This window comes from Folsomia candida, unplaced genomic scaffold (genome assembly GCF_002217175.1).
Source record: "Folsomia candida strain VU population unplaced genomic scaffold, ASM221717v1 Fcan01_Sc003, whole genome shotgun sequence".
Classification (NCBI taxonomy): domain Eukaryota; kingdom Metazoa; phylum Arthropoda; class Collembola; order Entomobryomorpha; family Isotomidae; genus Folsomia; species Folsomia candida.
This window is the reverse complement of record NW_019091195.1, coordinates 14007897-14561147: the sequence shown is the minus strand read 5'-3', so window position 1 is coordinate 14561147 and position 553251 is coordinate 14007897. Positions and strand designations below refer to the sequence as shown.

The 553251-nt window shown below is 37.8% G+C and overlaps 75 protein-coding genes, 6 long non-coding RNA genes and 1 other non-coding gene across 149 annotated transcripts in view; 41 read left to right on the top strand and 41 right to left on the bottom strand.

Annotated features, from left to right (window-relative positions):
- The window catches only part of LOC110847039 (rab-3-interacting molecule unc-10-like), an 18989-nt gene extending 16082 nt beyond the window's left edge, over positions 1–2907 (top strand). For all 5 annotated transcript variants that reach the window (XM_035848901.1, XM_035848902.1, XM_035848903.1 and 2 more), the window contains exon 23: positions 35–2907. In XM_035848901.1, the coding sequence (XP_035704794.1) occupies positions 35–40 (6 nt within the window). In that variant the 3' untranslated portion in view covers positions 41–2907. The remainder of the gene's footprint in view (positions 1–34) is intronic.
- A 39-nt stretch (positions 2908–2946) lies between these two features.
- LOC110847938 (UPF0587 protein CG4646) lies at positions 2947–4264 on the bottom strand. Its single transcript, XM_022094987.2, has 3 exons — positions 4115–4264; positions 3619–4028; positions 2947–3527 (listed from the first exon to the last, which is right to left on the bottom strand). Exons 2-3 carry the CDS (start codon positions 3970–3972, stop codon positions 3381–3383), a joined length of 501 nt encoding a protein of 166 aa, XP_021950679.1. The 5' UTR covers positions 3973–4028; positions 4115–4264; the 3' UTR covers positions 2947–3380.
- A 54-nt stretch (positions 4265–4318) lies between these two features.
- LOC110847937 (gastrula zinc finger protein xFG20-1) lies at positions 4319–8516 on the top strand. The gene is made up of 9 exons (XM_022094985.2): positions 4319–5154; positions 5231–5947; positions 6066–6111; positions 6215–6507; positions 6617–6801; positions 6900–7076; positions 7208–7363; positions 7447–7765; positions 7971–8516. Exons 1-9 carry the CDS (start codon positions 4461–4463, stop codon positions 8204–8206), a joined length of 2823 nt encoding a protein of 940 aa, XP_021950677.1. The 5' UTR covers positions 4319–4460; the 3' UTR covers positions 8207–8516.
- Positions 8517–9815: 1299 nt separating this feature from the next.
- Positions 9816–10747, top strand: LOC110847936. The gene is made up of 4 exons (XM_022094984.2): positions 9816–9971; positions 10130–10210; positions 10285–10434; positions 10514–10747. The coding sequence occupies exons 1-4, from the start codon at positions 9963–9965 to the stop codon at positions 10616–10618; spliced, it is 345 nt and encodes a 114-aa protein (XP_021950676.1). The 5' UTR covers positions 9816–9962; the 3' UTR covers positions 10619–10747.
- Positions 10738–13086, bottom strand: LOC110847934. Of its 2 annotated transcripts, none has more exons than XM_022094982.2 (3): positions 12604–13086; positions 11862–12536; positions 10738–11733 (listed from the first exon to the last, which is right to left on the bottom strand). In XM_022094982.2, the coding sequence occupies exons 1-3, from the start codon at positions 12679–12681 to the stop codon at positions 11131–11133; spliced, it is 1356 nt and encodes a 451-aa protein (XP_021950674.1). In that variant the 5' UTR covers positions 12682–13086; the 3' UTR covers positions 10738–11130. The 2 variants fall into 2 exon arrangements, with proteins under 2 accessions (XP_021950674.1, XP_021950675.1); XM_022094983.2 differs by having other exon boundaries at positions 11862–12524; positions 12604–13084.
- Positions 13087–13142: 56 nt separating this feature from the next.
- LOC110847933 (pre-mRNA polyadenylation factor FIP1) lies at positions 13143–15292 on the top strand. The gene is made up of 8 exons (XM_022094981.2): positions 13143–13636; positions 13715–13888; positions 13972–14205; positions 14291–14323; positions 14390–14497; positions 14590–14693; positions 14762–14888; positions 14963–15292. The coding sequence occupies exons 1-8, from the start codon at positions 13427–13429 to the stop codon at positions 15089–15091; spliced, it is 1119 nt and encodes a 372-aa protein (XP_021950673.1). The 5' UTR covers positions 13143–13426; the 3' UTR covers positions 15092–15292.
- Positions 15293–21625: 6333 nt separating this feature from the next.
- LOC110847931 (carboxylesterase 5A) lies at positions 21626–27886 on the top strand. Its single transcript, XM_022094979.2, has 19 exons — positions 21626–22887; positions 23234–23314; positions 23593–23721; positions 24112–24259; positions 24519–24551; positions 24658–24695; positions 24789–24872; positions 24961–24991; positions 25201–25449; positions 25529–25596; positions 25659–25701; positions 25783–25932; positions 26002–26042; positions 26123–26264; positions 26346–26394; positions 26560–26603; positions 26674–26928; positions 27007–27114; positions 27182–27886. Exons 1-19 carry the CDS (start codon positions 22726–22728, stop codon positions 27316–27318), a joined length of 1992 nt encoding a protein of 663 aa, XP_021950671.1. The 5' UTR covers positions 21626–22725; the 3' UTR covers positions 27319–27886.
- Positions 27887–27942: 56 nt separating this feature from the next.
- Positions 27943–33804, bottom strand: LOC110847932 (polyadenylate-binding protein 4-like). The gene is made up of 9 exons (XM_022094980.2): positions 33597–33804; positions 32263–32496; positions 32120–32160; positions 31702–32031; positions 31371–31623; positions 30860–31261; positions 30557–30760; positions 30147–30427; positions 27943–30077 (listed from the first exon to the last, which is right to left on the bottom strand). Exons 2-9 carry the CDS (start codon positions 32456–32458, stop codon positions 29889–29891), a joined length of 1896 nt encoding a protein of 631 aa, XP_021950672.1. The 5' UTR covers positions 32459–32496; positions 33597–33804; the 3' UTR covers positions 27943–29888.
- On the top strand, positions 33733–34665 carry LOC118434901. The gene is made up of 2 exons (XR_004834350.1): positions 33733–33874; positions 33973–34665. It is a non-coding gene; the product is annotated as an uncharacterized LOC118434901 (long non-coding RNA).
- Positions 34378–40545, bottom strand: LOC110845842 (probable serine incorporator). 3 transcript variants are annotated; one of them, XM_022092361.2, is made up of 9 exons: positions 40419–40545; positions 40258–40309; positions 36769–36810; positions 36288–36675; positions 36009–36171; positions 35805–35898; positions 35551–35731; positions 35107–35458; positions 34378–35031 (listed from the first exon to the last, which is right to left on the bottom strand). In XM_022092361.2, the coding sequence occupies exons 1-9, from the start codon at positions 40463–40465 to the stop codon at positions 34890–34892; spliced, it is 1461 nt and encodes a 486-aa protein (XP_021948053.1). In that variant the 5' UTR covers positions 40466–40545; the 3' UTR covers positions 34378–34889. The 3 variants fall into 3 exon arrangements, with proteins under 3 accessions (XP_021948053.1, XP_035705371.1, XP_021948054.1); XM_035849478.1 differs by adding an exon at positions 39701–39798 and having other exon boundaries at positions 40258–40491; XM_022092362.2 differs by having other exon boundaries at positions 36769–36822; positions 40258–40491.
- Positions 38129–39594, top strand: LOC110845840 (piggyBac transposable element-derived protein 3). Its single transcript, XM_035849479.1, has 3 exons — positions 38129–38508; positions 38570–39158; positions 39219–39594. The coding sequence occupies exons 1-3, from the start codon at positions 38189–38191 to the stop codon at positions 39396–39398; spliced, it is 1089 nt and encodes a 362-aa protein (XP_035705372.1). The 5' UTR covers positions 38129–38188; the 3' UTR covers positions 39399–39594.
- A 3161-nt stretch (positions 40546–43706) lies between the features above and the next one.
- LOC110847038 lies at positions 43707–49588 on the top strand. The gene is made up of 5 exons (XM_035850416.1): positions 43707–44672; positions 46880–47264; positions 47444–47577; positions 48325–48480; positions 48990–49588. Exons 1-5 carry the CDS (start codon positions 44417–44419, stop codon positions 49259–49261), a joined length of 1203 nt encoding a protein of 400 aa, XP_035706309.1. The 5' UTR covers positions 43707–44416; the 3' UTR covers positions 49262–49588.
- Positions 49589–52769: 3181 nt separating this feature from the next.
- Positions 52770–68715, bottom strand: LOC110847697. The gene is made up of 4 exons (XR_002547676.2): positions 67257–68715; positions 56243–56342; positions 55866–56099; positions 52770–53827 (listed from the first exon to the last, which is right to left on the bottom strand). It is a non-coding gene; the product is annotated as an uncharacterized LOC110847697 (long non-coding RNA).
- A 7767-nt stretch (positions 68716–76482) lies between these two features.
- On the bottom strand, positions 76483–81858 carry LOC110846712 (CD2-associated protein). Of its 3 annotated transcripts, none has more exons than XM_022093543.2 (12): positions 81723–81858; positions 81235–81573; positions 81083–81138; positions 80800–81014; positions 80457–80713; positions 80068–80166; positions 79791–79901; positions 79506–79688; positions 79256–79432; positions 78952–79157; positions 78795–78845; positions 76483–78729 (listed from the first exon to the last, which is right to left on the bottom strand). In XM_022093543.2, the coding sequence occupies exons 2-12, from the start codon at positions 81236–81238 to the stop codon at positions 77968–77970; spliced, it is 2121 nt and encodes a 706-aa protein (XP_021949235.1). In that variant the 5' UTR covers positions 81239–81573; positions 81723–81858; the 3' UTR covers positions 76483–77967. The 3 variants fall into 3 exon arrangements, with proteins under 3 accessions (XP_021949235.1, XP_035705352.1, XP_021949236.1); XM_035849459.1 differs by having other exon boundaries at positions 81235–81360; positions 81723–81856; XM_022093544.2 differs by lacking the exon at positions 80068–80166.
- A 1540-nt stretch (positions 81859–83398) lies between these two features.
- LOC110847037 (insulin-like growth factor 2 mRNA-binding protein 2) lies at positions 83399–87846 on the top strand. Of its 2 annotated transcripts, XM_035849365.1 has the most exons (11): positions 83399–83685; positions 83820–84236; positions 84328–84465; positions 84562–84826; positions 84913–84941; positions 85048–85080; positions 85169–85524; positions 85621–85918; positions 86016–86156; positions 86254–86487; positions 86599–87846. In XM_035849365.1, exons 2-11 carry the CDS (start codon positions 83840–83842, stop codon positions 86817–86819), a joined length of 2112 nt encoding a protein of 703 aa, XP_035705258.1. In that variant the 5' UTR covers positions 83399–83685; positions 83820–83839; the 3' UTR covers positions 86820–87846. The 2 variants fall into 2 exon arrangements, with proteins under 2 accessions (XP_035705258.1, XP_035705259.1); XM_035849366.1 differs by lacking the exon at positions 83399–83685 and having other exon boundaries at positions 83739–84236.
- Positions 87444–94560, bottom strand: LOC110846159 (ras-related protein Rab-32). Of its 4 annotated transcripts, none has more exons than XM_035849368.1 (11): positions 94247–94560; positions 93807–94137; positions 89245–89362; positions 89121–89179; positions 89016–89041; positions 88856–88937; positions 88697–88786; positions 88514–88579; positions 88421–88441; positions 88159–88215; positions 87444–88087 (listed from the first exon to the last, which is right to left on the bottom strand). In XM_035849368.1, exons 2-11 carry the CDS (start codon positions 93825–93827, stop codon positions 87974–87976), a joined length of 654 nt encoding a protein of 217 aa, XP_035705261.1. In that variant the 5' UTR covers positions 93828–94137; positions 94247–94560; the 3' UTR covers positions 87444–87973. The 4 variants fall into 4 exon arrangements, with proteins under 4 accessions (XP_035705261.1, XP_021948500.1, XP_021948499.1 ...); XM_022092808.2 differs by having other exon boundaries at positions 93807–93871; XM_022092807.2 differs by lacking the exons at positions 93807–94137; positions 94247–94560 and adding an exon at positions 89730–91213 and having other exon boundaries at positions 88421–88447; positions 88520–88579.
- Positions 94561–95105: 545 nt separating this feature from the next.
- Positions 95106–98031, bottom strand: LOC118434871 (serine incorporator 3-like). Its single transcript, XM_035849367.1, has 8 exons — positions 97564–98031; positions 97291–97491; positions 97146–97218; positions 96923–97046; positions 96652–96858; positions 96461–96585; positions 96184–96372; positions 95106–96125 (listed from the first exon to the last, which is right to left on the bottom strand). Exons 1-8 carry the CDS (start codon positions 97771–97773, stop codon positions 95311–95313), a joined length of 1944 nt encoding a protein of 647 aa, XP_035705260.1. The 5' UTR covers positions 97774–98031; the 3' UTR covers positions 95106–95310.
- Positions 98032–98140: 109 nt separating this feature from the next.
- LOC110845845 (60S ribosomal export protein NMD3) lies at positions 98141–101236 on the top strand. Its single transcript, XM_022092367.2, has 10 exons — positions 98141–98213; positions 98280–98365; positions 98519–98653; positions 98773–99035; positions 99104–99126; positions 99212–99320; positions 99409–99848; positions 100008–100117; positions 100207–100374; positions 100812–101236. Exons 2-10 carry the CDS (start codon positions 98316–98318, stop codon positions 101029–101031), a joined length of 1518 nt encoding a protein of 505 aa, XP_021948059.1. The 5' UTR covers positions 98141–98213; positions 98280–98315; the 3' UTR covers positions 101032–101236.
- Positions 101237–116771: 15535 nt separating this feature from the next.
- On the top strand, positions 116772–193478 carry LOC110846270. Of its 9 annotated transcripts, none has more exons than XM_035849052.1 (53): positions 116772–117956; positions 118971–120101; positions 124739–124848; positions 124948–124998; positions 141580–141678; positions 146197–146284; positions 146444–146598; positions 147101–147291; positions 149130–149310; positions 149936–150058; positions 150924–151092; positions 151281–151409; positions 151482–151552; positions 152452–152588; positions 163990–164078; positions 165785–165838; positions 165947–165973; positions 166204–166248; positions 166361–166421; positions 167250–167369; positions 167975–168111; positions 168710–168851; positions 168941–168969; positions 169040–169101; positions 174238–174322; positions 174929–175024; positions 175257–175380; positions 175474–175555; positions 175703–175744; positions 176054–176090; positions 177071–177125; positions 177182–177316; positions 177970–178022; positions 182557–182729; positions 183964–183986; positions 184068–184108; positions 184191–184203; positions 184322–184353; positions 184430–184548; positions 184866–184918; positions 184995–185094; positions 185779–186005; positions 186477–186520; positions 187626–187808; positions 188598–188702; positions 189269–189303; positions 189394–189430; positions 189531–189591; positions 189866–189906; positions 189988–190053; positions 191124–191210; positions 191294–191336; positions 191435–193478. In XM_035849052.1, exons 2-53 carry the CDS (start codon positions 119997–119999, stop codon positions 191470–191472), a joined length of 4605 nt encoding a protein of 1534 aa, XP_035704945.1. In that variant the 5' UTR covers positions 116772–117956; positions 118971–119996; the 3' UTR covers positions 191473–193478. The 9 variants fall into 9 exon arrangements, with proteins under 9 accessions (XP_035704945.1, XP_035704947.1, XP_035704944.1 ...); XM_035849054.1 differs by having other exon boundaries at positions 116772–118138; positions 151281–151403; XM_035849051.1 differs by having other exon boundaries at positions 116772–118138.
- A 149-nt stretch (positions 193479–193627) lies between these two features.
- On the top strand, positions 193628–194992 carry LOC110847203 (60S ribosomal protein L7). The gene is made up of 5 exons (XM_022094091.2): positions 193628–193786; positions 193887–194016; positions 194109–194284; positions 194378–194723; positions 194818–194992. Exons 1-5 carry the CDS (start codon positions 193776–193778, stop codon positions 194926–194928), a joined length of 774 nt encoding a protein of 257 aa, XP_021949783.1. The 5' UTR covers positions 193628–193775; the 3' UTR covers positions 194929–194992.
- Positions 194991–196521, bottom strand: LOC110847202 (tRNA-splicing endonuclease subunit Sen34). Its single transcript, XM_022094090.2, has 5 exons — positions 196206–196521; positions 195896–196134; positions 195616–195790; positions 195373–195531; positions 194991–195289 (listed from the first exon to the last, which is right to left on the bottom strand). The coding sequence occupies exons 1-5, from the start codon at positions 196255–196257 to the stop codon at positions 195105–195107; spliced, it is 810 nt and encodes a 269-aa protein (XP_021949782.1). The 5' UTR covers positions 196258–196521; the 3' UTR covers positions 194991–195104.
- Positions 196522–196762: 241 nt separating this feature from the next.
- On the top strand, positions 196763–201059 carry LOC110845600 (ADAM 17-like protease). The gene is made up of 19 exons (XM_022092051.2): positions 196763–197009; positions 197104–197403; positions 197470–197570; positions 197671–197795; positions 197868–198002; positions 198093–198270; positions 198352–198444; positions 198519–198562; positions 198633–198690; positions 198774–198820; positions 198897–199023; positions 199086–199203; positions 199260–199377; positions 199462–199664; positions 199756–199886; positions 200004–200111; positions 200204–200319; positions 200418–200606; positions 200717–201059. The coding sequence occupies exons 2-19, from the start codon at positions 197168–197170 to the stop codon at positions 200837–200839; spliced, it is 2250 nt and encodes a 749-aa protein (XP_021947743.1). The 5' UTR covers positions 196763–197009; positions 197104–197167; the 3' UTR covers positions 200840–201059.
- Positions 201060–201933: 874 nt separating this feature from the next.
- LOC110845597 (UPF0565 protein C2orf69 homolog) lies at positions 201934–209927 on the bottom strand. 3 transcript variants are annotated; one of them, XM_022092047.2, is made up of 8 exons: positions 209714–209927; positions 204370–204724; positions 204246–204285; positions 203739–203829; positions 203294–203637; positions 203165–203211; positions 202863–203015; positions 201934–202735 (listed from the first exon to the last, which is right to left on the bottom strand). In XM_022092047.2, exons 2-8 carry the CDS (start codon positions 204691–204693, stop codon positions 202466–202468), a joined length of 1269 nt encoding a protein of 422 aa, XP_021947739.1. In that variant the 5' UTR covers positions 204694–204724; positions 209714–209927; the 3' UTR covers positions 201934–202465. The 3 variants fall into 3 exon arrangements, with proteins under 3 accessions (XP_021947739.1, XP_021947741.1, XP_021947740.1); XM_022092049.2 differs by lacking the exon at positions 209714–209927 and adding an exon at positions 204874–205025 and having other exon boundaries at positions 201945–202735; XM_022092048.2 differs by lacking the exon at positions 209714–209927 and adding an exon at positions 204856–204997 and having other exon boundaries at positions 201945–202735.
- Positions 204902–208956, bottom strand: LOC110845598 (potassium channel subfamily K member 15). The gene is made up of 6 exons (XM_022092050.2): positions 206158–208956; positions 205826–206052; positions 205703–205746; positions 205431–205634; positions 205331–205351; positions 204902–205257 (listed from the first exon to the last, which is right to left on the bottom strand). The coding sequence occupies exons 1-6, from the start codon at positions 206539–206541 to the stop codon at positions 205055–205057; spliced, it is 1083 nt and encodes a 360-aa protein (XP_021947742.1). The 5' UTR covers positions 206542–208956; the 3' UTR covers positions 204902–205054.
- Positions 209928–210037: 110 nt separating the features above from the next.
- On the bottom strand, positions 210038–211216 carry LOC110845526 (splicing factor 3B subunit 6). The gene is made up of 4 exons (XM_022091963.2): positions 211083–211216; positions 210785–211004; positions 210555–210673; positions 210038–210453 (listed from the first exon to the last, which is right to left on the bottom strand). The coding sequence occupies exons 2-4, from the start codon at positions 210812–210814 to the stop codon at positions 210225–210227; spliced, it is 378 nt and encodes a 125-aa protein (XP_021947655.1). The 5' UTR covers positions 210815–211004; positions 211083–211216; the 3' UTR covers positions 210038–210224.
- Positions 211217–211250: 34 nt separating this feature from the next.
- On the top strand, positions 211251–216188 carry LOC110845525 (eukaryotic translation initiation factor 3 subunit C). The gene is made up of 14 exons (XM_022091962.2): positions 211251–211494; positions 211745–211883; positions 211985–212355; positions 212475–212810; positions 212950–213177; positions 213281–213595; positions 213854–214063; positions 214149–214340; positions 214469–214797; positions 214880–215006; positions 215218–215236; positions 215357–215391; positions 215518–215607; positions 215698–216188. Exons 1-14 carry the CDS (start codon positions 211375–211377, stop codon positions 215971–215973), a joined length of 2787 nt encoding a protein of 928 aa, XP_021947654.1. The 5' UTR covers positions 211251–211374; the 3' UTR covers positions 215974–216188.
- A 2873-nt stretch (positions 216189–219061) lies between these two features.
- LOC110845521 (probable G-protein coupled receptor Mth-like 1) lies at positions 219062–225353 on the top strand. Its single transcript, XM_022091956.2, has 11 exons — positions 219062–220544; positions 222200–222429; positions 222533–222621; positions 222731–222818; positions 222910–223232; positions 223309–223598; positions 223682–223804; positions 223895–224029; positions 224182–224250; positions 224341–224410; positions 224524–225353. The coding sequence occupies exons 1-11, from the start codon at positions 219946–219948 to the stop codon at positions 224716–224718; spliced, it is 2211 nt and encodes a 736-aa protein (XP_021947648.1). The 5' UTR covers positions 219062–219945; the 3' UTR covers positions 224719–225353.
- LOC110845523 lies at positions 225015–234120 on the bottom strand. 3 transcript variants are annotated; one of them, XM_022091959.2, is made up of 6 exons: positions 233674–234120; positions 231875–233508; positions 231702–231788; positions 228651–228752; positions 227265–227376; positions 226223–226919 (listed from the first exon to the last, which is right to left on the bottom strand). In XM_022091959.2, exons 2-6 carry the CDS (start codon positions 231942–231944, stop codon positions 226502–226504), a joined length of 789 nt encoding a protein of 262 aa, XP_021947651.1. In that variant the 5' UTR covers positions 231945–233508; positions 233674–234120; the 3' UTR covers positions 226223–226501. The 3 variants fall into 3 exon arrangements, with proteins under 3 accessions (XP_021947649.1, XP_021947650.1, XP_021947651.1); XM_022091957.2 differs by lacking the exons at positions 226223–226919; positions 233674–234120 and adding an exon at positions 225015–226213 and having other exon boundaries at positions 231875–232351; XM_022091958.2 differs by lacking the exons at positions 226223–226919; positions 233674–234120 and adding an exon at positions 225015–226000 and having other exon boundaries at positions 231875–232243.
- LOC110845524 (keratin, type I cytoskeletal 9) lies at positions 230410–231583 on the top strand. The gene is made up of 2 exons (XM_022091960.2): positions 230410–230736; positions 230826–231583. Exons 1-2 carry the CDS (start codon positions 230580–230582, stop codon positions 231377–231379), a joined length of 711 nt encoding a protein of 236 aa, XP_021947652.1. The 5' UTR covers positions 230410–230579; the 3' UTR covers positions 231380–231583.
- Positions 234121–235899: 1779 nt separating the features above from the next.
- On the top strand, positions 235900–237841 carry LOC110847036 (putative nuclease HARBI1). Its single transcript, XM_035849678.1, has 3 exons — positions 235900–236341; positions 236411–236726; positions 237709–237841. Exons 1-3 carry the CDS (start codon positions 235900–235902, stop codon positions 237839–237841), a joined length of 891 nt encoding a protein of 296 aa, XP_035705571.1.
- Positions 237842–237887: 46 nt separating this feature from the next.
- On the bottom strand, positions 237888–238923 carry LOC110847035 (myb/SANT-like DNA-binding domain-containing protein 3). The gene is made up of 4 exons (XM_022093879.1): positions 238630–238923; positions 238409–238550; positions 238239–238343; positions 237888–238141 (listed from the first exon to the last, which is right to left on the bottom strand). The coding sequence occupies exons 1-4, from the start codon at positions 238921–238923 to the stop codon at positions 237888–237890; spliced, it is 795 nt and encodes a 264-aa protein (XP_021949571.1).
- Positions 238924–239649: 726 nt separating this feature from the next.
- Positions 239650–240810, top strand: LOC110847221 (urease accessory protein UreE). Its single transcript, XM_022094117.2, has 3 exons — positions 239650–240249; positions 240333–240437; positions 240518–240810. The coding sequence occupies exons 1-3, from the start codon at positions 240087–240089 to the stop codon at positions 240688–240690; spliced, it is 441 nt and encodes a 146-aa protein (XP_021949809.1). The 5' UTR covers positions 239650–240086; the 3' UTR covers positions 240691–240810.
- Positions 240811–242127: 1317 nt separating this feature from the next.
- LOC110847034 lies at positions 242128–243405 on the bottom strand. The gene is made up of 3 exons (XR_004834250.1): positions 242520–243405; positions 242280–242447; positions 242128–242215 (listed from the first exon to the last, which is right to left on the bottom strand). It is a non-coding gene; the product is annotated as an uncharacterized LOC110847034 (transcript).
- Positions 243406–245163: 1758 nt separating this feature from the next.
- On the top strand, positions 245164–246264 carry LOC110847241. The gene is made up of 2 exons (XR_002547624.2): positions 245164–245512; positions 245596–246264. It is a non-coding gene; the product is annotated as an uncharacterized LOC110847241 (long non-coding RNA).
- A 1949-nt stretch (positions 246265–248213) lies between these two features.
- On the top strand, positions 248214–255335 carry LOC110845646. 2 transcript variants are annotated; one of them, XM_022092102.2, is made up of 8 exons: positions 248214–248399; positions 248529–248698; positions 248798–249625; positions 249782–250400; positions 253254–253406; positions 253488–253607; positions 253713–254524; positions 254599–255335. In XM_022092102.2, exons 3-8 carry the CDS (start codon positions 249026–249028, stop codon positions 254734–254736), a joined length of 2442 nt encoding a protein of 813 aa, XP_021947794.1. In that variant the 5' UTR covers positions 248214–248399; positions 248529–248698; positions 248798–249025; the 3' UTR covers positions 254737–255335. The 2 variants fall into 2 exon arrangements, with proteins under 2 accessions (XP_021947794.1, XP_021947793.1); XM_022092101.2 differs by having other exon boundaries at positions 248529–248719.
- LOC110845647 (adenylyl-sulfate kinase) lies at positions 250482–253151 on the bottom strand. 2 transcript variants are annotated; one of them, XM_022092104.2, is made up of 7 exons: positions 252971–253151; positions 252625–252863; positions 252446–252557; positions 252268–252386; positions 251338–252163; positions 250961–251280; positions 250486–250894 (listed from the first exon to the last, which is right to left on the bottom strand). In XM_022092104.2, the coding sequence occupies exons 1-5, from the start codon at positions 253023–253025 to the stop codon at positions 251897–251899; spliced, it is 792 nt and encodes a 263-aa protein (XP_021947796.1). In that variant the 5' UTR covers positions 253026–253151; the 3' UTR covers positions 250486–250894; positions 250961–251280; positions 251338–251896. The 2 variants fall into 2 exon arrangements, with proteins under 2 accessions (XP_021947795.1, XP_021947796.1); XM_022092103.2 differs by lacking the exons at positions 252268–252386; positions 252446–252557; positions 252625–252863; positions 252971–253151 and having other exon boundaries at positions 250482–250894; positions 251338–251892.
- Positions 255159–256580, bottom strand: LOC110845648 (ubiquinol-cytochrome-c reductase complex assembly factor 1). 2 transcript variants are annotated; one of them, XM_022092105.2, is made up of 4 exons: positions 256220–256580; positions 256034–256106; positions 255661–255939; positions 255159–255585 (listed from the first exon to the last, which is right to left on the bottom strand). In XM_022092105.2, the coding sequence occupies exons 1-4, from the start codon at positions 256436–256438 to the stop codon at positions 255338–255340; spliced, it is 819 nt and encodes a 272-aa protein (XP_021947797.1). In that variant the 5' UTR covers positions 256439–256580; the 3' UTR covers positions 255159–255337. The 2 variants fall into 2 exon arrangements, with proteins under 2 accessions (XP_021947797.1, XP_035704971.1); XM_035849078.1 differs by having other exon boundaries at positions 255383–255598.
- Positions 256581–256705: 125 nt separating this feature from the next.
- LOC118434799 lies at positions 256706–259746 on the bottom strand. The gene is made up of 13 exons (XM_035849076.1): positions 259687–259746; positions 259517–259609; positions 259170–259238; positions 258781–259077; positions 258470–258687; positions 258322–258384; positions 258112–258201; positions 257945–258044; positions 257754–257864; positions 257554–257681; positions 257309–257467; positions 257031–257246; positions 256706–256955 (listed from the first exon to the last, which is right to left on the bottom strand). The coding sequence occupies exons 4-13, from the start codon at positions 258806–258808 to the stop codon at positions 256803–256805; spliced, it is 1266 nt and encodes a 421-aa protein (XP_035704969.1). The 5' UTR covers positions 258809–259077; positions 259170–259238; positions 259517–259609; positions 259687–259746; the 3' UTR covers positions 256706–256802.
- On the bottom strand, positions 258875–260958 carry LOC110847033 (armadillo repeat-containing protein 3-like). Its single transcript, XM_035849677.1, has 9 exons — positions 260695–260958; positions 260391–260594; positions 260228–260317; positions 259846–260145; positions 259687–259746; positions 259517–259609; positions 259170–259238; positions 259010–259077; positions 258875–258899 (listed from the first exon to the last, which is right to left on the bottom strand). The coding sequence occupies exons 1-9, from the start codon at positions 260956–260958 to the stop codon at positions 258875–258877; spliced, it is 1173 nt and encodes a 390-aa protein (XP_035705570.1).
- Positions 260959–261213: 255 nt separating this feature from the next.
- On the top strand, positions 261214–262256 carry LOC118434936. The gene is made up of 4 exons (XM_035849676.1): positions 261214–261538; positions 261594–261744; positions 261806–261986; positions 262056–262256. Exons 1-4 carry the CDS (start codon positions 261349–261351, stop codon positions 262254–262256), a joined length of 723 nt encoding a protein of 240 aa, XP_035705569.1. The 5' UTR covers positions 261214–261348.
- A 3443-nt stretch (positions 262257–265699) lies between these two features.
- Positions 265700–266682, top strand: LOC110846593 (ATPase inhibitor, mitochondrial). Its single transcript, XM_022093400.2, has 3 exons — positions 265700–265889; positions 266108–266222; positions 266301–266682. The coding sequence occupies exons 1-3, from the start codon at positions 265828–265830 to the stop codon at positions 266427–266429; spliced, it is 306 nt and encodes a 101-aa protein (XP_021949092.1). The 5' UTR covers positions 265700–265827; the 3' UTR covers positions 266430–266682.
- A 352-nt stretch (positions 266683–267034) lies between these two features.
- On the top strand, positions 267035–294360 carry LOC110847961 (patronin). Of its 18 annotated transcripts, none has more exons than XM_035850297.1 (34): positions 267036–267660; positions 281124–281163; positions 281271–281326; positions 281838–282056; positions 282138–282249; positions 282664–282770; positions 282843–282912; positions 283008–283107; positions 283216–283424; positions 284303–284425; positions 284796–285045; positions 285219–285979; positions 286091–286528; positions 286657–286790; positions 286970–287065; positions 287370–287470; positions 287536–287922; positions 288260–288481; positions 288558–288643; positions 288727–289073; positions 289276–289509; positions 289638–289773; positions 289847–289936; positions 290105–290182; positions 290471–290548; positions 290836–290919; positions 291277–291537; positions 291786–291849; positions 291946–291986; positions 292064–292299; positions 292372–292418; positions 292508–292562; positions 292878–292945; positions 293021–294360. In XM_035850297.1, exons 1-34 carry the CDS (start codon positions 267457–267459, stop codon positions 293040–293042), a joined length of 5556 nt encoding a protein of 1851 aa, XP_035706190.1. In that variant the 5' UTR covers positions 267036–267456; the 3' UTR covers positions 293043–294360. The 18 variants fall into 18 exon arrangements, with proteins under 18 accessions (XP_035706197.1, XP_035706190.1, XP_035706188.1 ...); XM_035850295.1 differs by having other exon boundaries at positions 282646–282770; XM_035850296.1 differs by having other exon boundaries at positions 282643–282770; positions 291277–291519.
- Positions 294361–294372: 12 nt separating this feature from the next.
- Positions 294373–302624, bottom strand: LOC110846586. Of its 6 annotated transcripts, XM_035850320.1 has the most exons (10): positions 299286–299369; positions 298744–299206; positions 298580–298667; positions 298468–298503; positions 298277–298392; positions 298036–298191; positions 295013–295619; positions 294857–294918; positions 294617–294774; positions 294373–294548 (listed from the first exon to the last, which is right to left on the bottom strand). In XM_035850320.1, exons 2-7 carry the CDS (start codon positions 298768–298770, stop codon positions 295614–295616), a joined length of 429 nt encoding a protein of 142 aa, XP_035706213.1. In that variant the 5' UTR covers positions 298771–299206; positions 299286–299369; the 3' UTR covers positions 294373–294548; positions 294617–294774; positions 294857–294918; positions 295013–295613. The 6 variants fall into 6 exon arrangements, with proteins under 6 accessions (XP_035706213.1, XP_021949084.1, XP_021949083.1 ...); XM_022093392.2 differs by lacking the exons at positions 294373–294548; positions 294617–294774; positions 294857–294918; ... (3 more) ...; positions 298468–298503; positions 298580–298667 and adding exons at positions 299533–299578; positions 299677–299767; positions 299847–300001; ... (1 more) ...; positions 300356–300524; positions 302487–302624 and having other exon boundaries at positions 299038–299206; positions 299286–299365; XM_022093391.2 differs by lacking the exons at positions 294373–294548; positions 294617–294774; positions 294857–294918; ... (3 more) ...; positions 298468–298503; positions 298580–298667 and adding exons at positions 299533–299578; positions 299677–299767; positions 299847–300001; ... (1 more) ...; positions 300356–300524; positions 302408–302541 and having other exon boundaries at positions 299038–299206; positions 299286–299365.
- LOC110847032 (cilia- and flagella-associated protein 20) lies at positions 300771–310426 on the top strand. Its single transcript, XM_035850317.1, has 7 exons — positions 300771–300869; positions 301052–301162; positions 301239–301430; positions 301639–301755; positions 301843–301941; positions 302028–302131; positions 310416–310426. Exons 1-6 carry the CDS (start codon positions 300804–300806, stop codon positions 302127–302129), a joined length of 687 nt encoding a protein of 228 aa, XP_035706210.1. The 5' UTR covers positions 300771–300803; the 3' UTR covers positions 302130–302131; positions 310416–310426.
- LOC110846585 (PR domain zinc finger protein 15) lies at positions 302430–306935 on the bottom strand. 2 transcript variants are annotated; one of them, XM_035850313.1, is made up of 13 exons: positions 306561–306935; positions 306237–306499; positions 305481–306149; positions 305176–305394; positions 304839–305096; positions 304438–304755; positions 304220–304351; positions 304022–304147; positions 303837–303944; positions 303411–303759; positions 302929–303336; positions 302811–302857; positions 302430–302657 (listed from the first exon to the last, which is right to left on the bottom strand). In XM_035850313.1, exons 2-12 carry the CDS (start codon positions 306489–306491, stop codon positions 302820–302822), a joined length of 2880 nt encoding a protein of 959 aa, XP_035706206.1. In that variant the 5' UTR covers positions 306492–306499; positions 306561–306935; the 3' UTR covers positions 302430–302657; positions 302811–302819. The 2 variants fall into 2 exon arrangements, 1 of the variants encoding a protein (XP_035706206.1); XR_004834492.1 differs by having other exon boundaries at positions 302432–302657; positions 302763–302857; positions 306561–306934.
- Positions 308096–316118, bottom strand: LOC110847720 (probable serine/threonine-protein kinase dyrk2). 3 transcript variants are annotated; one of them, XM_035850311.1, is made up of 13 exons: positions 313016–316118; positions 312394–312472; positions 312268–312303; positions 312153–312183; positions 311018–311128; positions 310873–310918; positions 310763–310807; positions 310669–310689; positions 310246–310537; positions 310019–310151; positions 309666–309771; positions 309379–309550; positions 308096–309136 (listed from the first exon to the last, which is right to left on the bottom strand). In XM_035850311.1, exons 1-13 carry the CDS (start codon positions 315449–315451, stop codon positions 309099–309101), a joined length of 3546 nt encoding a protein of 1181 aa, XP_035706204.1. In that variant the 5' UTR covers positions 315452–316118; the 3' UTR covers positions 308096–309098. The 3 variants fall into 3 exon arrangements, with proteins under 3 accessions (XP_035706204.1, XP_035706205.1, XP_021950407.2); XM_035850312.1 differs by having other exon boundaries at positions 309400–309550; positions 313016–316116; XM_022094715.2 differs by having other exon boundaries at positions 308096–309550.
- An 8957-nt stretch (positions 316119–325075) lies between these two features.
- LOC118435090 lies at positions 325076–327872 on the bottom strand. The gene is made up of 2 exons (XM_035850316.1): positions 327233–327872; positions 325076–327162 (listed from the first exon to the last, which is right to left on the bottom strand). Exons 1-2 carry the CDS (start codon positions 327597–327599, stop codon positions 326621–326623), a joined length of 909 nt encoding a protein of 302 aa, XP_035706209.1. The 5' UTR covers positions 327600–327872; the 3' UTR covers positions 325076–326620.
- On the top strand, positions 325238–326508 carry LOC118434935 (protein ANTAGONIST OF LIKE HETEROCHROMATIN PROTEIN 1-like). The gene is made up of 2 exons (XM_035849675.1): positions 325238–325708; positions 325783–326508. Exons 1-2 carry the CDS (start codon positions 325238–325240, stop codon positions 326506–326508), a joined length of 1197 nt encoding a protein of 398 aa, XP_035705568.1.
- A 122-nt stretch (positions 327873–327994) lies between the features above and the next one.
- On the top strand, positions 327995–328853 carry LOC110847721. Its single transcript, XR_002547679.2, has 4 exons — positions 327995–328144; positions 328222–328593; positions 328684–328774; positions 328839–328853. It is a non-coding gene; the product is annotated as an uncharacterized LOC110847721 (long non-coding RNA).
- Positions 328854–346328: 17475 nt separating this feature from the next.
- On the bottom strand, positions 346329–348424 carry LOC118432862 (serine/arginine-rich splicing factor 4-like). The gene is made up of 4 exons (XM_035850321.1): positions 348011–348424; positions 347560–347867; positions 346819–346919; positions 346329–346707 (listed from the first exon to the last, which is right to left on the bottom strand). The coding sequence occupies exons 2-4, from the start codon at positions 347865–347867 to the stop codon at positions 346562–346564; spliced, it is 555 nt and encodes a 184-aa protein (XP_035706214.1). The 5' UTR covers positions 348011–348424; the 3' UTR covers positions 346329–346561.
- On the top strand, positions 348415–353318 carry LOC110847031 (33 kDa inner dynein arm light chain, axonemal). 3 transcript variants are annotated; one of them, XM_035850315.1, is made up of 8 exons: positions 348415–348528; positions 348778–348889; positions 351867–351974; positions 352162–352341; positions 352427–352559; positions 352633–352762; positions 352840–353053; positions 353143–353315. In XM_035850315.1, the coding sequence occupies exons 3-8, from the start codon at positions 351870–351872 to the stop codon at positions 353182–353184; spliced, it is 804 nt and encodes a 267-aa protein (XP_035706208.1). In that variant the 5' UTR covers positions 348415–348528; positions 348778–348889; positions 351867–351869; the 3' UTR covers positions 353185–353315. The 3 variants fall into 3 exon arrangements, with proteins under 3 accessions (XP_035706208.1, XP_035706207.1, XP_021949566.1); XM_035850314.1 differs by lacking the exon at positions 348415–348528 and having other exon boundaries at positions 348557–348889; positions 353143–353318; XM_022093874.2 differs by lacking the exons at positions 348415–348528; positions 348778–348889 and having other exon boundaries at positions 351292–351974.
- On the bottom strand, positions 349645–351173 carry LOC110846683. Its single transcript, XM_022093506.2, has 4 exons — positions 351024–351173; positions 350300–350945; positions 349968–350182; positions 349645–349897 (listed from the first exon to the last, which is right to left on the bottom strand). Exons 2-4 carry the CDS (start codon positions 350881–350883, stop codon positions 349722–349724), a joined length of 975 nt encoding a protein of 324 aa, XP_021949198.1. The 5' UTR covers positions 350884–350945; positions 351024–351173; the 3' UTR covers positions 349645–349721.
- A 12-nt stretch (positions 353319–353330) lies between the features above and the next one.
- LOC110847029 lies at positions 353331–356419 on the bottom strand. Its single transcript, XM_022093873.2, has 5 exons — positions 355290–356419; positions 355037–355218; positions 354527–354675; positions 353952–354434; positions 353331–353861 (listed from the first exon to the last, which is right to left on the bottom strand). The coding sequence occupies exons 1-5, from the start codon at positions 355563–355565 to the stop codon at positions 353395–353397; spliced, it is 1557 nt and encodes a 518-aa protein (XP_021949565.2). The 5' UTR covers positions 355566–356419; the 3' UTR covers positions 353331–353394.
- An 836-nt stretch (positions 356420–357255) lies between these two features.
- On the top strand, positions 357256–359934 carry LOC110847560 (polycystic kidney disease 2-like 1 protein). The gene is made up of 10 exons (XM_022094522.2): positions 357256–357293; positions 357421–357489; positions 357552–357779; positions 357863–358094; positions 358223–358453; positions 358535–358624; positions 358698–358863; positions 358931–359144; positions 359223–359459; positions 359536–359934. Exons 1-10 carry the CDS (start codon positions 357256–357258, stop codon positions 359717–359719), a joined length of 1689 nt encoding a protein of 562 aa, XP_021950214.2. The 3' UTR covers positions 359720–359934.
- A 55-nt stretch (positions 359935–359989) lies between these two features.
- LOC110847028 (polycystic kidney disease 2-like 1 protein) lies at positions 359990–363338 on the top strand. Its single transcript, XM_035849674.1, has 12 exons — positions 359990–360107; positions 360212–360442; positions 360502–360635; positions 360698–360903; positions 361108–361332; positions 361423–361654; positions 361743–361973; positions 362046–362135; positions 362247–362412; positions 362523–362733; positions 362830–363063; positions 363132–363338. The coding sequence occupies exons 1-12, from the start codon at positions 359990–359992 to the stop codon at positions 363232–363234; spliced, it is 2181 nt and encodes a 726-aa protein (XP_035705567.1). The 3' UTR covers positions 363235–363338.
- Positions 363068–372569, bottom strand: LOC110845488 (activating signal cointegrator 1 complex subunit 3). The gene is made up of 33 exons (XM_022091920.2): positions 372329–372569; positions 371612–372254; positions 371069–371541; positions 370837–370963; positions 370602–370766; positions 370432–370522; positions 370337–370351; positions 370196–370230; positions 369864–370112; positions 369774–369792; positions 369437–369653; positions 369229–369334; positions 368934–369158; positions 368708–368827; positions 368507–368621; positions 368114–368427; positions 367708–368024; positions 367572–367634; positions 367373–367472; positions 366975–367292; positions 366797–366874; positions 366512–366724; positions 366369–366441; positions 366209–366292; positions 365982–366133; positions 365607–365888; positions 365022–365513; positions 364583–364942; positions 364398–364493; positions 364140–364307; positions 363837–364046; positions 363613–363742; positions 363068–363526 (listed from the first exon to the last, which is right to left on the bottom strand). Exons 2-33 carry the CDS (start codon positions 372218–372220, stop codon positions 363393–363395), a joined length of 6150 nt encoding a protein of 2049 aa, XP_021947612.1. The 5' UTR covers positions 372221–372254; positions 372329–372569; the 3' UTR covers positions 363068–363392.
- A 136-nt stretch (positions 372570–372705) lies between these two features.
- LOC110845839 (coiled-coil domain-containing protein 58) lies at positions 372706–373960 on the bottom strand. 2 transcript variants are annotated; one of them, XM_022092358.2, is made up of 5 exons: positions 373732–373960; positions 373554–373601; positions 373343–373468; positions 373095–373241; positions 372706–373011 (listed from the first exon to the last, which is right to left on the bottom strand). In XM_022092358.2, the coding sequence occupies exons 2-5, from the start codon at positions 373584–373586 to the stop codon at positions 372904–372906; spliced, it is 414 nt and encodes a 137-aa protein (XP_021948050.1). In that variant the 5' UTR covers positions 373587–373601; positions 373732–373960; the 3' UTR covers positions 372706–372903. The 2 variants fall into 2 exon arrangements, with proteins under 2 accessions (XP_021948050.1, XP_021948049.1); XM_022092357.2 differs by having other exon boundaries at positions 373684–373942.
- A 123-nt stretch (positions 373961–374083) lies between these two features.
- LOC110845838 (elongator complex protein 4) lies at positions 374084–377130 on the top strand. The gene is made up of 5 exons (XM_022092356.2): positions 374084–374476; positions 374566–374848; positions 374923–375771; positions 375859–376724; positions 376813–377130. The coding sequence occupies exons 3-5, from the start codon at positions 375582–375584 to the stop codon at positions 376936–376938; spliced, it is 1182 nt and encodes a 393-aa protein (XP_021948048.1). The 5' UTR covers positions 374084–374476; positions 374566–374848; positions 374923–375581; the 3' UTR covers positions 376939–377130.
- Positions 374208–375105, top strand: LOC110847027 (uncharacterized AIM2 family protein C30D10.14). Its single transcript, XM_022093871.1, has 3 exons — positions 374208–374476; positions 374566–374848; positions 374923–375105. The coding sequence occupies exons 1-3, from the start codon at positions 374208–374210 to the stop codon at positions 375103–375105; spliced, it is 735 nt and encodes a 244-aa protein (XP_021949563.1).
- Positions 376939–379051, bottom strand: LOC118434776. 2 transcript variants are annotated; one of them, XM_035848980.1, is made up of 2 exons: positions 378944–379051; positions 376939–378790 (listed from the first exon to the last, which is right to left on the bottom strand). In XM_035848980.1, the coding sequence occupies exon 2, from the start codon at positions 378753–378755 to the stop codon at positions 377040–377042; it is 1716 nt and encodes a 571-aa protein (XP_035704873.1). In that variant the 5' UTR covers positions 378756–378790; positions 378944–379051; the 3' UTR covers positions 376939–377039. The 2 variants fall into 2 exon arrangements, with proteins under 2 accessions (XP_035704873.1, XP_035704874.1); XM_035848981.1 differs by having other exon boundaries at positions 378888–379011.
- Positions 379052–379107: 56 nt separating this feature from the next.
- On the top strand, positions 379108–382856 carry LOC110846387 (bifunctional lysine-specific demethylase and histidyl-hydroxylase NO66). Its single transcript, XM_022093117.2, has 11 exons — positions 379108–379416; positions 379503–380378; positions 380508–380667; positions 380751–380863; positions 380941–381015; positions 381155–381339; positions 381418–381517; positions 381579–381633; positions 381696–381965; positions 382047–382288; positions 382351–382856. Exons 1-11 carry the CDS (start codon positions 379246–379248, stop codon positions 382744–382746), a joined length of 2643 nt encoding a protein of 880 aa, XP_021948809.1. The 5' UTR covers positions 379108–379245; the 3' UTR covers positions 382747–382856.
- On the bottom strand, positions 382817–383982 carry LOC110846388 (protein archease-like). The gene is made up of 4 exons (XM_022093118.2): positions 383552–383982; positions 383399–383423; positions 383126–383330; positions 382817–383060 (listed from the first exon to the last, which is right to left on the bottom strand). Exons 1-4 carry the CDS (start codon positions 383751–383753, stop codon positions 382881–382883), a joined length of 612 nt encoding a protein of 203 aa, XP_021948810.1. The 5' UTR covers positions 383754–383982; the 3' UTR covers positions 382817–382880.
- Positions 383983–388757: 4775 nt separating this feature from the next.
- Positions 388758–390650, bottom strand: LOC110847550. Its single transcript, XM_022094506.2, has 4 exons — positions 390394–390650; positions 390039–390323; positions 389226–389666; positions 388758–389132 (listed from the first exon to the last, which is right to left on the bottom strand). The coding sequence occupies exons 1-4, from the start codon at positions 390466–390468 to the stop codon at positions 388887–388889; spliced, it is 1047 nt and encodes a 348-aa protein (XP_021950198.1). The 5' UTR covers positions 390469–390650; the 3' UTR covers positions 388758–388886.
- Positions 390651–390994: 344 nt separating this feature from the next.
- On the bottom strand, positions 390995–396035 carry LOC110846412 (mediator of RNA polymerase II transcription subunit 24). 2 transcript variants are annotated; one of them, XM_022093158.2, is made up of 22 exons: positions 395829–396035; positions 395711–395765; positions 395502–395566; positions 395342–395421; positions 395051–395072; positions 394767–394987; positions 394583–394617; positions 394438–394525; positions 394174–394375; positions 393948–394101; positions 393697–393862; positions 393499–393625; positions 393200–393430; positions 392953–393122; positions 392690–392867; positions 392467–392564; positions 392288–392377; positions 392059–392209; positions 391844–391983; positions 391582–391756; positions 391337–391507; positions 390995–391255 (listed from the first exon to the last, which is right to left on the bottom strand). In XM_022093158.2, exons 1-22 carry the CDS (start codon positions 395943–395945, stop codon positions 391088–391090), a joined length of 2904 nt encoding a protein of 967 aa, XP_021948850.1. In that variant the 5' UTR covers positions 395946–396035; the 3' UTR covers positions 390995–391087. The 2 variants fall into 2 exon arrangements, with proteins under 2 accessions (XP_021948850.1, XP_035705952.1); XM_035850059.1 differs by having other exon boundaries at positions 390996–391255; positions 395502–395560.
- A 256-nt stretch (positions 396036–396291) lies between these two features.
- On the top strand, positions 396292–414891 carry LOC110847870 (E3 ubiquitin-protein ligase UBR5). Its single transcript, XM_022094905.2, has 50 exons — positions 396292–396447; positions 396844–397028; positions 397116–397140; positions 397228–397434; positions 397524–397586; positions 397644–397734; positions 397826–398106; positions 398212–398301; positions 398400–398453; positions 398527–398659; positions 398733–398882; positions 398958–399244; positions 399325–399571; positions 399654–400324; positions 400408–400543; positions 400627–401014; positions 401085–401240; positions 401372–401459; positions 401548–401677; positions 401739–401821; positions 401884–401964; positions 402697–402728; positions 402795–402954; positions 403055–403176; positions 403269–403462; positions 403568–403653; positions 403796–403867; positions 403958–404039; positions 404118–404190; positions 404258–404292; positions 404357–404600; positions 406900–407189; positions 407287–407759; positions 409074–409446; positions 409526–409544; positions 409929–410233; positions 410329–411099; positions 411166–411408; positions 411483–411752; positions 411838–411906; positions 411981–412030; positions 412106–412208; positions 412366–412527; positions 412617–412996; positions 413099–413305; positions 413386–413582; positions 413678–413734; positions 413880–414038; positions 414164–414201; positions 414280–414891. Exons 2-50 carry the CDS (start codon positions 396992–396994, stop codon positions 414418–414420), a joined length of 8805 nt encoding a protein of 2934 aa, XP_021950597.1. The 5' UTR covers positions 396292–396447; positions 396844–396991; the 3' UTR covers positions 414421–414891.
- On the top strand, positions 404595–406507 carry LOC110847872 (AT-rich interactive domain-containing protein 4B). The gene is made up of 5 exons (XM_022094906.2): positions 404595–404747; positions 404810–404914; positions 404987–405261; positions 405368–406280; positions 406364–406507. Exons 1-4 carry the CDS (start codon positions 404745–404747, stop codon positions 405573–405575), a joined length of 591 nt encoding a protein of 196 aa, XP_021950598.1. The 5' UTR covers positions 404595–404744; the 3' UTR covers positions 405576–406280; positions 406364–406507.
- A 2018-nt stretch (positions 414892–416909) lies between the features above and the next one.
- LOC110845810 (gamma-aminobutyric acid receptor subunit rho-2) lies at positions 416910–425735 on the top strand. 3 transcript variants are annotated; one of them, XM_022092322.2, is made up of 18 exons: positions 416910–417131; positions 417643–417709; positions 417789–418047; positions 418938–419137; positions 420286–420353; positions 421586–421724; positions 421920–422010; positions 422349–422388; positions 422456–422475; positions 422536–422558; positions 422903–423037; positions 423468–423599; positions 423689–423755; positions 423845–423870; positions 423992–424017; positions 424099–424151; positions 424296–424416; positions 424541–425735. In XM_022092322.2, exons 3-18 carry the CDS (start codon positions 418019–418021, stop codon positions 424919–424921), a joined length of 1551 nt encoding a protein of 516 aa, XP_021948014.1. In that variant the 5' UTR covers positions 416910–417131; positions 417643–417709; positions 417789–418018; the 3' UTR covers positions 424922–425735. The 3 variants fall into 3 exon arrangements, with proteins under 3 accessions (XP_021948014.1, XP_035706312.1, XP_035706313.1); XM_035850419.1 differs by having other exon boundaries at positions 416913–417131; positions 417789–418042; XM_035850420.1 differs by lacking the exons at positions 416910–417131; positions 417643–417709; positions 417789–418047; positions 418938–419137 and adding an exon at positions 419652–419730.
- On the bottom strand, positions 425294–430305 carry LOC110845811 (sorting nexin-17). Its single transcript, XM_022092323.2, has 12 exons — positions 428838–430305; positions 428554–428746; positions 428273–428451; positions 428120–428210; positions 427988–428045; positions 427891–427926; positions 427697–427776; positions 427531–427613; positions 427266–427457; positions 427110–427178; positions 426920–427036; positions 425294–426852 (listed from the first exon to the last, which is right to left on the bottom strand). The coding sequence occupies exons 1-12, from the start codon at positions 428892–428894 to the stop codon at positions 426493–426495; spliced, it is 1515 nt and encodes a 504-aa protein (XP_021948015.1). The 5' UTR covers positions 428895–430305; the 3' UTR covers positions 425294–426492.
- Positions 430306–430477: 172 nt separating this feature from the next.
- LOC110846647 (cytochrome b-c1 complex subunit 7) lies at positions 430478–431568 on the bottom strand. The gene is made up of 4 exons (XM_022093464.2): positions 431407–431568; positions 431158–431205; positions 430919–431085; positions 430478–430816 (listed from the first exon to the last, which is right to left on the bottom strand). The coding sequence occupies exons 1-4, from the start codon at positions 431429–431431 to the stop codon at positions 430739–430741; spliced, it is 318 nt and encodes a 105-aa protein (XP_021949156.1). The 5' UTR covers positions 431432–431568; the 3' UTR covers positions 430478–430738.
- A 130-nt stretch (positions 431569–431698) lies between these two features.
- Positions 431699–447289, bottom strand: LOC110847200 (mucin-5AC). Of its 2 annotated transcripts, XM_022094086.2 has the most exons (4): positions 446750–447288; positions 436256–436650; positions 434196–434738; positions 431699–434006 (listed from the first exon to the last, which is right to left on the bottom strand). In XM_022094086.2, the coding sequence occupies exons 2-4, from the start codon at positions 436614–436616 to the stop codon at positions 432697–432699; spliced, it is 2214 nt and encodes a 737-aa protein (XP_021949778.1). In that variant the 5' UTR covers positions 436617–436650; positions 446750–447288; the 3' UTR covers positions 431699–432696. The 2 variants fall into 2 exon arrangements, with proteins under 2 accessions (XP_021949778.1, XP_021949777.1); XM_022094085.2 differs by having other exon boundaries at positions 431699–434738; positions 446750–447289.
- A 4380-nt stretch (positions 447290–451669) lies between these two features.
- On the bottom strand, positions 451670–454823 carry LOC110847026 (solute carrier family 13 member 5). The gene is made up of 14 exons (XM_022093870.2): positions 454595–454823; positions 454402–454481; positions 454281–454318; positions 454167–454204; positions 454032–454108; positions 453940–453968; positions 453830–453865; positions 453453–453586; positions 452747–453387; positions 452647–452686; positions 452528–452571; positions 452262–452464; positions 452129–452183; positions 451670–452059 (listed from the first exon to the last, which is right to left on the bottom strand). The coding sequence occupies exons 1-14, from the start codon at positions 454798–454800 to the stop codon at positions 451857–451859; spliced, it is 1824 nt and encodes a 607-aa protein (XP_021949562.2). The 5' UTR covers positions 454801–454823; the 3' UTR covers positions 451670–451856.
- Positions 454824–454899: 76 nt separating this feature from the next.
- Positions 454900–460738, bottom strand: LOC110847480 (solute carrier family 13 member 2). The gene is made up of 25 exons (XM_022094431.2): positions 460497–460738; positions 460401–460433; positions 460297–460324; positions 460147–460209; positions 460034–460071; positions 459920–459958; positions 459781–459845; positions 459654–459697; positions 459545–459576; positions 459422–459460; positions 459152–459357; positions 459063–459076; positions 458914–458965; positions 458756–458811; positions 458385–458675; positions 458154–458223; positions 457995–458065; positions 457855–457938; positions 457725–457777; positions 457557–457668; positions 457443–457480; positions 457321–457372; positions 456731–456757; positions 456573–456636; positions 454900–455212 (listed from the first exon to the last, which is right to left on the bottom strand). The coding sequence occupies exons 1-25, from the start codon at positions 460674–460676 to the stop codon at positions 455065–455067; spliced, it is 1899 nt and encodes a 632-aa protein (XP_021950123.2). The 5' UTR covers positions 460677–460738; the 3' UTR covers positions 454900–455064.
- A 549-nt stretch (positions 460739–461287) lies between these two features.
- On the bottom strand, positions 461288–463028 carry LOC110846055 (corepressor interacting with RBPJ 1). Its single transcript, XM_022092667.2, has 5 exons — positions 462709–463028; positions 462442–462597; positions 462259–462359; positions 461895–462198; positions 461288–461809 (listed from the first exon to the last, which is right to left on the bottom strand). The coding sequence occupies exons 1-5, from the start codon at positions 462873–462875 to the stop codon at positions 461626–461628; spliced, it is 912 nt and encodes a 303-aa protein (XP_021948359.1). The 5' UTR covers positions 462876–463028; the 3' UTR covers positions 461288–461625.
- Positions 463029–466559: 3531 nt separating this feature from the next.
- Positions 466560–469277, top strand: LOC110847908 (lipoyltransferase 1, mitochondrial). The gene is made up of 5 exons (XM_022094948.2): positions 466560–467213; positions 467280–467425; positions 468259–468363; positions 468448–468653; positions 468736–469277. The coding sequence occupies exons 1-5, from the start codon at positions 466760–466762 to the stop codon at positions 469133–469135; spliced, it is 1311 nt and encodes a 436-aa protein (XP_021950640.1). The 5' UTR covers positions 466560–466759; the 3' UTR covers positions 469136–469277.
- A 547-nt stretch (positions 469278–469824) lies between these two features.
- On the bottom strand, positions 469825–519610 carry LOC118435065 (mucin-5AC-like). Of its 4 annotated transcripts, none has more exons than XM_035850186.1 (10): positions 517920–519610; positions 517265–517795; positions 517145–517188; positions 515898–516035; positions 480739–480996; positions 480292–480491; positions 479910–480172; positions 471673–477132; positions 471384–471518; positions 469825–471230 (listed from the first exon to the last, which is right to left on the bottom strand). In XM_035850186.1, the coding sequence occupies exons 5-10, from the start codon at positions 480774–480776 to the stop codon at positions 471009–471011; spliced, it is 6318 nt and encodes a 2105-aa protein (XP_035706079.1). In that variant the 5' UTR covers positions 480777–480996; positions 515898–516035; positions 517145–517188; positions 517265–517795; positions 517920–519610; the 3' UTR covers positions 469825–471008. The 4 variants fall into 4 exon arrangements, with proteins under 4 accessions (XP_035706079.1, XP_035706080.1, XP_035706077.1 ...); XM_035850187.1 differs by having other exon boundaries at positions 515898–516032; XM_035850184.1 differs by having other exon boundaries at positions 517145–517795.
- On the top strand, positions 477126–478391 carry LOC110847910. The gene is made up of 5 exons (XM_022094949.2): positions 477126–477384; positions 477444–477735; positions 477809–477894; positions 477968–478308; positions 478376–478391. The coding sequence occupies exons 1-4, from the start codon at positions 477293–477295 to the stop codon at positions 478302–478304; spliced, it is 807 nt and encodes a 268-aa protein (XP_021950641.2). The 5' UTR covers positions 477126–477292; the 3' UTR covers positions 478305–478308; positions 478376–478391.
- LOC110847025 lies at positions 478376–479906 on the top strand. 2 transcript variants are annotated; one of them, XM_035850188.1, is made up of 4 exons: positions 478376–478693; positions 478766–478884; positions 478954–479112; positions 479189–479906. In XM_035850188.1, the coding sequence occupies exons 1-4, from the start codon at positions 478408–478410 to the stop codon at positions 479837–479839; spliced, it is 1215 nt and encodes a 404-aa protein (XP_035706081.1). In that variant the 5' UTR covers positions 478376–478407; the 3' UTR covers positions 479840–479906. The 2 variants fall into 2 exon arrangements, with proteins under 2 accessions (XP_035706081.1, XP_021949561.1); XM_022093869.2 differs by having other exon boundaries at positions 478766–479112.
- Positions 480993–500942, top strand: LOC118435066. The gene is made up of 2 exons (XR_004834467.1): positions 480993–482119; positions 500507–500942. It is a non-coding gene; the product is annotated as an uncharacterized LOC118435066 (long non-coding RNA).
- A 7690-nt stretch (positions 519611–527300) lies between the features above and the next one.
- LOC118435059 lies at positions 527301–528042 on the bottom strand. The gene is made up of 3 exons (XR_004834459.1): positions 527993–528042; positions 527830–527912; positions 527301–527745 (listed from the first exon to the last, which is right to left on the bottom strand). It is a non-coding gene; the product is annotated as an uncharacterized LOC118435059 (long non-coding RNA).
- A 55-nt stretch (positions 528043–528097) lies between these two features.
- Positions 528098–529392, top strand: LOC118435058. Its single transcript, XM_035850168.1, has 6 exons — positions 528098–528168; positions 528249–528331; positions 528413–528490; positions 528574–528730; positions 528796–528853; positions 528934–529392. The coding sequence occupies exons 4-6, from the start codon at positions 528574–528576 to the stop codon at positions 529214–529216; spliced, it is 498 nt and encodes a 165-aa protein (XP_035706061.1). The 5' UTR covers positions 528098–528168; positions 528249–528331; positions 528413–528490; the 3' UTR covers positions 529217–529392.
- A 3473-nt stretch (positions 529393–532865) lies between these two features.
- On the bottom strand, positions 532866–547017 carry LOC110847307 (CD151 antigen). 3 transcript variants are annotated; one of them, XM_022094234.2, is made up of 11 exons: positions 546626–547017; positions 546412–546542; positions 536494–536666; positions 535762–535812; positions 535616–535663; positions 535450–535540; positions 535219–535259; positions 534675–534749; positions 534472–534579; positions 534183–534368; positions 532866–534100 (listed from the first exon to the last, which is right to left on the bottom strand). In XM_022094234.2, the coding sequence occupies exons 3-11, from the start codon at positions 536551–536553 to the stop codon at positions 533957–533959; spliced, it is 804 nt and encodes a 267-aa protein (XP_021949926.1). In that variant the 5' UTR covers positions 536554–536666; positions 546412–546542; positions 546626–547017; the 3' UTR covers positions 532866–533956. The 3 variants fall into 3 exon arrangements, with proteins under 3 accessions (XP_021949926.1, XP_021949925.1, XP_035705207.1); XM_022094233.2 differs by having other exon boundaries at positions 546412–547017; XM_035849314.1 differs by lacking the exons at positions 546412–546542; positions 546626–547017 and adding an exon at positions 537640–537662.
- Positions 540822–543303, top strand: LOC118434861. Its single transcript, XM_035849312.1, has 4 exons — positions 540822–541296; positions 541385–541538; positions 542145–542582; positions 542672–543303. Exons 1-4 carry the CDS (start codon positions 541130–541132, stop codon positions 543266–543268), a joined length of 1356 nt encoding a protein of 451 aa, XP_035705205.1. The 5' UTR covers positions 540822–541129; the 3' UTR covers positions 543269–543303.
- Positions 547018–553251: the final 6234 nt, after the last annotated feature.

Below are 553251 nucleotides of genomic sequence, written 5' to 3'. Positions count from 1 at the left end.
CATTTTAATTATTACATTTAATTTTTTGTTACAGATTTGAGATTAATTTCACCTTAAATCTTGAATTGGAGGAAGTAATTTGCACAATGTGCCACCAGGGTTGTTATCAAAAGTGGGCCTCGCATAATATGCAAAACTATATTAATAAGAGGGTTTCTTGTCGAATCCGTATCAAAACGGTTGCTGTCGTAAGAAAAGCGTGTTCCGTCAAAGTATACAATAGTGCCCAAAACTACAAATAATGAAACAAGTTTCATCAAATCTTTCCCGAGGAAGAAGAAGGATTGATTAATGAAAATGTCGAGTTAATACAAAATCATAAGCCAAACTTACCTTATCAAGAATCTTCGACAGAAACAACGTTACTCGCATGTCTGACGAACTTTAGTATATAAAATAAAACCAAATCCGTCGTCAACTTCTTCACCAAACTGTTCGTTTCAGCTCTTTGGACTGTCTTTTTTACGGGAGGAATTTTAATTATTTATATTAATGTTAGTTAAGGACTTATAATTACTCCTCCTCCTCCTCTGATCTATCCATCTATCTATCTATCTACATATATATGTAACATATTGCCTCCAACAAATTCAGACAGTCTTATCTCAATTGAGTCGGATAATTACCTCCAATAACGTCAAGTCATGATGCTAAAAATAAGGTCTCCTTTGGCTTTGAGTCAATCCATGCATACATAAGTACGTACATCAAAATGTACATAAAATAGAAATCAAAACGAGAGAAACAACGACAGACTTCCATTTTCCAAGTCCAATCCATAATATCCAATCCAACCAAAACCGTAACAAAATGTGTCATATCTCAGAGGGACGATTTACATACAATACATACGTACACACATATTTCATTACTTAATTATCCAAAATTTTAAAACTCTAATAAAAGTATTGTTCACTACCAGACAAGTAAATGTTGGTAGAAATATTTTTTACTAAAGTCTATAAATATGTGTACAGTTTTAGTTTTGTTAATTTTTGAACTAAATATTTTGCATTGAACACAACAATTAATGTTATAATTGACTGAGTTGATTGTATTTAATTATTTTTTACCATTTGATAAAATAATTTGGATGGATGACTTGAAGGCGAAGCGATCAAAAATTTTAGTCTCTCTCGTCCCGATTTTAGAAATATTCAATTGACCAAACTAACTTCCAAACGCAAAAGAATCTTGATCCAGCCCCAAAGACATTTTCTACTAAAACTATGTATTATTATCAATAATATGCCATTAATTGGTAAAATAGGTGTTCATATATATATTATCTAACTGTCTATAGTACTTAAATTTATCAATCAAATTAATTACTTACTTACTGGAGGGTATGCATGCATAAGAATCTATGGTTCGGACAGACCATGGGCATTTCTACTAAAAAATGTCATCCAAACATTCATTACAAAAATGAAAAGATTTTAAAATTCCTCGTATTGATGCTGTACTCTGCACTTTTAAAGCTAAAATTTATACATCATATGTATCAGAATGTCTTACATTGATAGAGAAGGATAAACATTAATCTAGGAAGCTTATCTACTGGCTAGTTAAGTTTTTACTATAATAACGTAAAAAAATAAGTAAAATGAAAATGACCAGTGCGGATTTTTATCCAAATCCAAGCAACGCTTAACTATGATTGAAACTTAGGATTGCTTCGCTATACTCGTTTTAATTAATTAATTGCATCTCTACCTGATTTAAAAAATATACAGCTACTGCATACATACATACATATTTAAAGAAATGCAACAGACCTTTTGGTACCTTCGACTTTCGACGACGACGACGATATATTCAATCAAAATATATCTATGTGTAGGCTTAGGAAATAACCACCGAGACGTGGATACGATGAAATCTTTGAAAACCAATGCACGTTTAATTATCACTCGATTAATTAAAACTAAGAAAAGTACAGAGCATGAAAAATAAAATAAATGAACTGCCTGAGGAATGACGAGTCAGCAAATGTCTCACCTGTGTATCGAATATCGATATCGTTATTATTACAAAGTACCCCCAACAAACCAAACAATTTTGTCAATTGTGTACGAATTATGCAAAAAAATTTGTTACGCTATGCGCATGAAATTTGAAAATGATACCTTTTTCATATTATAATGAACGCCTGCAACAATCCATCTTTAAGCAAACACTAACCTACAAAGCGTCGCAGTGATTGTTAATTATTATTGTTATTACTGACAAAATTCACACCTTATGACTGTCGCGACGAGGATATTATAGTTATCGTTCGTACGACGGGAGTAAAAAAATGCATACATACACGGTCATTGTGTGATTTGTATTTGTTATCTAATTATTGCATTGGCTATATTATATTAATCGTGTTACATCAACACGCATGTAATACTGGTATTTAATGGAAAGGAAAAATTCTTCGAGTTAACTATTACGATTAATTAATGGCGAATATGAATTACCTATACTTATATATTTGTTATCATGATGAGTCAACTATGTATTTTTATTCCCTGATTCCTAGTGAACCCGCATTTTTATAAGAACTAGACTAGTACGTCCGATCGACAGATTCATGATAAGATGAAGGATACTATTACATACAATAATATAATAGCTATTATACATATATCTCTGTCTACATAATTTAACTAATCTACATAGGTCGTAACGATAAGAAGAAGAGGTTTACCTACAGGATAGGATATTGACGCTTCTTGTATTTGTATCGTAATTTAATATTAGTATAACGACGCTAACCGGTTGATAAGTATTACTACAATATTTACGAAAAGTTGACCTAAATAATTATTATTATGGAACATTTATTGTGTCAGAGTGGGTAGTATTAACTCTATCGCAATTAAAACGGATACCCTTTGTTGTAATATGCCGAAATAATTGGATGATGAAGTTCTGGGGGTGCACAATTTCTTCATATGCATCATTAATAATGATTCAATTTATTATTATTTCTCCTCATCATGTACATACACAGGTTGCATAATACGCAAAAATATTCATGCAAAATTAAATTCATTGCAAAACTCATGCATCCAGAACTCAACGCACTTAGGATTAGTGAGTTGACTTCAATTGCATTCACAATTCAGATATGCAACGCGAGTCTTTACCCACATTAATAATTGACGATCAAAAGATACTTTTTAAGATGCTTCAGAGTATATGCACATGGTTCTCAAAAATTGCCATTTTTGGAAATCATTTTTAATTTTGCATTACACTTACTCTTTCACAAGAAAGAGTAAGTGTAATGCAAAATTAAAAATGATAATCCAATCCAATCCAATCCAATCCAATCCAATCGTGATATTTTTCTTTGACATACATATTTGTATTTACAAGCCATGTTCTCACTTCAATTTCACAATTTTTGACTTCAAATCGTAAATGGCCACAGAGTCGCCAGACTTTTCATCATAATCCGCCCATTCTTTGTCTGTGAGGTCCACATTTTCAAAGATGGTGGTAGAATTGAGTGCCTTGACACTCCAACCTCCCTAAAATTCATACCAATAATGCATAGCGATAAAAGGTCTAGAGCAATTACTCGTTACTTGGACTCGATATTCTAATTTATGACAACCTTACCCTAAAGTCAAAATCCGTGACCTCCATGCCTCTTCCCTCGATAATTAGGATGGTTTGGAAAGCCTCTGGTTTGTCTTCGTCGTGGATGTAGGGTTTCGTCGAGTCCTCGAGGATGAAAAGGGACACTTCTCGCTGACACCCCTTGCATTTGACCTTCATGTGACACTCGGCATTCCGACTGCCTGATCGTCCCTCCATCACTTCGTTGACGGCGACGTACTGCCAGCGGTCTCCACTTCCCTCCCCACAATTAGAGCACAGCGTCTTGACAAAGTACCGAAAGTCTTCACCACATACTTCCAACTTCTCCACATTCTCCAACCGAGCCGAGATCTGCAACCCCAGCTTCACCATGATCTCCTTTGATCAGATTAAACGCCTCTTATTTCAAAATTGAAACCTGCACCCATCTGTAAATTTCAAATTTCATACTTTCATAGTTCAAACAATAGGTTTGGATGCTGTTCAATAATAAATAATACTGTGCTAAAATTACACGACTATGAATAAAATATCCCTTTAACCACTAATGACTGGTACTCTGGTTTACAACGTCAAAACCTGAAATTTTAAACACATTTTGAGCCAGATTGCTTGGTTAGAGTTCCAGCTTTCTCTGAATGACAACAAAAACACATGTCCAAATGCCCAAGTCCCGCTGAACAACAGCGGGCATCCCATTACTCAAGCCAACACTTTACTTATATTATTAGAGGGTGAGTTCCTTGAAAGAATTCAAGGAATTATATTTATTATTTAAATTGTCAATGTTTGACTACACAATTAAAAGTATCCAATAAAATGTAAAGTGTGTGTGAATTCTATTTTGTACCTACCATACAATGGATGGCCCTGAGGAACCAGCATTAAAATCAAGATCATTTAAATTAGAAGCAAATAATAATAATAATCGCAGCGACCGTACAAATAATTGTGGTCTGTCGAAAACGACGACAGACCTAGCGACTAATAGAGGGAGCAAGGAGGTGGAGGTGTCGTCAATTGTTCAAACTGGTGGCGATGTTGCAGAAGAATCCTCCCCTTCTTGCGCCATCCCGACTATTAACTTTACAGACTTTGTGTCCTTGTTATCTCCCAAGAACGTGGAGAATTGCCTCTGCTGCTCCACCCCCCTCCTGACCAGCCCACCACCCACATTCTTGGCCCGAAAGAGACGACACCTGCTCAAATCATTTTGCGATATCCTCAACCTTCCCTTTCACGATGGAGGAGAGGAGGATGACGACCAGCCCCACAACGCGGAGGGCCAACCAGTCGAGACGGATGACGACGAGGAGGAGGATCAGGAGAAGGATGACGTAGACTTCCCCTTCTGTTTTCACTGTACAAATAAAAAGGTGCTTCTACTCAAAGACGTGCACGACAAGTTGGAAGTTCTCCAGACGCAGTTTAACCAGCTCAAGGAGACCATTCTGCAGGACGTCGTACGAGGTTTTGTCACCAATATTGTGACAGATAGGAAGATTCCGGTGCATGCCATTAGAGATGCTAGGATCTGCGAGAGAATGTATTATAGTAAGTTTGTAATAATACTACAATAATATATAAATGTAGAATTTGTTGACATTTAAGTACATTTGATGTTTTTTAGTGTTCAAACGTCACACCGAAAGAAGGACAAGAAAGGATATAGCCATTGATAGCGAAGTACAAACCGACATCTCTTCAGTATCTACACCGTTGCTGAATCCGTCGGCTGTGGCGAGTTTACTGGAAAATAGTAGTGCAACATTCACCAACAACAAACGAAAACGACCATCTCCAAAAAAGCCAGAATATATTTCCAAAAGTTGGAATAATAGCGGCAGCAGCATCCGGAACTTCTCAACTCTGAATCCTCGTCAAGCTAGTACTAATAAGAGTGGGGGTTACTACAATAATGGAAGAATACAAAATACTCAAACCGTCATTGAAGAATCGATTGTGCCATTTGATGAGAACGGTGGTGGAGGAATGTTTCCATTTGATGAAAATGGCATTTTGAGCACTGGAGAACATGATGCGCCTTATACAGACTACTACAACAGCTCAGTAAAACCCAACTATGTTCAACACTCAACCATTAACGGATTTAGTACGATTGACGAAGAATTTCAAAATGCACTTGGCATCACCGATGGATATGATCATGAATTCCCACAATCTGTAGCTGCATCGAAAACTAGTCCTTTAACTTATACCGACTTGGATAGTGTAGTAGTAGATAGATCTCCAAGTACAGAATTATCAAAATTTGCTCTGGGCGAAGTGTGCGACAAAAGTATTATAAAAGCAAAAATGAAAATGAACGTGGAACAAGTTCAAGGAGGTTTGTATTCTCTTATTCTATATAATTTCTCTAATTGCGTCATCCAGATAATTGAATTAGAAATTCAATGGGCTGTATTGTTTATTATACTTAAAGTATGGCATGTTTTTAATATCAGGTGAAAAGCGAACACAATGCAGAGGATGTGATCGAAAATTTTCTAGGTAATTCACAATTTCTTATATACATATTTGTTGATAAATAATATAGTTCAACGAATGATTAATGCTTGACATAATTACATCAATTTATTATTTACCTGCACAGGAGGGATCAATTAGCATCTCATGAAGAACGCCACATTGTCAACTCAACAAGAATTTATTTTTGTCATCGTTGCGTCGACAAAACTGAACTTATTACATGCAAATCATTATACGTTACTCATTGCATTAATGTTCACGCTATCGAAGACGATGTAGTAGAGTTCTTTTACTTCTGTGATAAAGAAGATTGCAATAAGTCATACAAGGTTCGAGAGGATTTCATAAACCACATAAAATCACATTGGAAGATTGCCGAGTCCAACAACTGCAATGTATGCGACAAAGTTTTTGCAGGTGTGTACGCAATAATGATTTAGTAATCATTATTTGTAGAAGTGTATGTTTGTTGATCCAGTCATTATGTTGAATACGTGATTAATGATTTTTTGGGTTGTCATTTCAGAAAAACAACACCTTGTCACCCATGAAAACGAGGCACATAAGAAAAATGCTGTGTTTTATGACTGCTCATTTTGTTATAAAGGATTTGGAAATGAGAGCGACTTCTCTCATCATCTGTTGTTCCATAAAGTCAAGATACCTGAAGAGCTTAAGCATCATTGTGATAAATGTGGGAAGTTTTTTGAGGTATGTCCTCGGCCTGTTTCAGGCTTCGTCATGTGAATTTAACCCCAAAAAATAGTTAGTTACTGTTGGTCTAATTTATGATATGCATAATATTATAGACAGAAACTAGATTCCGACGACATAATTACTCCGTCCATATTCGTGTCCGGTCAAAAAAGAAATCAAAATCGAAACCCATCATGGATATTGAAAGCCATGAAGATGATTCCATTATCCAAAATGATGACGATGATGAATCGAGTACAGTGCCAGATCAACCAGATTTTCCATGCGAGGTAACACTCGAGTGATACAATATTATTACTGTACTCGAATATTTTATCAATTTATCCTTCCACTTCCTTATTGGGGACCTTTGCTTATTATTACAATCTCACAAACCTATGTATCTAATATTTATTGGCAGGAATGCGGAAAGTCATATTCGACAGATGAGAAATTGAAGAAACATGTAAAAAAGCATCATGACAATGGCAAAAGTAAAAGATCTCGTAAAGACCTTGAAGACGATCCCAGCTCGGATGATGATCTCCTAGATGCGGGACAGGTTGATGCTGATAAGGTTATTTTTAAATGAGACGACTCGGATAGACTTTAAAATATTTACACTATTGCTGAAATATTGTTTTCTCTGAATATTTTTAGGAAGATGATGATTACCCTGATCCTACTGCGAGTAGTAAGCAGAAACGCCATCGCAAGAGTCCTGGCAAAACAACAACAAAGAATACCTTCGTGGGCTTGGGTAAAACGTGTCCGTTATGTCCACTGAAATTTAGACTCGCATTAGAGTTGCGACGACATATGATGAAGAGTCATCGTCAAGAGTACCTCAAACGGGGTCAAGTTCACTGTATCGTGTGTTTCAATATTTTTGACAGTCAGGAAAAATTGGATGACCACTATGATGAGAAACATAGCAGATTTAAATGTCATATTTGTAACAAGCAACATCAAAGTACAGGTTTGATTATTTGAGTTTTGTATCAAATTTAATTGATGGTAGTTTTTTGCTAGACAAATTCTTTCACTGTGTCATTCTTACTCATTTCTTACTTACAATTAGTTCTTTTTTTAAGTTTCTCATTCTGCTATAGAAGAAACTCCTGAACTCCATGGGAGTGAAGGAGCAATATACATATTGTTGACAGCTCTCTTTCTCTTTTCAGCTCTGTTGAAGCAACACATGGAACGACATAAAGCACATCCCTTTGTGTGCAAGCTGTGTGACCAAGGATTTTCTTCCAAAAATAGCTTGGGTCAACATATAACAAAAATCCACAAACCAAAAAAACCAAACGGCTATGAGGATGAAGAACCTGTTAGTCCAGCTAACAGCTTATTGTCTTTTCAGCATGACCAAGATTCTGTTGACCTTGACTCTGTTGATTTGTTTCAAATTTGAGCATCAAAAACTTATTGGTGAATTACATGAACTCTCCAAAAATCATGAAAGAAATACAGTATTTAATTATTTAATAATGCGAACGCCTCTGAAGGACCTCGACCATGCCATTCTTACAATGTTATTATTAGTATCATAATATTTTAATTTAAATGTAGTTTCACAATATTTGTTACCAGTTTAATTATTATTTGTTGTTCATTTGACTTCACATAATTGGAGACAGACAAATCGTCTTCAGTATTTTTGATATTTTAACTACTAAAATTCCAAAGGAATAAATGATCGATTGAACCGGTTTTCAGCCCCACGCTTGTCTAAAATCGTTTGTATCATCAGTCGTAGTACCTTGTACATATGTAATTGCATAGATATTCTTGTCAAACGTAGGATTCAAGCGAACCTTTTTTAATGCCAGGTCTTGGGTGTTTTTATATTCTTGCCACATTTACAATACAAGGACCTTGTTAGGGAGTGTCGAGGTCAATCATTTTTAAAACTTAATAGCATATTACATAACATCTGATGGTATATGTATGCATAAAACTAAAACAATATATCGATATCAGGTACTTTCACTAACGTGAAATAGGGACAGCCTTGCCTACAGTATATTCATAGACACATATCTGATCGTCTGGAATCTACAGAAATAAAATCTTAGATGATACGTCCAGACTTAAAATTTCTGCAGCTTCAGTTATTAGCGATACAAACTGACTACGCTATGTATATTGTTAATTATAAATACCGGTTTTAGCCCGAGCCAGGGCTTATGTACCCGTTATGTCTGTCTGTCCGTCCGTCCGTCCGTCTGTCTTCGCGATAACTCTTTTTAAACTCAACCGATCGACTTGAAATTTTTACCACATCTATATCTACTCAAAAGACAAATCAAGTTCGAAGATGAGCCGAATCGGTCCAGTGGTTGACCGGTGGGGGTCATGTAGGTGGTGGGGTTATTATGAATCAAATTTTCAAAATTGTCGTAGAAAGCTGAAATTTGGTACATAGGTAACTAATGGCTTATAATGAAAAGATATGAAGTGAATTTGCGAAAATTTTTATCTGGAGGGACCCTATGGGGTCACCCAAACTGATTTTTCAAAATCGTTCAATTAAGCCGAAATTTGGTATGGAAGTCGATAACAGCTTATACTGAGAGTTTATGATATACAATTTTGAAAATTTTGACCCAGAGGTACCCGGTGGGGTGACCCATACTGATTTTGCAAAATCACTCAATTAAGCTGAATTTTGGCGTAAAGATTGGTAAACAAATTCTAGTTGTACCCACCCTGGCTCGGGCTAAGCAAAGCTGCACTGTAGGTTTTTAGAAAAGTACTCAATTTGGTTTTTGGTTGGGCCATTGTCCACCATCAGCAGCAGTTTTTTCATCGCCTTCATCATGACTATATTCAAGATCATGAAAGTAGTATCGCATTGCGTTAGAGCAAACTTCAACAAACCACATTTCTGCATATCAAGTGAAAATGCTCCAATTTATTGACACCTATTTATCTCTACTACTAAGACTTTGGCATAATTTCCATTCCGGTTTCAACAAAGTTAACATCAGGCTACCGGAGGATGGGAAACATAGGCTGTTTCTTTATGATCAGTATATGTATGTACATACATGATGATTTTGCCCGACCTGGAGACTGCATATAAAGGCTTGACCAGGGCAGGATGAAGTTTGTCTAACGTCCGTTCTCAACTAATCTTCATTCCAACATCTCTATCAAGCTTCACCATGAACTCTGTAAGTCTCCGAAGTTATTATTTTTAGTTCCGAACGAGGGCCTATGTACTAGGTCCTAGTTTTAGTATGTACGCGTTCCCTGTACAGGCTGTCCTGAGAGTTTTTTTTATTGCGATAAACTTGCGACAATAGGTAAATAATTCTGCCTTCTATCGTAGGTCATTGCTATCCTGTTGGCGTGTGCTGCCGTGGCATCCTGCAATTACGTTGCCCCCGTCCAATACTACATGCCATCTTCCGTAAGTCAGAAACCCTTAAAACCTCTAATTGTAAATTGTCCTGAGAGATTTTTGCTATGTGAATTTGCTTCCAGTCCCACTATGTTCAGCAGCCAAGCAGCTACCAATACGTCCAACCTGCTGTTTCCAGCGTCTCTTCATCCGGTATCCAATATGCTGCTGGAAGTCATCAGTACGCCGTTCCATCCACTCAGCAATATGTCTACAACAAGGTTCCTTCAATCGTAAGGAAATAACTCAATTTAGTGTCCGCTTCTCCACTTTACTACAATTTAACTGACTAATGTTGTTATTTTGTTTCAGTATTACACGTCCCCCGTCATCTCATCCGCCTCTGTCTACAACCAACATGGTGCCTACTACAGCCCATCCCATGTCTATCCATCATCTTACGTTTATGGAAAGTAAGCCACTTTAGATCACGACCATGACCACAGAAAATCATCCATGTTCCATTCATATGCAAATCATATAATTAATTCTGTTTTTACTTCCAAACCAAATTATTAAACAATCAATATCAAATGTGCAAATATACACAAGAAGTGTTTTATTACTGAGGCATATCAAGAGCTTTACATATAACACGTAATAATAATAATTGGCATGCATTCTTGGTTTGGATTAATATTTCATACTTAACAAGGAAGCTGAAAAGAAAGTTCCTGTTGTCCCGCTTCAAATGGAAGTGTAACCAAGAGTAAACACTGAACAGTCTGGAAATTTGTAAAATTATATAAAGAAACATAATATACGTGTACATTAAAAAAATTATTTCCCGAAAAATTTCGGGATGAAAGATGGAATGAACACATCTTGAAGTAGGAACAATACAACATAGATATATGGCCATTGCAGAATATGACAACATCAACGTCGTTAGAAATCAAACGGCAAAAATTTATATAAATTGTCAAGTTTTAGAAAAAGGATTTTGACTTTGTCTTTAAAACAAATAGATCGTCAATTTCTTCAAGGTCCTCTTCAGACTCGGAAGAATCAGACACCCCATTTGCCAGTCCGTGTACATCACGCTTGATAGGCATAATAGGTAGAGGTAGTCCATCCTCGTCGAGTGTTCTATCCTCATCAATTTCCTGCTTAATTCCATAATTCATATTATCCATTGATTCGTAATCAACTTCCATTGCTTGTGGTTCATCCATGGGTTCAATCTTTACAATGTTTGGTATCTTCTTCTTCTTCCTCTTCCTTTTAGCCTTCTTTCTAATTTGTCTCTCACTCGTTTCTAACGCCTTCCGAGCTTTCTTGGCCAGTTTCTCCTTGGCTTCATTCCGTTGGACCCAGAGTATACTGCTTTCATAAAACGAAATAATAATGTGGGGAAACAACGTTCGAAATCCGCTGGCTCGAACAACGATGCAGTTCTCTGGAGTAAGTTTTTCAGTATACTTGGGTGCCTTGTGTCGTACTACGTAACACATGTGTCTGTCTACTTCAATAACTCCATATACTTCTAGGGGAATGAGATGCGTTGGCCACTTTGAGTCAACTAAGCATCCCTGCAATAAATAGTGCAAACTTTTGAATCGAATCAATAGAACATATGTAATAGAAATCAATACAGACAAATCTCATGGATTTTTTAAGTTATGAACTATACTAAATGAATTACATACTACAGACTTACAACCAATTCATTCCTAAAGTGATCCTTTTTCTCATGGTCAATAATTCTACCACCATCGCTGTCATCAGAGTCTACGTCATTGTCTCGCTTATTCAGGCGACTGGATTCATACCTCTCCACCATTTCTTGGCATCCCTGTAAATTGTCAAGTGGTTCCCAAGTATTGTGAGCTGGTCCCCATCCTTTCCACTTGATGTGGTAATGCAACAGTTCTCCATCCTCCGTGTCGATGAATTTTTTTCCAACAATTTTCTCCACGATGTATTCACCCTCTTGGATTTTACCGATAGTCCAGCTATCTGTACCAACAGGCAACAAGGTCTTAATATTGGCCTTGTAACGTTGTTTTTTCCCTCTCTTAGCCGAAGCCGAATAACTGCTGCCTTCCCTGCTGAAACTGGCGTCAACAGAAACAACTGAAGCACACTCCGAGGACGAATAACCGTTCATAAGTTCGGGATGATCATTACGTCGTTTCCGTCCCCTTCGACTTGAACCTTTGCTAGAAACTGGCGAGATAGGAGATTGCTCCAGTGTAGATTCCGTCATACCGGGCAATTGAGGTATTTCTTGGACTCCAGATGACTCCTCATTGTTAATGCAGGATGTTGGATTTTGCTGAAGAGGAAATGATTCCCCTGGTGTTGGCGACCGTGGCGATTTCTGCATAGAACACTAATATTTAACATAATGAGCAACCTCCCTGAGCGTCATGCTTATTATTATGATGATACTAACTTACACTCTCTTGTTCAACCGAATCATCTTCACAAAAGTCCAACTCCTCCTCTATATTTCCCGTATCGAAAATATCCCCCATTGTACTTCCTCTTTAATTATCCAACGCCTTCAATTTGATCGTTTTCCAGACCTCGCCAGTATGCAGTATTCGCCACCTTCACACTTGCAGCAGGAAGAAGAATGTCGTCAAAACGAAACAAACACTCATCTAAATCCGACCTTATTACAAGACTCTTATCAAGATGAATAAGAAAAAATATAGATGAAATATGAAACCATCTCCCTTATCCCAGTACCCTCCTCCCACTGCCGCAGCATAATTTTCCTAAACTGTGTTATCTACCTAAAAACATGTCGGATGAGCAAATTTAAAAAGAAGTCCACTTGACTTGAAAAGGCAAAGAAAATAAATTAAAAATTGACTAGTTGACAACTGAAGGAATCGAGAGTGGCTCTGTTTGGCTCGCGTTAGGAGGGAGAGAAAGCCGGGTGAGAAAAGTGCCAAAAATAGTGATACTGTCGCGTCTTTCCCATCCCATCCTCAGCCCATAATAAAAGTTCAACCTTCATCAATAAACGTGTCTGTCTTCACTAATTCTTCTTCCGCTAAGCTATTTTTTAATCGTTTAATTTCGCAATTATTAATAGTCAAGAATTCCTCAGGAGTTTGTGGGATTTGTCAAATCAGTATTAGTGAAACTAGATAGCGTTCGACACTATTATGCTACGTGATTTTGAGATATAATTTTTGGAATATTTTGTGATCTTGTAAACAGTGAATTGTTACCCAACTATTAATCATAATTCAAAACAAAGAGTAAAAGATGAGTAGTGAAGAAGTACGAGAGGATGACGAGTGGCTGTATGAGGGCGGTCGCGGCGGTGGAGGAGAAGCTGACAACGATACCGCAACCCTCGCCAAGGGCGAAAATGGGGAGGAAGATGGCGACGACGACGACGACGAACATGTTGGAACCCCAGTGGCAATCGATGGACAGGAAAACGGTGAAGAAGGCACTAACACTGGGGCAATGGTAAGTTTTTGTAGTAGTACATCTATGTTAAGGCAATGTTTTTCTGAAGCATTTTAATAATAAATTATTGTTCATTAGAATGACGGTGACTCTGATGAAGATGATGACGACGACGACGATGATGATGACGGTGTCCAGGTGGTAATAGGGGACACTAAGCCATCTGCTGCAGCAGCAGGACAAACTCCGTTCGGGGGGACGGGTGTTGGTGTTGCAGGTGTCAAGCGGCCAGCCCCTGCTCCTGATAAGAAGGTACATACATTTATTTCATGATTTTTTTGTGCTTTCCATGAAAAGTCAGGCTAATATATGATTCATGATTTAAAATATTCCAGGGAAAATTTGCTGTAGAGGACTTTGAAACTCCAGGAACAATTAATGGGAATTTAGCGTTGGAGTTTAGCATTGACGGCTTAGAAGAGAAGCCCTGGAGAAAACCTGGTGCTGACATAACGGATTATTTTAACTACGGCTTTACTGAAGATACATGGAGAGCATATACGGATAGACAAAAACGAATGCGATTCGAGTCTGGGGGGCCTCAGATTATTAATCCAGTCGGGCCGAAGGTAAAATATTATAATGATAATAAAATTCGATTTAATTTACTTATGCTTAATTTTGTAATACTGAATAATATTATGCTTATTATAGCCAGTGGACTCTCGCGGAGTGATTTCTGTAGCCGTAAGTTTTAAAAGAAAATTGCTTATCCTTGTTACAAATTAATATTAACTTTTGAGTTTGTGATAGTTTGGAGGACCTTCCAACAATAATCAAGTGCAAAGTCAGAGAATGGAAAACATGAATAATATGATGAACATGAGAAGGAGAGAAGAACCTAGAGAAAATACTATTCAGGTAAATTGGCATGTTGGCAACAATGAAATTCTAGTACAATTAACTTGGTTTTCATCTAGCAATAAAACAAAACTATTCATTCAAACAATTAGGTTATGACTGCAGACAGACGAGAGTACAGTAGAAAGAATTTCGAAATGGGAATTGGTGGTCCATCCATGCCACCCACATTTAATCCGACAATTCCTCCTCCAAAGTAAGTCCAATTTGAACAACTAGTTTGATAGAAATTTGAGTAACAGATGTGCCCCACAAATTATATAGTTTTCCACCCCCTGGCCATGGCCCACCTGGCCCTGAATTTATAAATCCTGAGTTTTTCAATCATCCTCCACCTCAATATTATCCTGATGAGCATCAAGGTTATGAAGAGCAGTGGATGGATCATCACGTAAGTATACATATTTTTCATATGGTCTACCTTTTGTGTACTAGCTTTTATTAATACCGGTTTTAAACCTTCAGACTGATTCGTGGGATATGGGCAGTGGTCATCCACAAGGCGGATCCTCAGCGATTGTTTCATTAACCAAAGTTCCCAACGTTCCTCCTCCTCCCGGGGATGACGATATTAAACACGAGAGAAAAGACTAATTAATTTTTAAAATTTTAATCTAGAATCCTTTCAACCTTGTTGAATCAAGTTGTATATATCAATCTTCAAAAACTGATTGTCTTATAAAAATAATGCTAAACCTAGTAATCAAAATATTGTGTTGTTTAATTATAGGGTAAAGAATATTTAATATGAATTTATGAAAAATAAAGCGAATATCAGCTTTTCACTCTTCTAAATATTACTTCACAAACAAAGCATTACATTAATAAGTATGTAGACACACAGTGCAGCTAGTACCCTTTATTTGTCAGCTAGTAAGCATCAATCTTATAGTTTTCCAATCAAAAATGTACAGAATTGTGATTTTGAAGTGAAGTTCCTGTCCCCAATACGCACGAGCCGGTATTTACGATTCTTCCAATAGTAACTCGTGGTGAAATCGCATAATGAAATCATGATGAAATTTCCCTTGTTTCGTGACAAGAAATGCTTGCAAACCTGTTGAACAAATGAATTCTGGTTAGTTCAAGGGGTGCGAAAACAATGGAAGGTCTTTGTCTCGTGTGTTCCATACGACGTTGTTCCTTCTCATTTACCCTGATTTGATGGTGGATTACTCATTTTGTGACACCGGAAGTCTGCCTTCGGTTCAGCTCCTTCATTAAACTTGTGTATGAACTCAATCTCAGACTTGGGTTTCAATATGTTGCCTTTGTTATGACAATTCATTCAAATCCCCGTCACGGTTAATTTTGCTTTCCAAGTTGTCTTCAATTTATGAACTTTTGACAACTGATTAAATGATTTTCAAATGCATTCAACGATCCAAGATTTATGAGTGACAAAAACTCTCAACTGTTTACAAGTACTATATACATACATCTAATGTTGATCATGATGACACCAGAGTTGCACAAGAAATTATACAATGTCGAATCTATTTTTTACAGCGGTCGTTAGCTTTATTCGAACCCGTATTCTATTGCATCTACTTTTATCGTATTTAAATAGTTCGTTAACCCCCAAATTACTCAGTGCAGCGTAGAATATACATACATAAGTATTTACCCTTACCTAAGTCACTTCTACTAGACAGACACGCATGAAAAGTAGCAATGCGTGAAGTCAAGCTGTTGTTGCAAACGAGATCAGATAGATGAGAATCCTTGTTTTCATGCGAAACTACGATACTTGGTGTATTTAATATCTATATGAGAAAAGAATCTTATGTTTCATGCGATGCACATGACATTCTCATGAAAATAATGTAAGAATATTTTAAGCCGTACTAAGTGATGAAGTGATTCGATGCAGCAAATTAGAATTATGTAACACTTTCTGTGTGTGTGGGATGCCGCCAATTAACGATACGTTTGGGCAAGAAAGAATTATTTACGGAAGTCGTAGCTGAGTGGTTCAGGATTGTGTCCCAATACGAGGAAATTTGTAATATATGTATGTACCACCATGTGTACATACATATTTATGTACATTATGCTTGCATCCCCACGAATTAGACCGTTTCATCCAACTATCCATTCAAATTCTATTTTTTTAACATGATGAAAATGTGCCATCGTGATCTGACTCTGACATTCAACTTATAACTTGTTTGGTTTACTCCTCACGTTATGGCTTAATTTGCCGTGAATCGAATTTATTTTGTAATTGTGCACCATAGATTAATTTAACATATGTCCATCCATTCAACGAATATTTTAAACTCAAGGCTGCAGTAGTAAATATGTAGATGTATCCTTTTTACACTTTTGTGCAAACAAATTGATTACCCTTCGTCAGCATAATATTTACGTAGAGAACGGAAATTTATTTAACGACCTTTCCAAACAGAGCTAAATTCACTTTAAAACCCTAAATCCAATGTCAATTTTAATTGACGCATTTTCAATTAACCTCCCACTGATTGAGTGAGCAGAACAAGTTTCAATTAATTTCTGCAAATCACTAAATGTCATGAAAATGTGATTTGCAATGTTTCGGCACAAATGGTGCTTATTTAGACATGGTTGATGATTGTAAATGCATTTGGACAGATTAAATGGAAAGAAGGTGTGGAAGTAGACATTGACACTTTGAAAGTGGATTAATTTGCAGGACGTCATTTCCTTCTGTTGTATTTATCAAATTAGTAAGAATGTAATCCAAACACGGTGTTTGTACATATGTGTTGCATGTATGTATACACATATTGCAAATGCATACTTTATTTCGGTTGCATTAAGTTTTGTACATCCAATCCCAAACAGCTTAGATTCGGTTGTGTGATTAAAGATTTTGTGTAAGGCAATCAAGTTACTTGAAAAACATGTGCATAATAAATTGGAAGGTCGTTAATTTTGTAAAGGTGAAACGTATGCCTAATTCGAGGAGTTGAAAATGATCCACTCTTAAATAAATGAATTGTACATAACGAATTTTCTTCAGAATTTCTTCTTGGGGATATTAGTATTTTCAAAACAATATTCTGAAATGCATGTACATACATACACTAAGGAGACACCATAATATAAATAAGCTCTTCTTATTAAGTAATGGAAAACGATTTAGTTATTATTAATAACAAAATAAACGTATTCCTTTTAGAGGGTTGCATGAATTAATGTATGCATTATATTAATTACAGTGTCGGACAGATGTCTACGTCCACATAGTCGCGTCAATTTCATTTTCAAATTGTCACTGAACTACTGAACCAATTTTCATCATTGATATATCAAATTCTCACAAATTTAACGTAATTTCATAGCACATTATTAGTTTTCCGCTAAAAAATTTATTTTAGGCCAGAGATGTATTTTAATTCAAAATGAAAACAATTGGATGGACAAAAGTCAACGTCCAGTCAGAGAAAACATACAAAAAAAACTGTAATTTATAAGGAATGTTATAACAATTAATTTTTAATATTTGGTTGGGCCTCCGTTCGCTTTAAGGACGGCTTCAAGGCGTCGAGTCATTGAGTTTACCAAATTCTTGGTCACATCTTCAGAAATGGTTTCCCAAACTTCACGAATTCTGGATTTAAGGCCCGGAATTCCTGAAAAAGATTGTTTTCTTATTTCTCTTTCAATGTGGTCGCACAGATGCTCAATGGGATTCAAGTCTGGAGATTGGGGAGGCCATTCTAGCTTCGGAATTTTTGTTTCTTGAAGTATTCCATGGTGGACTTGGCAGAGTGTTTCGGATCGTTGTCTTGTTGGAAGGCAAATCGTCGTCCAAGTCCAAGTTTTCGAACAGATTCCTGGATATTACGGTCAAGTATTCCCTGGTACTTGTATTGGTCCATAATTCCGTCAATAAATTCCATTTTTCCTGCCCCACTTGAAGCCATGCATCCCCACACCATTACCGACCCGCCGCCGTGCTTAACTGTGGGGTTGAGATTTTTTGGATTCAAAGCTTCTTTTGGATATCTCCACACTCTACGACGCCCATCTGACCCAAAGACATTGAACTTTGACTCGTCAGTCCATAAAATATGTCCCAGAATGTTTGTAGCTTGGAAATGTGGTCTCTGGCAAACTTCACTCGTTTGGTTGCATTCCTCGGTACAATAAGAGGCTTCCGGACTGCTCTGTGGGATTTCAAATTTCCCTTATTCAGTGTTCTTTGGATGGTCATAGGACTAACCTGTTTGCCGAACATCTCCTTGATCTCGGTAGATAGCTTTGGAGCACTAAGTGAGGGTGTAACGTTGACTTTGTTGAGCACGTGGCGTACTTCTCGGTGAGCCAAAATGGGTTTTCGACCACTTCTGACCTTGTTTTGGACTGAACCATTAGCTTTAAAGTTCTTAATGATTTTCTGGATGGTTGTCCTTGCTAATTTATACTTGGTCCATATTTGTCTCTGCGACAGCCCCCTTTTTGTCCACCCTTCCAGTCCTGAATGACAAGATCTCGAATAGCGATAGGAATTTCCTTGCGTGTCGACGCCATCATATTTTTCTGGAAGAAAATTATTTAAAAATTAATGCGGCATATGTTATTGATAGATTTATTAAGTTACCTGATTTTATAAATTGGAGAGATTTTTGTTGTTGACAATTAAAGTGAAGTGGACGTAGACTTTTGTCCGCTCAAATTTCATCCTCTCTCGCTCTGCACTATGATTCTCAGTTTTCCCAGAATTTTCAGAAATAACTCATATGTTTTATGAAATTACGTTAAATTTGTGAGAATTTGATATATCAATGATGAAAATTGGTTCAGTAGTTCAGTGACAATTTGAAAATGAAATTGACGCGATTATGTGGACGTAGACATCTGTCCGACACTGTATACTCATCTCAAAATGCTGATGATCATCAACATTCAAATAAATCTTTTTGCCTGTAATAATTTAGTCCAACTCATCCAAATTTTGTAATTTACTTGTAAATGCATATATAATCCACATATCCCAAATTTTACTAAAAAATCGCATGCACATATTTACACATTCAAAGCAAAGTATTATTTCTAGGAAGCATTCCACAATCTTTCACCGCATAAAATGTTGGTCGTGCATGGATGCATTTATTTCCGTTCTCCAATAAATAATATACTTATGTACATTCTAGTTTGAGACCGGTGTGAATGAGAAGTAGGTAATAAATAATTTAAATTTGGGTTGTCACTATTGTTGCTGTTGTATAGAAAATTTGAGTTTGCTCCATAATTATCGGCATCTTAAGGCGGAATAGCATGCTGGCTGATGCGGGTTTTTTTGTTTGAATTGTTGTGTCTCAACTTTCCCTTCCTCCATGTATTCAAATGGCGATTTTGAAAAATGTTCACCGCCTTTCGTTTTTAACAATATGAAGATATTAATGCACCTAAAAATCAGTAATTTTTAGGCTTACATAGTTAGGAGATAAAAATTTTGATTTTTTTCTTCAATGAGGAAATATTTAAATTTTATTGATTGTTTTTCATCTATTTTATATTTAGGGGCCATCCATAAATTACGTAACGCAAAAATCATCATTTTTAGACCCCCCCTCCCCCCTCGTAACGGCATCGTAACGCTTCTCGACTACCCCCCTCCCCCTTCGTAACGTAACGTAAATTTGATTTCACCGCAGGTAATTTCTTTAACAGTAACTTGCAAAATTTTCATTTGTTCCAGGTTGTGTAGACAAATGTCGCTTTTATTGCTTCTATTTCTTTTAAACTGCTAGATAAATTAGAATTTTGTGAATTTCTTGTTCAAGAACAACGAAATCATATTCGACATCATCATATAAGAAATGGAAATTGTAAATCTTACAGGTCTCTCAACGTTTACCAAGACTCACAATGGAACCTTTTGTCAAGTTGCACCCGGAAAACTATCGTACGACCATTAATAGATGAGTACAATTCTTGACAACCATCATGCCTCCTAAGTGACCTCGTTGGGGCTCAGGTGATCGGCAAATTCGATCAAATTCTCATCTTAAAGGTAAGGCTCAATTAATCGTGAAACTTACGTCACACCATCGCCCTCCGAGGTCACTGTGGAGGAATGATGGTTCACAAGTAGGCAAGAATTTTGCTCTTCTTTTAATGTGAGCACCATAATGAAAAACGTATTTACATGCGTACACTGAAACCTTCTGGATGACATGAGTTCAATTCGATTTTTAATCGCGTTTATGAAATGCGTTACGTAACAAATTTGTTATACCCCCTCCCCCTACATAACAATTCGTAACGCTCTTCCCATGACCCCCCCTCCCCCCCTCTTGCGTTACGTAATTTATGGACGGCCCCTTATCTTCTTGTTGAAGAAAAAAATCAAAATTTTTATCTCCTAACTATGTAAGCCTAAAAATTACCGATTTTTAGGTGCATTAATATCTTCATATTGTTAAAAACGAAAGGCGGTGAACATTTTTCAAAATCGCCATTTGAATACATGGAGGAAGGGAAAGTTGAGACACAACAATTCAAACAAAAAACACGTGATACAATGCCACGTTAAAGTTAAGTCGGAGCACTTTCAAATCTTGAAAATCAAAATATTGCTTGATAGGTTGGTCAGATTTGTGCTGGAGAGCATGATGGATTGAATTTTGGACAACTATGTACTCAGAACGCAATAGTCCGTCGAGTGGGTTGCGCAAAGGTTTCAGCAATAAAGCTTCGCCCCAAATTATATTATAAAGCACTGCTTTAACAAACAGTGCTTTATACAGGTTGAGTTATGGCGATGCCTTTGTTTAGCTTTATTGTTGCTGCAGTACAGAGAGACCACCGGAAGCTGGCGGGTGGACCATGATCATATCATTATGCTCATGTTGCTTCATTTTATGCTCGTACAACCTCTGCATTCGTGCTCACTTTAGCTGAGAATAATTGTGAAAACGCTTTCATGATCATCATTCGTATTTCGTATGTACGTAATCCCAATCCTTGTAAAAGTAAAAGAACAAACGATACAGCAACTGAGGGCGATCTGCTGCTGAAATGCACCTGCATTCACTTACTTATTTATTGCTCTACCTACCTACGTACGTGGATGTACTTTTTATACACACGTTGTTAGAGTAATGATGAGTCACATTGGCAAAGGTACCACTTATCTGCAATATTATTACGAGCAACTAGAGTTGGAGCAGAGGGGACGTATGCAAACTGGGATTATGTTTCACTGCGACGACTCAAATATATAGCATTTTAGTATTTCAGTTAACTTTGTATGTGGTGAATAAAAATGTTTGTTGTGCACGCATTTAGGTGAACAAGGTGGACAGTGTGTATTTGAGAGTTTTATAAGGCTAGCAGATCTAAATATGTAAAAAAAATTGTTTATGCACTGGCGAACATTTGGCGACAATTTTCCCCACCTTTCATCATCTCATAACCCTTCTTTAGTAGTTGGCAGACGTTGCCAGAGATAGTTACGGTGTGATAACTGGGTAGGATGAGCCTACCAGAAATTATTACAATGTGAAGTGAGCGAGCGTGTGCATCTGATTACCGATTTTCGACAAAATTGTGGATTAAAGAGTGATATTTAAATATTGACCTTGCATACGTGGTTTAAGTTCGTTAGTATCTCCCTTCTGTTAAAAAAGACAGAAACATTGAGTCCTCGTGTACATATTTTTTTTATTTGATACCATCTTGCAAGTTACAACAAACACCACTTTCTTGAACTAGTTATCGTGATAATTAAGAAGTTTGCTACTAAAAGTGTAAATCTGACAACCCTATTTTTAATTTAAACAGCAAGAGAGGAGACATTTAGAAGAATTAGAAAGAGTTTTACCGAAACCAGACTATATGCTCATTGTCTCTTTATGCGCTATTTCCTGTCAAGGAGGAAAGGAAAGGACTCTTGCTTGGCACTAAGCGTCTTAACTCTAATGCTTGACGAATATTCTAATTTTGAAAGCCCACCCAACACAACTTGAGGAAGTAAACCAATTTTACCAGTTTTAAAAAACTCTCCAACACACAACAAATTTGACAGATATTTGTCGGAGATATAACACGGAAGATACAGTGCCCAATGTGCCATAATTAAAGTATACAGAGCAATAGGGGCCAATAAGTGACACGTGACGAATAGAACATCGTGCGGAGCATGGAACATGAGGCAATGAACGCTCCGAATCTGATTAAGTTAATTGGTGCGAGGTAAAAGTTTCGATAGTTGAAAGAATTCCTGGAAAGATAAGATGACAATGGACGCGATAAGTTGGCTGAGCAGTGGATTTGTGCAATCTCCAATTCATTTGAATCTCAAGTGGCTCACATTGCTTCTTTTGTACTGGGTCAGCGTGGGGGGTCAAGTTAATGGGATCGTAATTAACATAAGGAAGTTAGGAAATGTTCAAGGGGTAAGTATTTATTTACAAATAGTTGCACACCTTACATACGCTTAATACATATACATACTTAGGATTGGCAGTATTTCGACAATATAGGGTGATATTGATTGATTAAAATTACAGGAAACTTTGCATGTATACAAATTGGTTCATATTTTATCCCCTAATTTGAAATTAGTAAGAGTGAGAATGTCAAGTAACTCTTGTCATTGGAGAATCTTACATTTTTTTTCTCTTTCTCTCTCTGTACACAACATTTGCCAAACATAAAAGACTTTGCTCGTTAATCATAAAAATTTGCAAATACGATACATGACTAATTTACATAATTAATTAGCTAAATACATAATAATAGGTAAGAGATTCAGCGACGAGTACATATGCTTTCCTTGGGCTTCCTTTCGCCAAAGCACCTATCGGAAACCTACGATTTTTGGTAAGTGTAACAAAATTAATCCTCTCTTGCCGTGTCCAAATTTTTTTTAACCTGTTCAACATGCCGTGCACATACAATCTCAGTTTTTAAATTCTCATGAAAACCGTGTCGGTCACGGATAACTAGATGAAGTTCTACGCATTTTGTCATTGTCGTATTTCACATGACTAGAGATTTGACCTTGCTTTGCTCAACTAACAAAGCGTGGGGATTGTTTGTCCAGCGATGTGTGCCAAACGGAGCAAAATATAAATTAAATAATGCAAATTAAATTCTAGCCTCCAGAGCATCACAATGGGTGGAATTCTACGCTAGACGCGTCTAGAATGGGGGCTAACTGTTTGCAGCCCACGGCGAGGGGCAGAACATCAGAAGATTGCTTGTATCTTAACGTTTGGACTCCTCAGGTACATATTTTTATTATCATGCCAACTACTCATCACGACTTCCAGTGACATGTTTAGCCATATATTTTTTAAACCATTTGGGATTAAAAGTTTCCTTGCACAATCGTGTACTGGAATCGTCCTTGATTTTTCACAGACTGTGGAGATGGCCATGGGTATAGCTTGTTTGTTGGAGGATTAAACATGCGATTTAGGAATAAAATGAAAAATTTTGACAAAAATACCCACATGTGAAGTACAATTAGTTTAAATAGACATATAAATATGAGACCCCTCTAAATATGTGTATGTACATAAAATTAGTTGGTAGATAATCTAAAACTCGACTTTTCCTTATTTGCATTTTCATCTGTCTCATCCTGACATGACCTTGCTTCCTGACGATCACAGTATGCGAGTGGACGCAACGCCTTGCCCGTCGTAATTTTTATCGGAGGGGACCTCTACACATCGTTCGACTCCTCCCTCTACTCGGGGGCGGAGCTGGCCTCCATGAACCTCATCGTTGTCACCTTTAATTACCGACTAAACGTCTACGGTACGTCCACAGCGGAAATTTCTCATTACGTTATTATTATGTCCTTCCTCCCACTCATTCCTCATCTTCACCAACATTGTTGTTCAAGAAGAAGAATCACGCAAAAAATTGTGCACAGAAATGTTGGCTGACATGATTCAGCTAAAGAAAGGATGCAAATATTTCACCTGCTGCAGTGAATCATTCTCTGCATGGTGACTGGACAAGCTTTGTAATTGGACCAATTATGCTCTTTTTAATCCCTTTGTATCCTCCTCAGGTTTCTTCTCGACAGAAGATGTCAAAGCTGGTGGTGAGCTAATACGTATTTATGTATATTTGTGACACATTTTATCAAGGTTGCATTCGATTGTTAAAAATTTTCCTAAGTTTTGTATTGTTATGTATGATTCAAACAGGAAACATGGGACTTTTAGACCAATATTTGGCTATTGAGGTACTCATAACGTTATGTATATGCATGCAAAATACACCGTGCTTGTAATTTACAAATATAAATTCAAAACTAAAAATTGTGCATAATACGCAGTGGGTGCACGAGAATATTGACGTGTTTGGAGGTGATCCAACGAAAGTGACTTTGATGGGTCACGGATCGGGAGCTGCGGCAGTGGTCAGTCTTTATTCATTTTCTAAAATTTTCTTATTGCTTTGCATTTGCATACAAAACTAGGATTGGTGATGATTTTTTTTCTTACTAGATGATGCACATGACCTCCCCCCGAGCAGTTGGTAAGACGTTTTCCATGTTTTATATTTGTAGTTTATGGAGGAGAACAGAAATGAATTACACTATCTTATTATCATGAAATGGCAAGGTTTGAAAGAGTTTCTGTCTGTCTGTAAATGTATCTTTGAAAATGGAAAGGACAACTTGTAGTTTCATAATGGGTTAGATATCGGAACATTCACGAATTCTACTTTTTGGCGAATCACAACAGCAGGTCGTTTTCACCGAGTGATCCTCATGTCTGGCTCGTCGTTAGCTCCCTGGGCGATGGGCTACCGGGTGAAGGAAGCCTCCCAGCTTCTCGCCAAGGAGGCTGGCTGCTCGACATCAGGCACAGACGCCATCCTAAATTGCCTCCGCTACCTGGACGTCAATCGGATCACTCAAGCCTACTACCGCGTCATAGACCATTACAATGGGACGGATGTGTTTGGTCCCGTGGTGGACAACTTTCTCCCAGGTATCCACCGAATCGATTCGTATTATTATCAGATTGCCTAGATAATTAGAAACTAAATTAAACTAAACTTGACTCGTAGTTGATCTCCAATATGTGGGAAGAAGTCCATGGGAAGCTTTAGAACGAGGAGAATTTCCAAAGATTCCTGTAAGTGTCCTACATAATATTTGTCTCTTCGTGATTTTCTTGATGTTATTCTTCTTGCTCAGGTAATTACTGGAATCTCTGCGAAAGATGGGCTTCTAATGATACGTAAGTTGTTATTATTGAGGGTTATTTCATATCTCTGTTCATTCCTCTGTTTAACCATGCTTTTATTCCCGTCATAATCAGGAAGGAAGTCTCAACTCTATAGGTTGAGACCCTTTGAATTAAAGCAAACTTTTGAGACCGAATTAATTCCACAATTGTTGGAGAGATCCAGACTTGGGCGAAATTGGGAGGTAGTGAAGGAAGTGATCAAGTTCGCTTTCATCACGGGAGGTACATACATAATGACAAATGATATAAATGCAACTCATTTAGTAACTTACTTGGTATATAATTCATTAGCTGCCAATGAAACGGGAGCCATCATGGACCAAATGCTAGACGTAAGTTTTATTTACAAATATTTATTTACAAGTTTCAATCATTTTCGATCCACTGTGTGGTTAATTTTTTCGTCTTAAAGTTCTTCACAGAGTCCATGTTTTTGGCTCCTCATGTACAAACAGCTCAATTCCTATCCCAATATTCGAACCCTGTGTATGCGTACATATTTGACCAGGAGACGCCGGACCCAAATCTGTACACCAGCTCCTTAAACTCGACAGGTGTGTATAAATAAAATGTCTGTGCTTTAGCTATCTATACACTGAATATGCAACTGACGAGGACAATGTTATGTAATTTAGGGGCTTGGCATGGTTCAATTCTTCTCTATCTGTTTGGCCGGACAGCTTTGTAAGTAACCAAACTCATTATTTAATTAATTGGCTGTAAACGCAAAACACATTGAAGTAAGAAATAATAATCTGAGACCAAGTCTGAGACCCTGCTATCGTATAGGACCAAGCTAAATATATAGATTCCTAACCGTAGAGCTTTTATACAAACTGTTTTTTTCAGCTCGGATCTGATTGGCCGAGATCTGAACGGAATTGAATCCGGTGGTGAGTCCTTAAAGAGTTCCCTCCTAAATAAAAAATAATTGCCAGCTTTTTATCCACATCCTGTTTCTAGTTGCAAGTCGCCTCCAACAATTTTGGTCTGGTTTCGCCATCACTGGAACGACTCAAAGTCGCAACTTGTGGTCTCAGTGGACCAAGTTCACGCCCACGGCGCCCTTTCACTACTGGGTGCGGGATGGGCGTCTGTCTGCCGGGTACCAGCCGCATCGCACCGCTTTCTGGACCGACTTCCTCCCCAGACTCAACTACCTCAGCGGCAACTCGGTCTACGGAAACTCACTCACTGCCGCCCAGGAATATCGAGAAGGTATTCACTACAGTCCATAAACTTAATTCTATCGACCTGGTATGCACTTAAATATTCCTTTGCATGTTTCTAACTAAGGTGCAAACCCAGCCTACAAGAGTGCAACGTGGGTCCTCGGAGGTTTGCTCGTCATCCTTATGACCATCCTCTTGCTCGTTCTTTCAGTGCTAAAACGGCGCAGAAAAGGCATGTCCAAAATAAAACAGTTAAATGCGAAACACGACAGTTAACACCCAGACTAATATTTTCACAGAGCAAGAGTTCACCAGTAGAGAAACATCACCGGAAGTGACGGGTTCTCGCTCACCCCTTCCGTCCCCAAGTCCACATCCGAGTCGTTCAGGGAGGCGGCCTAGGACTCAAGACCAAGGCGTCACCATTCTCTACTAATTCTTGGTTCATCGAAACTGCAATTTAACAAACAATTTTCACCTGCAACCACATTAACCTTAGTGCTTAATACATCCCTTTACACTTTCACTTCCCGGTGGCGTGTTGGGAGAACTTTTTGTTGATGAAGCCTTATTTTTCTGTATGCTGCGTCCATCCCTCTTTACATAACGACTCCATGTGTACAAACAACTTTATAGTATTAGAATGTACTACTAACTACTTGATCTACATGTACTGCACACATTTAGATAATGCATTATTAGAACTATATATATTCATGTCTCTATTTTGTATGATGCTACTATTCACGATTAAATAAATCCATATTCGGAGATCAACAACGTTTTAAATAAAGAAATTTTATTTCAGGATCAGCCAATTATAAGAGTTGAAATACACATACAAAAGACGAGTTTACAATAATAATCAATAATACCAATAATAATATTAACCTATAATGAATTCATGTTGAACTATTGACAGGAGGGGAAGTTAATTGTGGCTTTTTTTAATCAAATACACAAGAAACAAATTTACATTGAAACTCGAGAGAGTATAGTTAGAAGTAAATGGACGAATTATAAAAATGTTCGTTACACAGATGATGACAAAACAATCTTGTTTTTTTTTTCTTTACAGTTAAACAATACTTTTCTTGCGTGTGTACAAACGAGAATGGAAGGGGAAGAGATTATAAGGTGTACATGTTGTTCAATGGGTAGAATTTGAGATGAATTACGAAAAAACTAAAATATTATGTATATTATTATAATAATGTTTTTGTGTGTGCGAATGTTGTTGTTTACTCGTTATTACATTCTCCGAGAAAAAGTAACGAGTTTTTATTATTAGGGTCCAACAAAAATTTGACATACAAGAAAAATCCATTTGTATTTAAATGTGATTTTCATATGATAAACTGGATGCCCTATATTTAGGTGTAATAATATGGAAATCGGAGGATGGTGGTCGAAATCCTAAAAAAAGTGATGTTGATGTTATGCATTTTTTTGTATCGTCGTGAATGATAGGAAAGAGAGTAGAAGTTTCTTTTTTTTCAACACAGGATGCATTTCGCAAGATTCGGATTGCTCCCCCCTGACATGATCACCCGTCGTGTCATTTGATTTCGTACAGGTTTTGAACACGTCAGGAAAGAGCAATGCCGCCTCTGCCATTATTCTCATTCTTACTTATCAGTGGTTACACTTTTACTCGATTCAGATAATATACCCAACTCTCGATAAGAATGCTAGATGAAGTGAAATACTGAAATGCAAACTCCTGTGGTATTTTAGTGGAAAAACTGTTATGAAATTTTATACCGGCTTAGCTCAGTCGTTACTAGCAATGATGAGGGAAATGATGTGACCATCTCTACACTCATTTTGCCTTGCAATCAATCTACCAAGGTCTGCCTGTTTAGAGGGTGAAAGCGGACTTAAGAAGGTTAGTAATTGAAGCTTCAATAATCAATCATTATTAGAACCAGAACCACAAAAACACGAGTCGAAACCTGACGTGTAATATCCGAACGTACTCTGCCTTTATTTTTTTTCAGAGAGGGATAGAGAGTACAGGTTGACAGACCTATTCGAAATTTTACTTATTTAGCTTCCAATTCCTTCAAAATTGACACACCTCTAAACCAATCGCTATCGCCGAAACGTTGCAGGTATAACTTTTTTTATATATATAAATAGTCTGCTCGTCGACTCTTTTACAGCAACTATTTCATCAGGCAGCTAGCTTTTTCAACCACTGGCATAGTCGGATTTATGTTCAATTTTTAACACATTGTAATTATGATCATGAGACAAGGCCATTTATTACATAGCATATATAGGGTACCAAACATACCACATATTAGTAACCTCCACTGCCTTGCAACTATTGCTGCTTTTGCTATAAATGTTTGTATGAATTTGTCGTTGGTAAGTTTTGGATGCAGTAGTGAAATGCATTATCTTTCATAACCGTTTGTGTTAGAATACCTGCAACAAGGCTTACACTACCATTTTGACAATGGATATATATTGATATTTTCGCGAGCCCTGTGTGATGTATAACGTGGGCGAAAAAAGAAACAATTCGAGTACTGAGCAATGATGGTACCTTTTACAACAAAGTGGAAACAACCACATTTTACTTACTTATTTTACCAAATCACCACTTGCAAATTACTACCTAATGCTGTTAATATAATACAGTACATCGAACGTTCTAATTTTGAATCTTCCTTCCTTACTTCACGTCCCCTTTCATTTTTCTGAATTTTCAATAGTTACATGATTAAGTTTTTCAATTTTTTTTAGAGTTTTTTATGTTGTCGAGATCCAATTAAGTGAGTTTAAAAGAAACATTGAAAATGGGAGATACTTAGCGATTCAAGAGAAATTTTGGGGGAAAACAAAAGTGCTAACAATATCAGAGAAGTTCCAAGAGAGGATGACTGCTCATTTTTCGCTGATAATCAATCGAGTTTTGAAAAAAATACCGTTAAAAAATTCCGAGTTGTAGCCGTAGAATGAGTGATGGGTGAGTGTTTAGAAAAATTGATGAAAAATTTAGTTGGCAGCCGCAGTTGGCTGTTGAGGCATCGAAGGTTGCTTGGTTTGGTGCATCTGCAAGACCGCAACAGCTTCTTCGACCCGAGAGCTCAGCAAGTCGCGATCGTCCAACAAATGCAAGATTTCAGAGTTGTCCATCTCCAACAACATTCCAGTGATTTTTCCAGCGACAGTTGGATACTTTTCCTGGAAGTCGTTAAGTGAAATGCAAAATGAATTTGCCGAATATTTTACATATTTTGCATAAAGACTTACATGAATGAGTGGGAACAATCGTTCTCCTAGCATTTGTTTTTGGTCGTTGGGATGAGCAGCAGCCAATGCCGAAGCCGACAACGGTTCTTGTCCTGTGATGACCACTCCGGAGGGTTGTCCTGGAGTACGCATAGCAGACGACTGGTACTTGTATGCAGGTGGTGCTTGGGTCGTTGGGCCGCGGGGTTGTTGACCTGCAGCAGCAGCAGCAGCGGCGGCCATTTGTTGTGGACCATTGCCAATTGCTCTTGGTTGTGGGCCACCTGGAACGTTTTGTGGTCCTACGAAGAGATACAAACACAATACAAATAAATATTAACAAAATACAAGTAATCATGCGGATACATTTTTGATCGGCTTTATGGGAAAACCAATCGTATATTTAAAGGTATTTGAAATCAATCAAGTACCTGGCATTCGTCCAAGAGCTCGCAGAGGCTGTCCAGCACCAGCAACTGCTCCACGAGGAGCGCGGAATGGTGGCTGCATTGCGAAGGCTGGAACTTGCCCCGCAGGGCGGGCCTGAGCTGTTGGCCACCTTGGCGAAGGACGCAGTCCCATTTGTGCGGGAGCATAGAACCTCTGGGGTTGTGGGATTGTTGGCATAAAGTAGCCTGAAATAAAATAAATACAAGGAAAAGGTTTCGGTGAGCACAAAATATAATAATACACTGTTGTTTCATCCAAGTTTGATCGGAATATTGAATACTTACTGCCAGGATTGTAAACTTGTCCCATTTGTGGCATTCGGATGGAACTCATGTTCACCATCCGCTGCATATACTGCGACGTAAGGTGAGCCTTTCGGTCTTCTTTACGCTGAGCGAGTGCCACATACAAGGGCTTAGAGCCAACAATTCGCCCATTCATCTCAGTGACGGCCTTGGTAGCCTCCTCCGGAGATGAGAAGCACACGAATCCGAAACCCTTGGACCGTCCTTCCTCAATCATAACCTTCGCGGACGTAATAGTACCATATGGAGCAAATTCCTTGCGGATCTTCTCGTCATCAATCGTGTCATCCAAGTTCTTCACATATAGGTTAACACCCTGGTAGCGATTGAGCCGCTCCATCTTCAACTGCTCAAACTTGCGTCTCAGCTCCTGTTGCCGTTCTTTAAAATGGTAAAATTTAGCGATTATTCAATGATGTGATACCTCAGTAAGCAATAATTCATTATCAATATATGCTGATGATAATACAAAATGTGTAGAATTAATTACCATTCTTCTTTTGAGCACGCCCCACATACACGGTCTTGCCATCCATTTCCTTGCCATTAAGCTGATTCACGGCTTCTTCAGCAGCTTCAGCATCTTCAAATGCAACAAATCCAAAGCATCGGGACTTGCCCGTTTCATCTGACATCACCTTGTACGATGTAATCTTTCCAAAAGATTCGAAAAGATCTCTCAATTTTTCTTCTCCCAGCCCATCAGGGAAATTCTTAATGTAGACATTCGTGAACCGCTTTGCCTAATGAAAATAATTTAAATAATTTTTATGACGAATTAACCAAAAATAACTCAATAATTTGTTATACACAGTATTTACCTTCTCTCCAAGTTCCTTTTCGCGTTCTTTCCGTGGAATGAATCTCCCAACGTATAGTTTCTTGTCACTGAGAAGCATTCCATTAACTTTATCAATGGCTTTGTTTGCAGCCTCTTCGGTCTCGAAGTGTACGAATCCGTAGCCTTTTGAATTTCCGTGCTCGTCTGTTGCAACCTTACAACTCAGAATAGTGCCAAATGTACTGAACGTATCGTACATATCTTTATTGTCGATTGACTTGTCCAAGTTCTTGATGAAAATATTCCCAACTCCAGATTTCCGAAGGGATGGATCTCGTTGCGACCACATAATCCTGATGGGTCTCCCCTTCTATAAAAAGAAACAATGATAGCGTATTTTCAGTATCATAATTTCATTGATTCTTTATTATTAACGACTTTGTCTATTGTGAACAAACCTTCATCAAGTCAAAATTCATCGTGTCCATTGCTCGTTCCGCTAAAATTGGGATAGATTAAAAAAATTAATTTACAAGTCTTTTACACATTTAATTGCATCTTTCCAAAGTCCTCGGACTAATTTAATTTTTTAACCAATTACCATCCGCAGGTTGTTGAAAGTTGACATAGGCATAGCCCAGCGAACGACGGGTGATCATGTCACGGCAAACACGAATGGAAAGGACCGGTCCGGTTTGGGAAAATTTTTCAAACAGCATAGCTTCCGTTACATCTGGGTGAAGATCACCCACGTAGAGCGAAGTCATCGGATAATTTGGTTGAGCCGCGGCCTGCATCTTGTTCACTGTCGACTTTTTATTAACTCTTTATCAAACTGCAAAGAATACCATAAAAAAAACATTATATAATTATTAATAACAAGCTAGTTATCAAGTCAGAAGTACGTTAAGCCACGTATTAGACCAATAGTAATTTTTTCTCAGACGCACTGTCCCCACCAAAAGTCAGGTCAAATCTCAAAAAAGAGAGAAACTCGACCTACCTGAAGAACTATTTTCACTATATATTTTCGGCTTTAGTTTACTCTCGTGAACAAAATATAGACAAAATAAAAAGTCCAATACACTATAGTTTTTGAATTTGGAATTATCTACATTTACTGATTATTCAAAGTTTTGGAAATCTAATTATTCATTGGGACCAATTTTTTTCTCCAACGGATGGAGAAAGACTGAATAAAAATTGACTGTCAGCCTGCAAGGTAGACAGAGGATGAAAAGGACGCGTGGAGGGAATGACCTCTAGAAAAATTGCCAGCAGACGCGGAGAGGTCAGATGAGCCTTTCATCACTTTCCTCATGTCTGGAAATCAATGGGCCGTTCGCCAAGCAAAACTATTATAGTCGACTAACGAGTAATGGACAAGTGTAATTATATCAAATCCTACAAAGGAAACATTTGATGATGATGGTTTATTTTGGGTACAATTAAATTTATAAGAAGAAGCCTGCGCCCCTTTCGTCTTCCATCTTCAATTAATTGGACCATTTATTCATTCATTGAAGGATGAGTTTAAAGTACAATGCAATTCCGGGAAAATTATTGGCATTACAATTACTGATAACTACGTATTCAAAACATGACAATCAGAACCTGCGACGCATATGAATATCATCATCATCAGTACGCCACACTAACGACGTGGAGGCATGGAACCTCTCATTTTATTGAACAGAATTAAAGTTTAAACAGAGGAGCAGGCAAAAATGAAAGTTTCTTTTCCATCCATATGCTGAGCGAGTCAGTCGACATTATTACCAACTAATTGTACACGTATTTAAATAAGTTTGCCGTTTGGTCACCACATTTGTGAACAGCTCCCTTCTCTCGCTCTCTCAATATGGCGGATGCTGCACTCTCCGCATGCAGAGAGACTGAGGTCAAATAGAACCAAATATAAGACGGACGACTTACCGAAAAAAGGTGAATCGCTAAGAAGGACAACTCCCCAGAGGAACAAGAAGAACGAAGAGGACAAAGAATATTTTTTTTTTGGGTTTTGTATTTTAAACTTTTTTTTGTTTTTTTGGATTTTATGTGAGGGGGAGAAACGGAGAACAAATGTTGAGTGTGTGAGACACCCTTCTCACGCAATCCACACTCTAACAGGACAGAAATGGATCTGAAACCCAAGGCGAGGACGACTAGAGAGAGAGAGGACGATGGTGGTGGTGGTGGTGTGGTGGTGGTTGGTAAGTTCGCAATATGGTTGCCCATGCTCCATGTGCCGACACAAAAGTTAGTATAGAACTCTCATGCAGCGGTCGTGTTACAAAATATGGCATGTTAGGTTGGAGGTGAGGGTGCATCCGACACTGATGTTTAAATTCCTTGGATCGAATTACAGTTGGACAATGAAATTAAGAAAGTCAAAATATTATCAATATAACATTATAACCTTGGCTTGGTGTGGTTGGCAATAAAAATGAAATTTCTGAACTAACCTAGAAAGTAGCATAGAGTATGTGAAGGACGCATGGTTAATGCGTTGCAGAATAGGACACGACAAGTAGTTCAATTGGACAAAGAAACGAATTCTTCTGAATAAGCAGACAATTTTTCCATGAAGAATGATGACTAATGATATGCATGCGTGTTCGATATGCCACGATTCGGATGAATAAGTCTACACCTCATGAGAGTCATTTATATATTGCTCATAAATGGTTCATATGTTAGCATCATCCGCATCATCTTAAATATTTATACGTTTATTATTGTAGAATATTTATAGTAATATGAAAACAAATTATGGATGCATAATATTATTAATGAACATATTTAAGTAAAATGAATTATAATTGATATAAGTAATTACGGTACAGGAAACAGGAACATTTTCATTTCTATTTCGACTACAAAACTGAATTCATAGAAAACGCTATCATCTGGTCGCCAAATTAACACAAGCTACAATGTGATACAATGTTAATACGATTTTAAATAATCTGTAATAAACTAAATTCTACAAAACAAATTAAATCCTGATGATGCCTCTTATTACTGTTACTTTAATTTGTCTGGATTCAGAAAACAAGTATCAGTGTATGGTTCATATAGTTAATAAGTTCATGAAAAAAATGGATTTCGCAAAGAAACGTTGACTTTTGTGTTTTAGCGAAAAGCGAGTCATCTGTACTAAGATTTTTTTAAATATCGATTGTAATAGATTAATTTGATCACGTTTAAATTGACTGGGCGACGAAATTAACGCGAGAAATCTCGATCGGGTAGGACAATAGGAGCAATGAGGGTCCAGACGTAGAGACCAGCACAAATCCACGAAGAAACAATTTTCACCCACACGGATGATGCATTTGCAGATAACGTCTGTAACGATGAGTTTGGCCTATATAATTAAAAAAAATAATGAATTATCATACATACATAATTTAATTAACAGTGCAAGGACATCATGTCTTACGTGAACCAGTTTGTAAGAGTCATCATGACATAAAGAGTAGCCAATCCAAACATAACATGGAAGAAACTCCATGAATATGCAACACTTTCCTCTTCATTGTCCCATACTTTTTTGTCCTCCTCACTTGTTGCTCCACCAGCACGCCCACTTTCAGGATCTGATGGTGAGACGGACGCATTATCCGTCAGCAAAGCATTTCCCAGTGACAACCTTGCCGACTGTGACGCAGTCGAAGTTCGAATGGAGGAGTACAAGACGCACGCGATGAAAAGTATGAGCCCCACAATGCTTTGGGTGTCCATTCCAGGTGTACCCTTCTCGTCTGGTAATAATCGGGGCTTGCAGGTGACATCTACAGATGCATGCATTCAAAAAGTCATTATTGCATCATGATTATAATAATGTAATAATATGCACACATTGTATTCATCTTGACAAACTTACTTTCCGAGTTGTTCATTGCTGACCAAGTAAGATACATGATATATACACAAACTGCTGATCCTTGTAGTAATCCGGATGTTGGGCTATATTCTTGAACTTTGGGTAGAATGGAAATAATGCTCAGCGCCATGCAAATCAACAGATTGAATATGATGAAAAACTTGTTTAATCCACATGGATTCTGAAAGTTTGTACAACAAATTAGCATGATTATAATTAAATTAATGCACGAGCAATCTTTTATATAGGCATACCGTCCCGTCTCCAGTGTAGAAGTTCCAGAAAAGTACTACAGCAGCAATGACTACACCATATCCAAATCCAGTTGCAGAAAGCAGGGCACAGTACCTGATATATGTACAACATAATCTATACTAACATATTTTTAGAAACCTGCCATTTGCATTGATTGGATCATGACAGCAATAATAAAATAATAAGATAGAATCTTGATTTACCAGCCTCTAGATTCACTTTCTTCGTATTGACTGATCCAATTTTCTGCCCAGGAATGAGCAAAGTCAACAATCAGTATAAGTTGGATGAGGATGAACGCGAAACCTCCAATCATTCCAAAATACATCCAAGTAGTTCCGAACGATCCGCGTGGGATGAAGAACGCTTTAAATCAGAGAGAAAGTTAGATACATAGTTATTAATTGGATAACATATTTGTAAAACGATGTAGTTTACACGAAGTAAATTTTTATGTAAACATAATTGATGAATTGGGTTACCTCCTACACATATTCCAATTATGATGAGGTATTTGATACCCCAAAATCCATTTTGAATTCCAGCTCTCGGATCCTTCGAGGTCTTCACCCCTATCGTTAGCACTGCCATGAGCGAGAAGAAACAGGTGAGGGCAAAGCAGACTCTGTACACAGCAAGATATCCAACGACTTCCGAGCATTTGAACCCCAAAGAGGTAGAATCTTCATTTTTGCAAAACGGAACTCCTGCCAAAGTGTCCTGAAGACCTGGACTCAACATGATGCAGCAAACCACCACGCCCACCAATAGCATCACAGCATACATGATTCTTGTTGAGGTTGAATTTTTGCATGAAGGACAAGCAGCACAACAGAGGCTGCAAGCTGCACTTCCGCAACAGCAGGCCAGCTAAAGTTTTAATTAAAGAAAAGACAGAGAATTTCATTTAGCATGCACGTACATAGATGTATGTGAATTGGTCGAGAAACAATTTTAATATACCTGTGTAAGACCAAGTGCTCCTAAGACTGCGCCCATGTTGTCCTATTTATTAACCTTTTAAAAACGGATTCCACCAATAAGGTGGAGGGCGATTTCGATCTCTTGGCGACGGACTACACCAATAAGGTGTAGGCCAAATTTTTCGCCTTGGCGACGGACTACACCAATAAGGTGTAGGCCAACTTTTTCTCGTTGACGACGGATTCCACCAATAAGGTGTATGGTTACAGAATTCCGTTGAGACTGGGCTACATCAATAAGGTGTAGGAAAAAAATAAAAATAAAGTGACGAAGAAAATTTTCTCAGCTGCTCCATTCTTTCCTCCTTATTTATCGTTGGACTTTCTTCACGCTTGAACTGCAATTTTTGAGGGGAGAGCTGTAATTGGGGGAGTAATTGCATCGTGCTGAACATACAGCCAGCCAAAATTCCAGAAAAGATAGGAAAATATCCAGTAAGTGTTGTATATTTTGTTGTAATATGTATGTGCATAAATGTTAAATATTCCTCGAATATCGACTCAAATTTATTTCACGTTTCAACAGGTACTCTCAACTTTCGGAAATCATGGCTATGCAAATATCGGAAGGTGATGACGACGACCTCTACTACGACGCTGCTTCAGAAGATGATTTTGAAGCTGAGGACGAGTCTGACAGCGATATTGACGAGGTTTAATATTCTTTTCGTTTGTGACCATTCCTCGGATTATGACCTTGCTCTACTTGTTAGGATGAAACCATAAACTGGGATGAAGAATTTCGTCCACCCGTGCATAATTTCCAAGGTCCAGATGATCAAATAAAGGATGATTTTCGCCACCACTTTGGAACATCTCTAGACATTCTCAGAAAATTCATTGATGACTCCATGGTCGAAAAGATAGCTGTGGAGTCGAACAGATACGCTGAGCAAGTGAAGCGAACCTCTCCCCGTGCATTTATTGGTTGGACCCCAGTCACTGCTGCTGATATCTGGCGCTTTCTATCTCTTATTTTGGCCATGACGCTTGTTAAAAAATCATCTTATAAAGAATACTGGTCCACAGACCCCTTAGTTTCGACCACATTTTTTCCTTCTGTCATGAGTCGAGATAGGTAATCTTATATAAATATGTACATATCAATATATGCATTTATCACACATTTTTCATTCTGTACTAGATTTATATCCATTTTGAGAGCTCTCCACTTCGTAAATAATGAAACCGTGCCACAAACCAACCAAGATCGCTTCATTAAACTCGGAAGTTTTATGACCGACCTGCTGATGAATTTTCAACGCGCAATTCATGCCGGAAAAGTTCTATGTATAGACGAAAGTTTAATTCCATTTAAAGGCAGGTTATCCTTTAAACAATATAACCCGAAAAAAAGGTCAAGATTTGGAGTGAAGTTGTTCCTCGTCGTGGATAGCGCAATGCAATTTGTTCTCGATGTTCTTCCATATCAAGGCAAGAGCACGCAGATAACTGACCGCTCGTGGATTTCTCTTGTTGGATTCGGGGGAGCCGCCGTTCTGACTCTTTTGCAGCCATACTTAGATGCTGGTCGTCGCATCATAATCGATAACTGGTTCCACAGCCTCAAATTAGCAAGGATGTTGAAAGATCGTCTCACGTATGTCTTGGGGACTGTACAAAAAAGACGGAAAGGAATTCCAAGAGGTGCAAGGATGACTCGAAAACTCAGAAAAGGAGAGGTTGAAACCTTTAGTGATGGAGACGTTTTGATAGAAAGGTTGGTGAAATATTTCTATTTATTTTTTTTCAAAAATTTAGAACCTCTTTGTACATACAAGATGGCAGGACAGGCGGGAAGTGCTTATCCTCAACACTTTCATGCCCCATGGAATGACGGAATGGCCCTCCACCAACCCCAACAACCAACGAATGAAGCCAGATACAGTTTTACTCTACAACAAGACCATGGGTGGGGTGGACAATGTCGACAAAACGATAAAACCCAACCAAAGTCTCCGCAAGTCATACAAGTGGTATAAAAAGGTCGCATTTTATTTGGTCGAGCTCTCGGTATATAATTCAATGATTATGTACAATACGACCCAAAACGATCAAGTTGGATTCCGCCGTCTTAATTACGAAGTGTTCGTCAAATCAATAATCCACAACATTCTCACGAAGTTCCCCGTAGCACGGAAGCCAAGAGGAAGACCTTCCCAAAGCCGTGTCTCAGTACCCTTAGCGAATATGCATATTCCAGAACGAGTTATGAAAGAAAACGGTTACCCAAGCAAATCCGATTGTTTCCACTGCAAAACAAAATTGGGGAAGAGGACGATTACGCAGTTCAAGTGCCTTGCTTGCGAGAAACGTTTGTGCATTGGTAGCAGCGTCTTCAACTGTTTCAAATTTTATCATGACGAAATGGTAAGTCGAGAATATGCTGTTTATCTTTGCTGAGAATTTATGTAGTGTATTCACAAATAGTTGCAGTTATCGCAGCAGCAGGTATCGCAGCAAGTAGTGCCACTAGCGGATCGCAACGAGTCACAGAACACTGGACAAAATTCACCACGTTACGATTACAATAACTTGTTTGAAATATATAATGCATCCCAAAATCATGATAGTAATGTCATCAATGATGATGATTTACTGTTCGTTTAGTTAATTGTTGTACTACTATGAAAATCAAATCCCACTGTCATGTCAAAAATTTATAGTGTGTGCCATTTGGCTCAGTTATATTGTTGATTTATAATTGAAATTTCATGTTCAAAAAGTGTATAATGTTCTAATTATTGTTCGCGAATCAGTTCTTGGTTCGTAATAAATCAAAACTGCATAAGCAGAATATTCAAAATCGGTTTGCATTAATTCAGTCCCCAACTGATTTTATCACCGCCCCACAACTCGGTCTCAATGGTATTTTGCACCCCAGAAAGTCCGCCCTCAAGAGCAATAGAAACCATTTTAAATTCCGTTTTTAAATGGTATCCAGGTCAAAATTAATTAGTTTTTATAAGGTTAAATGGCACTCGTCAATGTCCCCTTGCAGTGATGGGTACTGTTCAATAAACATATACAATAATCAGTGTAACTACGATATCCGCAAAGTCTAATTAAAAAGCATCTTAAATCAATGGACATTTAAAAACTAACATTGCTTTTTCAATGGAATAATTTTAAAACTACTTAAAGACTTCAGCTAGTAGTTGAATCAAATTAGATGTCCGTCGCATCACATTAAACGTCATACCAACATTCAATTCACCCTTACTTTTGAATAAAATTATAAACAGAAGGACTTATTACTTTAGTTTATTTTGACCCAAGGTCCTGAAATTTCAGGACCTTGGTTTGACCAAAGTCAGTCAACCCTTTTGAACTCTACATAATTTGTAATTATTATACAGTTAACAAATGAATTGTTAACTGTATAATAATTAAATTAATCAATTAACAGCAAACAACTTCAAAATTGGATTCTAATAATGGCAAATAATAATTTGTAATATAAACTTACAGGAGTGAGAAGATTTACTAAATAGCAGTTTGGTTTTTGATTTCTTCTCTCCCTTCGATTTGTCAACAAATCCAAAAGTTATTTTATAGTCTTGTTTAATATTGCTGATAATAATTATGATAACGGTGATTGTTTTATTATAATTTTATAATTCAACTCACAATTGCACAAAGGACAAACAGCAGAGTTTGTTTGGTTTTGTTGTCATCTGTTTGTGAGTCAGCGTTATTACGTAGAGCGTTTTGCGTCTCACTTTCTTTCTCCACTCCTCGCATCCATCGCTCTCCCGTCCGTGCTCCTGCTCGTCCTGCTTTCCCCACTTTCACCAAAGAGATCGCCTCCGTCCAGCCATGCTCACCCACACGTCGCAAATTTCAAAACGACGCCCAAAAGTCACTTCCCCAACAAACTTAACTTATCAACGTCTTATTTTATTTGTGCCATCCAGCTTTCCGCTATTATTAGCTTGATGAGTATCACGTACATTTTACTTGGCTAGTTTTATGCAACACGGGAATATAATTGATAATTTTTATACAGATAAATCTGTAGCATGCAATAAAGTATTGGACACGCTGAAAAATGCAAGTTTTAGACTGGCAACTTTTTTTACTTTTTATTTTATTTTATAAATTCCACCAGACTTTTTGCTGAGCTGTACCTATAGAATAAAAGGATTGGCCTGCACTCTGAGGATGAGTCTTCTTACACATGTATTCCATGCAGCACGAGGACAAAGTTGGCACGAACGTCTTCTAAATCCAAGAAAAAGCATAAAAAATTCATTCAATGTTTTCTGCTTTCACAGTGGAGTAAAATGTCACCCTGATGCCGAGCCGCACACACTTATCCCATCTTCCTAAAAGGTGCAAAGTAATTCTTTCTTCGCAGGATAAAGGATGAGGCACGAATAAGAAGAGTGGAACAACTTTGGGACGACGTCAAAACAGGTCAAGAATCAACACGTGAAGGTGTTGTGAGGATCTCAACGACAATTCCATGTCATCACATACATTCCATCAATGCAGTGTTGAATAAGTAACCCAATATATCACGACGAGATCACGGCCAACAAAAATCAAGACTCATCATTTTCCGTACAATCATCATCCATCACGAGCAGAAGAGGAGGAAGGACTGAGCCCCATTATCAGAAAGTAGTTTTAGAAGAGACACAAAAATTCATATTTTATTCATACCACTTTCTCCAGAGTCGAATAAGAGAAATTTTTGCCTAAATTAAGTCCGTATGTGTACGACGATGGCATTGGCAGTTGGGTGGAAAGTGAGTATGGGATGGTACATGGAAGAAGACAGCAAAGTTGCAGCATTTCTCTTTGCTTTCCTCTACTTTCTCCAGTTGTGGTTGATTCTTAGGTAACGAGAATAATCTTCGGCTGGAGGCAATCTCTCACTTCACATTTCCATACTTTTCAGCCAAATAAAAGAGAGAGCAAAGTTGGAAACGAAAAAGTGCAAGACTTTTTCATATATGATGATGTTCACTCTTCTAATAAAATAATAAAGCTTTTTCTACCCAAACTTTATGCAAGGAAATATATTGGAAGCGTAAATTGTTATTTATCAGTCATACATAAGATACGAAATTCAATTTTTGACGTAACAGTGTGACATTAATCCAAAGTGATTGGTGAAAGAGAAATTCAGATAAATACTGAAATATTTACAACTCACGTTCGGGTGATTTTTTGTACTAACGAACTTTTTATTGGAATTAGGGTATAATGAACTTGCATTAACATTCTCGAGTCAAGGAATTGAACTAAACTCGATTAATATTTTTATTTAAAAAAAGTTTCTAGTTTCACTTATTTGTTTCAAAATAATTTGTTTTAAATAGTTAAACTCATCTGTATCCTTACGTCTCATAGAGATCTAATACATAAATATGCACATACATTGAATGACGATGATAGCATCTCTAAGCATGTTTTTACATAACCTCATTTCAAGGCAGACAAATCGCCAATATGCCCATATTACACAAAAAGTAAGTGGGTTCTGCATAAAACAGTCCACTGCAACATAACACACACAAACACACACGCAGTTATTCTTGGTAATTCAATTTCGCTAAAATGTTTTACATGTTGTAATCAAACTAATAAATCGATGGGATTGTAATGAGAGCCTGGCTCGTCTGGGCTGAAGAGACGATGAAAAGACTATTGAGCGATATTTCATCTTCATCCTCAATTACTTCTTCGTCTCTTGCTCCGCCGCCCAACGACGTGGCGTTCCAGCCGACGCATGACATGGCGTTGTCGGGTAGGTTAGGTTATAAATGCCCTCTGGCTATTGGTTCTAATGTAACACTCGAGTTGGATGATGAAAGGATTCTGAAACACGACAAAGGTGCTACAGAGTTACAGACATGTTACAGATGTACACAGATCCACGGTGAATAATTTTGCATGAAATCCTCAAAGGAAATTTTTGTTTTGCATGAACGTGTTTGTTTTGTGATTTACATACATATACGAGTACTGTATGTACATTCTCATCGTCTTTTTCAGCTAATTTACGTATGGAGAGAAGAAAATTTCGACATGATTAGAATTTTTGAAAAACATTCCTCACCCAAGTTTACAAAGCGAGCAAACAAAATCAATTGAGAAACGTATCACATTTATTTCAATAACTTTAAACGGCTCCTACATACTTTATTAAATAAATATTACGCAAGCATCGTTCCCCTAATTTAAACAAATCCTGTTATGAAAACCTACCAGTTTTACTTTCACATTGGTAAACCCCATGTGAAAAGTAAATAACTGGTGAATGGAGCAGTCTAAGAAAAAGGATGTGAAGTCATTTACTTTACCAGACACAACCAATTGACTTGCTTGGTTATGCTATATAATAAATACATATGTATGTATGTTGATGACTATTCTGCAGATCTGCTGTTGCGTTGGTGTTGTAATGATCATTTCATCAAGAAAATGGAAACCCCTGCATACAATACGCAATTTACAATTTCAACGTTTCAGCAAGACGAGAGAATGCAAATAAGTTGGTTGTAAAGAGTACCTTGTCCTACAATGATTGTTACTTCGTTGAGCTGATACGGATTCGTGTGCTATTCGAAATAGCAGCCCTTCACTCTCGCTTTGTTCCACGATTCTGCCCCACTGCTACGATTGTCATGTTCTGCGATGGCTTCGATCACCAATGCAATGCCCACTTATTGCGGTTGCCTACTTAACTTGCATCGTACTTACGAGCAACAAAGAGGAAATGTCAAAGCGTGCATGGGGATTGCATCCTTCCAAATGACATGCATCCGCAAATTCTGAAGAGTATTATGATGCAGCCTATTGTTATCCATCAGTTGGTCAGTGCACAAGTGCTGCAATGACGTAAAAACTTAGAGGTGATTGATTATTATAATTATTATTTAGAAGCGGGGCTACTTTGTCCCTTCATATCTTCGTATTTCAAAAGGAACGCACTAACAGATTTTCTCACTCGGTTGTATAAAAACACGATACAGTTTTGTGAACAATATTGACAAAAGTTACCTAATTCTCAAAGTTCTCCTCCTCTGACTCTTAAAGCTCTTCTACATATGTAATAAACAAATTATTAAATTCGACAGACATTTATTCGGCTTTGTAAGTTTTGTTGTTATTGCAAACATTAGTCTTAGCTTAAAAAGCAAGGAATATGTAATTGAAGATCAACTCTATCAACTCATTGTGAGGTACGTAAAAGAGAGAAAAAGTTCAAATCAAATTGATCGCATGAAAATTGACTATCACGCCAGAACAAATTAATAACTAACGCAATTTCATTTCAAATGAAAGTCTATTCCAGCGGATAAAAGAGTTCTGCTGAATACAAATTACTAAAGAAAAGTTGTTCTAAAGAGTTTTGCAAAAAGTTACTTTCTATCATATTTTTACAATGCAGAATTTTGACACTCCAAAGTTTTTACAAGTTAAATCATCACACTTTCATTACAATCCATAATACGACCTTTATAAATCCAGTCAAACAAAAATCACCTTTTTCTGCACCTTCTGGATAAAAAGACCTTGAAAACTGCCAGGATCAACTAATCAAGAAGTGGATATTGGAAACCTGTGAAAGAAAGAAGATAATAATTGGAAGTGGGTGTGAGTGAGCATATGCAATGCATGGAATAATATTGAAAATGTTAAGAGCCGAGATGCGGAGGTGGAGCCCAGAAACGCTTCTTCTGATGACCATCGTCATAGTTCAATCAATTTATTTCTCCAGCTGCGAAGAAATTAGCCAAGCTCCAGAAGGACGTAAGCTTCTTTCAACAGCACCACCATCGACGACTGGGGTGCTAACAATAGATTCGATGAAAGTGGGAGGAAGACAAGATGATGATGCTCTATTGAAGTTATCAAACTCAGATTCAGGTAATAACTAATAACGGAAAACAATTGGCACGTTGGAGGACCCAGCTAATCATAGCCACCCTGGTCGAATCACGTACGTACGTACGTAAGCGTGGAAAGAATAGGGAGACGCACGAAAGACATGCATTAAATTGCTGAGAGGGAATAACAAAGCGTTTCAAGTGTAAATTATTCACAGTGGTGCTGCTGCTTGTACGGAAATTAATTTTCTACTGGCTTAACATAAGAGTGAGACAATAAAGTCCTTACAGAACAAAGTTCAAACAAGTTTGGTATACGTAGATTGGTTGAAAGGTCATAGTGCTACAATTATGTCGAGCATAATGTCCATGGTTTAAATCCAGAGTTGATTGATACCGTTATTCCTATTCTATGTTGATTAATGCCTCCCTGAAGCATAAAGCGTAGGAATAATTTCGTTGTCTTTTGTATATGTACCTCCAGCAGATTTCTTTAATGACAAGAAAATTGCCTTTAGGTAATTGTCGCTCATAAATATACGAGATGAAAACTCGAAGTGTGAGAAATTGAAATCCAGTGTCATTTGATTAAACTTCATTCATACAACAGTTGTGATTATTTCATATCTTTTTTGTTTGTTTTTAAGCTTGAAATAATTGCAGCACAAGATTCACTAGATCACCAGCAAGTTCCATCATAAACAGGATTGAATGCTAGATACAGTCACAAGTATTACATTACAGAGGGCAATTCATTCCAAAGACTTGTCATCATCCAGAAATTAGTTTAACTCTGATGATGTTGGATCTACGTATATATGTAGAGTTGACAAGTTTGGCGATATTGGCTGAAGCCAAGTTAGCGTTGTTTTATTTTATACAATGCAATTTAATTATTCGTTAATCAGCAACAAAATATACTCGTTGCATATCTAGCAAATATTGCAACAATCTAAATACGTACATGATCCATTCAGAGAAAAATACACTTTTCCATCAGGTTACGAGCAGCGTAACGCATCACCCACACGTTATTTTGACAGGGATCCTGGAAAGTGTTGCCATTAAAAAGTAATGAAATCGACATTCCCTGCTGAGACCCCAACGAATTCATCTGAATTAGCTCTCTCGTCAGATAAATGGTGTAAATCTCAATTTGTCATTTTATGCCAAGAGAGCTAAGCTCTTTCACTCTGCCCACTGTTTGATGAGGAAGGAAGTGAGCATGCTGTTTGGTATCAAGCCACAAATATATAACCTCCCCAACCCAACCAGTAGTCCATTCCGCACACAAAGGCGAAATGAGTTCACCATATTATTATTGCCTTCCCGTCCCGATCTGCTGCCAGTGAAAGGGCCGAAAATAAATGTTATTCTTAAGCAAGAGGAGTGGCTCTGCTGTTGATGTAATACGTTTTAAGGGCACGGATACAGTTAGTTGGCTGCTGCTTTCACTTACTTTCTCTCTGGCTCACGATAAGTCTGTGAATAAACATGTTCAAGGTTCCCAAAGTCCATCTCGCCACTCTCTTCACAAGAGAGAGAGAGAGAGAGCTTCATTTCGCCAATAAAATCGGTTTATGTACGCATCTGTATCAGAACTCTCTCTCTGTTTATACAGTCGGTTAACATTTCTCCTCCATCAGAACCCTTCAACTTTCATTGGCTTTTATCTCACCCTCCCCAACAGGGTTAAAAGCAGGACTTGTTTGGGGTTAATTCCACTTTCTATTTGTTTTGTATTTCCTTTAAGAATTCCTACACCACCAATAAACACAATATTTGTTGCATTCCGTACATAGTCACCGTGTTTCTTCAAAATTATGAAACGTGAGACTGTGAGCTTTATGGGATGCTTGATGAGACGTTAGAGTAGAGACACACTCAAGTGTTAAAGATTACTTTGTTTGGAGGAGAGAAGTGGTGATTCGACCCATGAATAAGTTATAATTAGTCCGTGTTGAGCTCTTATTCAGCGTGTGGCAGAATGAGACAAGATTAAAATTTTACCAACGAATTGTAAATTCATCTTTTACTGACTTGTACTTCTCACTAAGATTATCCACTCTGATGTTAAACTAAATGACGTGAGATACACAGATGACACACGAACTTGTACCTATTTGTGCCCGACTAAAACATTTAGTTTTAATTAAAGCACATCTCAATGTTCCACTTTACGAACAATGCTGATAACAGAGAGATAGAGAATTATTTTGCATTTAAAAGTGGATCTCGATTTTACAGATCTAACAGCCACGAATGTTCCAGTTCTAAATCATCATCTCAATTTTCCATCAGCATCTTTACCTGCTGCTGCTTATCCGGAGGAGGAGGAGGAGGGCGTGGTGGCACCTGAGATGAGAAATGCGACGTCCTTGGACTCGGTGGCAGCCATCAGATTGTGTGGTCAGCGGGGGGTGGAGGAACTGAACGCGTGCTTGCGAGAGGCGTTGAAAGAGATGAGACCCCGAATGGCTGGGGGGATCCCAGAACTGGGTGTTCCAGGAGTAGACCCCTTGAGACTGGACCACTTAGCCTTCCACCACCAAACTGGGCCCGTCACCATCTCCGCCCAATTCACGAATGTGGAAGTGACTGGGCTCTCGCAGTTCAACAAGTCTGACTTCTGGTACAGGATGAATGTTTTATGGAGAAAATGTACTTTTTCAATAAATAATTATCTTGACTCCCCAAAGTAGAAGGCTGAGAAGAGGAACAAGCTTTCACTCTTACAATAACAATCTCAAAATTTAAAGAGAGAGAGAATGCTTGAACTTTGGAGATTTTGTATCATTTTCCTTCTTGCAGGGTGGACATTTCAAGACGTCGTTTAGATTTTGATGTAACTTTCCCCTCCTTGTTACTGGCTGGTTCTTATGAACTCTCAGGCAACATGTTTTTCGTCCCCATTTCTGGAGTTGGAAACTTTTGGCTAAGTCTGGGTAACAAATTAAATTTCAATTTTTTTCAAGTATTAACAAGACCAATTTTGCTTGAATTGAAATGCATTCAATTTCAATCCCATTTAAGTAGTCTTGCATGTATGTAAGCATACGAATGTGAAGGATAATTAGGCGAATATTCCTTGTTGATTTTCTAGACAAATATGGTAGCTTTTTTAACTGAATTCAATTTTGCAGATACAATTAGTTTATAATCTTACATTTTTTTACTAGCCCTAAATAAAATGAGAACATGTCAGATCGTGAGAAGGCTCCCTTTAAAATGATAAGAAATAAGATTAGACTCAGGGTCCAGCACGTTGTCAATTTAATCGTGTTACATTATGCATTTTATTTATTTTCTCTACAAGTATATTCAAATTTGCTGTCTCATCCTCCTTGACATCAGAATACTTCTCAGTTTATGATGCAAAACATGCATTCTCTTCTCGTCTGAAAATTTTCACCATTTTAATAGATTAATTTTTGAAGTTTTGTATGTAAGTAAATAGGTTATTCAGGAACATGTACTTATATCTGAATGACAGACACATTGACATGCATATACGATCTACCTCTGTATATACATAAATGCTACACCTGTGAACATACTAAGGAACATCCTAAGGCACATCCTAAGTACATATGCGTAACTACTATAATTTACACATTTGCAATGTATGTACGTATGTACAACAGTATTTATTTGCGTGGGCTTGTTAAACATTTAATTTATAAAATTCTTAGGAGGAGTTGGCTCAAAAGGTGCTGGAACATTGATTGCGACATCAAAAAGCGGAGAAAGTGGGAGACGAGTGGGGCTGAAAAGTACCGAATTGGATCTCAACATAGACTCCATAAAAGTTCAGTTGACGAATTTATTCAACGGGGACAACCTCTTAGGTAAAGTCCCACAAATCTAATTTGACAAAATAGCTGCTAAGCTGACCCACCAGACTCCTCAGTAGCGAATAAATCTATACAAAACAAACCACTTGATGGAGACTTGACTCTCCCAAACCATGGACACAGCGTGAGAGTCGTCTTGAGTAGAATTCGAGGACGAAATAATGAAAATACTTTCTTTATTCGTTCTGAAATGGCGGCATGATGGCCGTCAAGAGGAATCCAATTGTTTTTATTTGACACATGGAATGCCATCAACCAAACCGAAACACGGCATCAACTGATTTGAAGAATCGAGTCGAATCGAAATTAATTTAAAAAATTGACGGTTCCAAACATTAAGCAATACGGAATTGAAATTTTGTAATGAGATGATCTGAGCAGACGAATTGAACTAATGACAGAGTATTTCGATATTTACATTATGCAATTATTCATTATTGATTTACACGTCTGTTGTAGTGGAGGACGAGATTTACTAATATTATTGATCATCCATGTAACAGGTTCTGTAGTGAACACCTTTTTGAACGAAAACTCTCAAGATATATTTGAAGAATTACGACCACAAATCGCTGTCCAAGTGAAAGATATGCTCACCATGTTGGCAAATCAGACGCTTGTGGCACTTCCTGTAGACTTTCTCGATGACGTCCCATTGGACCCCAGCAGCGATGATGGTTCGGTGTTGACAGAAAATTCAGATTCGAAGAACAATGACAGGAATAGCTATCGATCACTGCCAATATCGAGTGCAAATCTCACTTCTTACTCCTAACAACACTGTGTCGCTGTTTTTTTACCTTGTACACCTTTATCTGGGTACTACCTTTACATATCTAAAAAACCTACAAAAGTAGTTTATCATGTTCAAAAACTAAATGAGCTTTTCGTCATTTAATTGGGCAACCGTATTATGAATGTTTATACACGTACATAATAAAATTCTACCTCGTATTTAATTAGCTCTGTAGCTGTAGTTTACATTGCCCCACTTAAACAATGACAAAAGAACTACAAAACTATTCTCTCGATCTGTGACACCAATCGTAATCTTTAGCCTCGAAATAAATATTTGTTCACGGGTCGAAAAAGTAAACTTTTATTCTTCTTTTTGTTGCGCCTCCCAATTTGGGATTGGAAATGATTGAGACGCATCTCTGATTGAAAATGTAATCGAGTTGATTGAAATGGTTGGTTAGCTAGTTTTGGTATTAATTCCGCATTGAGAGTTTCATCCCTTCTCTCGCTTTCTCTCTCTCTCTCTCTGGCTCTGCTTTCTCTCTTCGTGTGTCAAGCAGCAGGCGGCCAGAAAGCAGCAGAAGGCTTAAGCCACGTTGTGTTTGGTTAGGATGATGGTGGGCCATGTGAAAAGAATGGAAACGGAATGAAGGCATGGAGAAGCGGGGAAGAGAGGCGAGTTCGTTGTGAAGGAGAGAAAGCAAGGAAATGGAAAGATTCGATTGAAACGCAGCAAGCAACACACTTGACGACGGGCTGACAGCTACAATGTGGACGTAAGTAACGTCCCATCAAAGGGCTCACAGGAGAAAAGAATGGAATTCAATTGTGCACACCAAAAGCGCTTGACAGCCCCTCAATTTCAATGCACACGAATGGGTGTATAAATAGGTTTTTCTCTGGTGAGCCACCAACATAACAGCATTTTCTGACCAACTCATCTTACTTTCCCTTTATCCATATTTGAGCCTGGTATTATTCCCTAGTTTGGGAATCAGATAAGAATCTTTGTGGCAAAGGTACAAAGGTGCTGGATAATAGATACTTATCACAATTTCACATGTATCTACATATGTAAATGTAATCCACAAAGGTTATTATTTGTGGATGATAATAATACCCACTTTTCCTTATGTACTTATGTACCTTCCATCCGTAGAGTGGGAACGTATCATTCTTCTCATCTCTTCTCAGAGAGACGCAATAAGGAAAAAATAGCTCAAAGAGGAGGTACATATACCGCGAATTGAATATTTGTTGTGCTGTCGTCAATCAAAGTTGGACATCAATCAGGTCACGTCCTCTCAAACGACAGTTAACGGTTCGGTCTCGGTGTACATTGGAAGTTGTAGGAGTTAGTTATGAACAATTTTATGCCAGCACTCCATTTTCTCGGAAATGTAAATATCCGGGAGCTTAGTAATAAGATGGGAGGGAATAATGAATTTTCTGCCATTCGGAGGGAAAGAGGTTTACCAGATAAAAGAACTTTCGTCCTTTTTCTTATACATTGTCATATGTAAGCATGTCGCATGCCATGAACAACATCGGCTGTGGGTTGAATGGAAAAGGGCGACTAATAAGCCTCTGGTTTATACATGTCGATTTGCCTTTCGTCTTCGCAAGAATAATGCCCAGATGAACATGACACGGCAAAATTATTTACTTGGACATTGCGGTGTCTACGTGCTATCAGCCCGACATGCCAGATTGCACGCATGAAATCACACTTTCTTTCATGCAGTTTGACAATAATCTCAGTTGAAATACATATAAATGCATGACTAATAATTGGAAACGTAACAAAAATAGATCTTGGAAATATCACGTTTGACATTCTCACAATGAATTTTGTGACATGAAATTCATAATCCAGAAACATTGAGCAACAAATTGAATGCGAAGGATGAAACTTGATATTAGAAATAATGATCGTGGTTTCCCTTAATGGTCGTTCCTTGACTCAACTATAAGGATCATTTCTCATTTCATGATAAACATACCTACATACGTACGTACAGACAACCATATATTTATATGAAATTGCATTGTAAAACTACACAGGAGGGGCCAGCGCAATAGTAGTTGCTTTGTGAGAAGAATTTCCAAGCACGAAATATTCTTGCCCAACCCCACATTCTGTTCTACATACGAATCTGCACAGCACATCTTGGAATCAGAAAATTCAGAACTAATCAGAAGACATGTAATCGATTTACTCCAAGGATCCTACAGTTCAATTTGCTGGATATTGTACTATTTCATATTTGTAATAAACTCCGCCAGGACTGAGGTTGACGTCATCATTTTAAACTATAAAAATGGGACAAACGTAAATTGATTGGAAGATCATAAGTGAAAAAAGATGGATTGTCAAACATCAGATCGTGCGCATCTTGGACTCCGTATTATTTCATATTGATCTCTGCTTTCTTCCAAATAGAAATAGATTTATGAACATCAAAACGCACTCATTTACAAAGCACTGCAGCGATTCCAGTGATACTAATGCATCACACAAATAATTTTATTTCTGGAGCGACCGTGCGAGAGAAAGTCGAAGTTCAGGATCCTCACTAGAAATATCCATGCAGTTGATTGCTCTATCTTGTAATTCTCATAAGATGCTGGAGGGAAAGGTCAAAGGTGCGGGACGGCATGGATCTCCCATTTTATTTTTCGATGCAATATATGTAAGTATATAGTGTCACATTGGGAAGAAAGTGGGATCTTGATCTTATAGTGGTGCAGCTTAAAGAAGACACACGTTAAATCTGAAAAGGTGCTATGCACATGCATGCACACTTGGAAGTTAGAGAATGTAGCTGGATCTAGATCATAATTCATCTCGTAATAACGTGGAGAACAAGTAATCATTGTATGCGAATCGGAATCAAATACTTATCATCACAACGTGCATGGCCTTTGACCTGCATAAGTATATATTATAAAAATGCTTTGAAATTTAGTGAAACCAGGAAAATGATGTTTGTTGATCCCGGAACAGCTCTAGCGTCTGTACACCCACACATATAATTCGTTTCAGGAATCACTGATAACCAAGTCGAAATTTATTTAGTGAAGTTTTGGAGTTTCTAATCTCTGCTAACATTATGCAAGTTAGTTTCATGATCTTTCTACCCGGATACTCGGACTTGTGGTACTTGGTACTGGCAATCCACTTTGCAAGCATTATGGTGAAAGCTAATAACAGTTAGAATAATGTAGTGGTTGGAATGTGACGGAGTTCGTTGGACATCGACAACTGAGGTTGCCCTGCTTGTGTTCACCTTCAGTTGCTTATCTTCCTCAAGTATATGCCAAATTTTGTACCTGCTGAAATCATCTTCATAAATATTAAGTAGTGTAATCCTTTTGAATTTGTGATATAAGAGAAAGTCTAACAATTCCTGTTCTGCAGGTTCTTAAGAATTTATAAGATCCAAAGTGTTGCAACAAGATCCGAAAGTAGTCTCGTCTTATGTCTTCTCTTATCTCATACGATAATCTGAAAATGAAGGAAAATAATAGCTGCTGGACTCAAGTTATGCGTAAATACTTATTTCCTTTATTACAATCACATTGTTATAATAAATGCAAAACGCGATTTGGGTTCTTAATTTACACAAATGATAAAACATTATCGTCTCCTAAATGTATACATTTACGTAGGTACATCTACCACCTGGAGTCTATTACTAAATAGGTGACGATAGTTAATAACAAAATATATAGAACACTGTTCCACCCACTAATAATCATAGAAATAACCACTTATTGTTACACATGTATTTCTGTATGTGTGGTAGCCCGGAGGGAGACGAGGTACTTTGAAATAAGAGAGAGAGAAATGCGACACATTATAAATATCATTTTCTCGAGGGTGTGAGACTGTCCTCTCATTGGCGATTCAAGTCTGAGATCAAGTCGACGAACGACCACTGTCTACATTGTTGTCCCGACCTTGGTGGATGCTGTTTTAGTCTCCAGCATATTTGGTCGGCGAGAACGAGGTGAGTATAAATTTCGCCATCAAGTCGTGGTTTTGTCTGCATCCGACGGAATTTCGGCGAAGTTTCATGTTATCATGTTCATACTCGATGGAGTAAATTAGCTTCATTTGTTTGTTGCGTCTTGGAATCCGGTTCCAAATATTTTGCGCCCGGTTCCCAATGGCATTCACGCACGGAGGAGAAGAATAAGCAGGCGCACCACCACCACTCATAAAACACTACGCGCTAATACGCTGCAAACCTGGATAAATATTTGTAACCCAGCACAAAACATCTCTATCACAAGGATATCTCATACAAAACCGACTAGATGCCCAACTACACGTCTTACAGTGTATCATGTATGTACATATACGAATGTTGTTGTGTGTGGGTACTAGTTTGGGTTGCCTATAATTAGTATTTCTATGACTTAGTAATATCAAGAAATGGGCAAGTTACTTCTCAATAACTTGACTTAATACAGACAGGTATTTGGATAGATTTGAGTTTTGCGAGGTGGGAGTGAAAGTCTGATTAAGATCAGGAGCCCCCAGAAGACGCCCCAGATGTACTCGCTTCTTCTTTCTTGTCCTCCGGATTGGATGGCCCTGAAATTATCCAATTTTCAGGGAAAATTAGAATGATTTACGATTTATTATGTCTCGAAGAAATTAATTTAAAAAAGCTATACACTTCACATACGTGTTCTCTGCCTGCTTGCGATAATTAAACCTGTCTCGAATTATTATGCAAGTGCATATTTTGTATAAGCTAAAATAAAAATATGGCCCAATAAAATTCTCGTTATTATCAGAATGATTTTTTTAGTTTCGAAGCTTGAAAAGTTTACTGAGTATTTGCGAGCGGAATTAGGGGTTCCAGTCCCGAGATTTTTCGGGATTTAATTCCCGGGAATTCCCGGGAAACGGGATCCCGAAATCCCGGGATTTGAATGACTGAAATCCCGGAATTTCGGGATTTTTCAATTTGTCATTCAGAAGTGAAATTACTTGTAATTTACTATTTTAATAGCAGTTTTATATAATTTTCGGTTATATGATTGGTAAGAAAAAGCTTTGAAGAGCATAACCAGTCAAAATTGATCCTAAAGTCGAAAATTTACATTCTAAACAATATTGGTAGCCGTATTTTTCGAATATTCATCCAAATTTTGTATTTAATTCACAAATAAAATTTTTAATACAACATGGAACTTAAAATTTTCTAATTTAGATGTCAGATATTAAATTGAAGCAAAAAGAACGCCGTATTTTCGGCATAATTATGGAATCCGAAATCACGTATGCCCAAAAACACTAAAACGTTACAAGTGATTCCAAATTTTAGTCGATGAATTTAAGGCTGAATGAAAAGCTTTTTGACTGAACGAGGTAGTTCGTATATTTGAGCTTGAAATTTTTGAATTGCCAAATTCCATGTCCAATTGTAGTTTTTGAATAATTGTTCGCGATTTAGGCCAAATAATACTGCTAAACTTAAGTTTGTGCATTTCTGGTTAACATGGTGGCGAACCCTTGATTAATTATTTATGTTTTCTGGAATGAAATTATCAAACTTTTTCTCATCACCTCTCCAAGATAGATGACGAAAATTGAGCTACCACAATACATCGAAATTTTGCATTTATCATAGCAGGCAAAACAATATGCTCGCTAATTTGTGTTACTATCATGTGTATGCCAGAAAATAGCATACTTTATAATAATACTTATGAATGCACATATTTGGAAAACACACATCAGTAGATATGTAAATATTATGTAATATGTAATGTAAGTATTATAAATATGCTCAGGCTCGGTACTTTTAGAGCCATGTGCACCATAATTTGACTAAGTTATACGGTAATATTTGAATTTCGGGAAAAAATCCCGGGATTTGTCACGGCGAAAACCGGGATTCCCGATTCCCGGGATTTAAAAAAATCGTCCGGGATTGGAATCCCTAAGCGGAATATGTGCAAGTATTGCAATAGACCAAAACGATTATGTATCTACAAGTCTAAAAGTAGTACTTGATCAGATCGCTGTTTAGTATGATACACTTGTGCCTCATTAGTTTTAACGACTTGAACTCTTCTGAAATCTCATACGAAAGCCAGGCCGTATATGTGAACTGCACGTGTGTGCAAAAGACAAGCAAAAGTACAAGGCAATGATGTGAATGACTATTGATGCACGAAAAGTAATATAAAAAGAACAACGCAGGTCGCCAAGCTCGCTATGTGTGTGCTCTCCAAAAGAGAAAGTTGCTCAAGGACTTTCCCCACTTCGAGATCTGATCTCACTTCGCTCCATGACGGCATTGACATTATAATCGCTTTCTTCCTGAATAACATTTTAATTTCGTAAGTCTGTTGGATTAAGTTGTACTGCCTTTGATCTCAATTTGTTATTGTCCTAAAAATTATGGCTTTCTTTAGGAAATATTTAGGCTTCATCAGCCTGATGAAGCCTATTTGTGCCTATTTATAAAATAAACAGTTCTAGTTATAGCAGTTCATAACCACAGCCCACTCATCCTCAGTAACTACACTAGTCAAACGCAGAATAGATAACGATAATACAATGCACTTGCTAATACTTAAGATTAGATCCAATGAATCCAAGCCATGTAAATACTTACCGACAGAAAGTGACTCTAGCGCTTCCGCCATACCGGCGGTCGAGGTTGTCACATTATCTGGCTGATTTACATCCGGCAACGCATTTCTTCTCCCGGTTCGACCCGTATCAATAAATTTCTTAATTTCGTCTTCCGTCATTCTTGCCACTAATTCGGGGTCAATTGATTCCAGACGAGGGTCCCCTCCTCCCACAGCTCCACCAGCGGAAGCTTCTCCAGGTTCACCCATTATTCCTGAAATAATATGTATTTAGTACATACGAAACCAATCAAAATCAATTGTGGCACTGTATGACTTCACATTGAAACAAGTTTGAACTACGTTTCTTGTACATGCATCTGTTTCATGTAAAGTTATTTGACAATGCATTATATACCTGTAGAGACTTTTAACAGCTATTAGTGAGTGAGGACCAGCAGCAGAAGTGAGGTTTTGGTTGCAGTGTGTTGTCGCTTTCACTCTGGGCAGCTATTCTCCTGTCAAACAGAAGGAAACTCATAAAAATTGTATTCTCAACTTTCTTGGAAGCATGGAACAAGTCGGAGGTGCGGATTATGATGTGAAATGAAGGTTGACACAGACATGCCGGCCTTTCTCTCTTCCTATCTCACGCCTCCTTTATAAAACCATCCCTCAATGCCAAGCCCTAATGGCGGACCCATACGTTATACATGCACAAATATATATATAAAAGTATATACCACTATGACGTACATAGTCGACTGTTCTCCGCATTTTTGGACATCACGTCGCATACCCAGCATGATCATTATTAAATATACTCGCATGATCATGATGGAATATGATACTTTTTACTTGATGTATGTAGTCCAGTCCCAGCTCTGGCTAAGGAGGACAACCCTTCACCGACAGAATGACCGATCTTGATGCCCTTTGGATATGTTGTAGTCCTAGGTGAGTCTAGCAAAAGTGAAGAAGGATTTCATTCCATGGCCCCATTTGCGCCCGCCACACCCACTCAAAGGTGCAAAAATACCCTGTTTTGGTTCATTAAAAAAACCACCAAAAATTCAATTTTGGTCGGATTTTCACAATTTAAGCATTTTTGTGACCTTAGATAGTTGCTTTATCATATCCAATAGCAAACTCAACTTTTTCGAAATTTTGATTTTTTCGAAATCCACGAAATTTTCGAAAATACTCAAAAAATTCAAAAAATTGAAATTCATGTCGGATACGATAAAACAACTATCTGGGATCAGAAAGGTGCAAAAATTATCAAATTATCATTAAAAATGGATTTTTGGTGAATTTTTTAATGTGACCAGTTTGGCATGGGATTCCTCTTTGAGTGGGTGTGGCGGGCGCAAATGGGGCCATTGAATGAAATCCTTCTTCACTTTTGCTAGACTCACCTAGGACTACAACATATCCAAAGGGCATCAAGATCGGTCATTCTGTCGGTGAAGGGTTGTCCTCCTAAGACTCAGGATTTTCATTCGGGAAGCACATCGGACGTCATAACAGAGCATAGTATTTTTTATTCTACTGCTACCCTGAAACTGCGGATGTCCATATTATCAGTTTGTAATAGGGTTAAACATGCCAGAGTAGTTAGACCAGCATGGTTTTACTCTTAAGCTCTAAGTTTGTTTACTCTTAAAATCTGCGACCTAATACATACATACGTGGCGAGTGTACACAAGCTCAACCATTTATTCTCCTGTAGTTTGGTTGTTTTTTAAAGTTGGCTTTAGTCGGTAAAAAAAGTTTCCTCTGGAGAGATCCGTCATGGCCGTAGTAGCCGTGCATACAAAAGAGAAAGTCGAGAGGTGCTGACAACTTTGAATGGAGCGAAAGTTTTTGCATAAAGACCAAAGTTGGTAAGTCAGCACAGAAAAAGCCACTCTCCCAGCATATTGAGGAATATTACTACTTTTATGAAGGAGTTCATTTAATAACGGTATAACCAGGTAATTATTCTGCAGGTACACATTTATGCATATACCATAGGAATCTGTTTGTAGATGAATAGATACACGAAAAGTATGTCAGTCTACAGACCCCTGCCAGGTTTAACTAAATAAACCTGCATAGAGAAGGTTGTCTAGGGGCATACTCTTTTATTTTGTATCTCAGTCATGAGCACAGCCTGTTTTTCCAGAGCCTCTCTGATCCCGAGAAGACTAGAGATCAATCTGGAAAAATATTTTGGCTAAACCAAAACAACAGATACTTCTGAGCACCGTTGATTATGGGGAGTTTCCGTTAATTTAATTAAAAAGAGAGCAGTGCGAGCAAAAGGGAGAGGAGCAAACGAAACAATAAATATTTGAGTTTCTCAATTGTTTTACAACTACCGTGGCACAGATAAAGGAAAGTCGTTATATTAATTCTGCAGCTATGTATGTAGTCGGTTGCTGCTGCTGGATGGAATTGCGACTCATTTACTTTGAAACATTCAAAACATTGGAAGAATTGAATAGCTTTGGGAAATGCGTTGTCCCAAAGGCCATATCGTTTCCACCTCAAATGCCTCCCTCCCATAAAAGACTGTCATTGTCCCAATCGCCCACATCTTTTTTCACACACCACTCGTCGTTTTATGCGTCATTTACTTGCAAGTTCACCTTAGGTTGGAATCACTTTAAAGTTTTCTTGGTATCTCCAAATTTACTGTCCACTTAGTCATTGGGCAATGTTGTGTATTTGATTTTTAGTAAATTTATCTACCTATTTAAGGCATTTATGTACGTACAAAACGATAATTTATGGAATGGATCATCGCATATTGATACACAAATGGCTCGTTGAACAGCACAACGTCAGACGATAGACGTCAAAGCATTTCTACAACTTCAGGCGTGGGTAGGAGACCAGGTTGACAGATTGTTGAAAGCGGAAGCCGTATTCAACTTTTGTGCGAACTTTAATAGCACAAATTATAATAACAACAACAAGAGAATACACTAATGCGCACACCTTTACTTCGTCCCCGACGTTATCGACGTCAGCAACGCAAACAAGATTTTCACCAAACTACACATGCAGTAAGTATATGTGTACTCTGCTTCAACGTCATTACATATTTAATCAAATTTAAAATATGTTGTGTAATATGGTTTGCCAAGTGGATAGCACTCCAGAACGTTGTATAAATACGAGTTGTGAATTTTGAGTTTTTGAGGAATTTAGAAAGAATTTTCTGTGCTAAACTCAAGTTAAAATTGAATTGATAAATCAATGGATTCATTAAAGAAACTCTGATGCTCTTTAATGTCCTTATAAAATACATAATTGATACATCACTGTGTGCGGTTGGTGTGTTCGCTTGTGCGTTCAAAGATTATTGACCACTACAAACTTCAAACGATTTTTCTCGCGAGTCATTGACAGTGACAATGTCATGCAAAAAAGCAGTATGCAATAATTAATGCACTGTTGGCTTCATCTATCGCATTCAAATGTTCCACATACACAGAGTCGTCATGTTAGACAAATCATTAATTAAAAACAATGTGTGCCTGCCATCAACAAAATGTGACTTTAATAGTTGTGAGTGTGCATAATCCACTCCCGTCAAATATTTGTCTGGCGAATGACAAATGGGAGAAATCAGGGCAACCCAATATGTTTTGCAACCAAATATGCACCAGGTAGCCTATAGTCCTACTCTCATTTCTCACTTTGGTTGCTTGCTGTTTGGTTTTCAGTTGCTCTCTCCTTGAAGCAAGATACACATAATTCAACTACCACCATAAGAGCATCATTCTGTTTGTTGGTGGGTAAATAAATGGGGAAAGTGAACTCGGTCGGAGAGTCATGTTGTGACAAATGTCGCTTCACTTTCACCTTCACTGGGCGAAAGTCAGAGTCAACCGCCATTGGGGGGCTGCCAGCCAGCCAAAACCTAACCAACCGATGCACAACGAAATGACAGGGAATCTTAGAAAGATAGAGATAGAGTTGGCCAATAAAGCGTCGTTTGCATGCAGCAGTCTAGGATTAGTGGGCCGAATGATGGATCGCCATTCAAATGCAATCAATACTAAATAATTTTCAGACAACAGCAGAGCAATTCTTATTAGTCATGAAATGGCTCCCTGTGGGTAAATTAAGTGCAATTCCACCGTGTTGGTTGATTTTTTCACATCGGCAGCGGAAGAAAATCCTACCTTGGGAGGACACGTATGTATCGTATGTGTATTTATACTATGTAGTTGCCATCTCTGGATGCTGGCCAATGTGTTGTCCACATCCGCCGTCGTCGTCGTCGTTTAATTCAACCCTCAAGAGTTTGCACGAGGCACAGAGAAGGACATGCAGGCGCTCGTGCTTTCTCTGTTTGTTCGTTTAATCTCATCGTCACCATCTTCATCTCCACCTCCCATTCCAAGGAAATTCACTCCTTGGCCTGACTTTCTCCCTCTCTGTCTGCCGAGTTCTGACTTTAATGTAAAGAAGAACGGAACTTTGGTATCATATCGGTGTGAAACAGGCCAGCAGAGCTCCTGCACCTGGATCCATGTATCCGCACCAGACGATGCAAACCAACCAAACCACTCATCCTCTCTTCTTTGCAACAGAAGCAGAGTCGGAAATAGCGTGCGACTTCCCCAGCTTTCTCCTTCTGGTTGGAGGTGGGAATGAAATGAAATCGATCCACTTTAGTGGCTGTTTTAAAAATACATGCCCACTTTTTCTAAGCCTCTTCCCAAGTTGTTGGTTTTAATGTGTCGGAAATAATAGCCGGACCTACGTGTTACGTTCACATTATGGGACTCAAAACGGAACTAAAATGTAGTAAGTAAATAATTATGTAATCCACAATCAACCACTTGGACTGTTGATCCACACATGACAATAGCGCTATGTACATAAACACACACATGGATGCGACGCGACTAAATGTTTCAAGCAAACAAACATGTGAGTTCGTTCAAAATGAAATGTGATAATATTCTATGAGGCCAATGTGCATTGTAGTCGGTGAAGACTTGTCCTTTGCAAACTACTCGTTGAGGGTGATGTGGGTGAGTTTGTGTGTATTTATCAACAGTCAACATTTGGCTTCACTTTCAATCGAAACTTGCCTTTTTGTGGTTTGCGAAATTGTAGCCATTTCTCCCAGAATTGGATCTCGATAGTGCTGGCGTCTTTCATTTCGGACTAAAGCTCTCGGATTTCAGTCTTGTCGTCTGGACAAAAAAAACAAACCTCAGAGGCATTCCTATACTTCAGGACACAACTGCATTACTCCCAAGTCCCTAATGCGATTTTGGTTACATCACAAACTAGTCATCACATCATCTGCGGCTATGCTGTATTTTCTTGTTACATGAGTCCTTATTTTTCCTGTTTTAATAATAGAATTTGAAATTCAGCTAAACAAAGCTAATATTGAAAGGGAAAGCCTGTACGCTAACGAAATTTACCCACCATCCCTCGAGTAAATAAGTATTTACTTCCCACAAATATATTTCTAAATATATTCCTGCAAAAGTAAACCTTGCGATAACTCTGAGGCATCAAAGGATGAGGGACAAGATGTGTTTTTGTGCGTCAAAATCAGAAATAAATGGAGGGAGGAGGGAGTGAGAAAAGTGGAGAAAGCACATCAAGCGTCAATTCGACTGTCTCATCTGTTTCACTTTTTCCTTCACCTGGCATCATCAGACCCTTGGCTGAGAGAGACGGTTTCATCTAAAAAAAGGTGCAGAAATGGCGATAAGACTCTGGCTCCACACGTTCAATGAGAAAACAAGATCAAAACCGCTCCACCATCAAGCTTAACTTTAATAAGTTGGGTTAATACTTCCTTTTAGATGAAGATCCATTTTATGGTGGCTACAGAATTTTCGATAAACGTGTAGAGATGAACAAAGGCATCGATTACCAGTTTGGTGCAGGCCCTGAAGGCAGTATCAAATTTTAGTTTCCAACCATCTATATTTCCCGGAAATTTAAAACCGATTATTGCGGAAGAAAGCCATAGCCATGAAAGACAAGTATACGGAGAAGAAAATCACAACCGTTTTCAACTAAATATTCGAGAGAGAAGATTCCATTTATTTAAAGTTTATTTGATTTGCACATTGTCTTGATACATACATCGCTGTAATGTAACACTTGGATGTGACTGTGCACATAATAACATGCATAAAGGTAAAGAGTGGAGAAATTATTAGTTGAAAACCCTTTTCGTTGTTACATAAAGAGTGAAACTTTTCTTTTTCGCATGAGCTTTTAGTAACGACAAAGTGATGGATAGTAATTATGTATGTGACGTTTTTCCTGTCAGACCCAACTTGGCAGACTGTTGGTAGCACTGGAGAAGAAGTGGCCGATGTATTTATGGTTCTATTCATATTCCAGATTAGGAGAAAGTGTTATGATTATCTGACTCTGCTTGTATACCTGCACTCCGTTCCTCGCAAGCAGCAACAAACAAAGGGTGGTGGTGTCCGTGAACATGAGTCTGAGTCTGATAAGGTGCAGTTGGCTGAGGGCGGATTAGAACACGGACGTGGAAGAACCACGACGCCACCATCATCATCATCCTCCTCCGAGAGTAGTCCTCGTCGCAACAGTTTCATGCAGGACGAAGGCAGGGAATAATGTGTGTGCTTTCACGGGGAGAAAGCAGAGTTGGTTATAAGTGCCGCTTGCAAAACGTTGCTTGTCGGTTGGATCTATATCTCAGTTATTGATTCGTGTGTGGTGCTTATAGCAGTGCAGTAGAAGTCAGGGAGAAGGAAACCCATGGGCAACTATTACATCCAAACCAGTCAACAAACCCACAATGCATGCACGGGAAAACTCACCAATGTTTTCCCCATGTGTGAGTGAAATGTGCTTTGTGAAACATGATCAAAATTACATTGTAAGTATGTACATATGTACAGGGCTAACCATACACACACATTATTCAAATGATGACTCAGCAGCCTTCCCGTTGGGTTTTGAAAGTTTACCTTTCTCCACCAGCGACTTTATATTTCCATTTCAAATATGCGACACAAATTCGTTCTTATTATTCAATGCAGATTTTTAAGGAAAAACCAACAGTGTAGGTTGATTCAGCCCGAGTCAGGAATATTATTTTAAGTTAAAAAACTAGAGTGGGTCACTATACATGAATACGTCCACAGACAGACAGGGCTTGTCCACAGGAAAATTTTTCCAATTTAGCGTCACATTACTTGGTGTACAAACTCAATATTGGCCACCATGCATTCTAAACGATTTTGAAATCGGTATGGGTCACCCATCTGCATACAAATTTATCTATTTTTGCCTGGTAAATATGTATGCCATGACTAACATCTAACTAAATATCAGACTAACGATAAGTCTCAGCCTGCTATGATACTTGCCAATATGGATCAATCCCTATGAAGGATTTCTTTAATCGGGGTTAAGATTGTTATAACTTGGCTTCATATTTATTATAAAATCCCAATAGAAACCTCCATCCTGTTTTTTATAACAAATAGATGAGAATACCCTGCAGACTGTCATCATCCCCATTGGTCGACCACCTTTTCCCAAAGAAATTGTCTACATAAGCATGTGGCAAAAATTGCAAGCCGACCGTGCACTGATGAGACCGCAAGCATATCTCGGACAGACGGGCATGGTTTCATACTGACTCATTGTTTCTGCTTCATTGCTGTCTATAAATATTTTATCCGCAGCTATTGCGCTGTTACACATCTTGCTTTAAAAACAATGTGTATGGGGCTGGAACATGGAATTATTATGTAATTTTGAGATTGCACTTGTTCCTGTTTATGCAATAATGCTTTCCCCTCCACAGGTTTCCTTATTACCATTCCCACTACGAATGTTGATGAGAATTCTTGGGATACTTGGAGCGGATAATAATACTTAATAACCGGGGAAATGAAAGTGAAATGCAGCAACTAGATACGTACGTACGTATAACTGCGACTGTTTCCTACGTATGTAATGCTGTTTAATGGTATGCAAATGTGGTGTGGTAATTTCATACAAATTGGCTCTTTGTATGATAAAACTTTTTATTCCCACCCATCCTGCTTTTCACAAGCACAGGATGGGAATAAGAGCTCGATGTTCTTGTGGTCGTTCGGGAACTAAATACAAAAGAAAAGACAATGCGTTCTGTGTTCTGTAGGTAAAGGCGGCGTATTTACAGTAAAATAAGGCATAATAAATAATGAATTCCCAAGCTGTACGAAATTACTATTTTCGTTTGTATCATTGTATTTTCATACGAGGCACGACTTGTCAATCCTGCACTGGATAATGCCATTATTGTCACGATATGCCCACAAGTACCAGTCTGCTACAGCTACATATACGTATATCGATTATTTGCAAGACCTTCCTGTTACCCTGTCTGCTGTATAAGGACATTAAAGAGCGTAGAGTTAATATGCCTCACCTCTGTTCATCAGCTTTCTAGTCTTTCAATAATTCAGGTACTTATTATCCTACGAAACATTATATTAACTCCAGAACATAACTCCCCAATCTGCCACCTGGTCGTACGACGTCCTAAAGTCATCCTTAGGATCTCCCAATGTCCGCCGAAAAGTCGTCTTTAGGATGTTCCCAATGCTATTAAGATAGGGGAACATCCTAAAGACGACTTTTCGGCGGACATTGGGAGATCCTAAGGACGACTTTAGGACGTCGTACGACCAGGTGGCAGATTGGGTCCTTATCAACAATAGCAAGATTTCGGCCAACTTTAATTATATCGATACACACACTTTCTTTCAAGTGCGAGAACTCAAAATACTCAAAATGCAAACATAATAACAGTCCACTACTTACTATACTGTTGATTGGATCTGACAATTACGCAGACCTCATGAAAATTCAATTATTTTCCGACATAATCAAATTTCAAAAGTCGACAACGGTCACTTGACGTGGTGGTTGTGGAAATGACAGGTGGTGAAAAATTTGAGGGTTCTCTCACCCGTGTGATACCAATTCTCTCGAATGTCTTTATCTTTCCAGGACTGGATTAGCTGGATACCTAACATAGCAATTTCCTCGGAGGGATAATGTTGATGTGCTTGTTAATTTTTTGGATGGCTGACCACAGTCTATGTAGAAGCACATTATTCATACTATTGCCAAAATCAGAGTTCCCACCGTGCAAAGCAATAATCAATTTACTTGTATTATGCTTGTCACATCCATTTTCAACTTATTTTGGGGACGAGGGTGAAGTGAAAACTGGGAAATAGAAAGAGTCGAGATTACGGGGAACAGTATGGATTGGAAATTCAATTTATCTGTCTGTGCCTGCTGTGCTTCGTCGTTCCCTTCTGGTCGTGGTGGATGGTAGAAAACGCGATAATTCACACACAATTAAGATAGTTTGGCCTTCGTTATTTAATGCGGTTCCATCCGGAACTTTTATCTGTTATTGAATTACACTCATCACCAATTCCACTCTTTGGAATAAATGACGACTCAACGACGCAGTGAAATTAGTTGCTTTATTTTACGACAGGTACGTGGGTCCACAGACAAGTAATTAACATGTAAATAAAGGAGGGCAAACATCTACATTAATCACTTCCTCTCCTCTCGCCGTCTCTCTCTCTCTCTTGATGATGAGTGAGGAGGATGAAATGGTCAACCCACTCGACGCGGCCAGACAATGCCATATCGTTCATACGGATAATGAGGAGCGGACAAATAATCCGACCGAATTATGAATGCCCCGTGCACACAAGTGAGTCGGTGAGAACTAAAAGCAATTTGTAGTGTGTGGCATTACTACTGCATACATCCATTTTCCGTGTGTACATTCATACATATGTACATGTCTGAAATCTGGGGTCACTGGAGCACAACAATCAAAAGTAAAACAAAGAAAAAGCCCATAATAAGCTGAGGAGTGCTTTTGTGACCCTGCTCTTTGTTGTTTGCTAGCTTTGCTCTCCGTCTGCGTTTGCTTTCCACGGGAAGAGAGTGGCATGGAAATGGAAGGCAAATGTACTTGTGTAACTGGCAAATCACAATAATATTATATGAACAGTGCACTATCTGCTTACTAAGCCTGCTTTATACGTCAACGTAGATTTCATGCTTGCTTAGCATTGCATTCACACATGACCAAACAAATGTCAAAATGTGCTTGCCCATCCATGCCACGCCGTAATAGTCAGTTTGTTAGTTTGCATAAGGCCAATTATTGTTTGGTACCCCCTTTAATCTTATAAGCATCATTGCCGTATCACAAAGTCTATTAGCACTATTATGCTAATTAATACAACATTTATGTAATGTGACTCGCCCATAAATTATTAAGGCATGGTTTCGTAGCAGCAAAACTGAATGGAACGATTTGATGTACTCCTGCATGGAGTTCACGCCTCGAATAATAATCCGTTTCATTAATGGGATAAGAAGGTGAGGTGTTAGCTCACAGTATCGAGCATTGCGCCAATTTGTATAGAGCTGGATAATTTTACATGTGGGATTACATAACCTTTGAGGAGTGTTTAAACTTCAACTTTTTTGTCTAATAAATAGAAAATTTTGTAGTTTGTATGCAAACTACCAATAATTTAAACTAATACTGAACTAATACTAAATTATTAGTTTAAATTATAAAGTAGAGGAAATCCATTTATTCAGTTTCCATGAAAGGAGTCGATGCACTTATCTTCTACTTGGTGTCAGTCGGAACGTCAACTGGCACAAAGTTGGAGCGCAGTGAGGAGAGCGATTTCAGTGTACATTTGTACATTTGTACAAAGTGTATTTATACATAAATATACATATGAAGATAAAGATGACTAGGAGATGTTCAACACACTGCTATGTGCATAGGATTGCTGCTTAATTCATTATGTCCGCTCACTGAGGATGAGCATATTCTCGTGCATATTAGCCATGTACATATGTAGCATTATTTGCATGGATCTTCCTGTCAGCCAAGCCTTGTTGTAACAAAGATGAGAATTTGAGAACAGCTGAATTTCAGAATTCATAATAGAATTCCAAATTTGCGTGCGCACTTATCCTGCCCATTTCCGCTGTTATTCCATTGTCATCTTGTCATACATATGTACGATTTAACCTTACAATGTTCATGTCCTCTTTCTTTTGCAAATTTGTTCCAATTTGCTTTGAATAGCGAGCTAAATTTCTGCTATTGTGCTACTGGATAATGAATGACAAGACGTTTTTTTACAAGAAGAGACAATTCATTGCAATTTTGTGCAAATGTAATTTTCCGCCCCACGAGCAAATGAATTTCCAATTATGACCATTTGCATTTCATATAACGTGGTGCATCTACATGTATGAATGTGCATCCATATGAATATGCAAAGCAAACGGAGAGTCCGCACACACGGGGTTTAAAAATAGAGCAAAAATAATCTACTATGTAAGTTTAGTGTGTGGATACTCACTCATAAATCTGCACTGAGAGACAATTCGCAGCTGAACTCATGCATAAAGGTGAAGGATATTCCTTTAGGCTGCCGGTGTGGTTGGTTGGTGTATGAAATTGATGACGACGCCGATGACGAAGGGGGAGGCTGCTCTTGGTGCTTAGACAGAACAAAATCTTCTCGCTGTATTTATGTACGTATCGCACTCACAAACTCACTACGAATCTCTGTGCGGTGCATTTTTATTATAGCAATAGCACGTTCCACACACCGATTCATTGCTGGTGGTGTATAAAATATGTCCTCGCAAAAAAATTGGCGTGGGGTTGGAATATAGTTTGTTAATGCTTTACTCCGTCTGCCCTTCCACCACAGATGGTTCGGGTTCATATACACAATTTGGCAATTATTATTAGTACGATGCGTTCAATTTATTTTGGTGTATGACGCTCTGTTCCCTATGATTTGACAGGTCAGTCTTGGTTCTGCTGAATATGTAGTCGTTCTAGGTGCTCGTACACTGTGTTCCAAGGATTATCTCAAGAGTTTCACTATAGTGGGTAGAATGTAGATGACAAATTCAAAATTAAAATGAGATTGTCAATCAATCAGCAAGCATGCATGAGTTTGGCTTGGGATATGTTGTTCGGATGCAACGAAAATTCACTAATGTTTTGTCTTGTTGGATGATTTTTTTTTGCGATTATTATTTGATGTTCAGTGAGTAGAAAAGCAATCAATGTGACAAGGGAGGAGTCGTCAGAGATGAAAACGTATGACACTTTTGCTCGCTCCTCTCCAGTTTGATGGTTCTTCTCCGTATTCTTATTTCGTCGGATGGAAGAAGACGAGTAAAAGTAGTCAATTTTCCACAGTCGTAGGTTAACTTGACTCAAGTATTTATTTTGCCCTGCTGCCCATCCATTCCGCACAAAGAAGGAGAGGAAGAAGGAGAAAGTATGGTGGATATTTAATGGAAATCGTGGGAGTTGACTTGATGCTGGTTTGGAATTTCTAAGATGAAAACAAGTTGACTTTCTCCTCTCTTTTCCGCTAATGTAGGGTTTTAGCTGTATTCTACTCTACTACAACTGTCCAAATCTCGGTCGGTTGGTCGGGTGGGTCGAAAAACATACTTTGCAAAGTTACCTCCACACTTTACTGCGATAGGAGTCGCTTTGTTTGGCTAGTCTCCTTATTCCGCCTTCTTCACTCCAATATGCTGACGGATATATGTCTAATTTTACTATGGCTGCACTGCTTTCTTTTTGACGGCGTATGATGATCTCAGCGTGGTCCGAGTTGACGGCTCCGTTATAAACTTTCTCTCTGCGGATTGTTACAGATAGGTACGCGATACGTCTGAATTCGTGGTCTGCGAGGAGAGCTGCAGAGTCTTCCTTCCAGGCCAGAATGCAAAACTGAACTGAGTTTGGTTGGGGAGAGTTGGGCATGTGTTATGCTGCCGTTTCATGTAACTGCTTTCCTTAACTTTTCGCAACTTTGCTACTCCTTCCTTCGCTCTCTCAGTTCTATATCCAACCAGCCAGCCAGCCAACGCGATGGCTAATTCCAAACTGCAGAGATTGTAAAACCAACGAGTGAGAGTTGAGACGAGCGAGGCAGACGAGTCGATAGACCTGAAATGAAAATGATCTTCAGCGAAATCTTCGTTTGTGATGCTACATTTCTTCCCCTTGAACCATGCCAGGCATCAAACTACACCTAATTTCATTAGGGATACATGCATATTGCTACTAAGTATGTATAGAACAACCAATGAGGATGGTAGTTGAAATTTATTATGACAAGTTTTTAACCGTTTCGCAGACGTTATGATGAAATTCTTGTTAAAAACTTGTTACAAACACTTCAAACCAAATCTTTCCAGTCGAAGCTGAGCATTTTCTTTGTAACTTTGTCATCTCCTTCTCCTCCAACTCCTACTCCTACATTTTACAGAAGTTGGTAATGCGTATAGCACGAGCATAAATTATATTACATGGGATATCGATACATGTTTTAATTATGTAAGCTTGCATCGAACTAACCAAGAAACCATGCTAAAAGCAATCTATTTGGTATATTTAGATTGGTTGTTCTGCCCAAGAAATTTTGCACGTCCGTTGTTTCCGAAATCAATTGGAGGGATGGGTATGGTCAAATCGACAGCATTCCTATATATCGATTCCTCATTCATCAACCAGTGATCAACCCTCTGACTTTGTCTTTCAAGTTAACACACTTGAGTACAAAAACAAAAGATCCCAACTTGCCCACCTCACCTGCATGCACGGAGATTAATTTTATAACTCAATACTTGATGCAGTATACCATTCCATTGTTAAGTCAATTATTCACCAGTACTTTTTTAATCAATTTTGAATTATAATCCGAACATTTCACTTTTTAGAATTTTCTGTGATAAATGTGCATATTTAATTTATTTACATTAACTCATTTTCTCCTTCATTCCTGTGAAGGTAATATAATTTCAAGTGCCTGCAAACATATTTGCACCATTCATTTTCTGGATGAGAAAATTACCCAACAGCACCTTCTTCATCCATATTGATATTAAGATAAATATACTCCCCAGTATTTTTGGCCCCCTGCTAAATTGCAAAAGTACATATGTAAGAAAGTACTATATTTATTTAACTTCACAAAGGCTGATTTCGTGAGGCGAATGATTTGTAGCATGCAGGCTGGGGCTGACTGACTCGAGTCTTTCATTTCCATTTAAAGATTGACGTGTTGAAAGTAGCAGTGCCATGTGAAATGTACCTGTTTTCGGAAGTTGTTTCTCACATGGTTAGTTACTCATAGGTACTCTGTTGGCCTTTCCTTACTTGTCCGTATGCCTATCGACGTGTTTGAGGAAAGCAAGAAGTTTAAAGTTAGACTATTCTTGGTTGCTTCGTCCGATCTCATGTATTAGCTGGCAAGCGGTGGTTGGGTGTAAGCATATACGTATGTGCATACATAGGTCGGTGGGTTTGACAGGGCTGATATTCCGTCCGAGTAGATCTTCTCACCCGCATTCCCAGTCCAACTGAAGAAATGGATATGCATGCTTTCTTCTCGTCTCGTTCCCTTTCCTCGCATGAAACTTTGTACGAAAAAGACTTTACTGGCCTTCAATCCACTCTTTACTTTCACCAAGTCGAAACTGAGCGGCTAAAAGTTTTTGACAACTGGTTAAGCTTTCCCTTCCAAAATGGGGAAAGCCAGCATGGGAAGCAGTGGAGACGGTTTCGATGTCGGGAAGACGAACTTCCGTCGCACTAGATACGTGACTGTGAGTGAAGTGAACAAAGAATAATGTGAATTCTATGATGTACAAAGAAGATGCCCGCACCCTCATCCACAGGAATCAACCTAAATCATTTATGCAACTACTTCGAATGAGCATGCAAAGCATTCTTTGGTGTCAACAATGTATAATTTACCTACAAATTGTCGGGTAAATTATATAATCTCACTGTTGCATATGCTAAGTTCCCTTGTTTTCATTTTCTTCAGTACGGGCTTCAACATTGGAATAATGCAATAATCAGTAATGCAGATAGTTCAGCTTATAATTTAGCAAAGGTGTCTACAAATAATACGTGTAGTACATAAGTGTAGGTACATAGTCTTAGGAGGGGAGGTTGTGTACTATCAACTCCCGGATCTCGATGCCCTTTGGATATGTTGTAGTGTCCCATGAATGTACAACAACCCTGAAGTGGTTTGATGCCATGGCCACATTTGCTCCCGCCACACCCACTCAAAGATGCCCAAAAATCGCTTTCACTCCAGCTTTCACTCATTCAAATCCTCGCCAAAAATCCAATTTTACTCCGATTTTGAAATTTCTTTCACCATTATACTCCCAGATAGTTGCTCTCTTATATCCAACATCAAGCTCAACTTTTTTGATGATTATTTCGCAGCCATAATTTGCTTTGTTGACTACCACAACAATGCTAATTCAGAATTTTTAATTTTTAAAATACTAAAAATTTCAAACAGTTGAATTTGATGTTGGATATAAGAAAGCAAGTATTTGGGAGTATAATGGTGAAAGAAATTTCAAAATCGGAGTAAAATTGGATTTTTGGCGAGGATTTGAATGAGTGAAAGCTGGAGTGAAAGCGATTTTTGGGCATCTTTGAGTGGGTGTGGCGGGAGCAAATGTGGCCATGGCATCAAACCACTTCAGGGTTGTTGTACATTCATGGGACACTACAACATATCCAAAGGGCATCGAGATCCGGGAGTTGATAGTACACAACCTCCCCTCCTTAGTACGTGCCAAATCTCTCATTATAATAGTTGAAGGAGTTTTATTTAGCACATCAAATAATTGTGTAGTGGCCACGTGTAGGCCAAAACATATACGGTAATAATCCTAAGCTAGCTCGTTTCAAAATCAAGGCAACATTACGGTATTATTAGTTATTATATTGTAATCACCCTCGATGCATGTTTTTAGGATTGGTGAAAAATGCTTTGAAAATCTGGACGCTAACCGTGAAACCACACCCACCCACATCTGCATATTTATGTTCATATTCTGATGTTTTTACTTTTATACAAGTTTAGAGTTTTTTCCCACTGCATAGTCTGAGTCACCTTCTTCATCTTGAATATATTCAACAGATCATGTTCAAAATCATTTCAGCTGTCCGACTTAATACACCATCACATATGCTTACGAACGAACATGAATATTATTTAATATGAGCTGCAGAAATCGTATTACCAACATTTTTGTAGGATGGAAATCCCTGTGGTTTTACTTTTCCCAAGAACTTTCTCTTAGCAAAATTGGATAACACAAAATCGATAATTTACTTGCCATCATTTCACAAAACCAGAAAAAGACTTGGCCACCTTTTCTAAATATGCAACCTTTTAAGCAAAGCAAGTCATTTGCTTTTCCAACTGCGGTCGATGATGGTGTGGTACATGGCAATTTTTGAGGCAGTCGAGTGTGAAAGGAGGAAAATTCGTCCAACGAGCACGACAAGACAAGGAATATGAAACTATGAAGCATTATTATTACATATTTTTCGCCAGAGAATCTTAATTTCTGGCATGACTTGACTTTTTTGTGTAAGAAGGGTGATCGCGCAAACTGTTGCGAACTCCAATAATTCTATTATGTGCATCCATCCACATCTAGAATTCTTAGCTAAACGTATACAATTCAATGGTATATCTATATTGTTTTATGTTTATACATATATTATATTTATAATAACTACAGAGCGTCGCTTCTTTATCTGATAAAGAATTTGACCTTGAATAACCCCGGAACGGTTTGTCGTAGCGGGTCAAAATTTTGAACAGAGGATCATGTTATCCTTAGGTAGTTGTGTGCAAAATTTCAACTCTCTACTTTCAAAAATGCCTCCCCCACAGCCCCCAGAACTTTAAACACTCATTTTTACTCTTTCCAAACTCCGTCTAAAAAATTCGGTCTCCGCAGAAAAATTTTTATTTTCAAGTATCCGACCCCAAATAAGTCCATTTGACTTACATCAGGGGATTATACAGGTATTTCACTATTCGAAATGATTTTTATCCCCAATCCAGCTTCAAGGTCCTTTGCATTATCTTGGGTCAACTTTGTCGTCTGGGAAGACGCTCCGTCATGATGAAAAATTACCTTAATTATTTTTTTACCGTGCAATTTAGTAAAATTTTATTCTAAAAGTGGTTTCAATACACGGTCCACATAATGCTTGGAAGATTCCTTCACTTTTTGGGGGACTTTGATAAGTGGGAGGACACCACGACCCGACATTGCACCCACGACCATAAACTTCTTACAAAAGTTCTCCTCACGGGAAAGCACCAACTTGCGTGAATTGTTTTCGGCATTTGTCGTGTCGTAAGCTCTTCGAACCCAATTAGTATTTTGTAGAGAAATTAGTGCTTCGTCAAATGTCACCAAAACCTTACTCTTATTCTTTGACAGAAAATTTGAATAATTTTTTTTTGCAAAGGCGGGCGCGATTTTTTTCTTGTTTTTCGGTCAGCTGATGCACACGAGGTTTCCGACGAAGTCGTGTTTTAAAAATCTTAATTTCTCTTTTCACTCAATGCTATGACACCCCGACCTTACGGGAAATTTCCTTTTGGGTCGGTGGATTGCCTTTTGAGGTCAATAGGTAAATTTTCCTAAGCACGGTCGGAATTAACACTTTTTTTGCCTTCTTGGAGGGGGTGGTGGTTGCCCTTAGCTCAAAATTTCTCGCTTTTCACTTATATTTTTAAATACCTTATTGATTCTAGATTTCGAAAATGTTTTTCCTTCACTTTTAAGATGTTTTGTTTTTAGGCTAGACGGGTACTTAAGTTTGCAACGAGTTTTTATGACTGGGATCACCTTCTGGGGGCTGTGGGGGAGGCATTTTTGAAAGTAGAGAGTTGAAATTTTGCACACAACTACCTGACGATAACATAATCCTCTGTTCAAAATTTTGACCCGCTACGACAAACCGTTCCGGGGTTATTCAAGGTCAAATTCTTTATCAGATAAAAAAGCGACGCTCTGTATTTGCATGCATAACCTGCGTGTGTGTGTTGTAAAATTTCACGGACTAAATGATCATAAATCGTTCATTTATTAAACCCAGCAAATAACAATACATAGTTGACACTTTGACAGTGACACAATTTTTTCTGTCACTATGATTGTATGATGATCAGTGCTCATCTGTAAAGTGAACTTACACCCACTAGATCACATTCGAAATCACGTTGGGCAATCATCACAAATATTCTAAGCTCTTTACGAAGCACAAAAATTCGAAACCTTTACCTTTCAACCTATGTACATATTTACACGCCCAAAACCTAGAAGGAATAACAGCAGAAACGTTTCCAACTGCATATCCTATTAAGGTCTTTACTCGCACAATTTCTACCCATGTCAATGAAACAACACAAGAAATCACATTGTATGAAAACTTTAAAGTTTACGTATGTGTTCAGGACTGGTTCCTAGAACGCATGAAAAATCTCTTCCAGTTTTCTTGACATGCATAATTCATCCACAAAGTTACTCGCCAAGTACCAACAACTCAAATCAAATCTCTTTTTGACCACTTTGGAAAAAATACACAATCTTTTCGTGTGGATATTCTGTAAAGTATGCGAATCTATTAATAGCAGTGCCCAATTCATTCCACATAGTTTGTGATAGTCGTTTTTGAGTAGCGGATGTTGTGGGTGTAAACGAAGACGTTCAAAGTGTTTTAGGCCCACTTTACCGACGTGATGATGTGCAAAAAGAAGTTTATTGAGTTCTTCAAACCCAGTGGAAAAAGTCTTGTGCACACATGTTCCGTGTATCAGACATAAGTTGGCATTGACATATTTTGTTTATACATACGTGTGAAACAGAAGAGCGTCTCTCGACTGCATTTTTAGGGGTGTGATTACATAATTTTATTATATGTAATCACGCTACTAAACTGTCCATCACAAAAAGCATAAAATTAACAGAATAGCCGATTCATGCTAGTCTACGGTATCAATATAATAACAAGATTTACAACATTATTTATAATTTTGAATTGTACCAACTCTTCAACTCACTTATTGCCATCGTATTGCTCCATACAAGCTGTTGCATTTTAGACTTGAGGTGAAGTGGATATGTCTTTCTGCCACCAGTATATTGAACCAATGTAATATTGAAATATCGAAGGCAGGGAAAACCTTTTATGTCACAACATATCTATCTGGAAAGCTAGACCTCTATTCTATTCACTCGCTGTACTGTGCACTAAATAAATTGCGAAGCCCAACAAACAGGAAACTTTGAGAAGACACATCGAAAGTTGGATAAATGAAGAAAAACGCGATTCTTAGACTTGCATGACGCACATTTGTGTCATTATAAGTAATTTATTAGAAATATTTCCATTCACTAGAGACCGGGTTTTTCCTATATATCTTCAATCTATCATAAATTCCAACCTGAGATTTCCTAGAATTACTGCAGCACCTTCGAAATGAAGAATGTAAGAATTTGGAAGAGATGTAGTACTTTACGAGTTACCCACTTCACAATAATGATACATATGTAATATCTACCACATTGTATAAGACTCTGTAAGAAAACCAACAGACGACATTTGCTTCAACATATAGGTCGAAGGAGTAGAGAAAGCATTTCTGGTAAAAGGCCAGGAACAAATAAAATAAGATTGGGGATTTTGAGATGTCATTCAGGCATGAAAAGGCAGAAAGTCAGAAATTCGTAGTTGTCAAAATTTAAGGCTATTATCATTTGTGTCAATGCCAACCACCAGCACCTCCATCACACCTCGAAGGAAAACTTTTCTCAAATTTGAGCTGATTTCACGTATCCATTTTTTACCCATTTTTCTCTCAACTGGAAAAGAGTCTCATCTTCCCTGTCCAGCGAAAGAAGAAGGAACAGCAGAAGAGGAACTTGGGATTAGATACTGGGGCGCACTGGAGGTCGTCGTCGTTCTTCCTTCCTGAAAAGTAATCGGAAACCGCTCGCTCTTGCAGATAAAAATGGAAAGCAAAAAAGAAAGATCCCGAAAAAGGGGAGCCAGCGTATTTCCTTTCATTTTAATTTGAAGGAATTTTGTCCTTTTTCAAATGTTGCGTCGTCCTTTAAATCCTTTCCTCTGCTGCTGCCCTGGACGAAGGAAACGCCATTCTCACATCCGACTCACTTGGGGTGTAGGAGTACACATGTAACAGTAGCAGGCTTTAAGAAATAGGTAGAAATTTGATGGGGAAGGAGGACTCACCAGACAGAAAAAACTTATTACATTCAATCCAGACCATAAACGTCTTGAAATCCCCAAAAAATCTCCTTTGCCTAAAAACCTTGGTCTATGCATACTATTAGTATTTTGTGGTCTTGGTTTGAGTCATGTTAAACTCGTATGGGTAACTCGTACGGGTTTATTAGATATTCTTTGCATATGTTCCGTCCCACAATCCAATGAGGACATGGGCAGGGAGGGGAAGAGAAAAGAGGGAGGGAGGGAGAAAGCAACGCAGTTTTACCAAAATCTTGGTGAATCATCAGAGCGGAATGACGAAGTAAAAAAAAGAGGGGAAAGACGATGATGGACCAAGTTGCACACATACAAATCTAGAGCACTTTCACTCACACTTCTTTTAACACTTTCGGCTCTTAAAGTTGCCAAAAGTAAATATTGCTAAACCTCTGAAAATAAAACCTTTCAATGTAAATACGCACGGAAAAATGAATTAACTTTTTATTGCGAAAATCGGTTTTATTGAAGAATACACATTTTGGTTTCTGTAAAGTACTGTGTGCCTATGGCATAATAAAAGTGTAGGTCATAGTATAAATAAATATTTGGTTCATGTCACTTTTTCTTGAAAATAAGCTTGTTGCTTAATATATATGTATATGCGGGTATTGCATTATTAGGTTTTTACACAAAGTACAATTTCTTGTGCATTACTGGGCAATGCTACTTACATAATTTCGTTAAGTATTTAAAATACCATTTTGATTAGGTACACTAGTGCTTCAAAAGTATTTTGCCGGCTCATCCAAACTTGTTCTTTAAACAATCACCAATTATCTATTGTACATACGTAATTATTATTGTATAGAATAAAATGACATGTTTCCGGGCTAATTACTTTAATCGCTGGCAAACAAATGTGTGCGTGTACTATGGTATATAAAATTAGTTGGAAAATTACATGCAAAAATGGAAGGTAAATACTCACAGTGGTAATGGATATTTGAACATTGGATGTTACATACGTGCGTGATACGATAAACAAATCACGGCTGTTAACATTTATAGTTGGGTTATTTTATGTGAATAAATATAAATACAGCATAAACTATGTTAAACATTTGCTAAAAATGTCCTTTTTTCGACAATACAACCAATTTTTCACAAGCAACCATAATTTTGTTAATTGACAGTCAGTACCAAAGATATAAAAGTAGAACAGAATATGTATTACAATTTACAACGCATGTAAAAGATATGTGCACTTTGGATAAAATACATACACGAGGTTTGGAAATGTATGTATGTTAAGCATAGAGCTCGTTTAGTGAAAACATGGTTTATTTAAGCCTACTCAAGCACAACTAGCTGAAAAAAATGGGGTTTTGAAGTTATTATGGCATATCTCGACATTTCATTACTGTAAAAACTTTTGTCATATCGTAAAATTAATTTTGTATTGAAAATATACTTACATATTATTCAAAGTGAATAGCTTAAGTTATAGATATTTGTAAATTATATGGTTTTATGTGTATTTTCCTACCACGAGTCAAATCGTTGTATTCATCAATGTTTGTCTTATTAAAATTCCGGATAATTAACATCAATACAATCCATACAATTAATACGGCACCAAAAAGCTAAATAATTAAAATTAGATAAGTGTGTTTACTGTAGGATGATGATAGCAATGTTATTGCCATATTTAAATTAACCATTAATTGTTGAATAACAAATAAATGACTCATGTATGTATACTGGAACCTATCAGGGTTACAAATGGGAATGAATAATTTAATTGGAATGTACTGTCTGTTACTTGTTCACGTAAATACGTCTAGTCGTTACACAAATATATACATATATATATAATCGTATAATTATATGGGAAAAAGTTACAGGAATGTTTACGATTGAAGCTTAATATTAACAGCAACTGATTTATTGCTTCAACTTTTAAGTCAAACAATGTGACCTTGGCTTAATTCTCTATCTAGAAGTAATTTCACCTGCCGTCGAACAGTTTCCAGTTCGGCTTCAAGAATGATAACTCGATCTCGTAATTTGGCGTAATCTTCATAAGACACATGGTTTTTTGAATCGCTCCCATTCATGTCATTGCTAACGTGTGAATGATTAGTGTTTGGAATAAAACCGGGGGCAGGTGGCTTCTTTCCCAACAATCTGTTGGCAACAATTGGGGCACCGGAGAGGTGTGTGGAGGGGCTCACTACCGTGGGGCTGCTCTTGTCGATCGAGTTGCTGCTGGTGACAAGAGTATTTGGCTTGGCAGGAAGTGGTGGGGCTTTTACTGCAGGAGTTGAAACAATGGTCTCTTTCTCGATACTTCCTGCATGAGCAATTGGTGGTGTCGGAGTAACATGAGGCAACGGAGTAGACGATGATGTCAAAAGTGACGGGGATCCAGCTAATGATGTTGTCGTGTTTGGAGAAGTTGTAGAATTCAAAGCTTTCTTGTCCTGTTTTTGTTTCAATTCTGCCATCCATGGAGGAACCTTCTTTGCTTTCGACGCACTCCCACCAGCAGAACCATCAAAGCTCCCATTTTCTGAAACGTTTGAATTGTCCAACATTGAATTTGATGGGGTATTACTTTGGCTGATACTGTTGTTTAAAGACAAGTTCAACGGTGTACTATGGTTGTTGGGTGTGGATTCAAACGAGTCGTGCGAGTTGTATACTCCATTTATACCATTTTCCTCCTAATTAATCGATATCAATCAAGGTGTATTAATCTTCAATGCGTAGTGGTTAAAAATATACTTACCCCTTCTTTTCCGATAATTGTGGAAGGAGGTCGTCTTCTTGGAGCTTTTGCCTGAAAATTAACAAAATAAAATAAATGAGTTTAGCAATATAATATTATTTCAGACTAGTTGGAATAAAAATTATATATGCAAGTTTTCAAATAGATTGATGTATACCCGTCCGGCAGTTAAATGGCTCAATTTATTTTCTGATCGTTCAACTGAATTAAAGTCACCAATTTCTTCATCATCTCCAAAATCTCTAGACGAGTTCATGGTCGTGGAGAGTGAAAAAGGGGACACTCCTCCACTGGAAGATACAGGGGAAGTTGGGGTTGCCGGTTTCATTCCCGGATTTAAGTTCATATGTGAAAATCGTTGCACTACAAACAAATACGTAATGAATATATAAGGTCATAGAACTACAGTAATAATTGATCTGCTCCTGTAATTTACAGAAAATAATCGTCATTATAAATACCTTTGGAGGAAACACTTTCTTGTCCCCCGTCCTCTTTTAGCTTTGGTTTGCTACTTCCTATCCCGTCAACAGCATCATTGACTCCATTCGTCTTCTTTGTCGACCCTTTATTGATATTGTCAATCCCCACGTTTTTGTCACTTCCACTGGATGGGGTCCGTTCAATACTAACTCCAGCTGTTAAAATTCACACTTGATGTAACACTTGAGTTGTAAAAATACATCTACAAAATTGTAACGAAGGACATACAATTTATTGGCTTCACACCAATTAAATTTGTCCTCTCTTGAGGTGAAATTTTTGGGCCTGGTGTAACGGTGGAATTCAAGGAGGGTTGTTTGCTCAATGTAGAACTTTCATTAGCAGAAATTATCTTGACAAAATTATCCGGAAAAAGCCCTGTTTTTCCACGTAACTCGCCTCTCCACCAACCTAAACACAAATTCAGTGAAGTTAGTTAATGGAACTAAATAGGAGGAGAGTAGATATACATCATTATGAAGGACAAAACAAATTAAATTAAAAATACCAAACCTTCGTCGTCGCAATTTTTGGAAATGATTTGGACTATATCATTAATTGCCAATGATAATTCATCATCATTTTGAGCTTCGTATGCATAAAAACATCTCCCCTGTTCCCGTACTGTAATTAAATGTATATAAATTTGCATTGTCCATATCATCACTATCTTACAATTCCAAGTACTTTTAAATACAAAGCCAAGCTCATCCGATCATGCATCCGACATTCAGTGATAATTATTTTACAACAAACTCAATAAACTCGTGCTATTATAAATATAAATTACCAGGTTTGGGAGGCAGGACTGGTGGTGGTAAATCGTCATCTTCCATGGGTGGAGGTTCTGATGTCGGAGGAGCTGGAGGGGTTACATCGGACAGTGACACTGGTGATAGGAAACGACATAAACGCGCATGCATTATAAAGTGCAACACTTGCTTGCACTAATAAAGCCATAGCTAAATTAAGGGTAAGTTTTGTATAAAATAAACTAACAAGACAATAAAACTACTAACTCATAACAAATTCTAAGAAATTGTAAACATGATTTGCAAATATGAGCACATAAAAAACTTGAAAACATACCAACTACGATGCTCTACCAACACTCAAAAACTCATGCAGGTACATGTTAACCACTAATTAGGGAGCAAGTTTTAAAACAAAACAACCAACCTCTGCTTGTCGTGACTTTGGATTGTTTGCTTTGCTCATTGTGCTTAGGATCTGTTTGTTCACTCTTTCCATTCGAATTCGCATCAGCAGGGTCCACGTCCGCTACAAAATTTGAAGGGAATATTCCAATTTTGCCACGCAGACGACCTCGAAACCAACCCTCTTCAACTTCTGCTATGTAGTCTATTACGTCCCCAACGTCCAATCTAAGTTCGTCATCTTGCTCAGGAGAGTACGAAAATAAGGCTTTTAACCGGCTGAAATACGTTAATCAGGTCTCTTAATATTTGACGACCAAGATATCCCAAACGTCTTATTGGTATATGACTTAGATTTTTTGTACCGGCTGGTTTTGTTTGAATTGCTCCGCAAGATCACATTGCTCTGAGACGAAGGTTTCTGCAGTGCAGGAAGAACAGGTTCTGGAGGTGTGACAGGATTGGCTGGCTTTTCAATTATCTTTACAAAATTGTCTGGAAACATTCCTATTTTCCCGTTGAGATGTCCTTCCCACCAGCCATCGAGCTTGGGAACGACATTTGTAATAACGTCGTTTTTCTTCAAAATAATTAATTACCAAGTTAATTAATTAGGTTAAATTAAATTAAGGTTAAATCAAGTCTTACTCTTAAGGTCAACTCGTCATCTTCTTGAGCAGTGTAGTCAAATTCCACGCGACACTCTATGAGAAATTATTTATACAAAGTTTAAATTATGTATTACTATCATTATTAACACTCGGCACAATGGAAATGTGAATGATGGTTGTTTTCCTCACCCATTGTTATGAATCCTGGTCAAAATGTAAATGGCTAGTTGACGATAATTCAATTCGTAGACAAATATTCTTGATTCACGTTTAATAGAGTATTTAATTTGGCAAGTTTACTTGTTTTATCAAGGCCTACCGAAACAACCAAATAGAAAATAGTTAACTACGACTTTTGCCTCTCCAAGTCAATGCATGATGCACAGCTAATAATAATAATGCCGAACATTGAATATATATTGTTCAATGTCCTCAATATTTTCAAGTTCAACTTGGTCAAAAGTTAAAAAATTATAGTGATATTGTATTCCTCCTGGATCCAATGTTTATTGTCATTTAAATCCCAGTCTGCAATTAACAATACAAATGTTCTAAACATTATAAATTCTAGGTACTAGAGCACCGATAAGCAAACACTAAAAATTACTTAAACAAAGAACAACACTGATCTTCACTAAATAAATACACATCAAAATGGTAAATATGCTATGACTCACCAGTGTCCTTAAAATAGTTCTTGTTCTAAAAGCTCTTTTGAAATGTGTGTCCAAAACTGTCCAAATTAACTGTGAAAAATGACAATAGTTGAAAAAAGAGCACACAAGAAAGAGGAGCAGCAGCATATAATAACAAGTGATGATGATGATGACACTTCAGGGCTGTGCAAATCTACTTGCTGGGGGAACCAGAAAACTCACACCCTTCACTCCGTATCACTCTGCCCCCGGAACATCCACACTCCTCGACCCCTCACTTATCATCATCTTTGATAAGCCATCACCCCTTCCCCACCTTCAACGATGTTCACTCAGTCACCACAACCCTTGACACGACAATATAGTAAAGTTCACACGGGAACTGAATGACCCACCACATTCATGTCTCGGTTGATTCGATATATTGTATTGTACTTTGGTGGTCGTCGTGTAGTTGTAATTTGAGTCGCAAAATTGCATGTAAAAGTTAAATGTTCGAGTAAGGTTAGCCTTTCAAAGATTAAAAGTTTATGAATAAATGAGCCGAGTTGTGGTGGATGCAGTGTGTGTGTAGTAATAATAGTGAAGTAATCAAATACCAATAATTACACACTAAGCTTTGCATTGCATAAGGTTCGGAGAGAGGTGAAACATTAGATTGGAATTTTGGTTGGGTTGGGTTTGTGAGCTTACTAATTGTTCGTGTTGCGTATTTGCAAATAAGATGGGATGAGATCATAATATAAAAGTCTCACTGCCGTATTTGTCCTCGTCCACAGCACCATACATACATACCATTATACATTTGCACAGTCAGGAATCCAGTAGTTGTAATTGAAGGATCGCTGTTGATAAGCTGTTATCGATGGGATGGGTGCTGGCCCCGAGACATACAGATGTATGTACAGTATAGGTGAACTATTTAAAATGCGTGTGAGCATAAATTCGTAGTAAACGAACATGATTAATTTCTACTAAAACTTGTGGAATTGTATGGTTTGCAATTATTATATGGTAATTGTTGAACAACGAGATGTATAGCAATATAAAGTTGTAGAACTTGAAACCGAACATAGATCTTATTGAAGCATATCTGTCATGTCATGATTTGCATAGAATGATGATGACTTACAACTTTCCCCATTATTGATATGTACCAACTTTCCCTGCTGCTATTTCATCTGTATTGTGTTAACAAAGCTTGACTATAAATTTTCGGCATCTTTGAGAAACATAATTTTTAATTTATCTATATACTGTTTGTTTAAATTGTCTCATATTTCTCTGCAGAACGGAACGGTTCAACTTGAACCATCATTCATTCAATGCCATTCATTTACGTAAGAAAAATGATGAGAGAAGAATCATTGAATTCCACAATTCGTATCATTCTTGAAATCCCATATGAATTTGCGCACAGATCTGACGCTTATAAAATGATAGCTGTGATGGCAATTTCTACATTTGATAGTATTGAAAGAGCAATTTGATAAAATGAAAGTTTTTATTTAATTTGGGGTAAAATTACAATATAAATTTCCCAGATCCGCTTCGGCATTGTCATTATCGAATACCAATATGCATATTGGATATTATATTGCATTGCGACCATATATATGGTCGCATTAATCAAAAAAATCGGTTGAGTGAATTGTGTTGCGATTGCAAAAATCAGGTTGGAGTCTGGACCGGCAGCAACGAGGTCCAGGAGTTCATTCGTCTTGGACGAAGAGGAAGAAAAAGTTGGAGAGAAAAGAAAACATTTTCTCGGCTGACCGGCCGCTTGCTTCGCTGCCAGACGAAGCCTTTTCCTGCCAGTCTCCCAGAGAACCTCGACCAGTGATGATCTGAGAATTCCTCTCCTCTCTTCCTCAACCACACCCACCCACCCACCAACAGTCACACCAGCATCATCAACCCCACCACACCCTCAACCAGCCCTACCATCTCAGCTCAGCCCGTTTGTTTTGCTTTGTCGACAAAGGTGAGCATTTCCTTTTTCTTCTCCTGGCTCCTCGACTTCTCTGTCGGCCCGAGTTCACCCTCTCATCACTCACTCGCATCAACAAAAAAGTCTGAAATTTCCTTCTTTATTTCTATCAATTTCCGAAACATCAGAAACCGTATCTTTTATCCAAATGGTTCTCCTCGCTCAAGACGCAATCTCTCAACAATCAAATACGATGAGATCTTGGACGCAAAATCCAAACTCCACGTCTGGCCAAGGTCAAAGACCTCAACAGGGTTGCTCTAAACTCTATGTTGGGAACCTAGCTTGTGACGTGGCTGTGGAAGATCTCAGCGGCTTTTTCTCCGATCATGGAATCCATGGAGGGTCAATTGTCAAAATGACTTTGAAAAGAGGATTTGCCTTTGTTGAGTTTGTCAATCAGACAGCAGCCGACATGGCGTTAGAACTTTGCAATGGGAAACCGTTGATGAACACGCTGGTCAGAATGGAGCCAGCGATTCGAAATGAACAACTTCCATATCCTTACAAGGCAAAGAAACAGGTGCAACTGCTATTTGAAAATTGTAAGTGTATATATTTTAAAAACACTTTTATGCAATTTTAAGTTTGCGTTTCTCACTATTAATCTTTACTTTTCTTTTCTAAATATTGCAGGTAGCATTGACATGGACGTGAATGGTCTGAAGAATTTGGTTATGGAGTCAAAGATTAACATTGCAAACGTTGAAGGAATTCGTTCAAACATCGCGAATAGTACCGCATTTGTTGTTCGAGTGTCCACAATGAAGCAAGGTAATTTTTAAAACATTATAGCGACGTATATTTATAAATAACATCATTAACTCGTGTTAACTTACCGAAAACACTGATCAAATATCAATTCAACAGCTCAACAAATCGTGGCAGAGTGGAACAACAAGATTGTCCAGGGGTGCCGGATGCAAATTAAAATCATGGAAGAATCGTTCACCGATGGGGCGGGAGACACTGGGACTCATTATCAGCAAGAGTCTATTCAGTACACCAATGGTCAGTATCTCCCACGAAATGTCGTGTACCCCGGCGGAGCAGGAGGAAACAACAATGAAGACCGATATGCTTTAGAAAATGAAGGGGCATTTGATCTTCCTCTTCGAATTTTGATCCCCAACGAGTAAGTTTGTATCATCTTTTTCTTTCCAGAAATATTGTTCTCCACTTGCACTCTCCACTATCGTGATAAATTGTTGTATTTTGTAGGTTCATTGGAGCAATAATTGGCAGGGGAGGTAAGACTTACTTTTCATGCTTTTAGACAGAAAAGTTGATACAAAAAACAACCTTATCTAAGTTTATATTTATGAGGAACCTTCTCATATATTTATTTATTATTAGGTTCCACGATCAGGGCTATTTCAAAGGGAACCGGTAAGAATTTTACAGCAATTTGAAATTATATGTTATATAATTTAAAAAAACCAAGAGTTTATTTATTGGTGACCTATAATAATTACAGGCGCTAGAGTGGATATCTTTCGTCATTCAAACCGACACTTAGAAATGCCAGAGAAACCTATTTCAATTTCTGGAGCTCCCGACAAGGCAACGCAAGCCTGCAAGAAAATCATGGAGATAATGGCTCAAGAAGCGGTTCATCAACGAGGACGTGAACAGTATGGTGATTTGGCGCTGAAAATCTTTGTTCCAAACAGCGTCGTCGGAGGCATTATCGGGAAAGCTGGTTTGGTGATCAAGGAAATCATGCAGGAAACTCAAACAAAAATCCACATTTCAAATCAACCAGATTATCTTGAACAAAGTATGGGGATTATAAGAAGTAATAGGATTGTTACTGTACGAGGGTCTGTCGAGGTAAATCTTAAAAACAAATTTAGAACTGTGAGATAATTACAGTAGTTAAACTACTAGATTACTAATAATAAATGCAATTAAATTTAATCATGTTAGGGCATGGTCCAAGCAGAATCAATTATTTCTTCGAAACTCAGAGAAGCCTACATGGATGGCAAAGTTCGAGACCGGGATTTGGAATTTGGAAACATGTATAATAATCCACATGAAGACATTCCTGTAATTTATTCTCCGTATTTCAATCAAACTCCCCGAAATCCTTACCACGGACCTGCGCAAACGTCAACAAGATACCCAATGCCTTTGTCCCGAGAAATATTTCCATTGTCATTGAATTCAAGCAATGATGGCATTTCTCTTTCCCGACCAGAGACTGCGTACATGTATGTTCCAAGTAGGTTCCCTTGATAAACTCAACTAAATAATATTAGAATAATTAATTGACATACTTAATTACGAATTTGTGTTCTCTTACGTGTGTTCCACTATAGATGAAAGCGTCGGTGCCCTCATCGGTCGAAATGGAACCTCAATCCGTGAAATTATTCATTCAAGTGGAGCGTCAATCAAAGTGATGGAAGGAGTTGTCATTCTTCACGATTATTCTTTTCGAAGGGTAGTGATTCATGGGGGTACGGAAATGAGTTTAATTGTGATAAGAATATTTTGTATACGATTGTATATTTTTTAATTATGATAATTGATAATTATAACAATTTATTCCTGCAGGAGTTGATTCTCTCTTTTTGGCTGAATACTTTATCTACCGTCGTGTTGTTGATGAACGAAACTTGCTTACCGGTCACATGGAAGATCCTCAACTAACGATTGAAATGACCGTTCCCAGTGACATGGTTGGACGACTTATTGGGAAGGGTGGTGCCAATATCCGGGAAATCCAGCGACAAAACTTTTGTCACATAAAATTCCTCACTGAACCTGACTTGAGCATCCCTCCCCCAGGTATAATTTTCTTTTAGTAGCTAAAGTATGTAGTTATGCTATGTTTATCAATCAAATTTAAAAATGCTATCTACGTAAATTCATATGCTAACATATTTTCATAAATTTTAGGAGAGGGTGAAACATACGTCCGAATCACTGGAACTGCTACAGCCTTCCTCAATGGACAGAAAAAGATTCGCACATTGTTGGTGAAAGCCATGAACCGAGCCTTCTCAGTGTCTAACAACAACGAAGGGAATGCCAGTTATAATGAATCGCCAGAAGAACAACGCCACCCATCACCCCCACAAACAGCTCACGAGGGAGATGAAGGTGGCGTCGAAGGTTAGAAATGTCGTACATGCATACAACGATGTCATATTTATTTAAATTCCATCTTTATATCCGTCATATTAGAAGTGTTATTACTATACGCAAATGTCTTCCTATACTGTTTACAATGTTTATACTGTTTATACGTGCAGTGTAAGTTACCTTACTTTAATTCAGGTATGCAATATTTAGCATTAGGCTCTCAGCAACAAAATAATGTAAACTTTCCGTCCCTCATAATTAATCATAGTTAACTTTAACTTTCTCAGGTAATTAGCAAAATTGGCTTTGTATAGTTAGTACAGTTATGTGGCAGTATTATTTCTACTGAATGCACGAATTAATTCAAATTACTCCACGAAATTGTAAAGTTATTGTGTCGAAATTGTGTGTATATGTATGTATATTGCTTGAAGTCTTTAATATGGAGAGTCAAATATAATGGGTTATCAAATTTTGTAATTTTTGTTTATTTTTTGCCACTACTTCTACAGTTCTGCAGATATTTAAAACAAAATTTTTCTGTACGATACTTTGCAGATGGTCGCATTAAATATTTTTATACTTTTATATATATATGTATGGGTATCAAATAGATGTTTTTTACCAGTTGAAAAGAGTATTTAGACAATCTCATAATGTAAGTGAAAATAGTTTATTTTTTCATAGTTTTATCTGTAGTTAATCCAAGAGTTACGCTATATGTTTAAAACTACGTAATAGAATGAATTACTTTAACATTCCAACATGTACTAAAATTAAAATTTTCATCCAGTAAATGCTCCATTAAAATTGGTTTGATAGTACAAGTCGGAATGATATGAAGGCACAATATGAAATGTGCCTTTAACATAAAATTGCAATAAAAACTCGCTAAGAATATCATACAGTCTTTTCGCAATAATCTCTGAAATATTGTGCTCTACAATGTTTGACGAGTTGCACATGAAATTATTATTGTTTGTTTTATAATATTAAGTATGACAATTAGTAAGAGTACTGTGTAGACGTACAACACGATAACCATGGAATGATCATTAGTAACACAAACCCTGTAAAATCATGTACAAAAGCAGTTGAGCGAGACACTTATCATTACGTATCATAATCAAAGAGATTGTCATGACTGACTGCAAAGCATCTGATTTGATTTAACGAACACGTTGAAAGATCAACAGGCACAATTACTAGACGAGTTTAGCTTGTGTTTTCCATTGGCACTTATATCCACTTTATCCGGATCGGGGACCGTTGCTTCCTGACTCCATCGATCCATCTCCAAAATCTGATCAGAAATGATTAAATAGTTCATACAAAGTTAATTTTACATTATTCACAAGTAAGTTGGTCTGCTACCTTTGACACGAGAAAATTGGCAGATTCGTCAATATTTATGTTTTCTTTTGCTGAGGTCTGAAAATTAGACACCAATTCAAACTTGTTTATTTAGTTTCATCGGATATACATAATTTCATAAGACACGTCGATCTTTTACTCAATTTCTTCTCATAACGCCCTCAATATCTTTTTCCAAAGCATCCAGATTTTGAGAAATATGTATTATTGAAAGGCTTAACATGGGAACATTTTCTGTTATATGATCATTAATTTAATTTACCTCGAACCATGCCGAAAATCCCTGTTGCAAAATGGGAGAAAATTAGTTATTTGCATGAAGAAGCTATTAATGACACTGCCCAGATTTTGTTACCTGTTGTTGGCAAAATTCATTCATTTTTTCTCGACTGGCAGCTATCCCTTCTTTGGGTTGATCGCTCTGTATAATTTCATTCATAGGACTTTATTATAATCTTCAGATCATATGGCATGCCGTCATATAAACAACTTAATCCTCTTATGGATAAGTCTTACTATAATTGAAAAAAAATTTAACCTTATTGGCCAACAGGACTGTGGGAATGGGGCGACCATCTGGCAGAGCAACTTTCGAATCCAAGTCAGCTTTCCACTTAGGTACGGCCTCCTGTTTTCATTTATGTTAATTTGTTCTGGATAATTTGGCATATTTATTTATCGGCACTAAAATGCTTACCAGCGTCGCAGAACGCGTGACATCGAACACCACAAAGGCTCCCACGGCTTCTTTGTAATATACTCGAGTCATGGAACCAAACCTGTTGACACGAATGCACCAGTTAAAATTCAGTCACTTGTGCACACGTATATTTCTATACGGGCCAACGAAAACGAACCTTTCTTGACCAGCTACGTCCCAAAGCTATATTTTCATCAAAATAATTCAAAATATATCAAAATATGTTAATATCAAAATCAACATTTTTGAGCACCAAACTCACTTGTAGTCGCACCACTGTATCTCCATCCCACCGCAACACTTTCAAGGCAAAGTCAACCCCTTCAAAATTAAAATTTCAACATTAATCTCATGTGCTACCGTCGATAACTTCGGGTTTCACTGACCTATAGTTGCTCTATAATGCTGACTAAAAAATTGATGGACATATCTCTTGATTATGGACGTCTTGCCTGATCCAAGCTCTCCAACCACCAATACTTTGTAAAGCCTCTCCCTCTTACCCTGTGAAAATTGAAAATAAGGTCCTTTATTTGTATTTATTAATGAACAAGCAACAATTATGTATAGCCATCCAAACAGCTCGTATGTTCAGATTTTAAAATATATTTTAAGTAGAAAATAGATATAAATCAAAATGACTTATTTTTAATTCTTTGCCTAATTAGACACGGTACCACAGATTAACTAACTACTGCTAATACTTTTACTTCTATGCATATGCGTGTACCTATGTAAACATATTATGCAGATTCTATGTACATAGGTAAACCTTAAGGAAATTTCTATAGTCATCGATAAACTGCTTAAGCCATACAACCTTCTATAAATTTTCGTCAAGTAGTATGAAAACTTAAATTGTGAGTTCAACCTTTCCAACATGAGTCGTAAAGTCGAAGGGGTTAAGCTGCTTAAAACTCTCTGTGCAAGATGGTTGCTCATCTTCTCCATCTGCATCCTCTTTGTTTCTCTTGTTCACTTTATCGTCGCTTGTCATCCCCTGCACAGCTTCCAAACCTTGTTCAATTTCTTTTTGCTGATGAGATTCCACTACTGCTGATGCTGGTGAGGAATTAGCCTCTCTTCTTGTGATGGGATATTTCAAGATTGCGACTTTCGAATCGTCATCATAGCCAATGCCCAAATTGTCATCAAGATTGGAAGGAGCACTGGTTGAAATGTGATTGTGATCATGATTTTGTAATTGATATTGAACTGCAACTAGCATTTCAGTGGGGTAGATATTGGTATTACCATGATGCATAGCATCGTTTTCTAAAGTACTCCCTGTATGGGGTGTAATATTGGGCTTCACGAGGGAATCTTCACGTTGATCCAATCCTTTCTTCTGGAGAAATGTTCCATTATCATTATTGTTTTCAGGAAAAGAAGAAGCGCTACTACTGCCAACTATTTCAGACCATGACTTTTTCTTGACTTTCTCTCTCCTACCACCACCACTAGACTTGCCTTCTTCTAACCCATTTTCTTCAGACGTAGATGAGAAAATTCGGGCTGCTTTATTTCCTAGCTCCTTATTTTCCCCTTCATCGTTACAATCTTTGGTAATTGTGCACTGTTCTTCCGCCTGTGAGTTTTTTTGTTCTCCATTTTCCTCTTCTACAACGGAGGACGTTGAGCCGGAATTGGATCGAGCATCGTGAGAAATTGCAGACGAGAAAGTTTCGGATTTTCTAACTTTCTTGGGCGATTTAGTGCCCACATTTTGGAAAGAATGCTTCTGTTCTTCTTGGCCAGTACTTCCCATTATTTCTTCCGCAGTGTCCATTTCTCTGATTTGTTTATCTTTTCTTATTAGTGGACTTGGGTCAATAGCGTGCCTTATTGAGCAGAGTTGTAGGCGTAGGGCATGCCCAATTTATGGGTAGGTATACGTATTGCTGTATTTGTGACGTAGAAATGGTTAGATTTCTTATAATGTGATAATCACTGGATTATCATGTGGGTACAGAAGCAAGTTGAAAAATTATGTACTTTCAAGTGTACTGACATCACTGAGGATATAGCAGAGTTGCACTTGGAGAGTTGGATACACCGGAACAATCAAGTCAAATAAATTGTATGTTTAACCAACCAACAACAACTGAAGTGATCATAGGACTGGACCATCATAACAATGAGACAACTTCTCTCACATGATTCATTCCCTCAATTATCTTTAATCGTGCCTATTTGTTCAAGCGTTATCTCGTTTAATAAATAGAACCCAATGCAAACAATGTGGGAGTCAATGAAACTGATTGAAGTTTTCACTGGCTCGACGAGAACCAATGACACACAGATAGTTAATAATTATATAATGGGTTAATGCATTCAGTTAAAGAATTACTTGAACGCAGTGAGTAATTGAACTGGTGTTGATGAACTGACCAATCTGTGCTTTGAACAAATCCATAATTAAGCGATGAAGCTTACCAAAAATCATACATACAATAGTCTAGCTAAAGGAATATCATCGATAGATAAACAGCCATATGCTAAGCACTTTAAACACGTGGAGAGTCTATAATTATGTATTTGATCTCGTTTGCTTATCCCGTCCAGATCAATGGTATTACGAGCGCAAGAAAGTGAACCTGCCAGTTTTTCCACATTTTAGAGACGCAAAGATGTCAATTCCCAAGTGTTTCCTACCATTTAATTGTCAGGTAGTAATAAATAATGATCCGCGTGGAGTAACATGAAGTCACAGGATTCTGTTTAAATTGTCACGAGGTTTCAATTCATTTCTTCGACAAAAACTGATGCAGTGTTCATATTCCACAAGGGACAATATTCAACTCGTATTTTGCGTACCATTACTACGCATATAGACATGATTGTTTTAACTGAATGCATTTTTATTGACACAAACAGCGAGTTGTTTATGAGATGATTAAGAGATTTCGTTTCAGCAGTTGACTTTCCTATTTATTTTGATGTTATCTTATCAAGAGGAACAAAGAACGATTACAGTACAGATATCTCATATTTTCCCACGCGAGGATCCCTAATCGAAAACAAGTGCAGAATTATTTACGGTTGTCGCAAGGAGTAATTCTGTACTTGACAATTCTTTACGTACAAATTGATATTTGACTTGGACCATTTTATTTCCTTCGTGCTTAAAAGGAAAACTCCAATTATTTACCTGTGTACGTATGCACGGATGTATGTAGGTAAATAAGTACGTATGTATGTGTGTAGAATTGATAAAATCCTATATGACGATTTCCATCAGCTATCGCCGGTAAAAAAGGTCATATTTTATTTTCTGCTGTTTTAGCTCAAAAACCTGCTCAGCGGGTCCGAACTATTCGATTTAGACAGTTTTTAAAATTTCCACGTCCCCCTCCGTCTAATGGTATGGGGGAAAGCACTACCTTTTTTGACAAAACTTGCCAACTTTCTCCCTCGATTGTGAAGCAACCAGTAGGCCCAAAGCGGTCAAACTTCGCATGGACAATCCCCGGGGTATGCTTTTGGGTCATCCTGAAGCGCTAGGCCCTACCCGTACTCCTTGACCTCAAAATGACATGAGGTCAAGTTACAAAGTTGGCTCATCCATCACCATTTTTTAAATAGCTCGCATTTCAACAATCCCCGATAGATTTTCTTCATATTTGATAAAAACTGATCAGACTGACTTGTACTATCAGATTCGTTAAGGATTTTTAAATTTTTCCAAGGTCAACAAGTTTTTCGCGCAAACGAAAAAGGTCACCAGGCAAAGTCTCATATAACCCCATAAGTGGGGTATCGTTGGAAAGGTCTTGGGAGGATTCAGAATATATATACTTTATGAGGTCTGGGATCACCCCCAGATTTTATAGCGAGCGAGGAATTTTATTGAGTTTTCCTCAATCCACTGCTGTGTTAGCTCTCAATCTGCTCCTGTGTAAACGTCTGCATGCACGGAAAACCAAAACTCAATGATACTCATCGGTCTCTATAAAATCTGGGGGTGGTCCCAGACCCCATAAAGTATATATATTCTGAATCCTCCCACCAAGACCTTTCCAACGATACCCCACTTATGGGGTTATGTGAGACTTTGCCTGGTGACCTTTTTCGTTTGCGCGAAAAACTTGTTGACCTTGGAAAAATTTAAAAATCCTTAACGAATCTGATAGTACAAGTCAGTCTGATCAGTTTTTATCAAATATGAAGAAAATCTATCGGGGATTGTTGAAATGCGAGCTATTTAAAAAATGGTGATGGATGAGCCAACTTTGTAACTTGACCTCATGTCATTTTGAGGTCAAGGAGTACGGGTAGGGCCTAGCGCTTCAGGATGACCCAAAAGCGTACCCCGGGGATTGTCCATGCGAAGTTTGACCGCCGTGGGCCTACTGGTTGCTTTACAATCGAGGGAGAAAGTTGGCAAGTTTTGTCAAAAAAGGTAGTGCTTTCCCCCATACCATTAGACGGAGGAGGACGTGGAAATTTTAAAAACTGTCTAAATCGAATAGTTCGGACCCGCTGAGCAGGTTTTTGAGCTAAAACAGCAGAAAATAAAATATGACCTTTTTTACCGGCGATAGCTGATGGAAATCGTCATATGATGCGTTGCAATTTTCGCGTGCATAGAGTTGTATCTCTCGATTAAATACAATACTAAATTACGTAAATAAGACAGACAGGATTAAGGATTAAAGATTACGTGGTATCATTTTCATGTTCATAAAAAATTATTTTTCATTCCCAGATTTTAGTGGAAATATTAGTAACCGTTTTATGAGAATAAGTACATAAGTGAGCAGTGCAGTGAAAATACGCATGAAACCCTTGTACATAACTACAAAATTGCTAAATATGTAGCAATTACACATTTCACAATTCCCAGCTCACATAAAGTACTTACAATTAGTATGAATTATTATGTTATAATAGAATTAAATTATAATCTTGAAAAGCGATAAACGTTAAAATGAGAACTATTTATTACCGATAATATAGTGGCTGCCATTCTCAAGTTGTTGGTCACTCTTAAAGATCTTTTTTTCTTGAGTCCTAATGTACGTACATATGTATATTAAAAATGACGCAATTATTAGGAATTGCAAGTATTGTATTCAATAGTTTCACTTTTCGACACAAAACGTATTACTAAAATTGCACTCAAATCAAAATAGTGTATCTTTGAATGAATTTAACTACAGTCAAATTTTAGGACGTATTAATAATAATTAAAGGTTGAGAATTAATTTGAACTAAATATTTGTAAAACACAATTTATTTGTGATAAACATCACTTTTTCTCGGAATCTATATTATGCCTGGAATATAATAGAGAACACGAGTGTGAGATGTTACACGATTTTTATCAATCATGAACCAAGTGTGGAGAACGTTAAGAATAAACAATTTCTTTGACCAAAATCTTACTTGAATTTAAACTTTTAAATTTGTTGCAATCTGATTCGAGGGTCTGGGTAATAAGTAGAATGGAAATACAAGGATTACGGCTTGGTTTGGCTTTGTCTCTCTCTGTCCATAGGCGAAGAGTGACCAAATGTCGGCCGAATCATAAACTCTGTACGAATTATTAAGCCACACTTTTCACGGCACAAGCTCTGTTGGATAACTGCATGTGTGTAAGTAAACTGGATAAAAAGCCTGAGAGAATGCCAGACCTCGATACACGGAGAATGCTGAGCAAGACCGGTCTGGAGCAGCTGTACTTCAATTCTATTGTACTCGGTCCGTAAGTCCGTATTACAGAATGCTGATAATAAGCACTGGTGCAATCTCCTCCAGACTCCAGTCGTGCCCTTATAGATATTTTACCCATTTCATTTCGTATTCAATCTCTGGGACAGAAGAACACAAACCCGAACGGACGAGGAGTCGAGTTCATGTTATTATTCCATGTTCCGATCTCGTTATTAATGCATATATAATATGCATACATATCTCCAGTTGTCGCCAGCATGTGCAGATAATAAAATGTAATGCCATGCTACCATAGATCATGTATCTACCTCAGTTCTACTACTATTAATCGCCTTCTGAAAGGAAACTCATCATAATAGATACTTAATAGAAACTCATAATTACGTTGGTGGTGGTAAGATATGAGCGAGCGTTAATATGCTCGTGATAAGTTTTCAGCATTTGTCGAGTGTGAGAAAAAAACCATGACTCATTACATCTCGTGAGCGTATTGTTTGTCAACAAAGGGTTGTTTGTCTCCCTACGACTCTGAAAATGAAACACATTACTGCTACAACTTGTAGCCTACAAGTAATCAGTTAGTTCAAATTGTGTTTTTAATGTATAAATAAATTTGGAGAATGTTGCATGATAAAATGATATGATTGGTCTAAAAGAAGAAGACAGCATGCGTACAAGTAAAGCATCGATGTTCACTTAAACTGTACTTTCTTTGACTGAATTCTGACCGGATTCTTGTTCGATGAGTCAGTAAGTAATCGAAATCAAGCAAATGGTTAAACGGTCTCCTGCTGAGGTTGAGTGACTTCGTTCTCAGGATCGTTTTGGTCTGGAACGGGATTTTGAATCACTTCAGCAAATATTTTTCGGCATGGGAATGTAGTGGTGACAATGTAAATTGTGGTGACCATGCAAGCGGCTCCCAGCTGAATTCCCATTGCTGGATAGCTTGAGGAATACCACTGTGTTGCCCAAGGATCTGACAAACTCGTGATTTGCATCATAATGTTCATAGAGCCAATAATCATAAAGAAGTAAAACATTGACCAAGAGTATCGTACACCTTCTTTCTCATCATCCCATACTTTGAATTCTTTAATGGCGTTGGCGTAGTCTTCTGCTGGGTCGTCATTCTTTTGAGTTTCCTTTTCTGCTGTTGTTGCACCAATATCTGCTGGTGTCGTCGTCGGAGATTCGGGGCTTATCGAAGAGGAACTATGAGTTGTCCCTTCAATCCCTGCTGGCGTGGCTGTTGGTGGATCAACATCATTTGCATTTCCTGAACTGGTTACGTCCTCATTTGGCTTTGCATTATCTATTGACTCTTCTGCTATCTTTTTATCAAATACTGGAATCACTGGCAACTCAGATTTTTTTGACATTGAAAAAAATATCTTGTCGAAAAGGATAGACATCGGAGCAGTTGTGGTTCTTGGGCCGTGCCAAAACACGTAGTAGAGGAGGGCGAAGAAAGAGAGCAGACCGTGAATGCATGATTCCGGTTTGAAATTAGTATCCAGATTTCCCTTATTTTCCGACCTATTATATGATTCGATGCCAGGCACGTCGAAATGCGGTCTTGCGGTCACTTCTAACAAATTTCGGTTTGTGTTAGGGTTTCGAAAAAAATATTAATTGTCAACTCATACCTAGAGAGCTTCCTAATGCACTCCAAATAGTGATAAGCATGTATAAAATCACAAAGCATGTCTGTAGCATTCCTGTGTACTTGAACAATTTTCGTTTCATGTTTATAATTCCAGAAATTAAGAGGCAGAGCGTCAGAAAAACAGCAAATGACAATATTCCAACGTGCGATGGCACCACTCTACCGTGTTCTATTTAGATATGTAAGTATGTATGTGCGTACATACGTGAGTATTTAAATAGTTTTATGATTTTTATAATAATCAGTCAATTGCGTACCTGGCGATTGATTTTTGTGCTCATCAAGATACTCATTAGTAGAATAGAATGAGCACAGCAAGACAATGATTGCACAATCCAGAAATGAGATGATAAAACAAAATCCCCAATATACACAATCCGCCCTAAAATGAATTTAAAATAAAAAACACTGTCAAGGACTGTATATATTTTGTAAATTCTTCACCGACCAATCGTTGCTGCTGGTTCGATTTTGTTCACAAAACAATTCGACAATGTCCAATAAGAAGGTGACTTCAACAAAAGAAAAAACAAGAACAGCCAAAAGGCCAACCCAATGCCAAACGTACTCGAAGATGCCCCCCATTTCCACTCTTATCGCCAAGTATGATATCAGCAGCAATATAAAAAGAATGATGTACTTGTACAACCAAAATCTATAAATGCAAGAACAAATTAGTACGCAAAATTGTTTGAAAAGGTTATTGAGATTAAATTTACCCATGGTGCATTTTTGCCCTTTTCCGATTTTTTATAGTTGATTTCACATTTATCATGTTGAAGCAACTGATGAGCAGCAGAAGATCAAACGCAAAAAAGTTTCGATATACCATAAAATAGCCACCTAAAAAATGTGCATAAATATGCATAAATATAATATAATATATATAAAATAAATATATATATATAATATATATATAATATAATAGCATAAAATAGCCACCATGAACATCGCAATTCTTGGTCAAATTGTCGTTTACTGCTCTACTCTGATTCCATTCATGACAGGGATAGAACTAAAACAACAAACTGTGTTTTAAGAAAATACTTCATACTGAATTTTTTTTCATATGGGCTTTTGTCTTTACGTCTGAGATTGTCGTCTGTTCGAACACTTTCCCAAACGGAATGATAAAGAAACAGCTCAAACAGCTCACGAAAATGAGCATCAAGATCCACATCAGCTTGGTAGCAACTGACGCTAAGGCGAAGGGGGCCACGCAGGTCCGTTTGCAGCAACAATTGCAACAACAGAACATGAATGAGACGGGATGTGGACCAACCAAGCTCTGGAAATTAAGAAATTGTATTTTTATTTGCATGAAATTTTGCAGCTTAAAATAATAATTGATTATTCTCACCCCGTGGATCGAGTCATGGGCAAAGAATTTGAAGATTGAATTCCAAAATCGGTAGCAGCAGCTTCTCTCTTTCGGAGCAATGGTGGAAGTTGTGGAGCGGACATTGGACATCTGATCCGCCTTCGTGGTAAACGCCGGGGGAGGTGCGGGGCTAGAGTCGGCCTTCTCAGCGTCGTCATTGCTGGCAGCCCCTTCAGCACTAGACTCCATCTTCTTACAAATATACAAGCTGGACTATTTTCCCAACAGATTTTGGGTGGATATTCCACCGGAATAAATGACTTTAATAAACATGTAATAAATGGCATTCATAATTTATACAGCCTCGAACCACGACCACGACTTTGATTTTAAGTATCTAAGTAACTTTCTTGCTGGGTGACGATTTTGACGAATTTTGTCGCGCAATTTGTTTTTAAGTAATTTTCACTACATTTAATTTTCAGTACATTTCTTATTGAGGTCACATTTACATGAAAGCCATGAGATGTAATGCGATGAGATGCATGAGACAATGGAAAAATGGTGAGTTGACAATGAGAGGCTAAACTCGGCGCCTGCTGGAGAAATCACCACTGAACTCAAACTGTTCATCATTGAAGGCATGTGCTTTCTCGTCTCGCTCTGCTGGCCTGCGTTTTCATTTCTCAGTAAAAGTTCCACTTTTTACACTTTGCTTTAAATTTAATTTTTGTAACCAGTTGTTAATTGTTTAGTTTGAAATTCGAGAGTTTTGGAAGGGTTGACGCAAAATGGAGTACCTACCTTCACCTGACGAAGGGACGACGGGCCCAGGAAAAATGTAAGACTTACACTTGAAAAAAAAATAAATCTGAAGTCCAATGTAGTAAATTTAAAATAAAAAGAATTGTTTAAAAAAATAGTTATTTACATTGTAAGTTTATCAGTAAACTTCAAATGATATGTAATGTATTATACTTTTTGCCATTTCCAGATTGTGTTGCCAATGTGGAACACTTATCGACCCAAATCCTGCCAATATGTGTGTGCCTTGTGTCCGGACACAGGTTGACATTACGGAAGGAATTCCTAAACAGGGGACGCTATCATTCTGTAAAGGTTGCGAAAGGTACACTCCAAAATAACTAAAAAGCGCTAACTAACGCTAACTAGCGCTAACTAAAACTAAAAAGTTATTTGTAATACAAGAAAAGAAAAACAAATACATGGTTTTTTGGATGATTACAGATATCTTCAACCGCCCACCCAATGGTTGAAATGCGCCCCTGAATCTCGAGAATTGTTGGGTCTTTGTTTGAAAAAACTAAAGGGCTTGAGTAAGGTGCGATTAGTAGATGCTGGATTTATTTGGACAGAACCCCATTCCAAGAGGATAAAAGTAAAGTTGACGGTGCAGTCCGAAGTGATGGGTGGTGCTGTGTTGCAGCAAGTTTTTACCGTCGAATTCACTCAGATAGCACAACTTTGTGATGATTGTCGTCGTGCAGATGGTACAATAGCCATAGCGAAATACACATGTCATTCAGAGCTTGAGTAATATGATAACTTCATCTTTCAGCTAAGGACTACTGGAAAGCACTGGTACTATATGCACAATTAACATGGCGATCTTCTAGACATGGCAAGATAATAATATGTATATTATAGAATGTTTTTTCATTTGTAGGTACAAGTGAGGCAAAAGGCAGAACACAAAAAGACTTTGTATTACTTGGAACAACTGATTTTAAAATATAAAGCTCACAAGAACACAAATGGTGTTAAACCACATCATGGTTAGTTCCACACATGGTTCATTTGAAATTAAGTATGGATGTCTAAAAATTGTGTGTCAAACTTATTTTTTATTTGTTTCTCTTACAGATGGCCTTGATTTTTACTACCAAACCGAATCAGGCGCAAGGAAGATGGTTGATTTTCTTGGACAGATGCTCCCCTGTAGATATCAGCATTCTAAAAAATTAATTTCTCATGACACTCACAACAACACATACAACTACAAATTTACGTTCAGCGTGGAAATGGTGCCAATCTGTAAAGATTCAATAGTGTGCCTCCCAACAAAGCTTGCTCATCAACTTGGTGGGATTGGTCAAATTTGCATCGTTAATCGTGTGACGAATGCCGTTCATCTGATTGATCCAACGACTGCACAAGTCGCCGAGCTTTCGGCATCAAACTTTTGGCGTCAACAGTTTGGCACTATCTGCTCATGTAGGAATCTTATAGAATTTGTAGTAATGGAAGTCGAACCCATAATAAAGAGAACAAAGTTCAGCGGACAAGGAACAATATCGGATAAGGTAGTAATACTGCATAACAAATCTAATACTAAATAGAAATTTTAGTGTCATTATTAATTTTACGAAGACGTACATAGAGACATATAAATATATACAAGATTGAGGGAAAAAGATGATTACGTGTATCGTCTATAACTTGTATAATTCTATAATTTGCAGCACATCCCGGCAGACGTCTACGTGGTGAAAGCAAACGCAATGGGTGACACACCAGTTCATTGCAGGAGCCATCTAGGTCACCTGTTGAGCCCAGGAGACACGGTTCTAGGGTAGAGTAGAAATCTAATTTGTGTTGTAGGATTATGATCTTAACGGGATTGATTCAGAGAGAGAATGACGTCTTTCGTTGCTACATTAGGTTTGATATGGGAAACACAAATGTGAATGATCCAAACTTTGAGAAATTAAAGCCAGATGCAATCCCGGATGTAATTCTCGTCAAGAAACACTATCCAGAACAGAAGCAGAAGCGCAGATGGAAGCTGAGGCACTTTTTGGATAAAATGGATACAGATAGCGTCAACAAGTAAGTTCAGCATTCCTCTCTGTGCTTAAGAAAAAAACTATAGGTAGATTATAATACATGTTCATGTAAAGTTTCCGCCATGCACTGTGTAATTTGTTCACTTGGAATTTGTATTCCAAGTTCCAACCGTTTTCTTCGAACTCGGATGGCGGATAGACGTAATAGGTTTTAAACTTATGTATATCCTTATGCACATACGATTCCCATCAACTTTTTTTGTAAGTTGCTGGCTTATATTGTGCGAATATTAATAATTCTTCATGGAGGGCCTGATATTTATTTGCCATGAATATTGGGTATCAGAATTTTCGGGAAACGAAAGAAACATATATGTAGTATAGATATACACACTACTGTGTATACAATAAATTGCATTACTTTACAACTTTACATATGCCATTCAAATGTCTCTACAATGTTCTTCGATTCGATTTCAGGGACTACGAAGATTTCCTTCAAGACCTTGAGGAAGACCCAGCTTACCGTGAAGGTGTGAATATTTACAAAGATCGTACAAGATTGAAATCTGGCACTTTTACGGATGATCCCGATGAAGGTCAGCCAAAGATCAGCCTTGAAGAAATGTTGGATGATTTGACGCTCAGTGAAGCAGAGGGCGAGCCTAATGAATGGGTTGACATTGATGAGGATGAGTAGTATGATAAGCTTGGTGTTAATTCAAAATCATAATGTAAAGTATTACTTGGTCGAGTCTTTCATTCCTTTCATACATACATACATCAACATGTATTCAATGTGGCTTTATGTATATGGTATAGCACACTGTTCTTGTATAACTAGTTATACGAATGAAACCAAAATTACCAAATAAAAAGTCTACGTTAGACCAATATATTACTTATTACTTGGGTGTCGTCTCGTCTGATTTCTGAATTGAATCTATTTTTGAATGTCATTGGTGAAAGTTAATTAGTTTTGCTGGCTCCTTCCCAACGTATCCGAATTTGAGTTAAAAAATTGTTCCTTCTTCTTTCTCTTTAATAAGTCAAGGGCGTGCTATGAATTCGACCCAGACTGCTGTGAATCATCAGATTTGGGTTCGTGCTTCTCTGGCATCTGGAAATGTTGGATAAGAAAGTTACCAGAACAAGTTTTAGTTTTTGGCAAATGTGCCGGTTATATATCAGTAAAAGAGTTGCAGAAGGACTTATTTTTTAATTACTGTTCACATTACACGACTTCTCACAATATGGGAAACCCTTAACTTTTAATCAGGAAGGAGCAATGAAAGCAGCAAACTTCCTTATGCTTACATATTATAAATATGTCCTACTAGTCAAATATGTATGTAGCTGCATACGTGCTGCCCTGCACATTGAGAACGGAGAGACAGACACGAGGAGGAGGAATACTTATCCTCCTCTTTTTCCACAAAACATCACATTTTGTCGACGTTCCATAATATTATCCATCTTCCTCTGTCATGAGACTAAGACGAGAAGCAGCTCATTAATTTCAAGAGCAGGCAGAGTGAAAGAAGTAGAGATATGAATGAGCCTTTCCCCACTGGCAGTATGGTAACCTTTCACAGGAGGAGGAACTGGGTGGTTGTATATGTGTCATGAATTATTGGTCCATGGCGGCGGTGGAGAAGCCCGCAATTCGCTAAAGTTGGGCAGTAGGGCCAAATGAACTTGACATGGTCTATATGCGTTTTGGGCCTTCGCCATCCCAGCAAAAGGGTGGTGAATGAGACGTCATACTTGTCATTGAACGGGGATCAAGAGCTATTACTCCCCGCTACAGCGACAGAAGAACAAGTTTCTTTTTTCCTCTTCAGTGCCCCTCGTCCCATCATCACCATCAATATCACGCCATGGATTGTCGTTATATTGAATTGATTGCTGTTCTGTCCAACTAGTTTGTATTTCTTCAATATTTCCGTTTCCTTTACTTCACTTGCTTTTCTACTTCGCGAAAGATATTAAGGGTAAAGCGGTGGTTTTATCGCAAGCAGTGAACATATTTAGTTTGAAATACTTGCAAGATTTCGTTTAAAACGGATAAATCCATATCATATCGTCTATACTACTGACGAGAACTACATGTATGTCATGAAACTGTACCTCTCTATGTACTCATACCTACTTAGCCCATGCAGCAAAAAGAGCAATGATGTCCAAGGTGAAAGCGGAGAGGTTGTTCTGAGGGAGGAAGCCGTTCAAATACTAATAATGTTATCCACGTATAATGTACCGACATTAGGAACCTGATACATTTAACTCAACGACACATACACGACATGTTTTCTGACTTGACTTAATTATGAGCGACAAGGGAATTTTCAAAGTCCAAGCCCCTGTCCCATGAGTCCTCTAGGTGGGCCATCCTCCGTGGTGTGTGTGCGTGTGGCGTGGCGTGGTGTTGAGTGGTTTGGCGAGGCAGATGGTTTGGTTGGTGGGAAGAGTGGTGAAAGCAAGACAACCAACCGGGGGTCATAAAATTTATGATGTGAGAGTTGTGTAAACCACGGACCGTGTCAATAAACACTTACCAACAACCATCCCTCCCCCATGCTACCCACCAACCAAGATACGGCGTGTGGATACACGGTGCGTATGTACTTTATGTTATCACAGCCCATTTCTCTGCTTCACTCCATTCATCTAACCATCCAACCAGTGAAAGTCAATCTCATATCTCAACAACATTTGCTCAGAGCTCTGTGATTTGATTCTAATCCAATTCCAAACCAATTTACACTAAAGTTCTTTAATGTACGGGGTGGGATGGAATTTTGTGTTTAAATGTCAGGAAGAGCAGTGATAACAGTTTTAAATGTCGGTAAATTCGGACAGTGTAACGTGCAACAAGACACAGTTAGCAGGACGAGCGACTTGTTACTAGTACCATTTCGTTCCACTTTTAACAACGAATTTGATGTTGGTGGACGGACGAAGGGCTAAAAATATGAGGCATAGGCTTATAATATTATTGAGGTAGTTGGTTCCAGACGGATGTCGGAATACAAGTCAAGGCCACGGAAGAATGAGAACGCAATCCACGGCGGTATGTCCCCCTTTTCACTTCCTTCTCCTTGGTCATTCATTCACTAACTCTGAGGTGGGGGAAAGTGGCATAGATTGAAAATCTATCTCCATGAGGCGTCGGGAAAGTTTCAACCAGATTTCATTAGTATAGCATGTTGAAGATGTTGTAGTCCTGGGGTTGAATACATAGATACAAATCTCTAACAGCACTGCGTACTTATTTATGACTTCGTAATATCTCTGAATATACGTATAAAATCATAAAAGGAGACGTTTATTAATCTCAAGTTAATTTTTGTGTGGGCTGCTTTATAGAGATACAGATGAAGTGAACCCAACATCACCCACACACACCACACGGGTTTTCTAGGAACTGTTAAAAATAGCTGGAAAGTGACTAGAAAGTTGTCAATTGCGTAGTTGACACTGCATGCATATGTATATAGAAACTTTTATAGTTGAGTCGAATTGACATGCACACTTTTTATGAGGATGAAATTGTGTGACCTGTTATGATTGTGACACGGGATGTAGTCGATCAGATCAAGTAAATTGGGCCAGTGCGCAAGTATCAACCTTTTGATATTCTTTTCTCCGAGAAAAATGGGTATGACACACTTTCCGCCTCGTTTAAGCCATACCAAATAGATATTTGTAGTAATTTATATCGCTATGAATCATAGGAATATATTTATTTACCGAACTCAACCTAATTTGAGATCTTTTTTATTTTATTTTGATCTCAAAGTGATGCCATCTTTTACATTGTCCTCCTTCTGCAAAGGACACGGTTGATGGCATGAACACATACATAGGTTATGCAAAATGTTGACAATATTTGGCAGAAAAAGGTTATTTAGAAGAGCTTGAATTCTGAGAAAGATGAAGATTTGTTGATGGGACGAGGACGACAAATCCAGTAAGGAAATTCTGAAAGGGTGTAATAATAATATGTGGAAAAGTCACAAAACCCGTGTGCGGATCTATTATGCTCATACAGACGATGAATATATGCGATACGACTACAAATATACAGATAACTGCTCCACAGCCAGGCAGATAGAGAGAGAACATTATTTATTCCTTCTCCGCTCTCCCTTTTTTGTCTGTGGCTTCCTTCATCTTCATCTCACTCTTCTTCTTCTGAACGGGAAAACCTTCTTCGGGTTTGAAAGAAAGTTGAGCTCCTCACTTCTTGGAATCCTTATTTTAGTAATAGCACACTGCCCAACTTATAATAATAATTCCTTCCTCCATTCAAATTTCCTTTTCAAAAGCGGTCGTCGGTATCCTCAACCCATCCGTCCGTCCGTCCTTCATTTCTTCCTTCCTCATTTCTCCCCTCCGCCTCTCGTACTCACTGCCGATGAGCATGTGGCAATAGTCATCTAAATACTAAAAGGAAACGCAAGCAGGCCATTATTCTGACACACCGGGACAAATTTCGTCCTACGCTGTGTTTCTCATTCTCTTTAGAAGTAAGCCGAACGAGTGTGGTTGGAGGAGAGAAAAAGTAAGCAGGAATTATTGCGCTCAATACATGTTGCTGTCTTTGTATTGATTTGGAGAACCATGTCGCTTTTCTGCAGTACGAGAAAAGTGGAGAAAATTCATGAGGAAAATTGTGCAGGGCCAACATAGCAAGAAGGAGGATGAGGTAGGAAGACCTAAATATGTATGTATGTACGATGCTGGAGAAATGAAACCCGGATTTCCAGTTCTCCAGGATGTGCAACAAGTGAACAAGAGTCCAAATCTACAAGAGCGACTCCTTTTCTTGCAGATGTTCTCATGTCGGCCCTTTCTTTCTTCCTACTTTCCTCAGATTTACTTCCAGCTTTTACTTCTTTTATTTTCCCCACTCCCGCAGGTTTTATCTCCCCTCCTCACAAAGGAAAGACGGCTACGATGATCACGACGACGGCGACGACGACGAAAGTGAGTTTAGCCATAGAACATTACCACGGCTCACACCATTTGCTCTCATGATGTAAAAGACCTAATTCACGATATGGATTTCGGAAATTTCATTTTACGTATAAAAACCTACACCAGTCGGGTGTGGAGGGAGAACAAGTGGGCCGAGAAATTGACACATATCTGTATGTCAAACACTTGGTTATACAATGTATTGAGTATAACTTGACCAAGGCTGAAGTGAAAGCCGTGTTTCTGCTGCATGAGATCTAACCTTTACTTTCACCAGCACCAACTTGATACTTTTATAGCCAGTTATGATGACTATGGCCACTAACAAAATATTACATAGACATCGCCATTCCGGGCAAAAATCCGGTATAATTCTGTTCATTGGTGACACATACTTTTTTTCTCACATACTAAGATTGCATGGAGTCGACTTTCGGTTGACATATGAATAACTGGTTACATTGCGGTTTGTGGTGGATAAGTGTCATTATGTTCTCACGAGGTACTTGATTCAATATACTAAATTATATATGTACTCAATTTCAACTTGCACTCGGACCGAACGAAAACTATTATTGAAATTTTGTGAGCGAGTGACGAATAATAGGAACGATGTGATACACTGGCATGCCTTAAAAAATATCACACCTTTTAAAAGTTGAATCGGAAGTCTCCGAACCGAATCAATACATAGATTCACTTACACCCCACATGCTAAACAGACTTCTTTATGATCAGCCCATGCACGAGTAACATCAAGCGTGGTTTACATTTGTTATTGTGGGAGAAATGATAAGATTGCAAGACCAGTTAGTAAAAGGAACTAGAAATATATAGACGTATGTAGGGCGTCTTAATCAAGAGGTTCCAATTTCGAGCCCGGGAATTAACGTTTTTGCAAATATTCCTCAAATTAACTAGTCGACAATATCGCCAAGTCACACAACGTTCATACTGAACCTGGTTAGTTAGACTCATATTCCTTTGAGTTTGATTTGCCTGTCCTCTGGACTTACATCAACTTGGGGAAAGGAAGTCATTTGAGAGAATAACAAATTAGGCAGTCGAAGATTTAGAAGGTGAAACAAACAAGGTCAATTTTGGAAAGAGAGTTACATTAGCGTGGAAAATGGCTGCACCGCAGAGGCTAATCCATAGCAAATCCGTCGTAAATATGAGCGCTGCGTTGGTGGTCGTGCGGCGATGGCAGTAATGGGTTCGTAATTCAATAGATACACTTATCTCCAACTTTCACATCGTCAATAAACAACATCTTCCACTACACCTTCGCCAAAACTCTTCAAACTTCGCAACCACCATCAACCACCTCATCCAGCGCTCCTTCCTTTTTAGAGAGCGTAATGGTTTACTCTCCAATTTGTCATTCGTGAGTAACGTCTTCTTATGAGCTGGTCATGAAGCTTATTTCACCCGAGTCTGCAGAGTGCTCATCATCGTCGCATATAGATCTGCACAAATGTATGACATATGTGTCGTACAAGACAAATGGCGAGAAAGCAAGCTCTTTCTTTCTTTATTTCCACCGCTTATTTGCTTTCTCGTTGGTGCTTGAGGCAAGATGGATGTAATATTCAGAGTGGCTTCTTCCTCTTGTAAGTCGTCATAATGTATCTGAACAGTATCCACATATTACATATATCTGAGATAGCACGCACCATGTAATAAGAAGTATGCGCACAAACTGCTAACTGCGGAGGTGCTTGATAATTTTGTACCTAAAAGCAAGAAAGGTTTCAGTCTTTAAAAACTGTTACAAATTGCTAAAAATCATATCACAGTTTGACGTAAAAATGTTCCATTAGTGTCAAATGGATTATATTGCTTGTCAGAATTGAGTAGAGCACTATGTATGTTCAACAGGTAGATAGACAAACTCTAATATTTATATTGTTATGAGCACAACAAATACAATAATGGTATCAAAATTTGGCTTGTGTATGATAACATATGTGCATATGTACATATGCTATTTAGATAGCCGTCATATTTTACGACCTTGTAACCCTTGAGTTCTTACGTATAAGACGACACATTAAAATATTCTTAAATCCGGATTAACGCAGCTTACAGATACGCATATGATTTTATTAATAGTGGAAGCAGTGAAATAGGGAATTGTTCTGCGATATAAGTAAAAGGAGTCGAAGCAACATCCATCAACCTGCTATAAATATACTCATATTCCACCCTTTCTTCTGTCCCTCATCTTCCTTACTCCATATTTTTGCATTATTTTATTCATAAAACTGGGCTCATCATGTCATCCATCATCTCTTATCAAATATTCAACTATTCTTCTTGTTCCTTAGCTGTATCTCAAAGAAGCTGAAAAGCGTACACAACGGGGAAAGCACACTTTCCTCGACTCGAAGAGAGCGAGACGGGGAGAGTTCGATAGTTAACAGAGTTTCGTGTGTGTGTTTGAAAAGCCCAAGATTGAAGTCGTGAGTGATGATGATTCAAAAAGTTGGATTCTTTTAATGTGGTCGTAAGTGTGACAGTAAAGAGGACAGATACAATTTTTTCTTAAAAGTGTTACATACTCAGAAAATTTCCCAAATACACATATTTCAAATGTTCACTCGGACTGAATACTATATATTTTTGTATACTGCTAATTGAGGTTTTCACGTTTAATCCACATTTTTATCACAACACGAACCAGGCGAATCTAAAAATATAAAATACGTATGCACATATATGTATTTATTTTGTGATTTTGTCTTCTAATATTTGGGGACATCACATCTAGTCTAAAATTACAATTTGATTTGAAAACTGCGTTGTAGGGTTTGCAACATATCAAGGGATTGAATAAACAAGAATGAAATCAGTCCAGTTCTTCCTGATACAGCTATCGCCTTATTGGTAATGATGTACCAGTTCAACAAGTATGCACACATACATGCTTATGTGTACATTGGTTAAAAAAGTTGTGTGCTATTTCTGGAACTATGATTCTTTTTCAATTCGTAGAAAAGCTTTCCCTTTGAGAGCCGTTGAAAAGCAAGACAAACAAGACTAAAAAATGGAAATAATTTTCATCCATCAAAAAGCCTTCTCGATTTTTCGATTGAAATTGAATTGACAGAAAATAAATCACATGAATTGACACAAGAGCAGAGCAATACGTACATATATACAGCGTACGTATGTACGGACTTACGTACGTATGCAGACAATCCTTTTGTTCTTTCCTTCCTCTGATTGAATTATGAACGGAGGAATGAATGAGAGAGAAAGGGAGAAAGTTATTGGTAGAATTGATTTAGCGAATCCTTTGCATTTCAGCAAGATTCTCAGAAACTAAACATGTTTGGATATTAAACAGGATAAAATCAGTTCAAGTACAATGTGCTCTTCTTTTTGATGACATAAAAAATTGAATTTATGTGCCCATCTTGTCCGGGGACGTAAAACGCAACTAAGGTTTTATGAATATTTTGTACAGTATGACCCTTTTTCAGCTGCTAATAACGTTGCTCTGATTTGATTTGAAAATTTCCAATCCAAATACGAATCACTCTTTGATTCATCACCCAAAGCGTAAAAGCTTAACAAGTAGAGCGTCATCCAATTTGAAACGAATTTATGTACACGAGTTACTTGTTAAATATTTAGTTAAACAGATGGGAAGTAAACATCTCTTGCAAATAAACACTAAGCAAATGAGGATCAACCTCAAAACATTCATAATCTAATAAGTCATTACATCTGTCAAATTCATTAGAAATTTGCAAGTGGTGATAATTATTTAGTCTCAGAAGAGTGTCCAACATTTGAACATTTTGAACAGACTTTTGCAAATATTCTCGTCCTGGTAGGAAAATACTGTAAACATGAAATCCTGTGATTCGACGGGATTGGGAGACGTGCGAATTTGCGACGGTGAAAGCTTAAGAAGAGTGTAAGCCAACAGGTGTTGGAGATTTCGAAGCATTAATTAATTTTATTCATTCATGCATGTGTGCTATTTTGTGCAATATTATATTTGCACAGCACAATGATGCCGTGATTAAACAGGTCTTAGTTCTTGTGCTATTTATTTAGAATACTATGGCTATTTATATGCATTTCAATGAATAACTTAAAATTTGGACTTGTGTATTACTGCTGAGCATCGCATCTGCCCTTATTCCATCTCCACTTGGCTGAAGACGAATATCGTGAATATCAGTGGCCTCATCCACCAAATGACAGGCTAGTCATGCACACATTTTGACATTTCCAGGAATTGTCATGAACGAAAGGGAGCTTGTCATGCCCGAGTGAGTGTGTCAATGATAAAAATGGAGCTAGAGAGTGAAAGTGAGATGGAAACGACGAATTTTCATACCGAGTGAAAGAAATTGTCATCATGTCAGTTGGCAAATTCAGCGTTTGAACGTCTCTAGCGAAATACGTCGCACATGACGTTTCAAAATTTGAATCAAGTTGACGGGAGTAAAATATTCATCCAGACATATGGAATTGAATAGGTCTTACATATATTTAAGTATTATTGGACACTTGGTTCTTTTTAGACAATGCTTACAAGGAAGAGATATTTATCATTATTTTTAATAACGCAAATCTTTTCTTTCTTTTTGAACCTGATTACGAAGTACATATTTTTAACCTTATTAGCATTGTTCATTATGATCAGCCTTGCATCAACATTATACAAAAGTATTTACATATAAATACTTATATAAACCACAGAATCACAAAAATTGCCATTATACTCGTTTCTGTAATATGTAATACTTGCAAATAGTTTAAAGTAATGTCGCATGCGTAGTTCAAGCTACCGTTGCAGTTTAATTTCATTTATTCTAGCGTCGAAAACCACCAGTCTGATTGTTTTAACATTGAGGCACAATAGATAAAGTTGTAGTGATATTGCTAATACTCAATTAATTAAAATAATGTTAAAAAATAATGAGGTAAGCCAATCGAGTTGTAAAGTCACATAATCGTTTACTGACTAATTTATTATGAGATTGAGAAAGATCTTTTAAATTAAAGATCGCACACATCATCCTCGTATTCTTGTCTATCTCTGAGTAGTACATGCACAAATGATCCGAATCATTATTCAATTTTTCACTTTAACCTCTTACTGCCGATTTTTCATGGCAAATATTAATTTGTAATTGTGAACTTGTTAGACATCCGAATAAAGCATCAATCAATCAATCAATCAATCAAATATAATTCAAAAGTTAGAAATAAGTGCATATATCCCACCAAACTTGAACTATGAAATTCGATAACGCTATGTTATACTACGTGAACTATGAAATCATATTTTGTCTTTAGCATAACAATGTTCAACACAATCTCGTATTGAACTAGCATGTTTAACATATCTAAAGCTCCCTTACCAATGCTGATTAAAGATCATGGATGATGATGAACAACAAACAAGATAGTTACAATATTTAAAATTTTGAAATGTAAATTTATCTGCTGCCACATTATGCAATTATTTCATAGTTTCATGTTATCATTTGGTCAGCTACAGTGATATATCTACCATACTGTGCAACCGCCTTATTAGACTTTGGATTCAAAGTTCATCGAAAATTTGAAACAAAAGTATCAATTATGGTCCAGTTTACATTTTTGATTTATCTTGTAAATAATCACAACAAATATACCAAAAAACTTATACCGTTTTTTTTAGTTTTTATGATTCATGTACATAATTGACCATTTTTTAACTACATACTTATTCGATTAGTACAGACAATAAGTTAGTACAGACTGTCTAGAAAACAACTCTTATTAGAGTTTTGGGGAGCAAGTCAAACATTTGATCTCTTCAGTCACAATTTACTTAAGTTGGTTTCATGGTCACTACGCTGCATTCGAGATCGTATTTCTTTTGGGTTTCAAGTTTGGTCCAATCTATTCCTTGGCTAGTGCTTTACTTTATTTTTGTGCTGTTCGAGTTGTAGCAAGAAAAATCCAGGCCTTCAGAGAACAAACTTCAGTGCCCAACATCTGCAGAGTAGATGTGAGCAGTATGTACTTATCGGTATACGCAAGTTTTCTACAATCCCTATTATAGCGTAGGCCTAATCTACTCCTTCGCTTAATTTCACTCTTGAACCGAAAACAAATAAACTTCAGTTTGCCCAACTTCTTTGCCTTACGGCCATTTTGGTTCGGAAAGTTGCAAATACTTCCAATACGCTTCAGTTTCATCAACATCGTGGAAGAATATCTAATTTATAGGACGCCTTGAGGCACTTGTAAATCCGTTTACATATTTTAGGTTCTCAACGCCATATCCGAACGCTCAATTTTATTTAATGACAGCGTACACATCATACGTATGCATGTAGGATAGGAATTAGTATGTGTAGGCCAGGGTATGAGACTTGGAAGTTTGAAACACCTTTCATGACGAGACAAAATACATTTACGGTTATTGCATGCATAACAGCTTTATCGCTACACTGCAGCCGAAATTTACTACGTCACGGTAGAAAAATGTCTTCTTCTCGGATGACGGTATAAAGTGTATACGAATAGCTCGAAACAAAGTGGAATATCTCATCGTGTTCTCCTTTGTTCCTTGCTGCTTCAAAACTTTCAACTTTCTTCTTGTCACTCATCCGGTTAAATTAGTGCCGAACAATGACGTAGACGATCATCGGCTTTGATGATTTGTTACATTGGGATGCATGGCCAGAGAAAGTTTCGAAAACTATTTGATGCTATGCAAAAAATGATGGGAGATTCCATCGATATAAATTTTGGTATAAATTTCTAAATTTTGCAAGAGGTACAGATCTATGTACGTGTGCATAAAATGTACACAATAATACCGCTGGTGGAAGGTATACATAGATATGGACGAGAACAATGTGCACAATTATTTTGGTTAGCTCTCATTCTATGTTTCTACCAGTACATACATGGTTTCTAGTTTCTGCACGGTTTCTACAAACACACTGTCGCTGTCCCTATTTTATGGAATGTTGCAGGTTTTCTTTAATATTCTCAACAAAAGCGAGACAGGAGACAGTTGACTGATCAAAGAAAGTTGGGCCTTCATCTTCATCATCCACTCCAATCACTCCCTCCCTCGGTTAAGCCCATGTACGTATATATGTGTATGTATATACGAGCTGATAATGTGCTCTCAGCCATCAACTTTAGCGTCAACCCACATTCTCATCCACATCATGGACGGGTGGATGGATGGACACGATTTCAATAGCAGTGCCAAGCCAATTTCCCATATAAACTTGCCAATTTACCACCTCGAGGAAAGTGCCTACGTATACACTTGAAAGCTCTAATAAAGGCCTTCTTGTGATGTGGCGTACTCATGCCATTTCTCTGATGGATGATTAGTCCTGTATGCAATCGGACCCAAGTACTTCGTTTTCATGTGGATGATGATATTTCCTGCATGGAGTTTCTCCTACTCATACATCGGTACAAATGTACAAACCGCTGACAAGATATACATACTCCGCATTTTGTGAATTTTGTCCAATCAATCAGCCATGTTTATTGGTTGTTGTTGTTACTCGCTGTTTTCTGGTGGAAATTAATTGCTCGCGGCGTCTCCCGTACATGGGAAGCAACATTCCATCTCATGCACTTCCCATCAAAAACATCAGGTTACATACATGATGGCAGGATGTCATATCCGCTCACCATTGGGTTCCACTCGTATATAGCGACTCGAATTTCTGTCCAAATGTTTGTCCACGGTTTACTAAATTTAAAAACATTCCGCCATCTTTTTCTTTCAACTTTGACTTTGTAGTTCTTGATTGGAGTTGTTTTGATATTTGCTCGGATTGATACAGCCAACAGAAGGACGGAATTCAGGGTTATGGCGTTGTTATTGTTGCCATTTGGCAATTATTTTTCAGTGTAGTACCAGTTCTGCGAAGTTTATATTCATGGCTACATGCATGAGAGATTCATCTTTCCTGAATAACACGAGGAATTGATTTTTAGAGAGTTTAGTTTAGTTTAAAAAAAGAAGATATTCCTGACGTATCTAATACGCATGTAAATAAAGCTCAAGTAAGTTAACTGAAATTTAGACGATTTTATGAAAAATTCAATTGAGATTCAAGAAAAGAATGTATACTTTTAATATGAGAAAATAATAAGCGTAATTCTCGTCTGTTGCTTGCTGCATGTAATTCCACTTCCAGTTTTGAATGGCTATTGTTCGAGTGAAAGTAGATCAAACTATTTCAGGTAGTACATATTGCACAAAGTTATACGTGCCATACGACTGCAAGGGAACAATAGTTTTGAACAAGAGATTCAAACTTGAATTCAATTTATCGCATTCTCACAGAAGTCAGCCAGACAAGCAAGAGTTTGTGAATGAATATCCTCAACAATGATAACAGCAGTCATGCTGCTGTGCAATAACCCAAGCGCAAACGCTTAAATGACACAGGGCGAGTCGCTGAGGAATGATGTAGACGAACGGAGAATGGCTTATCTTCTGTCATCTTTCACCGTTATCAGTTGACAGTCAACAGAACTTTTGATTTAGGGAGAAGTAAGGACCCGAGGAATTTGTTCCTGGCCAACGAATGAACGAGAGAGGAGAATGTTGGCCAACAGAATCGGGAGATAATCCGAGCAGAAGGTTTCGTAGAAAATTTAGTGTAATTTAAAATAGTGGATTTTATCCACTATTTTCTTGATTGGAATAACCAGTTTGGAAGTATCTAATAAATCACATCTATTTCCTGTCAAAGACTAATGAACTAACCCGTCGTTTAGTAAATATCCGTATGAACGGGTGTAATATGTGTGCAGCTAGGTATATTCAACCTCTGCTCTGTAAATATTTTAGCTAATTAGCACTATTTGCTAACGATGAAGCAGCACAAAATCAAAGCTCAATCACAGAACTGCAATTTACTTAAATTTGATATAAGGTTTGTATGTTTAATCCGCAGAGAAATTGAGTTTACTTTTCATCACGATATATAATTTTTCGCTAAAGTGTGATTCTATAATTACTTGACATGGATCTCAACACTTCTTTACAGTTCTGCAGCATAAAGCGTCATAATTGAACCATGGACCTCGTCGGAAAAACTTTCGACTGGATTTCTTGGAAATGCTTTCATTGTTTGCAATGTGCTTGTTTTCTCCTCTGGCTGGTAGGCTTGCTGGATCAGTCTCATTACAATCATCGCCTTATTCACCCTGATTTCTTTTATTTCTTTTGTACAGCTTTACTTTTTTCATCAAGGAAAGATATCCAACACAACTCTCATTAATATTGCCCAAAGCCAGCAAGACACCGACTTCCAACTATCCTCCCAATCGTTTTTTTCCCTTTGTCAATCAACTTTATGCAAATTCTTCATCATATTTGCAAGCTACTAAGCTAGGAAGCAAAACTTGATAAAACAGCTCAATGTGATGGATTTGGGTTCAGTTGTGAAGCGGACTTGGACGTTACTAACATCGAAAGGCTACGAAATTGTGTAACTCAAGCTCACTCAATTAAAAAAACGTCGTATTAGAATTCTTGCTGGCAATCTCTCCCGTCCTAAATTAGAGGTTGATGGATATATTCGTGTACTTGTGTACATCTCACAGCCACTTATTCCACCTTCGTCATTGGAAAATTATCTCTGAGGTACGCTGGATGTAGGTATCACCATTTCACATGCCATGGTGGGTATATGTATGTACGTGTACTCGTTAGTGTGACGTCCAAGAAAAAGAGTGCATCCACGAGATAAATTGCCGTAGTGGTGGATTGGTGGTTGAGGAGAAGGGAAATTCCACCTTGGTTAACACTTCATCAACCCATCACGCCATATATCAACATCAAAAACGCAAGGCCATGCGGAGAAAGTGATAGCGGCTGAGGGACGGAAGACGTATGTGTTTCCAATCCACTTTTCCTTGTAACTCATCGCGAGTAATATCATCGGGAGTAATAATAAGCTTCACAGATAGGTCAGAGCTGATGTGTATGCCTTCCGTGAGTGACATCATATTGCATGTTGTGTGCTGAAGGATTGAGTGTAGCAGAGTGTGACGGTTCGTTAACTTGGTTAATTTAATCAGGAGAAAGTATGTACCTCCACAATTTCACATGTTCTGCTCATCTCATGCAACATTCTTGACGGCTACTACGTTTCCCCCCAAGCCAAGGCAGCCAGCGGCTTTTCTTGAGAAGAATGTGAGTGAGTGGGGATTCATTTGAAGGGTGGCAGGCAGGGAGGGAGAAGGTCGATACACGGTGCCAAGACAAGCGCACAGGTGGTTTTGTTGCCTGCTTTTCCTCAGAAGTTTACTTACCGAGACTCCCATTCTTCCCAGCACTCACGCCGCTCCTCCCGCTTCCACCATCCGTGAAAGCACCAGCTCTCTCTCTCTCGCCCGACGTGTGTGTCTCGACGGCCAAAGTTTGCACAAACCAAATTGTGAGATGGATGTATATGCACACAATTGAAACATCCATTAGTTCAAGCGACCGTATAGCATTATCCATCCATCCACATTTGTACCAAAAAATAGGAGCCAAAGGTTATCTGCATATAGACGAATGCATGTACGTAGGCTTGGGGGAAGGTGATGCTGTTGAGTCCCTTCTCCTTTGGGCATAGTTCCTCGTTACCTTCCAACAATAAGTAAACTGGGAACGATGCTGGTGAGTGAACGGGTTAGTTAAGTGAACTCCGGAATAAGGTCGTCTTATTGCCTCTCTTTCTCTCTCTCTCCAGTTACGTACACATTTGTGCGCTAAGCCTTGGATTTGTATTCAGTTGTAGATGCAGATCCCAGAAACGATCACAGTTTGGCTTTGGTTGGCTGTTGTTTCAAGTAGTACAAGAGTTTGTCATTGGATTGGATTTGTTTTGAGCTTGGCCCTTTAATGCGAACGGGAAGAGAGAGAGAAAGCAGGTGGTTGAGAGAGAGCAAGCACGGAGGGGATTTATATTCCATTCCCTGCTCTTTCTATCTTTTCCAAAACGAGGCAGCCCACCAGGTACACAAAGTTTGGTTTGCTTGCGTATGAACAAAAGTTGGTCGGAGGGAGAATGGCATAGGTGGAGTGGGATGGGATGGTGAAAGCAGGAGCAGGCAAGGCGGAATACGAGCCCCGTCCGTGTGTGTGCTGAAACACATCATCATCGTCATCATCATCATCATCATGCTCATCATAAGAGAGGGAGGAAGGAACTGAACTCAGTCTCAACCGCGAACGAACCACTTGGTCGTCGTCGTCGTCGTCGTCGACTCCTCTGCAACAGCAACACCAGGGCCACCACTGCTACCTCCACCGCTTCTTCTTCTCCCACCTTCCTCCTCTGACGCTCTGGTTCGTTTAGTTTGGACGGAGAGGTGAGGCAGGACGACGACGAATCAGGCAAACTTACCCTTACTTTCACCGTCTCCAGGCAGTGCGGCGTGTCTTTTCTCCCCACCACCTCCTGCCTACCACACCGCGTTGGATGGGGTCTCCGTTCATAAAATAATTCCCATTCTGTGAACGGAGAAAAGTTCTATAGACCACTTGGTCACATTCAGCCATCCATCCATTCACTAACCACCAGAGAGCTGATTGTCTACGTATCTGCATCCACCTACCTACCTGCCTGCTTCTCGTGGTGTGGTGTGGCTACTGTATGCGCTGGTGCTCATTGTCTCATTCGGCTCAGGTTGGTTTGCTGGCTGGCTAGTCGGTGGGTGATGTGGGCAAAAGGCACTTTATGTCTGTCTGGAGAAAAGGTCTGAAACCAACCACCAGTTGATCTGCTCCTTTGGAGAATTGGGCTATCTCTCAACTCTACTGGGACAAGAAGACAAGAGCGGAGAAAGTCAAGCCGACGAAGAAGAAGAAGAGGAGCTGGAAGGAAGGTAGGACTGGTGGTGGTGGTCGGGAAAGTGGCAATGTCTACATCCTCTCCTCCTCCTCCTTCGTCTTCATCTCTGCTACTGCCTGGCGGTGAGGAGTGGGATATCGGGAGAGAGAAAGTGGTGGAAAGCGTCCGACATGGAAATAGAGCGTCGTAATATAATATCAGAAAGGATCTGACATGGAGCGATAGGAAACGATACAAGGACGCATTTTCTTCTTCTCTCCACACTAACACCACCACCATCACCATCATACCGCACACACACACGTATACCCTCATGCAGCCAACCACCAGCTTCTTCTTCATCTCTGCTCGTTGGGTGCTGTGAAAGTGACACAGTTTTGAGTCTGGTTTGGCTTCGTATATTTAACTCGCGAGGAGTGATCTCTTGCCCTCATTCCCTCATTGTAAATAGAATCGTGACTAGAGAGCGAGGCGCATAGGAAACCAAACAACTTTACACGCGAGAACTGCTCCCACCGCCACAATGTAGACAACTACGGCTGCCTTAATAAAAAGTTTGCCACGACTTCAATCGACCATAAAAATTGAACTTGAACTTTCACCTGTTTTCACTTTTTGGCACTTTTCCTGCTCCTCTGCTCTTGCTTCACTCTTGGCTGCACACACAACAAGACGACAAGCCTCCTCATCATCAAATACTTTGTAGTGCTGCCCGAACTGGAGGATTCAGCCAAGCAGCCAGCCTTCTCACTCCCGTTCTCACCGGAGAGCCAGTCCAGCAAGGAATATACAAGTAGGACCTTTCTCAAATGTCTATAATTTCCCCATCTCACTTCTTCTTACAGAGATCAAAGTGTCCGATCCAATCAGTTCAGTATTAATAGACACACTTACTTCTCACTAACTCTCTTCGCTCACCCTGTTGCCAACTTTGCCCAAGTTTCCTGAGCCCTTAACACCACTGCTGTTCTGGAGGTACGCCAGCTAAAATCACCCTTTCTTTCATCTTTCACCAGGGCACCCTTCCACCCAACGACGACCACCACCTCTTTCTTATCCTTTCGCTTCTCCCATTCTTACATCTCCTAATAAGCCACTCCACTCGAAAAAAAATCTCTATTCTTTCCACATACGAGCATTCTGGCCACCTTTTATTTCCGAGTGCTAATGCATTCCAAAAGTGAAGCCAACCTCTCAAAAGGAAATAATAACTCTTTCCACATTTCAATTTTACGTAAAGTCGAGTCAGGTTTCTCAGAAATTGCATTGTGCGCTTAACATAGATTTTTTCATTAATGCTGGAACTTTTATTAAACTTTGTCTTATTATTAAGGTGACTGACTTTGGAAATAATTTGATCCTGCTAGCGTAGAGTTATTGTAAGTCAGATTCTTTTCACGTGTGAACAAACGAGACGAGGTATGAAATCATCATCCTTGTGGAGCTTCTTTTGTGAGAGAAAGTCGAGCGTGTGTTAAAACAACACTTCTTTTGTTCTCCACTTTTAACAAGGTGATTCTTTCAAGTCTGGTCTCATTCAGATTGATAGTCCGTAAATGCACCCACTTCTCATGCACAATGATATTATTATGCGTACAACTCCGCCCCTCTCCTTTTATGATTCATTACCATCGCTCATGAATAATAAAGCAACTCTGATAATGGCATTAGTCTGCATTTTGCATCAGAAAGTGAACATATTTTCACTTGGTGTTGGTAATCTGCTTCCGTAGTCAATTTCCCAGGTGCTCGAGATTTATACCACTGTGGCTAAATGTTCTTTGTGTTTTGTTATTTGATTAACCAGTCTGCTGCACTCCATTTTCCACGGCTTCCGCTCCATGCAACCATCTCCCACCATCTTAAATGCTGGCGTCTTAATTAAACTTGGACACAAATAAATTGATCTCATTTGTTTCTCTATCGGTGGTATGCAAAAGGAGGAAGATATGCCGAGGAAGATATGCCAGCCAAGTGGTCCACAGTTTCAAGTCGCAGGTGAAGTTGAGTAAAATGAGAATTGCTTGAGGATAAAACCCCAACTGGGACCAACACACGGAGCGAACAGACCAAGTAATTGTTGACCCAGAGACCAAGAAGTGAAAGAGCAGCAACCACAATCATATCACAACTTTCCCCATTGCTGCCAAACCCACGGTTGAAATTTCTCAAGTTCTTTCACATCACGACGAATTCGAAGACAAAAAGTAAAGAGGAATTCATTCCGCCCCATTACTTTCACTATTACGACCCTAAACCATTCCACCAGCCACCTTTGTTCCATTTGTACGACCGACACACTCCCACCTTGTCAGCAGTGCGGAGAAGGAAGGAAATCTCGACTCGACTAGTGCTAGCGACGACCCATCAAAGTTTTGTTAAACGAACAAACGAACGGAAGGAGAAGACAGACGTGACCAACAACTTCATTCCCAGCAGGGCACTAAATATATAGTATGCACTGTTGCTCCTTCCTGCCTCACTTGGACTCGTGTTCCATGTGCCAAATATGCAGTAGGAGGGTGGGCTTTTTGCGAATTAAGTGTTCTGATTTAATGGTGGGTGAGTGTACATAATGGACAAATACGAGATATGGACGTATAATCAAATGTTCACCTCACGATTGCAATAATTGTTGCTTTCATGCTGCAGAGTCAATTGTTACAATTACTTTGGCAGAAAGAATGACTTAGAACATACACTTGAGACTATTTTATACATTTAATTAATGAGTGCTGCTTACTTACCCTGTGCACTTGAATAGTTACAAAACTCTGGCCCACACATGGTGGGACTTTGTGAAGAAGCAAAGGATTAGCAACAAAAAATAATCATGGGAACGAATTTCAACAGCAGAAGAATGTCCTTGGCTGCAGCCCGAGCTTGCAGTGTGCTGCAAGACAAGGGGACCGACTACGACCAAGAAGATAATATGAGAGTAAGTGATTATTATTGAGCATGCTGCTATGTACATGGCGACTAATTCAAAACAGATGTACATGCGTGTGTATGGCATGAAAAAATTTATTGAGTATTACAGGCTACATGATTTACAGTTGTTGTAACTTAACACGAAACAGAAACATGCTTCAGACATATGTAAATAGTTTGCAGGTCTGGTCGGGCTGCTGTTTATTAGATTCCCTGTAAAGCACTTTTATCAATCACTACCAAATTCTTAAATTTGGGCGACCCATAAAATTTATTGCTTCATTTTCACCCCCTTCTTCCTTGAGAGTTGGGTAGTACACGAATTTTCCTCCATTCTTCAGCAATGGTGTGTTTTTCACCCAGCCGATAAAATTGTTTACATACCCACACTTCCCAAGGAAAGTTAAATGCAAATTGTTGAGTTTATGCCAACCAATAATTTTCTCAAGAAACGACACAAAGATTACGACTCTGTCCTCTCAACCACGAGTAAAATTTGTAGCGTTACATACATATACATACGACATTGAATGTTCGGGGACGAAGCAAACACATAAATGACAATATATGTAAGGCGACAGCGATGCAGCCGTGTGGCGTCGTAGTGGTGGCGTTTATTGTGCTCACACTAAACCACTAATTTCCATTTCCATTAAGAAAATTGAAAGCAACCACCGTTCGTATCACCGTCCGCATCTTTCCTCATCCTCACCTATGTATGTATACACATAAGTAAATACATGCCGCATGCACACGTCCGTCCTCTCAGACCACGCAATTAAACGTGTATTACGCCACACAGAGTTGTCGGACATGAATGCAGTACGTACAACTTGAGGTCTCCGTGCCTTAATGCTTTCCGAGGTGATATAATCAACAGCTCCTGTCCCCCTGCATGAACCTTCTGAGCCGTCTTGTGGGTCGATTTGCATGTGCGGTTGTCTAGAGTGGTGAAAGTGAAAATGGGCAGACAGACAGTTTAGCACTTGTGCAACCCATCATATGCTCAATCAGGCCTCCGTCCACCCATTGTGGTGGGCATGCATGCGAACATACGTAGGAAGCACCAGTGAAAGCAGAAGGATGACAATGTGTGCAGCCAATGTCTCATAAAACGCTTAATCGCCCTTGGTTAATTATAGAATTACAATACATGTTTGGTGACTATTTCATTTTATTTCCACACATTTATTTCATTAGAACCAATTTATGGAATGAAAATAGACCATTTACTTACTTAGGAGGGGAGGTTGTGTACTATCAACTCCCGGATTTCGATGCCCTTTGGATATGTTGTAGTGTCCCATGAATGTACAACAACCCTGAAGTGGTTTGATGCCATGGCCACATTTGCTCCCGCCACACCCACTCAAAGATGCCCAAAAATCGCTTTCACTCCAGCTTTCACTCATTCAAATCCTCGCCAAAAATCCAATTTTACTCCGATTTTGAAATTTCTTTCACCATTATACTCCCAGATAGTTGCTCTCTTATATCCAACATCAAGCTCAACTTTTTTGATGATTATTTCGCAGCCATAATTTGCTTTGTTGACTACCACAACAATGCTAATTCAGAATTTTTAATTTTTAAAATACTAAAAATTTCAAACAGTTGAATTTGATGTTGGATATAAGAGAGCAACTATCTGGGAGTATAATGGTGAAAGAAATTTCAAAATCGGAGTAAAATTGGATTTTTGGCGAGGATTTGAATGAGTGAAAGCTGGAGTGAAAGCGATTTTTGGGCATCTTTGAGTGGGTGTGGCGGGAGCAAATGTGGCCATGGCATCAAACCACTTCAGGGTTGTTGTACATTCATGGGACACTACAACATATCCAAAGGGCATCGAAATCCGGGAGTTGATAGTACACAACCTCCCCTCCTTAGTGCGATATATAAATAGGTTTCAATGAGTGCAAAACTTTGTGACGCAAATTCTGCTATTTTATTTTAATAACGTATACACCACAAATACAAAGAGCTTTTGCGATCTAACGCTTGTTGGAATTAGCGTAGAAAATTTTATTACATATAACATAGCCAAATTTTTTGCGAAAATTAACTACACACAAATAAACCTGCATTACCAATGACTTTGATAATACAATAAAATTCAACTTAAGATTTAATTTAAGGTTTTTAGTAGCTGCGTGTTCATCCTAAATATTAGTGTGATTCTGCTGGAGGTAAAATGAGTTTGGAGAAAGCAAGGGGATCTTATTTTAAGCAACCCTGATACTTTCTTGCAGTAGTGCATGCAAGTGTACACACAGACGTATACATATATGTATGGAAGGCAGTAGTACATATGTACACATGTATAGGCACATAATCTCGGTCGTTCGATAGCGTTCTGTGTTGGATTCACTGCACAACTTTCATCTCATCAGAGTCTAGATTATAGTTTGTATTGAATCGAATCCATCCCTGAGGACAAATCGCACAAACATTAGTTCAGGGAGGACGCATGAAGGAATTTGGTGGTGACGAATGATTGAAAGCTGTTCAGAGTAAACTTCTCAGTAAATATCCATGAACGAACTCGTAAATAATTTTGCAGACGAGACTGTCAAACATCAGTCTTGAAATTCATATCGCAAGGTTCACAAATACATAATTGCAGTGAAAATATTGCGAATGAACGTTGGTAAACAGCTGCCGGACATCTAAATCTTGATCCGATAATCCAATATCAGGATGATTTATTTATTTGGCATATTTGAGTTTGATTTACTCTGGCAAACATTTTCCATTAATTTCAAAACTTTTACCCCTCCAAAATTATGATTCTAAAATCTAATGATTTTTCTGGAAATATTGGATTTCCCTCAAGTGAACCTGTGTGAGCACCAAATATTCTTTAGTTGTATGTATACATATGTTCATAACAAGGTAATTGTGGCTACACAAATTGTTGATTTTGTCGATTTAGCAATAGATTGAGTGGACTAAATGAAATATGAAATGGGAAAACAGGAAGATATTTTCAACTCTTAGCATCTCATATGCATGAGGAAGAAGCAAGACTATTGGTACTTCGTCAGTATCAATGGTGCAAAATTTGCGAATCTTATAACCTTGATACCGACCAACAAACTCGGCACAAAACTCCAACGAGGAGAGTTTTAGCATCAACAAGTCGGTTAGTACTGCTGGTAGGATATAAGCCCCTGGGGAATTACATACACCGTTCCTTCCGTCCGACGCATTCTTCCCCCAAATTTTACTACGAACCTAGTTTTGTTTGTGAAATTCCTCGGGATATCCATCTGGAAGGGAAGAAAGTACACGGATTGTTGCTGCAAATAGGGAAGTACAAATGCAATTGGGAAAGCAAAGTTAGTTGTTTCCACCCACACATCCACTCCTCGCTGCAAGCCACCAATTCGGCTTGCTTTCCTTCCTCCCTTACGAGCAATGTATAATTTCCCTGGGGTACTCGTTTTGCACGTTAAGCTAGTGCAAAATAGGGAGGAGACGTCAACGCTGACTATTTCTGGTTTAGCAGTAGAGCCACTTGCCTTGCAGCATATATGTAGGAAGTCAACGGAAGTAAACACAAGGGAGTGGAGATTTGCACTTCCGAAAATCGGGGGCTTTTTGCTATTAAAGCAATGAGTGGGAACCTTCTTCCTCGTCTATAACCTATATAAGTTATCAGCTAAAGACCTTGGGGAGGTTGTCTTCTCTCTCTTTCTGATGCTGCTTTTGCTTTGCTGGTTCATAGTTCATACATTCCCATTACTCATCACTGGTAGACAGAAGTCAAGAAGATCCGAGAAAGACCAGCAAGACTGACACACGATGATTCGAGTACAAAGCAACCCGAACCAGCGTTATGCTTTACTTTGAAAGCCTTATGAGAACACTTGGAGAATGGAAACTTGGTTTAGTTTTAGTCCGTCTTTCTTCTGCTCCAAAGTTGACTTTATCATCACATCCTCCACGTCCTGTTCATTTTCCACTTGGTTCTCTCACCCACCCACCCGTCCAGTCTCAGCCTCCTTTCTCAAGTGTGCCCTGCATTTTCCACACTATTCTGCAAGCAGATTTTTGTGAGGTTCGTCCAATCCATGGAAAACACATAATTGATTGTTTTCAGTTTTTTGTCACACTAACTTCAACAGCTGGGGCGAATTCGCATCAGAACAAGCAACCAGCATATCGTCTGAACCATCTAATCGAGGACTTTCACTGTGGAGAAAGCTTAATAGCATTCTGTAACATTTTCCTGTCCAGTGATGGTGGTGCAAGACGAGTGCTGATAAGCCAAAAGCAACGAAGGTAAAGATCATACCTGAGAGAAAGTTGCAATTATCTCGTCCATCTGGGGCTGTGAAGTGAAAAAGCAAACATTTTGTGGTGAAAGGTCGAAACATTAATGTGAAACCAACATCTGCCCTTATCCACAATCCATTGTTCACATAAGCGAGTAAGTATGGTTTGGTCATAGATTATTTTAGCAGGAAATTGGGTCAAGGTCTACTTACTTACCCGACCAAGCACACACACCCATCATCCTCATACACAATACCCTTCAACTATTATTTTGAAGTAGAAATTCAATAACGTACACATACACCTGGTTTAAAATTGTTCAAGAATGATGCATTTCGGATAACTTATTGTTCGTTTTTACAGACGGCTGGGACAGGTATTGGGACTGGTCCTGGGCCGGGTATTAGAACAGATTTTCGACGATTGTCGCAGTTTTCCAAAGGCGGAAGTTACGGCTGTGGATACAACCCGAGGTAAGTAGCAGTATGTAGACGAGCCGACAGAACATTGCGATGCAGTGATATGTATCAAAGGGTGTAAAATAGTACTCATACGATTGATTAATTTTGCAGGTATCTCTCAAGGGGAGGGACGCGACATCCCCATTCCTACTCTTTACAACAGTGAGACTCACAAGTGCCTTCATTACTTCTCTCTTCTCTGTCCCTTTCTCTTTCTAATTAATCAAACGACGCCTCTCTCTTTGTCTCTGGTTGACCCAAATCACCAGAGATGCGTAGAGAGCTTGGCACAGCATATTCATTTTCAGCACACATCTTGAAGCTGTCACATATAGATAAGCATCCATCCATATGCCACACGCATAAATACGTACGTAGGTACAGTTTATAGCTCGTAGGTACAATCAATCTGAGAAATGAGGTAATTTATACTTCGGATATTTACAAATATATATATCTTATGCACGCATATTCTTGGTGGCATCAAAACCTCAAATATTCCAAAACCAGAAACTTAGTAAATCTATTGCTAATAAAGGAGTGATTCCCTAAATCTATGTGAATGAATATACGTCTTATGGTCTACCCATCTGCGGGCTCGCTAGCTGGGAAGCTCCTTAGAATCCTACTTTTTGGGAGGGAAAAGTAAAGAAAGTAAAAAAAAGTCGCATGATACATGAAGGGTTAATTTAATTGAGTGTGACCAGGCAAGGTTCATGGTTGGATAAGTTTGGGATAAAGTTTGCCTCCAACTCTAATTCCTCTGCGATAGGGGAAGGTGGGTTGCTTCCGTTGCTCAAAGGTGTCCAAGATCTTTTCGCTATTTGGAATCTCAGTTGCGTACGATGTACACATTCTGCGTTCATGGCAATCAGTAATAAAAATGTGCTGAATTGTCCTCTCGAGTAATATGATATGATTTGATAGGCAGAACACCGCGACCTCGCATTCTTGACTGTATAACCTGAGCGTGAAAGAAAAGTTCTAAAAATAGTCCAAAAAGAAGTGGTTTCTAAATTGTAAGGTTCTTTTTTGTAGAAATTATTACCTTTTTTGTAGTTAGTATCAAGGCAAATGAAATCAATATTGGTTAGGCTAAAAATTGTCGTACTCAAATTAAAGGTGAACAGGCTACACCAGTTTCATATTTGTTAAAATTTGCGTCATTACTTTATGTTAAGTTATTTTAAATAAATTGGGATTAAAATTAAGAAAATAGTATCGTATTTCATGGAAGTGACCCGAGATCAATAATTTAAAAAAATAACCGTCAATACATCGTTATTTTTATGAAATCGTATTGAGAAGAGCCCATGTCTCTCAATTTTGGTAATTTTTGCATACATATGTAGTAAGTGAATGCACTAAAACATTAAAGTTGACTTCTACGTCCACCATACCCATCCAAATGACAGAAATCGTAGAAAATCATTTCTAACTCAAGTGTTACAAATTCATTACAAATCAAAGGCTGATAGTGATATATTTTTATACGTTCAAATTTTTTATCATATATTGATAGTTAATCTGTTCATTTACCTCAGATAGTTTTACAAGTGTAAGAACCTACAGTGCATTGTTGATCTAGCCCGAGTTAGGGTTAGAGGTTGATTCTAATGGTCATATTAACAATATTAATTTTTAGCCCGAGTCAGGGCTTATGGAACCGTCATGTCCGTCCGTCTGTCTGTCTGTCCGGCACGATAGAGCCAAAACGGCTGAACCGATTGACTTGAAATTTTTACTATGTCCATATTTGACAAAGTTAGGAAACGAGTTCGAAGATGGGCGAAATCGGTCAAGTGGTTGACCGGTGGGGGTCATCGGAGTGGGTGGGGTATTATGCACCAAAATTTCAAAATTGTCGTAGAAAGCTGAAATTTGGTACAGAGGTTGCTAATGGCTCCTAATAGAAAAAAATAACTTCAGGTTGGAAAAATTTTCATCTTGAGATACCCTAGGGGGTGACCCATACGGATTTTTCAAAATCGTCATATCAAGCTGAAATTTGGTACACGGGTTGTGTGTAGGTCTTAATGGAAGAATATGAAATGAAATTGGTAAAATTTTTATCTGGAGCGACCCTATGGGGTGACCCATACCGATATAGAAAGTGGTTTAAAAAGATGAAATCCAACACGGTGATACCGTGTTGGCTTCGCATGAAATAATATGAAGTTCAAAGTTTGCAAAATGCAACCAGAGTGATCCTGGGGGATCCATACCGTTTTAAAAAGTTGTTATTTTCGTCTGAAATTTGGTATGAAGACCAAAAACCACTTCTGGACTATATGCAGCTTTAGTATGTAGGTCAATTGAGATAAGAATTTAGAAGAGGACTCGGACGTATCGAGTCACGGACTCTGTCCCTGACTCGGGCTATATGGAATCTGCACTGTAGGTTTTTATAAAATGACTCAATTATATACTATTAATAGTAATAACTACTAAAAATGTTCCCATCATGTATAACTCTAGGGTTTTCGAGCAATATGGGTTCCTCTCACAAAAATATTCAAAAATTTGACTTCATATTCTTTAGTCTGATGTGTCCTGAGCCTTGATACCGAATTTCATCATTCTTCTACCAATTTCAAAAGGCAATGCAGGTCACTCGTTTAAGTCCCCCTGGCAAAAGTCTTAAAAGCCATATCATTTGTAAATCCCTTCAGCTTCATGCAAAATTGCAGGTTTCTGTGATTGTTTTGAGACAATCTTACTAGGTCATTCTAAATAATAATTCGGTCGTTGTGATATTGTATTTTCACTTTAGTACGCAACTATGACCAATGCCCCGAAAAATATCAGCCTTCTATCGACCATTCCAAATGACCCCACCCGACCTATATGATCCCCACCAGGCAACCACGTACCTGATCTTGCCCTTCGCCGATTTCGTATGTGTATCAATCAGTGTGCTCCAATTTTCAAGTTAATTGGGTTAAATTTTACAGGCATAAACAGACTTATTTAATTGTCGATTATTTCCAGAATTTTCTGTTTTGTCATCATGCCATAAATAAATGGTCAGAATGCTTAAAAGGAATACAAACGAAGCATACAAAATCTTTATACTTATTTTTTAAAGAAATATGTTTATAGAGATGCCTGGATTTTTTAGAAAATTTATTTTATTTTCTACGTTACATATTTTCTGAGAAAAAATGGTTTCATCCGTTGACAGAAACCCAGTCAGTTCTGTACACAATGGACCATCAAAGTTGCAAAAAGTTATTCCTAGCTTAATTGCGCGTCACATTATGTTGAAATCATCCACGTTAGCTGGAGGATCTTGTGAAAACTATCTCGAATAAATATTTTGCAAAGTTTTATTACAAGAAAAGCAGAAAAGCAAACAGTGTATTCTGCGTCTCTTTAACAAGTGACACAACAACTTTATTTTCTATGCAAGTGACCTGGTTTAGAAAAACTTTTGCAACCAAATGGGCGTGCCTAATGTGCTCAAAGGTAAAGTGAGTGTCTGCACGAGGGAAGTAGTTTTGTGCTTTGCTGCTGCTGCTGTACTTTCTCCGATCTCTCTGTGGGCATAGGCAAAGGAGTGTTATTCACATTGTTTTGGCTCTGTGCTAACATATCAGATACACACACGCCATGTAGACACACACATTAGGAATAGATCAAATTTTAGACGAAATTGACTTCATTTACATGTTTTCCTTTGTTTTCCTTTCCTATCTTTACAACATGCTGCCCGTTGCACGCTCAACCGAGTTCTGGATGAAATGAAAGTTAACGGATCACTGCTTTGCCAGTGGTTCTCCTTGACTGTCCCATCGCTATCAGGCAGCGCTTAATTTGCTGACTAGACTTGCTATAGAACGCTCGCTGTATGATTGGTCTGGAGAAAGGAGAGTCGTCGTTTCCATATTTCTTGCTGGGAAATCACAATTCGGTTTCACAGTTTTCTCTAAAATTCAATAAATATAAATGGGATGAGGTGCTCAATGCGAAGTAATAACAGAGGTATCCGTGTGTGCACACATTATTGGAAACATTTTTCCGTTTTCCTATCCCAGGTAAACAGTGAAATCCGGGGGATTGGATTGCGATACAACACAATAGAGTCACACAATGGATAAAGTGGATATTTACTTGTGTGAAGTAGGAATTATGTCGTATTTGCTCTGTCCTCCTCCTCTGCTTCTGTTCGCGGTGGGAACACGAATTGGATTTGGAATTGAAGGAGAGAGTTTCGCCTACATTGAAAAGAGAAAGCGACGACCAAATGCGTCACAGAGAGACGTGAAGATCAAAGCCAGAACGATCTCCACTTGTTAATTCATATTTCACAAAGAGTTTCGCCCTTTCCGTTTGTTTTAGGCTTACAGCCAAGAGTGACAAAATAAAACAAAAGAACAAGCATATTGTCACTTTCAAATTAAATATTACTCTCTGCACTATATTTTCATATTGAGCAGTATTGAGAATTTACTAAGAACTTTAAAGTCAAGAAAAGATCATTTCCGATTAATTATCCAGAGTTTTTACATATTCTCGTATCACATGCTCTAAAATTGAGAAACTTCCAATTTTCCTGGTGTCTAATGACTAAGAGAAAAATATGGAATCTATTTTCATTGAAACTAGAGACAGAAATAATCAATCGCGCAATCACGATATTAATAAGTAATTACGGTAAAAAGGGATGAGAGTTCAATTTGGTAGTAAAAAATGAGAAGGTTCGACGTAGGCATTCGATGTGAGTTAGCAGGCGAGATGGATAACCTACATAAATAGGAAAATAAATAGTCCGTCATTCGTTCAGTCTTTGACTTTCGGTTGGATGAAATGGTGGTCGTCTGGAGAAAGGAAACGACCGAATAAGGTCCTAGAAATCTGAGCAGCTCAACCTTAGTCGCTTTTTGATCACAACATTGTGGGTTAACTGGTTTGTATTTATTGTACGGCTGGTGAAGTGAGGCGCCCTGTTGTACGATGACGATGTCTCCGCGTGATTGTATGTTGTGCAAAACGGGAAAGCTCTTTTGTTTTGAGTGTTCTCTCCAAAATTGACTTTCCCTTTTTGCATTCAACTGCTTGAGTGCTGAGATTGCCATTGGTTAAGGTGGCGGCAGGGAAGGAAACTGAATTGAGAAGGGCTTGAAAGGCTTCGCAGGAAGTTTGCACATCTACTTTCTCCGACCACTCGAGCTCAATCTGATCCTCCTTTTAACATTTACTGTTGGAGAACAATCTACCACTGCTACCTTTCCTTAGATGTTATTGGGTTCAAAAAACATTAAATCGCAAAAACATGGCGTAATGAAATAGTCATCCCCCACGACTGTATTACTTATTTGCTTTGCAGCATAACAATAAACAGTACATGCTTGATATCCTTTTTTCGTCTTTCTGAAATCAGTGGGGGCACCCTCTTTGGTTCTCTTTTTGGACCAATATTTTACAAAGTCGTATCTTTTTTTGGTCATCAGTTTTTCCATGAGGAAACTAGGTGTTGACAAATTCTCATAAGCTCTGTCTCTGACTAAAGAATTGCAGGCCATGCATATGTACTTTTTTACCATATTTATATTTGCATTCATTTACAAGTAATGACTAAATGTATAACACGCGTGTTAATATTGAGGAGGGTTTACAAAGATACATGATCAATTTATTGTTAGTGGGACACAAAAGTATATTTACACAGGTCGTACTCCATAATTTTCAGTCTACTTTCACCCTTAACTCACTTTTCTATATTTGTATTTGAGAAGTTCTGACCATCTGATGGAGTTTGTATCTATCCATTTCAATCTTTGGTTTGTTCTCCACTGGATATCAGCAATTTAATCAAATATTTTGTAGTTATGTATTAACAAATTTCGATTATTTTAATAGTTCAATATAACTACCGAAATCCTATCATTAAGGTTATGAGTGCAGATAAGCACTATTTTATGAGAATTTAAGCTTTTATTATGACTTGAGCCTTCCACCTAATTGACAAGCCATTCTCGGTCAAATGAATCGTGTTTGTTGTATTAGGGTCGTGATTTACACGGGGCAGGCGTTCAGATAAACTCATCGTATCGGATATTCAATTATCCATCTCCGAATTTGGCAGTGTGCAGTGGGTGGAAAGGGTATTATGGGCTAACGTACGTTCGTAAGTGGAAAAGTGCACAGCCAAGTGAACAGAGACGTCCTTCTTTCTGATGCGTGTATGCGGAAAGCTGGATTTTCCCTTGGTCACTTCCTGCTGAGGAGAAAGTGACGTGAAAGAGGAGAACGGCCAGGCAGCCATGTTTACAAAACTGTCCAACATGCTTCCACACAACATCCTCCTTCCACTCGTCGCTTTTCATTCTGAGGTTGCCCATTATTTTATTTATGGCACATACGGGATGAAGAAGGATGCTTCTCTACAGACAATCAAGTAATTTGTCTATCTCGTCCTCGTTTCTCCGTGCTCCACGTCCGCTCTTCAGCCAGTGGAACATTTTATTTAGTGATTTCGGTCAGAAGTCATCATCTAAGAGCTTTCTTGCCGTGGGTGGGTGGACGTAATTCCATATCCAACAAATGATACCTAAAAGCAGCTCTTTATTTAATTAACTGATGGTTGGTGGCTGAGAAAATTGCCGTCATCCTACGAAACCTCACACATGATGTTCTGGCTGATTTTTATCAAAAGGCAAGTGTTCTATTGCTGGTGAAAGCCATCATTTTTCAAAATTACGATCCCTCTCTCGGAGTTGCATAATTACATTCCAAGCCACGTGCTGATGTGGATAACGGTGAAATAAATAAATAAATCAGTTTGGAACTTGGGTCTAAGAAAGAAAGATGAAATGTAAAGTAAAATATGATGAAAATTCCAGAATAAACAAAGAGCAAACAAACTTTAGGCGATACATAACCAGCCGACGAAGACCCGGATGTTATTTATTTTCCATGAGATATGGATGGAATTGGTTCAATTGAATCCACTTCTACAAAGGCCAAGTAGTCGTGCAACATGCGGACATATTTTGTATATAGCTGGTTGGAAACTCGATCTATCTCTAAAGATATTCCAAACATCTCTGCTGTACTCGCCAAATGTTAAATGCCATTCCTGCGACGAATATAGAGAGTGAAAGCTCATGCAATCCGTTCTCTCAGTCACGGAGTAGCAAAACATTGAATGAGATGAAACTGAGGGACAGACCAAAGTTGTTTTGATTCCGTGGTTTGTTCTCACGTACCACTACCGCCGGACTCATCGTGTCATCAGATGCTGCTCTATAAGTACAGTTATCGAGAAGGACAACTAACTATGTACCGTGCTGTGTAAAAGAATGAGACCAGCTCGTCGTGTAGACCGATCTGGGCAAGACGACGATCTGCCGAGAATTGAATGAAACGTAATTTGCTAACCAAACCAAACAAACCGAATGTTTTACCTTTCTCTCGATTCCACCGTGTAAACAGCTCAACCAGTGACTGATTGATATTATGCACTTTTATGTATCAACCATTCTTCCTCCTAAACGGCGATACTAAGGCTTCATATTTTAATTAAATAACTTTTTATAATAAAAATGGTAACTTAATATCAAAATTGATCTGTCTGGTTTCTGGCGTACAATTCTTGGTTCCGATATTGGCTAGAATGTACACTGCTGAGCAACAGGGTGAATATGTATGGTTTTCGAGGTCGTGGATCTATTTTTGAGAGAAAAATAAAACAGACAACCGGATCTGTACGCCGCAGGCCGAATTTTTCTTGTAGATTTTACTAGAGTCAATTTTTTAGAAAATTTATTTCTGCGGCCTACAAAAACGAATGAAAAATGATGGTGACAGACCATTTTCTATTGCAAGCCATGTAACTATATACATACATGAAAAACAAATTAAAATTAACCTTGACGCACTAACAAAGTATCAAAAATTAATAATAGATTCAAAAATAGTAAAAACATGCTTTATTAGATAACGATGCATATGTAGTCACAAGTACTTTTCTTGATAAACAATAATTATTACTGAAAATAGAAGGAATGTTTGTTGATGGGTTGAATCAAGTGTAATATTTTGAGATGTGAATTGTTTGTTGTGCAACTGATGAAGTTTTGGCTGAAATGGAATTCTTGTAGTCCAGGATTGTGCATAATGTGGGCTACCAGTGTCTAGCCTTTCTGACCTATTTAATTATTCTCCGTTGGGCTGTGCTAATTACATAATATTGATTGGTCCATCCAATCTATTTGAGATACAATTTTACAATGCATGATTTTATAATCCGAAACCAGTTAGCTAACCGAAATGATAATCCGAAACTGTTTAGTTAATAATAAATTCGCGTGAGTTATTCGTCTAAAGTAAGCATTATTTTTTAGACGAATTAATTCATATTTCGGCGCAAGACTTAATCAATGAAGCCGCTCCATGCAACAATTTAGATTGGATTTGGCAAGGATGTTAAGCTGTAATTAGTGCTTCCAGAGCTATTTTTATAAATGGATGTCTTGATTCGTGTCTATTGATCAAAGGCAACTTCAATAACTGTCAAAAGCTTTCACAATCAGGATTAAAAAAGTATGCACTAACAGTTATTCCAGAGCTGTGCACATAAATAAATATGCAGGTAATCTATTATTCAGTTCTTGTCAATTATCAGGCAGAATAATGGGCACTGCATAAAATAAAATATGCATTTTCTTGGAAAGGAACAGCAGGGTCTGTGAACAATCAATCTTTGAATGGGATGATATGGTGACAAGAAAATGAAATCGAGTGGAAAACGAGATGTTTTTCTATTTTCTTTACATTTATACCCTCTGGGCAGACATTTGCTTACATTATAGAAACGACGACCCCTCACGATAACGATATCCTACCGTCTAACATTGTTTCCCCAATGCCTCCCCACAAAATTGAATTGGTTTCACTTTCGTCGGAAAATCAAATTCCTACTGGAGATTGACATTTGTGTGAACCAACCATCCAGCTCACTGGCAGGGAGCCTTTTTGTGTGCTTTTGGTAAAAATAGAGAATTGCAACATTGCAGTCTAGTTGGGTCGTATAAAGATATCAAGGTGTTATATTTCAGTGTCACGTTATACATTCGTCCCACCCTGTGCACATGTACACCTTCCGTCCTACTACCTCAAAATGCAATTTATCTAATACATATTTATTCAAGACACACAATACGTGCGGCTGGGATGTTTTTCCCAACCTTTTTCACGTCACGTCGGTGCGTGGGAGAAAGAATTCTTCCTACACAAGCTCCTTGTTCTCCTCATTTGGAAGAATATGTGCACATAACCATTCCATTTTGTGCGATATGTTCGGAAACGTGACATTCCGAAAACACACAACTTTGCAAATTATTTAGAAAATGAACAGCACAATAATAGTTTTTGCTCATACGTGGTGCATTTCCCTTTTGGAATTTCCACATTCCTTTATCGTTCCAAAATATGACATGAAGCAACGGTGAGAGAGATTCCATTTCTAAACACATACGCAAGTACATATGTTTGGAATGCAGATAATGGGCTTTCACTCGTTGGCGACTGTAGACCGGTGAGCATTGTGAAGGAGGGCAGAAGTGGAGAGTCACAGGCTGCGGGAGAATGTGGAAGGAATATGTGAAAACAGAGAGGGGCTGCTGCTGGCGAATTCGTGGTTTAGGACAAAGCAAAGTCAAAACTCAAAGAAGTAGCATTACTCAGAATTTGGAGAAAGTTGGTGGGTTTGTATGAAGGCTGGAAGGAGAGCATATTCAGGAGGGAAGTATGTGCACGGACTCTGCTGATGATTACCTTTTATGAGACGGATTTCGGATTCAGTGAGTCAGTTGGATGGAGATTGGGCTCGATGCGATTGCTAGTCTGGCTGGAGAAAGGAGCTTTCCTGCTTCATTATTGGGAACGATGGGCCGTCATTCCGTAATCTTCAGAGAGGCGGACCGCCCATCAACCAGCTTATATTTCCCGTCCTTTTGCACAACAATGTGGCCGGGTTGTCAGAAGGACTCGAGCTTATTCTTCCAGGGACACATATATATTTCTAATGCTCTGCTTTATGCAAGAGACTTGAGACGGAAGCAGCCAAATACCTATTACTCTCACCCACACAGAATATTGGATATATCAGAGAAAGTTAATCCTATTTGTTTTACTGCTATTGATCATAATACCCAAAGTAGCAGCTATCATGCTCTACATGCGGCCTGGAAAGTAATAAATTCTAGATGACACTATAATGAACTACAATCATTTTGACATTAAAAGTCATCTCATATAATTCCTAACAAGTTTCGATATGTTTTAATTATCAGTGCTATTTGTTATTTTTCATTGTTGTTATTTCCATATACTTATCTATATTTTTCTACATTATAGAGAAAGGCATGCATACACATATAATACGATAGCTAATCATGTTTTGTCGTGTCGAACGTCATTAACGAAGTCTAATAATTACGTGCAGCAACATCAATTACGGAGGGTTGCAATTCGCATCAAAATTAACACAACAATCTTCTTATTATGGGCACTAGCATTAATCAGATTTGATTATTTTTATCTAAATCACATCTTATAATCAGTTAACAATAATTTTTATTTCGCGATCTGACAAACACAAAAGTTTGCTTATGAGCAGAACCAAATAAATATGTAGGCCGAGATTCGAGATATGTTTGTAGGTCGTTAAATTTGCTAAGATTGAAATTTCAATGAGAAAACTTTACATGGCATGTTTGTTTTTTTCAATTCAACCACCCATGCAATTATGCATAGTTGTTTTTATTCATGAGTATATTTTTTATGTACTCCAAACCAGCACCTCAATTTAATTCTACATACATTTACTGTAGTAAATTTAATCTCTCTATTCACACCCGACCATATTTTTGTTGATTGTGTCAACTTAAAAACGCAATCTTTGACATAATGAAACTTTCAAGAAAATGAGTTTCATTATTCATTCCGCCCGAGAAAAGTTCTGGGCCGCGTTTCATTTCGTCTGGGAAGGTGGTATTGTCACTGTTAGCAAGCCCGGAGCGTTGAGTCGTCGTCGTTGCTTTCAACTTCCTTGGGCTCAACTTTATTCTTCTGAGCCACAATGATATTAAGAAACTTTCCTGGATATTCCAGTGAAACACAAACGCAGCGAAAGTTGCATTTTGAAGATGGAATCTCTGCAAACTGAAATGCGCCCTTCTGATGATGATAAGTGGAGAAAAGAGATTTGCATCACATTACCTCCACCACCGTCACTTAGAGCGAAATTCCAAATACATGCTCAAATTGATAGAGATAATTTCACCAAAAAGGAAAGCACATACTGAGATTGTCATTACAATGAGGGTGAAATGGACATGAGCAAGAAATGTGATTTACTGATGTTGGCCAATCAATTCAGCACGGATGCAATGTGTTAAATTAGAAATGTAGACATTAGCGCAGTTTAGTATATTGAGGATGCAATTTTTGAATATTTTTTGTATCGCAACATTTCTAAACTCTGCTAGTACCACGTTGGCTGAATGGAAGGGGAAAGTAAATTGAGTGAAAGATTCTAAAAACAGGACTGTTGGCCTGGTGGTTTCACGGGCAGAAAGTTATACAGAGTCGTGTCATCGTTCGCCATGCTCTTTTACCCGAGCTCCTTTTGTGTCAAATGCAAATGGACTTTTTTATTTGATTTCCGCTTCAATTCCTTCTCTTCCTATTTCTACCTCCTAAATAATTTCCTGTCATGTCTGGCCCTTTCTTTTCGCTATCTCGCCTCCGAATAGGTCAACAGCATGCGAGACATTCACGTTGTGGTTAACAGTTTGCGCTTTCCTTGGGCGTGCGTAAAATTTATTACCACTCTTGTTCTCAAATCAGATAGATCTGGGAAGCACTGACTTAGGTCTAGATGAATATATAAATATATTCAGCGCCTTTAATTCTATGTATATTTATATACATAGAAGGAGGAAGTGAAAGCTGTAAAAATATTCACAACTATTTTTAAACTCAAATGGGACCAACTCATGTCATATGCTGGTTTTGTTAACAATGAACGACTGCGCAATAAGCAATGGAACGACACGCAAATATATTTGCTGAAGAACAAGTTTCAATATTTGCACTTCGTGATTTATACGCAAAGGGCTGAATTACTTCTTGTCTTATTACTCTTTAATTATATTTTCTCTTACACTTAAGGTACCACAAGAGGTTGAATATTTCAATTTTTTCTGGACTTAGCAACATGATTTTTTAGAGAAAATGAGTCAAGACATGAAGTACGGCTCCGCATAACAACAAGGGCATTGGGACATTTTTAAGAGCTCCCCGAGATGGAGGGGATGGACTTTAAGGTCATAATGGTTGTTATTTGGAATCATTATATATTTCTGCAGGGTGTATAATCGGTTTGTGGGCTCATTTGTGTCTGGTAAAGAGATGTGAACCATTTTTGTCCTCAGAAACATAAAATAATATGGAGGGGCAAGTATAGAAATGCTATTTCGAAAAGTATGGAAGACAATATGGAAATGAGACCCATTATGCTCCCCAAGTAAAACTATTTCGCACGATGTGGGAGTCGTCCCACGTTTGTGCTCCGTATGGTTTTGACGCTAGGACGTTTTAAAAAAATTCATCATGGTCGACTATTTTGGATATAAATACGTAAGTATAAGTAACAGCAGAAGGGGACATTTACCAAAATTTAGAGTAGTAATTTTTTTACAAAATTTGTATTTGAACCAAATTTCTACCTACTATAATTTCTGAGAAAATTACAATCAAACTGAGGAGGGGAGGTTGTGTACTATCAACTCCCGGATTTCGATGCCCTTTGGATATGTTGTAGTGTCCCATGAATGTACAACAACCCTGAAGTGGTTTGATGCCATGGCCACATTTGCTCCCGCCACACCCACTCAAAGATGCCCAAAAATCGCTTTCACTCCAGCTTTCACTCATTCAAATCCTCGCCAAAAATCCAATTTTACTCCGATTTTGAAATTTCTTTCACCATTATACTCCCAGATAGTTGCTCTCTTATATCCAACATCAAATTCAACTGTTTGAAATTTTTAGTATTTTAAAAATTAAAAATTCTGAATTAGCATTGTTGTGGTAGTCAACAAAGCAAATTATGGCTGCGAAATAATCATCAAAAAAGTTGAGCTTGATGTTGGATATAAGAGAGCAACTATCTGGGAGTATAATGGTGAAAGAAATTTCAAAATCGGAGTAAAATTGGATTTTTGGCGAGGATTTGAATGAGTGAAAGCTGGAGTGAAAGCGATTTTTGGGCATCTTTGAGTGGGTGTGGCGGGAGCAAATGTGGCCATGGCATCAAACCACTTCAGGGTTGTTGTACATTCATGGGACACTACAACATATCCAAAGGGCATCGAAATCCGGGAGTTGATAGTACACAACCTCCCCTCCTGAGTGGTATAATTCCTTGCCAACTCTCTTGTGGTACCTTAAATCTTTCCTTTTCATAAGTAGTAAAATCACAAAACAGTCGCATTGGTCGACATTCCGAGGCAGGAGGCATGTTGATTATGGTAAAAAATATCTGAATTAACAGTATTCTACTTGTTTAAGAAGTATGTACATTGTAGATACACGACAGCGCTACTATTTCCTCAAACGTAATTCAGCTTCAGTAAATTTTATGTTGCTACATGGAACGTGATGAAATTGTAATATAATAATCTACAATGGAGACTTCAATTAGCCCGAGTCAAGGACCGACACCGCTTCTAAATTTTTTTGTCCGGATTGACCTGCCAACTACTATTATCACCCCGTGTGGCTAGGTTGGTACAATGTTTGTTAAATATTTTCTATTATTTGACATCAAATTTTTAGGTATTTACAAATCCTCCCTGTTGATTACCAGGAGCAGTGGGGCTGGCTTCTTTTAAATCTTGAACTTTAAAAGTTACTTGCAGAAGCCATTTTTATAAAAATTGCTTCTCAGTAAATAACAATTTTTGAAAAACGTATGGGTCACCCTCTAGGGTCCATCTGGCTGCAAATCTTTCCAATTTCACCTCAGAAATTTGATACATACTTTGTTCATTGCAAGCAATTAACAATCTGTGTGCCAAATTTCCAATACCATTTTGAAATTTTGGCCCATCATATCCTACCCACCTACATGACCCGCACCGGTCAACCGCTTGACCGATTTTTCTCATCTTCGAACTTAACTCATAACTTTGTCTAACATACAAAAATCTCAACTCAATCGTATCAGCCGTTTTGGCCATATCGTGTCTCGGACAGACAGACACCACGGTTACATGAGACTTGACTCGGGTTAAAACTGATGAACAAATCCCCTTTTCACTCCATAGCATTGTGCAATTAGACACTAATTTTACTTTCAAGAGGATTATTACACTTTACATGTGTTTCACCAATGCCAAAGCCTACCGTGCGGAGGTATTCCACCGGACTAGCTGTGTTTCATGTCAGTATGTGTGAATAAGACATTTCCTTTATCTAACACTCATAACACGTTTCTCTATAATTTTTGGTTGTGTTGCATTCGTCATTACAATTGCGATTTGTTCCGATTTGTTAATACTTTGACGTCGAAATTATACTCACAAAATTGAGCTAGTCGGTACATAATCTGCTTGTGGTTAATCAATTAATGCTCATGATAAGATTTTCTCAAATATCATAAGCAAACATGGGCCAACTAATCCTAAGTATGTACTATTGACACGGGACCAATAAATGAGAGTTAGTGGAGACTCTCGCCGTGCAGTATTAGTACAAGTTTACTGAGATTAAAGTATTTCAGTCGGTTGATTTTCAGCAACTTTTATGTGCACATGAATCTGATTGAAATTGTTTAGCTCTTCATGATTACGAATTTCTGCAGCAAAACCGTCGGGTTGTATTGAAATCCGAATTTTATTTTTCTCACATCCTCGCCAATATACAACTTCAAAGAAATTTAGTTTCTTTGGGCTGCAACTCTATGTAGGAGACGTGTGTAGCATCGACGCGCCGGTGCATTTACGTTAAGTAGTTGAGCTTGTTGAATTTTAAGCATTTCGAGGGTTGTGCAATTGCGGAGGTGCCAGTTGGTCTTCTTGGGTGAAAGTCTACTCATGATGAACTTTGCTAATCGTTAACCACAGCTTTACTTAGATGTGGAGATGGCTTTTTGGAGAGAAAGTTGCACTATTTAACACCCGACGCGACCATGTAATAAGACATGTAAATACTCGTCTAGTGTGCATTTGAAATATCCATAAAGACTCCTGGAACTAGCTGCACGAGCTGACGATTATGCAATCTAAGTATATATTATGCCATGCGTATGTGCCAATGTTTGTTGATATTACAGCGAACGTATGTATACTAATTTTCACATGTGCTGTATACAAATGATGCAATAAACTAGGTAACTATGTATCTGGTGGCGTCTTTCTTACTGAGGAGAAGCCTTCAGTTATTACTGTTGAGCCTGCTTGGAGGGTTGCTTCGGGGAAAGCGGGACTCACACCATATCGCAATTTCTGTTCGGGTCTGTCCAAGTCATTCATCCATCGGTGTTGAATCCTGTTGAATTGAATTCATAGCCCATGACAAGCTGAAGTTCCACAACCCGGGAATCCTCCACAGAGTCAAAATCTACTTTCTCTCTTGAGAAAGCACAAGTGGTAGAGCTCGTGGTGGGTGGCAGGCAGGCAGGCAGGCAGGCAGGCAGGCAGGCAAGCAGGGAGGACTAGGCAGAACCAAACCTTTTGGCGTGTAGGCTGTTTAGGCAGAAAGTCTCATCCTGGCACAAGATCGCACAAGATCGCAGTGGGGAGAGAGTGAGTTGGAGTCTGTTCAGTCAGATTCGCAGCAGAGTCGGCACTTCTCTCCACGACCATCTCTCTCTCTCCTCTGCTGTTCCTGCCTCCCAAATTGGCCAGTCAAATCCATCACACATTCCTCGAGCAGACTCTGCCTCCATTAGATCTGCCACCATCCAGACGAATCTCCAGTGAGCTGAGCTGGAGAGGGCAGAAAGAAAGTGTGCGGACCATAATGTTGTGTCGAGGAAGGAAGCAAGTCAGGTGCATGGATGGTGTTGGAGGTAGCTTTGTTCCGGTGAGATTGTGAAGTGAAAGTGGGTTGGTTGGTTGGTGGTAAGTGGAGTGTGTTACTGCCGTGGTGGCTCGGTGTTTGTATTTCATTTCACCCAAGCTTTTTCATCAGGATTGAATCTTCTAAACGGATTCTTCACGTCTCGGTACCTTATTAAGTGTGTAATACGTCTCTTTTCTCTGACAGCTACAACGCTTTGCCAACCATGTGAGAGCTTCGATTCACTCCACAGGCTCGAAATAAGAGAACACCCACACACAACTCTGACGGAGATAGTGCCACAATTTCTCTGAACTCTATTTTTGCCCTGGTCCATCTTTGCTAATGTCATATTCCGCCAAACATACCATCTCATACTGCATTTCTGCAAATATGAGAGTGATTCAGCATTGATTGAACTCAAGCAAGGTGCATAGCAAACGTACCACCTCGGTTGGCAGTAGTGCATCCACTTGTAGGATCAAATCTTGTGACTTGAAGTCGTAAGACAGAGCAATCAAAGAATCACAACAATTATACGAATTGCATGGTAAATAGTAAGATGCTAACTTTCCTCTTATTTTTCTCTCTTTCTTGCATGACACACTTGATGATCAGATGGATAAGTTATAAAATAAATTGTGTTCTATTTTGTATGTGACCGTCTAGGAATATGACAGCCATTTGCTTCGTGTGTAACTTGCCGATCCTGTCACATCAAGTTGGACTGGTCTGGAAGGGAGGAAATGGATTCGATGAACTTGTTCGGTAAGTACAGCATGAAAGAAAGTCGTGTAAATACGTTCTGTTGGTAATTCTCTCTCATAATTCCATTATGATTCCTCCCCTCACTCCTCGTACTACCGGGTGTTGCGATTCGGTCAATGCAATTTGCCACCCAGTCCTTGTGCTGAATGACGTCAACCCTGCAGGTCATTTCGTGAATAGGCGTAAAATTAGTATTAATTTGTTTAGTCCCGTGGACAGGAATTAAATTACGTGTCAAATTCCATCGCTGAGGATCTAATAAGCAAGCTCTTTTCTTGTGTGGCAAACTCGCTAATCATTTTCTGCCCTTTAAAGGCCATGTTGGAACTGAATCAAGGGGTTATTTACTGGAACCTATGAGATCTAAATTTGATAACCTCTTTAACAATTTGTCAAAACAGAAACAATCAAGGAACCGCCTTGATACAAACTTTCCTTTCTGCATGATGAGCAACAACACTGGCTTTCGTTCAAAATAGTTCCAACCTGATTGCAGCTGGCTAGCGACAATGAATCATCTTCAGTTTGAGGAATATCCCGCAAACAAAGTTTGAGCATTGCCGACATGGTGATCACTTTGAGAATATCACGAATTAGGTTTGCTCTCCATTAACAAATCTAATTAGCACGCCATCCTAATAACCAGCTCAGAAATTTCTATTTGAGTTGGTGTCTGTCGGCAGTGTGGATTGTCAACAATTTAACCTGTTGATGGTGAGAGAGTAAGGCAGACGAGGAGACGGAGAGTTATTAGCATATTGAGACCAGTGTAACATTGTGACGAAGGAGGAGAAAGCTTTTTCCAAGTATTTAATAATCCATAATATCTTCCAGCTCAGGCCACTCCCGATTAACAGCTTTCTTCTCCCAGTTAACAAACTACCAAACTAGGCAGAGTTTCTCTGTTGGTAAAAAGTTACAAGGGGAATTTAACAAGTTTAAGTAACGTGAAGTTTAGTGAGTTAGTGGGTCCGTGATGTAATTGGTTGGTTGGTTGGTAAGATGCTCATCCAGAAGTGTATGGTTCTATCCAGTAATGTGATTCGCCAAAGCACTCTTTCAATATATGTATCACATCCCATCGCATTCTGCACACAGCATCAGGTCCTGATTAAATCTACTCCAGACCGCAACCTGTTCCTCCTCCATCGATGACAGCCTCGTCAAACCACCTTCTTCTATGTAGATACTTACATATCGAGCACACGCACATAAATGTGTTTTAATCAACTTTGGACGTTGTCATCAAGGGAGGGAGAAAGTTGATGAAACTCAAACCAACACTCTATTTACTTGTAATTATAGTTTCGAGAATTTCCAGTAATTTAAGGAATTGCTTGCAACACTATACCTTGGACATAAACCGCATGTGTTTGTAGGCAGTAGGAAATTGGGCTTCATTAAAAACACTTTCTCTCTCAACATTGCTTGTCAAAATTTTAACAGAAAACTATTTCATTAGCTAATTATTCTTGTAATGCCTAGCGCATTACACAAAGCTTGCCATTACATTCCAAGTAGAAACTATTTTTAAAATGATCTCAAGTTAAATTTTTAAGAGAAAAAATGTTTTAGATGAAAGCACGATAGATAGTTTTACGTCTGTTCAACCATCGAAGCTATGTTTTAGGGTGCTAGTGTAACACGCGAAATGTGATACTAAGCGCAATAAAGCCATATGATGACAACCAAATTGAAAACGAATCAAACCAATTTTTTTTGTTTGAGATTGTAGCCTATCTATTTATAATGTATTAAGGAATAAAAGCATACGACAAACTCACTCAAAAATACTGCGCAGTATTGGAGTCCTGATTTATATAAACACTGTATTTCACTTACATAAAATCGTGCCAGGTCATAATTATATATCAGTAAAAATGTCTACATTCGATCATTACTGAAAAGAATTTGCGACAAAGGACGATCGACGCGGAAGCTTACGTCTATTTGCTATATATCTGCCAATGAGCGTGAAGAAGGACAAAAACTTTTCCAATCAGGCAATCATCTTCCGTTCCAATAACCCTTTGATTTTCTGGGGAGAGATACATATTTGTTATTGTGTGTGCGAATCACTGCGACGTGGATCCCTACAGCCACGTAGGGATCGTGTGGTGGATAATGATTGAATGAAAGTTATGGGACAAACAACAGCGTTCAGAATTTTAATGAGTTGAGTTGAGACTTGTTGCAAATTCCATTTGTGGTAAGTATTTTGAAAATAATGGAATCATTTCTTTGATCATTCCATCTTCATCGTTAGCAGACAGGCATCAATATCAGGCTTGGGAAGAGATGATGTGGCCCAAGGTCGTGTGGCAGTATTATTAAAAGAACCCATTAGCCTCCACTGATCCGCACCGACTGGAAAGAGTTGAACTTATATGGTGGACAATGCCTGAAGAACTTAACTCTTTTCACATTTCAGACACTACGCGTTGGATGGCTTGCTTCTGTGCGAGCCAACGTGATTTTGAAACTTGAGTAATTTTAATGTGAAATTAATATCCGCTATTACAACAGAAACAGAGTGAAAGTCAGCTAGCAGTAGGATCCGCTTAGGTTTGAGGGAGAAAGTCGTCCAACTATCCTTTGATGTGCTTACTTTGATTTGAGCAGTATCAACTTAAGCCAAAAGTTCAACAAATCTAGCACCACACAGTTGTTCTCGGAACATGGTTGTCTTTAAACATCAACCAAATATGTCATGGCCATCTGAACGCAAGCCACGGGATCCACAAAATTCCGAAGGAAGGAACGAGCTTTGCCGTGGTTGTGTATATTTACGGACATTTTAGTACAAGGAGTCGAGTCGAGAATGATGCATTGTATTGACGCTAGTACAACATTGAGTGTAAATTACAATTTGATCCCTCATGTATGAGAAACGTGCCGCTAAATCATCGAGTATATAAGTATTAGAAATCATGATTCGCAATCATTTTATGTTGTCAGCTCCATGGACGTCACCATCAGACCAATATTAAAGCAAAGGGCACAGTCATACGATACAATTCAAGTCGACAATAGCCGAGATATTTATGCTGATCAAGTACTTCGCAACGTTGGTGTCAAATGGAAACGTAATCAAATCCACCATAATTGTAAGCTATATAGGCTGATGGATTACGGAACTACTTATTAGGAGAATGGGAACATGAATAAAAGAAATACTGACATTTTCTCATTTCGTGTGACAGGAGAGCGTGACACCAAGACGTATAAAATTCAAGTAATTCATATCCATGTTCAAGGTTGGAAATATTACACAGGAAAAATCAAGGAGGGAAATGTAGCATCTTTCGCGACCTTGAGTTGAAATATACTTAATTTTTTTTACCAGAGCAGCATGAATCTCTTTCTTGATTTGCATATTGAAAGACATTTTTTGAAATCGCATTAAATGAAATGAGCCAATGACGCACAGGAAAGATTCTCATTTTTCGTGAATAATATTTCTTGGCTAACAATGAAGAACGTCAAAAAAGAAGGGTGATGGTTCACTTTTGACAGAAAATGATGAAAATTACGATTGGAAATTGAATCCCTTTCCTCCTCTGCTGGATGGACGTATGCACGTATGATAACGTCAACTGTTGAGCCCTGTTCATTATACCATGTGGAAAGGAGGACGAGAGAGAGAGAGCACCTCAATCTGATCCAGCTTTTATGTTGCATTGATATCACCACATTCCAATGAAATGCCCAGTTGGCAATTTGTACAGACCAGTGGACGAATTTGCAATTTTGACAAAAGTTAATATATAAAATCGATAGCTTGGTATAAGTTCCCCCCGTCGCCATAACCCTCCCACGCGACGACTTCATCGTCTCGGTTCGTATGTAGGTTGTACATGACGCAGTCGTGTGGTATAGGATCTCACTTGAATGTATTTATTACAGTCAGATCTCATATTTTAGTGAAGTTGCATGACATAATTTGGATTTTGTCAGTGGCTGTGTATGATTTATATCTTATGGAAAGACTTTTGAGTTTTCTCCCTTCCCTGTGATCATTACCGGAAAAGTGGAAAACTAACTTAATGAGATTGAGAATTAGGGAGAATTGTGTGTGCCAGATTCCTCGTGCTGTTTATGAGCGGGTTCCGCTAGGTAAAAGTTGTAGAATGGCGAGGGAAAGTTTTGTAGACGTGCGTCATATAGGAATATGCAAACTTTAGAGTCGAATGAATTATTAGGAAAAATATGTGCGCTATTTCCTAATAGGGTTGCTTCCAAGAAATACCTTTTACAGCCAAGAATGAAATGAAGAACGACATTTGGGAAGTATGCTCACGATAAAAATTAAACACTCGTCTTCTTGGGCTCCTCACTTGTTAGAAGATCTTATAAATATTGATTTTAAAGATGCGCAGTTTTCATTTTAAATGAGAGCTACGAGCTAAGTTAAATGTTTACTTATATATAAAGCTGAGAGAAAGCACAACACGCATTTTGTTTTAATTTTTATATATTTTAATTGTTTATCATAATATTTTGTTGGTATTTTTTCAGGGAACAAGAGCAGGAGGAAATTCTCAGGGCAAGGCTTGGGAGACGTGATTCTGCTGCTCAAATTACCACCGATATTACCCCGTTGACGGTAAAAAATTAATTGATAATAATTTTTTGTGTGATCATATGCATCATGTATTGCATTCCTAATTGCATGGATTAGTAATAAAAAATAGTAATAAAAATGAAAGCGAAAATTATATATAAATTTAATGACGATTCAATCAATCGTTGTTTTAATGCACAGGTTCGCGAGACATCGCCACCAACATCTCGACGCCGTCGAAGTTCTTTAGCACAGTTAACGGATATTTTAAGAGAATGGGGCAGTGGCGGCGGCCTTAGAAAACAGGACAAGTCGTTATCCAGACGAGAAACTTTGGCGGACATTATCTTGGCAAGGTACTTGCATACTCTGCTTCTCATACCCTAGCGACGACGCTTATATAATTCGTAGCATATAGCTCAAAGCATTAGGATAATAGTGAGTGTTCCATACACGTTCAAAAATTCACACCTTGGAACAAAAACTAGTGACATACAAATGTTCAAGTGTTTGATACACACACTCAACAAAATACGCTTTCATCAATCTTTGAAGTGCCCTCGGCATGATAACGTCGCTCTGTGTGTTGCATAAATTGTTTTCGCGATGAGAAATTGATAAAAACATGTTTCCCATTTCACTGTTGCTCTTTTGTGCACGTGAAGGATGTCTCATCCAGATTTCATACATGACAACAGCCATTTTTGAGAATTGTTCTTTCCCACTGAGCAAATATATGAATGTACCAGGACCACCTTTTGTATGCTGGGAAGATGTGCAAAAGTGGAAGATGTGCAAAATTTGGGCGATATTATTTACTCACTGCGGGTTGTTTGTTCTTGTCCTTGTCCTGTTAAGGTCACTACCATGGTCGAGGCGTGATTCGACAATAAGTAGCTCAGCCACTGCAACACGGACCAAGAGGAGAGAATCGTCCGCAGATTTCAATTTTGGAATCAACAGAGGGAAACTGCCCACGAGGCCCTCCGTCGACAAACCCCTGCGTCGTGGCTCTGTGACAGCCATTAAACGAATCGTTACTTCACCAGGTAATAATCACATTCTCTTTTTTCTCTCTCCCCCTGTGCCCATTAATCTCCTCCTTCCTACGTCCGATGACCATCCGGAGGGCTGGACGCTAAACTCCTCCAGCCACCTGCCACCGTAAGTTAGAGATGTTGGATTTAGTTGTCAGTTTGTTCTAAGAAAGAAAAACGAAAAAAGGACGTAAGAATAAATCGATAATTCATGAGGATTTGCGAAACGCTGACTCATTTTTCTCCTCACGGATATCTCCAAGCCGGCTCAGAGTGCTCACCATTTTTCTTTCATTGTTTCACCGCTTATGGTTTTAATTTCGAGCATAAAATCTGCGAGCTTTTAAATAGCAATGCCAACATTAATGAACTTGATTAACCAAGTTGCGATATAAAGTTTCTCTTGCTCATTCCCTAACTCTACAATCTTCGAATTTATGTATGTACATGCACATATAGTTTAGTAGGGGCTAGCTGAGGAGCTATAGGCAATAAGAGAATGAGGTCCTCGATCGTGTATACGTAGCTGCTCCCTCGGCTCGCTTTACCAATAATGCCATTCTATCCTTATCCTTATCCTTTAGATTTAGCCAACAGTTTACTTGGGGAAGGAGGAAAATTGAAAGTTGTTTGCACGATGGGCTGAAAGGGCAAAAAACTTGCATGAGAGGTGGGATGAAGTGGAGTGAAACTTGGACGTTTACGTATTTTCGCCTTGGTTGGTTAGACTCTAGTGCGAGAAAAAGAGAAAGGTGAAAGTAAAGCATTTGGGAAATGTGGTGCATAATTGATGAATGAAAAGAAAAAGTGAAAGTCAACTCTGCTCGCCAAACTCTGCTCGGAAAGGGGGTGGAGGAGAAATATTTCGTTTTTGTCCCTTTGTACGCTTCTTCCACGCTCATTCCGACCTTTGTGAATAAGTGTCTGCATTTAGCTTTAAGACGGATAGTGTGGCATTTGAATGAGTACAACCGTTGGGGTCTTATCCGTAGTAGAGAAATGAGAGTGAATAACATTGCAAATCTGCAGTAGTAAATATCTAATAGTGGAATTGGGTTTACAATTGGTCCATGTGCTGTGTCTAAAAAAATTAAAACACATGGGACCTTGGCGGAATTGAAATTCATTTTATGGCATTTCAACAACATGCCATTTCATCCCCCTTCATTTGCAGACATAAATCGGAGACATTTGCGTCATCCATTATGTATTCTCTATGAGCTGTAAAATATTATCAACCTCGGAGTTGACAACTTGATCAGAGAATGATTCCATCAAAGTTCCAAATAATATGTTTTTTGCAACGTGTCACGTATGCAGTCGTTTTATCGTTCCGAGAACCTACATAGTTCGCTTATTACAATTTGTTGTTGTTGCATATTGTGCAAAAGACAAGTCTGTTGAGGAGGTGGGGTGGTAATGAGAAGAAAAAACAGACGCTGTTGAGGCTGAGCGAGAACCTTATCATTATTATTTTATAGGAGAGACTCCCAGTGTGCGGTCTCCAACTGAGGCTTGAAGGACGGCGTCGTACCCCATTCTCATAAATTGTCTCCGCTTTTGTATTGTTTTCTTTCTCCATCATTACTTCCTGTTCCTTTGTGCAGCCTGAAGGATTGAGAGCATATTATACGTATGAATACTTTGACGAATATGCTAATGGATGTCGTTAGGCTGCCATCTGATATAGCAGACAAAATTAACTATAACATTTGCATGGAAAAGTTAGACATGCCGCGTTGGACTAGAAATAGCCAAAAGTGGATCGAGACTTTAATGCTCGCCATTTGTTTACCCCACATGATTTGAAACATGAAAAAATAAGTGTTTTTGATGTATATTTTGTGTAGAACCGTCGGAGCCAATCGTGTCCCCCGCTGGGGATCAGCCCAGTTCGAGTGAGAAGGTTAAAAAAGAGCTTCAACGACGTAACAGTCGACCAACTGTTGAGCGGACTTCACCAAAACCACATCGCTTAAGACGACAATCTACGGTGCTTGATGAATTCGGAACGAAGAGACGGGGATCAAAGTATGAAGTGTTCTTTGATTTGTTGTCCTTATTCCAGTTAATGTACACTCATGGTTCAGTCAGGGAACAACCAACCAGTAAATACACAGCCGCTCAATCCCCACAGGCAAATACCCGTTGTTTATCCCCAAGTGATTGGGGATAGATTGGTTGATTGAGTCCTATTTACAACAAACTCCGACGAGTGGATTAAATGTGATTTGTACAATGAAAAACTGGGACTTCAACTAGAACTTTTGTGAATAGTTCAAATAAGATTAGCAAATGGAAGGTAGCTTGAGGAAAGTTCGTGTTTGTCGCGAAATTTGCACTCACACTCTTTTTTAGACTGAAACTCTGTCCACTTTCACCTGACTCAATACTTTTTATTCTGATGTAGGGTCGTGTACTAATAAATTTGCTGTATGTACCCTTGAACTGAGAAAAATATAATTGGATGAAAAGTACATGTATGTATGAACGCACATTACACAAAGAATGCGAATTTGCCCAGAATGCGAATATTACTTATTGAAATGCAGTTTGTGATACGAAATATTTAATAAGCTAGCTACGTGTTCCGTTAATGATGTAAATCCATGATGAATATCTGATGTATTCTTGTTTCTCTGTTGTGTGTCCAAAGAGCACAAGGCACGATGCCGAAGATTAGTGAGTTATTAGACGGGGGACGGACGGAGGGACAGGAAAAAAAGTTTCGTGACGGAAAAAGAGTTTCTTTAACTGGAAGACCTGTCCAAGTCAAAGTGTTAAGTTCATTTTCTTTATAATTTCCGTGTCGTCATTCCCCTCCACTTACTTATTTTCTGTTCGTGTATTCCAACAAACAACCAACAGCACCCCACAAACAGTAACCAACTTTCTCTTCTTCCTCCCTCTCTCTCTCTCTCTGGCACATATGTCGTTCGTTTCGTTTCTCGTTTCTCGTGGAATGTTAGATTTGTTGTTTTTGTTATCTGTGCAATCTTTCCCTTTGTGGGTGTCAGCAAGCTAGTCTCAGTAGAGTAGTCCAACAAGTACGCATACATGCTTTCGAACACATAAATCGAAAAAAATGTCACCAACCAACCACCCGTCTCGTCATACATAACACACACATCACACATGTGCAACTTTCTCCAAAGTGGATTTGGTTTTTTTTGTTTGTGTCCTGTCTGCAAAAAATATTCCTAGTTTTCGTTTTGTCATTCCTGTCAAGAAGTGAACATTTTTATTGAATTGAGACAGGTTTTTCTTTAAGTTCAAGTTGCTGTTGACTGACTTGACTGTGATGCGAAATGTGTGAAACTCTTCCAGATGAAAAAAAATGCCTTCCATTTTTCTATTTCAAAAATAACTTAACTAAACTCTTCTTCTCAATAGTATGCTTCTTCCGACTGTATCTATCTTTCTATACACAAATATTTAGTACATGTGAATGTGTGCTGGCCGGCCATCATTCAGTGTCAATAATTTCCCATGCCTCATCAGAGTTGTCATCGTCATGTCAGATTTTGTGATGTGACCTTATTATATTATTGAATGTATGATGTGGCACGTCCCCTACACTATTATTATTTCCCTTGCCATGAGAGCATCAAGAACAACAAGGTTATATTCTCTCTCCCTTCCAGACCTTTTCTTTCACCTGACGATGGGACCAGTGATGAGACTGCATGGTCGAGGAAAGCCAGGAGGGACTCGTTATCACCTGACTCTGCAGCAGAAGACGACCCACGCTTCAACCGACGCAGCAAAAGAAGACAATCCCGAAGACAATCAACTGTAATAACTCAGGGCTCAGTAAAACATCAATTCATAAACTGTGATTTCTGAAATGGACCATTTCAACTTGCACTTTTGTTTTGAGATCTTGAGTCTTAGTCGAGATGTTCCTCTGAAATGTCCACATAAAGAAATTGCACATACACGTGTCTTCTAATAAAATGAGAAGCACTATCTGAATGAGTTTCTTTTGCCTTTGAACGCAGGTAGTGAACGAGGAGAGGAGGGGGTCAAAAAAGTCTCCAGACTCATCGTCAACATGTTCATCTCGGGAGCCGAGCCCCGTTACACCCAGACCACCAAATTTGAGGAGACAATCAACGACAGAAGTACAGGTTTTAGCTCATAAGTATTAATGAAATTGAAAAGAATTAATTATATATTGCCGTATTTTTATTACATTTCAGGAAATTTTAATTGCTCGCGGCTTCCGGAGACAATCTACAACGGAAGAAATGATTCGTTGCAGAAATTTCAGGTCGGCCTACCACTCTGTCCGAATATCGATCCTTATCGTTTCCTCTCTTTCGTCACAACCATATCATCGATGATTGCTCATCAAGAATTCGTTTAGAATACGACCAACTAATGATTTACTCCCTTATTGACTCAATTCTACACATTTCGTGATTCGACATAATTTTTTATTTTACTTCATTGGTTTTCAATTTCCTTGTAATTTGCATGATCAAAACTTCCAAGTACGCATAGAGAACTAAAATGTGTAAACACATAGTAAATCTATAGTAAGACTTATTTCTAAATTGTATGCATTCATTAGTAAGATCTTCACCCTGAACTTGTTATTAATAGTTTGGAAATTTTATTGCTCAAGTATTTTGAGTCGTTTCCTTTTACGATAGTGTGGATACGTAATGATCGCGAAATGTCAGTTCTTTTTGTTTCACTCAATAATTTGTCTAATTTATTGTCCTCCCCTCCCTCGCTACTAATTCACTTTTGATGCAGTAATCGGTACACATTCATTTTCATGCATTAACCAACATATGTACATATGTACCTTAACCCTATATTTAGCAAGCCAAATTTTCCTACCATAAGAAAGTACGAGGAAGTTATAGTCATTTGTGCATTGAGTCATTTGTTTGTTTTATGGGAGTTGTATCTTTCCATTATCCTACCATCCAAGTAATTTGCATGTTCACCAGTCGTACTCCTGATTCTTGCTTCAAGAACTTGTTTTACAACGTGCTATGGCCAGATCAAAAATATTACTATTTATTTATTCTTGTAGGGTTACATTTTAACATTTAATAGATTTGTTTCAGAATCAATCCTATTTCTCCGCTTTTTAACATTCGCCGAGTTAATCAAAGGACATAATTGATTCAAAGGCATTTTTGCATTATCCGATAGAAGGCAGTCAACTCAGAGCGAAGAACTTACAAAAACGCGAGGTCGACGAGACTCCTGCGCCCAAATTACGGACGGTACGATTGCCACCATGACCGTGGAAACCACGTGTGCGTTCTTTGACACCAGCACCCAAACAGGTAAGTCAATAGCAGATTAGCCTACACGGACGTAAGGTATGCACATACACGTACTCCGACACATTGCATGTCAACCGATTGTTGCGCTGCAAGATCATTTTGAACTTTTTTTCGGAAGCGTGGTCGTTCAAGTGTGAAAAGTGGCCGAGCAGGATTTATGAATGAAAGTGAGAGGATCGGAGGACGGAGGATTGGCGTAAGTGGGAGAGAAAGGAGGCTGCTCACTCTAGTCATTCCTACCCGAGTCACGAGGAGCAACTAGTGTGCACTCCACCCTGTAGACTGTGGGAAAAGTGCGTGATTCTCTCTCAAAAAAGCAGTCGCCCCATGTGCCTCCTATCGTAATACTGCTATGGGCTCATTCAAAGTATATAATCCCAGGGTTCATAATTTGCCTCTATTGTTCTCCATTGTACTCTTCTTTCGGCGACTTGTTTCTTGCAAAGGCTACGATAATGAGTGATGAATATGAAGGCTGATGCATGTATGTATGTACATATTTATTATGGGTCTTATGTGTCTGTTGGTCATTATTGCTTTTGTGTGTGCTATACCACATATGCAGCAGTACTTATGGCAGGAAGTTGTGCTGAATTGCCATAAAATATAACCCGTCGTCCAGTCTATGCACATGGATTGCTATTCTGCTACTGCTCCATGGCTTGAGAAATACTTTGTGGGTCCAATTATTTCTCTCTCGTACAACTTCCTCCTCGTCTATCGTTGGGCAACTCCTGGTCGAAATTTATATTCTTCAGCTCGCTCTCTGTCTCTGTCCAAATTAGCTTTTTCACTCCCTCCAAACTACCTTTTGTAGGTATTTAGAGCGGTAGTCGGCTTATCCAGCGGTATGCGAGGCGGTTAGCTCTCTGGCTGAGGACATACTTTGCTGTGAGCAAGCAACTCGTAGCCATTCCCGTGTGCAACAGTCTTACGTGCATCCATACGGCCATCACAAAACTTGCACTGTTGGGGAAACTTGAAGCACTTAGGACAAGACCGGAGGTGATATGAATGAAAGATAGTTCGTTCCTCCATCCCCAGCACCACCACCACGTCCAGCACTACGTTCATACGTACTACCATGAAGAAGAAGAAGACGAAGGAGAAGGTCGACTGCCTGTTGTACTTTCGCTGCTTTCTCTCCAATCTCTCTCCTCACTGCAAAATGGGACCTCATTCACTTCCACTCAGTCTGCAACTTGGTCTCTGGGTGAAAACACGCTTTCCTCTCATATCCAATCAAGGCAGTGTACCACTGGGTTAAAATAACCGTACACACACAGTGGCTCGGTGCAGCAGGGGAAGGACAAGTGATACCAGCCTACTTTATTTTTGTATAAATCATGGACAACCAGGCAGCCTCACAGTTACAATTAAGTAATTAACTTTATTCATACGGTGTGAACCATTTCATGTTCCCACGAAGGAAAAGCAACAGTTTGCCACTCTCATTGTATGCGTATTCCCACATCGTATGCATTCCTCTCCAATTTTTATGTGCGTGAATTTTATGGCAAGAAAACATTTCAAATTCGAAGTAGTTTATCTGTCTGAAAATAAGAAAAGTGTGCTAATTATTAATTACGAATAAGCTAAAAAGATGACCAAAGTGTGAGGTCCACACAGTTCGATTTGATTGACGGTAAGTTAAAAGTCTCGGTATTTTTAATGTAAAATTATTTTTATCGGACCAAATAATATCACCCTTTTTATTTTTGCATTTATAAATACCTTGCCTCACGGCAGTGTGCAACTCATGCATATTTATAATAATATTTGCAGAATTTGTAGCATTGTTGATAAACATGTAGGACGTATGCAAATTAGTCATTGGTGTGCTCCGAATGAACTTATTGCATAAGTGTACGTATTTGTGTATGTACATTCAATAACCTCCGTTAGTTTTCCTCCAGCTCCTCCATGCAACTTTGGGTTTTAATGAATGCTGAATATTTAATTGGAAGGCTACTGAGCAGTAAAATGCTGATTCACATGTCAGCCCAAATAAACCGTGTCCCAAGAGTGGGCGTCTTGACTTTTATGACGTGCTTCCTTCCGTATTCATCATAACAGTTTTCCACTTCATCATACATTCCAGTTTGCATTTTTAAGTGCACGTCCACCGAGACTGGGACGTATGTATGTAGGAAGAAAGCGGGCACCGTGTTCGTGCACTGTACATAAAAATACATCGCTCATCCTTAGTTAGTTGAGTTGGGTCTAAATATTACTGAATATTTCTCGGTTTAAAAAGTGGAATACATCTTCACGTCCATTTACTGGAAGGGAAAGGCTCCGTTTATTTGTCAGAGTAACAATGTTATTCATGCAAAGGCGAAAATGCATTGGGGTATGAAACACAACTTTCTCCTCAGTTGCAAATTGGAGTATCACTATCACATATCCTCCTCCCATCCTGTTAAGGGATTCCGAGAAGAAGAAGAAGCAGCAAGCAAATGTGGAAATGGGAGGAAAGAGTGCGTTGGAAATGTTTGAACCATTACTCTTATTACATATTTTTTCTTATCTGGTGGTTACGGTCGACGAGTTTCCCTCCACTCCTCCGAACTGTCGTCCTATGTATGGCATAGTCTCACTTGACAAAGTTTAAAATCATATTTGTAAAGTTACAAAGTGGTGGGTGACAATCGTAATGGGATATTTATTTTATAGGGATTAAATTTTACGCTTTCCGGGAAAAAGCCAGAAATGGGTTTATGTAGGTGTGCATAGGCAGTGGGTGTCTAGAGATTATGCATATCCAGGTTATATGCATGTACGGTTATTAGCATGGCATTAGCATTATGAGGGCTAAAAGATGTAGGCAGAATAATTATATGCAATGAGAGGAAAACAACCACCCACTGGATCCATTACTTTCTGACCTTTCATTGCATTATCCCGTCCGGTCGGATTCTCTTTCAATCCAAGATTTACACGAAAGATTTAAAACTTGACATTTATTTATTTGCATCCAGGCCAAAGCTTATTATTTCCATGCCGGATAGACCAGATGTGTTCGTTCCCCAAAGTCCCAAACACTTTTGAGGAACGTGTACTTGTGGTGGATGGTGTCAAGGAGAAAGCAGTTTGTGGAATCCCTTTATTCAAAGATTCTTCATTATTTGAATACAAATTTGTGGTCCACTTCAACCACTGTGTTGAACCAGTGGTGGAGAAGACCAAATCGGCGACACGATAAGAAGAAAAATTGATATCTGTTCTAAAGGTCTCGCACCAGGCTCTTTCAACAACGTCGTAAAAACTTTTTTTTTCTGGAGGAAAACAAGAAACAAAAACAAATATCTTGGCTTTTTTCACACTTTATCGCATACATACGTATGTACAACTGAGGAATATATATTTAGAAGGGTATACTTTTTGTATTGCCATGTTTTTGGTGTGATTTTGGGTCGAGTCCTTCTGGTTTTCCTCCTCGTCTCCACTTGAGAATATACATAATTTGCATTAGATATCCGTTGGTTGTTGGTGCGAGTTGGTTGGTTTGAAGATTAGGAGACAAGTTTGATAGGAGTAAATGGAGCATGTTAAGTTAACATGCTAAGTTCGAACACCTCTGTTGCCGCATGATTTTCACGATTGTGGGTACAAAATTTGCATAAAGTTGAGAGATAACTCCAAGAATGCAGAAGGAGAGAGGATGTAGTGAAAGCAGGGAACACGCAAGTTGTGACTTTGCAACTCTTATTTAGATTTTGGAAATAAATGTTGGTGGTTTTGCTGGGGATGTGGCAACTTTGATTTTCTTTCCTTGGCTGGATGGCGTGCGGTTAGTTGTGAGGAAAGCGAGGATTTGTCATCTCTGAATATTTATCATATATTATTTACGTTGCTTCCTCCTCTGCGTGCTCAACTGGCTGTTGAGGCTGTCAGACCCTATTATATGTCCTCGCTCCTAAGCTCTGCTCTCTCATGATGCTGTCCTCCTTCTCCAAGCTCGGATTTGGACACCTCCTCGGGGCACGTTTCATTCACTTTCACCCACACTGCCAATGACTACTCCACCACGCTGGGTGCCATGATACCCAGTGTGTGTGCTGCACTATTCTTGTCAAATGCTTACTTTGGCAACAGTGGTGCCAGAATAAAGCCTTCACACTCTGGTCCAACTACTTCATCATTCGCTGCGTCATTCGTCCGAAAGAGTCTGCGAATACACTCCTATGAATTGTATGCAAGTTGTATAAACTACTTTGGACAATGAACCATATCACATCATCCCCTCATTTTTAGGCGAACTAGCCACACATTTAAGTGCAACCCCAATTATAGTAATACAACCTACTGCAAACAACTTTGCGGGGCCTTTTAAGACGGTATTAAGTATTCACTGAAAGCCAGACTCTTAATAAACGATGTGCATATAATTTCGTGATTTGTTGTTGGAATAAACCAGTGCAAAACATGATTTAGCAAATTAGCGAAAGCCTTTGTTGCAGGTAACAGCTTCCCCGATGACAATTATCTAATAAATTTTCGTTCAGTCAACCCGAACCATCTAAATGACCCCCACCGACCAACTACAGTACCGATCGTGACCATTTCCGAATTAAACCTTACGTTTGGCTAGAATATGCTGGATGAAAAATTTAAAGTCGGTAGCTTGTGTCGTAAGAGACTTATCCTGCACACGGATGGACGGGCGGACAGACAGACATCCTGACAAATCATCTTAACGTTTAATCGTAATAATGTTACGCTAAACTTGAGTAGGACATCAGAGAAGTATATTTTATGCCTGTACATATGTATGTACGTGTAGATCTATGGGCTACTAGTTCGTACGAGGAGGCGTAAAATAATTGATGTTTGGATAACTTATTACATATTGCACTGTCATTCCAGAGAATGATCTGTCGCATTATTGTCTTGGAAGGAAAAAGTACGTACTTTATGACTCGCTTGATAACCATATCGAGATTCCAATTCCATTCCTTTTATTTTTATTACACTTTGATTTCTGTGCTGGGATATTCACGCTGTTGCGTTGATGGAATCCGTAGACACGTAATTTTATTATTGCGCTGTTGTTGGGAATCTGCATACGTAACGCAACGCGGTGAATCATGCTGAGCCGAATTTTAATCGTTAACTTAGCCCGATGTAAATTTAACGGCGAGGAAGCAAGTTAAGGAGGAAGAAAGCTTTGATTGATTACAAGCACATTTATACATTTGCGATGAGTGATGATTCTCTGTCAGCATTTTGGTACGTCTTTATCCTGCCCCATACTCTCCCTTCATTTTGCACTCAGTGCATCACATAGTGGTAATTTGAACTGACATGACATGATTGCCATGATTGAAAATGATGGCCAACTTTAGTTCTCCGCGTTTTCTTGATCCGTTTAGGCTGCTGCTGCGGCTCTAGGATTGTCAGGGATCCGTATTATGCACGCCAACCACATTTTGCCCCAAAAGCAATTCCTATTAAATTCCTTGTGCCAAACCAGCTAGCGAACACACAGGAATTGAGTGGAATTTTGAACTGCAAGATGATGAACGAATAATCCTTCTGTCACTACTCTCGCTTGCTGCTCTCCTTCCTCTCCGCAATTTCACGACATTCCTGCCAACCAACCGAGATAGATGCACTTTGTTCCATAAGAAAATAACGACTGGTTGATGGCTGAGAAAATTAACCATTAGCATACTTCCTCGAAAGTATGTGCAATTAGCTCCCCGGATAATCAAATTCTGATACCGTTTTCGTTCAGTTTTGCCTATTTTCTGGGTACTGGAATGGTGCAACGGTAAGTTATGTCACCGGGCCAATACATAACGTCCTCATCAAATACGTTACACGAAACAACGATTCGATTTGCATCGGGGCATGCATACTGCATTTCCCGGTGTCTGACTTATGTCTGACGTATAGTATCGATATCGTGCCGATATTGAATTGGGCAAATATGTACAAATCCTAGAAAAGGGGCAAAACTGAACGACATGGTTCATGCTGCTCCGATCTGGTGAAAATTGTACACGAGTTAATCGGATGATAACTAAAACTTCCTCTGGGGATGATTACAAAGCGCGCATAAATATTTAGATCCTTCTTTCACTTGAAACACAAAGCAGGAAACCTCCATTTGAACCGCTGGATAAATATGTACACTGAATTACCATTATTGGGAACGTTATTGAATTATCCAATTGGATGAGCAGAAAATACTTTCACGTAATTACATTTTACTCCTGCAAGTACAATAGCGTAGCGTGTTATACGACCTCCACGAAATCATCCAATGATACGGAATATCTAAGAAGGTGCACTTTGTAACTCGCTTTTGCTCTCTCTTCGATTGCCGTAAATTAGAACGTGATGAGTTCACGACTGGATACCGTTATGCTTAAGCCGGGTTTTCCTGACGGTTATGTAGAGCATTATTGGGACGGGACTAGTGAAAGGCTAAAAATCTATCCATCCATCTCTCTCTCATCCTTTCGGTGGACCATGATGCTGAATTTCTCTTCCTCCTTTCTCTCCTCCTTAGTAGCTCACAGTGGGCTCTGATGCACCCACCACATGCTGAAATATAAGGCATACCATTCGGCTTTCCTATGAATTCCAGCATGGCATGGCTCGAGCTTGTGTGATAGTTTCCCAAAATTTTCACCACCCAACCAACTAACTGAATTGTTGACTGACTGCTGTTTCTCAGCTCGTTTTCACTTTCTCTCTCGTACTATCCAGCCAAGCAGGGTGATCGATATTTGCCTCATTCACATCTCTCAACAGCCATCCAGGCAAACTTCTTCATTACTTCCTTGCACTTACTTGCCCAACCAGAGTGAAATAATCTAGCACCACTAAAGCTGCTGCAGATGTGATGTCTCTTGCTATGGGAAAATCCTGCTCACTGCTTTATTACCACAGAGATGAACAACTGGTAGCACGTGAACTTGCATTTGACGCAAATGATTCTATTAGGAAAAAGTGAGTAAGTAAGGCGAAGGCCGTGTGAGAAGGGCATGAATGGTCTACATTAATAAGAAGAGAATAGAATTTGCCTTGGTCGTCTGCACCATTTATTTAAGATTTAATCTACTACTTACCTGGCCTCTGTGTGCACATTATTACAGGGACCATCGAATACCATCACCACCTGTTTCATCCTCTGCGCGAAATGCTTTCACTTTGGTTGTGTATTTAATTTAATCCATTCTCTCATCCACCAAGGACTCTGCAATTTGGGCAATGTCACTAATGACATCTTCAAGATTTAAGAGTTTACTTTGGATTGTTGAGTTAAGCGAACTACGGCTTTTGAAGTTTTGAGCAGATGAAATATGAACGTGGAGTCAAAAAACAAGGATCCAGCCTCTGGAAATTTATGGACGTTGTTGTAGGCTCCTCTGTTTTGTGTGACATGTACTCTTTTTCATGCAATAAACTATCGTAGTGATGGTGGTGACGATGGTGGTACTCTCAGTTGACATCAGCAATTTAACCAAATTTCATGCAACCCCGTGGTGATTTACGAACTATGTATCCATCCACCAAAGCTGCATGCAGACAAGTGTTGCCAGTTTGCCTGCGTGTTTGGACAAAGGAGAAAGAGTTTCTAAATTGTTAGGCGGCTCCTACCCAGTTCTGCAAGTTGTTCTAAAAAACATCGCCAGCGAGTGAAGAAAGACGAAACGAAACTGTAATAACCAACGAGGGAGTATAACGGCCAAAACTTTCTTCATTCTGATCCACGCTGTAACCAATTAGATTTCCTGATGATAATGGCACAATTACTTATCGTCTCAAAACAAAACTTGCAGATACTCACCATGACACGTACGCGGATGTTTCGTTATCAAGAGGGTGCATGGTGTTTGATATATTTGTCTAGAAACTTGCAGTGCGAAAGTGTCAGTGGCTAACCTCAGATTTCGATTGAACCAACTTTGTTCGGTGCCAAAAATAAGCTGACCTGTATTTTTTTATTTGTATGCTCAATTTGACTGCTCTTAATTTTGGTATGATTTCAAAAAATCCGAAATATGTACATTCAGAATTATGCTACTGACTTTTTGAAAACGCAAATCTTTTTTTCAAAATTTTTTGAATTTATTAATTGTTTACCTGTTTCTGAATTTTGAAAAATTCCAAAATTGAGCAAAATTTTTAACTTTACCAGCCGCCGAGGGGTTGAAGTATTGCGCATTAAAAAAATTAAAATTACGGGTCTTCTTATTTTTGGGACTGAACAAATTAAAATTGGTCTGGTCAAAATCTGAGGTCAGCCTCTGGCACCTTCGCATTGTAAGTTGCATTCCACTTGGGGACGACAACGGCAGATTTTCGAAGGACCGCACAGTCCCTCAATTCTCTCCCATGTAGTTATTTACACACGAAACGCTATAGACCCAGACCATGCAGTTTCATATGAACGTATCCACGCAGTGTGAGGAGGCAATTTGGCTATGGGAAAAGTGAAAATGAACATTTGTTTGACAAAGGTGATGTTTATGGGCTGGTTTGTCCGCACTTTCCAAGGACACGTGAAGTGCTTATACTTCCTCTCCTCCATTATCTCTCGATTTCTCATGGCGAGATCAACGACAAAACTTAGCTCGAAATGCACGAGGATGCTTTTTTGATATTCTGCCTCTAACACATATATGGCAAACATTACATTGTGTGCTACATAGGCCAGCACATACATATAGGTCTTTTGATGACATTTTTACTTTTATGGATCTATTTTCTTTGTTCTCTCGGTGCGAATAAACGCCTAGTTCCCACGCCTAGTTGTTGACCAAGTCATGTATAGACTCTGGTGTGATTTTGATTCTCTTTGGCATGTTACATGAGCTCTGGTCTTTCAAGAAGGTCCAATTTTGCATAAGAAATCCACCCAGAATTGAGTCTTTTTTTTAATGCACAGACCACATTTATTCATATGCAAAGAGCCATATGCGAGCGTTTACTCATATACAAGTGTATATATGTAAGTACATACGTAGTATATTTAGTAACGTTCTCTCATCATCTACATTTCCATGTAATATTACTCACATCGAATCATCGTTAGTTTATTTTATGCTCCTTTCTCTCTTTCTCTCTGCGTGTGGTTGTGTTGCGATATGATACGTGGCCTGCCGACAAAGTTCAGTCAATTAAGCTGTATTATTTTCTCACATAATGCAACCAAACTGGAGAAAGCGTAACTCTCAGGTATAGAGGCGCCTCCATAGGCTCAGCTCATACAACGGTGGTCACTCTGTTTTCCCTACGGCGCTGGTTAGGGTCTGGGCAAGACAAGAGGATGTGAGTCGATGAGTAACCATTATCATGAATGATCGTCGTCATCAAGCCTTGACCATTTCACGATGTTTTCGTAATTGTTGGTATCCATGTCTCTCTCTTCGTCTGCTGCGGGTTCTCTCGCTTACATAAATAAAATAATGGTCAGAGAAAGTACGAGTAGGAGCAGACCTTCTAAATAAAGAGCTATATTATTCACTTGAGCTGCTGCATTATAATGGTAGGCTAGTTCCATGGTTCATATTATTTTGAGCGAAAGTTGGAGTAAATTTAACTGAATTTGTTCTCTGCATGAACAATTCAATAATTATAGAGAAGGCAAAGAATTTCAAAGTTCTAAATTCTAATATAAATATAATTATACGTGAAATTTTCGGTTATTTTTATTAATTTTTGCATGTACATGGGTGACAGTTGTACAGTTGCACAATGCCATATTATGAGAAATATCTCGTCACGAGATTTCAATATTCAGATTTATGAACAGTAGAGAAAAGATGGGTCGATAATTTGTTTCAAACGAAAGCATATAGTCTTTAGTTGCGTAACACTATTAATTAATATACACGTACAGATGAGGAATTTTGGTTATCATGAAGCCTGTCTTTGAGTATACCTACCTAATTATGGAGTCTGCAATTGAAATTCAAACAAAACTCTTACCTGACTTTGTGCAAATTTAATTATATATCTCATTGATAGACATATACATATAAAATATATATTATATTTATCTGACAAGCTCAGTCAGGCGTTTCACATACAATATTTGACAGGTCAATTGGTCAATTATATTTGCGGACATTATATTATTATATTCAAACGCTTCGTTTACGTCACCTGTATGTATTCTTCATTGGAAGGGTGGAACAATTATAAGAGATTTGCTTATAACATTGGGTGTCTGTTTCTTAGCATATTTAGTGTCGTTGTACCTGTGGGTTTCCTTGTTTTCTTGTGGAAATGTATTAGGGCTTTATGGATTTGAGTATGATGGAGTGATTTAAAATTTCTCAAAGAAAAACTCAAGTTTCCCATTAGCTTTATTACCTCACACAGCTTCTCCTGAAACCAAATCTGCCTTAAACTTTCCACTTCAAATAAATTAAATTGATTAAAGCTTCCGTTGCTTGGGTAAAACTTATTTAGGTCGCATCAGCATAACACTGCCGGTTGTTCAACATATCCAACTAATTAATTTGCAAACAAATGATGATGAAGAAACCCTTGAAAATGTCGACGCTTAATCCAATGCATGTATGGACTTGTATGAATTCGTATAATCAAATGCTGGATTTCTCACTCAAGGACCCGACTCCTCTGACATGCATTCAAATTACATAATAAATTAGATTTATTGTATAGGACTCATCCAGTCTATATATGTTATGCTTGCGGTTACTCTGCGTACACACCGAAGTATGTTCATAAGTACGTATGTATACACATATGCATGATTGCGAGGTGAATGACGTCTTGGATTTCTCGAGTGTCTCGAATCTAAGCAAGTTGAGGCGACAGGTTGAAAGACAGAACAACTCGGGGAACATAATAACATAAAGTCTCTTGTGGACAGAAATGTATAGTTCATCCATTACACGTGATGGGCAGGCTTACTGCATACACGGTCGTGTTACCGCCCAAGTCCGTAATGTCGACTGTCGACCGTAATAAAATATTCATCTCACTTATCAAAGCAAAGTGCTCTTAATCCTCAATTGAAGTCCAGTGGGAAAATTATGGTTTCGATGAAATGCCCATTTGCTCCATTAAATGGCCCGACGTGCTTTCACTTCACACTCAAACACCTCATTCCTAATGCAACGTCTCACCCTCCCTCAGCTCGGGAGCCAGTGCGGTTAGCCAGACTTTTTACGGGGCAGCTCTCCCAGTTCTCTATGCGTACGTGCATACATGCACAAGTCTGGCTAGTCTACGGTGAGAATGATTGCATGAATATGGATGATTTTAGACAAGCAAGAGACTTCAAGTATGTAAAAAAGCGAATAAACTGCCCATTACTTGGTTGATTACACCCTGATCGTACATTGACACAGATAACGTACATAAATCTTAGATACCAATAATGACTAATTACAATTTTATGCAATTACAGAACAATCATCGTTATACGACAACAATCACTACCACGAAGAATGTTTGCGGTGCAATTCTTGTGGAATCAACCTTTCTGGAATTACTCAAGTAAGTGGCATTTTCTATTGCAGGATAACAGGCTACAAGAGAAAGGAACTTTCTTTTTCGGTCCATGAATTCCATTGACAATGTCAATCATTGCTAAAAGGAGGGCAACCTTCCCAGCACTCGTTTATTTATATTGCACCTTTTTGTACTGTCGAATATGGAACGCCTTAAACACGCATTTAATTAGGACTAGCAATGCATAGGTTATGTTCATAATTGTACATATAAATACATAAAAGATTGAACATGTTTGCTTATCAAGGCATATACGGTATATAAATTTACACGAATTACACCCAATTGCTTTGTGATAATAGTATTGCTGGCAATTATTACAAAGGGAAATAAATATATATAACTGATTTTATTCCAACAATGTAAATTACAATTAATTTACAGTCTTAATGAGCAAGAAATTCACATTTACAAATTGTGCAGGTGCTGGATAATTGAAAGAGTAAATAAATAAGGCAAAAAGTCTAGTCTATTTAAATAGTTATAAGTTCAATAAGAACTGACTCCAACCCTTATGACCCTATCTAACCAATAACACATTGTAATATAAAGGCGCACGTGTCATATGTACTCTTTAACCTCCCAGATTCTGATGAAAATAAATTCAGTCTGTTCATTATTTGAAGTACCTATTCAGAAACACTCATACTTTTAAATACGTTACCCTGAATGTGCGTGTTTCTGAATTCTGAAATCGAGAAATACATAGTTTAAAAAGTTTGCTTTTGGAAACCCATACTAGTTTTGACTAAAGGCAAACGAAAGTCTCGCCACACGCATTCATAGAAATGCAAAAAATAACAACAAATTAAAATACAATAACAAAAATATCGTTTAAAATTGAGGATTCCTTTTCAATGACTTTGTGCGTAAGTATGTACTCACAACTTTTTTATTTCCATTTGACATATGTACATACCAGTAGTAGTCAAGCACCGTAAATCTATATAATGAGAATTCAGATGCTCAGATTTGCTGATTTCTTCACGTTTAGTACTACTAGTATCCTATAGAATGGCAAAACGTCAAACAGTATTGCTTTGTATCCATATTGTCGTACAGATGTATGACGATTTACACGACAAGCTACGAATTGTTTTGTATATAGTTCTCCTGTATAAGAGAGAAAGTTGTCTTTATGAGACAAATATGTAGTCAAAAGTTTAAGAAGCAGAGTGGCAAGAAAAGTGTTCCATTGATTGAAATTGTTCGCACTTGGAGAGCTCATAAAAATAGTTCCTGTTTTTCTTTGATGCAAAATAAACTTCTTGCGACGTTTTGAAGTGTTATTGCGCCTTATCATCGAGGCAATAAGGTTTGTCCACCGTAGCAATAGTTCAACTTGTGAATGGGAATGCATGAGAGGCGATAATGAAAGCAAACAAGTTGCTCTCTCATCAGCTCCCCATTGTTTAAGCACTGTTTGCTTATGCATGAACACAGACTCGGAGGCTGTGAAAGTCACTGCGCAACAAAGTGTGCTTGAATTAATTACAACGGCTCTAGGAATTAAATAGTTTGTTCTTTATAACGTTGAGATTGATATAATAAGGCGCAGATAAATTAATGCAAACAAAATAAATTGGCACATTTCGTTATTGAATATGAATCTGATTCGCTGATAAGTAAAGAAATATTAAATCAAATTAATTCTTGCCAATTTGTAATGCATTAATAAAATTTGATTGCAGAAGAGGGCTCGGCGCTTCAAGAACCAGATTTTGTGTGATCTGCACTTTGCAGACGTAAGTGAAAGTTATTTTATTTTGAGGAGAAATAAATATTCACGTATGCTTCGATATCGATTTTTCGGTCATCTTTAAATGTTTTTTTCGTGTATATTAAATTATTAGGTGGCTCTGATGGAGTGTTCAGATTTTGTAAGTCGTTTGTTTGTCTACTTGTTTTTCTTACTCGGAACTGGAAAATTGTTTCTCAATCCGTCAATTCTTCTAGTTTATCCATTTTTTATTAAACTACGAAAGTACGACCAACAAATTTATTTTATTTAATATATACAGCTAATTGAATACTAAAACAATATCAGTGTTTACATGTCCCTCGTTCTTCTATTTAATGTGCGTCGTGCAACACTTGATTGTTTTTGCAGATGAACCAACTGCGATCCTTCAAGCCACAAAGCTTAGGGTGTGCTGTAAGTATTTAAAGTATTAAAATCAATATAAATATTCTGACTAAACTGTTTCATTCCAATGTTGAAAATTAAAGACCACTTTGACATGTTATGTCCTTTGTCATTTCAACAGGTGGCCAGACGGAAATCTTCAACCACGCTCATATTTCCTCTTCCACCACAAAGTTGTTCAGGTTTGTTCTACATTTATTCTGTAATAAAAGTTAGACATTTTCCAGATAATAATTTTTTATGGCTTTCTTTTATTATTTAATAACTAGAAATGAGACTAATTTCGTAACAAAATTATCAAGTCAGACATTTACAAGAACATAATATTGGAACTTGTACATTAAACCAAATTAATTCATAATATGAATTTCATATCGATAAAAAAATAATTAATAAGCATAGGCCACCTTGTAATTTGATTATCTACCTCGTTTGGGGTGCATGCGAATCTCATCATCTTTTATCTGTTGAGGAGAAGATTTGCTTTTAATATTGAAGAAAATTCAATCGATAATTCATAATTTCATAATTTGAACTTGGTTCAGGTGAGATATTTGTGCAAAAGCTTCTTGCGGCAAAGTATGCAGTATTGATTGAAAGTTTATAGTTATTTCCCAAGTAAAACCAATCATACTGTGTGATGCATACATATTTATACATGTCGACGAGTTTGATTGGTGTCACGGAAGCTAGAAAATTTGGCAGTGGAGATAATTCTTGGGCTGCCAAGTGCTGAGAACTGGAGTTGGACAGCCTTGTCGTTTGTCTCTGTCTCCATTAAAACTTTATAATTGACAAAGTTTACCATTCGTCCTGCAATCATGTATCAAAGCCCCTTTGGGGTAGTAGCAGCTGCCCCTCCAAAGTCATTTTGTGCATATTTTTGTCACTCTCTCGCATGTTGGGTGGAATTCCCAAGCCTCCCATTATTCAATAGTGATGAATGAGTAATTGTGCATCCTTTAATTATGCAGGATATGTATGTGTATAAACTGACTAACTATTTTCAGATGAATTTTGTGAAGAATACCCACATCAATTAATTCCAACACCAGGCTATTGGATTGAATGTTCCAGACAAAACCAAAACAGGGGAAATCCAAATGTTTGGGATGAGCAATCGGAATCTGGTAAGAGAAAGATAGCAATTCCATGCATGCCGAATGTTGTTGGCCAGGAGGCAGGGAGGATGATGATGAAAGTTCACTTGATAGAATTACAGCACGCTTTCTCGACAAGCAAATAGTCGTCGGAATGCGAAAGAATTCTGAGAGTCGGGCATATCAATAGAACGGAAAGTACTTATATAAGAGCACAGCCTATCGACCTACCGATACAGACAATCTGCCATGGGCTATACTACTGTATCCAAAGTTAGATAATATTGAAAATATTGTTGAAATTCATCTAGTTTCACTAAATATATAACGGGGAACCCTGAAGGGAAGAACATTTGATCTTAAAATTGTCAAAATGGTGCCTAGTCTTTTGTCAAGCTCTTCAACTGAACCGTGAAAAAGGTGCATGCATAAAATTTATTAATACGCTCACAATGTCGTGGGTGGGAGGATGAGATAATTTTATATAAAATAACACACTTATGTCAGAAATATGTAACACAAAGGTATTTTGGTGTGTATAAATGCATAGTATATTATACAATCCAATCCGATAGGCTGTTGCATAATCGTTGGGTAGGCAATTACGCAAATTTACATTCGGTTCCATTGTCTAGATTTCCAAGAGAAAGAGGAGGAAGATTCGAAGGATGATGAGGACGAGGTCGATGACGATGATGAAGAAAATGAAGACTTTGATGGCAATGAAGGTGCTCGAAAGAAGAAAAGAAAAAACCACGCAAACATCCAAGTGGTAAGTGTGCACGGAGAAAACTTGATATGTCCAATAAATTTCGTTGAATATAAACTTGGTTGAATATATGCGCGTGGAATATATTTATATTCATACATACATGTATTCACTCTTCAGGATTAAATTTTGTGCTCAATTTGATTATTGAAAGCTAGAATGCTTCTTCAAGTAATGCACGTATGTATGTGAGTATGTATCTCTGATAGGTTAGTAAAGCTCGTCGGGGTCATGAACATTTTCTTATTTTCCGTTGTGAGTCGTCATCCTATCATGTTGGCTTGCGGATCATCTAGGAAACGTGAGACTGTAGTGTTTCACTAGGGTTAAAGTCTTTAAATATGTACCATGTGTGCATATTTCACTCAGACAGTTCAAAAATTGGATTTGCAATTGAATACCTACGTAAATATGCGGGTTTCCAACGTCGTTCAAAATAGGGATGCCAAAAAAATACTGCTTTATACGGCGAACAAATTTGTTTAGTTCTATTACTATTGTTCAGGTTTATTATTTCGACCAAGTAGCAGCAGTGGTTTCTTGCTCTTTGGATTGTCGCTTTTTTATTTTATGGATTTCATCTCTTTTGCGTGCATTTCAGTGTACAGAAGAAGACGAAGATCGCCTCCCAAGAATATGTGAACCAACAAAAACATCGATTGAGGAGCAATGGGAGAAAAATGGCTGCTTCGAGCTGACTTCTGTGGAGCAAGAGACGTACGAGAAATATTTGTTTGGAACAGGTAAGCACACAGTTTATGAATGTAATAACTAGTTTCCACGATGACTATGTAGAGCAACAGATTAATTAAAAACTGATAATTTCTTCTAGAACACTGGAATTACTTCACAAACGACGAGGTATAATATTACGGCAGTATAATCTTTGTGCTTGTTTTATTCTTGGTAACTAATAAATGCCTTATCTCAGGATCTGGGACCTGTCATCCTCTCTCTCAAACAGGAAACATTAAACGGCAGAGACCAATTCAGGTAAAGTTAATAAAACCATCTGTTTTCTGATTTTCTTTCTCTACTCTTTTTGAACATCAAGTTGCTGTGAAAATTCATGATAATCACGATAACTGTACATATTATATTCCGATATGCCCAGTTGTGCGTTTTCAATTCTATATACAAAGCTTAAATACGACTTATATCCATGAAATCCATTTTAACAAAGATAACTTCTAAAATTAGTTATACAATGATTGCTAAATTCCACGCTCAGCGTTGTGTATGCATACCTTACATAAATAAGTGAGTCACTTATTTATGTTTCGGAAAAACCCAGGGTTTTAATCAAAAATTATAAAACCCATGGGTTTTAATGGGTTTTACCATGTTAATTGGGTTTTATTTGGGTTTTAATGGGTTTTAATGGGTCTTATTGGGTTTAAATGGGTTTTATAGGGTTTTATTAGTTTTAAGTAATAACTTAACAAAAATAATTAGGAATTTGTATCTATTCGGAAATTATTTTGTTTTATAACACTTGAAATCTGTGATGCTAAAGGATGGAGTCAATTATTGAATTGTTCCGAATTTTCATATATTAGAATAGTAATGAAATAAACTGCTTTAGAATGAATTGAGATAACGTCTTCTAACGTATAGGAGATGTATTTAACTTTTAGAATGTAGTTTTTAAGTAAAACTCAATTAAAACCCAATAAAACCCATTAAAACCCAAATAAAACCCACTTAACATGGTAAAACCCACTGGGTTTTATTCATTTACAACCCATTAAAACCCATTAAAACCCAATAAAACCCAACCCATTAAAACCCAGGTCGGAATACCCTGTAAGTGACCAGGTTGAGGAATTCCTTCTTGAAATTGAACTTTTTCAGTATTTAACGATAGCAGAATCAAATGATTTTTTGTACGCGTCACATTATTAACGCTATATATGTATTTATGTAAGGCAATACCTTAGGGTATGAATAATAAAAGCTAGCACTTCTACTGCATAACTGTCGGTATCCTGGCATCCATAACCAGTAAATCGATAAGGTATGTGCGCCTTTATACCCATGAAAAATACAATGTCTAACTGGTAGGCTCTAACCTCAGCAAACTTGAGTTGACTGAGGAAAGGTGAGACAAGGCGATTCCTCACTATTCACTAAAATATAAATATTCATTACGTTTTTTCATCGCCATTTAATTAACCTCAGATAACTTTGGCAAGCATTTAACTGATAGTAGGCTATAGACGTGCTATGACTTGGCTTGGGCACGCGTATGGCATAGCTATGCCATACTAAATATGTTCCTCATCTGCTCAATGAATCCACCCACCCGTGACCCACCCACGGATCACAGTACTTGTCAATCAAGAAAACTTCACCAGTTTCATTATCATATTTTCCATCGTAATTTAATTTTAGTCTGTTGTGCTATCGTTATGAAGTGATTTTTTTTGTTAATTTTATCCGTTTACATATTTTCCCCAGTTCATACATAAATTGCAAATAAACACGTGGGGGACGGGGAAAAATTAATTCTTACCAAAATTCAGTTTTGACGACGCAAGAGGGTTGTGTTTGTATCTCTTTTTTCCATTTTTCCTATATTTTTGATATATAATCGAATCAACCATCAACAAAACTTCAATTTTGTGGATTTCTACAAAACCTCTTGGAATCCTTTCTCAAAAGAAGTGTCGTCGCTATTTTTTGTGGGAAAGAATCACATAGTTGAGCCTGTTGAGGGATTTTCCTTTTATTAAAAGTAAACCGATAATAGGATTACTTCGTCAACCAACGCTTATATATATTGAATCTGAACAGGAACGACTTGACTGTCAGAGTGATATCGAACAATGAAGAGAATAATGGTGAAAGTTGATAATTTCAAATAAAGTTGATTCAATCCACTGCTCTTTTTCCTTATAAATCCAAATTATTCGCTCAAAAATAGTTGTTATTTCTGCCATATTGGTAAATGCGGACTGGGGACAGTGCTTTCTTCGACTGATCTGTAAATCAGAGCAAACTTGGTTTATACTTTTCACAAAGCTACATTCTTTTTCAGTCGTCTCCACACACTTTCGTTTGTCTGTACTAAAACAACGAACAACTCCAAAGCAAAGCTAATATTTTGTTTGATAATGCACTAAACTTTTATGTTATTACGAATGAGCATATATTTACTTATGGACATTTATTTCGGAATCCCGAGTTTTATGCACAAAATTGCTCATACGGGGTGTGTACTGTGTGTCTTGTGTGACACAGAATCTGGTATTAGTGGGTGGCGTGGGTGCGTTATAAATACGCTGTAATGCTATTTATATTTACTTTGGGCTTGACATTAGGAGAAACCATCAACTTTCTAAACAAACTCGTGATCAACTGAAACATGAAAAACTGTTTTGAATTGCTGAAAATTTAATTACCATTCCTATTTACGCATCTAAATATACATACTCCTGCATAAGTTGGTTTAGATTGAAAATTTATTTGGCGAGGCTTCACTTCTGCTTAGCTTACTACATTTTAACCTGTTCTTGAAGTTACTTCTTTTCTGTTGCGAGACAGAGATACACGAAACTTGGATTGATTATATAGTGGGCTACAAGAAATTTCTACCATCCATGTTACGTAACGCCTACTTTCTCAGTATTCCACAGATTTGTTCGTATTGTTTTGTGACGATGAACCACAAGAATGATCTCATTGCAATTTAGTGTAATTATTATTCTATTCTAACACCATGCCATCTCTAATTGTTTCTAAACTTTGGAAAATAATAATTCAATTTGCATAGGATTAAAATCTGCAAGCAGAATTTGCGTCTTGATATTTCTACGTATCAAAAATACTGGATCAAATTGTGTATCCAGCTGCAGTTAGATATATTGACAGCCAGTGTTACATAACGTACACATATGTACATGGATGCATATCCATAGTTGGTTGCAATATTTATTCTCAGAGAACTTGTTGATATAGGACGAGAGGACGAGCTTGTACAAATCCTTACGTCACGAAAATGTAGTTCGTACATGTGTATAGATAGATACTTAACTAGGGCTGGAGAAGATCGGTAAAATCCAAAGACATGCAGCAGTGACAGTGAAAGAAAGAAAGAAAGAAAACGAAGGAAAGAAATGAACAAACAAGTGAATTGGTTGGAAGTAGATGAACAAATTGGTAAATACTACTGAGCAACCAGATCTGCTGCTAAACATGAATACTTGGGGAAAAGACATGCCGTGCATCTTGGTCCACAGTGAATGAGAGTTCAAGTCAGACGGAGAAAATGGGAGCACGTAAGAGAATGGAGGAAACTTTCTCTCTCTCTCTCTTCTCAACCTACACCAAAAGGAATCACAAAGAAAGAAGAATCTCTCTCAAACTTGCAACTAGCCCAGTTTTAGTTTGGTTTTGAGTCTTTGAACCCAAAAGTAGTCTCACTGTCTACCTGTTTGGTTTGGGTGAAAGTGGAGGAAACCGACCTATTCAGAGACAGTGGTGGTGATGGTGGTGGGTAGGCAGGACAAACAGACGGAGGAGTGTGTGTGTAGTAACTTGAGGAATATGACGTTCCTTCGCCATCCTCCTCCTTGGGACCTCTGGGAAATGGGGAAATCGATTTCCATCTCGAGCCAGGCACACTGCACACTTGCCGACTGACTCTCATGCTTATTTCCCCCTTCGCAGCCCAGCAGATGCTCCGGCTCAGAGGGAGACGGAGAATGTGTGGAGAAAGCAATAAGGCAAACTCACTCACTCACTCACTCACGAGGAGAGAGAAAGCTAGATCATGCACTTTTCTTCCTTTCTCACTCTCACTCTACGCATCTTGAGCACTTCAAATATTGTCTAATCAAAAAGTGTGTTGATGTGTCTTGTAATAATCATTTTTTCTGGTAATCCCACTGGAACAAAAGTAGTTTAGTAGACCCATTTCTGCTGGTTGATCGATAGCGGATAATTTTTTTTACATGCTGCAAATGCCCTTGCAGACACCTTGCATGACCAACAACTGTGGAATGAGAAAAAACACAGCAGATGTGTCATAATTCGCAGAGTTTTTTTATCGGTACGACATTGTTTGCCGTGTAAGATGGCGTCACACACCCAAATGCATGACAAATTTTAAGCAAGGTTCCTGTTGTAATTTTCCTTGCAATGGAGGAAACGATCTAGAGAATTTTAAGCAGATAAATAAATGGGATTTAGTCCATCATTTATTTTACTCACCAGAACGTCCATATGTTCTCTCTCAGGACACATATTCCTTTTCCTTCTCAGAGGTTTATTTCTAAAATCATATGCTTAAGTATCTACAGAAAACCACGATCATCATTCAGCCGTACTTTAGAAAACTTTATTTAACGACAGATGGTGACTTGAATGAGATTAAAATTGAAAGAAGACTGCTGTGAGAAATTATAGAACAAAAAACACTCAAAGTCTGTCTGGCATCACAAATTCAGAACTTTTGCACCTTTTGATTTTGATTAATTGACACCTATCAGCAGGGGCCAACTAAGGCAGAACGTTGTTTGAATAAATTTCATTTATTCCGTGAATCTTTTTGAGCAAGGTTTTTCGCCCAATGCTACGTATGCAGATTCAGTTGATTTAGCTCAAAAGAAGAAAGTTTCATTTTGAAGGACTTTAGAATAAGACTCAATATTTTGCTGCGTCCGGATATTGCAAGCGGTTATTCAGTGGCAAACGTTGCATTCACATAATTCACATCTACGAGTAAATGCATGATTTTCAAGTCTATGTATGTACGTATGTTGGTTGGGTCATGCACGAAGGAAACTTTCACTCGCATCCATTTTCTACCTTCATTTACTGGAAATTACGATCGGCGTAAAATGTTAATTTTTCTGAACCACGCATAATAATATATTCACAAAGTAAAGGCTGTTCTTTCAAGGCTAATCTTGGGAATATTTTTATCCACGCTGGTTGAAATATGGTTGAGAAAAAGTTTTCGGGTACGAGATCTGCACGTGGATGTAATTTTCGTGTTTCTGCTAACTAATTTAGAGTTTTGTGCACTGGGTTGAAAACTACACGGTGTTTTTTTTGGAGAATGTATGTACAGAGCGGACCAAAGCTAATGAGTGTTAATTTCTATTTGTGTAACTTAAATTCCAGGATATTAGTAAGAGCGATAAGCTACACTGTTCATGGGCTCATCCCTGCATCGTGCGTTTTTGCGGATCGATATAATCGTGAGGAGGTAAGAACTCGCATTCGCATGCTTACATTCCCTTAATCATGGACTTGGGATTCGCTATGCTAACTAAAATAAGGCAACAAACCCGAAAAGAGAATAAGCTAATTGGGACTTGGTTATTAATAACTTCAGCATTATGAATTTGTATAAACTAATTGATTCAGCTCCATACAAGAACTCAGCAATTGAAAAGGCCTACGGTTTGTTGGAATCAGTGCAGATGACGGATTTTAGGAATACCAAAATTTGTTTAAATTCTCAAATGTCATAATTGATTCTGCCTAATTTACATGCATGTGTAAATCCACTAGTATAGCTTATTATTTAAAATAGTATAAACCAGAGAATAAAATGGCCACATTTAATCATTCATAAATTAGTTTTAGAGGTGATGGGTAATATGTAGATTGAGTGAGAGGAGAAAACAATTAGTGGTAAAATTTTTCTAAATTTCGCCACCTACGCCATTTGTCTCCATTACATTAATAAAACTACTACTACAAGAGAATACTGCTCGCTCGCTTTCTCCATCCCACGCCTACGGACGGAGGCTAATTTAGACCAAACAAAACCAACGCAACTTTAACAATTTTTCTCTGTTCTTTGAAGGTTGTTCGCTCTCTTGGAAAAGAGATTAACCTAAGTCCGCCCCTAACCTTAGGCCAGCTTCCCGATACTCCGGAGGAATTGCTCAAGCTTGACCAGGTAAGCAATCCATTTTTCGTGAGTCATAAGATCACTACAGGAAATTGTGCTACGTGAGCAGAAAATAAGTGAATTCCGTATTACTAAAAGATCGTCTACGTTTGCTTAATAACGAATTGTAGAGTAAAGTTTATGATCTTGTACCTCTTTCGGTGATTATTTCTCAAACTCTTTTCCCATGTTTTCATTTATTTGATGGTAAGCGTGAACTCGTTATCTTTGTCATGCGTAGGTGTTCATAAAATCCGAGCTCAAGGTTGGTGTCATTTACGTGAAAGAGGGCCAATATACGGAGGAAGAGATCCTGGATAACAATGACAATAGTGCGTTATTCGAAGAGTTTCTACAAATCCTGGGTACGACCAAAACTACTCTTTTTCAACAAACTTATTTAAGAGAGCAAGAGGTTAGATTACGCATGTAAGTACATTTGATTTATATGATTGCAGGAGAAAAGGTGCGACTAAAAGGATTCGACAAGTACAAAGGAGGCTTGGACACTGTTCACGACTTGACAGGACTTTACTCTGTGTAAGTACAAAATTTTTAGTAGCATCTGAAACCCTGACGATGCGGGTGAAAGTGAATATAGAAGGGATCTTACACTCGAAAGTGGGACACGAATGACTGATTTAGAGCATCACCCAGTAATCTAACAATAAGTTTGTGATTTTTCAGGTACACACATTGGCGAGGGATTGAGATAATGTTTCACGTTGGGTTAGTTGAAGATATTAATTCACTAAAACTATTGAATACTATAACGGACATCAATCTCAATTCGGTCTCACTTTATTTGCATTTTATTAATCGAGGACTTGAGAATGCATACTCGGGAAAGTGGAAGATTATTGGCTCAATTTGCACTTGAGGCGTGCACTTCCAACTCTCAATTGTGTTTCTACCTCGACTTTCTGTAATATGGAACTGAATTTAGGATTGATATTTTATAGTATTCATGGTTTATTGGTTAGTCTGAACGAATTAGTCTGAACAATAGCCTTGACTTGACTAAACAAATACTCTTAGGACGCTTCTCCCCTATGAGAAAAATGATCCCCAAAAGGTGAGTTAACATCAAATTTACTTAAACCAATCGTTTTGTGTTAGTGCAAGATGATCCAAAAGTTGATTATGAGGAATGTAAAGTTCCTACTTGTTCAGGGAAGCAAGCTCAAAGACATTTCCTTAAACTCACGACAACAACAACAAGGTGTACGTACGTATTTCTCCGTAGGTGTAGTCATACATGCGAACATACGTAGTGTATGTGTAGCTACAACAGAAATGCAAACATTTCTCTCAGGAGATTGATGCCAGAGGTTTCTCCACTCTCTCCTTGGGGAAATCTTGAGAGAAAGCTTAAAGCATTTATTTTATATGTGTGTATAAACACAAAGATCCATAAACAAAGGTATTTTATGCCTTCCTCGTTTGCTAAACATAGACGACAACTCTCAAGCATACATACGTCGGTACGTCTCTGGCTGCGTCTCTCGTTCTCATTTTATATTATCTTCTTGTCAAGGTATTCCAAAAGTTTTCTACGTGATGCACAGATTTCTTTTATAGGATTTGTTTCATGTTGAACCAGTAAAACTCGTCCTTGCCTCCTACTAGAGATTTGGTCCCGCAGCATCAGGTCGTCCGAGTGCAGTTGTGCAAATTCACGAGGAGGAGAATAGGAACATGAGGAGGATAGAAATAACTGTATCACAGGGTTGAAGATGGTAGTCACGAATTGAATGGTGCTTTGCAAAAGATATTGAGAAAAAGATAATATTATCACGATTCGAAGAATCTGTAGAATTCAAATGATGCGATCACCAAACGTTTCGTGTTATTCCAAGATTAGTTTGAAGCTCGGTCGGTTTGTACTTGAGCATCATATATTCGTCTTGATCATCATCAGATAACTTGGTAGAAGCTCGGTCTACAATTGATGCCAATGCCATTCTATATATAATTTATATATAAATGCATGTATGTAAATGTTAATAAATCTGGTGTGAAATATTGAACGTTAAATTGTACATTATTTTGCAGCTGCAAAGGAAACGGCACATTGGCAATGATATCGTGTGCGTGGTATTTCTTGAAGGTAAGGGTTTCGGGTGCATTGCTTTACTAGTTTATTAATTGATTTTTTACTTGAAGGAGACAACACTCACTTTTCCCCATCGTGTATCAAGAGTCACTTTCTCCACACGTTCATAGTTGTTCGTTGCAGTCCTCGGTCCAAGAGAAAACCAACGAGATACGAAGTGTCGGTCATTACGCGTGATGAAGTTGGTAAGCTTAATACTATATTATCCTCCTTTTATTATTAAAAATTTAAATAGTATTTGATGATTTCCAAATATTGTTTTTATCCCTGATGATTGATGGTGGATATACACGAGTATAATGTCGAAAATTTGGAAATAAATTCATTTTTTTCCTTCAATCATGTCGTCCGAGAGTTCTCCTTTAAATAAAAAAATTTGTTTTGTCGTCAACTCAATCAACTTCACTCCAGAAAGATGTCAGGTTTTGAAAACAACAATAGCAGATTCATAAAAACTAGCATTTCAAAGTTAGGGATAGTCTGATCCCGATTTCGCCCTCATCTCGTCACAGAGTTGCGGGGAAAGTTTAGAGATAGGCGAAATAAATGCTATATTTATTTTATGGAAACAGTGAGAGCAGGAAAATTCTCCCAAACTTCTCAAAATATAACCTTGCTCTCAAATTTTGGAATTATTTTTTATATAATGGGCCAAAATCATCCCAAGCCAGAAGACCTACGAAAATTGTTTTGAAGTCAGAATAATTTTATCATTTCAGTCACCTTGTAAAATCGGGTTGGAAGTTGTAATAATCTGTTGTTCAGTTCATAATCCTGTCGTCAAATTGCAATTTATGATACTATTACGTGCGTTAAAACTGAAATATTTTAATTTTAGGTGCTTACAAGCCATACCTTTGGGAACAATCTACATTTCGGAAATTGGATCGGGTGAGTAGATCCTAAAAGTTTTAATGTGATGACTAATTCAAAATTCCAAAAAATATACGGCATTTCAGATTATTTTAATTATTCAGGAATAAGTCTCCATAATTGTGGAATAATATTTGAAATCGAGTTCCGTTTTCCGCTTTCGGCAAAGTTTTCAATGCTAATTGATAACCGATAAACCCATCTCCTCGATCGCTTCTTGCCAAATAGCATAGCATTTATGAAGTTTGTGTTGATTTAAAGCTATAACCTCACAAATTGCATTGCATGCCACCTATTTCTGACCAACATTGTACGTTACATTATACATTATTACTATCATATCCATCCTCAGCTATGTATAATTACTCCAATTTCACAAGTCGTAGTGGAATTTATCATAGACCTACTGTTCCATAGTCAGAGCGTAAGATACATATTTATTTGTTTAACTGACCGAGGGAGGGGTTTATAATTGAGGGTCTTAATAAACGTGTTCCATGGTTCATCTGAGATAACGCCATGAATTGCTAACATAGGAGTATGTTTAGTTTGTGAAATAAAGAATATATGTTTCACGAAATGCATATAGATTTATGTGTAGAATGCGCATTAGAAACCCAGCAGAATTGACACTGGCACCGCTACTGGTGAAACTTTATTGCTTTTCTTGTTTGGGTGGTGGTTTGATGTTCACTGTTTGGTGCAGGTATTTGGTCCGATCAGATCGAGTATGAATCAGGTCAAATTTTTGTTGGCATCATTTACTATAATCTTCTCTACTCCACCCACCTTGTGTATTTGTGTGAAAGCTGATCTCACGTCCAGAGGCTGCGAGCTTGATAAAATGGGAAAACTCCACACAATACCCTCCTAAAGTTGCGAGAGACCTTTATGGGAAAGTATGGCATCATCCGTAGGGACAGAAGTAATGACGTGAATTCATCAATAGAGTGAGATCAACAACCCTTTCGAGAAGAAGAACACAAAGCATCGTGGTTCTCCAAGGACTGGACTTTTGCTTCCACATATCTTTACTAAATTCAATATTTGTCTCCTGTACGATAGGCAAGGATGTGGATGTCAGTGCTGATTAACTTTATCCACCACGAGGGATACTGCGCGATGCCCATCCGACCCATACAGAGATGTAACCTCCACGTTCTCTTCTTCCATTCCATCAACCGAATTTTTTGTTAATCAAGTTTTTACCTATGGCAGCGAGAGTAGATAACCAACCTTTCCTTCGTCCGTACTTGCTCTATAGACGAGTTCATAGGGGATATTTCATCTAAATAACTTCCACTCCTTCTTCTATAATTACGTTTGTGGAATGTCATAAATGTTTTGCTTTCAATTACAACTTTTCATTGTGAATTTAAATAACATGGGTGACTCATAAATTGCTAATTAATATTTATATTTATAGTACATATTATGTTAACAAGACTAAAATTGGATCTTTAGAATCTTCCCTGCTTCATTTATGGACTAAATGAATGATGCATGGAAATATGTGAGGTTGCGGATGCTGACCATATGTATGACGGTTATTGACTTGAGTGCTGTGGATGAAATTAATCATGAGCGAGGCAGGATATTTATTTCCACCTGACAATGAAACTAAACGCAACGGGTCTGAATGGGGTTCAGTCGAATGATTTAATTTCAACAAAGGTGCTGAGATAGCAAAATATTCAGCAGATCAAAGGAGATCTGAGTGACAGGGAACGACAACATGTGGAGATCATCTCCAGTCAATGACGATGATGGAGGGAATATTCTGCGTCTGCTTTCTCCTGCTAAAACTTTTAGTATTATTTAGTCCTCCTCCGTTTGCTCTTCTAGCGGAGACCTTTGCTCCTCTGCACACACCTCCGCATTGGGTATGCTTCGAAATAAAGACAAATCTACATATTCCGGGGCAGCTCCTCAGGGGCATCTCATTCAACGTGTAACCTGGCCTGACTGACTGACAAGAGTGGTCTTTTGTTGACGCATGTATTTAGAAGTTTAATTCCCACTGACACACACAATGAAGTGGGAGTGCTGCTGAGGGATGATAATACCTTCCGTGCTTGGTTAGTGCGTTTCATATGCATCAATGAGTGAGTGAAATGCTGTCGAGTACACATGTAGTCCTCCAAATGTTACCTATTGATGGTAATTGTAAGGATCGAGGAGGAGGATTTTGACTGGAGAAAGCACGGACTGAAGGATGAAATGAGGCGAGCCGTGTGTATAAATATGTACATATTGTTGGAACGATGGACGTTTGGTTTTGAGAGTTCCGTCCAAACAAACCAACTGTTGGACTATTTCTGTGAGGTGCAGATACTCGACTAGGAAATCAACGGATGATAGAGCTGTGTTTCATTGTGTGTGACGCACAAGTTTACTACTGTGTGATGCATGTATGTACATGTGTTCCTGGCTGAGGATGAGTGAGAATCCTTTCAATATACATTTATCTTTGTCTCTGAGGCATTTTATTGATTCTGGCGTAACCTAATAAACCATGGTGTGGTTTAGCAGAATTGAAAATATGCACAGCATTATTTTATTAGTCAGCCCACTCCGCACGGCTTGCTCCTTCTTCTTCTTGCGGTGTCTCCGGTATTATAAAACAGAATACCATTGCAAACAATATCTGCACATCTCCTATTTTGATTGATGGTTAATTTCATGCCAACCTTTTCGAGCGTGAGCTACATACCGTGTATGTAATAGACATATTATGTAACCAATTAAACACAGGACGTGGCCAGTCACTGGATTGGTCATAGTTTTGTAGTCTAACGTATTTATTTACGCATTAAATGTTTAACTGATCTTTATGGTAGAGGGACGCTTATTTAATAAGCATGTTGGTGAAAGCAGGGCCGGCATGATTCATAATTTAAGAAATTGTATTGCAATACACGCATTACGTATTCAGTCCAATATTTTCTCCTTGATGCTATTTTCTGTCACCGAAGTGTGCGTTACGGTATAGGAATCTATTCGATATAGAAAAGCTATCAGTTTCCATTTGAAGAATTGCATGCCCTGATTTTGTAATGCCCAAGAAAACCTAACCAGCGTCAACGACCCCATCACCATTGTATTCTCGGGAATTGGTCACGCTGCATAAAAATGATAGATCATTTGCAACGCGTGATTATAAACGTATAATACAATGAAATTTTTATAATAATTGCCGTAATGCACAATATGTCCAGGGACCTGCAGGAAAACTCTCGTTTTATACTTATTTATAAAACTTGTCGGCAATTAGCCTTTAATGTGCTACCGCCGCTGGCCTGGCTGTCTCTATCAATCAGTAGTCTAGTCACCCATAAAGTATGGTACATATGCATATGCATACTTGCACCTCAATAGATGTGATTTGATACGTTGAGTATAAACGACATGAGACCGGATGAGACCGACCGGTGATACTTTCACCCCGTCCCACCCAACAGTGTTGTTTTCTTTTCCTTGCTGGAGAATCTTGTACTGGTTTATTTACGATAGCTAGGCTTATTTTTGGGTCATCCGATCATGACTTTCACTGCACAAACACAACGGCGCGTGTGATGATGACGCAATATCACTTGGCCGGAGACTTCGTTACGAAACAATGAATGGGCTTCGTTGTTTTCATTCTCACACGGAAAAAAGCATTCTTCTTATTGCTGTCCAGTATGTACTCGGTCACTAAGTCACTCCCATGATAAGCTTTCCCATTCACATTGGACATTGGAGATTATAGAGAGACGAGAAGTACATGTTTCTACTTTTAGTGGCTGTCGTATGAATCAACCTAAACTGCTTTCTCTGTACCAGCCCAAGGGAACAAACCAGCGAAATTCGTCTTTCGTTTATTCAATATGACATATCGCATTGATTTTCTCACGCACTGTGTTTTCATAACAAGTCATCCAATTCGGGTATTCATAATTATTATCATTACATGATATGCGTCTGTATATCCACTATATGCATGTATGTGCATATTGTGAAGAAGTGAAAGTGTGTTGGGTTGACCTAGATGCTACATTAGTTTTATAATTTCACTGTACATTATGATTTGTTTAATGATTACATAAAGACACTAAATGGAATTGTTAAACGAGCACGTTATCACTTTTACCTAGTACATCGGATCATGTATGGTATCGATTCTACAGCTACGTATTTAAGAATACAAGTTTGAACACGCCCGTCCTTTTTTGACTTCCGGGTAAGAGCAGAATTGTATACTGCTCGAACATGAAAGTGTCAGTAAAATGAGAAATTTCATTTTATCATGATCCTCGGACATGGGCAAATATTCGCTTCTGGCGATTTGGGACTCTGTTGACTAACAAGCAACAAACATTCGCCTATTATTTTCTGTCTGCAAATACATACAATATTGCACACGCAGATGTTGAAGAATATTGAAATTTTATAAACCAAATGCGGAGAAATTTAGGAATAAAATTATTGATCATGCAATATTTAATCTCAAGTTCCTTTGAAATATTTAGGATATGAAAAAGTAACGTGATGTTGTTGACATTTTTTTCAGGGAGCCATGTTTCGAGAGTGGATGTTGACAAAGGTTGTCAACGGGGAAAGAGCATCCTACTCAGCTCCAAAATTTGCCCGTATGCAGGAAAGGACGAGGTCACAAATGCTAGAAGACATTGTTGCCAATTTACAAAACCATGCAGAAACTGGACAAATCCCAAAGCCATACAGGTAAATATGTAGTAATACCCAAAGCCATCAAAAACTAAATTCCTAGTACTACGGAAATATTAAAGTAGGCCTCGCGTTTTAAAATCAGCCAATAATGTAATAATAAAAAGGAGTTGAGCTCGCTATTAGATTTGTCTAGATGGTACAATTAGTCGCCAGAGTAGATTTCATCTCAACAGCTGCATGCATATAGTCGTGCATTTGTATAGTGCCGTTGTAGTGAGGCTTCCGGAGTTGAAGGCAATTAATTGAAATTGGCAAGCTTACGTGTCATGCTCTGTCTGTCCGTATCATATCGCAATCACGCTGGGGAATGATTATTTTACGTTTTATGAGCTTGACTTGACATTTACATTATTGAATTATTAAATTTACGACAAGTAATGTAGTAAAATTGGATGAGTAATTCACTTATCCCAAAAAATGAGTTACGCGACTCGATACGGACGAACGAACGGAAATGGAGAGGGAGCCGGAGCTGGAACTCATGTCTGTATTTTATATTACATTTATTGTGCCCGAACAGGAGATTTCCATGTTCTTCTCTTTCGTCGGAAGGAATATAAATGATATCAGCGGATGGAAACTGGTTGGTTGGGCTAGTTGGTTGGTGGACAAGGATGATCAGACCTTCTATCCACCGGAGAAAATAACAGACTCGCAGTTTCTAGAGTAGGAATGAACGAATGCAATTTCAAGAACCATCAGTGGCGTCAGTCACTCTACAAGCAGGGTTGTTGTCTCTTTTGTAGCATGAAATGTATAGTGTGCTTGTATTTATTTTTGTATGAGAAAGCAGCCAGAGAGAGGAATACACAATGGCGTCCTACCTGTCATTTATTTTTCTGATTAATGGATCGATCCGCCTTATCCCTACATTCTCACCACCAAATCCTTGTTATTTGAAAAATAAAAATCCGAGCACACAAACGCTGGCCTGGGGTGGGCCAGCTACTACTACACACTCGCGTATATTGAAAAAGTAGGAATTATTGACACGTTCGTCCGACACAGAGAGAAAGAACGAGAGAAAATCTCTGAAATTCGAGGCGAGGCAGAATGAGAATTAACTCGAAGAGACAACATTTCGTCTGTTGTCAACAGGCGTGGTTCGTGTCGAAGTTTGCAGAAAATTGACATGATTGTGTTAGGAAGAAAGTCTAAACGACGGCAGCTCCACACTTACATTTACAATTCATATAATAAATCCCTACTTTTTTTCTGTTGTCTGCAGGCGTGGTTCCTGGCGTCCGATAGGTGAAGATTTCGAAATATAAAACCTTTATAATAAAAATTCTTATGGATGCAGTATATTAATTACGATGCTCATGGTTTTAGGTCATATGAGACCGTCCAGCCCACTCCTTGACTCTGTTAGGGTGAGCTAAAGAGATTTGCGCTAATGAAAAATTGTTCAATTTCCCGAGTCGAAATTAATATTTTAATGACTTGTTTGAATAGGACCAGTTTGAAGGTAAATTGCTGATATTGGTGTGATGTGGGATATTTGGGAAAGTCTGAGGGTTTGAAGGGGATATTGACAGCTGGTAAGAACTTGAATTAATAGTCCAATTTTGTCATTAAATTACTAGCAGGATACGACCAACTCGCCAAAGACTTTACGGTAAGTTAACCGTTATAGAAAAAAACCATATCAATACAGGGGTTTGCTCTAAAACATCTTCCTCTCAATTTCGTAGAAGTTCTTCCTCAACACGGATGAGCCCACTCCGCTTTTTGACGTTGTCTTCCTGGTGGGACAAGGAAAGCAAAAAAGCAAGCTGTTTGGAGTGAGGGCAATTCTCGGAGTTCGTTCCAGGTGAGTTTCGAATAGTTTCGTTGTTCCTCTATATTTTCTCCGTGACCTTTTTTATTGGATCCGGCTCTTGAGTTCTTATTGCTTTATTTTCTCTTTTGTCCTACGTATGAGCTGTCTCTGCTTTCCAATCCAACCTCATTCTTTTATTCCCCAGTCAATCCCCACATATCCATGAATGGCATGGATAGAATGAAAGCAGTCATAATAATTATATAGTTCCGAGTCGCTTCAAACACTATATGGTGTCCTCTACGTTATTAGATGGAGTAGGAGGACGTGCTTAATTGTATATTGTGTATTTCTTTCATGGCGTTCAGAGTGTTCCAAGAAATGCTGTACGGCATCTCCACGGGATTTGGGTCTCCTCAAGGTGAGCATATACATACGTACGTACGTACTTTCACATAACACAACCAAACTAACATATTTTTTTGGATCTCTTCAAGTTCCTGTTGCTGAGCTCTTGGCAAGAGCTGTTCCAACTCTCATGTCTCCGCAAAGACCAAAGTCAAATTTCCTACAAGTCCCGGATATTGAATCAACAAGGTAAAGGTAGCATAATCATAAGCCGCCATAAATATATTGTTTGTTTTCAAAAGTGCATATGCAAATAAGTACTTATAAATGCATACTCATTGTTAGATTTTTCCACAACCATCAACTAGAATATTGCACCATAACAAAAAATACAGTTAAGGGTACACAACTCAAAACATGTTAAGCCAGGAATTTATTAGTTTGAGATGGATTTCAAAATACAGGGTACATAAGTGTCTAGTCGAAATTAAATTGTCCCAATTGGTAAAACTAGACGGATAACTCTTGCATAAGGTTGCGCTTCAAATGAGAGGGTCTGTTCTCCATTTACGATGCAAGGGACGCCGCAATGTCCTTGCCGCGGCTTCGCTTCGCTAACATGTGAAATTTATTTTTAGATTCTTATCATTGCTACCAGTGATAGCGTCCTTTCTTCGAGATGAAAATTATATTCGGCCTAATAGTAAAGTGAAAGTGAGTGCAATTCTTTCGGGAGGGACGCTCACATGTTTATCACTATTTTACCGAATCAATCTAGAATTTAAATGAATGACACTTCATTCAATATTGGCTGTACTGTGTCCCCTCGGTGAGCCAACTGTCCACCGCCAATATAATCCTAGAACTACTTTGTGTTTCCTCCCCGATCGTCTCAACGGATCATTTGATAAGAAAATGTTTTCCTGTTCGTAGACCTAAGAGCGTTCCTTCGTCCCCTATGGTGATGAGAGCCTTTTCTCGTCTTGGAAGTTTAACAGCCGGTTGGGGTCGATCAGGGCGAAAGTCGAGCCAACAGCAGCAGTTGGCAGCGGAAGACAAGAAAAAGTGGAGTTCTTCACAGGACTGTTCTCAGGAGAATAAGGACAAGGAGGCAGGAAAGGACAAACCCCAGTTGGCAGTGCCAAGACTCTCCGTTTGTGGTAAATTGACGTTGCATGGCTTAAAAAAATTGGCCATTCAGCAGAAATCGTTAATGAAGGAATAGGACTTTGATGAATCTTGGTATTCTTGATGTGTATATATCGTACGTTGTATGTGGGTTATACGCTCCACGAAAACCTTACGATATACATACATGAAAGGTAGAACATTATTTAGCAAAATCTCGATCCCACTAGTTCAATTTTTCCTGAAAGCGAAAACTGCGTATCGTCAATATTTCTACTTCATCCACGCTTTCATATTTTTGCGCTGGACGAATAAATAATCACTTTGTAAATGCTTTATGAAGAATTATTAATAGAGTTATTAGTTCATAAAAGCACTTAAAATACAGTAGAGTGCGAAAGCATTGGTTCACCTGAGCCTTTTAGTTTAGCCGATGTAATGCAAATGGCAACGTGTAAAACATTTAGAACGTTAATGACTTTATCAACTTTTTAATTTCATAGCTGATGCTCAGAAAGTTGATCGGACAAAGCTGGCTCAAACTGAGGTAAGTTGACAATCTAGTTTTTAGCCCGAGCCAGGGCTTATTCTGTTTGTGCAAGAAGGAATACGAAGCCATACGCTAATTTAATCATCCTTGTTTAGGTTGGCTTTGGCACTACTATTTAAATACGGGCTAGTAAATTGTGCCAATTTACATAAGCAATTTTAAACGGTTGAGAAACTTTGTGAAACTAACTTTTTTAACCGTCGTACAACGCAAGTGAATAAGCTATGCAAGGCCATACTGTTAGCTCGACTTTGGTTCTTTGGCATTTCATCGCCTAACTTCACACGAGCAACTCTATTCTGTGGGAATTTTTTGTTATCCAGCATTATCGAGGGACAAAGAATATAAGTTTGCAAAGTTTCAAGAAATATTTGTTTTACAAAGTTTTGACAAGGCGCCCATCATGCTCAACATGACATTTCTAATATTGGTTATAATAGTATTTCAGTGGGTGTGAATTTCTAAAATGGTGGTGTAAATGTTGATATGTAGTGAATAACGCATGTCCTACTTATGTACGTTTCACCTCAAAAATCGCCTCTGGAGTATCGCCTCAGTAGTCATTTGAAGACTAACTTTAAAAGAATATTTTGAGGAATGTGTATTTCTATCAGATATTGCATGTTTGACAGGAAAATACATAGAGACATACATACGAAACATAATAATATGTAGTACTATTTGTATGTATTCAGACTGCTAGTTAAGAAAACAATTTCGAAACATGGCATGCTCTTGAGATTTGATTTGATCCTTGACTAAAACTAAACTTTTTGTTATTGAGCAACGTTTATGTATAAGCAAAATAAATTTCAATATAAACGAATGGCGTTAATAATGAAAATGTTAGATTCGTTCATGATGATGATAGAGTACGCAATACACGATATCAACTGTAGCCAAAAATAAATCCTCACGTCGTGCTGCTTAAATTTTCATAAAGTTAATGATGATTTCTTGTGAAATACGTGTCTTCAGTGTCAATTAGTGAGGCAGTTCTTCTGAGGAAATGATGAAATGAGACGAGGCTTCCGAGTTATGCAGAATAATCTAATGCATTCCGAGAGCTGAATATTTCTTTTCTTTCTCTTTTGTGTTTCAGTTCATGATTATTGAATTTGATCCGGAGACTTTCCGACTGCTCTTGGATTATTTGCATACGGGATCATGCCCTCTGACATGTGCCAACATCCCAGGACTCATTTGCGCTGCAGAACACTACGATCTTCCCGATCTACTTCAGGCCTGTTTCCATCATGCCAAGCAATTTTTAAGAATCGAAGTGGTAATTAAACCATTACTTTTGTTTCATATTGCCCCTCGCTATTCCCTATCTTGCATTTCAATTTTTTCCACGTGTAAGTACGCTTATTAATTCTGTGCAAACTTGAGCATTTTCAAAATATATTGTAAATAATTTAAATGAATCACATCTTTTCAAGTAATCAGTTAGTGTTGTAAATATTATATAAATTGATGGATGTACCGGAAGATAGAAAATGCAATTCCCCGACTGCCCCCGAGTGCATATACTCTTTTGCTACGCCAAAATTGACATGTGAACCAACAGACAAGTGATGAATAATGAGATAAGAAAAAACAATTAATGTCAGACAAACACGATTCAGTTGGCTCTATGATTTAATTATCGCGAATGCCTTTCTTTTTATCCACAATGACCAAACAAGTGCAAGTTTGCTCGTCAGACAGTTATCTCAGTTTTCTACTTCTATCCAATTTCCAAATTGCACCTTGGCCTTGAATCACTTGGAGCAGCAATATGTCAGATGGCCATGATAAATTTGGAAATATCCATTGATTAATTAATTGGAATACACACAAATGATGAAACATTAGCACTGTGCAAACCCGTTTCGGTGGACGGCGCTTATCCCTCCGTGTGTGCCTAATTTTGATTCAAGAGCTCATCACACACCGAGGAAAGTGTGCCAGTTTGATGATGTGTCTGTTACATTTGCAAAAAATAGTTCCATTTACAAGCTTTCTCTCCTTGCCTCTCGAGTTGATGGATGCGTGCTTAACAACCTTGATTTTTTTGCTACCCGTTTTCCAGGTGTGCCCGATGCTGTGTTCTTTGGAGAATTATTACTGGAGATACACCTCTGCTTCCGAACTCGTGAATATGATTTTAGCATTCGTGGAGACAAGAGCTTATCAGGTGGGTGATTTTGTGTACTTTGCAGCTTTACATTAATCACTTTGGCTTTATGATAAATTGACTTCTAGCATCGACTAACGATGATACTATTCCTAAATATATAAGCATGAGTACTGCTTTCACTCTATTACTGTATATTGGGTAACACTTTTCCGCTCATTATCTTGCATATGTAGATCATATGCAAAGTGCGGAATGAGAAAGTGAAGAATCTTGTATGTAAGATCCTACTGAATGCAAAACATGTAAATATTTCATGGTTTTTATGAGACCCAATCAATCAACTGTAGCTAACATTTTCAGACTTTTGATTTTGTTACAAAAAGGCTTACTTGCCAAGAAATGCATCGTTATGCATGGAACTTCTGCGTGATGCATTACGATTTAAATTGATTCGAGTCCAATGGTTTCTCCGATTCGATTTACCAAAATTTACATAAATGGGAAGTGGATGCAATGTATATATCAGTTGTATGTAACCCTCCTCATTCGTCAAATTGCATTGTGAAATGTTGCTCTATTGTTTTTTAAACTAATGATCTGCATTATTGAATTCAATTTTTCAGCTTTTCGACTCTCCAGATTTTCTCAGTCTTTCGGAGTAAGTGTTGCCATTTGTTCCAAAATTGAATGACATTTGTACATATACATATTTCCATTAAATAATATCATTCCCATGTAACCAATATAGATCCATGGTCCAAATGGTTATGAGTCGCAATTTAGAGGTGAGCAGTTAATTTTTTTGTATTGGATAAAACATTCTTTTGATTGTAGAAAAGTTTTAATCTAAATTGCTCGACTCCTTATCCGAAAAATGTGTTTCAGGTCGCTGAAATCCGAAAGTTTGAAGCAATGTTGGCGTGGGCTCGACATAAAATTCGAAGCCGTGAGTGAAAATTGAAATTTATGCATGTCTTATTTTGTTCAATGCAATGACAAACAAATTTATACAATCAGTTTCCAATATGACAATTAAAAATGCTGTAACTTTAACAATTAAAAAGCGGCTTCCGATTCTTATTTTGGACACTCGCAATGTCTTTTTTTAAAATATTTATGTAGCCATAAATTCACATTTTCAAAACAAATATGTAGCATTCCGAACAGATTGAAACTGATCATTAAAGTGATTAAATTAATCATCATTTATTTAATAACAGGTCCTTCAACATCCAAAGTCGATGCGAAAATAGAATTTAAGGTAATTTGCGTATTAAGGAAACATTAAAAAACTTTTAAATGGATGCTAAAATTTCACTGTTTCATATTCTGGCTTATTCAGTGCACAATGGAACGTTTAGCCAGAGATCTCAAACTTTATCGAATCTCCCCTCAAGATCTAATAAAGGTAAATGCCCGTTCCTTTTTTTATTTTATTATAAAAACAGGTATGCATTATTTCATGTTTATTAGCCCTTATTTTCTGGTTATTGTATACAGCTCTATTTATTAACCTTACGACCGATCGTCAGTACAGATAAACCTGCAGAGCATGAAATGAACCCAAAATCTGGTTATAACTGAACATAAGTGTTTGTTCAAATTGGACTATTTTACTACTCGCTTATTGCTATTAATTTAGTAAATTGTCCTCAACTCTTCCTTGTTTTACTACGTGTTGTGGGCAGGAGGTAGACAGGAAGCCATTGGGGTGGCGAATTGGTTAGACCCTGATTAGAAATATCACCAAAGTTGACCAAACTAATATTTTTATGTAGTAACAGTATGAGCTTCTCTTTTGTAGTTTCCTGAGTCGTCACCCAGGATAATAATTAATTTTCTCCGCGTCCTAGTCCATGCAGACGTCGTGTCATGTCGTGTTGATAATTTAATTATTTTATCATTAAATGCTAGAAGAATTGCATAAAACAAGAATTCTTCTCGCCAGTATTGTGTACTATTTTGGGATTACACATATGTTTTTATATGACAAAGTTCATGGTAGCAGATGAAGAAATATTTTCATTTAATAAACGTCGACCGACTGCTCTGTTTATCTGACGTGACAAGATAAAATATAATTTGGCCCATAATATACGAGCCAAACTATCACAAAGACTTTGTGGTATGAATGAATGAGCAGGTATTCTATTCCAAAGAAAGTAATCTCTTTAATCTTGGTAGGAGACGGAATTAGTCACCTTATTCACAGCAGCATACCACTTTATCGATTTCCACACAATCCCGAAGGGGCCAGGAGACTAGATCTAACATAACATTCATACGGATGCATTGTGATGTTAACAGATGAAAACCTCACACAATGCATATTCATTATTACACTATCATCTTACCTCCTTCCTCCATACACACATTTATTCATACGCATTTAAATACATGGCCCAAAACATGAGAAATGCGAAGAAATAAGAGCAAGAATTCCTTAATAACTTTCTCCTTTGCCTTTTCCCTCGACAGATTGTCCTTCCCAGCAAAGCCATAAAGAATGAGAGGATCCTCGAAACACTTATGTTTCAAGCAAATTCGGGCATGTACCGAATTCAGGTATGTACAATAAGAGACATTACACAGGAGGTGAGCTCGAAGATTAGCAAGACTTTCTGAAATTCATTTAACTTATGATTCAGGATTCCTACATTGAAGCTTGTCAGCAACGGATTCAGAAGCAAGGTGGGTGTTTTTTAACTTATTTTACTAAATACATTTCAACAGTCTCCAAAATAACGACTTGAACTGAATTTTAAATGGTTTTCTCTTTTGATTTACAGATTCGCGATTTTCCGAGTCTTTTGACTACGGTTTATAACAAATATTGTGTTTTTTCGGGGAGAAGGAGAAGGGGCCCAGGTCGAGCTCTGGGTCTGGCTCGGGTGGTGGTGGTCCAACGACGAGGAGAAGCAGCAACAGCTTGACGGGGGGGACGCAGAGCGAGACTGAGCTGGACTTGGGCGGTGGGGGGAGCGACGTGGACAACAATTTTGAGAACAACTTCACCCTTCGAAACCTTCTCCGCCGGACCCTCAAACGAGGCAGCAGCTCCGCCACCTCCACCACCGACGAGTCTTCAAACGCTGCCAGCATTCTTCCTCCAAACGAGAGCAACTCTCAAACTGGCGATGACGCTTATAATCGTATTGCAATTATCGACGAGGATAAAGTTACCAAAAAACCCTTATTTTTCGTGTTGATGTAATAGCGTTGAGTTTCAGAAAGAGGTATCTATAGTGTGGAAATGGGGGAATTATATTGTGTGTGAGTGGGTGTGATGATATAAATATGAAATTAGAAAAAGAATTAGGAAAAGTCAGGGAAGACACCAAATGGACATAAACAGGGATAAAACGTTTTGAAATTTATCTCGCAAAAAAATGCATTCTGAAGATGCTGAAATACAAGAGATTATAAATACATAGTAGATCATGTTTTATTTTTTAGATGGTGATGAACGATGAACCCTTTGAAATGGTGAAAGTTGTCTTGTCACTATCGTATTAACGTAAAAGTCATGTCAGCCATAAAATGATAATAATCGTATCAAAGTAACGTCGTGTGTATGTAAATACATATTATTGTTAGTCGAAGATATGTATTAGTATCAGACACAAGAAATTATTTTATCAACATAAACAAAAACAATTTATTAAATGTGTGATATCATATGACCAAGCGAATATTGGAATACAGCAACACTACGCTGACTGTTCTCCTTTACATACATATGTAATATATGTATACAGAGATAAATGTACGTTCGTATTTAGACTAAATGTTTTAGAGAAAGTAAAAAAAAAGTTAGTTTTTACACAAAGAAGGTCAGGAATTTTCAAAATTATTGACAGAGATGATATTATGAAGATAGCGAAAGTAACAATAAACGTACAATGTAAACCAAGAAAGAATACATATTATTATATTTCACAAAGATAGAAGAAAATGACCAGCAGTTGCTTATTACAGAACTGAAACAATGTCATAAAAGATGATCTGAAAACCAGACTACTAAATAATATGTGTTCTCTAAATACAATGTGTACCTGTCTGTGGTAAAAAGGCTAAACTTGTAAAATGTAGTAATAGGTAGACTCTTTTAAAGAACGAGAAATTATAAAAATCTTTTATTAACAATTTGATTACCGGACAATCAGTTGCATGAGTTGTTGTACCGTTAAAATTGATAAAATTCATTTACTCCAGCACTCGCCATCTACATACATACTTCTCTGTCCACTTTTCTTATATACCTGGTTATGTGCTACATTGTATATTTCATTTTGTTGTGGAGAAAGTCAATTACATGCGAAAAGAAGCAAAGAACTGCTTCGATTTTGACCAACACTATCTCCATGTTACGATAAATGAATTGTTATTATGTTGGATAACAGTCAGAGGTCGGATTTTTGAGAAGATCTCAATCCCAACTTTCGCCATGTTGTTGAGAAATGGGTGAGAATGAGAATGAGAGCAAGATTTTCGGAGCTACGGACAGTATCGATGAGATTGCACGTCGCATCATCACATTAAAGTAACCTCAAAAATGTCACATTATTATACAGGGTCATTCGTTTGTGTAGTTAGTGTTTAATAAATGTATGGTCGTTAATATGTGTATAGAACGTGCTATTTTATGTGCTATAAAATTACAAAAAGACTATTGAAATGACGCAAACTTTGTGTGTAAAAACAAAACAAAGGATGACATTAAACCATTTAAATATTCGATTTATGTCAATAAATATGAAAACTGCATGTCTACATTACCCATATGAATGTAAAGAAATAATAAAATTCAATATTTTCGTGTTTATGAAATTATTCGACTATTCGTCAGAGTGGCATTATTTCCATTTCTCCATAAATTTCTCCGTGAGGGAAAGGTGAGAATTATTTTAAGTGAAGAGTGCATAAAAAAGTAAGTTGATGAGGAAAGTGAGACTGGCAACTCGGAATCCAAAGATTGCGCTCTGACGGTGGTGGTAAGCCCGCACTGACTCAAAGACTTCACATGCATGCTACTCGGCTTCTCATCACTTCATCAGTCCTGCCTGTCGCCCAGTCCACATTGTGAGAAACACATTTGTTCATCCATCCCGGAGGATTTCCGAAGAAAAGATGGCTGATAAGTAAGTGCACCCCCTGGTCTTGGTATTATTTCTTCGGTGGGAGTGTGGTTGTCACCCATCGAATGGTTGTACTTGTACTAATTTAGGTCTGCTTATTTAGGAATAAGGGAGCCGTTGCCAAAGGGCCAAAGCCCACCGGTAAGAAACTGCCTGCTGTACCAGAGTCTGTCCTCAAGCGTAGGAAGAAGAATGAAGTGTCTGTCGCTTTGAAAATCAAACAGGCCGCAAAGGTAAGCAGATTCTGACACGATAAATATGACACTAATGGGAATCTGCAATCGGCGGACGAGTCCAAGAAATTAATGGTTTTTTATTATTGCAGGAAAGGAGATCGAAGCGTAACAAGCGTGTCAAGATATTCAAGCGGGCTGAAGACTACGTAAAGGAGTACAGGAGCAAGGAACGTGATGAAATTAGGTTGGCAAGACAAGCCCGTAATCAAGGCAATTACTACGTTCCAGCAGAGCCAAAGTTGGCTTTCGTCATGAGGATCAGGGGGTAAATAAAACTGCATATTATATGTGTGACTGAGCGAATAATCGAATGTGTTAAGAAAGATGCTAATTTTGTACAATGCTTTGTACTTGACAGTATTAACCAGGTCCATCCCAAAGTAAGGAAGGCCCTCCAACTGTTCCGACTGCGACAAATCAACAATGGTGTCTTCGTCAAGTTGAATAAGGCCACGATTAACATGCTCCGAATCTGTGAACCCTACATCACCTGGGGCTATCCCAACTTGAAAACAGTCCGAGACCTTATCTACAAACGTGGTTTCGCCAAGGTTGATCACAGACGTACACCCCTTGCTTCCAATTCCGTTATCGAAGGTCGATTGGGCAGAAAGAATATCATCTGCATGGAAGATTTGGTACATGAAGTTTTTACCGTTGGAAAGAACTTTAAGTACGCCTCAAACTTCCTTTGGCCATTCAAGGTACGTTTAATGTTTGTCTACACATTTATACCTTTAGTATAAGAAAAATTGTTCAGCACCGGTATACTAATTTACTGTTGTTTCTCCTGTATAGCTGAACACTCCTACTGGCGGATGGAGAAAGAAGACCAACCATTACGTAGAGGGAGGTGACTTTGGTTGCCGAGAAGATAAAATCAACGAGTTACTTCGTCGTATGATTTAAAATTGTTTTAAAACGCCCTTTGTTATTGGTAATAAAATGAAAAAAAGAGACTCGTTTCAAAGTACTTGGTCGTTATACCACATTTTTTTAAGAATGGATTTTCTATTTGTATTCATGTATCACTTCTTAGATAATAATACTGAAAAATGGGTTACAAAATTATATATTTTTTCTTGTCAAGACTTGAATCCTTTCGGAACATAGTACATTAAGTTATCAGTGTGTTCATCTATGGTTGCAATTAGTAACGTTTTTTTAACAGTCATGGCTAATCGGGATTGAGATACCATACAGTCATTTAACTTTATTTTTTGTTCAAGACACATAATAATGAATTCTGCATGGAAATGCCGTGGGTCTCCTGTGGAATCAACACGAATAACAATTATACAGAGATTAGTTAATATGCATTCAAATGGAGTGTCTACTACAAGAAAAATTTACCAGGGTATGCAAGAAAATCTCCTCCAAATTTAGCTCCTGAAGAAAGCCAATATTTCTTGTGAAGATGAAAGTCTTCAAAAACACGAAATTTTAGCTTCTCTTGGTACGTGGTCGGAATTGGGAAGTTGTAAGGCAGATACTCCTCCTTCCATGGATCCTCTACAGAAAATACAAGCATAAATGTAACAAAGAGGTTATTGCTGTATTTTAGTTAGGGTCTATCTGGTTTGGTGGACGACGTACTGAGATCAAGTTGATACATTTCATATGGCATTTTAGTAATTTTGTCCAACTCGCCCTGAATAAAAGCTTCCTTGTCTGTAATTTCCCCAATTTTTCCTTTTCTCCTTTTCCCTTCGAGCATTTTATCGAGATAGGCGACGATTTCTTCCCTTCTTTTCCTTTTAAACTGTTCCAGCTATAAACAATGAAGAGAGTCCAATATTAGGTCGCTGCTTTGCTTATACACTAGATAACATAGTGGCATTAAATAGCGGTCAGCACCGAGCTATATGCGCCGCACCTGTTCGTCTTTCCGTTGTTGAATGACTTGGTTAAAGATGGGGGCGTTGATGGGAGGGTTGTCGTGGGCGAGGTTGGGGGCATGGACGGTTTGGACGATCCCACGGGAGACCAGGTACTGGACCTCAACTTGGCTGAGGCGCATGGGGAGGTTCCAGCGAAGCCGCCCACTCAGTCCAGTCCCCACCGGACCGTCTAGCACGCCCGTAATCCGATGTTCTTTCCGTAACAGCAACCAGTCTAATTATAAGTTTAATGTAATGATAATAAGATTGCCACTTTTTATAAAGAATGATGGTATCTGGTAGTACCCTGAGCATCCCAAACGTATGGAACTCCATTGGAAATCGTAATGCTGATCATTTCCCTTGAATGTCTTTAATCTTTACACGCTGCTTTCACAGACTTTAACTATGAACTAATTATTTAGTAAGAACCACATTTGACGTTTGGAGAACATGTAGTACCGTAACATGCAACACACGTGCTAGTGTTAATTTGTGCATCATTCAATTTTTCGTAGTCAAATTTTAGCAGACCACCACCACCATGCGTTATGCAACAATTTGAGGAAGGAGACAACTAAACAAAGACAATGCACAGTGCATTATGCACTGCATATGAAATTTGACAAGACTGTGAGTGATCAGGTTTATAAAGATCCATCTCACTACTTTATAAAATAATTTGTTTCGTAATTTATAATCAAATTCTTTTCGAGGAAACAAACTTTAACGAATTTTCGTGGGAAAAGTGCTTATGTTTGCATATACTCTGGTTTTGGCACACTTTTCTTTGAGCCCAATTCAATATCGATCCTTTCTCCTTTGCTTACAAAACTGCACGGGAACTGCTTTCACCACCCAGGATCAGGAAATGTCAAGCAGCTTGAGGAGTTAGTTTTACTTTCACTTTTGTAAAAATTAAGCAAGAATACAATAATTTAATTTTTGAATAGTTTGTGATTCAAGAAGTTTTGAGGAAGTACTATTTATAAGCCTCAAAAATGTTCTGGTTAGTGTAAAAAAAATCATAAATTAAGAAAATGCGAAAATATAAATCTTTTGTTGAAAACTACATTTACGAATGGAAGATAGGCTCAAAAATGTCATAAGGTGTGTCTTATATGCAACAATCAATATGCAAAATATTGCTGTCTTTGCGAAATATGAGAAGTCATTTGATAATTACCACTGATTAATTTTGTAGGGTGCGCAAGCTAAATACACTCTTCTTTAAATTACGCAACTGACTATATAGCACTACGACTGTAATGGGGAAAGTCAGTTTTCTCGTTATCTTTGGAATATTTATTTCACTTAAAGAATCGTCAATTAACAATGCAATAGTTAATGGGCAGACAACTGCTTCTAACCTTCGACGAAACCTGAAATACTATGAACTATTAAAAGCAGTCGATTTAACTCATCACATTGTAAAGAGAGGAGCAAATCCTAGCAATCATCCTTTGAATCATATAAAAGAGCTACAATTTAAAACACTGGGAAGGTAATTTTCACAAATAAAATAATGTATTTTACTTTCTATATAATATTAGCAAATCATATTTTGCAGAGATTTCCTACTTGTGCTAAACCCAAACCATCGCATATTTCACCCATTATTCAAAGCTTTCGAAATTGGTAGAGATGGAGTTGAACAAGCCATACACATTGGTAATTACTTTGTTATTCTGGTTCTCAAATATGAATTTGTGCAGTCTCTTTATACATTCTTGAGAGAATTATGGCATAACTTTATTTCCGAATTCAAAAGACCGAGACAGTTTTTACGAGGGGCGTGTGTTTGGCGAAGACGATTCTGATGTTAGAGCTCATCTTGAGGACAATGGCGTAATGACTGCGACTATACGAACTCGCAATGAGACATACCACATTGAGGTAATTATCGGTGTAAAGTATTTATGTTTAATTCAATTTAACCTCATCAATGTTTATTTCGCCGAACTCTAGCCCTCTTGGCGTCATTTACATGACGGTGATCAGTTGACCATGATAACATACAAAGGATCAGATGTCAAAAACAGTTGGGAGACTGATGATACAGATGAAGATCTGGATGGACCAAACCTGCCAATTTGTGCATATGTAAATACGAGTTTATAATTGAGACTGCTTTTTCTTTTGTTAAGCATAATGTACTAAACATACATATATACATATTATGTTTATTTTTAGGTCAAGGAAGGAAATGTAACAAAAGAAGTTAGCGATCCAGAACCAGACTACGAGCTAATCATGAAACGTTGGAGGAGAGACCTGTCCATGGAACGAAGGTCTGCAATTGCTATCCGACCACATAAAACTCGATGCCCGTTATTACTTGTGGCTGACTATCGTTTTTATCGAGAAATGGGTACTAAAACTTTAAAAGCGAAAAAATGTGCATAGGGTTTGAAATTTATTTAGTATAATTTAATTATTTGCATTTTTATAGGCGGATCAAGCAATAAGTCGACCATTAATTATTTGATCAGTTTAATTGACAGAGTAACAAAGATTTATGAGGAGACACAATGGAAAGATAAAGGTATTTATATTATGCACAAACTTAGGTAGTTTCATAGACCTCCTGATTATAAAATATTATATATTTTTTCTTAGTTGACGATATTGGTTTTGATGGAATGGGATTTGTCATTAAAAAGGTAGCGTGTACTTTGAAAAATATCGTCAATAACCGCATTGTTTGATCACTGCTACTATTGATTGTTGCAGATCGTTGTCCATTCTGAACCAACTGTCACGCAACATGGAGAAATGCACTACAATATGGGTACATAAATGCATCCTGATTTCTAAAATTACTAATTGCCGTTAAGTGAAATAAAATTTAATGACTGATGCCAACTATTTCAGCGATGGAAAAGTGGGATGTCCGAACTCTTTTGGAAGTTTTTAGCAGAGTAATAATTTTTACTCAGATTCGAAATCCTCATGTCTTTATAAACTTTCACTTACTTATTGGTTCACTGTTTATAGGAATACACCCACAAAGACTTTTGCTTGGCTCATCTTTTCACAGACATTAAATTTGAGGGAGGAATCCTTGGCTTGGCATACGTTGGATCCCCTCGACGTAACTCTGTGGGAGGGATTTGTACCCCAGGTTCGATATTATATTGATATTCTTTGTTAATTAAGTGGCACTAATGCTTATTATTGCTCTAGAATATTTTAAGAACGGATACACCTTATATTTGAATTCTGGGCTGAGCTCGAGCAGGAATCATTATGGACAACGCGTCATAACACGAGAAGCTGACTTGGTCACTGCTCATGAATTCGGGTTAGAATTTTTGTAATAAACCATAATTGAATTGCTAATCATTTATATGTATTCAGACACAATTGGGGATCAGAGCATGACCCAGATAATCCAGAGTGCAGCCCAAGTGCAAGTCAAGGGGGCTCCTACTTAATGTACACTTATTCCGTCTCCGGTTACGATCTCAACAACAAGGTATGAATGACACACATATAATGTGAAGGATAGCATAATTGTATCGCACATAAGACATTGAATGAATATGATGATGTCTTTTAGAAATTTTCACCCTGCAGTTTACGGTCCATTCGGAAAGTACTGCTTACAAAAAGTGAGCGTTGCTTCTCTGAACCAGAGGAATCTTTTTGTGGCAACTTACGTGTTGAAGGAAATGAACAATGTGATGCCGGATTGTTAGGCACCGAAGATTCTGATCAGTGTTGTAGACCAAACTGTACATTGCGACCTGCTGCTGTTTGCAGGTAAAGAGAATTAATTATTAGTAGTAGGATATTTTATTATTTCTTCATAAAAAATCGTCAGTTTTGAAAACTGAAATTTTTACTTCTGCAGCGATAAAAATTCACCCTGCTGTCAGAATTGTCAATATATGGCTGCGGGTGAAAGATGCAGGGAGGCGCAGTTAGCTACTTGTGAGCAAGAAAGTAGATGCATGGGTACACGGGACGATTGTCCAAAATCAGGTATAATTTTTTGGGTGTGAGTAATTGCAAATATGGTCATAACCACAGCGTTAACGAACTAACCAACCAACCAACTAAACTAAATAGTTGACTAAATTATGTGTTACTGTTACATAGCCCCAATGCCAGATGACACCCCATGTCTCGAGAAAGGTCAATGTAAAGCTGGTCGCTGTGTCCCGTATTGTGAAACACTGGGAAAACAGAGTTGTATGTGCGACAAACGTAAGTAGTTTTATCACTACATGGTTGTATTAATTAACTAATGAATATAGCATTGCTTAAAAATATATACATATTATCAACTATTTCTACAGTGGAACACGCCTGCAAGAGGTGTTGCAGAGTTCACTTGAACGCTACATGTTACCCAATAGAACCGTACGAAACTCATATTGATGGCACCCCATGCATTCAAGGAATTTGCAACAAGGTAGAATATATCATAACAAAATCTGAAACTGGAACATATTAGGGGAACTGGAACATAACCAAATGTGCTATACATGCTGCATTATCTTAATGTTTTAGGGACAATGCGAGCGCACAGTTCACGATGTAGTTGAACGTTTCTGGGATATAATAGAAGATATTAACATCAACAGACTGTTAAAGTTTCTGAAAGACAACATAATTTTTACCGTGGTTCTGATTACATCTTTGCTGTGGATCCCAGGGAGTGTTCTCGTTAGTTACATTGATCGGAAAAGTTACAGGCTTGTAAGTATAAATTTTATCACCTACATACATAGGCGGTAGTCACAAGTTTACGCTTCGCCTTAGTGTCTCTTGTTAATATAATTAATTAATAATCGCTGACTGTTTTTAAGGCACTGGAGGAAGACGAATGGGCTAAAAACAAGTCCGACTTGATACATCCTTGTGATTCTCGTCCGGTGATTTTCATCAGGCCAAAAGTGAACTCTGACCACGGGTATGGGATTAATCAATAAGGGATTAAGTCACCTCGCTTCTTGGTACTCAAGATGACAAAATGTGCACAATTATCTAGTCGTTCATACATCGCAACATAATAAGTTAAAGTTACTGACCGGATTTTTGACTTGAACGTCCTTAGTCATATCATTTTTAAGCGTATTCTAGTTTCAGTTGATCTCATAAGTTACTTGTATCAATTTTTTATAAAATCTTAATAAAACATTACGATATATATGTCCAACCCAGTAAATTTCTTAAATTCACCAGTCAGCATTGTATTGTAATTATATAAATATATGAACGTAAATATGCAAGAATTTTTAGGAGACTTTTTGCCTAAATTAAACATTTTCCTTGTGTGATGTAACGGCAACAGCACTTTATATACTGTACATAACGCGTTAAAAAAATCATCTATGCATGCATTGACACCCCCACTCTTAATTTTACTCATAAAAACTATTTAGAAGCTAAATAGTTTAAGTTAAGAGTGGGGGTGTCAATGCATGCATAGATGATTTTTTTGACGTATTATGTTCAGTCAGTGATAAGTAACTTATCAACGACTGAGTGAATGCATATACACATTTCAACGTATACATATGCATGTATTTGAGTCTATTCGAAATCTCGTAAGACGTGTTAAAACTTGGGTGACGTTATTGGAATTCGATTTTTTTGCAAATTTCTTGGCACGAAGAAGTCAAATTTCATAATGAACCGTTTGGGATTCATATTTGTCAGCACCATTCTACTCGAAAACGGTTCGTTGGTTATTCAAAGCTGATTGACGACATACGATGACAACTTCGAACTGTTTTAATATTATTGCATGTTCCAATCAGGTGTGTCGGTGTATTGGAAAGATAATTTGAAAGGACGAGACCTAAATCTTGCTTTCTAGAAAAATATGGCAAACGCCCAAATTGTCTGTTTTCATGGAAGAACTGGGTAAAAAGCTTTAATGTTGGAAAATGTCACGTTAAGAAATCGTCATCATCCTCTACAGTACAATGTGCATTCGTCCTTAAAGGAAATGATTCTTAGAACTATGGTCCGAAATGAGATAACGTACATACAAAATATTTAACTGTTTAGTTAGGTAAGGTACTCAAATTGTACATATTTTAAAATAGTCAGTTTATTTAGGATATTTTTTTAAGTATATATCTTGTAATAAAATTAGCACACTAAATGTACTTCAATTCAAGAAGAATTATCTTGAACCCAATTTAGATACTACATATATTGCTTCTACTTTTCTATGCAAATGTGTACTGGTTAATTATCTGCGCGTTTGTGAGTTGAGGAAACGTAAAATGTAAAACTCCAGTTCAGATAAAAAGGATACAAAAAGGGAATAAGTTGATCTTGATTAATGTGAAAATATTTGTAATTCTTACAAGCACGACAATTTTTATGGAAAATGTAAACTTACACTATAAACGACTTTCCTATCGAATACAACATATACATAAACAGTATATGTATAAGATGAATAGAGCCACACGATAATGAGTAACAAGTAACAAAAATACCGTGATTTGAAAAATTAAACAACAATCTTAAACGAAAGCTTCATCTACATGATGATCGAGACTTTGAGTTCATCAGGTCACATACTTGACGCAACAATAACACTATTGCATCGACAGCACACCGGTGTATGACGTCGATTCTGTACCTATTTGAGAATCTTCAATATTTCCTTCCGGTTCCATCGTTTTTTCCGCATTTCCAAATTCAGTAAGAAGTCGAAAATGTTGCTGCAAACTGGCTGGCTCATTTTCAAAATGTACATAGCGTTTAAGTGGTGCATTGAATCGTTTTAGCCAATCACAAAACGTCCTTTCTTCTTTACGAATCCAAGGACGTCTCTCATCCGTCAATTGATAAGGAGTCATATGCACCTGAAATTAATTACATACTTTATGTAAATACACATGGATATAGTATATACATATGTGCATGTGTATTTAGTACAGTGATGCAAGATGCTCTACAATATGTATACATTAAAACAACAACTACACTCACATGCACTCGAATATTTTGTCTACACAGAGTTTCAATCAGCGATCTGGATGTAATCCAGGTGTTCTTCCCACCATTATGTCCCCCATCCAACCAGTACATATCTTCGATACTTGATACAAATGGACTCATAGCAGTGTCATCTGGGGTCAACGTCTGTGTAAAAATGGCACATTTCATTTTCATTAGTTTATTAATTCATCAGAATTATTAAGCCAACATTCTGTTGATATAGTCAATAATATTAACCTACATATACATAAATAAACTTAATATGTAAATAAATTATGGGACACATTACTTACTTTCAAATAATGAAATTCATACATGAGTTGATTCAAAACTACGCAGCCTGTATTATTAAAACAAGAAAAATTTATTGATGGGTGTTTGAATAGGAGAATGGAAATTAATATATTATTCAGTAAATATACCTTTGCTGAATCCGACAAGACTTATTCTAGATCTATCGAGGTGAGGATTAAACGGCTTTTCTGGCTCTTCAACGACTAAAGATTCGCCATTTGTTGTTAGGCTTTCATCTACAGTAGTTGATGATACTTCTGACTCTTCCTCCTCTTCTTTGGAAACATGCGCAATTTGTTTGGCTAAAATTTGATCTTGTTGTTGCGATTTTTCAACACGTTCAGATAAATTTTTTAATAGCAATTCCAAATGTTGCAAAGAACCGTGAGTAATGACATGATCTGGCACTCCAGTGTTGGAAGCCGAGTTGACAAAGTTATCAAAACAACTAAATGTCATTATTTGAATCCGGCTTCAAAAAATCAAAAATACACGACCATCAATTACTTACTATAGTCCGAAACCTACTATTTGTCACTATGTGGCTTAGTTATTGCAATTGAGGGGACATACCTTGGTCTAACAACCACAATGTTATATGTTGGGAATTGCTTTTGGAGGAGGGCTGCTGTAGCTTCGAGGTTCCAACATATATATCCGCGATCTGAAAAAATGACCAATGATAAAAATCAGATAATGAGGGGTTCCGCTACGCATGGGAATTCTTATTTATTCCGCAAATTTTATTGCTAGACTGGTGCTTTAAACAGTATTTTTCGAAAAAAAAAACATTCGCTGAATTCTTTTTTGAGAAATGCCACTTTGCATGTTGTCATTTCGCAATTGAAATTTTTTAAAGCTAAAGATATACTGGTTAAAACTTTGGTGATAAGAGTTTGTGAGCGACTAAGAAATTGAGACAAAAGATGATGAATGATTGTTTTTAGAATGCATAGTATAAATAATTACATAGAAATTCTACAATTTGATTTCTACGCCTCGTTTGATTGAAGCCCAAAATAATGAATCAATGAATGTGACCAATAAATTAACTGTCCCAATAATTTAGTTTTTACTCACCTCGATGTTCTTTGTGCTGCTCCATAATTTCGGGAAAATCCTATAAAAACATGGTGTTTGATGTAACTCTGTGCTTATCAAAATCAATCAATGATGGTGTAAGCATGAATAATAAGTTAGATACCTGCATATCACCACCAAAGTAAACGAGACACTTTTGACGCGCATCGACATTATTGGTAGTACTAGAATCAGAATCCACCGAGATCTCTTCATCCTCGGTTGTGCTCAGAGGTTTGCAATATACAAGATCGTTTGTTCTCCCATCATAGCCAAGCACTCGGAGGAATTTTCTAGGGATTTTTAGGTCACACATGACACCATTTCCAGAATTGCTGTTGGCGTCACCGGAAGAATTTTCAGCTCCGCTATCTTCATTCATGGGAGCACTGTTACCATTTTCGCTCATTTCACGCAATTTGCGCTCAAGGCTCTCCAAGTGCGACATGCTTATCCGTGGTTAATAATCAGCAATCAAACTGGAATAACACAATGTATACATAGTAGTCAATTACTTGGAAATTTGTATCATCAAGACTTAAAATGCATATGACAGGGGAAACAGTAGAACAAGAAAGATACACAAAGTTAAATTAATTAATCTAATTACCAAACAAAATGTACATACGCAATATTCTCCACACATTTCTTCCAACTAAATGATGCTTATTTTATTTTTATTTGCTAGATGTACATCAGAGATGCTTGTAAAACTCGCTGATTCCAAAAGATTTAAAATTATAGATAAACATAGTAGCACATTAATTTGTAGATAATTATTACGAGTAATGTGTAGAAGGAATTCATTTTTATCGCTTTGTGCATGTGCATTCACTGCGAATAAAACTACACATATCACGAACGTCGACTTTAATTTGCTTCAACTTGGCTACCACTTCTTCCTTTAATAAATTGTAACACATTGCAACTAATCCCAGCCCGACCAGTAGATATATGAAATTAATCACAAGTTTGGTTTGATTTCCAGCTTCTGTCTCTTCTATATTTGTACCTTTAGTAGAAAAAATCAGGGAATGAGTTAATTCGTAACTCCTAATTTATTTACCAAAGAAGAAAAAGTTTACCAGGGACGAAATCTCCGAAACCTTGAAAGCCCAGTGTTTTTATTAAAATGACCCATCAAAACAGTGTTAACATGAACCCTTTATGACTGATTGTACTTGCCTATTTTGCACAAGCTAGTGACACAAAAGTACACGGAGTCGAGATAATCCCATCCTTCCCAAGCAGAAAACATGATTGTGCCAACGCAAATATAACACAAGAGGACATAGATGGACGCTGAGCTAGGAACAATAACTAATCCGTCCTCTTCTTCATCGTAACGACCCCGACCTGACCCAGGATCGTCTTCATTGGAGCCACCACCTATTTAACCATCAATTCAAATTCCCTGTTCACAGTGTTCAACGTTGCAGAAACAAAGGATTACAAACCTATAGAACAAGAGTTGAACTTCCTGTACAACCATTTGAACGTGCTGTAAAACAGTAAAAATTTTGTCACATGGCAAAATTTATGTAATCATCAATTATAAATTACAATCGCTGCTATAATACCTGGCTAAGGCTTTCCCCATATTCATGAAGTACAAAATGTACAAAGGAATGCCCAACACGGCATAGCAAATTGTGATAACTTTCCCCCAATCCGTTCTAGGGACCAAGTTTCCAAACCCAATCATGGTGAAAATCGACAGTGTGTACATCAAGGACGCAGGAAAATTCCATTGGTCTTTGGCAGATCTCCGATCGTAACCCTTCTTCACAGCTGCCACCACCTCTTTCTAAACACATAATATTTTGTGTCGTCGTGAAACGGACGAGTAATTCCTTCAAAAAGTGTTGTTGCAATGTGACAACATTCATAGTAAAGTATTGAAAATAGTGACCTGAAATTCGTGCAGACTTTGATTGGAAGCAAGCGCCCATTCTGATTCGTTGAACTGGAAATTCTGATAATCTTTCCATAGCTTAGTTGCCGTGAGATTCCGAGAGAGCGTCACATTGTGCACCACATCATCCGCAAAAGCGTCCCCTTGAGTTTCCAGTGCGATAAAGACTGACGCCCCCACCAAGGCGTAGCACACAATAATTCCCCCAACTCCCACTTGAGTGCACATAAACGTCGCAACAGACCGGCAGCAATGTTTCAAGGTGTTTTGACGAGGGCGAGGCCCGTCCAGTTCCGGATCCTCCCATGATTTACCTCGGTCTAACCCTGGGCGACCTCGAACGGACTGCCGCACAGGATTTTTGACCTTTCTACTGCTCATTTTTACTGTTTTAACCACACACCACCAAGTCGTTCCACCGCAATATCCTAGGACTACTACTAGCACTAGTTGACTATCTTTTTATTTCGAAGGAAATCGCATTTGGAATGTGTTATCTCCGATGTAGCTCTTCAACTCTGAACACATTTTCCATCTCCGCCCCACAAGTCGTTCTTCATCGTCATGCAGGGAATTGAAACAGTTTTGGCAAGAGATACGCCTCCGTATGACAGGATGCCATTCGTTCACGTCTCATTTGTGCATATTTTGCATATGTAACCAAACGGTTCCCAAATATCTTGGATAGTCAAGAAGCAGCCACACACAAACACACACACAGCACCAACCATCAGCCAGACAGAAGTGATAATTATATTTCAAGTACGAAATTCGGCACCAAACAACTTTTACATACTACTTTATTGCACTTTTGAACAGATGAAATACTTCAAAAATCCAAATGCGGTCACATGTGAAATGCGTATGGTGGGAAAACGTAATATAATCCCAAAAATATGGAGGTGCCAAACATAAGGGAAAAGTTGAAAGATAATCTTTATTCTATTGAGTGTATGGCGTAGAGAGAAATGCCACTTTTCTCTGAAGTGGTGTATTTCAGTGAGACATAAAAACTGAGCTGTTTTTTCTCAAAGTTTGCATGAAACAATGCGGTCTCTCCTACATTTCGGTTCTACACAGTAAATACGATGATGTTCTTTTAACCAAAATCTGTCACCGTCACGCCGTCTGCAAAACGGGATTTACATGCCCAATTTTCACTTTAATCTGCCGTCCACAGTTCCACACGTCCACGAATATTATCTATCTACCAAGTTTGTGATGAGGATGTAAACGATAGACTAAGAGACCTTCTACAATAGAAGCTAAGGTGTTGAAAATGTAATCCGAGCAGTATCATCACTATTTAAAACGCACTGCACTTTTAGTTTATACAAGACGTATGGAATGCTGATAAACAAAGAGTGTCGAGGATGGAAATTCGCTGCCTTGCTGGAAGAAAACTGAACGCAAACGCTGAGAAACTTGCTGTCTAATAATCTACTGAGCAAAATTGTGATTTGAGAGACTTTTTCACTGCATATACATACATAGGTACACCACCGAGACCCGGCTTCTCGGGGTGAAAACTAAGTTATTCGGGAGGACTAGACCTTTAAACACGAGACAATTTTCTACTGATAAAGTAGATATGTAGATATGTACCTGCATCACTCGCTATACTACACCTCACTCGTCCTCAGTTTAGGTTTCGCGTACGCAAATGAGTTATTTTTCTTCACTACTCGTAAGATTCAAACGATTATTTTAAGAAGATGTGATGTCCCCTCTCTTAAGACCATGTTTTATTTTTAAACCATACAACACCGTACAACTGCTAGACGAAAATTCACTACGTCGACGCTCGCTTTAGCCGAACGACAGCATTGAGAATTGAAGCATTGCTGAGAATAAAGAAAAAATCGGCTCGTTTATATTTGCAGTTCTTTTGCACTTTACATAGACGGCCAAAACTCCGCGTGAGTGAGACTTGCTGAACCTAGTAGCAAGAGCCTGGAAGATGTATGGATACGTTACGTTAATAGTACGAGATTGATAAAAGCAATATGTGTTCAATGTAAATTCAGGAAATGTGCCAAGACAAAATTATCCATTTTTCACAAAAAAATAACAAGCTGCTCAGGGTTGTGTGGGTGATGTCTAACTGTCCCCGATGAGAATACATGCATGAACAGTTATCGCAAGAAAGTCTTGTAATCATATTTAGGAACTTCAACCATAGGAATTCGACGAAGAATCAATGTGAACGAGGAGAAAACGTCAAGACGATGTTCTAATTATATTGACAGTAAAATGCATGTATCTAGATTTGCTTGGCCTGGCCAAATTATTTGAAACCTAATGTGACTAGAATGGCTTCAAGTCACAGTTATGTACGTCCAATAACTGTCCTCAATTACAATTACAAATAAGTAATTGCATTACAATTGAAATGCAGATCTTTCTTCGTGCTGAAACCAATTTAGTACACATTCTTCATAAATTAATATTCTAATATATATCAGAATATACACTATAGTGTATATCATACAAGTAAGACTTGATAGTTGATATCAAAACCTGCTCGACTCTAGTGTGGTTTTTATGTTATTTAGATGGGGCTTTATAATTTCATAAGTAATTCAAGTACTTTAACATTTTTGTTTGTACAACAAATTGTAATTATAACCTACAAACTACATTTAGTGTAATTGAAATTGCAGTTAGTACAGAGATCAGAAATATATTTATACTGAACGCGACACACGACTATAAGTTTCAAAATACATGCTGATTTATTGGGAATATTTTAGCTCACAAAAGATACCATCAATAAACATGCCATGTTCTTTAAACTAACGATACAATTTAAACTGTTGAACAAACTCTTTGACCTCGTCCTTGGGATAAGGTTTCAAAGCAATGCACGTGAGAATATTCTCCGGCTGCTCCAACCATGCCTTATGATCAATCTTGTGTTCTCTGAGCTTGGTGGCCAGATTTGTCAACGCTTCCAGATCTGAGGCTTGCAGCACCTTATTTTATATTCAACGAACAATAATTCCGTAACTTGGATTTACACGGACAAAAGATAGATTTTATTAGCCAAAAAAGCTAATATATATTGACACCATACCACTTTGTGCATGGAATCCAGATCCCCCAAATAATTTTGGGTGTTTGGGTCATCTTTGAACAAGTGCAAGACGGACGTGGAAGCGTGACATGTCTGGGCTATACACATAAATTAGCAAATATTCAATTTGTGGTCCACGACGGTATGAAATTGACATTAAAAGTCCTCAAATAACAACTTTATACATATGCGACGCAAAATGGACTGTCCCATCAGGATGATAAAATATTCACATATTTTTTGTAACGTTTAAAAGTTAAAAGTCCAAATTAAACATGATTTATTTTCGTCGTCAGTAATTCAGTATGAATATATACGTACAAATTATTTTAGATTTCGACAAGTTTTGGAAACTTGACCTTCTTCAGTTGTGGTTTTATAAATCAAAGGGTGCAAATGATGAGGATAGGATCAAGGGATAGACATAAATACACAATTACCGAAAAAATGAAAAAAACAGATAAGTTGGTGACTTACCAAATAGAGCTCCAAGAGGCCAGTTCAACACGGTTTGCAAGTCCTTCCGTAAAATGATGTACTGCACCAGACTCATAATCAAGTGGGGAATTCCCCTAATTCAGTCCAGACCTTGATCCAATATTTCAGAAACGTCAGAAAGTTAAATTGGTTTGCAGTTAGCCGACCGAACTGGAATTGCCAGAAATGTCACGACGAAATCCAAACACAAGCGATTATGTCTACAAAATTCTCCGCTCACAATGGGGCCTAATGCAACCACTCTCAATGGCAACCAATGACAGAATAATACCATTTATTTCAGTCTTTTCAACACACTACTAATTTTCCTTTAAAACTCATTAGAAATGCTTTTATTTATTCAAATCCGAACCTTAGGCGCAGTAGGTAGTACAAATGAGCTTTTGTTATATAACATAAAATCGTTATCATAAAAGAGACTACAAACATTTAGCATTTTTGTAACAAAAAATATCTAATCTTAGAATTATTACGTAAAAAAATATACTAACTAATTTTGTTCTGGCGTATTGAGACCATACTTTTCTTTCATTTTAACAATCTCATCCAACTTTTTCTCAGCGTCCAATTTCTTGAATGCTTTACTAGGTTGATAGTACAAAACAACCAGGTATCTGTTGCAAACATTGAATCCTGATAAATGGTCACAAGCATTTTTAGCATCGAATATATCTTCATAAACTACAAAGGCAGTTCCTTTAGTTTCTGGCGTGTTTCCTCTGAAAATTGAACACAACTAAATGACATCTGACAATAATAATATTGTGAGTTCAAAACCTCAACAGCACGAGAGGTATTAAGTAAATTAAGAATTTCTTACACTCGAATTTGCCGGATCGCTCCATACTTTCCAAAAATATCGTACATCTCTTCTCCTGTAATCTTATACGGCAGATTACGAATGTATAAAACCCGATTTACTTCTGGAGGAAGCCGGACCTGCACAGCAAGCCAATAAATTACGTATTGCATATTACTTTCATGTCACAAACCTCATTTATCTTTGCAAGTTGTGCTGTATAGTGAATGCAAAAAAACTTGACAGCTTACATTAGCACGTCTCTGCATTCCCATTGCCATTTTGACAGATAGGTAACTCGCTTACTAGAGTTTCTGTTCTCAATATAACTTTAACAATTGCTTTTAACAAGTTGTTAATATAATTTAAGCAACGATCAATTACTTCGTTGGGGTCGGGTTTTAATAAATAAATTAAAATCCGGTCGGCTAAATATTAAAAAGTTTATATGCCAGATTCTTTGTACTTAATCTGAAAAATGAACAAACGCACGAAATGTATAAGAAATTATCAATTATATAATCCAGAGTTTTATTACAATTAACTCACCGCAATAGAGTGCAGAATTTCAAAAACAATCAACAATAATTTATTTTTCGTTTCTTGATTTGTTGCTGGCGGATTTTAGAAGTCAACTCGGTCGGCTACACATTTTTTGTTTATGAGCTCCACCTGATGACGAAAAGTGGTGTCCAAATCGGCCCTCGAACCTTTGAAGCTCACCGGGTCACTCTCTCCACACCACGCATATTGTCATTCGTCCGTCATTCTACCTTCTGTTGTATCTCGTCTCGTTTCCGAGAAATTTTAAAATATTTAAAGTTTCCGAGTACGTTTAAAAATGAGCAAGTTTTACGCCCAGGGGTCCGGAAGTGAGAGTTCGGGCTCGTCCTCCGAAGATGATGATAATGAGGCACCAGTCCCCTCAAAACCAATCCCCGCAGGCAAGCAAACCGTATACGTAAGTTCTTTCTATTTTAATTTCGTAAACATTAAAAGTCAAGACTACATTCAAGTTACAATAGCAGCACCGATGCAGTATGGCTTTTTACTATTGAATTGTCATAAAGAATACGGTGCTAAACTAACCACTATTTCATTTTGGTTCCCTTTTGCAAGGAATTTGTTTTCTTGTGATAATCAAAGTGAAAACATTCGATCTAGTATTTTGTTTACGCAATGAGTAATGTTGCATATTTTGTTTTCTTCAGATAAGCGATGACGATGAAGAAGACTCTGGCAAGAGAGTCGTACGCTCCGCGAAGGAAAAGCGTTATGAAGAAATGCTTGGCCATGTCAAGAAAATAAAAAATTTCAAGAAGAACAATGACATGTCAAACATTTTGGACTGTAAGATTATTCATTAGTTCTATCTGCTATGTGCAATATTGGGGGTTAAGATGACCCATATTAAATATTATATTATTAATTTATACGTGACTAATTAACAGGTTTTGAAGACTTAATAAAAGCGCATCAAAAAGCGTTACCCGTCATCGTGAAAGAGGAAAATGGATCAACTCCATTATTCTATCTCAAAACTTTGGGACAGATGGAGAATTATGTCAACCAACAGTGGGAGAACAAAAAGAACATGTCTAAAATCAACTCCAAGTGTTTAGCTACTCTTAGACAAAAGCTAAGAAAGTATAACAAAGATTTTGAAGAAGAGCTATTAAAATATCGGGACAACCCTGAGCTCTTGGATGATGACGATGATGATTTGGAGGAGAAGCAAGAAGCCCGAGATGAGAGCGGCAGTGAAAGCGAAGGTGAAAAGAAGGAGAAAAAACTGAAAAAACCATCCACAAAGAAACCCAAGGTATGCTTCACCACAAGATATTCTAGCTATTCTATGCACCTTTCTGCTTATTTCATAGATGGATGAGTTAGAAATTGTATTCTAAAAATATAAAGATGTCATTTGATGCATTATTCTAGGATGATAATGAGTCTGATGATTCTATTGATTGGGGATCGGATAGTGATGAGTCATCCAGTTCTTCAGATGAAGATTACGCCGATATTCGATCAAAATTTTTAAAAAAGACGACGGACAAAGATGATGCGAAAGAAAAGAAGAAAGCCGATCGAGATAAGCGAATGCAACGCAAGAAACTTGCAAAAGATGACGATCTTGACGACGGGGAAGGATGGTCTGTTGTCACTGGTGGTGCACAAGTCGAGCGACCTAAAATGTTCCCCAAGGACTCTGAAATTAACACTCCTGCTGTTATAAAAAAATTAGCAGAAATTACAGCAATTCGAGGGAAGAAGGTAAGTAAATACATGTCATAATAATAATAGAGCATGGAATATTTATATGTATAAAATAATAAAAGCATTCAATTATTATAAACTCCATTTTGCGATATCTGTTAAATAATTATCTGATCCTTTTGCTTCTGATTTTTAGGGAACAGATCGTAGAGAGCAAATTGACTTATTGAATGAATTGGAAACCATTGCTTCTGCCCATGCACTTGGACCTGCCGTACAAGTGAAAATTGGATTTGCCATTGTAGCTGCTCTTTTCGACTACAGTTTGAAGGTTCATGAGCTTCAAAAGGTTCAATATTGGATTAAACTCATTGATAAGATCAATGAACTTTTGAATCTTGCTATTGCACACAAGGATATGAAGGTGTGTATTGATCATTATACATTGACTGCTATTTGGGTTGAGTCTCATGGAAGAACATTCTTCTAGCAACATCTGATCATGTATTCCATTTGATATATTTAAGATTGATGAAAACGTACCAGAAGATAGCGAGGAGATGGAAAAATCCCCTTATCGAGTCAGATCCTGTCTGATGACTGTTTTCGAGAGAATGGATGAAGAATTTTTGAAGGTCCTCAAGGAACTTGATTCTCACTCTTTCGAATACGTCGAACGAGTCCAAGATGAACGACGAATTTGTGAAATGCTTGAGCGCCTCTTGACCTACATTATAAGCAATCATCTGGCTGAGGACAAAGGAATCATGTGCCGAGCATATTATAAGAAAATTGAACACATGTATTACAAGTTTGATGTCCGTGTATTAAAAAAGAAACGGGTGAGTGCTTTATATATATTTTTTTTAATACTAGATTTAATGCACTCGACTACGTGATAAATGCTCCTATTCCGATATGAATGGATGCATGAATAATTGTGCTAAAACAATTGGACAATCTGATCCCGGAATCTCGTTCGAATATCCATACTTTATTCCGCTGCTTAAATTGCCTACACTAACTAAATGATACAAAATAGTTAAATTAGTCAGAAATTTTGCTGAAAATGTTCATTCATTGACAAATTATTTGTACAGGGAGAATATAATGGTGAAACCAGTGTGGATGAAATGCAGAGATTAGCTGGATACATATATGCCTTCGACACAACAGATCGGCTTCGAACTCGATCCATCTTGTGTCACATCTATCATCATGCTCTGCACGATAATTGGTTTGAAGCTAGGGATTTGATTCTCATGTCTCATTTGCAAGAAGTAATACAACATTCTGATCCCACAACTCAAGTAAGTTTAACTATTTTGTCATTTTGTATAGTAATGCATACATGTATCATCGTATTGTATCTATCTCATTATGATTGAAATTTAGATTATGTACAACCGAGCAATGGTCCAATTAGGCATTTGCGCATTTCGACATGAAAGTGTGTTGGACTCACATAATTGTTTGGCTGATTTGATGATGAGTGGTAGGGTGAAAGAATTGCTAGCCCAAGGACTAATGCCACAACATCGGCATGACCGCTCGCCAGAGCAAGAGAAAATTGAGAGGAGTCGACAGGTAAATACGAATTTATTGTATATTACACATTCTCCAATAAAAATTCCTGGTGTGCATGGCATGATAGACAGACGACTCGCACGAGAAAAATAAAACTAGAGTTGCATATTTTATTTGGCTAATTTCAGGTTCCTTTCCACATGCAACTTAGCTTGGATGTCATTGAATGTGTTTACCTAGTGTCAGCAATGTTGATTGAAGTCCCATACATTGCTGAACACGAGTTTGATGCCAAAAGACGTCCCATCTCTAAAACGTTTTACCACCAACTGCGGACCTTGGAAAAACAAAGTTTGACTGGACCTGCTGAATCCATGCGAGAACATGTTGTTGCAAGCGCTAGACACATGAAAAAGGGAGACTGGAGGAAATGTTACAACGCACTCGTAAATGAGAAAATGGACCGCAAAGTTTGGCATTACTTTGCCATTTATGAATACACAAAGGACGAGAAACAGTAAATTTTACTTTTACTCCTATCGAATGAAAGACACCCATTCAACACGATGTAGTGATTGATTATTTATTTTCTGTTTCAGATTCGGTGTGAAAGAAATGCTTCGACGAAAGATTCGAGAGGAAAGTCTTCGGACATATCTGTTTACATATTCTAATGTATACGATTCGGTATCCATCCCACGTTTAGCCGAAATGTATGAAATGGAGGTACGCCATCTTAATTGTAATATGCGTCATTTACTATATGAAAATGATGCAAGGAAATTAGGAATGTATGCATAGTTTAGTTTATTAAAAGAGGTAAAAAGTAGACCTCCCAAACAGTTTGATCTAACTAAAAGAATGTGTTTTAATTTATGTGATGACCTATTCAACCTGTGCCAATTAACGATGATTTGCCTCGTTTTCCTTTGGCCAGTTTCAACAAGTTCATTCAGGTGAGGTTCATGTGATGAATGATGATTATTGAAAATTAAAAGAAGCTATCATTACATTAGGCTATCTTTATTCTGTTCATTACTAACACGACATTTTGAAGATAAGTTTCTCTTTTTCAGTTGTTGCAAAAATGATCATCAACCAAGAACTTGCGGTATGTAGCCTTAAAAAATCCTTTGTACATAATTTACTAATTTTTACATGCCATTCATTCTTTAATCAAAATGCTGAGGGTGAGGGTCGCGCTAAGGTTTAATTTTTATTATCATTTATTTTATAGGCATCCATGGACGAACCAACCAAGACAGTTGTGCTCCATCGTACTGAGCCCACTCGGCTCCAGTGTATGCTTCTCCAACTTTCTGACAAAGTACGAATCATTTTATTTTCTTACTTTATTGAATTGGGTATGATGTTGGTAGCAATGTTTTTTAAATGTGTATTTGTACGTTTTTGTTAGGTCAACATCTTGAGAGAAACAAGTGACCGTACTTTCGAAACCAAGCTTCAAGGAGGACCTGGAACTATGGGGCCAGGGAGTAAAGGCCGTCAATTTAACCGAATGGATTGGAAAAATAGACGACCAAATCAACCCCGTGGTGATCATCATAACCGCGGAGATAGAGATCATAATCGAGGAGGAGATCGCGACCACAATCGAGGTGACCGTAATCGGGGAGATCGTGAACATAATAATCGTGACCGTGAAAATCAACGTGAAGTAGTTGCACATTAGAAAATACGATTCATCTTTTGCAGTGTTGCTAACTAGGCAAAACTGCACATTAATTATTTTTTACGACTCTGTGTCATCAATATTTGCATTGCAGGTCTAAATATTTTCTATCTTTACGTTTGTAAATGGAAAGTTCTAATTTACTATTACCACCAATGGTGCGTGCAAGTTGGAAAAATAAAATAAATAGATTAAACTTATTTGCACTCATCAAGCTACTAACTTGAACTGACTTTGTTACATGTTAATTAAATGTCATGGGCAATAATAATAATATCGTCTGGTGGCCTTGATTTGCAATTATGTGGCTCATTGTGCAACCTCCATCGTACTAGTGTACGTTCCACCATGTTATAAACTTGTGTCGTCTCATGACAAACGACGCCAAACTGTCGCCAAGTTTTGGAATCTAGACCAAACAAAATCCACAATTTAATCATGGTTTTTAGTTTCACTTTCTCAGAATTTTTACTTTTCAACGATGTTAATTTTCCTTTCATGATAATGTTATCATGCAGTCTTCTCTCCGACATACGTTAATGCATATCACCCTAATGTTAATGTGTCAGATAATTAATTGCCTGTATGCTAGGATTTCAAGATTTGTGATGAGGCGAATTGCTCAGCATCCGACTCGTGTTCACATTTAGCTCAAGCTCACTAAATGAGTTTGGTCTCTTTTGGCCTCCTTTCGAACGGGAGAATGACGGAAACGTAACAGTAGTCGAATGCAAATAAGTTATTGGGCTCAAATAATCCAGTTTGTTGGATAATACATAAGCGACGCAAATAAATGAATCCATCCCTTCTTTCTCACTTCATTATCAATTTACCCCACTGCAATCCTTAAAAGAATTAGAATTAGAGTCACTTTATTTTATTACTTAATCAAGCGAAGTACATATTTCAACCCAAATAGTTGGTTACACATTTTTATGTACTTATGTATCCTTAGGATTAGTACGCTGTCTCGTTTCATGCCAAGACGAGAAATAAGTATTAACAAATTCGGGGCAGTCTCATTTTAACAATTTCTCAATACGCTAAAACTTTCTGGAATATGCTGTCAAATTGTGTGGTATTAATGTGCATACGTAACTTATGAAAAATAAATGATGAAAACATCATACTTGAATTTTTTCTACTTACCGATACGTAGTGCAGTTTGAAACCTCTTAATTTTTTCGAGTCATTTAAACATTCTAGAATCAACTCAATTCATCACTTCAGCGTGTCAGAAATGTGTATTCTCGACTCAATTCGTTTTCGGCACCTAATTCTCTTAACAGCTAAATGTTAAGAGAGCTGAGTTGTTAAAGTAATGTGGGATAAGATCTGGAGCAAATAGGGTGGACGACCAAAGAAGTTCAACCATATCAAAAGTGGGATTATTGCCTTCACTTACACACATTTGTATTTTATGGCAAATACTGGCAAATAGAAATGCGTCCCAGATCCTGACAAGATGGTCAAAGCTGGTAAACTTAAATTCATATTCATAATGTACTGCTTTCATTTGTACCCTTTTATTTTCTTTTAGCCCGGATTAGTGTCCATGCCCAAGTTTGTGTATGTAAATAAATTTTGACTGACTGACTAATGCAAATGCGTCATTCACAAACTCACTATTAGAGCATTTCACCATTTTAATGTGTGAGTTTTTTATGAGAAAAAATAACTATGGGATATGTGGATAAGCCTCCGCTCGGTCAGACCGTCAGATTGGGAGAGCTCTAAAAAACTGAAAAATCTTTTTAGCCATTCCACATCTTTTATTCCATCAAGGGTAGAAAAAATATAAGCCAAACATAAAGAATCATGACGAAATTAATGTCTCCCCTTATGGAAGAAAGATGTAATGTCCGGCTGTTCATTGTATCATGTTTTGTTGGACTGTTACTGTAACCTGAATTATAAGGTTATCACAATTATTACAATTTTATCACAGAGTTAAATTGATTTAGATTCTGTAATGGCACTGGAGTAGCATTTAAAGAATAGAATGGCATACATTACTACTATTAAATATGCTTGTAGATAAAATTCATACTACGATGTTGTTACTTAATGGTAGAAATGTGACAAGCCAAATGCTATTCGCTACGTAAATACTTCTGCAACCAAATTCCAATTTAATGCTTTTGTCCAAGTTAATGTCTGTCGTTTCGTTGTTTAATAAAGCATTGCATGTTATTTCATGGTAATGAATATGTATACGTAATGATTCGGCCAGTCACAAAGAAACGGTTCAAGTTTCAAGGATGGTTTCCTCATCTCGATCAGTTTACACAAGAGGATTCCTTTCCTCGAATGTCAGAAGTACGTAAGTAATGTGTATATACTGAAAAATGGATGCATTAACACGTTTCCATTCAATGCCGGCTTTGTTCCTCAAATTTCTTACTTTTCCAAAAGATCTTCCTATGAAAACATGTCGGTTCCATAGTCTAAATAAAACGAATGTTTCATCGAAAATTTGACGGAGATTTCACAAATGAGGAACTTCTTATGGATTGGCGTCACCATTCAAGCCATGCAGCCCTTAAAATTCATACTTCCATGCGATCATATTCATAGTCGCACAGAAGACCCTTTTCATCCTTCCTGGTCCATCATCGTGAGTGAGTGAAACCGAGTTGTTTCTTAATCCACGTAAATACTGCATGTAGTCGGAATACATAAATTCTACGAGGAATACATATGCATACTTGGTTTTTGAATGTCTTATACGTGTGTAATAACATCGAAAGGATTGCAATGATAATCTGTCTACCTTCTTAATGCTTAACTGTGCACTTATACGAAAGGCATATTAGGTTTGTTGTATGTAAGAAAAGTGGTATTCATAAGACGAGTGTAATGTACGTGTTGTTGTTTGGCCATAAGCTGGCAGTCCCATAATGAATCCCACAGACTGATATGATGCCAGAGGACAAGAAAAAGGGAGTCAACAGCTTGGGATCTGAAAAAAATATCTTGAAACTTTATACCCAGCAAGTTCTGCTCCCCTTTACAGCATTGCAGCAAGCTTACTGATGGTACCACGTACCTCTGAATGATACCATTTCATTTCTTTATTCAGAGGTTGTTCAAGTTCTAACCGAATGCACAACACGGACCACTAAAAGACTGTGTTGTACGTATTAGATTATTGTGCTTTCTGGTCGTATAAATAAGTGTATGATGGCACTTGTTACAGAGCTAGAGAGCTACTGCAGATTCGACGACTGAGTCATTTCACTTTTTCGACATTCATTTAATTGACATGGAAGAAGCATGTTCAAACATTGATTACTGAATATCTTGGTGACTATATTGCGTTTATGCGGAAACATGCTAGCTTGCGTGCGGAGAATTGCATTCAACACTTTTAGATCTGCTAAATTCGTTGTAAATCCGCTATTACGTCACTCGTCGGATTAATCAACTTCACAAATAACTGCAAACTGTTTCATTGTTGAATGTGCCTCTGTACACAGTGTGCTGATTTTGCAAACTTAGTTGTTATTTTCCTGCTAATAAGTATCTCACATGTGTATTTTAAACCCAATTAAGGTTCTCATGTTTGATAATTGACTCAAACTATTCAAGAAGTGACATAGTAAAAGCGATGGCAAAAATGTAGAACTTTACCAAAACGTGAACATTATTCCATATTCGTAATTTTAAAGATGGTTGAAGCAACGAAAAGTTAAAAGCAACGAAATGTGACATTTCTTTATACAAATACCACGCATCTATGCTACATTAATGTATCGATCCATTCCAAAAAAGTGCCTGTTATTAAAGTGACCTTCAACGAAATAATTGCATCGATTTTTATTTTGAGTATCTACTACTTTTTACTGGTGCTCTGTTCAACATGCCAAGGATTTGTACAACTGCAGGCCAGTTTATTTTATGTGACATGCCGACTTTGGGAGAAATTTGTTTATTTTCACCGGTCGTAAGATAATTCTTCACGTAGCAAAAATGGATAGCAAAACAATTTGTGTCTTCAATCCTTATCATCATCGCCGTAAGCCCAACAACAAGTGGTTGACAGTGGTCTTTCTAAGCGTTCTCCTTGCTCCTGGGGTGGTCGAGTGTGGGGGAGGAAAGAGCGGCGTGAGTAGTGGAGTGGAGGCTCAAAGTCTCACAGCCATTGAGAACGAGACGGTGGTGAAAGTTCGGGACAAGGGTCAAGGGTCGTCCTCCAATGCTGCTGGTGGTGGATTTGGTGGGGTTTTTGGCAATGTCAACTCTCGGACGGGGAAAGCTGGGGGTGGAGGAGGAAACAGCATCACGAGCAACGAGCTGAACCACCCGTATGCCTTTAACGCCGTAGACGACGAAGATGCCAGTTACGACGAGGAGGACGACTCCTCCTACACGTATGACTCATTCGAGGACGTGAAAAACACGGAAGATTCAGAGTTCATCAAGGAGCACGATAAGCCGGACGAGCATGACCACGATCAACAACAACAGGAGAAACCAATGATTGGGAAATGTTGTCGACTTGGGGAAGGATTGACGCTGAGAGGAGGCTGTGACAAGATCCATGAGCACAATTTGTTCAATAATGACCAGTGAGTCCGTTGTTTCAAACTTTCTCCATAGCTTTAACAAGTATAAAATGCTTTCTACTACAAAAGAGGGGACGCCAGAGTACCAGATAGATTGTTTGAGATTAATAAGTAATTAGTTCTTTTCATAACTTCTACAGTTGAGAAATTCCATTTTAATCATTCAATCCATATCAGGGTGTTGTTATCTTGCCCAAATAATGCTGACAAAAAGAAACGCATCGAGAATTTTATTTATAGGATCACTTTACTCACTCTTGATAAGATAGCACACACAGAATAGTGAACACATATGTGCGTTCAAACATCCGATTCTGCAATCTTATTTAGGAGTTGGTGAGTTATGCGTACACGAACAGGGCGCATAAACTTTTTGTTGTCCGTGGTTTCTCCTAAGGAGAAACCACGGACAAAAAGTTTATGCGCCCTGGTACACGAACTTTAAGTACAAATCAAGTTGATGACTTTTAAAAGGATGGGAGTGCATGAAGTGTATGAGAGCTACGCAAATAAATAAAATAAAGTCTGTAGGTATGTATTAGGTCTCACATCTTAATGTTATGTACCAATGTACCATCTTAAAATGTATGGTGCACAAAGTGGTCGATAGCATGATTAAGTATACATATGTACATATCTGGTTAATAAAAAATATACGAGGAAGCATACATACATTAAAACATTGTCAGTGAAAATAGAAATAAAACAGGAACCCAATAAACCCTTACAAACGAATATAAAAAAGTAGCGTCAGAATGATCGAAATGTCCTTTAAAATGACACTATCTTTGACAATTCTGTATTTTTGACCTTTGACCTCGTCCTCAATATCATGAGGTCAAAAATATTAATGTCTTTGAAGTCGCAGTCAAATTTCCTTCAAACTGACAACCCATATGACAATTATGGATTTTTTGACCTTTGACCTCGTCCTCAAGGTCATGAGGTCAAAAATATTAATGTCTGTGAAATCGCAGTCAAATTTCCTTTAAAATGACACCCCATATGACAATTATGCATTTTTTGACCTTTGACCTCGTCCTGAAGGTCATGAGGTCAAAAATTTTAACGCTATTGAATTCGTGGTGAAATTTCCTTTAAAATGACACCCCATATGAAAATTAATGTTAAATTTAATTTTGGACCACACCCCCTGGCGCTGTGGGGTGTGGTCCGATTGACCCAATTTTCGAACTCGATCGAGAACTAAAAATTAGAAGCACAATGGCGAAAACGGGGTTTGATTATGTTGACTCGTTCTGGAGATATCCTGCTTACAGACGGACGGACGGACAGACAGACGGACGGACAAAACGATCACAATAAGTAGCTGACGCTACTTAATAATGTGTGCCAAATTATTATGAGTGACGGACGGCTGAGAGTTTTTCTCGCTTGTTGATACAATTTGTCATTTTTCGACTGCTTAGATTTTGGCACTGGTATTCCATCGAATCTTTACTATGTACATATGTGTACATATCCTATGTAGAGTTAACTCGATGACTAAACCGAAAAGATAAGATTCGTGGTTTACCCACGTGCATATCTCTTGTCACTTTTGTGTCTTCTGCTCCTTCCTTGACACCTCCTACTCGTCATCTGCAAAAACTTATGATCGTGAACGGATGAATTTAATAATGTTCCATAACTTTCAGGTTCTGGTTCCCTGAAAAAGTTTATGATGTTGCTGCAGAAAAAATGGTGATCAACAACATCTCCGATTGGGATGTTCACATGTCGAACAAGATCCAATGTCGTGCAGGAGAGCGTGCGGAAATAATTTATGACATGAGAAGATTTACGGTCCTAAAGGATGGGTCCCTATACGTCTACGCGCACCAGAAAATCGTTCGCCCATTGGATTACTGCATAGATCAAGAATTGGGTAAAAAAAGTTATTAAATTTTACTGCATAATGGAAATTTACACACGTATTTATGTAAGTATGCATTTGTTCATATATCTCCGTACGTACTCTTAATTTGTAGGAAAAGGTCAAGGTCGAGTAGTCAAGGCATGTTTCACCAAGGAAGAACTATGTGATGATAAGCAGTGTTTGAGAAAGTGTTGTCCCAAGGTATAAAGCGAGTATTTTTATATCAATTTTTATGTGAAATATTTAGAAGAAATGCGTAGAAAAAGTGAACTATGTGTTCAAAATAAAAAAACTTTGTGCATACCCGAAGGGATCCATCTCTGAAATTATTGAAGGACCGACAAGATTTCGATGCGAGCGTTCGTCCTTGGTTGAGAAGTACCATTTCAATGACTCCAGTGAGTAGGAACATTCCTTAATTATTGGTTAATTACATGAGTATATTTAAAAAATGGAATAGTGAGCCTTCAATATCTTGTCGTTTTGCAGACATTGTGGCTTCGAATCCCACTTGTTCCGATGGGATTCGCCTTGAGCCCATTGAGACCTACAACATTTCCGATAACGGAACCTTGCAAACACCATCATTTAGCGCTCCACTCCTCAGTTATTGTTTGGACTACTTTATCGACAAGGCAAAAGGGAATACAGATGAAAGGTCTCTCGTCCCAATCCTCAAAGCCATGATTTGTTTTGACACAAAGTACGACGAGTTGGACTCGAAAGGACTAATCGTACTTCCCCATGGTGTCGCAGTGGTCTTTGGAATTACAATGATTATTTCTGCAATTTGTCTGGCAGTTGCAGCAGTAGTAAGGCTTTATACAAGAATTGAACATTTTACATGCTGTTTACGAGATAAATTACTTTCACTGGTAAAATTTTCAGATTTCATGGCGATTACCTGAACTCCGTTCTCTTCACGGAAAGTGCCAACTAAGTCATTTGGTTACAATGTTCTTTTTATACTTGTGTCTTGGGATCGTACAAGTGGGGACGCAACATATTCCCCAAGGACTCTGTACGTTTTTCGGGGTTTTCATCCACATTTGTGCTCTAAGCTCTTTCCTTTGGTTGAATCTGTTGTGTGTCAATATTTACCTAACGTTCCGTTCCCTACGCCCACCTTTGGCTGCTGGTCGTCGAGATGAAAATAGACGTTTATTGTTCTTGTGCATGTAAGTCACATTTTGAGGACAAGTAAATAAAATAGAATAATGTGGGGCGAGACGTTGTGAGAAAATCACGTTTTAAATTCTAGATATGCATGGGGCATTCCAGCAGCTTTCTGCCTCTTTCTCTACACTTTGGACTCATCACCTAGTCGTTTGGATCCCATGCCTTTGCCTGAATATGGACATCTGAAGTGCTTAATTTCAAATAGGTAATTTTCACATACAGCAAAGTAGACATATTTAGATAGGATATTTTTATAATATTTTATGTATATACATACTTTAAATGAATGTTTCAGAGGGGCAGAGTTTGCATATCTCTTTGGACCAGTCGGAGTCCTACTCCTTTGCAATGGTCTGTTGTTCTGTCTCACAGCACAAGAACTTTTGTGCGGTGTATGGAGACTTGATAACTCAGATTCCATCAACTTCAGGTAAAATAATTGCATATGTACTTAGCCTGTAAATCAAACTTATATTGTAACTGGTTGAAGAACACGTACTTGAGCACGTTACGTACTTATCATCCAATGCTTATGGTTTGAATTTTGAAATAAAATATTCACGTGATAATTTTCCTTTTTAGACGAAAAAGTATGGGAATTGTTGTGGCAAAGTTGGGGATCGTTATGGGGCTGGGCTGGATCCTAGATGTGTAAGTACCCGATTATGTATAGTGCATAAGATAGTTCTCGTTTTAACAAGTAAGTTAATCGCTTTAATCGAGATAATTCTTTATTCTTAGCATTTCTTGGGCCATTGGAACAAATTCGCCGTACATGTTTTATGCTGCCGATCTCTTTAACTCATTTCAGGTAAAATATGAGTCAAATAAATTCCAAATTCAATCATTCATGTATAAATGATTACATGGTTTAAAATACCGCTGATATTACATGTGAATATAAATGTGATCATACTTTCACAGGGCGTGCTAATCTCAGTCATTCTATTGTGGCGAAAACGTGTTCTCGAAGTCCTGCATCTCAGAAAGCCCTCAATAACAAAAGATGAAACTCTAACAGCACGTCCATTCTTGTCACCCAAAAACGGAAGTGTTAATGCCATGTCAAACGGAGATCATGACACGTCGTTGGTGATAGGTCATGACCAGGACCAATAATACTTTGGCAGGATAAATGTCTCAGAGGAACAAATATGGACAAACGTGCTGGTGTTTTTTTTAGCTAATTGTGTTGTATTCATTGCCAGAATAGTATTTTATTGCTGATTATTTTAAAACTGTTATTATGCATGCAACGCATGATAATTATACCGCTTCATCACCGACTGACAAATTTTAATCATGTTAATGATCTGCTTGCTGCACTCTCATGAATAATATCCTCCTTGGCTTTTGTTGCCATTTTTAGTTCGATCTGAAGAAATGATTTGCGCTTTTTATTTTTGCACAATATGTAATCAGTATTTTATTATTTATTATTATTAACGGTAGCTAATATACATATGCCTATGAAGCGTCTGCAGATTGTGTAACTCTGGTTCTGTTGTCTGTGCTAAATATGTAAAAGATGAAAACACCTTGAAACAAGTGAAACATAAATAAGTAAACTCCGTCCATAAATTAACGGAGATTATACATATATGAATAAGATATAGTTTATGATACGATTGAATATAATACATATAAGAATAATAATTGTTAAAATGTTACGAATTGTTGATATTATTGCTAAAGTACCTTTTTTCGACTGTTATAGAGTAAACTCATGATCAATAAGATTAAATTTTATAAAGTAACAAGGATAATTATAAAATCATTTTTTAGCCATGGAACATAAAATAAGTAATGCTCATCTCTTGAAATATGAAACAGTCACAAAAGGATAATAATTTGTGGAGAGATATTGATCCGGTAGACATAGCATCACCACAGATGAATATATGCATTTACATAAAGATAGCAAGAAACACGAATTAAATTAATTCGAAATAATCGATGATGATATTATTGCAAAGGACCGACATGTCTGAAACTGGAAATAATTCCGTTCGGTTCCACCTTGGTCCCTGTGGCTGCAAAGACCCCATTTCCTCCTCCAAAGCTGCCACCGATTCGACCGGTGGTGACCTTATCTTCCATTCCAGAACCACTTTCAACCGTGGTCACCTTCCCATCTCCATCCATATGGATAGAAGTGGACTGAAACAATGGTGGGTTTCCGTTTCCAGAGCCAAAAGTAGAAGAAAATGCGCCACCGGAGAAAAGCCCATTCTTTCTTGCATTATTTCCAAACCGAGCAAATTCTGAAATACTGGGGGGTTGCTGTCCCTCTTCTTCCGGTTTCAGATTTTGGTCTGGTCTATTTTGCCTAAATTGTTGCTGGAATTGCTGGAACATGTTGATAGGTTGTTGGAGCAGTTTTAATGGGTCAAATCCAGAACTAGAGAACGGTCGATAGGGGTTAAAATTATTTAGGAGCTCATTGTTTCGAAGTCCATCAATATTATTAGCATAGGATGATGGACGTCGGTATGGCAAGTCTCGATATTGGTTTGCATATCGCCCAGTGTTGGGGTTATCGTCAAACAGAAATGCACTGTTGCTCTTCTGCTGATCGTCATTAATACGTTGATTGGTAGAATCCATTCTGCGTCTATACGTGTTAGTTGCAGGCAGAAGCATGAAAGGTTTTATTAGAAAAGTTATGACAGTTATTAAATAAAACTAAAACACTTGGCGCATTATGACAAAAGAGAATAATATCCGCACTTTCTACTTGGCTATAAAATTGATGAAATTGAACGATATCATTAGAAAGCTATTTGAACTTATTGAATATAAATAGTTAGTCCATTAAATAAGTAAAGGTATTAGTTGAAAAGCATCACGGCACAGGGACAAACATGGCTATAGATATGTAAGTATATAGGTTCCGGGACAGTTAGGAAAGGTGGCGTCTCAGCTTGTTTGACGCACTGATAGTGTTCTCAGCAGTGGGGGAGACGCTTGGGACCTTAGAAGGAGATTTCGTGGGAGGTGGCCCCAATGTGATGCGATACACAGTCTGGTTTTTGTGAGAGGCAGAAGAAGCGGAGGGGGTGTTCCCAACAGCGTCTCGGGTGCTGCTCGACGACGGCGAGGAGCCAAAAATGGAGCCAAGCATGTCCAACAAGCCCAAAAACATATCCGTCAGAAAACCTCGGACAGAGTCGAAGCGTTCACTTAGCGTAACTCCGGTCAAAAATGTCTCTGATGTTTCCACATCATTTATTTCCGGATTTACATCGGAAAAAGATTCCAAGGATTTAATGAGTGCTGGAGCCGTTGTTGTGGTGGATGAACGAATTCCAACTTTGAATCTGATTTTAAGAAAAAGCGTTACAAGGGATAAGCTACAGATACAACATATTAAAAGAGATGCTTCTTGTCAAACATATTGCCAGAGAGAAATGCATAGAATAGCAAAGAAGATAAACGATAAATAATGGTAGCATGAAAACTAGAAAACTTAGCAATATTTGTATATTTGAGCTGCAAGAATAATTTGTAACCAGACTTGTCATTTAAAGTGAGAAAGTCTCAAAATGCAATTGTCATACTATTTCAAGTAGTTTTGCCATAAATCATAAATATGCGTGTTTCTTGTAGTGGTCTAAATAGTCTAATCTTACGCATTTTGAAATTCTGGTGGATTTCGTCCTTACCTTCCGTTTCCATTTGTAACGGCATCAAACAATTGTCGAGTGGACAGTGCCAAATTTCCAAGCTGGAATCCACAAGTCAATCCTGAGCACCCTGCTCCAACTCTTTCTCCATCTGAAAGTATTAATTGAATTGGACCAGTTCAAATAATTGCTCTATTTATTTCAAATGGGGAGGGGTGACAACGTATCCAATGCGATACATAATAAATTCATTACCAAAATTGCACTCGAAATATATAAACTCATGCTGGCGTGACATTAGCTCCCAGGAAGGATGCGTCTAATTTGACATGTTATTTTCTGCTTTCATGCATTGCTTGCACTGAACTGCCTGAGATATTTGACTCAATTTATTAGATTGGTGCATGCAGTAATAACCATAACTCACTCACTTATTTACTTTGTGCAACTAGTTTCTATTAAAACGACTAGGTTTCACATTCAGCACAACATGCATTAATTGTTGAACGTATGTGGCATATACTGTCGTATAGTAAAAGTCGTAATGAAATCCGCCAACCTGGTGCCAATCAATAATATCGCATTAAACTTGGATTGCAACTAGAAAGCAAAAAAGTAAACATATGTCAAGTTGGTTGTAAAAGTAGTAGTAAGAAAGAAGTGCAATGTGGCACAAACTTCTCCCATTGTTCCTTCTTCGTGAGATGAGGATAAAGATAATGACATTTATTGCCATTTCCAAATGTCAAAGTCACGGTCTCACATTCAGAGTTACACAAAAGACACAAGACCCAATTACGAGACAAACAATTACTTTAAATTATTTTATTATATTTATGTGAAGAGCTTTTGCGCAGTAAATGCTTGCATTCAGGTGGTTTCGTGTAATACAAATAATTATTAGCTCAAAAACCATACTCTTGAATTACGACAAGTTTGTCTTCCGCGTGGCAAATAATTTTCGTTTTGTTCACATAAAAGTGCCAGAGAAATAATAATTTAGCTCGTGTCAATTTCAAGTGTCACAAAATTGACATGAATTTTACATGAAAGTTGAAAGCGTACCCTCCTCATACATATATTCACCACTTCATATTTATGTATGTATGTATGCACCTATAGGCATTCACAACTATGTTTGTATGTAACACCCACAGCAAGATGCTGTTCTAATAATGCAGTTTTTTTTACTATGATGATGATAAGCATTTCCATCCATACGTCCGTTAAACAGCATCACAAAATTACTTATTGTTGGTGTTTTACTATCACATATGTGCATCTCTTTTTAGTGTAAACTACTAAAAGCCGGAAAAGCAGGTTTTAATTTAGATTTGGTGTCGCAGATCGTGTTTAGTGCTGTCATTTTTTAACATTGAATTTTTTTGTAGTGCATGCGATTATTTCCAAATAAGTAAAACTAACCCCTTTGTCCAAGATTTAGACCAGCAAATGCTCCGAATGGAAGATACGGGTTGTTTCTGGGGTCGGATTGAAAGTTTCCAATACCGGCAGATCTTCCAAGTCCTGAAACAAATAAATAACTACAGTCTTGACATCCGCTTCTCGACGTAATTACATATATGCAAATGCGCGTAGTTAATTAGTGCATCTCATTATAAATCATCAAGAAAACGGATCAAGCTATCTGCTCTTGCATGTATTATATCTGCAAGGTATCTGCTACAATAATTGGGCAACGGCTTTACTCCTTCGTTGTTTTAATTACAAACCATAACATTGAACTACAGTTAAATTACTTAATATTGTTTTTGCTAAACTTCAAACCAACAATGGGGCGAAACGAATGACGAAATGAAACCAGAGACGCGTGTCCCTACCACAATATCTACTTGAGCAAGGCCTCGTTATCTACATGTATGAATATCTATGCTTATTTACTTGCAGTCCGAACAACTGCATTCATGATGATGAAATTAAACCCCTGAGATTAATTAACAGCAGGATTTGGTGATGCGCCAATTCACATCGCATCGTTCACATGAAATGAACTACAAATGAAACCGTTGATCTACTATTACCTCCGCGTTGCAGTTCAGATGCACATTTTGAAACAATAATAATAATTACTGTTTTTCTGGCGTCGAGATGCATCAGCCTTTTTTGTCTGATAATGGTTCGTGCGTGTGCCACCTTAATCAACAATCAACTATAAATTCACGTCATTCTGCGAAGAATAAGGTTCCCCTGTAAGCAAGTAGTTTGGTATGGCATTATTCTTGTAGGATGCATTTAACAAGGCTTGAAAGTGACATACAGAAGAATCAGATCGAGTTTAAAACGGTAAAATTTTATGGTCTTTTTCTTCCCGAGATCATCATCTTGTAAATAAGTGAGGTATGTTTTGTATGGCAAGAGAGATACTCCACCACTTGAGAAAAGGTTAATAAGACGGTTAACTATCTCGGTTAGAAGACGATATTGTTTGCCATCCATCCATCCATCCATCAATTTAGAAATATTCTTCTTGCCACGACCTTAAATTTTACCACAACCACGCTACATGGCTATGCGCCGGTGTGTACATACGTATGTACCTTATGAATGCACAACCTGAGATTAGACTGAGATTTGTAATATGAACTATAATATTATTAGAATGAGTTTTTCTTGTCTGGGATGTGGTAAATAATTTCTCCGAGTGCAAGATTAAGGGTTGCAACGCTGCGACTACTACTCTGCGCTCAATTCTTCAATTGATAATTGATGATGAGTTGAGTAGAATAATGCATTAAAAGCAGCAACCGAGATGACCATTTTCAAAAGTGGGTGGTGGCACATGTCAGAGCATAACCCTTTTCAATTTAAAAAATTAAACGAAGCAACCAGCAAAACCCACATCCCTCCAAAGTCGACTACGGACTACTGCTGAATATGGTGCCATGTTATCATCAGATTTGCAATGACTCTGTATAACCTCTAAACTGGGAGAAGGGCATTAAATAAGCAACACAGCTATAAAATGAAAAAAGATTCAATTTTATGCCGAGTCGCCCTTCATATTATTTCTCCTCGGCTCAGTGGTGGATTTTGGTTGGTTGGTTGGTTATTATACGAAGAAGAAGACGACGACAACGAAGAAGACGAAGAAGACGAAGAAGAAGAGAGAAATCAAGTTTTCGAATCCAACTCCTTCCGTCCCAGTATAAAAGCCGGTGAAATAAACATGAAATCTCATTCCCATTTTTATCTGGCTCAGGTCAACTGAGCCTCCGTATTTTGTGTCTTTTTAAAAAAGTAGATATTTCTAATCTCCATCCGCATTGCGGTTCGGGGATTTCTTTTATAATTTTGTAGTACTCAACTAAGTCAAATATCTACACTTTACTAAAAATGAAGCAAATATCTGCTATCCTGGTTCTTGTAGCAGTCGCTGCAGTCTCTGCTTTCCCCACCGAATCGAAAAATCCTCAGCCTCATCAAGGTCGAAATGACCTGGAGAGCCAAGAGCCCGTTAAGATTGTTCCAGTGGTTGTGTTGACGGAAAATGGTAAGCACTTCAGGACTGTTTAATTCGTTGGACTCTCTCTCCTTTCAATGAACTATGTGCCATTAACAATGATGTATTTATTCATGTAGAACCAGTTCAAGTGATCCGACAACGACGACAATATGGTCGTCCTCCACCTGGACGTCGACCACCTCGTCCATCCCACAGCTCTCAGTCTGGCCCACCACCCCAAGCTCAGAGCGCCCAAGGGGGTGACTACTATGGAGGCGGTGGAGGAGGTTCCCCAGGAAGTTATTTTGGTGGAGGAGGTGGTAGCCCATCTTCATCGGGTGGTGGCAGCGGAGGTGAATATTTTGGCGGATCCCAAGGCGCTCCACAGGAATCGAGCTATCAAATTACTGCCGGAGGACCTCCCGGTCAATATGATCAGGGAGGAAGCAGCTTTGGTGCGGGTGGAGGAGGAGGTGGGTTTGGAGGACCAGAGTCATACCCCGGAAGTAGTGGCAGCGGGAGCAGCGGATACTATCAGCAGTCAAGCCCTGGAGGTGGTGGGGGTCAGTATGGCGGAGGCAGTGGGGGCAGCTCCTACGGGGGTGGACCAGGCGGATTTTTCGCCGGGGGAGGAGGCAGTCAGTCCTCATCCCCATCTCACAGTGGATCTCCTTACGCGCGTCAACGCTAATATTTTAGAACCAAGTTCCTAACTTTATTACACCCATCTAATTTTATACTCCACTGTTGACTGTCATTGATGACTGATGTGCTCCACACAAATTTGTTTCCGTTGCTTTCATTCAACAAGTAAAATCGGAGCTGTTTCGTAATTCTTGATTCTCAAAATAATAAATCCATTTACGTGTTTTGTTAGTTTGTTATTCTATCTATACGTTGGGACTCTTGAAGCATGATTATTGGCACAACCATAAACTAAAACCATTACAATTGTGATTATGAATTTTACTCTATTTTAGCATGCAAACTAAAAAATCTATTCATGCAAGTACCTCCAATTCCTGCTGCTGCGCCTGCTCCGAAATTATTTGCAGGGAAATCGTTTGCAGGGGTTTCATCACCGGAGGCCCTGCGTTTCCCTTTATGGAGAGAATTTATAAAAATTTATTACAAAAACTTTCCAAATAGAGGGTCGAGTACGTAAATTATGCGTCTGTGGGCTTACTGTGAAAAGGAGATGCGAAACACACCGCAACAAATCCAATGACACAAACCAATAATCCTGATTTCTGCATCGTTTACTTTGGGGTGGTACTTATTTAGTTAATTCACTTGAGAAAATACAAATAATGCAGGAGGAAGAAACTGTACCAACTGCAGGATAAATGGTTAAGCTTAAAATGAATCAGTGACTTAAATGGATACTAGTTTTGTATTTGCAGTCGCGACCAAAGTTCGCTGTTTAAGATTATGTGATAAAAACGAGCAAAAAGTTGGATGTGTTTGGAATTGTTGAGAGTACCTGGAGATGTTGCAAACTTGTAAAAGAAGGATTCGCATGACTCGTCACATATGTAACATTCTTCCCCATGCTTATAAAATACCCCATTTTTGCACCCCATTTTGCATTTTTAGGGAAATCCAGAGGGCAAACAATGACAGTAAACATACATAATTCTTAAAAACATATACTACATGTGCATATATATGTATGTATATGCATTCTTTATTTCATTACCATGCATTTTATTTGTTATATGCAATGGGTTGATGTATTGTCTCATAGTACATGTACAACGCCTACGCCCATTACGTATGGAGTAATTTCATACGATTTGGTCAGCTAACTCGCATGTTTGTATGTATCATATACTGAGATAAACTGCAGATTCATCAATTCAAGTTGCACATCTCATCAAACCGTGTTTGCAAAATATAATAATAATGATTTTGATAGCATCCTAATTACATTAATTTATTTTTCAGAAATTGAACGTCCAAAAAAATGAGACGATACCGGCAAGGCCAAATAATCTAACCTGGTAGTAATCTGGTGACCACAGCGCTAATATCTGACCTTCATTTTGTGGCAGTCTACAATGTAATATAGTCGTTGAAAGCTGCTCAATTTTGTCACTCTGTTTCGGATTGACTGTGAAACCTTAAATATGTGCATATGAATTAAATTGAGTTTCCATTGGCATGTAAATTCTGCGTTACATCTCTATGCTGTTATCAACAGCCCTCATTTTTATATATTAATTGAGGATGATGTAACCGGCTAAAACTCAGCCAACCTTTAATTAATTATTTTAACGCGCATGTATTCAGGATTCATTCGCTTGCATGTGCACATATCATATTGTTAACTTGTTACACTTTGAGAAGTTTGCAATCTCATGTCAGATGAAAGCTATAGGATCACATATACATACTTTATGTACATTATAAATGCCATATATATAATGCATGTTAAATTTAATCTCTAATAAACCATTTAAATACACAGATATAAGTAATAAAAGAAAAAAAGGTTACGTGAACTTGAAAATTTTAACTTCAGTGAAACTTTAAATTTTGACCTTTAGCCACGCCTCAAGGAAAAGTCATTCACAATGTCCTGAAAGATTCTAGGGCTATACGTTACCTCATATACAAATGTTGAAGAATTAAAAAATCTGCCCGAGTCAGTCATTTTTCTTACTCAATTTCGAAGACCAACGACGGTTACCCCTTTTGAGACCCCATGACCAATATATCACAAATATTGCTTCGTTGTCGTGCATCAGTTTTCCGCATGACGCATGACAATTCCATAAGCCACGGTTAAAAATAAATTGTCTGACATTTAGATAAAACCTGCGAACAAAAATTCACATATTATAATATAGCTCCCAATATTTAACAAAAAATTTAACGTTACGTTCTCAGACTTTCATGCGTACATACACATGTATTTATGTATGTATAACTGAACATCTTACATGTTTGCTGAACCACATCTTTTTCACGTGCAATTCTTACCTAAGAAAACACTTTTTATAATGTCTTTTGATTGTGTGATTATAAATTCGATGAAATACAGCCCAGTACACATTTGTGTACAGCGATGATACAAATGGTGTTCAGTGGACACCACTGAACACAAAGCTAAGCACACTATTGCAAAAAGTCTTTATACTTTTAGATTGACTCATGTGCCAAAGTCCATTTTTGTGTGTGTAATAGTCCAGCAGCACCAGAGGAACAAAAAGTCTTCACAATTCTGATCCTAAGCCTTTGTTCGAAAAATAAATAACACCAAGTATTGAATTAATCTCTAATTTCAATCTGCATCATGCTTAGAAAAACTTCATCGCTGGATTTCTCAGAATCCTGTCTGAACTTGGGTTCTAATCCTAAGGTTCTAGTCCTAAGTGGTATGAGTTTTAAACACTATAAACTCGTGAAAATCAGAGTTCAGTCAATATTTCATTGGTTATGGCTTTCACTTTCGGACAAGTGATATTTGTTGGAATTTGCTACTCGAGTCAACATCAGAATACACAACACAGAGCAAGTGTAGAGTCAGTTTTATCTATGTACTTATGAACAGACTCATGGCGTCATTGCGAGTGGCCAGAATAGAATGTTGACTTTCAGGAAGTCACGATTCGTTAATTCCGAATAGGGAGTCCTCTCATCAGGTTCATCATAATAATCACAAGTTGGTGTTACCAATTCATGCGAATTCATGATCATCATTTGCACAATCCCTCAAAACGGCCCGCTGCTCGTCCATTTCCATTCCGTTGGTTTGTTTTTGATCTTGTGTGATAATTCCAATTTCAGAGGAACCATTATAAATGATGACTCTTGATAGAGCAAACCCATTTCTGCTGACCACGGCAGTCTTACTGTAAATAAAGCAATTTGTACCTAGTGGACTTATGCTAGCTGTAAGTAGCTCTTAACGGCAAAACTACTGGAGATGATCAAGATCTGATAAGCGCATTGGATTCCCCGTGCGATTTTACGTAAATACCACATGTCCGTTTTTAATTACTTGCAAAGCACATCAGCTGGGAACATCTTGAAAGGACGCGGCCGGCGATAATTTTTGACAAAAAAATGCGAAGAAAAATAGTGAATATGAAAAGTGTGATAGGAATCGAACGTGGACTTTAATTTAGTCTAACGCACTATAAAAACGTTCATGGGGACAGTATATACTAAAAACAGTCGAAGAACGATTTTTTGAAAACCTCCAAGGACCACACCCATTGTGAAGGCGCTGAAGGCTATAATCCGAAAAAATTCTCGAAATTCCAACGGCAAATAGCCTTACAGCTGACATTGTAGATGCACATTATCCAACGAGTGCTCAAACTGATCCTTGGACTTAAGGCTTTGAAACGTAGCACTTACCGCATGCTGATTATCCCTCAAAAGAAAACAGGGTTAAAGAAATGCAAGGCTCTCTTTAAGCGGTACGCTAAAAAAGGAGTAAAGAAAATTCTCGTTCCAGATGAGCAGATTTTCACTGTGAAGGATTTTTTAAACAAACAAAATGACTTCGTCTACGCAAAATAGGTCAAAGATATCCCTCAATATAGAAAGAAGGTCAAACGTTCCCATTATCCATGTTTTGTAATGATTTTTGCAGATGAGAGCTGATTAGGTGTAATTTCTCCTCATTTTGTCGAAACCGGGGGGAACGTGAAAGAATAAAAATCTTTGAAATACGTTTTTGACTCCGAGGTACATCCCATAAATGAATCCAAGCCAATGCAGTCGACTGGACCTCGCTACAGGACTCAGTACCAGTGAATATTGCAAAAAATGAGCGAAGGGTGGCTGAAAACCAAATTCCGAACATTATCTCCGCTTGGGAATTGTCATGCTTCTTGTAGGATTTGAATCTCTGGACTGTGAAAAACGGTCAAAATTAGGGACAAAGGTGTGTTCTAAGGGCCGAATTACTAATGAGCACTTTGGTGAGTTTGAGCGTGAGTGTACCCTTACCTCGGTACTTTTTATATTAATAATGCATACTTAAAGTTGAGCTCAAGTGAGCCCTTAACTTTTCGGTAAAATGGACCCTCTCACTCACGTCCATATTACTAATGGCAACTTTGACGCATTTACTCATATTGAGCGCAGATAAATACTTAAAAATTTAAGGGAGCTCTGGGGTTCACTTAGCACGATATAAAACTCCATTTTGGTTAGAAATTCACATTTTTTTCAAAACAGCAGCACTATTTCGTAATGTCTAACCGTCTTGATCGTTTCGAGCGTCGAATACAGCGTCGACATCGGCTTCAAAACATTTTCCGACCTCGTCTCCGCGACCGTGCGAATCCATTTGAGGTGTACGATGAAGAAGCATTCAAGAGACGGTTTCACTTGGCAAAACGGACTGTATTGTTTGTTTTTGAGCTTGTAAAAACCGATCTTTCTGCTCCAGTCCGTCGTGGTGCCAGCATTCCTCCTTTACACCAGGTCCTTATCGCCTTGAATTTTTACGCTACTGGATCTTTTCAAATCCCTGTCGGAGACAATTTGACGGTTTGCCAGGCCACAGTGTCGAACGTGATTAGGAGGGTGTCTCGAGCGATTGCAAAAATGTCTCGGCGATTTATCCGTTTTCCAACTCATGCAGAAGCCCCACTAGTTCGAGAACAATTTTTCCAGACGGGCGGATTTCCTGGTAAATTAAAAAGAAATTAGTTATTATAAACTTCGTATTATACAAATTATTATGTATGTTATGTATTAGGCGTAGTTGGCGCGATTGACTGCACATTAATTAAAATTAACTCACCTGGAGGGAATGACGCAGAGTTGTACCGCTGCAGGAAGCAGTATTTTGCCCTCAACGTACAAGCAATTTGCGACGCCAATTTATGTTTTACAAACATTGTTGCTCGCTGGTTTGGATCGGCCCATGATGCTCGGATATTCGACAACTCTTTGGTCAAAGAACGAATCATCACTGGTCAATCGCCTGGAATGCTGCTTGGAGACGCTGGTTATGGTTTGGACCACTACCTAATGGTCCCGCTAAGGAACCCGGTCACGCCTGCTCAACGTCGGTACAACAAAGCACAAATAAAACCTACAGTGCAGACTCTATATAGCCCGAGTCAGGGACAGAGTCCCTGACTCGTTAAGTCAGGCTCCGCTTCTAAATTTTCAGTTAGGAACTAATTTTCTAAATCCAGAAGTGGTTATTGGCCTCCATGGCAAATTTCGGATGAAAATAACAAGTTTTAACGGTATAGGTCAGCCTCCAGGGTCACTCTGGTTGCAATTTACTCACTTTTAACTTCATATTATTTAATACGAAGCCTTTAACTATCACCGTGCCGGAGTTCATCTTTTAAAACAATTTCTAAAAATCGGTATGGGTCATCCCATAGGGTCGCTCCAGATATGAATTTTACCAATTTCATGTCATATTCTTCTATTAAGACCCATTAGCAACCTCTCTACCAAATTTCGGCTTGTTATGACGATTTTGAAAAATCCGTATGGGTCACCCCCTAGGGTCCCTCAAGATCAAAATTTTTCCAACTTGAAGTCATTTGTATCTATTAGGAGCCATTAGCAACCTCTGTACCCAATTTCAGCCTTCTACGACAATTTTGAAATTTTGGTGCATAATTTCCACCCACCTAGATGATCCCCACTGGTCAACCACTTGACCGATTTCGCCCATCTACGAACTCGTTTCCTAACTTTGTCCAATAAGCATATGGTAAAAATTTCAAGTCAATCGGTTCAGCCGTTTTGGCTCTATCGTGCCGGACAGACGGACGGACGGACGGACGGACATGACGGTTCCATAAGCCCTGACTCGGGCTAAAAACCAGAAATACAGTAGAAAGGGCCTTAGGTGTGTGGAAACGTCGTTTCCCATGCCTGAATCACTTACGGTAAAAGCTGCAAACATCAATGACTGTCATTGTAGCAGTTGCGGTATTGCATAATATTTGAAGATTTAAAATAAAATATATATTTAATTATGCATGCATTAATTCTTAATAATATAATCTACATCAAACTATTATAAAGGAAACGCTTAGATTTATTTGAAGCTGACAGGACAGATCCAACAGAAATGATAGAACAAGAACCCAGTACAAACTCTACAATACGAGGACGTGCCAAGCAGAGCGAAATTATACAAACACATTTTACGAATTAGAAGTATAAAATAATCATTAGCAATTTAGCAAAAAATAAGGATTCTTTTAAGCTATTTCAATTTCGTTATCAGGAGCTGTGATAACAAAATGCTGGACTGGATTGGTTGCTGCAATTTGGAGGTCCAATAGCTTCAATTTTTTATGTGATTCGAGCTCCATGAGTTCCATTTCCCGTTTTAATTTTTTGATTTTCAGTTCTTCGTACTGTTGCTTTTGTTTTAATATCTGCATATTAATGGTATGTTCTTCCTCTTCCATTTGAATCACAAACGATCGTTTGTCTACAGTGAGAGGTTTGTCTGGTTACAAATAAAAATTAAATAATTTAAATAAATTAAAGAATTTAGTCCACTTGTATTTATGTTACTAAATATTTACGCAAAAACCTAAACTTACTCAGTTTAGTACTTGTTGCACTGTCATTGGAGGAAGTCGACAGTTTTCGCGATGAGGAATCGGGAAACTTTTCTCGGCGATCGGCTGGTTTATCACTTTCGATTTCTAAGCACATCATACATAAATTACATTTATATATTACATATGAATATGCGTATAATTTTACTAACCAATAGAGTCGGAATCAAAGTCGTTCTGAAGTGAAGTCATCTGGGACGGGACGATGGCACAAATGAGCTCGGATTGCTTGCTAAGAACGTGTTCAGCCATTCCTCCTCCTGTTTTCTTTGCACTTCGAACAGCTTTTGCTTTCTATAATGAGATGAAAAACGATTTAGCATGAGTTCTTAAATCATAGATAGTATTGTGTAATTATTAAATAATAACAAACCTCAGTTTTTGCCCGGCTTTTTAGGTTTTCCCAAGCACGTTTCAACTGGGCAGCGGTACGTTTTATGACGTCGGAGGACAAGTTGAAGCTTCCTTCCAAATCGGTCCACGCGGCCTGCTTGTTAATAATTGTCAAAGGGTCTGATCGTTTGCATTCCAATATGTTGCGTTTTGATGACACCAACTCGAGAAGCAATACTTTCTCGGACTCGGTGAATGAGGGCGACTTCTTTTTTACTTCCAACTTCGTGTATTCACCTCCTATTTCCGGCAAACTATCCTCATCGTCACTCATGACGAAATGCTACGACTAGCTTAAACACAATTAGGTAGATATGAGCACGAGTTAATTAAAATTAGTGAAAAATATAGCAGAATCGGAGAAATAAATAAATAATAATCAGCTGCAAAAGCGGCTGAGTGTGGACTGAGTGTGGGCTGAGTGTGGACTGAGTGTGGACTGAGTGTGGGCTGAGTGTGGACTGAGTGTGGGCTGAGTGTGGGCTTTCACCTTACTCAGCTGAGTAAACCCCGACTTTTCATTAGTAATATGAAATTGAGTCTGAGGGTCCTCTCACCTTAGACCTTACTCAAGTAAGGGCGACCCATCACTTAAAACCTAGTGCTCATTAGTAATTCGGCCCTAAGCCTCACAGAAGTCTGAAAGCTTTAAAAAATTCTTTGACCACGAAATGGAACAATTTGTCCAATGATTCCGAGCGTGCTGCAATCGAGGGCTGTAGGCCGCATCTTCAGCTCTGCATTAATGTTGGGGGAGGAAATTTCGGAAACCAAAAATTGTTTTCTACTTCAAAATTAACTGGCTTTCCATTAAAATTTACTAGAAATCTGTAATGCAAAAACTGCCGAAGCTACAGCGCATCATTTCACTTACAGTTACTGAGGGCCACCCTGTAGTATACATCATTTATACATCTTCGCTGGCACCATGGTTGATCGGGTAGCATTGCCGAAGGGCTGTACAAACTGCAAATCACTCCATTTCCTAGAAAAGGTTAAAGCACTGTTTTATCTTGGCATTATTGGTCGTGTACAGAATTCAGGAGTGACGGAAGGTTGTTGAATTCACGGGACTCAATTCTTGATCAGCATCAACATCATGTTCCTCTTCATATCAAAAAATTACGGCATCCAACAGTCTTTTATACCCATATGTACACACATGCTTTTGTAACTACCGTCATTCTCCATTCATACGCAAATATTGGTATCTATTTTAGTATGGTCAAGTTTAAAGAGGTTCGTTCAGGGAAATGCACTTATATTTTCTCACATGTAAGTACCTGTATTAGTGTTGACAAATAGCTTCTTGGAAGGGCATTCACTCAGTGGTTGGTGAGTTCTTTTTAAGGAACTGCATTTCCGAGGTCCAAGTCATTCAAATTTGGGCAAGACCAAGTGTAAGAGTACGCAGTTTTTTAAAATAACAATTGTACCATGAAATCAATTTTGGTCTTTGGAGTTGTGATTTTAGCAGTTGTCACACTGGGAAACGCCGTGCCACTGATCGACTCTAAAGAGGATACTGTCCAGCCCTTTAGCTTAAGTCCTGGAAATGTAAATCCTGACGAATTTTTTGCAAAGGTTTATGGAAACGGAGGTAAGAAGTAGCCAACATTGTATATTAGCCTTTTTTAACGTAACTTTTAAAAAATATTTTCAATTATTTCTACATATTTCTAGCTCCTGCAACCATTGTATCTCCTCCACCGGCTCCACCGTTTACATTCTCTTCAGCTTCATCAAATGATGAAGCTCACGATGATCTCTCGGATGACAGTCATGAAGGTTTGCATACATACTTACGGAATTTAATCTAATGATCTGTTATTTTTAAAGTTAATTATTATTTTTTATTCTTTTTACAGAAATTGTGTTAACCAGAGTTCAAAGATCTCCACAACATCATCACCATCATCATCATGGACATCATGGACACGGTGGCCATTACGGAGGTCATGGGCATTATGGAGGTCACGGACATTATGGAGGTCACGGGCACGGTCATTATGGCCACGGTCACGGTCATCGTTACGGATAATTTCTGAACTATACAATACTTGATTGCACCTGAAATTTTGACTGAATGTATGCGATTTCACAAAATAATGATAATACAAATTGACGTAAAATAATTAATTAAAAACTTATATGCATTCAACAGAATTTTCTTAATGGCATAGTACGAATTTGTACAATGAGTCTGCACAAGAAGCCTAATCATACGTCTCATATACATATTTATTATTTTGCATATCCTTTTTAATTTACATATGTATAAGCACCATCACCAATCCCTAAAGTCAACATTGTTTTAATTAATTAATGTATAGTAACACATCGATGTCGGATTTTCATCATTGACTTGCGGGCACACCAATTTAAGTTGAACAATTTCCGGCAGTTGAGAACTATCTGCTCCAAAGCTTTTGGCAACAATTGAAGCAGGGATGGACGATGTTTGTGTTAACGTGTCTTGCTGGATTTCGGAAGCATCAGTTGCCGTTTTTCGAAGGTTCTCTGCTTCTTGCAGCTGCCCAACATTAATTAAAAATGGAAAAGTTTCCAGCAAATTATACTTCCTCCCAGCAAACGTATCTTCTTCAACCCTTGAGTTTCTGGGCAAACTATTTGGCCAGTTTTCCTCCGAACTTTCTCCACTTTCCAGTCTGTTGTCAAAATCCATCGGTTCGTTTTCATTGGCAGAACGCCAACCACCCCCACCGCCTTTCTTTCCACCTCCTCCTCCACCTCCTTGATTCCAGCCACCTCCACCTCCACCCCCTTGGTTCCAACCACCACCACCTCCACCCCCTTGGTTCCAACCACCACCACCTCCACCCCCTTGGTTCCAGCCACCACCACCACCTCCTGCAAAGTTTAATGATCCTTTAACATTTTGTTTTGACTTGATTTAATGTACCTATAGTCAAATAATATTTTTGTAAAAAAACCTCCACCCCATCCACTTCCTCCCCCTCCTCCGCCTCCCTTCTTCATGGCTTTCTTTTTGGCCTTTGCTTTCTTCTTTTTCGCCTGTGAATATTTTCACAAATTTATTTATACGCTGTGTTGTATATGCATGTCAGATAAGTGCTACATATTAAAAGATTTTTACTTTTGCTTTCGCTTTTGCTGCTTTCTTGTCCTCACATTCTTCCTTCCAGCCTCCACCGCCCCCACTTCCACCACCCCAGCCACCCCCTGGGGGCCCCCAACCTCCCCATCCCATTCCTTGTCCTCCTCCCATCATTGGACCCCACCCACCACCAACAACCATTCCACCACCCCATCCGACTCCTGCTCCTCCCATCATGGGACCCCATCCACCACCCCAGCCAACCGCGCCTCCGCCCAATCCACCACCACCCCACCCAATATTTCCACCCCCTCCTTGACCCCACCCTCCTCCACCTCCCCCTCCCCCTCCTCCTCCTAAAAACAGATTTACTAATTAGTATAATAATTTGATTACACATTTTAAAGAAAAATAGCGAACCTCCGCCACCTTTAACTTTGGAAGAGGTAGCCACGCCAGCGGTGAGATATATTTTGGGTAGAATTCTCTGTAATCAGGTAAAAAGATGTTTCAATAAATGGATGCTAAAAATTGATAATATCTTGAATTACAGCATCTCCTGTGGGAATCACGACCACACTTTTCCCCCCAGACAGGCTACCCCGACCTTTCCGAGAACTCGGGATGAGTGAAGAAGTGTCACCAGTGAGCTTTCGCGAGTCATGCTCAGGAACAGAAGTTGCAATGACATAAAGAGATGTTGTCGTTAATGAAAACGCCTAGAACCAAACCAAACAGAAACATTATATGCACAACTGCACACACAGTGCATAAATCGCGGGATGACTTACGACAAGAAGTTTATAGTTATTCATGGCCTGATGACCAATTTAAAACTAAAATAAAATAATGCGACCAGAAGTGGTTCGAATTTTTGTATAAATTCAATTGTACAACTCTTGGACTGGTGCAATTGGATGCAATTCTCAGGGTTTTATACTCCCAAATTCGGAAGTCATTAGAGGAAGCACATTACTTGCTGTATATCATTATGCCGAAAAAATTATTGCCTAGTCTACATATGAGTAAAAGAATGAAATAACTCATTCTGGGCAAAACTTAAACTTCACGGTTTACCCGAAAATATGGTGGTTTCACAAAAAAATTATCTGCATAAGCGCCCATTCTTATGACATTATTGTGCATAATTTGTCAGAACAAATTGCAAGGATGCTGCGAAGTTGGACACATTAGTGAAAATAATTCGGATGACTTTTGGAATGTTTTAAGTAAGCGTGCTAAGAAAAAGATATGCGCAATATGAATGAATGAGAATTTTACATGTGTGTCTACCCCAAGACAACGACACGGCCAATACATGCATGAACAGCAGAATGAGATTGGCATATGTGACGCATCACCATTCGTTAAGTTATTATGATTTTTTTTGTGTGTAGCAAAACTTGGAAAAAGTGTGTAGGTGCACTTCCGAAAGAGCGAAGAAAACTGACTGAATAACAACTCACGGCAAAGTCAATTAATTTATCTCGCAAGACTATTGTCACTGTCACTCAAAGTTTACAGTTTCGATTTATGTCTGCTTGTTTAAATAAATTGCTACGCTAACGTTAGATTATCATCCATAAATTATCAAGGATCGTGAGTGACTATAAATTGGAAGCAAGACAGACACACCTTTTTGATACACTAATAACGGCGAATAAACCAAGTGAATGTACATTTTAAGCATGTGCTAAATGATTTATAGTATCATAGTTAGCATGCATATGTACTGTTTGAAAATGACGGAAGGAACTCGTGTTTTAAAATTTTGAGAATTCGTTTATTCGTCTTTGCTGAGAAATGCATAAAATTTGGTCAATACGAACTAAGGACGGGGTTCACAATATGTATGCACTACGTACACAGGTACATACACGCATTCAATTAAAAACTTTTGGGTTACTTGCAGGCTCGCAATTTTTTTGTCTGGAGAAGTCATAGCACAGGAAGTTATGTTAATACGTATTTCCACTTTTGTATACAATACATGTGCCGTGTTTATAGCTTGTTTACACATTTTTAATACGAACATTCTGGATTACGCTCATTACCACATCGCTATTGTAGGATAAAACTTGATGACCTTATCCTGACCGTCAGAATCCATCATACTATTACGTGCACATTTTCAGACTCACAAAACCATTCTTCTTCATTTTCCTGCAATTAAGATTGCAGAATATTTCCAACAAAATCATTTCAGCTGCCGTTCTTACCTTCGTTGTCATCTCACGTGGTTCAAATAAAATACTTTTATGATGGGGTTTCCCTAAAAAATACAACTCCACATGCCATGGGCCATTGGTTTTTATATCCTAATTCATAAAACATGACACGTTGTTGACCTGGCCCAACCTTATTTATTTATACATCACTTTCTAGCCCACTAATGTCTATTACTCTGGTTTTGGAATATTCTTGCATCGTCTTGTATGCCTTCTTCATTTTAGGACCACATCAGTAAATCGTCTCATTACGGATATGCTTACAGACACGAAACCTGCTCATGACTTCATCGATAACATGAGTGAGAATGAAATGATGAGCATGTTAAAATAATGATTCACTTACTGCTATTGTTGGTAATAATACAAATTTCTTCGCATGAAGCCGGATCATCTTCATTTCTAATCTGACGCATATATACATGTGTACAATGTACACAATATAATAATCAAGCTATCATATGCCCATGAAATCATCACTAGTTTGACCATGCAAGCAGGGTTGCCGTCCGATCGGATAGCATAGCTGAATAGGATAAAATTATCCATATCCGATCCGACAAATTCACGACTCGAATAAATTTGTGATGATTATCCTATCCGACAGGTATCGGATCGGATAACTAAATTTACCTCAATTTTGATTGAAAAAAATTCAAACTAACGATTCCTTCTAGATTTTAGCATACAATTTAACATTTGTACAGAAAAAAGAATCACTCCAAATGTATAATCCAGCCAGTCTTCTTGGCACATGTATCGACACTTCATTGTATTATTAGCTAATAATTACTTCCATGTCATGCTATCCAACTACGATAGCAAAACCCCGAAATGTCCAAAAATAAAAGATTTTATTTCTCATTTTGTACGAGTACATTTTAGAAATATCGCCGGAAAATCTGCAGACATGTTCATTTTAAGCTCATGACTATGAAATTTTTGCAACTGATGCTAGAAAAAAAATAAACATGAATGAAATGCACTTTGCCACTGGGAAGAAATGCAAAGTATGCTTTAAATAGGATAAATAGTTGAATTTTAAAATATCCATGAAATATAATAAATTGAAAAACTTATCCTATAAAATCTTTATCCGACACTGTTTTTTAATCTTCTATCCAACCGGATAGGATAATGCCGGATATTAACAACGCAACCCTACATGCAAGTTGTCTCTCCTTATAAACTGTTAATATCTGTTTTCTCACAGTTCATTACCAAAGTAGAGTAGTGGAAATCACCACCATCAAGCAGCTCTCTTTTCGTAGTAATAATAAGACGTGAAATTGAGATATCACGAGAGTTCAAGATTTAACTTTACAAAGTCAGAAGAAGCTTTCTTGTTCAAGAGGAGAGGTCAAGACGGACTTCTGCTCAACAAAATATTATTAAAAAATTATTTATCATCACAATGTTTCGGAATATTATCCTCGGTGTGGTTGTGATCCTTGGAGTAGCACTTGCCAGACTCACATTCGCCTTTCCATATCAATATCAACAGAATAAATTGGACCTGGATCGATACTACACTTGGCGAAATACAGATTATGAACGTAAGAACAGTTAAACTGATGTTAATTAGAATTAATTCTAATTATTAATATCACATTTATTAAATATGCATAATATTATATAGTGCTGGCCCTACCTTCGGAAGACCACCAATACTCCGTACGAGTTCCTCCTCCTCCTGGTTTCCGGAATACACGGAGAAAACGGGAAATAAATCACACTTTCCATCTCAGGAGATAATGAGGAACTCGAGAAACTGGAACTGAATAGATTTAAACTTTTACATGAATATCTGTAAAACTATTATAGCACTGAATAGGTTGATAGTTGATACGGTATAAAACGCTTATGTATATACATATTTAATTGTCTCTATGAATGTACGTACATGGTGCATAAATAAATACCAGTACATACTGCATATAGTACATTTTCATATTGATTAGAACCATCACCACTTAATATTTATAATTTTATTCAATCTCAATAATTTCTGCCTGTTTGTTGTTGAATGTATACTTATTAAGTAGTACTTAATACGAATCAGATCTCAAATTGCATTCAAAGCAATATGAGAAAGGTAGGTATGTATGCATTTAGAATAGTAACAATAAAAAGCTGATAGAAAATACATTTTTGTTATATTTCCAATTTTCTGAAATTTTTGACAAACGCAGATTTTTAATATCAATATACTGTAATATGAGTATGAGAAATCAGTAATTTAATAGGAACAAGAATAAAATAAAGGCGTATACACATATACATGTGTGTGTGCATATATGTATTGGTATATACTGTTGGGGAATTATTAATTACTAATCAGTGATTACTACTAGTAATCACCAATTATTATGCACACAGATTTCGCCAATTTCACTTCACATTTGATGTGCACGAGTGAGCTAACCAAGTTTGCTAAGATAATTTTTGAAAACTATTTATATAAATTGATCTTTATAATTCGTTGTATTTCATACACAATTCATTCACGACTTCAAAACACCAATTCAATTCAACCACCAACTTCTAGATAATGCTAAATAGTATTAAACTTGATGCAAAGAACACTGCTAACCATATTTTCGGGAAGGATAACGTCTGCTGCCATATTTGAATATGTATGATTCGAAGTTCTATAAATAATATGTACGGACTTCATAACCGTGGGATTAAAAATTTCGCTTCATTGCTTCTTGGTATAACATATCCATTTGTTGCCAAACTAATTACGTTTCCGAGTTTGACAATTTCTTTACTATGTACAGGAAAAAATAAAGCTGAACTACAATTCAATATTGCTTTATTCTTTGTCTGCGCAACTGTTTCTCTGCTGTTTGTTGTAGCGGAACCATTATTAACAATTAATTTATACGGAATCCTGATGAAAGAATCCAGAAGCAAATAAGTGTATGAAGAAATTAGCAGGTACATAGATACGTCATGAAAGTCGGGAGAATAATAAATTTATCCACGCATACATATATAAGCGTTGGAAAATTTTGCTGCATTAGCACTATCTAACTTGTAATATATACTAGTCCACTAGTTTGTGATAAAAGAGTATATAAAACTGATAACATATAAAAATGAAGTTATTGTCTTTGTATTTTGTGATTTTGGTTTTTTGTTCAATTTTAGAACTTTTACATGCATCCACAATTATGGAAATCCAGACATTTATGGACGACGGTAACTTCACACATTCAATATTTGAATGATTACTTAATATTATATGAAAATTACAATTTTCTAGTCAACGACCACACCCATCGTCGTCTTAAACGATCACCAATTTTGAAGAAACTTTTCAGAGGGCGAAACGGGGGGAATACTAATCAAAACGTATACAATTATCACCAATACCAGTACAATCCACAACCTGGCTACCGAGACCAGCAATACTTTGGTCACCCTCCTCTTAATAACTACTACCCACCCATTCAACAGCAATCTAGCGCAAGTGCCAGCGCCGGGACAATCGGGTCGGGAAATATGCAGGCGTCATTTTCCAGTGCATCAGCATCAGTAGGGTCTTCTTACGTCGGTGGTCGTCTCATGTCTAAATAATTAATTTCAAAACATTCGCGTTTTTCTTTTTGCAAGTATTTTGTAATAATTCTTAATTATTCTAACCTGATTAACCTAATTCTAAATTACTTTAATGCCAAATACTTGTTTTTTACATTTTAGTCCTAATATGCACTGCTTTAAAAATAATTAAAAAAATCATTGCATGTATTCAAATTAATACCTTTGCGACGTGGTAATTCAGCAGGACTCCATATAATTGAACATTTTTACATGAGCTATAATAAATTAGCGGTAGCGAAGTGCTGAAAATACTGCACTGAACATGCTTCAAAATGCGAAAACTTGGAGTTTTTAGCGATTCAACATTTTTTTACCTCGTTTTGCAGGGTTACAGGGTCGTCGTGCCTCTAAATGATGAATGCTTTCTGAAATCCCTGCCCCCAAACTACGTCTTCTAAATCCGTCGTCAAAACAAAAATTTGACATTTTTGGCCTTATAGTTAACGAACTCCCCCTTACTTTTAAAATTAGATGTGGATATCCTGAAGCAGAACTAAAAAAATTGATTCGTTCGAAAGGTATCGTGCTAACGGACAGATAGACAGACACACATATAGGTCGCAATACGTACATAGTTCATTCCGCTATAATTCTCAACATTCTCATAATGTTGAGAATTCAAGCAACTGAAACAGTCGAAGAGCGAGGCTGCTAAACTCTCTCAGTCAGCAGAAGTGAAAGAGAGAACAAACGGCCAAAGCAGCTGAGTTCATATTTGAAAATATTTCTAAAAGAACAGGTCAAAAAAATGAAATAAATTTCAACCAATGTGACCACAATGTCGAAGCCACAAGATATAGTCCTTCGTGCAGGAGCTAAGATAACAAATATAAGGTATAATTAAGCTTAAATTCCATTCATTTTCTTTTGTACTTCTTTCTGAAGTGTATAATCAAGTGGAATAAGTAATCACATACATTTACAATTTTCATTTGAAATTAAATATTTAAATAATTTGAACAGGTGTTAAGTTAACTATTTGCAAACAGACAAAAGTCAACAGCTTGATGCAAGACTGATGAAGACGAACGGGCCGAAGATTCCAATTCCAACTAAAAGTAAAAATGGCTGACTGGTACTGGTCCATGTTTTCAAGTGAATGAATGAAAGTGCTATACGAGCGAGACTATGAGGTGCAATTTCAATTGAATTTGGTATGATCTATAATCTTCGGCATGCGGAAATTTATATTTTATATGTGTAATAACTTTATTGCTTGTGTGTGTCTTCAGCTCAGGAATCTATTACCTTGCAATTCACCTACCATATTGACGATAGGGATTGGAATCATCGACATCATCATCGACCTCATAAATTACTGATTCTATGATTCAAGAATATAACCAACACATCACTATGCGTATCAAAGCTCTATATGCTCTCTTAGTTTAACTTTATGTGCTGGAAACTTGGCAGTCGATTTGGAGTAAACGGCAGCGTATTTATCCAAGTTTACTGAAATGGGAAAGAAAACTGTTAGTATCAAGACCACCACTAAAAGTGGTGGACACTCAACGGTAAAAAAGCCAACCACAACTAAGTTAGCAATTAAAATGAAAAAAATATTACCTCAAAGTAAAGTAAAAGGAAAGACAATCGTTAAAAAGTTGACAGCAACTATCGCAAGCCCCACTAAAAAACTTCAGAAAGCAAAGACGAAAAAACCCAGCGCTTCTGCAAGTACCCCACCAACATTTTCAAAGCCTAAGTCTCATAAGAAGAAGCAACCGCAACAAACTGGAAAATCCTTATCATCAACTTCCATTAAATCGACAAGCACAAACAATAACTCTAGAAGCATTCTTCCCAGCCCTGGGTGTAAAATTAATCCGCATCAGCAATCAGTTTCTTCGAATTCCAGCTTAAGAGGCTCCACTCGAACTAATATTAATGGAAATTTGTCTCATCCTGTTCGCAAAAAACCCAACAGCGACACCAACCCTGCTGGATCTGGGATTTCCAAGCCTACGTCTGACAAGTCCCTGTTAAATGTTCGTCATGATGTCCATATACATGGATTTTCGTGCTTATCTAATACAGTTCAAAAAGCAACTCCACGGGTAATTCTTTAGATATCGTTTTAATAATCACATAATTTGATTACTTATGCATTAGTTTATGCAGAATATAATTTTATACTCTACATAAATTAATGTATACATAAATCATACTATACTAATTGTTTTAATTAAATAAATTGTGTTACTTCTTCTTAGGTCAAAAACTTACTACTCAACGAGTGTGACTTTATTATGGAATGTCGCTTTTGTCGAAATCTGTTTCGATCACTGCCCAACTTCATACAACACAAATTCAGCTTTTGCAAAAATCTGTTTCACCCAGCTGCAGAGAGTGGATGTTCACAATTTATCGGAAATTCTAGCAAACCTTCAAGGGATATTGATTTACAGTATTACTTTGTGCCCTCGCCTGCAACGACAAAAATAATGCCAAGTTCTCCAAACGAAAAAACATTAACCAACGGGTCAAGTGCTACTGTTGAGTGTAGTAATAATATGACGATGGAATATAATACCACTTCATCTTCTGTAGCAGCAGCAGGACATGATGATAATGAGGCTACGTCTGTTCAAATTGGAGACACAGAAACAAGGTCTGCTGCGTCTTTGTATAAAAATATTGAACAATTGAACGAGGAACGCGAGACAGGTGGCAATGGTGAATTCGGGGCCGAGACAGTGAAATTAGCATTGCGCCCTGTTCCTGGAAGGAGTGATTCGGTCATGTTTCAAAATAAAATTGAAGCGGATAGATCTGTCTGTGATTCGACAAATAACGTGTTTGATAATCGAGAGGTTTTGGATCGTGATACCGGTGAGTCCTCATATGATTCAGGAGTGCATAAGAGATTGAATGCGTTGGACAGGAGATAAGAGCGAAGAAAGTAACCATATGTTTGAGGGACGTATGAAGGCAAATAAATGCAATGCCTTTATTTATATATCAACAGTAAAACTCATATTATCGGTATGCTCAACTAAAACAGTAAGGGTCCTTCCAGTTAAAAGTTTAAAAACTGTCTGTATAAAAACTCTGTCCCCTCTCTCAATAGTTTGTACATTCTCGTATTTCTTATTGTCCCTTTGAATGAGGATGCCATTGTAGGATTGGCCCTTCATTTCTGCAAGAACAAGAGCTGCATGACCCAATCCCTCCTTGTGCAATCTTTTTTCACCAAATCGAATACATCCTTCTGCTGATCCGTCCACTGTTTAAAAGATTTAGATGTGTCAATGTTATTTGCAATCGCTAGCTGCTCATCCGACAGGGGGGTTTGGTAGATGGGCCCTGACTTGAATTGGTCACTGCTACATTAGAGAAACAAGAATTTTAGCATGATATATTGATTTAAACATACATGTATGTAAACTAACTGGGTGTAAACAGAATGATCCTCCTCCCCAACCCTGGACGTTTTTAATCCAACACTGACTTTGTTGTTGGGTTCAACTCCACAATAGATTCTAGGTAGTTTTGCACAATATCGATCTTTGTTGATTAATGGGGAGCTGCTATCATCATCATCATATCCCACGGTGAAAGTCACTCCATTCTCTTTCAAAATCTTTTCCACCACTGCCAAATTAGCGTTGGACATAACTAACTGTTCATGAAGGAACGAATGCGGTCTTATGGGTGCATCTGATTCGATTTTTTCCATGTTTCTGAACAATGTGATGAGCGCGACTGACAACTACAAATACAAATACAATTGTTATGAATGTTTTAAACACTTAAATCAGTAACTTACTGTGATGGAATGTATGGTAGGAAGTCGTTTCGGGGAGGAGAGAAGAATAGATTTTTCATAAGTCGGAGTGAATTGTGCGTTAGGATGATCCGAGAGGTATTTTTGTACGAGAATGCTGTTGTAAGCAGATTTTTTAATCAGGTCTGACGTCCATTTTTTTTTGCACACCTTGATAACTAAACATAGCACGATAACAACAGGTCCTCTCATTAACATCATGCATAACGGCAAAATATTTAAATCTGGTTGTTGAATGGTTATCACACAAATAACCCTCCGATGTTGACCTCGACCAACATTGTTTGCATTTTTTGAGATGAGGGAATCCTTTTTGCATAGTGCCGTAAAATAGTGTTGATCCAATCCAATGTAAAGGAATGAATTCATCCCACTTTTTTTCTCCGACATCGTCTTTTTGGGGGGTTTTCGCACCTTTGGTTGGGATTGTTGTGGGTGTAGCTGATTTCCTCTGAGTTGACTTATGAAGTTGGACTGGGAAAAACTTTTCGACTCCTTTTTCTTTATGAATATTATAGTGACTCCTCCATTCCCCCATTAGCTAAAAAAATAGGGGATGTTTGTCGATTTCTTCATCCTTTCCAACAAAACCTCTTTGAACAAGAACACTTTTCACATAGTCGAATATTGTTCGGATATCACTCTTCCTTGGTAGTTTGAATTTTGGGACGCTATCCCCTTCTTCGTCCAACTCTCCAGCACCCAAATCCGAATCAGACGAATATATCGTTGAGGAGGGAGAAGGCGTTGTTGTAAAGGGAGAAGGAACTGTTGAATTGGGTGAAGGAACGGAGGGAGAAAACGGCGACTGAGGTTGAGCGAATAGGGGTGGAATGTATTTAAAAAAAATAGAAATGCAACATTGCATAAAAACTACATTTTAAGTTATGCATTTAATATCTATCCACTTACATAGCCAACTAATTTTTCAACCAGTTCTCTCGTCAACTTGTCAACGTTATTGCCACTCCGTTTAAGGTGGACATCTGGATTTGTGGGAGATTCGTAGTCCGCATCAATGGGATTTATAACTTTACAAATAAAGAAATGAGACAGAATTCACATATTACACATGCTCCAATTTGCTCACCATTACGACTCAGGCCAGATTCTGCATCACATTCTGCTCTTGACCTATCCACGAAGACATCTACAAACTTCAGTCCGTCTTGCTCATGAGAATCCCTGGCTTTCTGTCTGTCCTATAAATATGTATAAAATTAGCAACCTAATCATACAATATTACATTCTTTCATATTCATATCTCACCTCATGTAATGGACCCACAATGGAAATGATGGACACGAATCCCTCTTCTGTGAACCCTTTTGCGTGTTCACTAGCCATGTGAACAAACGCCGACCGATCCTTCTCTTCGTCAAAATCTAGATTTTTGCAGAGACCGGCCCTCAAGTACTTTCCATCTATTTGTTTCACTAAAATCCCGTTGGATTTGAGCATTTGAGTGAGGGCATTAGAAATCGTGGTCTTCCCCGACTTCGCTAGACCTGTTCATACAATCATGATTATTAAGCGATACAAAAATTGCAAACTTATTAAGCCCTATTCAATAATGATATTACATAATTTCATAAGCGAAACATACAAAACATACCGGTCATAAGAATAGTGCATCCTTTCCTAACATCACTTTCACTTTGGTGTTTCATTCTTTTACTAGTTGGTGGAGAGGGGGATGGTGACCCAACCTGGGTAATTTTCCTGGTGGTGGGAGTGGTTCATTTTCACTAATTATTCTGTTTAATAATACAAATAACCGTATAATCAGGAGCCATTTGTTACAAAGAGAACCCGGCAAGTGTTTCTTGGATGGTGTGAAATACGAAGGGGCATATCGATATGGCACACGTCAACTTATTACTAATTACTTATTTCAGCCATGTTGGGACCTGATGGGAAAGTAATCTGCACAGGAACAGCCAGAGGGATTGAAAAAATTGTACGTCATCTCACTGCTCAAATTGATTTAGCCCAACGGAAGATGATTGAGAAGAACATTACGAATCAATTTACGGACATTTGTGATATTTGTAAGAAGTTTGTAATTCTTTGTGTCGCTGTACAATTGCTGGTTAAAAAGTATATAAAATGTTGTTATTATTTTAAACTAGGTAAAACAGTGTTCAATACGGAGAAGGCCTTACGACAACACCGCCGGGATGCACCAGACTGCGTAAAACAGAGTTCTTCAAAATATTCCTCTGCAATAGACACAGGAAATAGTATAAATGGTAATAACAACAAAAGATTGACTGACTGCCATTTATTTCATCATTTATTTAATTTGATTTTTATGTGTATGTTGCTTGAAAATAACATTGCATTGTCTTGCATAGATGCTATCGAACTTGAACACAATGGAAGCAGCACAAAGCGCAAGTCGTTTCCATTTAGAAAGACGCTTGACAATCCTTCGAATTGTCCTCAAGGCTTATCTTTCACAGAGGATGTACAATTCCCTTGTTATATATGTTCAAGAGTATATCAATCACAACAAGACTATTATGACCATTTTGTCGTTGAACGTTGTGGGCGTGTGAAGAGTATTGCTGATAGACCTCCAAGAATTGGCATAGAAGCTCAACATTATTACAAAAAAATATCCAAACCGAGAGAACCCTTCAATACGACTAAGCCAACAGAGTTTGACAATATAGAACACATGTTAACGAAGGAAGATACTGTAACTGATAGCGCTGTTGATGTGAATTGTAACATCCCTGCGAATTCTAGTAACATAGAATCTAAACTGATGTATCCTCTATCAGCCGACAGTACTTCTAACCAACTTAATGGAATACGAAAACAAGACACGGCTAGTAATAATACAACAAAATCGACTTGCAACGCATCATTAAATCTGCAAAACAACGATGCATGCACTAACAATGATCACACATACGTATCAAATATTCAAACAGTTTCCTCGTTAGAAGAATTTGAAGGGAATCAAGATCAGGAAACGGTTAGCGATATGACCGATAGTGGTGTCAGCTCTGGCTCTGCAAACGGTACTAGTGATGACCAGTTCGAAGTAGATGGACAAGTTGTTGAATCGTCATCATCAATGGATGCAGACTATTTACTAACGGTAGGAGCCTCACCAACCGTTTTGAATAGTTGCTCGTCAACCAATCGACCGTCTAAGGTTGTTATATTTTTATCCTTATTTACACACAGTCCAAGTCATCAGTCAAGTAATTTGTAATTTCAATTTTACAGAGGAAATCTTTGAATATGATTGACGATCGAGTCCTGGTACCCAAAAACAAAAATTTGAAGCCTGGAAATCTTGAAGCCGTTCAAATGTTGAAACGAGTCAGTATAAGGAATCTAAGAAAGTCAAAAACCTTGATATGACAGTTTAATTCTTGCGTTTAGACAAAAGCAACGGACTTGTACGTCTACTTTTTACATGCATCTGATGAGAAATTATTGTTTAAGGACATATAACGCGTACACACCAACGACAACGCGCCTGATAATTATCAACTATACATAGATACAAATTTTTACTACTGGTTGTGTAACTTAATATATTAGTATAATGTTAAATTTGTAAATGAACTATACGCACGCAAAGCATCGGAATACCTAGTAGATATCTATGACCAATGTTGAACCCATCATCGCATGCATATGAGATATGTATCTTACTTAATAAGTGTTTTTAGTGTATTCAAAATTGATAAAGCAAAGATCGAACTCTTTTGATACATATTTGGAGATCTGATCTGGGAATAGATAAGTTATATATAAGTAAGTTCGAGTTACTAGTTTAGTATATTTCGTATATTTATTATTATATGAATTCGTTATACAAGTTTTATTTAATTCCTCAGAATTATTTATTTATTTATCATATCTAGCATCTACGGAGTTGAAGCAGAACAATGTCGATTAGACATTATTGCTATGCAATAAAAACGATACACTACGAAAGCTACAAAGACAAATAACGTTATACAGATTTGTTAATGATTTTCTTCTGTCCGACATTATTATCCACTAATCTAAGTAAGGACTCGTCAAACTCTGTCCATTCAAATTTTCTTCGCAATAATTGCAACTTTCCTACTTCATTGAGGTTATAGTATTGAGATCTAACATATATGACTAGCATTTCTAAAGCTAGAGAATCTCGAAGTAACTCTTCAGGACATCTCTGCATGTTTTTCTTCCTTTGCAAAAAACGTCTCCAAAGAGCACCTGTTAACATGTACTGCAAAATTATCCCATCACGTAAAAAAATACCCGGTGATATGTAGGCATATTTTTGCATACCTGCCAAAACGACATCGTTTCCTAGTAGGCCTTCGTCATAGGAAACGAGAGTGGCTTGAAACTGGTCGCCCAATTCTAGAATTTGCCTTTTTCTTGCAGAAGCCAGAGCGCCATCCAGTTTCTTGGATTTGAGATCGCAATCCTCCCACAAAGCTTGAAACATGGAATTTCGAACCACCCGTCCGTCCGCCCCCTCCTGCATTATCCGCGCCCCTAAAAGCCACAAGTGTAACTCCACAACCGTGAACCAAGATATGAAGGTGTCTTCCAGCTCACAGTCTGTACACATTGCAGTCATTCAAACAATATATGTATATGGAAGCATTTGTAGTTGTGTGTATATGTACTGTGCAATTAATATCGGATGACTTACGTTTGAAGAAATTCAAGTAGCTTACTTCATCTGCAACCTTTATATACATTAAGTAACCAGTGGCTCGAAGATACTGAAAAAAATTGGTATCACGTACTGTTAATTACTTGTTATTTATATGTCGGACATCACCCTACACAAAACTTAATAGTTGACTAATTGGCTTGGCTTCAATTAATAATTTACCGATTTAGATGATTCGCTCCATCCAAATTTTCTGGCAATTCTTTTGATTAGCGGCTCTTCATGTGGGTTACCAAACCCAAAAATTCCTAATGAGTTTGAAGCCGTGTGAATACTTCTGGAGCATACGCTTATCGGGGGATTTAATAATGCGGTGTAGCTATTTGCTAATGAAACTGATGATGTTGCAACACATCGAAACCTTGTTAGTGACGACAACATTTCAATTTTCCAAGAGGACTGTATAAACTACTGTACAAACATTTGACAATTTAAGAGTATTATATATTCACTATTCTATGTTTTGCTGAAGGGTCAGTCAGTCGGCAAGATATGCTGTGTGCACAGGAATGGGAACATTTTACTTTCATTTCAGCAACTGCATGCTGGGGAAGTTGACACTGATTTCTCTCGGAAAAGCCCATGATGCAGACTTTCGTCTAGATGCATGAAAATACTTAACATTTGCATGATTCGGTTTTTCCACATATTGCTGAGAACCCTAATTATGTATTTCATCACAATTGTTGATCGTTAACGATAACATATATCGCATAGCAGAATGTGACATTGCTAAAAGAAGCAGTTAAACGAAGCAGTAACTGTTGGCATCGTACGAGTTGACGGGGAGGAGAGTTCCAGGTTGATAAACCAGGTCCACAACAAATCTCCGCAATTTCTCCGTATAAACTAGACTCCGGGCTGTCTCCTCATCTTCCGCACAAGGACACGAGGGTTTCTAGTTTAGTGGATCAGCACAAGATTATCCATTAAAATCATTGGTAGGGAATCTGCGACAACTGGGATAACGTACCTGGGGTCGTTTGGACTGCAAAAGAACAACGTTCCACATTCGACTGTACTCTCCACGTTCTACGGAACAAGGGATTCCGAATACGTCGCACATCGCTTTGAACAACAAGGCTCGAGTCCTGAACCCTCCGTTGTTGATCATTGAAATGGGAATCACAACGGACTTGTGTTTCAGTTGAAGATCGGCAACCTCAACATCTTCAGTATGAGCACTTGCCTTATTACAATATCATTTACGCGATATAATTTAATTACAAGATTAAATACATGAATTCTCACCCTCCATTTGTCCAAAATTCCACCCATTCGATCAGAAACAGCGACAGCGATTGAACGCACGAGTTCTTTCTCACTTCGAATCTTTCCAAGGTCTTGCTTTACAACATCCACAAGAGATTGACAGTTTTGGTTCTCTGCCTTCATAATTCTCAAGCTCTTCTGTTTTTAATTACAAGTTCATGAACACTCGATGATACAGACTTAATTGCATAATACTACTACTTAATTATGTATGTATTTCTCACATTCTCCTTTAGGGCAGCTTCGTCATTAAAACTTCCATTCCAGTTTAAGAACAGCACTTGACGTTGTATGTCCCTGTTCTCCCAAGTCATCTGGTTCATTGTCATAAAGCAGTCGGTGCTTTTGAGACCTTAAAAGCAATTGCTCGTTGTTTTACTTTTTCTGATAAATTTACAAATAAATGCAAAATGCACTTATTTACCTCCAATGTCATAAAACCCATCCTTGAGTTTCTCGTAGGGGTCAATATGTCCCGAAATTGCATACTTGACTGGTAAATAGGTTGAAATAAGATGTTCAAATGCAGTCCTCACTGGAAATGGATATACATATTTTTAAACATATAATCAGTCAGCATACTATTCTTTGTGATATCGTTTATATAAAACTGACAAGGTCCGTTTTTGCTAATGAGGTCCTGTCGTTGCCAAATTACTTGTAGAATCCCTTGCTCAATTAAACCCCTTGTAATGTCTTGATATGTTCCTAATATCTATGAGCTTTATATGATCAGTTTGCTATGTATACAATCTTGCATATTTAAGTGGGATACTCCTTACATGGATCATCGGGACCGCAGAAACAACGACAGGAAATTCAATATGTGAAAGCAATTCCACAAGGAAACTGAATCCGTCATTCTCCAAAAACTGAACAAAATTGTGAAACTGTATGCTCAGCAAGTTCTTTCTCAACCGCAAGCACGTTGCTCCGAGTATCCAGGTTATACATATATACGGCACTAATTATTATGACTAATTAACTCGTACCTGCTTTCTCCCACCTTCGTTGCACAGCAAACCATACAAAGCATTAGCACATGTTGTCATGAACTGAAATCGTGTTTTTCATAATATAATACAGCTACAATTATGCATGAAAATTTCCCATAAATGATATAATTTGGAGATAAATTACCTGCGGAGATTTGCTATTCTGTGCTGCATTTAACAAGGCTGGAATAATTCCAGATTCAATGCAATGATTCCGCAAATTCCAGTGAGCAGTGATTAAGCCAATGCAGGTCATCAGAGTAAGAATTCCATCCTCGGAATAATTTGATCGGTTTTCAAGAATTCTACGAAATACACAAATCCCTCCTTGATTCACAAAAGTAGGACATGCCTTGTGACTATCTGCAATGCAACAACGCCTCTCATTATCAGTCAACATTCAACAACAAGGGTCAAATTATAAAGTCTGACCATGCTTCATCTTATATAAATTACCTTGTAGTACACTTGCAAAAGCCATCATCGTGTACTCAAATCCAGCATCGGACAGTTTCTTTGTTTCTGCAAATGTTAAAAGTGGTGAAAGTGCCTAGAAATAAGTAAACAGCAGGAGACTATTTTTTACAAATTTCAAAATTCACATGAAAATTCAATTGAAAAACTTGCATCAACAAATTCTTGTTTTGCACGAAAATCGGTTTGTGCAAGTTGTGACACACAATACGCTGCAGTTTCTTTCATGTCGGTTTCACTGTCCCCAGACAATATCTTTATTAATCGCTTGCACATTCCCTGTGGTGAGACGTTATAGTAAAATGATATAGATAAAATAATATGGATCGCTTATCACTCGTGCTGAGCCGAGGTCAAATAATAATGCATACAAAGTCAACGAGCCCTGTGGCCACAGGAGGAACGGAGGACAGGATGCCCAGCAATCCCAAGGCGTGAACCTATAGACATATTTATAAATTACTTTTTACTTATGTATATGCATATATAAGTTGCAAAATAAAGTACGTATCAATTAGAGAAAAACGTTTGATTTCATGACTGCAATGACAAAATTGATGTGGTGCAGAGTTTCGGATAAATGGAACTCTTATCTTCCAATTAGGTTGAGCGATCTCAATTTTGGCGTCCCACGCTCTCATCCCGTCGTGTTGTTTGTTCATTTGTTTGTTCTAGCTCATTTCAATTTTTAATAGGTAAGATAAGTTGCGTCACTCACTTGCGCAATGCTGTCCGGGGTGGTGTCAAGAACTCTGGCAGCAACTGGCACTAGTGGAACGATTTTGAGACGAGCAGACTGATTCATACACATCTGCACAATTGAAAAAAGATGTATAATTCAGCTAGAATTGGAAGTTGATAATGAAAAATAAAATCATGCATGCATACATTGATTAAAGTCTTCAGAATGACTCGATGCAAATCTCCATATTCCGGTAATGCAAGTTTCTGTCATATTTTAAGGGTATTATGATTATACTATATCCATTAAACATTTGAATCGAAATCTCAATGTCGCATTGCCAAATATTACGAAGTTAATTATACCTCCCCCAATGGATGCATGGCTTCAATACCGTCCAAGACCTGGACTCCAGGATCGCGTGCTGCAATTTTTTCTAATATGCTAATTGCGACAATTTGCAAGGCTGGATATTCCGAGTTGACCAGCTTTACTATTGGCTCCACAGAACCTTTGGTCGTTATCAAATCGATATTTAGCGGCTCCTCCAATAATCGCCAAATAGTTTCTGCCGAATTTTTTTGAATATCTGGATCCGTATGAGAAAGGAGATGGATGAACAGAGGAACTCCAGTATTTTGGACAATTTGGAGTCGGCCAGTATACTAAATATATCGATTATACGTATTTTCTACCAATTGCAATCACTATTGTATATATGTATAGTTTAAAACGATCAGTTAATACCAGCATTGCTAAGCTGGATAAGGCAAACGTGGCATACTCCACCACTACATCATCCTCCAAAGCAGCAAGGGAAATAAAGTCGCTAGCCAGCTGAAAATCATCATTGCAACATAAAATTAATTGAATCTTGGGCGATGGACATGAAATAATTGATGAAACCAACATCCAAATCTCGAAGTTGCACCACAGCCTCATGAAAAGTGGAAGTGACCGCAATTAGTTTCATGGCAAATCGTTGAATAACAAGGTTATCGCTGAAAATCAACTTTCTCGCTTCAATCAGTCCGCCCATCTCAATAAACATGCGCTTATTTTCGTCCCTTTTCTTGCAAAATTTTTGAAGACAATTTAATGACTCCAACACGACCTAAAAGTTTAAAATTTCGTAAACAGTAAGTTACACATAGATTTACCACTTAAAATTTATGCATATATTAAAGAAGGGGAGGAACAGGGACAAGGATTACATGCGTTTCAGGGCTGGGTAAGAGGAGGATTGCTGTTTTAGCCTGCTGTGCCTCCACATGACAAGGTCCAAATTTCTTAAGGGCCTCCTCTGGTGATATTTGTTGCGGAGGTTTAATTTCCAAGTCCACGCTGACCCCTCGAGGAGGCTGCATCGAGGTCTTTGGGGGCCGAAGACCTTTTTCCTTCTTTTCCTTCTTCTCCTTCTTGTCCTTCTTTTCCTTCCCCTTCTTTTCATCAGCCCCCTTGGAATTCGACTTGGCCATGATGGTGATTAAAATCTAAAAAGGAAATATGTGTCAGCAGTAGGAAAATAGCTAACAAGTGATGAACCAATTTATGTTCCTTTCGTAAAAAAGGTATGAAGTGATGCTTATTACTCTTACGCTTTATTTAGAGTAACGCATTAATGTCGTTTTAATTTCTGTTTAATTTATTTTTCACCACGACATCAATTTATAGTATATTCTTTTCATTTTGATTTCGTTCAAAATTAATGTCATGTCAACATTTTCTTTTCACTTTCTTTTCGTTAATTTAGAGTGCAATTCGTGTCATTTTCTCTTCTGTTTCGCTTCATTTTGCAAAGTTGACATCCAGTCAACTTTTTTCGAATGAAAATAAAACAAAACACCAGATTTTGATATAAAGCGGAAATGGGTCCCAAAAAAATAGCCCTGAAAAGCGCATTCTCGCCAGAGGATGACAAACTGGCGCTCGAATCCAAGTTGGTGACCCTAGTGGAGCCCCACCGCCACATCTGGGACATCAAAGACAAGGACTACAAGGTCAACACGATGCGACAAAATACTTTTACTAGTATTGGAGAGCAGCTTGGAAAACCTGGTAGGTTGAATTTATCATAAAGTTTCTGATAATTATTAACTGCACCTCAACACAGGTGACGTGTGTATGGCACTTTGGCAAAGTTTGAGGACCCAGTACTTGGCCGCGAGACGAGCTCTTCCAACGGGAAGTGGGGCTAAAGCACGAAGTTCCTTCAGACTGTTTGATGCAATGTCCTTTATTTCAGGAGGACAAGATCAGTCTCAGTGAGATGTTTGTTGCTTATGATTCTCTTAGAATTTTTATTGATATTATACTTTCATTTAGGACCATTTGTAATCTTGATGGTGATGAGGACGAGACAGAGCATGCAGATGACGAATTCTCAACAATAAACTTCGCTGACTTGAACGATGACAACATTGACACTTCCGTTGTCCCAAATCAAACTCAAAACTCTGTGCCAGAGTCTAATCCTCGCCCGAGATCCCATGCTAAATTCGGAGGGGTGCGTATATTACTTCTATTACGTGGTTTTTATGCATGTAAACTTATATTTTTCTGGTGCTGTGTCTAGAAGAGGAAGCTGGACAGTCTGGAGGAACAAATGCTTAATTTTATCAAGGGAGGTGACTCGAAGGATAACGAATTTGAGCGATTTGGGAAGACCATAGCTGCAAAACTTCGCAAAATTCACGAGAGAGATCCCAAAGCTGCTGCGACCTGCGAATACGAGCTTCATGGGGTGTTGCACAAAACAGAACTCAATATTTTGTAATCACAATCACTATATATTTAACTGTATTTAATACGTTGTTAGTTTATTTTGCATGTCCAAAATTTGAATTTGTATTTTATTTCGTGAAAATCATCTAACTCCCGCGTCGACATGATGATCTTGCCAGCTCAACCTTCCATCCTCACTATTAAAGTAGTCCCGGAAGTGATTTCTGACCTGAGCTGAATACTGGGTGTAGTTGTTGGTGCCTTGCCTTGGTATTTGTATCATGCCGTTATCATTCTGAACAGTATCACGCCAGTTCCCATGCTGAACTCTTCCATCCTCAAACCGATCAGGAGTAATGTTGTTAAAGTCCTTCTTATTCATTAGATAATTGTGTAAAATTACGGCTGACAACGTAATTTGCTTCACGAGGTCCACATCTGCTTCAATCACCGAATGGAAAATCCTCCATCGTGCAGCCATTATTCCAAAGGAATTTTCAACGGTCATCCGAGCTCTTGAAAGCCTATAGTTGAAGACTCGGTCCGTCTTTTGCAGGAAGTTTCCTTTATAAGGCTTGAGCAGGTTATGGCGTTGGGGAAAAGCGTCATCACCCAAAAAAACATAAGGTAGAGGAGTACCAGTACTTGACAGGGGTTGGGGCGACGGAAGACTGAAAGTGTCGTCGGAAATCTTCTGTCCAATTAAGGATTTTGATAAAATTCCTCCATCGGACTCAGATCCGTACGAGCCAATATCAACGGCTGTAAATTTGAAATCTGCATCTGACAGAGCCATCAAGACGATTGAAAAATAGGTCTTGTAATTATAGTAAAGTGATCCCGATGCCGAAGGACACTTGATTCGGATGTGTTTTCCATCCAATGATCCACAAGCATGGGGAAAATTCCATTTTCACCTGAATTGGTTTTCATTGTTTATCCAAGTAGATGTGGTGGGGGTGGGTAAGTAGTCTGACTTCAGTGCACGGTTAATGGCTTCAAGGGTTTCTCTAATTATTCCACACACAGACGAAGGAGACACTCGGAAGCTCATTGCGAGAGAAATTTGAGAGTTTCCAGTGGCGAGGTACCTGCATGAATATCATTTTTATTTAGTATTAATACTTGACATTATCATAAATTCTGTGCGGATATTTTTTATTCAATACCTCAGGGTTATTGCCAGTCTCTGGAGAGGTGAAATGGGGCGAATGTGATTGTGCGGGTGCGTTATCATTGGGGTCACCAAGTCCAAAATCGTATCAAAATTTTCTTTACTCATCCTGTTATTGTAATGCGAAAGTACGGGTAATGGTGGTGGCGATATAATATGCATATTGCCTAGTTTACCTAGTTTAGAAAATTTTCTCAGTTCCATTCTTTCCTCCTTATTTGTCGTTAGTTTTTCTTCAAGCCTGAACTAATTTTTTTAGAGTTGTAGTTGTAGTGGGGGGAGGAACTCGGAGGAAGTGCATCAGAGGTCACGCCGCGCCCCCGAAAAATTATCCAACATTGGCGCCGCTAATAAATTGGTCGGCGTTGACCTCTGACCTGTATCATGTTGTAAATATGATACAGTTCATATTTTTTTTAAATTATCACAACGTTCTCTTTAGCTAATATATTCGCAATAGTGTCACCACCGATCGGAACAAGTCACAGAACACTGAAGGACAAAATTATAGCTAATAACTTGTTTAAAATATAAAATGCATCCCAAAATCAGTGTCATCAAATTGATGACATGAATGATGACGATTTATTCGTTTAGTTTATTTTTGTAGTACTATCAAAATCAAATCCGATCTTTTTATCAAAATTAATATCGTGTGTTCATTTGGTTCAGTTGCAATTTCATGTTAAAAATGTATTATGTTATAATTTTTGTTGTCGAATCAGTTCCAGGTCTCTAATAAATCATAACTGCATCAGTAGAATATTCAAAATCGGTTTGCATTAATTCAGTCCCCAACTGATTTTATCACCGCCCCACAAGTCGGTCTCAATGGTATTCTGCCCCCCAGTAAATCCGCCCCCAAATGCAATAGAAACCATTTTTAATTCTGTTTTTAAATGGTATCCAGGTCAAAATTAATTAGTTTTTATAAGGTTAACGGTTGCGACAAATGGTGGAGTTACAAATAAAATAATTATTTTTTAAATCGTTGGTACACGTCCCATGGTCGTGTGTACCAACGACTTTGACCTTTAATAACTTTTGAATGGGCAGACATAGAGATTTAATTCGTTAAGATGAAATCATCGTAATTTTTAGCTTGATTTTTTAAGATCAAAATCTCGAGGGTACTATTTCGAAAATTAAATTTGAAATCCCAGTGTGCAGCGTTTGTTTAGCCCGAGTCAGGGTCAGTGTCAGCTTCTAAACTTTAGTCAGACGACCTGCACCAACTACTATTCGTAATCGGCAAAAATGTTCCCATAATCCAGCATGCAAAATTTCAGCTCCTTGACCAATTTTAAAACCATTACGGGTCTCAGTCTTCTGGGCTGGGCCCACAAAAATATTCATATTCAATGAATATGAATATTATTCATGTTCTTTAGTCCGATGTGCATCATTTTTATTCTACCAATATAAAAAGCAGTGTGTCACCTTGTTAAATCTCTGTGGAAAAATCTTAATATTTACTTCATATTTTTCAATCTAGTCTACCCCCACGGGGTCATGCCAAATTTCAGTCTTCTACGAGTGTCAGGAGCGAATTTCATCTTTTTAATACAATTTTTAAAAATCGATGTGAGTCACCCCCTTAAAGGTGTCTCCACATAAAAATGTTACCAATTTCAATTCGCATATTCTTTCATCAGGGGCCATTAGCAATCTCTGCACTAATTTCAGCTCGATTGGATAATTTCCAAAAATCGGTATGGTATCGGGTCCCTCCAGTCGAGAATTTTCCCAATTTAAATTCATATTCTTCAATTAGACACCATTAGCAATCTCGATGCCAAATTACAACTTTCAACGAGGATTTTGAAATACTCCACCCACCCAGATGACCACCACCGGTCAACCACTTAATCGATTTCGCCCATCTTCAAACTTAACTCCTCATTTGTCACATACTACATGTATACCAAATTTAAAGTCGCTAGGACGAGTTTAAGGAAAGTTATCGTAAAATGATCGGACGGACAGGCAGACGGACATGACGGTTTCATAAGCACTTTGACTAAAAATCACATTTCCAAATTTCCCATTGTAACCAATGACATATTTTCAAAAAATTTTAGTTTTCTAAAAATGAAAATTTATTTTGTAACTCGGCCATTTGTCGTAACCTTATAGATTGATAAAGTGTCAAATAATCTTGATTCTGTAGGTATGGCGTAGACAGGTGAAAGTCGTAGATCATAGATCTTCATAAAGGTGAAAGCAGTGCGGATTTCTCGGATTTCTGCAGCAAAATGCATAGCGTGGGTGAGAAGTGGAAGCATCGAACGTGGCGCTGTGCCCCAATGCATGATCTCCATGAATTTTAGGAAGGTAGAAAAAGCAACGTAGTAGCAAATATTTCATCACAGGGAAATCTTTTTTTTCAATAAACCGGCCCCATTTTTTTATACAAAGTAGTTTGAAATTTAAAAGAACGATTAAAAATATGTCATTGACACCCTTGTCGAGACAAATTTTGACTCTTCGAAAGATTCAACCAAGCAATTTGTAAGGCTTTTTTAATTCAAAAAGTGACAATTTTACTTTTAGTTTAAAATAGACCTATTGAATGTTTCTATTTCTCGTCGTAATTTAATTGAGTAATTGAGTAATTTTATGTTCTGTGATATGAAAACCTTCTCATTTGTAAACTTTAGAGTGCGGACGTAGGAGTTTGTATTCTAATTTACTAATTTCAACACATCTATTAACTATTTTTTTTGCAGGACCTTAAAAGCAATGTTCTCCGGAAAGGATGGAGAGGCAGGAGCAATCCGAGGTGCAGGAGGTGCTTTTGGCAAGCGTGAACAAGCACAAGAAGAACAATATTTCCGGAAACTGGTAATTTGTGTATAAATTTCTGTGAAGGATGCAATGTGAAGTATTGAAAGTACCTTACGGAAAGTATTGTTTTTGCAGCAACAAGAGCAGTTAAAAAGCCTCAAGAGTCATTTGGATGAGGAAGTAGCACATCACGAAAGTGAAATTAAGCGACACCAACAAAGAATCAAACAACTGAAGGAGAAAACCGACAAATTGGACAAGTAGTCAGCCAAGTTTCGCCGAATTGATGCGTTTGTCATTAACATTCGATAAAATCTTCAAGTCAAAAACAACACGTAGTAATTTACCGTTAATTAATTACTTAATTAAATTCCAACCAATATATTGTATTATTCAAATATGAATTGAGCTGCAACTTACACATTGCATTTCATCGCATGCATTGTTTAAAATTGATTCACACAATACCGAATAAATTATATAGTTATCTCTAGAATAAAAGAGTCAGATGTACTAATCAAAGTTGATCATTCTACACGTCATAAAATTAGTTAAATTTAGCAATCAACTTAGATTATCCAGTGGAAGTAGCATTTTACGCGTCATGTAAATGGTTTATTCATAATATTGCATCATATAATTTTGTCATTGCATAATTCTCATGAATTCATTTTAACTAATCTCGTACATAATTTATTTTAAATTCGAAAGTGTAAAGAACATGTAAATTGTTAAAGGCTAAAATTTGTCCCTCAGGCCCCAGTGTCCTCTACCCTTGCTCCTTGCCCATCATCGGCAGATGGCCTCCACAACCTGAAAGGGCAATGTGTACGACGTCTCTTTTTTCACAGACACAACCCTTGCTTTACGATCAAGATACGATTCATACCATACATACTATGGCTCCGCTGATTTGCGCTAATTATGCAAAGCACAAAATATTTAGTTTTGGTTTGATCACCAAATCAGTCACCAGCAAAGCAACTGTTGTTGACTCAACCAAAATCTCCTGTAAAACGACCCCGTTTCCCTTGTAAATTCCCTAAGTGCCCACATTTTCCTAAAATTTAAGGTTTGCGAATTCTAAACTAAAATAACGTTGCAGTAACGTCTACGGTGAAAATAATTGAGGTGGCCTGGGCCTGCCTATTCCGACAAGTGCACATTCCCTTTTGGTTAGTGTAGTTGTACTAGATTGAGGGTGTGCAGTGTTGGAAATAGTTGGTTTGTCGTGGGTGGGTGTAAATGTTGATGAGAGGTTATCGACGACTTGCGTGGGTGGGAGTGATTAATGTGGGGGAGTAGGACTTGGACTCGGCTGTTCAACAACAGGACGGCACCTGCTCCTCCGAATGTGAACTCTGACTTTGAGAACCACAACCGGTCCTCGGAAACCAGGTTGGGGAACCCCCACCCCACAAAAAACGACACTATGGAGGGGGAAGATCTCCAGTTCGTCGAAATTGTACCTTTTGACAAGTACGATCTCCTCAAGGTAAGCCCATCAGTTTTACTCTCATTCTACTGCAGTTACTATCGCTAACTTCGAAGAAAGTAAAAGTCCTTGTTTATACAAATGGACCTTAGGCTTTCAAAGAAAGTAGAATTTCGATCTATTTATCTCTTAGTTGATTTATTGCCTTTAAATTGATGAGTTCAATTGTTGCGAATATAATTAAGTTTTAATTCCATCCAATGCACAATAAAACGGGAACTAATGGTGAAAGATGAAATTCACACGACCTGAAATGAGTGCTTCAAAGTTGCCATTGGGTATACTTGATAGCGTTTCGGTCACCCTCTCTCTGCAATCACAAAGAAATTGGTGAAAGTGAAAGCACTATTTCATAAAAGTAGTGTTGATGTGTCCACCAACACTCCGATACGTTGGTGACCAACCACCTTTACTTTCTCTACAGCAATTATGTATGATTGTCTTAAATACAATTAGTTGGGAGCAGAGGAAACCCCGATGTTGGTGGGTTCGGAAAATTTCTACAACCTGGCACCTGGATAGGCGTCCGAAATCACCATTCGGCACCTTACAAAAGTTTTGTAAATAAATTGTTTAATAAGTTTCCTCTGCATTGATATAGTCTTACCATAGTAAACCGTAAAATGACACCCAATTGATTGCAGTCTTGTTATAATACAATTGGATAGTTAGTAGTTTATCGTGTTTGTTCGAGTAATCATGTTATCTTGACTTGTTATTGGTGTTATTAAGGTTCGTCATAAAAAGCATGATAATTCTGGAACTGGTGTGATAATTATAGGCATCATACATATTGATTTAATATACGAATCTAGTTATAGTTATCTAGAATATTTAGATATTTAAATGACACAATTTTGTCTAAATATTTTACGATCAGAACATTCTCAGTCGCGTGACCAATTTAATCCGTCAATTTGTTTATGGGTGTTTTCGATTATTTTAACTATTGATTGATGGATTGGCAAAATCGTCCACACCCCCATGTTAATAATGTCAATATATATCAAAACCAAGTGGATCTTCTGGCTCTCCATGTTACTGACACAAAGGAATATCATACAATATTTTTTCTGGTAAAGAGTAGCAAAACATCTCTTGATAATTGGTTATTACATGATAGTAGTTTTCATCTTTAATTTCCGTGGAGGCTTGAGCAACGTTTCTAACAGATCTTTTGTGAGTTTTAGATAGAATAATTGTGATGAATACTAATTTGTGGAAAATAATTTTACAGCAAGTTCACTACTTGTCACATTCATGATGAGATGCGTCTCGGTCTACCACCAACTACTGTAGAATCCGTTAAATCTTGGAGCTTAAAACAAAACTGATGTGATTTTAATTACAAGGAAGGATTAACAAAAAGGAACAGTAAATTGCAAACTGTATATATAATAAGTCGCTTATGTATATCTTTCTTACGACATTGTTCAATATTTTTTCATTCCATTATTTTGTACTACGCAGAAAAATAAGTACAGACGGAATTTATTGCATAAAAATTAAACTATCTTGGTGCGAGTAATAAAATATGAAGAAGAAGCAGGAGGAAAACTTGGCCCTAATGCAAAAAGCTAAAGGCGAAGTTTGTGCGCGGCCTACGCTAATTGTTAAATTGTTTCATCGCCATATATGTCATCTCATTGAAATTGTTGTTCAACTTCATTCAGCATTTAAGGCTCCGGCCTGTTTTGTCTGCTCTCGTCGCTCCTCCTCAGCCCATTTTTACAATAGTCATATTAAGCAGATAAAGATAAAAGCTGATGTAAAATATATTCAAAATCAATATGTTTTGGTATGCGGTGGTAAGGGTAACTTCTGGAGTCGGACAACTAGTAAGTACGAGAAACTTCTTCTCAAACTAGTAAGTTTGAGAATTTTTATTTAAAAAAATGGTACATCTTCGTTTTTCCTGGATAAGTTATCCAGGATAACTCACAGATTCAGAATTACATCATTATCAAATTAAATTGATTAAATTGATTACTTATAAATGTGTCGCAAAAAAATACCAAGCTAGTGTAGCTAATGGTCAGATTTGACAAAATTTCTGAATCTTCTTCTGGAGAAGGTCAGACTCAAGCGTGGGTAGAGTTGACATTGACACAACATTTTTACACCATGCAGATGCATTTAGAATTCGTTCACTTAATTAAAAACAACCTTTTTGCACAGTCTAATATAGTGTGTCATCATAACGTAACTTTAATCACTTGCCCACATATTTCAATGATTATTATGCAACGCACTACACCAAACGAAGCCCAGGTCCGAAAGGAACGAGACAAATTTAATGGATGGCATTATTTTATTGCATTTGTGGGTGTGGTCAGTTGGAATCTGGATTTGGAGGTTTCTAATATTATCGATATTTTAGGCGAGTGGGATTTTTGAGTATACACACAGAGTATGATATAGTACACATCATTGATTGGATAATGGAATGTGGCTCATGATAATCAGCTTTAATTGAAATTGTATTTTACTCGATTTGTATTTTTTGCCCGAGTCAGGGCTTATGGATGGAACCTGCCTAAGTTATCTTAAAAATCTTGACATGGGGGTGCGGTGCATAGAATATAAAAGAATACGCATTTTTGTTAATTACCCGAGGGTCCCTACAGGGTGACCCACTGTTTTTTTTAATCGGCTGGAAATAGCTCCTTCACTAACGAATCATATCTGACGAATCGATTCGTCAGATGCAACAAGATTGGCCCTGACTCGGGCTAAATGAAGTCTGCAATGCAGGTTTTAAAGCAGTTATCCTAAATTTGGCTTAATAGAGTTTGTATTTGTAGTGTATAAGACCAAATCAATTAAAATCTTGTTAGTTTGGACCATTACCATCGTAAGAAACAATGTGATCCTTCGGCTTACAAAATGGTTTCATGAAATGTGTATTTCATGAAACCACTAGATTCCTTCAGCAAGAAAAATTGCAACTGATAGGAATGATACAATTAACTTTCGTTATTACCAATTATTTCCTTAACCCTGTGACATTGAAATGATTTAAATACTTTCACTTTCTGAACCTCCTGCAACAAGCCATATCATTTATATTTTCACGTGAATGAAATTATCTCCCACATTCTCTACGTCGTATCAACCATATCTAAAATATATTGATTTAGCTCTCTCCAATTTTTCTCATAATCTTAGAGTTTCCCAAGAACAACTCCTTATCAATTAATCCGTGCGATTGATTGATACCTGTTACTTAATATTATTAATCCAGATGACTCTGATTTGAGTCGGAAATCAGAATTGTGCATTATTTTGCCCAGATTTATCTAGTAGCTTCGGTAAGTAATTAAGACATTCCTCATTTAGGTTGATTATGTTTGGCGTTAATAAAGATCCACAATAAAGACAATCCGGCAGTCGTGAGATCGTGACGGTGAGAAAATTAGTTTACATTTGGAAGACGACACATCCTGAATCTTACGTTTGGTTGAAAAAAAGTAACACATCCGACAATTTTGCAGGTGTAGGTGGCTTACTGTTTGTTGTTAGGAGGAGGAGGAGGGTGTCCACGGAGTGACGAGATGAGTGTCAGTGTAATTGTACCTATCATCACAGTTTGACGACGCACGCTTATCATCATATCGTGCTCTCGACTGTATATAAATATACTATTGTCAAGTTCTTAAACAAAGTGCGATTAGTCCAAACTTATCTCAACGCATTCCAATAACATTGGCTACCTACGTACATACCTGCATAAAACATACTGATGTTTGGTGGGTGACCTGTTATATGATCAATGATCAACATAATCCATCGCTTGTTACCTACATAAGTAGTTGTGTATTCAGTTATATGACTCCACTTGAGCAAAATTGTGTATGGGATATGTAAATAACGTAAACATTGTAAAACTATAAAGGACTTTGGAGTGAAGTAAATTATACTCTTTGATTGTTGACAATAAATTTACTTGCGTCAAACTGCGTCGAAAGGGGTGTCTTAACTGTCCTGAGCTGAAAACCACCTGAGTATATTTAGCCCGAACCAGGGCTTATGTAATTGTCATGTCCGTCTGTCTGTCTGTCTGTCTGTCTGTCTTTCGATAACTCTCGAATGAGTTGACCGATTGACTTGAAATTTTTACCATATGCATATTGGACAAAGTTAGGAAACGAGTTCGATGATGGGTGACATTGGTCCAGTGGTTGACCGGTGGGGGTCATCGGAGTGGGCGGGGTATTATGCACCAAAATTTCAAAATCGTCATAGAAAGCTCAAATTTGGTACAAAGGTTGCTAATGAAAGAATATGAAGTGAAATTGGAAATTTGTCAACCGGAGGTACCCGAGGGGGTGACCCATACCGATTTTTCAAAATCATCCAATCGAGCTGAAATTTGGTATAGAAGCTGCTAATAACCCCTAATGGAAGAATATGAAGTGCAATGAGTAAAATTTTCATATCTGGGATCCGTCGGGGTGACCCATACCGATTTTCAGAAATTAACATAGAAAGCTGAAATTTGGACCAGAAATCCATACTGCCTTTTCACGAAATAACATGAAGTTAAATATGAACAAAAAATTAACCAGGCTATAGAGACGACCTCCACTAGGAAGTAGTCAAGGGAAGTGATAGTAAATATTTTTAGAATTTGGAGCCTAGTAATACGAAGGATTGCTGGAAGAATTAGTGGAAAATAGTAGCACATAATTTCATAGAAAACTACTGACAAACATGGGTTTACTAATCATTCCTGGTTCGGGCTAAGCAAAGCTGTACTGATAGGTTTTAGTTGTTGAATTTGTGTAGCATTTTGAAATGTTCTGAATATAATCATCATCATTCATGAATGCAGTGCGTGTACGTATCATTAGGACCTCTTAATGTGACAAAAATAAAGTTTTTTTTTTGTATCCGTAATCTCGCATCTTAAGTTTGGTTGTTGTTCCACTCCACTCATGGTCCGAAAAAAGTCCACCGCTCCCACTCGTATGTCAATTGTCATTTCCTTGTATAAAAAACATGTGTATCTATAATCCACGATTTGATTAAGCAATCAAGAGAACTTTGTTTATCAACTCCATCACTTTTACAAAGACGTTGTTCTGTTTAGCTGTAGGTAGTCGTTACCTTGATGGAATCAATTCTTCTTGAGGTTGTGGCAAGAAGATAGAAGTATGCAAACAAATGAACAGCAGAGAGATCTTTACTCATTCTTTTTCCTCCCACACAGAAGGGTGGGAATGCATACATATTTTGCAATGGTCCAAGTATAATAGTAGCCTTGATAGGATTAAGGTTCTCAACTTTGCATATTTTTAGTAGATCAGGGCAAAGTACCAGATGGCATTTCATATTTTATTTGCATGATAACTTATTTTACGCATAAACAATAAAGTTTACTTTTGCATATCCTTCAAAATTGTTGAACCTGCTACGATTATTAGAAAAGTTTTAACCTTATGACTTGTCAGCATTTTGGCTGAACTAAATATTTGACATTGTTGTCCAGGTTGATTTGATTTTGGTTATGCTGTTGGCTTGGTTTAGTTTGGTTTGGCGTACCGGAAATTTTAATGTTCCGGAACTGTAATTTTAAGAACTATGGCGTGCTGATTGTGCGATTATCAGTCGGGTTTATTATGTCATGTTACATGTTCGTTGCATGTTAACACGCTGCGTGTTTTCAATCTATGTGGAAGCAAATATATTCACTAGATTACAAAGTCTGGAACGTTAACGTGAGCCGAATTTTGAACTTGTAAAATGTACCACATATTAGGTTATGCATAATCTTACACACCTAAGAGTCCCCATAAATTGTGGAATAGAGTTGATAAGTATTATAAAAGGGAAAGATGAGTGGCGTGTGCCAGGCTGCTTGGAATGCTCGTTCTAGTTGTGCGAAACCTTTCCCTGTTGTCCGAGTACGAGTTCTTAGTACATCACATCAGTGAGTGATCTGAATGCCCATTGGCCCATTGGACATTTGGTATGTAAATGAACTTTCACTACTCATTAGTTTCCAACATCGTCATCTGTTCGAGTCGATTAAATTGAAGCGACCATCAATAATAATCTCATCCTCCCCATTATAAAATTTTCCTGCTTTTACCAATAAGGCAAATCCCTAGCTCTTAGATACGGCTGACAAGGTTTACAAGTAAAAGTTCATGATAGGTTTCTATATTAGTTTTCGTCATGAAATGTTATCCACATATTTGTGGAACGCATTCAATAATTCAATAATTATTGTAATTAAATCATCAAAAGTCACATTTTTATCAATTCATGGTCCACAAGCAAAAAGAGACAAAGATATATAAAAAATGAGCAACTAGCTGTTCAGCACTTTCAGCAGTTGTCAAATATTAATGGTTGCTTACTGCGTACTCACAAAAGCCTTGGAGGACTTACTAGTTGAGGAACAAAGCATATAAAATTTGCAGGACAGAACCGCTAATTATTCATTTTTCCATATTTGGATTGATGATTTGGTAACATTTATCCTTCTTTCTTTATGGTGATTGGCGATAAGAATATTAGAGTATTTGGTGAAGGCGAGTGATGGCCAGTCTCCACTGTTGATGCAATTTGCACAAAATTGTCCTACTTTTTAAAAATATTTTTAGTCGCCACTCATCAGATCATGATGTTACTGACATTTGTCGATTTATTGCTTGCCTTGGATTAAGGTAATTGAATGTCACGATATTTGAGGATCGACATACACGTGAATTTTAGTGTTTTTTCTTCGTTAAACCAATGTACACTTGCTGCTCTGTTTAGATCCTTAATGGTAGACAGAAATAGCGTAAGTGTGAACATTTATGTGTAGTTGTTGACTTTTGTTTGTACTGCATACTTGCGTGGAAACAACATGCACTACAAAGTGCAATTAGTTGATGCGTTGATCGAAAGTGAAACGCAAAGTCATAATAATAAAAGAAATGCAGCTTTTCAAGTTTAAGTGCATCATTATTAGATGGAATACATCTACATCAACATATTTTTGTCTACGGTTCCGCAGACTAAAATACAGCACAACTGACGAACGATGCACAATGCTCATTCATATGAATAATTCATTCCCAGAGACTTATACAGAGAACTTTGGGATTTGTTCATTTTCATCTCCTCCTATTTACTGCAGCAGTCGGAGATGAGGAGACGAGGAGAGTTTAGTCTCGCGTTCTGTTTAATTTGTAGCATTATGTTGTCGCAAAAACGAGTAAAAGAATGCAATGAATGTATGTTGTCTCTGCCTTGTAAAACATTGATTGGTTGGGGACATAGTAGATTCATCTTTCCGACGGCGAGGGCACATTGTTCCTCGATGGATGATGCATTTTTATCCTTTTGTTCTCAGTCAAAGTCCGCCTTAGCGTAGCACGATTTTCGGAATTCCGATTTATGTGAAGTTGTAAAGCGACGAATGAGGGTTACTTTTAGCCTGACAGGCCATGCTGGAGGCTTACCAAGCTTACTGCCAATAGTTACAGTTACATTCCTTTTAGTGAAAACTTTTACGAAACTGTAATCTGCACAAACTTGCCAAAAGCCAGTCAAATTCATACAACCATGAGGTTTGCCTAACATTACCCTTCATATTCAGTTTTGACATTGATATTGTTTTTACCAGATTGGTTTGTTCGGCTGAGAGAAAAGTGTATTGATTTTCTTGCAGTGTAATTAATGCATGAAAGAATCTCTGTAAACGACTGAAGAACTGACTCACCACATCTTTTGCAACGGAGTCAGTGCAACTTGTTTCCTGGCCTCCAGACGTTTTTTAAAGGATTATATGTTAGCATTCCTTGAAAATAGCTGCAGTCATCTTTCACGTCTTAAATATAGCGGATTTGTGGTGGTAATTAGTCAGCCGGAGAAAGCAATTCCCTTTTCCACCTTATCAGCCTGCACGAGTTGTATACTTGCCACATTACGGAAAGGTGTGCTCTGTCTCATAGTCATTTCAGTTTGGCATTCTTTACCGTGTCAAATTTTCATCTCACCATTGGAATCAGCCCTAATGTCGTCGTGGTTGTATTTTACATTAGTCTGTATCTATGTGCACAAGTACAATAGAAGGATCCGAGAAGACAACAATCATTTTTAAACTTGGCTTGTTAGTGGGACATTTCATTTAATGTGTGTAGGTGCAGCTACATTCATTGTGTTCACCATTCAGAGACGAATGTGTGGATATCGCATCACTTGTAGTCAGGAGGACAGGCATTTAATCTCCCTCAGTTTTACCAATGAAACAAAAGTCAATATATATAATACGAAAGCGAGAGAGATGTGTGATAGGAAAGATAAATAAAATAAATGAAACAGACAAGTTGCAGTGTAGGCGGTGTGCTGTTTCAGTCTCCGTTTATTCATTCAGTTCTATTAAATAGTTAGTGGTTTCGTTACCTACAATAACGACGAGTAGTAATGTGGTCTAGGTGGCTGGTACAACTTTCAGTTTTAGGTTTTGTTTGAGATTTGAGATTCATACACAAATTCGTCAGCAAATACGAGACCTTTATACATTTCATCTAACTCATCCCTTCTTTAATGTTGTTCTGCGGCTGCTTGCCAGTTACACCTGCATAGTAATTTCTTACGTTATGTGATGGGGTTGAGTATGGGGATGATTGTACATAAAGCATAAGATACAATAAGATCAGGTGCAGTGCAACACAGTGATTGCATGTGGATAATGGTGCGTCGTCTCCCACCCCAGCAGGTTTCCTTTAACAACGATAAATTGCCCATCCAAAAGTATCTTCCTCCCATCCAAAAGTGCTGCAGTGAAATCTTATCCTAAATTCATGGACGCACGTTGTTGTGTTGGATGGCTGTTTCCGTCTCTTCATATCCTCAGCCAGCAGAGATCATTTTAAGACAAGCAGTATTGTTGGAGAATCAAAACGAGATTTCAAGATCTCGACTAGACCGCATAACATTCGAATTTCGAAAGCAATAAGTCTGCTTTCATTTCTTTGCAAAATAAAACTAAAATACTTCATGCCTGCTGGTGTCCATTTGTGCTTAAAACTCCTCCAGATTATTGTGTTTTCTGTCTGAGAGGAGGAGTGGGTTCAAATTAAATTGAAGAGTAAAAGCATGAAACACGACAATAAAGTTTAAATATCTTCTCTCCTTTTGGAGTTTTGTAATTTGCTTGTAAAAATATAGTTCAAGTTCAACGAGTGAGTTTTGATGATCAATATAAAATCAACCTGATCTGATTTCGTTTACATCTTACAGTGATGTGTGCTATTTCTCTGTTATTATTAATTACTGTTGTTTAAATAGTAAAATATAAACCTCGTTCAGTTATAACCTAAAATTGAGTGAGTTATGGTCCCACTGGGTTAAGTAAAAATGTGTTGCATATCGGCGATATCAAGTCATTATGTTGAAGTGATCGACTGAAATTGCTTCGAGTATATGCTGATAAGTCTGTATTTGGTCCTCTCTTTAATATTGCACCTAAATAGATATATTTTATGTGAAAATAAAATAATGTATTTACACCTCTCATTTATCACAGCCCTATAACAGAGTGTAAGATACTGTTGACTGTAGATTTACTCTACTGCAGATCCAAATGTGACCATGTTCAAGTTGTGACTACACATAAATACGGCGACAAATTACTTTTTACCGTGACCCTGCATCTTAATACGGATTTATTATGATTGAGAGATTTTGAAGCTTGAGGTTGTACTCCTTTTTTACATGCAATAATTTTACAACCGTAAGATTTATAACTGTTTCGGGTATTAAATTTTCCTTTGTTGTTTGTGCCCTCTTATTAAATAATATATTTAAAAGACTCGGGCCTTAAAATTATGACAATTTTTTGTCGTCTATAAAATATGGAATTGAAGTAAAACCCACCTATCGATGTAATTTTCAGTCAAATAAAAGACCTGGTGGGCAAAATGTTAAGTCGGTATTTAGTTGAATGAACGAATTCCTCATTTACCTCGCGCTTAGTCATAAATGAAATGACAGATTCATCATCCTCCTTAAAAAATGGGAGCAAAAAAGGACGCTACAAGTTGTAAACGAAATCAGCCAGATGTATGAATTTAAATGTTAAAAAAGTCCTGAAAACGTCAGGTGCCGACTCACCAGCGAATAATATGAAGAAAATAACATAATCATAATAATAATATTCCTTTCTCATGCATTGTTGCGGCGTTCCACTTGAATTCCGTCTTGTGAAATTGACTCACATTTTCGTCGAACCTCGTCTACTCTGCTGCTGACTGGATTGACACTTTACAACGACGTCTCATCTCCTGACATGGTCGACAGGACACGGATAAAGTTATTTCTCTCAACTTGTGCACATCGTGAAATCAGTCGCCTTTAGAATACCATAGAATTAGTAATCATCACATTATTAGAGGACAACTATTCATAGTTTTTTCGTACAGCCATCCGAATGAATTGACAATATTTTAAACACACACTCGCCTTGTTTGTTTGATTGGAGTGAACTTTTGGCACACAAGTGCCACTCGTAATCGGATAGGATGGTGCAATTGACCACGAATAATTCAAGTGGTGGTGGTGGTGATAACACAGAACGCAGGATTAACACCAACCACAATAACCACGATGTCAATGCTAATAACAGCAGCAGGTCTACTACCAAGTCTACGAGGAATACTATAAGCCATGAAAATACCATTTTCAAACCGCAAGTAAGATCTTGATGTTTTGCACTTCTTACAATGTTGATTTTAATTGGATACAAAAGTCACATGTGGATTATTGTAGACAAGCGTGTTAACCCGTCCAAAGGACGGGTTCTAGACTCCGTGTAGGGGGGTGCCCAAAGCCAAAAATCCAAACTTTAATACTTCCCCTAAGCTTCTGTCCATTTCCATACTACATACATAATAGTGAGGGTTTGTCCAAGTCAAAATACATTTCAATTTCCCTGGTTGCACTACAATTTAATTCTCCCTTCCTCCCTCAGGTAACACTACAATAATTGCCCCCTTCACCCTTTGCCCAGATTATACTGCAGTTTAATTCCCCCTCTGCCCTGCTTAGGCTACAATTTAATTCCCTACTTCCCTCCTTTGCCCAGGTTACACTGCAATTTAATTCCCCCAGTAGCAAATATCACTCTATAATTTAATTCCAAAGTTATATAAGTTGTATGTATGTTGATTTATGTCGGTGGTCTTGCACGATTGCTTGACTTTAAGTATCTAGGTAACGTTAGTCTCCCTTAAGGGTAACTAGGCACTAAAAGTCAAGCAATCGTGATGGTCTTGGTTGATTTAGTGGGAGGAGATAGTCGTAAAAAAACTTGGAGGAGCTGTGGCAATTATTTAAAACCTGGCAATAACAGTATAGTTATGAAATAAATTTATTTGTTTGAGGTAGCATGACACGACAATTTAGAAATGATTAACTTGAAGCTGTTTATTTGCTTTACTGATTAATATGAGGAAAAATTGAATTGAAATGCTTTATATTTTAAATCCAACCACTTTAAATCGGCTTTATTAAAATAAACATTCCTGCAAAATACACTTAGCTCTTGGGGAGTTAGTGGAAAAATCCAAATATAAATTCATTTTAAATAACATGACGTATTTATCACTTGCTTTATTTAAAAAGAACTATTTGTTAAATATGTACGTGTGTATGTTGTCGTTGTATACGTGCTATATTGGTTGGGTTAGTGGGAGGAGGAGGTGGGCGTGAAAACGTAGAGAAATGTGTTATTGCTGGTCTGTTTATTAGATCCAGAGCGAGAGAGAACGAAGTGTCGCGGTAGAGTCATCATGGGTAGGCTCAATGGTTCAAGCGGAGCATGCAACTTAAGTTTGATCTCTTAGTCAACGACGGGGCAAGTTGCATTGCGAAGACGGACCGACGCAGGCAGGCAGCGACTTAACACTAACGCTTTATTAGAGTGGATTTAACAACAATCATTTTCAACAACATGCATATTGTGCTGCTTGTTTCCGATTCCGGTTAGTTGAAATGAGTGACGGAAGTCTTATGAACAACAATGAGAAGATAGTTCGTTAACAAAAGACGAATATTATTATGCATGCATGTATTGTTTTCCTACGAAAGGTCTCATCCTAAATACTTGGTTATGTATTATTTCTTACGAGTGATATGTAAACGATGGAGGATGTGCCCAAGTCAAGTGCTAGGGCGTGTGAAGCATTTTTGTGTAATAAGCGTTGGGGAATTGTTTAATTTAATCCCAAAATGGTGGCTCTTACATATGCACGTGCTTCATTATAAAAACTCATTGCTAACGTCTTCGTCCTATTCTCATTTTCCAACAACGTTGTACAGAAACGCACCTTTGATTATGAGTATACTTCTCATCCAGGTTTGGTGAATGTAGGACTGGTCAGATGAGAAGCACTTTTAGTCCATGTTTAAAAATCGTGACTAGATATTTGACTTTGAATCTGTTGTCAGTAATTAATTTAGCACGTCTTAATTAAACCTGGAGGATGCAAACAGTTGTATGTATAATCATTATTAAAGAACTGAGTACATTTTATTTTGCTCATATTAATCATTAAACTAATTTTATTTGCTATTGAATTGACAATAATTAAAGAAAACTAAAAAATCATCATACTGTTTCAATGAAACTGAAATTGATCAACTCACTTGATCAATTTGCAGTTCACAAAATCATGCAATGAGTGGGCACTGAATCGTGGGTATAAATTTTAATACGCAATTACAATCTCTCTCGGACGAACAACAGACAACCATTATCTAATTTTTCGAATCGTATTTCGTTTAAATTCAATTCTTTCAGGCGTCTGCTCTTTATCACACTTCATATTTATATATTTATCAATAATAACGAAAAACATTGCAAACATGCAGGATTTTCTAGGACGGTCTCTGGCTATTGTAAAAATCCACTACATTTTTTGGCAACTTATGGACACAAATGTAGTTATAAATACCTGTTGACATGCTATATTTTTCGGGTTTATTATTTGCAAGCACATCCATTGCGACTATAGCAAGTTTAGTACATGCTGAAATGGTGCAAAGGAAACCGTCTCTAATGAGTGTGTGGTAAAGCAAATTGACTAATACAAGGTCACACTGTGCAAATGTCTTGAAGCAAACAAAGGTTGAAACATTGTATCCCATCTTCGTACGTACATACGTAATATTTTATCAGAAGCAAAAAAAAAAGATGCGACAAACTGTGAAAGTTTACAGAATTAATTGACGTGGTGAGGACGAAATTGGTTGGAACATACAACTCATCATTCGTACATGTCATCTTATAACTTTCACCCGTAAATATGTGTTTTGAATATCATCCTAATAATATTTCACCTAAATGTCCAGACAAATCTGATATCACATCTTTCTAATCCTTCTCTCATGATTATATCCAATTTATGAACATGGTTTCCGTAATTGTAAAACTGGATAATAAAAAAAATATTGTTTAATTCCAGGCGAAACAAGGAGCATCAATTAAATGGCTGGTTTCATGGGGTAAGTTGCAGCATGATTTATGATTGCTATATTATGCTTTGATAAGTCATATACTAAGTAAATATCAATATGTGAATAATTTGTGATTCGTCTGTTGTTGAACACAGCCTACAACCACAAAACCCCTGAAGACCTTGCAGAACCATTTTACAAAGATAATGCGGTAAGCGATCCTATTTTTCTTAAGGTTTCTTGCTAAATGTGCCTGATGTACATACATTGAGTACACACAGACATTGGTAAAGTAACGAACAGTAGATTGGTTAGGAGACAGTAATTGTGACTGACAGTTCCCTGGAGAGAGACGAAGCTGAAAGTTTTATAAGAACAAGTCTATAGAAAAGCTACCTGTTTTTTCCCTATTTTCCTAACGGAGGTGTTCTTGAGGAACTATTTATCAACGGGATTGCCTCCCATCTCCGACGCTATCCATTAAGTTAATAATTTAATGGAACACTTTCAGTTTTCCATATATTCACCTGCGGTAATATGTCACGTCAAGTGTATAGTGGGAGATTCTCCCTTACGTTAATTAAGTTGGGTTACTTTCATTTGATTTGTGTGGAATATATACACACAAACCAAATTGGTTACTTGGATAGAATGGATATGTGCATGGAACAGTGAATATGTTGTGATTAGAAGGCGCAAAAATGAAGGATTTTTATTTGCAGGGGGAGGACCATTTAAAGCCGTACGTGGTTCAAGGTCTGTCTGATGCTGAGTTGTACTGTTTGGCGTTATGCAACATATATGCGGATCCGAACTATAGCCAACTAAGTCCCTGGGGAATAGTCCAAGCGTTGGCCAGGAAGGGAGTGTACTGCCAACAATTGCCCAGCGACGTTCAGCTCACAGAGACAGTTCTCATTCAGAACACACCTCTTAAAATTGTATGCACTCCTCTGTAATTAGTGTACCATGAGTAATTATGTTATTTGTTTGACGATAACTTAATTGTCACACTTTTTCAGAGTGCCCATATGATCATCATTGAAGCGATGATGGTTTTACAAGTAAAAGAGATTATTTCCAACGATAGGATTGTGAACACTGTGCAAAGATATGGTCCAGCAGTACACCCACGTAAGAGCAAATCGGCAACAGTTCAATAAGTTTAATTTAGCTCTAGCTGTAGCTCTAGTTTTTGTTCTTGCGCAGCAGTAGAAAATTAATGGTCAATCTAGCTTCTAATTTCTGTATTTCCTATTCTACTATATGTCTAATTTCGTTTTACACATTCAATTTATTAAGCACAAACTTGGCAATATTGTTGTTAACATATCATCAATCTCATTAATTGATTGTGTCATGTAGTATATAATACACTACATGAATACTTTCATCTAATGCTACCGATTTTCTCTACTGCTGCTTTTTGTCATTTTTCTCACTCTTTCTCTATCCGTACGTCTCGTCATACTTTTAAGCTAACAAGGCTGATTTTAACATGCTTTATTTTGGGTGATTTCTTTAAAGAAGGGGTTTGGTTGGGTGCAGGGGAAATGCCGTCTGACACGGAAGAGGCTCTCTTGCTTTGGATCAACCGTGCTGTCCTCGCCATCAAGGAGTACATTCAGAATAACAATGCTCATGAGCACAACCTGGTAATTATTACTATTAATTTATTTGATACAGATCAAATTATGCATTTTTTAAATGATGTCCCTTTTATGTAGTCATCTATCCAAGTAGAAAGCTGGCAACAGTTACCTCTATTCCAAGATCTCAGCGATTTAGCTGACGGAGGTATGTCACTGTTGCAGAATAGCATTAAACGAGATTATTAGGAAAATTACAAAGCTAAATATCTCATAATGTTAAATAATTTTATGATTTTGCAGTTGGACTCTGCTCCCTATTTGCTTTCTACTGTCAAACCGAACTGAGATTATCGGAAATTGCCATTCCTCTTCCGGGAGAAACCTTAAGTGTCCCTGACTCGTAAGTAAAGCGCATTTTTATGTTTGCTCAGTAGTTTAACTTATAAATATATTTCAATGACGAAAGTAAAATATAAATAAAGGCTATGCAAAATTCATAATTTTACAGCTTGTGGAATCTCCAATTAGTCCAACGGGTGTGCAAAGACTCTTTACCATACAACGCTTGCCATTTCGCCCTCGAGGATATCCTCTACCTCCACGAATCCATGAAACAAAACATGTTAAACTTCCTAGCTGACATTTTCAGTCAGTTAGAACTTCGGCCGTCATCCAGCGTCAAATTACTGGGGTCTCATCACATTTCTATCAGACCAGGTGAGTCACGGTTATGGTTGCATGATTTTTCTGTTAAGCCGAAAATGATTGGTTTGGTGGGTTGAAAGACAAATGTATGCAACCATATACAATACACATAAGTTTGCTCCTCAGTCTTCATTCATAGTGTTGTCGACTTGGCGAGAATGGTCGTTTGGAATGAAATGCAGACGCAATAACTACATATCTATCTTGATGATGCCACTGGTTGGTTGTGAGAACTAACTTGCGTAGATTAGATATGATATCCTTTAAAAAATAATGCGATAAATTTCTTCCTTTGAAGAGAACTAACTGCTGTATTAGAAATAGTCAAGGCTGGCAAGGAATAAGAAGAATGTAATTTCGTTCGTACCTAAACTGAATGTAACGGAAACCTATGTTGCTTGCTGTGGTGTGGCTGTAGACCAGAACTTCCGCTAAGTTCACACAACTTTACGTTCAGGTTCTTGCTTTCTGCACCAGTTTCCGATATCAAATGCCTTGGTTAATATATTATTTCGATTGTAAAACACACATATTTGCATTATTTGCAACATTATTTCCATTCTTTTGGTTTTTGTGTAATTTTTCAAACTGACCGTCAGACTAGGACAAACGGAAAATGTTTTGCAATAATAGTGTTTTCATACATACATACTACACATTTTTATCAATAGTTTAGTTAAAAGTAATGTTTAATAATGTGCTCGAGAAGTTAGACTTATTGTTGATTGTGCTATATTTGACTGTTGTTTTGTGAACGTGATGATTTATTTCTTGTCATGTGTAAAAATATACATATATTTGGGAGACACGTATTAATCTTATAAATATGTGTTTATTTTACATTTCACAATTAACTCTGATTCGGAGCTGGTCATTTTATGGTCATTAAGGGTTGACATCAGACGGCGTTCGGCTTCGAAGGGGTTATCTTCATCAACAGGCTCCAACTGTTATTCCAGATCTAAGACCATCTCTTTATAAATATGAGCCATCAACTTCAACTGCTTTTTCAGGTTCGCAAAGCAATAGGTCAATTTTCATGAAATTTTAAATTTATCTGTTTAAATCAAAATTATTAAGTTGGTTGATGCTTTAATTTTACTTTGATTAAGTTTTTTCCGTTGGAGTTTCTGTTCTGTTCTGTTGGGATGCAATCACAATTAATATGACACACTTTCCGGCTTTTCTGCTGCGAGTGTTGAGTGAAATAATTTTGGTGTATCGATTATTGTTATTATTTGTCTACCATTTAATTTTACAAGAGTATTATATGTTAAACAACTCATTACAGTTGGATGAGTAGCATGAAAAAGTTCAGAGGGCCCTGAATGTGTGTGATTTTTAGAAATGTTAAAAATAATTTTGCATGATGTATCTTAACAGACCGGAAAGGAATGAACTCGCGTCCACAATCTGCTACGTCAACTCCACAAAGAAGACAGAATTCCAATAGTGATAGACAGGATAGGAATCGAAAATCTACAACACTAAATATATTTGGTGACACTCAGACTCAGAGCAGTGGTAAAAAATCCCCATCAAACTCGTCTGTCGTTTCTGTGCCTATAAGAAGAACTCCTCAAGAGTACAATGAAAAAGCTCAGTCTGACAGATCAAATAACAAGGAGCAAAGGTGAGCATGGTCAGCCAATACCGAATGAAATTAATTTTATATTTATCTATAATTTGACATGGATAGATTCTAATAAAAGTCACAACACATGGCTGTCAAGTTGAGTTGACAGCCATGCGTTGTGACAGTGTCTACTTTATCTTGATATAACCCTTTCCTAATTGTTCTTGCAGATATTATGCTCACTCCAGGTCTAGTGATGACTCTGAAGATTTTGTAGTTCACCGACACAGGAACGTTCCAACACTGTCGCAAGTAATTCGTTCCGTCTCCCCGTCATCTCAAGACGAACGTAGTAGTCCGGCAAGTCGTATGTCAGTGTCTCGAAGCATTTCTGCAAACGACGAACCGGAAGTTCCTGGCGCTGGTAGACCCAGTAACTGGAATGCGAACAAAACAACCTACGCTGGCAGAAGATCACGAAGAAATTCCATTACCGAAGCTGACTCTCAATTAACCGTAGAGAATTTTGGTGGTTCGCAGGATAATTTGAACAAAATTGCAATTACTCGTAATCCTGACAAGCAACCTGCCATTGTGACGAGTGAAACATCATCTCCTTTTAGACATGTTAGGCGACAGGCGTCACAAGAACCCTCAGATTATTATGCAAACGATTCCATCAAACCTGCAGCAGGCAGTATGGACCAAGCGTATCATGAAAGTCCTTATAACAGACGTATTGATAAAGACGAAGGTTCCCAAAGACTGAATAATCCTCCTCCTGGTGGCGACGTTACTTTTTATGGTAAAAAGAAATTTAATCATTCGACAATGTATGACGACAACAACCAGAATGACTACGACGTGGACCGACGACATGAACCTCAAGAGCAAGAGAATCGTCGCTTGAGTCAATCAGGAAGCCAAGGAAATGTTACCGTGTATGTGATGGGTCAAGAGGGTATCGCTGGGGATAGGAGTAGTTTTCATGGTGAGGAAAAAGAAGAAAATATATGTATATTATACAACAATTAAAATGGATTTATGTAAAATTTTAAATCCTCTTGAGTTGATTGTCAAATATTTTTATTTATTTTGCCAGAATCACCTCAGCGGAGTACTAGCATGTCCAATCTTTCGCGACTCTCGGATATGCAAAATAAACCCGTCAGCATAGTATACCTTGGGAATAATCCCCCCGCTTCAGCGACCACAGTCAACGATGGCCATTCATACAATGTCACTAGCAGTAATGGGTGGGACAGATCTCGGACACTGCCTGCCGCCACCGATTACCACACAATGTCATCACCCTCAAGAGATTCATACACCTCCTCAAACTCAAATACTCCCCTTCGGTCTCCGTATCATCAGTCGCAGCAGCAATATCGACAACCTCCTACTTCCGCACAGTATAATACTCTATACAACAATCGCCAACAACAACCATATGACTCACCCGGGTACAACCATAATCAGCACAGCGAGGGCGAATATTTACATGATGACGACAACGAAACCGAAGAGATTGCTGCACAAGGTGAGCACAAATGACACAAATCCCGTGCTCAAATTTAAAATCAGGAAATATATATGTTTAGTGGCGGATGATTATAATCACTTTGCCCATAGTTTGCTTTATACTCTTTTAAATCTTGCTCAATATAGTTGCTGCAATCAGGCAAAAGCTGGAAGAACGAAGAAAAAGAATTGAAGCAGAAAAGTCAAGATTGGAAGCCGTTGCATGCAAACAGACGCACAAACTTGGCAAAGCTGCTTACTTGAAGGCCAACCTTAGTAAAGTAAGTCCCATGATTTTTTTGGTTATGTTGATAATTGTACTTCTTGGTTGTCTTTGCATAACTATATGAATTTGTCTTGCTAATTTTATACAATCTTGTGAAAATTATTGAAATATAAAAAAACGCTGGGGAAAATTTTGAATATTTGACTTAAAAACTTGCGGTTGTGGGGCTTAAAGGGCAAAGGCCAAGATGAGGTGATGGGATCACAGGGATCATCAAATCTACTGCGTATTGATGTCGGGGCAGCAAGGAGGAAACAACTTACACTTCAGGTTTGACTAGCCTGGTCATAGAAATAATTTTAAATGTGCATTATTCGTGGCATGACAGCATAGTCATTTTTAGCTTATAACTTCCACTAAGATAAGTAGAACCGTAGGCACGCACACCTACTGACATGTTTACATACACAATTATTATATATACAGGTCTTGTGTTGTATTTATTTTATTTTATTTTATTTTATTTTATTTTATTTTAGTACAGTAGTTGCTTATACAAAAAGAGTTGCTCATATGCATGTTATAATTCTGGAAAAAATCGTGTGCATTATTTAATTCTGCTCATTATTCATAGGACTTGGAAAGTAAATGGTTGACAAAAACCGACCCGGAACCATGTCGCACTCCTGAAATCGAAAACATGGATGTAGAAACCTACCAGCAGTCACTTGCCAGGTATTCCATATAGCTATGTCATTGTCATTATTATGTCTGCTAATAACTGTGTTTGTATTTTATAGAATGGACACCAGCTTAGTGGAGCTCGAGTCGGACATTAGCCGGTTAGCTATACAACATGAAAAGATCCAACGACAATTTTTCTTGCATGGTGATCCGCCGAATGACTCTGCAAGGAGCAGGAAAAAAGTGCCAAGCGGTCCTTCTATGCCTCCTTCATCTGGCAGATCTCAATGGGGTGCCCCTAAACCATTTGACTCCAGTTCATCGGACGAATCTACTCCACGTGGTAGTGCCGGTGGAGGAGGAGGAGGTGTTTATAATGGAGATTCTAATCGAGGAAGACCTACGCCAAGAAGCGGTTCTAATAGTATCAACTATGCCAGTCCATCCTTTCGATTACATTCCAATTCGGAGACGCAAGGGAACCGACTGTTCTCGAATACAAGGTATTCAATTAAATTCAAATTATTGATAACATATTTCTCAATCTTAGCAACTTCCCATAATGTAAGAAAAATTTTATATTCAACACACACAGTTAGTTAGGCCATATGTACGTGCACATGTTAGTAGAGCCATACATTTTTGATGCCGCAATTACTTGTCAACCTTGCCCAGTTACTATAGGAGTTTCAAAGTACCTCGATAAGCTTCGTCACTGTATATTATATTTTATTTCTTTCGATAGTTCTACTGCAAAATTATTAATATTATTTATCGTGCTAAACTTAATTAATAAACAATGTGGCAATGGTATTATCTCAGTCTAAAACATATTCGCAGTGAACAAATCGAGCGAGCCCTAGAATCGGAGAAGCCAACTCCACCCCCACGACAATCCAGAAATGTATACCATGCCCCACTACCCACTCCTCCTCCAGACGACGATATGGAGCCACAATCTGTGTCGTTTGTACAAGACGATGCTGTTCCAATTTCCAGTGATACGACATCTTTGTCCAGTAAAAAGTCATCCCTTCACCAAATTACTTCTGGATCGAAAACGTACGTATATCGTTTTTTAAATTTAAAATCCAATTTTATTACAAAGCTATTTTATTTAATGTTTTAAATTTTGAAGGTATCGTATCACTCCAGAGAGCGGGTCCCCACCCAGACCTCCTCTGAGACCAGAAAAACTGTTTTCTCGAGGTTCAGAAGCACAAGGTATTTGTATTTCTTTATTTATACGCAAAACATAAGATGAACCGAGCGAAGATTACAATATCTATTTTTATTTGCTTTTTAAGGAGAACATTCCATTACCTCGTCTGATGAAAATACATCAATGAACGAAAGAGGATTTTACATTACGTTCGATAATGAAGGACCCAAAAGACCTAAGCCCCCTTTGAGAACAAGATCCCCTGGAAAACGTAGAGATGGAAGTTCTGATCGTAATTCTGCCCCACCTCGTGACCTTACCACCGAATACATTCAATCCATTGTTGACCGAGTTCCCATTCCAGTCGGAACCGATTCTGAGGAAGAAATGCATAACGTTAGAAGACGAGAGAATAGACACGATTCTGAAGGACCTGGTGATATTGCAACTGGGGGTGAGCTGGTGATGGACGAGAAGCGTCAACTCGATTCGGTTCGTATACACATATTTACTTTATGACGAACTCAATAAACATAAATCACTTAATTGCCCATATGATTTAATTATCTGTAATATCTGTAATATATTTGTTACCACGCACGAGATTATATTGCTGTCTAAGTTCGCTTTGCTTTTTGTTAATTTTTATTCACGCAATACAATTTTTATTTTTCTCGACCATCATAACTTTTAGGAAGAGATGTATGAAATGGAAAAGAAGAAAGAACGCATTTTGCTGCAATCCTTGAAAAGACGAAGAGTTGTTGAAGAGCTCAGACAGAGAAAAGAAACCGAACGGCAACTCAAGTTGGAAGAGGAAGAAATGAAGCAAGACGAGAAGCTCCGAAAGAAGGAAGAAGAGAAAGCTAGACGACAAGCCATTTTGGAATCATACCGTTTGAAGAAACAAGAAGAGATGGACAAAGATGTTAGTTGGTTGAGAACAAAGCTTATTTATTTTATAATTTCTATTTGTATGTACTTGTATGAGCTATGAGCATGAGCCCAAAAGTTTTTTTTATTCTACAGCAAATTATATGTATATTACAATTTCAGAGTAAGGGCTGGGAAGTACAAGAAAATAGTACTAAGAGATTCATGCGTCCGAAGTCTACATCAAATGTGGGTCCTCGTCCACGGCCAAAAACCATTCACCTTTCTGAAGTAGACTCCCCTGGTGCTGGCCGAACTGGTATTTATTTTAGTTCAAGCTTGGAGTTTTCGTGAGATGAAGGAATTATAACTACAGAGCTTGATTTTTGCAGGTGTGCTACGTCGAAGCGATAGTCAAAATTCCAGCACAAGTCTTGCAAAGTCTTTTGGAAAACGTGGATCTTCAAATACCTTGTACTCAGGTAACTGCTAATCTATTTTTATCGTCGATACAGGCAGGTTAAAAAAGACGTGTGGATTTGATACACTCATTTTTTCCGGTTTGCTACACGTTTATTATTTATATTTATTTGTGTTGGCTGACGGTCGTTTTTGCATGGTTTTATTTTGTTTAATACATTATCGCTCAGACACTGGCACGGGAGGAGGTACGAGGTCGAGATCAAGCGTTCGCGATCCATGGGGATCTACTTCATCCTTAAACCAAGGTACACTCAATGTAATATCCACACCCCGTCCGAACACGTCGGGAGGAGACAACATTGCATGCAATAATCCAAAATTTTATTTACTTTGATTTTGGATTTTGTAATAATCCATTGATAATGAGCATTGTGTTAGTACTGCACTTTTGCATAATGTGCACTTGAGTCTTATTATTCTAATGCTCACTGTTGCTCACCTTCATTGCGATATACATACATAAATACATATGTGTTTTGTTTGCATGTTCTGCATGTTTATCAATTTGGTTTTCTTTTGTTTGCATTTCAAAGACAGTAGACGTCGAGCCACAAGTAGTACATATGACAGAGGATCACGAAGACGAGATATGTCCACTTCTCGGTTGGAAGGTAAATTTGAACAATGTTTGAGGATGACATGTTCCTAATTACATATTGAACAAAGTTGATAAATACCAGCAAGGTATAATTTATGTTAATTCAATTTCAAGGATGTATTTAACATAGTTAGCAAAAGTTGATAGTAGTGGGGCGGATGAGCGTAAACTTATTGTTAGTAATGTCAGTAAAGTTTTAGTTTTAACGACGATCCATCGTGAAGATTTTAAGAATTATTTCAATTGTGGAACATTTTAACAAAATTTAATTATTTTGATTATTTCTGCTCAAATTTTAAGCTCGCTCACGTCGAGACACTTATCTTGGCTCGCAAGAATCCTTAGGCCATCACCGAGTTAATTCAACGTCATCACTTTTGGACGGTTAGGGTTTTTAATTTTATGGGTTGAAGGGCAATGGTAGCTTCTCGTTTTTGACGTTATTATTTGTGTATAATTTCTGGGGATTAATTCTAAGGTAGAATATACGTAACAAGGAGAATAGACGTTAGTTGCATTTATGTTGCATGCTTTTGCTTATAATAACGGAACGCGGAACTCTTGGGGTTAAGAGCTGGGAAAGTAATACGCTTTTAGAGGGAAAGCATTATGTATATGTGAGTGAACCTGAAGAATGAACTAATAATACTGAAACTAATACATATTTATGTACATAATACATTTTCTCGGGATGGAAGATTTCTATGTAGAAAATGCTTCTATGAATTGCTTTGCCTGCAGGAGTTGACACTGACAGTAGTACTGGTACTGGTCGTGGTGGTGCTGGTCACCGCGATTCTGATTCTGGTGTTGGGACGTGTTCACCGCCCCAGCGAAGATCGCCCTCGCCAAGAACAATTTCGAGATTCCGCCCACAACCTCAGCCTCAAATTCCGAAAAGGGTTCAGTCTGCTGGCCCGCAGCCATCATCCGGTCAGCAGCAACAACATCCTTCATGTTCGCTTCCTTCGCCTTCTGGCGCTGGTAAACTTAGAGAAGCCTGTATGTGTATATATTCATCCATATATATTCACCCATTAACCTCGCTAGAAAATTTAGCCCTTTATATATTAATTCAAAATTTTAGTCACTCTTGTTATCCTATATATTTCACCCATTACATTAATGTGTACATACTTTATGTCTTACTCTAAAACTATGTCGTAATCCTAAATATTCTTGTGCTGCTTGGGTACATGTAAATTTTTGGGAAATCAAGGAATGTTTTGAAATTGGGTTTATCATTACAGGGCCTGGTTCCCTGCCTCCAGGTTTGATATCTAGGCGTCACAGAGGATTTGACGACGGTGCTAGGTAAACACTTTATTAAGCACCTTGAAATTGTCATGTTATTACCACTTACATAAGTGAAACTCAAAGTCAATTCATTTATTACATTACAATCACTAGTGATATCTCGTCCGTGGCGAGCTCAAATATGGATTATTCTGGTAAATGAAATTCCGATAAAAATACACCCAGAGTGTTGAATGACGGCATAATGTTACCATTTGTTTCCTTTCAACAGGTCTAAGATTGTATAAGCAGCCAACGGCCAAGTCGAATAGAAGCATCATGCTGAATGCTGTTGAATATTGTGTTTTCCCTGGGGTTGTGAACCGTGATCATAAACTACGCGTACTGGATGAAATAAACAGATCAGAGAGTAAACATTTTCTGATAATGTTTCGTGATGCTGGTTGCCAATTTAGAGCTTTGTATTCTTATATTCCCGAGAGTGATGAAGTGGTGAAATTATTTGGAGTAAGTATCCATTAACATTAATACTACTCTGAAAAGTTTACTACGTAAATATTAATGGTGTATTTTCTTTAGGTTGGACCAAAGCAAGTCACAGATGACATGTTTGAAAAATTCTTCAAGTTAGTAATCACATAAAAATAACCTCATCTCTTATATCTACTCACTGTTTTAGATTTGGGTAACACAAAATTTAACATTTTTTATATAGATATAATTCGGGAGGGAAATGTTTTAGCCTTGTTCACACAAAGCATTTAACAGTGGTAAGTAATTGACTGACGATGAGCTGAGAATTATGAAACCTACGTTTATAAATGTCCGTAACTTGCCCTATCTCTTGAGTTGAGTCATGAAGGCAATATGAAAAAATTAAGAGGACACCTTATATTAATGTAACTCTATGGAGGACACTCAGGCAAGAGTGATTTCAAGATGGGCTCAGGAAATTTTGACCCAACTCAAGAGATAGGGAAAGTTACGGAAATTTTAAAAACAGTTTTCATAACTGCCTAATTAACGTTCATAGATATTTGAAAGCAATATATTTTGATAATACTTGTTTGTAAATATTTTTACAGACTATAGACGCCTTCACTATCCACAATGCCCTGTGGCAAGGAAAACGTGCTCCTGCTGCAAAAACCAGGTACGTTTAGTTTTAGACTAATTTTATGCTCTTTAGGCAGGATGATACTAATTTTATGATTCTTATTCCTATTAGAGACTATGCATTGGTCATCTAACAAGAACAACGGACAACTACAATCTCCAGAGTCTAATCTAATCAACATTACCCCAAAACATCTCGTCCATACTTTGGAATTTTTAAAACTACCTCCAATTTCTGTCATGTCTGACTATTTTAATTACTCCTGCCTATTAATTTATGTAACACTTGCTTACCATTTTTTATATATTGGTGCTTATCTAGCCATTACCTTATACTTCCTTGAACTGGTTGCTGTTTTTAATCTAGAATTATTGACCTTGACGCAGAAAATGTCGCTATATATTCAATCTATTTGACAATGTATGAAATTGAATAATCTGCCTGTTTAATCTGCAATTTAAACTGTAGTCAAATTAATAATATATATAATATTCCCATCAGCTTAATTTGTGATTTCTTATTTTTAACTTGGACGATTTGATTTACTGAAACGCAATCATTTCGTAGTGTAGTTTTTATACCTTAAATGTTTAGTTTATTATATAGGGCTGTAGTACTGTAAGACTAAATAGTATTAATAACCAACAATGACGAAATGTCTTCTTGATTAGTTAACGTGTGACAATGTAAACGTCAGAATAATTATAAAACTCTTAATACCAAAAAATATCCTATTTTAACGAGAAGGAAAAGAGCGTTTTAAAAATCACAGGCAGAAACTCTTCTCTCAATAATTATACCCTTTGTTATGGTTGTTGCTGAAATACTACATCACTTTACTAAAAAATGTAACACGTATCATATCGCAAAGGGCTTTTCGTTGTTGTAGCTTGTCGTGGAAGAATGTCTAGTAATTTGCACGGAAATATACTACTTACATACATACTTGTGAAAACATAATTATATTATGGAACAGAAAACTGACTTTAACAATCGCAGTGGCTTAAACCATTTTCTTTAATTTACAAATTAAACTAATAATATTCCGAATTTTTAACTGCATCGATAATTTATTGCTTTAGTTATAAAATGACATAATTTTCCTACTACTACTATCGCTAATTATTTATTTATAATGGAAGGTAAAAATATATATATGGAAAGAGGTGAGTGGACGCAACACCATATAATACAGAGCGTGCTCGTTTTGATAACTTTTTCGTGACAAAAGAAATTATATCATTGATTAAAATTACTCATAATAATCATAACATAATCGTATAATCCTTATATAAGCAACACGATATGTACTAGAAATATTTAACCCTATTAAATGTGATGACTTCATGGCTATATAACTGGATCAGATTGAACGTCAGCAATTGAAAAGCAAAATAAATAAATGCGGCTTCAATGTGCCAATTCTTATTTTAAAAATAAGACAACAACAATTATTTGACGAGTATTGTTTATGATTTTATTAATTTGCAAAAGATTTGTTTAAAATATCGAATGGTACATGTTGACAGCGAAAATTTTGTCATCGTATATCTAATCCGCAGTATCCAGTCCAGTCCAATGGTAGTGCAGAGTCAGGTCAGCAGTAGTAGGCGGCCGTGGACAAGTCGTCATTTGCAACCTTTGTTCAGAAGATACAAATACTTGCTTTTTATGCGATTTTCTCATTAATTTATGACAATTGGCTACCTGAGTTATTGTTCTTTGGTTTTGGTTCTTCGCAGGCCGAGGCCGCGCCAATGCATGTGCAGTCATCCTTCGGTTTTTCAGGGCAGGGTGGCTTCGGGACCGGTTTGCACTCCTCTGCAGGACAGGCGAAGGTCAAGGTAGCTGGGAGGTTGGTACATCTACCAAATGTACATAAATGTTACTACAGAGCATTTTAAATTCCATTGAGAAAGATTATTTGTTGTGAGAAAAATTAAATACGGTGGTGGAGCCGGAGGTGGGCACGCCTTCTTGGGGGGCTCACAACACTTGGGCGTATTGGACTGTGGAGGGAGAGAAAAACGACATGCACTTCCAACATACAAACAAAACAATCTTGACCACAATGAGAAGATTTTCCAATTCGAGAAAACTTACGTTGGAACAGTTGCTCATGATGATGGTGGTGATCCGGTGATTGGGGGAGTGGTTGATCTCGCTAACGTTTGGTTGGGAGGAAGAAGTGTGATGTCCAATGTCAGCAGTGTACAATTTGTGACAAAGCAAACTTTTTCTTCTCTGACGATACATTCGGACTTTCTTGTCTCGTCTGATTTTCTTGTCTCGCCTGAAAGTCAGACCCGTTGGCAGGGATACATTTTTCAAGTAGAAGTACAAAAGTGAGAAAATTTCATCATGATCGATCGACTAAATTGACAATGGAAAAATAACTATTATAATCCAATTTAATTATTTTAAATTATTAAGAACTATTCAGTTAGCTACTAAAACATTAAACATTAAACATTCAGCTATAGTTTATACACCAGATTTCATGTATTGGTTAGGGTAAGTTTCTTTATTTGGACAAGAATTTGTATCATACGTGTACAGGACATGAGTAGAATAGCATTAAATCATGTAAAGGGTTTTTTTGTAAAGTGTTTAGAAAGAAAGTAAGGTTGATAAAAGTTGTTTGATTTAATAAATTATAGTCCATATCGATTCTTGTTCCAACGCCATCATCCAATCACCTCGTTTACTTCTGCAAATAAACAAAAACAAGCAAATTTTAAAAAAATGCTAAACATTTCCTGCTGATGTCATTATTTAAACACATATAAAACAAAAACTTCAACGAAGAACACGTTATGCATAACAAAACAATAATTAATTAAGAGTTAACACCTTAATACTAACCAGCAACTTGATGAATGAACACTAATCAAACCATTAATGCAACCAAAAACAAAGTAAACGATTAAACGAGATCCTAGACCTAGCCTGACCTACGTACACCTACGTTATTATTATTGTGCCTCCTCCTTGTTGGTCCTGGTGGGGAATGAATTTTTCCAAATAAACTGCCGATACTCCTGTTGACTCATCCCACCTTTGTACTTGTGATGAGCTTCGCACACGCAGCTCTCCTCCTCAGCCCCCTTAAAACAGCGTCGGAAGCCATTGTAACACTCCGACTCAAATCCTACTCGCTTGAGCATATTCCCAAGTGGCTGCATTTTTCAGGGAGCAAGGACAAATTAGTCGCTTTCGAATAAGTAATAACCAGGAAATGTGTATTGTCATCTTGAAATAGTTACATTTGTTTTCCACAAGAAATATTTAGCTCTGGACAGACACATGCCCCCTTCGTAGACGGGTGTGCCTTGGGGAGTCATCTCGAACTCGTCGCTTTCGCATTTCGGCTGCTCTGGCTCTTTCGAGAACCAAGGGTTGTCTGAGGGGCTGTACTGGATATTGCTGGGACAAACCCAGTCATATCGGTATGGGTCTCGTGCCCGTCGAGTGAAAGTGCACAGAGCACAGTCCTCGTTATCTCCTCGCCTTTCTGCCCCACAGTATGCGCAAGGAGGTGGAGGGGGTGGATTCCACACTGACGGTTCTCTTTCTTCTCCCTGCCCGCCTTCATGACTGCGAGGAGGGACTGTTGGACATCCGCACATCAAAGATGCAAGATTTGCTCGACACATTTCTGTCGCGGATAAGGTTTCGCAATCATTCTTCGCAGGAGGACATTCCGCTTTGGTTATTGGTGAAGGTGGTGCTTGACATTCCGAAACTTTTTCCTCTGTCTCGCAAGTTTTCTGTGGGTTTTCCGTTTCCTTTTTTGAACTGCAACCACTCCCTCGACGATTTCCCTTATCCCAGAATAAAGGTTTCGCTTCATAGTTCCAAGGTTCTTTGGACGCAACATCTCCGTCTTTTTTGGAAGAGCTAATCTTAGTTTTGGATTCTTGTTCGCATGCTGGGGGTATTTCTTCAGACTTCTGGACGAGGGGACTAATTGCAGGAAGGGTGCCTAGGCCGGCGCAATCCTTCAAATGATCTTTAAGTTCTTGATTGCAATCACATTTGGTTTTTCCGCAATTTATGCAAGTATTCTTTGTCATATTCTCTGGAGGTGCAAGTTCGGGAGGATCAATTTTCCGTATTTCCGGTTTCGGTTTGGGTGAGGATACAGGAGGGCATGGTGGTGGCGGGAGTTTCCGAGCCTCTTCCGGTGATTTTGTGGACTCGCACTTAGTTTTTGAATCAGAGGGTGATGTGGACGATGTAGTATCAGCAGTGTTTGGTGGTGTCGGAGTGCAGACGCAAGTCACGGCTTCCTCTTTTATTTCAACCACCTTCAAATTGTTGTTGCTGTCTTGATTGGGTGGCATATCTTTTGGGGGATCTGGGTACATTGGTGCCCTGGATTTGCATAATTTGTCTAAAATTGTTTCACAACTTTCGGATCCACCACCTTCCGAGAATGGAGTTTGAACTCGTATGACGAAGTTACTCATGGGGGTACAACAGGTCGCTCCTTTCTGTCGACACTCGTCACAGCAGGAAGATGGGAGTTTGTTGAACTCTTCATAATTGCACTTTGAAGGAGCTGGTTGTTCCTCTTCCAGAATGCACTCCCCTTCACCATCTTCTGCACATTCGTCGTCATCATCCTCTTCAAGGAGTTCCTCACAGTCGTCATCATCGCCTTCTTCTAGAATACCTTCCTCGTCACAATCATCTTCGGGGGGAGGACAACTACAGTCCCCTTCGCATTGTGCTATGAATTTTTCGGAAAGACTGGACTCTGCCCCTTCTTTCTTAATGAGGGGGCACATGTAACCATCTCTCCTAACCACTAGCTCAGGATTGAATACATTTCGGTGGTGACGTATTCGGTCGTCTTCTACATTCAGACTTTGACACACTTTCTCTAAACGGTCTGCATCTGTCATGGTCTCCGTTTCATGTTCTTTATCCTTTTATCAACACCCTTTATTATTAATACTTTGATAAATTCTTCATAACCACTATGCCCTAAATTATGCATTATCATCAATTTTCCTATCTGACTCTAAAGATATACTTATGAATGACCACTGTCTAACCTGCATGACGCTATTTTGCTAATACTTTGCTAAATATTAAAACAAAACAATACTTTCACTTGCCTTTCCGAACAAAGACGCAAGTTTGGCAAAGAGTCCTGGACTGTTGTCCTCGGCTTTTGCAAGTCCAGGGCATTTTGGCTTCATCATGGGACAGTTTGCACTGACTTTGGGCTTTCCGGCAGGTTTATCTTGTCCGCATTTTCCACAAGATCCACCCTAGTAGAAAATAAAACACTAATGTAAACCCAGCATTGACTGATGACTCTATTCGCAAGGAAACTTTGATGCAATTGCGTAATACCGTTGGATTACGTCCGCCAACAGAAATTGGAAGAATTTGAACTCCTTGTGGAACTGGGTACATTTTTGTGGCGTTGGGCGAACATTCAATCCACTTCGGTTTACAATCTGAGCAATCTATGATAACAAAGGAAATGAGTGATATAAAATTTAATTGAGATTAAATTGAAAATTGATGCGAAAAATCCCGACCTGTGGTAGGCATGGGAGGACACTTGTTCTTTTTTTCTGTAAATTGGAAGAAATATAAGTCATATTGACAAGCTTTTTGTGCACGAAAACCTATAGTTTTCTGATGTCTTACCGTCCTTGCAGTCTTTGGAATTATTCGCCGGTGGGCATGGTGGGCAAGGCGGAAGTTCGGGAATTTCGCAGCATTTGGAAGATCGCTTCTACCAAGGCCAAAAACAAAATTCAAAAGAGAAGGGAAACTACGATTTCCGAATGCAAAAAGTGTGATGAACTTACGGTGGTGGTAACTGGGCAAGTACTCATTGTGGGTGCGGCGGTGGGTGGAGAGAGAGAGAGAGAGGATGTAGCGTTGGGGTAAAAATTTAGTCGGGAGTTTGCGAGAGAGCAAGGACTTGTGTTGTGCTCCTGTCTAATTTTTTTCGAAAGTGAGTCTTTTTCTAACTCGCCCAGTCTGTCTGTTTTCGAGTGCAAACCGTTGACAAGGAAATTTAAAGAAGTTAAAATAAATTGTGAACTTGGACGAACATGGATGGACAGCAAAATTATGTATATGCTTCAAGGTTTCTTTAAATTAATTGCATATTAAAATTATTTATTTGCAGATATTACAATTTTGACTAGTATGTACATGTTGAAATAGCATTAAATATACACGCATCAAAATAAATGGGAGCGATAATAGTCCAAATCTCTAGGATGACGAACGAGTGCTGTTCAATTTTCTATTTGATAATTACTACTGGAAAATACAAATCAAAAATTAAATTAATCATAAAACGCAGGCATCATCAATCATCATGTGTACCACCAACACTTACACGAATATTACGCTCCGCTTTTTCTGTTTTCAAACTTGCAGCAGGACCACACTTTTTGGGACATTCTTGCTGATTAGTTCCTGAAATAATTGAACAAAATAAATAGTAGTACTATGCTTACTATAAATAGTATAGCGAAGCGAAAGCAACACCGCTAAAAATAAATCACGAAGCCTGCATTTGTTGGACGCATTTAAGGTTAATAAGCAGCGATGAAAAAGCCAAAATATCATTGAAAAATAACTACCTCGACCCTGTCACTCCATTGCTTGCTAATTTATTATCTGGCTCAGCTGAAAGTTTTTATAACTATGATATTCCGTTGACCATTTTTCTTGAAGTCATCCATTATTGATGTTACACAAAAACTCATTAATTTAAGTTATCGTACCTCCTGTTGCAAAGTTGTATGCCACCATAACGTATTTTTTCACAATTGGAACCCCATTTTTTACGTAGTAAGCGGTTTCCGTTGGATAGACCTGGTTGATGTTAAGAGTTCATAATGAAGACATAACACAAGAGGAGAAATTAGAACTAGAATTGAAGAGTTGCACTAACCAAGTATGATGCACTACCAGCTCCAAGTGTTCCAAATATCAATTTCCGCGTTAACCCACGTCGAAAGCCAAGCATCATGCCAAATAATGCACCAGCACCAATGGTTCCAAACCTAACCTCGTCAGGGGCTCTGGTCCGCAGGTAACACACATTATCTGAATTTATATATATATTTATATATCATGCGTACAGTTACGAAATTATACGAGTGTAATACACTCGTGTATTACAGCATCATAGAACGTTGATCTGGGTTATGTGATGTGATTAACACACCTTTAACAGCTCCATAAGCACTGAAAACTGATTTTTTCATTCCATCCGTGTATGTGTCCATGTTTTCTTTGAGTGGAGCTAAATCTTGACGGCATTTCATCACAAGCCGTTCCAATTCGGTCTCTTTGCATTCTGGTTCAGGAGGTGGACATCCGCAACTATTCCAAAACATAGGTACAATTACAAGATTAAATCATACGACACATATGTGACATTTTGACATGATGACGTACGCATCTTTCTTTGGTTCTTCGTAGACGCAGCCTGGATTACTTCGGTTGCTGGCTGCAAAAACAGGGCTGTCAAAAATGGTCATGCACGTTGCAGTTCCAATGGGAATAAGGTACTTGGCCGCTCGAGTCAACATTTTCGTCCAATTTAATCAGTACTGTCAGTGTTAATCTGCAATGTAGTAGTATGATCAGAATTTTTACAAAAATACGAATAGAATACTAATTTATTTAGAATACTAATTTTATTCTATGCAAGTGTTTTATAGCGGCTGGTATAACGACGTTTCTATAACAATCAGCACATTACGCTGGGAATAGATTTCGAACAATTTTGATATTCTTATTTGAATCTCAATTGAGAGATAAATCATTGCATCAAAATTCTAGTGTAAATTTATACCCCCGAAATTCTTGGTTGTAATCAAAATCTTTCGTGAACAATCTTAATATGGATTATAGTGGCAACCTAGTTAAATTTTTCGACGGCCCATTTCCCATATCTATTCAGTTTCAAGTGAGTATGTTGAAGTATTGCCCTCTCTCCCATGTATGTATGTACTTTTTTGGCCAGACTGCTCATTAATAGAGACGGCAGCGATAACCCCCCAAGTTTAGCCCATTTGAATTTCATAAATAGTACTCATGATTTTCTCATGCAAAACCACTGTCTGACTGACTTGTAATTTCTCTTTTCAGAGAGTTGCTCCTGACACGCCCACGTCACTCTTTGGTGGACATATCCAGACTGGGGTTATCAATTTGTTGCACTGTACCCAGGAGAAGGTTTTGGAACACTGGGAGAAACAAGTGGGCCAAAATTATTACATAAATTTGATATAGTACTAATCCCAATTAAATAATATTATATGAAAATGCAAACAAGGTGCGCCGTGGATATGTCAAAAAGGTTCAGGACATTCAATTGAATGGTCCCGTTATAGAGATTGTGGGGCAGAATCCTAACACCGTCTTCATCACCACACCCATCGGACTGTATCAAAGCTTAGGAATCCGCCTCCCAATTTTAGTTCTGGTTGTTAAAAACCTTCGAAAACAGTTTACGTTTGACATTTTGGTAAGCTTCTTTATACGTGATGATTCGTACATGCAGGTGCGGCGGAATCGGGGGGAAATAATTCCCCAGAGAATTTTTATTTCCCTATCGTTGCAATATAATGCTATCAAACTCTACCCCTTCCTATCTTAGGATTAGTGTTATTGTCCCAACGGTTCTGCAGCCTATGGGTGCATAATACGTAATGCAATATATAAAAATCTCACAGGTGCTGGACGATAAAAATGTCCGTCATCACTACAAATTCAGCAATCGACAAACTACGACAAGAATTAAAGCAACATGTTCGTACATCCCTTTGCGGATGGAAGACGGTTGGAATATGGTACAATTAATATAGTAACTGATACCATTATGCTGTAAAAATTCATCAGGTTTATTCATACGTGGATGTGGGTACGGCTTATTATAGTTACAGATAAATTTACAAGACGTCGTGTTCAAGACGTTTGGCAGTAACTACAAAGAATGTATTCGACTTCAAATTAATGCCAACTGCAGGTTACGTCGGGTAACTATTTTCCATTCTAACTATATGCCGAATTCTGGTTTCCTTCCGTTCGAAGATGTTCAATTTATCGTTAATTTTGGGTTAAGGTTGGATTTGGTGAAAGCAGTCCAGACCAAGAACAAAGTGAACTTCCAGCCGATCTGAGAGCATTTGTTGCAGAAACGAGAGGAATTACGTCAGATATTTGAGAGTATGCCGGCTAGTTGAAAACAGATTATTGCAAAAAACAAGGCCTAAAAGGTCTTCGGCTAAAAATGTCACCATCTTTGAAAGAATTTACAACCACATTAACGACAATTCTACAATTTCTGTAAAGTATTTGCCGTCTTTCCTTAAATAATAAAACTTTTTCAACCTGCAATTTTCATTGGAGTTTCGTTTCAAAAGCCGATAACTGAAAAAATGTAGTAACAAGTAACACTACAAAGCCAAAAATGTTCGTTACCGTTTTGATTAGGATACTCACAATGCAAATCCTTTTCTAACCATCCGAATTTCGTAAGGTTTATTAAAAAATTTAAACACTGAAATAATTCTGAATTTACCATTCACAATAGCAATTCTTCGTATAATAATAATTTTAGTCGGTTTTGTTCAGATCACAACAGGGAGTGAGATAGTGAGAACAAACCAAAAAACCTTCCTGCCTCTCGATGTGAGCCGGTGGTAGTGAGATTTTTCTGCACGTTAAAGTTTCACTGCTTTCACCTCGAACACTATTAAAATGTTAAATGAAAGCAAAGTACAAAAATGTTGAATGAGTGTCTGTACACCCTCATGAGTATATAGACATATTTTAATAATATTCAAAGCTATTTTACATGTTATATATCACAGATAATTGGTTCTTCCAATTTAACAGTCGATACCTGAGAAATTCAACTCAGATCGTGAGAGAAAGCAATTACATAACGACCTGGATAACACAAATAAAAGGTTAATATCAATATTTTTGTTTAGTATGAACTGCGATTATTTCTAACTTACCGTCATCATCCAATTGGAGTAGTATCAAATTTTCTGCCTTCATATTAGGATGACTAATTGTTTTGGAGAACATATCAGTAGTTTCGTCATCCAATGTTAGGGTTAATTCCGTTTTTGACGAATCATCTTCTCCAACAGTCACTTCATTTTCTATCTCCAAACTTTCCGGCATTGGTGGATTCTGAGGCACAATTTGTTTTGCTCTAATGTCCAAATTGACCTTTTTCGATCGTTTGGCAGATTGACGGGTTTTGCCTATGTGTGAGACATTAGAGCGTTTCATTGTGTTAGATGCACTACTTGCACTTGTTGCGTGCTCGTCTTCTGTTTGGGATAATGCAGGAGTTTTCTTTGTCCTTGGATGACACAAAGATCCATCCCCAGGGATAAGCATGCTACTTAGGTATCCTAAAAAAATAAATGTTTGATCATTTCAACCAGAGGAATGGCCCAATTAGACAGAAATTTGTATAAAATTTCACCTTCAGCCTCCCAGGTATCCTTATCACTTGGATGTTCTTTCATCCAATGTCTATGTAGAGAGTATTTTTGTCTAAAACGTACATTTCGTTCACAAAATTCGCATTTGTAGACATTATTTCCATGAACAGTTTTTTTGTGTTGATGCAGAATATACGGCCGGAGGAATTCCGCGTTACAGATATCGCATGCAAATTTTTCTCCGTTTGTTTGATGGGTCTTTGCATGAAGTTTCAAGTACTCTGGGGAAAAAAACTTTTTCCCACACTGATCGCAAATTTCGTGTCGTTTTTCCTCTGCCGGAATGTGCGAACGTGAATGAGTTTGGAGGTTGATTTTCTGTGCGAATCCCTACAACAGTAACAAATACAGTGCATCTACCGATTTGTGGAATTTATCAAAGATCGTTCACCATATAATAAACTAACCTTGCCACAAACGGTACAAGTAAATGGCTTGCTTTCTTTATGAATGCGCATGTGAACAGTCAAACTTTTTAGTGTTTTCAGTTTGCTGCCACATATTAAGCAAGAAAACTGTAATTTTAACATATTTAAAAATTAGAAATTGAATCTACATAAACTGATTTGTAAACGATTTAAATAATACCTACCTGGGGATCAGTATGAACATGATAATGATCTTGCAACAGAGCTTTTCGGGTGAACCGTTTGTTGCACTTTTTGCAAACAAACTTCTTTTCCAAATGAGTGTTCCGATGGGTTTTCAATGAACTCATCTAATTTGGATTCAATATGGTGATACTTGTTAGTAATATCGCCGTAATATGATATATAAATACAAGACTTACGTTAGAGTATGTAGCACCACAAAATTCGCAAACATACTTCACGTCGACATTTTCGTCAGTGGATGATTGATTTCCGGTAAGAAAGGCGAGTCGACTAGCTTCTTCGCAATCCTCGTGTTCGACATATCCTTCCTATGAGAACGATCACAGGTTCAGTAATTAGAACAAAAATTAACGTGAAGGAAACTATAGCTCTTTGCTCTTTTACTAAACCTTACCAGAGTTGCGAATGGTTTAGTACACTCGAAGCAAGATAATACTTTACATAAATTGGAATGATCCTGGTTGATGTGATCTTTTAACTGCAGAACGGTGTCAAATAGTTGTAAGCATTTATCGCACACTAACTTTTTACAACGGTGGGTATTTAATTCTTTTGGATTTCTCAGTCTAAGAAAGCACTTTGAGCATAAGAAGGGATGCGTGTGTTCTGCTAAATGGGTTTGAAAACTCTGTAAGTCTAGCAGATCCTCTTGACAGCCCTTCCAACAACAATTGATATTTCCTGTTGCTAAATCGTCCAAGGCGTTACGGACCTGGGAACACAAAACGATAATTGCATATAGGAATATGAATTTGTTCTCGTATTAATATAAAAAAACAAACATAATAGTCTTACGGTTCGACAAACTGAAATATGGACCTCGTACGATACATTAGTTAATATTTTCCGACAGTTAGGGCAAATAAAATCATTTTCAGTGTGCGATGATAAATGAGTTCTTAAGTCCGTTTGATTTTCAAAAACTATATTGCAAATACAACAACCATTCACAGAGGGTTCTTCACATGCGTGGTTTCTATAAAAATTCTCATTTCCAAAGTACTGCCGACAACCATGGCATTGAATATAATCATGGTTCACAGTGACGGCATTCTGCACAAAACAAATTCATGTCATGTCAAAATTAATATTGTATTGCGCCGTTGAATAAAGTACTATATTGTGAACTCACTTCAGCAATAGATCCATGTGCGATTCGTAAATGACGAATTATAGTTTCTAATCGTGTATAACATTTGACTTTTCTACAAATGTCACATGTGTATGGGAGTGTTGGCTGAAGTAACGACGGGTCAATCTCTTGTTCATTCTTGTCTAATTTATCCTCGATTGATTTGAAACATTTGTAATGCTCGATCAGATGTTGGGCAAAACTGGTTATTATGTTCATCTAAAATTCAAGAATCAGATCCATATCCATTTGTGATTGCTTGGTTTGTTAATTATCATGTGTATATTTAGGTGTGCATGACATACTTGAACATGGCAGAATTTGCATTCCCAAATTTCAGTATGACGAATTGGGTAACAAATTCGACGCTTTTGTCTTTTCATATCCTTCTTTTTCTTAAATGTGCACTCTTCTTTATTGCCTTTAATACTTTTCACCTTTTCGACCTTGGCTGGCAACAATGTTTTATTGCGCAATCCAGAAGAACGCATTTTTCGCTTTTTCAGACGCTTCGACGACCTTGTTCCAACCACTCTGAGAGTGCTACAGTTGTTAATAACTTTCTTGACAAGGGGTTCATTATCACCTGCATCATTTATGACACTTGGCGACGTAGGAGTAAAATAGTCGTGATCAATTACAGTATCACTGGCTTGTTCCGATTGCAAGTGGTCAGTGTGCAATTTTTGTACATCCATTTTCACAGTTTCTGACTGTAGCTGCGGTGCCAGACTTCGGCTATCACATTCTTTAATTTTCTTCATTAGGCTAAAGTATCCTGGAGAGTAACATACGACGAGGGGCTGTCTCTTTTTGATTACTGTCACCACAGAGAAATATATTTCATCTTTTAGCTGATAGCAGATTGTATTTCTCATTGTTTCATCATCAGTGAAACGGACTAAGGACATCCAGTTGCATTTGGATAAATTGGTCGTGTCCAGGTAGTGAAGGATCCTATTTCCACGAAATATCTATAAAAATAGTATTAAAATTTGGGAATATTAGCATAAAATGAATCAATGCATGGAGTAGAGGAGTTTGTCATCGTGTAAACGTACTGGAAGTTGATACGCGCATGATGAATTTAGTCTTTTGTATTTAGGGGCTAAAAAGGGTCCAAATTGAGTCCCCAAGGGCAGATCCGCTGTACTGATGATGTCAAATCTACCGTCACCCAACGCTCGACTTTCCAAATTTTTCGGCAATGTCAGAAATGCCCGTTGAGGAAGTATGGAATCCGTTATCCTATTTCCGTCTACTAACATAGGACATTCCTCCGTACGATGGTGTGAATTACAAACGTTGCAGCCCATTGTGACGACTGCAAAATAATTACAAATCACATTACTATTTAGTACAAATATCTTGATTAATTCACAAACCTTAATTAACAAGCCAGAAGATGGATGGATATTTTTAGTAGATTCGGTACATAAATAGGCAAGGTGCACATAAATGATAAATAAATTAACAAATATGGTCGACGGTTGAATGGTCAAGTGGACGAGCAACAACTGGCCAGGTCAATAAAATAAAAACAACGATTTTATATACATTGGATGGAAATGTGAGAATATCCTCAGCTGGCCTGACAAAATAAACAAGTCTCATTTTTCCCGACAATCAGTGACAAATCTCAACAATGGAATTAAGCCCACAGGTGAAATATGCGACGCCACCTATCCGTCCATACCGCTGCATGTTATTCTACGTGTTCACAAGAAAATCTGGTGCGCCACACCCACTGGCTCTACAGACTTGGTTTTGGTCTCAAAAAAAGCTCCAGAATGTTCTTCGTCTACTCCCGGATATAAACATTTAAAAAAGTTGCTAAAAATGTTTGAGATAATGTATCAAAGTTTTCAAAAGAAAAAATTTGCATTTCCAACAATTAAAAAAAAAGTTTTATGTCCGGGATTAGAAGAAGAATATTCTGAAGCTTATTTTGGGACCAAAACCAAGTCTGTAGAGCCAGTGGGTGTGACGCACAAGATTTTCTTGTGACCTAGTTCCAAGTTTTTATTTTTTAAACAACTGGCATTTCAACAATTGTGGATGGATTTTATTCACTGTTTTTTAAAAATGATCTGAATGAGTTATATTTTCAAATTTTTAATTGTTTTAAGTTTACAAAATTTCATGCGCAAACCGCAAAGGTCACAAGGTCAAATCTCACATAGCCCCATAAACTGGGTATGGTTGGAAAGGTTGTGGAGAGAGGATTTAGAATATATATACTTTATGGGGTGTAGGACCACCCCCTGATTATTTAGAGACCGATGAGTATTATTGAGTTTTCCTCGATCTAGTGCTATGTTAACTCTCAATCTGCTCCTGTGTTAACGTCTGTATACCTGCAAAACCAAAACTCAAAAATGTTCACTGGCCTCTAATTAATCAGGGGATGGTCCCAGACCCCACAAAGTATATATATTCTGAATCCTCTCATCAAGACCTTTCCAATGGTACCCCATTTATGGGACTGTGAGCCTTGACCTTATGACCTTTGGCCGTAGTACATTCAATTTTTTGACCTTCGAAAAAATTCAAAATTCTTAATGAATCTGAAAGTACAACTCATTGAGATCATTTTTCAACAAAAATGAAAAAAAATTCATCCAATATTGTTGAACTGCCAGCGATTTGAAAATCTTTAGTTTTGTAACTTTCGTCAGTCACCCGTCCTCTTAAATGTAATCTTTTTCATTTCAAAATTGCACAGTAGTGGCTACATAATTAGTTTCGAGAATGTCTGGTATGGGCTGCATTTTATCATCAATTTTTACATGCACATTGTCAAAGTCGGTCAGTCGCACGGTCAGTCGAGCATATTGGAAATGAATGATTGCCGAGTCTGCTTTGCTGGAACTTCAATGAAACGCTGAATTCATGCAAAAGTATCAAAAAATGGACTAAATATCTTAAACATATATTTATTGAATTGCTCGAAGTTGAATCTTAAAGGAATAACATTTTATTAATTTCTTTGCGTTACTCTATTTTATAAGACACGTAACGTGTCTTACAGGGGGTTACTTTTAGGTAAACACTAATTGAAAATTGAACTGCATCAAATATTTAAGAATTGAATATTTTTATTACACACACAGCATATGGTAAAGTCGAACAGTAAACCTCACTGTGGAAATACATTAAATGCATGCTACTTTCTCGTAGTTTAATTTGTTACATACACAGATTACTTGACCGTTCAATATGAATAACAATTAGTACAGTGGCCGCTAATAATAATCTTACAAGTCTTAAAAATTATCACGATACCGTAAATAATGATCTTAAGCTAATCTGTGCATGCTGAATCCAGCATGAAATAAATACATAGTCAATATACGCACGGAGTACAATTAATAATTATAGTCGATATAATGAACATACATGTGTAATCTTCATCCTGTCAATATTTTGAAAAATGCTTGAATTAACTTAATTAAATTAATGCAATGCAAAATATCACTATTTTATCTACTGCACTATAAATCTGCAAAAACTAACTTCAATCGCAAAATAATGTGACCTGGTAGGAATAACCAGTGTTAATGTTCATATACAAATGACTGGGTAAACGACAGTGAAGTGTTTATAAGTAAAACTTTATTTTGCTTCTTTATTTGCTAATAGCCAACTACCAATTTCTTAGAATTCAGAAATACCAAGAGAATTTGCCAACAAAAGTTATAAAATAAAATTCGTCACTCAAAATTTGACCACAAAACAAATAATAATATGGTTCACGACCAAAATAATACAACGGAAATTGGATACTATTCATGTAACGTTGTGTGTTAGTTAGACTGACGGACGAAGCTCTTGATTATATATTCAATCTTGACTCTCGAACTTCGACAGGGTTAATTTCAATATTGTTCAAGTCGATTCGCATTCGTTATGGACAAATTACGTTATCTTATCCTCCGGTAGATCGAATACTGATCTTCACCTATGTGCAATGAAACAAAACACATTGACAGATAATCATTCAGGATATCTCTAAGACACACAAGTTGTATATAGCTATTAAGTTAAGTGATAATTATATTATTGAGTAATGGTGAAAACAAGAAATCTAAGCGAGTAGAAGTTCCGGTGCGAAATACATAGGACTCTATTATTATTATTTTCATCTGGATAGAGAATGATTTCGTTCTCGAGTAGGAGACATATTATTATTCTTGCTTTTACCATCACCGCCATCAGTATAACCTCGGAGGCGCATGTAGGCCGGAATTTTGTCGAAAAAAGGGTGGCTCAAGGATTCAGTTAATGTGATGCGTTGTGGAGCCTCGTACTCGAGCATTTTCCTAATCAAGTCGAACAGTTGCCGGGTATCCTCGTCATCAGTTTTCATATAACGCTACAAGCAAACAAAGTTTTAAATTGTTCACTTTAACATGCACGCAGATTCAGTTGAATATATATATTTCCTTCTAATAAGTCAGGTGTGATGGAAAGTATTTAATATTATATACCATTAGAGGATGGCAGTTGTCTCGAACATATCGACCAGCAGAAGATCGCTCGTCCCAATCCAATTTTCCGTGATAAAAATATTTTGACTTGGTCTTCCTTGCCATCCTAAACAAAATATTAAGGCTCATTAATATCTAAAATCAACCAGATTAATTTAAAGATGTATGAATTAATGTCTTAGTTTAGTATTAGAATAACTCTCAAATTCTTAAAGGACCAACACTTTTACGAATATTAGAGACTTATTATGTTTTAGTATTCTCTCAATTGCTGACCGAGCACTTTATAAAAAATAGTCCCAGTGGATGATGAGAGAAAGGTTTTATTGTATTTTAGGTAGTTAATTTCTTACCTTGATGGTATTGGCCCCAAGATTCGTTCCATCATTGCTAAGTGCTCTCGATTATCATGCGTCTGGAAGAGGGTAATACCCAGGTACAGCTCAAACATGATGCATCCTAAACTCCAAACATCACAAGGTTGTGCTGCAAATGAAAAACAACATAAGAAGTTGTCTTACGCACAATTAATTTCAACAAATAGCTCATTTTCTCCTGAAAATTGTTAGATTTAACTCACCCCATCCCAATTCTAGTATGACTTCAGGAGCACGGTAATGACGAGTAGAAACGATCGTCGAATGGTGCTCATAATCGAATGTAGCAGAACCGAAATCAATCAAACGAACTTCAGAATTCTTGACTCGACGAAAACCTTTTTTACGTCGGTTGTCGAATGAAATATCATAGTCGGAAGAACAGAAAAGAATATTCTCCGGTTTTAGATCAGTATGCGTCAACTGATTTTCATGCAAAAATTTCACTGCGTGACACATCTGGTACGCGATATGCCGAACTTGTTCCAACGGATACTGAAATATAGAGGCAACAATGAGACAAAGTGAGAACAAAAGGTTGTTGTAAGTAAGAAAATGAGATGATAATTCCTGAACTATCCGGATTTTTGAATAAAGCATATGAATAGTGGGTACTGCATACTTACCGGGTGATAACTGTTGTCTTTCTGTAATTTTAACGCAAAGAGTTAATCTTCTATTAAATGCTTCAATTTGAGTAATAACTATGTTTTCACGAACCAAAAAGTCAAAGACACTCAGTCCCAACATCTCAAACGCAATGCACTAAAACATTAAGCAAATTATTATATTAATTCATGTTATATATTATAGTATTAAATATGCAATACCATGTGGCCGTGGTAGTCAAACCAGTCCAACATCTTGACGCATAAACTGCAAATTAGCATTATCAATTTACATAAATTATTCAATACGGGACAAAACAATTGACTGAAGCCCAAGTGACCTGTTGACGGGTCCTTTTCTAGTTACCTGTTCTTAGGATCCTTTTCAGCTAGTTTCTTTAGTACATTAATCTCCAACTTGGCAGCTTCTCTGTACTTTTCGACGTTTTTTATTATTTTCAATGCTAAGCACCGATCCCTATAAATATACATAATTAAATGTATTACATAATTTATATTACAGTTGCAAACATCCATTTTTATTTCAATATGACCTACGACTCCTTATTTAATTGTATATACGTTTTAACTATTACGTTTTCAACAATATTTACGTACATTCAAATCCTAGATAAGAATATACGTATCGTATATATTTATATCAGTTTTATAATTTTGAAATATAATTTGTATTTATATCCATCTAAAAAACTGCAACAGTTTGATCGTGAATTTATTGCTAATTTAACTATGTATGTACTTATATACCATCCATAGAATTAACCCTCTACAAATTTCCATCTTGTCATTTCCTCATTCTTCTCATTAATTTTTGTACACATAAGCTTGGTATCGTCAAAAGAATATCGCACATGATTATTTTCTGCCCCCGTCACCAATGAAGAATTGTGTTGTCAAAAATTAAAATTTGTTTGGAAACAATTCATTTGTCGCAACATGTATAGCATGGTAGAGTGTCAAATAATATTGCCACTGAACCAAAATATAAATTAAAAAGTGTATCTGATATAACTTTTCGGATTTACAGCTTATCAAATTATAAGTCTTCCTCAAAAAATATTACTATAATTATGCTATAATATGTCGTAACAAAGAAGGGGAAAAGATCATCCGCCAATGGATTAAAAATCACAAGTAGCAAGTAAACCAGCCGTCTCTAACACTTGGTCCGAGTCCAAATAGATATTTAGAACGAGAAGAACGAAAATAGTTTTGGACTGCATAACTTTTTTCATACAACGACAGATTTCGGCGTCTATACTGTGTACCGTACACAGTACACACACATCATGTTATATATTTTCTCTCGTCGACTGGCCTATACAGATAAGAAAAATCCCTACAATGTTCAACACGACCTATTTAGCATGTAATACGGCAAAATATCACCGACAGAATTTCCTTGCGAATATTTTGCAGCGAAACCCAAATAAACATATTTAGTAGCTGTATAGGCTATATAATGAGAATTAAAATCTTACTTGTTGAGATCCCTGACCTTGACCACTTTTCCTGAAAATGATTTTAAAAAATGTCAAAGTAATAAACCGAATAATATCTTTAATTTTAAAATTAGAATCGAAACTGTAAACTTACCAAATGTTCCCTCGCCAAGCGTGTCCATAATCTTATCTGTAAAGTAAGAGGTTTGTACATATAAAGTAAATAAACCCAAACCAAATACATAATTATTGGATCATAATGAAAGCCCAAAATTCTTACATCTTTGTAGAAGTATGTCTCCATTTCTGTAAATGAGATGACCGTCTTCATCATCTTCAACAGAAGGGGTGCGTGAGCTCTGTAGAAACAATACAATCGTATTAAAACCGTGGGTGGTGGATGGATACATAGAGAACCATGTTATCAGATCAGATCGCACTGTCACGATTGTCAACCATGCAAACACGCGTGCCGATTTTAAATTGATTCTCTTTACGACAATGTTCTTTAAAGTGGAATAAATTAGTCTGGTAAATTACAGTGATGTTATTCCTGATAACTTGAAATTCTATTAGTAATGCTACAATCCACATGGAGTAATTACATGATTTTGATTTTTTCACAAATATTTCGAGAAATTAGATTTCTGGTGAGAACAAAAAAACCTGATAATTTTTTCACTTTTACACACTGAGGATACCACATATTATTAGACATGAAATTCCAACATAAATCATACATAATCCGCAAAACATACTTGTGAACTTGGCCCAAATCATGAATCATCATCATTATTATTATTATTTTCAACCAAGTGCACACACGGAGCTTGTATTAGAGAAGACAAATTCGCGTCTATTTTTACATTCTTATTTCTTATTTGGCTTCGAATTAGACTTACAAGATCGTTGTATATCACAGATGAGTTTGTTACTTCTTGCCCTGTCCTGTAAGGTTTATTGTGATGATAGGATTTCGGTTCATCCAAAACACTGCTACTGTAGCCAGCAACTGTAGGTCGGACGATGCTTTTCTCAAACATTGAACTTGTCGCAGGAGTCGCGGCCGAAGTTAATAATGCGGAGGAAGAGTAATTACTACTTGGTTTGTACAAACTACTTGCACCAATCCCGGTGTCTTCTTTGCAGACACTATCGTCAACTAGTCTTCGAGTTGCATGTAGAGGTCCATTATTGCCATTGATGCCAGTGGTCGTGGCGGCAGAAGTAATAGAACTCGTGCTTGCTGAAGGCAGTAAGGCACCTACATTATCATTAGCGGGTTCCTTCAGCTGCACATATTTGCTGGAAGTGTACGTAAACCCAGAATATTTCCTAATAAGTTCCTCAATTTCTTTCTTCCTAACTAAATCCACGTCCCGTTCTTCACTTTCTCCTCCTCGTACTCCATCCTCGCCTTTCGCCTCCCTTATTGATGAAGCAAGTCCGACTCCTCCGTTCAGTAGGAGTTCTTCTGATTCTTTGAGCGTTTTTCGAGGGGTAATGTCATATGCCAACACATGCGAAGATGGGGTCACTCCATTCTGGTTGGTGAAAGCGGCAGCGGAGGATTCGCGAACAAGGTCAACGTCACCTTTCACTCTGAACGATGACGTGCCAAATTTGGTGCTAGTGTTATTATTATCTTCATCCTCTCGATCTCGATCACTGACATCACCATTAGCGTCAGGAGCAAGGGCAGCAACTTTGGTAAAACTTAAGGGGGAAGGCTCCTTTTCCTTAGGCTGGGTGTGAGACGACTTGTGTCGGTAGCGCCGATAGTAATATCGTGAAGGCAACTTATACGAAGACTTTCTCTGACTAGACCTTGAGCCACTTGCACCTTCTTTCCCGTTTGCCTCCGTTCCAACTTCATCTGCGTATTTGCCAGCCGCCTCATTCCGAACTGTTGCGCGTCCCCCATTTCCAAATTCGTCATCCAGAATTGTGACCTTATCCAAGTTATTCAGTGTGTTCGAGCGAGATAAACCTGAACTTTCTCTAAGATCCCTTTCTCTTTCGTCGTGACGATCGTACTGTCCATACCCCAGCCCTGCGAGAGGTTTGGGTTTTACCTCAGGTACTGGTTCTAGTAGATGAGAACTCGACCCCGAGTACGGCCGCCCTCCGGAAGACGAACTATAACCACCAATAAGTGGATGATGATGATAATAATATTTACTACCGGACCCTCCTCCTAGAATTGACCCAGTTGACCCACCCAACCCAGAGTCCTGAATTACACTACTGCTTGCACTCTTTGCAAGTCCGTATGTCCTACGTGAAGGGTACAAATCGTTAAGCCCTGACCGTCCAGACGTTGATGAGCCTAAATTGGATGCAGAGTTAAGAATGCTGGACGATGATGATAACGGAAGTCTACCATTTCCAGAAGAAGAAGGAGAATCATGTCCTATTAAACCCAAACCATATCCGTAACCACTGGATGAGTAAGGCAGTCTTGATGACACGCCACCAGCACCACCACCACTACTGGTACTTGCACTTTTTGATAGTCCATAACCTCGGAATTCATCCGTGTTATCTTCATAAGGCACTCTAGCCTTTGCACCCCGCAGACTAGACCTACTACTACCACCACCATTACTTAGCAAATCGGCTGTGCTAGGTTGAGAGGAGTCCTCTGGAGAAGCCAAGTTTTTGCTTGAGGATGTTAGCCCAGTGGCAGAACGGGGAGAAGCGGTAGATTCGCCATTACCACTTCCAAATAGTCGTTGATATCTCTCCGAAAGTTTCTGCTCCAATTCCTTCAGTCTATCGTTCCCAAAGTAATTATTGGTGGTCGAGCTCTTTACAAGTCCACCACTGCTACCACTCCCACTGCCCCGTCTACTTCCAGACTGACCCAATGATAAGTTATCGATATTTTCTAGATTATGATTATTCAGGTTGGACGAATGGTGATTTATATTTGAGCTAGTGTGACTCGTTGGCAGCGGAGGTTTGTACTTCACATAAGCGTAAGAATCGGAAGGATTTGAATTGATGGATGTCCCCGAATTTTTCCTAGAGCCGAGATGACCTCTTCTTTCAAACATTGGGGAGTCTGGGGCATGAGATGGCTTCATGTTGTTGGAAGATGTGGTTGTCGTGGGTTTGGCAGAAATATATGGCGTATTGTTGTTTTCAATTCCCCCATTGATTTCCGAGTCACGGGAGCCGTTGACCAGATTCTTGGTAGTGAGACGATGCAGCAGATTGGTACAGGATCTCACGACATCGGAATCTGAGAACAACTGCGCCACACTTGTTGTGGCCGATCTTCCGTATTTTCGTGGCTGTCGAGACGGCTCTCGGCCGCTCGACACTGAGTTCATGCTTGCCAGGAACAGGGTGAAAGTGTAGAAGAGGAGGAGAGATACAATCAGGAGGAAATGGATTGACGAGGCTTCCGAAGAGTAGTGAAGCAACAGTGTTTCGAATGGGTACAAAGGGTAATCGATTTCGTCCTCCTCCAACAGAAAAACTCTACCATCCGGACTCACTTCCGTTTTCTCCAACTTGTCAATTTTACGAGGGACTTGTGGATATCGATGCTTCCTCCGAATCAATCACTTACTATTCTTACGTTATGATACGAACGAGAACCAAGAACAATGACAACGTTCGCTTGGGAGCATTTGTTACGCAAGAAGATGGAACAATAACAAGCTCATTTTATGTCGTCTGAAACCTTGTTATTAGTAAATAGTATCGAATATAGGAAAGAGGATCGCAATGGTGGTGGAGGAAATTCAGACAGTTCAAAGGCCAAATAGTTTAATCCAAAGTACACGTCTAGGAGTGAAGTAGAGAGGTAGGCGTACAAAATGCTCAGCACCTACTTAATCGGAATATTGTATCGTTGCAAGATTTGAATTTTTTTCAGATATAGAAAGAGGAAGCAGAAGAAGCGATTACGTGTTACTTTGAGAATGAAGAGGAAAGTTGAAGAATAAAATGTTTCTTGTTTCTTTGACTTATTTTGGCTAACTAAACCAGCTCCGATTATCCAAACTCCCCAAATGCAATTATCTCATGTAGGTTACAGATTCTATTAGTTGATGCGATACATGCATACTTATTCAAAACAGAAGGAAAAAGTGGGATAGCAATGCCGCACAGTAGTTAGTTTAAGTTAACCAACGTAAAACCCGATCCGATATAACATGAAAGTAACGTTACTCTAGCTATCTGTGGCTCATCTATATCCATCCACAAAGATATGCAGACAAGTACATTGGATGTTAAGCCTATTTTCAAGATTCTCATCGTCGCATATCGCACGCCGTGGGACGTGGATAGGTCGAGATGCTAAAAATAGGCAAGTTTTTTCGAACACTGCTTCGGTACGGTTCGAATGTGCAGTGCAATCAGCACACTCGTTCAGTGATGCTGCTAAATCCCCCATCACAAGTGTGTGTATGTAGTCAGCAGCACTTTTAGTACGTAAAAAGTGATTCAGCGCAGCCCAGCTCATGCCAATGACAAAATGCGATTCCTCAAAGATTCCTTGCGGATTCTCCTCCGTGAGCTTATCAAATGAACTGCATATCACATGACGGTGAGAAACTTACGACGCAGAAAAATTGGCCGATGACTTGTCCTCTTGAACAACACGGATTGATCATCATTGCTATTGCTCCCTCCAACCCACCCACTACTTTTAACAAATATTTATGTACATAGTTCTCTTCACCCCCAAATATTGTGTGATTAATTTGATTCTCCTGACGAAGGGTCGAGCATTGTCCCGATAGCTGGAGTATAATAAGTATTCCAAACAATGCCTTCCTTGCACTCCATGCAAATTTTAAATAATTGTAAGTGTATTTATTAGTAAGTGATTTAACTCTATACATTATGTAATTCGTAGGTCATTCTTCACATGGACAGTAAGCTATTTTTGCATGGGTACACTTCCCGTTGAAATAATATTGGAGATTTTCAATACAAAATGCTGAAGTACCTAAGAAACTTTCGCCAACTGCCAATTTTGCAGATTTGCATCATACATATACTGTGCAACAGTGTCACTGGCTTCTTGAAGTAAATAAGTACATAATAAATTGGCTGATTACAACCTGGCTCCCAGTCAACCAGACGCTGCGGGTGGAAGTGAATCACCCCTCTTCTGCCAAGGAGAAAACAATGAACTGAATTGCACTTGTCGTGTTCGTGCATGTATACTCATTACTCAAGTCTTATGTTCCGGTGCAAGGCTTGTGGGACTCATGCTCCCGAACGGTTTTATAAAGGACTTTAAAAATTGCATTATTTCATTTTATTTAGATTTTATTATATGATTTTAAATAAATATGATAACGATTGGAGATGTAAAACCAGCGATATGCGGTGAAAGTTTAAAAAGCATGCACCTCGCTAAATTTTTACAGTCCAGAAGAAATACAATACCCAAAACGGTCAGGTTTATGTTAAGCCGAAATCTGAGATACCACTAACACAAAGAAAGTAGTTGGTTATTCCGGATTGTATGGAGTTGAGTGGAGAAAGTAATTTTTTTCATTCTCGTTAGAATCGTGAAAGTGAAAAGGAAGAAATGATTTAAAAAACATTTTGGAGCCAGTATTTTTTCTTGTATGAATGCATTTAGCAGCTATAATTGTAAATAAGAGAACGTTAAGCTAGACGACGTATGTACAAAGGTTGAGCTGAGTTGGAATGAATAACATCAACAACCTCGGGATTGGATGGGTCAACGTTTCCTGACACCACTTGACTACATGAGAATTGAGAATAAGACTAGTGACAAAATAAAACTAGTAAAGTTACGAAATGATCATAGACGGTGCTTTCCGGAGGTGATCCTCATTCGGGTATTCTTCACAATGTATTACCAACTACAAAATAAAGTGGTAAAAATTCCTTCCTTTAGCTGCTGAAGGAAGGAACCTGGATTTCGTTCACTTTGAAATATCATGTTTCACTCGACAAAGCAACTCCACCGGACATAATTATTTTCATTCTAAACAAATCTCACACTAACACTCACACAGGACACTGAAACTATAAGTTAAATTGAAACCACAGAAGGACTCCATGCACTGAACTGCATGGAAATCCGTGATGCTACTTCCTAGAAACTCCTCAGACCAAGACAACCTTCAGAAGTCAGTCATATTTAGTTTCAATTTCGTTTACATACTATCAGATTTTTGGATTCAGCCATACCCTCCGTTTCACCGACCTCGGATGCATTTTTCTATTTTGTATGCATACACATATGTACGTATGTATATGTGCTCTATGAACATTCAACCACGACGTTTATTGTGTTAAATGGATGGGTCTGTTTTAAGACAAACCCGTCAGAAATATCTGGCCCTTTAAAAATAGCCCCTCCTCGTCAGTATAAGCTATCAGTTCTCCTTTCATCATTTCGTGTAAATGCACAGAGCCAAAAACCTACGTAAATATACAAATCGCTTCTCTACTTAACTGCCTGTGTACACACATCACAGAAAACTCAAAGGATGAAAATATGTACGGCCGTTACGACCTTTAAAAATTCATCAATCCATTTCACTTTCACAAACCATATTACTCTGCAGTTAGCAATCCTTTACACGAACGGGCTAAACTTTACATGGCATTTTGGAATTTCATTTTCATTTGGGAAAGCAGTGACTTGGGGACAATAAATATTTCTATATACCAACTAATAGTGGGATTTACTAAGACCATCATTTTTTGTTCTCACCAGGGAAAGTTCTTTCTTCGAAGTATGCACGCACCTGTAGCTAAAGTAAAAAAAATCGAAGCTCACCTCGCTACTCGAGTAGGAAGCCTTCCTTCTGCGATTGGTAATGTTTTTCTTATTGTTGCTGTAATGTTGACTCTTTAAATTGGAGGATCGAGATGACCCATCCGACGGAGTGTCCGTTTCTCGATCTCGGTTCTTTCTCCGTCGATCCTTACGATCACTAAAAGTGGTGACAAAAAACATTAGTCAGAATTCATATGCAAATTAAAAAACACGGAAACAACACATTCAATACGTATCAATCACATATACTATATCTATCTAGTAATTATTCAGATGTCAGATTTGGGGTCACACTAATTCGCTGCTTCCGTACATGCCAATTTTCGCATCAGGTTAAATGGCAGACTTCAAATACCTCGGTCTCAACGACAAAGAGAGTCTTCGAAACCCTTCGGGTAGCAAAGGAAAGCTGAGGCATGAGCCAATCCCACAAAACAGGGATTTTGGATACTGTACGTCGTCTCCCGTGTCATGATGATGTTGATGTTCACTATCAGACTCTTTGATTTCGGATCCCATAATAATACTAATAGTCTATTCAAGTCCAGTGTGACACCTATTGATATTGTGCTATGAAGTCTTAGCACACGCTGCCAGGTTTTAAATAACAATACAGCAGGTAAGCTACTTTTCTGAACGATTGGGATAAACACACGGCAACAGAAATAAAGTAGGTTGACAAAACAACTTGAACACTGGTCCTTATCAGCAAAAGAATAGAAGACGAACATTATGCTACTATAATACTTGGTTTATAATAGTTGTGAGCGATCGTGGCTGGTCTACAAAACTTGGCTGTCGATGAATCAAATGTACTTTTTAATGCCTGTGTTGTGTTGTTAAATATTATTGTATTGATACAAATGAGACACAATTCACACAATCGCCTTTCGTGGCGTACTTATTAAATGTAGTTTATGTTTGGTTATATGTATTCGGTAGTGCTATATACTTTACCCTCGAGCCAACCACAATTTTGTCCATATCCTTCCTAAGCAGAGATATGAAATGGTCTAAAAAGTAAGTCATTTTAGTTCCATGCACTCATTCGGACAGAGGGAACATGGAATGAACTGAAATTTGTTGACACAAGCCAACTAATCGTTTGCAGTAATAAAAACTCATATATCTGTCAAAACACAATTATTATTGCACTTTGATGGACATGAATAATCATATTACAAAAAGGACTCTAATGAAATTCAGCTCAACAGTCATAAAAATAGTCTGGATCAACATAAGTATGAGAGTAATTAAACTGTTAATTAAAGTCCGGTGTATATGCCTAATTCTTCAGCTAGTGAGAAAAGTGTCTTCCTGAGGCATGCATAAGATCAAATTTCGGTAGTTCAATCTCATCCAATAGAATGTAAACATTATTGCTTTGCAGAGGTTAAGTATTCAGGAGGAAGAAATATGAGACGTACTAATAAAGAATTGGGGTCAAGAGCTACCGTCGACCGCCGTGTTAATTACAGAAAAAACTATTTCCAGACTTGTTTTTAAACATCTAGGAGACATTAAGCTCAGGAGGGTCGTTGTTCTTACATATCTTACAGTACGCCCGTTACATCAGTGTGTCATTTTGTCTTATGGTGTATTAAATATTAGATCATATTAAATTCTTCTAATGTTACAAAAAAAGTATGGGGAAAATACTCTGTTTAAAATTGTTATACATAAGTGAAATTAATCTTACTCGTAAATTGTGAGGACTCCCATGATGCTAAATGTGTAGATCACTCGAGACAAACAAGTGATAAGTCAATTGATAAGTCAATAAATTCACTTAGTTTCAATGCATTCAACTAGTAAATAGCTGAATGCAAACTCAATGGTTATGCAATGCTGAAAGATCAGAAGATGACTTAGATTCGCCAAAGGATTTGTCAACTGAACGTGTCCACACAACGGGAAAACCTGTAAAATATTGGAAAGTTTTGTAATTTGACATTTTTTTACAATGTCTACCATAAAAAAGTATTGCAATAAGCAGAAAGCACTCGTGTTAAGAGGGGAAAGGGTGGCATTCTAATCAGAATATTGCAAATTGACACATAGTCGGAAACAATATCACCAAGAAGAAAGCTGTCATTTCTGACGTCAAGACGTGCCGAAGAAAAGCTCTCCAGTAGGTATACGTCATTGGTCTTAAAATCATTTATAAGACCACATGAAAACTGAAATTTGTTTCAGGTGGTAGGGTGTAAATTGTAGTCTCTACCTTGATCTTTAAAATATTATTAGTATAAATCATAATGGTGAAGCTAAGCAGACACATCTTGGGCATATTTATACTGATATTTATTGGGACTATACGATGATGTCACCATTATAATGATGGTCAAGCCCAACCTCTTCTCTATCCGATGTGTTGATATGGCATAATAGGCAACGATCGGAACCACCTCAGTCTAATTAATCCATTGGCATTGATAGTACAAAACACCCACCAAGTTGTCATACAAAACGTGGCAGAGTGGGCTCATGACAAAGATCTTCAGCAAAGGTGAGAAGAAACAATTTGTCTTCTTCTTCTTCCTGCTGACTGCCTGAAATGTAGCCATATAATAACAATGCATTCGAAATGATGAAGGATTGCCGACTTTCAATCTTTGTTTTGTCACAGAGTTCTCTTCGCTTGCACAATTTCCGAAAGCAAGGCGTAGTTCATGGTTTATCCGTCCAATTGATTCCACAAACCAAAAGGCGAAATCCACGAACAGCCAAAAAGGAATTGCCATCACAGGAGGTGAGACAAGTTGGACAAAAATAGAAGCCGACAACGAATTAAATGGGAAAATCGACTGTGTGACCACTTATATTCTTGGCTTTCTTTAATTCCTAAGGTCAATGCTAAAGCTCAATCAAGTCATCATTAATCTTAGCGACTGTAGTCTAAGCAAATTAACTTATTCTATTTGTACAACTTCTATGATGAAACTCGGTTTTCCTAGGCATATTACTTTCCCTCTATTGTTGGAGTACCATTGCACAAACATTATTTATATTCTGAAGTAGGGGAAATTTACCAAATTAAGTAAATTGCATGTCTACCCTTCTTTGCAATAAATTGGTTGCGATTTAGATTTAATCAAGACTACATACATAGAATACAGTTGGAGATCAAGCATAGTTATCTTGTAGAAAATCCAGTCAACCTTGTGTGCAACTAGAAATTGGCAGGTGTAAGTGCAAACCGATGTTAAAGTCATTTTATGTATATCCACCCGAACCATTTATGCCCCATATAAATATGTACGTTGAGCAAGTTATATATTTTTTTATATATTTAGAACCTCTAGGCCTGATAAAAGACGATCGAATACATAAGAGAAATCACTGGGATTCGCTCGCTAGCCAGAAACCCACTGACAATAAGTGAATTAACGAATTAACAGACCTTCAACTGCCCTTTATTCTGCATTGTGATATGAATGCATGTCTAGCAATCTGACCTTCGGTCTACTTATCGAAATGCAACTTGGAGATGCAACCACAAGAAAGGCCTGGATTCTCCATAATTCAGTTTGATAACAATACAAAAAAGCAATAAACTAAGAATAGCATGCAGGCAACGCTGATTGATGGCTTCAGTTCAATCCAAGTTGCATCCTTCGTTGTTTATTACGAGGGAGACACAAGGCCGGCAGCAGAGGCAAACTGTCCATTATCTCATCATCACAATATTTATGTATTGTTACTTTATTCAAGTCATGCATGCTCTTCTTTTATCATAGAAGCAATAGTAGCAATATCACAGAAAAATAACATTGGGGCCAAATGAAATGCAAATGCACAAAAATTTCACAAGTATGATGTCAAGTCATAATGTTGCTGATTCCTCTAACTCGGCGAGTGTACATACTTAATTCGGGACTGACCCACAATTCCAATCTCAGCGACTGCCTCCCGAAATACAAAACGAGAACGGGACAAATTGACTTGTGTATTGTTATCGGTGAGTCAGAAAAACTCGGTGTGAAAATAATCCGGTTTCTAATGTCCTTGCTGAGCTTGTCAATTTGTCTCAAAATATTCCGGGGCAAAGGGTACTCTGGACACCCCGGACCTTTGTTAGATAATGCTACAAAATCGAAAGACATTGGACGAATTGTTATTTGCGATAACGCAATCCTATTTACAAACTTGATCAATACATCAATATTGATATATTAGCAGAGCATATTTTCACAAATGTGTAGCTTCACTTGAATAACGTTAGTCCTGACTGATGGGTATATACATTGCCATGAAAAGGAATACAAACTACTGAGCAGATCATGCATTTTGTATTGAAGTTATGTAATTGTGACAAAAGAATAAAATTCAAGTTTTTGGCGAATCAAATGTCTTGTTTGCAGTTGATAACAATGGGGATGGATGAGTGCATGCTGCTAAGGCATCGCTGAGAAGGAAGAATAAAACCTTGCCACTTACTTATTATGACATGCCAAGAAGACGTTGGCAAATTGAAAAGGTTACAAAACAAGAAATATAGCAAAATATGCAATGATCAGCCATGCATACAAATACTTTTGTATTCCTGTGAAACTCGTCTGCTCCCAAAGCCACGGTCATAGATTGCAATAATGCATACACCTATTTTTCTAACTTTGTGGTTTTCCGTTATTTTCCACCTAATCGTAAGAGTACAAATGACTTACTAAAAATATTCTTTTAATTCAAATCCACACACAAACACGGATCCTTCATGCACTCCGACCTAGACAAGTCGTCGTCGTCGTCTTCACTATTTAATGGCATAATGATGCCCTTACGGTAAGACCTTATTACATCAAGTATGTACATGACTAGTTAAATGCCAACATTAAAATACTACATAATTATTATAAATTCCACACTGATGTGTAGCACCACTCCAAGTGTTCCGCTTGGTCTATTCCATTCATTCATTGACATCCACCCACGAATTCACAACTCCAATCTTTTAAATCGAAGAATAACATCTGCTGCTAATCGTTTCCTGCATAAATTGCGCTGTCCTAGAATAAATTCAGTGTAATTCGTGTTTGTGTCTACTTAAAAATGTGTCAAGTTCCATACACTTACTTTCTGCCCTGATTTCCTTAACTTTGTGTCTATCTATGGCTTAAGCTCTCATTTTGTGTTTGCCTATTTATTCAGGCACATTTTCCCTTGTTTCGATGAAACTTTCGGGTGAAGATGTAAGTCTAAAATTTACACGTTTACATGTTGTCTGGCTACCAACCGAAGCCGTAAAACAGTTCGCAGGGTATAGTTGAAGCTGACCATAAAGTGCAAAAGGTCAGTTGAGCTTGCAAAATGGTGGAATACTTCTCACAACGCCGACTACCTTGGGCAAAGGCGAATACGAAAGAAATTGGGGCGACGGACGGAAGTCGAACAATGCAAAGAACCAAAGACTCAATCCAATCCCGCGGACCAAAACTATTTCCTGCTTCAAATGAGCCTTACTAAACATCAAGGTGTTAATTTTTTTATTCAATTTGATCGCTTATACGAAGCAGGGAAGAAGAAACCGCTTTTGAATAAACACGCGATTGAATAAAAAATATGTTATTAATTTAGTAAGACACATACAGACACGTTTTCTTTCCTCGTTCTGTTCAAGTGTAAACCAATTAATCATTTCCGTGCATACATCGTTATCGTATTATTTATATTTAGTAGCTGAATATGTGTGGTCATTTACTCTGTACTTTAAAAGGTATTCAACACCAGCTTGCGACGCTGTTCTTGTTTCTCATTCTCTAAAAGTTATCTCAGTCTCATCAAATTAATGTCGCATGTCAACCAGGACAATTCTACCTGTCATATCAAACCAAAATGAATGCCACTTCCCCATGTCCATCCAAGATTGGTCATTCTCTGTACAGTCAAGTTCGTCGGGAGTGTCATGTGTTCAATCAAACGGGCAACTAAAAACTACATATTTCACACTTGGCTTGACAATGAAAAATTCAAGTGAAACATTATACTCGCACTGAAGTTAAATACATCAGATACACCCATTTTCAATACTGACTAATAATAATTGTGGTTCTTCATTACATACTTCAGTCACATATTAAGTGCCGATTAATTACTCACAATTCTGGTTAAGTAAATTCATATTTATGTATATGTACAGTACAATGAGGGTATTCATTACGAGTTCGCATGTTCGCATCGCAACGTAACTTTTTCGAAATTGCTAATTTTGCGAAGCAACGAAGTGAAGACACTTCGCAAACAAATTCGCAAAAGTTGGTATTTGCAAAAAATACAAATTCTAGATTTTTTTGGAATAGTAATTTTTCTGCAATTCTGATTTTTATGTAAGTAGTTCGATATGCCTAAAATATCTCAGAAGCGTCGTTATATTAATGATTTGTGCCAAATCGCTTCAACCGAACTGATTTGGAGCACAAATTCGAACACAAGATATGGATGGCAGGAATTCGACGATATCGTAGATGAAATTTTGCTCACAGAGGCCATTCGGTACATTGTTCCACGAAATCCTGTCCCCAAATCCGACCAGTGGTATCGTAACGTTCTCCCAGATTATAACGACGACCTATTTCGAAAATTTCTGAGAGTCTCAAGATTAAACTTTGGACGGATTCTCTTAATGATTCAAGATCATCATGTCTTCCGATCAAACAGCAGCAAAAAACAAACGCCAGTCGATAAACAACTCGCTATTACACTCTATAAGCTCGGAAATGATGGGTCATCTAACTCTATTCATAACGTGGCTGCAGTTTTTGGGATTGGAGGAGGTGGTTCAGTGATGCTCATAATTGAACGAGTATTAAAAGTAAATTAACCAATTAATTGCGAATAATTTAAAATACTTAGTTTAATTGTATAGTGGTATGGTATATGTGGCAGGCGATTCTTAGTCTGGAGCATGATTATATTCGATGGCCTGATGAGAATGAACGAGCAAATATAGAATTATTTATGGGCGACAAGTTACCAAAATGTATCGGCTACATCGACGGCTCTCATATCCCTCTAGATGAAGCTCCGTTGGATGACCCAGAGTCATATTTCACAAGAAAGCAGCGGTACGCAATACATTTGCAGGCGGTTTGTGACAATGATCGTATTATCAGAAATATATTTATTGGATATCCTGGCTCGGTTCATGATGCACGAGTATATTCCAACTCAGAAATTGGGATTAGACCCGAAAGTTTTCTAACTAATGGGCAATGGATTGCTGGGGACTCTCCCTATGCTGTTAGTGACTTCATGATCACACCTTTCCGGAATAATGCTACTGCCGGCACAGCAAGCCAAAGAAGAGCATTTAACAAATATTTCTCAAAATATCGGGTCAACATTGAATGCGTATTTGGAATAATGAAGGAAACTTTTGGAAGCTTAAAGGGATTGGGGATACGCGTGGATAAGCAACGTGGACACAAATTAGCATGCGACTGGATAATGGCATGCTGCATTCTGTATAATATTATCAAGCCCACACTTCCAGCAATAATTCTTGAAGATTTGGGGGAGGAAGATCACGAAATGCCGGAGGCAACGAGAGGAAATGACAGAAAAAGAATTGGATTATTTAATTTTATAACCGGAAAGTTGGCATTACAATAAATGTTTTTGTAACCTTAATTCACCTTAATTACCTAAGATGTACATGTACAAAACTTGACAAGAACTAATTTTTACACGTATTACGCGGAAAATAGGTTTTAATTAGAGTTGATTATTTAGTTTGTACTTTAGATAACTCTAATTTTAACTTAAACTCCTGCTCTATCTTATACTTTTGAAGCTCGAAATCTTTATTAATGCGTTGTTGCTCTAAGTCCAACTTTCGTTCTTCGATTTCACGATCTTGTTCCATCTTTTTGACTTCTAAATCGTACCGCTCATCGTTTCTTATCTTCTCGTACTGCCATTTCTCCTTCTCTAGTGCCAATTGTTCTTTTTGTAATTCGATCCTGATTTCGACACATCTTTCCAGCATGGATGATCCAGTTTGTGGGGCCAACTTCCGCTTTCTTACCAATTTTGATTGTTGCGTCTCTTCTACAGTCACTGAATGCTCGCTACTTTCGGGGACGCTAGTCTCCTCACTGAAAATGGTGCTGTTCAATGTCCAGTCTGGTGTATTCAAAGTAATTATAACATGATCTTCATCTCCGATTTTCGACGAATCGTGTAGGTAGGGAGGAGCAATGTTAAGTTTATTTCCAAAAATCTCGTCCAGTTTTTCGAAGTGGGGACAGCGTTTTAGCAAAGTTTCTGAGAATTAATTGAATTATATTCTATAATTGCTCTCCACGTTAATTTATATACATGTTTATGGTTTTACCTTTGAAAGAAGATTCCCCTTGATCTTCTAAGACCCCTTGCCCTGTCTGATTGCGCCACTGAACCGTCTCTCCATGCTTTCTCTTAAGATTTTTCACTTGATTTTTTAATTGGTTGTGGTTACAATGTTCAAACGCGAGAATTTCTACTCCACGTTTGTAAAATGCTACTGCGTTTGGCTTCTCTATCTCTTTTCCAACAGAAACAATTGAGATTAGGTTACCTAACAGCTTTTCAATCTCGGTAGGAGTCCACTTCCGGCGCTCCTTGACGTTGTCTACATTCGTGTTCTCAACCTCTTCTACCAATGTATCGTCCAAAATTGATGCTTCTTCCTGTTTCCTTTTTTTAGCGACTTTCGATGACATTTTGCACTCAAATCACAAAAAAGATTGTACCACGAAAATTTCTGAAAAAGTATTTTGCGAACTAAATACTAGCCCTGGAGATGCGCAAGTTCGCAAATAAATTTTCAAGCCAAAAGTTTTTGCGAACTTGCGAACTTTGTTTTGTTGCTAACGTTGCGAAGGATGCGAACTCGTAATGAATACCCTCAATAAAAAATTCTAATCAGATCAATCATGCATCAAGGGTGAAACCACGAGATTATTGGTAATTAGTGGTTGACAATGGAATCTGAAGGGATTTTAATAGATATTTCTAACAAGCCACACTTTCCTGTCCACAAGAATATAGATACTTCTAAATTACTATCGAGTGGTTACCTATTTCCGTCCTTATATTGATTTGATCATGCATAAATAGACGAAATTCGGTATCCAAACTCATTATTCTCTTTACAAAGTTGTCCATTTTACTAACACAGCACTGGTAAAACGTACCAATGGCTAAGCTAGCTTTTGTAACAATTTTTGTGTGTTGCATGGTCATAATTTGCATGATGCAGCCTGAGGTAACATTTATTTGAACTATTATCGCGCTACCATTTCATTTGACAAGCAATCACTAAAATGCATATTATTTAAGCAGGTGTCGGCGGTGCAGCAATGTTGGGGACGAGGACAAGGTTGTCGGCTAGGACCGTGTTCGAGGAACGGCCCTTGGCCCTGCTGCTGTTCTGGATATTGTGCACCTGACAGATATTACAAATCAGGGTGGGGATTCTGTACTTGACCAGATTCACGCTCCAGCAATAACTGCAAACTTTATTTCGAAATGTACATTTACAACGGTTAGATAAAAATCAACCAAAAACGGCATTAAATTTCACATGTATATGTAACTAACTGGTTTGATTTACACGATACTAGTAGCTATCAATCACTCATATAAGTCTGATAATGTTGAGTCTCATGAATACTGATTTTACAAAGTTTTTGGATTCCATACTTGCTTCGCCAGGTTCAAATTATTCATTTTAAATAACAAATTTTACCATTCTTCTTTGGCATCCTAAGTAATTTCATAAGGATCAATCATCTCAATCCATAGATTCATACAAATTCGCCGCACATTATCAATGATGTTGATATTAAACCAACGCAAGGAATAAGACAACGCGGAAGCCTTACCACTACCTTTAGTAATACATACATCCTAATTTCAATAAATCTCCCATATACACAACAAAAGCATCATCATCTCAGGCATAGGATGAACACCAGTATTTTCGTTGGATTCACGCATCCCAATCCCACTCTCAATCTATCTCAAAACTCGAGATGAGATTCACAACCCAAGCAGAAAGCGATGAGTCAAAGGAACGATATCAGAATGGAAGAGGTGAGGGAACAACCTTGATCTGGACGTAAAAGGAAACGCAAACCGTCGTTGCTCGTCGAGTATACAAAAATTCATACACAAACACAAGAAGTGATAAGAGGACAAAATGTGCAGTGTAATGTAAGGAATTTTACACACTGATGATGAGAGCATTTAACACATGCAATATTTTAGTGAACATGGAATACCAATACAAGAGCACAAAATGTAGAGTATCCTCTTTTTGATCGTATGACAATTGCAAAAAATCATTTTTTCTTCTGTAAACTCATTTACCTATGTATGATTATGTATTCATCACCACCACCATCTCCACAACTCTGTTTACTATGCACACAGAGTACAACAACTCCGTTTCTGGAAGTGCAAAACTCGTTGTTTCATTTTTTGCTCAGATTGCTACAAAAGAGACCAAGAGATAGCGTCATAAATTGCATATTAACGTCACCCAACCAAGTATCTGTTGATTGGCATACAAGAAAAACTCACACCATTCCAGGAAACAATTCGCACGTTATTTGATTTGAATAAGAATCAAAGAATTGGAAATTTGTATCATTTTCCTACAAAGACTGCACACTTTTAATTGACACATAGCTCTAGACCTATACATGGCAATTCTCAGCGTGAGCTAACAAATCAACCCTAATAATTCGGTACGACTCATTTGGTTAACACAATTACTGGTTTCTTATCTCAATTTGCAAATACAAACAATGAGCAATTTTTATTCAAATGCTTGACACGTCTCAGTTAAGAAATCTTAAACTTTGCTGGAAAACTAAGAATAAAATTGGGAGGAGTCGATATCATGTTTGACCAACACCATACAACTTTGCCTACTGCCGTGGTGTCCACAAACTTGTAATATGCAAATGAAACCAATTAATCATTTTTCAAATGTCCAAGCCAAATACGTGCAATCAATTTAGATCCATTTGTAATCAACCGTCAGAATAAAAAAAACGATAATGATCCTCCTGTGCCTTGAGTTCCTGTATGAAATTCTGTCTGTTTGGTTGATTGCAGAATACTCGACAGAATTCAAGTTCAAGGTTTATTAGTACCTGCACCATTAAACATGGATCTTGTTAACAACTCTTTGTTTTGATATTTCACTCAAGACGACAATTGCATTGTCCTACAAATTGATCTAAATACTGCAAAAAGTAGACAAGCATATTAGAGATGATGGAAAACAAACAAAAGTTTTAGTGCAGTGTTCACTAAAACCAATGTCTAATTACTTATTGACGTATTATTGACACGTTAAACGTACTTCCCTGGCAGGAGGAGATGCTGCATTAGTTTATAGAATTAGAATAGGACAGTGTAGTTAGTTTTTCACGCATATAGTCACCAATTCGCCCAAATGTTCGGTTTCGGTATCATCAGTAGCCATTTGTGTTACGAGATTAAAAGTAGCAAAAGTAGGACATGCATTTGAGAGCGAATAGTCCTGAATTCAAGGATTGAATGGTTGGTGTTTAATGAAATGTAACAACATTTTAGCATTAGCACTTAGTTCCTTAGTCATTTCGCTCCAGTAAGCACGAATCAACCCATTCTTCGTACTTCTCTGCAGGTTATCAAACCATTATTACACTGCGCAGAGTGACGAGTGGGATACCTAGTAATGTGCATAATATGCAGACTTTCATCTCATGGTGTGGCAAAAACTCCACGTTAAAATCCTTGCCATCCAAATAACTCTAACGACAATATATGTATTCAGCTATTAAGGAATTCCTACTGCTTCTGGACAATTCCGGACTGCGGTGCCCATCCATTAGTAGATTAGCCTAATAAAATCGTTTTTTATTTATTTTCTTGTTCGAGTCCTGTCGCCACCAGGCCACAACTGGGCTAAACCATCATAAAAATCCACATCTTGTTCGCATAACATTATTTCTAGTAGTGCCAGTACCACCGAGGATGAATGATGCGATCGTTTATCAAATTGGGCATGTAATATTGAATATTTTAACATTCTGTAACAAGGATGAAACCATTAAAAAGTGTGTAGCTTGTAATAAAACACCAACACCCCAACACCAAAAACGGTAACCTTTATCACAAGTTATCAGATTGAAAAAAGTTATTAACTGACTAACGGAATGCAACGTATCTCGTAGTAAAAGGAAGAGGAGAGAACACGACATCTGTTTACTATTCTATTGTCCATCCAAAATAAAAATTCTATCGATTTGCATGCAAGCGTATGTATGTAAAAATATATTAATATGTAGCTGCGAGGTGTTTGCAAACTACGGGAGTTGAAGAAATGACCGATAATAATTGGATAACCCAGTTCCCAACAACGTGTTGATGGGTAGTCATTTATTTGTTACACATTCATGCTGAATAAAATTATGCGCCTGCAATGCAGTGGAACCCGTTGCAAGCTAAATATAAATATATGCATACTCGTACATACGTACATACATACATTATCCACCAGCACTACAATTCGTTTTGTTAGAATTGTTGGGAAGAAAGTGAAGGAACACTGCATAACAAAAACTGACAGCAATAAATAATCAGGACCTTTTCAAAGAATATTATTCGTCTGACATCAGCCCTGATTGCTTAAAACTGTAATTTTATGCATTGTTCGTAAATAACAATTTGCAAATCAATCTAGAGAGTCTGGAATATGACAGAAAATCAGACTTTGTGCATTACACAAGACAAGATAGGTAGATGGGCAGTGGGTTTATGCAAGTAACATCAGCATAGGTATTTGATGACACCCAATATAGCAACTAACAACTCCTGCTTTCACGTTTCTCCATGCATTAGCAGTAATACTTGCCTGGTGTTATTTTCTCTCATAATTTATAAGTAACAAAACATGAAACAAATTTCACTTTCACACGCCATCCCAAATCGCTATTCTTGGATCGTGATAAAATCGTCTTATACAGCAAACTGATGACTGACGCATCAACGAATAGGAGACAAACAACTTGTAGTATAGTCTGGCTGAAATACAGATATTCATATTCATTGAACTTCATTTCATGTGCTCTGTTAAAACATCAAAAAATATGGAGATAAGTCAATCCGGTGATGTAAAATCAGGAAAAATGCGAAACATTTGCAGACATGGATCGTGTTTTTGCTTGGTGTACGACTCGTATTAACCACTTCGCCCCTATAACGACTATGTGGCGTATTTGACCTTTACACCGAATACGACCATGTGGCGTAAGTTCCCTTGGCACCGGAATACGACGATGTGTCGTATTGACCCTTGACAACGGATACGACTATGTGGCGTATTTTCCGTTCACACCGGCCTACGACTATGTGTCGTATCCGGAAAAAAATTAGGTCATTGCCTCTCCAAGCAAAGCAAAGCAAGAGTTATGAGTCAACAACCCGCCCTTTAGGCGGGAAGATAAATTGTCTCTTAGGAAATAATATTAGAAATGGATGCAAAATAAATTTATAGCCAAGTGGCTATATCTAGCCAAGACGCCGAGTTGTGAAAACTGTTTTTTGCAAGGAAATTTCGACACCGATTTATTTCAACAACGCTTTACGATAAGATTAGAGAAATTGTTTTGCTCGCATGTAGCCAGGGTCCTTTGACTGTTTCCTTGGAGGATTTCTAGACAAATGTCTAGAAATCCTCCAAGGAAACAGTCAAAGGACCCTGCATGTAGCACAAATGGGCGTTTTGGGCGAGAAAACTAAAAGTTTGATGAATTGCATCATTGCATGGATTTAATTATATACCACAAATAATCTTGCCGGTAGGGTAAACTACGTCAAAATTAATGATTACGTACCGGGTGCCGCTGAAATATCTTTTGGGCGGGAAAATTAAAAATTGAGAGATTGCCAGGAATTAGTAGAATTTAATTTTCCCGCTTAAAATTGATTTCTATTCACCAGATGCGCCATAGTCTATGTTCGAGCAATTTCCTCTCACGGGATAATTATTCATTGTCATTGCTGTCTATTTAAAGTCATTGTAAGGATTTTTGGTTTTCCCGCCCAAAATCGGCTCCTAAGGCGCTTTAGGCGCTATAATCAATATTTGCGAGTTTACGTACTATTATGCAAGTATTACTCTATGCTTGTTTAACTTTTCATGCAATTACAATCATTTTTAAAATTCGGCGTGTTGGCTATTTTCGGCTATAAACATTGGTGGTTCGCCACAACTCAAAAATGCAAACTACAACTCAAAATACCTTCTTGAAAGGTTATTCATACCAATTTTCACAAAAAAGTGTCCAGAATAATTCCGGTGGGAACACCATTTTTTAATTCATGGCCCAGGAATTAACGTCATGCAGTAGATAAAAATTTCGGGGTCAAGGGAGGTAAAAATTCGCGGTTACTAGGGGTGAAAGGTATGAAAAAACTCGTCTCCTAGGGTTGAAGTGGTTAAATAATATTTACTAAATATTCGTCGTAAAGAGATAAGAAAAAAATTCACTAGCAACTGTCAAAGCAGAAACTACTACACAAATCATCAACTATGTATCAATTTTTAGAGGCTACTTATTAGAAAACCTACACAGTATATTATTGAGTCGTTGATTGTAATGTATGCAATTTGACACGATATACTTCTTATTGGCGTCTCCATGCTGGATGTGATATCATCACCAGCACAAGACTATTGTAAGCCCGCTTTTTGTGGTAATGTGCAGAAAGCCTTACCTAATTTGTACATGTATCAATTTCAGCACATCGCATCACCTGCCTTCACCCTTATAGACTATCTTTGCTACCTAATTTTACGTCGTGAGCATTGTATAAAACTATGGTATAGTTTTTTCTCAGCTTTTCCTTACCATTCATCAAAAACGACGGAAAATACCAAATGAGAATTAAGTTAAAGCATAAATGTTACCATAAATCTTTGGTAATAAATTAAGCATCGATTCCAATTTCTAGCTTGTATGCTTGTGTCCTACTACATATATGTAACTCTACCCTACCCTACGCTATGCATAAGCTAAGCATCAGCCAATATTTTATAATCTTAAGTGCTTTTTACAAATACCAAGAAGTAACCTTGTCGCAAATACAATGATCTTTGCTCAATGAACTAACATTTCGCCTCCATCCGTCCGTGTGCTCCTCTGTTTTCGTAGAATATTAACTCGACAAGAGTGCTCAGCTCATCCTCAGACGCCGAGGTTGCGATATTCTGTCAATTATACTTTCCGCGCCTGTACAAATATTAAATTCAAATGGCTCGTTTTTTAGGAAATCCATTAAACCCCTGCAAACAAAGTAATTTGAAAACGTTTCCCAGAGTCGTGACTCATCTTCCTTTTGGTCCCCCGGCTCCCAAACATCATAACCAAATGCTTCACCACAATTGTATGTAACTATTCGTATCAAGTGTTTTTCGCAAACAACAACATGGAATTCAATACATGCAGCAATCACTGATTTTATTCGGAACGAGCATTGTTCCTGACTTCCTGGTTCTTCTTCCATTGGATGAACATCATAAAAATGCAATCATACTACACAAACCTCAACAAGCAATAATTCGACGAGGCACACTTACATTTACACCTCGATGTTCAAAATTAAAATAATCGGCATATGCCAAGAACTAGAATGAACTCGCCGGGACACTTTATTCCTCCGCACAACCCACAATGCTGGATTAGAAGAAACGAAAACATCGTCATCAGAAGAGAACATCGCAATCTTGTTACAAATCTTATCACAAAAGTTCATCAACTTTAAACGACGAGGAGGCTGACATATATTTACTCCTTGCTAAATAATTGCATGCATGTATGTGTACCTTCGAGGTCTTCATAAGTTACGTGGTTGTATTTATTAAGCCCCACCAAATTAATAATTATAACGGAGTGTCGGGTTCGATAATATTAGCAAATAAATAAATAGCCCCAAGTTTAAATGCATGTATAGTAGCTGATCAAAATGAAAGTCGCCCATCCAGTTTACAGTTTCATAGAGGGTATTCATTATTTCTTCGTATCGTAAAATAACTTACGACGCTTAAGTAAGCGTCGTAAGATTTTCTCATCGAAAATCGCGTTACTACGCTTACGATTTTTACGAAAGCTGACCCCTTGTTTTATCTTCGTAAACTATTTTACGATACTACGGATACGAAGAAATAACGAATACCCTCATAGATTGATTGACCCACCCACACAACAGAAGTATGTGTGCACTGTCGAAAGAATAACTCTGCCCGCGGTCAAAAGGATCAAGTATATCAAGGCAATTTTTCAATGCACAACGAGGTAGGCCTTCCTTCTCTTCAAATTGTCATTGAACAACAATAAAATAAATGAATCCTCAAATGCGCAAAGGTTAAGAAAGGTAAAGTTTTGGTTTGCAAACAAAGTAGTTTGACTTGATTCAACGGATTCATTAAGTTTCTGCATGCATAGTAATACTGCAATAACCCTTACAACGCATGTAACCACGGGGTGAAACCAGTGTGTCATATGTCACAATCATATTGCTGAAAAATCTGGTAAAATTGACACGTCTGAAGTGTTTTCGACATTTGTGACCTTTGACCTCGTCCACACGGTCACCTGGGTGTCGCAGGTTAAATGACATATTCCGTTGGATGAACAAGTCTTTAACAATACTATCGATTTGAGTCGTCGCATGATGTCTAATTTTAAAAAATTATGACATGCGATCTGGCACCGTGACCTTGTTACCTATAGTGCGTATTTTCTAATAAGATCTGTCCCTTGACCTTAGTAAGTTAAGCTTGAAGTCCGTATGTCGTGTTATCGAGTTATCGGACCAACAGACAGACGGACGATCTTATAAAGGCATTTCACCCCTTCGTAATAAATGAGATGCAAAATACGCCAGAGAACATCCTTATATAATATTCCCACCTGCAACCGTCCCCCACCTAGTACGTGCCTCATCCTCATTGTTTAATAAATTCCTCCAATCTCAATCAAATCATGTTTTACAAATTAGCGAATTACTTGAACTTGTACCGTATTGACACTTTGTGTTTTTTACTTTTTTTGTATGATGTGCAAAATTATTTCCTGAGTAGTCTAATTTCTACAGAGTATGCATGGAATCTCCTCGCTCACTCGAATTTCAAGACTGAACGAGTGTACATAGTAAGCGACGTTAAATCAATCTCAACAACGCCAACGCGCATCTTCTGAAGAACCACTACGATCAGTACGGTTTCCGCGAACCAGCAACTTCTTTCTTGAGCTGACTTATTCCTGTCCACATTCATTTCGTAGGAGAGGAGGGCATTAAACTGAAATGAAGCGTAGAGTAACATAACTCCCATTTCGTTTACCTTTGGCCCTTTGAATCACGTGTCCTGCTTGGGAAAAACATGAATGAAACTAGTTCAACTTTTACTCTGAACTACCTTTAGTTTCACACAATTGGTGACCACAATAACATGAAATCCGATGATAAGAGGAAATGACACCGAATGCATACGTACATGCACACAGGCAGTATTACACGACAAACAATTCAACAACTGGCAAAATAAACTTTTTCATCTCAATACAATCGACAACAACAATAAACCAAGCGACAATTACCATTGTTTGCGACACGATTTAGCTGGAGCTCAGAAACAAAGCCGAGCTCATTCGCCAGAATATACAGCTTTACAACCACAACCCCGTCAACAAAGAACAGGGCAGATGAGATGCACCCATAATTTGTCGTCATCATCATCAACAACGAAATGAGTTACATTAACCACACCTTAACCAAAAGTAAACATGCAATGATGACAATAAATAATATTTAATCTCCACTACACTCAACTCCACCCTTCAACAACGTACCGGTGGTTGGATAAGAGCGTTGCTCTTTGATTAGATTCTTTCAGTGACAGTGGCAAGCGTAATAACAGCATTCTGCCGAACGATGTGTTTGCATACGCATCATTTCCGAATGTAAATGCGATGTATACCGATTCGAAACCATAACCAACTTTGACAGATTATTATTACCTGCCTACCTTTGGAACAATTTAATTTATGTATTATCACAGTAAATTGGAAGCTAGGAAGTACATGCATGTGTATGCATACTCGTTCAACAAGTCATCGTTATTTTTTAAGAATGAGATCTTAAACTAATCTTAAGGCAAGCGTCCAAATTACTATACAGCGTACCCTAATTGATCAAAATACAGAAGCTATTTCTAAAAAAACGGGAAACATACCTTCTGGAATTGCACGACACACAATTAAAAATCCACGCTAGTGAATTTAGTGACTACAAATTATTCAGAAATTGTGTCGTCTAAAAAATCTTGTCACAAAGTGCACAAACACAAGATAGTAAACGCATCAACAATTTTATTAAGTTAGAAACCAAACTTTGGTCACTTCCCTTCATATGTGTTTGTATAATCTCTTCAGGAGAAGGTATAAATGAGAACTGTAATCTACGTCAGTTAAACTCGGACATTTGTAAGTGCCGAGAAGACTCGACGTTGACCTCACAACTTAGACCCAAATAATACAAATTCGATCTCGACTCATCGCTATCCAGTGTTAGTAATAAGTAAGTATGTTGAATGTTGCTGATTGAGCTCAGTTCACCATATAGAGAGACGTTTCATCTCGAATGTACACATGATCTACTTTTGACACTGCTACTCGGAACAAAAAAAATGCACAGGCAGGAAGGCAGACTTAAAAACGACGCTGGGCTGGGGTCATCACATCGCATGAGAGTCAAGATAATGAATAGCAGCAAAAAATAGAATTCGCCAGGCCAAACACAATCAACGACCAGCTCCTCCGTTTGTTGACCCATAATGAACGTTCCAGTCAAAGCACCGTTATTTTAGGCACGGTAAATAAATGCGACGAATCAGCAGACGATGATTGTGTGTGATCATTGATGCCTCGAGAGGTGTATGTGGGCGACAGATCAGACGATGATTATGAGAAACATATTAACAAGAAGTGGAACAAAAAACCTCTGAATGGCGAGGATGAGTCATCATCAGTTTGAAATTTCAGGAGATTAACGTTAGTTCATCAATCTTTTACGTTTCCGGTCAAATTCGTAAAGGTTATGCATACGTGTGGTTGCATATAAATATAAATTGAAACAACATTGTAGCTTCTATTTGTTGCAAACGAAGTTAAAGACAGAGTCAAACTAACTATTAAGGCACAATTAAATTAAAGAAAGTTTATAACTTTTTGACTTGTATAATTAAGTTGCATTAGTTAAGCACATTCTAAACTATAAACGTTGCTTACAATAATTGTTTACACATAAATATTTTCCTACTTCACTTTTCTCACTTAAAATTACATAATATCCTCATTGTGCTTAAGTAACGTGGATGTGTGCTCTTGTTTCGCAACACTTGAATTTTTATATCTGCATCAAAAATCTCACTTTTCCTCTACCTATGATTTTGTTACGTTTTGCTTGACATCATCCCAGAAGTTCGTATATACAACAGTGCAAATTGCAAAGAGTCATAAAAATGAAAGATAATACCAGTCGGCTGCATTTATTAATAATTTTACTATTACAGTGTTGGCACTACCATTAACAGGAGCGTCAAACCAGACTGCAACTACCCCATAACAATAACAAAGAGACAGATACACATTATGAATTTTTAAGCAGTAAACTTTAGGCCACTTTCCCTCGCACTTTGATTTTACTTACAAAATGGTATTTAAATTTAGATGATTTGGTCTAATTTATCTTGTACACAATTACATAGCTTTGGCAGAACCAGATAATGAGACAAAATGACCTAAAGGTAGAGTATACACAGATAAATCTATTCTTCCAATGTACAAGCACTACTAAATTAGTAGTGCTAATTAGTTTGTTAGGTTTTTATGTTTATTTTATGAGGACCTTCGTTAACTGGGTGTGCCGTGTGATCGATCAAGTAAAATAAATACTAAACTAGAACAATGGGATATTAAAATCTTCTTAAATTCAAATTGATTTGAGGTTTTACATAAAAGTGGTAGAAACCCAAATCCAGGTTATTCGTAATACATGGAGATGGTATTCATCTCCATATGACTAAATGACACCCCTTCCTGATTCAATATTCCATGCTGGATCAAACAAAATAAAAATAACCTACAGTGCAGACTTCATTTAGCCCGAGTCAGGGAAGTTTGCTTCTAAATTTTTGTCAGAATTGACCGGGTTATCACTCCCTGAGGTGGGGATGGCCGAATGTTTGATTTACTTTGATTTGGCACACGTTTTTTTAGTAATTACAACCCCTCGCTCTTGACTACGAAGCTCTTTATAATCGCTCGCTCGCTTCTTTATAATCTTGAACTTCCAAAGTTGTATTGGCTACGCATATGACAATTTTTGGTCTCCAAAAATTTCAGCTGAAAATAGCGACTTTTAAAAAGCGGTATAGGTATGGATTATCCGACACACAAACATACCGGTTCTATAAGCCCTGACTAGAGCTAAAAAGGATCAAAAGTAGGGTATTATTGTGAATAATATAAATACAAATTGTCAGATACTGTTGTGTCCCAAGCAGAAATATAAACATACAAATAATTTTTTTGCATGTATGGGAAACGATAGTGGATCGACTCGGGATCAGTCAGTGTGCGCTTATAATAAATCAAATAAATCTGAATATGAAAGTAAATATTGATAAAGCCAGATCGAATACAAAACAGCCACCTACAAAAATCTACAACTGCAAGTAAACAATAGACTGCTAACAGACAAAATAAATTCCCATGTCCTCAGCGATGATAATCCCGCAGGTTAACGTAGCATTTATTTGCATCAGTGTATCGCAGGCACTGTTTACTGATATAGGATATAGGATATAGGATATGCCAACTTCCGTTATTATTATTACCTCCTAGAGCCCTAGACATACATACATATTTACTATGCATCGTATACAACCAACTTATCATCATCGCCATTTGATTTCCCGATCAATTCTGATTTTCTCACTGCGACAAACTTTTTCAGAGAATACAGCTGTCAGCTCAGGTCACAACTAAACGAAACCTGTCATTATGGGAAAACAAAGTAAGAATATTTCGGTACGGTTGATAGTTTCGAGATTGGAGAAACGTGAGCAGAAAAGGAAATGGAAATGATAAAGTATCATTTATCCGTTTAGGCAGTTTGGACAAATTAACATGTCTGACTCTGCGTCGCGTGCAAATGGCAAATTACGAGTGAACCCGTATTTCATATACACGTTTCTCATCACAGGACATTGATAAGTCAGCTATTCCGCAAAATCGAAGAGAGGACAGTAATGAAGAAAGTACGGCCATCCGTCCAATGTTCAAAAAGCTTGCATTATTCTAAGGTTGTCGACTTTGCTTAAACATTTATTATTAGCAATAATGCAGCACTATTTCAAAGGGTGTAGATAATAGTTGAGCATACGTATAACAATTCCGATCCAATTCGTATAAGACATTAGGATTAACATTACTGGTGTGTAGGATTGTGTTTAGTGTGAACGAGTATCAAGAGAAAACTATAGGCTAACCTTTTATATAAATACATGCGTGTTTTAACCTTAGAATTGAAACTAAGTCAGGTCTGTTCACTTCCTCTAGCAAAAGTTTATCGGACAAGCGGAACAATAATAACAAAGTATCGCAAAACTGTGGAAAATTCAGTATGCCAACTGCATGATGGATTATTAAATATATTTTCTATAAAAGAGTTTATGTGTGTCTGTAATGCTTTTTGTTTTGGATACAAGTAGGAATTGTTGAGACAAGAGCACATTTTTATAACTAATTATTTTAATGTGTCTAAGAAGCAGAGTTCACTTGTCAGTATCAATTTAATACAAAAGTAAATTATGTATTCTGAATCCGTGGTATAAATGCTCACATAATACAGTAAATTTTTGTATTAGTGTCAATGCCAATGTTACAAAATCAGTTCAATAAGCAGCAGCATCATGCAAGCCATTCGACCAATTCCATCTTTAACGTGTCCCCTGCCGAGAAGTGAAAGGCTCCATGTTCATGAATTTAACAAATAAATAAATCTCAGCAAGCTTATAGCTTCATAGCTGTGTGACTGAGCAAGTCAAGTATCTCAAGTATGTATACTTTGTATTCATGAGTTGAAACTGAGAACCTATTTAAAGCCAACGTTATTATTGTGTCCAAAAGGAAAAGTCTCAAGGGAGTCACCTAATTGCACAATTTTGGACGATTTAAGGTCTATTAAGCAAATAATGCAACAGCACTGTAGATAAGATAAATGAGATGGCAAAATTTAAAAAAGCAGGTATCATGGATGAAAAGGAAACATACAAAATCTAACAATAATGACTTGCGTTGACAGTATTGTGTCACCAACGTCAAATCAAAATCAAGGAGTTTCCCAATCAAACGAAATGCTGTCTGGGTGTATTATATAAATATCTAACAACCATCTGCAACTTTTCAGAGAAACATGTGGAAATAAGGATCGTACTGTGAAAAGACAAAGGAGTGTTTACAAATCCATCAATCACATGAAAAGACATTCCTTTAAAACGTCATGATTATTTCCATGTGTTTCTGGTTGACCACTACTATTCTCCACATCGGATGATGATAGTCACTTTGCCTGGCCTGTGTATATTGTTTCTTTTGGGAATAAAAGAAATCAAATATTTACCACGACAGTAATTGTAATAAATAAACCAAAATTGTATATGGAGTATTTTAGTACAGTACATAATCTCTGATTTTAAGTAAGTTGTATAATAATTGTATTATAAAATTGGCAGAATTGTTAGAAAATTAAATTGCATTCAAAACAAGTATCGTGTATTATGTGTACTATGCAATATGTGGTCACGACTCAGGATATTACATCTTCTAGCATTATTGGCCGTTGGAACAGCGTGTCAAGGTAAACTGTGTATGGCTGATCTACAAGGCGACACAAGAAGAGCATTTATACATACAAATGCACGAAGCAAGTGCAAATTTAACGAGTTACGAGTCCATCTCAAGCCATAAGTGTCTCTTATAAGTTGACATCTCGAGGATCCCTCCCATTCGAAATGTCTTCACGTAAAATGATCGTGTACACTCATTAAATACAATTTAGCGTGGATAAAAACGTAACGGTATTTCATACGATGATGCGACCAGTCAACATGTTTGGTATGCATAATATGGTAGAGAATTTGGCGACAAATACGACGGCCAAGTCAACTTAAAGCCGTCAATAATAACTAGTCAATTAAAAAATACCAAAATTAACAGAGAGTGCACGCTCACATCCAGCAGACGCATTTTAAACAATAAATAAATATAACCCTGGCCTGTCAAGTTCAGAGGGTTTATCGTTGAAAACTTTCAATTTAGGATTAGCCCAGCTCTATATAATAGATGTACGAGTAGCGAGTATGCACAAAAATAATCGAGATAAATAATTATTAGAAGAATCATAGTCAGTTAAATAAAAACCCACATGAGCTCAGCCGAGCATACTATTCGGTTCTCTTTGTCTTTAACAATACTTTCAATGACAATGTAATCTTCTCTGTAAAAAAATAATTCTGAGTCCTTCTTCAAATCGAATAGTGCAAGTATGACGATGATGACGATATCGCAGAGCGGTCAATCAAAAAATTGTCAGATAAATAGTATTAATATGACCAAATAAAGCCAAGACCTTTATCAAGCCAAGACGTGCAAGGTGCTGCTGGTCAGGTTAGTCAAGATTATATATTGCTACTAAAGGATCAATCTAATCACAATTAAAACCTTCAAAGTAATTATCATTAGGACTACTTCAGTCGAACATTTTCATGAAAAAATTAAAGCCATCACAAAGAGTTGCCAAAAGCGAAATATACTCCAACTGAGAAAAGACCAGTGTATGACATCATCGTGATTGAAGCTTCATTTTACCGGACCAAATATGACTACTAGTAGAAGCCGTTTAAAAAAATATTGAGATTATGAGGAGGATGATATGAAAAATTATGAAAGCTAATTGATTGAAAGCTGAGTTACTTGCACCGTAAAGCAATAAAGATAATATTTTCAAAATGCATACAATTTGCAACGGACGAATAGCTCCTGGGTCCAACAGTCAAAAATCCTTTCGTCAACACCAGCATGAGACGCAGAGATTCGAGATGATGAAGTGAATGTCCCAAACAAATCACTCGGAGCAGATTCTGGTATCACAAAAATCCGAAATCGTCACCTCCTTGCAAAGGCTCATAGTGGCGAACACACGCAGGAAGTCAGTCACTTTTGAACACGAGTGAAATTCAAAACAGTGCGATCCCATGATTATTTGTTACGAGTGGAGAGTGAATGAGAAAAGGATGCAGAGTCTTTATTTCCGGCTATGATTTTTGGAACGAGACGACGACCGTCAACTATGTTCATCTGCAAAGTTTTTAAAACTCTAGAACTCTGGTGGTTTCCTCACGTTACTCGCAGGGGGCACATACGCACAGTGAAGAAAATGAATAAGGAATGAAATGGACGGCTAAATCGCTAATGATACAAAATACCTGCCTGTCTGTGAGACAACAAGGTACTGAATCTGAGCTACTTGAGGGTTGGTTGGTTGGTTGAGCCAAGACCGAGTCGAGAGAATACAGTTATCTGAATCTGCAAACCCATGCAATTTCTGCAGTAGGGAATCAACTCCTCAGCTATTCCATCCCAATTCCCATCCTTATATTATATTATTTCTCTAACCTTTTACACTTGCCTGCTCAATACCAACTGACCATTTATGATGAGAAGCTCTTTTCTTGTTTCCCTATCTCCATCAGCCCACACCAACAACAACGCTATCAACCAGTGCCACCATGCAACGTTGCAAGTTATGCATATGAAATAACCGTTGATATTATTATGTACTATACACTATCTCACGGTTATAAAATTCTCATCTTTTTCCGGACATAATTTTGTCACACCGTGAGCACAGAGAGTGGAATTTTAGATTTATCCTAAAATAAATCGCTTCGACTAACTGATGATTCAGCCCATACATGCAAGTCATAAACCTAACTAGCCAGTAAATAGTGAATAGTTTGAAACTGATTGTGGAAGCGAACTACATGACACGCGGTCGTGACTTTTAAATTCTTTTCTCATTTCGTCAGCCACTAAATGTCGCAGTATCACTTCAAATTTATACGCAATTAAATATTTAAAGACGTAGAAATATTTTACTAATTACACAAATAGGGACTTGAAATAAAAATCTTCTCAGCCAAATACACAATGACTAGTTTTATGAACTTGTTGATAAAGTTTATGTATGCAGCCAACTTCATTTAGAGTGCGATCCTTCAATAAATATACCAGAGGCATTGAGACTATTTGAGACATCGCCAAGTACTAAATCTAAAGCATTTTTAGAAACAGGTTCGAAAAAGTTATTGATGTCCAAAAATAAATGAGATAATGTCATCCAATCCAACGACCATCTGCTGGACATTATACATCATATGCATTACGACTTACGACCCTTTGAGAAATTACAGATTAATTATCATGATTATATCAAGAGTGGAAATTCTTAATCCGAGGCATCCGAGCATCATCTTTTCACAAGGAATTTATATTAAGGTAAAATGATGCAAGTAATTGCGTAGCATATGTAAATTTCAAGTAAACACTCCAATCGGTATTCTTCATAAAATGGCTGCCCATGTTAAGAAGTGATATCATTTAATGGTTTCAATAACTTGTTGCGAGTTGTAAGTCAGGTGTTCCATGTTCCTTGATCTCAATCAAATAAAAGACGGATGGTCAAAATGTGTTCATGATACCACTCAATTATGTACCTACCCACTTTACAACAAACATTAAGAAACAAATAAGTAAATGCTTCAGTAATTGTGAGTATGAAACATAAAGTTGCAGTATTAAAAGGAGCACAGCAGGACACTCGACAAGATGCAGTTCCCAATACTGATGTACTTTTCGGAAGAAGTTGCCACAACCTTTTGTCATTTGCTGTCGTAAGCGACAACTGGATATACATCACCCATGATCAAATGACCAAATACAACAAATTGTACTTGAATAATTCCTCCAGATATGGAAGAATCCTGTCGTGAGATAATGTGATTTAGTCCAAACATTTAACATGTTTACTGATCTAATAAACCATAACACAACATGTTTTGTAAATCAACGTCAGATCGAAATGGAGAAGATGACATAAATGTTTATGCAAAATTACAATGTCAATGTCAAATAAAATTATTGCAAATGTCAAATTATGGCATAATGATTTAAATGATGGGTATAAAGTCACAATAAAAGATTGCATTTCCTTGCTTCTGATAATTGCCAGGATTGCAACGTTTGCTACCGTGATACATACATCCTTCCTACGCCATCAATTAATAATACCACAAAGTCAGGCCATATCAAACCAGTGAAGACAGACAGGAACAAAATAAAACTCGGAAATGAAACATTTATCAGAGCATCCCATCTCATTGAAAGAACTCATCGCAATTATGTTTAGGCCAAATGTGGACACCCAACAGAAGATTATTGACTCCATATTTGAAACAAAGATTATTCATTGAACTTGTGGAGGCGATGATTATTATGGTTCGCTGAAAAATCAACGGCTCTAAATTGAAACTAGATCAAAAAAGCATAAATGCCTGCAGGGTATGCGGAAATTAAGATATGAATAGTCATGCGGTCACACAATCTGCAAAGAACGTATTACTAATTTAATTTCATCCTTAAAAGATAATCGAACGAAACATCTTAATCGAATGGATAACAACACCTCTTTACGTAGGCTGTGATTATACTTAACATTGTGGATCACATCACGTAGATTCATGACCAATGACATTGATCTTCTCCAACTACAACTTTGAGCCAGTAAATTATTATATTAAAGATAACTAATAATTAATAATTCGCTTCCATATGAAGTTGATATTGAACATTACTATCTTAAGAAAGCTGCTACCAAAATGACCGACAAACTTGAGGTTACGTAGTAAGTAGGATACGTAGTATCTTCGTTGTGGACTGAGAACTCAAAACTCGATTATATATTAGTTATCAAATTATAAAATTCTTGCAAATTTTCTGATTTCTGTGAACCATAAAATACGTCACATAGTTCCATGTGGTAAGCGAAAATGGCATAAATATTAAATTATTATCTTCATCACTAGATTAACTCAATAATTGTCAAGAGCAGCCCCGCCTTTTCCACTAGTAATGCCACCAACGCATGTGATATGTATTAATAATAAATACCTGAAAAGTATGCTAGTGGGGGTTTCCCTTGAAATCGCAAACCTAACAACTCAATGGGTAGTGAGAAAGTTTTGAAGGACGAATACATGTAAAGAAACGGCAAATTAATATATATCAAAGTCAATGGATATATTTATTTTGTACTATTTAAAATGACCAAGAATTTAATCAGATAATTATCGAAAACCAGCATAAATTCTATTTTTGGAAACGAACCGGAAAAGTAACAGTGGAAGGTTTCTGAATTAAATAAAGCACTCTGGTATTATGATCATTTGATGGCTAATAATCTGAATCAAATTGACTGGAAGGAACTGAGAAAGATGGAAAAACTACTGTGACAAAATATTACACCTCATATGTATAAAGCTACAGAGGTATATGACTAAAAGTAAAGTAAACTCGTAGTCAGGTCTGCGTCTTGCAGTCGACTTGAAATACAGCTTGACGTAAATGCGGAAACCAATCGACTCTGATTCTATAAGGGAATCATAAAAAAAGTTTGCAGATTAACACATTAGATCACAATTTAGAACGCTATAATAATATGTACACATTATATGGGTCTTAATCGTTGTGGAGTACCTACCACAACAAAATTGTTGGCAATCGGCAAGAACGATAAGATCTTCGCGCAAAGATCTTGCTTGATCATTCGATCGATCTTGAGCTGGGTCGATAGAGGAAGACCTTAAGTTTAGAGTAATAAATAGTTTTTATCTCATGGTTAAAAGTAAGTAACGGTGTGGTAGACTAGTATCAAAATATACTGAAATACTTTCACAGCCAAGAAGAGAGAATTAGAAATTAAAAGCAATCTTTGGTTGTAGTAGCACAAATGTAGCATTATATTAAATAATAAAATAGCCTTATCAACAGGTAGACATTTACCTTGCTTCTTATGAAATGCATCTCGTAGATGATAGAACATGGATCTTGTCTTTCGCATCCGTTCGTTCGATATTGTTTAACATTTCGAGAGAAAAAAACGTGTTGAACCAGTCAAGTGATGCTGAGGAAGAGATCTCTGTTTTGAATTCAATTGATGGATGCATTAAATATTATAACAATTAAGCCAAAAATACAACCGTTGCTTAATGGCTACACAATGTCTATGTCTTTTAAATTCGCCAACGAGGTAGTCGCATATCCAACGTTATACAATCAATACCAAATTCATGTGTTAACTCAGCGCCTATTCTATGAGTTAGACCAATGGTTTGTTTCACCAAACTAAACTTCGGAAGTGTGACCCCAAATCTGCCATCTATTCTCCATAATTCTAATCCATTAAGTTTCGTTGCGAAGATAACTTGGTGAACCGGCTTACCTCTTTCGATATCGGTACGAGTCGTCACGAGGGGTTGATTTTCTTCGCTTGCTTCTGGAACGAGACTTTGTCCGAGACCTAGACTTACTTGATACAATATAGCAATCCTTGGACTGTGACCTGGATTTTGAGTCCGACGACGAAATCGATTCGGTATAGTCCCGACGACGCCGTTTCTTGCCTCGGTCTCTGCCCCTCCCTTTCGAAGAGTCGGCAGTGTCCTCCCCACGCGACCTAGATGGTGATCGGCTCCTACTCCGGTCATAAGATGAAGAATGTTTCTTTCGTTTCCCACGTGTTCGTGGCATCTGTGGTCAAAAAGTAATAGGTTATTATCCAAAATGTACATTATGTGGTCACCACAAAGAGGCCATACAAAAGTATAACTACTTAACATTCGCATAAGTTTGAACATGGTTAGTCCAAAAATAATACTGTGCAAGAGACTTACGATCGCTTCGGATATGTACTTCAGTGCGTCCTTTAGGTACTCCACGACGGCTCCAAATTTGCCTCCCTGCTCTTGAGGTCGAGAACGTCCTTCAGACTTCAGAAGAGGCTGAATTGCCCCTTCTCGTCCGATACACCACACACCACCAACTACGAATTACTGTTCAGAAAGTCTGCTAATTTGTCACTGGAGAATTCCAAAAACGATTAAACTGATTATTATACGTGTCCAGTAGTTCTGGAGAATCCACAAACGACAAGTGTAGCAAGTGTAATTAGTACTAATTTCCACCAGTTATTAATCAGTCTCCTTAAATCAGAGATTACTTGATTGAAGTATTTTATGTCGAAACTTTTGAAGTAATAATTTTCAGTAGGTTTAAAAAACAGTTGATTTCAAACGAAGAGCAAGCAGAAGCAACACACTATGTAGTTTTTTTGTAAAGCAGAAAATGTGGTGGGCCGTGGAAGTCGGGGTACTTGTCGGATAGACGGCGCCACTCGATCAACTTTTGTCACGTATGTTGGTTGCATTTTACATTAAAATTACAAGTTTTCAGACAAATTTTCATTATAAAAATATTACAAAATTGTCAGAATTTATTCTTCTCAATTGAAAAAGTATAGGTTAATGGACAAATTGGGGCGTACAAGCCATTATTATGCATTTTTAGCTAAATTCAGGTTGAAAAAGCCCAGATTTTGGTTTGTCAGCTCTAAGTTTACCTTTAATATGATATTGTTTGTTATTGTTGTTATCCCATGCAGGATTTGCGCCCACAACCTGGTCGTCCGGGTCTCTGCTCATGTTATCCCTTTCCTTTTGGAGGAGACGATCCAGCTCCATCAATTTCGACTCCTCCGCCCCCAACGATATTCGGTACGGGAGAGGCTCGACTTGCATCGTGCTCCGCCATGGCGGTTGATCGGGCAAGTATAGTCCTTGAGGCAAAGTTACTCTGTCCACCCCATTTTGTCCTTGAGGCCGGCTCTTGTATATGCAGTTACTTGTCGCAAATCGACCTTTACCTCGGTACTGGTACATGGCTCTGTATTCTGTCAGCAGTGGTCCTCCTGGAGGGTTTTGGCGGAGATTGTTCTTTTCTCGGTCAACTTTCGCTACTTAAGATTAAATGGAAGCTTTCATCAACCAATTGGAAATCATAATACAAATTTCTGTTAGTACTGATCATACGTGGTTTTTGACATTTTTGGTTGTTATTATTACGACGAAAGACACATGGGTTATAGCAATTCATTTTATTGTTACGGCCGCCCTCGATTGCAGGCTGCTCAGTGATGGAATTTATGTATTTGAATATGCGGCATTGGCGACACATTCCACATTTACAATGAACAAATCGACATCTTCTGCACCCTGGCATCCCGGATTCATCCCCATTTGCACAACACTTTAGTGAGACGCAGAAACGCGGATCTCCGCAAGATTGGCGAGACTTATCACGGTTACAGGAAAGAGGTTCTCCGCAACAGTGATTTGTAGAATTTAATTCACAATTCATGTTTTGTTTGTGACAAAAACTTTTTTTTAATGCTACAAATAGATGCACCTATGATTCTGAAATACAAAATGTGCATGTCTAAAAAAACATGATCAGACTAATCGCAAAGACGTCACGGAAATATTTTTATCATTTATATAAAATCTTGAAAATCAACTCAATTAATAATTATTTTAAAAAATTGCAGCTTTATCTAAATAAGTCCTTTGATAAATTGTCGATCACAAATGTTTTGAATTCGGAAAATTCTTTATCCTCCACAAATGAGTCCATCAATTTTCTCGGGTCCTCTGATAAATCTAGTCTTCGAATCTTATCTCGTAAGCCTTGACTCTTCAGTAGATCAACCACCCTGCTTCTTAATGCTAGAAAATATCCAAATCTTTGATGAGAACCATATCAATAACTATACACCAAATAGTTAAAGCTTCTTACAATCTTCGACCGCCAATTTTTCCAGAGCTTCTGGTTTGATTGTGTCCACCGTGGGATATAAGTACTCGACTCTTCCTCGTACTAAACTTATCTTTTGTGGGCTTTTTATCAGCTTACAATTTACTTCGTTGTTTTTGTCCATCACGGTTTCTTCGTTCATAGTAGATATGCAATTAATTCCACCCTTATGAGCCTTATAGCAGGAGACCGAGCAACTACAAATTAAAGTATTTGTTTTATCATTACATTTATCTTTCATGGTAAACTTTGAGTCATATGCATTAAATAATATATGTATAAATATATTTAACGATTTTTGTTAAATAACGTACTACTTAAGCAGGCATAGTGGACATTTGTATGAAGAATCAGCATCTCCACATTCACAGCAACGTTTCTCTAGAATCGCTTCAGGCTTTCCATAACTATCAGAGAACGTATTATTGAATCTTTGCTGCTTCTTGTTCTTTTGGTAGCGTGGTCTTCCGCCACCTCTCCGTTTAAAAGACATTTCACTTCTTTCCGGTCTCCAATTTTGATAAGGCTGCAATGGTTGAGTTGGATCAAACCTTACTGGTTCATGGTGTTGCTGATTCGGAATTAGAGCTGGTGGGTAATTACTGCCAGCGTTGTCAGACATAATATGTGGTAGCATTGGCTTGTTGGAGTGCCCCCCACGATTGTATGGTCTCGACCTGTTGCTGTTAGGGTTAAATTGTGGCGGCCGTGGCTGATATGCGTCATTATTACCGCTCGTATTGGTTTCTTTTTTGCTGTAGTAGCTGCTAAAGACAGTGGGACGTTTTTGTGGGGGAGGTCTGCGAGGTACATGAAGTGATGGATTGTGACACCGTGGGTTAAATTGGTCCCAGTCAGGCTTTGGTAAACGACGACCCTCGGAACAAACGTTTTGCATCCTCGATCAATTAAAATGGACTGCGTCGATAGTAATTGTCCTGCTCGCTCGTTCTAAATGTTCTAATATCAAAATAAAATAATTTCTACATTATTAGAATTATAAGCCTGCATGCATATTGAAATGATTCATTTAATTACCTTTAAACACCAGAGTTTGGATTTACACTTGGTAGAAGTTACTTTATTAGCTACAATTTCAAATTTTCAACTCTATAAAAATATTTTATGTTGAATATTATTGTTGAATTGAATGTTACACGCGCACGTTTATTTTGCTCGTTTGTGTCGCATTCGCTCAATAAATGAGCCAAAACAATGTTTGCTGGGGCTGAATGATAAAGTAAGAAAATTGTAATAAATACAAAACAATTTTCATGTACTAAACAAAGTAGCATTGTCTGATAAATTATTTTGCGTGATTTTATAATCAATCTATGAGATTCGTTACTTGATTAGTGTTACAAACATTTGATATGATCATATTTGTTCGTCCCTGTCCCTACTTCATTATTGTTATTCAGTATGAACAAAAATACGACACAAATTTCATTGTGTCGTGTTCATACTATTATGCATCAAATTTTGTAATGGGACTGACAGCTCATGGCATACCATTCTAGTTGGAATTTCAAAACCTGGAATGTGTCCAGGAGAAAGCTTGAAGATGCATGATTGTAGTTCAATCTTGGGAGAAAGTTCGGGAGACAAGTATTGAACAAACGCTGCCAAATCAGGAGCGTAGTTATGCCCACAGAATAATATATATTGGAACTTGAAAAGTAATAAGAACACAAAAAATCTCAGGAAAACTGCTAACACCCGCACCCATCAATTAAGACGATTCTTTGGTTGTTAGTTTACAATATTTTAATTTCAAGACAACTCGTCTTCAGTGATTGCATACATAATAGTCTGGAATCGCTTGATCCACATTTTGCCTATTTCCCTACATTCTATTTTCCTCTGTATCCTACATCTTAGACAATGGCGGAGGGAACCTTGCCCAACAACCAACTGACTTTGGTGAAATACGACAACCCCACTCTGGTCACCACTCATGACAAAAAAGCTCAGAAACGACACCTTCAGGTACCAGCACCGTTTATTCGTCTGTGAATATTGTATGTATGTCCATTTATTCCCCAAACCATCAACGTCAAACCATCATTAAGTGTTTAGTTTATTCTGTGATACCTAATCTATAATAAGTATACGCATTCTTATCAATCTACTATACTGCTAAAGATACTAGATATATAATGCCAACTTTAATTAGGCGATGGGAGGTCGTCCAACTACCCCCGGGTTCCCGCAAGCACCCAACATTCCTGGCCTTTCTGGACCTGGAAATGTGTGTCAGGATGCTGGAATGAGCAAGAAGGAAACGGAAGAAATTTTAAATGCGATCCTTCCACCCAAAGAATGGGAAGAAGAAGGAAAATTGTGGAGGCAAATGGTCTGGACATACATATTTTGTTTTATTTATTAAAAATCATACTAGCGAACTAAATTATCTGTACGACAAATTATTTAACAATTAGGTTTCAAGCGTTCCAGCCACTCGGGTGGACGTCATAAATCTTCAGGAACATTTAGATATGCGGCTGAAGCAACGCCAGGCTCGCGAAACCGGGATTTGTCCAATTCGTCGAGAGCTGTATTCGCAATGTTTCGGTTAAAAAATTGAGATAAAAAGTCACGTGGAACTAAAAATATGCTGAAATTATTAATCCTACTGTTACACCAGATGAACTGATTCGTCAAGTGACCATCAATTGTGCTGAAAGAGGTTTGCTCCTTCTCCGCGTTCGTGACGAGATCCGAATGACCCTGGCAGCCTACCAAGCTCTGTACGAAAGCTCCACGGCGTTTGGAATGTAAAGCTCTGATTTACTGGTCATCTTGTGTAATCTAAATACAGATAATTATAACTATAATCTACCTCGTCTGGCAGGCGAAAAGCACTGATGGCAGAATCAGGGAAGGCCGAACTTGAAATGAAAATCCAAGAAGTTATCGAGCGCAAAGAGAATTTAGAACGAGACACTCAAGAACTTCGAATTAAAATTGAACAACTTGAGAGAAAGTACAATGAGCAAAAAGATGCTGAAGAGAAGAAGCATGCAGAAGAAATCCAATTCCTCAAAAGAGCTAATCAACAGTTGAAGGTTTGTTTTGGCTATATATTGAGAAATTCGAATAACTTTACGAAGTACACTTAGTAGCACCTATGCAACTAATTTTCATCTCATTTCAGCAACAATTGGAAAGCATCATTGCACCAAAGAAAGGAGGATAACAATACTGCAATCAATCCTGTTATTGTAGAAATTTTAGCGATGAACTGTCAAGCAATATGAGCAAAAATTTTTCATTTTTACGGTTTGGAATATTTATGCAATCATTGATGGTGCGAATAATAAATAAATGAACGAGATATTCAAATTAATTTTTTAATGCAGACCTCAGTATTATTTATTAAAGTACGATATAAAAGTGGACAATTCTACTAAACGTCCGGTTCAGGTTCAAGCAAGTCAAATAAGTTTGATTTTTCAGTTTCGGAACTTGGCTCCCAATCTGAGCCAAAATCAAGTTCCTTTGAAATCTTTGAAAGTGCAGCTTTACTTTGTGACCTGTCCGTCCGTGCATCAAACTTGACGATATTTACCCCCGTGATGGGAGTAATATTGCTGCTTGACGATGTGTGCGAGCTGCTCGTAAACGGAATGTAAGATTCAGGCAATAAATCCTGATCCGTTGTTGAACTTTCTCCACCAGAGCTACTCGTCCGGAAATTGGTCAATGGGCTTTTATACTCGACTTTCGACTCGTTTTTGCACCCCAGCAAAATGCTGCAAAGTTCCAGCCCTTGCACAGATTTTATTGCGATTGCATCCAAGTCATTTTCAAGGTTAGTCTGCTCACTTCCAGGTTCAGAAGTAACATTGCTTTTTGCTACAACTGATTTGGCACCTGCAGATTAAAGAATTATTCGCCTACCAAAATCTTTGGGATAAAAATATTTCCATATATCTTTAGTTAGTTAATAATAATCACAACCACCTTCATCAGAGTTTCCTGGTATTTCGTAAATGCTTTGTCCAAGCGTGATTCCTCTTGAACCATGCAATTCGTATGAGCAACTCATGGGCACGCCCCCCGCTGACGTGTCCGTTCCCTCTTCGTCATCCGTCTCCGACCTTTGTCTAGTAAATTTCATAATAATTGAAGGCTCAGCCGATGAGGACTCGAATATCTCTTGAAAACTGTTTTCGACGTATTCAATTTCTAGCAAATCGTCGTCCTCTTCCAACTCGTTATCATGAATTTGCAGAGAAATATTTTCAAAGTGACATCCGTTGTCTCCTCCTCCAAGTGGATTTATCTCGTCAAGTTGATTTTGCATGCAATGCTCGTCATCAACTTCCTCGTCAATATTATAATTGTCTTCAGGGGCTTCGTTATTGGAGTCGGATGTGTCACTGCTGTCACTGTGTTCTAATTCTGCATCACCGTAGAGTTCAATTAATCCAGGCTGTTTAAACTCTAAGTAAAAAATAATAAATAGCAGATTTAGAAATAATTCCAAACACGTATTATGTATATTTGATGAAACTGGAATTGTAGAAATGACTTACCATCTCTGCAGAATTGTGTAGGAGGAAAATCCTTCACAAATTCTCCCGAGGATTTTTGGAACCCCAATTTTATCAAGTTGGTCATTTTCAATTTGACGTCCGCAAGATATGTCAAAATCGAAAATCGATACTCTTGCATTCTTATGGAGCTTAGGACCGGATATAAAGAAGCAAATACAAAATTATCAAATGTCGTCATTAGAATAGTTTTATATCTACTAATTGCACATGCTAAACATCATAATTGGCGAACATACATACGTAGACATATATTTGCGATTAAATAATAAATATTTCTGTGAAATTATAATCAACTATCGACGGTCTCACTTTGCTCACCAACTAAAATTATGGTTTAATTAATTATGTATCTGGCTAATAACTACATATATATGTATGTACATACGCATGTAGATCTACGTAGGCCAAAATCTATGTCAAAATATCTATTGGTGCGTATACCTACATATTTATGCATTTTTATACATATAATCCACAGTATATGAATACCTTTCTCCCTGCAATCGCTCAATGAAAATTTTGTGAAGACTTCCGCACAATTGAATCGCAGTTGGATCGGTGATTGCGCTTCGAATCCCGTCCAAATGGTTAAGAGCAATGAGCAGGACGTCTTTTGGGTGTTGACAAACGGTGTATTGATACCGCGTTGCGATCAAGGTCAGTTCGAAAAGCTAAATGTGAAGAAAAATTAGAGTTGTGTGATAAACAAATATTTTACATTGTGCATGTTACGCAAACTTACTTTCTCCATCGAATAGGCGTTGACGGTCATTATGGACGAATGCACCATGCGATCTATTAACGTCCTTATGTCCATCATATTCATTTCCAGGATTTGTAATTTACCCTTGACGAGGTTTTGCACCACCACTGGATGACAGACAGAGATTGCCAGGTCATTGTAAACTCTTTGTTGTAATTCTAGTTTTACTGACTGTGATTTCATGCGATGAGAAATTATATAAAACATTTCACCAGCCAAGTTTGTGTAAAATAGCAAATTTGCATCTGGAACCATTTTTTGTTGATCTTTGAATTGAATTGATCACAGTAGCTAAATTTAACTTCTTGAGGTGATATATTTCATCGTGTAGAATTAAACCTTAATAGTTTGTTTTAAATCAATTGTATTTATTTAAAAATTCATGTAAGCGTTAGTTAATACGATGACATGTTATTGATTGTCAATTCACTCGTTCTTTACTATTCTGCTACGTGTATGTAAATATATAGCTCACCAATAAATGCTCACAATTTACAAGAATATTGGTTTTATTCAGTCAGTGTGTGTACAAATACGTTTATGTGTATGTATATTGATTCATCGGTCTTACAATCGGTTTTTATATGTCAGCGAATCGAGGTGAAAGTATTTACTGAACCACTATTATTAGAAGCACTACATGTTATGTGGGTATGTCTGTGTCGAGTTGTCCTCAATTTTTGACGCTTAAAATGTGTACGAGTGAAAGCATTTCAGCAAAACAAACGATCAGTTGTATGCACTCCATTTACAGAGACAGAGACCTGTGGGACTTGGCCGTGTTTTGCTTTGGCTACCCGGGTGACGCTTGAAAACAAGTAGTTTTGGTTTTAATAAACCATGCAAATAGGCAGTGGGACTGAGCTTGATAAAACAGCCTGCAAAACAAACAGGAAGGAACGACCAACTAACACATTAGCAAACACGGGTTTCCAATCTCATGCAATTTGTTCCTCGTCGTCTGACGTTTCGGAGAGTAATAATAATAATATAATTCGTCTCGTCGCACACGCATAGGCACATAAAATATTTTCCTTAGAGACATTCGGATTTTATGTTATGCAGATTGCGACGTAGGACAAGAAGTTCTAGAACACTGCACTGCAGTCTTACTTGCAGTACATATTTCACCAAGTTCGTAGTAGGTTTATGTGCATGATAATAAAATTTTGGGACAACGGAAGCAGTAAAAGTGTGCTAAGAGTAACAACTACAGCGAGACAAGCTAATGATTGATGACCGTCAGACATTGATGAATTGTAACATCAAGGTACCGGGAACGCTTCTTCACGAGTATTTCAAACTGAAAATGAGAACTCGCACAAAGCTAAAGATTAACAGCGCAATAATCCAATGCGCTGTATAAGCATATATATGTTTACAACAACAGCAATCTAGTGTCAGAATTATTTTTGTAGGTTCAATGGGAACAAATAAGCAGGTTACTGACGACAATAATAATGCACCGGTAGAAACCCGCAATACTTTCCAGCTTTTTACGACCATAGTCAGCCTTATATGGTATTTACTCTACATTGCCGTAGTCTGTACAAGTAATAATCTCTAAGAAGTACAATAACTCCATAATGTCATGTCAAAATATGCGAGTAGTTTAAAACTTTTTATGGATTCCAGTAACTTTCAGTGCCACGTCGACTGGGAACTATTATCTGACCAAGGTCATCCACTACCTCTTCATTAATGCACCATTCAAAGGTTATGGAAATCAGACAACTTCATTCCGGCGTAGCTCAAACATTGACGACTTTTGGGCGGTATGAACTTTACTGGTTAATCACAAAATGTTTGTTTGTATGAATAACTGGATGAAAATAATCACAGTTTCTGGAGAAAGTCATTATTCCAAACTTTTATCAGACGCTGAAAAAGTTTCAATTCCCTTTGTTTGATGATGCAGTGGTAGAGTCGAAAACAGGAATTGAGCATGAAAATCGTCTTATTGGCAGAGTCAGACTGCGACAGGTTATTTTTATTTTTGTTATTATTCAGTCTTGCAATTTTTACTTGGACTCCAAAAATTAGGATTTGCATAGATTCGCGTGGTGCAAAGCGTATGTCCAATATCTACTCTTGTTCCACTTCTGTCCAGAATTTGCTATCCAACATATTTACGAAATCATGAAGATGGGACGAAATTGAATGTTGGCGATATCGAAGGGTTTGTCCATTAATTAATTATTATTTATCATATATTTTCTAGTATCTGTTACAAATTCACAGGGGAGATTATTTCAACGAAGATAAATCATCTAGCGGCGAATACTGGGGATCCCTTGGTACTTATAGTGGGGCTGGTTACACGGTGTTATTGCCTTCTGACAATAAAACCGTCGCCCAAACCATCTTGTCGCAACTAAAAGATTACTTATGGATTACTCGAGGCACTCGAGTCGTTTTTCTGGAATTTTCATTATTCAATCCAAATATCAACGTGTTTTCATCTATTCGGTTCGAGAAACAGTACACATTTTTACAAGATCGCGAAATAAAAACAGATTTTTAAATATTTGTATCACATTTTGTGTTCATAGGTTAGCTTGGGAGATTCCAATCACGGGAGGAGTGACCACTTCGTGGGATATTGAAACGGCCAAACTGACCCTGTACTCTACTTTCTTTGAAAAACTGGTGTTCGTCTTTGAAATTGTATTTATTTTCTTGACTGCTTGCGTTTTCATCGAAGAAGTGATAACTTGGTTTTTTCTTGGATTTAAAAAATATTTGACGAGAATGTGGACCTACATTACACTATTGATATTTGCCGTAAGAAATTATTTGTAGACGTTCTGTTATAATAGATATAAAATGATATCAAAGACAAGATACAAAATTTTAATCTTGTTGTAAAAGTATTAATTATACTAATTGTAAAACATTATCTATTTCGACAGCTATCTTGTTCCTGCATTGCTTGCAGCTTGTATCGATACTTTAGTCTCAATTTTGTCGTGTCGGAACTCTCGATCACAGGAAACCAGTTTATTGACATTCATCACTTGGTTCAATTGGAGACAATATACAAAAATAGTTCCGCCCTTTTAACATTGCTTGTATGGATCAAGCTTTTTAAATACTTGTCATTTAGTGGAAACATATCGCGTATTGTGGAGACTTTAAGCAGGGTAAGTTTCCATTTTTTGTGTACACGAGGACTTGACAAATTTTATAATTCTCACCTCGGTATCATCTTCCTTACGATTCAGTGCGCAAAGAATATCGGAGGATTTTCTATAATTTTTCTCATAATTTTACTCGCTTTCGCACAACTTGGTCACATTGTATTTGGACAACAGGTTAACACATTTCATTTGTAACCCAATTTTGCTAATTCATTAAATAATGCTGCCTTGTATTAACTTTTCTCAGGTGTTGGCTTTTAGAACATTTCCACTTTCGGTTTTTACCTTGTGGAGGTTCATTTTAGGGCAGTTTGACTTCTCAAAAGTTTCAAATGCCAATCGCTTCCTTGGGCCTACATTCTTCTTGACATTTATAGTTTTTGTTTTCATCATATTAGTCAACATGTTTCTGGGTACAACATTCAAAATTATTTGCATGGGTGATAATATTAAGATCACAAGAATATTACTTTATTTTAGCCATAATCAATGACAGCTATCATGAATGCGCACAAGAGGAGAAAGCAGAGATGAGCAAAAAGCCGGTAGATCCCGACGCCACAGACGAGGACTGTGTTGCTTGCTTATCTTCTTCATGTGCACAAAGAAAAAGTGAAAAGACTCGTGCTTTTCAAGACATGAAAGAAATTTGCATTGATCCATCTGAAATCAAGGATTACTTAGAATACCGGAAGTAAGCATACCGGAAGAGATTGGGAATTAGAGAAAGTCTACATATCTAATTTATGCAAACTGCTTGATTTTTCTGCAGGAAATACTTTTCGAACGTAGATATTGAAATGTTCATGGAAAGATTCAATATTGCTGAAAATGATGCATTGGATGGAAACGAGGCTCACAAACTACTTACCGACATCATATACAATACTTACATTGCCAAAACTGAATTATTCGAGCAAATAAGAAAACGCCATCCTGATGATAACCCATTGCCCACTGTGACAAATATAAAGCAATCAAAATTGTTGGAGAAAGCTCATGCTGAAATGTACAACAAGATTTTTTAATTGATTGATCGTTTTATTAATTGACACAATATATTTAAGTCTCTATCTGCGTTACAGGTTAACTGAACGTGTGGGTGTGATTGAATCTACTGTTGTGGAACTGGTACCAAAAATCGAAAAGTTCCTTACAATAATCGAGTTACAAATTGAAGGTCAAAAGAATGCCAACATTATCAACAATCAAAATAATGCTCCTAAACGACGTTCATTAGGAAGTGGGTTTTATAAATATGATAAATAGGTAGTTAATTTAATGCTTATGCTATGAGCCAGGTATAAGAAATCTATGTACCTAAATATGCAGCTGAATTCCATATTCGAAATTTTATGAGACCAATAAAAGTCAAAACATTCATTCATGGAGATGCTCGAAGCTAAGGGAAACTACACGATATATGAAATATGTTAAAAATACATTAAAAAGTCTTAAATAAAATTAGTCAGTGAAGCTCTCGATTTAATTTACAAATTTGCAAAATATTGAACAAAAACAAAAGGTTAATATTGTGCAATGGCTACAATATTGGAAGAAATTAGATTTCTACAAGAAACTAACTCGTCCCAACAGTCAGTTAATGATGAAGACGAGGAAAATGTCCCCCTCGAGTCATCCTCAAGTTCAGTTATTGGTGAGCAAAAGAAAGTTTCTGTCCAACGACCAGAAGACATTGTCCTTCCCCCGTCGCCATACACAAGCTACGAATTAGTGCCTCATAATAAACCAAAACCACAGCCAAGGCCCATGAAGAATGGGTTCAAGACCTGCTGCATAGGTTCATACACATATGTACACGAATCTTTTCGTACCCAGCATTAAAAATTTTTAACAACAGACATGAGATTACAGGATGTTTCGGTACAAGACAACTGGTCTCAAAAGTTGGCGCAAGTAGAGAAGCCTATATTCGCACGACACTCGTGGAGTTAGTTGTGTACATCATTTATCTATCCATCTTCTGCTTTAGTGAGTAGCACAAAAATATAATTACAACAAATACGAGGATTAAGAACTTTATTTTTCAGTTGTTTTCGGCTCCGTCTCAACAACTGCCTATTATTACACCAGAGTCCTTTCGGACCTCTTTCTCGACACTCCTTTCAACGATGAAGCAAAAACTACATTTAGAACATCCTGCAATATCAAAGATTTCTGGAAGGTATCCAAATCAGACCTTCCTAAATGTAGATTTTTATTAAGTTTTTATTTCTGTTTCCCAAGTTTGCTGAAACTACAATGCCCAACGGTCTGTACTGGGAGCAGTGGTACGACGATCCAATGATTCACAAGGAAGTCCATCCACAGGACCAGGGCATTTTGTATGAAAACAGGCTTGTGGGATTGCCAAGATTGAGACAGGTGCCGAATGTTATTTTTATATTATTATTTTATTCTAACAATTCAGCAAACGATGAAGATTATGAGTTTTAGATTCGTGTCAAACCAATAAATTGTTCGGTGGATCATCTGGTGAGATCTGCGCAGGGAAAATGCTACCCAGAATATGCAAGCCGGCACGAGGACACAGGACGTTACGATTCTAGCCTCAATGGACCAGCGTGAGACACTTAATTAAACCAACCCTATATTTTCTTAATTATTTGAGGATGACGTTTTCGACGGGAGTTCAGATGGGAGTACCACTCGGAGGAGACTTTGAAAGGGGGTTCTTATTGGGGAAAACTCGCAACCTACAGTGGATCAGGCGTGTATCAACTTCTTGACAAAAAACAAGCTCCAACATTGAAGATCATCCAAGACTTGAAACAAAATTTGTGGGTCAAGAGATCGACTCGAGTCATATTTTTAGACTTTACAGTTTACAACTCTAACCTTAACATGTTTTGCGTCGTAAAGTATGATTTTGTCATTCACATTCATTTTGCTGGTTTTATTAATCCAAAAAACCTACATATTTCTATTGACCTATTTTGTGTGATGAATAGACTAGCTTGGGAATTTTCTGTGGCTGGAGGACTTATAACTTCCTCGAGTATTCATGCCGTGCGACTGTTCAACTACGTCAGCACGCTTGACTTTGTGATTTTCGGATGCGAAATCTGTTTCATACTTTTCACCTTTTACTACACACTGCAAGAACTAATTGAGCTGTTCAGTCTTGGACCCTTGGAATACCTCAGTGATCCTTGGTCATACCTGGATATTCTTATTTTGAGCGTAACATACAGACATATGTACATACACGACATTCAAATTTATTCGAGATACAATACGTAGTTAATTTCCCTATTTTTACATCGTGTAGCTTTCATATTGTGGGATTGGGTTCAGCATATACAAATATCTACTCATACAGAGCACAATACACCTTCTTATACGGCAAAAGAATGATTTTTCCGACTTTGACTACCTCGCATTTTGGGAAACACAATTTTGGAACATTGCTGCAACCTGTCTGATTTTTGCATGGATCAAAATTTTTAAGTACATTTCTTTTAATGCGACAATGTCTCAACTTTCAATTACTTTATCACGGGTAAGTCGTTTCCTAGAATTATTTAGGATGTTCATCCCTAAGATTAAATATAAAATTGTATAAACTTTTCAGTGTGCAAAACACATTGCTGGGTTCTCTATTTTGTTTTGCATAGTTTTCATAGCATTTGCACAACTTGGATATCTGCTGTTTGGATCTCAGGTAAATCACCCATAAAAATAAAATCCTCAATACTTTTGGCCTCATCATAATCTACATATTGACATATTTATTTTCTGCATACATTCATAAATACATTTGGATACCTTCCAGGTTGAAGGTTTCAGTACCGTTTATAGCGCAATTTTTACCTTGGCACGACTGATACTAGGAGACTTTAATTTTGCTGAAATTGAAACTGCCAACAGAGTCCTAGGACCAATTTATTTCTTGGCCTATGTCTTCTTCGTCTTTTTCGTCCTCCTCAATATGTTTTTAGGTAAACAAATAGACTAAATAGTAATACAGTACAGATACATGCATAAATACATCCACTAGGACATGCTAATTTCTTATAAATAAAATAATTTGTTACTTTGTTGATGACAGCAATCATTAACGATACTTATAGTAAAGTCCATGTGGAAATCCAGTCCAAAGGAAATGAATTTCAGATAACCGACTATGTGGAGCAAAAAGTTAGACGAGTTGGAGCTGCCATTACCAGAAATACATTGATTACTGAAAAACCACTGATGATGGCAGATAGTTTGGACAATGGAAAAATCACACCAGATGAACTCAGGCAACATCTTATCAGGTTATTTATGCATTTATGCTTGATGTTTTAGTTATGAAGAGCAAAAACGCCTGTTAAACTTATTGTAATACAAAGTTGTCATATATTTCCCCAAAGAGCACAATTTTCAGAAACAGAGGTTGACTTATTCATGGAACGGTATGAGTTGACTGATGACCATGCTTTGGATTATGAAGAAACAGAACGACTGATAACTCGGATGCAAAGAGGAACCATTGTCGAAGAACGGCGTGCAGGAAGGAACTCGGTCAGGCTTTCAATACAAAAACGGTCACCTCGAACGACTGGGGACCAAAACACTCTTGGAATATCAGTCAATGAGATTGAACAGTACTATTTCTTGTATTTCCAAAAATATGAAATTGTTCATGTTTATGGGATATTTATTATAATTTCAGACTGGATGAAAGGATCACAACAATGGAGGGGTCCCTCTCTGGAGTACTGGCGAAAATGGATTTGATAATGTCCAGAATCACGCAAACGGACGAGAGTTTATAGCTATTAATAACAACCATAACAGATCAATCTTGTAAGAAAGCTAAGGGTAGGAAATACATAATCAATTTGGCAATATTTTCAAACTTATAAGGCAATACATGTTTCGAGTATAAATCTACGCGGAAGTAAATCTTTAAAAAAATACTAGCGATGCTCTGCTACAACTCTGTCATATCACCATTCCCAAATTTAGAAATATTATTGCTAGCTGTAATGTTCAGAAATAATTGGTATTGCAAGTCCAGTCCTAAGTAGCAGTCGGACATTAGATACAAATGGTAGATTATCCTCCCTAGAACCATTAAGTAATCAATATTTATCATCTCAATCATTCATCATTTCAATTTTAAAATGTGTCATAACATCAACCAGCTTTACCTTCTACTTCTGGAGTTGTAATGGCTAATTTTTGCTGGCAATTCCTTTTAATTCCTCCAGTTCGTTTTAAGGCCACAACTTCTTTTTTCTCCACGTCACCAAGAACTAGAAACCACCCTTCGTCTTTTGACTGTCAATAAAGAGGGAGAAAAGGATTAAGTTTTCTGATCTTAGCTCGACCCTGCTGGGTAAGTTACGCTATTCTAAGCTATTGAATTTATTACCTTAGGAAATTTTGGGGCAAATGCCTTCATATCTTTACCAGACTTGTTTTCTCTCGTCAGAGAAAATATTAAAGTCATATCTTTCCCAGCAGGTAGATCTGTCCACTCATTGGTTTGTCGGTTAGATAAGGGAATAAGAACATGGACGTCGTCATAATGAGCTGTTGCTGTGATGCTAATTACTGGAAGTTCCTCAAGCACCTTACAAATCTAATAAGAATAAATAATTGTGTGATATTCTTACTGGAAGGCTAGGAATGACCAAAAAACGTAAGGTAGTTAGTGTTGTCTTGATATACTTACCATTTCTACTTTGAATGCTTCCATAGTCGGCAAGAGACATTTTTCCAACGTGGCAAGATTGTTTTTCGTCTTCAATTGCAGCAAAGGCAAAGTGTCTACATTAAATTTCTCCACGATGGAAAAGACGTCCTCTTCTTGAACAAACGGTAGACACAGGAAATCATCGTCCTAGAATAAGGTTAAATGATATTAAAAATCGAGAAAGGCATTCAGAAATCGATACAATACAATCTATAGTGGGGATGTCAAAAGACGTACGTCAATCCAGCGAGCCTGAACAATCATTTGAATTAAATTGATGCATGAAAGAGTCGGTGAAAGCCACCCGGTTTCGGCACATGAATCTATCATTGCCTAAATCCAAACAAAATAAAGTTAAGAAAAAATATTTGCAAAATACTAAAAAATTACTAAAAATTCTTATTTCTAAAAATAGCTATTACTTGTAAGATTCGAATTGACTGGTCTAAAACAGATTTTAGATCCGTGTAATAATCAGAAGAAGGCAGTTGCAGTCGTGAAAAATGACACTGAAGTAACAGATGTGCCTTTGTATGTGGAGAATTGTACGTCCCAGCTAAAACTTCAACCGGACATCCTTTCGCCAGCTCCTCATTTAACAAATCTTCATTGTGCCGAACTGGTAACTGAGCGTATTCATGGGCATCCGTTAAAACCAACATTAATTCTTTGTATGAAAAATTAGAACGCAGAGCATCTTTGAATAGTTGCATAGTTTCATGTGATAAATAATAATAGGATGAAATTCGTCCGAAAGAAGTAGGTTCCACCGTTCGGAGATCCTACAAGATATATTAGAATCGTTGTAACATGAAATTGTTAGCATTTTACAGAGAAGCAAGGAATTTGTTTCGGACTTACATCATGAACAAATATGCATGATGCTGATTCCAATACTTTAAAGGAGTCGGCTACCACTTTGGACAAAAACTTATTGACAGCATTAGGTTCACAGTTGTCTAACTTGTAGTAAGACGGATTTTGGACCAATCTTCGGAAAAAGTAAGTGTAGGTCAAATAATCGAGAGCTTCTTGGGTACTGGAAATAGTCCCTGCCACAATTTCAGCGTTCAGATGGTCAGGCATGACATCCAACAAAGAACTTTCAACGGGGAATGGCTCGTAAAGAAATTTCTTGTAGAAACTCTTCTTTTGATCATGAACAAAGACCATGGCGGTGCCACTGGTATCGAATTGTGGCCTTCCGGCCCGTCCCATCATTTGCAAGACATCCGTTATAGGCATGTCCACATAGCGATGAGATTTCCCGTCGTAATACTCCGTCCCTTTAATCACAACAAGGTGTGCTGGAAAATTTACACCCCAAGCAAGCGTTGCAGTAGCTACGAGGACCTGAATCAGCAACAAATATTAGTTTATGCCAAAAGTATCGAAATATTATATAATAAAATATAGCTAAATGAAATAAAGAGTTGTAAGTCGTACTTGTATTTTCTGATTAACAAACAATTCTTCTACAACTTTCCTATCGTGATCTTGTAATCCAGCGTGGTGAATCCCAATTCCGAACGAAAGCGTCAGCTTTAAATTTGGTTCTTTAATTCCAGAAATAATATGATCCATTTGGGTTTCGTCCAAGTGAAGCCATTGCTTTGGATTGCCTTCTGCGGCAAGATAGGCAATTAAATCTAAAGCGGTTAACCGGGTTTGACGACGAGAAGAAACAAACACAAGAACTGGTTTCGCCGGCGAATGTTCTCGAATTGCCTATAGAACCGAAAACATTTTTATTAAGTGATTGATATTATATATTCACACATACTTCTTGAGGTTGTCAGCAACTTGTATAATTATTTTTACTTGGTAAGTTGGCTTATTCATTGTAGCCATTCTGGGACAATAATGCTTTCCATGAAATCCTTGAACGTGAACTTCAATTGGGACTGGCCTAACAGAGGGCCGGAAATTGTAAAGCCCCATCTTTCCTTTAATTCCAAGCCAGTCTGCAAGATCTACAACACGAATTTTTCATTATTTTTGTATTCAGAAGATTTGGTCAAGCATTGTATTTCCTCTTTCTCACTTACCTTTGGCATTGGCAAGAGCAGTTGATAGTCCGATAATTCTTAAGTTTCTCTGAGTATGTTGACTAATGTAATTCGTTCTTGAAACTAAGTAAAAGCCGTGGAAATTATCCTTAATTAATTCACACATTGATCGGTTTTTAACAGTCTGACTTGTGCTTACCAATAACTTCGAGAACTGGACCTCTATCTTCTCCCAATAAGTGAATTTCGTCAATAATTATTAAGCTTACAGCCTGAAGAGAGCAAAATTAATATTAACCAAATATCAATAGCGAATAACATTCTACTCCAAGAAGATCTTGCCTGAACATAACTTCTCGTTTGCCAACTTCTGCTGACACCATCCCACTTTTCAGGGGTAGTTACAATGACATCTGCTTCCATTATTGCTCTCATATCCGGAGTTACATCACCCGTTAATTCAACTACTTTGCGCCCAAGACGTCCTTGAAGCCTCTCCCTCCAATCAATAACTCGTTCTCTTACCAAGGCTTTCAGAGGGGCTATGTAAACGACCTGCAAGTTACGTGTATATTAAAGTATCCAACAGTAAATAAACTAAATAAAACTAATATTTGATTTACTTACTTTTGACTTTGGATAAACCTTGAACGTTCTAAACATCGCCATTTCAGCAGCAATTGTCTTGCCAGAACCTGTGGGGGCCTGTGCATTATAGAATATATTTTACATTATATAGACTCCTGATATGGAATTTAACCTTAAATTAACCTTTATGGTACCACGATAAACTGCAAAAACTTACGCCAACTAAACAGTTTGCATCCGTATGAAACAAGCAATGGAAAATTTGGGTTTGAATTGGATTAAAGTAGGAGAACTTGTCGGAATACAACAGTTCAAATTGGATATCTTTCAGAGCCGAAACTGGCAATGGATCCAAGTCTAACAAATCCGTGTTTGGTGGATGGTCTTCCGGAAGAATTAAATGTCGGAACGAGACTGGCACCAAATTATCACAAGCAAGCCATCGATCAGATATCACTCGAATGTGATATTGGGTTGGCAATGGTTCTGCCACAGGAATTGTGAACACAAGTTCCTGAGTTTCGTTCTTCAAGACCTACATAAACAAAAGTCAAGCATGTTCACAACTTGTATACTACATAAACAAAATAGTTTAAAAGAGTCTTTTTTCATTGCCTGTTTTCTGGAAATTAAGAAGTATTCATGATGTAAGATATTATTCTCATCTGGATTTTCGACCCAAATCCAGAAGCTTTCAGAAACATTTCCATGAAATCTATATACATATGTAGCTTTTAATACATCAATTTAAGCACGAAACTAAATGAAAATACGAAACGATACATGTATATTACGTTTGAATAAATATATGTACCTGTCATTCCATTTAAATGATGGTTCAATGAATAGTTTAATCCTGAGCACATTTCGGGTGATACTGTACAAAAAATATTTAATTTATCAGCAAATGGGCATACATTGTATGTCTAAAGGACGGTATGTGTACGTACGGTTGAATTGTAAACTCGATATTAAGCAATGGAAATTCTTCAGCACACCGTTTCACTGTTGTACCCATTTTCATATGAGTAATTAGCGCTCCAATGTCATTAGCAGACGTTTCTCTCAGAAAATCAAGGCGGACTTTCTTTTTTTCGAGCTTTTCGAGAATTTCAAAACTCAAGAACTTGTGCTGTCGAAGTGGGTGGGAATCGTTCCAAAGTTGTTGGTCTATCATCTTGCTGAAATCGAGGAGTCTTGCGGCAAGTAATGGATTATTTTGTCTTAAAACCATTTCAAAAAATGCCCTGCAAATACGGACTGCATTCTAAAGTATAAATCAAAATGGTTATTATTAATAGAATCAGCATTCAATAATACAAAATCATTTAAACGGGGGTATAATTATAGCTTTACTTGAATTATATACTGTGTATCAGACATCAACGAGAAGCTCTTCAAAAATCCTTTGGAGATATAGGTCTGAATGAGGATGTTGACTTTTCCATGTATATTTTCCGATCCTCCCCAAACTTTGAGATAGCAGTACTTTTCGGTTAACTCATCTAATTCGTCAAGCTCATCATCTCGGACTTTAATTTGTTCAAATTCACTAGCTTTGGAAATCATCATCAAGATTTGATCGTGACTCATTATAGCACACATAGTTTCGTTGAAAGTTTCTATCGTGTCATATTTGATGTAAAAATGACTGGCCGTTCTTCCAAGATCTGTGTACATAAAAATATATCAGCAATGCTACATAATATTAGCTAGTAAAAATAAATCAGCATAAACGTAGTGAAAAACCTGTTGAATGTAAATACTCTGTTCGATCCCCCAATCTTATCATTTGAGCTTTTTCCAAATTCTTTGCAGCGTCCAAAATCAGCTCCTTTCTCCTGATGGTCAACAATGGATCATCCTGTGGGTGATGTGTTATACATAATAATATATCGGTGTTGGCGATATTGTATGTTGTGGCTTTATTATTTTGAAAGGCATTCTTACGTTAGCTTCCATATATTGTAGACCATATAACTGAGGGTTCCGTCTCATTCGAACATAAAGATACGTGTAGGTAAGCCACTCTGTTGCTTCATCAATATTAGTAACAGACCCTAAGGCAATCTATATATACGAACAACAACGTAACAATTCTTGTGATATAATATCATGTCCACACTCTGAAAACAACAATTATTTTATTAGTAGTCTGGGAATAGAGAAAGTATACCTCAGCATTTAGATTGTCCGCCAGGAACTTGATAAAGCTACTCTCAATCGGGTATTGATTAGTTAATAGAGATAAATAATGCGCAAGTTTGTCGTGAGTGGTAATTATTGTGCCATCTCCCTCAGTGTCAAATTGAGGTCGTCCAGCTCGTCCAAAGATTTGCAGAACATCCAAAATTCCTAGGTCCACAAAATTACCTTGTTTTGCATCGTAGATTTCGGTTCCCTGTACCATAGACATATATCTTTTATACAGAAAATGCAGCTATTCCAAATTAATCTATTAACATGTGTACCTTAATGATAACGGCGTGGGCTGGAAGATTGACTCCCCATGCTAGTGTAGCAGTACAAACTAAAACTCGCACCAATCCATCACTAAATAACTTTTCAATTAACGATCTGAAAAGATTTAAATAATAAATAAGTCAATAAATAAATACACTCCTTTTTAACTGATTAAAACTGCAACACGTCACGACACTTGGATTTTGTTTTATTTACCTATCACTTCTGAGGAGTCCGGCATGATGTACGGCAAATCCGTTGACAAACAACTCGGCCAACTTCTTATTTCTAGATCTTTCCAATGATTTGAGAGCTTTCCCATAATCACTTCTTCCGGTTTCATCACCAGGTTTCACTTGGAATATTTCTAACTGGCCATATCTGGAGGCTTGTTCAATCAGATTTTCAGCAGTTTTTACGGTTGCGTTTCTTGCTAAACAACAAAAATACGAGAAGATCACATATCAATATGCATATTGTAAATAGGCAATTTATTGTAATGGCAAATATAATCAGTATTTATGTTGACCCTATCTCAAATTGATGTACTTACCATGTACAAATACCATGACCTATAGTACAAAATATATATATTTCAACATTCACAATAGTCCCCAGACAAAATTTTATATTAAAGCAGTACCTGATGTTTTTTTGTAACTTTTTCAAATACTTTGTCGTAACAGCACACATCCATTTGCCTCTGTTGTTCTAGAATGCTTAAAGATTTGACACCAATGAACGTTTGTCCTAATGGTACCGGACGGAATCGGTGGTCAAAGTAGAATAGTCCAACTCGCAAACTAACTCTTAAAAATCGAGCAACGTCTACGTAATTGGGCAAAGTTGCGGATAACCCAACTATTCGTATCATCCTTTGCGAAGATTCGACCTATAGTGAACCATATTATTATAAGCAATTACGATAATACCAAGAATATTAAAGACTTTTTTTAAGTGCGCATAATAATGAACCTGTCTTAATGTCCGAGCTACCAAAGATTCGACCACTATTGAAAAAGTGCGTAGTAAGTAAGGTTATGGTAAGTAAGTTTGGATAATTCGACTAATAGAAGTAATTAATTATCCTTGGTTCGACCAAGTTGATCGACTCACCCGGTCCTCGATCCCCTGGAACAAAATATCAATATCCTAACATTATTCATTGTTAACTATTATGGCATAATTCTCCAAATGTTTTTTTTTCTTACCATGCAAGAGGTGAACTTCGTCTATGATGAGCAACTTGACAATCTGAGTTAAAGCTACATCTCCTGTAGATTTTCGGGTTACGACGTCCCACTATATTTTTATTAAAAGTTGAGGTGGACTACTTCAAAGTGTATTGAATACTTTTTGTAATCTCGATCACCTAACATACCTTTTCTGGAGTTGTCACCAACATTTGGGTTTGTGATATTTCCATCTTGGTTAATTGCATGTCCCCAGTCAGTTCCCTAACTTGTACTCCAAGGGGAGATAATCGTTTTGAGAAATTGGCAGTCATTTCAGCAGCTAAAGCCTTCATTGGAGCCACATATACTATCTGAGAGTAAAATAGCCTATGTAATACCGACTTGATTTCGATGAATAGGATCAAAGTCTAAATGACTAACCTTAAACTGGTCCTTTCTTATAATACCATCTTCGATATGATCCTGAATACAGTGAAGGACGGTAAGTAAGGCAATATTGGTTTTTCCAGCTCCGGTTGGTGCACAAATGAGCAAGTTTTCATTGGTGCTGTGGTATGAAATCGAATCAAGTAGTAATTAATAAGAAATAGTGCACCGTTTATAAATTATAAGCAACGAGTAAACTAATAAAGTTCGATGTGCGGCATATTACCCTATAGCAGTTTCATAAACAATTGACTGGATTCGGTTGAGACATTTCATTCCTTTGAATACTTTCTGCGCTAAGCCATCCAACGAGGATATTTGGATTAAAGGTTTCTGTGCAATGTGTTCTGGTAATGTCGCCTTTACGGCCGGTATTGATACTTCTTCACATTCCTGCTTATCCTTTCTAGTTGCATTCTCCGGAAGAACCATCTTCACACCTGAAATGAATCCAGCAGTTTGCTTCGCAGCAGCATAACTGTCAAACACATTGGGCAAATCTCCTGGAGAAAATTCAGACGAATATCCACCAGTTCCATATCTGGAAGTAGCTTTCTGGATCTTGCTGTGCATTGATTTGCCAACTTGAACTTCTGCCTCTTGCGCCAAATGTCCATTTGGTCCTTCTCCACGTTTGATGGCTTTCTTTTCTTCCTTTCTGTAAACTTTTTCCAAATATTTCTCTTCTGCTGATTGCACCTAAAGAGTAACATAAAGAGTAATTAGAGGGGTACTTTGATTATATTGAATAGATAATAGTGTACCTCACCTTAACCCCAATAACTGGATGTGATTGAGTAGAGTTGGTGTTTTTCATATGATTTCTAACTGCCTGTGATATAGCTTCACTTTTATGCAACTGCTTCATGATGGTGTCCCGATTGGTTAAAATTGACATGATGAGCTCCAACTGATCAAATCCCAGTAAATCAAATAGGTGTTCCTGTATTTCATCGTTGGATTTGTCAGTGTCAATTGTTCCAATGACGGCGTCAAGGACATCCTCGTTCCCAACAAGGTTCAACAAGTGTGTCCGGTCCCAGGCGACGCTCTCTGACTGAGCAGATCCGTTGGCGATGCTCGACGAGGAATTGGCGACATTTTTATTGTCGACATTATTATGTAGTTCTTGATTGTAGTTTGCACGGAACAAGTCTTCCACTTTCTCGTGTTCAGTTTTAGACGCAATGCCATTCTGATGAATCGTGTGGACGTCCAACAAATTGTCAAACATGAAAGGTTCGTTATCAAAGTCATGACCCAAACATTTTGCAACATTGTCCAGGTTAATCTTGCCAAAGGGAAATAAGTCGAAATCGTCATTGTTCTTTGAAGAAATGCCGTTAGAAGAAATACAAAACTCCTCATAGAGAGACATTCCTATGCAATGTTTTTGGATGTTTTGTGCGAAACTGAAAAAAATGCAAATTGTTATATGAAGTTTTATAATTGCCCAAAATAAAATCTTGAATCAATAATGTTAGACCTGCTGTGCCGACCAAGGCGAAAGCCACGTGTGATGGATGTTAGATAAATATGTTTCGTATAAAAAAATTCTCAATTATTATTTAAAGGAACACTATTTAACTAGCCTATCTGCGAGTAAATTAAAATTGCCCCTTATCCTAAAGTGTTCTGCTCTATTTTAATTATAATAATTTAATTGGGAATTTTTATAAAAAACGTTGACTGACGTTGAATGACATCCTCTTCTGGCGAAATGAAATGAGTTGGAAAAGAACCCGAAGAGCGAGGCAAATATTTACACTCTATGTGCTATGCAGTAATATGTACAAACAAGTATGCGAATCACTGTATTGTGCTCGTGGTATTTTTCGGTATAGCAAAAAGCAACATGGGAGATTTACGAGAAGTGTCAAAAGAACAGTCTTTTCATTTTATTATTAGTAACAACTAGCAGTACTACATGATCATGAATCACGACTATTAATTAGATTATTATAAAATCTGGACTGGCACTATATGGTCGTAGCACTTATGAATGCATGCACAAAGGTGAACACAATGCCAGGTTTCGCTACATGAGTGAGTGTTTTATAGTCAATTGTCTCCCGGTTTGTAGAAAGCCCGACATCGTTCGTGATAAATTCTTAAGCTTCTCTCCTGAATAACCTCTTCGACATTCATCTGGGTTTGAAGTTCTCTGAACTGGAAGAGTTCAAAAATTAAATATAGCAAATACATTTATGAGGCGACGCAATACCCAATTTCTTAGTATCTCTAACTCATACCTTTGTTTGTTCAGTACGAAGCAGCCTTAAATTTTTAAGGTCATTTGGATTTGACTTTTTCTGTTCTTTAAAGTTTTGTAATTTCTCAGAGGATAGAGTTAAACATTGTCCTAGTGCTTGGTTGCGATTGGCGTGACTTGCGACGAGCTGAAAATAATACCAAGCTGGAAGGTTATATTGTGAACAATTGGGATGCAAATTATTGAGATGTATGTGTGTGTTTTTTAGGTAAATAGTTAATTAAGTACCTGGAGGAATAAATCCTTGCAATTGACTTGAGCGTCTACTTTGGCAGAGAACGATTCTGTGGGTATTGTGGTATTGAGACGATTGACCAGTTTGTCATCAACAAATCTCAACGTCTTCAGCAAATCCTATTGCAGATAATTAAACAATTATGAATTATACTTGCAGGGAATGGTTGAAATTACTAATAAATTATTTTTGAGAGACACGTACCAAAAATTCGCTGATATCATCACAAATGGACATATTCTTGTATTATCTCTATTTTTCGCACAAAAAATAACAACAAACAAATAATATAATATACATTGCATGTAATATTAGTGTATTTTTCTAAAATTACGTTTTATAATTAATTTAGCCTGTCTTTTTGACCAGACTAGAAGACAACCTGCTGGAGATAATGGAGGGAGACACGTGAACTGATTAATCCCTACACTTTCTCTTCCATAAGAAATAGATTCAATTTGCAATTTACTGCAAATTTGTTTAAAAAAAAACTTTTTATTAGCTGTAAAATAAACAACCCGGCCCGGTTTATGTGTAGCACAAGTGCATTTTTGAATCTGGTACACGTGCCAATGTGGATGGTGCATCACCCTTGCATGGTTTTGGACATCACAATTTGTGGACGATTTCCTATGTCACTGATGATGATTCATCATTAATGAAGTTTAATGAATTCAGTATATAATGATCTGGACGTTTTTTTATGAGTGGCAGCTTTATAACACTAGCTTTTATTAAGCTGAGAGCACTCGTTTGCAATTGTCTTGATCATCTGTAGTACCTGTACTGCAGCGCGTATTTGCATTATAACGTTGTGTTCAATTTAAAGAAAGCTTAGACAAATCTAACAGCCTGGCGATGTATTTTCCAACATCGTGTTGCACCCTTCCCCCAGTGGAGTCGAATTACACCCCCACAGGTTCTAACGTCCAACTGGAAGATTTCTCAGTGTATGAGACTGGAGATACCAAAAGCTACAAGTTGCTAATTTGTTTATACGACATTTTTGGATTCCACCCAGTCACGAAGCAATTCTGCGACAAGTTGAGCTCCTCTGGCTTTCGAGTAGTTATGCCAGATTTTTTTAGAGGAAAACCATTTCCTTCTGAAACCTATCCACCAAAAGAGTAAGTATGAATATATGTACATGCACGATTTGGGTAGTAGGTTGGCTTGAGATTCGAAATCCTTCAAAGTGTAACGTTTGCATACTTAGCCGGCAAGTCCTCGTGGATTTTGTGACGACGAGTGGCTCCTGGGAGAAAGTCGTGAAAGGCGACCTTTGCAAACTTTTCGAGCATTACAGGGGGCAAGGGGTAGGACAAATTGGAATGTTTGGGTTTTGTTGGGGTGCTCTGATGTGCGTCTCGGCTTCCTGTGAATATTCCAGTGACATCAAAGCAATCGCATTGATACATCCATCGCTTGTTAAGGACGAAGATGGGGACCGAGTCATGACTCCGGTCCTTGTTCTCCCCGCTAGCGGTGATGCTGACATGGTTTGTCCCCAAATACTGCACGTATTTATAAATATATATATATAATTAGTTATATGTTTATGTTATTCCAACAGGTTCCCTTTTATGAAAAAGTGAAAGCAAGATTTGGTGAGGATGGGAGTGGTCATCACCGCTTTGTGGACGTGCCGCATGGGTTTTGTGCCGCTCGTGGAAACATGGAGGATGAGTTGAACAGGAAACGTGTTGATGAAGCTTTGACTCTGACTCATAAATTCTTCAGCAAACAGTTGAAATAATTACCAGAGTAGATTATGACAAAAAATAGTACTTTCTAGTAATTTTTCATTAGGAGGAAGCATATTGATTTCATTATTACCTATGTAAAACATAGGGCAGTATTGCTTGTTAAAGTATAAATATTGCATTCGATCAACAAATATAAAATTTGGTTTACAATTTGATATTATTTATGTCATCAGAGACTTGCATGCACCAAGATTGAACGATCATCGCATTAGGCACAGTCCCATGGCGGTGTTTCATTTGATTTTTTCACTTGCACGACTTGCAAATTATTTGCATTTTATTTCTACTTTTAGATAGAAATAAAAATACAACTATCTTTTGTAAACCATTGGTTTAACGTATTACAAAGTTATGTCAGTAAATTGGTGAAGTTGGTTTTTATCTGCATAAAGTTTCATCTCATCAGATATTCAATCCATGGATTGCACATTGCTGTGAGAATTAAACAAAATACAGGTCATAAAAAATGTCCACTCCGAACCCACCCATAATAATTAGCAAAGGGTCGGGAATAATTAGTCGAAGTTCGTCAGTCCGAATTCCTGGAACTTTCTCCTCTACGTTTCGATATGGTGAACAGGTCGTATCCACCGGGGTTTCATCCCTCGACTCATTCATCGGAGGGGGCATCCCTCTGGGCTGTGTTTGCATTATTAGTAAGATATTTTCATTTAACGACACGCTTCATTTTAGAAAAAAGTGTAAGTCGCTGTATGTGTAATTTTCTCTTTGTAAATTTCCAGAGGACGTCTTTCCTAGTCGATATGCCGACTGTGTCTTGAAATCGTTCATCGCAGAAGGTGCATCCTACAACCACCACATTTTTGTAGCCTCTGGCAGAGAAAATTGTCAAGAGTATCTCGTTAACGAGCTTCCATCACTGGTTTCATCGTCGTCTAAACAATCGGATAAGAATATCAAGGACGACGCAGGTGGTGACAATAATGAGACGATGAACATCATGAATCCTAGTAATATGAAGATCGCATGGCGTTATGGGCATCAGCAGCAGAGGGGCGTCGGAGGAACAACAGGGGGAGGAAAGGAAATCACGAAGTTTGATTTTACGAAAAAGAGTTCAGCGGCCGATCTGGGAGCAAAACATGTCACCATCAGCAAAATTGTGCAAGATAATTATGATTCTCTAAATGATCCCACGTGCAAGGATCTTTTGCAAGAAATAGTGGCAGTGGTGAATGACTTTAAATTACCGCTGTCTACAGCAGCTCATAATTCCACCCCAGCCACCGGTGTACAAGTGAAATTCCCAACCAATCTTGTGAGGATTGGACTTTCTCATTGTGAAGAACAAGTATTGTCGCCAAAGTTTATGTTAGGTCTGAAGGCAATTACAAGACATACCAATTCGTGCGCTTTGATAACAATTTCGGAGATGGCATCGCCCACGACAAAAATCGGCAGGTGTGAGCATTTTGCAGATTATGTGATATCCTTGCAAGCCGTCACAGATGAAAAGAGACGAACAGACCTTGGGGACATTGATGGAATTTGTGATGTTTTGAAAATATCGTCTCTAAATTCTCTCAAACCTGTAGATCTTCCGAGAGACTTGGGATTTTCGTTTAAAAAGAAGCGTCTCGTATTTCATGTAAGCTTTCTTACACACGCATACGTACCTACGTACACCTATTTGTTGTTTGATTAAATGAAGGGAATTTTGGTAAACTTAATGTTAGGAGCTAAATCTACCCCCTGAAGGAGAAAGCACAGCGCAACGTGAAGCGTCCAACAACACCTACTTTTCTACTTCAACAGGAGCTTGTGGTGGAACAACGATTAAAGGAAAATCTATCGAATTTTAACACTGTGTGTACATTTATATTTTTAGCAATTTATTATTACTACTCGTATAAATAGCTATACAATAATATATGTAGATATATGATATATGGACAGATTATACCTAGATTTTATTATCTTTAAATAACTGTAAGCACGATGTACATTTTGTATCTGAGAAATTAAGAAGCAGTAAAGGACACTGTTTACTACGACATTTTCTGTCAGAATATAAAGTTACATTCATCATATCTGATAGTCCGGCGGACTGACTGCTAGAATCTCGGATGCCTTCACCACCACTACCATTACAAACTGGAAATGCATCAAAGTTGTTTAAAACTGCTTGAATGTCGGTAATGTCAGAAACATCCAAACCCAAATTGAACCTTGACATATCCTTTGCCATCACTGAAAACTTCATGCCCCAATTGGGAAGAATCGAGATTGATTTTCGTACAATTTCAACTAGATCAGAGTTTAGAAATGTTTCGCTAATAACATAGATAAATTTTTCTTGTCTATAATTTGGAGCAGGGTAGACACTGCATGACCAATCCTCTGATGGCATAACCAACATGGCGATGTCCTCCCTTGTAATATTAGTGCGCTTTATGTTTACTGGTACTTGATAAGGCCCTACAGACACTCGGACGGATGGACGAGGACTCGGAGAAGCTTTTCGTAACTTTGACTCTGACTCTTCCGGCTCCCGAAAACATTTCGGACCCCTGAGTTTGCTTAAATTCTTATCCGGTGTAATAGTTTTATTACTCACAAGAGCAGCAGATACAGGAATTTTCGTCTGTGGTGCATGCTGTTCAGGGGGTTTGAAATTAGGTACAGTCACTACAGTCACAGTTGTAGCTAGACTTGACGTTGATGATGATAACAGTGATGACGCATAGTCTAATGTTTTAGTCGAGTTGGTGTTATTATTTAAGGATGTATCAAGTTGTATAGTTTGCGTGGTCAATAGTAGTGGTGACACGCTGACAAGAGTAGGTTGAACTGGACCTACTGCTGTGACGTTGCTATATGTAGATATTATTGTGGACGTGGGGGGCCTTATTGCAGATCTTGCACTGGTGGTATTGTTTGTTAAATTATTGCTACTGAACATCTCTGCTGGCTTTACAGGAGGATGATGCTGCTGAATGCCTATGTTTTTGGAAGAAGGTTCATCTGCATTGGGTTTGCATATAGTAAGACTTACAGCAGGACCAGCAGGGGCTGTTGCTTTATATGACATTGTTATCGGTGTCATAAGAGTAGTTGTTTCTTCTTGACATGACCGCGAAACTGGCAATTCATTAACAGAAGAGGAAGAAGGTGTTTGTTGAATTAATTGTTGTTGGCTAATAGATCTGTTCATCATTTCTAACGGCGGCTCAGAGAGGCTACCCGAAGGGCGATCACTAAATGATGGTGATCTCACCCCCGAACGAAATGATCCAGGATCCAATTTCATCTGAATAAGCGGTGCTTGAAATGTACCCTGTGTAGGCATACCTGCGGAGACAGGTGGCACACTTGATGGTCCACCGATTATTGGGGAGGCTACACTCTTTGGAATATTATTTATACCACTGATAGAATGATGAGTCATTGTCCCTGTCGTATCTTGTGCCAATCTTTGTCTAGCCATGTCCACATGTGGTGTTCGAACAGGAGACGTTGCAATCGCAATCTTTGGCATCATAAACGTAGGAATATTCATCGTTATCTTGGCAGGCTGTCTAATTTCTAATTTATCTTCAGCAGAAGACGGTATGGTTTCAGACGTCATTCTGGTACCGGTTGGTACACTACTTGGTTGATGCCCAGTAGGTTTGTCCATCTTTAATAATTCACTATTAATTTTCCAGCTTTCACCTGAAATTAAAACATGCTTGAAGTTTTAAATATATACTAAATTAAGTTTAAATATGATAAATTTCAAACCCTGAAATTATAAATTATATATTCATACGTTAATGAGTTTCAAAAATTGTTTCTAGATAATTGCACACTAATTACTTCACTAACCTAGACATCACGAAAACAGAATTGAATTGAAGTAAATTTTGTCAGCACTTTTCACTGTTTCCGTTTACATCATTTCATTTTCATTCCAAACAAACAAACAACTGGCAGAGACCCGCGCGGTTTCACCATTGCACGTGCATATCAATGCAGCACTCACACTCACTACTGCATGCACAGAGCAGCTCGCAATTTCTTGTTGACTGCTGGAAAATTTAGTGTCCTGCATTTTATCAAAATTTCCGTAGGAAAATTAAGTTTCTCCCCACACACGACGTGCTGAGGTATTTATACGAAGTGAAAATATGAAGGGCCCATCCAGTTCCAAAACGGGCGGAGGAGGTTCCTCCTTCACTAAGAATGGAAATAAGAACAAAGTTTCAAACGATACAACGGCCAGTAGCGGTCCAAGTAAAAATTCTGTACAAAATTTGGATGGGTTTCAAATGTCTGCATATGCTGTCTACAATAATTTGGTAAGTTAAGAATTAAGACTCCAACTAAAATCGCAGTCCTAATAAACTACTTATTTATTGTGTATTCTATTACTGTCGTTGCACAGATTCCTGGAGTCAAGTCTTATGAAGATACTTCTGAATCTACTCAAGCGAGTTTAAGAAAGAAAAGTAAGAGGAGGAAGAAAGTAAAATTGGAACAATTGAAGAAAGATGAAGCTTCTGCTGCTGGGGGCGATGTCGACTCGTCTAAAATTGAAAGAAATAAAGTTAACAGCGAACAACCATCATCATCTTTGACAAGTTCGAAGACTTCAAAACCAATTGCTTCTGAGAAGAACAAAAATGACACCCAAGTGTCCAACTCTAAACGGCGAATAACTCCCATCCCTGTGCCCGTTATGGCCCCTCTCCCTCCCACACAGACTCTCTCTGAAGAGGAAGGAGAAACTACCAAACAGAAAAAGAAGCGACGAAATAGAAAAAAGAAGAAAAATACCTCTTCAAATATAGAACCAGAACCACCACAAAAAATGAGGAAGGTTGAGGTTCATAGCAATATTCTTCCTAATCCTCTGTCGAATGGGAACATTGGGAAAAAAGTAGGAGAAAAGAAAATTGTTATTCAAGAACCGACCACTTCTAGTTCTAAATTACCACCAGTAGCATCACGGAAGGCAATTGATGAGATGAACAGTTGCAAAATTGGTTCTAATACGAAGAAGAAAACCAAAGCTTCAAAAAGTTACACTGCCAGCTCGGATAGTGTTATTGCTAAAGGGTCGTCAGCAGTTGAAGGTTTGACAAAGTTTGGGAAAAAAGGGAGCACGGATAGCAACAAACCTCCAGACCTGAACATCCTTCTCAGCCAGAAAGTCATATTCGACAGTGTCGAAAATGGAAAAGATTTGTTTGCCTGGATGATTTTTCCTCAAAGCGTTTCTGATTTCATGGAAAAATTTTGGGAGAAAAATTCCCTGCTTGTAAGTATATTCATAATAATACTCATTGAATCCATAATTAAAGTATTATGTTAGCATATGCATAATATACATATATGTAGACGAATTTGGTAGGTAATATCTTAATTAATATTCTTTGCCCCATCGCAGATAAAGAGAGGAATACTTTATCCAAATTACTATGATTGGATTCTATCTTCAACCACGCTCGACGACTTGTTGAGAAAAAATGTTCTCAAATACACTAAAAATATTGATGTTGTTTGTTACGAAAATGGGGAACGGATTACTGTCTCTGAAGATATGTCGCGTAAGTATATTTACATATTTCTACAATTGCAAGTTAAACTTGACTTCGTGTGAGACAATTTTTGAAATTTTTGTTATATAAAGATCGTGTCCGACCTGCTGCTCTTTGGGACTACTACAGCACTGGAAATAGTATCCGTTTGTTGAATCCGCAAACTTACTGTGGTCCACTTCGAAGATTAAATGCAGCATTGCAGGTGAGACGATAGATATATTGGTTTTTCGTTTCATCGAATAAGAATATTCAGATTGTACTCGTAATTATACATTGCAGGAAATGTTTGGAACATTTGTTGGAGCCAATGTGTATCTAACACCACCTGATGCACAAGGATTTGCACCGCATTGGGTAAGTGTTATCAATCATAGTTGTAGGTTATTATGGTGGATTGGTTGTAATGTAAGTTATTGTAAATCAAGTTCTTCACATTTTGTTTGTGTCTCGACCATTTATTTAATGCATAATTAGTAATGGGAAATATTTTCAGGATGATATCGAAGCGTTTGTTTTACAAATTGAAGGGAAGAAGCGATGGAAGTTGTATAAACCCAGAAATCCTCATGAAGTTTTAGCACGTTACTCAAGTAAAGATTTCGGCAAAGAAGAGGAGTCTCTAGGTGAACCATTCATTGACGTTGTTCTCGAGCCAGGAGATTTGTTGTACTTTCCGAGGTATTCGTTCTGAGCCAAGTTCTCACGTTTTTGTTGTCAATATAATATTACCATTATTGCCTTTTTTCATTATTCCAGGGGTATAATTCATCAAGCTCATACCGTAGACGGTTTTCACTCTATGCACATAACCATTTCTTGCTATCAACAAAATTCCTGGGCTGACTTACTGAAAGAGGTACGTATCTGTAGAAAAGTTTAGCTATTTTTTTAATTTATTGATTTATTTATGTTTGCAGCACTTTTCAAAAGCTGTTGACAAACTTGCGTCTACTGATGTGGAATTCAGAAAAGGTCAAATAAACAAATTGAATGCATATTTCAAGAGTTCATTTTTAAAGCTAATTCCTTTGCAGGCCTTCCGTTGGACTACCTTTCCTTTATGGGATTGGCACCCTCAAAGAAAACGGATGCAACAACACTAGCCAAACGCAACGAATTTAAAAGTAACATGAAACGACTCGTAACCAAAGTTGGTAACCTAGAGGCTGATGCTGCTGCCGATGTAATGGGCAAAAAATTCGTGTGGGATTCGCTTCCCCCATATCTGACACGTAAAGAAAAGGATAAGACAGTTGCAGAAGACGGAGAGTTTTTAAATAATGGAATAGTGAAGAATCGAGTTGGTAAGATTAATTTATATGCATATGTATATATGTATAAGCAATACTACCTACTATTATTTACTGATTGATTTTTTTTTACAGAAATGGACCCAGATACAAAGGTCAAGTTAATTCGGAAGCATGCGATTCGTCTAATTTTAGAAGATTCAACTCTTCGACTTTACTACACCGTGGAAAATCCTTTAGTGTATCATGAAGACGAACCCAATTTTGTTGAAATTTCAGAAGAATATCGATCGGCGGTAGAGTTATTAATCAACTCATACCCAGACTATGTTCGAATTGAAGATCTTCCTGTAGCAGACGATGACCTTTCTAAAAAGGTAACTTGTAAAAGTTGATGTTCTATAAATGGACATAATTAATTTGTTGCGTCTCAATCTAGATCCAGATCACTGCTGATTTATGGGAGCGAGGTATTCTTATGACTGAAAAAAGTTTAGAAGCTGGGGAAATTGATGATGAGGAAGATCTCGATTTTGATGACTTGGAGTCCTTGTCGCAAGACTCACAAGATGAAGATGATCTTGATGACGATGATTCCGACGTGGAAGAATTAATTGATGGTGATTTGGATTTGGAAACCGAGAGTGATGAGGAAGATTTGAACATGAGCACGACGAGTGATGACGATACTGATGGGCTCGGTGAAGTCGAAAACGACGAATCAGACCAAGATAGTAGTGACATTTATTCTAACGACCATGTTGATAATAACGTAGATACTTTGGCCAGCGATGATGACGACATTGAAGAAATTGGGTCCGATGATGACGAATAAGTCTACAATTTTGCTTATTTTGCATTTCATGTAATAATTAATGCTAAAAAATCAATTACATTTTGAGACATGTGTATAAATAAATAAAGTTTTTAATATAAGAATCTGAACTATTATTGGTCAGTACAATAGTCTTATATGTCAATAATTACAAATACTTCTGCATAATCCTCTGCTTCATGAAACTGCATATTTGAATAGGTAATAGCTTTGACCTCGGTTCCCTGAGGATGCTTAGAAATATCAAACGTTTCACCATGTCCCACCGCTTTAATTTTAAAGTTGTCACGGTCAAATGAAGTAATTGTGATTTTCTGCAAGTTTCATAAGAAACTTTTATATTCGTTTACTTCATATTTGTTAATAATAATAATGGTACCCTCGCTATAAAGAAAGGATCTGCGTTGAAGATGAAAAGAAACTCGTCCAGAAATCCAAAGAGAAGAGAGAGCATGTCGTGACCATTCGCCTCAATGGTCTGCGTCCCCTTGTTGTCAACTGTATCAATGTCCGTCATATAGCCAAACATGCCCATCGCACACTGCTCAAACGCCTCTTGAAGGTTGAATCCCCAGGCATGGATTCTAAAATATAAAAAGTCGCCCTCACAATCACAATTGTCAACTAATCTCTTAAATACAGTTTAGCTTACTGCACATCAGCTGTGTGATCCAAATCTATAACATTCAACAAACATAATTGATCGTAGCGCAATAATAGGCGTAATAGGATAATATAAAGATTAGATAAGAATTTTTTAAGATATATATACCCCCACCCCACCCAAATCGGAAATAAATCTTACATTCATACTTGATTTCAGGTAGCACTTGAGGTTCCACTCCAATTTGGGGTTGTTCAAGCAGGTCCACCTCCTCGACAATTAATTGAGAGATACTTACTTCAGCATCAATATTGTCAGGAGGACATTTTTCTTTGAATCGTTTGGGAGGCGACACGTCCCTTTCCTCGTCAGTGACAGAGGATTGCACTTCTTTCTCCTCCATGTTGAATTGTTACTCGGTTTTTCAACAATTTGATACGGTTTGGTTAAGATGATTTATGGGGCTTCGTTTTCGCTACATAATTACAAGGACCATATGTAATTAGTCACTTTGATATTTATTTAATTTGCTAATAAATCACAGGAGTCATGTATTTTTTGGATGTGTGTGAGTGAAGTGAAAATGGACCAACAACCAAGGTGTTTTGGCCGGTTTAGTTTCGTTTGGTCTGCCATGAATCGTCAGATTGTCTCATTTTATTAGTCTCAATTTTCACTTTGTTACAACGAGACTGAGCCATGAACATGCCATGCATGAGTGAGACTTCAACTAATGTTCAACTCGTGAATGTGGTGCAAAATTGTAAATGATCTAATCTATTTGTTGCGCTGGCATGTTACTATTATTATATTTTATGTACACAGTTTATTATTATTATCATATTTTTTTAAGAATTCCTTTAAGTTGATTCACGCTCCCATCCTGTTTTTCAGTAGTTTTACTGACTGATGGTTTAACGTCGGCAGCGTCGAAGAGGAGACTTTGATTGAGCCTTCGCTTTTTACCAGAAATGGCTGGAAGGATGATGCTTTCCGACACGGTGGACTTGTGACCAAAACGAAGGAAGCGGTCGGGATCGGCTAAAACACGGCGCGGACCGAGGGCGAAGGTTTTTTGGTTGGCTGCTATCCTCACCAACTCACTCGGAAAGCGGATGGGGGGAATTGAGGTCATGACGGGCGAAGTTGCTCCAGTGCTGCACTTGTACGCCCTGTAACGTGCATGGGATGTTATACTCTGTGCATAATTTACCAGAAATTGTCATAATGCAATGTACATACATTATGCTATCTTGATAAAACTGCTGGGTTTCTGCAAATAGTTGAAGTCGTTTCCTCCTCATTAATGAAACAGAATCAACATGTTTAGGTCCGATATGATTTTGATCCTTTCTTTCGCTAATGATAAGATTCCCGTTCATGTCATTCCTTCCTGCATCCAGATTACCACCAGAAACGTCTTTCAGTTCGATTGACGTAGGTGATTTCGCACTGGACGATATTCTGAACAGCTTTTGAAAAAAGGTCCGCCTGTACATAACACATTTTACTTATCTGCATGGGTTTGCAACAGATTCATCGTCAGGACATTGTAAGTACCTTGCAGTATTTCCTGAACTGAACGCAGGTGAAGGCAGACAACTTTCCCTTTCCACAACAGTTTTACTTGAGCCTTTCAGAAATACCCCTAAAATGCTTTTGAATATTGATAGCTTCTTTTTCTCATGGACAATTTGAACGGCACTCGTCTGACAATTGTTGTCTTTTATTGACACTGGTGGATCATCCACTTTGTTCGCATGGTTTGGATTATATTCAGCTAAATTCCCGTTTTCTGAACTACTGTAATCTGGAAATTTCGCTTGAATGTTGCCCATATTTACAACTTGGTTAAGTTTTTGATGCTGTCTGGCTTCATTTCCAGTTACTTCAGGAATTTCATTGAATTCTTCACCTTGGATAGTTTCATGCTTTCTGACGACACTGCTATCAGCTTTCTCCTTGGAAAGGTTGTCCTCTCTGATTATTACTTCACCCTCTTGATTCTCCACAAGAATTTGACCAGATTTCTTCTGTTCTTTGAAATATAAAATGGAATTGGAGGACTTTTCGGAATTTATTCCAAAAATTGATAGGTTGGGACTACTGGGGCACTTTTGAGCTGCAAAAGTTTCTATTGTGCTTTCTCCTGAGCAATCAACAAGTTTGCTGACGTGTCTTTCACTCATTCTTTCTAACGTTTCCGAGTCGTGGTACTCCACTCGTTCCTCTTCAACAACTTCATAATAATGGTCGCCCATCTCGACAACAACGGTTTGTGAACCGTGTGATGGTAACTTTTCTTCCGACAAGTTGTATTTAACATCAGAGGAGGAGTTGGATCTCAGTTTCTTTTGGAATATTTTACTAATGCTGATTCCCACTGTTGCGCATATGCTACTATTGCTCTGAAGTTTCAACAAACCAGATTTCTTTGTCGTTGGTGTCGTTAATTTGCTACTTGGTAATTCTTCCTCTAGATCAATTTTATTAGACTCTAATTGTGTGGACTTTGTTTTTCTAATATTGTCGTCTGAAAGACATTTGAGCTGAGCATTATCCCCTCGAACTTGACTATGGTTAGCATCGCATTTGAAGTAATTCGTAGCATTAGTACCTTCTTCATGTGCAGGATGCATCTCATTTTCTGTATCAGATGAACTGTCGTTTTTCTGATTTTCATCTCTGGGATCCAATTTTTCTGAAATCCGGGGATTGTGTATAAATTTCAGAGATAGTTTTTCTTGCAGAACAATAAGACTTTGTACATCTCCGCTCGTCGGGTCATTATTTTTATCATTAATTGATAAACTCTCTTTAATGAAGTCAAATAGATCCAGCTTCATCTTTTTTGATGGAGGATGACCACGCATGATTTCATCAATTTCTGCCAATCTCAGCTCAAGTGAAGAATTGTAAGCACTTTCCGTTAAAAAGACAGGAATCTTGACCAAACTAAATCCAGACCTGAAGGTACTGTGGAGCTTGTTCAGTTTATAATTTGGGCAAAGAAGTCGTCTTCCAGTTTTAACCTCAAGTTGCAAAGTCTTTTCTCGGGTGGATTCTTTGTTGGCAGACATGTAAAGTTTGAAATCGTCTGGCTCAGGAAACTCCACTCGAGAGTCGTTGTCTGATAACATTTGGGTGCCACTGGCAGAGAATATTGCAGCCGTTTCATGGGATGACGTAAAAGAATTGCTTGTAATGATATCTTTGGGGTAAATTGTTGAAGAGATATAGCGAGATAAATAAGACTTTCCTGCGTTTTCTCCTTGGAGTCGCCGTCTAGACGTATTGGATGATGTACCTGAACAAAATAATAAGAGTTTCTTGTCGTTGGACAAGGAGACATCGTGCTCAGAGCTGTTTTTATCTACATTATTATCATTATTATTGTTTTTGTCCTCTTCTTGTTGTTTTGGGGGAACACTGCGTTTCTTCTTGGGAGGTATGAGCAATAAGGTGGAGCTGAAATGTTGAGGCATCTCGCAAGTTTCGCTATTTTGGGTATACGTTGACTTGTTATCATCGTCAAGATAATCGTTAGGATTGTATAAGTGCTTTCCATGATAAATTAGTTGATTCTGGTGGTCTTGTTCCATGGTTCATTGTACTGAGTACATCAATATATTAGATGTATATAAATTAGTAGTCTAGTCAAGGACTTCAAAAATTTAATGAAATTTTGGTTTCAGAAATAGTATTCATTACTGCATTGCCTATAACAACATACGTCATGAGCTTTATCATTCAATGGTTCTATGTATTATGGTTCACTAACGAACGGTGTAAATTAATCTTGAGAGTTAATCTATCAAAGAGGGACATTTGGTCAGGTTGGATGTACTGCAATACTACAAGCATCAGCCCTTTTCGCTCCCATAATGACCTATTGAATTACAAAGTGCAGGAATGCATAACCAGAGAGCAATACTGTTTTATTATGCATTAATTCAGTTTGGGACATTAAATGGACGCATCATAAAATAGGATATATTATGACAACCGGATCGCGAGACAGATATTAATTACTATAAAATTAATAATCCCGACGTATTGGCATTACGTAACAACGTTCAGCTGCATGACTAAATATAGACATATCATAGTTTATCATTGTTTATGTTAATAAAAAGCATTTGTCGCAATTTTTTACAACAATCATCATCAAACGATAAAAGAAATGAAATCTCCAAATTCGACATAGATTTCTGGTAATAACTTCTTAATTGGCTTTAATTTGAGGAACAATGCAAGTCATTCGAGCTCGGAGTGTTTTGTACTGGATCTCCTAGAGCTACGCACTGAACGAAACAAACGAAGCCCTTTCCAGCCGTCCTTCTGTTTGATCGGAATCGGATCTGCATTTAATATAACTGTAAGAATCAATATTTTGTATTTTATAATTTTACCGTACCGAAAATTTTTCAGTAGAAGCCCAGTAAGGACCATTGGGTTTGGATATTCCACAAAACCTAGAAGAATACAATTTAGTTCACAAAAATGATAACAAGTTTAATAATTGTGGAAACTTGCTTTTGAGTGTAGTACGGAAGATCGATAATTTTGAAGTAATCTTCAATGCAGTCAAATGATGCTGGAATGTCAAAACAGGGACATTCTGCAGAGATGGTGCAGTCATTTCCCTAATGACAAGCGATAAATTTTTATTATTATTACTGTATTTCAAAGTGCAAGTATTAGGTATTTTGCCAATTTAAATAATTTTCAAAGTTAATATTTCATACAATGAACCTCCAGGTACAGGCATCATTGGGTTGGTAGAGCGTTTGCGTTGTCCAATTAAAGTTGTTGCTTTGTATTCTTACAATTTCCCTGGGTCTCATGTACCTTGTCCCACAACCGATTCCAGTCTCTTTGACCGTATAAATAAGGATGATGCTCAACAAGAGATTCACTATTTTAAGGTGAAATCAGTAATTGACACGTACGTATAAGTGAAGGCGTAATGGTTCTCGGTGACCCTGAGCTTTGTGTGGTGGGATCCGTTGGTGCGAGGGTGGAGGTAGCAATGGGGACACGAGGAGGAGCAATTCGCTTACTGATTTTCTCATTAGATTCACCCAAACCAAAGGAATTTGAACACAGAATCTGACAATGCTTTATTAACAAATTACATGTATCAAATTTACTACAAATGTGCATAAAGTTAAAGCCTATATATACTTTAAGAGCAAAAACTTACAAAAAATATTACAACTTTTAAAAGAATAAGCGTTAAACTATATTTGGAAGAATTCATTTTAAGAAACTTTCACCCGTGCCAATTTTCTTCGGAAAATGTCTATAACTAATCAGTACCACTTTGTATGCAGTTACTCTCGATAATATTCTACAATACTGTATAATAACATACGCGTAGGATCAGGTCGATAGTTGTGTATAATTTCTTAATTAAAAGTACGTGAACTCTTGTTTATTGCAATAGCAGAAATAATGGTATCCATATGATAATTTGCAATTAATCACAATATTGAACGAATCTGAAAATTATCATAAAAATCTATTGTTTTTTTTACAAATAAACACTGAACGTCGCTTGTGTGACCATCTTCTCGCTTGGGTAGATAACGAAAACTTGTTCTGTTTCCTCTCCATCGCCTCCATATTGACGCAAGGTGGAAGGGGGAAGGTCGCCCCCTCCAATGTTAAAGTCATGGTGGTAGATGCCTCCGGAAATTTCATAGTCGATTATTTCCAGTAAATCCAGTCCAGTTTGCTCAGCCGTAATCTGACTGGCACAGCCAAGCGTAACATGCGCCTATATTTCCATGAATTTGTAACGACAAAATTTTGTTGGTTTTGAATTTATTTGGAAAAAAAGTAATCATTAATATTATTATTAAAAAATTACTCGAGACTCTGTAGGATGAAAATCTTGCTCTTGTGGGTAAAAGTGGATTCCAGGATAGAGTGGATGTGTTACAACTTGATGTGGATGGCTATGAAAATACCCCTCGTACTCGTGTCCAACTACTTCATTTGCCAGGACGTTATTGTGGTCTTCTTGGTTAGAACGGTTTGTTGGTGCATTGCTGATGCTATCGTTGTCCACGGCTTGAATGCTGTTGCTTCGTTCATCAACTTCGAAAATGCTTTGTTCCTCCACCGTCAGTTTTACGCGAATCCCATACGTTCGTTTTGTAAAAAACAGACCAACCAAATGCATGTCAAATGGTTTTCCCAAGTACTTTCCAGCCTTGTTCCAGTACTCGAGGCAGTCTTTTCGTCCACAAAACTTAGCTGTGGTATGAAAATAGGGATCAATCCGCCCTGTTTCAGGATCTAGAGGTTTCTGATAAAGAGTATAGAATTGGTCAATCAGAATGATCCTATCCGAGCAAAAAGTCAATATGCTGAAATTTTTTTTTTTAAAAAGGAAATTGAGTTATTAGGAAATGTTTGTTCTATGGATCTGGTTGAAATTAACAACAATAGAGTTTGTATTTTCTCAGAATTGACATTTTTCATACAAAACTAAACAAAATGTTACTACTGCAAGCATTTAAGCAATAACTGTATAAGAATATCAAGAATACAAGTTCCGGCTTTAAAGAAGTAGTTTGAGGGTTTGAACCAAAGGTTGATGTCATGTGGGCTTGTATGTAGTAGATGCGTATGAATACGTTAGATCTAAAGTAAAGCAATACATAGAAAAAAATTGAACCTGGTAATATGCAAATGGATCCGTGACATTCATCTCGTACATGGCTTTGTCCAAAAAAACGGTGAACTCTGGAACGGTGTCATAGCTTGCTGAAAGGTATTTCTCGCTAATCAGACGCAACGAGTCTGATATGTTGTAGCCGTAAAAGAATCCGTAAAATAGTGGGTTTACTGGAATATCTCGCGAAACTGGTTCCACATATTGAGCAACAATTTGAGCACTTTCTCCATTAGCATAACGTAACTTATTATTATCATCTTCCAACAGATTTGAGTCCAAGTTTCCCTGAATTTAATTACATTTGTTACAACAAAGAAGGTATTAGAACAAAATGACTACGGAGTTGTCAACTTACGTAGGAAAATGGTGCAGTGACGAGCACAATGATGATGATGATTACAAATGAGATAAATCCTTCGAAATGTGTCATCTTGACAGATTTTTGTCTTTTAGTAGAGTAAACTAGATAGATTTCTTGTGTCCATTATTATCCAAACTAATCCTAAGGTATAATGAGTTCAGCATTTATTGTGTGACTCTCCATCCGGGTCTCAATAACTATAAAATCGTTAACATTTCTCATTGCATTTTTATTCTCTCTCTCATAATGATCCAGATACCAGAAGAAGCCATAATTCCGTGTCAAATGCAGCAGCCCTTGTTTATTTCTGTTATCATTTTGTGATAAGAACCGCAGAGCACTCAAATTCCCATATGCCGTTACGGCATTGCCGTACATACGTACAAACGTATGTACATACGCACATAATACTACACAAGATTTTGTTATTATGCATATGGATCATTCAACATCATACTTACATATTCTCACAACTCAAACTCTCGGAAATATGTAATTAATGCTCTTCCTTTCTCATTTAGCCACATACTTAGCTCAGGATCAGCTCATCCAGCCCAACGAGCATGCATTGCAACGAACAAATGAATAGCAATTAATCATGACATGACTTTCTTGGTTTATTTTATTAATATTAGAATATTCAGAGAGAAGTACCAAAAATACATTAAATAAAATAAGATAAATATAATTAGTCTGACGACGAATCACAACAATGTCTATTAACGTTTTGCATTTTCATTAGATTGCAAATGGTTAGAATGCAATTAGCTCTTCCTGTCTTCTCATTCAATGAATGCCAGCCCAAAAGCATCTGTGGATTGATATCATCACTCATCAGCGACATCAAATTGGTTATCTGCAATCACAATAATAATGGTTTTTGTTAAAACACGGACCAAATATAATAACCATCAATTGTGCAGCTGAATTATCTTACAACGCTGTGAGGCAGTGAAGAAAATATAGTTGGGTCTGATGCTTTTATAGATAGCTGCTCCAAGAATCTTAGCACAAATATTCCTTGTGGTCTGGCATCTGATGTAGCTTTGAGAATTTTGTCAAGCTCTTCATATAATTCTCTGAGCATATATTTTAGGTTTTCTAACGTCTGTGCATAAAAAACAATAATAGAAATGACGTAATATTAAGACACATATGTGAACAAAGTAACAAACCACAAACCTCCATTTTCTTACTATCCTTTGGGTCAGAGATTTTCCTACGTTTACACAATGATGGCTCGTCATCACTGTCTTCTAAGGTTTTTATTGTTTCGCCTTGTAAATAGCATGAAAGGATGCAATCCACCGTCAACGACACGAGAGCCAGAATTTGTGGTTCCACAAAATTAGAGTCTCTGCATATAATATTTGGTGTTAAATTCAATCAATAATCAATAAATCTTGATTAATTTAGTTGGTTTATTTTTTCATTAAAAAATTACCTGTCCCAATAATGAAGTAAAGATGGAATAACAACACCCAATAATGCTGCCGTACACTCGAATAGATTATTTTTGAAAAGGCCATATAGCATATCACACCACTGTAGTAGATCTGCTGGTGATTGATTCTCCATCATTTCCTGTAAAGTAAATTATCAATTTGAAACCAATATTTTAATATTTTTAACGTTCTAATTTGAAAAAATGGAACTAACCGTTATTAACCCTTGAACAAAATAATGTAAACCATTCAGATCAAGTAAACTTTGTAATGATATCATTGTGTCAATATCAATTAGTCCTCTAGACTGCATTGATGAGAAACACTTCTTGTATAAGTCTGACATTGGTTTGCTTTCTATTGTGCTATAAAGTAATTAAGATAATCCATTAATATTATAATGTAGTTGCACCATTAAAAACAAACATCATTTTTAATCATACCAATTTCCAGTGGAAATGGGTGACGATGCTCCTGACGTTGGTTGCACACAGTTAATCATTTTGGAAATTACCTTGTTCATGACAGCAAACCTTCAATTAAATTAAACAAGACGTATTCATTCACAGTCAATCTATTAATTTATTTATTAATTTAATCAGGTCAATATAAATTAACTAACCGTTCTTGGAAATGTTCTTCATCGTTTGAGACATTGAGGTTCGAGAGGAAGTGGTTTAAAATGTATCGTGCCTTTCCCGACTGATTTTCAGGACTCATCTATCGTACGTGCCCAAACACGTGACGAAATTTTTATAATTGGCGATTTGTATTTTTGTAATTGTAATTTTTTTACGACACATTTGTATATTGGAAATTATAACAATACATATACACATATTTACCTGTATATATGAACACAACCAAGCAGAGATGCATATTGGCAATGAACACACTTTGGAACGAATGACATCGAGCACCTTCTTTACGTCAGCAAAATTGGCAGATTCTGCTTCCCATGCGAAAACCATATCCCGAATTACACCAACAACATTTGTGCACAACTCGTTCCAAAATACCAAGCTACAAAAATATTATTGTGCGAAATTATTAATTACGTTGAGTTAAATTCTGTTTTAAATACATATCAAAATATTCAATAACCTACCTGGTTTTTAATTCAGACTCGCCTTGTAGAAACGTGTTAATGAGAATTTCCACCTTGTTTTGATTACAACGGTTAAGAATTGCATCAGGGTTCTTAACAGAGTTGTTTTCAACCATACACTCATTATACCATTCTACAAAAAAATAATCCGACTCGTCTGACGCTAGAGCCTTTAAAATTAGTATACAATTAGTTAAAAATTAACCATACTTCGAATGTGAAAAAAATATATATATTATGTATGCACCTCGACTCCATAGGTCTGACCAATACTACATAGCATCAAGAACGTAATATCAAATATCATTGCTCTTGTTGCTGAAGTTTTTCCGTTTTCTCCAACCGCTTGAAGGCTGTATTGATTAAGTTTTAATAGTTTTGAAGAAAGCTGTTTCAACTTGTTTGTACAAGATGTTGTTGTAAGAACAAATTCGAAGTTATTGCAAATCACATCGTACAAGGTTCCAAGAATAGCATCCTGTAATACATAAATATAAAATTCAATGTGTTGACCTGACACACCGAAATACCGAAGATATAGTTTACCTTGTTTTTTTCAAAATCGCTCACACCGTCCAAAGCATTAAAAATATGCTGTAGAGTTTTCTCAGTTTCAAGTAATAGTACAGCGTTGTTGGAACTATGGTCGGTTTGGAGGCTACGCCTTGGTTTTCTGAATGCACGAGTAATGGAGTTAATACTTTGTCCATAATGAATAAATAATCTATAAATATGCATATTTACTTTTCCAGTATTTGTTTTCTGTCTCCGTCTGAGATGATATTAAGTTTTTGGAAACTGACCAAAAAAATATCAAGTGTATAACATGCAAGTTTCGTGTCTGTAATGCTCAAAACCGAATCATTGTCCAGAAAAAGACACAGTCCATTGCAAAAGTCATCATTTGACGCTATATTGATATCGATCCAATAAGTTTATATTTTTTAAATTGGTCTCGGTTCATAGGCATGAAGTATATAAACTAAACAACTTACCATCCAAAATCAATACGAGGGACTTTAACAATGATGGTAAAACAAGAAATACAAATCCTAGAATTTGAAGTTCATTTGGCTTTCCTAAGCAATCGACCAAAGAAACTACAGCAGCATGCATAATTTCGTTGAACAGCTCAACGTTTGTTAACCCCTATTGAAAAAAATGGTTACACACATTGTCTTAATGTGCAATCAATGATAAATCAAGAAAAATCATAATTACCCTAAGATTTTTAATTATTTGCAATTCGTTGGCAATATCTGCAACGTTTTCAGAGGAACGGAACAGTGCAGCCGAGATTATCGTCGTGAGAATTGATGGACTACCAATTAAAGTTTGTCTTCCATCAATAGATCGGCTAAGAGTAAGAATGCTCCGAGAAGAAATACAGTCCCCTCGTCGTTCACCAATTTGCTCAATAAGCCTGAGCAAATGATCATAATTTTAATATCTATTTTGTGTCCAATAAAATAGTTAATGACTCACCCTGTTATAAAAGCAATATCTTGATGATGATGCCCGTCTGCAAACTTTGCAATTTCTCCAGACATTTTCTTAATATTTTGAAACATTTCTAGAGATGAGAGACATGTTACTTTAATATTTTCAAAAAATGGTTAAAAAAGCATACCATCATTTTCTAGTACAGCACAGTTTATCAGCCCACTGTGGAGAAATTCAAAGTTGTTAAAAAATAATATAACATAGTAAGTATAGCCAAACCACAACTAGACAATTATTTTACCCATGGATTATTTTTTATTTCTACTTTATGCGCATCACTTTTTAATTTCCGTAAATATACTGCAGCTTACCTAATAAATGGATTAGTTAAGAAATACTCGAGTAGTTTTCGGCATTTGATAACAATCTTGGAATCTTCAACATCCACTGGAAAGTCGTTAATTGACAAGTCAGATAGATTTTCAAGTGATGAATACATGCAGGTGAGGAGCCAATGGGTCGTTAGAGCCAGTGACTGAGACAACTCCATGCATTGCTCGAGATCCTCATTTTCATTTAAGATCACTCTCTCCTAAAATAATAAATCATAGGGTACAAAAAATCCCGAATCCAAGCCAAAAAAATGTCACCATACCTTGATATTATTCAATAAGTCCCTAGAAAAAAAATTAATGTACTCTCAAGTTACAACCTTGAACCCACATTATAATCTTCTTGTGTATATATGGGTTAAAATATAGAATTTTGTTTGCAAGCTGTAAGTTACAACGAAAGATATACTATGTTAATGTGATGTACAAAGTTTGTAATTGCCAAAGTCTGCATACTTTTTCGTATAGAAAATGTATTTCAATATAAGAACATTGCTACCGACCATTTAGAATTTACCAATAATCATTTAATATTAAAAATAACTTCAACTTACAATAAACTTGCAACGCAGTATGGCTTGTGAAATCCATCATATTTACAGACACTCTTCAGAACAGCACAAGAAGAAATTAGCTATACAGAAATAAATAACCCTTATTATACTTTAGTCATCACTAATTATACAAAAATAAATATTCAATATTAAAGACAACCTGTGAATAAATCGAGTGCATCAAATATGACAAAACCAGCGAATTTGGACCTGGGCCGCCTAGAGCTTGTTGCAGGATCAAAGTAATTCAAAAATTTGTGATTATTAATATTAGAATGATTGTAGAACAATAATACAAATTGTATTATACAATTCACTTCACGGAAGCATGCTAACGAGTGTAGCATGTCTTGTTAATATTAGACCGACCTTGCTGCAAGATACAGTTGGCGATGAATGAGCCATCCGATTTCGAATCCACCAACTGCAGTAAAGATTTATGAATACTTAAAAGGAACAAAGTTTTGAATTATCAAGTTAGTGTTACCGTTCGAACGTTGATCCCCCATTGCATCACCGTCCAACGTTCCCTCCATGCTCGCATTATGATATTTTTGGCCTGTGCATCCCTTGATAAGATCAACTCTTTGGATTGCATGACCATTCTCAAATTAACTCTCTCAAAATCACAAAATTACAAAGAATTAATTAATGACAAAAATGTTTACATTTATTTTGTTGTTAAACATTCGAAATTACCGCTGAAATTTGTATCCGTTTGATGCCGCCGTAGTCCCATCTTAACAGCATCCACCCAACACGGTCATTCTTTCTTTGAAATTCACTGGTCATGCTAAATTCTTCATCGTCGCTGCCTCAGAATTTATGGGATGAAATTGGTACCTACATTTTCTCGGTTATGAAATTACAACGCTGACGGTGAGGACGAGGTACGTGCAACAACTGTCAGAGTGCCATGTGAAGAAAGAGCAAGAGCAGGCTTTTTTGAGACACCGAAATCTTCCGTCGTTCAAATAGGAAGAAGAGCGAGCGAGCAGTCCTTTTCTCTCTCTCTTTTCATATTTCGTCAAAATTTCCAGTCATCTTTCTTCCGCGGATATGGGTTTCATATTTTCGACATAATTCAATCCGGTGGGTGGTGGGAGGTAAGCTAAGGAGAACGTTGACGAGTTTTTTTCTGCGAAATATATTTTTACACATTTGTATATGATGATGGGAGACGACCAGTCACAGATATATGACAACGTAATGTTCGTCCATTTTCCCCATCATTCCAAATGTTCTGGAAGATGGACAAACCCCTTTCTTGAAATTATTTTCAAGTATTTCAACAAAATTGGCGTAGTGTAGCTTATCATATTTGGAAAATATTATTTTTTTAATCTGACTACGAATTGTAATTTCGTATACTTTAATACTTGTGTCATTGTAATTTCGTATACTTTAATACTTGTGTCAACGGTTTTTATAACCAAACGTTTTCTCTGTCTGATGTTACAGTGTTATATTTTTATTAGTTTAAATTTTTGTAATTTTTCTAGATTACATAAGAAAAGAGGTGTTGAAGTGAACTTCAACCTAGAATAAACACTGGAACAAGCGTTTAATAGCACGAAGACTACTATATAACAAGGAAACAATTTTACAAGAACTGAGCAACCTACAGCGCTAGGCGCACCATTGGACAATATGTCCAACCTTCATTTTGTTGTTCACCCTTTACCTGGTAAGTTCGATACAATATTGAGTCCATTTATGATATACAAATAAAATTTACTGCGACTTGTTCTGAACTCTAATTTTGACTTTACAGGGACAGATGAACAACTTGCAGAAAAGTACGAGTTTTTCGATATATATTAGAATTTTATTTTTGCAGCATTAATTTGGTTTATAATGTGGTATTGTTTTATCATGTGATTCAGATTTCGAGAACTGGGTGAGAGGATAAACCGATATGGGTTGACTTCTCCTACTGTTTTGTCAGTTCTGAGGAATGGACCCCCCGTTCAACAAATTGCTGTGGGCCCGGCTCATACAGCATTTTTGTTGGAAGATGGCCGGATTGGAAGGGTGGCATTCTCAGTCATATCTGATCGTTTAGATCTGAGTCGGCAAGATAATGTTAAAACGTATGAAAGGGGGGGCTAAATGCCATCGTTTAATTTTTAATAAATCATTTGGGCCACTTTTTAATTAATATTTAAACGTTAAACTTTAGATCAAGTAAGCCATTTAACAACAATTCAGCACTGAAGCAAACAAGACAACGAGGGAGAATTAGGTATGACAGTCTATTTATAGTCTATTTCAGATAATTTTATCATTATGATTTAAACAGAACTGCTACCCTTCGGGGTGGACGTGGAACAGGAGTAATTATGGGCTCATCAAGACCAGTTGTTCCAGCTCAGTATGTTCCAGAAGAACTCGTAAGCGACATAATAAATTAGATACTAATTTAAATATTATTCTTGTTTTTTTAGTTGTGCTAACGTTTGAATGTGTGCCCCCATTTTTTAGGTTTCCCAGGCTCAAGTGGTTCTTCAAGGAAAGTCACGAAGTGTTATCATTAGAGAATTACAACGTACGAATCTCGACGTAAATTTAGCTGTGAATAATCTGCTTTCTCGTGACGATGAAGAAGGGGATGATGGGGAAGATTCTCAGGATTCGTATGTTTCCGAGGATTTAATGTCATTGTTGGATGGCGGGATAAGTGGAGCAGCAGATCCAGTTATGCTATCAGATGCTGTGGACGCTGTTTTCCCTGAAGATATGTTTGCATATTCTACATTAAGAAAGTATGTCATTCCTCTGAATTGTTACATATTAATTCATAACGAACCACATTTAAACCTTAATAAGAGGTGTACTATTTCGCAATAAATTATAAACCTATTTTACAGTCGAACGTCTAGTGCAGCTCGAACTATTCGACAGTCTGCTGAAAGAGCAGGAGGCAGCGAAACTGCAGCAGATAGGGACAGCTTTTCACGGTTAGTGAAAACCAGGGTTGAATATAAATAATTATGATAAGAATTTGCCCGAATAATTCATGAATAATAAGTAATAATTCTAATTATATTTAATGTAGTTGGCGTGATCGGCAGTATTTTGGACCACGGAGATGGCTTGAAAATGCATTGAGGTATGCTCAAAAGCTGATAATAACAATTATAACTCTTTGTGATTGATTTAATAAATGTCACTCGCGGTTTTAGGGAGCCTTGGAACAATAGTTCAGACGGAGGAGAGCCTAGCAATAAGGCTTCAAAATCTCAGAATTCCGGACCAATTGCTTCTGGAAGTAGCTCAAACCCGGTGTCAATGAACTACAATAGTCCAATTTGGCTGGTAAGTAGTTTATTAATATTTATTACGTATTGCTGGTTTTTAGCTAATTGTTTTTTATTGTTTTCATATAAAGTCTGATGAGATCGAATATTGGCCGGACCCATCACGAGGTCTCAAGTTTACATCAATTTCTGCTATGCACAGTGAGCTTATTGCAATTGGCAGTAATGGGCAAATATATCAGTGGAAGTGGATTGACATTGAGCCCTACCGGCATCCTGATGCAAGTTTACATATACATGTGTTAAAGTTGTAATGCGTAGTTTTTTTTAAGACCATGTCATTTTCGTATCCCCAGAATCCTCAGATAACTCATCCGCGTTTAATCAGCCTGGGTCTTCAAAACGAAAAGGTGACTTGCATTTCATCCTCTATTATACGATGTTCACTCGCCACAGAATCTGGAAAAGTTGTGACGTTGATGGACGAATCAGTTGCACACGTGGCTTCCGCACGACTAGAACACAGCTCAACTTCATTCCAAGACGCATTTCCGGGTCAAAAAATTGTACAGCTTTATACATGCAGTTTGTACACCCTTGCACGTACGGATACCAACCAAATATTTTGGTGGGGTGTTCTCCCGTAAGTCTGCATATTCTTCATTATTATAACATTATATCCATTATTATTAATCTATGATGACAAATTATATTGTAACATAGTTCCAACCAAAGGAAGAAACTGTGGGACAAGTACAGGACCAAGACGAAACGCCAAACACGGACTGGAAACTCGAGTAGCGCAGCAGCATCTCATAACAGTGAGATAGTTGTTGGTTCACAAGTCTTAATGCGTGTGGCTCCAATGTATCAATCTGGTTCGATTGGATTTACTGTGTCTGGGGGGATACCAAAAGTTGGACAACTATTAAATTCTGCATGGAATTTGACTGATAAATGCCGATTTAAGGTAAAGAAGATCTTTAATATTGATATTAAATATAAAAAATTGTGCAAATCCAATTTTTATGTATATATATATATATATATAGGTTTTACCTGGCCCACCTCCGGCTGAAATTAAGAAAACTGAACCGCGTCCTTCAGATGCAATGCCCCCACCACCTTCACCTGCCAGTTCTACTTGTTCTGACACGACCGTTCCATCAACTTCGCAAAAGAGGGCCAAGAAAACGCCGTCTTTGAAAGACGGGAACGAAAAGAAGGACGAAGAAGAATGGAATTTGAAGGAGGTAGTATTTGTAGAAGATTCCAAGAATATTCCCATTGGACGGGTTCTCAAAATAGACGGAGGTTTCGCCGTCATAAAATTTACTCCTTTGAATTCAACAATGAAAGATCAACCCCCGAAGGAAGAAGACGTTGCTTCTTTGCTTCAAGAATGTAGACTTCTTCGTTTGGATGATTTGCAGCATGTTAAGAATGGGACGCTTCCAAAATCACCAGATTGCATTCAAAAAGTTCCCAAGAAAATTCATTTGTCTGACCTCCCCAATGTGCTTGCCTTGTCTGTTGACGCTATTGGAATTCATGGGGTTGTCCGCGATGGGAAAAAGTTAATATACAAGTCGTATAATTTACATACTGGGAAATCTGAAATTGAGAGTACATTTCCATCTGATACGTCGGCGTTCATGGGCATTGATTCGGGACTCATTTCTTTGAACTGTAGTTCTGATAACGACTTTATGAGCATTCTGAGGTAATATCGCAAGAACAAAATTTATTTGAAAATTTGAACTCCTTGTAACTAAGCTTGTTGACTTACCTAATATTTTCATGCAGAGATGGGAATGGAACATTATATCCACTGGTCAAGGATTGTTTGGATGCAATTAGAGATCCTATATTGATGGATCTACCACCAATTACATGCCTTGGTACTGGAATCCATGCCTTGCCCCACGTTGGATCACAACAGGTTATTTTTTTATTTGGCTTATTTTTAAAAAATCATGCAATATTTATATATATATTTATATGTATATATCAACATTTTTTCAGCAGAAAAACCAAGTAGGAGTTTTAGTTGTGGCAATTGAACAACAAGTTTTAATGAGCAAAATTCTCCGATGTGACGTTGAAGGAGTTCGGCAAATATTGGCAAATTTGGATCATGAAGCTCAAATCAAGTCAGGAAATAGTAGCGGATATCTGAACAAAGTGTTATTCGAACGGTGCGATGGGAATAGAAATATTTTTCATGCAGTAGTTTGTATGGCCATGCCGAGCACTAATAAAGATACAGAAACTTTACCAACTCCTGCTGGATCTGGCGGTGCAACAGGAGCTGTTAATATTGCAACGTCTAGTGGTGCCGCAGCGAATGCATTTGGAAGTGTGGACAGTAGCAATATTGAAAACCTTGCAAATGTCTTGAGCTCCTCAACAGGTAATTTATTTATTTAGGTTAACAAAATGTTACTAGTGCAGTAATGTCCAATTTATTTTTCAATATCTAGGACAAAGTGGTTCTGCAATGTTGGAAGGCGACGACTCTAACGAAAGTACAGAGTCAAACGTTGTTTTGGGCTTTAGAGGATTTGGCTCTAGTAGCCCTGGACCATCTATGCAGCATTCCAGTTTGCCTCAATTGAATCAAGTTTGGGATTCTAATGGTAAGTGAATTGAGATCGATTAGCAGTGTATAACTGATGATTCGCGACACTTGAATAAACTACAGTAAACAGTAAACAGTAATTAGGTTAGGCCGGGACAGGATATGTACGTTTTCATTCACTATTTACAGAGAGGATCCGAAATGCGGTTTCTATCTTAAAACTCATGTGCGATTCGATTGCTTTGGAGCCACATTTTCATCAGCTTCTTGGTGAAAAGTATGTCTTCGACCATGTTTTCGTTTGTCTTAAAAAATGAATCAGCTAAACAAGGTAAAGAAACAATGTTTTTTACTACACCGTTTAGGGATTGCAAGGGACAAACACCTTTGATGCTAGCAGTCTCAATAAGAGCGTACCCCGCAGGACTTGCCATATTTGATACAATTTTGAAAATTTCAAAAGAAAAATCTACCGATGCAGAGGTTCAGAAGAAGGTATTTCTTTATTACAATTAATGGGATAAAGTCTCTTCATATGGGCATGTTCTTTTTCTAGATTTTGACGTCAATGGTCTATCCGTCGGGATCACTACCTGATGACTCTCCCCTTCATGTGATTTGTTGTAACGACACGTGCAGGTGCGCAGTATTTTGATGTTGTGCATTTAACTTGTCTTAATGCATCGTTTAATATTTTGCAGTTTTACTTGGACTGGTGCTGAGCACATAAATCAGGATATATTCGAATGTCGAACGTGTGGTTTGGTTGGATCCCTTTGTTGGTGAGTGTCGTGCAAAATACAAAATTTGCCACGCTTAGGAGGGGAGCTTGCGAGGTTGATAATAACAGATCTTGGTGCCCTTTGGATATGTGGTAGGGACCCATGAGTGTACTAAAACCCTGAAGTAGTTTGACTCCATGGCCACATTTGCGCCCGCCACACCCACTCAAAAATGTCCAAAAAACGCTTTCACCCCAGTTTTCACTCACTCAAATCCACGCCAAAAATCCAATTTTACTCGGATTTTGAAATTTCTTTCACCATTATACTCCCAGATAGTTGCTTTCTTCAATCCAATATCAAACTCAATTTTTTCGAAATTTTTAGTATTTTTAAAATTTAAAATTCTGAATGAGCATTGTTGTAGTCATCAACAAAACAAATTATGTTTGCGAAATAATCATCAATAAAATTGAGTTTGATATTGGATTGAAGAAAGCAACTATCTGGGAGTATAATGGTGAAAGAAATTTCAAAATCCGAGTAAAATTGGATTTTTGGCGTGGATTTGAGTGAGTGAAAACTGGGGTGAAAGCGTTTTTTGGACATTTTTGAGTGGGTGTGGCGGGCGCAAATGTGGCCATGGAGTCAAACTACTTCAGGGTTTTAGTACACTCATGGGTCCCTACCACATATCCAAAGGGCACCAATATCTGTTATTATCAACCTCGCAAGCTCCCCTCCTTAGTTCAGGTTTTACAATTATTGAATGTACTTTGTTATTAACCATAGCTGTACTGAATGTGCCAGAGTTTGTCACAAGGGTAAGTCATTGACGTTAAGCTTTGTGATTAAAGTTTCGGAGTTTAATTTTATTTACTATATTTAAGGACACGATTGTAAACTGAAGCGTACTTCACCTACAGCTTATTGCGATTGTTGGGAAAAATGTAAATGTAAAGCCCTTTTAATGGGAAATCAACAAGCACGGCACAATTTATTGTGCAAGCTAATTAGCGACACTGATTTGGTGGTAGTCAATAATTCCAAGTAAGTATTTTTTTGTCTTACTAGTATTAATATATGTCATGCAATCAAACAAAATATATGATAATTGCATTTCATTACTAATTGACATTTGAATTTTCAGGGGAGAAAATATTTTGTTAAATCTCGTGCAAACTGTTGGAAGACAAACAACGGAGCAGAAGCAATATCGTAATAATAGTCGCAATCGAGCAACCAATGTCGCCAGAAAGCCAGCTGATGTTGGTAAGTTGAATTTTATCACCACATTATAATAATTATACTAAACAGATCAATCAAGCAAATAATATCATCATCCATACTGGTTTTGGTTTCAGATGCCGATATGCCTGATCACGATTTACAACCTCCAAGATTTAGTAGAACAGCTTTAGAACAGCTTCTAGACGACTGGCCTGCGGTGAGAGCAATGATAATGTCTGGCTCGTGTAATGCGAATGTGGATGAACAAAGTGGCACAGCATTGTTGGATAAATTTACGTACAAATTGCTTTCAAAATGTTCTCCAGAGGTGAGTTTTTTGGGCACCACTAAAATAATTAACTCCTCATCAAATTACCCAATTTCTGCTTGTTTATTCATTTCAATTGAGTTTTGAATCGTTACTCGTCTTTAGATGACTGATACACTGGTCACCACGTTAATACGTGAGCTTCAATCCAAAGTTTCTGGGCGACTTTCAGATACAGAATTGGTTGTGCGGTAAGAATTCATAATAACACAATAAACAATGCTAGCGATAATTATATAATTATTAACAAAGTGGCATGTTAAATGTAGCAGTAAAACACAAAAAACTGCCTTGATTCATGTTCTAATGCATTTTATGTATTTATTGATTTAGACGGTTTATTCGATCAGTAGCGAGAGTTTATGTGATTATCAGTGTTGAATCCGCTCCATCATTCAAGAAAGGGTATGCATGTTCTAACTCTACTTGAATTATTACAATAAACCCTTTTGAGAAATAGTGATTAATGAGTGGTGTATATTTTTATTTTTGCAGAACGATGCCTAATCAAATTGAGTATTGTCGTCGTATATTCCAAGCTCTCGTTACCTACTCAATTCAGGAATTGTGTGAAATGGTATGCATTTATTACTCTTTCAAGCTCAATCTAATAGGTCGTTTCTATGAATAATGCATGATATTCGACGTTTCATAGGCCAACTCGCAAATTGCTCCAGTTCAGTTAGGAGTACTTCCACCGACGACTGGGAGGATGATAGGATTTGCAGGTGACTTGCCTTTACGACAATTTTTGCTCAATAGTGACTTACAATTAATAATAATCACAATTCGTAGGTACATCGGGACCTACAACAAGTGAGACCATATCGGTAGGTTCTTATTGAAGTAAGTAAATGCTAAGTATAAGTAACTAAATAACTTTTATTGATGCAGGGGAGCGAAGAACTTTTCAGTGTCGATCCATTACAATCCAATTTCGGACACACTCAACGTGATAACGAACGATTGTCTACTTCAGACGTAGCGCACATTATCATTGAAGGATTGGATGACGGTACAAATTCGTCCCGAAACGCATCAGACTCACGAATTCGTGTAAGTGGATTCGCACCTTCTCATGACGATGGGGGTGAAACGGAAGGCGATCAAGATGGGGAGGAAGGAATGGATGATGGGGGTAAGTATCATTATACTATATATACCATTATATGCATGCATCTGTGGAGGTATCACATTGCCTCAGTCACCACCGGGTTTAATAAACCAATTGCCATATTAACTACTCTCTGATGACTCGACGTCATTCCACGACAAAGTAATAATGGTGAGTTAATTTATTAATTTATTAATAAACTAATAACTAAAATTGAGTTCCTTTGTTCGTAGGATGACTCACCTTACCTCATCGAGGGGACTGAAGTGTCGGCAAAGTTTAAGGGGGCGTTTTGTAAAGCAAAGATACGGGAAGTTAATCGAGTCATGAAATTCAAGGTAAATAAATATTAACGGTTTAGCTAATTATGGTTTAATTTAATTTTGTGACTCTTCCTTCTTGGTTTGCAGGTTTTGTTCAAGTCGGGACTGGTGGCCACAGTCAATTCGGACGAGGTGAGAGGAACGTGGCGAGTCGGTGCCACGGTGGAGGCAAAACATCTCGTCACCGGATTCTACAGTGAGGCAACCATCTCCAAAATTCAAGACTATTCTCAATACACGGTCGTCTTTGATGATGGAGATGTGAAGACAGTGGGACGATCAGGAATTATTGTAAAATCGAGTTGTCAATTTAATGATAATGAGACAAGAGGCCAAAGTTGCAAGATTGATTTAAGAAATAAGTAAGTGAATCAAACAATAAATACCCAAATATTATGATCTAGCGCAAATGTTCGTGTGGAATTATCCAAATGTGGTGATAGTCTGATATTTATTTTATTATTATAGTGTTCTTCACACAGACGACTCCTTTGACGACGAAGTTTCCAAATTGAGACGACCACTTGGAACTATCACAAACCAACCCCCACCACCCAAGATCCGCAGACAAAGTCGCCCACCATCGTCTCAATTAGATTCTGTCGGTGCTGTTTCTGTTGATGCTGCTGTTACTCAACAACATAGTGTCACGAATCAGACATGTGACCGAAGCTGAATTGCGTGACGTGAATGAACCTCACTACCAAGTTTTACTTGACATCGGATCACTACCGAATCGGATTTCACGCCAAGAAATAGCCACCAAACTGCAAGAGGCGGGATCCGACGTGTCAGTTGACAAAATAGTGTGGAAAATTTGTGAGAAACCTGGATCACCTCGACGCCTGACATCTCACTGTGTCATGGATAATGGCGTTAATTCGGACAAGCCACACTTGATAAACTATGCTCATGCTGAAAGTTTTGTCAAAAGACATCGAAAAATTATTATGTCCGGAAAAAAAAACAAAAAAACTCCAGACGAAGAGAAGACCCTCAGCTACATGCAGAAGAATTATGTCGACGACGTGAAAAATATTACCGAGACCCAAACGTAAACATAGGAAATTTAGAGTACCGACATAGTATGCTACAAAACGTTTTTTATCTCTTCATTTGTATTGATGAGCGAATGATTGTCGGCAAGTCGGCACACGAAGTGTGGGAATTACTCTCCCAACAATCGTCTACTATAAAAGAAAAAGAGTGGTATTTCGGCAACCATTCCGCGCTAGGTACCCCTACAGCACGCCCCACCCATGCCACAGATCCAAACTCGTCCGTCCGTGGAACTTATGTCAACTACAGACGCATATTCGAATGTATCGCTTTGCCCATGAAGGACAAAGAGGAGGCGGAATTGGTCGAGAGTTTTTACATTGTAAGATTTTGTTAATTTACATTTTAGCCAATTATATCTGTAGTATTACTTCATAAATTGTTTTCTTTTGTTCTGAATTATAGCACATGTTGTTCGGTATGGCAGACAGTTCAATAGACGTAGTAGCTTTGAACAAAGACTATGGGATAAGGATCCACAAAGATTTGGCGAGGAAAGCGTATGATTTTGGCGAGGCCGGTCCTTTCATCATATTCGACAACGACGCACCCAACCCGGTGAATTACTTCACACCTCCATTTGTGTGTCGTAGCAGCGACTTTAAAGAGAGAACTGAGTGGTTTGAAAAGGCTGGGAGACCATAAATGATATTGTTTGTTATCAACTGTTAAAAAATATGCAATAAATGTATTTTCTGAAACGAAAAATCCTATATGAACGTATTTGTTAAAGATTAATTAAGAAAGAATTCTAAGTTCTATAAGAATTTTGAAATCGATGAGGTCACCCCATATGGCACCTCCGGGTAAAAAATTTCCCACTTTCACCTTACCCTCTTTAATTAGAAGCCGCAGGGTACCTCTATGCCAAATGTTTGTAGTATACAACTATTACAGAATAATAATCATAGATATTATAATAATAAGATTATTTTTCACAGAGCAACATGACAATGAAGGGGATGGTGTAGATGTAGACGAACAGGCACAAGGAGGAGGAGTTGAACCTATGGCTATCGGAGAGGCTGGCGAACAAGAGTCTGACATGGAGCTGGATCTTTTGGCAGAGTCAGAGAGCGACTCTGATGATAATCAGAGTAATATCAATGATACGGCTAGCTCTGGTGCTCAACGAAGCATTCAAACTCACGCAACGGGTGGGTCAGAAGCTGCTGGTGTTGCAAACTTGGCATTGTTTTCAGAAGATGATTCTGATGAATCAACACAACAGGTTTCTACACGAACATTATTAATTTTAGTAAAAAAAATAATCCTCTACCTGTGTGTTTCGCAATATTTCTAATATTAATAATAATTAATAATAATAGGAGGATGAAGATGAGGAAGAAGAAGACTCTGATGGAAATGATAGCGATGACCGGGACACGCCGGTTACTGCAACTAGTGCGGTGGCACCCAATAACAATCCTGGTGCAAGTGCTCATCCTCCTGCCCCAACTGCTGGTACAGCTGCCAACACCGCTGCAGCTGTCGACGACTTTGGAATAAATGAAGAACAAATATTTGAACGACGCAGTGGAGCAGGTGCTCTTACGGTTCAACGAGGCTCAAATTTGGCACCAACTTCTATGCAGTGGGCAATCAGGACTCGGGAACCTCCTACAATCCGATCAAGTACTACAACAGGCTTGGTCTTTATTGATCATGCATCAGGAACAATGCGCCGCTCTGCAAGTACTGCCGTTGCTGCTGCTGCCGCTGCTGCAGCAAATGCTCCGGAACCTGTGACGATGGCCACTACTGCGTCTGGATTGGCTCGATCTTTTGGGATTATTATGAGGTTAACTAATTAAGTCATCTTACAGGGTCAGACGTCTAAGTTATAACGATTTTGGCATTGAATAACCCCGGAACGGTTTGCCCTAGCGGGTCAAAATTTTTAACAGACGAGCATGTTGTCCTAGTCAAGAGTTGTGCAAAAAACCAACTCTCTACTTTCAAAAATGCCTCCCCCACAGCCCCCAGAAGGTGAGCAGTCATAAAAACTCTTTGCAAACTTAAGTACTCGTCTAGCCGAATAACAAAACATCTTAAAATTGAAGGGAAAACGGTTTCGAAATCTGGAATCAATAAGGTATTGAAAAATATAGGTGAAAAGCGAGAAATTCTGAGTAGAGGGCAACCACCACCCCCTAGAAGAAGTCAAAAAAAGTGTCAATTCCGACCGTGTTGAGGAAAATTGACCTATTGACCTCAAAAGATAATCCACCGACCCAAAAGGAAATTTCCCGTAAGGTTGGGGTCTCTAAGCGTTCAGTGGAACGAGAAATTACGATTTTGAAAAAACGACTTGGTCGGAAAACTCGTGTGCATCAGCTGGCCAAAAAACAGGAAAAAAATCTCGCCTGTGTTTACAAATAAAATTATTTGAATTTTCGGTCAAGGAATCAGAGTGAGTTATTGGTGACATTTGATGAAGCACTAATTTCTCTACAAGTTACTAATTGGGTTCGAAGAGCTTACTACACGATAAATGCCCCAAAAAAATCACCCAAGTTGGTGCTTCCCCGTGAGGAGAAGTTTTTTACAGTTTATGGTGGTGGGCGCAACGCCGGGTCGTGGTGTCCTCCCACTTATCAAAGTCCCGCAAAAAGTGAAGATATCTGTAGAATAACATTTTCATAAATTGTGCGGTAAAAAAATAATTAAGGTGATTTTTCATCATGACGGAGCGTCTTCACAGACGGCAAAGTTGACCCAAGATTATGCAAAGGACCTTGAAGCTATATTGGGGATAAAAATCATCTTGAATAGTGAAATACCTGTACAATCCCCCGATAAAGTCAAATTGACTTGTTTGAGTTCAGATACTTGAAAGGAAAAGTTTTTCTGTGGAGACCGAATTTTTTAGACGGAATTTGGAAAGAGTTAAAATGACTGTCTCAACTACTGGGGGCTGTGGGGGAGGCATTTTTGAAAGTAGAGAGCTGGTTTTTTCCACAACACTTGACTAGGACAACATTCTCGTCTGTTCAAAATTTTGACCCGCTACGACAAACCGTTCCGGGGTTATCCAAGGCCAAAATCGTTATAACTTAGACGCCTGATCCTCAGTAAGTATGAAAAATATATATAACACAAATTATTGTTTTAGGGAAATTGGTGATTTGCTCAAATATATTCAAGACTACCCCAGTATTGTACCACGTCTTCCAAGAAAGTTGGAAGTCACACAAGATGATGTCAACAATCTACAGGATTATTTGGATCGTCGATTGCTCAATGTCTGGGAATGGCTACTTAGGGTAATGGATTCTACAGAGTCACAATTAAGATTTGGCGGCTCATTAACTTCATCGACGGATCATGTGCGACCCAAACCAGCTTCGGCTCCTCCACCAGGGCGCTTGGAATCTCGTGCTGGACGGGAGAGGGACAATGAAATTGCTGCAAGAAGAGAATTCTTATCGTATTCCTTGTCGCTCATGAGAGGTCATAATGCTGAACATTTGGATAGCTTACCTGTGGTAAGATTACCTACAAAGATAATATTACTTTGTTCGAACCAAAGGAAACAATATAATTCGATTATGTTTTCCCCCACAGATTGATGTGTCTTCATTTAGTAAGTGACGTTTTTTGATGTTGGTCGGTTGGAACGTGATGGAGGAGGTAGATCATAGATAAAGGAGAGTTCGGTTACTTAAGACAGCACAGAGCAGGTGGAAGATATCCCTTAAATATCCCTTAAAATATAAAATTCTTAAAATAGCACGATCGGAGAATCACGCCGAGATTGCATATCGTGGAGACTTGAATTGAAATTAACAACCTATTTTTTTATTAACTTATTTTCCCAGTTTTCGCCCCCGCTTTCCAGGCAAACGCGTTTCTACGTTTGCACCACAAACCGAACCACACCTCCTCCAATCTAAATTCCAATTAGAATGAATGAATGAATGACTGACTGACTGAATGAATAACTAAGTTGTTTTTGGCGTTTTTTTAGAACATGTCGCATATGTCTTCGACTCTTTAATATACTTTTTAAGAAGTGCAACCGATGCCAATGCAATCCCCGCCGTGAGCAAAGATGACGAATTTGATAATCTAATTGTGCACGATCCAGATGAACCTGATGACATGAGCTTCAACACAACTCAAAATAGTTTAAGTAATGTTGAGATCGGGGACTTTGATGATGAAGCGTCACAGAACAGCACCACGGGAAAACCTTTGGGCAGACGACATGGGTTCTTTCAAAGATCAGATTCAACGTTATGTCTGGGTTGTCCTCCTCCGGATCCATTCCAGGTATCTAATAAATAATTAGTTAGCTGAATTTGATTAATGTAAAATTATTTACTCATTTATTCAAATTAATATTTTTTGTACTTGTTTGATCCTAGGGTTCTGTTGCTGAAAGTCTTCCCCTAGCAGAAAAGCCTCATTTGTTACAACCAAATGTTAGAAAAGATGAACTTTTTGGAATTCCAAAGTCAGCTGAAAATTCTAGTTTAATGGAAATTAAAGCAAGCCACCTAGGACTTACATCTCGTAATGTAGGACCACCCAGCTATGCTCCTCTGCTTGCCAGAAGACCTCGAGCAGTCGACCCAGTGCCGAAGGTTGAAGATATGGACATTGATCACAAGCCAAAAAGTAGTAGTCAAGCGAAACTTAAAGACTTGGACTCTAAATTACGTGAACCGCTGCTTGAAACATCTGCTGCTGACAAGTCAGACGAAGTTAAAATCTCGGTAGTGGAAACTTCAGTAATTCCAACACCAGTCGTTACACCTATATTAACAAAGCCTCCGCCGCTAGTTAAAATTACTCCACCTGAAGGATCTTCAACAAATTTATCGACTTCATCAAGCGCAACAGTCTTATCCATACCAAAGTGGGGTATGGGTGGACCTCCTCAAAGTGCTCCTCAAGATTTAAGTATTTCTGGTCGATCGGATGGATCAGATTCAGATGTAGTTAGCCCTAATGCACAGCGAGCACCCATTATTGTCTCTGCAAAACGCTTGTCTCCAACACCATCATCATTTAATGCATCCTCTATTTGTGGATCCCCTTCATCTTCGAGGGGGAGTTCTGGTGAATCTCCAAGTGATGGCAGACCCTTGGTTAAAAGCGTCATTGTATGTCATCGTCAATCCACTCCGGGAAATGTAAGAAATTGTTCACCTTAGGTCTTATTACTATTTTTCATTGTTCTGTATCCTTAAATTTTACAGGAATCGGTTAGTAGCGGGACGCCTGAAATTGTCATTGTCCCAGTTGATACAGAAGCAACATCAGAAATCACCTCTTCTAGGACAGCACCAAACTTGAAACTTCCAACATTAACTCCGGTGTCTAGCAAATCGTTGGAGTCGGTATCTACATCACCCACAACAACTCATCAGCAGCTCATACTTTACAATCCATCCATGATATCTGATGACGTTTTGCTTGGAAGATGGAGACTGACATTGGAAGTAAGTAAAAGTCCTTGGTTTAAAGTGAGGCTCTCAATGAATAAGAAATATTAATGTGATTTGTTTAACAACAGGTGTTTGGACGAGTATTTGTTGACGACGTTGGGCTAGAACCAGGCTCTGTAATTTCAGAGTTGGGTGGCTTCCCTGTGAAGGAAAATCGGTTTAGACGAGAAATGGAGAAAATAAGAAACGCACAGCAAAGGGACTTGACACTCTCAAAACTAGATCGTGATCGAAATCAGCTTCTCATTCAAACCTTTAAAGAACTAAACAATCATTACAACTCGGCTCATCGTCGTGCTACACCCCCTCATCCACCATTGGCTGTGAGCAGAGTAAAGGTGATTGTTTTTGTTGTATATTTCACACCTTTTTTGGATATTCCAAACATTTAACAACATTGTCAAACTTTACAATTAATTGTAGGTGACGTTTAAAGATGAACCTGGGGAGGGGTCTGGAGTTGCTCGAAGTTTTTATACAGCAATCGCAGAGGTATTCTATTTACCAATTTTGCAGTCTTCATACAGTGAAAAATATTATACGAATTTCTCGTTTCATAAATCCAGGCTATTTTGTTGGACGAACGTTTGCCCAGCCTTGAAGGGTGTTTGATCGGGTATGTGATTGGCTCAAGTGCTCATTCCGAATAATTGATAGGAATCATGATAACGTTTCTGTTTTGTGTTTCTAGAAGTAAATATAGTTCTCAATTTAACGTACTGCAGCGCTTGAGACTTCGAGACTCTGTTCGAGATGACTATCTTCGTAGGGGTCAACAAGTACGAATTGTAAAGGTAATTTTAACTATATCATACGTGCGTCATATGCATGCATATTTTTATTAAGTAACTGAACTTAAGCAAACATACATACAAATACACATGGTTTTCGTAATACAGCATATAGTAATCAAGGATTTTAAATACGTAAAGGCTGAAATTTTACTTTTAGAGAGGAGCTCCAAGAGTACGTGAAGTGCGAAGAAACTTATCGTTTGATGCCAGACCTTTTCATCCTTCGTCGAGCAGTGGAGAGGGTACATCCAATCCTTCAACATTAAACGATCATTTATCCAATCATCAGCAGCAAATTGGAGAACGACTTTACGTTAAGGTAATAGAACCTATTTAGTTCTTTCCTTTATATTGTGGATATTATTCCTGTAAAGTGGTTATAACCTATTGGGTGTTTGGGAAAAATAGATTCACGCTATTCGGCCAAATTTAGCACCAAAAATTACTGGAATGCTGCTGGAACTTCCCCCGCCTCAATTACTCATTCTGCTAGCTTCAGAAGACACCTTGAAGCAGCGCGTAGATGAAGCGGTGGACATTATTCTCGCGCATTCACGAGATATTTCTGGAGAAGCACTTTTAGATTTGGATGTATTTAACTTTTCAAAAAATTCAAGTGGAACTACCACTGGATCGGTGCCAAAGAAGACTGCAACCGCTGAAGGAGAAGAGACTTGTGATGATGACAATAGTCCATTGTTTTACCAACCTGGAAAGAGAGGATTCTCTTCTCCACGTCTTGGCAAACCAACTGCTGAACGTCTTAATGCTTTTCGAAATGTTGGACGGTAAGTATAGTTTATTAAACCGGGCCTTGAATATATGCCTAAATATGTATGTATTCCTAGTCTATTATTGTCTAATGTGAATTTTTTGAATTTATTGTGCAGAATTATTGGTCTTTGTCTTCTTCAGAATGAACTCTGTCCTCTGTTTCTAAATCGTCATGTATTGAAGTTTATTTTGGGAAGACCTATAAAGTTTCACGATATGGCTTTCTTCGATTCTACAATGTACGAGAGTTTTAGGCAACTTATACTTGACGCTGAAAATCGGGATGGCGATCGGATTTTTTCAGCCATGGAATTAACATTTAGGTAAAATATAATTTAAATGTAGTATTTTGCTAGTAGTTTTGAAGAAGATTTACCGAGCTGAATTTCCTGTTTTCCAATAGTTTGGATTTATGCTCGGAAGAAGGGGGTCGCAGCGTTGAATTAGTTCCTGGTGGACGTAATATTGAAGTTAACGAACACAACGTCTACGACTATGTGCGAAAGTATGCTGAATATAGAATGGTGCGATCGCAATACAAGTCCCTAGAAGAAATTAGAAACGGAGTTCTTGATGTTCTTCCGCCTTCTGGCTTAGATGGTAAAGCTGATAACGATTTTATTTGGAAAATTATTCTATATACTCACACCCAACATCTTACGTAACAGTGTACGTTTTATTTGGAAAATTATTAGGTTTAACTTCAGAAGACTTGAGACTGTTGCTGAACGGAGTGGGAGACATCAATGTTTGTAAGTGAATTGGTTCTAAGCAAGATTATTGGACACTTTATCCCTCTCCGGGGTTCTTAGTATAAATATGCAAATAGGTTAAGTTATGTTGACAAAATTCTTAGTGAGGAAAATAATATAATTTTATTCTCGAATTTAATTGTAGCAACATTGATATCTTATACATCTTTCAATGACGAGAGTGGAGAACCTGGCGATAAACTCACTCGATTTAAGAAATGGCTCTGGTCAATTGTGGAGAAAATGAGTAATTTAGAACGACAAGAATTAGTATATTTCTGGACCGGCTCCCCTGCCTTACCAGGTATGCTAAATACTTCTAACGAATTGTTTTTTTGTCATAAATTCATCTGTATTTTGTTAATTATAAATGACGAGTAACGATTTTCTCACTATCCCTCCCGTTTAATAATACCTTAATTTTTATAGCATCAGAAGATGGTTTCCAACCCATGCCCACAGTTACGGTAAGTTATCACACCATTAATATTTAATGGTTCAATCACTAACATAAAATTATATGTTTTTTTAAAAATTAATTTCAGCTTCGTCCCGCTGATGATAACCACCTTCCTACAGCAAACACATGTATCTCTCGTCTCTACATCCCACTATATTCCTCCCGGTATATTCTTCGAAGCAAATTGTTGATGGCAATTAAAACTAAAAATTTTGGCTTTGTTTAACGTTTTTCGAATTATAATTTATAATTGAAAGCTGCAGGATAATATATATATATATCTTACTTCATTTATGTGTAATATAATTTATTGTGAAGAATAATCCTTAAAAGCTATATTTCTCAAATTCTTCAGAATTCACTCTTTTCTGACAATATTAAATATGCACATTGTGTTACAGAGGAAAAGAAATTGTATGAAAGTGCAAGTTTTGAAAATAGTAGCTAATTGTATTCATCCAGTAAATATAACATTTATGTATAATTTTTAGTTAACTACACATTTATCACATTTTTGTGATAATTTATAAAGTATCCGTATCGCTAGATTTAATAATGATAATTAATTTTCTTACGCACTTATTGTGTATGAAAAGCAAAAGTCACATCTCCTATTGCTTTATTGACTGAGCTACAAAATAATAATGAAGAATAAAGTGATTTTATTCATGCGAAAATCAAAAATATTGGCCATACAGAAATATTTAGTAGTTTACTGTGTTCCTGTCCTACAAACAACCTACTACACCTTCATGTTTTATATGCCTTCTTATAAGGAGATAATACCCAAATCGATGTGAACGTGATTACTCGCAGGTTAGGCTGCCTTATTGGCAACGTATCATAATACAGCGAGGAAATAAATCAATACTTGCTAAGTTTCAGTTTGATCCGCTTTATCTATCTTTAAACTCAAACCAACTCAGTTCACTTCATTAAAGTTTAACCAGGTTTGAGCATTATAAATGGGTATTCTGTATTGTCGGGAGTCGGACATTAGACATTTTGGATTGAAACGCAATGCATGGATATTGCAAGAAATAAAAAATTAAATGATAAGCCTGCCCAACAGTGTTGCTGACCTGGCTGACTCGCAGTTGTTCCTCGTCCTAGTTGTCCTTGGAAGCAATAGCCGTTAATGGCCGTCCTTATTGAAAACTTTACAATGTCGCAAACTGCTTAAAACCAACCAAAGTTGTTTTACATATGACATTTAAAAGTTGTATGAAAATATGTGGGTTATCCGATCCATCCGTCCTCTCGAGATGTGTTTAAAAATGCTGGGACAGAAAAACCTTGGCCCTTAATTAAATATACATTACAATGTATATTTGTAATGAGGCCCAATCATTCTCCGTAATGAGCAGGTTGAAAAATTAGTAAGTCATATTCGGTCAAACAATTTTTTCTATATTTTTAGATCACAAAAAGATGTGAAAGGAAGCGATGCAATTTGTAGCATTAGAAATGAAAGTTTGGTATTTAATATAATTGTGCAGTTGTTTTGTTGTAAATATTTGGGTCTCTCTCGTTATTTCTCACAAATATTAGTCATCGTTTGCGCTTTAGTGGTTTAAAGTTAAACAACTTAACTACAAAAGTATAAACGTAACAATATATTTATGTATGTTGGGGGTATAATATGATGCTGCTCATGGGTAAATCTAGGACTGACTTGTACTATATGGACCAAAATTATTGTTATGTAGATGATGACGCATCACAGGTATGTGCGACCCATAGTTTATTCAGTCTGCTGGAGTCATTGATTCACTTTGTGTTTGACATTTCCTTAAACATCTAAATACACTCGTAATGACTTTTATTCATTTCATAAAAAATTAAGTCATGTCTCGTCTAAAAATATGAATCGGTCTGGATCTGGACCGGCTTGACTTTTCTCGAAAATGAGTTCAAAATAACTGGGCATAGACTCTGCCAGAATACAAATGAGACTAGTCCATGGTTGAAAGAGACGGAAAAACAAGGAGCGATTCATTAGTATATTTTTTTCTGCTCAAACTATTGCAATGCGTAAATTGTTATGTGCTTAATTTTTGGCACTGATTTCTTAGTATGCCTCAAAACCAAAGATAAAGACACACGAGTCGCCGAGAGAAAGATGCAGAAATGTCGCAAGTTGCCTCAAATGAGAATAAACTTTTATCTTCCTTCGTACTTATTTACGAGCTAATAAATGGTGAATCTACCAAGAACCATTGGCATTGCTGCTAAAAATTGGAAATTCCGTACATTGTTCAATCGAGGAATTAGTTTAGCAATCATGATCTGTCTGTATATTAGTTTTGAACAGGCTATATCATAGTTAAACGACAGGTAACCACTTTGTTCATCATGCGCTTTAATCTACTTGCGCATCTAACATCACAAAAGATTATCATGTCGACGTCACCCTTTCCGGAGCTTTGTCTTCACATAAATAATTATGTTAGCTGAAGAAAACATGAGTGAAAATCACTTTATGCCGTATGCTAAGTATGCCAACTTGGCATTGCCAAGTATACTTTATGTATCAACCTTTGAATTTGTCATCTTAATTTACTTTATCTTGATAATCATCATTATGTTAAACTGTTGAGCAAATACATGCTGAAAAAAAGCAGATTTGCAAAGTCGCTTATTTCGCTTGCTGTCTACACACAAATCGCATAGTATTATTCTTTACTGGCAGCCTGCTAGTAGTACGTTCTGGATGAGTAGGTCTACTCCTGGGTTGTTTAAAGGCTTGTCTCATGGCGAAATAGGAGCAGTTCTGACTCTCAGGTTCTCGCAAACACAACGCACACCTTGTTCCAATAGCGTCTCATCCCCAATCTAAAAAATGTCAGCACTACCCCCACAAATCGAGACAATAAAACATAACGTGTTAATATAAGCACGGGTATTAAATTATATTCGTAAATATTGCGTCGAACGGTAAGTTCAATGTAAATACATGTTAGGAAACTTAAATTTAGTTGCACTATCATAAATTTCAACCTGAAATTAAGTTTACGGACGTTTCAAAGTGAATTGTCAGCTTGGAGAAATTATAGATTACCGTTCAATTCTATTCATCACAAAATTTGACATGCGACCATAATGTACTGACTAATGTATAAATGATGCGTAGCTACTTTTATAATTTACGAAATGCAAGGTATCATTCTCATTTCTCGGTTACATACATATTTTCGTTCGAGTAAGTTCTACATGAAACGTGCATTTCTCATGACTTTTACTTACTCGTTATTAATTTCGGGTGAAAGTGCAAAGTTGGAGTGCATTTAATTTCCCCATTTCCCGTCACGCAAGGGTGATTCCACATATTTTACATTGGAATGAGTTTCACTAGGGTACAATTAGTCATGTTTGATTCTTGTGATGAATAGGAAATGAAAATGCGAGTAATTGGTGAAGGAACTATCTAATGTTATTTTAATTTCAGATCTACCAGTTGTGGTGAAGTCGTCATTCGAGAAGTCAGTCTGGGTCCCGTAGTGGTGGCGAGACAGGTATGTAACTCCTTAGTTGCTGGGCTATGTCTAGTTCAACGGGCTATCAACTAATTAACTTTTATCTACTTGTATCCAGATCTGTCTCACATGGTCGAAAAGACAAGTCTCGCCGTTCAAAATAAAAATCCCTCACCCAAGTCTCACATCCAAATCTAAATTTAATTAAGACCCAGGTCAAAGTCACCTGCTCGAAAACGATTTTCTCACTTCTTCGAGGGAAAGTAAAGTGCGTCGTTGGGGGAGAAGTGTTATTCGCAGTGGGGTCTCGTTGCTCCAACTTTCAACGCACGCAAATCTTGAACAAAGATGATACTCACCAGCCTCCTGCTTGTAAGGTAGTAACTTTACACCAATAATTAATCATCATTATTACATGCATATTAGTTTATCGAATGAAAATGCGAATTCTGCTTAGAAGAGCTTAAGCTACGGAAAAATAGAACGACAGAAGATTGCAGCTAATTATATAACTACTTACGTAGATTGTGTATTATAATTGCATACCCACGGTGAGATATAAGCACAAATCTTGTTAGTATCGTATGACGGACACCACTAATTTGTAGTGAAACTTGAGTGTGAGCGTGTCAGTTGGGAGAAGTCTGATGTTCTAGAAGAAAGTTCATTTTGTGGAGAATCGGTGTAAGCATCGAATATGACACTACGAGTGTGATGTGGATTAGGCGTCAATAAATAATTATAATTGGACAATCCAGTGCTCTCCTCAATCAAGTGCCAAGCCATAAACATGATCAGAATTTCTCTCAAGGGGGTTGAACTATCAGATGTACTTATTTATGACATTTTTCACCTTGTATTAGTTCAACTTTATGATGATCTATATAATGATAAGTAAACATCGGAAATAGATGGTGATGGGCAAGAAGGGGTGGAGAAAGGACATCTTGGATGGTTAATTTAGGTGTAATCCACATAGATTACAATGTGTGAATAAACAGATTTGATCTTATCACGCGTTGATATCGATCCTTTGGATGTTGCACACCATGTAAAATCTGATTCTGAACCGAATTTATCAACATTATAGACTTTGTGTGAAGATGTTCCGTGTTGCATAGACGTACGGAGACATGGTTGTTGGTATAATGATTTACAAACTATGTACGGCATTTCACATGAATGGCTTCTTTCTCATATCTAAGAAATATGCACGCAATATCACAAAAGATACTGACAATGAGTTGTTCATTTTTTGTTGCTTTAGTTTTCTTGGAAGCTGTGAAGCATTTCCAGAGCCATTTGACGATGACGAGTTCTATGATGGAGTGGTTTCTCCTTTGAGAGCTTATGCCACCAACGCTCGAAGTCGCAGATCTCCCGAAGATAAATTTTCTACCATTAAAGATGCCGAAAGTCTCATTCCTTCGAATTACAGCATTCATGAACCACCTCCAACAAACAACAGTAAGTACAATTGCAAAGAAGTACTAATGCATATATGCATGTATAGTATGTATATATATATCTCCAACTTGTATGTACATTGTACATGTCTACCTAGTGCAGGATCGGAATTTTTTATTTTACCGTATACTATAGCATGGATGTGATCCACAAATCGGATAGGATCGGATCAGATCCATGTTATAGTAAACTGCCGGATAGATAGATTCGATCGGATAGAATTAATCCGGATTACCAACACTAGACTTGTTTAAAAAACTCTGGATTCAATAATGAACATAATGATGTATACATACATATAGTTTACACGGGTAGATATATTCTGTGGCAATCAACTATTCGATTCAACGTTTATGACCTTCAATTATTCTTTTGCATGGTTCAGTTCTTTGAAGACATTAGCGTTGATGTCAAGTCATAAGTTTTTTGTATTACATATTTATAAGATGAGACTGCTAGTTTTTGTGCATGCAACACAACAGTGGCAGGTGTTATGGATTCGGCGTACTTTAGTTGCGAGATTGTTCTTTTGAATTGAGATTGTCCAATTTGCTGGCTAGAAATTAGCTTCATTGTATTGCAATTTACAGCAGGTAATAAATTTTAGGTTTTGCAGCTTAAACCTTCATACTACTACCCATAAATATTTATTTACAAGTTCAGCCGCAATCAGTGGCATTGAAAATTCAATAAAGTTGCTCGATCATGAACCTGGGCGTCATTCAGTAATAGTTAAAACTTCATTACTGTCGATGTTGAATCATCTTAATTGGCATCGAGTCGTCCGTTGACAAATATGTAGCAATCGAGGTGGTTTACAACGTCAATACTAAAAAACGTCTAAAAAGGTTACGTTGTTTGCAATTAATGAATGGATCTTGTACACATGTACGACCTAGAATAAGTGCTATGCATACAGACCTATATCCCTACTTGAGTTGTTGGGTATCAAGTCATATAGTTGATTAATATTGCATTTGTCTATCAAAGTCATTTCCAATTTATTTGGATGTAGTTTGTAGAAACAAGGTTCGCAATATCTTTATTATTGATTGACCCTTGGATTGAAAATGCGTAAATGCTAAAGTTGCAAGTATTGTAAAATATGCATTATTGTTAATTAATACACATATTCATTCGTGTTACAGGTGAGCCGACGGGGGTAGATTTCTCCGTATTAATTATGAATGTTCGTGACATCAAGGAACTGAATGAGGTAATTCTTCTTGTCTCGTTCAAAAGTAACATTTACTTGTTGTGCCATGTTCATTTCGTATTCCAGCAATACTTTAGTTTAATTTGTTTTGTTAATTTTGTAAAGCGGCTACAATTTCATTTGTTCCCGTAATCTTTTTATTCTCTGTTGCATTTGTGTGAATGAATGTGTTGTCAATGTTTTTACAATGCTTTTACAAATACGCATTTCCGATGAGGATTTGGCTTCAAAATAGATTTTGTGTCACAAAACAAAAGCTAAAATGAAATGAACTGAGATAAGTAAAAGAACAATGAGTTCATGCATATACATTTTTGAGCTCTTAAAGGGTTCATAACCATTTGGGACATTGAAAAATTAACTTTTATTAGAAGCAAATAAATCAATAGACATCCAGTGAAAGTAAAAAAATACTAGCTAGATTTTTGGACTGCTTTGACATTGCTTGGTAAATAAAAGTAATTTTTTAGCTTCTGCACAGCCATCACCACTGTATGTCGTCAACTTTTGAATATGTTAGGTTTACATTTTTTAGTCATAAATAATTTAAACCACATCAAAAAGGTTTTCCAGCCAGACGACGGATAATTGTGCATATATAACTTTTAAAGTTGTTTAGGCCAACTCGTATGACATAGATAACAGGAACTGAATATTAAGCTTTCTATGATAACTTATTGAATTGAGGTTGATTGGGACTTTTGTATCTTTTTTTACAATGAACCCTTGCTTCCCGTAACGAACAACTAACTAATGGTTAACTTGGGTCTGCTGAACGGTGCTTGAACTTGACACTGATTTGCATCGCAAGGGATTAGGTGATTTGGTACGTGAACTAACAACGCTTCATTCTTTGCTTTTTATCGACCTTCTTTGTTCTACCCTCTTGCTTCTTCTTCCTGATTTTAACAACAGTTGCACGTTGTTTAGCAGGCCTGTTTCGTTTCAAAGCTGAAACCAGAAAGTTTTAGAACAATCTGGACACATCCGCAAGTAACATTTATGTACGTTGGCAATAATGATAGCAAGTATGTACTTGTGCGAGTAATTGTTGAACGATCTGGTTTTACATATGCAGCAGAAACGTTAACATGAATGCTAATTTTAAATTTAAGTTTATTTACACAATGAAGGCCATCTTGTTTTATCCCCGTTTTGCTAGTTCTGTTGTTAAATGTTGTTAGTTTGGTATTTCCTGAAGTTGAGTATGATTTTGTTGATTTAAAAACAAGGAATTGAGTCTGGAAATGAACCTCAGAATCTATTGGAAGGACACGAGATTGTCGCATTTAGCAGATAGAAGTGGGGACAAGTTTATAGTTTTGAACCCCAAACTGGTGGAGTCTATCTGGATGCCAGACATTTTCATAGGTATGTTAATCCTGATTCCTGTTTATTATCGACTAAAATGCATGTAAATATTCCATAGATAACATATAATAACACATCAATTTGACAATATTAAGAATGCGACACATCTTCATCGTATGATTATGATTATTGCAAATAAGGAACCATTTTTTAAAACCTCAGAAACAAAGTATTTCCAATGAATTTTGTGCGCAGATCATGTGAAGTCAGTGCAGCAACCAGCCCTGATAACAAAACCAGCCTCGTTAAGAGTCTACCCCGACAGCAGCGTCCGCTATTCTGCAAGGTAACTCAATTCTTTTGTTTTTTTCCAAACGGTGAATGCTGAATAATATGCATTTATCTATGATAAGCGACACGGATTTGTCTTCTGCGTCTTCTGGCTCTTATCAGTTGTCTGAATATTATATAAAAAATTTGCATAGAAATGATTTTGCTTCATTAGAGAAATTCCACAAATTCCTTTTTCCACTCGTTATAATACTATGAACTTCAAACTCGTTAAGCTAAATTAGAAAATAATATGTAATACATAATACGTATGAAATAAATAGTGAAGTCTAAAGTAAACATGAATCAGTGACTTAAATGCCACCATGATTACGTAATTCTCATTTTTTTCAGGATTACAGTGACAATGGCTTGTCAAATGGACTTTCATTTCGTAATTTTTTAACTTTTTAATACTTTTTTTGAAGTCTCGTTAATTCCCACTCTTTTAATTATTATAGTATCCCGCCGACACCCAACGGTAAATAATAATAGTAAAACTAAAAAATGGAAATAACTGAACATAGTTGAATTTTTTCAGGTGCAATGTTGACATGAAAAGCTGTACGTTTTTTAATGAAAATTTTAGACTAAAATGTCGCCTGGCATTGTTATATGATTAAAGCTACTAGTATTTGTGATCTTATTTGCCCTCGCTTCAAGTAGTCTAGTCGTAGTCACATCAAAATCAGACTTTGCTTGGTTCTGACGATGTTATGTACAATAAATATGTACATATTTTCGAGACTTTTTTTCTTAATGTTCAATGTGTTTTCTCGGCGAGTGCCAATGCTTGCAAGTTGATTTGTGTTGTATGCAAAGTCCGATGAGTGACATATTGCTTATTTTTCCATGATTGAATTTCTATAAATGAAAATATTCGTTCATTCTGTTGCTCCTTCTGACAGATGCGTATTCGAGTCAGATTATGGCACTGGATTGGCGTGAAGGAAAAGGAGCACTATTGGTGGACTTCTTAGAACTTCCAAATTTTGACGTGGCTTTGGACACAACCCAAAATTTTATGGTCAACACTTCATCAGGTCGGTTTAAGACTCATTCAAAAATTGAGATCATTCGGTAGAATGGAATTGTAGTGGGGAAAATTGATGAATCCCGAGTTCTCCAAACTGTGCATCATCTTCGTTACGAGCTGGTGTCAAACAATGCATCATTTGTACTAATGATCAGCCACGCCAGAGATTATGCACATATACAACGTAACGTGACGGCGTGGCGTTTTGTCAAGAATTTGCTAATCGTTCGATGACACCTACACGGTATTTGGTTGGAGCTTCTCTTCTGTGTCCGTGTGTGGTATACAGGCGTTAGGCTACGTTTAAAACTTGAGTATATGTAGTGAGAACAAAGAGAATTCAAGGAAAGCCAATTTTGCTGTTGATGTATTTTGTGTAGTTTCATTACATCAAGAAATTCGCCTCACATCATTTATTTTGCTTGACATGTTTGCAGGATCGTATTCGGGAATTCGATTCACAATTCTTCTCAGAAGAAAATTAAGTTATCATCTCATCCAAACCTACTTACCAAGCACACTTTTCATCATTGTAAGTTGGCTGAGCTTCTTGGTGCCTCCTGAGTCTGGTACATATTGCGATTGCTAAAATTGTAGATATTTTGTCGTATGAACTTATTTATAACCGCATTAATAATTCCATTTGTTAATTAAATAGTTCCCGGAAGAATGGCCCTGTGCATGACTACTCTCCTGACATTAACAGCAATGTTCTCCGCCGTGCGGTTAGTCTGCTTTTATTTAAATGATCGCAATTTCTAGGATGAATTACAAAAATTGGGCAAAAAGTTTGAGCAATTTGTAAATTTTACAGGCAAAACACACCGAACGTGTCATACGGTAACAGAGTAAAAACTTGCTTACTAAATGTAATAGAATGAAAAGATGTGTTTCTAATTTTTTGTATTTTTCAAAAATATTTCTTCACGTCATCACTTTGTTGAAACGTTCGAAAAAAAAGTCAAGGCTCTCGATATCTGGATGGTGGTGAGTACATATATTTCTAGAAAAATATTTAATATAATTATGTTCGATTTTCCAGTTTAACCAGTCCTTATTGTCTTTCAGGTCTGCATTATATTCGTTTTCCTTACACTTGTTGAGTACACAGTTTTATTAAAGTGAGTCGTTTGGCATTGGGAAATATTATAAATAATACTTTTAAATAGTAGTAAATATGCTCAATCAATACTCTGAATTTGCCCTGCACGGGAATTTGATATGATTATGCGGACAATTACATTTTTCTGTATGGATGGACATAGGTTGCGATCAAAGAAGACTAAGCCACCACCAAAGATTAGCAGCACCGTTGCTGCCCTCACTCAAAACGGGACTCAACCAATGATTGGTTATCGGACCTACGGAGAATTTCCAAGTCTGCAGGTATATAAATACCTTTACTACAACACAATTATAGCATATTGCAATTATTGCATACATACCAATAGATGCCCATAAAGTAAAAAAATCAGCACAATAATACGACTTGAATGGTCATGGTTTACAGCACATCAAGCAGTACGAGTCGTCTCAGAGCAATGGGGTGGGAGGAGACGTGCGAAGGAGGTCCCCTCCAGAGACGAATGGACCCACGCCACCGGACCCCACGCCAGTGCCAGCAAAGCCCGTGCCTCCACCACCACCATCACAACCACCACCTCCACTTCCAGCCCCACCCCCACCAGTGTCTGTGCCACACCCCATTATTTCGTCCACGGAGAGGGCTTTGAGCAAGTATGAGCTGGCTGCAAAGAAAATTGAGAAATTCACATCCATCGTGATACCCTCACTTTTCATAGTCTTTAATTTCATTTACTGGCCTTGGCTTATCGAAAGTGCCAACTACTATGACCATCGCAAGTCCTCCACCGTCTATCATGCTCTTTAACAATAAGCTCACATCACGGTTGACGATCTAATAATTTCTTCGGTCGAAGAAAGAGTATCATTTCTTGAGGTGGCGACCCATTCAATGGCGTCATATTTATTTTAATAAATAGCATCAGTCATTGTTTTAATCTTGGCTCATCTGCATTTTTATGTATGCAGTAGTACAACCAATTCTACCTTGCTGAATAGAATTTTAAAAGATTGAGTCAACCGGTTAGCCACCGGAGACTGAATCGAAATAATACTTAATTAAGCTAATTAGAGTAATTATACCATTACTAAATATTATGTTGACAGACTTGCATATATCGACGTTAAAGCTAAAAATGAATTACTGCATAAAGTAAGAAACGAGAGAACAAATAACATCTTATTAACAGGAATCATTTATTTAAACAGGTAAAGATTTATGTAACAAAAAACACATCCAACAGTAGTGCATCACATTTACATGTTGCATACTGTATAAGTTATACATATATATGTAGAGGTCATTGTTTTTGTGCGGTAAAAAGTTATTCTTCGTATGTAGTTGTTAGAGTACGTAGTGTGATGCCATAAAATGAGACTTTATCGCAAATTTTGCGCAGGATATATATATGTATCGTTAGATTATCTTTTGTATATTTTTTGGCTATATGCGTCACTATATATTTAAATGGGTCGAATGATTGTGAGCCCAAATTTGATTACCGAAATGTTGGGCATATTTATATAGTAGTGGATCGACTTATTTTGGAATATTTAATTTAAAGAGAAATGTCGATGTTGAATATGACTTTGTAATAAATAAACAATAATGAGAATGCGAATATTGAGAAAGTATTGCGAAATCTACATACATACTCTTTTTCTATTGAGCTCCAAATGGATTCTCCACCACCATATATCAAAAGTCTATATACCTTCAAGTTATTTGTAGTTGCGAAAACAAAAATCATTTCAACTCGTATGTTTATACATTAAGACGAAAATAACAAGTCTTTAAGATAAAATCAACCAATTACAATTACAATTTTTGGATATTTCTTGAAAAGTGCACGTAATTCAATACTGCTTTCACTTCCTGTGTCCCAACTTCATTTTTACATACAATTTCATGAACATACCTAACACATTAAGGGTTGCAAAAGGAAATACAATATCCAATTGAAATTCCTGTCAAAAGTACATAAACATCAATCTAAAATATTTAGGTTCCTCTGTATGTATACGCACGTGGCTACTAAGTGATAGTTCTCAAAGTGATACTGCATTGTATTGTGCTGCACGCAAATTAAAAAGTTACAGTGCTTCCACTTGAAAGCTTTAATTATTAGAACCTGCTGGGTAATTGATCAACCTTTCTTATTTTATGAGAAAATTACTCGGGAAGAAATCCGATCGATTTCAATGAGTTTGAATTATTCAGTTAAATGCTTGCTAAATGAACCGTGTATTAAAAAATGTATTTTCATTTGTGTGTGTGTGTGTGATCGATTTGCGATGTGGGTTGGGCAGCAGTAATATATGTTGTATATAAATTAAGATGAGATGATAAGCATTAATACAGTAAGATAGTTTTAAAATTCAGAGATCGTCGTCCCCTATGCCAGCGAATGCACTATTCTCTAGAAACAGATTGTCATTGGAATTAATAATTGAATTTTGATGATGTCGAATACTGCTCGAGGAAGGACGGCGTTTGGTGACCCCCATACTGGGTTGGAAATCGGAAGATCCATTTCTGGAAAGGGAGGTGGTTGGGGTGCTGGGATTAGAAGACGACGCGCGACCGTTGGTAGAAATTGTGGGACTGGAATTTGAAGATCCGCTGGCAGTTGATCTATTTCCATTACTAAATGGTTTTCCGAGTATGATATCCTCGTTTAGTGGAACAGTCTCACCATCCCGACGAATGAAGTACAGCATTGATCTCACAGATTGAACCTATTACGGAATATTATATTTCTTATATTTACTTATTCCTGCATTCTAATTTCTGATTGGTACCTACCCCGATATGGGATGGGTTTTGTGGGTGCTGCTTAGCCAGGTCATGAGCAACAAAATCTGCTACCATTTCCTTGAGACATAGAGCCATAATTACGGATAATTCGGAAGCAATGGTGACCTGAAAGCAAGAGAGCAACTAAAATATCCCACAAACATCAGAAGAAATTGAAGAAGAGATGTGTAAAACTAACCCATTCTAATTTATCTTTCGATAACAAATATTCGAAAGACATCTCTGCCTTCATTCCCCCACCAATTTCCTAAAGAAACAAAAACATTTAATTAACTTGTCATTTATTAAAAATGCACATTACAAAAACATGTTATTGTCTGTCATATCCACTTACATGATGTAAAGTGATTCGCCAGCATTTCATACGGGATATTTTATACACGATCTCTTCTCTTCGTGGTGTAACCACAACTAATTCCTTATTTCCAACGTAAACTGTAATTTCGTTCATGAGCGGACTTTCAATATGACAGTACGGAAATTTGAAATATCCATAAAATCTCAGTCTTCTTGCAGTCATTACATACTATGATATCAGATTAAATATGTTAATATACATATGATTATGACTGTTTTATAAAAGTTAACAAAAATCATACATCTTTTTTATTCCCTTTGGACTGGAAGGAAGTGAGCTGCTTTAAAATCTCTCTCGGAACCATGATCCACCCATTCTCTATATCTAAATTTTATATTACGAAATTTTACTCAGATTTCGCTTGGGAAAAATGAAGAAATTTATGCTGTACTATATTATTTAATCACCTGCCACAGTTTGTACATAAATGAGAAAAAGCCCAACTGCATCTTCGACTATCATGTTATCAACACTCAGGTCCCATGAACTGAAAAAATTCCATAATTAGTTAACCTTCTATTGTTACACATTCTTTCAAAATATAATTCTTATTCCTCGAAAATCTTAGAAAATCTATTATCTATTAGACAATTCATCTTACCATTTCCGAAGAACGATTCGATGGTCCTCGTTCAACCTGTAAAAAAGCTTCACAATAAACCAGGTCCATACAATTCAGATATAAAAACATGCTTCACCTGTTCAACCATTTAATTGATATACAAGGTGATTCATATTCCTCCAACTTTCTAACAACTGAAATGCAGGTAAAATAATACCTGTGTAAGAATGATCATCCATTATTATATCTTAACAGTTTAAATAAATACCTATCCATGTTCCATCTGGTTCTTTCCGATTAATGTATAATCCAAAGTATTCTGTAAAATCTTCTCGCAGCTTCAATTCTTCAGCCACAATCTGATAACATGGTACGAAATTAGTATGAATATAACGATATTAAACAAGCGTACATTAGCCACCTTTAATAAGACGGAAGTTGATGCATTGTTCCACACATCGACATTCATCATTTGATGCCCGTTTGGAAGATACACATCCAGTGACCTTTTAGAAACTGGTTCGGCGCTGGTTTCATGTTGTGCCAATCGTAGGAAGCCCGTAAATAATTCCGATTTGGCAACGTCCTGGTTTTGACTAGCTGTGAATTTTATGAAATTACATGTATTTACTGCGAGGGATTTATATATATCACGAGACCAGCAGAGATATTTATTAGGTGGGTGGATCAAGTCAACGTTACCAGTCTGAATATATTTCTCTATCCTGCATCTCCGCTCCTCTAGCTGACCGGAAGTGAGAGAGAGGAACTTCTTTGGGGGAAAAGCAGGCAGATTTCCGGTCCCCACCTCCTTCCGCAACTGCTCGTGAAGACCAAGAAATTGACGGTAGCGGAGTGAGCAGTGAAAGTTGCCATTGACGTACAGGTTGTAAATCTGCAACATTTTGTTATGTATTATTTTTATTTTTTAAATAATAGATGATTTAAATCGTCCAACCAGATCCCTAGCTTATAAAAATACTCACCAAGTATGAGGTATCGCCTCCCCGCACTTCCACACTGTCCGGTATGGAAAAATGCATTTTCAGAATTACCGATCACAAAGTATAAGTTCAATTTGAGCAGAAAAATTGTTTTCCCGTTACATTTTTTAGTTATAATAAGATTAAGTAGTATAGTTAACTATATACTATTATAATAATTTTTGTGTACAACAGTCAATATTATCAAACAATTGCACTGCTCCTCCTATAGTTCACCTATAAAAACGTTGTATTTAGTAAAGTCTATTACTTCCCTTATGGTCTAGTTGGCACAATAATCTAAGTTGCCTACAGAATAATAATGTCAAAAGTTTCTCATGCAAATTTAATTTTCTCACGGTTTGTTATGCAGAACAATACAAATATGTAGGATGAAACTATACTATGCTTACATCTTTATCAATATCACATTTTTATAATGACATTTGGGGAACATAATACAAATCCTCAATAATCTTTAATGCATAATTAATAACAACAATAATCAATGGTATCCACCGTCCGAGAGTTGCGTACGCTTTTGTTTAGTCACAATACAATAAGACTTCTCCAAAGTGTCAAGAAAGTTAATACTGCCTGATAAATTGAATGCTACGAGTTGAATAGTATGTGTGAAATATTATTCGTATTCTGATCTGAACTCTCACATTTTGGTACGGATTACTAATAATTTATACACATGATAAGACTGTTAACTACTAATCAGTCAGCCTGCTTGTCACTTTTTCTGTTCCTACTTTCATTCCAAGTCAGCATCTCCTCTGAAGTACAGAAATTCGTTACTGAATGGATAAGTGTGAATGGCATACAAACTTTAGCTTATCACCACTGAAGAAAATGTGGAATGTCAGTTTATTTTGAAGTCATCTTTAAATTCTTGTCAAATTATTTGAAATCGTATCAAGCAACACAATTAATCCTATATAGAATATTAAATGCAGCAACTAAGTAATTCTATAATTTTTATGGCACACACAAATCAATTTTTTGTAAAAAATATTGCAAGACAGACGAGGTCGGCACACATTCAGGTTAAAGTCACTTGTTTTTTGTGTAATGTATACAAAGACATCCACCCACACATTTTTCTTATATCTGCTGAGGTTTAACGAGGTTTAAAGACCTTTGCTTAATGAAATGATGCATTTTATTTATTTATCTTGTTTCTCTCTCTCTAAATGTGTGCCGTTTACGTTAATTTATTTAATTGATGAATTAGGAGTTAGGTTAGAAGAGAGAAATAAATCTGCAATTGGCTAAAATTACGAAACAGCCTAAGACAGCCAAGCAAACCTTTTACTTTTGTTAAATCAAGTGCGAGAAAAAGAGTTCGTGCTTCTTTTGGACTGTCGTCGGCTGTGAAGCAGTGCAACAAAAGCTTTTATTTTTGCAGATTTTGAGTAGGTGGGTAGAAGAAGAAGGCAAAGTGGAGAAGAAAGTGAGTGTAAATCTGCTTGCTCAGCAAATAAGTTGGTACGATAGAACGGGAACAGTTGCATTAGAGATACCGAGATTTAGGTAGGATCCATTTCTCTCTGCAGTCTCAACAACTGGAATTGCGAGTTGAAACAGAAAATGCAAAGATACATTATGTCAAAACCAAGTAGCTCATTAAAAACATGAACAATTTTGTACACGTAGAGGTTTATTTATTACTGTTGAACTGGACTAGAGGACACGGCGTTTTAATTTAAAATCAATCGAGCAGCAAAAACCAATCATTTATCATCTCATCATCTCAGAAATTCTTTTATAGGGATTAATAATAGTTTACATCTATATACTATAAACAGATTTTGATTACATAACATTTGCTACGGATTTCGAACGTATTCTCATTGTATTGATAATATTTCAAGAAATGCGGTGAATATATATTTCCTCTACTTTTTTCGCCATTCTTCTCTTTCCTTAAATTCCCTCTCTACTTCCTCCAAGTATGGCTTAAGGTAGTAATCGTCCTACAAATTGTCAGAACAACATGGTTTGGAAATATTATTCAACATCAAATTATAAATTCTGTAGCTTATTTCACATAAAAAAAGGTGACATCTCAAACGCACCTGTTCGAAAGTTAACCACTCTTCCTTGGGAAGATAAATCTTTTGCATCGAGAGTTGCATAGCTCGGATGATGCGGAAATTCCTCTCGTCCACGACGTTTGCGGGGAGGCGGCGGAGGGCCTCAACCACCTCGGGGGTCTCATTCAAACAATCGTGAAACTTCAATCCTAAGTCCATAAAATATGCATCATAATACACACCCACCGTAACTACTTTCAGCCTAAATGAACGTTACGTACCATATTTGTTGAATCCAGCGTAGTTCCACGCCCAGCGCTTAAGACCAGCTAAATAAAAAAAACAGCCTGCATTTCTACCCAGGGACAAACTAGAGAATAATATGGGAATGTTTGCCGTAATTTTTGCATGGGTTTCATAGATGTTATGTTTAGTAAAATATCGATCGGTATTTATTCAATTATACTTGAAACTCGTACATTGCGCACGTATTCATACTCTAAGATTTAATAAACTACTGAACAACTTACGGAAAAGTCCTTTAGCAGCAGCCATCCTCGAGCACCTTCAAAAACGTCCAGCCAGGAATTTAAGTTTCCGAATGAACTCTTAAATTTTCCAAGTAAAGTTTCTGGTGAAAATTTGGATGAAGGTTTAAAGTTTTGTGCCAATGGGAGAGCAACTCGAGGACTTTTGACCAGATGGGATGAGTAGTGGAGCGAGCAGAGTTGGATGGTCTCAAATTCCTCCATTCACCCTTCCGTCGTCTCAATTCTCAAAATGCCCTCGACTGGTTTTAGTAAAAGTGACAAGCATTCCACATTTGGGTATCACATCTTGAGCATTTATTGCACAAATTCGGTCATATTTAAAATACATACAACAAAATGGAAACAACGCACACGTGATTCATGTACACGACTAAAGTACTTATTATCCTAGTTATAACGTAGTTATTATCTATGTATACTGGCTAAATGTTAAAATAAAGATTCATTGTTAGTGTAATATAATTGAATTTGTTGCAATAACGATTGTCCTCATTTTATACTGAATCTTACAAAAATATTTTTTTAACTAAACGGTTTTGTCAATTAGAAAGAATAATAATAATTATTATTACTATTGATTTATGGCAACATGAATTTCATTCAGGCTAATAATTAAAATTCTACCTATGCAGCATTTCAAACAAATATTTTGCCCTTAAATCGAATAAAGAACCGGATTTACTAGCTCTTTATTCTTTGTATTGCTACTACACACATGTTTTGAAATATGCAATACTATAAGTCTCACATACAACATTACGTACATACGTACGTTAAACTCCACATCAAAATGTAAGGCAATGGGGTAAACTATTAAATAAATATGATCATACATGCACAAGTAACATTGGTTCTTTTTTATTAAATTAATATCCTAATAATAAATAATTGCACGTATTATAAATATTTCGTCAGTTGTAAAAATTATCGCACCCATAATTTTCCATTCACTTTAAATCTATTATTTGTATTGATATAGTCGACACAACAATTCTTTTTGTGTACAACAATAAATCCACTCAACGACACGACATACATAAGACTACCAGTCACTTAATTCGGAAATTATTTAGCTCATTGTTCATATTTCATCTTCCAACTGCTTAGAACACAAATTATTAAAAAAACATACAAGAAAAAGTTTAGAAAAATAAATAATCTTGACGCGCATGAAACACATTACAACACAATATAAGCACTCAATCATGGTGAAATGATTTGAAAGGCAAAAGAAAATAAATATATTTATGTATTGTTCTTTCAGCATTTCTAGTCTGAAGACTTTGTGAACCAAGAGTGTAAAAGTTGCATGGGGTCGAATTCTTGGAGAGGCGATTTGGTCGTTGTTGTGGAGGAGGAGGGACTAGGTGTGGATGTGGCTGCTGCTTTCTCGACGGATGACGCCGTAGGCGAGCCCTCAGCCACCTTGTCGAAAGTTAAAAGTTGTGAATTGTCGCCAATGAATTGTGGCTTGTACTCCTTCACTTTACTCCTCCCTGCAGTAATCACGACGATTTCGCCACTGCCATTCATCTCCTTGGCCAGCGACGAGCTCGAAGAAGACGAGGAGTACTTCCCGAAGGGACTGTTGGAAGCATTCTTATTTTTACGGGCGTAAACTGGGGTAGGCTTCTTCTTGTAGGCTGGCATTGTTGGCAGTTTGGGGAATTTTGTTGGTTTTTGGGTACTCGTCGTAGTTGGAGAGGTTGTAGAGGTAGCTCGTGCAGTCGTTGTTGATTTTGTCTCAGGTGTTCGGGGGGAGGACGTCGTGGTGGTGCGTCTTGTTGGAGCTTTTGTTGGGATTTGAATACGATCTTTTGACACAGAGACGGAAATGGATGTGGATGTCTTGAACAGGGACGACTCATCCGACATGGGATGCTTCACTGCATTATTGAAAACTGGACGAGGTTTGACACCACCACCAAGACCAGACTGAGTGGATCCACTACTTGGAATTTCAATTACTGTGGCAGGGATCTCATTTTCAGGCTCAATTTCGGGTGAAGAGTCTTCATGATTCTCATCGTGGTCGTCCTCGTCGTCATCATCATCATCATTTTCAACATGTTTGACAGAGTCGAGGATGTTGAATGAATTTGGAAAGATAGGGGCGGCTGGCACCATGTCAAGTTTATCAAGGTCTGATGATTTGTTGGAATCTGACTGCTTCTTGCTTGGCGGAGTGGAGGACGACGACGTAGTTGTTGGCGTGCTTGGAGTGCTTGAAGGCTTCTTCTTTTCATTCTTGATCACTTTCTCAATGTTTTCACTCTCCTCCGTACTTTCGTCAAACTCTTCCTGCTCCTCGTCATGTTGGTGGTGACGATGGTTTTTGTGTCCACCCTGGTAGTCGGTAGGCTCGAGACTTTCGGTGGGTATATTAGGTTTGCCTACCGAGTTGTGGGTGGTGGTGATGGTGGAAGCTGTGGTTTTGACAGCATGGAGTACCGTTGGTTTCTTGGTGCTGGTGGGTGTGGTTGCTGGTGCTCCTACGGCTGCGGGCACCAGTGGAGGAGACATGCTATTTAGAGAGCTCCACTGAGGTGAGGATGTGGTGGGTCCTCGGAATGAATGTCCTACAACAGTAAAGAGGTATTCCTTATTTCTTGACACGGTATTAGGTTTAGGTTTAGGTTTAGCAGCCTTGAATTCATCATTCCAACTCGCTTCACTCGAAGCAACATTTTCCACACTTCCGCCGCCGACAAACACATCGTCACCTGCTGCTTTCTCCTTATTTAATTCTGTGGAGGTAGTTGTAGTACCTTGAGGACCGGGATGTGGGTGGTGTCGTGGAGGAAGGCCAAAGGGTGGAGGTGGTCCTGGTCGACGTGAGGATATCACATCATTTGGCCGGAAGTAGACCATGTTTGGAATTCGTGGAAAAATATCTGCCTCGTCGTGGAAGACTTGGTTGTGATGGTGGTGATGATACGGCAATGATTGCTGCTGTTGACTGCTGGGATGTCGTTGATAAGGACCTCCAGGATGTTGCTGTCTTTGACCTTGGTATTGGAAGGGCCGTTTTTGATGCGATCGTTGCTTATGTGCCAACATTTTCCAGAGGGATGGGCGAGTGCTAAACCCTGGGGGTGGAGGTCTGTTGGGGAATGGGGACGCAGCTGGCAGAGTATTCGATCTGGCAGTCGTGCGTCTGTTTTGGCCTTCAGAATGGAATCTAACACGTTCCATAGAAGGTGGAGCATAGTCGAAGGTGGGGTCACCAATGGGCGAGTTGAAGTCCAGTGGTCTCCAAGCAGGAAACGGCGTGCTGCTCAGTTGATGATGTCGTGGGGTGGTCCCCGGATCTAGAAAAACAAATTAGAGATTTATTACTAATTATATTTTTAAGCGATAGCCTAACCTAGCCCAACAGCCTCCTTTGCCTATTCGGACATGGTTTAAATGATGTCCAAGTAATAAACATCCAATATAATTTCCTGACATTGTAGAAAATAAAATCTAACCTAAAAACCTAAAATCTAAATTAAATAATCCCTTGTACATAACCATACACATATTTTGCCCTCAAAATGCACAAACTGATATTCCGCATATATTATTTAAAATAAACCGGTTAAACCAAAGTTTCAATTAATTATATGCTAATTTGCAAAAACTTATTTGTACAAACTTATGAATTTTACCATCAGTTCCTAAATAATATTTCACCAGGTCACGCACTTGCATAAATGAGCATTAAAACTTGAGTGAAAGTGACTTGTAAAAAACTGGCTGCCAAGAAGAGTGGTGTATGTAAAACTCTCCGCATGAGAACAAACCAGTGTGAGACAGGAAGTTGGCTAGCGTTCACATTCAGTGCCAATCCAAATATTATTTTTATTATTATTATCAAAGTTGCTAATAAGATCTAATGAAATAACAATCAATCCCACTTTGTGACAGTCAACCCAAATTTTATGACAACAGACTAACTGGCTGTAAATATTTTCGTGAGACACTCATGATAACATTTATAAATACACAGGCAAGGACATGATGATGAGATGCATACATGCCAATCGACCTCTATTCTATTGACCTCTATTCCACCCCGAAATTTGTGCATACACTTTGAGACGCTCAATTCAGTCATTTCACTCTCGCATAGTCTGTTTGTACTGCAAGAATCTGCACAATTTCATTGTCTGCTACTACATTTTACTCCACTCGCTCTCCCACAATCTCATCATATGGCTTTCATTTATCGAACCACAAATTACGAGAGTTCTCATTAACATAAAATTTTGAATCTCTCGTAAACACCCATAATGACAGGTTGAGGTTGTGTTTTTAAACCACGCATGGTCTGCTTCAAACCTGAACAGCACCACGTTGCCCACAGTGTCGTTGTGGGTTGGTGTAATGTGACAGGTCCGTAATTTGTTTACACAATTTTTATACACATGCAATGAATTATTTTCTAAACTGACCAAAAACAGAAGGATTTGCAACTTTTACACTTTAATAGTAACATATTTAGTTACTTTCTATATCAATTTTCCGGCCTGAATTTGTATGTAGAAGTGATGAAAATATAAATCTTGGATACTTTGCTCGTAGTAAGTTCAACCCACTTTCGCTTTCTCATCTTGACTTTAGGAGACTCCTATTTAACTCAATCATATAAACTATGGCGTTAAAAGTTGTATGTTTGGAATTCATGACTTTGTTCTACCAGCCATTGCAAGATTACAACAGATGTGAACGAATTATGTATGATTATGACATTAATAAAAGCTCAGATATTTCTGATGATGCTAGATTTTATAAATTCGAATTTCATTAGTATTCAAGACGTGACAAAAAAGAATGTGTGTCTTACAGTGATGCCCGGTCGGTTGGTGATGGAAATTAGGAACAGTGTCCTGCCTCTCAGTGTTGGGTTGTCTGAAGCGCATGTTCGCCTTGGGTGGCTGGTTGAAGCCAAAGGACGGGAAAGTCCAGGCCGACCTCGCCCTCCTGTAGAGGAAAGAAGGCCAAGGGGTGGGGACGAACAAGTGGGAACCCCGTCTCGAGAAATGGTCAGTAGGGATCATGACTGGCATCATCATCATCTCGTCCAGAGGAGTGTACGACCGTGGAGGCCTCGGTCGATTCCTGCGCACATAGCGCCTATAGATCCCAGCTTGTGTGAAGTGCAAGGAGCAGATTGTGAACAGTGTGAACCACAAGAAGAGACGCATGGTGACGCTGGTTATCGAGAATCCTTCCGGGTCACTAGAACAACCAGACAACAAAAACTTGTCTTTTTCTCTAGGTCAATGTCACAACTTTCTCCTTCGCACCTTCATGTTCACTCACTTGCAACTAGCCAAATGGCCACCCTTGACAGTTAGTTGCCTTCAAGCCAAATATGTACAGCATCATAATAATGATAATAAATAAATGCACATAATAGGAGTCCGCGTACCGTGCTATGGCGTACGTGGTTGGTTTTAGTTAAAAGCAAAAGCTAAAATCCAGTTTTAAAAGAGTTCCTATCATTCAAGCGCGTCCACTAATACCACTGCTTCGTACATGTATTGCAATGCTTCCTCCTCCTCCTTCTCTCGTGACCGAGGCAAACGGGTTTCCGTCCTCTATACAACCACTAACGTTGTTATTATTATTATTGGCAAGCAATTACTCATCAGCATCTATTGCTCTGTAACAATCGAGAGTCAAGTGACCAAAACCGAGGTGATGTGTGCGTGCATGTTTCCACAGTTGATCATACCTCAAGCGTTTTGAATCTCGAATGTCTTAACACTTGTCGCGATAAAGAATGAGACCAGATACATTTTCCTTCTAAGAGACAGAAATGACCAAAGTCGTACATGACTGCATACCATTCTATTCAAGTGCAGTCTTACTCGCTTTCGCTTAATATCGACAAGTAGATGATCTCACAAAAAATCAACTCTGTCGCATCTCACGGCCAACTCCAATAAATATAACGTTCATTCGCCTTTTGGTCAACTTGGCTTTCCTTATTTATGTACATACGCTGCATTTATTATTACTATTATTGAGAGCTGGGAGAATTTAAGAGGCCAATTTACCATTTAGATAAACCTCAAATGACCAATTATTAGCTGATTGACATTTTGAAATCTTGTGGTAAGAATGTTATCGAAGAAAAGCATGGACTTTTAAAAACATAAATTATGCTCCTCAATTGCAACAGAAAATCACAATAAGTCGTTATTATTGAGATAAGAACCATGTCGAACGACTGAACGAGACGTCGTGATTCGATCCTCTTCTGCTGCACACTAAATGTGCATTGGTAAATACAGGGTGGTTAAAATGTCACGCCACAATGGAAAATTTTTCAATGGGAAAAGTCCCTAAATCTCCATTAGTTACAAGATTTGGGATTGAGATTTTTATAAATTATTATCAAAACTGATGACAAAATTCTTAAAATGTTGCATTTTAGAGACAAAATTTCGGTAACTAATGGAAATTTATGGATTTTTCCCATCGAAAAATTTTCCATTGTGGCGTGACATTTTAACCACCCTGTATATGGAGCGATGAATCACATTTTTTCGTGGCCTCTCCTGTGTCAAAGGTCCGACTCAATTTCTACTCTCTCATTGAATGACCTAATAATAGCAAGATTTATTATTTAGGGAACACGAAGATGAGTTTCGAAATGTGCCATTCTCTTCTCCGTTCCCATCTTTATGTATGCAAGGGATGAAAGGGAGCATGATTTATTTGGACAATTTATTCCAGTCGTTTTGATTTATTTGCCTGATTTGACATTTTTAAGTGCATACATACTCCACTACTTTTCAGTCCGTAGTACGAAGAACCGGAAAGTAATGCATGGATGTGATTGAATTTGAGCAAACATTCTACGAGGATTTTGGTACTAAATTTCATCCACTACAAAATTTATGTTTAAATTTTTCCGCAAGCCTTTAAACCCAAAATTTAATGATGTGTACTTTCATCATATTATAGTCTCTTTTTATGGTACTAAAATGAAGAAAAATTGCTCCTTACACAAAATATAGAGTTAGAACCCTTGATCGTGGTGAGACGTTGAGGTTACGCAATTTTGTGCTAATGCTTAAAGGAACTCAATTTCACACTAAATTATATCTTACATATTAGAAACTGTACCTTTAATTATATAAATCATAAACATAAATTGCAATGTATAAACTTTTACATCCACAAAATTAGAAATATTCAAAAAATGCTGTCCCTTTGTGCTGTTTAAAGAAATCAATATTATATATGCCTCTCTTGAAGGTAGAATATAAATGGTTTGTTTAATGTGTAAAATGTTTACAATCACTTATATTCCCAGAAAAGTGAACAAAGAAATGTTGCAACATTTAACAAAAAAGAAACTTTTCAAGTGAAAGAAGACATGACTCCAGCCACGGCAAGACCACAACCACCCGTCCATCAAAGGACATAAAACTTTCTTCCTGTCAGATTGTTGTTTTTTGTCAGCTTGAGCGTCCCGTTCTTCTGTAGTTGCAGGTACTTGGAAAGAAAAAGAGTAGTGAAGAAATCGAGACATTTTTTATCCTAACCGAGAGAGAAATATTTCTTTGCAGCCCAACCAAAGTCTGCATGTACAAGTTTCATACTATTACGAGAACCATTTTTCATATAGTAATTGACCAATCATGACAATTTTGGCATATGTGCAACGGGTTCGTTTCGATGCTGCAATTATATTGAATTTAGCCATATCGGCTCAAGCATACGTATGTAATGTATGCAGGGTTAGTACGTACGTATGTAAATATAATGCGAACACACTTTTAACGGGTTTCGTTATTTATGGATTGTGTTTAAAAAGTAAAATTGCTGGGTACCTATCATGGAGTAACAAATGTGGGACCAAATAACTAGACACGCTTTGGAAGGGCTGCAGTGGGAGGAGGGATACGAAATTTCCCTAATTCTTTTCCCGAATATTTGCATTTCTTTCGTATCTGTCTCTGACAGCTTGGTATGAATCAACATTCAACTTTCCAACCAATTCCGAGCAACTCAACCGAAAACTGGTTGGTGGTGGAATCAGTAGAGAAAAGCAGGAATGGCATACAACTCTGGAATTCTTCCTTCCCAGGAGCAATTTTTTGCGTCATTTGGTCTCAACTTTGTGTGTTGGTACTTTCAGGCTAAAGGAATAAACGATAAGCAAAACTTTTGCTGCAATTGCCAACCCATCATTCAGGCTGAGGTCTCAATTTGAGCCTCACAAAACGACGACCACAAGCAATATGTTGGCCTGCTTGCACTTTCTCCGATTTACATGTTTTCGTTGTATGACTTGAATGGGGGATTGTTAGTTTCTGTGTGTATGTGTGTGTATGTACCTCGCTAGGTCCCATTGAATTCATCCTCGTGACAAATGCAGAATCTGAACGACTCGTAAATGTTTCATTTGCAAATTGCAAATCACTGCTCAACTTTATGCGTCCATTTTTAATTGAGTTGAAAAAGAGACTTTACATATATGGCACGCATTCACACAGATACTTAACTGTGGGTTACTGATAATTTGCAATGCGAGATATAAATTACAAACCAAACGGAGAGAGATACTTTTGTACACATGACTAATTCTAAATTGGGAGTTGGACGGAGGATTTGCTCAACTAAACAAGTAGCTCACCAACGGATTGAACATTTAATTGGTGTCTCGCACCTACGCAATGCATGTGTATTCAAATTTAGTAGAATCAGAATCAAGGAAGATGTTGTCTTCTTCTTGTATCTCAGAATAGCCCCAGTTTTAATTGATCGACGCAGTCCTACAATTTAACGTGTCCCATCTCACACCATCACGAACAATCCAACTAACAGCACCACCACCACCATCGTTTCAATTAGAGGAACAAAAGGTGTTTCCATCCAACACAGATACCGAATCTAACAAATAAATCAGACCAAATTGGATTGGATACACAAGAGACAAGACTTAAGTAGACTGTAAATGATATCGAGACATTGGAGCCACCATTTTCCCAGGGTGAGAGGCACATAGAAAACGTAATGTCAACGTCAACATTAAAGTTTATTCCTTGTCGCAGCCACCTCTAACAAGAGCAGCAGAAGCGACCATGTTTGCAGATAGCGTCGTTTTCATTAGATGAGGAGGCTAATAAAACAGCAAGAATTCTACTATGTTGCGGGTCCAAGACGACATGTTAGGCTGCTGGGTTTGACGTGTGTGTCTTTGTGTGTCGTCTTCGCTTTTGCAACAATAGATAGCTCACAATGGTGCAGTTGAATTGAATGAAAGTTGGTTTCATGCTCATTTTCATGTCGATGTCAGCTCTCATTTCATTGGGCTCAGTTCAGTTGGTTAAATCAACAAAATAAATCAAACTCTGCATTTACGTATGTATACTGAGACGAGAGAAACGTTAAATAAGCAAACTTTGGGCCACTATTTTGTTATTAAAGGAAAAATGTAAGATGAGTTAGCCAATCTGTGTAGCAAAATGAGAACTACAAACAAGGGTGTAGTACACATTTTTATTCTTTTGCGCGCTTGGAGCACATACAGGAACTAAATTTAATTAAGCTCGTTATTTAACTTGGTTCCATTTTTAAAGCAAATACAAAAATGTTCACTGTTACAAAGGTCTGCACAGTATCATAATCGAATGACACCCGTGAGAATGAAATTGCGAGAATTGTTGACTTTTATGTCTTGCATTATAGCTCCCTAGTTGCCATTGATGGATGTGCGAGGTGGTGGCGAATATTTGGTTCGCATGCATCGAATTGAAAATCTGTGATATCGTTGAGGCGAAGCTGTAAATGCAAATTTGAATCTATCACCTTACTTGCACAATTTAATTTTTCTTCACCAGAACTCCCATGTTTGTTGATGCTTTCTTACTAGCACATACATATCATCTACGACGAGATTATATTTCTGTGTGTGCTGACGAAAATCGAAGGGGTATTAAATTGATATTTATTTACTTCTGTATCAGATACTGGTTACAAGTGTTTTCTTGAATAACTGAATTTTGGGCTCGAATGGAGGTCAGTATATGGGATGGAGTTATACATAAAGCTAAGAAAATAATATTTGTTAACATGACATGCATAGATAGATACACATACAAGATATTTAAAAATAGACTGTGTTTTCTTAATAGAATGATTCGGGGCATGAAAATAATACTTGAAAGCAACATATGTACATTTTCAATACTTACATATACGCACCTTCGTATGTGCATAAGTATATCCTGCTAACGTTGATCAAACAAGAATAATGCTCATATTACTTCCGTCGAAGTAAACCGGAAGCATTGCCCTCTCATTCACTTTGCTGTCTTGGTAAAGAAAGAGAGAGGAAGTGAAAACCGTAAGGTCAACCCTGGACAACGAGAAATTGAAGAAAAACTAAGAAAGAACTTTTCATTTCCATCATTGTATTTGTCATTTCATTTTTGCCAGGCTTTCTTCCCCCTGCACCTCAAATTTCAATTTCGCCTAATCCAGGTATAAGTAGAGCAGGGAGTTCCAGAAAGAATGGGAATTATGAGGCTTCCTGATCTGGCTTAAGTAGAATTTTACGACTTTCCCTTTCAGTGTGACTTTAAAGGCAGGGGTTGGAGGAAGATGAGGAAAGGACAAAGATAACGGACGGCCATAGATTATTGGAATTCCTCAGATTTGTCCTCTGCATGATGCTGCTCCTGCTGCTTGGAAAATTTGTCTTTGTCTCTGACTCTGCTAACTGGTAGTCAGAATTATGGCTTGGTGAATGGTATTGGCATTGAAGGAGTAGATGGAGTTTTGGAATGTTTCTTCCATTCTTCTTCCTTCCTTCCTTCCCCGTTTGATTGCATATTACTCCTCATTCATAAATCTATCATTTCCAAGTTATTACTTTCACTGGAAGGAAAGCCCTTTTCCCAACTCTCTCAGAGTCACCACCACCAGTCACCAGTGTCTACTCGCCCGTTGTTCGTAGTGAAGAGGGACCAAGAAGACGCTTGAGCCCACTTATTCAATAATTTCATTTATGCAAGAAGACAGAGAGAGGAAGACTTGGAATTTTCATTTCAAATGAGCCATTTAAATACTTCATATGCCATCATCATCAGCATGAAGTCATTCCACTTCATCAGATTATTATACCCTCTTCATTTTCATTTGGGCAAACTGGAGGAATGGGATCTAATTCTGCTGCTGCTGCTGCTCCTACTAGAATATCACAACTGACTGCACAAGTCTATATAATAATTCTCTTGAATTTATACTCTCTTAAATATTTTCATGCTTGAAACGGATCTCAGAGCCATACTCACTCAAGCAATTACACATGCTGAAGACGAGGAGAAGAGGTTTCTGAAGACGAGGATGGCAAGAAAGCCCTTTCTGCTCACATCCCATTTCAACGTCCAAATTTATTGTGTAATTTCAACTTTAAATGAGTTCCTCAAGCTGCTACTACAGAGGAGGAGTAGTAGCAAGCAAGCCTCAGTCAGCTTTATTTTCAGAAGAGCAGCAACTTTTTAATCTCTGCATGAATAAGAGAAATGTCTGTGCCGAGGGATCCTCAAATGTCCAAATAGTGCAGGAAATAATGCCGAGACTCGATTATTTTATCACTTTGAAAAGGATTAGTGCCAACTTAACTTTAGCTCACTTTGGCGATAACAACATGAACAGCGATAAGAGATGCGTGATGAAAAAGGAAGATTTCCTCCGACCCTTTATCCCATTTTCCCATCTCTCTCTCTCCCTCCCTCTCGAGAAATGGATAGAGAAAGGAAGACAAAATTAAAATTGAGTAACCCATAAATGGCCTGTCCACTCTAATTTGCATATAAATCACTGATAAAACAAACACCTAATTTTATTACGAGATCTGAGACGGATTCAATGCTTGTTTATACATTGTTCGTCGCTACCCTGCAGCTACAGCAGCATCTTCACCAATTGGATCTCAAATCCTCAGCTCAAATTAGAACTACATCGTGTACACAAGACAAGCATGAAACGACGCAGAGCAGAAACTCAAATTCCTGAACCAAAATTTCCAACCGCAATTTCTCCTTGGCTCTACTACACACAAACAACTTACTTAAGCTTGAAAATAATTTATTTGTGCAAGTATTACTTTGTGGTGTGTAGCAAGAAACGGCAAGTCTCTCTACTCGACCAGCCAGACTAGACGAGAAAGGGAAAGTTGGCCCAGTAGTCGTCACCACAAAAGCTGTAATCATGTTGAGTTATTTTACTATTGAATACAGAATTCCGCTTAAATTAATAAAGTTGAGAGGGTCATTTCTCATGACTCTGCCACTTCCTTGGCTCCAATACATTAGTTTCTACTGCAAGTGTGTGGTGGAACATTACCGTCACTTTTACTTTGCTCAGCTAAAAATACTTTAGACCAATTTCCAAGTGAGAACCACAGACTACGGATGAAGAGGATTTGGAATGGCCAAGAGCCAGCCACCCATTAACACCATGCACCACATACTTGAATATATCACCACCACCCTCTTTCACCCCACCACGACGGCGACAGGACAACACTCTCTACGAAAACCAGTGAACTGCACTGAATTACAGAAGAGGACCAAACTTAAAGACGATCCGCTTTCACCAAAAGTCCAACCAACTTGACCTATCCGTGTTGTATCCCATGATAAATTCTACCATTCCACAGCCTGCCCGAAACTTGAAATGGAAAACGAAAGGCAGAATTTAATTTAGAATTTGGTCGTACACTCAATATCGTTATATGTGTGCTTACTACATCGTGTTATATCTACAAAACCTAGCCCACGAGTCAGTTCATAATAAAAAACGGAGCACTTTAACTTAGCAGTAGTGGTGGTGAAGTCGAGCCCACTTAAACTTGGACACATCGACATCCCTCCCTCTCCACCAAGTCTGCAGTTTTCTCCTTATTTATTACACCATCGCATCCCACGGGCTGCAGAAGGAGCTGTGTACTTTGAGCAAGTGGTGGCATTACATAAGTATTTACACGTAAGTGACTGGCCACGGACTAAGAATACATTTGTTGAAAGAGAATTTTACATGAAGAAAATTGGAAAGTCAAAGGCCACTTCTTCTCCTGCTTGGATTGCCACTGCTTGCACGGATCGAATTGGCTGCGAGAGGAGACTGGTCGAAAAAAAAATCCCTTCCATTTAATTCTTCCCCCAAAATGTTCCATGTTCAGCATTTCTCCATTCTCTCTCTGTTTTACAGTTATAGTGCAGGCGTAGGACTGCATAAGTAAGTTCTGCTTTCTCCACCCATACACACACAGAGAGAGAGAGGAGCAACATATAAATACGAAATCTTGTTAAACATATGTTCCATTTAAAAGGCAGGAAGAGGGTTGTATCCATAAAACTTCATGTCAGATCTAGACATCCTGTCCTAAAACATTATTAACGCGTGCATGGGCATATGTGGGATACGTCTGTGCATGTTCTTCCCTTTGTGCAGGAGGATAAGATAAGATGGCAAGAAGGGGATAACAAAAGCCTCCCTTTTAGTTCCGTGTGGAACAAACGATGACGAGATGGGATCCTAAATCTGAAAATCTTTTCCGAATTAAATGCAGATAGGTCCTCCTCCTCGTAGGCTTTACTTTTCTGCTTTGGATTAGATTTCAAAGTAGCCAAAAAAGAACCGCTTCTTAACAGCAGCGTCTTCGCCAACTGTTGTCTTCACTGCTCACTTGGTCTCTCCAATTTTAGAGTTTTTGGATCAATAAAATGTAATGCGTTCATAAAAATGGAGAATGAAATTGAATAGACAGGAATGCTTGGTTTGGCTGCCGCTATTTATGTACCGATCCTCATGCACACACACACACATACAACAAACAGCAAGAAAGCAGCTACATACATCGGCCTTAAGACGTATAAAGTCAGCCCATTCTTGTGTGTCGAAGCAAAAGAGGGGACTATGAGACTCGGAGAAAGAAAGTGGTTTCCCTTTCAACATTGTGTGTGTCTCTGTTTTGTCAACTTTTACTTACCGTCAAGCCATTGAGGCTGCTCTAACCGAGACATATGCCCTCGCTCTCCTCATCCAGCGATGAGTTTGGCTTTTACTCCAACACTACAGCACAGTTCAAGAGGCAGGGATGAAGACGAAAATAATCGAACCACTCCTATCAGACCTTTTCTAGCCAGCCAGCTAGACACGTACCCAGATACGCATATGTATCAGGGTTACATGACTGAGGAGTGAGTGAGTGTCGTAGGATCAGGGTTTTGAGGTAAGTGAAATTACCATTGTCGTACTTATGAACAAATTTTTCTCCTTCACTGAATATCAAAGCACTTTCAGTCAGGCCATTTTCAAGTGAATGCTTACTTTCCCAAACAAAGTTAGTGGTTATGTATGTCCATATACTCACTATGTATATGCTGTTTGTCCGTATATTCATATGTGGTGTCTAGCTCCCACCTCTGATTTGTTCCTTGTGTTGAGAAAATACAAAAAATTACGCTAACACAAAATCTAAGAGGAAACCTGTTAAAAGGGCCTTTCATGAATATAAAAGTTGCAAAGCAATAGTGAAAGCCATCCTGCTAATTACGTTACTCAACACCACTTGGGAAGTGTGCGCCCAGCATGAAGAGAGGAGTGGAAAGCAAGGCAAATGTAGAATGATTTTGCCTGTGTGCATGTGTATGGATCCACCTCGTGCACTGCTCTGGGTGTTGGAAATATGTGGAAAGAGCGTGGGTGAGGGGTGTGAGATATGGCTTTCATAAGGGACGTTTGACTTTTCCAGAGAAAAGGCCGAAGAGAAAAGTTGATTGAAACTGTCACAGCGAGTGACAAATGAGAGAATATTGCCACTTCCGCCGTTCACTACGGCGACTCCTGGTCCAAAATTCCGCTTACATGTAATAAGTGTGAGTGAGTCCACTTGCTGGAATTGGCACGACTCTTGGTGGTTGACTGCAAGAGGGTTCGAGGGAGAAAGCTACACACTCTCTCTGCAGTCGCCTCGTGTGTGTGTGGGGTCTGCCAAAATGTAAAGCGTAAGCCACAAATTTTAGCGATTCTGAACAAATTACACTTGTCCTCAGCGCTAAAAGCACCACCATCTACTTCTGCTTATGTGCGCCCCACGTATGTATGTACGAACATATACATATGTGCATGATTGGGTTAGAAGGGAATTGATGAAAAGAAGGCGGCTGCCGTTAAGCTAAGCAGGTATCTTAAACAGATGGATATACATAATTCTGAGCAGATATAAGCGGCATGCAAAGTTTTTCTTGTACAGCGGTGAAAAGTCAAGTTTCGGTGTAAAGCAATTTAAAACAAAATTCCAACTAACCTGGTGTTTCGTATACGAATGCGGTGTCGAATTCCAACCAAGACAAAACTTGGACCGTTTCGTCGGTTCGTTAGTTAGGTTAGGAGAGACAAATGGGGTTCTTCCAGGGTCCAATTCGAGAAGAAACTCGATAATGTTATTTATTTATGTAATGTATGTTGATTTAATTTGAAGAACTTTTTTAGCACCCTCTGAAATGCTCGCAAGTCAGTGCAGTACTGCTCCTCGAATAGTTTATCTTTTGCAGAGTTAGCTGCGGGAGAAAGTGGGAAGCGACCACTGGACCAAAATCCGAAACTCAAACAGTAAACGTCACCTCACCACTACTTGCTTCGCAGAAGAAGAAGAAGGAAGGTAATCACTGAACGTGTGTTCCACACAAGATTGGAATTCGTAATCGGAGGAGAAGAATAAGAACGCCTGTCCTCCGTGTTCTTCGTTTACGGACTGATTTCCTATTCAAACGGAATTATTGGGGGCAGCAGACGGTGTTGATGCGTCCTCCTACAAACGCTTGCTCTTTCTGAGAGATTGGGTGGCGTTGAGACTCCTTTTCGTCTCATCTGCCTCACGAATGCCCTGTGCAACATGCTCAATCTCAATCTCGTGCATCTGCGACTTCCCTTTTAGCAAGGTATCTCATCCTCTCATCCTCGTATTTAGTATTGTGTCTCTCATGCAGCGTCTGTTGTGGGTATGTACAGTATGCTGTATTGCTGCGGCATATTCTGCATTGTGGTGATTGGGACTTGCTTCCTGATCATGTCTCGTGTTAACTTGGCGAATTGTGAAGAAAACCAGATGGATAGAGTCAAAACACGAATAACGAAACTTGACTTGGTTCTTTAGAGAGTGCAAGTTGTTGTTTTAGGGAAAACAAAAGTTGTTTTGAGCACAGTGTGCACGGATATGCTATCAACAACAACAGCACCTTTTGGATCGCAATGTGCTATAAATTAACAAATGCGGCCGTTTGAAAAAGAATCAGCATAAATTAGTATTGATACCGTATAATTGTCAACTACAGATTGAGAGTAATTCTCAAATTAGTTTAGTGTTTTCTCGTCCCTGTCTAATAAACTGTGTTGGGAGCACTGCCACGTAGGTATTCTGAGAAATTGAGAATTACTTGTCATGTCATGAATAATGTTCAATGAAATTGGTCCGCCACAGTAAGTTGAGTACTGTAAATGTGTATTTATAATGACATGAAGGCCACGCAAACTTAAAATTTTTCCATTAACATAGTAAAATAACGAACGTATAACAATGTCAATATCATAAATTCAACTGTATTTATTTTTATAAATATATGTATATTTATATCGGTTGATTTTATGTTTGTTGCAAAAATTACAAAGGGGACAACTTTTTATGTTAATACTTTTTATGTTTGACGACGCTAGTATTGCAGTGTTATTCACACAATTATTCATAGAACATTAGTACACTATATCCTTATTCATAAATAAATAATTCTCACACATTTCATCATTCGCTCACAAAAAACGAAGATGCAAGTAATTTAATATCCTCAGCCGAAAATGTTCGCAAAATTTGTAGCTCAAATCAATCAATGAGGATTTCGTTAATTCTTGAAAACGGTGAATGAATGAAAGTTGTGCTTAGCTCAACAAGTCGGTAAGTAAGTAAGTGATGGGTGCAGCACATTTCATCTTCTAAGATTATTATGTGGGGTGACCATGGATGTTGGACTTCGTGCAAGCCATTGACATTGACAACAGTGAAGTTACTTGAACCGAGCTTATAGTTACGAAGCAGCTTCTTCTGGGTCCTTTATTCGACAAAGGTTAGGTGGACCTCAATCGGGTCAAACCACTTTCCTCTCTAGAAAACTAGCCATCATTATTCGTAAAAGCTGCGACAAGCGTCTTAAATTTACTGGTTCGACATTCACCACAGCTTCCTTTCCTACTACCTTCGTCTAGTACTTCATCTCATGTGGATAGTCCACATTGATGCAAATATATTTTGTCAAAAAGGCGGAATATGGTTTATTGATTAGAATTTAAATCTTGAATTCAATGGGACGCGGAATGTTTCATTTCATTTTTGTTAAAAAGAAGGTCGTGTGCTTACAAACCTTCGACTTTTTGGCAGATCTTTATCGTATGTAATTACTTCTTTATCAAAACGTGTCTTTTTTGGACGTGATGCGTTAATTATGATATAAAACGGAAGTTGTCAAAGGTAGGGTGACTCTCTACGTATTCGTATGCTGCCTGTACATATGTACACTGATGCCAATTCTAAATGGAACAAATGCATATATAATAGAGAAATAAGTACTCATAGTCTGAGTTTTTCCAACGAAAACTTTGAACCAAAAAATTTAAATCAATGATTTAAATTCCGTGATATGATTGGATTGTTATAAAATAAAATGAAATGGAATCTGATCAACGCGTTTGTGCAGTGTGTTGATTTGTGCGTATGTACCTCAATCTAGGGATCAATGCGGAATAAACGAAAGTGATCTCAGCAAGGACGATTATTTATTGAACCACACCGTAGATTAACTGGTAATAAACCTTGTCACAATCAAAATTAGAACAAAAACTGAACTGACCACACAGTCGTAATTGCTAGTTGCCTCCAATTTAAAAACCACAATAGTCTGCATGTCTCAAATTAATGGTTTCACGATGAGTTATAACTTTTACTCATGAGGCTGGCAAATTTTTACACATACATTCATGAAAATAATTAAAAGGGGTGTGTGATCAGGGAAAGCATGACACAGAATCAACAATCTTTCATCTAATTCATGCTCGTCCGTATGTACATATATTACTATGCACATACATACTTCCCTCAAATATTTTTAATTTCCCGACCAGTTAAAGTTACTTTAAAAAATTGTGAATCTAAGGATAATGGGCAGTTTAATGCCAAACAGTTGTGGAAGAAAATGCATGAAGAACTCGCACTCTTATAGGCGCTTGTGGCTAAATCAACGGGTTCCGTGTCCGGACGGTGGCATTCATATTTTTTGCAAATATCTGTCATATTAACTGGTTCACAACATAGCCAATTCCTACACATGCATCCCTACTATTTTTACCATTTAAACGTATTAATAAATAGTTTGTATAGATTCCTATGTACCGGTTAATTTAATAAATATTTTGTGGAGTTGATTTCAAATCTAGACATACGTAATTGAATTTCTGATGTTTGTATAATAATCGCAGTGAAATAAAACATGCTTTAATCGATAGGGGGTCCGATTCCTTGATGAAATTCAGTGTCAGGTGCTATTACGAGAAATTTGAAATGTTGAAGTAGGTTCCCTGTCCTATTTTACTTATTTGTGATGGGCTTTATTAGTCATAACTTGGGATATGAGTATTTATTTCTGGCAATGTGTCACTTAATTTAGGACCAACAAAAAACCCTTATGGTACACACTGCTTTTGCTAAATAAGTGGAAACAAAATAAGTAATTGTTAAATCACCCCACATATTTGCATGCATGCATGAATGCTAAGAATAAAAATGAGCTTAGCTGAGTTTACCTGAGTTATTCCAGCGTATGAAAATGACAAATTAAATTACTACTAATTAATTACTATTAATTAAATTACTACTAATTTGAGATAGTTTTAGCCAGCTAAATACGTAATTTAAATATGCTAACCCGATTAGTATTTGAAAATTGCATACCCTTCCACAAAGTCACAAATAAATCAACATCTAATTTATTTTACACGGATAATTGGAAATGTAACAAAACTATATTTCAAAGTTTGTACAGACTTGGCTGAGCAATATCGGTCAGCAGGTTAATGTTTTAACAAAGTCTAAAGCAGAGTTCAAACCAATTAATTAAGTAGGTGGGATGCATAATTCTGATATTTGCCAACAATTTTTCTTGCAGATTGTGTCGTGTACCTTGATCTCCTGTGAACATAGCCATTATTATTGTTAATGTTTCGTTAATTTTAATGCTATCATTTATAATAGGTTTATGACACTTTTAGACACGAAGCCTGTTTCAATATATGATAAATAAAAATGGTTGAAATAATTAATGCATATTTTACTTGATTGGTCTTATAAATTGACAAAGACGAAATAATTCTGATAAGATGATAAGAATAAACCGTCTGGTTGTAGAGACATGCGGACATAAATGACTTAATAGTGACACTCGACAATCGCAGGATCATTAAAAGATTAAGAATTAAGCGACGAAATTAAGTCAGTATTTGTAAAATAGTAATACATCATATGTAATATTTGTTTGTGAGTATATGTAGTTAACATTGAATATATTTATCATTCAGAGTATACTTAGATTGCATTTCCATTTAAGTCCTTCATATTTAAACTCAATTGTGTTACATACGTGCGTACAAGTCACAAAAATATGTATATGCATATTATGGATTCGATTTGTCAATGAATATCGTCAAGCAATTATTCGAGACCAGTCTTGATCAGAAGGGAAAGTTAATAAAACTTGATTTGAGACAGTCATTCAGTTTTAGTCACAGATTTTAATGCAAATAAATGCAGTATTTGGGCCTGGGCGTAAGTTAAGGTTATCTATCTGCTGGCAGTGAGTTCTATTGAACGCAAATCAAATCCGTTCTACATTCTTTGTGAATCATTTTTGGTTTGAAAGTGAACTCACTTTAAAACTGGTTCCTCCATTTTCCATGTAAATAATGTGTATCTCTGCGTATGGATCATCGTTGTCAAGCTCATGCAGCAAGATTTATCATATTCATGGTACGTTGTACGTAACCGCAATGCATATACGAATATAAAAATATGTGTTCTTCCATTTACAACTTATGACATATAACTGATATATAATTAATTGTTATTTCTTAATTAACCAAATACCTTTTAATTACGTTAATTATATTGGTAGGTTTCAGTTTGGTTTTTAATGAATCCGGTTGCATTTTTTATTGAAAGTAAATAATTTCAGTTCAACGTTTCAACATTTATTGAAAATATTTTCGAAATAAATGGCCGAGTGATGTTGTCGCCTACAATAATGTGTTTCACAGAAATTTGAAAATCGAGTTTTGATTACCCTCATGATGAAGAAAGAAATCTCTTATGATGAGTACTATTGCGGTCCACAGGAATCATCATAGTCGTTAAATTTAAAGATTAGTTCGCAATAGGTGTGGATCGAAGCGTACAGAACGAGGTTGGTTACGATTGTGACAATTATTCCTGGCAAAGCCATCTCTCCTTGCTTCATGTCCGACTTATCAAATACAATGGCGTTCGGAGGTGTAGAAATTGGGAGAATGAAGGCGTATGAGGCTACATTAGACACGCACATATGTATAATCTACCACCCTATGTTAACTACAAACAAATATTTTAACAGACCTGAGACTGTGGCTGATATTACCAAGTACAAAGGATGAACAGCCTTTTTGGTTGACTGGAAATTGACAAGAAAAGGATATCTTAATTATTTCCAATATTTCACTGACTAAAAAAATGTGTAAAGAATAAATACCAATTCCAGTAGAACGGGGGTAAGGATCGATGCTGTTGCAGTGTTGGATGCAATTGTAGTAAGAAATGCCACAGTTATCAAAATTATAGCAAGATATGCTTCTTTTGGCAACTTCGACAGTGCCTCCGACTCCTGGAGATACCTTCCTATGGCAGATCCAAGAGTGGATTTTCTGATAGCCACGCTTATGGCAATGCCACCACCTCCGATACATTTCAGTTAAAATACAAACCAACAAAAATTAACTTTTGATAATTTGTGTTTACCAATCAATATCAGCGGACCCCAAGGCAAATTTCTTTCAACCTCTCTGCAATAATTTTTGTACATGTTCAAATATGCAGAATAGTCTTACGGACGATTAGCCTTTTCAGACTAAACTTACCTCCATGGAAGAACAGGGTCTTTCAGTCCGTGAGTCAAGCCTAGATGAGAACAAAGTATTCAAATTATTGAACCTTAGTTCTTATTTATTCTTCACTAACCTCCATTGAGAAAATTTTTGTAATATTTCAAATCCTTGGGTATCACAAACAGGAACAGGCACATGAGTACGGCTGGAATGGAGGCTTCTGCATAGGCCTTATCAATTTCCTTAAACTCTTTCATCCACCCTTCTTCTCCCATTTCTCCAGTGATCCACAAAATAACCAGAATAGAAAAGATGACCAGCACTAGGATCTCATGCAAGGTAATTTGTCCCAATTGATTATATTTCGCAAGGATAGCTTTCTCAACATTTCGTGTCACTTTTTGCAGTTCCTTCGTTTCTACTTGTTCAACAGGGGTAAGCGCCCGGAACTTAAAACAGCGTGGAATCCCAGTAAACCACACAAGTAAAATAATCCAAGTCAAAATGGTGGCGAGAAGCATAGGCACAATGTTAAACTCGAGCCATCCCAAGAACGATATTTGAAGTACATGTTCACACTTTTTAGCGTCCTTGAACCCCGTGGAAGCTTTTACCCGTTCTACCATCTTGCTAACAGCACCCTGTGCTATTATGTTGGTTGCGGTTCCGGTAATAATTCCCGTTCCCCCAATATTCGACGCCCACGCCGCCCCAAGTAAAAACATGATCTTTATTCTTCTCGTTTTAGCCAAATTCTTCTTCTTGATTTCTTCCCTATAAAATCAGTCTTTGATATTATAAAGCAGTGGGTAGCCAGGATGCGAAATATGAATCAGTACATTTGGGCTTTGATTTCGAGAGCGTTTATTGACATCGTTGAAGGCCTTGTAGAACTTTCAGCATCCGCTGCTGCTGCTGCTGCCTCCACTGCTCCCGCTTCGAACTCGCCCATTATCACACTCAAAATAGGAACCTATTAATTTATAATACGACAGCATAATTTTCTATTCAAAATGAGGCCATGATTTTACCAGACTGAGCACATTGAATAGATACCTAGTTTATATTGTTAAACATTCGAATGTTAATTGTTTAAATGAAACACTTTGTCTTCCGACAAATCTCGCTCGAATTACTTTTTTCTCTATTGATCGGAAAATTTGGTTTTCAGAACCTAGTCTACAAAAAAAGTTTTAAAGTTTTATTACATACTAACCATCATCGATGTAGTACTCGTGTTGTTCATCCACATCTAAAAGGGGCAAATTAGATTTATAAGAAAACATTTTTACATACATTATCTACGGTAAGCATGTCTATACCCACCGATAAAAACATTGCAGTAAACATGACTCCTACAAAGAACAATATTATGCATTTAGGTATCAAATATGACAATTGACAAGTCAGAGACAGACCTGCAAGCAGCATTGGTACTTTGGCTCCAACTAAGCAAGCCACCTTCAATGCTATGCGAGTGTGCAGATTTGAGTACCTAAAATTCGAATATTTCGATTTACTTTTTGAGATTAAAATCAGTTAACTGTAATTACTCGAATGCCTGTGCTATGATGCATCCAGCCAACAGAACCTGTCAATAATTAATCTATTGTTAAAATCGAACTAGTTGACGCTAATATAGTGTGTAACATATTAGTTCACGCTACCATGACAGATGAATTTAAGTAACACCCGGCCACTTCATCTACGACACAAATTATTAGAAATTAATTATAAGATAAGCGAATAGAAAATGCATGGAGAATCTGGGAATAATTTTCAGATTACCAGTATCCACGATTCCCATAAGAGGCAGCAGGAAAACAGGGCATAAGGCAGTTGCAGGCAGGGGCAGGCACTCGCTCACCCTAAGGATAAGTTGGGATTATTTAACAATAATAATCTATGTACAATGTGCGTATATATGTCGGACAGCGTTGGTGGCAACAATTGACAGTCACAATGATAATAAAGAGGTTACCAGTAGCAGGCCATCAGAATCACGACAAACGCAGCTCGAGCTTGCTTCTTCAGTTGTTTTATCCCAACTTCTGTTTGATCCATATCGGGGGTCAATTTCTTCCCCTTCCAGAGGAAGATGACAGAGAGTACCAGCGGAAACATCAGTGTAAAAAACGGTCGCCAACATTTTTTCCAGATGAACCCGGCTTTCAGGCCAGGTCCCATTGAAACTAAACCACACTGTGGTCTGGTAATTAAGTTTAGAGACGATTAGCGTTGATTAAGTGTGTGCGGTTGAGGATGAAGTTAACGTTTCACAAATTATTTTACTGGTAATGTTAATTTTATTCAAATATATAAATTTATGTCGCCACGGAATACTTGATTGGTGACATTTTTTAACTACATGATTCGTTTCTTCAAAGCTAATTGCATATTTAGAAGATAACGCACTTGGCAAAATCGTCGCAATATGCTAGGGTTTATTGGTTAGTGATGACCTGCGGGCGCCTCTGACAACGTTGCCATACTGCTACACTCTCCGTTGTAATCCCCAAATCCAAATATCCACCACGAAGTAGTGTGCGTGGTCACAAACAAAATTACCAGACAAATAATGTTAATCAGGAATCCAGGCCTACAAATAGTTTGATCAATTAGCTGTAAACTAAAATCAAATGAATTAGAGATCCCCGTACTATATAGTGGAGAACTTTGACCTAAAAATGGTCAAAAAATGATTCTAGAAATCTGAAATTTTGGTATAATATGTGAAATATATCTGAGCACGTGTCCTCAAAATTTCATAAGTTTTCATTGACACATAAATTTCCTACGCCAATTCAAAGAGAGGAAGTCGGGAAACGAGTTTTTTATAAGTACCAAAATCTGAGCGGCAGAGACTCAAAGAACGCTTGACTACATTTCAACGGAAAGAGGTGTGGTCATGCAAAAATTTGGACATACATAAAAAAGTATGGCAAATCCGAAAATATCAACTTCAAATACGCACCACAAGAAAAAACCATCATATTGACCCCTTGAAAATTAAAAACGATTAAATTTATTTTTGGAAAGCACCGCTCCACGTTTGTGCCTGATGTGGCCATGAAGTGGAAGATTAATCCAGACTATGCGCATCATATGAAGGCTCATAAGTTGTGGGTCAAAGTTTATTCAAAGAAATCTGCACCAAAGCATACGGAAGGTCAAGAAAAAATGGTGAACCCAAGCCCTCTCAAGCTTTACAACATAATTTCACCAAAACAGTTGGTCATTGGCGACGAGTCTCACGTCTTCAAAAGCGTGATAGAAACTCCGGGAAGGCAATTTTTTTGTGGGAAATATATCGCTCAACTGAGAACCGAAAAGAAACTAAAATTTTTTTCGAAATTTCTCAAGAAATTTCAGGTTTGGCAGGCGTTGGGTAAATTTGGGCATGTTTCGGACCACTCGGTTCAAAAGGGCTGTGTGTAGGCACAGGTTTGATTTCGGAAATGTGAGATAGACCGTCTGATTCCTTTCATTAATGAGTATCAGAAAATATAAAATGTAATTTTTTGGACCGACCTTGGACCAATCCATAATTCAATGACTATCAAGGAAGAAATTTTAAAAAAATTCAGTTTGACGCTGAAAAATGAAAACCTCACATTCAACCCTTATCTTCATGCAATAAAAAAATTTGGGCTATATATAAGAAGACATACTCCCAGCTTTGTGAAACAGCCGAAACTTTAAGAAAATTTCAATTCAGGTAGGAGATAATTACCCTTTAAGTTGCAAAGTCTTCCGAAAAAGCAGTAATCGCGGGCGTGAAGAAAAAGGTTAAATACTAGATGGACAATGGACTTCAGTCTTCTTTGTTCGCGAATATCTGTGGCTGGATATATTTAGGATATTATCTCAAAATTTGAGATTTCTAGAATCATTTTTTGACCATTTTTAGGTCAAAGTTCTCCATCCACTATATAGTACGGGATCTCTATGCTCCTTACTTCATCATTTCTGCCAACTTTAGATCACTGGAACTATATACAATAGCATTGGGTGGTGTACTCACTGCGAAATAGGGAACAAAGCGTTTTTACAACTAGTATTCGTTTAATCTCGTATATAATAATTTAATCGTAGCAACTTGAAATTATCTACCCACCAGGGAGAACGAACGCGTATGAACATGCTGCAAAAATTAATTTACCAATTTAGTTTCAAAACCCTACAGTGTAGACTTCATTTAGCCCGAGTTAGGATCAGAGTCCTATTTTAAATTTGTGTCCGATGACCCAACGACTATTGCCAAATTGTAATGCAAAATTCAATCACATCCACTATATCTATCTTATAGTTTTCTCAGCGCAAGTTTAAACTGACATAATATTCTTAAGTATCATCAATTGTCATCATTATCCAGCATGACAAATTTCAGCTCTTAAGAACAATTTCAAAACGTAGTGTGGGTCACCCTTGGACCTCTTGCTACAAAATTTCTAAAAATTACCTTCATATTCGTAAATCTGAGATACACTTGCACTCTCAGCTTTCAGCTGGATATTGGCTAATGCCTTGTCGATATAAGCATTTTATTTAATACTAACTTCAACTTGGTCAAAATGAATTCAGTGGTTCGTTTGTTAGCGTGTTACAGACAGACAGACGGACGGACGTGACGGTTCCATAAGCCCTAACTCGGGCTAAAATTTAAGCGATTTTAAAATGATGGCACATTATTGATTGTAATGTAACCTGTTGATGCAGCATAAACCATGTACAATGGGTGCATATTCTTCACATAGGACTGAAATATCACACAAGCATTGCACTTATCCTAATAAATATGATATTACTAATATTGCGTTGTAACAAACCAATCCGAGCAAAACTGGAGTAACGATTGCGGCAGTTGCTAAAATAATCCATGAAATAATTTTCAAAACGAAAGACTCGAAAGGTCTGAATCATAGCCCAATAATCATATTTACCAGTGTTGGAAGCCACGGAAGTTAAAGTTGCAATGAATATCAACACAATTCCCAAAATTACTGGACCCGGGAGCGTCTTCAGCGTTTCATTGGTCTCCAGAAATTCTTCAACCTGTAAATAATGTAAAGACTTTTGCTTGGTGTGATTTGCATGGATTTGATATCTACCCATTTATTCAGTCCCGACTCCTTGGCTCCCAACGCCATCGCACTGCCTCCGCCTAAAAAATATTATTAGGCATCCAAATGTGTGTAACTGTAATAAAGTAACAACTCCAACAAGGCGAATAAGCCGAACCTAAAAGTATGAATATTCCCCACGGAAATTTTCTCATGATGAAATCAAATGAGAGTAAAGGATCCTTCACACCTTCACCAAGGCCTAAATATAAATACAATATAAATTACGGGTCAGATATTTAAAAAAAATACATTTACCTCCTGATCCAATCGTTTTGTAATAAATAGCACGGCCTGGCGTTACGAACATGATGAAACAAATTAGTAACCTAAAATTAGCAAAATAGGCATATTGACAAACAAACATTCTGGAGGGAAATCGGATAGAACTTATTACATAAGTAGTAAAAGTATTACGTTGAGGTGCACTCTTTGATGAGACTTTTTCCGCTTGGAGTTCTATCAAAAAATGGTAGTGCGTCCCAGCCTAGGAAAAGTGGAAAAAAATTTATGTTATTCTTGAATACAAAAACGTTAAGATGCCGAACGTATGGGTAATTCCTCCGTTCTATACGGTGTATTCCGTATTGTTTACAGATATATTTCGGAAATTCTAGTGTTAAAAATATAAATATGCGCATATGTTACCGGGAATGAACTGGGGGTCCTTAAATACCCACAAGACAACCATGATGCTAAATAACACTAGAACTCCCAACTCGTTGAAACGAATGGGGCCCAACTCCTGATACTGTCGTTTCATTGTGGTCTCGACGCTTTTTTCAAACTTGCTGTTCATTGCTTCAATCTCCATCTGCTCTTCAGTCTTCTTTTCCCAGAATTTCAGAAACTGAGGAATTCCAAGAAAGTGAATTTGAAGGTAGATCCAACACAGGATTATATTTATTAACATCGGCGGAATGTTGAACAGCATCCAATCTGAATTCATATTTACATATCATCATCCAATAGTACAATAGTGGTAAACCACAACACAATTTGAAGGTTAAAAGTCAAACCCAAGAAGCTTATCTCTAGCATCTTTTTGCATTCCAGGGAGGCTAATTCTTCGTCCCTATCAATCAATAATTCTAGTTATCTTCATATTATTAGATATGGAGTGAATTTGTACACTTTTGTATACTACATAAAAAATACATAATATACTTTCACTCACGCGTCTTTGCGTACCAAGTCCAACACAATAACGTTGGTTCCACTTCCCGTAACTGCATTTACACAATTTTACAATTCATACAAATGTGGTTGCATACTGTTGCATACTGTAAGTAATATTTGTATTTTTTGGTAGGGTTCGAAACTTACTAACGCCCGTCCCCCTGTAACAATGGTGTATGCATACACAAGTGTTTCTTTACAGATATGAAATTACTGGTATGCAACTTGAATCTTACCCAATATTGCTTGAATATGCTGTGGCCAACAAAAACATTGTTTTAATATTATGAATACGCTTATTTATTTTTCGCAATTTTTCATCTTTGTCAGGTTTCTTTGAAGGGTCCTCAGCTTTTACTGTGTGGGGTTGTTGTTCAGTAGCGGGCAGAACTGCATCGCTCGTTGGCGTCGGAGCATCTTCCGTATGCACTTCTAGCATTTTCTGAGTTTTTTAAAAATAGTTTGTGAATATTTATGTATGTTGATCGTTTTGCAAATGTTGATACCTTTTTTAATTCGGTAATTATTGCATCCACAATAGGGACCTAGTATAATATTTAAATTATGCACAAATGTGAAATTGATGACAGTCGTATTTAATAGCACAATATCAGATAATTTGTACTAGCCATCATTGCTGTAGTGCTCGTATTGTTCATCCCTTAAATATCAATTAATACGTAATTAATCAAGTACAAATATAATCGTTTAAATATAGCTCATAGTGTACATATTTACACATTGACAAGAATGCCGTTGTCCCCATAATTCCAAGCATTAACCTAAGCAAAAAAGGACCCCGGCCTTAGATCATACGTAAAACAAGATTTTAAAATTTAGGTTCTGTGTAAGTTAATTAACTCACTGAGGAAGTTTAGCTCCCACGAACATGATAACGTGTAAAGCAATTCGAGAATGTAGATTTGTGTACTAGAAAAATAGTATCAATTGTTTTACATTTAATGGAAAAGTGCAATGGCCTATAAGATGTCGGTAATCAATACCTCGAATGACAACGCCAGAACACAGCCTCCAAAGAGAAACTGAAACGATGAGGGCAACGCGAATTACTTGGACATGTTATGCTTCGTTATAAAGATAAAAGATATCGAGACTACCATGATCGAGTCCGAAAAATATGCAGATGTCACTTTATCTATATGGAGTATAGTTATTTATGCAAATATGTGAATAATAATTTAATACATATATATTAATTAGGTGTAGGCACCTGTATCGCTGATACCAAACGCTGGGTAGAGAATGACTGGCAAAAAGGCCGTAACTGGAAGCGCTGCGACAATATTTATTTTCAAAATAAATAGTTACATACAGGACGCATCGAATAGCCATGGGTTTAGTAATATATTTCTTGACTTACGAATGCATTCAGTGCACCAGTAAATGGCCTATAAACCAAAAATTACCATTAGTAGTACTTTTACAGAAGAGTACGAAAAGTTTGGAAACCCAGAATCCACTTGCCATGAGAATGATAACGTAGGCTGCATATGGTTCCTGAAAGGGAAGTATAGAGAACTACACAAGTCCTTAAAAACCGATGCTACTTTTAATGCAAACCTTGCCGGTGTGACCCTCGAGACACAGTGGAACAACGATCAGCAAGATGGGCACTCCCACTGACAGCAGAAGTGTCCAACCGTTTTTCAGGAAAAATCCAAAGTACATTTTTGGAGTGATGGGCTTGGTCTCACCCGGAGAAAGCTCCCAACTTTTCCTTTTCAAAATGGTGTCTAGCATTTTCAAGGCTTGATAGTGCACACAATGCCTTCAGCTCATGATTGAATAATAGATCCAAGTGACGCGAAATCAAGACGCTGAGAAATCATAATGAGTGAGACAGAACGAGAAGTAATTCTCACCAACTAATTCATGAACATGCACAATGAAATGATGTCAATTGGGTAAATTGAAATGTTTACCTCAAAAGTCTGGAACGAAGATTGACGGAGAATAGGTATCAAATTTCGATATCAAATTACATACGCACATTAAATCACTGACATTTGAGAAGTCTTGTATCTTTATTCCGATTGTGTCAGGTTACCAAGATGCACATTACCAAGACTGATCTAATCCGACAATGTGCAGTTTAATCGGGTCACTACACAATTACGTAGAGTGGTGGACCACGACATAGTAGAAATACCTCTAATGTAACTGTAAGTATAAAAGTATTGTAGTGACGACTCGTCCAAATGTATCAGGGTTATTCGATAGGCAAAAATTATGCGTACACTCATTCAAATTAAGTTATCAGGAGGAATTCATAGGTTGAAACTTTATAGTACTTATAATAATAGAATTTGTAATGTCACTCATTTAACACAATAGACTGATGATTCATGAAATTTTGGCTTGAACATGTTTTCAACATGTAATGCTTTATTTCTCATTCAAATTACTTACATGGAAAAATAATATTAAGTAAACATCATTTAATCATTGCGATCAGAGCGGTCTGAAGTACAAAGGTTATACAGAGGTTTTCAGTAGTAGGGATAAAACTACCTTACGGATATATGAACCTTTTAAGTGGGTTGGACTTGTGTAAAATTAAATGACAGGATCAGAGAACTAGGCAGATATACTAGAATCCACGATGAAATTCGGCTACGTTATACATGTATAGGTTTACGAACGGATAACCTAAAGCTTAATTCATTAACAATGAAGGACGATTATTTGGTTACTTCCTGTGCTTTCGCTTGCGATCTTCATCAGGTGAATCAGAAGAATTGCTGCTTCTTCTTTTTTCGCTTCTATCTTTATCTCTAGACTGTTTCTTGGATTTTTTATGTTTCTTTTCTTTCTCCTTATCTTTTGAGGACATCTTCTTCTTGCTTCTTTCCTTGCTCATCTTTTCTAGTTTCCTAAAATAAGTAAACAAGTATTAAGTTTAGAACTATAAAAAATCCATATGCAAGCACTGGTAGTAGTATTTAAATAACTGTTAACCTTAAGAGCTTCCGTTTTTGTTTTGTTGAAAGCTTTTGTAGGAATGCTTCTTCTGGGTTCAAACTAAGACCTTGGTCTCCATTCATTTCATCGTCGTTGTGTCTGTCTTTTCTGCTTGGGCCTGGCAGTTCACCATCAGAATCCTCCAAAAGTTCCTGATTTGTTCCTGGCTCATTCTGTCGTACACCCAAAGCACTTGATTTGATGGCTAGACCTTCCTCCCTCAACTGGTGCATGAGAAACAGTGGATCCGTCTCCAAGCCATCTGCACCATTAGCCTGGCCTCTCATGGGACATTCTCGGTCTAAAAAAACACATTTATTAGAACACAATTCTTATAATAATTTTAGTTTGAACATAGTACCTGTATTAATATGTCCCCACTTGTGACACCGGATACATCTCACATGTCTTACTTGAATACCAAACGGTTGGTCACGAATCTCTTCATTTCCTTTGCAGTAGCTAAAGTCAGATTTGTTCAATCGTGCTATACTACTAGTAACATGAATAAAACATAAAATATTAATACTAATTTAAAACTTACTCTTCTCTCGGTGCATTATATTTCCTCTGCCACTCAAACTTGAATTCTGGTTCGCCCCCAGGTCCAGTTTTATCCTTTTCTCGTTTCATTCCAGGGGGTGGTTCGTACATAAAGTTGACACTCAGCTTGTCCTTGCTCTCTTTGCTTATCATCGCCCTGATAAAAATGTCACAAAGAAGAGTTAGTTATTACTCCAAAAAATACGAACCACACATATTCTCTCGTTTTTATCAAATCGAAACCCTGATAAATTATGTTCTTACTTACTTATTATTATAGAGATCCTGTTCTTTCTCATACTGGAGTCGGAGTTCCTCTTGCTTCTTTTTATAAGCGTCCGCCTTCTGCTCCGCCATCCACACCCTTTTCAAATTATCTCTGGATGCTGGATGGAAGAACTTTTTGCACATGTAATTATTAAATCCCTTCCCCATCTTGGTGGCTTATATTTATGCGAACGCGAAAGCAATCTAGGTGCGAAACTAGGTTTACTGGTCACTCAGAAGGTGTGGAATATTTTATGGAATATTTTCGAAATTTTACTTTGAGTAAAAATACAAGAACGACGAGCAACGTTTGTTGTTGATGTGAAAGTAGCAGAAGGACAGATTTTTGTGAAGCAAAATGAGCGGTCGTATCGTTGTGACGTCATCAACTCGATGCTTGAGATTTTGGCAAACCGCAGCGCCAACGGAAACCTTTCTCTGCTTTCACTGTCCCACAACCCACTTCAAACAGCTGAAGGAACCGGTTTTTAGTTTCTAGGTTTAAAAAGTGGAAAGTGGGAGGAGTGGAATTTGTCATAGGTTTGCAGCCAACTGGTGGACGCATTAACTAATAATTAAAATATTTGAAGTGTGGGAACCATAAAAAAGTGAACTTTTATGGGTGTGGTGAAAGTGAGTAAAAGCAGCCAGTAAAATGTTATTTGTCGGAAATTGGATTGTGCAACAATTTTCGTAATAAAGGATGCACCATTCCGTCATTATTGGTGACGATTAGAAGGTCTGGATTGGCCGAACTCGACTTAATTAAGGTCAGCTAGATTTATTTTAAATGATATTTTACTTTCACCATGATGTTGCAACAACTAATTTGGGATACAGGTGTTGCTCTCTGTGCTATTTAAATGTGGTGATGCTGGTTGAAGTAATTCTAGTGAATTATGCTGTTGTAATTCATGGTTTGGACGGGTGCCGCGGGGTTGTTTTTAAGGATATGTTGCTTTCACCTCTTATTTTGATATTATAAAGTGTTGTACTATGATATTGGATGAATGCATCATTCCATCAAACTCAAGTTATTGGTTGTTTGAACCAATGACGGTGAACAGAAATTCTGAATGTCAATTGCATGCAATCGCAATTTGCGTAGAATTGCATACATGATACACGGCATTTTCTTGGTATTACCATTTATTTCAATGAAGAAATTACAATTCTCTTTTATTCACAAATGAAGAAGTTTAATTGACTACAGTAATGCTTCTTGTGTATTATATTTAATCAAAAGTTAACGGTAAATTATTAACTTCTGATATTCTTTCTTTGTCTAGAGGCAAAAGAATATCATACGTGGCCTGATTTTTTATATTTTTAAAGGTTCTCGAAATTTAACCAAATACGTGTAAAATGTAGCTTTATTTGCATTATGTGCCAATAGCAGCCTACTGGACTAAATGCATCCAGTTTAATGGAGATTGCATTATGTAAATGTCAGTTGTCTGGTTAAATTTTGGCATTTCATTTCATGCATTTGTGTACTTTTTATGTACTATTGAGTCCAATTTGTATAGCATATTTAAAAACAGTCAATCTACAGACTCACAGTCAGTAAAGCATCATACTTGCAGGTCAATAATTATTCAGTCCTTATGTATATTGTATAAATATAAAACATACAGTGCATGCATTTCGCCTGCAGTTCACTTTATTGCAAAAAACGCGTAATTTATCCTTGCAGTCAGTCATACAAAGCATTCACATACGAACCAAAAGTGGTTATAAACGTATGAAGCCTTCCTGAGGAGGAAATGTTCATCAATGTGGAATATCAACCACGACCTGTTCACGTGCTGGCGGCGTGTTCGTTAGATTTACAGTTCTCACAGACAGATGCGATGTTGAATAAAAAATTTCTTGTTGGCATTACAGACAGGCAAAGCTGTACTATGGGCGTATGTACAATCCACCCTGCAAACCCTATAACCTTATTAAACAACAAACACAGTGCCTACACTTTCGAATCTGTTCCTCGTCTAACAACTAAATAGGAAAAAAGGTTGCTTAGATGATTGTGTTGGTATACATACATCTGCAACTACAGATTTTGTGAGACTCGATGCTATATGAATTCAGAGTTGGATTTGGATATGCGATGATTATAGCATGCAGTTTGTTGTTAGGCCAGTCAGTAAATGTGGATGATTACCGCATTACCTTGGATTTTAGTCGCTTGTAGTTGACCAGACTGGATTCATAAAATAAGTTGCTGAGCCAGAGTTGAAAACATTCTGGAAACATTCCTGCTAAAAGAAGCAAACCCTGCATAAATAAATATTGTGCTGTATCCACAGAGTTGCTTTATCATTCAGAAAGACCAGTTCTCGGTGTGTGGTTGTTGTCATTGCCCAGTTTATCACGTAAGTAATAATGCTTTGCTAAAAACACGAGGTCTTTTGGTGATCTGAATTTGTCACATGCCATGCCATCAAAAGATTTATCATTAAACTCATCAATAAAATAAAGTAAAATATCCGCAAAATATTTGTGCAGTTTTTGCTGGCAGTCAAACATTAGCATCACAAGTCATGAAGGTAATATCTTTTTGCAAAGTTTGAGAAAGGTTCATCAGCATCCTTTGGCTCCGATAACCTTCGTAAGTTCAGCTCGTGTGACAAGCATCATCGTCGACCTAGCTGAAGGAAAAATATCAAGTGAGACACGTACACAGGCACAGTGCTTCGAATAGGGAATATTTATTTCAATTTAGCTGTAAATTTTTCCAACAGTTAAGAAACCCTGTTTTGCGAGAATGTAACAATCTAATTTAGCATACAACAGGTAGGTCAAAAGTAAAGTTGTTGACTTTAGCATTGCATTTTGGGATTTTTTAGGACTTACTTTGCAGCAATATCAAGAAGCTGTTCAAAGTCCAACATAAGAAGCACAAGCAGGTCTTATCACCACCATTAATACATACATGCAATGCTACATAATATTGTAATTGTACTTATGTGATGCCATACCATACAAAATCTGATTCATTGCTATTGCTTCTGCCCCATAAGACGACAAAGTCATAAAACTGTGAGACGATTAGAGCAATTTTTGCAGTGTTGCTTCAGCCTTTCAACTCACTCTCTACTCACCACTATATTGCAAATACGAACAAGTCGAAGTTATAGTCCAAAGTCCAAAATTATAATTCCTTACATTTTAATACAGGATTTGGATTTGTGCAAAAGCACACAGGGCGTTTAACTCAATAGGTTAGTTATTGAGATCATTTTATGAAATCGTGCATGGTGTATTCCCGCAATCTTAGCAATTTAAAACCGTATTTTACAATTTTCTGATTCTTAGAATCAAATTGCATATAAAACAGTATCACTCTGGTTTTTTGCTTGGGGGTAAATATTATTTCCAAAGGTTCACTAAAAACTTTCCATTGCCCGAAGGCTTTTTGCTTCTACATCCCTCTTTTCATTGTATTAATATTGTTATTTTCCACAGTCTTCCTTCATCACGTAAGGCGTGTGTTGAGTGAGATACGGGAGAGCAGATCCTTTGTTTGCGCCTGCCCTACATACATATTGATATGAAAATCCAAGGATTCTTCTTCTTGGCTTTGCTGAATTCCGAAATCTTCTCGTCACCGTGAAATATTTGTCCAGTTATATTCTAATCTCTAGACTTGAGTGCCTCATCCTTATAAATGAATGATATAAACCCGTGGTCCCAGCGTTCAGCCTTTGTTGATTGTGTTAAAATTCGTGTTCGCCTTTGTATTCTTCATCACACTTTTAAGTGGTTACACCTCACGGTAGCCCTTCATAGCTATCTCGTATTCTTAACACCATCGGACGCTTGTGAGATCTATTAAGCCAATTAGTGATCTTATAAACAAATTAGTAGTTCTTATTAGTAAATTATTACAAAATTAAAAGTGATAACAAATTCGCATATCTAGTAACAATTAAAACCAACTTTACCGGTGATACCCAAGTCATCCACTATTATTTTTCAACAAAAAAAACAATCTCAAACTCGACCAATCAACAGGGCTGTTTAATTAGTAAAAGAAAATCAACATCAAAATGCAAGCTGTCTTAGGGAAAGTCGTAGGTACGTTCCGTGGAGTTGGAGCCCCTTTAAAAGCATCGGGTTCCATCCTTCTCGGGAACGGATCTGGTTTGGCGTCTGCTGCTGGAAGTGCAACCTCTTCTCGTGTGTGGCATGGATTTGCTATAATCGGCACGAACCGGTTTTATGCGACAACAAGAACAGCATCGGACAATAAAGAACCTGAAAAATCCGTCTTTATTTCGCAATCCACCGACATTCACACGAATTTGGCTTTGGAGGACTGGATTTATCGCAACTTCAATTTCGAAAACCACCGAGTTCTCCTCCTGTGGAGAAATGATCCCTGTGTGGTAATCGGTCGACATCAAAATCCTTGGACCGAGGTCGACGTGTCATTAGCAGAGGAAGCCAAGCTGCCCGTTGTGCGTAGAAATTCGGGCGGCGGATGTGTATATCATGATCAAGGTAAGAGTAAGAAAGTATTTATTTTTTATACAACAGATACATGATGATGTTTTTTTCATATTCAAGGAAATCTGAACTGCACATTTTTCACTCCTCGGGATGGTTATGATCGGAAATCCAATCTGGAGATTATATGTCGAGCATTGAAGCGACAATTTGATATCGACGCGGACGTGTCACCCAGGCTAGATGTCAATGTCCAGGGCTATAAGGTGACAAAAGGCTAAATCAATTTTTACTTTAGAAAATTTCCCAGTTAACATTCTTGAAACGTTTCCCAAAAGCAATAATGTTCCAGAAGGGACAAAAGCTATCAGTAGAATTTTTAGCCCGAGTCAAGGCTTGTGGAACCATCATATCCGTCTGTCTCGCGATAACTCTCGTTAAACTCGTACTATCGGCTTGAAATTTGGTACACATGCAGTGTGGGGCAAATGAGGAGTTAAGTTCGAAGATAAGCAATCGGTCAGTGGTAGAATATTCGGAATGATCAAAAAAGCTTGAAATTTGGCGTAAAGCTGCAGGGGTAGATCAGATTAACAAATATGAAGTGCATTTTATTTTTGCTAGGATAACTCCCACTGCTTTTTGAAATTGGTAGGAGAAAAACGAAATTCGGTGTCAAGGCAAGGGCACATCAGACTAAACTGACTAAAGATTATATGGTCAAATTTATTTGTGAGAGGAACATAGTAGGGTGACCCATAATGGTTTTTGAAGTTGGTCGAAAAAGCTGAAACTTTGCATGTTGGATTATGGGAACATTTTTGACGATTTCAAATAGTAGTTTTTACTAGTAGTTGGGATTTCTGATAAAAATTTATTTAGAAGCGGGCGCTTTCTCTGATTTGGGCTAGAGCAACACTGCAGTGTAGGGTTTTATACCTTTCATGTAGCTTTCTTGTCCTCATGAAAAATGACAAAACTTGAGAGTTTTTATCCAGAATTTTTTCCAGCCTGATTTATTTATTTTTATCAGTTGACCAGTTGGCCATTCATACTACATGCCCTATACTATAATATGCCAAATTATATTATGTTACAGATTTCCGGAACTGCTGCAAAGCTGGGGAAAAATGCATACCATCACTGCACTTTGCTTGTTGATGCAGATATTAAAAAGCTGTCGGCTTTGCTGAATCCAGACGTGGTAAGAGCTACACGATGACACAGATAATATGTAAACGTCATGTTTTCCTCAAATCCTAATTGTATTGATTTGGTTCGTGGGCAGGATGAGAAAATCGAGTCCAAGGCTACGAAAAGTATCAAATCTCCAGTAAAGAACTTGAAAAGTCAAGACCCTACCATCAGTGTGGACAAAGTCCTTTCCTCAGTTGGCTACGAATTTTTACGATCAGACAGCACTGGCAATGACGGAGGTGAAAAGCAGATCCAACACCAGAGAGGATTTCAAATGGTGAATCCTACCAATGAATGGTTCGTTTACATATTATTGCATATCCAGTCCAAATTTCGAACACAAGCAAGAGTGTTTTTATCGGGTTATGAAATAATTTAGGTTCCCAGGTCTGGAAAAGATTCGATCCGATCTGAAAGGATGGGAATGGAACTATGGGAAAACTCCAGATTTCTCGGTGGATCAAAGCTATCCAATTGGACTTGGAAGAGCTAATCAAGATGGGGCAGCCAACATTGATTTGCACCTGCGAATAGTTAAGGGACGAATTGAAAATTCTCAACTTCGCCTCCCGTTTGGCAAGGAGCAATTGGTGGACTCCAACACCCTGGCTGATCTTTATGCATTCATTAATGCTCTCAAGGATCGTCCATTCAGAATGGATATTTTGGCCACATTTGAGGGACTCTTGTTTAAGAAGAGTACTCAAGAAGTGAGTGCAACTTCTTCCAGCCGATCACTGAGGGACATTAGAGTCGCTGAGTCGCTCTTGATTGCATAAAAATAAACTAAAATTGGATTATTATTAGCTGGAGACTGGGCGACTGATATTTTTATTCTAGAGCGTGGTTTTTGTTGTTATTCTCATATTCTAATTAACTTTATCAATAATAAATTTAATACCAATAATACTTAAAAACATGGATCTAATGTGCGCCTACATACAGACTTGCACAGAGACCGAGATAGTTTATTACTGTATGATCTTGAACTCGAAGCTACAAGGTCATGTAAACCATGCTCCGACATCCATGTTGGGCAACTAACATGGAACTATAGTTTACATGGCTATAATACACAGCATTATTAACCGCATGATGGACTGGAGAATTATTTGTAAACAAACGCATTAAGAAGAAACTGCGCATTATCATAAACCTTATACATCTACGTATATAGTAACTGGTTTTGGACTATGTAATGTAGTATTAAATGCAGTACATTGGCGTGATGCAGTCTGCAAAGATGACTCTAGATTTAATTTAGTAATTATGAAAAATACAATTCTCAGGTAGGTAATTATTATGATCCATGAAAATGAAATTACTTTCTCTTGTGAATTAATACTTTCACCAATCACGGTTGGGCATGAGGTGCATCAAAATATTGACAAACTTGAAACATGGTCTCTTGTCTTTAGCATAGGTATGGGTGTGTCATGGATAGAAGTAAAAGGACCTGCACTAATAATTTCTTGTCTCATTTTTTATCGAACCGATTCATATTTTTATTTTATTTAGTAATTTTAGTTACATATACAACTCTTGGCTCTACCTACTTACGTAGATACATTTCATGTATGCATGCAATGGTGTTGCAAAAGTTTATATTGTTTTTGGATTCTGGACGTTGTATGCAGATTGTAAACGACAGTCAGTAGTGTGATTCTTGTACGGAGTCAGTTAAATTCTTCCTCCATTTCATAAAGTCTACACTTAATATAGTACAAAAGTGTTTCAAATCGTAAATACATATGCAGTCGTGATTAACACTGTGAACTTTGTTTTTCACAATTTGACTTTGCAGTAGAAAGTTTACACTGTTTATTGTTAGTAATAGTAATAATACATTTCGGCACAAAATCTGCATATTTGATAATTTGATTATTGTGGCCACGGCTATAATCCAACAGTCTTCTATCCTACAATCTATGGAGGTTATCGTACTTAAAGCTCTAGATCAAATTTACATCCACTATCAAATAGTCATTATTTTATTTCATATGATAAAATCTAGCACAAACTTTTTGACTACTTGAATAATCTATTTTGTACTCAAACGGTTGAACAAATATATGCTAACAACTAGGATAATGCTGACTTGTACAACGTATACGGATATTTAAATCTCAGATTTCATGACATAATGAAAATTTAATGTTTTTTCACAATGTTTTTTTTATCATAAATGTTCTATTTTGCTTTCTGTATGAAATTCAAACTCTGAATCTCAATAAGTCGAGTATGTGAGTCATACATAATACTTCCTTCAACACAGCAGGCTAGCAGTACAGCCAACAAGTGAATTTGTTATTCCCCAACGATTCAGAGTTTATATCAGGATTGTAAATTGGGGATGAAGCTCAGTTTCACTTTGCGGTGATGACTAGGGGAATTTCACATTTGGGAGTTTTATGTTGTTCGTTATGACTCTTTTATCTTATCAGCAGGGGAGACAAGGACAGGGGAAACGTACTGCTGCTCCAGTTGTTGAATTTGTTGAAGGAGATTCACATTAATATCATTACGCCTCACATTTGTCTTCTGCTTTCCTGCCCTTGTTATAACTCTACAAAAAATGGGTATGCATTTGTGGAAAACCCTTGCACTATGTGAAAGCATGGAATGCTCCTCACATAGGACTTTAGAATAGGTTTAGAAATGCGCATTATTTAGGTTATGGCTATCTGTAAAATTAGCATTTGTCATTTGCGAATTGGGGACGAGGCTAAAGTACGAGTTCATAATGGCTGTCGTTGCTGCAGTGGGTGTTGATGGCGACTGCAAGTTCATTCGCGATCTGTGCAGGACGGGAGGAGAAGCGCAGCACCCAGCCAATTCTTGTTGCAGTCTTCGCAAAGCCCAACAGTCATACCCCTGAACACACAATACAATTAATGCTAAACAGGTTAGAGTTCTAACAAGATGGGAAAGTACTTATTGACAAATTATTGCCTTGTGTTGAGAAATTGGTTTAGAAATTTGTTTTTCATGGGATAGCGGGGTCAAAAACGCTGAACGAAATTATACCTTTCTCCGCAACGGATCACTTTGAGGACAGTCTTCCACACGCATTGGATTCTGCATCCGCGGAAATTGTTGTTGTGGGACCCAAGGCTGCTGTTGTGATTTTACTGCTGTGATTTCTCGCAATAAGGCTTCAGCCTGTCAAAAACAACAAATACGCATTGCAATGGATGGTAATGAACTTTATATATCGATGCTATGGTCTCAGTTTTTGTGGGGTTGTCATTCGAATGCATGAAACAGAGCCGCATAGTATCTGAGTATGCTTTATATGTGTGGTACTTTCACTTACTTCATTGATGAGGCGTTTGAATTTTCGGCTTTCTTCTCTATCATCAGTCTCCAGGATCAGCCTCGTTTCCGTTTCCGACAAGAAAGTATTGGGACCAAAAAGAGCCATGGGGACTGGTGGACGTGGGGGTTGTTGGCACATGGAGTCCTTTTCACAACTTTCACTCGTGTAGTATTGTTGTGAGGAGTAGGAAGGATGAAGCTTAGTCTTTGATCTTTTTGATTTTGAACTTTGTTCAGTTTTGGATTTAGAGGCTATATCATCAACATTGCCACTGCTTCTATTTGAGAATGGGAATCCTGATTCCAGATTCGAAATTGCGGTTGGTAAACGACGATTCTTCTTGGTCCTGTGCTGCTCCAGGCCGTTGCCACTGCCTTCGTTGGTTAGGTGAAAGCAATGATCTCTTATGGCATTATTATGGTGATGCATGCTGTTGCGGTTTCTTATTATGCCTCCACCATCTACGCACCCGTGTTCCTCATCCTCCTCGTCATCATCATCATTCTGGTCGTTGTCATCCTCGGAACCCACAGTCTCGTAAATCCTCTCTTGGAACGAGTCAGACTGAGGAATTTGTTGTTCGACAGCAAAAGCGTCAGGTTGGATGGGATGATGATGATGCTGACGTATCTTCATGAGAAAATTGTTAAGTCGAACATTTTGGTTGTGAAGATGTGCCCTCATTAATAATGGAGGTTCATTGAAACTCAAGCTCATGGGATGCACGACCGGGTGTGGACCTATCATTCGCTGCTGAGTTTGTGGTGGGAGTATTGGTTGTGAGACCACTACTGGTGACGCATAATAATGCACTGGTGGGTGGAACTGGTCTTCCTGTTGGTGCTCCTGAACTTGATAACTTTGACTACGGCTTAAAATATGTTTGTTGTTTGGACTATTTAATGATAGACCTGGACATTCTGCACTACTTTCCTGTCCTCTTGTGCCTCCTCGATGATGAAGGTGAAGATTAGGATTATTCGGAGAAGAGTTTGTCATGTCGCTATTCTCCAAGCTTCGATGCTGTCGAGAAGTGGTGATGCAAAGAGGATTTTGTACGGGTTGTGAATTTAGTTGATGGTGATTCAAATTAGGACTGGCAGCTGAAAATGGATTATTATTACATTGTGTGGTGATTTGTCTCGAAGGAGGCGTAGGGGAGAAAGTCGAGAAGGACGGTGGCGGTCGCCCGTTGGGAAATGATGATCCTCCTTCCTGGTTCTGCTGGTTAGCATGGTTATGGTAATAATAGTGCGGGTTTTGAGGAATCGACGGCGGAGGAGGAGCTGTTACCCCTCCATTCATTCTCTTGGGGACATTCAGAATGGGCGAGTTTTGATTTGAGGAAGTGATGTATTGATACCGGGGATTTCTTTGAATGGGTGAAGGGGAGGTGAAAGTATTGGATGCTGGGAGCTGGGGTCGAGGCGATGAAATGGAAAGAGGTTCCTGCTGTGGTTGTTGTTGATGATGATGATGTTGATGGCTGGGCTTATTAATTAGAGGGGAAGGTGAGGAAGATGTGGTCTGATAGGAACGATTTATGTTAGGAATTTGTGCTGCTGATGAAGTGTTGTTATTATTGCTGTTATTGTGTTGATGTAAATAACTTTTCGAGTCAGCACCTCCTCTATTTCTATTTCTTGAGGTTAAGTGTGGGGACTCGGTAGATTGAAATGGTGGAATTATTGGTGAAGCACAGTTTGGACCATTATTAGTGGAAGTAGAAGATCCGCCACGATTTAGTAGTAATTGTGATGCTCCATTTGTTACAACCAAGCGATGAATCGGTGAATAGTTGTTAAAACTTGGGGAATTAATTCTGTGATGATGAGGATTTTGAAGCCGGGGAGACTCATACGGACCACAAGTGGAGGGGGGTCGGTAAACGTGTCCCGCTCCAAAGTCACGATCTTGTTGCTGGTGACTTATTTGACAAGTTGGAGCAGGAAGATGGGTTGGTACTTGTCCATAGTATGGGTGGTAGGCTGGATCCTGAGGTACGGGGGGTTGCGCTGGCAATTGAGGTGGTTTGGTGGAATGCATTTCTGTAGGTGGCGGATAATGTCCTCTGCCGTTTTCAATGGGCAAAAATGGGGGTTGCCTACTCGAGTTGGAATTCGAATAAAAGTTGTCGTTAAGACGTTGATTCTGGTTTCGACCGTATGGAGGGTGTCCATTTACATGATTTTCGCCACCAAGGCCCGTTCCAGTGTTGGAGGCTGCGGACGTGGAGGTCGACATGGAATGAATCGAGCTCGCAGTGGAGTTTGTGCTGGTATTCGAGTACGCGTGAATATTATTATTTCCACTCTCAGTTATATTATTAGAGAAAGCACCAATAATGGTCGCATTTTTGGTGGAGGAAGATGTGGACGATGAGGAGTTTGCATGCAAGACTTGTTGGGTTGGAGAAAGTGCTCCTGCCGGCAGCAGTCTAATGACATCCGTCTTGACAGCCTTATTGTGATGTTTGTGCGAACCTTTATTGGAATCGGACGAGTCGCCACCACCACCACCGCTCCTCCTTCTGAACGCATTTGGAGTGGGTGTTAGAAAGTAGCCGTTAATGGACGGTTTTCTTGAGACAAGTGGATGAGGAGAAACTAACGCATCTGCCGTCGTTATCAGGGAAGTAGATCGTAACCCAGTTATGGTTGCAATATTGTCGTCCAAATGACTGTCTTTAGATTTGGCAGAACGAGGAATTTTGACTTTATCGCTCCCCGGACTAGTCCTGTGACTGGAACATGACCCCTTTTTGAATATTTTTCTGAGAAACCCCAACGCTCCTCTGGCAATTGCATTAGACGACGAGGATGAGTTTGGCAGTGGCTTATTTGCATTATAATCAGGAAACTCACAGACATCAGAGCAGAGTGAATCGGCATCAATTCCGAGTGCATGTCTCGTGGGGTACATTACCCCAGTTTTTGGAGTTATTCGAAGGATGTCATTTTCCATTGACGTTATTCTCGTTGTTTTTTCCATCGTCAGTTTCCTATCATACATTTCGTCAGTCTCGACCCAGTGAATATTTTGGGGCCCTCCTTGTTGAGGAGGAGTGGGATTCGACGAGTAACATGTGGTCTGTGGGCTGATCATATTATTATGGCGATGATGATTATCATGATTGTAAATATCGGCCACGCAACTGATCTTGTTGATAGCACCCTTATGGTTATACATAGAGGAACCTACTTTGCTACCGGCTTGACTTTTAAAAATGGACGATGAAGGAGCAATTCCTGTGGAGGAGGCTGCCGTTGCCGCACTGCTATCACCAAAATCTATATCGGTCACACTGCTGGTGGATTGACTACGATGAAAAATTGCCCTTCCTCCAGTGTCTGTGTCTGGTGAGGAAGGTGTGGGTGTAACTCGTTCGTCCTCCTCTTCGTCGTCACAGTCGTCATCGTCGTTCCTATCCGTCTCAATCTCATCTTCCCCGTCATCATCCGTATTCCAGTCACTCAAGATATCCGTCTGTTTATCAACCATAATCACATTTGTCTGAGCACTTACACTAATGCTCCTACTCGATGAAAGGAGTTCTGGAGGAAGTGTGATGGACGAGGAAGTGACGTCTTGGTCTTCCACTTGACTATTTTCATTGTTTGACACCATGACCATATTATTATTATTATTATTATACACTTTTGGTACGGGTGATTTCTTCACCGCCGTCGGGGTGCTTCTTAGAGCACTAACACCCGCACTTGACCCCATCATCGCCGTCCGGCCACCACAACCACTGCTCACTTTCACCGGTGGTACTTTAACACACTGATGATGAGAAGATGCTGCTTGGTAATCTCCAATGTGTTGTTGCTGTTGTTGCGGAGCAGCGAAAAAGGTGGTGGGACTGGTGATGCTACTGCTGCGACTACATCCAAGCTCAGCTTCATGTGAAATCATGGAGTTTCGAGTAGATGCAGAATCACTTAACAAGGAAGATTCCGTGGAATTTCTATTACACGTTCCAGACTCCAAATCCAAACCTGAATCGGACGCGCTTGCAGATGTGGAAATACGGTAAACTAAGCTCAATGTATCACCACTCTGATGATGGTGATGATGATGATCCTCGATCCCACTGTCTCTGCTTTCTCCTTTGTTGCACATGTTTCTAATTTCCCCTCCAGTTTCACGACTACCTTTCGCCTGATTGTCAGTTTCGTTCCTCGCATCTTCAGTACCACCACTGCCAATTCCACTGCGTGTAGCAGAACTGCTGAGACAGGTGCTACTGCTCCTGCAGACCAAGTGCTGGGATTGTATCATGCTGACTTTCTCAGTTCCGGTATTTCCACTCACCAAGCCCACATGTCCTGCTCCCTTGTTCACCCTGATCACAACTGGCGAACTATTGGATTCAACCTTATTTGAATTTCCATCATTCGTCGTATTGGTGAAGGTAATCCAGGGGTTAGTCTTTATCCTCGTGCGCTCTTTTCTTGGAGAGCAAATGGAGAAGGAATTTTTTAAGCTGAAACTACTCGCACATTCAGGAATCTGACTGGTGGCAGTGGTTACAAGGACGAATGAGGTTCGGATATTCCGGTTGCTCGAGCCTGTCAACAAGGATGATGATGAATTACCTTCACTATTATCCGGCGACGCACTTCTTGGCACACTTAACTTTAGCTCATTCACGTTGCTGTTCCTCGTGTGATTGTGAGGATTGTTATCGAAAGGGGTAGTCGTAGGGGGAGCGGGGCTACTTTGGATTCGATGGCTACAACCGCTACAAAAAGGGTTTGTTGAGGAGCAGATATGACCGTCATAATTATCAGAGTTGAGGTTACTTGATCCTGTTCTGCAATTCTGGTCAATAATGATGCCTTGACTAGTACAATTGCCATGCATTTGCTTGGCTGCTACCATACTGCCCCCACGTTCAGCTGGAGAAAGTTGCTGCTGATGTGACGTAAACTCGCCTCCGACGAGATGGCTCAATGATGACTTTTTTGGATTACATTGTGTGTCGCTGACATTGTCATTACCTCTGAAACTGTCCCGAGTTGTTAGAGTGACAGGAGCAGCATTGTTGGACGGCTGCTGCTTAATGGAATGTGAATGCTGTTGTGAGGTAATTTGATTCTCATGTCCTCCTCCCCCTCCAGCGGCACTCGTCTTCTTTTCGTTGATAATAATACCATTTCCAAGTCCCAAGTTGGATCTGTCAGCCTCTGGATGAGGAGGGAGTGAGGCGGATGTCTTCAGCAAAACTCGTGGGGAAGCACATTCAACGTCGTCTGACTCGAGACCATTGTTGACTGAGCAACTGGCTGAGGAGAGACTGGCCGTGTTCCCCTTGGAACTGGTGCTGAGATGCAGCTCGGAGGAGACGAGCGAACTGATTGTGTAGGATGATTTGGGGGTAGACTTTCCAGACGACTCGAAGGAAAGAGCTGGGTACACACTTTTCGGTGAGTAGCCGTCCGTAGAATACCCCTAAATTGAACATAACCACATTGTTACATTTCCCCGGTCAAGTGGGAATTTGATTCACTCCTCTTTCCTCTTTTATCACACTTGCTCCTTTTATCACAAAGTTTCACCATCTCCAAATTATTTTATAATTTTGGTTTTTTTCGAATTTTTGTTATTTAAAATGCAAGAAGGGGGTGAGTGGTCAGATGACTCCGACTTTATTCAGTCGAGAGCATCCAAGGAAGTCAGTGGTCCTTCCAAGATAAAGAAACGGTTAGTTTTTTCTCCTCCTCCTCCCAGCCCTTATTTATTTAATTTATTGCTTGTTGCAGTCAAAGGAGAAAGAGGAAGAGAACCCCACGTCGGAAGAGGACCTTCACCCCTTCACCCACTCCCATACCTGAGATGGTGGAAAACGTCGACAACGAGGAGGTCCCTCCTCCTACTGTTTCCGACGAGGTATTGGAGGAGGAAGTCGCTGCCTGTGAGACAGAGTCAACTGGGGTCGTCACCGTCGAGACAAACCCACTTCCGTTGGACTCTGGAGGGCAAGAAACTGTCCCTAAACGGCCACGACCGACGTTTGACGAGTTTGAAGAGACAGAAGACGGAAATAATAAAGAGGTGGGTGGTGGTTGGAATAATGAAAATAGTTGCAATTATTTATAACTTTGAATTACTTATTTTGTATTCTCAGAACACAGCCAAGGTCTGCTTGTCCTCTCCAGAGGCCATCGTGATGGTGAAAGGAGGACGAAAGAAAAAGGACCAGCCCGGAAGCAGGTGATGCAATAAGGGATGATGATGAAATAATATGACACTAATAACTTAATTACTTCTCTCCTCGATTACACAGTCGGGAATTAGAGCACGAAGAGGACGATACTACTTCTGCACAACCCTTGAAGGTGGAGACAGCTAAGCATCCTCTGGCTCCAATTGGCTATCTAAACCCCCCTGACACGAAGGATAAGAAGACGAGAGAATCCGTCACGGCAAGAAGTGTAGCCAGAGAGGACGAAAAATTTCAACCGGTCGAGTGGTCCTACGTTCCGGAAGTGGAGGGGATGCAGGAGGTGAAGAGCCACTGGAGGGATGGAAGGGGAATTCAGCCTCGACCTGTAGGTGATTTGGAGCAAGAGTTCCAAATTAAGTACAGTGGGTCAACTGACAATAAAGCTGGTAAACAATAAATAGGTAAAGGGACAACTTATTAGTATTCTGGGTGACACATGTATGCAACACTAATGTTATTGCCGTATAGGTAGAGCATCCGATTTGATCAGACAAACGATCATGCAGTTGATTGGACCCAACTCTTCTCCTGTCCAGGAAGATGACGAATCGTCCCCCGAACTTGTTCTGACTCAAGAGGATAAGGGTTTGACAGATGAGCAGAGAGAAGAGCTTTTTACAGTTATTTTTACCAGAGGAGGAAGAGTCCCAGTGATCGGCAAACCCGACTGGAATATAATTATTCACAAGTCGCCGGAGAACGGGATAATCCACCTGTGTATCGAGTATTTGAGCAACCATAAAAGGGGCTTCCTTTATAAAGCTGAGAGGTTATGTACCAAGCGAAGTAAGTATTCTTCAAATAAATATTATTTATTACCTGGGGTTTTGCATTTAAATCAATACATTAATATTGCAGATTGCTATCAGAACAAGAACACATTATCGAGTGACGTTTTACCTAAATGTCTCCTGCACAGAGATCGGTGGATGTACAGCGTGGCGACAGTTACGGATTACGAGGAGAGAGATGTTCTGGTGCAAATTCACACGAAGTTTGGAATTTCTTATCCGTTTAATTCGTTAGACTTGGACAAACATTTGCAGGCACAATTGTATGTTGGAAAAAATGTTCTGCACTATCAAACGTGGAAGGATTATAGTGACCAAAAAAAGGTCAAAAACAGTCGTCTCATCCCCAAGGTTCTCTCCATCAACCACTTTGAAAACGAGGAGGATGCTTTAAAACGGCTGTCATTTGAGACGGTTAGAGAAGTTAGCTCTAAACTGTGCATGTGTGAGAATGAGAATGATTTGATCATTATTATTATTATGCATTTAGACTATAGGAATGTTTATGAAACTCGCCCCAAGTACTCCTTTCGTCAATTTGGACAATCTCATCCCCCTGTGTCACGGTATGGAGCGAGAAATCGATGAGCGACTGAAAGAGATGGGGATGGAGTTGAAAATTCGTCGTCAATTAACACCGGATGAGAAGAAGGTACTGGAATATCCCCTCGGAGAGTATCTGTACGGATCAGGGGCAGTTTCAGAACAGAAGGCAGAAAAGGGAAAGGCATTTCTCTATGTCATTCATAGCAGAGACATGTGGTATTTTGGCTGGAGTGACACGCCTGGATTCCAGAATCGACTGAAAAGAGATGAGAAGACTGATGGTGCTAGTATGTATAAGAAGATTACGGAAGAAAGAGCCAAACTGAGTGGAATGCGAGCCCCCACAATTACCTGCTCTCTTTTAGCAAAATGTGACAAAAAGGAAGCGACGAAGATCGAGGCTAAGATGATAATTTCTGGCTATATTGCCTATTTGTTAGGATGTCACAATCCCCTCCGCCGCCTCCCTTCTAGTCAATGTTATTCTACGAATAAGTGTGTCTCTCTAAGTCTCATTGATTCTGATTCATGGGGTGAAATTGTTGATTTTGTAAAGTTTTTTTGGGGGGTGGAGCCAATGTTGGCTAAATTTTAGTGATTAATATGGATTATTGTTATCACCTTATACATTTGTAATAAATTAATGAATTAATTCTCGCAAATACCGTGTCCGGCGAAGACAGGTTGTTGCAAAACGCTCCCTGGAGAATGTTGTGACTGGTGCTATTGCTAACTGAGCCAGTGGTGCTGGATCGGGTGCAAGTGATTCCCTGATGATGATGATGTTCTTGCTCCTCTATTTTCTCCTCTTCGTCGTCTTCGTAATCTTTTGTTGGGCGATTTTCTTGTTTCTGGAGCTGCGCCGTTTGAACTGCTGCCACTGATTCCGATTGAATTTGTGAACTGGACGGAGCGGCGTTGTTGGTGACTGTGGTAGAAAAGTAAACGGCAAAGTTTGCTTAGATATGAGTTGAGGTTAAAATATAAAACCTGATACTGTAGCTGCTCTCTAGGATTACATAGTGTGCTCAACCAGATGTGGATTACCGTTTGATGAAGATATCAGTCCAGCACCACTTGTCACCGTCGTCATTGTCGTTATTGTTGAGGTCGTCGTCGGGGAGGTCGTCGACGTAAGAGAGGGACCGACTCCTCCACTGGATTCTGGAGATTGAGACGTGGCTGTGGCATCCTTCAGTGCTCGGTTGCTCTTTTGGTTCTGATGGTTAGATTTTTGGCGATATAATCTAAAATACCAAAATTGACAAATTGTGCTATATGTACATACGCTATAATTTATCGTATGCATTTAATGATCAGGATCAGAATCAAGACAATGAACAAAGTTTATGGTACAATTTTTCTACGCGATTAAGTTGATTTCAATGAACTGGAATTTATTACAGTCTGTAGTGTCAAAATGTTGTCTCGTACGACAGGTAAAACGGAGTAATGCTCCGTTATAATCAAATTATTTGAAAGGTTCGCACTCACTTGTTTTCCATCCACGATTTTAATCTGTGTCCAAACATTTCAAAAAGGGATGCGAAGTGGGCAAGCGAAGGATACAGGGGCGAAGCACCACTTCTCCGTCCTGGTCGTCAGAATTGTTGTGCTGTGGTGGGTGCGGCTTGCGAGAGGTCGTGAGGAGAAGTTGGATAAGCCCAGTCATACGTTTATGTCAACTCCTCCTGTCTTGTCTTGAGATAATTTCCTCAACTTCAACTCCTCGCTGCCCTTTTCATCTCACGCCTATAAAATAAAAATAGAATTTTTATTAGGATTTACGCCAGACAACTTGAGCTGTGGGACTGTATCGTTCGTCTGATGGCCCAGAGCGGCACTCTCGCCACACACACTTTTAGGGTCTCCCCTTATTCACTTGGATCATTTAACCCGAGTTAAGCCTGTGAATTCTTTTATTATAAGAAGAAACACTGAGTAAAGCTTGAGCGTCCTCAAGTGCTTTATTTCTACATTTTTACTCGCTGTTGACGCTATAAACCAAACAAGCATTAGTTGGAGACTTTGGCTGATTCATTTTTCTTATAATTTCGTCCTTTAATTTTCTACCAAGTTGTTTTTCCGGAAGATGAAGAGGATTGCTTTCCTTGGATGAACTAAATCATTCCGGAATTTGATGCTTTCACTGGTCGTATATGATATTGCCTCTGCCTGTTCCTCTCCATACTGCATTTTTGTCAACATAGATATGTACGTTTCACAGTTCTGGTAATAATATTTTCTGTTCCTTTTATGAGTTTATTGCTCAATCTACTTATTTCATTTTCAAAGTATGAAACAAATTTAAGTCGTTCGAACGATCTCTGTGCAAGTCCAGTTGTCACATAGTTATGCGAATGAATACATCGTTTAGACATTTTTTTATCATGTCCAAATAAACCAACTGTAGCAGTTTTTCGCGTGACATATTCAGGACTCCTCAGCGTGTACATATGTAGCGTATGAAGCATTTTAGGTGAAATTAAATTGCATAACAATTCTCGTCTTTGTTTTTGGTTTTGTTTGTGATGTCCTATTATATTTGTTATATTTGTAGCCGAAGCTGCTCCCATGCGTATGTTTGACGATACAATGCAGCATAGCCACACCTACTTTTATTAGAATGTTGTGGTCTAGTCATGCCATGCTTTTCCTCACTGGAAACATCCGAGGAACCTTAATGGGCCAGAACTGATGGAGATTGCTTGGCCCAAAGAGCTGTGTCACGTTTCCGTAATGATTGTAATTATGAATCGTAAATTTAGTAGACTTTGTATGAACGACATAGTCACATATGAAAGTATGGGATGTCACATATTATGTGTATAGGTACACACAATCTGGATTAAGCACGGAGATTAGTGATAATATAGTAAGTATAACTACTATTGCAAAATTTATAACTTTCTCAAATATATTGCCACTGACTTTTTGGTCTTATTCCGGTCTACGTATAGTTCTACTTTTACTTTATTTTATGTCTGTTTCCCGAGCATTTGGTGGTGGGGCTATTACATGCTTGGTACAAACGATATGGTGTGCATAACGCAAAGGAGGTTAATCGCTCGGTAAGTTTCAAAAAGGGGAGTTGTCCATATCATCACGTATACTTACGCCAGCACCATTTCGGCAAATTACAAATCATAATTCATTTGAAGCATCGTGGAGAATTCCTTTATCATGTGCATGCGTCGGTCCTATCAAATTAAAAATTAACAGATGTTTGGCGTAATTCACAAATCTTTCTTATGAGTTACTTGAAGCTTTTAGCATTAATGAAATTTCTACCAGACCAGCAACAGATTTCTTGATTCACAATTCACAATTTCACGCCTATATAGATTGATCGGGTGCAAGTGATTCCCTGATGGTGAAGATGTTCTTGCTCCTCTATTTTCTCCTCTTCGTCGTAATCTGTGAAATGTGAAATTTATGGTTGTATAGAAAAGAATTCCAGAAAAACTATTTCGCGAAATTGTCATCTATCTCATTTATATATTCTTTTTAATGAGTAACGTGGGATAGGCTGCGGATCAGATTTTATTGCCGTAGAAAGGGAGTTATATTTCCAAATACGAGTCAAAACCTACTTTTCTTCCTGTCATCACGTTTAAGGAGCCTGTACAGCAGAGCTACAACTCTTGTGAAACATGGCTTGATCGTTGATAATGTTAGTCGGTTGAAAGGAATACATGTCCAATAAAATAAACCGAGCGAGGGGGATGTGGAAAGACGACGACTCATCTTTTTGAATTAAGACTTGGATGGAAGAAGGGAGAAAATAATGAGAAATTGAGAACTGAGACGAGGTAGACGGAGAAAAATCTAAACTGTTCATCTCCCTCTATTTCTTATTTCTCTGCAAAATGCTGGAATTGGAATTGAAAAAAAGAAGAGAGGGAACTCAATTGGGATTCTCATTTTTTCTAGAAAAATGAATCGGCTTCCAGTTTTAGAGCTCGATGATTTAATATATTGATCAGCCTGAATCCAAGTATCCTATCTGTTTAATTTCTTCGTCAGCCGAGAAAAAGCCAGAGAATGAGCTGATCCGACAGTAGTTCCTTCCGTAAATTGGATGTTGTCAATTAATTTGTCAAAAAGGCTTCAAAATCTGAGAAAATGACAATAATAAATCCTTCTTAAAATAAGGTTGGATTTAGTGGAATTATTAGTATTATAGTATTGGCCTTTCTCTGAAGTACTTATAACGTAATGCAAAACGATATGAGCTGAAAGTTTTATAGAAAATTGGAGAGATTTTGTTAGTTTTTAGGGAGCTTGATTGCACATAAAAACGAGAAAATTTGTTCATTAACACGTTCTATCCATATCACCACTTGTAGTCGGATCTCTTGTCGCTCCTTACAAGAACTACCCGATGAAAGCCTAAGGATAAGCTGTGAGAGAAAGCCGTTGTCTATGAACCATCTCCTTCTTTGCGACACCAAACACCACCGAGCTTCATCCACAGTCACTGGAAAACAATTTCCAGTAGGGAATAAAATTCTAACCACAGAGTGAGCTTTCACGTTCACCATTAGTGTTGTGGTTGGTTCTACTTGGGTGACTTTTGTTTCATTACAACCGAGAAAAGATAAAAAGTGTCAAATATCGAATCAAAATGTTCCTTTCTTTCATCACCCGGATTGAACTTGCCATTCCATATAATGTCCGAGCAATGTTCAGTGGGACATAAGTGCTGGCGGTGTAAGCTAAAGTTGAATTGGTTTGCTTTGGATGAAGCCACAAAGAACAAAACGACTAAAGTTAATTGCATGTCCACCTCAAGGACAGGACATGTGGGGTACGAAATGGACCTTGTTTTTTCTACTCTTTTCTCGGCAATTTCCTTTGTGCCAAGTTAGTCGAAGTAATGGGTCTAGTCTTCCTCTCTCCTCCTGAAATACTGTTTGTTTTATTGGAAGTGAAATTGAAGGAAGACCAAACCAGCAAAACTTAAATTAACAGTGAAATCTTCGTACATACTTCTATTCCTTGGAGGCCGCCATATATTTACACATATCTATCCAGCTCTCTCTCATAGAAAGTAACCTCTCTCACTATTTGATGTTACTTTATTTTCAACCCTTTCTGTTACTAGGCCGAACCGATTAGCTCAAAGCAAATTGCAGCAACATAAGTGTGTGTATTTCGACTGTTGAGCATTAAAGGAGGTACACGTACATACGTATCTACGTGTAATGAAATACGATCACCTAATGTGAAATATATAGGCGGTGAAATATGTATGGCAGCGTATGTAGGTGCAGTAACAGCGACGTTTTTTTCACCGTAAGGATCATTTTCCTCAGTTCTGGTGAAAATCCTTTATTTCGTTCTAGTGGAAAAAGTCGTTTTTGTAGCAGAATAATAATCTTTAGGGAATTTGTAGGATTTATTTTCCCCTTCAACAGTAATCGTGTTGCTTGGTTGTTGTTGCTATCGTCGAGAAGGAGCTTCACTAGATATACAACACCTCTGCCACTCCTCAGGTCGTAATTATGTGGAGTCGTCGTGGTTCAAGGCTTTCTCCGCGTTTAGATTTCGTTTCGAGGAACGCAGATGATATATGTATGCACATGTATGCACACACTCACTCTGCGTGATCACTACACCCAAAACTTTCACCACCACGCCACCATTATCTTGACTTGATTACCTTCTTGGACGTTCATTTAATCCACCTCGATTTTTTGACAATTCGCTCTACGAGCTAATTGGGACACATAAAAGAAATAAATGAGGGAACTAAAACATCCTTTGAGATCCCTTTGATGAAAAAGCTAATAGAGTTAGTGTACCGTACGTATATGGCTATAATGTAATGGAGGAATGGAGAGAACAATGCACACACACAGCGCAACCACTTCACAAACCCTTGTCCCTCGTAGTCGAGTAGTTGGATAAAGTTGGTGAAAGTTTTAGCGAAGCAAGTTAACAAACACATTTGCAAGAAACATTCAATCTTTTACCTTCGCATTGAGTCAGGCAACTCACATGCATGGCACAAGAGGTGGAAATTGACGGGGGAAATAAATTGCGGTTGGACGTGTGCCGAAGTCGAATGGTAGTTCTAACCACCATTCATTCTCCAACCAACAAGAAACACATCAGATTTTAGTTATTTGAACGCAAGGTAAATCGCTCACTTCATTATTTTCTGGGGTGCTTTCACCAAAGGAAATTGCTGTTTACCCACTCCTTTTGAGCTGGTTCACCATGTTGACTTTCACCTTGAGTTAACAGTTTCATTTTGATGGCGAATATACCACTCATTCCAATCACTTGATTTGATACCAAGCCAAAAGCTCTTGTAATTTTATCATCCTTAACATTGGACGCATTTGATGATGATAGAATCCAATCGTTTTTTGCAATTTTGATGACAAAATTCATTTTGTCATCTCTCTCAGCCATAATAATCCCCTTCCTTGAGTGTTGCTTACAAAGGTTGAATGTCATTCTAGATTCCAAGAAGACTATTAAATCAGCTTTGTTATATGTTGACTTTGCTCGACTGCGTTATCCAAGAAAATTGGTTCTACTAGACTTTTATACGAGAAGGAAACCAGCTTGCGAGTTATTGTAATTGTTTGAGATATTGGCATAGCTGTATTCCAACTCTTGGTAGAGAAACGGGTTGCACGAAATGAAATTGGAAATTTCTCAAGTTGAGAAGAGAGAATTGATTGGTATGAGACTCGTATTCATGAATACAGACTCTTGAAGTATGTAAACGTGGAGCAAGCTAAAAATGGAAGCAAGAAGATGACTCGTCAAATAATTTCACCGATTGAATTGAACCGAGTTCCTCAACTAATTTTGCTATAAAGGACACAAAAAAATTGTTTGAAAGTTATTCGTAAATATATTTACATGCTGGAAATATCTAATATGCGACTAATTTTCATTGAGACCGAAAGGTTTCATATATTTTGCTTGAATTTCCAATGTGAAGTTTAATATTTCCTATATATGTACTTACATAACTGAAATACTATTACATATATGATTTCTTAACCAAACCCAACCATTTATCCAGTGAAGTTAACATTACGAAAAGTTGAAAACTTTTTTTGTTTTCTTCGTTCAACTTTCTTTCCTATGCGGTTTTGTTGTTACTCAAGTTATTGCTTGGAATTACTGGATCATTGTCATTGCCAATAGTCAAACATACTTCGTCTTCAATTCCACTACATCTCTGTACTTAAAGGTCAAATAAGTAGTTGCAATATCAACCCCTGCCTGCGGTCGTCTAGCACAAAGGGATATTTGTCCTCTTCTCTTCCCGTGATATTTGGTTGCACTTTCTTTTTGGATTTCATTTGTCATCTTATGTGCTAATCCCAAGCAGTACGTCAGGATTTATTCCTTGTCCCTTTTGTTTTACTTTTGCCTCACTCCCAGTTTTAATATTGAGTCTCAGAAACAAAAAAGTTGGACATGTTAGAATTTATGTAATAGTTGCGTCATAAAGTGATTGCGTTTATTAACCATAAATAAGTTAGACGAAGGAAAGGAGGAAAAAAACTACGTCTACTTCGAGTAGTTCTGTTAAGTTAGTAATGTCCTCCTGTAACCTTCACAAATTTTCAGTGCAGAAAACCCACGACTGCAATGCACAACCCAAGTTTGAAACAACTGAAAATCCCCACATGCATCTAAAAAATATAAATGCTAAAGAATTATTTTTCGCTATTTGTTACTACTTGTCAAGTGGAGCCTTTAGGTGGGTGTGGGAGCTCCTTTTCATTTCATAAATTCGTTGTACACAGGACGCGTGGAAATTCATAATTTATTGGTGCTACTCCTGGCAAAGGAGTGTGTAATATGGCAACCAGAGTCCGATTCCCTCGAAGTAAGTTGTCCCCGTGTTCAGGTCTAGCTGAAGTTTTACAACTGCACCAGTAATCGAATTATTTTCTCGTTACGTCCCCTGAATTATTTGTAGATGGTCGACCCCTTCTTGTTTGGCTGCTTTACTCTGATAGTTTTATCAGTTTTCTCCGTTGTATGAATTCATGTTATTGTCAGAACCATAATCTCATTTATTTTTAGCTTACCATTATTTCTTACCTTGTCCTTAATTAGTAATAGCTCATATTCACCATCATTTATGCCCTGCCACTCTGTACGTATATAACTAAATAACTGCACATTTATTACTCAAATTGGAATTTTCATTACATTTTTAGCAGCATAAATAAATGTCAACAACTAATGGATACGTATGAAATGAGTAAATTCATTCATGATGTGACATAAATATTAATAATGGGTTATAGAACCGATGATCCTGAGAACTTTGATGGATGCTCTAAATATTTTCGTAAACTACTGGAAAACCATAGCACATGAAAAATGGAAAGCCTGGAGAACGTGAAACAGGACGGTTAACTAATGACTGTTGACAAGGGAGATGAGAGGGGGATTTTTTTACTTTCACAAATTATGGTTTCTCAGGCTCGTTCCCTTTCTCGGAACGGTTTCCATATTTTATGCAAGTTGATGTCTGACATATGCTCTGCTCACTCCGTTTCATGAAGTCTGGAACCTAACATTCCAATTTAATCCACACGGAAATGAAAAGGAGATTTATTGTTGTAAGGAAACAAAGTAATGCAATTAAAAATGAGAAATGAAAAAAGTTATGGAAAATTTGGCAAACTTTTCTACTTGGTGGCTAAATCTGCTTTCCTTAAGCATAAGATGAATGACAAAATAAGGCACTTTCAAGTTATGTAATGGCGGTACACCTTGCAATAAATTGTTCCATAGTTGCACCGCTCTGAAAAAATGGCAAGAAAGTGTCTCTGAGATGGTAAAAAATGCAATCCAAGTGTTGTTTCAATATTACAAAGTAAAACACGCGACGACATAAAAGCGAATAATGGCAACCATCTAAAACGACTCAAAACTTTTCACCCTTCTCCCCTGACAAGACAAGAGTTATAAATGACACATCATTTGGGCTTATGCAACACGTGTAGTACGAGGATAAGATCTGGAAAAGGAGGATTGAGATCAACCCCCCCTATTTTCTGTCAAATTGTCAGCAACAAAAATGCGATACGACGACGTTTGGTTTGAACGAAAGTAAGAAAAAGAACAGTCTCCTCAGCTTACTTTCTTTGCACAGAATATGTAAATGTGAGATGAGGGCATGAAATGAAAGATATGAAACATATGTTTTACATTGGTCCAAATTGAACTACATAATGTAATTTTTACTTTTTGTCTGCCGTATATTTGCACTGCTTAGAAATATCTGCAAGTGCCTCACTGTATGTAGATACATACATATCTGTGCATATCTTTTGTGCAGTAAAATTAATTAAGCTTATCTGATAAGGAAAAACGATAATGACTCTGCGACGATTCTCTCGTGCGAATATAATAGTAGCGCATCCAACACTAATCAAAATTCAAAAAATTTGTGTTTTACATAAACATATTCATTTTATAACTTTCTTTTTCACAGTAGACTTGCTTTAGATGGGTATGCGCTGTCTTTGCCAGGTTTTCCTGCTGTTCTGGAGCTATGCATCACGTTATTCGGATTTCACATGGAAGGTGCCAATATTTGAGATCTTGAAATGCGCCTGTCAAGTTCCGACTTTCTTTTGTATGTATCCAGCACACTTGTTCAAGCAATTCTTGCGTAATTCTCCAAGAAACACAAGGGTCCTGAGACTGATTGATATGGAATATGCAGATACAAAGATAGATTTAGTATAATCCAGGCGAATTGACTGCAAAATAATAAAATATGGATTTATGAGAATCCCAAGATAATCCCTTACAATGAAAAACGTCTACCGAAACAAAGTGGATTATCTCATCTCGTGACAACCAAATTATGTTCGGGGTATCGATTTAGTTAGCATTCTCTCAGAGTTTTAGCTCTCGAAACTATTTTAAAGTGTTTACTTATTCATGTTTGAAATACTGTATGCATCTATTTTTTAAATGCAAAGTTACGGTATGCGTTAACTACGGGTTTGAAATTTATTCGGGCAATGTAATATTGTTGGATCATTAATCTTAAATAGCTTTCAAAGTGGATTTTGACATAAACATAACCATTGTACTTGAATGCTTTTAACACGAGATAAAACGTGAAAGTTAGTTTCCGTCAGTAAATTTAAGGGTTCGTTGTCTTTTATTTGTACAAGAAGATAGTGGGAATATTTTTGGACTAAAAATAGTTTTCTATTAGTATAATTAATATTATCATGTCACTAGTATTTGCAAACTAAAAAGGTAGGGGAGACTTTCACACAACAAAAACCAAGCAAAATCATAGCGCTAAAATTTCTAGAAATTTTCAGTCCTCGCTTCATTGCAATTGTAAAGAAGAAAGTTTGGTTACTCTTGTCGTGCTTGCCTCTTTCTCTCCCCTCGATACTAATGATGATAGTAATTTAAGGAAGAAGACATTAAGTCAGCGTCTCTCTTTGGTCACTCGTGTCCTAAACTATGTAGAATACAATCTCCAGTTTACTGTCTAGTCTGCTTGCATGGCGGGTGTAAATTATGTTGCGACCTTGTTTCATTATTGCAATAAATTATTGCTTGAGAGCAACAAAGGCGAAACCCAGAGAAAATTTGGATTGGCCCAACGGGCCTTTAAGTCATTTATGCACAGTTTGTTTCCCTTCTCTGGTTCCTGGTCGAGTCACAACAGCACAGAAGCAACGAGAACAAAAACACTGTTGAGACTACAATGGGTCTTTCACATAGTTGGTTTAGGATGGAAATTTTAGACTGTTTACCTTCTCCTCTTGTTGATAATGTTTATTAGATAGCTCGAGTCGTTATGTTCCTTTCCTGTAAGACTTGCTAGAAAATACGTTGCATACATTTACTCCGGAAGTGAACACCACTTTATTGTTTCAAAGACAGTGTGAAAATAGAATCATTACGAGACGAGCACCTAATTGTAATTGTGGCACCTTTTTTAGCAATTTAGAAAAGTACACGAATCCAATTTGCAGGATGTGAGCAAAATTCATTGTATTTCATATAATGGTTGCATCTTTACACGAAGTTCAAATGAATTGCATCGTTGGATAAACACATATCTTCTCATACTGCTCACATGCTCTGCAAAATGATACAGCACAAGTTCCGGTGGTGGAAATGTGAATGGCTTTCTCCCCAAAAACCCGGAATGAGCCCTGTGGGGCATCTTAGCTACAATGTTTAAGGAATACAAAACGTCTTCGTACCATATACCTGCTATAATCAGGCTTTCAAGGAACCTTGTTCAAAGTGAAGAGAATGGGTATGCCAATTCGGAGAGGAGATTTTATGTTATTAGTTTGGTTGTACATTATATTACCGCCAATTGTTCCAGCTTAATGCACGAAGCTCTCTCGTTAATTATTGTAATATATATATCTAGCAAGAGCTGTTTAACGATATCGCTTTGGTGTTACCAACCATCTCAGCACATTCTACATTTTGTGTTGTACATACATGCTTGCATGTACATTGATGTTACGATTTGCTCAAGTGAAAGGATTGCTTTTTAGTCCTGTATTAGAAAAAAAACGACGAGGTTCACTTCTTATTCCACTGTATTTAGCACGTGTCTGGCAATACTTTCACCCTTCACGACCAATGGAGCAATTGCATGTCACACATATATTGGCAATCGTCTTGTACGAATGCTTACTGATATGCAGCCGTCATCCGAATTATTATTATCCGTCAAGATTAAGTCAGCAATTATCTTTCTGTCCATTCCTGCTTGAAAATAATGTGTATTGCATTGCAGTGCTAACCATATAATTTCCTTACCAACTTTCCCTCGACGTCAGGAGGGGGAACGACGACTATTATTCGTGGTCTGAGAGTGTGGTGCACTTGCCTGGACAGTTCTTACTTTGACTCCTACGACTTCTATTCTCCCATCACGATTGGATATCTCAGATAGCAATTAGTGTGCATCGCATGTCTCTTGACAAACAATACAAGGAGTCGTGTCCCATCCCCTCACTTCCACCGCTCTTCAACACTGCCATCCCAATAATATTGTTTGACCAATATGCAGGGGAACAATGCCTCCATTTACTTACAGTTGAGTTGAACAAATCAAGAAACAAATGCCAGCCAGCTTTCTCTCCTTGCATGGAATCGAATTAGTGCTTTTCGTTTTGTCTGAGCCTGTGACGCCTGGATTGCTTTCCTAATCGACGATGTGCTTTCACACTCCCACCACTCTCTTCGTCTGACAGAGTCTAGTTCTTATAAAAGAGAGAAACAAACGTTCAGAATTTATTGACTTATTGATTTATATATTTTTGTCACAAATGTTTCGCCGTATTTTGTCAATTTCATCTTCCTTGCAAAAGTGTGCTGATGTGGCGGAACGTTCCTCTTCTGCAAACAGAGGCTTTCACTATTGAGTTCTATTGGAGGACGAAGCTGCTGCCGGTTTTGGTGGATTGGGAAAATACTACGTGACTTAAATGAAAGTGTCAGTGAACATTTGAACGAGTCTTTCTGCTCGAGGGACTCGATAAATATTTTCATCGCTTCTCTCTCATTGGGTGGATGATATTTCGGAATTTCGATTGAATTCTGTCTCCCAAGATGAAACATTTGTGTTTCCCAAATAATAGTTTGTGGTTATCCACCGTATGAATAAAATGAATGTGACAGTTAGGATTTCGTAATGGCGAACGCCGTCACGATTTTGCAATTTGTCTTGACACTCAAAGTTGATTGATTAGTTGGTGTTTGTTTGGTAAATTTAACTAGGTTTGACTTTGACTTGTTCAGCTTCCTGGTGGAATTTCTTGTTATGGAATAAGCAAAACTTTTCCTAAACAACCTGGTTTGAATTTATGAAAGGGAATTCTTCATCCTCTCCAAAATTTGTCAACGTTGACATTTGTTCGTGTTTATGTTGGTTTACCACCACGGGACGACTGCGGATAGCATGTTCTCCTATTTGAATTGTAAATTGTGTTTATGTGTGGACCCGCAAAGTTGTGTGCTGTCTGCAGATTTCAGTTTTCGTGATAATTTTGACGAATACGACAATATTTATGTTTACCCAAACCTCTGCATTATGGTTTCCAAAACTCCAGAGAAGGTACGAACGAGATTTCGGATTCTGCAAAATTTTACCGTTAGCAGATATGCACAAACTTTGTTCTCAGAGGACATCTTATCCATATAAGCCCAAATTTCTGATACCAAACCCTGACATGACCTTATTTCCCCCAATTATACAATACGAAGCAATGATACAACGACCCCCCCCCCGTTATGATATTAAATAAGGCGTTGCGAAGAATATCTATGCATTAAATCACAGGTTGGCAGAAATAAAGTTGAAGGGATTCATCTGGGAAAGGAGGACGACGAGAAACTTTGGCTGTAAATCTAAATTCAAAAGTTAGAAAGTGCGTGCTTTTGCTGTTCTGTCTCAAAGTTAGGATTGGATTTGGAATGTGAAAACATGTAGCACCTCTTTCCCCTTATGCTTCACAGATATTTCTCCGTCAATATCGGATCTCTTGGCCAGTGGAAGTAAGCGCAAAATGCTTCTTATGTCCGATTTCCTTTCCCTCTCTCTGTATATCTGCATTACTGTTGCAACCCACATCCAGACGGGAATAAGGGATGTGTTGCAGCTGTTTCCTTCCTTGTCCTTTACACTTGCATGCAGATGAACTTATTCGCCTTCCTGGCAAACCTTCTGCCCTCATGCTTTCTCTTTTACTCTTTTCTCTCACTCTGCGTGATGGGCTTTGTGACTTCAAAAAATAAATCTCTTTTCACACTTTTACTTTCCTTGCTAGCAGCCGCACCCTCGCTTCCTACTATAATTCTATGCTCTGCTGACATTAGTAGAACACGTATCTAGTGTGACCCATTTCTTTAAGGCATTTTACTGGGAAATCTATTTTTATCTGTTTTAAAAAGGATTAAGAACCAAAGTATTTTGAAACCGAATCTAATCAGGTCGAAATTGACAGTCATTCAAAGTGCGAGATAATAACTTTCATTCTTTCAGATTGGATTTGTATTGTCTTTGGCTGGGAATTTGTTGTTCGTGCTTGGAGATTTATCTTTATTTCTGCGTATGTAGCCAAGCTGGCGGGGCAATTTCAGTGTTGAATGCGAGCCAAGCATTTCATCTTTGCCAGTTTTACTTTATTAATGCACGCGTGGTGGAATGGGCGTGTGTGTGGTAGTTCAGAGCTAATGCAATAAACAAAGATATATTATGGAAGCCAGTAGGAAATAGTGCTGCACATTTCGCAACAAATAAAGGTAGCAAGAAGAATGTCATGTGCGTTTCACCTTTAATAATGTGTGGGTGGGTGTTCAAGGAGCAAAGTTCTACGTACGTATCCGTAGAGGTGAAAAAAACAAGAAGTTATTTGATTGTATGTTTTGTCCCACGTCGTCTGGTGCCTAGTCCTACGAAAGGACGACACCACACGTATTTAAGTAGGTGTGGCATGAGACGTGACCAACTAATCCTGCTTCCGACTTATTGTGCGTCAGTCAAAGCTTTCAAACCTTCAGTTCCGCTTTTCTCACTAATGCCTCGCTTTTCCACGGATGTCAAACATCTCATCACTTAACTTTACGGTGAGCTTTGGTTTCCTCGCCTCACAGCCCAGTTCGATCTGTAGGATTGCCCAAGGGAAGCAAACAAGGAAGCAACTTTGCACAAGAGGATAAAATTCTTAAAATCCATCTCAGACAACTTTCTCAACAACGTGCGTATTTTGAAACTGGACGAGAAAGAACAAAGTCTTTGCCCCCGACTTGTTATGTTTTCTCAACTTCGAGAGCTATGTATACACATGAGACACATGCTTGCCGCGCATGATACACGAACTGGCTTACCTGGCTGACATTTCTTGTCTCAACATTCGTTTCTTAGCTTCTTCATGCATACAAACATATAACGCAAAATCAAAGTCCTAAAGTTAAGCTGCCCCATAAGTAGATCTCTTTAAGTTGTGGTTTCAAAATACTCTGATCCTCTTTTCCGATTTGATCGGTATGTTTACTTTTGAGGGATGTCGACCTTAAAGTTTGAACTGAACACGATTTCTTCAGCTTGGAAACTCTTTAAATACTAGAAAGGGTTTACCAGAAAATAGCCTCTCGTCATGATCAGCAATTACTTAAAGTGCAAGTTGACAATTAGACATATGTAAAGATTTTGATTGGTTGAAGTTAAATAAATAAGCATGAATTGTTAAAATACAAAAAAGAGCAAGACATACATAATATTATGTGGGCTTACAATCAGAGTGTAAACAAACTAAATATTTTGGTCTTCAAGTTCTATGTTCCAGAGCAAAATAGAAATTCAGTAGAAATTCTGCAACCTTTGCAACTCTAGAAATGAGATCGTCACCCAAAGATTTAAGGCAATTTAGGACAAAGACTTTAGAACAGCTAAGGAAAATAAGAAAGGCCATTGAATCTGCTTCAATTTTTGGGCTGTAGACAGAAAGAATCCATTCGAATTGGAGTGTGGGTTTCCTCCTCTTTTTTATTTTCATGTGTGCAACTATTCCTCACAATGGTTTCATTCAACCAAGCAAGATTTTGAGCAGGATGGAGGGCTTGGATTCCTCTCGCGTTCAAATTTTCAAATGCATTATTCCAGCATCGTTTGGTGGAAGAATTGGAATTGAGAGCATCTTTTCCTAAAAGAATTCCTAAAAATTCAGCTGGATGATAGGAGGCAGCAGATCGAAAGCAATTGGGAAGTGGAATGGATCATATCTCAGCACATTTATTTCTCATTGGTGGAAATTGGAATGAATTTCTCACTTCAACTTCCTCCAATTCAAGAAGCTCGAGTGCTATGTGAAAGCAGTGGTGAAAGTGAATTGTGCAAATATGCGGAAGTTTGGTTTTGTGGAATTTCATGTTTCATCCTTTCTTCGCAGGAACAAGATGTATTGACCAGTTGTTAAAACGGAAATGTTCAATTTTCGGGTGCATTTGGACACAAATTTAGAACTGAAGAAACTCTTTCTTTCCGTGTGAGAGTTATGCCACAGTCATCAAATTTCATCCCCATTCATTATTTTATTTCATTCTCAATGAAATAAAATTGCTCATTTCCCAAACTGTCTCACACGCACTTCTTTTCTGAACTGTGTTAATAAACCAAGAGAAATAAAATCAGACATATTTTATTCAGCAGGCTTTCCAACTGGTCCATTTGGCAGTGGACTATGTAGTTACCAAAAATTAGGCCATGAATATGGCACTTTGGGAAATCATCTCGTATTCAAAAAAGGGTTCGAATCTTAGCTTTACGCATCCCTCATAAGTTCTTGATGCCATTGGAATGTGCGGTATGATCGCCTGTCGTAACATTTAAAGATGGGATAGCGTAACATAAAATATGTTTGGTGGAAGTTGCAATATTTTACGCATGCCACGCCAGTTAAAGTTAGCAGAAATCCTCTAACCACTTACGTATGGCTTCCCCACATGCGAAGTTTGGCAGGGAAATATTTACACGAAAATGAGCACCGTATGTCTCAAATCCTGTAACATTTTTGTAAAAAAAATAAGAGGAGAAAGCTGTATATAAGGTGGAGAAGGGCTCTTGCTGAACTCAAAGTGCGTGAATAATTCGGCTCCTTATCATAAATTATTCAAATCACGGCCGTGGCTTTATGGAGTGCGAACTCGTATTTTGAATCATGCGATTAGTTATGTCCAAATCTCATGTTTCTTTTGCCCCTCATAGCCGATACAATCTTCACAACCAGCCATTGTGTGTGGTAGCTCAATCCTGTGCGTGTGAATTTTAAATATGAGGCAATTTCGCTTGCCAGAAATGTTTAATTTAAGCTTTATACATGAGCATTTAGATCCACGTGAAGATTAATAATAGAGCAGGAGTAGGTTGTATTACTCGCTACACACCCGGAACAATGATGTACGGAGGGCAGAAGAATAGTGAGAACTGCGCAGAGAACGTGCATTGTTTCCACCCAAGTGAACTTGTATTAACGAGAGAAAGTTGGGCCAATCCGTACGCATTTTCTACGTGCTGAGAGCTACACTAGTGCACGCGTAGAGTGGGAATGAATGATGGGAAATGTTTTGTTGGGCAACAATAGTCTGGATCATGCTTACATTTCCTAGCTCAAACCTTCCACAGAGTTAAGTGGTTGTGTGTCCACCTGGGAATTATGTTTTGACTCGGTCCGACTCTACTACCCGCTTTACCAACGGGCAGCTCATTTAACGGTATAAGGAAGAGTTGGTTGCTATTCAGGGTTGCGTACTGACTTCCTTGCGACTTTCTCAAAGTTCAGGGTGAAAGCTAAATTAGTAGGATCCTTGCCAATGTGAACGACACATTTATTTTGTGGTCAAGTGTTTGAAAATATATAGCACAGCTCAAAATTCAATTTCTGTAACCGGAGAGAAAGCATCATATTTATATGTAAAAATTTTAACACTACGTCTGGTACTTGCATACATGTTTGCACTACAAAGTTGACTACTTTTGCATAGGCTTTGGATAAAGTAGGGCAAGTACTTTTGCAATTTACAAGCAAATTAGGACAATTGGCCCTAATTTAAATACGTTGAACTGAAACTTTGTCTATTGACTTGGTTAATTTATTGTGAGTCGCTCTTAAAATATATGCAACTTGCAGAGATGAAGACAATAGTTTTACTGAATATGTACAAGTACCGCTAGCAAGTCTTACCTCATTCTTTCTAGGTTGAGATTGTTATCGAATCAGTTATTTCAGTTGAGATGATTTAACGATGCTTTAATGACCAATGAGTAGAATTAAAAGTTAAAATTTAATTAGCACCGTCTGAAATCTTCGAGCAAATTATCTTCCAAGTTCCTCATTCATGTGAAGCTTTAGAAAATGATTTGCTCCTATAAGATAGATTAATCTCAATCGGAAGGAAACTATCTCTGAGCAGGAAATGGATTAAGATCTGATTGAACCTCAAGAAGGAAACAACGGTCCAATTTAATGTGATCTAAGATCGTAATTTAAGCTTTATGCTCCTCCATTTAAATGTATCAGGGGCGATTTGGATATTACTTATTGCCAAAGTAGACTAAATATATGCACATGTACAAGAGGTGCACATACGTATGACACGTACACTAGAGGTAGACTAGTGTCCCTTAGGATATTCAAGAAGGACGATGGAATGAATGAGGGAGTCTCAGTGGCCGACCGACAAGGACCGATCCGAGGCTGAGATCGTAAGCTGATCCTGATTTGAGATAGAAAGATGAAAGGATGAAGGAAGAAGAATGAGAAAAGTTTCTCTGCCTCGTTGGACTCTCGCGAGATTGGATGGAAATAAATGAACTTTGGTTTCCTCCGCTTCCACATTTTGTCTACTTCTTATTTTTACCAGACACGACCGATCTCCTTTTGTACCAAGCTAACTCGACCACACTCTTAGGCCTGAGTTTTCCCGTGAACGTATCTATGTCAATGTATGTTTTAGTGTACAGGTTCACTGCATGTGCATACACAAAGTTATTCCAAGATCACACTTCCGCATGAAATCGCTGCACTGGATATTTTTTTCTACCAGTGTCACTGAAGTAATAAGTTGAGGACAGCATACACTGTAGAAATTGTTAAGAGACCTCACCGAATTTAATTGGGCGTCCAAAAATTGGGCTCATCTTTGACTGGTGGAAGATTTTTGTTCCTTACATATTTCCGTTCATGCGGATCAATAGGATGTGGAGATGGTTTAATTGGGCAATTTAACAAAGTGTCTCTTTTTCGATAACGATCTCATGATTTCCTGGAACCTTAGATTTACTTTCACCCTCCGGCATTCTCGATATTTTTAACGATTATTGGAATTTTAAATTACTTATGTGCTACTTGAAACTTCTCATAACGAGGAGCGTCATCCATCCAGCGATGTTCTCCCACCTTTACCACGTTCGGTGAGAGTAAAGTGCTGGGGAAAGCACAAAAAATTTGAATATCGGCAAAGTTTAGCCTTAAACTTTTGTTTTATAATGGAAAGTGATACTTTTCAGGGTGGGTTAATGGAACGGCTTGAAAGGGTAAATGGAAATCATTATCGTGAACCAAATCTTCCGTTACGCATTTCCAATTTTCATTTAAACCTGGCTCCCGATGGGACGAGCCGAGCAGGCAGATTTCTTAGCAAGCAGAATTTGACAAGAGGCGAGTCTCCCACCAAAGTGAAAGGTTCTTTTATTCGAATTCTTCCTTGACTTCAGATTTGTTCAAGTATGACGAACATTTATAATTATGATTACTATTCTTTAATTTTGCAATTTAATCATTCTTGCAATTCCCAAAGGGCGTTTGTATCAATTTAAAAATTTTGTATCAAGATTTTGAATGAACTGACCACATTTCGTGTCCAATGGCTGTCATTGTGTGCAATATACATAAAAGATTTAATAGAATTTTTGACTAATTGACACACTTCACTACCCTATGTCATTAATCACGCAACACTCAAATGCTTCCAACTGGATTTTGAATTCTTACAGTTGATTTCATTTCAGTTAAGAAACCACAAAGAAATGTCGGTAGGTTGGACAGTTCAAATACAACTTCAGCCTTTGATCTCCTTCTCACAATCAATTTGAGTAAAGTAATTTGCTTGAGGAAATCAAACGTCACATTATTATCTGGTCTACCAACGTACGGTGTTATTTGAAATAAATTGCAGTACAGGTTTCGCTTTCAGGTAATGATGATAAATTGCACATTCATTACACAAACATTGAGTTAGAGGAAATGGGAAACAGGGAGACATTTCCTGTTTACATTATAGAGAAAGTTTTTGTTGGAATAAAAATTCTCCTGAAAGTAAATGGAGTCGTCGTGATGGAATAAAATTAAGCTCCAGTCATGTTCTACTCCACAAAATTGCATGGTAATGCTCAGGATGTGCATGCTTTTGCTTTCACCGGATAAATTTTGTACAATAAAGTATTGCACCAGAGCGGTGGTGATGGTGGTGGAGAGGAAAAAGGGTTGTCAGGATGCGATGCCCGCTGCCGTCAACCCTTCCGTTCAGAAATGCAATTGCATAAACGAAGGTAATAATATTTCTTGGGCTCGTGCTCCTCGCTCGACAATGACATTTGTGTAAGGACGACGACGAATGACACAACGGTGGGTTTATGACCCGCAACTGAACAATGTGACGTGAATGCTAGAGTCGGGTTGACTTTGTCATTGAATTTTGGTCTGACTTTTGACATTTTGATGTAGATGATGTTCTCGATTTTCTGCGTGCGTGCGTAGATGTATGAATTTGTGTATCGTGAGGTAACGAGGAGGTGAGAGTTCTGCATTCCTTTTATTTTATACTATCCAGCAGCTTATTCATAAATTTATATTTTGTGGGCGGCACTCCAAGTTGCTTGTCATTGTCACATTCATAATCCAACTTGTCAACTTTCTCTGAGCCTAAAAATGCATTTCCAGAATGTATGCGTTTCTGTGGGGTTAGCAATGCAAGGGGTTCACGATGATGCTTCTTTCACCTCAGCTCACCCAGCAATACATATCAGCGACGTATGTACGACGGCTGAATTCACCTGGTACAAGATACCTCTGTTTGGTGATAAATCTTCCTGACATGTAATCCTCATACTACATGATGGTCCTTGCACTTAATTATCTTGAGGTTTTCCATTATATTTATTAAGAAAATCTTGCAATCATTTGTACACAAACATTTGTACATAAAAAAACTTTAAGGTTGCAACTCTCCATGCTGTTGAATTCAGTTTGTATCGTCAACAAACGATCTACCTAATACTCCCAAAATCACGAAGCTGTCATTCTCTAGAGATTTTCATGTTTGAAAGCATTCATGCCAATCTTGTGAATTGTAAATTGTGAAATATTTTATGCTTGACTGCGAGTAAGATTGTAAAACACAATGTACGAGTTTAGTGGAACCTGTGTAAACCTTCTTAAGGTATCAACCACAGATGCAGGGTTTAAACGAGTGGAAAATTGAAACTTGACAAAGCTCAAATCTCAATGGAAATATGTCTGACCATGCAAAGCAGAGCATGCTTCGTTTGCTCTATTGCGTAATTGTGAGTGGGGTTACAGAGCTTCTACGCATGCAAATTACAATGGTTTGCTAAATAAATTAGTCGCCCAGTCTCCAAGTTAATTACGTGGCTACACATTTTGTGAATTTAGGTGTGAGAATTATTACTAATTTTATTTTTTATTTGCAGGGACGGAAGTAAAAAGCGTGCCATCGGCCCACTCGTTTGCACCACCTACAGCGAATTCTCATTTATACATTTATTACACAAAATTGTCTTATTTTCAAATCACAAAACAAATTGAAATGTTACGAATATGTAGTAAAGCTTTGAACATATTTAGATCTATATGTGTATAAAATAGTCGCCAAGATAAAGTTTACTATCAAATCCACTGCGTCAGGTGTAGTCAGTCAGCATTAGCTATGTTCCTTCAAGTAGTGATTACTCACTTCCATCTTCATCAGTTGGAAAATTTACTCCATACGAACAGATTATTTCAGACTGAATTACACAAAATGGAAGGTGGATCGAACTATTATTAGTTAGGAACAAAAGTTTCCCTTACTTTTCCCTTCAAGTCTTGTTCATCCAATTCATTTCCAAAGTTCAGCACACTACCGAACAAAGACCGGCCAGATTTTGTGTTAAGATAAGCTTTCTCAACCATTCTCTCCTGAGCTCGCTGCGTGCAGTGTTGTGGACCTTTCTTATTTTTGTTTTAACACAAAGGACGCCCCCAAGAAATGCGTGTGACCGTACGAGCGAGCGAGCGAGTGAGTGAAGGAAGGGAGAAAGTCTGCCCACTTCCGATCGTGGTAGCAACGAACGTATCTCAAATCGAAGTAGGAGCGTTCTCGTTTTTAGCCCGAACCATTAAGTAAAAATCCTTTTGTTCTAAATTAGTAGTCAAAGTTGCAGAAATCGATGTGTAGAAAAATTCCTCATTGTCAGGTTTAATCAGGAAAAGAATGGAAATTGTGAATGATGGATGACATATGCATGTTCATGATACATTTGTATGTGATAAATGGTGTAATATTTTTACAGGATGAATTTAATAAATTTCACATGTGTACAAAAACTCTGTACAAAACGTAGATATTCCTTTGAATCTCTGCATGAACTCAGTCAAGCGCATAATTGAAGAGCAAAACAGTATTTTCAAGACGTCCGGGAAATGCCACGCAAAATTGGGCACGGTTGAGCAGAGAGCGAACAAATCTCCACAACTCAACGCAGACGGCTTTCCTGTTCATGCTTCAGCCCAAAGTGAAAGCGAGCAGTTATTTCTTGATTTTTCGAGGGATATGGAGTGAGTTAAATAAAGTTCACCGCGTGCTCAGCTTGCTGAAATTGTGATCCTCGGCAGATGTTCAGGATGTGGTTCAGGATTGAGTAGTGTAATAAGTGCAGCTTTTGGTTAACCCGACTTGTTTTTAGCCGAACAGGTCAAAATGAATATGAGTGAGTGTGTGGGGAACTGTCAGCCATCAGTGACATTTTCTCACCATTGCAATGCTATAAATCACTGGAAATGTAAAAAAAGTGTGCAGCAAAGCACTATATGATATGCATGTAAACAATAGTTTGTTATACCTCTCAGAGGGGCAAGAAATGGGGGGGATGTTGACAATGAAACTATAGAACGAAATGCCTTGCGGTGCAATATGATTGATTACGCCAAACTTTGATGATGAGGATTGAGTAGGGCTTGCACAATTTACCACCCACGACTGATCCGAAAGCAGTCTCTAATTTATAGGCAATAATGAGTTGGATTCCACAAGGTTGGTCCACACGAAAAGAGCGAGGAGCCAAATAAAAACGTGAATGAACGTGAAACGTGGTTTAACATTTTATTTGTCAGGTTGAGTTTTCTCGAGTAAAAGATGAGGTGAATTGAAAATCTAAAGTCAAGGGTCTATTTCACGCTCAAGTGGCATTGCTCGGGTGGTGAGTCACGACTCAGCAAATCAACCACTTTGAATTTGAATTATTCCGGATTTCACGACTTCAGTTCGCTATATAGCGTAGCTAGTGCATAAGTAACTGTATTTTGAGGTAGATAGTTCAACCTTTCAATGCACAGAACGAACTTGGACTCTCTCGTCAAAGAGCATCATGGGATCTGGAGAAAGAAAGAAGTTCAGCGAGTCTTCAATTCAATTCTACTCGAGTTTGGTTTAGTAAACTTTTAGTAAAAGAATTCATATCAGAGGACTAATATAAACTGTTTCATTTCCACTCAAGTGGAGAGAACCGATTTTCAAACGTTTAAATATCCCACTTTGCATAAAGTACGCAATTGTAGTCATGTTCTTCATTCTTAATCTAACCAAATGTTGTCCATTTATTGGGTTTAGTAATTACCAAATCATAATCAAAATATGCATGTTGAATCAATTGACAGTCGGTGCCATACACTTGGGAACCCAAATTATTGTTAAATCTTTATTAGGTTTAAAGTGTTACCCTCGCACAACTTTATCCAATGCAGCAGATACCACAATGTAAGTAAAGTCGGAGTTAAAGAAGTTGGAAAGGTTCCCCTCTGCGTGGCATGGATGTAAGCACCATCCGGATATTAGTATTATGCGATGCCATTTCTGTAAGAAATAAGCACGAGGGTGGCGAAGAGGACAAAGGGAACGTTAAATGGAGGCAATCGCACTCGTACTTCTTTAATACGTGGGCAATATTGCCTACTATGCAGTAATCATAATCATAATAATAATGCATTATTCGAGTCAAGTCAGTAATTCAAACAGGAGCAACTTTCCCTTTCATCTCCTTTTTCGTACGAGCGTCTAGAATTATTACATTACGTATTGCTAAACACATATTGTACTTTCTTCATCACTATGAAATATCGTTTATTCTCTTCACACACAATGCCTGCTGATGCAATATTGCACAGGAATTTATGGACCCTCAAATACAATTTGATCGAAATCCAACCATACACACATACATATTCATGTAGAGCGAAGAAGTTTGGGGTGCAGAGCGATATGTACATTTGTCAATTTGTCAATCCTTCTCTGCTAACCCGTCAATATTCGGCCTTATTTTATATTCTAAATTTTTGTAAACAGCCCTGAACGCCCAGATACAATGCATACATATGTTTCATACCCATATAACTTCACAATAGGACCATTTTTTATTAACCATATAAACTAGAAAAAAGCAAGCAAACTTGTTACAGCCGATGCACCTCTTTAGCACACCGCGTTTTTGTAATCTTCTTTATTGTTAGAGTAATCCATCTTAGGAGCTGAACCAAGTACACGTCAAGAAAATAGGATGGAAAGTTGTTCACTCATTGAAGAAAATCCCTGTTTCTTCCCATCAAACCAACACCATCCAACCCGAAAGAAGGCTGATATTGTCCTGTTTTCCTTCTTGTAGAAAACTCTTGTTGTCTGCGGAGCACAAAAATTGCGACAAGAATGACGTAGTAATGACATTGTTTGTACTTCCAGTTTCCTCCCTCGTTTCCAAACATTTCAAAGAGATTAAAATCTGTTGTAGAGGAAAGAGGTTCACTCTGGTTCGGTGGAAATAATGGGAAATGGATTATAGGATAATAATAGTGTTACGCTGTAGTTGCGGGGACTTCACTGCACCCTCATCATTACGTGAGGGTGGCAATACCATTTAAAATAAATTCAGTTTCTTGGATGAGTGGGAATGAGAATCTAAGTCTTATTCAACTGCATCTTTGTTGCTGCTTACCAAAGTCAGCCGCATGATCCTCGACTTTATCACGCTGCATTTCCTACGTCCCCTTATTCTCCCTTCTCATTTTCAGCTAAAACAATGGAGAGTTTCCATCAGAACTCTTCAACTTAGGATTAGTCACTCATTCCTGGATTGATAGTAAAACTCGCAAATGAACGAAACCTAATCAATATCCAGAATGCATTCCATGACGCAGAGAAAATCATAATATTTACACAAGAGTCGAAACAAGAGCTATTCGAATGAATTTTTCTATAAATAAATACAACTTTAATTAAAAAATGGTGTACAATGCATCGGAAATCTAAGCTTCTCACTGCACATATGTAGTCGTTGTCATGAAATAGCATTATGCAGAATATTTACATATTGGTTGAGTAAGAGAAGAAGCGACTCTACCAATTGTTTAAAAATCTGTTAACTCCTTGCGTCGTATACCAGGTTCATATCTCTCTTGTTTTTGCTACAGGTATTTGAGGAGAAATTGTGATGCAGATGATGCACCCCGAATTTATTTTGGGAATGAATTTTATGGAATATAAATCTAACACCGCCACCCACCCATGCACCCATCGGCACTGTCAACAAAAAGGAGGAAGGAGATAGCAGTGATGATAGACAACCCAAGATGGATGAGTGCATGGAATCCGAAAATTCAACTTTTGAAGTTGAATGAAATTTGAATGAGGGGGAGTGAAATTCCAAAATCCGGAGAAGCGTGCAGTCCGTATGTTTATCCATTCACGTCATGTTGGTTGGATGGTTGGTCATACTTCCCTTTCAAAGAGGAAACCAGAAGCGTGAAAAATGCACATGAAATTGTATTCATAATTCATGGAAATATCCCACAGACAGAGTGAAAGAGGTGATGGTTCACGTCCGGCATTATTGCAGCAGAAAATCCACAACGCATATGAACGTGTACACGCGTAGTATGAACACGACCAGGATGTTTGGGTTCACATCGGTTGCTTTCTCCTTCAATTTTTCTTCACTTTCGTCCCCCATTCGTCACGCTTTTATTTTACAACTTTATCAAGATTCTTTCTTGGATTTGAGGGATTGTACGATGGGGGTGAGTGAAAGTTGTAAAATGAAAATAGAAATCCTGGTTAAAACCTCGATATGTAGGACCAAACCAGTGTTGGTAGCGAGTCTGATGTATGCATAAGAAATACATATTGTCAAGTTTTGAGATGATTTTTATTGGTAGCGTCTTTTATTCAATGTACAAGGTAACAGAAACAACGACTAAATTGGTTTATATGGAATTGACTTTGCAGAAACAAATATCTACAAAAGTCGAGAATTATAGGAAAATTCAATAAAGCTATGTATGCAGTCAGGAGAAAGCTGATAGATGTATCTAATATCCCTATGTGCACATATGCACTTTTGTAGCACATTGCTGGTATGGAACGTTGTCTACCCACAGAGATTAGACAGAAAGACGGATGGCTAGGACGATTATATTACGAGATACAACAGCAGATTGTTAGAAAGTAGCATGGAACACTTTCCCAAATATCTTCCAACTTTCCATGCACTTCAGATTTAAGAAAAATTATGTAAAGTGTTTGCACAAAATGATCGAGTTACAAATAAAATCTTTACTTTTAATTTATTGGGATCCGAAGTCAATGACAAAAAGAAAATCTCATAATCCAGCCAAATCTACCTCTAAAAAATAAATTTTAGTTGCCAGAATTTTGACATTTTTCCTTCAATTCGTCTTTTGCAAGGTAAAAGCTACAAGGGGGCAGGAAACTCCAAAAGAAGGGCCGCGAGTGCAGTACTTATTTTTCTGCAATTGTGACCGGTCCCCATTTGGGAGTGCAAGCGATAAGGGTGCAACGGAATTGGAGACTTTCTATGACCTTGACCAAATATAAGCATGCATCTACTCGTACTAGCATTTATCGCATTTCGCTTAACCTTAGTAAAGAAAATGAAAATACCATGAAATGCAGGTAAGTTGCCTTACGAGGCCCGTAATAATATTATTCTAAGGCGACAATTTATTTTTCTTGCTTCTAAATTGAAGTAGTTGTGCACTAAAAGGAAACGAGTTCCTCAATAAAAGTGAGATTGCGATGCAATTGCATTGTGCATCTGCATCCAATGGTGAATGGCACCTCTGGGTGTAGTGATCATACGAGTGCAGCAACAAATGCATATTTTCCCTTAAGTTTTATCCCACTCAACGCAACATTAAGCTTCACCCCACACACCCAGAATGAAGCCACTTTTCCTTACTTATTTACTGAGATATGTAAGGAATCACCACTGCCAACGCTCCCCCACCACTTGTCACACATGCATTTTCTCCCCACCCGAGTTTCTTCTTTTGCAGTCCCAACTCGGCTTCTAATCTCACATCTCATCTCTCAAGAGAAGTCTTGAATGGAGAAGGTACAGAAGAAATGAAATGAATTGAGGTTATGAGAGCAAAGCTCAACTTCAAGTGGGAAAGCTGGCTGGCTTGGTGTGTGTGTGAGAAGATCCAACAGCTCGAACCATCCAAGAACGAACCGCTTTCCCTTATCTGCCTCTCAATTCAATTGAAAGTTTCAACAAAGTTGAACAAAAACAAGATGCGGACGCCAAAGTTGAAGGAAATGCATTACGCAACTTTACATCGCATTTAGAAATGGGTTTTAGAGAAAGACGACCATGTTTCACATTGCATTGCACTTTCTTCAGCTTGGATTTTCTCACAGCACAGCAACTCACAGGGTGAACACTCAGTGCATAGAATACATACGCGCTGTTGTGGCTTTAGCACGTAGAGAAAGTGAGAGAAATTCTTTTGACAAGACGAAATTAACCTCTGACATGGTTGCAACTTGTTCAAGGAACGCTTGAATTTTAGGTAATTTAGTTTGGTAAAAATTCGCCCGAACCATCTAAATTTAGGGTTCTTGGGTTACTTAGGTGTTCAAAGTGGGAGTCTTTAATGTAAAGATGTAACGTCGCGGTACTCCTCTTATTCCGTCTAATTAATCAAAAGATGACTCACGATTCACTGGAAAGACGGGTTGGAATTTAAATTAAATCCTGGCGAATTCCTTCCTACCCCAAAAACTCTATTCCATTGTCTTTTGTCATTTCCACCACATGTATAACTGCGCACACCTCAGTTTGATTGGAGCTATTTACATTTCTTTGTGATTGGATGAAATATTGGCCTTCCGGAATTATCAGCTTGAAATTCAATTCACAGCCCAAATTTGAATCACGGTTGGATCCGGTGAGTAATGTAACTGATCCATTTCAAAAAGACGCGAGAGAAGGAGAATGCATGTTAAATTCTCCCACAGAGCAACGAATATATATGTACGGCGACCCTCATGCGGATTCGGTGTTAAACTCCGTCCCTGGAATTTGCTCCCCATACTGCCACACTAACTAACCCACTACAGGGTGCGATGGCAATAGAGAAAATCTGTTTTTGGTCTTTTAGGGAAAGTTGCACCCGACTACGAAATGCTTACAACTACCAGACGACGACCCTCACAAAATGTATAAAGTCCATTGATTCCTCTGTAGCGAACATAATAAATGGCACGAATACCAACCCATCAGAACCTGCTGTGAGATGAAATTGTCCCGAATTGCACCACTAAGAAATCCACAACTAAGAAATAACGTTGCTGTATTTTTTTGGTTGGTTTGTTTTCTCGTCCAGTAAGCAGCAGCCCAAATCCAAGCCGTCTTTCTCACACAACTTGATGTCGAAGTGGAATGGTGTGGTCATTACTTCGAACGAACGATGCATGTTGCAGATCTTTGCTCGTTTTCTTTCGTTCCCTTTGAAACGCTGTCCATGAACTTGAACTTGATCATGATTCCAAGTAAATCAACTAAATCACAGGACAGGAAGGAACTGGAAGACGGATTGGATGGGATCTTTGCTATTTAGGAGGAAAATCCTCGCAGGGGTCTTCATGAGACGGCGATCACGACGATGCCCTCCTTTACTGCCCAAAACTGCATCCAATGCCCAAGTCTGTGGCGATGATAAAAAAATTCCATGCATCTCCGCTGCAATTTATTACACTGTAGTGAATTTGGCTCTCCTCGCATTTCATGTTGAGTTAGGCCATTTAGTTGAAGCCAATACCCTCGCCATCATTTATTTGATTGCATTACAAGAATACCTCTCGACGAATGAGAGAAAATCTCACAAACTCACCAAAATTTGAAAGCAGTGGCATCGAAAGTTTCTCCCCTAGCCTGCACTCAGACGAGACTCGTTGGAGAAGGATAATAATGCGAACGGCATTCCACAAATAAATTTTACCACGCTAACGTCGAGATACATATACACCAACAAAATTGTCAAATTCAAATAATGTCAACCTTGACTTGATTTTATTCAATCCTGTTACTTTAACCAATCTATAAGGGACAGTTTTCCTAAATGGATCTATTTATTACAGCTTACGGACCATGCGGTGCCAGAACGTACCTACACCAAATTGCTTCCCCATTTCCTCCATCACTTTCTCTCTAGGATTCCAGGAGGAAAAGCCTCCTGAAATCAAAAGTGGTTTTACATGAATGGAATTCTCAATCGTTGGTTTGGTTTGTGTTCCCAAATTGAAGGTTGAATAAAATGAGAATCGAATGCGGCTCGATCCTCTGTTATGCAAGAGCTCCGCCTGGTCGTAATTTTTTGCCGATAAAATCGCATAGTGACGGGCTCTCAAAGCCCACACTTTGAAGGAGAAAATTCCTTGATATTACTTTTATGACTGAAATTTGAATTGTTCTCCTCCCAAGGTGGTTGAATTAAAATGAAAATGTGGTGCAAAGTCAGGGAACCTTACTTTCACCTCTTCTGAAAACATACTTGCAAACTCTATACAATTCACTGCTAGTTTTTAATCTAAGCCAAAGTAAGCTCAGGCAAGGTATGATTTGAATAGTCTCAAATTCTCAGTCAGTATTTGGAGACCTAACTCTTCGTATTCTTTGAAGCAGAGAAATGAACTCTGTTTTGCCATTTGATTTACTTTTTATTGTTCCCCATTTCTCACAAGTTTATGTTTTTCTTAAATTGAAAGTCGCGTCTGAAAAGAAACTTTGCGGCGACATTCGTAGTCAGTCAGTTCACTTTATACGTCGTTCGTTCCCTATCCTACAGAAAGTATTTTGGGTTGAATAGCGTCCTTTTGAGGAGATTTAAACCAAAGTGGCAGTGCAGCCAGCGTTTATTTGCAAAGAATTCTTGTGTTTATACAATATTATATCCGCTGCTGGAGATGGGAGAACAAGTGAAGTGCTAAACTTAATTCCAGGCTAAAGTATGGCTTGACTACTGGGAGCTAAGCCATGGACGACGAGCAGTGTAATTGTCAACTTTAGCCCTAGATCTACAGACCTGCACCAACGTTGGTGCGTAAAACTAAACTAAAACTTTTCATTTTATTAAAAGAGTAGAAACCAAATTCATGTCGGGTGAATCCAGGCAGAGAGACTTCCTCCCCCGCTTTCCTTCCTCCGAGAAGAAATCAACCAAGTACATCGCAGCTACTTATTCTCAACCTCCGGAGGAGAATTTGGCTCAATTTGGACGCACATAGTGGTTTAATTTCGTTGCGGGAACAAAAAGCATGGAATTGTTTCTGGGATTTGCAATTTAGTAATTTACATACATACATGAGATCTTCGTCTAGAGAACATTTATTGCACTTGGGCTTTGTCTTGTTGGATTACACGGTTTCACGTACCCGCCAGACGCTTAAAAATGTTGCGTATTACACGCCATCAACATTTCACAAAAATGGACTCTAAGCTTAATTAAGAATATAACAGAGCTGGTCTGTTGCGGCTTCTTTCCTTGGCAAGATAGGCGAGATTTACAAAGCTCCCAAATTAACAAGATTCAGTAGAGTTTCGGTGCTAATTTTGCACAAGATGAGAAATATTTGCATATTAACTTGGACTATTTACCATTCGTTGCAAATAAGCATGACGATTCACTGAGGAGAATTTATTTCGCGGATTGCCATCCACATATCTAATAGCCTCACACATTTGAATATATTTGTAACATTTAAACACCAATACAAGCCCGTAGGACTAGCACTTATTTGTATATTCAAGAAAATATTGCCATTACTACATATTTTCTTTAGACGTGTGTATTTTGTAACATCTTTGAATATTTATGTATGTCTCATCAACTACTGAGTTTTCCTTTTGCTTTCTCCAATATTTAAACATAATAATAGTCACCATTCCGAAACTAAACTTTTTGAATGTCTCATCAGCGTAAATAAGATTCCTTGCCGTCTGCAATGCCACTTGTTATCTTGTATTTCGCTTTTGAACTTGTCTGAGGAGAATGTGTAGAAACTAGGCAGATGAAATTGTAATGTTGTGCACAAAGTAGGAGAAAGCTGAACTTCTCATTGCAGTGGCAATTAGCTGAGCCAGAGTGATTAGTGAATGAGTCTAGTAATTCAAACTGATAAGGTAAATGGATTTTCCTTGTTTGAGAGGATTAAATCCCGACGCAGTGCGGAGGTTTGCCACCCGATAAACACGAGGACAAGGTAAAGCCGCTTCGTTGTTGGGATTCTTATACAGATACTGTTTTACTTTCCCCATTACGGACTGCATTTCGTCCATAATTCTTTTATCGTGGTCTTTAATTCCTTCCGTTTCGTCCACGTGTTTAATGGTTATATCGTTCCCGACTTGCCTTCAGGATTATTTCACAAAGTCACTCAGTTAGTCAGGATAGATTAACATTCAATGAAATTGTTCAAGAGTGAATAAAAGACTATGGGAAAACTAGGAAGGAAAGCTAGAATTTTCCTGTCGCGTGGTGGACATTATCTGGACCATGGGTTTGAACGTCACACAACTTTGCACTTTTGCTGTAGAAACATAATTAAAACGCTTAAATATGCTGAATTTCATGAAGTTGCCGTCATTTTCAAGCCGTGAAACAAAAGTTTAATAAAACTGGGAACCATATCTGTTATAATCAAGTTGTGAGACCGACAACTAAATATTCCAACTTTCAGCACAACACTATTTTACCATCAACCTTGTCTGGTTAAGTGAAAGAGATTATCGTATAAAACATGAATCTACTGACTTACTAATAACCCACCCACGGTCGCGTGGTATTTCTCCATAACAAATGACATTGTGCCGTACCTTCCTTGCGAGAGATATGGGAATAAAGGATGAGTGAGTCATATCTATATCATAATGTCGTGCATGTCGACGTACGAATAACAGCCTTGATCCAAAATTGGGGACAGAGTTAATTAAGTCGAGACACTGGAGACATACAATTCGACTTGCACTCCTCCAGCCTTGCGCATCTTTCTCCTCACCATGATTCAATTTAAATTTGAGTTATTTATGGCGTCTTATGATGCCTGATTTGATTCCATTCTGTAATTATGGGGAATGAACGTGGGCTTTGATTGCAATTAGTTGTATGGAGAACCAATTAAAATATCCTCTCGTCTACATAATAACAGAGTACGTATTAAGAGTTATAGGATGAAGTAACCGAGTGCGTAGATTCATCAGGAACGTGAATTCACCCAGCATCACAATTACGTATGCATGTACGAGAGACAAATGGTTCTCAGTTTCAGCTCTCTTTGTAGTATGATGAGGGGGTGTAAAATAAGCGTTGCTTTGAAGTAATGATGAGGGTTGCTTAATTTCATCTAGTGTCAACTGTTCTAGACGGCTCTGCAACTAATCCGTGCTGGTTGCTCATTAGTTTTTCTGCAAAAGAATGTCTAGGGTTTATATTTCTACATTAGACTGTTAAATCTAGTGCAGCCAAAGGAAATAATTCTCAGAACGAGAAGATGAAGGTGGGTAATTAACACGGAGAGTTCACGAGTTCAAAGACAACAGCTGGATAATTTTCAAGAACAAGAAAAGAGTCGGCAGAACATTTCCACTCGACTTTTGACGAATGAAAGTACAAAGGATTAAACGTAATCAGAATAAAAAGTCTCGTCTTCTTTTGACGATGGAATCATCTTTGAAATTCAAAGTCCCTTTGCTCCAGCTCACTAATTACAAAAGAAAGTTGAGTTTACGATTCAACTCTCGACGACTTTAGCTGAATATATTTATAGCGAAAAAGTTGTCGAGTACACAAAAGTTTGTGATTTTATGGATTTTATAAACCCCGTATTTTAATAATTCTACTAAAAATACCGTGCATAGCAGAGAAATTGGCAAAGTTTATTCATTTTAATATCAGCAGACTTGATTGGGTGTCTGTGTCGAGGTTTACACGGTGGGGGCTGATTACGAGCTGAAAGAAAGTGTTAAGTAGCCCGATTAAATTTACGAGGGAAATAACTTCCATCGTGCGAATGAGAACATCAATAATTTTCTTTCAAACTTGTTCAGCTTAATGCGAGAAACGTTGGATGTGGTTGTGGTTTGTTAGTAATTTATGAGAGGCTGAGAGGAGAACAACTTTGTTTTAGTTTTTACTACCGGCGTAAAATCTCATTTTATTGCGAACAAAGTTGAGACATTTGGTTCATTCGTTTAACAATTGGATTGAGTGTATAGCACGGAACCCATTCTAAATTAGCTCTCCGTCGTCGTCCAGCCGTTCTCCAGCTCTCGCAGTAATCAGCCAAGCAACCACACATTGCAATAATATATGCTCTTTTCTGGTTTATGTAGTGATCACCCTGCATTATCGAAGTCAATTCAGTATATTTCAGCAGTGTGATTTGCATCACAAATTCACACTGTGCTTTGAAGAATCTTCACCGTGCCCATTAAGATTCACATCATGATCACCCCGTTGCGACTTCACTTTGTCATTCGATAGCACAGTCTTCCGTTTGGCATAAACTTTGGCTGCTGGGCCCCCTTCTTGTCTGTCACTTTCATTATGATGATTTCCCTCTTTCTCCTCTCATACAAACCAGCCAACCCTTCTTTCCTTCCACCACCAAACTCGCAGCACCCACCCAGCACACACGCAACCTCTTCGAAATGCAACCATTCTCCAAGAAGACCTTGCAGCAACAAATCGCATTTGTACCAAAATTTAGTTGATTTTATGCAAAGCACAATCTCTCCTTGTAATGGCACTTGAATGGGGAGAGTGGAACTAACTGTCAACTGCCACAACTTGTAAATCTTCCTTGGATATTATTTGAGAGGAGGATAGAAAAGTGCAACTTAATTTGGTTAATTTTCTCTATTTTTGTTTGGGATGACTTGCTACGTTCAATGTTTCCTAAGATTCTTCTTGGAAATCTTGAAAATTCAAGTAAACTCCATTACGGAACAATGTCGAGCGAGCAGAGAAATCTAATTATGTATTCCACAGAATCCACCGTTTGTACGAAAGCACAAAAGTATTCTTGCATCTTCAACTCGATTGATGAATGTAGGATTTGGAATATTTAAGTGATTGCGTAAATTGAAGCTCCAAGGAAGAGTTACTCGAATGAGGCAAGAAAACTTGATTTAGACAATTCTTTTGATTTAAAATCATGATTTGTTTGGCATCCAGTAAGATTTTAGATGAACGACAAGATGATGTCTACACTATCAGAAACGTAAATAAAATGGACTTCTCCCAAGTCTGCTTGATTAACCAGAATGAACCAAGAACATGTACGGACGAGGAAATAAATATTATACATTTATGTATGTACATTGATTCGGTCTTCTTTCTCTTTTACAGGGGATTTTGATTAGTCGTGTCTAATCCACTGCAGTGAAATTAATTTTTTCGTGCCAATTATACAATAACCTCGGTCTACCACCGTTATATTTGGTCTCTTTATCATGTCAAAACTACATATGTATACATACTGAACACATTTACTTAATATTGGTAGACGAATGTTGCAATTTCTGTTTCATCCAAATGAATTTGGGCCGCGTGATTGACGAGATTAAAGGCTCCCGCATTATAATAAAATAAAGAATGCTAATGCTGATGGGTCCTTTTCATGCCATTTATTTATGAAGTATCAAGCTGATTGTAGTTTATCCGCGTTGGGTGGATCAGCATGACATGACTGGATCCAATGAAAGACAAGGTTCGAATTATTGTGCATGTTCCGTGGTCAAACGAGATAACCGACAATGCAGTTCAGATGGATACATATGTAGGCATTTAGAAGCTCATTACTCGGGGTCTCCACCATGGATCGCAAATCTAATCGTGGTCCATCACGAAAATTGAGTCGTAATTTGAATTATAAACATAACCCGGGTGAAAGGTTCCTGGGATGAATTTGGAACAGTGATAATGACGCAAAAGGCAGATAGATTGTGGGAATCGAGAGGAAATGACCCGATCATCCAATCATCATTACGGCTGATCGTGGTGGTGGTCAGCTTAATGAATGGGATTCAAGTAATATTATTTGTATGAATTATTCGGTCCATCAAAATACGATTTCGGCAGAAAAAGTTCACAATCCGAGAAAGGAGTAAATTATTCAGGTTCAGATTTGGAAACATCGGCTTTGCATTTCTTGTTGTGAAAGAATAAATTCCCATGGACAATATAGTATCACCCATTGTTAAAGGATTTACTGCTTCAAATTTTTCGTACATGTGTCAAAATGTAATTGCCTAACTGAGGTTGCCCAAATAAACTGAAATTCCCTTTGAAATAGAATCTCAATTCCCAATCTCGTCTTGTGCTGTAACACTGGTTCAAAAATCCATTTAATGAACCTTCCCTCTGCTTCGTCCCCAACCGTCTAAATAAACGCAATCCAATTTCATCCTTCAACTTCAACGTGACGAACGCTATCTGTGCGTGAGACAATCTTATAATTATAGTTTCCATCGTATGTACGTATTTTACCATAATACATGCCCCACTCTTGCCAAGTGTGCCGTCTTCTCCAACAATTTATTATTAAAAGTGGCAATCACAAGTGTTTTTGAGTGCACTTAGGCTCCCCACCACTGCTCGAATTCTTACTTGACATTGGACATTAAGACGGGCAGTGCTCGTTGTGGAAGCGTAGTAATGAGTGAACTTTTAGATTTTAGAGTAAATTGAAGGAAACAGCGTGCTCGTAGGCTGCATTGTTTGTATTACATTAGACTTGTGGGGGAACGACGATAAGCCATTACCTATGTACTTATATCGTAGGTAGTAATGGTTTATCCTTGTGGATGTTTTGCCAAACTTTAAGCATACAACTAACTAACTAAATATGTGTGCAAGTACGCTGTGCTGCAGAGTTGTGGATGTAATTTAAGTCAAGATGATAAACTCTTGTGTTGTAAAGGAAGATGAAAGAGGAAGGTCCATCGTATACTCTGAGTCGGTAATTTAATTTATCCCAGCGACCAATTCCAATTCAATCTGTTTCCAACTTTCCGACCAAGTGAACTGAACATTTAAGTTGCTCTTATTTGACTCTGATAAATCAGAGCAGATCTTGAAACTACCGTCACCAGGGAGGACTACAGGACACAGCGATGCCAATACAAAGAGCACTGGCGAGCGCTTAATGAAGCACCCCTGCAATGCAAACAACTACACTTAAGATTAATCCAATCTTATTTATCTGTCTGATAATACTTGCTCCTCCTTCGTCCAAATGCTCGGGGACCACGCTCTCACTCTCGGAGATGATACAAACTCAATTACGTTTTCAAAGGTTCATTAAAAGTTTTGTTTCCTATATTGCCATATTTATAGCCTCCTGATTAGATTACTTTGAACATTTTGTTGTGTGTGTTATTGCATTAACGCCATGATACAGTTCCACGCGAGAGATAGTTGTAATCAATTTTCTCCGAGTGGGTGAGACCAAATTGAAAAATTGAGCCTCACCTTGTGAAGGAGGCGTCGTCCTCTGTATGGGTCCCACTCCAATCCAACTTAATAAATGTGCGTTCCCGTTTCTTCTATCTCACCTTGGAGAGTAAAGGTCGATTCTGGAGACGGACAAAGTTGTTCCATCCGCATCTGCTAAATTCAGGAGAAAAGCTTTCATTTCTTGTCCTGGTAGTGAGACTGGGATGAGGTTACGGAAGGAATTTATAGGCTACAAGCATCTATATGGTGGTTATAAGGGTCGGCAGGAGACTGACTGACAGTGCACTTTATTTCGCAACCTCACTCACTCGCAATGTGGGATGAAGTGAAAAGAGTTTGGTTCACTTCTTGGCCATTAAAAATCCAACACTTTCATTTCATCCTTCCTCCATTACTCCTGCTACATTATGTAAGCAAAAAGCAAAGCTGATTTGCAAAAGGAAAGTTTTTATTCGTCTTGGTCGCAAGAGATTGTGAGTAATGGAGTGAAGTGATGGAACAGTTTTATGTACATACTTACATGCATGCGAATATGTACGAATGTACATATGTAAATATGGACTTTTGTTTAGTGCGTTCTACATAGGTTCCATACAAATATTTTTGCAACTGAGCTCTAAATGAATAGCAAAACATTTAAATTAATGGATTAATATTTTACGAGGTAGCAAACCCTGTTTCATTTTCTACTTGTTTTGCAAACTTTTAAGCTTTCATTCACTAGATATATTAGAAAATCAACAGAAAATGGGGTTTTGCGACTCTTTAAGGGTGACCCTCCCTGAAGTCACAACAATCATCAATGATGAGGATAAATGAAGCGTCAACTTGACGTCTAAAACCTTACTGAATGGCAGAGACAGGTGACGACTTGGATGTAATGACTCTGTGCCCAACTATCCTTTCTTGCCGTCAACTCAACTTCCGTGAGTCCTCATCCATTATTTTGTCCAACTTTGCTTGTCCAGCTCAATTTGAGATAACAATAATGACCGCTCTCTCACCTTCCATAATTCTACCAAAACATACGCATAGCAGCAGAAGCAAAACACACCGTTTGCCTGGAGAAAGATATAAGTTGTCCGTTGCCTTTAAGGAAAATGATTCTCTTATTGGTGCCTACAATAGTGCACTTTCATAAAAGAGGGCTTGAGGATAGGCACAGCTATAAAGCACGGAAGGAGGAGGATAATGCTGTATATTAGGCTGGACCGAAAAGAGGAAGAACGACATGCTAAAACTAGCTCTATGCGTAAACTCACCAATCCACGGGAAATCTGCTCACTCCAGCGTCGCTTTCTTTTCCCTTAATAAAATGAGTCTCACTGTGCCAAGTTGTTTGCCACTCAACGCACCAAAGCTCGTAGGTATATAATATTTACCTGGTTAGCCAAGTAGAATGAGGTCCGTAAGTACAATGGCACGAGGTGAGAGAGGAAGTGTAATCGCACTTTCACTTTATGTAGGATCCAACGCTAGGTTCCCACCTCTCTCCGTCAGACGGAATCGCTAATGCACTCCCTTTATTCAGAAGCACACGCCAAGGAAGGAAGAGTCTGTGGCAGTATGCAGGCCCTGCTCACCGTAGGTGACAATTTTGTTCCGATACGAGAATCGGTAGTTCGGATCTTTTATCCGAGAAAATTTATCGTCCACTTTCTCAAGCTTTTGTTACATTTATTTTTCACAATTCACCAGTGAGCGAAGGAACGAAATATAACACAAGATAATGTACGAATGTTGAATGGGATGTCCAATTCTCCTGAGAGTTTCTCTTAATTTATGAGAATTGAAAACCGCTTTCAGTTTCTCATCCGACGCATCTAACTCGATTGCAGTGATTGAATTAATTGCTTCTTGTTAAGTCGAGATGCTTACTTACTGACTTTGTCAAGTCAAGGCAATGTTGGATTCTGAATGGGACAGAAAAATTATTCTAGACGTCGCCCATTCCCTTCAGCGAATGTACATGCATATAATATGTGGTCAATCCAAGTTTCTGTACCTCCTTCAGAATTTTATAGTAAAGTCACGTACCTTCAGCTTTGTTGTGTATTTTTATAACTGGAGCCCATCCACTCAATTCACATCCATCCAGTCCACCAGCAAGTCTGTGCGAGAGTTGGTTCAGGCAGTGGGGGAGTTCAATAAGACGCTAACTCAAGATCAATATCGAAATCGACAATAAATGACCGGACAGGAGCTATCCCCTCCTTTTCCTCGAACAAGATTGACACGAGCTCCCTTATTTCATAAAAATTCTGACATATTTATTTCAGGTAGAAGCAAGTTTCAGATTGGACACAAACGTCCGTCAGGATCGGACACACAATCTTGCACAAATTCAGATTGCAAAAGTTTGTCCAATTTGCCGTCTTTCAGTGCACATTATTCGCTATTGGGGAACCCATTTGCGATTTCTTTCAGAACAATAGCGTGGGCAGGTATAGTAAATAGGAACTCATGATAATGACATCCTGCTTAACTCCTGCAGCCCATTCACTGGCACAGCCAATAAGTTGTTGGATAAGAATCGGTTGGAATATAAAATACGTCCATCAATGGAGACTGAATGAGTCGTTTATATTCATGAACTTGGAAATTGAATTCGTGTATTTGGAGTGAACGCAAGAAGAAATGGCTAAAGAGAGAGCCACATGGTCTGGAAAGGAAGGATGAGACCTCACAAATGAACTGCCCGATAGTACATACTCGTCCACTGGAATGTTGGCTAAGGTTCTTGCTTTGTGAGTTGAGCTTGTCCTCGATTCGCAAACCAAAGTCAAGTCAAGTTATGACGGTTACTATGAATACACTGTCATATCTGAGACATTGCAGTCAATCGTGCGTTCTTTTCTCTGCGAAAACTTGTCCAAGAAGAGAGAGAAGAGATGAAGTCATAAAATGCCTCTTTACTTTTGCCTTCACCGAAACAAAGTCCGTTCCTGAGATGCTGCAGCTGGGGGCGCACAGTCCAGCTATATTTATGTACGAGATGACAAGACAAGCCGTGATGAGTTTCGGTAGCTCCTTCAACAAATGATAATAAAAATATTACTTGGCAATTTCTTGACTTTTTGCTGACAAGTAGTCTCATGAAGTCATGTTGCAATCTCACTTCTCCTCTTGTTCTATTTTTCTTATCTTCACCATTCCATTTCTCATTCCCACTCTTGCGTATGTAGCAAAGTCTGATAAATCTCAAGTGAAGTAATATGTTTCTTCCTCGTTATAACTCAATTGGCCAATGCCGTTGATGGCAATTGATGAGCAGAGCAGATAGCAGAAATTGGTTTGGCGAGCGCCCTCCTCGTTCCGTATAATAAATCGAACAGTTTTACGCAGTTGAATGCCTTGTTTGTGGTCACGCACTGCAAAAAATCCTTTCTTCTCTTGCCGGGTTACTTCATACACGACCGGAACCCAGAGTACGGTATCAGGGAACACACTTTGCTCGTCCGTCTTGCATAAAATGTGAGGAGAGTGAAGCCGGTTGGAGAGGGAAAGGAGCGGGGAAAAGGTAAGTAATTGATATCTCAATGTGTGCAATAAGTGGATAGATATGAATGGAAATTTCGTGAAAGAATCTCTCAATAATGATCACTTTTTATTATTTTATGGTGCAGGGAGCAGTGAGACGACTCTGAGACTAAACGTGTGAGAATGGCAGAACGTGGCCGTGTCTCTGAAACGAGAGACTGAAAATGAGGTGGTGCGGGTAGGATGGAAAGGAAACACCGAATCGGTGGAGTAACTTCATGCTTCAAGCATCGACCCGTTTTTTAATCTACCAACACATGCGCTCCACTCCATGCATCCCGGCTTCTTCTCGCTCCCCTTTGAATTTCAAGTTTACTGTTTTTATTTCCACCAACAAACTTTCCTTTCGGATGGATTTTGGTTTCGTCTCGTTCCAAAGTTCCCTGCAAATAAGATTTGGCCGTTTACTTGGAGGCCAAGACAAGACGAGATAGATTTCTTTGTGTGAAGGGACCGCACATTCAAGAGCCAAGAGCATGCCGGAGGAATAAAATAATGGATGTTGGATGTCCAGACTTTTTTTAGCTCCTACATACATACGAATGTACGAGTATGTAACATGCATAGTACATAAATACAAGCGTGGTACTTACTATCTACGAGAAGCGAGGGCTCGAGAAAATGCGTTTGAATTTTTGCAAAGCTTGTTCTCATGTTCTTCAAGAGGATTTTGAATCTCTCTCAAATAGCCGTTTGTCTTGGGCCTGTCGTTACGTTAATTTAATGCTTGGATAGTTGTCTTGTCTTCAACAGAGGATTTGTAAATATACTCTCGACTACATACTCTCGAGCTCCCACTCAAGTCGTGGCTTTGATGGTCACAATTCGTTTGTTCCAAGAGGTCAGACAAACTACAAAGACAGTGGTTCAGAATGGTCTCCAATGTGACTGGCTGAAGGATAAAAGTTATAACGTTGAAAGTGCCAAGGAGGAAATTGAATGGTTGGTGGTGGATTTGGTGAGCCAAAGATTAATAGTCTATTAATGACCTTCGCCAATGATTAGCTCCTCTCCCATTATTTTTACTTAGTTGTTGACATCTGACATTGAAAATATGGAAGAGATGATTTGGAAAAGAATGGGCTTGCCACGAGCATTTTACGACATTAATTATTTCCTTGAGACGAGATCATTCTTCATAATTTGACATTAAAAATAGGACGTCTATATTTATTACATTTACCCATTTTTACAAATCTCTGAACTTACGTACAAGTTATTTATACATACCTGTGTTTCTGTTAGCCTTAATCAACTGATGGTTTACGAGGGTTACAATTTCTAATGAGCCGTTGAAATAATGCTTGTTACAAAGGCGACGTAGTGTGGCGCGAGAGAAAGTCTCACGTGGAGTGTCAAAAAATAAATGAAATGTGAATGCAGTGTGAAATCCGAAATATGTGGAAATGATTTATTTACCTCGTGTTAGTGGGTTGGTATTCTTATCGCCCAGAAGTTGTAATATGACCACCACACACTCACTCACGGAGAAAGAAGAAGGAGGAGGACGAACCAGAAGGGAAAATGTACGCTTTTACTTCTTATTGCTGCCAAGATCCACATTTCGATCTCATCCATCCACCCTCTTCTCTACAGCTTTCTTTACTCAACGAAATTCTTTTCTTCTCCACAACAGCCACCACCAGCTCCAATTTGCGGTTCCCATTCTGCACGTATACGATTTGCTAATATCCCAGACCCCACAGCGGTATAATCCAGTCGTAAAAATTCTAGCATCAGATGCCCAATTGAGGGTCAAGACGAAATTAATTAGTACATCTTTTGAAAATTTCTTAGGCAAAGGGAAAATGCAGTTATTCATGCGAACAGAGCCTTTCGCATAATGAAACAAGTCTCATATTCAGCAGCTTACTACAGCTTAAAACTAAGAACTGAACAGCAGATTCTACATTTCTTATTATAACTAAATATGCACTATGAGTACAAAACGCATGATAATCAAGAATCAGATTCTCGTTCTCTCTCGTAGTATTTGGTAGTCAAATGAATTTTGTATGCAGATTTAAATGAGAAGCCGCAGCACATGTTCCTTCCTTGATTATGCCACAAGAGGAGTCGAGCAGTGCGGGTGAAACTCTTTCAACTTTCACTCTTCTTCCTGTTGTTGCATTGCATGGGCTTCAATCTGTTGGCGCTGGCTGACAAGGAGATGCATCCGAAAGATAACGAAATACAATTGGATTCAGCTCTAGACGACAATCAAACGAAATCTTCACAAGTCGAACCAACTTTCAATTCATTCAATAACAGCGAAATGAAAGTCCCAAAGTCTATTTTGGTTGCCTTTGTTCTTTGTTGTCTGTCTAGTGTTGAGTAAATACGAGGAACAAAATAGAATCAGAAGGCATTGACAGTCCACCGATGCAACGATTCGGTTCGAGAAAACGGCCGCATTTGATTTTGAGGACTTTAAAATAAACCAAAGTTCATAGTAAAAGTCAGTTCAGAGTTTACAGAGTGCACGTATTGTAGACTTTTCTGGAGCGAGCTGCGAGAAAGCCAAAGACGACGATACTTCTCTGCCAACTACCCAAAACATGAAGTTATCCTGCATTGTTACATATTGTTAGTGGCACGGAAAACTGAAGAAGCGCTGAATTGGAAGACTGAGGATTTCTCGTTTTTTTGGTAATCTTGAAAGTCCACAATCCTCTGTTTCGATCGAAGGAATAAGCAAAAAGCAGATGGGGCATGGATGGTCAGATGCATTGCAATCTTTTGTATCCCGCTTGCTTTTACTTTTAAATTGTGAACGGCTATAGTCCCTTCTATTGTACACATGCTAAAGTGTCGGTAACTTCTGAAATGTAGAATCATCACGACATAAAATATTTTCTACGCAACGAAAATTTTCACATTTTAACGCTCCTCGTTGGCTATTTGAATATATCTGTATTCGCTCAACTTTAATTTAAATCGGGAACATGTATTCTACTTCAGCTAAAGTCACGTGAAGCACTGAAGAGTTGAATAAAATATCGATATGACTCGCCAATATTTCACATTCATCTTCATACATGTGTAAGCGTAGTTTAAAGTTGTTCATATAAATTGTACATTTTATTCAGCAATACGAAACTTTGAGAACAATGTGCAGCTCATGCACCCGCACATTGACTGATTTACAATTTGACATACGTATGTATGAAATTTTACTTTTATATTACACATTTATTCAACCTCCAGTGATGCAGCAGACCAGCCAGTAGTTCTTCATTGATTTAATTACAAAATTGGTCTGCATGCAAGTAATATGCGCATTTTTAGAGCAATACTGGGAAAGACGAGTACATGTATAATGGGAAACCGGACTTTTTATGTTACGTGCTCACACTCTCTTAAACAGCTTCATGTTATGTATGGCACAGACAAGATGAGTTTTCTTGAGGGTGAATATTTTTTCAAAGAAAGGAAGTCCGCACCCGGAACTTGTCTTATTTGTATTTATTTCATTTTTTTCCAATTTGGAGGGGACGCGTCCAAGTGAAAATTGGAATTGGAAAAGGGGAAATGTTGAATAACTCTAATTTAGGGGTGATCAATTTGATTATTTTGACAGCTTCTTATTGGCCAACTATCTTTTTCGAGATCAATCCCCATAAAAAAATTCCGCGAAAAGTATTTTTGTTCCGAGTAGTATATAATTATTCCATTCTGCAAATTTTGAGTATCCAACCAGGAGCTGTCATCATAAAGAAATATCTGTTCTTCCATACGCAGCCACCATTTAGCCGTGTGTAAAGTGGATTAGCCAAGTGAGGCATAACTCGGAGGATGAGAAAGTTGTGGGTGTAAAATGAATGCAGCAGGTCTCACAATTCAAGAAGGCACTTCTCACTCTGGGAGATGACTGCGGCGGCGATGGTCGAGAGGGATTTGATATCATGCACGCCTTAGGAGTTGGTGGTTGTCGGCTGGAAAGTTTTAGTTGGGTGAGAGGGAAGCTATTTATAAAGACCATTTCTGGTGGAAGTAGCCCATCATCAGCGCACAGAGTGGGTTCAAGTGAGGCAACGTGCGTGTAAGAAATATAGTTATTTTTTTCTCTGGGGCTTTTTTCCCTTATCGTCCTTATCTTCCCACTTCCCAAGTCTCTGGAGAATTTTACAATTTTTATTCCGGTCTCCAACCAGGCTATCTGTGTACTTGTAATGTGATGCTCTTCCGTTTACCTTCTCCTCTCTGCAATGGGAGGAGAAAGTCTCGTCTCATCCTGACCCTCTTCTTCCCTTACGCCGCACTTCCCCATCATTCCGCTCACTAAGTCGCACATTGTTGTGCTGCTTAGTGATTCTCTTGCTTCAGTTTTGATCCTGAAACGACTTTCATTGAGTTATGCGAGGTATGCAACTCTTTATAGAAAGAAAGTTTATCTAATCGTGCATCGTCTTGTGCAACGTAATTGGTTCATGTATTACCATTTTAAACATTAAATTACAATGAGCATGAGAAATATATGTGCATCCACAGCACATGTGAATTAATTCGGTATGAATTTAGAGGAAATTCAAAGTCATTGAATTCATGTGGGAAGTTGGCAGGTGCAACCAGCAATAAAAAGCGGCTGGTGAAAGTACACAGCTTTTTAAAACTTTGTTTTTTGGAATCACCATGATCTTGAGCACCACTTGTCTGAAGTAGCGGGTCGGGTCATCATACCTGGATCAAGTGATTCCTTAATGCACTAAAACAGTTGGATGTCTGGGTCTCAACGAGAAAAGTTTGTTGAGAGAAAACTTTCACTCCTGCATTTTCTGATATTCAGTTTCGATGGAGGAAGCTGAAGAGCACCGATGCGTTTCTGAGAAACGGGTATTCTTTCTGGAAGTTTACATCTCCATTAATCACAAACATCAGACATGTAATTTTTGTTAATTTTCTGAATTTTTAGGGTTCCTAATTACTTTCTTTATGTTATAAGGAACCAATATTAACCGGAAGACCGTTTGTTATAATTATGACCTTTAATTTTATTACTTCAAAATTGTCTGGATCAATTATACCGAACTTACAGAACAATTCTCGCAATTTTTTACCCAATAGATATAAAAATTACTGGATCATTTTTCTGAATGTTTGCAGAGATAGAAAAATATCAGCATTTACTGTTCTCATTCATTCATAGGATTCCGTGTGAGTGTTGACAGTCACATCATCCATCTCGATTCTGATGGGGCTGAAGATGGACGACCTTCCTTCCGACGCTCTGAAGCCTCTTATTATATTGATAGAATTGTTGTAAGGTCGGCTCAACGAGTTTCCCCCATTTCTTTGCCAAGCACTCGCCTCAACAATTTTTCGTACAGATATTTTCATCCGTAAAATTTCTTCTTAGAAACCAACCCAACTGGGAATTTCTCACACATCCAACGTCCTTCCCTACACAAGTATTCGACTGCTGACAAGACAGAAACGATGAGATCCAATCTTGGAAGTCAGAAACAGCAAGAATGTCCACGAGGCAGTAGTGGCTTCATATCGAAAATATTTATTAAAGTCTCTAAAAAATTCAAATTACAATGAAAGATGATTTCAAAGATTATCCAGACTGGATTGTCAACCCGTAGTAAAGTGATGCTGGGCCTGCATTCAGTTGATTTTGGGACACAATTCAAATAGTAATTTTCTCAGATTATTGAAACAATTTTTGCAGAAATTGAAAACAATGTTAGCAAACAATAAATCTTATGTCTGTTATTCAGGATCTGGTATGTATTGTTGTTTTAAGATTTGAGTGAACGTGATTCAGGACATTCACCAGGGCTTATCTAGTCCAATTATTCCAGAGTTTCCTTTGCTTATTGCGCTCGTCTCAGGCGCTGAGTTATGATGAGCCCATAACTATTTACACGACATTGAGATTTTATAAAGTCAAATAAATCCTTCGAACGTCTCAACTCTATAGGCAAATGAATGATAGAGTTGAAGACCCTTGGCCATCAGGTATCCTGTAAAAGAATAATAATACGGGTAAAAATATGTAATGCTTCAACGAAAAAAATATAGCAAAGTGAAAAATATGTCGTACCAGATTCTCCACTCAAACACAGTTTTACAAGTTCCATTTCAAATGAATGGCAGGATATTGATTCAACTTACTTAGCTTTCTTGAGGTTAATTAATACAAACTACGAGTTTATGTATATTTGCAACAATTTAACTTTCACAAGTAACTTTTAACAGGTACATATTGGGAAGAAATAATCATGATTATGTATTGCTGCTTTGAGAATTTGTTTGTGATAACAAGGTTTAAAGATTGTACATTTGCAACTACGTACTTTTATCCATGTGTGTATTAAATGTGACAGAAATCTTAATCAAAGACAAAAAATGGATGATTTCATAAGTAAACATCATTTTATAAAGTTAAATTATTTATTTTGAACAACGTATTTTCATCAAAGCTTACAGACAAAAGTAAATATAATTAACCCCTGCTTCTAACATAGTTGAGCAGCCCTTCGGAATCTTCACAGACAAAAGGTTTCACATGGAACATGCTTTTATGTGATTGGCCAAAGAACCTATATGGCCACATTCTTTGTTACACTTTGGGCACACAAAATTTTTGTCTTTGCAACCCCTGTTTCTGTGTATGTTAAGTTTTGAAAGACGCTTGAAATCGTGGCCACAGTCTACACAAATTGTCACATATGGCGCCCCTGGACATTGGTTCATCGCTATATGGCGTGCTAAAGTACCAGGGCGTCCAAAATCATTTTTGCACACAATGCATACTGTTTGAGGAGGGCCATTGCATTTAGCAACGTGCTTGTTTAAGTTGCCTCGGGCAACTGTAAATTTGCCGGTGGGTTTATATCCACACTTGGCACACTCGAGCTGAACAACTTTGTCGTTGATGATAATTGGAGGGTGCAAGACGATTCTTTTTAGAAATGGCATGGCCAGATCATGAGCTGTAGCAATTTTATTGCTACACTTTATATCTACATGGTCACTAAGACTCAAATCCATGTCATACAAAGGAAGAAAAGTCTGGTGAAGGTCTTGCATGGACTTCGATGTGATTACATAGTCCAAAGTGGATGTGATGTGATTCACCTTGTTAGAATTATGTGGAGCATGCCATGTAAATACATTTGGTTTCCACAGCTTATCTGCAACATTTCGAAAACCATACTTCTTTATGATTTTCTGTAGTTGGCCAAACAACTTGGACCTTCTGTCTGGGTTCGTGTTGGGCTTTAATTTTTGCATATTCATATCTCCAAGCCAAATACAATGTTCGTCTTTATATTTTCTACATAAAACTTCAATTGTTTTTAACCATTTTTGCTGTTCAGCTGGTCTTGTTGGAAGACTTTTATTGTTTGATGGGAAATACAAATTGAAAAACAATATCGCTTTATCAAGCAAATCACAATCCACCTCCACCATCATCAGCCTTTCAGGATTTACTGGCTTGTTAGGATTTGATGAAGTAAGCGTCAGATGTTCGACTTTGACGTTTTTATAAAATAAACAGACACCATAGCTCGATCTTGAAGGGTCTGAGTTCCACTTGACAGATGAATGAAAAATGGACTCATATCCATACTGCTGTTTTACAAAATCAGCTATTTTCTGTTCGTCCTTCTCTTGAAGCATACTTTCCTGAATAAAAATCAGGTGGCTATCATTCCAATGAGGCATCATCTTTGTAATTTTTTTTTCGTTGATGCCTTCAGCATTCCAGGAATGGTAATGTAGAATTTGAGACATTTTATAATTTTCATTAATCGTACAAAGCAATTATTTATTGATAATCGCACAATAGCAATTATTTATTGATAATCGCACAATAGCAATTATTTATTTATAATCGCACAATAGCAATTATTTATTTATAATCGCACAATAGCAATTATTTTAATATGTAATGAATAAAACTAATGTAATAAAAATATAAATACATAAATCTAAAACGAAGCCGACGATGGACGATGGACAAAAAAGATGACGAATATTCCCTGCAAATCACACAAATTATAGTTTAATTACTTTGCTAACCTAGTTTTGTTGTAATTTATAAGTTCAAATATACCTAGACCAATCGCCACGGAGAAGAAAATGAAAAATCGAAGGAAAACGAAGACGATCTTGACTGGACGTCGAAAAGATAATCCTGCAATCCCGATTAGTAACAAACCAATACAAAATAGTATTACTTTCTAACGTAGCTTTAATTTGAATGCGTCAATAAAGATCGTAGAAAAATATTTACCTTCAAGGAGGGAAGGAGACAATGCGAAAAATCGATGGAAAACGACGACCGGTGGAAGAACTGTGGATGATCAACCTATACAACCATTAATTTATGAATATGCTTTGCTAACCTAGCTTTATTATTACTTTTATTAATTAAATCTAAAAAACTACTTACCAAACAGCTGAAGACAGCAGACGACCAACTATTACGATGATGACGATGATTATGAGAGGAGAAGAAAATAGTTATGAATTGCACTAAAAAATAAATGAATTAATATTATTTATTATTATTTGGGGCTTATCAATGATGAAATTATTAATTATTTAAAAATTACCGAATTTCTTCAGGAGAGAGAGTGTTCCACCCTGTATGTTTGACGAGAGAGAAGTAAGTGAGCGGGCAGCAGTCAAAACGTTGACTTGAGTGCCACCACCACCACTGCTGCCCGCTCACTTACTTCTCTCTCGTCAAACATACAGGGTGGAACACTCTCTCTCCTGAAGAAATTCGGTAATTTTTAAATAATTAATAATTTCATCATTGATAAGCCCCAAATAATAATAAATAATATTAATTCATTTATTTTTTAGTGCAATTCATAACTATTTTCTTCTCCTCTCATAATCATCGTCATCATCGTAATAGTTGGTCGTCTGCTGTCTTCAGCTGTTTGGTAAGTAGTTTTAGATTTAATTATCAAAGTAAAAGTAAAGCTAGGTTAGCAAAGCATATTCATAAATTAATGGTTGTATAGGTTGATCATCCACAGTTCTTCCACCGGTCGTCGTCTTTCGTCGTCTTTCGTCGATTTTTCGCATTGTTTTCGTTGAAGGTAAGTATTTTTACAATATTTATTGAAATAAATCAAATTAAAGCTAGGTTAGCAAAGTTTTTATATTATTTTTAAATTTACAGATGGGAAAGTATAACCATCAGGTTACGGTGAGTGGACTCCCTTTCGGGAGTCCATTTACTTTGAGCGTTCCAGGCAGTAGTGGTGGAAATCGTGGCGGTGATGGGAAGCGCGGTGGTGGTGGTGGGAAGCGCGGTGGTGGTGGTGGAAACGTTAAGGGTAAGTTCCATATTATAAAATGCAAAGGGATACCAGTTTTTAATTTTATTATTATTTAATTTTAGCCAAGAACAAGAAGAACCAGCGATGTTGGCGCTGTAAGGAGAAAGGACATTACGGAAGGTAACGAATTACATATTTCATGATTAAACTGATAACTATACTTTCTCTATTAGCTCTAATTTAATTTGCTTCTTTTACAGTGAATGCAAATATCAAGAAGAAGAGGCTTCTGCCAAGAAGGCAGAATTTTTAAAGAAAAAAAAAAAGAGGACTCTGCTACTACTGCCACTACTTCTGCCGCTGCTTTCAAGCCTCCATTCGCAGGGTGGAAGCCAGGTTTTGTTATGCCTACCCCACCTACTCATAATAATGATGTCACCATGGGTTAGAAAAAATGCTACCGGTCTTATTGAAAGTGGACTACTTAGTTTAAGAACAAATTTACAAAATCATCGTAAAGATCCGTCCTTAAAATTAGTTTAGTTAAAATATATTTAAATCTTTTGTTTTTGCTATATCGATCGACGTAGTTGTTATCATCTTGAATGTCGCAGTGGACCAATTTTAAACATACTTAGTTGTACGGCAGAGATATTTTATTTCTTCAAATGTGTTCAATAATATTATACATATTTTATTGTTATTATTGTAGAATGCGTTTTATATCTGTGTTGTATAAACTAGAAACGTTAATAATCTACGGAAAAAAATACATGAGCATTCATTATTTATTTTTGTGCAGTAATTCCACTTATTGATGATGATTGTGTTTTAGAGTCTTATTTAAACTTCAAAGATTTCAACCTCTTCTGGGTCAAACAAGGCACGCACTCTTGCCTGTTGAGAATTTTCCATTAAATTATTGACTCGAATGTCGCTTGAGAGATCAGAGAATCGTTGTTTCCCGTTTGAAGCTTGAATAAGTTTTTCTGATTTTATTGGAACAATTTTAACTGTGTCTTCATTAACTGTCAATTCATCGTTTGTAGGAAACATGCTATCATCTCCTCTTATTTCATAAGTACTTTTCAATTCCGTGTCAATTCTCCTAAATACAGAGGAACAACAAATAGAGAGATAACAACAAAGTAAATAAAGGGATTTCATCTCCTCTGCTGCCTCCCTTCTTGCCTGCTTCTGTGATCCACCTCATCTTGTTTGCAATTTATGGACAAAACCACGACCAACGACTGAAACATGTCGATAAATATATTGGCCCTCTTCACACTTGCAGCCATTTCATCACATCTCACGTAACATTTTACGATGGTCCATGTTTTCTTCTAACAAAACGGATGCGACACGTTACGATTCATACGAGGCCACTGGGATCCATCCCATTCAACTCGACTGTGAGAATTTCCATTTCTGTCCTCTCCTCACATGCACGCTCGTCCAATTCTTATTTCTGGAGGCACAGCCAGTTGTACTTTACGGCGTTATGTTATGTATGTCGAATTGATGCCTATCAATGTCGATTTGTCAGGTAGACAGTCCCTCAGGAAATGAAGCACTGCACTTGGACGATGAATAAAGGATCCAGAGGGTGTAAAAGTGAGCTTGATCTGGGGAAGGAAAGTAAGTGAAAGAAAATGGTTAGACGACGTAGGCTCTGAATAAATGTTGAAATGAATTGGGATTCCATCTATAGCTCAGCACCACCACACTTTATTGCGGCCACTTATTTTAGCTTAGTCATCCTCCTGGAATTTGTCACTTCACGTTAAGCTTACGTTGGAATGCCTGTGGCCATAATATTCTCCCAATACGGCATATTTGCGACTTCAGGACTTTTGTCTCATACATCTTGACGAGTGAAACCATCTTTTTGAGGTGATCCAACCTACCTACGAGTATACTGCTCAAGAAATACAGCTACTGGCTTGTTCAATCCGCTTCCTATTATGGCAGGGAAATATATACTTTAGCACGAGCGATGGCTTCGTAAATCTATCCCATAAAATCAAAGAGGTTATTGTTCAAGAGCTATTTCACTGACTGTCAGCCTTGTCACCTTTCCGGGTAATTTTACCACTGAATTAATAGCAACCATTCCGCCAAAATGTTGGCAAAAGCATGCAATGAAACCAACCCACCGCAGGTACAAGGAGTAAGTATATAAATATATCTTTATTTTACGAGAAAAGCGGCACGAGGGCGCTTGTGTGACTTTGAAAACAGGATTTATTTCCTCTCCACTGGATAAATTAGGATTAAGATGATCTCAAGATTTGTGTTTCATGTTTGTGTAAGGAATGAAGAACTTTCTTTGTGGGTTCGTAGTTGGGATGGAATGCATGTTGTCTGCATCTCACTTGGGACGAAATCAACAACAGCAAATAACTCGTCCCTCCACCGCACTCTTTCTCTCTTTTCCTCTTCTTTCTCATCTGTATTGTTCAATAGAACAATTATCTTTCACCGTAGAAAAGTTCATTTGAGAATCTGTGCTCTCAATTCACTCGCCTCGTTCAAATATCTGTTGTGGAAGAGCAAACTGGAATTGTGCTGTTTTCATTTCGACTCTTTACTGAAAAAAACAACGCTGCCTTCTCATCTACATGATGGTTAACCTGTAGAAAGCCAAAGTCCAAAAAATCAGAGCTGAATGAATGAGCGTGGTGATGCTTTTAACAAAGACGAGATTGTTGAAGATGAAGTTGTGCTGCAGTTCCATTTAGTGAGACGGGAAAACGTGAGGGGAGTGAGAATTGAATAATGAGACAAAATTCGTGAGATTCCCATTTCCTTCTTCCCCACCATTCGCACCTAAACACCACTTTGTTATCCTCTTCCTTCACAGCCTCACTAACTGCACTTCCCTTCCTCGATGTACGTATGTAGTAGCTATAAGCACGACGGTGCTTCAAAATGAAGTGCAGTTTTCATCTTGGTTTCTGCAGGTTGCTCATTCTTGCAAGTTTGGGGAAAGTTTAGTTAAGGATTTCAAGTAAAAAACAATTAGTAAATATGAAAAAGAAGGAAATTCCAAAAGGGAAATTTCCGAATTATCCACAAATAGGAAAGCTCGTTAGGTTTTGTGAAATGTCGAATAGTTCGTCGTGGCTGGAGGCAAATGAGCATGTGAGAAAAGCAGATATTTCGCCCTCTAGATGAGACTCCATATGCATGTGTGTGCGGATGCAGGAAATCGCATCCTCTGGGAATCCGATTGGAATTATTTACGACGTGACCAGACTACAGACTGACATTGACGGAGTGCCATCATGCTCAACGCGAACAAACCTACCAGCGATCAATGTAAAAAACACCAAAGTCATCGTATGTACATACAGAGAACGAGGCGTTCTATAAATAATAACAATGCTACACCAACTCGTTAGGTAAGCACTCAAGCTAAAGATGCCTTGTGGGTCCAACTAATACGGGAATGGAAAAGAATCTGTGAAGTCATTTGTTTTGCTTGTTGGGGTCGAAAAGGAGGTGAAATTCCTGACATTCACTTTCTCCATATAAACTTCTCCGTTATTTTAAAGAACGGTGATAAAATAAAATGAGACATCACGACAAAAGGTTTTCATTGTTGTTATTCATTGTGAATTATTGTTGAACAACATCCATCCCAAATATTACTTGGAAATACTATGTGCATAGTATTTTCAGTATACAATACAAAACAATTTGAAAATATGACGCTCGTGATGATAGAGTAATTTACATGTAAAATTTACAGGAATGAGTTACATCATATTAAATTTTATTATCATTTTATTAAAACCAACTTGTGTTCGGTATCATACACGTACCAATTTTCTCCAATGGTTAAAAGAAATATAACAACTTTTTTATGAGTTATGAGTTTAGCTGAATTCATATTCTGGACTGAACGAGGCTATCATTTTATTCGTCATTCTAAAGAAGAATGAGATCACGCTCTCATTACGGATTAATGATCATTCGCACTGTGATTTGATGGTTATCTTGTGCATTTGCAGTGAAACACTCCCAATACTTATGAATGGCTCGTCCCCTATTAATTATTTAGCAAGATTCAAATACTGCATTATTTTTAAATGAAGATACTTATCATAATTGCATTCAACCATTCAACCATACTTGAGGGTTGCATAACATGAATTGGGTGATGCACTTGTAATAATTTATACCATAGTTAATAAAAAAGGTTACACCCATTAAGTTTATTTATATTTATCATGGTTGCTTCAATTAAAACTCTTAATAATAAAATTATTAAATAGTAATTTATTCAATCTATTACAATCTACGTAAACATAAACATAATAATAATAGGATTAAAATAAACTGATTATTGCATGGATTATGCCGCTGTTTTTTCGTTATTACAATTTAACCACCAAACAACAATATTGTCATTCGGGACAGCTCTGTTGTGTATGTGCCGGAACAAATCAATTTATAAATTAATAATCCAAAATTTAGTTCAAATATGTTTGTGTAACTTAATAATATGTTGAAAGGTTTACAAATACAAATATATTGTTGCAGTTCGACGATTCGAACTTTGTGATAGCTAGCTACACATGACACATAAGTGATTTCACATAATTTGTAATTGATTACTCGTTAATTGAATGTCATAAGCAAAATTTCTGCATGAATACAATTTGTCGCTCCAGAATAATCTATCTTATGCAGATAGGATTTAATACATAATTGCCACTTCCACAAATATGTACTATTCTGTACATTCGTAATAATTATCTAATCAAAATTTCTTTGCATTGTACTTGAAAATAGAAATCTCATTCCCAGTAACTTTGGGGGAATTTCACTTTTACAGCACTGTTGTTCGCTGATTGATGCTTGTTTGTGGAGTTTAATTACATGTGACAGGGTTGATTGTGTACACTACAGGTAATACAGCAATACGATTACACTATACATATACTTATACATCAGTTCAGTTTGCTTGCTGCTCTTTTTGGATACTGACGAGGTTTTCAATTAGCTCAACTATAAAATATTATCTATTTGGTGAATCTACTTAATAAAGAGCGATTCACAACAAGTGTGTGTGGAATGGATGCATGCAAGAAAATACACAGAACTTTACATATTCTAAGAAAAGCTATTTGAGTAAAGTGGACAATATTCATGAAAGGATAACCAACAAACCATAACAAATATCGGAGGGTCTACACATTCTTACGCTAAATTATAAACATTGCGAATATTGTAAAATAATAGTGCTGATTGATACATAGACTCGACACAAATGAATCACTTGTAATCATAATACGCTGCTTTAAAGACACAAATCGAAAAGACGATCCCAATAATTTGTAAGAGGGCCACTATCACACCGGCAATTATCGCAAAGTTGAACTTATCCATCAATTGCTTTACCAAAGAATCGAAGCATCCCTACAAATAAATTCACACATTAAAAATCAGTTAAAATTAATTCATTTGTTGGAATTTGAAATGTATTGCACTCATGTCGTACATTGAACAGGTATGAGTTTCCCTCATTTGGACTCGTTGTGCAGCTTGGGTCTATAGCATTGAATTTCAATGGATCGCCAGCCAATTTGCAGCAGGACACAGGCACCTGTGTTTCCCGAGTAGAATTTTCCTTGAATAAGCGAGCATTTCTGAAATCCGTAAAGTTTGAAATTCCACAACAGTGACCCTACGAAAAACCATGTCATTAATAATGTGAGCATTTATATTCCATGCATATATTTCTAGGAAATTATAGAAAGTCAAGCCTAATTAATTAATTAAGTAATTACTTCTGCTTGCAGGAAGTCCAATGCCACAGTGAAAGCATTTGCTCTTTCACGAGTAGAGAAGTGGTTTTGCACACTGATTGTGAGAATGCTCCTTGTCTCACCTTCCGCCTATAATTCAACAATTAGTCGCATTGGAAAACGAAATTGGCATAACCTTATGGCGTAATGGTGAGCGGCTGAGCATTATTTCGCATTTCGCATACCTCTTTGCGGTACACGACCACGAGAACCACGAGGACGATCTCCAGAATAAAGATGAGGGTGAGAAAGAAAGCGTACTGGAAATAAAATAATTAATGTCATCATTTCCCATCTCTAAAGTCAGACACTCAAAGACCGGGTTGGCAGCAGTTTGTTTCTAGGAAAATTTAGTGGAATGGTTGGGTGCGGTGGTGCAAAGTCATAAAGGTTATTTTATGAGTGGTTCTCCACTTAATGGCAATTGGACTAAACCCTTTTGCAAGACACCACGCTAATAATACACATTTCCCCTTTGGTTCGTACAAAAAGAGGAAATAAATGAGAGAAAGAGTTGTTCCATGCTGCATCTCATAATTGTGAGTCTTATTATGTGGGCAAGTAAAGCCCACGTCGTTTGGTCAGCATCATTCCACAAATTTTTGGTTCCTAACAGACTTTCATAATAAGTACGTAATGTTAAATGTTTGTGATCTCTGCCACTACCACCGCTGTTAAATATTACGACTTGTACAATAATGACGCTCATAATTTATTTAGTTTGCTCACAGCTCCAAGAAGAAGTCTGGATTCTTTTAGGGTCCCACAATCTGCAAGGATAAATTATAATAAATAGTTTAATGATATTTTTGGCTGTATGTAGGAAGGATTGAGGAAATAATAATACGTTGGTCTTGTTCATTTCCACTTTTGTAAAACAAATTGCATAAATTATCATCGTATGCATTATTTGTTTGAGAACTTATGCAAGAGAATTGAACCAAATAGGGTACCACTTACAGCCGAGAAAACTGATGACGAAGATGAAGGCTCCCATTGCTATCAGGACGTAGCCGAGCTGTTCAATCACAGTTGCATTGGTTCCATAATCCTAAAAATCATACAATTTTCTAGTAATCCAACATAAGTGTCTAAACGTTTCAATTGTAGGAAGTGCTGCTGTTACCCTTATGGTCTCGTGGTCTGCAAACTTGAGCAGGGTGACTACGGACGACTAAATTGTGAAATGCAATTGTATTTATTAGTCAAACACGACATGAACGCACAAGATCGTGCACATACACACATACATTTGTGTGTAAATTTAGGTACCTGATCTGCCACGAGCCATATGCCAAAACCCAGTAGGGCCATGCCGAACACCTGTAATCATCAAATTATTTATTTAGATACCAGTCAACATCACCATTCAGTCTGAGCAGCCCTTGCACACGAACGAAACTGATTCACGCATTTTTCTCATTTGCATGTAAACAGAAGCGTGTTACATTTTGTAATGTTTTCGAGCACCTGGACAAGGAGTGCAGGAGAAAGTTCACAAAGCAAATGCCCGAGTGCTTTCATTTGCAGTAATTTTGCTAGGTTGTAATTTTGCAGAGAAAGGAACTAAACTCAATGCAAAATATTTAATACACATAAGTAAATATGTTCATAGGTTCTATTTTTGCTACTTTGAGTGAGAATCGGGAGAAATTTATGAAATTAACGTCAAGAAATATTTTATTTTTGGCGTTTCAAGTGAAATCGTATGCAGATATATTAGTATACAGTAGACATGCTCATAGACATAGGTACGCTAGAACTTTCTCCAGAATATGCCAACCCTGAACAACGCACAGTGAAAGTGCGTTTAAGTAATAAATAGGATTTGCAAACCCGGACAACGGATTATTGATGGGAACCGGTTGGCATTGCGTGTAGTAAAGGTAAACAGAAAGGTGAATGCCCTAATCAACCTATTCTCCCAAGGAAACAGGCAGGGAAAGTGGGCTTCGGCTTTCCACCCGTTTCTTAAACACAAGTTCAAAAGTGCGTAAAACTCACCACAAATACGAAATTGAAGAGGCATAGGCAGTACTTCACAAATATTGTCCCAATGTCCATTTTAATGATGTGTGGTTGTAAATGGCACGAAAATTAGAGATCCTTGGAGTTTCAAATCTCACGGATTTACTGGCAGGCTGCTGATTTTTGTTGAGGAAATCTACTGCTCTTTTCTGAAAAGAAAAACATGTAATGTATTACTTTTTCTGTTGATGTTACAACTTTCATAAATTAGTAAAACAAATCTGGGGCAGTCGTCATTAAATGGAAAGAAGTTGGTTGATCAAATGTACGGTGACTCGAGGGTTGCGTGACAAATTAATTATGTAGTACGTACACATCACATAACACATAAGCAAGATTAATGATTTGATGTCTATGCAGTGATGCACCACGATAAAATAGAGTAATCACAATCGTGCAACAATTCTGCAGCTAGATGACAATTGTGGTACTAATGTCATTGAAAGTTTGCAAGTCGATTTGGGCAAAAAAATGCATCTCAAACGACGAGTTAGCTTAAGGTGTTTACATTAATAATATGTTTACAGACCAAAAGTAAATTAGTGTTGTCTGCACGAATTCCCTCGACAAAGATTGGGACAACAATTCTCAGACAACATAGATTAAATAGGGATAATACTTTACGAGGAACAAGAAAACCGTCTAAATCGAGAATATAATATGCACGAAATGATTCGAGTGAATAGAAGTGGATGTCAAATAAAGCTTTCTACTATGTAATATAAAAATAGAAATCTGAAGTGGAAATTGATAAAAGATTATTCCTATTTCGTGAGAATTAGTTTATCAAATCGTTTAAAATTAAGTAGTTCAGTTAGTAAACCAATGGTTTAAAACCATATGAATCATGAAAGTCCAATAAATACTGTTCTCTAAGAATAGAAACCACATGTATTCCGAGCGTAATCTTTATCATGCGGTTTCCGGTAAAATCCATTCGTAATAATAAATTACCTAAATGCTTAATTTTAATTTTTGGTTGTTCTTAAATATATCGCCTATTTATAACGATGTGCGTTGAAATCCTTCAGCTTTTTTTTCACTAGATATGTACGTATTCAAATATGATAACTGTATCAAATTATAAAATATGCACTTATAAAGACGTATGTGTAAATGTACCGTTTTCTACTCATTGTTACACTTGACACACTTCCCTTCCCGATAAGCGTCACTTTCACTCACTTTTCTCACAATTCGTCCGCTCCGACGCTTGTTCCTTTCACTCACTCGAACAACTAACTGATAAGGACGTTGGCGTGGGGTAACTGCCCACCTCACAAAGGAGAATGTGGGTGAATAGGTAATCCACAACGACCGTGAGCACCTACCTACCTTACCTTACTTTCCTCCACACGTACCTATGTAAAACTACTCAGCGTTCGCTTTTGCGTGAGGAGACGTTAATAATAAAACCCGTTGTGTTATGGATGGGATATGCACAAACAGACGCCGAGTCTTAAGGCCGACTTGTTTACGGGGGAAAGTGAGCGTGGACAATTCCTTTTTCTTCCGGATAAACTTTTCATTTGTGTTATGTGCCAGCTTTAAAATTCAGTATATGATGATACATATGATGATACTTAATACGTTGTTTCTTTCTGCGGATGAATCATCAAACGTTATTCCTCGCATTTCCTTGTAGACAGTGCATATTAGTTGAATGTATGCGTGGTAAGACACCATTAAGTCATCGCCCAGGAAGTACTTTTTAGCATGAACTAAATGTGGCAAGTTAAACAAGCTAATCGAACCTCCTTCCTTTACTACGTGTGTCCATATGTATATGCAAACACGGGAAGATATCCCATCCTCATGGACAATAAACCCTTGCCTAACACCAACTTGAAATTGGTGGTTTGCTGCGGTTCTCACAATAAAGTTTTCCAGACGACGGTTTATCATGTGTAGCATGCATATTGCAACGTTCCGCACAGACTGGAACAGGTGAGTACTGGATTTAATAAAGGGTGGTGATGGCGATGGGTTGAAATTGGATGCGCGTCGTTTTAGGATAATGTGCATGTAGAAAGCTTCACGGGAGGCATTTTGGGCTGTTATTCGATTGGTGTGGTCGAAGGAAAGTAAGAGCGAGGAGCTGGAGAAAGGTGGGAAGGAAGGAAGTAGAGGAGCCCTCCTGGCAGCCCATCAACTAATAATAATTTGTATGACCAACTCAACAACTCGGTTCAACGAACTTGTAGAAGACTGTATCGTAGTTGTCGACGATAAACACTCAATGGTCACATGCTTCACTTTTCTAAGACCATCTGCCTACCCATCAAAATATTTCTGCTTGTTTTGATATCAATATACATATGTACGTACATATGCAGACGCGACTTTCTTCACGCATAGTCCATCAGATGAACCCAGGGGAACACGTATAAATTAATAACCCCAACCATCGAAGGACAAACAAACAGACTTAATCTTGATGGATACTCTGCACGAGTTTGCAGTTTCATGTGTTTAATTTAGATTGTTGATTTACACGTCTCATTATAATCAAGCTTGGTCAGGGTCCAAGTGTCTCAAGTGTTATTCATGAAATGAGAGAGCTCAGCTTACAGGAAGTCTCATTTACGGTCATTTCCTGATATGATGGTTTACTCGTGAAAGTTTTACTCATGAAAGCAAAACAGAGAAATATATAGAGAAAAATAAGGCAAGAAGTAATGCAATCTGCTTACTTGTCTGGTGCACTGGAGAGGTTGAAAATACCGAATGGACATAAAGAGGCAGGTCATTTGGCAAATTCAACATGTGACCCCATGAAATTGAGATAGTTAAACTCAAGACCCTCGTTGACCCACATGCATAACCATTTACAGACTATTATGCATTGAAGTATTGCTGTAATAAGCAAATCCAATGGGTTGTTTGTGCTATGAAAATGAAATTGCACAGTGTTTGTTCAAGTTATTAGTCCATAATGTGACTATTCTAAAATTACTATTCTAGAATTTGTAGAGGTACGGCATTAGAGAACATTACTAAGATGTTGCCCATAAATTATATGTAATTCAAAAATTTCGATTCCCAAGATCCCACGTGTATCTGAGGAGCATATTTACCCGCAATATCATAGAGCTTATGGACTCTTGTGTTGCATAATTTACGGACGGAGCATAATATACGCAAATCGTATCAGACAAGTGGTTTGCTAAACTATCTGCCAATGTAACTTTGTTTTTGGGACAACTGCAGAGTTGAGCAAATGTTTTATTGATATTTGTTTACTTCATGTGACATCGGATAACAAAGGGTCCCGGAAGTGCAATCTCTTCCTTCTTCTTTCACTCGCGAGTGAAAGCTTTGAGCAGAATTAGAGGAATGAGGAAGGTGCCACGCGGTGCTTTCCCCGACTGACAACAACAAACTCTTGAGCAGTAGGTTAACACCCTCCTCAGTTCTTCTTCCTTGAGCTTCCTTGATGATGCTCAGACAACGGCGAGATCATGAAAGTAAATTCTTGGATGATGTTGCAGGGCCGCTTGACTTGAATGCATTTTGATAACCATTAATTTACAATCTTAGCAACGCTACTCTATAGAGAAACGTTTTAATTTAATTCTGCTGGCAATATTTTTAATTAAAAATTTAATAAATCAACCATATTTTATATAATAATTTGTATTATTTTTATAAGAAATATAACTAAACAGGTTGCAACAAGAAATGCCCAAAGTAAACAAGGTACGCCAAGGTGACTTGATAGTTACATCAATAACAGAAGAGCAGCCGGAACAAGAGCAAGACTACTACAGGGAACAGCGTGGGCCTATCATATTAGTTCGAGGATTACAAACGGAAGTAAAGTTGAGTTTCGTTCCCAATGAGGACGAAGATGACGAGAACTTTGCTTGCGAACATCTTGAACCTTTCTGCGCTACTTCGCGTATGTGCATAATACGATGACACCGAAATATATTTATCCAAATGTATCATTGATACTTTTAGCCGTTGCATTGATGTGCTTTGATGATACTTTCACCTCTTTCAGGAGGGATAGACAAACAATCCATTACTCTGAGGAATGAAGGAACCACCGCAATTCGATGCCAATGGTTGAGATTTCCACCTAACAACGAGTCTGAATTTCTACTAGCTAATCCCGCAGGGTCTGTTGTGCCTGGAGGAGGAGGAGGAGGAACCAGACATGGACGGGTAAAAGTCTACTAAACATTACAGATTTCGAAAATGTATGATGGTTCGAAAATGACTTGTGACGTTAACCCATCATCGATGCAGGCTGGTTGGAGGAAAAGACTAAATGATGAAAAAGTTTTCAAGTCGTCCTGTCATCAGTTCCGTTTTAGAGAGCTGCCCAGCGTCCTTCTCCCAGGTCAATCGCTCGAGTTTACCATTGTATTCAGAAGCAAAAAGCCAGGCTACTTTTTTGAAAATCTGTACCTTCTCACCCACCCAAAACTTAGGGATTCTGAAGGCCGTGGCTACTCGTTGAGGCTTAGCGGGATTTGTATGGACCCTGAGATTGTGGTATTTAATAAAGTGTATAAAATTATTACTGCGCACATACAGACTTTTTACGACAGTTCTATAAACTGTGACTGTTTGAATAAAACTTTGTTTCGTGGCCACGTCTGAAATGCAAATCGATTTCCAGGAGACAGACGGCAATAAATCTCGACCAGAAAATATTAACGAACTTGTGAGTCAAACGACATTGGAGCAAGAAGCCAAAGATCTCATGGACTCGGTGTTGGATCACGCTTTATTCATAGAACCTGAACATCCTACTACTCTCCCATATTTGTACGTAAAACACGTCTTTTGATAATTCATTTTTATAATTTGAATTCTAATTTGAGCAGCATGTTTTTATCGTGGTTTAACTTTTCAGGAAGGTGACGAGTGAAAGTATATTTTACACGCACAACAGAAACCTCAAGTACTACTACGAGATTTCGCAAAAGTCGTTGGAGACCGTTCGACGCATAATTGAACTTCTCGTGCCCCTTCAACGGATTGAAAAAGTCTGTACGCTTTCTATCGAGGTAATTTAATTTAGTCAGTCAGTCAGATACATATGCATTCACAAGGCCAATTAGTGCTAATGAATTTTTTGGAATGACTGGGTTAATTTTGTCGCATACATAATGAGCGCCGAGATGGAAGGAGTGACACCAATTCAACAACTCGTAGGCTACAATTTCATGACAAACTCGGCATTTTTTTATTGAAATAAAAGAAAGTAGACTCAAAGCTCGCAGGCTACAACAAGAAATAGCATACATGAACATACATACGTGCATACGTAATCCTTAAGATTTGAACCTCAGATCAAACATTGTTAGGCTCACTCTTGCAGTATAATACCATTATGATGCAGAAACGAATCTATGACAAAATACAATTCGGTAGCCAAACGTGTTGCACGCACTCTCATGGCACAACCCACACCCACACACTTTTCGCTCTAAATATCATCGTTAGCATGTAAAAAGAGCGTTTCATTTTTTATTTGATCTTGTCCTATCGTAGCATTCGTATCCTACAGCAGATTAGATTAAACAATTTCGCTTTCATTTGAACAATTAAATGGAAAACGTGCATATTTTTTGTAAGATGGATAACTCTTTTCAGACGTAAATATTTTCTAGAGCTTATACCAACTCCTGTGGACAAGAAACTCTTCTCAAGATATGTATTGGACCCACTTTAAAACGGACAAGACGGAAAAATTACTGAAAAAGTTGGCGAGCTATAACAATATCTTAATCCAACCTAGACGGTACTCGTACTGCACAGCAGACTCGCGAAAAATCACTTCCAGCTACGCCACCTTTGTCACCCTGATTGACCAAATTTTGACAAGGATGGAATACATTGATGCGCTGTACAGTACTCGCGAGCTCCAAGAAATTTTCATTGACATTTCAGTCCAGAAATACGAATCTAGAAAATTGTACGACAAGGAGGATAACAGCGTTTGGGACTTTGGAGCATTTATTCCACAAATGAATGAGGAAATTTTTGAACCATCTTCAAAAGAGGAGACGATTGGTGCGTTGGAGGGTGAAACTGTCCAGGAAATTGACGTAGATAATCACAACTATTTTATTTTTATTGTAAACATATCAAAACCATTTATGTATATATGCAATTTGTGCATAATTCGTTGTTACAGAGTCGTCAAATACAAATCCAAGAGCTGGTGGATAGACTCGTGGAGATCTCACCGTCCAAGAAAACGGTACAGGAAGGAAAAGAGAAGAAGCGAAAGAATCGGAAAAATGACGTGGCTGCCACCTTAGGAAAGAAGTGGAAAAAGAAATCCAAACAGGACAAGAATGCTGTAGACGGGATGGAGGAGGATGAAGAGGGACGACTCTACGGACAACAATCCGCAGCCACGGTCGAAATGCTGGGGGAGTCATCGCCGCTTACCAGATCTGCTGGTTCCGGTTCTGGAGGAGGAACTGCGGAAGACAGTGAGGCTCCAACTTCCACACCACCACCACCTGCAGTGGAGGAAGAGAGAAGTCTCGCAACCCCAATTTCACAACGTCTTGAGGAATTACCTCAAGCCGTTCAAGAGCAATTTCAAGAAGAGACAAAACGTAGGATTTACCAAGCCAAGAGAATGGTATTTGAAGATCTGTTGGCGAAAGGTATTGAGCGCATTATTTGCGCAGTTGATGCGTTCAACGCCATGGAAGATTACAGGCAGTCTGAATTCTTGGCGAAACCCAACATTTCCACAAACTATTGTTGTTCCGATTAAAGTTAGCCAAATCTTCACACGGTATTGGTGACAGGAGGGGAAAATACCATAATAAAACTTTTGAATTATTTTGTTCTTTGGAAATTTGGGTTATTTGAATTTGACAATTGACCGTCATACCGCCATTCCGTCATCGTATGTATGTATATGACGAAGATTAATGAGAGCGAACGAGATCTCTGCAGCATATATTGCTTTCAAGTATGCATTTATGTACCTTGCTGTGGTTTTAGTGTCTCAACGAATCTTCAACTCAAAGGTGCAAACTTTTACGGGGTTGAGGAGAGGATAGAAAATCATAGTGCAACAGAATAGAATAATTTCAACAAAGTCAAGCATGAACATAAATGGCACAAGTGTGCAGCGTCTTCTAACACGTTAGCACTTTGCCGTGAGTTGGCATGTTCCACAACTCTTCCGCCACGGCACGATGACCTCATAGCCGTGACTATAATCTAACGACAGGACTTTATTTATTGTGACACAGTTCGCAAGGTACAATTTGCACACGAAGCAAACTATCATTAAAATTGTACATATTTCTGCGTTCACTCCCTCCCTCCTCCTCCTCGGATTATGTACACATGCAAAAAACAACAAGTCAACTCGTGTTGCTGTAGGTTTAAGACATTTCTTCAACCCCCAAATTAGGATCAATGTTAAATCTGTTTGGCGTAATTCTGCTGTCCATGCAGATAGATGGATAGATCAAACTCTACACTGCGCTGTTATTTATGGCGAAAATCTCAACTGCTTGACATCATGAGCATCAAGGTTAAAATTTAAAAAATATTCTAGTGAGGACATACAAGTGGACGACACTGAATCGTTGGTTATGTTCTTGATGATGATGATGATGACTACTTGGTTAGTAGATTGATGCAATAATGTATGTACAATTACTTTACAACTTGATGTGCTCATTCAATACATTTGAACGAGATGAGGAGTGAAAAAATTGAATGTGTGCGTCACAAAAACCGTAAGGTCCACCTTATTGCTTGTCATGTGGTATTGGTGCTGAACAGAGTCATAAATAATTTGTTCTAAATATACTCGCCTCCTAGTCACTGGTCATCGTACATACATGTTAAAGTACTAAAAGAACTTTGTGTGAAAATAACGCTCAACTTTTCATGAGACAAAGTACTCGTCGTAAGTACGTAGATACTACACGACGATAAATGATAAAGGGGTGACTAAGGTGAGTAAATAGCAAATCAAAACTGCAAATAAATGTCATATGTACATATGTAATAGATCGACTACACCTGAATTAATTCCTCCTCCTTCATATTATTTTGTTTACTACCCATCAATATAATCAATCATTAATCTTTAATAACTACATAATTCTAATTTGTCAGCCAACCCCAAGCCTTTTGGGCTTAACTGCAAATAGAGGAACTAAACTCTTCTTGGTAAGCCGTTTAATTAGACCAACACGTTAACAAGGCCATTATGCAAATTTATTCCACTCCAATATTATATGATACAGATTGCATTATATATCTAGTAATATATGATGCACCTTTCAGCTTGTGGAATGGCATTGAAAATTTTTAGTATTTATTGTACAAGCCAAGTATCCACATTTGTTGTCCAATATTGCTGCAATATTTCATACGGTCTCAGAAAACATGCTAACTCCATTCTTCTTTAAGCAATTAGTTCATTATGAGACTTTTCGGAAAAAAATGCTTCCTTCTTGGTGTGCAGGCTCGAGTTAATTATGTTGTTTGTTGGACTAATATAATAATGATGAAAACGAATCAAAACGTGGGTAAAAAATTATTTTACCTTGTGTGTCACAACTTCTAGTGGCTAATAATGCTCAAACAGTTTCCAGAATTACTTGATTGGACCAAATAATTAAAGACAAAAGATCTGGCCTGGCCAACCTTCAAAGTGTCAAAAAATGTTGTAAAGCCAAGCGGAAAGAAACAAAAGGCAAAAAATGGTGCTTCGCGTAGAGAGTAAAACAAAAGGGCTGTGGAGGAATGTAATCTCGCTCACCAAATCAGTTACGTGGGTTGTCTACTTTTTTTACGTAATTAGAACTGCGAGTTAAGGAGAATCCTTTTGCAATATGTGCTTAACGCCATTGTACATGTGCATGTGATCCAGTTTGAACCAGCGTAAAAGTGTAATAATAATAATGCATTGTTTATGATAATAAACACTACTCGGTAAACTGTTTACAATGGATCAAAACGACAATTCCTTGGGTTGATACAAATATTTTTAAACGAGAATCTGGTTCAAATTTAAATTCTTTGATCCGATAGTCAATAAAGGACAGGCTTTTCCTAGTTTCTCAAATCCCGAATAAACGAGACAATAATTTATCACGAACCAAACGAACGCCAGGAGAATTGTGCCTACATTGAACCTATGGGCATACATATGTGAGTGAGGATGAGATGGAATCATATCAAATATTCTATGGTAAAATTTGCTATTTTATTCAGGACTGGATTATGCATGTCCATAAAGTGAAAAATAATTTTCGTTAAAAAGGATGCGTTAATTCAGCCAAACCATGAAGTCGAGTTCAAATTAACCATTCTTTGGGAGTACATATTGTCGTGGATGATGATGTGTCTGATGCATGTTCATACGTATGTAAAATCTCAATTGCCACACAGACAGAGAGATTACACGACTGTAATTAGTGCATGCTTCCAGACCGTTTATACATAAACCATCGAGTCATAAATCAAGATTTTTTCCATTTGGATACGGATAAATAAAATGAAGACTTTTATGCAGACTTCTAATAAACTTTTCGAGTCGAGTCGTCTACTATAAAACTCGTATCACATCAAAAATATGACTTACCCAATACACTTGTAACAAACGTTAATATCCGTCGTTCACCGCGTAATAAATAATAATAACACAATCCAATCCAATCCAATGCACCGTACGCACAGTAACGATCAAAATTATTTTTAAGTGCGACTTTGAAGTTAACAACAGCGATTGTAAAATCACTCCTTCACTGCAGTGTGAAAAATTGCTCAAAAATCTCTCAACAGGCACCGTACTCAAGATTAAAATTATTAAATAATAATGAGAAGGGAATGAAAGATATCGTATTAATGATATACGTAAGAGATTAAGTGGTATGCAAAACTCACCTTTGCGGCTCCAACCAAATCCTAAACTCTTAATGAATTTTTACGCCAAACTTTGTTGGTTATTAACAACGTTTAGCCACGCTGGCTTTGGTTTGCAACACTTTACAGAAATTCGTCTCAGTGGGCACAAACTAAAAACACCACAAGCAAGTGAAATTGCACACCACAGAGAGAGAGGAGACACACACACAATTCACAAATCCTCTGGTTTTACCTGAAATCTGAGATCCAGCAGATTTTCTCAGGTTGGTGGAGTCGTTAAAGGAAATGAAAGTATCAGTAATAAAGACGTAAACTAATTGATTTTTGCTGCCAATTTGAATAGAAGCGTCGTTAGAGGAGCTTAATTTCTCTTAATGCTTGGTTACTCTGTGACTGACGGGGATGGAACACGTATGTAGAGTACAATCCACGGTGTGTAAAATAAACAACCGAGCCCTCAATTCAATGTGAAATATAATGCTCCGCTTTATACAAGAGGTCCTTTGTTATCAAAGCCAGTTACCAAAGCCAACTATTTAGCTTGCAAAGTTCGGCTCTGGATTTTTAGCCCAATCTGTAAGTAACTCTGTTGAAGGGAAGTCTCTAATGTGTCTAAACCACCTCGTCATGTATGTATCACACGCTAGCTTCCCCATAAACAGTTTGTATTTAAAATGGCATGTAGTTGTTTGTAGCTTATGCAGCTCTCGTTGTTGGTGTGTGTCTTTTCTGGTGATAAAGAATCTCTATAATAATAATATCCCCATGCATGTTATCATCATCATTCATCCCTCTCACTTGCTTGACTAGTGCATAGCAGCTCAACAACTTTTATTCCAACGTATAAAACATCAACCCCCGTCATCCTTATAACAACCACTTGTTCACTCTCATTCGGTTCTGGTTCCCTGGTTACTGCCTCACGTTAAGAGCCAAACTAGTCTTAAAACAGTGAAAAGTAAGAGCATTAAAAAATCATCGTAAAAGATAGAGCAGAAGACGAGAGGGAGGGAATTGCCGAGCAATAGGAGATGCGAGATGAGATAGCGAGGCTAATACCACAGATATACATAGTATAGATGGTGGATCTGCTATGCAATCAATACTAAAAAGTCGGTAGTGTTTTTGAGGTGGAACTAAACCCTGCCCGTGTCCACAATCTCCAAAAACAATAACAAAAAAATCTCAGCTGATATGTGAATTAATATTAAACTTGCTAATTTTAATTCAATAAACCTCAGCAGTAAGTTTTATTACATTTAAAATGCCTGCACTTGACTTAGGTTTGTACTTAGAAGAGAAAACTCGAACGAATATGATTGTTTTCGTAGTTTTTACGATTTTTTAATGGCGTGCCAACGTGCTAATCACTGGTTAAGTGCAACCGTGCAACCATGCGTTATACCCAAATTATACCCAAATCATTCCCCATGCTGAGACGCTTTTCTCAACAGTTCCTCCATCTATGCTACTATATATCTGTGGCTAATACTGACAAATACTCATCTTATCTCGACAACCTGCCATTCTTGAATTTCTAGGGATCTCCTTATACTCGCATAAAATACCAGTCGTGAGTTCTCATGCACTTGTGCATAATTTGCGTACCCCAGCCAAACCAAAATGCATGATGGTCTCTGGCATTACCTTATAACCTGTGTTTTAATACGTGTAACGTCGCCCCATTATTACAGGCAACAATAGAAATCTTGCTGATTGGCATTACAGTAAACCTATTACAACTTGCGCACACAATAAACAAAAAAAGGTGACCTTTCTTTAAACCTATTTATGAAAATTCTGTATCTTCAAACACAAAATCTGACAAAAGTTGACAGCAAAGGTCCGTTGCGGCTCTAGTATTATACTCTAATACGAGCTTAATACTCTAGTATTTTTATGCCCCAACAAACCTTTGCTACAGACTTCGTGGTTTCAAGTTAACCGTGTCCAAATATATATTTTACTCTGCATTTCCATTGTCACTCACAAGGTACATGAACTCAAGGAACTAGATAAGTGATTAGCTAGCAAAAGATTACCTAACGCTGTCCACAAAAAATAATGATATTTATATTTACACCGACCGAAACAGTTACATGTACCTTTTCCAATGTAGCATACGGACAATCAATGACAAAAATTTAACGATATCTCGTCTTACGAGCTTTTTATTGTACATTCTCGTAATTGTTGTAATTTACCATTAGTTAAGAACGGTGATTTGCTAATAAATTATTAGGATTACCAAACACGAGCTTCTTCACTGCATCCATGCAAATAATAATAAATGTTCACAATCACAATTTTTCGGAGCTAATGTCGATGGAGAAGTTTACCTAAATATTTCCTGCAGTTTCATGTCCACCTTGATTTTTTAATCGCTCGTCATATTCAATTATCGCTTTCAGATGATCCAAAGTTATATTATTTGCAGTTTTCTAACAGGCTATTTTTCACGAATGAATAGAATATGTATGCAACATATCATCGTTATATTCTGTTTGATAAATGGCATTCTGACATGAAGTATGCATATCCACAGCAATGTACTTATGCGTGTACCTTACGTAATTTGTCGGAAATTGATCTTGAATCTCTTAAAAATGCATTTACCTGCTGGCCTTAACCTGATGCTTATAACCAACGCGAATAATGAGTTATGTTATGAAATAATTCCAGTGTCGATGTAAAGGTCGAGGCAAATTATGGAATTTAAGTATAAACGGTGATCACTCTTTCTACAACCCACAACTGAAGGTGTTTCACAATTATTCTCGTGCGATAAAAATAATTAACCGATCTGACAACCTCCAAAACAAGGATCTGAAAGATGAGAATTTATAATCAATGTACCTCATATCCAATCTTCCAACATGCATACGGAATGATTGATGTGAATGTAACATAAGCTGAGATTTAAAATAGGAGATATATTTGCAACTTTGGTCTGCTACATACGGATATTATCATATTCGCTAATTCTTTACAAAATTATTTAAAAGCTTGTAATATTTATTGTCCTAATTTTGTAATAAGAATATTTATGCCCAATGATCAATGTTTTCATTCCGGAAATAACCATATTCAAGGATTTATAAATTACAGGTACAAATATGTAAAACGATTTCGACTATTTTGCGACAGAATAGAGTTAGAGGTTGCGCCCTTTGAGCTCTATTTTATCAGTTTTTATCTGAAAAAACTAAGGCGGAACAAATGGAACATGCACGACTCTTCTATCGAACTCCTCTATCGAAGAATGGCATCCTCATGAATATCTGCAGGGCATCTCTTTGATTGCAATAAATGAGGGTGTAGTTGTGTATGGTTCCTGATTTTCATCCATGCACTTTGCTCGTTCACTTTATATACATAAATTGTATGCCTTCTTCTTAGTTTAAAATGTGATTCGCATGTTTGATTCGACAACAACCACATCGTTTTGTTTGTTTGCACCACTTCGACAAGAGCAGCAGTGTCGTAAAAATGTAATTCACAATGCGAGCAAGAAAGCAAGCCTTGTTGAATTGACCTCTCTGTCTCATCGCTTAAAAACTGGTTGGACAAGAAACCAACGACCTAAAGACTGATCTAAATGGCTTATTCTACAATTTTAGTTTGCATTGGGTTCAGCAGCGCAACCACCGACAGCAACTAATGAAGCACACAATATGTGTTGGACCAGTTAGACCAATGACCATGGCTGTGGCAGTTCATAAAATATGATGTCCAAGGTGCAACCTACTCCCCACACACCCCAACCGACTGGCCAAACATGCATCTTCCATTTTAAATCCGAGATATTGTTACACACACATCAATCAAGCCGTATGCATATTGGAGATGAAAGATTGGGCTAATAGCACACTTGATAATTTTAAAGCATGTAAAGAAGATTTGAGATAATACAAATAATATGGACCACAAATGAGAGTGAGATGCTGTCTCCACATAAGAAGAGCGTTGTCCTACTTTATCCACTCATTAGCCTAAAAATCACAATTGTGAGTTTATGTGATTAGGTGACTCGATGCGAGAGACAAATTTGAGCTGCGTTATTAATTAAAGTAATATTGCATCTTACGTGTATTCATTGCATGAGTATTAAATAAAAATTCTGGTAACACTGCATATGTTAAGTTTTGAACTGTACTTGGACAAATAACTTAAAATAAGTTCATGATCAATGTTGGTTGTCGTGAGGAGAAAAGTATATTCGTAAATTCAATGTATCAATTCTGATAATAATATACATATCCGTGCAAAAATGAAGTTGAATTGTGCCATGCACATATTTATCAACGCTAACCATATACCGCACGCAATTACAATGGGTTCAACAATTCTACGAAAATCGATACATAAATACAACAAATTGAACAAGAATAAGTTCATGCATCTGTTATTCGGCTGTGTTGTTTGCAAATTTTCCAATGGATATTTACTTACACAGATATTTGCATTCGCTCAATAGTTCGGATTTGAAAGGCTCGACATTTAACAGTACGTGCAACCTGAAACCATACTGGTTTTGGCCAGAATTATTTACTAGAATTAGACTTTGGGCTGTGTAGAAGAAGAAAAAAGTGCTGATTTTTTTAAATAAGTAAAATTCGGTTGCAATCTAATAAGAAAATTATAGTTAGCAGTGGAAGAAAGCAAGAAGGGGTTCAGCTTGTTGACAACAAAGATAATTTAAAAATGGAGGTCGACCAGATATTTATATCCATATTTAAGTATGCTACTTATTCCGTTACTGAATGGCACGCGAAGCATGATCAGCAACGATGCAATTAACATGGTGCTGTATGAATTAATATCATGAATTTATGGCTAATTTTACGCTGAGGTGACTTGCACTTATGAAGTATCTCGTTACAAGTTTAGATTTTTATTGGTAGGCCTAGAGCCATTTTTTAGATAAGTTACAACAAACGTCTTGATATTGATTGTTTCATTATGTGATACATACACGGCTTGATTGGTTTTAACACTCAACACTTTGACTAATAATCTGTCTTCAAACTTAATTTAAAAACCAGTTTGATTGATTGGCCTTATCTAAAGCAAAAGATTAGAAGGAATTCGAAGGCGATACCTGCACCCTCAGATCTTCACCGGACCTAAATTTATTCAACACGAAATATGCCGAAATCAAAATAAATATCCCTAAAATATCTTGTTCATGTCCACATAATTTCCAGTTTACTCGAGTTGTGAGAAATATGAGACAAATATGAGACATTACAGGCTACGGGATGGAGTAACGAGGTTATAAATATAAAATGTTCCCCGTTAACTGAAGGTAGCTTTAGTTTATTACTTGAATACAGTTAGCCAGAAAATTGAAGGCACCTTTACGTATTTTTAATTTGCGATATGATCCCGTGCACTTAGAGCACTGAAATGCCTGAAATTCCTGAAATTTCTTGAAATTCCTGAAATTCTTGAAATTCCTGAAATTCTTGACATTCCTGAAATTCCTGAAATTCTTGACATTCCTGACATTCCTGAAATTCTTGAAATTCCTGAAATTCTTGAAATTCCTGAAATTCTTGAAATTCTTGACATTCCTGAAATTCCTGAAGTTCTTGAAATTCCTGAAATTCTTGAAATTCCTGAAATTCCTGAAATTCCTGAAATTCTTGAAATTCTTGAAATTCCTGAAATTCTTGAAATTAAAAGAATTGAAATATACATAACCGATGTTTATATGGTTTTGTATATTTCAATTCTTTTGTGCGGCCGCGGTCGCGATTTTATGCCTCAAAACCGTTTTTGGCGAAAAATTCCTGTGAGCGTCAAAAAAATCGTACACGGTCGAACGATAGCTCATTGTTTTCATGAGGCCTTGCCGCAACCAACAAAAAATATTAGAAAGTCCAAGAAAATTTATCCATGAAGTTTTTGTTTTGGCCTATCATTTTGAAGTGCTAAAAAAATTTTGACCTTTGACCGGGCGGTGACCTTAAAAATCGGCGAGGAGGAATTATTCGCCAATTAGTTTTCACAACTGTGTGCAAAGTTTCGAAGCTCTCAGTGCACGGGATCATATCGCAATGAAAAATACGTAAAGGTGCCTTCAATTTTCTTGCTAACTGTAGGTTCGTCTGAAAAATAATCGAAATAAATTTTTGAGGTGGAAAAATCTAAATTGTAGTGTTGATTTAGCTCAATGAGTTAGAACTGCAGGATAAATAGCCATGCAAGTACAGGTTATTTGGAGTTGTGCAACTTTGTTATCATAAATTGAATATTACCCGATTCCTACCAAAAATACACATGTAAATGCAGAACCAACGGTACAGATAATCATACAAAATGACTTGGACTATCTAACAGTTTGCAAGTTTTTTTTACCATGAACCACATTCGTTCTTGGGAATTGTTTTAATACTTTAACAAGATGCACATACTCGAGAAATTCAATCCAACCTGAAGCCAAAAGAATGAGCAGATGGAAAACTGGTTATTGCCTGATACCAATCGGTTTTCACAATGTTCTATGTTTGCGCCTACTACAATTTAACTCCAGCAATAATAAACTACTTATCCACAAAACTTTACCCGACAACCATCGGCATTTCCCTTTCTTGCCATATATGTATGCAAACGATTATGTAAAGTGTTTGGCCGATATCACCTTCACATCAAACAATTTAAGATTCGTAGGTCCCAGCTTATTATATGCATACAAGAAAAAACTGATCAACGTGAAAATTCACGGAGAAATTAAATATCAATTAAGCAGTATCACCTGTAACCTATCTTATCAGCCCAGCATCCAAGTAGCCCCAAATAAATTAAACACCTTTCTAGGGATAAGACAGGGAATATCACGGAAAGAGCATTCTT

Excerpts from the sequence above, each read along its gene's own strand:
- LOC110847938 (XM_022094987.2), bottom strand. The coding sequence starts at position 3,972 with ATGGTGAAGCTGGGGTTGCAGATCTCGGCTCGGTTGGAGAATGTGGAG. Across the intron at positions 3,528-3,618 it reads TCACGGATTTTGACTTTAGG|GGAGGTTGGAGTGTCAAGGC; the intron begins GTAAGGTTGTCA and ends TATGAATTTTAG.
- LOC110847937 (XM_022094985.2), top strand. The coding sequence starts at position 4,461 with ATGGATGGCCCTGAGGAACCAGCATTAAAATCAAGATCATTTAAATTA. Across the intron at positions 6,112-6,214 it reads TGTGATCGAAAATTTTCTAG|GAGGGATCAATTAGCATCTC; the intron begins GTAATTCACAAT and ends TTACCTGCACAG. Across the intron at positions 7,766-7,970 it reads CAAGCAACATCAAAGTACAG|CTCTGTTGAAGCAACACATG; the intron begins GTTTGATTATTT and ends TTCTCTTTTCAG.
- LOC110847936 (XM_022094984.2), top strand. Across the intron at positions 10,211-10,284 it reads AATACTACATGCCATCTTCC|TCCCACTATGTTCAGCAGCC; the intron begins GTAAGTCAGAAA and ends ATTTGCTTCCAG. Across the intron at positions 10,435-10,513 it reads ACAACAAGGTTCCTTCAATC|TATTACACGTCCCCCGTCAT; the intron begins GTAAGGAAATAA and ends ATTTTGTTTCAG.
- LOC110847934 (XM_022094982.2), bottom strand. The coding sequence starts at position 12,681 with ATGGGGGATATTTTCGATACGGGAAATATAGAGGAGGAGTTGGACTTT. Across the intron at positions 12,537-12,603 it reads ATTCGGTTGAACAAGAGAGT|TGTTCTATGCAGAAATCGCC; the intron begins GTAAGTTAGTAT and ends GTTAAATATTAG. Across the intron at positions 11,734-11,861 it reads ACTTTAGGAATGAATTGGTT|GGATGCTTAGTTGACTCAAA; the intron begins GTAAGTCTGTAG and ends TATTTATTGCAG.
- LOC110847933 (XM_022094981.2), top strand. The coding sequence starts at position 13,427 with ATGAGTAGTGAAGAAGTACGAGAGGATGACGAGTGGCTGTATGAGGGC. Across the intron at positions 13,889-13,971 it reads CCCCTGCTCCTGATAAGAAG|GGAAAATTTGCTGTAGAGGA; the intron begins GTACATACATTT and ends AAAATATTCCAG. Across the intron at positions 14,889-14,962 it reads AGCAGTGGATGGATCATCAC|ACTGATTCGTGGGATATGGG; the intron begins GTAAGTATACAT and ends TTAAACCTTCAG.
- LOC110847931 (XM_022094979.2), top strand. The coding sequence starts at position 22,726 with ATGACAATGGACGCGATAAGTTGGCTGAGCAGTGGATTTGTGCAATCT. Across the intron at positions 24,260-24,518 it reads TTACCGACTAAACGTCTACG|GTTTCTTCTCGACAGAAGAT; the intron begins GTACGTCCACAG and ends TATCCTCCTCAG. Across the intron at positions 25,702-25,782 it reads AGATGGGCTTCTAATGATAC|GAAGGAAGTCTCAACTCTAT; the intron begins GTAAGTTGTTAT and ends CGTCATAATCAG.
- LOC110847932 (XM_022094980.2), bottom strand. The coding sequence starts at position 32,458 with ATGCAGGCCGCGGCTCAACCAAATTATCCGATGACTTCGCTCTACGTG. Across the intron at positions 30,761-30,859 it reads ACAAGTTTACAATCCTGGCA|GCTACTTTATGCCAACAATC; the intron begins GTAAGTATTCAA and ends ATTTTATTTCAG. Across the intron at positions 30,428-30,556 it reads AGCTCTTGGACGAATGCCAG|GACCACAAAACGTTCCAGGT; the intron begins GTACTTGATTGA and ends ATCTCTTCGTAG.
- LOC110845840 (XM_035849479.1), top strand. The coding sequence starts at position 38,189 with ATGCAATTTGTTCTCGATGTTCTTCCATATCAAGGCAAGAGCACGCAG. Across the intron at positions 38,509-38,569 it reads GGAGACGTTTTGATAGAAAG|ATGGCAGGACAGGCGGGAAG; the intron begins GTTGGTGAAATA and ends TGTACATACAAG. Across the intron at positions 39,159-39,218 it reads AATTTTATCATGACGAAATG|TTGCAGTTATCGCAGCAGCA; the intron begins GTAAGTCGAGAA and ends ATTCACAAATAG.
- LOC110845842 (XM_022092361.2), bottom strand. The coding sequence starts at position 40,465 with ATGACAACAAAACCAAACAAACTCTGCTGTTTGTCCTTTGTGCAATT. Across the intron at positions 35,899-36,008 it reads GAAAGTGAATCTAGAGGCTG|GTACTGTGCCCTGCTTTCTG; the intron begins GTAAATCAAGAT and ends TACATATATCAG. Across the intron at positions 35,732-35,804 it reads TCTACACTGGAGACGGGACG|AATCCATGTGGATTAAACAA; the intron begins GTATGCCTATAT and ends ACAAACTTTCAG.
- LOC110847038 (XM_035850416.1), top strand. The coding sequence starts at position 44,417 with ATGCATGGAATAATATTGAAAATGTTAAGAGCCGAGATGCGGAGGTGG. Across the intron at positions 44,673-46,879 it reads GTTATCAAACTCAGATTCAG|ATCTAACAGCCACGAATGTT; the intron begins GTAATAACTAAT and ends TCGATTTTACAG. Across the intron at positions 47,265-47,443 it reads TTCAACAAGTCTGACTTCTG|GGTGGACATTTCAAGACGTC; the intron begins GTACAGGATGAA and ends TCCTTCTTGCAG.
- LOC110846712 (XM_022093543.2), bottom strand. Across the intron at positions 80,714-80,799 it reads AATTCAAACAAAACCAGCCG|CCGGTTAAAAGCCTTATTTT; the intron begins GTACAAAAAATC and ends AACGTATTTCAG. Across the intron at positions 78,730-78,794 it reads CAATTATCGGAAAAGAAGGG|GAGGAAAATGGTATAAATGG; the intron begins GTAAGTATATTT and ends TCGATTAATTAG.
- LOC110847037 (XM_035849365.1), top strand. The coding sequence starts at position 83,840 with ATGGTTCTCCTCGCTCAAGACGCAATCTCTCAACAATCAAATACGATG. Across the intron at positions 85,081-85,168 it reads GGCTATTTCAAAGGGAACCG|GCGCTAGAGTGGATATCTTT; the intron begins GTAAGAATTTTA and ends TAATAATTACAG. Across the intron at positions 86,157-86,253 it reads AAGGGTAGTGATTCATGGGG|GAGTTGATTCTCTCTTTTTG; the intron begins GTACGGAAATGA and ends TTATTCCTGCAG.
- LOC110846159 (XM_022092807.2), bottom strand. The coding sequence starts at position 90,647 with ATGGACACTGCGGAAGAAATAATGGGAAGTACTGGCCAAGAAGAACAG. Across the intron at positions 88,787-88,855 it reads TCACGCGTTCTGCGACGCTG|GAGGCCGTACCTAAGTGGAA; the intron begins GTAAGCATTTTA and ends AAATGAAAACAG. Across the intron at positions 88,216-88,420 it reads GATTTTCGGCATGGTTCGAG|ACCTCAGCAAAAGAAAACAT; the intron begins GTAAATTAAATT and ends TCTAATTTTCAG.
- LOC118434871 (XM_035849367.1), bottom strand. The coding sequence starts at position 97,773 with ATGGAGTCTAGTGCTGAAGGGGCTGCCAGCAATGACGACGCTGAGAAG. Across the intron at positions 96,373-96,460 it reads GCACAAAAATCAATCGCCAG|AACACGGTAGAGTGGTGCCA; the intron begins GTACGCAATTGA and ends ATATCTAAATAG. Across the intron at positions 96,126-96,183 it reads TGCATTAGGAAGCTCTCTAG|AAGTGACCGCAAGACCGCAT; the intron begins GTATGAGTTGAC and ends GAAATTTGTTAG.
- LOC110845845 (XM_022092367.2), top strand. The coding sequence starts at position 98,316 with ATGGAGTACCTACCTTCACCTGACGAAGGGACGACGGGCCCAGGAAAA. Across the intron at positions 98,654-98,772 it reads TTCTGTAAAGGTTGCGAAAG|ATATCTTCAACCGCCCACCC; the intron begins GTACACTCCAAA and ends GGATGATTACAG. Across the intron at positions 99,849-100,007 it reads AAGGAACAATATCGGATAAG|CACATCCCGGCAGACGTCTA; the intron begins GTAGTAATACTG and ends TATAATTTGCAG.
- LOC110846270 (XM_035849052.1), top strand. The coding sequence starts at position 119,997 with ATGGGAACGAATTTCAACAGCAGAAGAATGTCCTTGGCTGCAGCCCGA. Across the intron at positions 177,126-177,181 it reads GTGCGTGGTATTTCTTGAAG|GAGACAACACTCACTTTTCC; the intron begins GTAAGGGTTTCG and ends TTTTACTTGAAG. Across the intron at positions 191,337-191,434 it reads GCAACGGATTCAGAAGCAAG|ATTCGCGATTTTCCGAGTCT; the intron begins GTGGGTGTTTTT and ends TTTGATTTACAG.
- LOC110847203 (XM_022094091.2), top strand. Across the intron at positions 194,285-194,377 it reads TTCGTCATGAGGATCAGGGG|TATTAACCAGGTCCATCCCA; the intron begins GTAAATAAAACT and ends TGTACTTGACAG. Across the intron at positions 194,724-194,817 it reads ACTTCCTTTGGCCATTCAAG|CTGAACACTCCTACTGGCGG; the intron begins GTACGTTTAATG and ends TCTCCTGTATAG.
- LOC110847202 (XM_022094090.2), bottom strand. The coding sequence starts at position 196,257 with ATGATCAGCATTACGATTTCCAATGGAGTTCCATACGTTTGGGATGCT. Across the intron at positions 195,532-195,615 it reads AATGTATCAACTTGATCTCA|AGGATCCATGGAAGGAGGAG; the intron begins GTACGTCGTCCA and ends TATTTTCTGTAG. Across the intron at positions 195,290-195,372 it reads AGATTTTCTTGCATACCCTG|GAGACCCACGGCATTTCCAT; the intron begins GTAAATTTTTCT and ends TTGATTCCACAG.
- LOC110845600 (XM_022092051.2), top strand. The coding sequence starts at position 197,168 with ATGGGGAAAGTCAGTTTTCTCGTTATCTTTGGAATATTTATTTCACTT. Across the intron at positions 197,571-197,670 it reads TGAACAAGCCATACACATTG|ACCGAGACAGTTTTTACGAG; the intron begins GTAATTACTTTG and ends CGAATTCAAAAG. Across the intron at positions 199,887-200,003 it reads GGACGATTGTCCAAAATCAG|CCCCAATGCCAGATGACACC; the intron begins GTATAATTTTTT and ends ACTGTTACATAG.
- LOC110845597 (XM_022092047.2), bottom strand. The coding sequence starts at position 204,693 with ATGTCGCACTTGGAGAGCCTTGAGCGCAAATTGCGTGAAATGAGCGAA. Across the intron at positions 203,212-203,293 it reads TCTTGTCGGATTCAGCAAAG|GCTGCGTAGTTTTGAATCAA; the intron begins GTATATTTACTG and ends TTAATAATACAG. Across the intron at positions 203,016-203,164 it reads ATGAATTTCATTATTTGAAA|ACGTTGACCCCAGATGACAC; the intron begins GTAAGTAATGTG and ends ATTTTTACACAG.
- LOC110845598 (XM_022092050.2), bottom strand. The coding sequence starts at position 206,541 with ATGAGCAGTAGAAAGGTCAAAAATCCTGTGCGGCAGTCCGTTCGAGGT. Across the intron at positions 205,747-205,825 it reads ATGGGGAAAGCCTTAGCCAG|CACGTTCAAATGGTTGTACA; the intron begins GTATTATAGCAG and ends ACTGTTTTACAG. Across the intron at positions 205,258-205,330 it reads TTTCGGAGATTTCGTCCCTG|GTACAAATATAGAAGAGACA; the intron begins GTAAACTTTTTC and ends TTTCTACTAAAG.
- LOC110845526 (XM_022091963.2), bottom strand. The coding sequence starts at position 210,814 with ATGGCAATGGGAATGCAGAGACGTGCTAAT. Across the intron at positions 210,674-210,784 it reads GAATGCAGAGACGTGCTAAT|GTCCGGCTTCCTCCAGAAGT; the intron begins GTAAGCTGTCAA and ends CTTGCTGTGCAG. Across the intron at positions 210,454-210,554 it reads GCGATCCGGCAAATTCGAGT|AGGAAACACGCCAGAAACTA; the intron begins GTAAGAAATTCT and ends TTCAATTTTCAG.
- LOC110845525 (XM_022091962.2), top strand. The coding sequence starts at position 211,375 with ATGAGCAAGTTTTACGCCCAGGGGTCCGGAAGTGAGAGTTCGGGCTCG. Across the intron at positions 212,356-212,474 it reads CATCCACAAAGAAACCCAAG|GATGATAATGAGTCTGATGA; the intron begins GTATGCTTCACC and ends GCATTATTCTAG. Across the intron at positions 215,392-215,517 it reads TCATCAACCAAGAACTTGCG|GCATCCATGGACGAACCAAC; the intron begins GTATGTAGCCTT and ends TTTATTTTATAG.
- LOC110845521 (XM_022091956.2), top strand. The coding sequence starts at position 219,946 with ATGGATAGCAAAACAATTTGTGTCTTCAATCCTTATCATCATCGCCGT. Across the intron at positions 223,233-223,308 it reads GTCTGGCAGTTGCAGCAGTA|ATTTCATGGCGATTACCTGA; the intron begins GTAAGGCTTTAT and ends TAAAATTTTCAG. Across the intron at positions 223,599-223,681 it reads CGTTTATTGTTCTTGTGCAT|ATATGCATGGGGCATTCCAG; the intron begins GTAAGTCACATT and ends TTTAAATTCTAG.
- LOC110845524 (XM_022091960.2), top strand. The coding sequence starts at position 230,580 with ATGAAGCAAATATCTGCTATCCTGGTTCTTGTAGCAGTCGCTGCAGTC. Across the intron at positions 230,737-230,825 it reads GGTTGTGTTGACGGAAAATG|AACCAGTTCAAGTGATCCGA; the intron begins GTAAGCACTTCA and ends TTATTCATGTAG.
- LOC110845523 (XM_022091957.2), bottom strand. The coding sequence starts at position 231,944 with ATGCAGAAATCAGGATTATTGGTTTGTGTCATTGGATTTGTTGCGGTG. Across the intron at positions 228,753-231,701 it reads CGCAGCAGCAGGAATTGGAG|GACTTGGAAGATCTGCCGGT; the intron begins GTACTTGCATGA and ends TATTTGTTTCAG. Across the intron at positions 227,377-228,650 it reads TCTAAATCTTGGACAAAGGG|ATGGAGAAAGAGTTGGAGCA; the intron begins GTTAGTTTTACT and ends TAATACTTTCAG.
- LOC110847036 (XM_035849678.1), top strand. The coding sequence starts at position 235,900 with ATGTCTAACCGTCTTGATCGTTTCGAGCGTCGAATACAGCGTCGACAT. Across the intron at positions 236,342-236,410 it reads CCAGACGGGCGGATTTCCTG|GCGTAGTTGGCGCGATTGAC; the intron begins GTAAATTAAAAA and ends GTTATGTATTAG. Across the intron at positions 236,727-237,708 it reads GTCACGCCTGCTCAACGTCG|GAAACGCTTAGATTTATTTG; the intron begins GTACAACAAAGC and ends ACTATTATAAAG.
- LOC110847035 (XM_022093879.1), bottom strand. The coding sequence starts at position 238,923 with ATGAGTGACGATGAGGATAGTTTGCCGGAAATAGGAGGTGAATACACG. Across the intron at positions 238,344-238,408 it reads CTTTGATTCCGACTCTATTG|AAATCGAAAGTGATAAACCA; the intron begins GTTAGTAAAATT and ends TGATGTGCTTAG. Across the intron at positions 238,142-238,238 it reads TGCAACAAGTACTAAACTGA|ACAAACCTCTCACTGTAGAC; the intron begins GTAAGTTTAGGT and ends ATTTGTAACCAG.
- LOC110847221 (XM_022094117.2), top strand. The coding sequence starts at position 240,087 with ATGAAATCAATTTTGGTCTTTGGAGTTGTGATTTTAGCAGTTGTCACA. Across the intron at positions 240,250-240,332 it reads AAAGGTTTATGGAAACGGAG|CTCCTGCAACCATTGTATCT; the intron begins GTAAGAAGTAGC and ends ACATATTTCTAG. Across the intron at positions 240,438-240,517 it reads CTCGGATGACAGTCATGAAG|AAATTGTGTTAACCAGAGTT; the intron begins GTTTGCATACAT and ends TTCTTTTTACAG.
- LOC110845646 (XM_022092102.2), top strand. The coding sequence starts at position 249,026 with ATGGGAAAGAAAACTGTTAGTATCAAGACCACCACTAAAAGTGGTGGA. Across the intron at positions 249,626-249,781 it reads TTCAAAAAGCAACTCCACGG|GTCAAAAACTTACTACTCAA; the intron begins GTAATTCTTTAG and ends ACTTCTTCTTAG. Across the intron at positions 254,525-254,598 it reads CAACCAATCGACCGTCTAAG|AGGAAATCTTTGAATATGAT; the intron begins GTTGTTATATTT and ends TCAATTTTACAG.
- LOC110845647 (XM_022092103.2), bottom strand. The coding sequence starts at position 251,745 with ATGTCGGAGAAAAAAAGTGGGATGAATTCATTCCTTTACATTGGATTG. Across the intron at positions 251,281-251,337 it reads CTACCATACATTCCATCACA|TTGTCAGTCGCGCTCATCAC; the intron begins GTAAGTTACTGA and ends TTGTATTTGTAG. Across the intron at positions 250,895-250,960 it reads GATCATTCTGTTTACACCCA|CAGTGACCAATTCAAGTCAG; the intron begins GTTAGTTTACAT and ends TCTCTAATGTAG.
- LOC110845648 (XM_022092105.2), bottom strand. The coding sequence starts at position 256,438 with ATGTTGTCGTCACTAACAAGGTTTCGATGTGTTGCAACATCATCAGTT. Across the intron at positions 256,107-256,219 it reads GGAGCGAATCATCTAAATCG|TATCTTCGAGCCACTGGTTA; the intron begins GTAAATTATTAA and ends AATTTTTTTCAG. Across the intron at positions 255,586-255,660 it reads AAACGATGTCGTTTTGGCAG|GTGCTCTTTGGAGACGTTTT; the intron begins GTATGCAAAAAT and ends ACATGTTAACAG.
- LOC118434799 (XM_035849076.1), bottom strand. The coding sequence starts at position 258,808 with ATGATGGCTTTTGCAAGTGTACTACAAG. Across the intron at positions 258,202-258,321 it reads ACGAAGGTGGGAGAAAGCAG|TTTTTGGAGAATGACGGATT; the intron begins GTACGAGTTAAT and ends AATTTTGTTCAG. Across the intron at positions 256,956-257,030 it reads TGCAGTCCAAACGACCCCAG|AAACCCTCGTGTCCTTGTGC; the intron begins GTACGTTATCCC and ends CCACTAAACTAG.
- LOC110847033 (XM_035849677.1), bottom strand. The coding sequence starts at position 260,958 with ATGGCCAAGTCGAATTCCAAGGGGGCTGATGAAAAGAAGGGGAAGGAA. Across the intron at positions 260,146-260,227 it reads TATCCAGCTTAGCAATGCTG|TATACTGGCCGACTCCAAAT; the intron begins GTATTAACTGAT and ends CGATATATTTAG. Across the intron at positions 259,239-259,516 it reads CCCCGGACAGCATTGCGCAA|GTTCACGCCTTGGGATTGCT; the intron begins GTGAGTGACGCA and ends ATATGTCTATAG.
- LOC118434936 (XM_035849676.1), top strand. The coding sequence starts at position 261,349 with ATGGGTCCCAAAAAAATAGCCCTGAAAAGCGCATTCTCGCCAGAGGAT. Across the intron at positions 261,745-261,805 it reads GGAGGACAAGATCAGTCTCA|GACCATTTGTAATCTTGATG; the intron begins GTGAGATGTTTG and ends ACTTTCATTTAG. Across the intron at positions 261,987-262,055 it reads CCCATGCTAAATTCGGAGGG|AAGAGGAAGCTGGACAGTCT; the intron begins GTGCGTATATTA and ends TGCTGTGTCTAG.
- LOC110846593 (XM_022093400.2), top strand. The coding sequence starts at position 265,828 with ATGTCATTGACACCCTTGTCGAGACAAATTTTGACTCTTCGAAAGATT. Across the intron at positions 265,890-266,107 it reads AAGATTCAACCAAGCAATTT|GACCTTAAAAGCAATGTTCT; the intron begins GTAAGGCTTTTT and ends TTTTTTTTGCAG. Across the intron at positions 266,223-266,300 it reads AACAATATTTCCGGAAACTG|CAACAAGAGCAGTTAAAAAG; the intron begins GTAATTTGTGTA and ends TTGTTTTTGCAG.
- LOC110847961 (XM_035850294.1), top strand. The coding sequence starts at position 267,457 with ATGTGGGGGAGTAGGACTTGGACTCGGCTGTTCAACAACAGGACGGCA. Across the intron at positions 283,108-283,215 it reads ACCTTAAGTGTCCCTGACTC|CTTGTGGAATCTCCAATTAG; the intron begins GTAAGTAAAGCG and ends ATAATTTTACAG. Across the intron at positions 288,482-288,557 it reads ATTACTTCTGGATCGAAAAC|GTATCGTATCACTCCAGAGA; the intron begins GTACGTATATCG and ends TAAATTTTGAAG.
- LOC110846586 (XM_022093392.2), bottom strand. The coding sequence starts at position 300,489 with ATGTTGACTCGAGCGGCCAAGTACCTTATTCCCATTGGAACTGCAACG. Across the intron at positions 300,281-300,355 it reads GAAGAACCAAAGAAAGATGC|TTGCGGATGTCCACCTCCTG; the intron begins GTACGTCATCAT and ends GTTTTGGAATAG. Across the intron at positions 300,002-300,122 it reads TGCTTATGGAGCTGTTAAAG|ATAATGTGTGTTACCTGCGG; the intron begins GTGTGTTAATCA and ends ATATAAATTCAG.
- LOC110847032 (XM_035850317.1), top strand. The coding sequence starts at position 300,804 with ATGGATTATAGTGGCAACCTAGTTAAATTTTTCGACGGCCCATTTCCC. Across the intron at positions 301,431-301,638 it reads AGTTTACGTTTGACATTTTG|GTGCTGGACGATAAAAATGT; the intron begins GTAAGCTTCTTT and ends AAAATCTCACAG. Across the intron at positions 301,756-301,842 it reads TGGAAGACGGTTGGAATATG|TTACAGATAAATTTACAAGA; the intron begins GTACAATTAATA and ends GGCTTATTATAG.
- LOC110846585 (XM_035850313.1), bottom strand. The coding sequence starts at position 306,491 with ATGGGCTGCAACGTTTGTAATTCACACCATCGTACGGAGGAATGTCCT. Across the intron at positions 306,150-306,236 it reads CATGCGCGTATCAACTTCCA|ATATTTCGTGGAAATAGGAT; the intron begins GTACGTTTACAC and ends CTATTTTTATAG. Across the intron at positions 304,756-304,838 it reads ATATTTCAGTTTGTCGAACC|GTCCGTAACGCCTTGGACGA; the intron begins GTAAGACTATTA and ends TTGTGTTCCCAG.
- LOC110847720 (XM_022094715.2), bottom strand. The coding sequence starts at position 315,451 with ATGAACTCAGTGTCGAGCGGCCGAGAGCCGTCTCGACAGCCACGAAAA. Across the intron at positions 310,919-311,017 it reads GAAAAGGATCCTAAGAACAG|TTTATGCGTCAAGATGTTGG; the intron begins GTAACTAGAAAA and ends GCTAATTTGCAG. Across the intron at positions 310,690-310,762 it reads TGAGTGTCTTTGACTTTTTG|AAAGACAACAGTTATCACCC; the intron begins GTTCGTGAAAAC and ends TTAAAATTACAG.
- LOC118434935 (XM_035849675.1), top strand. The coding sequence starts at position 325,238 with ATGCCTAAAATATCTCAGAAGCGTCGTTATATTAATGATTTGTGCCAA. Across the intron at positions 325,709-325,782 it reads TAATTGAACGAGTATTAAAA|GCGATTCTTAGTCTGGAGCA; the intron begins GTAAATTAACCA and ends TATATGTGGCAG.
- LOC118435090 (XM_035850316.1), bottom strand. The coding sequence starts at position 327,599 with ATGTCATCGAAAGTCGCTAAAAAAAGGAAACAGGAAGAAGCATCAATT. Across the intron at positions 327,163-327,232 it reads AGGGGAATCTTCTTTCAAAG|AAACTTTGCTAAAACGCTGT; the intron begins GTAAAACCATAA and ends ATTAATTCTCAG.
- LOC118432862 (XM_035850321.1), bottom strand. The coding sequence starts at position 347,867 with ATGCCACGAACACGTGGGAAACGAAAGAAACATTCTTCATCTTATGAC. Across the intron at positions 346,920-347,559 it reads TCGTACCGATATCGAAAGAG|GTCTTCCTCTATCGACCCAG; the intron begins GTAAGCCGGTTC and ends TCTAAACTTAAG. Across the intron at positions 346,708-346,818 it reads TTGCCAACAATTTTGTTGTG|AATCAGAGTCGATTGGTTTC; the intron begins GTAGGTACTCCA and ends ATTCCCTTATAG.
- LOC110847031 (XM_035850314.1), top strand. The coding sequence starts at position 348,641 with ATGGACAAATTGGGGCGTACAAGCCATTATTATGCATTTTTAGCTAAA. Across the intron at positions 348,890-351,866 it reads TCCGCCCCCAACGATATTCG|ACAATGGCGGAGGGAACCTT; the intron begins GTACGGGAGAGG and ends CCTACATCTTAG. Across the intron at positions 352,342-352,426 it reads GAAAATTGTGGAGGCAAATG|GTTTCAAGCGTTCCAGCCAC; the intron begins GTCTGGACATAC and ends TTTAACAATTAG.
- LOC110846683 (XM_022093506.2), bottom strand. The coding sequence starts at position 350,883 with ATGCAAAACGTTTGTTCCGAGGGTCGTCGTTTACCAAAGCCTGACTGG. Across the intron at positions 350,183-350,299 it reads CCACTATGCCTGCTTAAGTA|TTGCTCGGTCTCCTGCTATA; the intron begins GTACGTTATTTA and ends TTTAATTTGTAG. Across the intron at positions 349,898-349,967 it reads AAAATTGGCGGTCGAAGATT|CATTAAGAAGCAGGGTGGTT; the intron begins GTAAGAAGCTTT and ends GATATTTTCTAG.
- LOC110847029 (XM_022093873.2), bottom strand. The coding sequence starts at position 355,565 with ATGGTTCCAGATGCAAATTTGCTATTTTACACAAACTTGGCTGGTGAA. Across the intron at positions 355,219-355,289 it reads ACGCCTATTCGATGGAGAAA|CTTTTCGAACTGACCTTGAT; the intron begins GTAAGTTTGCGT and ends CTTCACATTTAG. Across the intron at positions 353,862-353,951 it reads ACCAGGAAACTCTGATGAAG|GTGCCAAATCAGTTGTAGCA; the intron begins GTGGTTGTGATT and ends TTTAATCTGCAG.
- LOC110847560 (XM_022094522.2), top strand. The coding sequence starts at position 357,256 with ATGAAAATCGTCTTATTGGCAGAGTCAGACTGCGACAG. Across the intron at positions 357,490-357,551 it reads AATGTTGGCGATATCGAAGG|GGGAGATTATTTCAACGAAG; the intron begins GTTTGTCCATTA and ends ACAAATTCACAG. Across the intron at positions 358,095-358,222 it reads TTACACTATTGATATTTGCC|CTATCTTGTTCCTGCATTGC; the intron begins GTAAGAAATTAT and ends CTATTTCGACAG.
- LOC110847028 (XM_035849674.1), top strand. The coding sequence starts at position 359,990 with ATGGCTACAATATTGGAAGAAATTAGATTTCTACAAGAAACTAACTCG. Across the intron at positions 360,108-360,211 it reads ATCCTCAAGTTCAGTTATTG|CCAAGGCCCATGAAGAATGG; the intron begins GTGAGCAAAAGA and ends CCAAAACCACAG. Across the intron at positions 360,904-361,107 it reads AACGATGAAGATTATGAGTT|ATGGGAGTACCACTCGGAGG; the intron begins TTAGATTCGTGT and ends ACGGGAGTTCAG.
- LOC110845488 (XM_022091920.2), bottom strand. The coding sequence starts at position 372,220 with ATGTCTCTCTATGAGGAGTTTTGTATTTCTTCTAACGGCATTTCTTCA. Across the intron at positions 370,964-371,068 it reads GTTTATGAAACTGCTATAGG|CACCAATGAAAACTTGCTCA; the intron begins GTAATATGCCGC and ends TTCATACCACAG. Across the intron at positions 365,514-365,606 it reads TTGTTAATCAGAAAATACAA|GTCCTCGTAGCTACTGCAAC; the intron begins GTACGACTTACA and ends TTGCTGATTCAG.
- LOC110845839 (XM_022092358.2), bottom strand. The coding sequence starts at position 373,586 with ATGTCCATTTGTGATGATATCAGCGAATTTTTG. Across the intron at positions 373,469-373,553 it reads ATGATATCAGCGAATTTTTG|GATTTGCTGAAGACGTTGAG; the intron begins GTACGTGTCTCT and ends TATCTGCAATAG. Across the intron at positions 373,012-373,094 it reads TTCGTACTGAACAAACAAAG|TTCAGAGAACTTCAAACCCA; the intron begins GTATGAGTTAGA and ends GAACTCTTCCAG.
- LOC110847027 (XM_022093871.1), top strand. The coding sequence starts at position 374,208 with ATGTATTTTCCAACATCGTGTTGCACCCTTCCCCCAGTGGAGTCGAAT. Across the intron at positions 374,477-374,565 it reads GAAACCTATCCACCAAAAGA|CCGGCAAGTCCTCGTGGATT; the intron begins GTAAGTATGAAT and ends TTGCATACTTAG. Across the intron at positions 374,849-374,922 it reads CTAGCGGTGATGCTGACATG|GTTCCCTTTTATGAAAAAGT; the intron begins GTTTGTCCCCAA and ends TTATTCCAACAG.
- LOC110845838 (XM_022092356.2), top strand. The coding sequence starts at position 375,582 with ATGTCCACTCCGAACCCACCCATAATAATTAGCAAAGGGTCGGGAATA. Across the intron at positions 375,772-375,858 it reads GGGCTGTGTTTGCATTATTA|AGGACGTCTTTCCTAGTCGA; the intron begins GTAAGATATTTT and ends GTAAATTTCCAG. Across the intron at positions 376,725-376,812 it reads AGAAGCGTCTCGTATTTCAT|GAGCTAAATCTACCCCCTGA; the intron begins GTAAGCTTTCTT and ends ACTTAATGTTAG.
- LOC118434776 (XM_035848980.1), bottom strand. The coding sequence starts at position 378,755 with ATGGACAAACCTACTGGGCATCAACCAAGTAGTGTACCAACCGGTACC.
- LOC110846387 (XM_022093117.2), top strand. The coding sequence starts at position 379,246 with ATGAAGGGCCCATCCAGTTCCAAAACGGGCGGAGGAGGTTCCTCCTTC. Across the intron at positions 379,417-379,502 it reads ATGCTGTCTACAATAATTTG|ATTCCTGGAGTCAAGTCTTA; the intron begins GTAAGTTAAGAA and ends GTCGTTGCACAG. Across the intron at positions 380,668-380,750 it reads TGTCTCTGAAGATATGTCGC|ATCGTGTCCGACCTGCTGCT; the intron begins GTAAGTATATTT and ends TGTTATATAAAG.
- LOC110846388 (XM_022093118.2), bottom strand. The coding sequence starts at position 383,753 with ATGGAGGAGAAAGAAGTGCAATCCTCTGTCACTGACGAGGAAAGGGAC. Across the intron at positions 383,331-383,398 it reads GATCACACAGCTGATGTGCA|AATCCATGCCTGGGGATTCA; the intron begins GTAAGCTAAACT and ends TTTATATTTTAG. Across the intron at positions 383,061-383,125 it reads ATCCTTTCTTTATAGCGAGG|AAAATCACAATTACTTCATT; the intron begins GTACCATTATTA and ends TGAAACTTGCAG.
- LOC110847550 (XM_022094506.2), bottom strand. The coding sequence starts at position 390,468 with ATGACACATTTCGAAGGATTTATCTCATTTGTAATCATCATCATCATT. Across the intron at positions 390,324-390,393 it reads TCACTGCACCATTTTCCTAC|GGAAACTTGGACTCAAATCT; the intron begins GTAAGTTGACAA and ends AATTAAATTCAG. Across the intron at positions 389,667-390,038 it reads ATCCATTTGCATATTACCAG|AAACCTCTAGATCCTGAAAC; the intron begins GTTCAATTTTTT and ends ACTCTTTATCAG.
- LOC110846412 (XM_022093158.2), bottom strand. The coding sequence starts at position 395,945 with ATGGTCATGCAATCCAAAGAGTTGATCTTATCAAGGGATGCACAGGCC. Across the intron at positions 392,565-392,689 it reads GGTTGTGTTCATATATACAG|ATGAGTCCTGAAAATCAGTC; the intron begins GTAAATATGTGT and ends CACGTACGATAG. Across the intron at positions 391,256-391,336 it reads CTTCACTGCCTCACAGCGTT|ATAACCAATTTGATGTCGCT; the intron begins GTAAGATAATTC and ends TTGTGATTGCAG.
- LOC110847870 (XM_022094905.2), top strand. The coding sequence starts at position 396,992 with ATGTCCAACCTTCATTTTGTTGTTCACCCTTTACCTG. Across the intron at positions 398,454-398,526 it reads TGGCTTGAAAATGCATTGAG|GGAGCCTTGGAACAATAGTT; the intron begins GTATGCTCAAAA and ends TCGCGGTTTTAG. Across the intron at positions 403,177-403,268 it reads CAGAAAGCCAGCTGATGTTG|ATGCCGATATGCCTGATCAC; the intron begins GTAAGTTGAATT and ends TTTTGGTTTCAG.
- LOC110847872 (XM_022094906.2), top strand. Across the intron at positions 404,915-404,986 it reads ATCGAGTCATGAAATTCAAG|GTTTTGTTCAAGTCGGGACT; the intron begins GTAAATAAATAT and ends CTTGGTTTGCAG. Across the intron at positions 405,262-405,367 it reads AAGATTGATTTAAGAAATAA|TGTTCTTCACACAGACGACT; the intron begins GTAAGTGAATCA and ends TTATTATTATAG.
- LOC110845810 (XM_022092322.2), top strand. The coding sequence starts at position 418,019 with ATGATACTCACCAGCCTCCTGCTTGTAAG. Across the intron at positions 419,138-420,285 it reads ACCACCTCCAACAAACAACA|GTGAGCCGACGGGGGTAGAT; the intron begins GTAAGTACAATT and ends TTCGTGTTACAG. Across the intron at positions 420,354-421,585 it reads ACATCAAGGAACTGAATGAG|GAATTGAGTCTGGAAATGAA; the intron begins GTAATTCTTCTT and ends TTTAAAAACAAG.
- LOC110845811 (XM_022092323.2), bottom strand. The coding sequence starts at position 428,894 with ATGCATTTTTCCATACCGGACAGTGTGGAAGTGCGGGGAGGCGATACC. Across the intron at positions 428,747-428,837 it reads GAGGCGATACCTCATACTTG|ATTTACAACCTGTACGTCAA; the intron begins GTGAGTATTTTT and ends AAAATGTTGCAG. Across the intron at positions 427,179-427,265 it reads GGCGAATCACTTTACATCAT|GAAATTGGTGGGGGAATGAA; the intron begins GTAAGTGGATAT and ends TTGTTTCTTTAG.
- LOC110846647 (XM_022093464.2), bottom strand. The coding sequence starts at position 431,431 with ATGGCTGCTGCTAAAGGACTTTTCC. Across the intron at positions 431,206-431,406 it reads TGCTGCTAAAGGACTTTTCC|CTGGTCTTAAGCGCTGGGCG; the intron begins GTAAGTTGTTCA and ends TTTTTTATTTAG. Across the intron at positions 431,086-431,157 it reads CGCTGGATTCAACAAATATG|GATTGAAGTTTCACGATTGT; the intron begins GTACGTAACGTT and ends TTATGGACTTAG.
- LOC110847200 (XM_022094085.2), bottom strand. The coding sequence starts at position 436,616 with ATGCGTCTCTTCTTGTGGTTCACACTGTTCACAATCTGCTCCTTGCAC. Across the intron at positions 434,739-436,255 it reads CCAACCGACCGGGCATCACT|ATCCGGGGACCACCCCACGA; the intron begins GTAAGACACACA and ends TTGTTTTTCTAG.
- LOC110847026 (XM_022093870.2), bottom strand. The coding sequence starts at position 454,800 with ATGGGACCTGGCCTGAAAGCCGGGTTCATCTGGAAAAAATGTTGGCGA. Across the intron at positions 454,205-454,280 it reads ACTTAAATTCATCTGTCATG|GTTCTGTTGGCTGGATGCAT; the intron begins GTAGCGTGAACT and ends AATTATTGACAG. Across the intron at positions 453,587-453,829 it reads CGAGTACTACATCGATGATG|GTTCCTATTTTGAGTGTGAT; the intron begins GTTAGTATGTAA and ends ATAAATTAATAG.
- LOC110847480 (XM_022094431.2), bottom strand. The coding sequence starts at position 460,676 with ATGCTAGACACCATTTTGAAAAGGAAAAGTTGGGAGCTTTCTCCGGGT. Across the intron at positions 457,778-457,854 it reads GGGAATATTCATACTTTTAG|GCGGAGGCAGTGCGATGGCG; the intron begins GTTCGGCTTATT and ends AATATTTTTTAG. Across the intron at positions 455,213-456,572 it reads AAGTTGGCAGAAATGATGAA|GCCTGGATTCCTGATTAACA; the intron begins GTAAGGAGCATA and ends AACTATTTGTAG.
- LOC110846055 (XM_022092667.2), bottom strand. The coding sequence starts at position 462,875 with ATGGGGAAGGGATTTAATAATTACATGTGCAAAAAGTTCTTCCATCCA. Across the intron at positions 462,598-462,708 it reads CAGGATCTCTATAATAATAA|GGCGATGATAAGCAAAGAGA; the intron begins GTAAGTAAGAAC and ends CATTTTTATCAG. Across the intron at positions 461,810-461,894 it reads CAAAAACGGAAGCTCTTAAG|GAAACTAGAAAAGATGAGCA; the intron begins GTTAACAGTTAT and ends TACTTATTTTAG.
- LOC110847908 (XM_022094948.2), top strand. The coding sequence starts at position 466,760 with ATGCAAGCTGTCTTAGGGAAAGTCGTAGGTACGTTCCGTGGAGTTGGA. Across the intron at positions 468,364-468,447 it reads CTTTGCTGAATCCAGACGTG|GATGAGAAAATCGAGTCCAA; the intron begins GTAAGAGCTACA and ends GTTCGTGGGCAG. Across the intron at positions 468,654-468,735 it reads GTGAATCCTACCAATGAATG|GTTCCCAGGTCTGGAAAAGA; the intron begins GTTCGTTTACAT and ends GAAATAATTTAG.
- LOC110847910 (XM_022094949.2), top strand. The coding sequence starts at position 477,293 with ATGCAAGAAGGGGGTGAGTGGTCAGATGACTCCGACTTTATTCAGTCG. Across the intron at positions 477,385-477,443 it reads CCTTCCAAGATAAAGAAACG|TCAAAGGAGAAAGAGGAAGA; the intron begins GTTAGTTTTTTC and ends TGCTTGTTGCAG. Across the intron at positions 477,736-477,808 it reads AAGACGGAAATAATAAAGAG|AACACAGCCAAGGTCTGCTT; the intron begins GTGGGTGGTGGT and ends TTGTATTCTCAG.
- LOC110847025 (XM_022093869.2), top strand. The coding sequence starts at position 478,408 with ATGCAGTTGATTGGACCCAACTCTTCTCCTGTCCAGGAAGATGACGAA. Across the intron at positions 478,694-478,765 it reads GAGGTTATGTACCAAGCGAA|ATTGCTATCAGAACAAGAAC; the intron begins GTAAGTATTCTT and ends TTAATATTGCAG. Across the intron at positions 479,113-479,188 it reads AACGGCTGTCATTTGAGACG|ACTATAGGAATGTTTATGAA; the intron begins GTTAGAGAAGTT and ends TTATGCATTTAG.
- LOC118435065 (XM_035850184.1), bottom strand. The coding sequence starts at position 480,776 with ATGTTTGGACACAGATTAAAATCGTGGATGGAAAACAA. Across the intron at positions 480,173-480,291 it reads ACTGATATCTTCATCAAACG|TCACCAACAACGCCGCTCCG; the intron begins GTAATCCACATC and ends TTTCTACCACAG. Across the intron at positions 477,133-479,909 it reads ACCTGTCTTCGCCGGACACG|GGGTATTCTACGGACGGCTA; the intron begins GTATTTGCGAGA and ends TGTTCAATTTAG.
- LOC118435058 (XM_035850168.1), top strand. The coding sequence starts at position 528,574 with ATGGGAAAGTATAACCATCAGGTTACGGTGAGTGGACTCCCTTTCGGG. Across the intron at positions 528,731-528,795 it reads TGGTGGTGGAAACGTTAAGG|CCAAGAACAAGAAGAACCAG; the intron begins GTAAGTTCCATA and ends ATTTAATTTTAG. Across the intron at positions 528,854-528,933 it reads GAGAAAGGACATTACGGAAG|TGAATGCAAATATCAAGAAG; the intron begins GTAACGAATTAC and ends CTTCTTTTACAG.
- LOC110847307 (XM_022094233.2), bottom strand. The coding sequence starts at position 536,553 with ATGGACATTGGGACAATATTTGTGAAGTACTGCCTATGCCTCTTCAAT. Across the intron at positions 535,813-536,493 it reads TCTTCAATTTCGTATTTGTG|GTGTTCGGCATGGCCCTACT; the intron begins GTGAGTTTTACG and ends TGATGATTACAG. Across the intron at positions 534,101-534,182 it reads GAAACTCATACCTGTTCAAT|GGATGCTTCGATTCTTTGGT; the intron begins GTACGACATGAG and ends ATTTATTTGTAG.
- LOC118434861 (XM_035849312.1), top strand. The coding sequence starts at position 541,130 with ATGCAAATCGATTTCCAGGAGACAGACGGCAATAAATCTCGACCAGAA. Across the intron at positions 541,297-541,384 it reads CCTACTACTCTCCCATATTT|GAAGGTGACGAGTGAAAGTA; the intron begins GTACGTAAAACA and ends TTAACTTTTCAG. Across the intron at positions 541,539-542,144 it reads TCTGTACGCTTTCTATCGAG|AGCTTATACCAACTCCTGTG; the intron begins GTAATTTAATTT and ends AATATTTTCTAG.